The sequence below is a fragment of the Hetaerina americana genome, unplaced genomic scaffold, assembly GCF_022747635.1.
Source record: "Hetaerina americana unplaced genomic scaffold, ioHetAmer1.1.p SCAF_7, whole genome shotgun sequence".
NCBI lineage: Eukaryota > Metazoa > Arthropoda > Insecta > Odonata > Calopterygidae > Hetaerina > Hetaerina americana.
This window is the reverse complement of record NW_027287316.1, coordinates 24,372,828-24,949,543: the sequence shown is the minus strand read 5'-3', so window position 1 is coordinate 24,949,543 and position 576,716 is coordinate 24,372,828. Positions and strand designations below refer to the sequence as shown.

Genomic DNA, 576,716 nt, shown 5'->3' with positions numbered 1-576,716 from the left:
GTGATGCCCGGATTCATCAAAAGAATATCCCAAGACTGTAGACCACTACTAATGATAATAGGTTTCCATCTATTACTCGCCATATTCCACATTTAGACATTTTTTTCTCTGTACCATGATCATTAGGCTTTCCAGTATACAGCCATGTGCTTAAATCAGCAGGAATTGACTAAAAATTGAACAAATCTCCAGGTATCAACTCTGGTCCCTCAGGTTGGGAAGTTAGCTAATGACGCTCTGCGAGCATCGCGTTGGTAAAGTTCAATTTAATACACGTGATTGGCTAATGTAAAATCCGTTTTACTTATAGCTATAAGTCGATGCATCCGAATCTCATGACCACAGCAGGAGTCAATAAATGTTGTTATTAAAACACACATGTGCAGGAAGTCAACATCAGGTGGCACATAAATCGCTAGCATCCCAATTAAACTTTTGCCTTGGCAACCCAATTTCTCACGCCGTCCACATCATAACTCACAATCCAATATCACATTCAGTCATTGTAAATTTTATTACACAGTCCTTTGTCCGATAGTTGTCTTGCACCTATTCGCAAAACTTCTAATATTTGAGGGCTCTAGGAACTCTCTGGTAAGCATTTTTCATTTAACAATGCTTCTATTTAAAAAGAGAAACAATTTTATTTCTTTTGGTATTCTTCTTTGCACTTTTAAACTATGATCATTATTCCTTTTAAAATTTTGTTTTCCTATTCCCTCTCTTACATCTTCAAATGCTTTTTCACTTTTAACTATTCCATACATCGCACCTACTACAAGTATATTCATTGCAACTACCATTCTTCAATCTTCCTCTTAACTTCTTCCATACATTTCATCCTATTAAAGCATCACTCAAGTATTAAAAAAATATCGAGATTCATAACACTGAATTGCCTACAACCCTATTGAGTATGATTGATTATTGCTAGCATATACTGGCTTTTTTTAAATAATAGCTTAATAAATATGCCTGATGGCTAGACGATGAGATATCATTTGAGGCGAAAGGCATGAGTGGTGGGTTACCGTCTTCATCAAACCCTCCTTACCCCTTCTCAAGACCCCCCTCATTATATATTTTTAGACTCTTTCATTACAGAACATCCTACATATCTGTTACGCTAATAGTTATTTTATTCCTACCAAGTACATATTAGTTGCTAGCTTCCCTAGCTTCCTAGCTTCCTGCATTTTTTCTAACTTTATGATACGTCTCATCTCATACGGGTCCCATACGATGGATGGGTTTTTCAGCATAGAGCAATCCAGGACCTTATAAGCTTTTTCTTTTGTGGATGAAAATTTTTATAAATAATATGTTTTAAGAAAATATATTAGTCGAAAAATTTAAGAAAATACTAATATGTATTTCTTTAGGACGCAAAAAAATTAAACGCTTGAAAATAAACTAATATAAGGGGAAAGAGTAAACACCCTCGAGCTTGAAGAGTAAACTATTGCATGAGTAAATTCTTGGAAGAGTAAGCTCGCACGATGATATTTCATCGGAAAATTTTCTACTTTAGCATCGACGTCCGGCTGAATGATAAATTAAAACTTTCGGTTGGAAGATTTTTTCTCCGTCATGAATACCAAATTTTTATTACGTTTACAAGAAGAAAATAGAAATAATTCAAGAACCGGCGCCTATCATTACAAATATAACTTGGGTAAATTATCAACGGTGATTCCAACAATACCAGTTTGAAACTTGAAATAAATTAATTTTATGTCATGCATTGCAGAAGTATTCGTGAAAACCGATTCTCAAATAAGAATTTTAGGTTATACTTCCGAGGCATTGTTCGTAAGTGCACCAATTTTTAATTATGTGCCAACAGACTTGTTTATTTTGCTAATAGTCGCGAACGTCCAGCCTCAATGATCCATCTTCGACAGCCATCTCAATATTACTCTTGTTTCATCCCCTCTAGCATCCATCTCTCGCTCCATTTGGACGCTGCAATATGTGGCGCATGGGGAAAGAACCCATGTCTACATCTGGCCGCATCCTTCCTCGCCAATTTCACTCTAAACTCGGCACATCTGTTAGCCCGGGGACCATTCTCCAATCTCTCACCCTCAAACCACCCCCCCCCCCATTCATATTCCCAACCGCCCGTCTACACCATTGCCAAAACTCCTCTCGCACCCCACCCACGATCCCACGCCCTTTGTACCCTTCTCCCTACTCTCCCCTCTCATGCCTCTCTTCATCTCCACCCCACACCCTTCATAACATTGCCTTTCACCCCTTCCGGCACGGCGGAAGGGCCCTTCGAAACAGCAAGCAGGAACGCTTCCCTCGTCCAAACCATATCCGACTTCACATCCGACGCACACCAAGCTGTCCGTTTCCAATGCAATGTTTATTTTTCACTCTATCCGCCGTTCATGGAAATAATTTCCGTCCTATTCTCGTAAACTTCTTTCGTAGAAAAATTCCAGTGTAATCAGGATATTTACAGAACGCCCACTCTGGTAATTTATAAAGTTAATATGCAAAAAAGGGTTTCTCTGTGCTGATGTTTTTTTTTGGTGCTGGGATCATGGTAAATCATCAAAGAGTAAATATATGCATTCATTTACCCTTATTCCCATACGTAAAATAAATCTCTCAGATCTAAGTAATAGGATGCATAGAATTAAGGAAATGAACTAACCAGTGCATATTAACTCATCCAACCATCTCTGTGATGTTTAGGCGTGCATCAAAGAATAATATATTTTTCTTCTAGCTAGATAATTTCAACTAACTCATATTTAATTCAAAATACGTTTCCACGAGGCAGAGTGCTATCTAAATCGATATTCGATACGATCGATACGATCGAAAACGATTATATTACTGATCAAAATAAATGAGTTCGACTGAATAGAGAACTCGTATTTCAAACACAAATTGCACTGATTTACATTTTTTTTTAAATAGAGGAAAATTTACTCTTCCGCACGCAAATTGAGTTTGTCGTGTAAATGGATACGTTAACCGCCATTTCAACGGCCAAATTTTCTACGACTAACGAAATTGGAATTCAAAACTCGGACCTTTAATTAGACGACCGACATTGTTATTCGGATAGAACCAATCGACTCCTTAACTTGTCTCACTGTATTTTTAATAGCCTTATTTCATTAGCCCTGCATGTGGAGTCCTCGTTTTGTATCAATTTTAAATCCATATTATAGAATTTGTTGCTCTTGAACTAAAAATATGAAGAATTGTGGAGAAATAAAGGAAAAATAATGATGGACGTGGAATAAATAAAAAAACATAGTCACATTACGGCATTTTTTAGCCTGCAAAAAATATGCTGGACATCCGTGAATGTTGCGGGTAAATGAATTTATTTAGCTTTAGAACAGTCTCGTCGCTATCCTTTTTCATGATGAAAAATAATTTATATCTTAAAAATTTCATGTAACTCGCATAAACGAATTTCTTAAAATTGTTTCAACGAAGTCATTTCGAGTTTGTTGGTTAAGATAACGAACAAAATCCGAAATATTCTTAAACCTAAAAGGATAAGCATTTCGCCTTTTAAAAACAAACCCTGCAATTTCTGCCCTCAACACTCATGTCCTCATTTAATAATTCTCTCAAACCATGCTTGGTAATATACTGCAGACGTAGTGTACAGATATATTGACACGACTTTTAATTAATACCGAAGGGAGTGTTCGTATAAGGCTGACTGATTACAAAAAGGTATTTATGTAAACCTTTGTATGGCTATTGATTTCCCTTGAATAAGCATGTACAATAAAAATATGTGACGGAAAAATAAATATTTAAAATTTTCAGCCGGAATTCCGACCCCATCTCCATCTATGAAACGTGTCTAAAATAAAGTTTTTCTTTCCAATTCACATACAAATCAAAACTTCCAGATTCAAATATAAAATCATTGTCATTCACATTTATTTGCTACTGATCAATTATCAGACTAGCCGAAAAATATTAATGTTTTGGGACATATTTCTTCCCTACATCATCCTCTACTTTGCCTTTTATCATATCATACTATATTACTGGCACTTTCATTCATGAAAATCTAAATCTCCCACCTTTCGACCGGTATTACTTTGCATCGTATCAAGTAGTTAAGGTTGATGGGCCAACGTTACGAAATATTCGCTTAAATTAAGAAGAAGGAAAAGATTTGCGAAGCTGAACACGCGATCGAATTTTAAATGGCCACCGTGATCTTTCCTGTCAAAAGACGTATCTTGTAATAGTTTTGATAGTCTCATATAAATCAAGAGGTACAATTCTAAATGAAGGGAAATCTTTTAAAGCATAGGTATCAATTGCCTTAGAAGAATTTGTTTGGTCTACAGGTCTGTATATCCTCTACAAGCTAATCGCAAAGTTGACATTATTATGTAAAATTGCGAAATAAAGTTCAAAATAAGTTAATAAAGCATTTGCTGATTAAACTCACAGAATATTTGCAACATCAGAAGTTGCCAATATTATAAATTCGTCTTATTTTACACATTGGCGTCCTAATATCACATGCAGATAACTAATCACTTACCTGTAATTTTCGTATAAAATTCTTTCAATAATTAATGAAATCCCAAGATAACTGAAACCGTTCGCAGTTGAACTAAAATAATGTAATTTCTGAAAATCTTTGTGTTGTTTATGTGCCTAGTGAAACAATTGGTATTCGAATTCGTATTTTAATATCTAACTATTCGGTAATCACCATGGCATGCCTGTAACGCTAATGGAAAAGCATTTAACAGCATATGGTATTCGTTGATATGGGGCATTAACGGCAACCATTACTTCACTACCACTCCTAACGAACCTCTCAGCTGATTAGCGCATCCTCTAATTTCCTGCTCGTGTAGTTATTTTTATTAACACCTCAAATTGTGAAATTTTATCTGAATTATTTCTCTTAATACCTTTGCCATTATCCTGAGAATGTATCAACTGCCCTTTTAAGATAATTTGAATTTGACGTCAAACTGAGTCTCTCGCCACAGAGGGAAACTTCTTTTTCCAACTTTTTTATTCATTTTAGCTTTCTCCTGAAGTGTACAACTGTCCCTTGACAAGATCCTTTTTAGGTAGCTGTCAATTTGGGTGGTAAAAGAAATTTCCGAGCTGTCGCTATCATTGGAAGATGCCGATCAGGGATGGGGAAAAGTAATTCGAAATAAAAGAGGGGCAAATAAAAAAATAAATAAAGGAACTCAAGAGCCTCTCGATATCACTCGAGATTCTCAATTCACTCACGAGTCCAATTCGGAGGAAACCGTCGGAGAATTGCTAATGGAATTAAGGCCTCGACTTCGGGAAAGACAAAGGAAGAGCGGAATTCGCACGCAGCGTGAATGAAGGAAGGGGTTGAGTGAGGGGAGAGAGGGGGGCCCGGGGGGAGCCACATGAACGGGGGTGAGTCAAACAGTGGGGGTGGTAGATGGGGTGGAGGAAGTGGAGGGAGGAAGTGGAGGGAGAGAAGTTTCCCGAAGGAGGTGGCGGCTCGAATGGAAAAAGTTGGTTTTAATGTTCATGCGCGCGGCACGTGAGAAGACGCCCAAGCGATTTCTCCTGGAGATAAGAGGTGTCGGGTCGATTCTGGGGGCGGGCAAGAGGACAGCTAGCTCTCGGAGGTCAAAGGTGAGAAAGGGTTTCGACCGAAATGTTCGTCATAGAGTAAATTTGATCCTGGCTTACGGTTATTTTTTTATCACCTTACATTTTTTGGCGTTGACTACAAGGTTTAATTTCACTTATTAAACGTGTTTTTACCAGAGCCCAGAGAACACTTTGGTCATTATGTTTTGGGTATAATTTGTGCATTTCAGAGAAAAGATTCTCTGGAGAGAGAGGAGATCCGTGAAGAAGACGAATTCCAAATGGAATTCGAGAGCCTATAGTGAGCTATTGAAGTGACGTGCGTAAATGTTTTGAAATTTTATCTTACGATACATAGGTGTTAACAGAGTGTGCATATAGCGAATAAACCATAAGAACGCAATCAATTTGAGGGCTTCACTGATTGGTAGGTATTGGTAGAGTCCACCCAATACCAAGCTCAACGGCGTGTGAAATTCACACGTCAGGGTAAAGGAGTCAAATCCTTTTTCTGTGTAACGCCTATGGGTTCCCAGGAAGTTCAGTTACTCGAAAAATGACACACCTCGGGTGACGCTGAGGGTGCCGAAAGTGGGGCACCCGTAAATAGAATTCGGGCCATCTACTCAGTCTACGCTCTACCCCTGGGCTACCACGTCCCTTATAGTGTGAATACAGAACTAACGTATATAAACCGAAGAGCTTAAAAGAATGATTCCCTTGGACATATGTGATATTATTCTTGAGTTTTGATTACTGCATGGATATTTTAACGCTGCGCTCAGTGAAAAATAAATGAGCAATTACGTTGAACTACCCTGAGTCAACAAATTTTGGCTCTTCGAGAAACAAAAGTGGTTGAATAAAACCGTTTAAAAATTGTTGAAATGGATCATTCGAAAAATTATCAAGGGGAGGGAATAACTTATATAAATACTTCGTATCGTATGTCAAGTTAAAATTGTCAATTAAGCTGACTGTTACCATATATGTCAGAGGTATGCAGAGGTATGCATAAAAATACGGTATTACTAGCTAGAAAAAGATGTATGATACTGTCTCATGCGTCACTATGTGGAAATCTTCAATACTAGCGAAAATACGGGATAACAATACGGGATAGCGACTGCAGGGTTATAGATATCAAAAATTCCACTTGCCACCCTCAGCGTCTTAAGAATAATTAGTTCTACTTAAGTGCATGCTTTTTCACTAACCTCGTGTATTTTGTTATCATAACCCATAGAATCATCATTCTTTCCGAATTACCTCATTAATGTTCTGTTCATCTGTTTTTAAGTCTTCCTTTCAATCCCTCGTCCCTCTCCGCGGGGGGAAATTCCTGCTACCTGCAACGTTGGGTCGCATTCCCTGCCTTTTACAGTCTCCTCGGGAGGTAGAGTGTTTTTGTGGTGCATGTTCATGTGGTAGTGGTGTTTCACATTCTTGCTTGTTGTGTCCTGGCTTGCGTGTTGTTGGATGGCTTTCGTGCTGCATCCTGGGGTGCAGTTGTTTGTTGATTCATGGCATATGTGTTTGCATGAGTATTGGATGAAGGGATTTTTGCATGAGTGTGTGCGTTGCTCTTGGTGTAATTTTCCATGTTGTTGTTTTGCATGCGGTGTTGTTACTTTTTACGGTTGGTGACCTAACACCCCCCGCCACACGCCCTTGGGGCGGCTTGCGGGGTATTATGTAGATGTAGATGTAAAAATGAAGGAAGACCAACTAGGCAGATTCCACTGGAATTTTTATTGACAAAACAAAGAATTACTCATCAACGTTATCGGAGAAATAGTTACTGTCGTGTGTTCCTGAAAGAATTTGTCTTTTTTCCCTAAAAATTTCAACCTCGGGACCAATGTTAAAATACGGTTAGTGTTAATGCAAGTTCAAAGTAATGGGGTAATATTAGAAGTTTGAATATGCTGGTTTCAACTGAATGAACTTAGACGAACAGTCAAAAGAAATAATTTTTCTGTTGAGCAGAAATGATGAAATATAAAAAATTAAATCAATATCTGTAAGAGATAGCATTTATTTACCAGTGCTCTGATAAATAAAAATTAAACCGGACCAGGCAGGAATTACAGGAAGGATAATAAGCGTAAACCTATCCAGAGAGATTCATTTTCTCTCTCTTTCGAAATTTTATGCTATACATCATACATAATGTATCGTAATTATAATCTGGTGGAGACGACCGGTAGGACGCACGAAAATGACATGCATGTAAATGAAAATACATGGAAATAGTTTCGATACACAGAAATGGTAAAAGAAAATTGTGAAATGAGAAATGGAATGTAATAAGAAAGGAAATAATGAAGATCCGGAGATGCTGGGTGAGATGAGGCATGAGACGAGGGAGAGAGAATGAGGAGGTAAGGTCAATTAATGGATCGGACGAGGCAATAAAGGGATGAAGTTAACAAGTTAAGAACACGTGAAGAAACTAGCTAGGGGAGGAATCTGGCGGATGGATGTAGGTGGCATATGCTGCTTATAATGACGCTGATAATGTGAATGCTGCTGATGATATCACCAAACTTCGGTAAAAAGAGTTGAAAGTTTGATGTCTAATTGCATCATTTTAGTGGAACCGCTTTTAGAAAGTTTAACAGTTAAAAGTAGAAGGAAGGTAAGTAAGAAGGGATCTCAAACTAAAGGATTTGATTATTAAGAAACTTTTCCATGCCGAGTTCGTATGTAGTTCGCCTTACTCGAAGATATGAAGACTTTTTCATTAGGTCATAGCCGTATGGAAGATTTTCGTGCATTTATTATTGTTGACTGAGTAATTAAAATAAAAAAATTGTTCGAAGGATATCATTGAAACAAGTTCAACCAACTTTTTAGATTTTAGTTGTGCGAGTGGGCAGAGGTGACGAGCCCAGAGGCATGAGGTTGTTGGTTCCCACAACTAGAATGCCTTCTTTTGATGAATCACTCTCTCGTTACCGCGATAGAAGGCAATTAAAAACAGATTTATGAGGGTCCATTGATGAAAAAACAGCATTTTCAATTGCCTAGATCTAAAAAATTATCCTGGTCTAACATTTCGTAGCTTAGGAGACAGTGGAGTTCACTGCCATGATTTAAGCACTACTTATCCGGTAGGCAAAGAGTAAATCATTATATCATTAACCCTTGAGGATACATTTTTTCATTCAAAGCAAGTTGAAAAAAGTTTAATTGGTCAATTGTTTGATAGGTAAAGTAGTTTCCCAATCAATTATCCACAGGAGGCCAATTCAGGGAGCGGGAAGTTTTTCAAAATGGATATTTTTACAATTATTTAGGCAGGCATTTCTGAAAATAAGAATTTGATGATGTAAAACCTGAACAATTATTTATTACTATTTTTTGTATTAATGAGTCATAACTATATTTTCACGGGATCGAACAGATTCCCAACCATATGAAGATCTCTCCGAGAATGGTCGTCTTAATGAACGGGGGATGCTAGCTGTGGTGTCACTCCTAATTAAGGCACATTATTTTACTCTATATTGAATATTGGACAAATTATATTTATTCATCGACAACATAATGATTCTGTATTGTTTTTGCAAAATACAAAATGCACAAATCAATATACTTGACTCCTTTACCATCATCTATTTACTGTCATTATTACATTAACTTGTAATGAAGATAACACAGATATTAGGAAATAACTGTTTGGTGCTTACAGCTTAATCCCTTGATTCAATTGCAATTATGAATTAATTCTGATTTAACTTCTATTCATTTACCAATGCATGCTAAAAAAACTGTTATCTTATTCCGTAAACGATTCAATGTTTAATCCATCATAACGCTTGCCCAATAGAAAAATGTTCTTTCGTTTGCCTGTTCATCTTACTCCGTTCACTTGAAAGCAGATTATTCAAACTTCTAATGTTGCTATCACCATAATTTTTAACTAGCGTGAACAATAATTATAATTCAACTCCAAGTCACGAATTTCAAATGCAATGAACGAAAGAAGACAATTTTTTTGAATTACGCAAGATATTCACTATTCCTCCGATAACTGTGATGAGAAAGTAAGAATTTTCAATCGTATTCATTCTTCCAATTTAACGTCACCCGAGACTCACTTCAAGAATCAAGCACCGGCATTCAGAAGGGTCGTTGGAAGGCATGGTTCCTTGGCGTTTCGCTAAAGGTGTGGATTGCAGATTTTTTTCCATTCTTTGTTTCCGCGTTACCTCAAATCCCTTAATTACCCCTTCCGCTGGATACACAGACCGCGTCACCTGTTGAGCACGACCTCCCGCTGGCACTGGTCGAGATAATATATCACCACCATAAGTCGACGGATTGCACAGAGGAAGCGTATCCAGTGGAAGATATATCAAGTACCACCGATTTCCCCGCAAAAAAAAGATCGGTTGAATGCAGCGCTGTTTCCAACGCTGATTTGTGTGTCGTCGTTTTGTTGGAGAACTTATTCGTAGGTAAAGTGAAGTAACGACCATGGTAGAACCGCAGATATCATTAAAAAGAAGGAATACAGCTTCCCTTAAAAGAGACAAAACTTGCCAAATATTGCATAACGGATGGTATAACTACCAAGAACAAATTAACGTGCCAGAGATCCGCTTGAGGATAAACGTGATAAGATTAGATTGACTGGAAAGTAGAAACATATCTTGTACTTCATGCTGTTTACTTCATCGTAAGTAAGAAGTAGCGTATGAAGTAAGTACGAAAGCAAAGCTAAGAAAAGAGAGAAGGTAAAGTGGTTGAAACGGAATTTAAAAACGGTCAAGTTGCTCACAGTGATTTTCTAATAAAGAATTCGAAAGAAATATTTTGAAGTAAACATCCTGATTTTCTGCACCCACCGTAAAATATGATCGGAGAAGGATGGCGTTTCGAATATATTAGCACAAACTTCAATTTCTATGGGAAAATTTAGGTTCAATATTTCTTTTTTTTAATTTAATATACATATGATTATGAGGAATCGACTGAGCAGATCATTCAGCTAATTATTTTTGGGGCCTCGGGGTCATATATGGGCGGTATATCTGGACACCCCAAGCTACACCCAATTACGTAACTTTCCTATCCCCCACATCATCTGGAAAAACCGCAGATGGCAGAGAAATAACTGCCCTCTATTTGTGGATATGGAATATTACTTCCCCATCCGAATTAACCTAAAGATTGACAAATGCGGGATATTAAACATTTTGCACCCTAGAAAAAAAGCAAATATTAGCACCTATTTCACATAAATATTTTGTACTCTTTTCTATCGCTTTATCCTTTTAGAAAACTTCCTGCTTCAAGAAAATGGCGCAAGCCCGTCTATTTCATTTGATCAATTTGTTCTTGGTTTTGTATACTTTAGGCTTCAAACGCTTCCCGACCCAAACACACCATGCTGGAGAATAAGAAAATCCAGGAGTAACATTTGTGTACTCAACCTTCATTCATTTCAACTCTCCCTATCTCTCTCCCTCAATCTATATAGTATATTGGGTTACCTGACGACTGAGGCTGAATGGGAATACTGTTGGAACAAGGAGGGAAAGAAGAGATTGGAGGGAAGTTAGAATAACGACCTGGTGGAGGCTAATAGGAGGGATGATTTCGGGTTTAGAATGGACGACCAAAAGGGTTGGAGCAGGGTGGAAAGTGGAAAAGTTCGGGGCAGGAGAGGATTGGAGTGGTCAGATGAAGAGAGAGGGATGGAAAAAGAAGAGGGATTATGGGAAATCCTTTGGGATGAGAGTGAAGAGGATGAGGAAACGAAAGAGGCCACGTGAAGGCTGAGTACGCGACCTGGGTTCCCATTGGTGAGGGAGAATAAATCAGCGATAATAGGATGATGATGTATCCATACATTTCCATCTACCCTACAAGCGACCGCTAGAGTATATGGCAGGAGGTGATTCAACTCGTGGCATGCAGCCTTAAATATTAAGATTCTCTTAGTTTTTAATTACCAGTAACTATGTAACATATTTCTTATGACGCGGATGATGTTTACGTCAGGCTATATTCACGACGGTACCTAAATGTAAAATACTTATCCACGCTTGCGAGAAGGGCTGCTAGTAAAATGAAGGACAGTAGAATGTGTTGCTGCATATGCTTTTGCTGGGTTCTCCGGAACTTCTTCTGGTAAAATGTAAGCTCCATAAAGCCTCAATTCATAATAGTGTGACCTGATAAAACAATATTTTCATGTTTGAGAAAATGTCTTTCCTAAATTTTCCACCTACTTTTGCTGAACACGTTAGTCACTCTCTATTAGCCTTTAGCCGTTTTAAACGAGTATAAGTATACGAGCTCGTACTTCACAAATGCATTTCTAATTCTTTTTGGTGAGCTTGGTGTGATTCCATATTCCTTCGAGGAAATCGTTACTTATATTTTATCCGGGTCATTCTTTTTGAGCATGTCTTAAATAATATTTTTGAACGATGTACAAGTGCGGTGCATCATGATTTACTAAAACCTCTTTCTAGTCTCATTGGTGCGTCATGATTTTCTATAATAATTAAAATGCCGTTGAGTACTCAAGAAAAAGGAATACTTGCTTCAATGGAGAGTATTTTGACTCTTAAGTTGCAACCAAACCCCCTTAATATGCATTGTCATAGAACCAAAACTTTTGCTTAAATCTTCCATTCATAATATCACCCATGAAAGTCATTGATTTTAAGTCTTAAGGTATTGTAATGAAGCAATGAAATACTTACACATGCATGTACTAGAAATTGAACTATGACCTTCCTCTGTAGCCCATGTTATTTTTTTAAGTAAATGACGTGTCGGTGCTCTAACGCAATGACTCACAGAAACGTAAGGTTTCGCCAAGGTAAGACTTTTTTTGTTCAAAAATTGTTAGCAAAGGGTTCATTGTTTTAATAGATTTCCTATCGTCCATGAGAACGCTTATGGTGGATTGGAAACGGCAAAAGAGTTCGGAAAACACCCTTTTCCTCAGGTGACTTATTTTTTGAGGCAACAAACTTCTTTTCCGACATATCGTCCCAAATAAGTTGAATACACTTCCTTTCCTCTACCTGAGAACCGACGCTCTTTCGGCACACTTCTTTCAGCAGCCTCTCGATATCGCCGTCATTCACCTGCTCCATTTCCTTCCATCTTCCTTCCTTTGCCCACCCAACATTCAATGAATCTTCGGTTTCTTTCACCTCCATCCTGATTACCTTTTCAGAATGTCCTATTCGCAAACCTATTTACACGTATTCCTGGTCTAAAAGGTCCACTTTCATTAGGGTGAAAACTTAACTTACAAGTCTTTCCTGGCCCCAGATTTTTCAAACTTTTGTTGAAATAATTCCCCCTTAAAATTAAAAAACGTTTCCTTTTCAAGTATTCCCGTAATAATACTATTGTTAAATTGATAGGTTAGCTCTACAAAAATCCCTAAATTGGAAAATAAGCACCTGCTTTCTGTAAATTTAATTCATTATTCCCAGTTTTAGTTGGTTGTATTTATAAGGAGAGGCGAGTGAAAGCGGCAATTTGTGTCATTAGTGCATCGGGAAAATTTTTAGCTGAGTAGGGTTTTCAGGAAATAAAGAAAGGCGGGGAAAAACTTTGCGTGGTGCTAGCATTTCAAACTAGCGCCAAGGGGTTCCTAGTTTAAAACCCATCCCCACGGGTAGCGTACTCCAGTTGAAATGCTCTCCACAAAGTACCCTGAGTAGGGATCGGGATGCCATTGAAAAATCTTGCCAGGAAGGTGGGAAAGCAATACACTAGCCACTACACTAACCAATGCCATAATCTCATTACTCTGTTTTATTTTTATATTCATTCCATATATATATATATATATATATATATATATATATATATATATATATATATATATATATATATATATATATATATATATATAAATAATGGGCTGACAAAATATAACACAAATAGAATAGAATAGCAACATTTAAAAGACACTCACACGGTAAATTGTTCGAGCTTTCGGCCCTCTTCAAGAGAGACTGAAAATATGGGCCGAAAATACTGGGCCGAAAGCTCGAACAATTTACCGTGTGAGTTTTTCCGTACAATCGTTATACACACATATATATATATATATATATATATATATATATATATATACACACATACGAGGGTCATCCGGAAAGTAGTACCCGTTCGTGCCGCATGAAGTGCTGACGACGCGAGTAGCCGCTGGACGAGGTCAGATAGCTTCAGTGGCTTGTCTGCCTTCTCTGAGCCAAGTTGCGTGACGCTAGCATTGCCTGTGTTGTTTCTGTGATTGTTTACAATGTTTAAAAAAATTGAGAACGCCGCCAGTTGTGAAGTGAGGGCAGTGATTAAATTCCTCAATGCAAGAAACGTTCGCCCATGTGATATTCATCGCCAATTAAAGGAGGTGTATGGAGACAATGTAATGGACGAGTCGTCTGTTCGGCGGTGGTGTCGCAACTTCAACATGGGGAGGGGGAACACACACGACGATGAGCGTTCGGGGAGACCGTCTGTCATTACAGACCAACTGGTGAGCTCAGTTGACGAATTCGTGAGGAACGATCGGCGCGTCACAATTGATGACATCTGTGAGCATTTTCCCAATGTTTCTCGAACAATTGTTCATGAAATTGTTAAACACCATCTGCATTATGCAAAAATTTGTGCAAGATGGGTCCCTCGCGTATCTCAATGAGCTGGCGGCGAAGGACTATGCAGCAGGAATACAGAAACTTGTCACACGTTATGACAAATGCCTTAATTTGCTTGGAGATTATGTTGAGAAGTAGTTTAAAGTATCCTCTTTCAAATAAAATTTTTTATGTTTGTTAATATTTACTTTTGTGTCTTTATTTCACGAACGGGTACTACTTTCCGGATGACCCTCGTATATGATTTCGTCGAAGTAACATGGAAGTATTGAATAACAAACTTGGACAGCAACAAACATTATAAGAGCACATAAAAAGATAACTCACACGTTATTTTTTGACCATTTCGACGGAATACAACTCCGTCTTCATCGGAAGAAATAGAAGTAATGACTGCTGGAATAGGAGAGGTGAGGGGTGCGAGAGAAAAATATGGCTTTTCGAAATTTTAAATATGATTAAATAGAAAAGAGGGGTTAATTCCATTCCTTGGAGATTATGTTTACATACTTGTTGTTTCCTTATGAATTACCAACAAATGAAAGTAATGAAAGTTCCTTATACTCATAACCCATGAGCCTCCTAAAAGGTGTATAAAAAGAAGTGTTACAGCACCGTCCTTTATCAAATAAATTTAGGCGAATGCGGTTTGCTCTCAATGCGACTGTGTAATCACATTTATAGGATTGATCACTGCCGTGGGTAGGCTTAGGTTTGATTGTTATGAGTTAACTCATTGTGTAAATTTCCATATTCGACAAACAGTAAAAACAAGGACAACAGAAACTAACATAACTGGCACCATACACACAGCATGACGATCCGCCAAGCATTGGCGGCTCTATGGGTATCAGGCAACTAGCGTCGCCAGTGGGCGGGGCTATAGTCCGCGTCTTGGCCGCCAGATTACACCAGTTCGCGCAATTATTGCACAGATCATGTACGTAAGCAATGATTCTTAATTATTCTAAAGGGTATAAGATAATCTTTGGTACATGAATATTAAATTATCCTTCTTTTGGATATTAATCAATACTGAATATTCACCTAATTAATCTTGGATTCATCTGAAAAAACATTTTACACGTAATCATGGACAATCACCTAGCTTAATGATAGCAGAAATGCGAATCCCAAGAAAGGGGTTTGGAATAAGTGTAATAGAATCTTACAATGTATTAAAATATGCTTAAAATTTAATGAGTCAAAATTCTTTTATTTCTCTAACGTTCAGCCTTGAATAGACTTGGGTTTTACGAAGTCTGGGTAGTCTTGCGACGGAATCCTCATTTTAAAGGCAAATTATTTTTTCGGCTCGTTCCGTCAAATATGCCCACTCCATTTTCGGGTGTATCAAAAATCCCCCCACAACCCCTTTGAATCTGCATGCATAATGGTCTCCATGGCGACCGCGATAACTAAGGTCATTCCGGTGTCCAAAGAAAAACAATTAGGGGAGCCAGGATTGGACGAGGGCCTTATAAATGTTTTCCGTGTTCATTCAATTGCTACTTTCCTCGTCGGCTCTCACCCTAGATCCGCGGGCCTCAGTCAACGCCCTTGCCCGCGGAATTCATTTCCCATTCCGCATAATTACTTCGTGACCCTACCCAAAATGGCCAATTCATGCTCCTAGGAACGCCCCAAAGAAATAGAAGTTGTTTATTTTTTCCTTTTGTAACCATTCGTTATTTCCACTCTTCTTGGCTTTTTTGTCAGCAAAAAACTCAGTGTACTTTACAGCGTGCCTCGAGGCTTTTGTTAACTCGGAAATTTTGTACACATTTAAACTCTCCTAACTCCAAGTAAAGATAATTTCACACAAAATAAATTAGAATATAAGTAAATGATGATTTTGGAAGACCGCAAGGCTCGTGTGATCGTTTTCGTGGCTTGGACCATATAAGTAATTTAAGAAAGGAATTGAAGATAGAATGAAATCAAGATATGTTACCTAAGAGATATGGGAATAAATCCACAATGAAAATTACTTATATATATGTAAATAAATTTATTTATTTGAGTTGAAGGAATTATTTTATCAGTGTAATTGACGCATTTCTTAGAGTAACTGTTAAGTGTAAAAAGTGAAATCTTATAAAAGCACTGAAGAGGAAGCATGCATATTTATAAGATAATTCTGCGTTAAATTCTCCAATTTCCAGAATTCAGTATATTTTTGACGAAAAGAATACTGGATTTTTTGCTGCGTAGTTTTTGAGATGTTCTAAGTCCGTATGACAGGCGTCACGTTTATAAGTTATCGTACTGTGTTGGTTTACTGCTCAGTAATGAATAAGAATATTAAATGCATTATACATGTTGTTATATAACTTGTTTACTTATCATTGATTGATAAGATACTGCCATTATTATGGAATTTAAATTTGTTAGGAATATTCTTCAGCGATAACTATCAAATTTTTCGCTCATAAACCTTGCGTTAAACACACACTGAGGTTGATACGAGGTTTGTATAAAAAGTATCGGTAACAATTTGTTCCTGATTTGTGCGTTAATTTCCAAAAGTTAAATCCTACCTTAAAGAACACCACTATGGGACCCTTATTTCCGTCAAAGAAGCATGCACGCGTACCCTCAAGGACCTTCCGGAATCCACCTACTAGGGAGACTTCGTGTCGTGGGAAAGCCGCTGGGAAATATTTGTCTACGCCCAATGGATGTACTTTGAAGAATTTTGAGGCATTGCAATATATGAAATAACTCAAACCTTTCCCTATACTTTTTATATCAATCATGTATCTTTCCTACTTCTACCTATCGCATATATAAGAATTTTGCACTTATTCAAACCCACAATGAGTTTTTCCTAAGATTCAAAAGATTGAATTCAAAATCTTAAAATTTACTGAATGAGTTAGAACGTTTTGATAGAACTAATAAAAATAAATACCATAATCTCCATACATCCAATAATTAAGTCAAATGCATTAACTCGGAAATTACTCAGCGTTAATAGGTGTATGTAGGGATACCAGTTATTAATAAATGCATGTATTCTTTTAAAGAGCAATGAGGGTGATTAGGATTTGCCTTCCCGTAGATCAGCAAATAAATCACTTATCCTGTAGATCACTATAGTGTGAAATATAGGTTGTTCTCATTTTACCTCTATACGAGTATGTAAACTGAAATGCTACATTCTCCGGTAACTCCATCCAGTAACAGGCAATAGGATGCATGAAAGCGAATGATAGCACGACAGCTAATATCATGGAATGTTGACTGGAAATCATACCCGTTGAAGAAATGGGATATTATAATAATTTTACAGATGAGCTGTTCGATTTTTCTTAATCATAAAAAAAACATAGTTTTGTTGTAAAAAATAAATGTTTGAAGAAATAAAGAGCGAAACTCTTTCATTACTCAAAGTCCATTTCTATTATATTATCCGAATTCCCTTACCTTGAAATTGGGTTTGGGATGCTAATTTTTCTCCTGGGGCGACTGTTAATTTTATTTGTTTCTTTTTCCTATACCTTTTCATGAGCTTACAGTAAAATTTGGAAATAATGAATTTTATATTGAGCCTAATGTAGATTTTTGGCAATATTTATCCAATTGATCTCATTTTGTCTGGAAAAGCTTAAATTATAATTTTTCCTGTAACCTTGCCATTCTGAATTTCCTGTTTAACAATTTCTTATATATCTGAAGAAATACACGTATCCTTTAAAAAAGCATCAATTTTTCGAGAGAACTGTTCCAAAAGTACTTTCCGTTGTCATTTATTTTTTCCAACATTCTTAATTATTTAAAAATCACTCTAAAGTTTAAACAGTACAAAATTATCGCCGTAAAAATAAAAAGGCATAAAACATTACACGTAAAATTAGTAGTGAAATCGTTACACCGACTATTGGTATATTTCACGCAGATAAAATACTGCATTGTTTTAAATACAAGTGAATTATTCGATAGTGAATTGATGAAGTAATTTTTGAAACAATTGTCCAATTAAATAAGTGTATTGATGGAGTTATTCATGGATAACTTAAGATATACAATAATTAATCCGTTTAATTGCATAGTAATTTATGAACTCCTCTTGGATACCGCGGTGTGTTCTTATTTCTAGAGACTTTACAAATACCTGTTATCGGGTTCTACTTTTCCAATATCCATTTATTACTACTGTGTATAACCTGTAATCTAGCATATTAAATCACTTTTCATCGTTCTACGATATCCTATGAATCAAGTAGAAATAGGTAGACTGGTAGGGCAAAATCTCCTCACTTACATAGTTGAATGACTGTAGTTTGTCATATCATGCGGCGATAGGCGTTTTAGCTGTTCATGCATACCTACGTATTTGATCTAAGTTTCACGAATGAAAGCGGAGAGGTATGGTAAACTCGCGTGGGAAACGAAGCTCGCCCCAAGGCAAGTAAGGGCTGTAGAGGCGGCATTCGGTCACTCGCAGTCAAGCCATATTCCTCTCGTAGTTCTCATTTATGCTAATATTTGGACTGACAAAGCTCGGAGGGTGGTACACGCTCAATATGTCGACGAGTTGACCCCACTTCAGGCAGGTAACGCCCTCTGAAAATGCGAGCACATAAAGCGATTCATGCTTGGCATCTTTTGAGTTAAGATACCGAATAACAAAACCAACCGAATTCCACGCATTCATTGAATAATCTTTAATATTCTATGAGCAATTATTGGAACGATTTCTTACTCGAAAATTTTTTTTCTGGATCTCATTCAGATGTAATGAAATATTTGCCTTCTTCACAGGAGTGGAGTTCATTGCTCTCTTATGAATCGTCTTCAGTCATATTGAATGCACACGTAAAACAACTTTTAGAAATCATTAGTTTCGGACATTCATTATAAACGTACATCTTTTTTCCTACTGGTCATATTTTAACCTTATTTGGATGAATAAGAGGTAATGATATTGTACATAGAAGTATGAATACCACGGTAGAGTAGTGAAAAAAATACTTAAATAACAATTATAAAGGTAATGGATTTAATTTTGAAGGCCTACCTTCGTAGAAGCAAGCATTCAGACTGAAGGTTTGTGAGTTGTGTGTGTTGGCGACTTTCCTTGAGTCTGGTTATTTAACGCTCGAAGTTTGTACCATTTCATTGCTAGGGCGAAATTCTAATGAAAATAAAAATTATTTATAAACTCGTTCCACTTCCTTTCTCTAATGAAGAGTTTTTCAAAAAAAATCACCTCGAGGCGTTCCACACAAAAAGGAAACCATGCTTATTTCGGCCGCTTTACAGCGCTCGTATCTCCCGAGACTTCGTTCCCGGACTCTCGTCCAAGGAACCGCCACGGATTTAGTGTGAGGCATCCACCACCCTTCCCTCGATCCCATTTCCCTACTTTTATGCCCCGCGTACGAGAAAACAGATCCCCAACAACGTGTCTTATTTCCTCTCCATTCCGCAGCTTAAATGGAGCCATAAAGGTGACTAGAGGGTGCTAGGTCTCGAGATTGTCACCCTCTCGTTGACACCCCCCGAGGCTCACACGGAAATCTCACCCTCCCTCTCTCTCCCTCTCCCTCCCTCTTTGCTGAAATGGGAACGTTTCCCGTCACGCGATTGTCGCCATCATTTTTTTTCTTATGCCGTCCTGTCTTCACTTCCTTCCGACATCCCTCAGCCATTCTTTTCCTTTTTTAACAGAAATTTAATGAACTCACGCCCCCAAAACCACCACTGCAATCGTGAAGAAGTCATCCTGCTTAGAAACATGATGACTTTATCAAAAACTCCGAATTTCCCATAAAAAATGAATAGTAAGAGAATGAAAGAGAACCCCTTGTTCTTTCTTAGGACGTGTAGACGACGGAACATGGGAACGAAGAGATAAAAATCCCATGGTACAACTCAGAAATGGGTGTGAGAATACATGTCATCGGTAACAACGAAAATTAATCACAACTGGAGATTGTTGATGGTAAATTTAAGCTATCGGGTTTCGCTTTTTGCAGAGGATTGTTTGTTTGTTGCGGTTCCTTAATGTGGCCAGTAATGGTTGAAGAGTATATTTATGGGGTATAACCTTTTGAGCATTCATGATCTTACTATAATCCCAAATACGAGGGTCATCCGGAAAGTAGTACCCGTTCGTGCCGCATGAAGTGCTGACGACGCGAGTAGCCGCTGGACGAGGTCAGATAGCTTCAGTGGCTTGTCTGCCTTCTCTGAGCCAAGTTGCGTGACGCTAGCATTGCCTGTGTTGTTTCTGTGATTGTTTACAATGTTTAAAAAAATTGAGAACGCCGCCAGTTGTGAAGTGAGGGCAGTGATTAAATTCCTCAATGCAAGAAACGTTCGCCCATGTGATATTCATCGCCAATTAAAGGAGGTGTATGGAGACAATGTAATGGACGAGTCGTCTGTTCGGCGGTGGTGTCGCAACTTCAACATGGGGAGGGGGAACACACACGACGATGAGCGTTCGGAGAGACCGTCTGTCATTACAGACCAACTGGTGAGCTCAGTTGACGAATTCGTGAGGAACGATCGGCGCGTCACAATTGATGACATCTGTGAGCATTTTCCCAATGTTTCTCGAACAATTGTTCATGAAATTGTTAAACACCATCTGCATTATGCAAAAATTTGTGCATGATGGGTCCCTCGCGTATCTCAATGAGCTGGCGGCGAAGGACTATGCAGCAGGAATACAGAAACTTGTCACACGTTATGACAAATGCCTTAATTTGCTTGGAGATTATGTTGAGAAGTAGTTTAAAGTATCCTCTTTCAAATAAAATTTTTTATGTTTGTTAATATTTACTTTTGTGTCTTTATTTCACGAACGGGTACTACTTTCCGGATGACCCTCGTACTTTCATGGTGCCAAGTAAATTATAATAAATCCACGTTATGATTGCATTGTATTTCATCCACTATATTTAAACTTTTAAGAATACCATTGTCCCTAAAACGACGAAAATGCATGGAATGGAAAACATTTTGTGGGCAGGTGGAATTTATATAGTTAATTCACCGAAGTTTAGGTGCGGCAAGAATAGGAAATATTTAATAATCATTCGATGTGGTCGTCCATGAATGATGTCAAATTTCGCTAAATCTTATAGCCCCTAACTAACTCATCGTCACGCTCCGTCACGTAATGACTAGGTTACCTCATATTACCATGTTTCCCTTCATTAGACTCCTTCAAATCGTCATCTGCCTCTTGTTATGACAACGGGACGTTTATATTGATGCTTTAAAGGATTTTCAATTGGCGTCACACAGCTTAATATTCATCGTCAGATACACGCAGAGTCGGTGAAATTATCTACTTTATATTAACTACCGTGTCACTAAGTAGTAGTAGCACTAGAGCGTCTTCCGCGAACAGAACGTCATTCTATCTCAAGCGCATGACGTCATTCATGAAAGAGGTACGCAAAAGAAATTTATATTGACAAAAATCGCGGCAATTTATTATCTCAGTTTTTATTGTGACTATCACGATTGTTCTAACGGAATTTCGTCTATAATTATCAAAACCATTTAAGCATGTAATATTAAGTCAGTATGAATGAAATGATAAAAATTCACACCAGGTAGAGTAAAGCTATTTGTTTTTTTTAATACTGTGCTTGTTACTTTGTAAACATAGTATCTAAATTTAAGCTATTAGCTAAAGGAATAGATGAAAGGCCCCCATGTTTTTTTGTTTGGTCATATTAGCATGAATTCTTTTTGATTACCGAATAAAAACGAATTTTATTATTTTATTATATTTTAAAAGAATATATTTTATAATATTTTAATTAAAAAATGTTAGTCTTACCAGCTTCTTGGACTAAAATCAAGTAACTATGCCACCTTATTCTGCCTCGGTAGGCAGCACCGGTAATCACCGGTAATCACCGGTACTCCTGCAATTCTGCCTCACTCTCTTCTCTTCCTATCCCTTCACACGCCAATTCCCACAACCTTTCATTCGACCAGTGTTTTGTCCTCAGCATCCTAGAATCCCTACCTGATTCAGCCACCAATATAGAGGTGAGAACTCGTGAATCCGCCTACATATTAGCTTTCCGTTCTTTCAAAATTCCCACCCTTAACCGCCATATTTAATTTCCCTCCCAGCATTCCCTCCACACCTCCCCTCCCCGCCCATACCTCTTTCCCCTCTCCAAAGCAACAGCATATTTCAGTCTCTCTTGAAGCAGGCCTCTGAGAGGGCCGAAAGCTCGAACAATTTACCGTGTGAGTGTCCTTTTAAATGTTGCTATTCTATTCTATTTGTGTTATATTGTGTCAGCCCATTATTGTGCCACTCGTGTGAGCTTTTCCGTACAATCGTTATATATATATATATATATATATATATATATATATATATATATATATATATATATATATATATATATATATATATATATTATATATATATATATACTCATATATACAGAAACATATATAAGGAAAAGGGATAGGAACACGTATAAAGGACGAACACAATAGAGGTGGGGAAGGCGGAATCGACGGATCACAAGAGTAAAAATATTTCCTCAACCGGGACTCGAACACCGGATCTTTCCACTTGCCGGGCGGATGCTCTTAACCACTTGAGCCGAGGATATGTAATTTACCCTGAGATCCGTGGGTCTTATATGTCGCCAAGCGCCCCGATTCTTTAGCCAAGAGATGGCGTCAGGGGGCTGTTTCACCCACCAAAGGAGAAATAGACAATACACAAGAGGAAAGGTCAGTGGTTAGAATTCATACAACATCATACAGGAAAAAAAACAGTGCGTTTCGTGGCACGCATAGCCAGAAGAAAGAGATGAGCCACATTGGCCAAATACACATTCAAACACGAAATCCCGCCAAACGGCGAATAAATACTCATATATACAGAAACAATATATATATATATATATATATATATATATATATATATATATGTACATTCATGATTCATGCGGATGGAAATAAATAAAATGAAAAGGGATAGGAACACATATAATAGATATACACAAAAGAGATGGGAAAGGCGGAATCTAGCAGATCACAAGTGCAAAAATATTTCCGTGACTGAGACTTGAACCATGGAACTTTCGACTTCCCGGGCCGATTCTCTAACCAATAGATCGACGAAACGTAATTTAGACTAAATCTGTGGGGTGCTTTTGCAAATAAGTGCCTCAATTCTTTGGCCGGGAGATGGCGTTATGGAGATGTTTCACTCAATAAATAGGCGTTAGCCAATAAAAACATAGAGAAACGCATAAAAAGGACACCTCACTTACTCCAAAATTTTCAGTGACAGACCAATTTCCTCTGCGGAAAGAAGAAACTGACCCCTTCTAACACTAACGTTTTCTCGCTCCTTTATTTGAATTACTATTGACATCCGTAAGAATCTTGAACACAACACAAATACACATATACATAGGTGGAGTTGCCTGACATCATTATTAAATTATAGTTGAAGTGATATAAGTGTGAATGAACGGGATAGATCGGCTTACATTTGATAGAACATAGGAATTAACTTCAAAAACTCCCAAATATGTAAAATTTTAAATCGACTGTACAACTGGAAGAGGATTGAGAGTCCGTCTACAATGTTTAGCCCATATAACAAGAATAAATGAAACCACGTAGACCGACAGCTCTCAGGTTTCCTTCCGTTTTAAAACTTGGAATAATTTCATTTGTTTGCCACTGAAACTTTGCCCCAGAGTTGGCGAATGTCCGCGGAAAGAGGATTGGTCTCAATCCCATAATCACCTTCTGCATTATTAAAATTCTCTACTCCAATGAATAATTCAACCACTGCAGGCTCGTATTTCGTCCGTCACACATCTCGGCTCAGGTCCAGTCCTTTCAGACCATAAACTGCATTTTCAGGAAAGAGAGAGTTATATTTTCGAGCGTCGGTAGGAGATCTCGACAGCTGACCCTTGAGTCCTGGGGCTCTAAATCCGAATAACGTTTCCGAAAGTGCTCATTCGATCTCGCCTAGTGAGCTGACGTCAAAGGCATCGGAGGAACCCCTCGAGGTCGGGTTGTGATATAATGGTGTGGACGGAAATAGGAAGAGGTGGTTCGGTGCGTCAATCCTCATATACATACACATACAGGCTTGCGACCCACTGATGTCGTTCCCCATATCACGTGTATTCCCGTTGTACGTGGCATTGCCCAATTATTAATATTAATTATAAAATTAATATTAGGGTAATTACAGTTAAGGATAATGCAAACATGTATAACTATTCATATTTTTGCAGCTAATTGGCGGCAATATATTGGCATTTGTTAATTGTTTTCACGACATGAGGAAAATTAATGCGAAAAAGCGGAATCCGTAGTTGCTTATTCATTAAGTATATATTAGGGTAATCCCAAACGTAAGGTCTCCAGTTTTTAGACCAAAAAAAATACTTTTATTTTCCATCATTAATAAATAATTTTAAATTTCAAGCATTTTCCTATTTTATATTTAATTTTCAATTAAATTAATGCATTTTTATCGACCTTGAAGTAGTTGTGGTTAGAGCATGTCGTACCAGATTGTCGTAATTGTCACACAATTGAAAGTAAATTCTGTGATTTATGTATCCTCTCCTAATTTTTTAACTACCTTGGGAGGGTAATTACAAGAGACAACAGTTGACCTTCGGCAGAGAAAAGAAGGATTACCTTGGCGAAGAAGGCATAGGAAAATAAAAAGAATGTTTTAGGAAACAAACACATGAAATTGGAAAGTAGAACATCCTTTGCGAAAACGTTTATTTGGAGCGCATTATTATATGGATGCGAAACTTGGACATTGGAAAAGAGGAAAAAGGCTCGCTTTGAAGCGATGAAAATGTGGATATGGAGAAGAATAACAAAAAAAAAGACTGACAAGAAAAGCAACAGAGAATTATTAAGAGAAATTAAGGAGGAAAGGAATTTTATGAAAGAGATTGAGAAAAGGAAAATTAAATTTGTTGGACATGTTCTCCGAACTAACACTTCCTGGAAAATATAATGAAGGGTAAAATAATAGGTTAAAGGAAGAGAACGGCCAAGAATTAATTTTACAGAGTTATAATTTAAGAAGTACTATGAGAGTAGCAGCCTCCAATAAACTGAAAAGAACGGCAATGAAGATAGACCAATGGCTGCAACGACAAGGATCCGCCTTTGGAAGATGATGTTGGATTTCTTTTTGCATTCCCTATCCCCTATTGGTTATATTAAGTTCAGAGAGTAAATCTTGAAGTTATTCTACCATTTTTTGCACAACATTACGTACTTCGGCGTAGCAACTGATATTTTATAGCTCAAATTTCAAAATTTTCATCTCCTCCCATGCATGTGTGAGAAGAAAAGGTAACTTTAACCGCAGCTTTCCCAATTGCTGTATTTTCAATTATTTATAGAACGTCTTGGGACATAATGGTATTTCGGATAATATTTATACCATAATTCATTGCTTGTGGTGTGCAATTTAGTTTATTGGACGTATTTCATTTATCTCATGAGCAGATTTAGCACCCTTTCCTGGGGAATTATCACAAATCAGTCAATCACAATCAATCACAGTTCAATCAAGCTATCACCAGGGAAAAACCACTAAAACCAATAAACCATTACATAAAACCACTTTTTACAACATTACGCCCACCCACATTCACCCACTTGAAGGGAATGCTTAAGAGGGTAAACAAAGGGAAGCCCAACAGCCGCCTGAAAATATGAATTTGAAGATTTAATTGGAATTTAAAATATGCTAAGATCAAGTTTCTGTGGGAATCATATTTCCTTGTTCATAAGTATACATTCATTAATCGTCAGAAAATCCTCGCTTAGGAAAATTTCTAGGCTTTTATATGGTTGTTTTTTGATTACTTAAGCACATACCTTAGAAAATTTCGTCAAATGTAATATACTAAGGGTATGTAAGTTAATTCATTTAGTTATTTAAACTATGCCTGTCCTATAATATGTAACGATTTCATATAATTGGTAAATAGCATATTTTAATGAAAAAAACATGAAGAAATGTGTTATACATGTAGGTGAGGACGCAATGATATGTTCTCAAAACGATATTTGCATCATGTGCCCACCTGATTTTCCAAAGGGGAACGCTCAACAGCTATTCAACTCTCAAACCGCAAACTTCAACACCATGTCATACACGCTTGTTTACAACCCAGGGGAGAAAGCAAAGCAAAGAAAGACTTATGAATCACTACCACCCTCCTATCCTCCTCTGTCATTCATTCCTATCACCCTTGCTATCTTTGTTTGCCAAATACTGATATTTGTAACTTACATTGTTAAGCCTTTCTTCTTCGAAAAACCTTGTGCTCTCACTAAAGATTAAATTTCCAGCTCCACAAATAATTAAAATAGCATTCCTCATACATTTCAACCAACCGGTTTACAGAGTCAGTAGACGTTTTATTTCACTTAGAGCGTTTTTAATCCTACTAGACGGGAATTTGGCGAATTAAAACCTCATATTACATGTATTTGAATGCAAGATTTTTTATGGAGAAGTGTAAATATTTGCATTCCACAAATTCCACAAACGATATCACCCCGGGCTTTAACACGTGGGCATTTAACAAAGGAAAGATGGTTTGCTTAAATGCTGTAGCGGACCGGTGTGCAAAAATATTTCTATTATTACGGAGAAATGAACACATCTCTGGCATTCGACTTGTCTTCTCAACCGCTGCTGCGCAACACTGCGGCGGCCTTCCTTCTTCCTTCCCAATTCCATTCCGCCTTAAAAAAGGGTGCTAGAAGAAGAATTTCCTTCTCAGATTGAATCAATTATCATCGATCTCATGTAGTTTATCCCAATCACTTTGCGGACGACGTTACCCTCAATCTCATTTGCGGTCGCCTGCCGTTGGCTACCGCCGGCGGATCTGACCAATCGTGAGTGGCCCTTCCAACCCACACCACACCACCTCGCCCCCATACTAGCACTCTACACCAATCCAATTTCTTTCCTTAAGAGTTAAAGGAACACATGTTGGATTTGTTAAAGCGATGCCTTAACTGTTTTGAATCGTATACTTCTGTAAATAAACTGTGACCCAGTTTTACGAAGCAGTTGACAGACCTGACGTGGCATAGGTTAACTACATCCATTTTTAGAGCAACCCTTAAATGTGTTAACGTCCTAGAAAATCAAATAGATTGGATAATAATTACTCATTTAATAGTCATCATGCATAGAATCCAATCAGGGTTTCTTTGCTTGTTTCGCACACTCCAGGATGGCGTTTGATAGAGGAAATTGGTTAGGGAAAGGCTATTATTATACGTGAGAATGATAGAAAAAGAAATTTGATATAGCATAGAGCTGAGATACCAATCTAGATAATAATCAATAAAAATATAGGGAGGGAGTTCATTGGGTGGTTGATCAGTTTCGGTTCAGGAAGGGGAGAGGCACTGGTCATGCTAAAGCAGCACTGTTTGAAATGAAGAGGAGCATATGATACAATTAGAAAGCATTTGTTAATTCAGTAGATTTTAGAAGACGTCCAATGGAGTGAATTTCGATAGAACGATTGAATTTATGTGTATTATAAATTTATTTTATGGGTCATTTATTCCATTAATAAAGACAGAAATGAATTTAAAATATTATTTTATGTCTGTGATGAAATTCATCCAAAACAAAGCTACCTAAGATAAATGGCACTTCTACTTTAAAATCAGGAACAAGTCTGACATAAATGATTGGGTTAGGCCCTTGATGTATTACTTCTGCCATATTAAGATGTGAAAGGTCGATCATACCAAACTTTTTATCAATTTACCTTCCAAAATACAATTTGTAGTTTTAATAATGTCCGTGTGAATCGTTGACTCAATTTGAATTATTTCATAGCAATGAAATTTCATTCAATAATGTACTAACCTCTGATATCATTTTTCCTAGGATTTAAAAAGTAAATTTTTCCTTCAAACTGGGAGGTTTACTTAAAATCGTAATGTTTGACCTTGCATACTATATACCCATAGATAATATCCCTCTTATTTTATTGACCGAAAGCAGATAAAATGCCTGAGTCGAAGAGTTTGCAATTGCAAGTCAACGATTTAATGCTATTAATGTGGAGATAGTCCCAGAGGTGCTCTTTTGACCTGTAACCGCGGATATCTGCAAAGACCAACTAGTCGGTCCATCCTCTTTAAAGCATAAAAGATTAGTCCGCATTCCCTTATCGCCCCGTCAATCCTCGCACATACCAAACACATTGTCTGAAGTCTAGCCGCTTTGCTCAAGGCTCTCGAACAGAAGCTAATATAAAGGAGCCCCCTCACTCACCCCTCGATCTGCCACCCCACCCCTAGAAATCTGCAGGCGGAGGGAAAGAGCTTGTGGAGCAGGATGCTTCTCTCTAACCCTTACGCGGCCGCTGCCCACAGTCTCAGTCGGCCTTCAAGCAGGGAGCATTAACGGTAACGGCAGCCGTTCACATTATCCCCATAACCGAAAATGCCCCATTTAATCGCATACTGGACCCCATCACATAAAAAAATCAATACAGTAGCAAGAGTAGAGTGAGGCACTTTTTTCTTTCACATATTTTAGCATACGCTCCAGTTTTTTCGCGACGCTGAACGGAGGAGTGTCTACCGTGCCATCGTTGATGAAAACGGCTTACAATTTTACCCTTAGAAGAAATACATAGGAAGTTTAGTACAGTTATGTTTCTATCTTCTGATTGAGAAAGTCAGAAATGGTGGGGAGCAACTATTTATCCTGTTTTACGATAAATAGTTAGACGCACACATATTCGTTAACCTTATAAAATTTTGGGTTGTTTACACGTTAGAAACGTTCGATGTAGATGCAGATATCAAAGGAACGTGCATGTTGGCCCTAAAATAGAAGCTAGGAATCATTAGATGAATGGTATAAAATTGACATATAACATTAACAGAGAGTTGTTCGTTTGCTTTAGTTAGGCCTCATGCGGAACCCGTCTCGAGCATTTGGGTTAAAATTGATAGAATTTACCTGTATGTGTTTATACTGCTCTCGGTATCACCCACACATATACAATGTTCCAGCTCAACAGTGAAAAAATAGTATTGACTAGATGAACACGTTACATTTAAAGTGCCTTAGGCATTACTTTACATTGTAGGCTTTGTCTGGCATTTATCTATGAATTTATACAAAGGGAACAAGTTTTAATGATCGTGGGATCAGGAACTTCATATTTCAGGGACTGAAATAAGAACAGATTCTCGATACAGATTAGTCTGGATGACATGGGTTAGAAACTGAATCGAAAACGGGTCAGTGTGGTAAAACTTACTAGTTTATAGCTGGAGTAGTTTCAAACATTTAAAAGAAATAATTCGGAATACATTCAATAAATAGAGTCAAAATAAAAGCACCTAACAAGTACTTTTTTATGTAGTACATTTTTATTCAACTTAAGATAAGAAAGGGCGGAGATACATGGCCATTCCTTCTGAGGTCCAAAACAAGCCATACAAGAATTAAGTAATCCGTGTAATCTCAACTGTAGGCCGTAAGACATCGTTGAATGCAAAACCGCAAATAACAAGCAAAGGAAATATTAGTGAGTAGATAAACATTTTTCGGGTGTGGATAGGAATTGTATGCTTTAGCAGTTTCAAGATTTTGCTATAGATATCATTTCCATGAAGGTTCCAAGAATGATCGCTCGGAATGGATGTACCTTAACTGTGAACTGAATGACAAATTATGCCGGTGCGACACAATTTAACTCGATGAAATTGTTGTATTCGATGGTTTCTTGCTCAATTTTGTGGGAGTTCATGTTCATTAAAAAAAATAACAAATTGTAATTTTCCACTGTTCTTTATTTTAGTACCAAATGAGTGATTAAATTGTTCTTTACAGATTTTGCTAAGAAGTCTTGTATCCCTGCTGAGTATAGCTTTCGTCTTTGAATGGTTAAGAACATGGATGTAATCATCAATCCATGCTGAAATACTTTAGTTCTCTTACTTTCTTGTACAGTGGTTTTCTAAAATTACAGATTTTATCGATCAGGGAGAAATTGTAAAATCGGATATTGTCTACATTTATAGTAAAGTAGCTGTTTTCAATTGAGCTAGGTTTACATTGGTGGTCTGAAAAGTTATCGACCTCAAAAATTTCAGAAAAAATATCTATTACTCAGATAGATAAAACATAGAGGAGGAACAAATTAAGACAAAAGATAATTTAAAAAAGGAAAATCCTGAGAGAAAGTCCGCTGGATTTATTAAAACATTTGCTCCAAGAAATGAGTAACAGTGTTGGATGTGCTGAACGAATTACTTTGGGAGACATTTGAGTCAAGGTAAGAGCAGGGAGGACTGAGAATTTCTTAAATGTAGGGATTACCCGAGTTTACTAGCGAGGACGTGGAACACACATTAAATATTCGTACGATATATAGGATTTTAAGAATGAAATAAGAGAGATGTTGGGTGTCTTCATGTCTGAAATATTTAAATGCACGCTCTTCCCATACAGCGTAAACAATCAGATATAAACTCTTAACTGAAGTATTCCTGCATTTAAATCAAAACATCAATAGATAAGGCTTTAATTCAGCATACATTTTTCGTGGTGTTATGTAGATAGTCATGATTGTATGCAAATTTTCGTGTGATAGGAAAGGACACATACGAGTGTAAAACTTTTCGTTTCCACAGAATAGATTTTTATTGCCATGCAGTTTCGCTAAACATTAGTATAATCAGGACTGGTGCTACAGTTTTGTGAAGCTAGTCGGCAATTAAAATATATTCCATGACAATTCTTAGTCTTATGGGTCACTTCTATTTCATTGTAACTGAATTCCACGAAGTATTGACATCAATTATGTGAGTTTATTAATCTGCACGCGTGAAATTAAACATTAATATTTACTTATAAGTGCGTATGTGCATAAAGGCTGGGTTTTTAGACGCTGAGCATGACCCAATATTGTTCATACTCAAACTGTTAAAAAAGAGAGTCTAATGCTGGAATAGATAGAACGTCCTTGTGTTTCTTAGCAAGGCCGTTTCCCTTTCAGGCTTCCCTCCAACTTTAATTGCAAACCCAAATAGATCAGTCCCGTAGCCGCAAACGAAAACAGGGATAACCAAGTGAATCCCAAATTAATCACTGCGGTTACTAGGTCTAATACTAAAGCAGATCCAACCGACATGTGGAAACTTTGAATACGAGCCATGCTGCTTTTCTTTCCTTTCCCTGCTCTCTGAGCTTTTAAAGTAGATGTGTCGGATGCCCTTGCATATCATATTATGGTTAGCAAATTGAGCATAGTACGCTAGATTAGTTCATTTCCTGTAATTCTAATTTTCACTCCATATGCAGATATGTGCCTTTCTCCCTCATTCAATTACATGACCACCTTTGGAAAATTAAGTTTCGTGATGACTCTGAAAATCTGTGACGTATTTGTTCACGAATTGCGTGTTATTCAACGGAAAACTAATTAAACATGAAAATTGTTTTTCGGTGAACGTATAATTGGTAATTATGAATCACAATCAAATTAAAAAGAGAATTTTTTTTTGCTATAGTTCTTCACCGACGGTAATCTGGTTTACATTAGTCTGAATGTGCTTATTCATTACCTTTTATTGCAGAGGATGTTTGCCATTTCATCGATTGGCAGCAATTGTGTACTCCCGTGTTGTTTATTTTTAACTTCCTATTTTAGTGCTTGTTCCTTCGTTTTTGCTATTGGATTAAAGGATAACAATTTTGAGAATGGCAAACCAAATTGACTGCAAAAATTAATCGCATCTATGTAACGGGATCATTTTCCACAAATTTTGGTTAATTTTAGTCAAACAAAAACCGAACTAAAACAAGGTTTTATGCATGATTTTTAAGGGAAAACAAAAGTGAACCGTTACTTCGGTAAAAATGAATTAAGTGGGACAGAAAAAAATTAAATTCATTATAGAAGTTGAAATAAAATGAAATGGTGTCACAAAAAACATTTCACATGGGAAAAAATAATTTTGAGCAGTAAAAACAATTTAATTATGCCTGCATGTTTTCCAGCTTAATGGTTTATTTACCACGCCTTTCGACGTCTTAGCATCATTATCAAGTATAGCCTGTATCTGATGACGACGCTAATGGAGTCGGAATGCGTAGAAAATACATTTTTAAATAAGAAATATGGACGAATATTTCATTTTATTTTATTAATTCGCCAGAGCAAGTTTGGGAGAATGTAAGTGTTTAAGTCTAAAGAGAGATGCTGGGTCTATAAATAATCAGCGGTAATTACAGTTTGACTTTAAATTTTTCGGGTTTCTACCTTCCGGGAATCTATAATTAATATAGTATGATTAGATATAGATATGGTATGATTAATCATATCGGGGGTGAATAAGAATGATTTGGCATCTGGTAAATGATTTTAATAAAGGCTTAAGGGGGTACCACAAGAACAATGCACAGGACTGGCTGCAGATTTAAAGTTTCAAGTTGGGAAGTCGAACCAACATATACATGTGTGTGCCTCCAGTTTCCCATACATTTACTGAAAAAAAACAACATGGCATCTAGTTTGGTGCACTTGAAAATTTTGTCACCCAACGTAATTACATTTACTCTTCACAAGTTAACAGCAAGTTGATTTTGTTAGTTAGATATATATTGCTGACAATATTTCGACATCTTGTTGGAGACAATGCACTACGAAACGCGTAAGACTTTTCTTCTGAACCAATTTGCATTGAACACAATCTTAGAGCCAAAAGATTTCATTAGAAAAGGCATCATTTTTTATTCCATCGTAACCAGTTTATAGTTGCACTTACGAGATGAACGAGGTCGGTTTAATAAAGAATGATCGTAAAATGTTTATGCTCACAACTTAAGATTAGAAAAATTATACTCTATAGGCCATATATACCTATATATATATATATATACATACATATATGTACGTCTACTTTATGTTTTTAGTCTAGTGTGCTATGCATACTATATATGTAATGAGTTACATTGATTTGACTCCAGAATTGCATCAGCGAAATTATTGAAACTTGAAACATGTTCAGTTAGCTTACAACAATGAAGGTAACTTTTGACGAGTTAAAGCGCTTCAAAGACAATTGGGTATCGTCAAAAATAATCATCAGCCAAAGTCTATGTGACGCCATTGTTGACGCCATGAAGTTTATGCTGAGTCTGTTATTCCTTACACATGGCATGACTAAAATGTGATTTTAAATTTTAAAAGAGGAGAGACTATTGATTTTATTTAATAGACCCATAGATACATTTTCTGTTTCTGCGTAAGTAAGCAATACCCCCGCCGTTCTCTTTTGACAAAGGATCATCGGATACTGTTGAAAGCACAACTTAAAATGTTGAAAATTTAATTTGGTGAAAAATCATTAAACATTAAACGTGTATGTATGCAATGAGTTCCGCAAAAACCAACCCCGAAATCTCGATATTCCCGCAAAAATCATTGTAAAGTGTGTACCGTATTTTCTCTATAGTCAGGACCTCCTAGTGTGACTTTTTTATGTTCCCCAAAGTGAAGATAGATTTTCGTGGAAAGCGTTTTCACCATCATAACCAGGCGTAGATGATGTGAAGAAATTTTAGCTTGCAACGGCTGCAGATGACGTAATACTGGAATTAAATAAATGTAACCTGTGCCGCTTAGTATACTTTAGAGTCTTAAATACGGTACAGTTAAATAATTGAACAAATAATTGCAAAAATCAAATATTCATGATCTTACTACATTGAAAATCCTAAAGTGACTTTGATATATTTGATTTGTTTAGAAAAAAATCAGGAAATAAAAATTTCTAAAGTACCTAGGTACTAGATTGTTTTAGATTTTTAAATTAGAGTAATTTATATACATGGGCTTAATTTTCGTTCAACTACTTTGTTCTATTTCAATATTGTTGGGCCACTTAACGAGATTGGATGCACTTGCAGTTGGTTCTCACTACTGTTCACGAACGAGAGAAGTGGTGTTAAAGTAAAACTGTGCCGATCAAACGAATAATATTTGGGGAATAAAAATTATGAGATAGAGAGATCAGCCTGAATTTGCTATTTTTTATGCAAATCCTGAACGCTATTCCTGCTTGAGATTCACACAATTTATCAAGCTCTCTTTATTTGGGTTAACATTTTGGTCCAAAACCTTAATTATTAACGGCAATGACATTTGAAAGATGGGAAGAAGAATCAGTTTTCCCATTTTCTAATATTTCCAGAGCCGTACTCATTTTTTTCATCACGAATTGTGTATGTGACCCCAGTGAATGTGCTCCTTCGAAAGCATCACTCCCACAACATATTTCTTCATCTTTCTCCGAAAACCAAATTCAGAATTTAAAAGACATAATGTATTTACGATCACTTACAGTGATAAGAATGATCTCTCGCCTCAAAATGTCACAGCTAGTGTGGGACTTTGCTGTGCTTTAATTTATCTTGATCATTTATGTTCTGTTTCAATACATTTCCGTGTCAGTACAAAATAATTTTCATAAAGAATATGGATTCTCTACTGACTTTCCATTTTCAATAGCTGTTCTTAATTGAGAAAGTTGTTATACACCTATATACATTTCAATTACATTATTTTAATTAACTTATACTTAGAGTTACTGTAATATCTTGAATGAATTCAATTATTAAGTATATATTTTAAATTAATTAGGAATGACAATTTGACCAAGTATTCATAAATTATGAGGCAGCTGTAATCACCCTCTTTACTTGCCTTGTACCTTGTACGACACAGCTATTATGAGTGCTCTCTGAGCCGGTCTATTTCCTCACACTGCTTTCTAGTTTTTTCACAAATTTTCAAAATAGATTTTACCTCATCAGGCATGCGCCTCTCAATAATTATTGCAACCACGCGGCATGGAAACCAATTGCAGCAAAAATTCAATTCAAATGCACCTTTCACCCTCGCAGGCTCGAAAAATTGGAAATATTCCAATTACAAACATAGTTATATTTTTTTTCACCGTAAGATTATGAGTCTATTGAACTTATATAGCTTCCATCTTGGCTGACCTACCTTTTCCTAAGGTCGCCAACCTATTTCCAAGTGAAGTGCCTTTATTAGCCATTTCGCAAATGCATGGGACCGTGGCGGTGGCGGGAAGATGGTGCGATAATGAGTGTGTAAGGGCTTCGTAGGTGGGGTCTCCGCAATGGAGCCAACACTGAAGACGCAACGATAGGAAAATCTAGGAATGGGCCCAGCCGAACAGAAAACTCATGGAGGCAGAAGAGATAAGTAGAATATAAGAAGTTCCTTCCGACGAAGGGAAGAAATCGACTGTAATGAGCGCGATTGCAATGCCAGACACCCACTCTCATGGCTCCAGTGAAATCGGACAGAATACCCAGAGAGGTCTTGAGAAGGGGTCAGGAGGGGTGATGAAGAGGGTAACCCGCCCCTCGTCGTGACTTTCGCGTTAAATGATATCTCATTTCGTCTAACCATCAGGCATATTTATTAAGTTCTTATTTAAAAAAAAGCCAGTCTACGCCAGCAATAGTTAATCGTACTCAATACGGTTGAAGGAAATTTAGTGTTAATGGATCCCAAATTGTTTAAATACCAATGTGATGCTTTAATAGGATGAAATGTATGGAAGAGGTTAAGAGAAAGATTGAAGAATGGTAGTTGCTGTAAGCATATACGTTTGATAGACTCAGTTGTAAGGTTTGTGGGAAGAGGTGCAGGCTGAATAAGCCCAGAATGGCTTAGCATGATCTACAAGTATAATGCGGAAACATTTAAATACATGGCGGAAATTTGAAAATTTCCTCTTGTCTTTTTTATGTTTTTATTTGGAATAGTTAAAATTGATTTTAAATTTGAAATTTACAATTTTAACTTTGCAATTTTAAAGATTTGTGGAAATATATTGCATTGAAATAACTAATAATAAAAAATGATAATTTTTATAAATAACCAGAAAAAATATTTCGCTCAAATCTTTCTCCCAAGTCTGACTCATTCGTAAAAATTTTTACGTTCACCTTCGCTGTTTAACGATCGTTTCCAAGTGTAAAGCGTAAACGCAGCTTCAAGTGAGTGTTCAAAAACAGATTCACCAAAAAATCTAAATGGTATACGCGTAAATTTAATACTCTGTTGGCGTGATTAAAACCTTGATGATCCTAAAAGAACTTCGTATGAACCTCTTGCCTGGACAATTATTATTTGATTAAGCCTTTTCATTAAAATTCAGCGCATTATAAGGAAATAATTTTCTCCTAACATTCTCGGAAAAGTTATGTACATTTATTTAATTGGAGGGTCTCCTGTCGTAGTACTACTTAGTAATCCAGAAATCGGTTCATCATCTTTTAATTTCCTGTTAGGCGAACAGACATTTTTGGTCAAGATCATATCTTACAATAAGCACGGTAAAAACGCCTTGATTTCCTTTTCTCTCTCCTAATATTATTGTTCCAAAGTGCATAGAAGAGTCGACACAAAGATAATTTTATTTTCTCAAGGTCAAAATGCCGCAATTAATTGAAGTAGCCTTCCATAATATTTAAACTCTCGGTAAACGCTAGCTGATAAGCAAATTTTACTTTTCTAGAACATAAACCTTTATTTTCATAATATATTTTAATATTGTCTTATTTTTGCCTGATTAAGTTGTGGTAAACCAAATAATATAGCTTGAATAGCCTGTACAAACAAAAAAACTAGTCCCACAGATGATTGCTCAATGGTTCAATGTTATTTTGAGGTTTTAATTATCAGTGACATGACTAATTCTCTCAAAAATTCAAAAGAATATTCATCCAATGTATTTCTGGCGTAACATAACTACGCGAAGCAGATTTAAAGATTATGACGGCCACCATTAAATTAAAACGATGGATTTAAATGTTTTGAATAGCCCTAAGTTAGAAGAAATAATTTAAGAGAACCGTTTAATCCAGTGCTTATACGAAAACCTATCGATTCATTTTAGGATTCATTTTGAACTATTTTAATTAAGATTTCCTCCGGTCCAAAATGTTTCTTGAGTATATTCTATCATAAAGAAGAAGACATTGTATTTCCAATTAAAAAATTTAGACGTCAAAAAACAAATTGAACGGCTGAAGGTTAAAATGATACTGCCTTAGAGAAAGGTGAGACGCATGGTGTTCAAAATCACTCCACTAAGGTAGTTTGCTCATGATTGGGGGGGGGGGCAAATACTCGTATATCTCAGTAGATCTTATTTTTCCAGAAGCTCTCGGAGATCGTTGAAGGTGAAGGAGGAGAAACGTCGCCATGCGTCACTTCCAGCTGTGAGCGAGACATGTACAGAGATTTATCCTTGAAATACACTTCAAGGCACGAAAAATATTACACGCCATCATTTCCCAGGAAATTCTTCCCTTTTATTCCGTGCCGCTTGTCAGGAGTGGTAAGAGGCGACCGACTGCCTTCGCACTGAGCGAAGTGTAATCACTTGTTGATCACGCCAAACTCGCGCGCAACAGTTGTTTCTTAATTGTCCATCGAGACGAAATATGACGTCGGGGCAGTGAGAGTGGTCGGGGTGTCAATGGCTCCATTCGTTTTTGCCATGGCAGCGAATGCCGATCATTCTTGGCCCGCGTGCCAAAGCTGAAACAAACAAAAATGAAGGTCGGAAATCGTCTGCCGTGCGGAAACAAATCATTAATTCATTTCTCGATCGCGACTGGCCAACAATTTATTTCGCTTGAAGAGCAGGGCGTGGTCATCCCTCGACGCGAAGTCAATAAATTTCCTGATAAAATGATCTCATATTTCGGTGCGTGCATGACACTCATAAATTTTCAATGCATAGGATAGGGTTACAAGCCTCTGCACTTCCATGTGTGATTTATTAAAAATATTTCTCCACTATAATGGCAGCTGATAATTGACGCAAAGGGAAACGGTACATTTACATACAAAATTCATTCAATTTTTATTCCAATTTTTTTCCATGGTAGAATGCTCTGGCTGAATAGTTTGACACCGCCAGCATTATATAAGAGAGATGTGAGAAAAAAACGATATGAAAAAGAAAAAATAAACAATGCAGTAGAAATCATTGAAAAACGATGAATAAGAAAGCCCTGATATTCCCAAAAAGTGGAAAATGAGTAAATTATAAAATTTGAATAAAATAAAAAAGGTAAAATTGGAACCGGATTTCTGCAAAATTATGAAGAAATAAACGAAGTAATGAAACTGTTGAGTTCAAATAAGTAATTTTTCAAGATTAATACTCAAATAAAATCAAAGTAAATATGATTCATAGATATTTCAAAAAGAAGCATGGCTTAGTACGGATCAGAATTTATTCAGTTAAGTTAAATATTTAATTGGAAATGGATGCTTTTATGAGTCGTAGGCATGGGTGTTTTTGGGGAACGTTAATTTGAGTGGGGAAGAATACGAAGTACGGAGAGTTTTATGAGATATTTTTTGCGGAAATAAATAAATATGATATACTTTCCCAAGGTCATGGTCTGTAAATGAGGTAAATGTCCTTGTAGAAGCCTGATTATGATACCGTCACTGAAATATACTAGTATTTCCCAAGCGAATGCGAATTTTCAACCTGTAGCTAAATTGTTAAGAATAGGAAATCTGCGGAGTAACATTTTAGTGGAAAGCCATTTCCTATAATTTCATTTTACTCCTACAGTAACATTGGATTAAGAGTAAAGTAGATATTTAGTGGGCATTTAAATATTTTCCGCGAAATATATTTGTTGATTTTCAAAAGTGAAGCCCACGACGAAGAAAAAAAAAGACTGGCTAATTTAAAACCGAGAATATTAACGCGCGGTAGTTTTCTCCTGGTTTAATTGATTGCCACAATTTTGTCTCAATTTTTCCCGTCACAGGTCTCCCCGACAGGGTGGAATGGGGGGCACCTTTCTGACATACAGAACGATCGACGTGCGTCATGAGGTAACATTTTCTTCCTGACGGATGGCTGAGTGGGCGTGGTAGGGAAAAGCCCTGGGAAGTGAAATATAAATGCCTCGACAAAAATTGATAGGGGAGAGTTAAGGGAAAGCCATATAGTGGCTTGGAACGGAGCGAAATGAAATACGAGACGGTGGAAAAAAGGGAAACTGGCTCGAGCATAATAGTGATGATTCAATGGCAAGAGGCATTAAAGCAAAAGCTTCTTTGCCATGTGTGAACCTCTTTCTAAGCTCTAAAGCTTTTGAAATTAAGGAGTACAGAATAAAAGTAGAAGAAAGAAGAAGAAAAAATCAAACTTGAATATACCAGCACTATTTTGCGGAATTTCCAGGAGAAATAATAAGGCGTAGAAATTTAACCTGTCTTCTTTGGTGACCATTTCACTAGTTCTTCCATGTAAACGAAGGCTGGCGTTCTGACAAACCCAAACCCCCGCCACCCCCCAAAGGTGGTTCATGGTCAGAGGGGTTCACTATCATCGCGAAAGTGCTGTCAAGGTCCTTCATAATGCGCGATGAACTGGAGAGTCGAAAAGGATTGCTATTCCTTAATTTCAGGATAGTTTCGATGTGCAGAAGTCGTGCTAAATCTAATAGGTAATAATAAAACAAAGGATTTCATTCGAAAAAAATATTAATATTAAATCCAATACTCTTCCAAAAAATTCTTTTTGTTATTTTAATTATGCGCTGCAAAAAAACTGGCAATTCATGATAAAAACAAGAAAATAAAAGATTATTTAATCGGTTTGACTATTTCAGCCCCACAAATATCGTGATTTACGGCAAGAAGGCAACGTAGTTGAACTTTCCAGCAACATTCCTGGTTCACTATGCGGTGAGGTTTTTGCGTTACTGCTATCCGGTATCTCCAAGGACACGAGCGTACAAAAATAAATCAGATTCCATTTCGGACTTGACAGTTGATAGAGTCGAGAGGAATATTTCGCAGCCTTAAAAAGAAGAGAGAAACGAGTCCGTATAAGCTTAATATCAATTAATAGCGCTAAAGGATCCCCAGTTTGCCACCCCAAAATTCAGACGAACTACACATGAAGACCCCCACACACACCTACAAATCTACATGAGAAAATCTCAGAATGGATTTTTGAACCTGAATCCCTTGACTAAAAAGAACCAAAAGGTATGTCATCAATCGATCAATATTCAAACGAACTTACGTGCTCAGTGCACGTGGAAATTAATGCAAAAATATAGCTTAATGAACGATATAATTTCTCCATTATAATCTTGGCTTTCCATAAATCACCTAGCATTAAGTGAGAGCGTTTCCAGGTTTCTTACATCAGAAGTGAACCGTGAAATGAAACTAGAATGCACGTAGCATCTAAAGGGAGGCACTATGGGATAGGCCAAGGCAAAAGAAGCATGGAAAATGTTGCACGCCGTTTTGCTACCTTTAAAGGAATTCCCTATTTTGAATGATTTTGTATTTGTTAGATTAGGGTGTATTTATAAATAATTTTATTATTCTGTTACAACAAAGTCATTATTTCTAGTAGCTTTTCGAGCGTATCAAGTTAACTCATCGAAATTTCGAAGTGCAGTAACCTACACTAAAATCTAAAACCACATCATGGTTTTTGACCAATGAGAAGGAGCTGAAAGAGACTCTCGATGCCAAATTTCCCGAATTTTTTTTCTCTCGAAAGGTTTGCGAGAGAAAACAAATAAGCAGGGGGGCTGCCATGGTTTTTGACAAAAAAGGATATAAAATTTTGCGACGTCTCCCTCGTCCCACAGATCGAGGCAAAAAAAAAGTGCTACGGTTTGTGTGGCGGGCGGCGTGGGGGGGGGGGGGGGGCGGGGGTGCCGCACCATCGTCAAGGGTGTGGAGGGTGGGGTAGAGTCTTTTCCTTTCACATTCGGCATCGTTGGATCGCGACCCCCTAAACCCCCGCTGACGACTCCGAATGAAGAGATGAGGTATAAATAATTTGCTAGCGAAGGGAGGAGAAAAGGCAGGGGACTGTTTGACGGGGAGATTGGGGAGGGGGGTGAGGGCAGACGCCTCGAAGGAATGGGGAGTTGCTGTCTGGAGGAGGGGAGGGAGGGGGGCGAGAGGAGGAGAGAGGGGACGGAGAAAGAAGGGAGGGAATTCAATTGGCCGTCCAATTCCACCTTTGGGTGCCATTTCCATTTGGGGCGAGCGAGAGTGAGTGAGAGGGATGGGAGATGGAGAGAGGTCGCCTATTCAAAGGAAATTCTCTCGTGTTTGTGTGTGAGTGAGAGATAGGGGGAGGAGCACTCTTCCCAGGATTCCGTCTAATCCCCAGTAGTCGCCCCAGTCCAGGGACTGAAGTGGACGTCACTTCCGCCGGTGGAATGGACGAATTGTGCATCACGACCTTTGACCCCCAACCCCCCAGCCCCCCGGGAAGGTCTCCTCCCTTCATTCCTCCGCTCCGCACACTCCCGTGAGCGACCCCTAACGGGAATGGGCGTGGGTGGGGGGTCGAGGTTAAAAGGCGCGCATAGAATTTCATTCGACTCCGAACGTGGACGGGTTCCAGAAATGGTTTGATTCACAAGTCCTCCCGGAAGAAGGCCGGACGTGTACGGCGCAAGGGCATTTTCTGACTGGGGTGGATGTGAAAAAAGAAAGACCCAGAAAAAATTCGGCAATCGGTGACGAGGCATTTAAAAAATGCAGCTCCGAAACCTTGGGATCTCGAACATTTCCATGCCAAAGTAGGCGTCATTTGGATAATTTTTTTTCTCTCTCCATCGAGAATCAGTTTGGCGTGCCCTAGTAGCGGCGCTTGGCAACTTTGAAGGATTATTACATAACCTCGTCGACGTAGAGAAGAGTGAAGTCATGCTGAATTTTTTCCCTGCGTCGTCAAAATTGATTCCCTTTTATCTTTTTCTTTCGTACACCCTTGGCATTCGAATTCCTAGGACATTTTTATGACCAAGTTTTTTTTATCATGCGCTCTCTCGTTGGAAGTAATCCAAAATATCGTCAGAGAAATCCAGTAAGTCTGTCTCAACGATGAAAAAACTATAAACATTGCTCGTGCTACTTCGAGAGCGAGCTCGTGAGTTTTTACGACAGCATTATGTTTTGCTCCCGATAAGATAGAGCACAAGACGAACTTTAATGCATAACTGATCCAGGATTTATTTTCCGAGGGTCAGTGAAGGAAAACGAAAGCTATAGATATAGGGTATTTGATAGTATAGTCACAATGTGGCGGAACGCTTCACTTACAGCGAACCGAGTATAGTACGAATAGTACGAAAGACAGCGAAGGAGAAAAACCATTGACCAAACGTCATTTCTCACCTCCCTCTTTCTCCTCAGAAGGAATTACTTCTTCACTTGACCCTTCCCATTCCAAAAGAAATGCACAAATTGTGTTGTTTTTCGGCTGTGAGAAAAACGAGGATAAATCAATGAGCAAGTATCAAAACTGAATAGAGGCAATAATAAATAAAGTAAATTCCTGAAATTCATTTCGTTTTTCTATATATTGACAATGTACATTCAGGCACCTATCTCATCTCTTTACAAGTCCTTGATAGCCGGCAGAAAAGAAGTATTTTGTTTTCCGTCGCAACCAAAGAGTAACCTCTTTGAATACGACATCATAATTTTCTAAACTTCGGCCAAACAAATGATTTTTTTAGAAGCCCGAACAAATTAAACTCACTGAGGCTATGTGGGGGATTGTACGGTGGATGTTCCAAGGTTTCCAATGAAATTTTCGTAAAAGCTTCTGCGTTCGTCATGCGACTCTTTGCAAATTATTTATCAACTTACCCTTGCATATCCCACCATCTTGTTCTCATTTGCGTAACTATTTGAATTCAACTCAAACATTAATATTTGCAATATGAATGTAACCAGGATTTGGAAGCACTTTTCTTCGGGAAATGGCTTTCAAATCCCGGGCCTTTACTTAGGGTCTTGAAATCAAGGACCCTTTTCCGACTAAAATGCCTCATCTGCCAAAAGCCATACGCAATGCGTGGATGACTTTGGACCATTTGACCTACAAATTTGATGAATTCGTGATTACAATAATCTGGACTTGTAGGAATGAAAAAAGAATCTTCAGTAATTTAAGTTGCTGAAGTCTTATCATCATACAAGGAATATGGATTAACACGACATAAGGTCTCTCATACGAGGGAGATAAGAATCATCGACCACGAAGTGACGGGACTAGCGTGTTGACAGCATAAATACCTCAGAGGGTAAAAGGTCCATTCAATTTTTAATCACCAAATAATTTTAAAACTGAAGGTATAAGGATAGGTTTTTCTTTAAGTCAGAAAATACATATCTGAACAAAAGAAAATGATTTTTTTTTCTTTTTTACGTCATCGTGACCTATCTGGTAGTCACTTAGAGCAATGAGAGTATGCGGATTTCAAACTTTTCTCGATATCATGAAATTTACTCTTTAAAAAGCTAATTAAACTACAATGATGCAAACATATTGTCTCCTTTGAAAGCTTAATACATAATATATTTCCAAGAATATGCAAGATAAAATCTTCCAGATGAAAATTTCGATGCGGCGACCGTCTCAACTAAGCAAACCAAATTGTTAGCATGGCTACATTAAATAATATTTTCTCGAGATGTAAAGTCTTGTAACCCATTATGGCTTAAGGAAATATTATTTGATGCAGTCAATCTTAAAAAGACCATATTGAAGCTCAATGTATCCTTACCATACCAAATTGTGTATTCACACACGAATTTCACACTTTCTACAAAGGAAATTTTCTCCATCATTAAATAATATTCATCGCAAAACATTTAGTCATAGCGTATTTAAACCGCCGTTCTTTTCCAAGGTTGCATCTCGGTATTTTTATAATTGATATAACTCAAGTCGAACCCGGCCGAATAACATTGCTCTACCTGGGAATGACTACCATAAATTTAGCATATACCATTTTAATTTATACATTATACCTAACTAAGTTTTGAAAAAAAAACTATTTCTCCTTTTGTAACTTTTTTGTTCGAGGCATTTACTTCAATATTTTTACAGGTTGGTCGGTGTCGATTGGCTTTCGCTTGCTGAGCTTTTCATCATTTGCATTATTATTACAATATTTTTACTTTGACAAACAAGGCCTTTTATACAATAATCATGGCTTAATATACCATCAATTTTGCAAATAAAAGTATGCTGTTAATCACTAATTCTCTACCAATAAATACATGTTGCGAGTTTAAAATGTGCATTTTTTTCAAGAAATATATCACCGCGACCCCTCATTTCTACATCTTTAATACTAATTTTCATTATCCGGCTACGGTTATGTGTAAGTATCTATATATACATCTTATCCTAAATTCACCATGAGGATACAAAATAATGTTAGAAATTGATATAACGATAATTTGTGATTTTTAGCATTCGGGATCATTTTATTTCCGAGTAGTTGAGATTGTTCTGCACGATTTTTTTTGTTTCTGTAGTAACGAAAATGATAATGCAAAGGATAAAAGATTACTATAGGTATTTTACTATTGTCAATTTACCGATAATCCTCTTTGAGGCTTCATATGCTAAATCATTAGAGGGTAAAATTATAATGTCAGCATTGAGAACATCGAATTTTATTCCCTTCTGTAGTTAGGCAACGTGTCTCGCAAACTGGTGTTGAATATTGTGGATCTTAGATATATATTTCTTTATTGTAGATCTTAAATAGATTTTAATTGTCTCATCTTAGATAGATCCATTTTTATATTAAAAAAATATAGGAAGTGATTTTAAGTGATAGCCGTTATCATTAAACAGTCGTTATATTTTTCTCTTTAAAGGCATAAGCCTCCGACCCATATACTCAACTCCTTGACCTTCAAAGTCTCCTTCTAGTCAGAAGTCTCAAGCACGTGAGTATCCCATCACCGCAAATCAATACATATCCCACCCTCACCTTATGAAAATATTGACTTCAAGAAAAAATGTTACACAGATTACTTCCTGAGGTTCTACCGCACCTGAGCCCAGGCCAGAATCGGCATAAGCAGTCATCGTGGGAACCAGGAAGATCTTTTACTACTGCTCACCCAAATATCACTATACCTACACTTTTTTCTCTTAGCAGTGAGATTTGAAATAATTTTGAATCGAATATCTTGAGGAAAACGAATTCTCCTATTCGCTTTTACGCCATTAGTTCGCAGATTTTGAGGACGTTTATGGAAACATCAAATTACGTGTTTCTAACTAACTAAGGAGCGAGAAATTCTTGTGCATGTTAACTTAAATATGGCGTCGTAATTTTTATGGAATGGTGTGAAACTACATTAGATGAAGGGGATAAGAAGGCAGTTTAAGTAATCTCCTAAAACAATTTTTGCGTTAAAAATATGCCAAATAAATCAATATAAGAAAGTCATTGTTGAGTTTCCTTGCTTTGCGGATCGTCGTTTAAATATTTAAAATTTATACTTAACAAAACAGAATGAATGTGGCCATACTTTCATCCGAAAAGATTGTAGATCTACACCAGTTGTAATAAAACCATTTACACAGTAATCCACCCGCTGGTCGGTTTACCAAATGATAATATAGTTCACCCAGTACTAAGCCCAACGGCGTGTGAAATTCAAACATCAAGGTAGGGAGGTCAGTTCCTTTCCCTGCACCGGTTATGGTTTCCGAGGAAAATCTAAGACCAGAAAAATTGCCAACACTCATTTTAATGTGACTTGTAAATAAACCTTGCTTTCCGCTTTTTACTTAAGCGTAAGCATTATGGTAAATATCTTTTTTCCAATGTTAAGCTTAATTATATTCTGCAATGACTTTCTCATTTCTTTTATAATTTCAACAATAACGATACTGGAAGTAATGTAGAAAATTATGAAAGTTATGGCTAGTTATTTAAACACAGCACTCTTTAAATCTGAATTGTAGTGATTCTTTTACCAAATTTTTGGTATTCCCCTCTTATTTTACTGACCATTAACTTAATTCAATTAGTAAATTTCTAATGCTGATATTATATTTAGAACTATATTAAAGGGGCAGATATATATATATGTATATATATATATAAGAAGTTGAGATGAAGATTTAATTCTCAATTTTAAATTGAGGATTCATGGCTCAAGATGTCATTTTTCGTATTTTTTTTGTTAGCCTAGGTGCAGCTTTATTCAAAAAATGTAATTTTACCAACAAAGTTATGATATGAAATAAATTTTGCGCAGTGCGGAATCACTGGAGGTTATTAACTTTCCGCCGAACTATGTGACGGAATGAATTAAAATTTCTTTGCTAAGGAGCTCCCGCGTCATGAGTCAAGATTCAAGAACACTCTCCTCAGCAGACGTTTTCGCAGTTGTTTAAAATCTTACAAAAGAACCTTGGAGAGCTCCTTGAAACTTTATTTAAAATTAAACTACCTGTATGTTCATGTTCATAAATGGGTACTTTTACTTTAATGTATTTTTACAAGATATTTGATTTCAATATTTTTTCCATTAATTATCGAACAATATTTTCTAGAAAAAGAAGGAGGACATCAAAACGATTCCGGTTCAGCTTAAAGTTCACAGCCTATATTATTCCATAGTATTTTCGAAAAAAGTTGCAAATTTCAAATTAATACCAATAATATACTAGAAGTGAATGTACGTGCATTTATTGGTCAGATACCTGACCTTGCTCATTATTTTAATGACGGGTGCAATTTTGTATATTGCATTAGTCATAAAAGACGACGACGACGTCTGTGACGAGAAATAATGAAATTATGAGATTTTTCTGGTAAATCTACTGGGTAAATCGTATCATTGATCGAACTAGTAAGGAATATGTGGCAGAATTTGAAAGATTCACTCTGTTTAAAACACGGTAAAATAAGCGATTTCGTACTGTTTATAAATGATGTTTTTGTGATCAGTAGTTCCTTTTTGGGAACGAAATAAGTAATACAGACATTTTTATATATGAATGTATTCTTCAATTTCAATTATATTTCGGATAATTTTTACATTGAATACATTTGTAATGCTTGACTGTGTGTGATAAATTTTTTCAGTACGGCATGTGATATCTTGTGAATCACGTGCGTCACTTTTCATTCAATTTGCTGCACCATTATACTGAATATTTATGAGTGGAATTTTCATCCAACGAGAAAGCCGTTTTTTAACCAAACCTCATGAAACTTTCCCTCTTTTATGAAGCTGTATTTATTTGACCTCGGCTGGTACAACCATAAAGAATAGAATTCCAACGCAGGCCCAGGGTGGTCTCCAAGACTATCACTTCCCTTACTGTTGAAGAGACACCACTCATACTTTCCATTACTTCGCCCACGCGACTTTCATTTCGTTCTTTCGGAGAAAGACATTATTATTCCCATTCTTCTCAGGACCTAGCAATTTCATGCAAGATCTTAAAATATGTTTTTTCGGAGTTCATAATCATCTCCATCACTCGTATTGGTTGGAGAGGTAAAGTGAGCAAAAGATAGTATTTTTCGGAGACCGAATGAAGTTTGCAAAAACGTTTTTATCCGTAATGTATTGATAAGAGCAGATTTTTGCCAAGAATTTTCAAGGATGTGAGAAATAAAATAAGGGAGGGGTTTCTTAACACATCTCTAACCACTTCGCAATCGCAGTTTATCCATAACGTTTAGAAATTTCTGAAAATAAACAAAGTCATGAAGTGGTGAGCTAAATTCAGCTTGCAATGAGCATACTATATTGCAGGAAATAGGAATATATTGTTGGGATAGAAGGCTAATACACAACCTGTGTATGTCTCATACTGCTCAGGTGCGAGTAGGGAACGGAGGGTCCGGATAGGTAGTGTTAAGAAGAGGTGTAAGGCCGAATTGCCCATTATCACCGTTACCGTCCAATGTGCGGCAGCATAACTCCCGTTTGCATAAAGTAAAACCCCTTTGAAAAAGGAAGCTATGTTACCGCAACCTTCAATATGTCGAGGGAATGATTAAAGAGACATGGAATGAACTGGAGGTAGGAATGAAATTGGTAGGGAGTTCGTAAAATCAATTAGGTTTGCTGATGACCAAGCTTTAGTTTGTCAGTCAGCCAAGGGATTGCAAGCATTGCTGAGTGAATTAGAAATTCAGTGCGAAAAATATGGGATAATAGTCAACATAAATAAAATAATGGTTATGCGATTTTCCTAAAAGAGAAAGGTAAGCTAAACATTAAAATAGGAGGGCAAAAACGAGAGCAGCTAGAACAGTATACGTATCTCGGAGGTGTTTTGGGCCAACACAGTCAATGTAGTAGGGGCGTAAGGAGAAAAATTGTTCCAGGCAAAAAGTTTTTCACAAGGAGGAGGGAGTTGATGGCAGGGACGTTGAGTAAGGATGTTTAGAAAAGGCTCATGGAAAACATTGATACGGAGCGTTGCTATGCACGTCGGAGAAACATGGTCAATGCAGCAGGATGATAGAAGAAGACTGGAGGCTTTTGTAATGAGGGTTTTGAGAAGGATTGAGAAGGTGAAATGGACCGAAAGGAAGACAAATGCGGAAGTTCTAGGTAAGGTGGGCGAGGAGAGGGGTTTGTTGGGAGAAATCCTATGGAGGCTGAAAAAAAGGATGAAGGTCGTATTGATCGTTAGTGGGATGTTGAAATGTAATAGAGGGGAGAATGTTATGCAAACGATGAAGGGGCAGGAATAGGATAGGGGTGTTGGATGTTAGGAGGGAGGAAGGAAGTACCAGAGATGAAGATGGACTTTTTATTGAATAGGATGTTAGGTTTTCTTCATCTGCAGATGTAGGCAGATGATTTACTCCCGTATATATTATAATGAATTGAAGACGTATGTACGCAATGATAAGATAGGAAATAATTATTAAAAGAGATTTAATTTCAATTCTGCTAAAACGTCGCCATCCTTATAATTATCGAAGAGAGAAATAAGCACAGTGGACTGAAATTTTTGATAACCTTTTTGATAAGTTTTAATGGATAAAATTCTTACCGATCTGCACTTGAAGATAGCTCGTCGATCCATTACATAGGAAAAAAGAGAATGAGATAGGCGAGGCCTGGCGCAAACGACTCCCTAAGGAAACCTCCACGACGGAACTCAAAAATCTTCGGTCTCACAACGCGGGCTGTTGTCCTCATTCCTGGGAGCGGATCAGTGTTTACGACGGGAATATGGATGAGTGGGCGGAGAGATTGGAATCGAGAGCGTTGAGGGAGCCTTAAAAAGGAAAGGCTGTCGGATAGCGCGGGAGTACAAGGACGGAACGAGGCCTTGTCGCTAGCGAGTGGATTGGAAATAAGGGTTTTAAGGGCGCGGGTGACGAGGGGGCGTAATCAGAAAATCTTACATGACTGTGAGCGCGAGGATTTTGGCATGTCCATTACTGCGACAATGCTATCGGCAGGCTGATTTTTACTGGCTTCCAATTTACCTGGTGACTTATGCAGAAATCCTTATGCGCTTCTGAAGCTTTCCCTCCAAATAATGGAGCAAACAGGACCACTTGAGATCGAATGGGAATCACGCTGGATATCGAAGGATATGTTGGAGGAGGTCGAGATAGGCAAAAATTATGGCAAAAGGTTTTTATTTAGCATGGAATCTTCCCCTGAGATGTTAAACCATTCCTTTTTTCGGGGTCTAAATTAATCCTCTACCCTTACCCACTCCTTGAACTTAAATAGTAAAATTAAGGTTTGAAATTTAAGAAAGTGCAATCTCAAACAAATTTAACTTTAAGTCGAGGATGAATTTAAAAAAGGATTTGAAATTCACCACGGAGCTCCTTTAGGATCTACGTATTTTCGATCTACTAGTTTTCGACATATTGCGACCAGAGTTGTGTGCCAGGAATCATTTTAAAAAGTCAACGAGACAAATCATAAATAAGATAACATTAAGCAATATAATACTCTCCTGCGGCACCGTTTTGCTTAAAGTAATGACAGAAGATATGAAAGGTTTTTCCGAATGCAAGAACATTATTGGAATGAATGTATCATAAAAATTAATCTAAAAAATAAATGTATGTAAATAACGAAGTCACAAGATAGTAAAATTAATCAAACAATTATAAATACAATTGAAAAATTTACATGTGGCATCTTAGGACATAGATTCGCGGCCTAACGGAGGTTTTGAGGGTTTCCCTTAGCCCTAAGGTGAATACCGGGCCAATGTCGCTGCGGATGTAAATATATCAAGGTCAATCCACAATCGCAACACTCTTCGTAGATCTACTATCTTTCTTTCGTCCCCCGAAGAGAAGAGTCCCCCGATTGTTAATGTTTTTAATAGTATACTGTTACTGTTGTATCTATTCCATACACTTTTACTATAGTCTAAGGTGCATATGCTTGTTATTTGATAGCATATGTATTTGCATGCGTGTATGTTAATAAAAGTTTTTGTATGAATGTATACTCCACTATGGGTGTAGGTTAGAATAAATATATCGATTTTTCATGTGGTTTTATTCTCTTTTACGCGTGGTGACCGAACATCCCCCGCCACACGTCCTTGTGGTGGCTTGCGGGGAATTATGTAGATGTACTGCTATTTCTTCTGTCTCTATTGCGATTGCGGAATAAAAGCCTTTGAAACTGAAACTGGATATAAATTAGAGATTCTTCGGATAAAACAAAAGGAATAAGAAGTGTTGAGATTGTCCGGAAAACTTTTAGCTCTAGGAAAAAATTCTACAGAATCTGGAATATAACTCTAGATTTAAGATTGCATAAACATCTATCATATTTTTAGTACCCAAGTACCTGTTGCTGAATCTGAAGTATTACAATTTTGTAGGATTTAGAAATTTGAATTACGATTTCAAAGGCTAATTCTAAAATCATCATAGATAGATAGATAGATACATAGAGGCCTTTATTTGGGAGAAATTGAGACCTAATGGTCCCTTCTTCCATTAAACCCATCGTCGTATACATATTATATTAATCATTAAACTTATGGTTACATTCATATGTACACATAAAAACATATAAACAGACATAAATATATTTAGCACAGATTTGTTCATTGGAAAGAAAAAAAATTATATATACATATATGCACACACATACATATATATATGCATGGAAAGAGTGGCCAATGCATAAGTATCACCAATCCTTAGCGGAGAACGCAGTCTGAATTACAATCACAAAGTCTCAGTATTTTGGTCACATTATAATGAACCCAAAAAAAACAAGCATTAACACATAAGCCAAGAATATCTATGCAAAAAAGAGGAGCAGAAGTCGAAGAACAATTCCCTGAATGGACTATGTACGCAAGTAGCTTCATTGCAATTCCTCTGAATATTTAGAAGAGAGACAAAAAATGGAATGGCAGGGATAATTTCCAATCCGCCACAGTTAATACACCAGAAAAAATATTCGTTCTTCGATTGTTAATCTGTAATAACCGATGAAGTGTAAATTTATTCATCATCTTCATCCATACTTTTACTAAAAAGGGCATTTTATTTAGTACCCTAATTCACGGCTACGTGCTCCAATGCACTACACAGCAAATTTATCGTTTATATTCCTATCACGTTTAATGGTGGCGCGAAGGGGGATTATGTAGATGCGTCAACGGCCAATTCACAACATCTGCTCTCATGATGCCTCTCGCAGGCTACGAAACACGTAATGTGCTGAAAATTGCTTCAGTTTAGCCGATTATGAGTGTCTACGATGTCGCTCTAACCATTTTACGTGCTCATGTCGCTCGAGAGTTGGTTAATCCGCCTCGAGTGCGCGGAGACGAAAATATCATCGGCCAACCACCACAAGAAACCAAAGATGACATCAAAATATCCCTTTTTCTCTTTCCTTATGGCGAAATCTTCCCAATGTCAAGCATCGCAGAGCAAATCAAAGTAAAATTCGTAAAATTATAGACAAATTTACGAATAAATCGGTAGTATCGACTCTTTTTCTAAACTATCTTATCGGAATCACGTAAAGACTGGACGATTTGACAAAAAATTACAGTATTTCAAATTGCATTCCCGCTACTCCACCCCGGAAGAGCAGTATAGATATACGCTACCTAATGAATTTTTTGAATTAACATTACGATTGTATGTAACATAATTTATTTGCAAGCCAATTTTATCATCTCCGCTGATATTTATTCAATGAAGATTATTAATATTTAAAAGAGAAATACCAACCTTAAAATGTATCTAGCTATTCGGTCGCCTTGTCCAAAAGCATCAAAGGGAAAAATATCACCGTAGATTTCCTTAATGGGTTCACTTGGAAGAAAACATTTTATCTGACTCGTATTTACATTTATACTGCTATAACGCTATGGAGTTCGATATTTGTCGTATTTGCGATTGTTAACCTCCATGTCACATACTTATTTTGGGCCTCCTCTTAATATCGACAAAATTTCCCGGCTTCCTTCGATAAACAACGTGAAATATACGCCCTCGTTTTAAGTAAATGTTTTCATTCATTCGTTCCATTTTTTACTGCATCAAGTGGTTTGTCTCATTGCATTTCGATGCTGGAGGGATGTGACGGGGAATGGGAGTGAGAGAGGGGGAAGGAAGGAGGCAGGGAAGCGTGAAGATACGTGGAGGGAGGATGCGAATGGAGAAGAAGAACGGGAAGGGAGTGGGCTCTCGGTTAGTCGCCGTGTGATTTACGAGAGTCGTCCGCCGGCGGCTGCGGTTGCCAGCACGTCCTCCATTGCTCCTCCTGGGGGTGGAGGGGCGCGAGGCGGAATGAAGGGGGTTACACAGGGGTCAGCACAGTAGCACACAAACGTGTGCCTTTGTGCTTGCGGCGGGGACAGGGTGGGGTTATTAAAAGGTTCTCGAGTTATACGACGGCGCTGGGGGTGAGGGGCGGACGGTACTGTATCCCGGGGAGGAAATGGAGAAAGGTTTCCCTAAACGGAAGGGGCAGGGGTCGGGGTGTGCCGCCCCTCTCTCCCCGGGGTAAAATGTAGGTGGAGTTTTGGGGGATGTGTCGTTGGTGGTGATGTCTGGGGGACCCGGTGTGTTAGGAGACCGATAAGACGGGTCACTGCGAGAATCGCATTAAGCAGGACTCTTTGATCCCGGGCCGTGTCCATGGCTACGGTACCTTCGGGGAACTGAGGTATCGCAAATGAGGGACGTTTATAAGCATGGCAGAGCGATAACGGTGTCCCAAGGACGTTCCAATTGTATAGCATAAAAGCACCAATCGGATGCTTTTATTATTCAACTGCAAATTTTCCACGCACGCTTTACTTTCGTTGATGCTCGAATGTTTTTATCGCTTTCCATACAATCTTTTGATTTTACATCCCTTGCATGCAACTCTTCATATTTCTTCAGTTCTCATGAAGATCCTCCATATTGGGGATACCAGTACGTAACTTTTGAATCCTTATTATGCATAACTATACCTATTTATATAGTTAATGATATTTTCTATGATAACATGGTCTATGTTAACATCGCAACGACAAGGACAATTTTTCATTATACTCAGTTGGGTGGACTACAAATGCTTCCTGAATAACCAAAAGTAATTACATCTTCATCATCAATAAATAATTGGGTCAGTTTATATGGATTGTATACATTTCTATATCATCTACACCTGCAAAATACCCCCCAAATCGCCGCAAGGGCACGTGGTGGGAAGTGTTAGGTCATCACTCGTAAACCAGAATAAAACCACATGCAAAACCAAAGCATTATAGCTCTACACAAACATTTTCTCGTTCATGCACTCGACAAACCTTAGTCACACGAAAGAAAAACTTATATCCGACAATATTTAATAACAGGATATGTACCTTCAAATCATGCTGTAGATATGATAAAAAGATGGGTCCATCAAATAAAAAGAATAACATGCAAGATATCGGTAAATATATATACCCAACCAATTCTAATTATGTCCAACACGATTGCTTTCATGTCTACTATGATCTCTAATTTAGATTTAGCATAGTAGTTCACTAACAAATCAAGATAATAAATATGAAATTTCCCCTTGAGTACAACTTCCTCGTATGATTGAAAACATACTTATAAATTTACTATTTTTTTAATTAGTTTAATCCTAATTGAACACTTAAATGAATTATGTAGGTTAATATGGTTTTGGGGAATTCCCAGAGGCAGCATTCATATAGTGAGAAAATCCAGCGTCCATGCCCGAATAATAACTGAATTCAGAGACATTTAGATTACTCATCGCACTAGTTTAGCGAGTAGTAAACCTAAATTGAATTCTAATCGGTTAAATGAGCATTTACCAAAAAATATCCTCCGAATACTTCTGAAACCATATTTTAAACATTTTCATGAAGTTTGTCAACACGCTATCAATGAAATATTAGAGCAGTTCTATTTTTTTGTTGAAGAAATATGTCCAACAGAATATTTCCAAAAGGGAAAAGGAGCATTTAAACTTTTAAAGACAGTTATCAATTATATTAAATTCTTATAGTTACTCAGAATTCAGACTCATTCTGATAGCTCAGTGAACTCATGTGTAATAATAACCAAAATTTCAACTCATATGAACTACTACCTAACATACAAGATTTGCATAAAATGTATTGGTAACAATTTTTCCTGACGTTTACGTGAAGTTCTGAATTCAGACGTCGATTACCGTGCGAATGATCGCAGATCGTATTGGCATTGATAAGATGATAGTGCACATCGTTATCACTGTAAATTTGGCGATGCGAAAGATCTACACCAAACTCGTCCCGAATATTTAAAGCAGAGTCCGACCAAAAGCAGAGTCGAGTGTCTACTTGCGAAGACATTCTGCAACGCAACGGGTCGATTCCCCAACCCCCTTACAGCCCCAACTCGGCACCATCAGACTATTTCCTATTCCCAAAAGTGATATCCTTCCTCAAAGGACACCACCATGGGACCACGGATGCCGTCAAAGAAGCTTCCATGCGTACCCTTCACGAATCCGTCTATCAGGGAAACTTCGGGTCGTGAAAAAGTCACCGGCAGAAGTGTATCTACGCTCAAGAGATGCATTCTAAGCTGCAAAGTTTTGAGGCATTTTAACAGTACTTGACCTACAACCATTTTTACGAAATTTTTCCTGGTTCTTTTTATACAATTCAGGTATATCTAGCAGAATGGTGACTTGGCTTGACGTGACCAATAGACTTCGGACAGTGCTTCAGGATTAATAAGTCTCTGGATCAAGCCTTTCTCGCAGTTTTTCCCGTTCGGGGTCACCTATTCTAACTATAATGTCAACACGACACTTATATATCTCTCGGTTGACTTCGTACCATGCACTTTCCTAAACACGAAATCTTTTCGCGAAAATTTTACTCTAAGCAAATATTTTTCACATTAAAATTAGTTCATTTGGCCATTGAAAGGGAATTAGGTTTTCGCTTACTCGTTTCTCGCAGCTTAAAAATAATAATGAATAATATTCTCTGTGTGAGGGGGGTATTTATGTTTATTATTTAATAAGTCCTGACGAAGCACCATTGATATAGTTAATCAAAATGGTACAACACCATTTGATTGGATTCTGCAAGTCATTGGGTTTGAGTAAAAGAATACTAAAGATACCTGTATTCCATAAAATAATCAAGAGTAGTTTGTATTCAATAAAAATATCATAAACTTCTGCTTAAACTCATTCTACGGCCATTGTAACCTAATTTCATCTCTTAAATCAATTAACCATAAAGAGGTTCTCAAATTTTTGGATATCACTTGACAAAATATGACGTAGAAGAATGCACGTATACACTTTTGGAATATCTGGTACAGTACACTGGCCATGAGATTCAATCCAACAAGTGAAGATTAAGACCAATCAAACCTTTAAATTTTGCTGCTCTGAAGCTATGGGAAATTTTTATTTCTCTGTTCATATATTCATCAAATCAAGGGTTGATTCAGGCTTAACAATGGAATAAATATAATTGCAGAACGAAGTACGGGAATGGATAGGATACTATTTTCTCAAAGTATCTCATTATCAGGGTATAGACTATAATTTGCATATCGTTGGATTGATTTTCCAGTTAGGATTAGGGAAAGTTGATTTCATTAAACAGGTTTTGGGAAAATGTCATGAAAATCTATAGGATAGATAGCTGTTACTCCGCTTGAGCTAAACCATATTTAGGATACGCAACAAGTATTTGGGAGCCATTGGAAAAAAATCTTCATTCAGAAATTAGAAATGATTTAGAAAAAATCCACTAGAAAATTTGATAATTGCTACGAGAATTGATAGCGTGACATGTACGTTGAAGGAATAACGTTGGAAGGTAACGTTGGAAGATCCTTGATTCACGAAGGGAACAAGATAGACTTAGAGTGTTTTAGAGAAGTACATGGTTAGTTTCCAAAGGAACCCGGAGAATTTTCATGGCATCAACTTACAATGGTATATTCGACCACAGGGTTAATATAGGCAAGAGGAATAGACACCCTTTGATTCTAGGACTCTTTCCTCCCTCGCACGATATGCAATCTCGACAAACATAACTAAATCAAACCCAAGCAGCCGAATAAATTTACTCAATGATGAAAATGTAATGATTTAGGAAATCACTGCATTAATTATTTAAGCATGCTTATGTGAATGAGTGATTTTGTGTGTGGGCTAATTAATATACTCAAAAGTATATAGGAATATATAGAAGTGCATATCTGGACGACGCCCTACCCTTGTACCCTTGCCGCTCCATGTGGGGAATCCCGTCCACGCGGATTGAAAGCTTTTGATTCCGCAGATGGTCTGAGTACATTTTTCTTATTTAGTTCTGACATGAGTGCACTTTACGTCATTTCCTATAGAATGAACACTTTCGAGAAAATGCTGGCTTTATGTATGTCACGATCAGTCAGCTTGTAGCTCTTGCAGAAAAAACGTAATACTCAAGGCACGATTCTATAATACTTTTTTATCATTTGAAAATCAATAAATATTCCTCATTAACTAATGCAGGATATCTTCATTAAAAGAATAAATTAAAAATGGAATTAGATAAGCAATCAGAATAAAATTAATTGAACAAATAAATGTCTGTAAAGATAAATCATAAGACTTAATTAAATTCCCGTGATATTAAATATCTGACTAGATATCAAAAGTAAACCCACATCATTAAAATGACACGCTCTGGCTTTCTGAGCCTCCGCAATAATGCCTTCCTTGTGGAATTTCTGGCAATTTGCGAAAACTGGAAAGTGATTAAGAGAAATGATCGCATTTGAACTCCAGTGGTGATGTAAACTCTTATATGAAACAGCTGATGAATTTCACAGTTTGGAAGTACTCTTGTAAAATTTTCTCTTCATAACATTTGGCAGAACATATGTGCGTATTTGTGTATTTTTACATGCTATTTTGTGTATTGGAAAAACAAATCGTGTTGGCACTTTTTTTGGCTTTCGAAAGACAATATCTCTCATTAATTGGAGCACAAGTCTTATTTCCTTTGTCATTTCTCCGGATTCTTCTTTTTTCTCACCGCATCCTAAATTTCATCCATAATATAATAACTGAAAATTCATTATAAAAAATAACCTGTTTGACGCCAAATGAGCAAATAATATCATCAATCGGATTGCTGGTACAAGCATATGCAAGAGAGCTTTCCCTTGTGCCACATACTCTTTCATCTCTCCGTAACATTAAACTTTATCCATAGCACTTCCTCTTTACCTCCATAATATTTACGAGTTTACAGAACTACATAATACCTACATATTCCTCCATTCCGTGCTAAGCCAGTACCTTCCCCTTAAACCATCCTCTCCTTTAATGAATATTCGATATCACGAGTCAGTCAACCACCCATCTTTAGCGTTTGGAGTGACAATATGTCAAAATGATCACACAAACCAATGTGAAAGTCACGCATCGATTACTTGGATACGGCCGATTATTCGTCGATTTTGCATTGCTAGAGGATTTACCCGTTTGAAGCGACCATGATCGATGATGTCAACAGATGCTGTAATGAGGTTGAAACGACGCTATTTGGAAGTCGTTAATTCGAATACGTGGTCTAGAATTTAAATGTATGGTCACAAAATGGCCCATTTCAGCACTGCCGTGCTTTCCTTTTTGTGCATGTCTTTCCTGCCTTCTCCCCTTTTCATCTCGTACTACCCGCAGGGATTACGCACGAAAATTCATTTGCGGACCATAGACGGCCAGGGTAAGCAAAAAAAAATCAGCCTAGACAATCTGCTTGGATAAAAAAAGGGATTATTTAAAAAAATCTCCTCTTTTCGCAGCAGTAGTTTTAGGTGGAAATTATGTCCTCGAAGGCAAAGTGACATATTTCAGCCTTAAATGGCTTCATCTTATTCATTAAAAATGTCATGTAACGCATTTTTCACTGAGTTAACTTGTCGAGAAAGAACGCTTGTGACTTTCTTCGTTATCAATCTTAGTGCAAATTTAATTTTATCAAGCTTTACTGCATAAATAGACATACTCTATATGGTGCTCTGATTTTGAATGACTTAATTTTAATGGGCACTCAAGGACGGGAAAAGTTTAGATCCACAAAGGTCATTAGAGGCAGGTAACTTCTATGATATGATGGATTAATGAAATTTACGATTAATTGTATGCTTCTACCTGAATATCAAAATGTATATAATAATTATGATTATTTGTATTGCCGGCAATTTTCTCCTTTTTAAGATTGTTCATAAGTACCGTTTGAATACTTTGGCAAAAGTATGCAAACTAATATTTACAGGATCATTCTTAAGCACCGAATCTAAGGCTTATTGTAAAATAAATTCATCAAGAAAATAATCAAAAGTGTACTTATGAATAAATAGTAAAATAAGCACGCAAATATTTCCTAAAAAAGAGAATACCTCTTTCTAAATAGCAATTCTGATTGGAAATGGTATTCCTTCACATGAAGCTTTACGTCAAGAACTTTGTAATAATTCTGTCATTTTGAATATGCTACCAGTAAGTATTCTGGAAAGTGACAAATTGGGGTAACTAACCTAAAAAAATTAAATGCTTGCGTTGATCCATATATAGGAATATTATATTAATTATGGTGAGCAGAAAATTGACATTTACGCAATCTATCCGTGCTATTTCTTCCACGGATAAGTCGTGGCTAAATGACCAGCAATATGTTTAGCGGAGAAGATGAAAAGGTTCGATTGAGAGAAAACCGACATAGCCCGAAACAGTAATTGACTCGGAAGAGGCTTTTGGTCCGATTATCAAGATTTATACAGGTTATGAAAAAATCAAAGACTGCTTCAATGATTTCATAACAAATTAATTACCACAAGCAACACAACTTCATCATCAACGGTAATTCCAGGGTAGTTTCCTTTCAATTCAAGAATTTTTAATGTACGATACATATTATGAAATATTATAAATTTGACTTCCTGGCCCGCTAAGTAAAGCGTCTAATTAGCTAAGTAATCATAAGAGAAGAATGCCGCTTTGGGCAGGAGGATGGGGAGAAATCAGAAATTTAAATCAAAGCCCAACTCAGAAAGAAATAGTCTTTTTCGTTTTCAAAAGTTACAATAACTCACAATTGAGTCCCAAGGACAAAAAGGTTTATGTAAGAAATTGTGATTCCTTAGCGCACTATTGCGGCTAAGTCAGGCGTAACAGCTACTGACGCCTTGATGACTAAATTCGCCAGTCTTAAGGTAAAAGCTTAGCCATGCGTTATTCATAGTGTAACATAAACATACTTATAGTATTTCATACTTATAGTATAGTACTTATAGTATAGTATTTCATACTTATAGTATTTCAACCTCTCGTTAGATGCAGAAAATGCAGTACAAATATCAAAATTAAAAAGACTACTGAGACAGGAAACACATAGAGAATGGAACAGAACAGAAAAGGGAAGGAAAACACACCGTATATTTCCGAACATCGATGACCGGATAAAATTAAATATTAAACACACCTCAGCAAGCATACAAGTGTTAACCGGACATGGGAACTTTAACTCCTACTTACACTTCATAGGGAAATGTTTTACCCCTCTGTGTAACTGTGAAAAAGAAGACACAGCAGAACATAGAGTGGAGGATTGTGTTTTCTATGAGACAGAGCGACAACTCTTATGGAACAGTATGGAAGAGAAGCTAACGAGCTTTAGGGAAATGATTACATTCTGCCTAAAGAACAACAATAACCTGCTTGGAAAATTTGCAATAAGAAAACCAGCAAATAGTGAACCACAACAAGCGAACTAACTGGGAAATATTTTGTGTAAAATGTAGCAATGTATTCTATATGTCTATTGAGTGATTTTTTTTCCTGAATTGTTTATCATTAGTTTGACTCCTAACATACGAGGGTCATCCGGAAAGTAGTACCCGTTCGTGAAATAAAAAGACAAAAGTAAATATTAACAAACATAAAAAATTTTATTTGAAAGAGGATACTTTAAACTACTTCTCAACATAATCTCCAAGCAAATTAAGGCATTTGTCATAACGTGTGACAAGTTTCTGTATTCCTGCTGCATAGTCCTTCGCCGCCAGCTCATTGAGATACGCGAGGGACCCATCTTGCACAAATTTTTGCATAATGCAGATGGTGTTTAACAATTTCATGAACAATTGTTCGAGAAACATTGGGAAAATGCTCACAGATGTCATCAATTGTGACGCGCCGATCGTTCCTCGCGAATTCGTCAACTGAGCTCACCAGTTGGTCTGTAATGACAGACGGTCTCCCCGAACGCTCATCGAACGCTCATAGACGACTCGTCCATTACATTGTCTCCATACACCTCCTTTAATTGGCGATGAATATCACATGGGCGAACGTTTCTTGCATTGAGGAATTTAATCACTGCCCTCACTTCACAACTGGCGGCGTTCTCAATTTTTTTAAACATTGTAAACAATCACAGAAACAACACAGGCAATGCTAGCGTCACGCAACTTGGCTCAGAGAAGGCAGACAAGCCACTGAAGCTATCTGACCTCGTCCAGCGGCTACTCGCGTCGTCAGCACTTCATGCGGCACGAACGGGTACTACTTTCCGGATGACCCTCGTATATAAGCACCTGTAGATGTTAAAATTTTAGAATAACTTTCCTTATGTCTGATTATTTTTGTCTTTTTGTCTGTTTTGTTATGTCTGTTGTTTCCTTATTGTTTGTAGAAAGGGGAACTAAGATTCAAAGGAATCCCCAACTAACTGTGAAGTAAAATAAGAGTGGACCCAGGAAACCATTGGTCAAATGGGCCCAAAAACTAAATTAAAAATTAAACATACTTATAGAACGCTTGCATAACTCATGATATGTTAAATTAGAGATTTAATTTCTTGCATAAATGGTAAGGATTTTTAGCGACAATGTTGAAAATGTATTACTAGTCTTATCGCACTACGGCAGGAGAATTCATTTTTTTTAAATTAGAGAGATAAAGTGTAGAACAGATAGATTGAAGATGTCATTTTTCCCATGAGGGATAAGTGATCAGAATTAAGTCCTCCAACTACGCCACGGAGGAATAGTGTTTTGCGTCAAAAATAGTCTGGCCTGTAAGCACCCTCTACCTCATAGCCCAGCGGTGGCTTGCAGATTACCATGCATTATTGTGGGTACATTTATTTTACGTCCTTGGTAGTAGTGGTCCCGGTACGTGGCAGCCTGGAGAGCAGAACGTTCGGTAAGTATGAAGTTCAAAATCCGGGTTATGCTTCTGGACAGCATCTAAAATTCTAGCATTGAGGTTTGCTGGCGAATAGAACTTAATGAGACACAGGAGACTGATGTCTTATAGAAACTGATGTGCGAATTTCATTGACCGTACGGCTTAGTCCTGCCAGGGTCTTAATCCTTACGCTTTTCCCACAATTATGCATATCAGTCTACACCCTTATACTTATGTATATATGAATGTATTTGAAGATGGTTTAAGTGAAAGAAGGGACCACTACAGTCTCAATATTGCTCGAATAAAGGTAAATTATTATCATTATTATCGCCCTAATCAAATTCAACAAACTTATTGGTTGACTAATGTTGTCGCTGTGGTGGTAGCTTTTAAGAACCGTAATAACTAATCTTGAATCAGGACTCCTTACATGGTGATGAAGTTAAGTAATCAAGCAAAATACGTGCGGTTCGATTCGCGCTGATGCTCAAAGGTTGACAACAAATCATCTCTCGTAACGTCTGTACGGGGGCGTAAAATTAAGAATCTTGGAATTGGGAACCTGGATAACTGCGGATTGGTAAGGGAGGGATGTATTCACCATTTTAACTCTCCGCGTTTCGCACCCAACGTTTGCCAACCTCGTCCCTTCCCAGTCTTCCTCAAGCCTCTTTCCCTTCCCTTTCGATACAAGTATCCATCCCTCTCCTAAAAAAAATATTCTTCTATTTCCGCTTCACGTTTCACACATACACTAATTTCCGCTTTAAGGCTCGTCCACTCCTCGTTGTTCGCCACAAAAAAAAGGGAAGGAGACAAAGCGAAAACGTTCAAAAGAGAGAGAGAGACGCGGAGTTTTGCATGTCCAAATCGATGAACCGAGTTTTTAAAAAAAATGTGACATGGGACGTAATAAATTCGGGCTTCGCGAAAATTCCTCTCGACACAGCGGTAAAAATGATTAAAAACGGAAAAAGAGCTCTCTGTCATTCCATTTATCTCCCACCTCCCTGGACGTTCATGACCACTTCACTCTTCCCTTAAGGGTGGCTGGGAAGGGCCGACAATTATAATGACCTCTCCGTCGCTCTTCCAGTCAGCCGCCGTGGGACTTATTCGGGGTAAGGGCACGCGTGGGAGTTCGCGGAAAAAGCGGAAACCTCCTCTGGCGGATTAAACTTGACCGCGCCGAACGTGACTTCACGCAACCCATTAATGGTAGCCATTCTCGAGGAAAAAATAATATATTTTTCAGGCACTTTTCAGCTGTGCGGCCGTAGAACCCGACGACATCTACCGCATAGAATTCCAATATTAGCCGAGATTAGATTATTCCGGGGAATCCTGATTGCACTATCTGACGTTTCTCCCTAAGTGGATCGCTTCTCAAGTGGCACCTCTTGCCGCCAGCCTTCCTCGCTCTAAATTCTCATAAAATATAAAAATAAGACAATACCAGAGGAATGGGAAATTTAAAGTTTGGAAACCCCAAATGGAACAGAATCAGAAAAAGAAACCTAAGAAGTTGTTTTGGTATTTCAGTAATGTACGGGAGCCTAATTAACAAAAGATATCAACTATTCATATTTATGGGATTTTAGGTTTTAATTGAGTGCATCTACAAAATATTCAGAAATCCGCTGCAATGGCGTATGGTGTGGGTTGTTTAGGAATGAGCAATATATGATGAAATTAACTCGTGCATCAGTTACGTACTATATACGTATGTACTAGTTGATACAAAAACACGTGAAAACATGCGCACACAATTTGCTGCGCTCGACTCAATAATAGAATTTCAGTCTTTAAAGTAATTTTTTCGGTCTCTCTTGTGTTTGATTTTTTTATGATTGCTTATTGTTATGAGTGGGTATCGTGTAAGGGAAGAACGAGTACTTCCATCTATACGTGATCGAGTTTTTCTCCCTTATTTAATCGAAGTGGTCGAATCTAATAGTAATAATTTGGTTCTATAATACTTTCCCCTGCGTCACAAGATTAAATTAGGTGCCCAATATTATTCTTTAAGTCCCGCAAACTCTCTTCGAGAATCAAAAAGATCCCAACTTAATTCCTCCACCATACCCGAGACGCTTAAAAACTCTCATTTCGTAGCAATTTTCAACAAACCTAGCAGATTTTGTCCTGTAAATTATCTAATTACTTAATTAACCTTTTTTCCCGTACATTCAAGATACTTGCCACGTATTTGGCCTAACTGGAGTGTAGCTGTACTTCTCTCTTACTTTCCCATTACATTTTCTCACAACTCTTTAAATGAAACCTAGCTCCTTTGAAGATAACTAGTGTGCGTACTCCATGAATAGTTTAAGGTCGATGCCAGTGTGAGCTTGAAAAAGATATCATTGTAAAAATAATTTTCTATCGAATTAAATGCAATTCTTGTACATCAAACAAGGTTATCATTAGAATTTCCGTAGCGATATTGGGTAAAAAATAGTAGCATGTAAGCTGTCAATTTTAATTCTTACAGCAATGTAACCTAATATTTCACTTGCTTACTATGTATCCCTCAGTCTTAAATTCTTAATTTAAACGATTCGAAATACCAGTACACACAATTGCTTATTAGGAACATTTGATGGCTTCCTGACGGAGAAATAGTGGGATTGAAGTAAATTATTTTTTGCGTCACAGGGTGAAAACTTACGAGCCGGAGTTGTGAATTCCTATTGATATCAGAATGATTCCTGTTTGATACTGAATATTTATAAAATAATAAGCTTCAAATAATTTTCCTTTAGATTCCACTTGCGTATTAAAATGAACAAGACGATATTGAGGCGTTTTAGAGATAGTCGATTATCTTCATATCCAAAAAATGCGTCTAATCTAATCCGAATCAAGGAAAAATATTGCTTTAAAGAGGAATTTTAGGATTTTATGTAAATTTAGATTATATGGTGGATGAAAGGAAAGGATCTAAAAGCAATGTTATTTTTTTATTTAAATTTTTATTAAATAATAATTAATTAAACTAATATATTTTCAGAAATCTTAATTTGATTTTTGGTGATGCATACTTGGTGTACTTTGACCTCCTGCCACACATCATATCGGCGTCTCATGTAGGTAAGTAGATATTTCTCGTAATCCTCACTATTCCGACTTAGATCCAATGTTATTTAATGCTAAATTCGATCCAGTGAGCAATTAGTTTTATCTTTCATGAATGTTTTAAAGTGCTAACATTGCAGCAAACAGTCAAATGAGAAATTGTTTTTGCAATCCTAAGAATTCTCACTCATGTAGAAGAAAAATGAATTGTTCGGAAACATTCTGTTCATCCCTGTATATTACAGAGATTTTCAGGAGTGGACCTGCCTGTATTGTATTTTTGAATAGCTAATTATTTTAATTAACTACCAGATAATAGGGAAGGACGTATATATTGCTAAAAATAAATTAATAATAATTTCTTGCCTAGTCATATTTTTCTTAAATACCATCCTACGTATTTCCTTTACCTGGGCTGGACATAAAATATTCTTCCATTTTGAAGGGTTTCAACGTTTTGACTTGATTTTTTACTTGCATTAGGTTTTTGGAATTATTGCTAGAAATTATGATGCCCATTACATTTTTTTAAACATGAATTTTTTCCCTTTTCGCTCCGCGTTTATGAGATTTGATCAGTGAAGATTGGAGGGAAACTTCAAATATTTAAGAAAGAAGTTTTAAAGAAAGTGGCATTAGATACATATGCCTTTTGATGATGAAGTTTAAATATAGGTCTTGTAACAAAAAGAATCCAGAGGTTAGTAAGTGAAGTACCCCCAGATGTTCCCCAGATCAGGTATTCTGTTGTCGATGTTTTTATGTCTAACTTTGCCACAGTCCTCAGTGCTTTGAGGACGATGCGGAGCTAGACACCGAAACGGAGGCAACGGAATACCTGATCTGAGGAAAAACCGAGAAAACATTACCGACTTTATATGTAATATAGAAAGTAATAGAAAACATATAATCCTTCAAGAGGTCTACATGGTACTCTGCAAGCCAGCGTTAAGGCGTGCGAATGGTGGTGATTCAACACCAGGCATGTATTATCACAAATTAAGTTTTTCCGTAATTTAAATAGCCAAAAAAATGTAAAATAAGCCAAATATCTAAAATAATGGTATTACCTACAAATTCATTTATCTCAGTATCTAATGGTAAAATACTCCACTACGCTTGCGAGACGAGCTGCTATTAATAAGGACAATACTTAAAGGTAAGACGAAAATTTAACAAAATACTTTGCCACTTTTACAAATAACGTTTTTCGTATACCTGTATGCGTGGCCGTTAACAGTTATTCTGATCCCTTATCGTAAGGTGGAAAAATGACATCTTATACCTGTCAATTCTACACTTGATCTCTCAAATCTTACTGTCACGAGCTCCCCTGACGTATTAGGGTAGAAGAAACCATGGAAACTAAGATTATAAGGTCAGCGTTTTATTTGCCATCTTAGTCTTTTGGAGGAAAATTGTGAAATCGTATTTATTGATGCATAGCTTTCTAAACGATCCGGAGAATCACTTATGTTTGTATCGTAGTTCAGGATATTGTGACTTTCGTATTATCATTTGGTAGAGGTAGTGGAATCCCTCGTCGCTATCGCTACTAACTAATCAGACTATTCTTACCATACAGCCCGACTTAACAAAAGTTGCAGAGCCGTCGGAGTGCAAAATTTGCTCTTAATACTTAAGTATTTGGTATCACTCCAACTTCAAGGCATCTGCAGTTGACACTCATGGTTGACTCTTCTACACAAACTTTGAGGAAAAATTTGGTAGTACTACTATAGCTGCGGACACTGGTTAAAATATTTTACAACAGGGATCAACTCTTTAAGCGTGAGTTGGATGCGCCAATTGTTCTAAACCGCAGAAAGTTTGGACTTGGTGAAAATTTCCGGGTATGGAACGTCATTTTACTATTTTTTAGCTGAATTCCATTCAGATAATTATTTGAATTAAATTGTAGCATCAACTAGGGTTTGAAAATTGAATACTGAGAACTGAACCATTTTTGGCCAAGAATCTCCACCTTGTTGTTAGCAGAGACAACAAAAGAGCTATTTTCCGCTCCTGAGTGTACGTCACGCTGTGTAGGTAAACAAAAAGCTATTCTGAGCGATGTTATCCCGAGTAGAATCCCTAGAGCTTGTTCCCAGGAAGGGTTTTAGACCACCAATTGCGGTTAAGCAACTTTATCTATACAGGCTCCTCGCATGGGCAAGGTCATGGTTTATCCTGTCACGATGGAGGAAAAAACAAGAGAATTTAGGACCACCGAAAGGAGGGACTTGAGAGTTTGAAGATGAAAGGCTTTACGAGTAACGTTGTACTTTTGGTAAGGGTAAAAAAGAGATGTGAAGGGAGGAGAGCGTGTTCCATTGATAATTATTATTATTTCCATCCATCTCCATTTACTGGTACCCTGCAAGCCACGACTACAGTGTGTAGAACAGCGTTATTCCACACCAGACATGAAACATCAAATTTGAGTTTTTGTTAAGTTTTAATAAGCACTATTTCAGGCAAAATGTGGGTCATGATTGCTTTTTGCATTTACGTTATCTAATTAGGAGAGAGAGAAAGCAGGGTGTTATGCTAGCGAATCCCAAGTGCTAAATCAAAGGGCAAAGTATTTTGAGTAGTTGAAGAGTAAAAGCTAATTGGTCTAATTCGTCTACAGGGAAAGAAAGAGGTTTCTAGTTATTTTCTAGTTCTAATAGTAAACTTAGTAAATATAAAGTAGCACAAACAACAACTCAAAAAATTAATTTCTTGTTAAAACAAGTGTTGATTGGAACAGTTTACCTGCAAAACTATTTGAGTCCTTCCCTAACAGGGTAAGTACTTTTTAGAGAAGATGTAAACAAGTTATATAATAATTTTATTGATGTGTTATGTGAAATTGTATGTAATAGCTTAGTTTTGATTTTTTCTTTGTTTATTGGGAAACTGATATCAATGAGATGGGAATTTTTTTGTGTTATAGGCTGGTGTTTGGAAGTTTCCTTTTCATGTATTTTTTTCTGACTGATTTTATTTATTATCTTCAAAGATATTTATTGGATTTGAAATTCCATTTTATTTTTCCAAGGCAAGTTTGATTGTAATACTTGGCACTTGTGTGCCACCTGAAAATGTATATCTGCACATGTGATTTTTAATATAAATAGTAATAATACGCCATAATTGTGAGCAATACAGCATAATGGGTAAGCATAGAGATCGTAGATAGAAATTAAATTCATTTTGAACTGGCTACAAAGTTACTTCCCGTTGTATTCGTTGATATTTCCAAATGCATTCTTAATTATTTCAAGGCATGAGTTATTCTTTCTAACAATTATACGTCTCCAAGTACGGCTAACTGGCTAACGAAAAACATTTCCTATCTTTAAATACTGTAGTTATCTCTATAGTCTCACGCCCTTGCGAGGTCTTGCTTAGATAAAGATTTCTACTCCAAACTTGTTTCCCATTAGCCCCTACTCGGAGCCTATCATAGAGATTGGTTGAATGTCTGCCTTTGAGCATTTTACAATTGTAGTTGGACGTGAAATGCAGATGCAAAAACTCATGGGACGCGTAGATTGAATACGCATGTCACTATCGGTAGACAACATTTTCTTGAAAAAATTAACTGGGACAACCGGCGAGAAAAATTGCCCTGGGGGTCGAATTAATTATCTATACAATTTTAACCAAAGACTTCCATTTCGACCGAAAGACAAACGCTGGAATTATGACAGTACGGTTATACAGTATACGCCACATGTGCAGTGAAAGCCTGGAGCTTGGTATCTTTTCATAAAAGGCAAATTGTAAGTATTTTCAACTAAAATATTTTGGTTTTTATCGTTATTTCAGCCAACTCATAATTTGTAATTCCAATAAAAAGTACCTTATACTCTGCCAGTATTTGTATCATAGCAAGAAATTACGGAATGTGAAGGCAAATGACAGCTATAGTGGCGAATATGAAATAATTTTGCATTAATTTACACGCGTTCTCTCGACTCGACTAAATTTATTGTTTCTTTTCGAAATATCTCGCAGAGCCTCTATAAGTAATAATTATTTTCCTTCGAATTGAAAGTAAGTCAACAGACTTCCATAAATGGTTACGCGAGATTCATTCTCCACGGAAATAATCACAAGACCCTTGTGAGGAGAAATTGAATATAAGGACAGCAATGGTTTCTCATTTCCTTCCAATTTGACTCCTACGAAGACAAATCCTTACTTCCTCCTTCTTTCCTTCTCCACACCCGTTTCCTTCCTCGCGTCACATTTCCCACTCCCTTGTTCTCCTTTGTGTTCGAGTTCAAATTTCTTTCCTCCCGGCATTCTTTCACCACCCAAGAACGCATTTGTTTCCCCGGAAAAATGAAAAAAAATCATTTGTCCTGGGACAGTTATTAAATTTGCACGGCAAATGAATTTTATTGCTTCTATGGATTTTATTGCTCTCTCAAAAAATAAAACAGGAAAGCATAGACATTGGGTGAAATAATTAATTTCTGGATGGCACCGTTTCATTTCCTGGAAAAGACCAGATACAGAATCGTAAATGAAAACACCGAAAGTGAAATAAATCGCGGGATTGAAATGTATCTTTTTTTTGGGTTTAGCTCCGAGGTTCATTTTCATTATATTTCTGTAGAACTGGAAAGATTCAATTCCACCGTTTGTAGTTGCACAAAAACTCTTCTCGAGAATTCTACGGGGAACGGGACACTATATCAACGGCATTCAAAAGGCTTGGATATGAGCCACATTGATTCAGAGAAGTGGAAATGTTTCGGCATCAACTTAAAATTCATATGATATTCAGGAAAATTTAATTAAAAATTGAGATGAAAAAAATACTCGTAGGATTGGACGATTTCAACGGGCTTAATATTCCGCCGCACAAATTAATCCCATGGAGACGAAGGAGATAGATATTGTAAATAGTACGAGGGTCATCCGGAAAGTAGTACCCGTTCGTGAAATAAAGACACAAAAGTAAATATTAACAAACATAAAAAATTTTATTTGAAAGAGGATACTTTAAACTACTTCTCAACATAATCTCCAAGCAAATTAAGGCATTTGTCATAACGTGTGACAAGTTTCTGTATTCCTGCTGCATAGTCCTTCGCCGCCAGCTCATTTAGATACGCGAGGGACCCATCTTGCACAAATTTTTGCATAATGCAGATGGTGTTTAACAATTTCATGAACAATTGTTCGAGAAACATTGGGAAAATGCTCACAGATGTCATCAATTGTGACGCGCCGATCGTTCCTCACGAATTCGTCAACTGAGCTCACCAGTTGGTCTGTAATGACAGACGGTCTCTCCGAACGCTCATCGTCGTGTGTGTTCCCCCTCCCCATGTTGAAGTTGCGACACCACCGCCGAACAGACGACTCGTCCATTACATTGTCTCCATACACCTCCTTTAATTGGCGATGAATATCACATGGGCGAACGTTTCTTGCATTGAGGAATTTAATCACTGCCCTCACTTCACAACTGGCGGCGTTCTCAATTTTTTTAAACATTGTAAACAATCACAGAAACAACACAGGCAATGCTAGTGTCACGCAACTTGGCTCAGAGAAGGCAGACAAGCCACTGAAGCTATCTGACCTCGTCCAGCGGCTACTCGCGTCGTCAGCACTTCATGCGGCACGAACGGGTACTACTTTCCGGATGACCCTCGTAATAAACATTTGCTTTTGACAAGCTTGAGACAAGATAAAAAGGTGTGAAAATAAGTATTAAAATCCCATCAAGAATTATCACGGGGAGGACGTATCCGCACACATTTTAATATAATTAATATTTTTTTTCAGAATTTTCGTGTAGGCTAAGTTTTCCATGCAAAACAGGTTACAATAAAGTAAGCAATAAGGCGACATTAATTTATAACGGTATTTTATGATTATTACGGATGAATAACATAGCATTGATTCTATCTCTAGGGAAAAATAAGCTAAACTTCAGAGACATCTCGTAGTATTTTTATCGAATTCATTGAATCACAATATTACAATTTTCACAGTTCAAATGCTATTTCTCAAAATTCATTTTCCAATAAATACTTCAATACGGTAAAACTGTATTCATTTTTCAAATAGTTCCTACATGTTATTTTTTCAATTATATAAAATCAAATATTTGTCAACCGATTGAGGTAAGATAAAATTTTCAAAAAACAAGAGAAATTTTCTCAGAAAATTTCTAGAATGAGGTAGCCTAATGAAGACAAGAATTGCAAGAGGAAACTCCGGGGACAAACAAGTCACCAGGTGAGATCAACCTAATTGTTATCGGTAATTACGAGGGTCATCCGGAAAGTAGTACCCGTTCGTGCCGCATGAAGTGCTGACGACGCGAGTAGCCGCTGGACGAGGTCAGATAGCTTCAGTGGCTTGTCTGCCTTCTCTGAGCCAAGTTGCGTGACGCTAGCATTGCCTGTGTTGTTTCTGTGATTGTTTACAATGTTTAAAAAAATTGAGAACGCCGCCAGTTGTGAAGTGAGGGCAGTGATTAAATTCCTCAATGCAAGAAACGTTCGCCCATGTGATATTCATCGCCAATTAAAGGAGGTGTATGGAGACAATGTAATGGACGAGTCGTCTGTTCGGCGGTGGTGTCGCAACTTCAACATGGGGAGGGGGAACACACACGACGATGAGCGTTCGGAGAGACCGTCTGTCATTACAGACCAACTGGTGAGCTCAGTTGACGAATTCGTGAGGAACGATCGGCGCGTCACAATTGATGACATCTGTGAGCATTTTCCCAATGTTTCTCGAACAATTGTTCATGAAATTGTTAAACACCATCTGCATTATGCAAAAATTTGTGCAAGATGGGTCCCTCGCGTATCTCAATGAGCTGGCGGCGAAGGACTATGCAGCAGGAATACAGAAACTTGTCACACGTTATGACAAATGCCTTAATTTGCTTGGAGATTATGTTGAGAAGTAGTTTAAAGTATCCTCTTTCAAATAAAATTTTTTATGTTTGTTAATATTTACTTTTGTGTCTTTATTTCACGAACGGGTACTACTTTCCGGATGGCCCTCGTATATTAATATAAAAACATATATTCACACGTATACACCGCACCTCTCCCAAGCAATTTCTGTGTGTGTATATATATATATATGTAAAGATGATTTCATCGACGTAACACAGAAGTGCCGAATAATAAATTGGACAGCAACAAACAATATAGAAACACATAAAAAGATCATTCACACGTTATTTCTTGATCATTTCGGTGGTATTCTGCTCCGTCCTCATCGGAAGATAGAGAAGTAATGGTACACATCACTTATTTATCTTCCGATGAAGACGGAGCAGAATTCCGTCGAAATGATCAAGAAATAACGTGTGAGTGATATTTTTATATTTCTATATTGTTTCTTGCTGCCCATTATACACACACACACACACACACACACACACACATATATATATATATATATATATATATATATATATATATATATATATATATATATATATATATATGCACACATATAAAAAAGGAGTAGGCATATATTCAAAAGACGAACGAAAGCTTAGAGGGGAAGGTGGAAGGAGGAACCCAAGCAAGAAAAGGCTTCATTCACTGAGACTTTTATGTCGTTATGACATATATTGCACTGGACATCGGCTGAGGCAATAATACGGGTTAAGTATCACAATATTTAACTTGAAATGGTTGAATACTTGAAGCGTAAATGTTGTCTAGTTCAAGTTGTGTAACACTTCTCTCTTACCTTATAGTTATATTTTTCTGGAATTTGTCTAATTAAACATAGCTTCCTTAAGGCTGACCCCCGTATTCTTCTCGTGTCTAATGCATGAAAATGTTTATATTAGTGACGTAGTCAAGTAATTGAACTATTTTGAGAAAAAGAATAGGGACTACTCCGTCAGAAAACCATCTACAAACGTAAAAAAATCTAGCATTTCTAAAATTAGGAATTCTCGCGGACTGGTTAGTGGTTAAAAGCACGTATATACTAAGAACTAGGGTTTTGTAGTAATATACCGTCAGGGAAAGGTTTAGTAAGGGAAAGCCAGTAAAACTAGTAGTGTCCTGGCACTTATATGGAACATTAAATACTATCCCTCTAATCCCAAAATATCAATACAGCAAACATCTTCAAAATTCCTACTTAGTTTTCCCACAAACGAAAAGGAATCAAAATAAAAGTAAACGACGGCGCTCGTTTAAAGTACGTTGCCATTATTGTATTAAACTTTTTTACTAATTGTTCGTTCGCAGGTTTCCGCGGCGATGAGTAGGTGATTTCCACATTTTTCGGGCTGCGTCCGCGTATGTCATTTAAATTTACAACAGTTTCGCTAGCTATCCTGCTGGCGTCCTCAGGTCAAGGATGGAAAGAAGCTTGTTGTCCCATCTTATATAGGGGAAAATCCGGCGCCAATACCGGGCGCTAAGTAACTTTTTTACTAATTCTTCTTCCTATTAGCCCCTCCTCTTGCAAACGTTGAAAATAATTTTCCTCTATCTTAACGTATACATAGCTTTTGTTAACAATGTTTCAATTATTTCAAGCATTTCGCTCATGAATTGATAGCTAACAATTGAGAAAAACTTAATTTTAAACTTTGCTTGCCTGGCATTATATCAACACCTTCCACAAACCCTAGTGATACCCCTGCCACACACCCTGCTGGGTAAGATGCAGACTTATGAGTAAGAAGAATTACAAACAACTATTTAGTTATCCCATATACTTGCTGTCTTCCTACGTGCCGCTCAATATATGTAATCCTTTCCTCCCTATGCCTAGCCAATCAACTTTTTTCTCTTCTCAGTTTTCAACATCTAATTGCGTCTCCGGAATTCACTTTTCCTACCTTCTTTGGATTTCATCAGAGTGCCTTTGCCTCCCCTCCCCTTCGTTGTGCTACAGAACCTCCATCTCACATCCCAATGCCACGCTTGTCGTCCTTATTAGAGATATATTTCCGGGAACGTTGAACTCTAACCCCCATTTTAAACCTTTATTTCTCTCTCTATTACAATGTTCAATATAGCATTGGCTATAAATGTCTCCTGCATGAACTTCCTAACCTTCTTCGAATTTCTCCCAGCGACCATCTTTCATCCTGTATTTCCTAAGATGTTTTTATTTTCTTTTCGTACAGGCTTTTTCCTTCATTCTTCCCAAAACTCACATCTTAGAAACCCATAATTTAGGTTTATTCCCTCCTGCAGCGACTAAGCGGTATCAGGAGAGGTGACCGACAGCTAAGGTCATTTGAGGTATAAATGGGGTAATGCGGCTGGAATAGGATATTCAGCTAATGGAGCAAGTTGAGAGAAACCCGGCGTCGGCAATACGGCAACCCGGTGTCGGTAAGGTCTATGGAAATTGTGGTTCAGAGATTTGATCTTTTCCTTTCCCCGCAAATTACTTGGTATCTAGAAGTTTTGGTGCCCAAAATAAGTCTCAATTTGGGTTTCAATCGTGTTCTGATTCAGAAGAATTCGAACCATAAATCTTCTGGCAAGCAGTGGAACCCTACACACCATTTACTGCGTTACAGTGTGACATTGCTATCATAACTGTATCTTATGAAGTAGATTGTAAGTCATCGCTAGGGTGTGTAGTAAGGGATGAACCAACAAGGGTTGTGACACCAAAAATTAGATTGCTGCTTAATTGTTAGGTATGAATAAATATTTAAAATATTTCAAACAATTGAAATACTACGTATTAACTGCAGGTGCATGCACTACGGCATCTATGAACACTTCTCTAGGCAAATTAAGGAACAATAAGAAGCAATTTATATAGGAATTGGATGAAATTATAACACATAATACGCATAACTCAATATTTGAAAAAATTCTCTTTTCCCCCTAGGACAGTCGCTTAAAGTTATTCTGATCCCTTATTTTTCGCCAAAAACATGAGATCTTAAATCTGTCGGGCGCATTCATTATTTTTCTTTCATTATCCCACTTACCATATTACGATGAGACTATTAATAAATTTTCAAAATCGCCGCTGAGGAGACTTGTCTTCAATTAACGAAAAATTTTAATCAGAGATGCGATAGACGTAATCTCTGTAATTACTAATCCGAGTCATTTAGCAATGCCTTCTTCAGGGTAGAGTTTATTTATTCCGTAGCATTTGAGGATATAAAACCAATTCAACTCAAAACGTTTTCATTTATCACCGGCTCAGTAACAAAGGAAAAAAAAGGGAATAACAAAAAATTAAGCGGTACCGATGATAAAGAATGCTTGAATGCTTCATCACCCTAATCAGACTTGTAAGTCATAGACGGCGTACGTACAAAATCCTACTTTTTCGGGGAAGTCAACCCAGCCTAAGACGGGGGGAAAATCCGAGAAAAACATCTGTCAGGCCTAAATCTGCCTGGTCATAAATCCAGACTTAATTACATGTAAAATCAATTAAAGTAAACTCATAACTTTTAAATATACATTCGTTTTACTATTTAATTGACATTTATTTCCATATATTTTCAAGTTTGTTTTAAAATGCTGTCAAATCGACCTGTTGCATCGTTAATTATTTTATTTTAACGCTCTATCTTACAGCGGAATCTCTTTCAAACGTTCCATTTTACTCCTAATTCATTTCAAAAAGGAGAACTTTGCAGTCCTCCAAATAGAACTCTAGTTTGCTGACTGGAGGGCCCGGGTTCGATTTTTAGTGGCACCTCTGGGCTTCGATCATGATGTGTGATTTTTCGGGAACCGTATAATTCTGAAAAAAACGCATTCTATCGAGGAATTGCCCCTTTACCCCTGATGTGTGAATTTCGCGCACTCCCTGTAGATGTGTATTAGTGTTAGATGAGATCTACCCTCAAATGTCAAAATGACCCAGTGGTTTGATCTTAATGGTTGGTTAGATGTCAATAATTATTTTCGAAACTATAAACACAATTTTGATTGAACATAATTTACGTAGTACCCACAAATTCATCCGATGATTTTCGCTGTATTTAATGAGATTCCCATTGCAACCTTCTCTCCATCTATTATGTACCCATAGAGAGGAGTGCAGAAGTGATCGTCTATTCCGGTCCATTCTATCCATCAGGAAAAATATCTCATTCGAATTCCATTCCTTAATTAATAACATCGACCCATCTTTTCCGGGCAGATATGGGAATCACAATGGCATAAATTCTTACCTCTGACCATGTCAATCCAATAACCGCTCACTGCGTGGAGAAAAAAATTCCAAGCATGCCAAGAAAATATTTTTGAACTATTAAAACTCTACCAAGGAGGGAAGAGGTATGAAAATCATTATGCATTAGAATTGAAAAAAAGAAATATGCATATCAATCAATCCAATAAATAAATAAATAAATATATATATATATATATATATATATATATATATATATATATATATATATAATATGACTCTGGCGATTTTTGGTTGGAATTCCAATATTGCATTCGGTGATATTCGGAAAGAAATTCCACAAATGCCAAGAAAGCGATTTCAATCAAGTGTTGGTGGTGGGAAAAAGGCGAATATCACAAGAGGTCTCAATCTGTCAGAAGACGCTGCGTTGGACGTGTGGCTGCTCCAACACCCGCTGGTGCCGTTGATCGATCACGGTGGTAGCGAAAAACTCGCTCGTGAATTATTCATCGCTTTCGGCACATTAAATTTCTTTTGCGAATCAATCGGATTCACTCCTAATCTTTTCTAAAGAGAAAACCTTACTCCTATGGAGAGAAATTTGGATAAAATTCTCTCCCTTTTTGTATGCATTCTAATCTTCCAGAAAATGTGAAGAAGATTTTATACTTTTTTCTTTATTAAGATCCCGCATAGATCATGCGGACAGCCTCGGAGAACCATCACAAAAACGCTGGCTACGGGATTCAACCAAGCACAGAGAAGGGCATGCAGAGTCGTGAGGAATTTGCACGAAAGAACAAAAAGCACCGCACTTTTGCCACAACATCTGGAAATGGAGCCCTTAGATATGGGAAGACTCTGAGCAAGATAAAACCTATTTCATATGATACCAATTGCGAGGTTTTGCATCCGACATGGAAGACATGATTCAACTCTTCATTTTAAATAAGCAGGAATGAAAACTCTCACAAAATATGGAGAAAGAGTCTGCCGAATAGATACGTTCAGGCATTCGTATTACGCGAACACTTTTCGTGAAAACATTTCCAAGTGGAAACATTAAGAAAGAAATGTATCAAAAATAATAAGCCCACATAAGTTGCATTCCGACCCAAGCTCACTTAATGGCCGGCGTCCTAACGCCCCCCACCATACAGGGTATAATGCTACCTGATAACTAGTGACTACTTTGCATGTGAGCCCGACCCTTTTTAATGGGTTCATTATTTACGAGAGATCCTTAAACTGTAGTCAGTGAAATAGTTACTTGCAGTTTAATACTCGTAATATGCAAAACAGATGCGGTATGAATTATCTCCAGTCCCTTCCACACGCTAATGGCCAAACACTCCCGGCCATACTTCCTAGGGACGGCTTCTTGGATAGTTTAGAAATGTAGGTGGAGAGAGATAATTCTCGTGTCAACTACACTAATAAATACAGAAGCATTATTTATTTCAATTCCCCATGGTAATATATTAATGGCAAGTTAATTAATGAAAAAAATTAGAATACTTGAAATAAGGTCCTTAATGCATTTTTTATAAGCTTTTCAATACAATTCTACTCATTTGTTCCTCAAGTAATATCATCAGACTAATCGACATCAAGCGCGTCTTCAGATTATGTTAATGAAATGACGTAAAGATACTTTAGAGTGCATCCTTGGGTCATATTACTTTTTTAAATATGAAGTTATACTATAATGTGCCTAGCTATGACTCTTTTATATCTAAATTATTACGAATCAAACCAGCTTGTATTCCATTTTCGTCCATCGGATAAAACAGGTAATTTTTTTCACAGTTTGATACAATTTTCACTTTATTTTGCTAAGTTGTTTCTGAATATATAGCTGTCCAATGACCAAATACTAACGACAAATACTAACAACAAATACATAACAATTTCAAGTGGAACATGGGGGAAATCCTTCATGATTAAGTGCATTTCCTTTGTAGTGTGGATATTTTTAGCAAAACGTGGATTTTTATCGAGATAGAGGTAAACATTTGACGCCATCAACACGCATTAAATTATTATTCATCCATTTTATTCATACAAAATCCCTCGTACCCATTTACCAACACATGCCTATATACATAATGCAATATTTGACTAATTATTACGTTTTTCTTTATGTGAAAATATTCGTTAGCTTGGTGATGGTGCTTAATTAAGTGGTTGACCGGCATCTTAAACCAACAACATACCAATGGAACCATTTCATTTATTTAACACAATTAAGCTCCATTATGGGTTCCCCATTCTTAGGATATTAACTGAAACATCCTAAGCATCTAACATCATACTACATTGGCCTAATTTATAATATGCCGCTAGCATATCGGATCCCCATGAAGTTGGATTGATTGCCGAATTGGATCGCGTGCAGCGTGGCGGAGATAGATTTGTGAAACGTTTTCATGATAAATTTAGTAGCGTATCCAAAATATTAGAAGAGCTAGGGTGGGAATCACTCAGGGAGCGAAGGTTAAATTACAGATTACATCCCTTGCATAAATTGGAAGGGTCTATCTTTAGCAATGATGTTGAAAATGTATTACTACCCCGTAATACTACGGTAGGCGAGATCATGTCAATAATTTAAGAGATTAAGTTCAGAACAGATAGATTTAAGATATTATTTTTTCCCCGAACGATGAAGGATTAAAATAACATTGTTTGACCGCGGTAGGAGTACAAATATTCCGGTCAAAATTATTCTGGTGTTTATTCACCACCTATCACATACCCTAGCGGTGGCTTGCGGGGTACTGAAAAGATGTTTACAGAAACATTACCCAATAGGTTGTGGTGCGCCTAGAAATACCTACTGTTGAAATAAATATAATGGCATTACCCGGTTTACTATTCCGTTCTTAACGCATTGTGGACAAAAATTCAGATTTGATTCGAACCTGAAGAACCCTTATCGATTTTGGACATTTAAAGTCCAAAATAGTAACTAATCGTCGTCGAAGTTGTATGTTTTCCCAGCACAATTTATCCAGAAGACGATTGCGCATACCCGTCGAGACCACGGTGCCGACCAAGGCTACTTTCAGGTGAGATTCCCAAAAAAGCTTCATCCCAGAGCATTCGTCGGGAAACAACTTGGATACTTCAATATATCATCCCTTTCATTTAAATAAAGATATATTTGCTGAATTAAAAGTGGTCGCAATGTACCTGACATTTTTATGCATACACTGTGGGGAGCTTAAGGAAGATTTAGACACAGGTATGTATGAATCGCCATGTCAGACTGCAGATAAACAATTATAAAGCCAAAGGTAAACATTTACGGAAGCCATTAGTAGATATTCTTAGCTATAAAGGCATGAAATAAATCACATTGATGAATACATTTTCATTTCACCTGCCATTATCCTCAAAGGTGAAATGGATTTTCGGAATAAGTATTCCATGGACTCTCGGGGTGTTTCTTTAATAAACATGAGTACGTCCCTAAAATGAAGAAAAAACTTACCAATTGTATCACAATTTTCCCTCTAATGCGTCAGGAACAAATGAATGGTCACCAAGCTCTCCTCTATGATTTGGAGGAGGGTAAACATTTACTGTTTAGCTCTTACCCCAAAGGGTAGCTCTCGGCAACGCCGGGCCTATGATTTGTGCACCGACAAAATGGAACGTCATTGCCTGCTTCCTGGACCGGAATCAACTCTCGGTCGGGAAACGAGACCAAATATTTGGGCGGAAGCAGAGGTGGAGAGAGAGGGAAAGAAAAGGAAACGGGGAAGGGATGAAGTCGGTCCGAGCGTGGGGGAAGGGACTTGGGGGAGTATGCTGGCGGCTAGGGGAATGAGGGGTGCGCTCGTTAAGGAAAAATTGCCACTTTTCTTTTGGGCTTGTCCACGAACGTGACCACACATCCGAACATTTGACGACATACTGTACATATCCCCAACCTTAGATGTCGCCTATAAACCAAAAACGTACGTTATGTTCATGTATGACAATGCTGGCTCCCAACAGTGTACGATACAGGTATATCAAAGGAGCTCAGCCTCTTCTTACTCAATGCCGTACACAATACAAATATTTTCACTCCTTTTCTTTTGTTTTCATGAATCTAAGTCGCCATCACATCATCATCGCCAAGTTGCGGCCGCTGGTGACAAACATTCGGGTAACTCGACTGCTCTCTTGCGGGCACGAGATTCATGAAACATTTCAAAGAATGAAACCTCCTGCCTACGTACCATTTGATTTCAGCTATCACTGATCATAGATGACGGCGTGATATTGTTAATCTATTGAAGTGCGGAAAACATGCATTCCACATGCAAAATTTGGAAGCAAAACGAACTTGCAAAAATATGCATACCGATTGAATACTTTTCTAATCACTATAATCAATCTGAGTGAGAAATCTTGGAACGGAACGGATAAACTACATGATGCAAAAATATTAGAGAAAACTTTGATTACTTAAAGTGAAACCAGAGGTTATGTTTTTTCAGAAGTCTACCGACTTGGGGTAGGCTTTTGATTGACCCTGGTACCTCGCACTATTGCACTCGTTAAACTAACTAGTATGGAACAACAACGTAACTCTTAACCCTTAAGGTACATGATACAATAACCCGATTTTTGGCTCTTTATACTTTGTAAATCCCTTAAATCTCTTAAAATTGAATACTCCTTGCCACGCTTTCCCTGTATTCCAAACCAAATTATCGTTTTGCTTGATCATCAATGGATATACGAACATTGTGTAACTTGTACACGAAATTAAAGGAAAAAGAATAAAATATAAAAACAGGCAGTTAATGACCAATTACGCGGCTTTAAAAAATAAGCAATAACTTAAAGGATATGAAAGAAATCATTTGCGAAACAAACCGTTACCAATAAAGACTGCAGTGCATTATAAGGTATTGAAATACGACTTAAAAGTAACTCATATTTCTTTAAGTGGATATTTGAACTATACATTTTGCTGACTGAGTAAGTAATGGGGCGAAGTGTATCGCAGCTCATTAAAACCTGCTGTTTTTCTACATACCATAATAGCTTGAGTAATCCTTAAAAATCAATTTGATAGCTACCTCTCTCCTATCATCTAGAGGTTCCAATGCAACAATTTGAAATGCACATTAGCAGATGACTCCGTTAAAAGTTACTCTTGTGGCATCTCCCACCGTTTCTTTGGAATCCATAGGTTCTTCTTGGAAGATATTTATTAATTTATAAAGTTATTAGACGTTTCTATATAGGACAACAATGAATGTTAGCGATTCACAGGACTTCTACTTTTGAATTAAGCGAAAGCCGTATATTCTTTCCCTAGGCAAACCTGATGTATTTAAACAGATCATTCTTTCATGCATGACAAAAGGGATAAAAGGTGTTTAGAATACTATCGGACTCTCGAGGTAGATGAGAGATTCCGCAAATAATAACAAATCGTTTGTCTTGGCACTTTAATAAGGAAAGTTATCCGGTTCACTTGCATAAAATAACGATTATTTTACAAATTAAAATTATTTTCGATTGTGTAATCCGTAATTTTTTTATTTAATTAAGAAATTACTGTATATTCATAACATTTTTTATCTTTTTACGTGTAATTTATTGCCAAAATGTATTGGAATGTAGCCTTAACACAGCTATACATTCAAAAACCACCGCATATCACTCCAAAATTGTTGAATTACTATTCGTACATTGATTATACCATGATAGAGTAAAAATAGCTAATATCCCTCCTAAACCTTGACTAGTGCGACTAACAGAAAGGACTAGTGCGTTGTAATTTATTCTAGAGAAGTGCTAGCGGGATAAATGATAGTTGCTCCTAGTAAGATCACCCATACCCGATAGGTCGAAGGGTGTGAATGAGACGAAAAGTAGTCTGCGCAGCGTCAGTTCCTAAGTGAAGCGACTGCAAAGGCGTCCGACACCATTGGGGCGACCGTTAAGTGATGGTATCACGTTAAAAACACTACTGAGAAAGGCAACGGTAATCGACCTAATTATAAATCCCATGTCACAGTGATGAACATATATAAAAGAATTATTCCTAACAACTACAAGACTCGGCCCAATTGGTCTTGCCGTGCCCGGCAATGTGAGAGGCAAAGCTTCCGCGGTCTTCATCTCATACAATCATGCCAAGCAAAAAGTACTGCGGAAGGGCAGAAGTCGCAGAGGATGTTTGGTCCTAATAAGCTAGAATATGGAGTAGAATTATAGAGTTACGACGGTGATGAGGAGAGGAGAATTATAAAAGATACAGTGAGTGAGGGGAAGAGGAAATATAGAGGTTTAGGGCTGTCGAGGTGAGATGGAAGGCTATCGAGAATTAATGGAGCAATAGTTAAAGATAATTTAGAGAAATATACAAACGAGAGAAAGAGAGTCAGCAGGATATGTCAGCAGTTGAAATAACAGGTGCGATGAAGCGTAGTAAACATAGAGGAGTCAAATAATGGTATATTACGAGGGTCATCCGGAAAGTAGTACCCGTTCGTGAAATAAAGACGCAAAAGTAAATATTAACAAACATAAAAAATTTTATTTGAAAGAGGATACTTTAAACTACTTCTCAACATAATCTCCAAGCAAATTAAGGCATTTGTCATAACGTGTGACAAGTTTCTGTATTCCTGCTGCATAGTCCTTCGCCGCCAGCTCATTGAGATACGCGAGGGACCCATCTTGCACAAATTTTTGCATAATGCAGATGGTGTTTAACAATTTCATGAACAATTGTTCGAGAAACATTGGGAAAATGCTCACAGATGTCATCAATTGTGACGCGCCGATCGTTCCTCACGAATTCGTCAACTGAGCTCACCAGTTGGTCTGTAATGACAGACGGTCTCTCCGAACGCTCATCGTCGTGTGTGTTCCCCCTCCCCATGTTGAAGTTGCGACACCACCGCCGAACAGACGACTCGTCCATTACATTGTCTCCATACACCTCCTTTAATTGGCGATGAATATCACATGGGCGAACGTTTCTTGCATTGAGGAATTTAATCACTGCCCTCACTTCACAACTGGCGGCGTTCTCAATTTTTTTAAACATTGTAAACAATCACAGAAACAACACAGGCAATGCTAGCGTCACGCAACTTGGCTCAGAGAAGGCAGACAAGCCACTGAAGCTATCTGACCTCGTCCAGCGGCTACTCGCGTCTTCAGCACTTCATGCGGCACGAACGGGTACTACTTTCCGGATGACCCTCGTACTACTAGAAGTAAAAACTAAACCAACCAACTTGGCAATGGTTTAGCTCCACATGCGACAAAGCAATGTTAACGAGGAAGATGTTGAAAGGGTATAGAGAAGTAGGGAACTACGGCACCGAAACAAAGAATAACCGCTGGAACAAAGGAGTAGAGTTCCGTAGGAGCCAGGGTTTACATGTAATCATATCGAACAGGAGCGGGAAAACTGAGACTTATATAAACCGAGGCGGAAAATCAACAGCTTGAAAGAGCGTGGTGGAAGACATAGTGCGAGGATATGGAAATGTTATAAAGGATAAAAGAAGTTATATTTGCTGTCCAGGAAGGTGAAATCTCTGTCAGGAAGTAAGAAGGTAAAATCTATGCATGCGTTAATGCGTTAATAAACGTTAACTCAGAAAAATTATTAGTTGAACCAGGATACATTTAAGGTAGATGGAAAGAGTACCAAGATGTAATAGATGTTAAAGCCATTAGACATAGAAAGAAAATAAAAAATTATTAAATTCCTTCTTTCAAAGCGTCTTCACTAATATCTCACAGGTTACCCCAGATAGTTTACCAAATCAACCGATCAACCGATACCCAAAATGAAATCTCATATAATGGAATAGAACGTTTGCTAAAAAATATCATGCCTGATAAATCCCCCGGGCCCGATGAAATACCCGCTCGTATACAGGGTTCGTCCGGAAAATAAGTGTACTGATTTTTTCCCGCCGCTCCAGGCGCGCCCAGCACCGCTCTGACGGACTGCGATTGGAGGGGGGTATGTTGGCAAGCGACGCTGAAAAAGGCAGTCGGCTCTGAGCTGTGGTGTAGTGAGGAGCTCTGTTAACGCGAACCTCCACGGTCGACCCACGTCACGGAACGCGATGCCGAAGCAGCGTTATTCCATCAAATTTGCGGTAAAACTTGGGAAATCGTCTACCGAAACTGTCGGTATGATTAACCAGGCTTACGGGGAGTCATCCATGTCCAGAAACATGATCTTTCGGTGGTGCAAGATGTTCGTGGAGGGCAGAGAAGAGGTCGACGACGAACCACGGCCTGGACGCCCATCAACGACACTCACCGACGAAAATGTGCGAAAAGTTCGCGATGTACTGAACTCTGATCGTCGTCTTAGTGTTCGGATGATAGCAGAGCAGTGTAATGTGCCAAAAACAATAGTGCACGAGATTATTAGGCACCAATTACAGATGCGAAAAATTTGTGCAAAGTTGGTGCCGAAAGTGCTCAATGATGATCAAAGACTCAATCGTTTGGAAATCGCGACACAACTTGCGGATCACTGCAAAAATGATCCACATTTTTTAGAGACTTCTTTCTGTTCCCGAAGATAAAGAGGAGTTTGAAAGGAACGCGATACGGGACTTTGGACGCCGTCAAAGAGGCCGTGACGACGTGTCTTCGAGAGGTTCCCGATGATGCCTTCGCGGGAGCGTTCCAGGAATGGGAACGCCGCTGGAACAAGTGTATCGACTCACAAGGGTCCTATTTTGAGGAATATTAGCTTAAGATATGTAAAAGTGTAATTCCTTTTTTTTCCTGAGCTCAGTACACTTATTTTCCGGACTAACCCTGTATAAAAGGATCCAGTCGCGGAAATTGCGCCTATTATTCTAGAAATAATATTTAGGAAGTCGCCGATAGATCACAAGGTTCCCAGAGATAGGAAAACGGCTAACATGGCACCAATAGTTAAAAACGGAAACAAGGAGGAACCAAGCAATTACAGTCCTATTTCCATCACATTGTATTAAGCGAACGGTAACTGCGGCCGTATGAATATTATGGGAAGAGTAAACCCCAGCCGTACTCTCATAAATGGGCAAAAGATGGGTGAGGGAAATTAGAGAAGATATAAGCAGCAATTCAATAAAAAATATAACTGAATTTAAAAATCAAATAAAAATAAAAATTCTAAAAAAATAAATAGATAACGCAAATGGTTAGAACCAAAATATGTTCTGGCTAAGGTTTACTAGATAGCATTGACCCTCACCCTTGTCAAACACTCATCAGTGAGGGGCTTACGAAAGAATTATCTCTGCGCCAGTTGCCCGCCGGTCACACGTAATGAAATGAAATAAATGCAAATTAATCACGTACTCTCTAGCTTGGATACTCTATACATCCTTGCTAGTCTTAAGAACTCAAGCTCTATCAGGGCTTTCACAAAGGATGTGAAGGAAAAATGTATTATTACCCTCATCGTACTACGGTAGGAGAGGTAATGTTAGTAAAATTAGATATATTAAGTGTAGCATTGTTAGATTTTAGATGTCACTGATAGATTCTCCACGAACGATAGTGGATCATAATAACATTGTTCGACCGTCATATTTGGGTAAAATTATTCTGGCGTTTATTCACCCCCTGCCACACACCTTGGCGGTGGCTTGCAGGGTTTACGTTAATAAATAAAAATAAAGAGGAATGCTGGAAGGAAGAGTTTTATAGAATTTTTTAGAGACTTCTTCGTTGTAAAATGAGGGGAGAGTTTGGCGAGAAGGTTTCGTCAGATCAGTGTTTGTTCCCAATCTCAAAATGGGAAAGGCATGCATGTGTGTGTGTGTGAGTAAAAAAACAGGAAGTTAGATTTCACACGCGGCTTAAGTGTTTCTCAGGATCATCAATACGAAGATGAAGAGCAGGGCAAATGATTACTTAGGGGATGATAAGTTTGGGTTCAGAAAGGAAACAGGCAGGCGTGATGGCATTGCAGCAATGGGTGCACTAATGGAGAGGAACATTGTGTACAATCAAGATGCATATTTAGGTTTCGTAGATTAAAAAAATGATTAATAAAGTCATTTGCGTAGAACCGACGAATGCACTGCAGAAAATAGGAATAGGTTGAAAAAATAAGAGACTTATCTGAAACCGTTACGTGTTTCAGGCTACTCGCGTGCAAGTGGTGGGTGATAAGTCCGGATGGACAGTGTTAGGAAGAGGAGGTAGAATAGGGTTACCCGTTATCAACTGAGCTTTTCAAAATTTATGGGTAGGAAATGATTAAATGAACATAAGAAGAACTGGAGAGAGCAATACAACCTGATGGGAGCACGAAGAGGCCATGCCACGCCAACGGCTATTGGGATCGCGTGGTGAAAGAAGCCGTTGAAATCCGACTAGACACCAATACTTTCAACAGAGACAACGGCTTCCAAATCAGTAACACTTGGAAGCCAGTGCTAAAGAAAATAAAAAATGCACGGGAACGCACCCGATTGGCCGTAGTGGAGCACACTAACGCTTCCCACCAATCAGGGCACACCTGAGCCTTGGCGGAGAATATAAATACCAGGCCTTTTTATGCTCTGAACTTCACCCTGAAGACGATGGCAGAGTCAGCCTTCTAACCGTCAGTGTACTGTAACCTGGCCCGCTGGGAAACCCGAGCACATTGCCATCGCTATCGAGAGATCTGGAGGCACGTCCTCTCTAACCACGAATTCTCGATCGACTGTCCGTCTCAGGCTTCGTCCCACCTATATACCAGCCCGGACCCCGAATCCGAGGCCGAGCGGGCATAGGGAGGTAGGACGGTCCGGGACGGACGGTCGGCCGGATTCTGGTCCAAGGGGATGTACCTCCAGGTCACGTTTCGTGACATATCCTTTATTAAAAGCATGTACAAATTAATGATGTCCGGGCAAGATAACAAAACACCCCTGCCCTTCGTAAGCGAGTATATGACCGACATGTTATCCGAATACACATTGATTAAGGTGTCGGGTTCTGCCACACTGATCGCGTGGTGTGCTGCCATCAGGGCCGCCAATCCCTCTGCTTCGAGGATGGGTCGCTCTTCTTCCAGCGCCCATATCTCCAAACAATGTTTTGTTAAAGCGGCAGACGTATTTTTTTTAAAGAGGCAAAGAAGTGGAAATTTAAATTGTAGTAATATAAAGAATATTGACATTCCAGTAACATGAAAAAAAGTAAATAGCGGTAGTCTTCTACGAAATAGTTAGGTCCATTTCATTTTGATTAGCTTTCTTATAAAACACCTCGAGGATATCTACTTGTGAAATAAGTTTGAGTGTCTGCTCTTTCGATTGTGTGCCTGGGTTACTCGCAATCGGTCAATGGCATCTGGTTCAAACTCCTTGTAAATCACCTCAATGAATTCATTGTTAGAGCGATTGTGGGAAGCTGTTCTCGGATCCGGGATCAGATTACCCGCAAACCAACCCTATATGTCTGCGAGCTAGCATCATGTGGCACTGTATAACAATATGTCCTGAAAGATCCCGTATAATAACCCAAACTCTGTTTTCATGGGTGGGCTCTCGTAAGTTGATCCGCAAATGACCACATTATGCTGAGTGATTGATTTTTTGTATGGTCTCCAATTGGTATTTTACAACTCTACAGTCATTGGAGCCAAATTCACGATTGCAACGTCTATCACAGGTGGGGATTACCTCTAATTGCTTTAAAATAGATATGTCATCCTATAAAATACATCGAAGCAATATTATCTATCAATGAAAATAATAATTAGTCATACTAATCAGACGTGAACTTATGCAACACTGACGCAAGCTATATGCAATAAGAATTAGCATTTTTCTTGCAAAATTTATCGACTGTATTTCATTTTGATACGAATCTCAAGGAAATGTCTATTTTAAAAATAAATTAAAATCACACTAAGGGATTATTAGAGTACAAACTTACAGAAATTTTATTATCAGAATACTAAAAAAGTTACTTGAGTTAGTAACTTAAATATTACAACGTTTATAAATATTTATCATCATTTACAAAAAGGATATAAAGTAAGTATTCGAACGAAAACTCATTCATCTTATGGCATTATTTCTCAATATTAGAATAGTTGCTGCTACAAATGACAAGACATCTTCTTCTTATAACTTATAAGGAAGAGAGTAGAAAATTTGTGTATACAATTATGAAATTAAATATATATTAAATTCGCTCTTATTATTATTTTTTGAAAAAAAATAATAGAATAGTCTTCTTTGAAAATACTATTTCTTTAAATTGCTGTTCAGATGCAGACCTTGACTTCCATACGCGTTTTTTCAACTATAATGGGATTATAATTGAAATTAAGTCTTCTGGGTCTGGCCACAATATATTATCAAATTATTGATATTACTTCGGGCAAAATGCAAATGAGAGATCAAATTGGAAATTAGAAAGCACGTTTTTATTTTTGTGTTAATTTATGACTCTGGACTAACACTTTCTACCCATTCAATCATAAAAATGACAAATGCTGTTGAAATAAATTACCTTTGAATTTAAAATTGTTTTTAAATTTAATTCATTATCAATTTCAATAATGCATGAGCATTATAATAGTATGCAGTAAATGTATTTTATTTATAAAATATTAACATTTGTTATTAACGCTAATATAATAGTGTTGACTGACGTTCATGTTTATTAATAAAGAAACTCCCCTCTGAGCCATTTTTGTAGACAGTTTTTGTAAACATTTTCGATAGCAAAATAAATTGTTTACCTGTGATGCAATTTTAATTCTTTACACAATATTTCCGATTTTTATCGGCGTAAATTTTTTAAAATTGAAAAAGAGCAATTTTAGTTTTTGGCCATGTTTATCTTTACTGCTCCATTTACAGGGATGTTAAAATCCTGCAAAAGTTTAATCGTTGAATATTCTTTATGGATAACTGTTTTCCAAAGGTTAGTGAAATATAATGCCAAATATTGTTATAAAAAAGAGAAATAAGTCTAAAATAAGGAAAACAAATTTCTTTGAATCGGGAAGATAGGTTTTGCACCACTGATTTTCACATAAAACGTTTGTTTTTCAGTGACTTTCAAATTTTTTTAGTTAACAAATTAGTCTCTACCCCTTCCTTTAGTGGTAGCCTTTCTCGTATGTACCCTCTTGCTGCCTACTCGCTAGAAGCATGTAATCCATGTTTATATTTCTTGTGATCTCTATGACATTCCCTCATCTCTTGACCTTGGGTGTTTGTTTAACCTGACACCCGCATCGAAGGAAGCATGTGAAAATTGAGAATTATTGTCAAACATTCTGAACCCCTCTCCCTGTTTGCAAAATAGGCTCTTCCATCATGCTCCAAGTAGTATTTTTTCGTTCCGCTTAAAATTTTTCGGTTGAATTCATATGGCCTCACTTATTCACAACAGAAATTTGAAGACATTTTGAAATGTTGCTTATTTCCCAAGCTTGTTAATTTGAGAATTTATTATTTTGAATTTCCTTAAATGTAAACTATAAAGTTACCACCGTTATCCCTCTACATAAGGCCGTCTTTTTTACGATCATAGACCTAAATTATTTTCTATCCTGATTTTTAAACAATATCTGATTTAACCAGCCTACGCATGTTAAATCAGATAATTCATCCATTTGTGGAATATCTCAATTATTTTTCATTTTCAGGAGTCTTTCAAATGTAATTGTCTGAACCGGAAAATGAGCTCAACTTAGCTATCTATTTCCCTTATTTATATCGCACGAAAGAGGAGTTTTAATCTTTTATTCCTCATTGTATTACATCGGTATGAATAAGTGACTTCTTCGTGACTAGCGGAAACCTAATATGCTTCCCCATGTAAAAAAATATGAATTTCGACCGACCAAGAGGGAATAAATGTATGAACGTCCGGGAAAATATAATGGCAACTATATCCACTTTAAGAAACATCAGATAGATATGAAGAATTTGAAATCATTAGCAAGATTTGCAACTTCAAAAAACCGGGAAATAATCACTTCAAGAAAAATGGACTGTTGATAAGTCAAAGTCTTAAATTGATACCAATTTGGAAATCGAGAAGTGCAAGATAAGTCCTCTCTCAAGAAGGAAAAAGAGGAAAGTTCATATTAAATTATAATGAAAATTATTCTGAAAGACTGGTATCCAATTAAAAAAATAAATATGTAAGGTTTATAAAAGAATGGGATTTTGAACAAATCACTAGTCAGTTAGGAGAAATGACAAAGTAGTAGAATTGGACTATTAAGAAATGGTATTAAAATTCGACGAAAGGAATGAAGTCATCAAATATAAAAACTGAATAAATCTCTTAAGCTTGAAAAAAAAAATTGATTTGAAATCGTTTGTTATTTAAAAGCAGGATTATTAGCAATTTATTTAGTAGGATAATATGCTTGGGAGAATCTTTGCTAAAGGGAGATATTTCTACGAGAATTAAAATCTACTACTAGCACAATATGTCTTAATATATGAAAACACTTCGTCATATGGAGTCATGTTGATCATGACTTCATGATGACGAGTCTTCTTCATCATTTGGAATAAACTTCTCTATTACAGAAATACATTAAATGTGGATATCAGCGTGGAAATGATAGCTGCATAGAGAAAAATGAGAGAATTAGATAGCATATCATAGATATTATTTTTGGAGAAGGATGAAAATTCAAAAGGCAAATCAATCGATCAATTGTTTTCTCTTACCAAAGGGTGAAAACCGACGCAAAGGTTTAGCGCTTAATTCAGCCCATCAATTTTGAAAGAGCGATGGATTATTTAATAAAATTATGAAATGGAAAGAAAGTCAAAAAGAAAATAAATAATCCGAGGTCAAACATAACACAAATGAATGGGAAACATTAAAATTGAAGAAACATGAACACATAAATAAGTAGATTAAATGTTATTGAGTAGATAAACGTGTTATCCGTTCATTAGAAATTACCTTTCACTCTGGTAATTAGATAAATAATAACGAGTCTACATCAATACTTACTCATACTAGTATAATGATGAATATAGTTTAACAGGTAGGTTATATTACTTCCCTTGGCTTTCCTTATGCTAATTTTAGAATTCGCACCACCTGTGCAAAACAAAACTGCATATGCCTAACCTAACCACCAGAAAATGAAGCATAAAATATGAGTTGTGAAACGCATATTTGAAAGTACAGAGACGATTCTCGTCAAGCTCATGAAATATATTTAGAGTGCAAATTTTTTTTAAAAGTCTCCGTTATCGTAAAACAGACAAAGTAGACTTATTAGATATTCGTCCATCGTATTTAACTCAAAACTCAGCAGGTGTCGTTATAAATACGCCGAAATCGATATAAACGCCGTTTGGTGTACCGTGAGAGGTGACTTAAGCAAAAGCTTATTTATACATTCTTTCTACAGAACAACTGAATAAGTCATAAATGTTCTCCCATGCTCGATGTAGAAATATACACACTTTTTACGAAGCAGATGAACATTTTCCAGAGTTCCGTGGTGACTCAAAGCTATCGTCACTTCATTGGGACACCTATTGCCTATTACCACCGCAAGGAAACTGGTAATACATGACGATTCAATCATAGAAATTATCAATATATTTGAAAAGTACTGTGGAGTACGTATGCGCTAACGCAAAGGAACGGAGCATACGTACTCCATATACTTTCCATTCTAACACCATAAATTAGCACAACATTGGAAATACATGAGGGAATTAACAACCTCAAAGCAATTTTTCTAGAAAATAAAACCAAGTTCGAAAATATTTTTAGGAAAAGTGTTAAGTATCTTTGCTTAATAAAAGGAGTTTAAGTAGGGTTTGGTTAAAATTAAATCAAGAACTTCAATTATTCAAGTTGGAAACTCACGGCGCTGACATCATACGCCTGGGAAAAGTTTTTCAATTCTATACGTGAGGATATAGAGAAGTTTAATCTTTTCAAACTTAAGCAAAATATTGGGGAACCAAAATGGCACTACAAAAGTTTCATAATGGCTTAAAAGAAATTAAGGATTTAACTCAAAAAAGTGTTGACGATAATCTAATGAAAACTCGAAAAGAAAAACTCATTGAATGTTGAGAAATAAACAACAACGCTATGCGCAAAGTCTGGCGTACTTTTAAAATATACATTATACTCGGATATTTACAGGATTATCTAAACTCGTTTTGGTCTTATGCCAGGGAAAATACAAGCGAATTGTCCAAATGTGTATTTTTTTTAAAGTAGAGAATTACGAAATCGTTACAGAGAGCTGAAACAAGGTCAATACCGAAGACAAATTCTATCAGGTTGTCCAACAATAATATCAGTTCACAAAACAAATCCCTCATACACCTGAATAGCTCGCGATCAAAATATTTTTGTTCCAGGAAAGAATGAAAAACAGCTCCGAAAGATAAAAACAAAACCTTGTTCCATTAGAAATCAAAACCTAAAATCCTGAAGGAAATTTCAGGAGAAATCGCACCTTATTTAAAAGGGTATTTTATAAGTCAATACAAAACTACTCGAGCCTGGAAACCTGGTCAAATAACCCCTTTTCTACAAGGTCTATCCGAAAAGTAGTATATTTTTCCCGGATAGACGGACGGGCGTGCGGGGGTTTTTCTGGCAAGGGTCGAGGGTGTGGAGTCTCGGGAAACGCTGAAGGCCGGAGGCATTTCGCTTCCAGCCTTTGCGGAGTGCGAATCATTTGTTTTCGTAACTTCTATAACGTGAGCTCGTTACGCTCTGCCATGAACCGGTTATTGGAACAGCGCTACACTATCAAAATTTGCGTGAAACTGGGCAAAACTGGGGAACGGACTCATGAATTGCTCAAGGCAGCTTATTTAGTTAACGTCATGGGTAGATAGGTGTTTTTGAGTGGGATAAGTTGTTTCTGAAGGCTAGAGAAGATGCTAAATACGCCGAACATTCAGGACGCCCTTTGACCTCAATACGTGACCAAAATCTTGCAAGAGTAAATGGTTTCCTGGACAGAGATCGTAGATTAACTTTTCGCGTGGTTTCTGATAAACTTGCCATACCCAAAAGCAGAAAATATAAGCATGAGAAAGGTGTGTGCGAAGTTGGTGCCGCGAGTGCTATCGGACGAACAAAAGGAAACTAGCGCGCAGATCTGCCAAGAGCTTCTCGACCATGTGAGTGAGCATCGAAATTTGAACCAAAATTCTGCTTCTTCTCCCGCCTCAAATTCGTGCTGAAAGGACGTCACCCTGGCTCGGTGGACGCGTAAACAGGCCGTGATGATGAAGCGTTGCAGCATTCTGGGAGCCGCCTTCCAGAAGGTGTACGAGGCGGGGAAAATCTGTTGGTGGCGTTGTGTGGACGTACAAAGGACTTCGAAGACTTTTGAGTGAATGCATCGATTCTGGCAATACATTTTTTAATCCACTCAATCCTAATACTTTTGGGATAGACCTTGTAAAAAGGCGGATATAGGCAGAATCCAATTGATCACAGATAAACCATTCTTCAGTATTGATTTTATAAAAAATCTTAGATCATGTCATTGCTAGCAATAAGTTTTTCTCTCAATTCATATTATATATTATGAAGATTGTCCGTAAATGTCTTTTAAATTAAAAAATATTCTATTGTAAATGATAAATAATGAAAACTGTCGGTAATTGTAGGCAAAAAATAGTCCTCGCTGCGTTGAGTTCATTAGACGCAAACGAAATTTCATGTGCAACTCAGGGAAGTTTTATACTCTCTCTTCAACTGTTACCCCTTCCAATCTTGCTACAACAACCAAAGTTTTAACCTTAACGGCAACCGTAGTTTATTTGTAGACGGCACAGTGATTTAGAGGGAAATAAAGAGCCAGGTAGAATGGGAGCTAAGGGTAGGCTGGTTTATTCAAGAGTTCCCTGTTAAGCACACTTAGCGTTAAGCTCTATGGCGTTCAATTCACACATCAAGACTGGTGGAATGATGTTACCGGTTATGGAACTCGGGCACTGAGGTCAGCAAGTCTACTTATTGGTCTACCACGCCACTGATAACTAACGCAGCTGCAAGATTATTTTCCGACTCCTATCTTCGAAACTGTTGCAAACAAAAGTCCTGTTTCCCCCACCCGCCCACACCCCCCATGTGATTTTCAGTGACGATTTTCAACGACCTCTTCACGCTGAAGCATGCTGCATGGTTTATGGATGACTTCCCCCGTAAACCGGTCACGTCATTGCGGTTGAACGCCGTGTGTCAGAGTTGAGACTGGAGTGGGGGGATGGATACTGGGGCGTGGGCAAGAATGCAAGATAAGAAGTCGATAAAAAGAATAATTCGTGATTGGGGTTAGAATGCAGAGAGCTTAACTTTGGTCGCCACAAAAGGGGGGGTGGGAAATCGATTCCGATTTTCTCTCTCTCTCTCTCTCTCAAGTGAATGGATTGACCCGAGATATCTTTGACGGCGGAGATTTTACGTTCCGGTAAGTTGACTGCCGCGGGGACGGAGGGATGGGGTTGGTGGGGAAAGGGTGCAGGACTGCAAAGGCTTCTCGCCTCGTAACTCATACTGTGACAGGTCAAGTTCCTGTCTGCATTCCTGTCGCATAAGTGGTCAAGGACTTCCGCTTGGAACCCCCCCTCTCCCAGAAATTCTGATCTGCGGAACACTGAAAAATTCAAACTTGGCCCCATGGAGCGATTCCCTTCGCAAGGAAAACCACTTACCCTGGAGAATTAAGCCGACGTGTGAGGGTGAAATTGTATTGGGACGGTGGAGTCTGCTGCTTGAATATCATTATAAGCATATGAAAATCTCGCAAGAAATAATAAAAACGCTAAATATATTTGACAAACACTCTTTCCGATGAGCAGCTGAATTGTCGACAAAAAGCTAAAAAGCATACTTCATATATTTGATCGCGTAACTCCAGAGATTAGGTCAATAATGCTATTGGAAATATGTCAGGTTTTTAGCAACCGCAAAGCTACATATTTAGCGCTATATTGTGAGTAGGTGGAGTTTTATCTTCTTGAATTTTTATTAATACTCAAAAAAATATTGTAAAAACTTATAAAAAACCAACATTAATTTTGCAAGAATTTTAATTCTAATTCTTAACACGGATACTTATTCATAAATTGATTTCATAAATGTACATTTCTCGCAGCGTTTTTTGGCCTTTAAAATTCTGTAAATGTAGAACTCAGCAATTTACGTCAAAAACCATTGTTATACCTCTTGAATTACGTCATTTGCATTGTCAAATCACCAAACCTCCAAAGGATTTTGAGTTCTGGGAATAAGAAAAAGTCGCTCGGGGCGAGATCGAGGGAATATGGCGGATGAGGCAGAACTTCAGACATATGCCTTTGATTTCTGGTCTCGCCGTGGTCATGATTACAGGTCGCGCCGTGTTTGCTTCTGAAAAGCCATGGAACTGACACTTTTGACATGTGCAGTTTTAGTCAATTTCCCACATACTGCCGTAACTAAGATCAATCCCTTTTGTGATCATTTGGATTTCTGCTCTTCAGTCCAATATGAGAATTAAGTCCTCCACTTCTTTCACTTTGGTACAAGAGTCCGTGAGTGAATCTTCCACATTTTTTATTGTGTGAAAGAAATATGCGAGAAGTTTGAAAGTTCTTTTACCACCTCACAACTGTGTCTTATGATGGGCTATCATTCCCATGAAAAGCAAATAGGTTGTGAAATAATTAACCATTTTTTTTATCCTTCCTTATGCTAAATGAAGAAAAATGATTGAAGAACCTAGGAAGAAATTCTAAACTAGTAAAACGTAGAAAATATCGGATTGTTTTTTTTAATCAAAGGGTGCAAGAAAATATATTTGTGAAGAATTGTGTGCCTAACTTCATAATAAAACAATGATATTAACTATACTAGTAAAATTTTTACATTTCCAAATCTGAGAATATCAGAGAAAAGGAAATTTTGAACGCTTTAAGAGGAAAATGAACAATAACAACATTTAGAAATGGACAAGAAAACAAAAAAATTTAAAGTACATGCACAAATACGTCTGTTTCAATCGATTCTATTTTTGGAAAAATACCTGCGGTGGTTTCCTAAAGCCTTCCTAAACAGTGCTTTTAACGTGACACCATCGCTGAAAAGACGCCCCACTGCGGTTAGACGGATTTGCAACCATCTCTCCGTCACTCTGATTCAGTGTGAGCTACCTTTTGTCTGGTTCCTACCATTCCACCAATATTATATTCTACCAAGAGGCATTATCATTGCCCCAGCCAACACAGATCTAACGGCTATAAGGACACACAAGTCCTTCCACCACATATCTCATTCGAGAAATTATCCTGCATGAAATGAAAATACTTCAGATGAATTCATCGTTACAGCCTTTGAAATCGTACGTACGGTATTTCGTCACACAACTTTATTCATTTTAAGCCCCCAAAACTCATAGTGGACGAAGATGCCTCGATAGCTTAACTGGCTAAATCACTCGGAGGTGAATGATTTCAAACAATAAAATTGTTATTTTAAAAAAACCTAAATTTGCTAAAGACTCTTGTTTACACGTATACAAATTGATAACGTGATAATCAAAGCACTAAACTGCTGTCGTTTCCCATTCCGAGTTATTATTTCTCTGTGTATTGCGTAGTTTTTTACTTGATTTTTTATGAAAAATCGTACATACGTACATTTCTGGGGAATTTGAAGAAAGAAGATGCTGTGACGATTAAACGTGCATTATTTGCCACCCATGAACAGTTACAGCCATTGCCATTCATCGAAGCAACCCTTGTCTAGCCCGTATAGCCACAGTCCACTAGGTTAAACCCGAAGTTGTTTCCCTCTGAAAAAATTCTAAGAACTGCAATAAATTCCGCAATAGCTACGCTAATGGAGTCATTTACTAACGTGAATCCAAATTCAGGAAACACAGAAATCATATCGGCCGTATATAGTTCATTAAAATCATATCACATTAAACATAAATTACACCGTGGCGGTCTAGCATTTCAGTGTACATCAGCGGATGGCTCCGTTAAATTAACTGTTGCGACATCTCCAGGAGTTTTTTCAAACTGTCAAAAAGTTAATCCCTATGTGTTTGTTTAAACGCACGACTACGATTATTTCTGTCGTTATACGTATAGTAAACCTTCACATCATCTTGTTTCTTTTAGGGACCATATAATTTCACGGAGTGATAGTATGCTTCATTCGCAGTCTGTTCAAACATTCGGCTGCATATCGAAGGATTCTGGATATACAGATATATTTATCCATTAACGGTGGAAATTTCACATCGGCACACTCAAAGGAAATTAACAAATCCTTTAGACGTCACATCGAAATTAATTTATGAACTCGTCTGTTGCCAATGACACCAAATCATTGGGTTGGGTTATTCAAAAGAGGCATGAAAGCCTAACGTGACGGCCCCAGACGAAGAGAGAGGCGAATGTTTGCCTTTCGATGACGGCACGATTTAATTGAATGAATCCCATACGCTTTCCTGTCCACTCAGTTAACTCGAAAAAAAAATTGAGATATTTCCTTGTCACGGTTACGATAATCAGCTAGGTATTCATTCAAGTGTTCACATTTCTTTCTGTCACTATCTTGTTCCGCATCGTCTACTCGTTGGAAAAATTCCTCGTTTTCGTTTTGGCATACTTCTATTAGTTGGCGAGGCACGAAATTAAGCATAATATTGATTTCAGGCAGGCACCAGGCTTACTGAGTAACCGCCAAAAAAATTATTAAAAGGGGAAGTAAGGGAGTTGAATGGCGTCCTTTTGAGGGAACGGTGTCTGATGCACAGAGACGGAGTGAGTCATAAACGATTTGATGTTATTTACGACTTCACCAAATGCTCAACACAAACGGTGCTGGGCGCTTGGTCCATAAATATGGTTCAGTATATCATTCAACTTGCAGAACAATATTTTCAAATTTTGATACGTCAAAGATGCTTTTGAATTTTAAAATATTGAACTTTATTTGAAACCCAGATAGAAATAACTTTTTATATTCTCCAAATAAAGAAATTACAAATAAAATTGAACAGCTATAAAAAGTCAGAAAACGATTAAAAATCACTTCGAATTGTTGATTATAGTGACGCAAAAGAGAGGTGTCACTTTTTATAAGAAACAGATTGAGCCAAAACTTTGGAATTCGCTTAAAACTTCATAATTCATTTTCCTGTCTACATAATGACATTTGCCGGTTTTCTAGACAAATATATGTATATATATATATATATATATATATATATATATATATATATATATATATATATATATATATATATATATATATATACAGGGTTCGTCCGGAAAATAAGTGTACTGACTCCTGGGCTGGGCGCGCCGCTCCAGGCGCGTCCAGCACCGCTCTGACGGGCTGCGATTGGAGGGGGGTATGTTGGCAAGCGACGCTGAAAAAGGCAGTCGGCTCTGAGCTGTGGTGTAGTGAGGAGCTCTGTTAACGCGAACCTCCACGCTCGACCCACGTCACGGAACGCGACGCCGAAGTTTTTGGAGCAGCGTTATTCCATCAAATTTGCGGTAAAGCTTGGGAAATCGTCTACCGAAACTGTCGGTATGATTAACCAGGCTTACGGGGAGTCAGCCATGTCCAGAAACATGATCTTTCGGTGGCAAAAGATGTTCGTGGAGGGCAGAGAAGAGGTCGACGACGAGTCTTCGAGAGGTTCCCGATGATGCCTTCGCGGGAGCGTTCCAGGAATGGGAACGCTGCTGGAACAAGTGTATCGACTCACAAGGGTCCTATTTTGAGGAATATTAGCTTAAGATATGTAAAAGTGTAATAAATTTTTTTTCCTGAGCTCAGTACACTTATTTTCCGGACGAACCCTGTATGTATTTATATATATTATTAGACACAATGGAGGAAAACAACTCGAAACCGCCTTAACTAAGTGTTCCACTCAACTATTATGGATATAGATTTGAGTGTAAATCCATTAAATTACGCGATTCAGCCCATTGGGCTGCTTGTCTCGCCTTGTCAGCGGGAGAGGTAAGATTCGGCTGTCATAAACACATGAAACCCTTGGGAAGCAGAATCAAGAGCACCATAAGAGGAGAAGACACAAAAGAGAACAAAAGCATTTAGATTGAGATTTAGAATACTTGTACGGTGTTGATTACGGGGACATTGAAATATATAAAGCGAGAAAATGGAGGTAGGCCATGGAGATATGCGTGTATTAAACCTGTACGAGGCGAGATAGAAGGATGTGAATGCGTGGTGAGATAGCGGGGATTTTGTAGTAAGAGTTACAGAGCCAATATATGGACCCGAGGAGGAGAGAGGCAGCGAGGGATGTCAATACTATTGAGCAAACACGTCGCAGGAAGCGAGTCAAACTTAGAGAAAGCGACTGACAGAATATAATCAGTAGAACTAAAAACTGAATCGTGGAATCATGCAGACCTCTGTCGTGATGACATACTTGGTAGCATACCAGATCCACTGTTGTGCCACCAGTGAAAGGACAAAAGTAAATGTGTTCCTGGAACAAAATCTTTGATAAAATGGGTAATTGGAACGTGACAGCAGACAAAGGGGGTGACAGTAGGGGATTTTTCTTTGTTACAACCTGCCTTAAACAGTAAAATTCCAATGAATATAAAAATAAAGTGACTTCTAAGTTTTTAAAATAATATTCTCCCAATGCTAGTTGGTATATGTGATTTTCAATTGAATAGATAGCCTTTTAATGTTTGGCAAAAAGCTAGACCCCTTAAAATGTGATAAATTATTAAATCATGCGTGGGATACCACGCAGTTGAGTATATTGTTGAATCCTAGGAGACAAAGCTTCCATATCCTGGCCGAAGGGCTTCGAATATAATCCTGGGGAATTCAGACATCCTCAACTTTGCTTAAGCTGAGTGATTTTTATGGTATTCCATCGTCTTTCCGGGAAGCCACATGAGTTACAGGAAATGGACCTGGCCCCTTTGATGAGTAAATTTCACTTGTGGTATGAGAGGTCGAGTTCTAAGCGTATTATACTATATTAATCAACCTATCAAATTAACTTTCGGATCAATAAGTGCCATTTCTCAGGATGAAAGATAAGACTAACATGTTCATGTGCCCACTAAATCTTTACAAAAGACATGATTTTTATAGTTTTATTTACGGCGAACTGGTGTGCAATTGATTGCGACATTTCCACAGGTGTTCCTTGTCAAACAAGAATTTGTAAGATAATATAAACTAAATATAATAAAATTTAAACTATTGCACGTTAAAAGTGACATGGTGGGATAATTACTGGGTTGAATACTATCATTTTTATCAGATTAGGAGAATATTTGGACGATAACCGAAAACATTTTGGTCATGTGTGCTTGAAGGTTAAGGGAAACAAGTCGACAGTGCCATCCCTAAATAACAACGGGAAAAACTTACCACCAGTTTAGAAAAAGCTAAAAAAATTTAACAATTATATTCAAAGCGTTTTTATTAACGTCCGCGGGAACAATGCGAGTCACTACCCGATCGCTCCTATGTCTTAAATTGTAATATCTTCTCTTGAAATCGAACGCAAACCTGAAGACATCAGTCCAATTAAAATGCCAGGCCTTGATCAAATCTCTCCTCTTGCATACAAGACTATGGCCGCAGAAATAGCTTCTTCCCTGAAAATTATATTTAATGTATACCTAAATGATCGCGCAGTACCCAAAGGCTGGAAAGTAGCCAATGTCACTCCCACATTCAAAAAAAGGCGACAGTGATGATCCGAATAATTACCAACCCATTTCTCTCACATCCATCTCATGCAAAATTTTAGAGGACATAGTTGTAATTACCGACCCATCATGAAATATCTCGATTCTCAAAATTTACTTACAAAAAACTATCACGAAAATAGTAGACCTTGCGAGACCCAATTGGCATTTTTCGTTCATGATATTTTGGTCTCGGGAGAAAATAATGTTCAGGTCCGTGCTATATTTTTAGATTTTAAAAAGACATTCGAAAAAGTCCATTTTGAAAACTTCATCCAAAAGTTGTGAAGCTACGGGATTGATAAATGTGTGGGTAAGCAATTATGCATGTCGGGCTGTTGATCTAACACCCCCCGCCACACGTCCTTGCGGCGACTTGTGGAGTATTGTGTAGATGCAGATTAGACGTACTAACTGATCATATCGACAATCAATATTGTACTAGATTTTCCCCAATTACTGGCGTCACAAAGCACTCCACTCCGAAGATTTTTTTGGGTGACTATGTGGACCTTTCTGTATCCGACACCTTCATTTTCCTCGTCGCTATTAGCGATTCCGAAGCCGTTGTAAGCAGTTTTTTAAGCGCCCAGACGGGAGTCATCACCGGTCCACTATGCCGGGCATTCACGGATAAAGCACATTTCTCTTGCGGGGGGATTTGCTTTCGGATCTCCCTCTCTTCTAAATTCATCGCCGCCTTTCGAACAAAGATTTATTTTTTTTAATCACAACGAAATCTCGCGCGTGAAGAGCGCAGCTGTAGTGAGTGCACCCGGAGAACGTAAGAGGGAGGGTGCGGGCGAGAGTGAAAAGCTCGGCTCAGGAGTGCAGAGGGGGGAGATGTGGAAAACCCTTGAGGGGTCCCGCGCACTCCACGCATCTACCCCCTCCTCACTCCCCTCCTCTTCCCTCGCAGCATGAAAAAAATTTTTTTCATAAAAAAGGTGCAAAATGTTCGGTGGCGGCGCGAATCCTGGGCAGACCGGCAGGAGTGGTCAGAGATGAGGGGACTGGACGAGAATTAACAGCGAGGAAGAAAGGGCGTGTGTAGGGAAGCGGAGATTTAGAGAGAAAGAGGAAAGTGGATGGATGGATGGATGTGAGGATGCATTGCATGAGGCTTTCACGTGAAAATTGAACGGCGGGCTTTCCCGAGCGGAGAGAAGCCGGGTATGTTCGCAAAGGGCTTATGAGCGACGTCCATTTTCGGAGTGGGCTGGAAAGCGTTTGGCTTTATTCATATGAGTCATCATACGACAGAAGATCATACGGAATGACGGAGGAAAGTCAATTATATTAACTTTTGCCTTGGAAATGAAAGATCTTAAGTGTTCCCCAAGAGTAAATCAACAGACGGTTAAGGCGCAGTGTTTTCTGTCCAGGCTTAGGGTCTCTATTTGTGTCCAAAAATTTATTTTTAATGTTGGAGAACATAATTACTGATCAATAAAAAGGTTTCCAACTGAATTGGGCTATCATGAGCAATATCTTAAAACAATCACAATAGCATTCTATGTACGTGATGCATAATAGTTTCATCGTGAAGCTGTTTTTTGGTGGATGCGCTATCGGATACAGTTGTGATTCCCACAACAAAATTTGGTGATACATATCTGTAATTGCTGAGGGCAATTTAAAAATATATAAAACTGCATTCCATCATTTTTGACCACATACAATTGTAGAATTCAACAAATAAATTCCTACTTGAAGTTGACAAAGCATAACAATCGGTGGTGTATCTTGCGTACACTCCTTATCGCGATATCTTGACACCGCAATTCTCCCCGTCCTCTATAAACACTGGATAATTACAGTAAGTAATAATCATATCATGATAAAAATTTAAACATTGTTTCTTCTAGATCGTTTATTACGCAACAAAAAGGAGAATTTATCGTCACCGTTAAACCATAGATTGTGCCAAAGACATAATCAGATGACGCATTAGCCAAATACACAGTCAAAGACGAAAACCCGTTAAATGACAAATACATATGCATTCACATGGATATAGATGTAAGGAAAAAGGGTAGGAACACATAAAATACGAACACATTTGTTCTCTCGTCTATTTCTCCTTTTGTGGGTGATATTTCTCCCTGGCAATTTTTAACAAATTTATTCGTTTTCCTTTGAAACTTTTACAATTCCTGAAATCATATTTTCCCTCAAACACTTCCCGAGCATTCCAAATGTGGCCTGACCAAACCGCAAGTAGATTCTCTCTCTTACCTTTTCTTTATCTAAAATCCATCTAATGATACGTAGCTTCTTTAAGACTGACTTGCACACCCTTCTCATAAGTGTAATCCATGAAAAATTTGATGCCACTGTGATATCCAAGCATTTCACCTTTTCAGGCCTTAGAGCTTTCCACCCAAAAATTTGTGGAAAAATACTCTTATGTTTGGAATGAGGGGTAATCCACCTTGCTAGCACTTCAACTGCTGCGTTTTTAGCACGAGTATTGATGAAATTAGGTTAAAAATGTTAACATAATTTTAACATTAATCATACAGTACTTGCATAACCCATCGTTCAATAACTCCCGGGACTAACTAAGAAAACAACAATTGTTTTGTAAAATTAATTTTTATTCATCAACATAATCACCTTCAAGAGCTATACAATCATTCCAACATTTTCTCACTTTTCGATGCCATGCTTTTAAAACGATTTGCCCTTGTCCTAAAAATAAGCTTCAGTTGCAGCGATGACTTCCTCATTCGAGCCAAATCTTTCTCCCTGGAGCATCTTTTTGAGATCAGCAAACAGCCAGTAGTCGCTGGGGGCTAGAACTGGAGAGTATGGTGGGTGAGGAAGCAGATTGAAGCCCAACTCGTTCAATTTGGCCATTGTTTTCATTGACTTGTGGCACGGTGCATTGTCTCGATGAAAGATGATTTTTTTCTTCATCATGTGCGGTAATCCTTTTTACGATTTCTTCCTTCAAAAGCACCAATAACTCACTCTAATAGCCGCTATCGATAAATGTTCTTTTCAAGGTAGTCAATGTAAATTATACCTTCCGAGCCCCAAAATATACCCCGTACAATAAGTCCCGGGACTTATTGAATAATGGGTTACGTATACATACTCATAAATATGCTATACTGTTGAAGTTTGGGAAATGTGTACCAATGCAACAACACAAAAAAATCGTAAATCGAATTTATGTTCCCCGCGAAATATCAAAAGACACCTTCCTTTTTGAACACACCTCGTACATAATTAGAGTATAATATTAATAATATAAGGAAATGAAAAACCACAAAAGCCACCACAAAGGTGTATGGCAAGGATTTTAAGGACACTGGGGATGAAACGAAGGGAAAGGTGCATTTTAAGGAGATATGGGCTTTAATATGTCAGCGTCTCCTTTTTTCGCATTTCAATCGTGAAATACAAGGAGGAAAATTGAATCCCGAAACATTTGCTCCACTGCATCCACATGCTCCAATGTTCCGCATGGCTCCAATTGAGCCACTTTTGTCAGGCCTGCGGATGCATCTTTGTAATCACATTATTTCCTCAAAGTCGCAAACAGGGTCGCACAATTGACACAGTTACCGTTTAATCTTGCGCTAAATAACCAAATATCCCGGAGCTCCCATCCTAAAACCTTGTATCCATCGCTTGCCATTTAACTATTATTCCATTTTACGAGAAAATATTTCACGAGCCATTTGATATTTTGCTTTATACTTGCATGCTATTCAGTATTGATAGGAAAATATCCTATAACGATACAAAACACTAATGATTAGAGAGGATGGTTGAACCAAAGAATGAATAAATGCTTACTTTTGAACAGAATATTTTGCAGCATCGACTATGCACCGCTCTTCCAAAAGGAAAATACGCCAAAAGCATATTCCGGATGAAATTAGTCCCGTCAGCGCTTTGATGTGATACTACGTTTATGTCTACTATAGGTTTCTTCTCCAAGTTTTGATTGAGTCATGACAGAGCATTTGGAAGAAGTTTTTGGAGGAGATTAGCGCTTGGAAAGAGCTAATCAATGCTGTTGACATTGCCGTGATGCAGCCAAGGGGGGAAGTAAGAATAGTACAGCTTAGGTGTGAGCAATGGCCGCTGAGAGTAGGTAATGAAGTTATGCAGAAAAAATATTTCACAATTACTATAATCTAGACTAAATACTTCAATTAAGCGTGGTTACACATGGCCACACATGTAGGTACTAGAAATATTACATAAGAGCAACATAGACTAAAGGCATCCTTATCCAATACAGTTAAAATGGGTCGAATGCAATGTTGGATATAACTTTTTTTATAAAATGCTGGTTAAAATAAAAAAATGGTTAGCAGGATTAGGTAAAAGAAAGAATGAAATTTGAACTTTTAACGATAATTAAAAGAAAGGTGGGATGGAAATTGAATTTTTGGAAGATAAGAAGAAATTCTAATGATTGACAAAACGCTATGAAAATAGACGCGAGAATGATCAGAACGTACCAAATGAAAAACTGCATTGACAAAACAAAATGAGATAGGTAGGGTACCATTGCAATTGAAAAATTTAATAAAGTTAGAAATACTAAGTGGAGGAACTTCATTGAAAATGATTTAGCCAGATAGCTTAGAAATAGAAATGGAATGGCATGATGAAGGGCTTTCCGAAGGACCAGAAATACTTAACGCCGGGACAGAAGAATTTTTACAAGAAATTAAGGGGCGAATAAAACATTATGAACGAATGTTACCCCATATGGTGGACGTCTATCATATAAATTCTTGTGGTTCATTTTTATTTCTTCCTTTTTTCACCAAAAAAATGTTAACGGGCGAAATTAACGTTTGTTTGTAATTTTGTGTTTTCCTATTTTTTTCTTTTCCCTTCCTCTCATATCAATTACCCATCCAAGCTGGTGCTAGCAACCCCCCCACACCTTTTTGGTGTGTCGCGGGGCACTTATGTAGATGTTGAATTATTAAATTATGCAGAGGACATTGCAAGTAAGATTTTTTGGAATATGGAATTATTCAGATAATATTACAGAAACATTTGTTGGAACATGGGAAAGAAATTAAGCCAGAAGAATTCGTTAGATCAACCTTTATTCACATCCTGAAAAACAGTGAGGTGTCCATGTATGAGGACTGACTTTAATTTTATGCCCCAAAAGTGGCCAAGTAATCATCAGCAGCAGAAAGTTAGTAATAGCGCAAAAAGCTATCAAAGCGAAGTTTAGTCCATTTTCATCTTTAAATGGCTTTAGAATAGAGTTAACTCCAAATGTAATGGTAGTAATTAAAGCGTAAGTGGAATAGAATAATGGATTCAAATAAAATGTTTCAGCTTGTTTCATTTATTTCAAAAATCTGTTTGATGAATTAGGGTGTGCAAAGTTAATAACAGTTTTGCGATACACTCGTTTAAGAGTATACTGGGGGATAGGCTATCAATTTCAATCTGGTACATATACTAGGAAACCAAAGATATCGATATCGGGTAACCAAAACAGGTTGTTTCACTTTCGCTGATTGACGGTTATAGTCAAACGGATAAGATCGGTATATATTTATGGGACGTTGCTTCTCAACTTATATACTGACGATATGTTTAGAAAAGAACTGGAAGGACATGAGCTAGAAATCAAAACAGGCAGGAAGGTTATTGGATGACATTTTTCATTATTAAGTAACCTACTGGCTATGGTAGGTTGTGGGTGGACATAACTACCAAATAAATATTTTGTGACTCGTAACAAAACATAATCCAGCAACCTTTTCTACATCAGGTCCCTCTTCACCTCGGAGTACTTCATTCATCCCTCCATTCCGTCCAACATCCATATCCTCTTCCTACCCTCTCCTAGTTTGCCTTACATTTCCCCTCTATTACAGTCTTTAACATCCCACTACCGATCAACACCCCTTCATCCACTTTTCCTGCCTCCATAGGATTTCTCCCAACAAACCCCTCTTTTCGCTCACCATACCAAGCCTCATTTGTTTTCTTCTCTGACCATTTCACCTTCTCTATTCTTCTCCACACCCACATTTAAAAAAAACCCCAATCTACTTCTATCATCATGATTCCGTGACCACGTTTCCGCGCCGTAAATAGCTACGCTCCATATCAAAATTTTAACAAGTCTTTTCTTAACATCCTTACTCAACGTCCCTGTAATTAACTCCTCCTTGGGTACTCAGCTCTTTACCATTATCCATGATTTTTTCTACCGCTTGATAATACTCTTTCCTTGTAATTCCATTTAATGCTTCTACATTCCATTTCCTGACCAACCTTATCTTATAGAAACGGCCGCTACACTTCATAAAAACCAAATTGTGGTCAGAGTCCGCATCCACTACCGGGAAGCTGTGCGAATGAATCACACTGTTCCTGAATCTGTGTCTAATAATGATATATTCAAACTGAATCTAAAATAATAATAATATTTAATCTAACTGATACCTTTCTAAGTCACCAGGCATTTTCCATGTACACCAGCGCATTTTGTGGTGTCTAAACCAAGTGTTGGTGATTACTAACCCCTGCCTCCTACAGAACTCCATTGCTTTCTCCCCGCGGTCATTAATCGTACCTAAACCGTAGTCCCCCACCTTATCACCATCTCTTCCTTCGCCTACCGTTGCCTTCAAATCCCCCATAACTATCAAACGTTTCCCTGCAGGAACACACGCGATCATGTCCTCTAACTGATCGTATATCCTATCGATCTCTTCTTCCTCTCCCATCTCTTCATTTGACTATCTTTGCATTCCAATTCCCCATCTCTATCAAATGTGTCCCTGCAGGAACTAACGAATTAAGTTCTCTAACTGATAGTATATCCTATCTACTTCTTCCTTCTCATGATTGCTCGGAGGCATGTATAACTGAACAATGACCTTGGCCGTCGGTTTTGCTTTTATCTCTACTATTCTATTCAATATTATGGCAACCGCTCGTTGGCTCTCGTCCCCGCCGCTGAATATTATTCTATAACTACAACTCCAGTATTCCCCGCTATCCTTCCATCTCACCTTGGGTAAACCTAAAATATCTATATTTCTCCTTTCCATCTCTCGCTCAATATTCTCTAATTTTCCTACCCTCGACATTGTCCGAACATTCTACGTTCCTATTCTAACTACTTCGGTCTTCTTCTCCTGAGTTTTCTGTTCTGCTGCTCTCTGTTTTCCCTTGCAAGAGTTTCGTGAGATGACTACCGAGGAAGACTTCCCTCTCCCACTCCCGGGTACGAGACACGGGCGCTTGGGCTGATTCCCGTAGTTGCAGGGACTCATATTATCTACATATTGTCCATCATTATATTCTTGAGAACAATAATTGAGGTGGTTTCCCGTTACCTTCCTGAATAGAGCTTTTAACGTGACACCACCACTTACTGGCCGCCCCGCTGGGTTCAGACGCCTTCGCAGCCGCCTAAATATGGAATGACGCTTCGTGGACTACCTTTCGTCTGGATCCTAACCTTCGACCTGTCTGGTATACCGATGGACAAGCAATACTTATTCGGTCGTGCAAACAGTTTACTGTCATTTTTGAGCACTTTACATGGTCAGTTTGATAGATATAGCTTGAATATTGATTACAAAAATATTTGGACATAAGATTATCGAGAGGTAGGAAAACTGCGTTATTCATTCACTAAGATTTGAATTAATTGGAACGGTTGGAAAATTATACATACTAGGGCAGAAAATGAGTACAGAAGAAAAATTGGCATTTCATGAAAGCTATTCGGAAAATAACTGCGAAATTGTAATAATTGTTCTATGCTACACCGAAATCTGGTCTCTGAGACGTGGTAACATGTTAACTAAATGCCTCAAAATACCCTAAATGTTCTACCCAAACCGGCGAGTATGAACCTCCCCGATGAGTGAAGTCTCACATTTACTGGTCATTGTACATAATAAACGAAAGGAATTCGATAATAATGAAGATACCATAGTAGAGGTGTGGGTTTCGAGAAAGTGAAACTTAAAATTAGGAATAAAATATAAAATTTAACCTAACAAGAAAGGAAAGTCGAAAGGAAACGGCTTTTAATTAACAAGTACAATTCAGATTTTCAGTATTAGTACTAAGTATCGGAGAATTAAATGAAGAAGATCAAAATTTGTCCCATTTTTGGAAATGCTAGGTTACCTGGAAAGTGAGTAATGAATAGTTTTTTTGATTCCATGAAGACAGGAGAAAAGTATATATGAATTGAAGAACCAAGAGATCCACTTGATGCGTAATGCATAATTTTTTGTCAGGTGACCATTCAAATTCAATCATCATGTAGATTACTTATGGAATATTTACGAAAGAATTAAGCCCAATTATATTATGCTGTGGCAAATGCTATATGTGTTAATGGATTCCAAAGGTAGCAATTGTGAGAGTCCCGAAATTTTACCCTTCGACGCATGACGAACGCTTTCATTCGCGACCAATCGCGCTTCGGATGAAATATGCAACCCTAACCACTAATCAGCTTCTTGAATTGAGACTGGCCCAACAAACAATTAGCAAAATCTGCTTCGCTTTGGGCGAATCCCTAATATCCGTACGTTGTTTACTGTTATCCTTGCGTTTTATTTGATAAAACCTAGGTATAGTAGATGTTGGGTGATGTTTCCTACGCTTCGCTTTGTGAGGTTGGGTTGAAGTGAATCTTTCTTTTGTGATGACACACTAATTGGCTTAACAAACGAGAAAATATAAAAAGCGTCGTGGTTCACAAAGGGAGGACGGAAGAAGATTTGATAAGAGTTCGTTTGGAGAATATCTGTAAAATGATGTATGAAAAGCATATTAAATTGACACTAAACATAATTATTTTATGTAACAACGTTGACTATTTAGGTCTTAAATATTCTTTTTAAGGTGCCTATGTATTATTTATTTAAACATGTGCATTTACATGGTGCCAGATGGAACACAATGGCCAAGCATCAAAATCAAACTTGAAACAATAACATGGACATCATTAAAATAATGAAATCTCATCTGCTGCATACTAAGATAGTCAAAGAAAATACGAGGCCAGCACCATCGCACATGGACCAGCATCACATCATAATGCAAACAACGCACCGTCCAACATCAAACCCCGCACAAATCACGAACCATACGCAGTCCCACTCGGCACTGTCCCCATCACTTACAAAACCAATATTATACTCAGTCATTGTGAATTAATATTGATTAGAAAGGACTCTCCATTAGGATCGCACAGTTCAAGACAACTTAAAAAAAACAGACCGACCCTTCAGCCAAGTATTCTTTACTGTTTTTTATTGCATGTTCAGCATCGCTAAATCATTTCCTAATGGCCCAAGCTTCGTAACAAACTTCCCTAATGAAAATTTCAAATCGACCATTTTTTTAACTTATATTGCGGAGTCATTTCACTGATACAACTTCTATAAAATCAAATGTGACAGTTTGAAAGGGTTTATTGAGGCGATTGTAATTTTGCCTCTGTAAAAAACACGATTTTACCACTTCAAGGAAATTATAATGATTCTATCACCTTCTTCTTGCAGTACTTCACGATATTTTAATACGAATCCCGAATACATCCACATTGAAGTCATTCTTTGAGCATACGAGTCATAATTCCAAATTCAAATTTATTTCTGTGATAATGCGTATAACCAATTTAGATCACCTTGTTTATCAATCAAACAGCAGCATCCTTTTGCTGTTTATAATCCAACCTTCAATCTACAATTCCTCCTATTGGCATTCAAATTGAAATACAAATATAATCAACTGGGCTTTGGACTTTTTATCTGACTATAAAAAAAAGTAATTATCGATGGATTGAGTTGAATGGAGTCAAGTGTGACTTCGATAACATTGACATGGAGGTATATCACTGTTTTCCAACTCTTCGTAATACACATTAACGATCTAATTTCGGTAAAAAGAATGGAAAGTTTGACCCATGCAACATGAAAAAAAGTGGGAACTTTACTTTTGCTCATCTATAAAATTTTGCTTTAATGTGCTCCTAATCACAATTATCTCCCGATGTTTCAGGTTCATAAAGAACGGTTTTTTAAAAGGGTTGAAAGAATTATGAAAGAAGTACGGTTCTTAGTGCTAGGATAGTATTCTACCAGCTCTCAATGTTATAATTCTCCTGGACTATCTTTTTCATTCTTTCGCAACACCCTCCTGTAGCATGTTCCATTATCTACACTCTAATTATTTTCCATTTTTTTGTGTAAGTAGGCTTGATATGCTTCTCTTACCATTAACTCTTTAATGTTTTTCACGTTTTGCCCTTCTAGCGATGGATTTCATTTTAATCATTCTCTACGATGTAGCCGTTCCCAATCTTTTTATAATTACTGCTCCTAACACTTACGCCTCAAATTTGTAGAGAGTAAACACCAGCTTTACACTTTTCTTGAAAAACACCTAGTTTTCATGCAACTATTATTTACCCCATTACTAGCTCTATGTTCTGATATAAAATCTAATTCGTCAATACTCAGGGATAAAGAAAAATTCTATAACAACGGAGGAATTTCCTAAACAGTTTGCAAGATCACAGGTTTTGAAAGAATAATATAAAATATTTAATATTATAAACCAATGACGCTAAGGAAAAAGAGCATTACATTAGAAATAAGTTCTCATTGCACACATAAGCTTGCAAGTAGCGGCTATTTTATCAAAGTTCCCTCAAGGGTAGAGGAGGATTATAATTATGTGGCTGTAAAACATCCGAAAAACTATTGATCGATGGAACTTCAGATGAATGAAAAGTATAAAATTTTTCCCAAAATATAATAAGGTCTGTCATCGTCATTCGAGTCTGGAAGAAAAGATCATATTCGCTGAAAAGAGAGCAGAGAAAAGAGCGTCTCCAATTCAGCCTTCAAAGTTTTTACGTATGATAGTGAGGAAGTTTTACATTGACATAATGGGCCATCAAATAAATGAAAATGCGTCAGATGTGAGGCGGTAATGAAATATACGTGTAATTTCTTTGTGTTGTGCTTCAGACCTAATTGATTTGGATAAAGCTAACACAATGAGGTGGGAGTAAGTTCCTTTGTGTATTATTATCTTTAAAAGTTAAAGATTATAAGAAATTTCCTTCGTAATTTCATTGCGAATAAGATTAATGAGTTTATACTAAAGCATTAAAAGCACTTCTATACGTAATCTGGTGTGAAACCTAAATTTTCGTGGCTTGAAGCTTTTAAGGATATTCTCTGTTATGCACATAAAGTCTTATCATATTTGTTGACGTTTTTTGAAATTTTTCACTTGAAATACTATTTTAAAGGTTTCAATCCATTCGAAACATTTGGGATACGAACCTGTTTTATTTTTGTTCATATCCATTGATTTTGATGACAGTACTTTTTTTATATAGATGCAATTGGATTAATAGTATAACCTTTCAAACGGTGTGCAAAATAATACTCTTTTCATCACGTTTTAAATTTACTCTTTTTTGTTCTAGCATTAGATCTTGCTGAGCAATATTAAGGCATTATTAACGGGTGATTTTAAAAGACGCATGTTTATTACGGAGGATAAAATAACTCTATATAATAAAGGGAGGAGAGGAAATTAACCTGTGATGCTCCTCGTTGCCGCCTTTGATTTATTTGCTTCTCTTATCATTTCTCCCTCCCGTTTCATCGCTGTCACCACCAGCTACGCCACGTTTTACCTCTTTCACAAGCCAATGTTACCCTTCCCTGGACACTCTCCACATTAGTCTCAAAATCGCTTTTAGAAACACATCAGAGAGTCTAAAAGCGTGGAGCTGGCCATCTGGGGAGGGTCATGTGCCACTTGAATGTAAATGGGTAGGGATGCATGCATGAAAATATAACTAACTCGTTTAACGGGAGAGGGAGGAAGCTCATTAACTTCAAATTGCATCGCTGCCCCGAGGAGACAGGGTAAAAGTAATGCTTCTATCTACCAGAATTAATTAGTGATTGATAAAATGATGTCATTAAAGCAGAATTGATCCATATATAATTGATCAATAATATATATGTAAGTGCCCAAGAAGTTAAAATGAAGATGCAAGATATTATATTTAAATTCCATAAAGATATTTACACACACACTATTTGCTTGATTTTATATATATATATATATATATATATATATATATATATATATATATATATATATATATATATAATGACAAGCAATCACTTTCCATATTGTGAGAAAGGGCAATACCACTTATTTTTCCATTGCATAAATGGCATATTTCTTCAATCTAGTAAATAATTATACTATGATTCATTTCTTTAGGATTGGACAAATATTTGCTAGGAAAATTTTAAAGTACTGGAAAATTAATATATTACCTAAATGAGTTGATTAAGGTTTAACATTAGCGTAAAATTAAAATACTCTCCATTTTCGTTTAATAATTTCCATAGAAGTTTCAGTTGGAGTGCTTTACTTCGAGTCCTAATTCAATCACTCATTATTGAAGTCTTCATTTCACATTTTTTCATCACCACATTAAATTGACGATGAAAGCAATGTTTTGGATGAGGTATTTTTTTTTAAATCTCGCACTGCCAAAGGCATAGGAATGCAATACTCCGTTGCAAATGATTAATTTACCCCATTACATGATAACGTAATGTTCCAGACATATATGCTCCAGACATATTACACTCATCCTGAGCAAGTTTACTCAATTTTTTCTTACTCTTTTTTACCAATAACTATTTTTATCAATTTATCGATTTGTTAGATTCTTTATCGCTTTTAGTTTGTTTTTCACATGTGTTCCAGCAAACGGATCATTCTGACATTTTGACTCATAAAACATCGAACTAACTTTTTTGTAGTAACCGTTAATTTATACCACTCTCATTTCAATCCAGCATACAATGTGAATTAGGTACGTTGCACTTATCTGTATTTCTGTGCACATGTTGCAGAAACAGCTCATCATTCTGGGACCGTTTACATTCAGAAGCGATGTGTTGAATTATCTGTTTGGGCATTATATTCACGGGAGGTAAATATTTCATCGGTATTTATCTACCAGCTTAGAGTGGATTTTCATGGTTACTACACACTAAAAGTACTCTACTCATAAGTCCAAACTAGCATTACGCAAAAATTTCTTTAAATCCCAAAGTACAATAACTCACTCTTTTGTTCTTCATACTTTATACCCTCAATTCTGTCTAAATACACTATTGTTTTCCTCTCCCTATCTCTATTGTCCTGCATTCCCTTGACCATCATCAATTTCTGATGCCTCTCACTACATCCTTCATCCACTTGTTCTGCATTCGAATTTCTTCCAATAACCGTATTCCTTCCCCTATCACACCGAAAACTCCATCCATTGTTTTTCTTTCCGTTAATTTTATTTTTTTCATTCTTTTCAACACCATATTTAAAAAAACTCCAGTGATACGCTCATAACCATATAAAATTGCGTTCAATAGCAAATGTATCCCCAGCCTTTTCTTAACGTCTTGACTTAAGGAACCCAGAAAAGTACGCTACATCCCGTATGTCTTGGTACTACCCTTTTTTATTTCAATACTTCTTCATATTAATATTTCGTGTATTTGCAATTTACCTTATAAGTGATTTAATTTGCAGAAAATATTCGGTTTTACGTCTCTCACACACTTTAACTGCTTTATTAGTGATCAAGTTTAAACTTTTGCGATGACTACAGCTTATCTCCTCCAGCGTCTAACCTCTTTATTGTTTTATAGAATTTATAAGCTCTGCACGACAGACTGGGAAACTTATACAATGAGGCTATCACAATTTGAAATGAATACCATATTTATTATGGCTTTACAAAATGTTTCAAGAGGTATTTGTGCCGAGAAAAGCTTAGTATTTTAAGAAATACATGAATATAAGTTTCGTGGATTTTACCTAATGTGTTGCCGGACGACTATGCTTTTTACCCAATAACATTCAACAAATAAATTGTTTTAATCCAATGAGTTTTCTTAAAAATTGGAAAGATTGACCTAGAGCGTTGCCTAAGGCCCTCCCGTGAAACATAGTTTTAGAATTAATTAAGAAACGATTACTCATAATTCCAAGAATAAAAAATAGACAGCGACCAAAGAGCATCATTAATTACTCCGCACCGTATTATTTTCTTCGAAGCTTCTTTTCATTTACGTATAATTCGAGACAATTTGCGAAAATACTTGTGTGGAACTAAATATTGAAAAAATATTTGCTTATCATAAGAGTATTAGGCATCAAACCTTGAAACTAAAGTTATTTTTAAGTCCAATGTATAACTTATAATAAATGAATAATTTATTAGGGCAACATAGCTGAGTGTATGCTACTTAGAAATAATTAGGTCAGACAACTAATTGAAGAGGAACTGGCCGGTACTAGAATTTTCATTAAATTTCATTCGGTCCGATAATTTGGTTCCATTCTATGAATGCGAAAGGATGCACTTTTCTCTTGCACAGCCAAAAAAAAATGTGGAAAATCTCACTTCTCAGAAGAGACTAATTTCTACCGCGGTTCAGATTTTTACACGAGAAATTCGCCTGCTCCAATGGACGCCCAATGAGAACACACCCGACCCACGAATATAAGGAAAGAAAGTCTAATTAAAAAGATAAAATAAAATCGCAAACGCAAATGAAAATTTCTCCGTAGCTTCGTATCAGCTATCCGACCGGGTACACTCCCTTGATTTTCCCCTTGATTGGCTCTGCTAATTAAAAATCATTTGCTTGCAAATTTACCCCTCCCCTCTCCGTCCACCACCCCCCTCGAAGACGACTGAAAGAAGAATTAAAAAGGAGGATCCCTCCTCTCTCTTCCGCGCTCGCCTCACTTACCGAGGACGGGGGGGCCTTTGTCCAGCTCTGCGAGAGTCGGAACGAGGGTGAGCTTGCTGAAATATATGCCGTCGGTGCCCGCAAAATGGCAGGGGGAGTGGGGTGGGCGCCTTATAACTTTTTCATACCCTCCTTGACCCTCCCGCAGGAAATAGAGCGGTCCCGCTGGGTGCGGAGCCGGGAGAAGGTCACTTTAGGGATGGATGTTGAGGGGGGAAAGAAGGTAAGAAAATGGGGGAGCGGTGGTTGGTGGACGGGCTATTGAAGAAGACAACGCGAGAGGAGTTAGGTGTGAAAGGAGGCCGGCGTCCAGGGCTGGACAAGTGGGTGGCGCAGGACATTCGAAATAAGTTCCAAGGCCCTTTCGTTTTTGGAAGTGGTGATGACATTCGTGAGCTAGCGGGAAGAGAACTAAAAATAGAGCCTCACCGTCCCGCATCCTAGTCCATGTCAAACAAATAAAAAAAAGAAATTCAGACTACTCTCCAGGTTTGGCCTTTAGCGTAATTTGCTCGTCGGATATTCAAAAGGCCACGTATTTAACTCTCGTCTAAGGATGTGACGTTGAAGCGGCATAATTTATTATTTTTAACCATGTTAACGGCACGAAATAAATTGGAAACCTATGTTCACGTCGCTTATGGTTTTTAATTATGGGGATCGAAAGGGCCTAAAGTTGTAGAGGCATTATTAAAAAATCTGGCAGTACTAATTGTTCCTTTTTTTCTCTTTTCGCATTCAGCAAGTACAAGAGTTACAATTCCTATACAGTTCACCGTTACTCCGTAGCTTTATCAGTTATTATTTAAATTTTACCTTAAGTATATTAATAGTTATCTAATGTGTATAGATGCCGCACATCTGTGTGCCATACCTGTATATACACCTATCATCTATAAGCAGTTTATTAGATAGCATCATTGTGTCATGGATTTCAACAATATTTTGTTTTTTGGATTAATCATAGCCCAGGATAGCAGAAAGACCATTAAAATATTGTTAAAATGTCCCATTGTAAAATATGGTTTCGCAAAATATTCTATCGTTAAATATCGTATCGTAATGTCGATTTTAATGGTATTTGGTTTTTTGGATTTGTCTCAGACCAGGATGATAGAATAGCCATTAAAATATCATACAAGTATCGTATCATAAAATATCGTTTCGTGAAATATATTATCGTAAAATATCTTATCGTATCATCGGTTTAAAGGATATATGGTTAAAGGCATTGCACATTTGAGTCATATCGTAAGTCTTACATCCAAATCGAAGATACAAGATGTGCTTTCGTGCCTAAAAACACTGAAACCGCCTTGGCTAATCATCACTTTCAAATGATCGAAAGCATAAATCCCTAATCAAATTAAAATTAGCGCACTCAACATTCTTTATACTTAAGAAATGTTCAAATTTAACGCTGGTATTTTAGTGGTTAAACACTTATTCATTCGTAGGTAATGTCAGTTCAATTACTATAAGGAATGGTGAAAATAACGTTGCAATCCCTTAATTAACAATTTATCCACACACGGCTATGATTCAGTTGCCGTGAAGCATCACCAGGTGAGACATACTCGTAGTTAAGCATGAGGCAGTGTCTAACATCAGGTACGCCAGTAACGCAGTGAAAGCAAGCTTCTACCGGAAACTATTAATCAAGTATCGGAGCATATTTAAGCCTGAGACAGTGTCCTGCGTCATTTCAACTGTTGAAGGAGTTTACTCTCTCCCTATATTTCGTGTTGACGGTTAATTTCTCATCAAACCACGAATATTAAGCGATCTGTATCCAAAATGCCTCTCGGTGGAAAACATAGTAATTCGGAAGATATTTAGTTACACGGCGGTTTACATTGAAAATTCCGAAAATTTACCTGATATTTTAAGCTGTTCCTTCATTGCGCTTCGCATAATATCTATTTAAGTGTAAGCATGAAAAATTGAATATACTGCGCAATAATCCTACAAACCCATGATTACCTCGAAATTTTAAGATGCATCTTATTTTCTACATTCATTTCTCTCCCCAAATGTTAATTTTTCTCCGGTATACTCTACGTTTCCAAAAAAAAAGTAAGCTTCTCACATGTCTTCGCACGACCCTCTTAGCAATATATATATATATATATATATATATATATATATATATATATATATATATATATATATATATATATATATATATATATATATATATATATATATATATATATAATTAGCTGGTCAAAACTATTTTATACGTGCGAATACAACAGCGACAAAGTCAGGTTTATCTCGAAACAACAAAATAACAGTAAAGGGAGAGCCCAAGTTTGATATCCGTGGAATATAAGTATGCAAATAGGATGGGCGCTAACTCTGTAAATTCTTCATTTTGCTCCAAGGTTAGTAATCTTTAATGAGGGTTAAATATTGAATGAGAACATATACTATTTGTTGCACTGTAAAGCATTTATTCGGAAGAGAAATACCCAAATGTCATTTTACAGACACACTGTGAAACAAAAATGTAAATTTGGTATCCAAATATTAACACTCAATTGCAAACACTAAATATATTTAAAGTCGCTAGCACGTTCAATGTCCCGTGAAATAAGTACCGATTGCAAAGGCAATAGGCAAACCGTGAGTTCTGTCAAGAACTTCTGTCTACATCCGATTTCGTATTTCTATACTCGCATGTTTTATTACTCCATCACCACCTCTGGTGAAATACGTATATACCAGATGTTACGTAAGTTACAATAATGCTGAAAATTTTCTCAAATATAAAAACAAGAGGAAATCACAATGAAAAGAAATTTCATTTTTGTGGTTATGAAAGCCTTAATCACGAGAATGGTCGGAAATAGCTATTAATACTTAATTAATTTATAGTGAAAAATAATGGAATGGTGAATCAACTGAAATGAATTGTGGAGATTCAAAATACACTAAAATAAAAACGGAGGTGTAGGTGTCGAATGAAAATTCTTCGATACAGAAATCTATTGGAAGCAAACTTGTTTGTGGAATATGGAGATTGAACAATTATATACCTCGACACTACCTTATCACCGGGTATACATCTGTGTAAGTTAGCAAGGTATTTTTGAATAATACTTCCAAAGTGAAACTCAAACTCAGGTAAGAACAAAAATTATTTTAAATCAACGGCTAAAGAAATCTGCTATATAATAATTCGAAAGAAATGATCTTGGTCTTACTTTTCAGAGAAGCAAAGAAAACGACCAGCTTTAGAACTTCTAAAAGAGAAAAATTAAATAAAAGCAAGCAGTTCTGAATTTTTAATAATTCCAGTGTGTGGAATGGAAACAGACCTCAAAAGCAAATTCAATAGTCATTAAATGGCACACCACATATCTCTCCCATTAAAACTAATCAATATTATTCAATATAATTTTCTCTTTTAGTATTTAATAATGCTTCATTAATACTTAAAGAACTATCATCAATAATTTATTTTATTATTATATTGTTTATTATTATGGGTTTGACACACCTTTAATCAGTGATACGCAAATTTTAGTTTGAACAAATGACCTAACTCCGAGCTTGAGGACCGCATCAGAACAATTATAGTAATTATAGATATTATTCACGTATTTGAATCATTCATCAATTTATTTGTTGCACAAGTAAAGTATATAAGAAACAGAAATTTTTAATTACATTTGACTACACAATTATTAAAATTATCTGAAAACAACGAAATTATGTTGAGGTATTCCAAAAAAAAACATTTAATTAAAAATCAACTCACGAGGTCGCGGATCTCTTATAAAGTAAAGGCGGTTTGCAGGAGTGCCGCGATTTGGGCAACATTGCCTTAAATAACTGTAAGGCTGACCAATATAATGTCCAATCAAGAATAACCCTAGACTCCTAGTGCGTTTAATGGGTCACGCAAGGTTGATTCACATTAAAGAAATTTCTAGGGGATGAAAAATAAAACATGACAACAATATTTACAAAGGTTGACCAAACATTGCGCATGCGACATCAACGGCTGTGACTCATACACCTGGATTTTGAGAAAAGTAACAAAATTATAAACAAAATAAAGCCAATTTTTTGTGTACGCTACAAATGCGATGCCTTTGTTGTCGACGTGCACGTGTTTGAAACTAAGAAAAAAACAACATCGCCATTGAAATATTCATCACGCGAATCCTTCAAACTCCAATCCTGACGTGTATTCCCCAAAATTTAGGGCGTGTGAGGATGCACCCACCTGGAAACGCCCTAAGGACGGAGTGTAGGGGAAATTGAACGAAAGGATAAAGAGGGAATGGCTGGACTGCGACGTAGAAAGACTGTGTAGGGTGTATATGGGTCCAATTCCGGGTGAGGACCATATCGAAGAAGGAAAATTCAATTGGCGACCCAATTCATACAAAATTTGTAGCCAAATATCAATTTTTTTATCCTTCCCCTCCGCTCCCTTACATTTATTTTAGATACATGAAGATGGAATATACAAGTCTAGTTTTCGTGGGTGTCGCAGTATTTACATGTAGACGATCCGCCGGGCTGTGCCCTCAGGTGAACGGAATGATTCCGGCGCGCACGAAACTCTTGCCCGCACGGACTAAGTGAATTAGAGGAGACTGGCCGTGTTTTCTGAGGACAAACGAATTAACAAGACTAAAGAAGTATCCAATTCGATGTCCCTCCCTGTCGCGCCTTCATTTTTGGAGAGAGATCTGAACCTCATTTTTGATCCAACACACGACTCCGTCACTGAGTCAATAACGCAGATATGAAAACATAGAATTCAATATAAAGCATAGAAATAACTGCGCTTCTCGAGAATTTCTAACTCTTCAAATTGATTGGTCATGAATAATTTAAATTCCTGTTTTCTCTTTTCTTTTTAATCATATAAAATTGGCCTTAGAAAAATAAATGATTTTATATTTCCGCGACGGGGCGATTTAAAGAGTCATTTTAAATTTGAAGAATCAATCAAATAAGTCATTTAAAGGAATTTTATTCTAGGTATATAAATAGTTTCATCATATATCAGTCATTCTGATATTATTTAATCTCTGGATATTAGTTTCAATGCTTATAACAACTGATGGCCTTTCACTAAAATGGACATTCATTAAAATTTTCGAAATAAATTGATGCGTTATTCAGAATAATCATTTGTCAAAAATTGTTTCATACACAGATTATGTTTGCAGATTTTCTCCTAGAGTAGCTCTATGGCAGTTTGTTTATTTTGATTATAATTTTTTTCGTTAATGTCATACAAACTTGAGATTCGAAAATTCCCCTACATTGTTTTTCTCCATTGATTGAATCAACTACTTTTCAAGAAAACATTATTGTTAGGACAATGTGGATGATAAGGGTTGCGGTAGTCCAGGGGGTAGAGCGTTGGACTACTGGCCGGAGGGTCCCGGGTTCGATTCCCGGGAAAGTCTCTGGGTACCTGTACGTCCACCCAAGCTATGTGATTTTTCGGGTACCAGTTCTACCTGGGAAACCTTAACCGGCACAGGGAAAGGAACTGGGGCCCCCCTTCCTTTATGTGTGAATTTTACACGCCGTCCGGCTAAAAGTACTAAACTGGGTGAACTCTACCATCGCCTATCAAACCGACCTCTGGTTGTTTACTGTATTTATGGTTTATGGTGCATTATAAATAATTGATTGTGATTCAAAAAATGGTTTTTTCCTTTGGCATGATATTTATAGCTATGGGACCAAATATGCCAACATTAGAATAGCAATGAAAACTTCGTTGCAATTTTCCACAGTTAAAACTTTATTGCCAACCATGGTTTCGATACACTGTATCATCATCAGGTGAAGTGTACAGTGTATCGAAACCATGGTCGGCAATAAAGTTTTAACTGTGGAAAATTGCAACGAAGTTTTCATTATGTGTCGATTCCACAACATCACGCCTGACTCTTCACTTTTCGTTAGAATACCAATATATCCCACCAATAAATCCCACAGTCCCCAGTGCGTCAGGATTTACTAAGGGACAGGTAATATAAACTGTAATAATATATTGTAAAAATCAGAATTAATTATAATTTTAATAGGTCTCCAATAAACTTAAGCTTAATTTACGACGAAAATTATTCATGCAGCTACAATTTGGAAATGCCTCTACAGTATCTTTCCATTCATAATATCTACAAGCATTGGTACGAGGAATGAAGTTCCTCAATCCCACTTGATCGTGTTATTCCTCTTCACGAAACACCTCGGTGTTTTAGAAACCTCTCCGATCCAATCATTCATTTAATTAGATGATATAAAACTGGTTAAAAACAGTATACCCACTGATTAGCAATTTGAAAAAAAAATTCCCGATTTCATTTGCTGCAGAAATCTTTCAGCTTAGCCTTGCCTAGCGCTAGACTTTCCTGTTAGAAAGCGTTCGTTTAATATACTAAGTTGTGCCAGTTAATGCGACACGATAGAAAGTTTTAATAACCATTCAATGCGTCCTTCCTATGTCGTCTTATCTGCGGCTCTTCTGTGCATACCCAGCACTAGACGGGCACCAAACGAGACACAATTGCAACGCCCACTACCTCCAGAAGTCATAACGACCCCACCCTCTGCTCGTTTTCTCAGAGAGCTCAACCCATTTCGATGAATGAGTAAACGGGACCATCCACGACGACATGACATGAGAATTCTTTCCAGCGTAACGAAACCGATGCAGCCGAGATTCACCAGCGAAACACGAGAAATAAATCAGGCAAAGCACTCCGAGTGATTCAATTATAGAATCCGACTCTAATTAAGTTGAACGTATATATGATTCTTGAAATGGTATATGTGAGCGGTTTTGAAAGGAATATGACTTCTCTAAAGTTTAAAATTAATTACGTCATTTCGAGCTCGTTTTGCGAGTTTGATGACCGCATAACTACTGGTTGTCATCTGTCATTCTTTTCCAAATTGAAAACAACCTTTATTTAAAATAAAAATTGAAGCTGACTTTGCAAAATTCATGAATACTTTACATTCGGTTTTGTTTTCAAGTTAATTTGAAAAAAAAAGTTAAAACTCAATTTGAAAAAAAAATAAAAGTTCAGCTAATACGAGGGTCATCCGGAAAGTAGTACCCGTTCGTGAAATAAAGACACAAAAGTAAATATTAACAAACATAAAAAATTTTATTTGAAAGAGGATACTTTAAACTACTTCTCAACATAATCTCCAAGCAAATTAAGGCATTTGTCATAACGTGTGACAAGTTTCTGTATTCCTGCTGCATAGTCCTTCGCCGCCAGCTCATTGAGATACGCGAGGGACCCATCTTGCACAAATTTTTGCATAATGCAGATGGTGTTTAACAATTTCATGAACAATTGTTCGAGAAACATTGGGAAAATGCTCACAGATGTCATCAATTGTGACGCGCCGATCGTTCCTCACGAATTCGTCAACTGAGCTCACCAGTTGGTCTGTAATGACAGACGGTCTCCCCGAACGCTCATCGTCGTGTGTGTTCCCCCTCCCCATGTTGAAGTTGCGACACCACCGCCGAACAGACGACTCGTCCATTACATTGTCTCCATACACCTCCTTTAATTGGCGATGAATATCACATGGGCGAACGTTTCTTGCATTGAGGAATTTAATCACTGCCCTCACTTCACAACTGGCGGCGTTCTCAATTTTTTTTAACATTGTAAACAATCACAGAAACAACACAGGCAATGCTAGCGTCACGCAACTTGGCTCAGAGAAGGCAGACAAGCCACTGAAGCTATCTGACCTCGTCCAGCGGCTACTCGCGTCGTCAGCACTTCATGCGGCACGAACGGGTACTACTTTCCGGATGACCCTCGTATTTAGAAAAACAATTAGAGTTGGAGTTAAAAAATGAAAAAAACATTCTGTGCGTTGAATATCTACTATGAGGACATCGAGGTCAATGTATTCATGAAAAATCACCGTGTTTTTTATGTCAATACATAAGAAACATGTGAGTTGTCATCTTTGTGTTGGGACAAATATTTTTAAAAGGCTAAATATAAGGGTAAAAAGATACTTAATATTTCCACCAAAAACATTTAATATTTCACAACCATGGTTTCGATGCTGCGCGGCATCGAAACCATGGTCGTTAAATATTAAATCTTTTTGGTGTAAATGTTAAGTATCTTTTTACCCTCAAATGAGGGAATTCTACAAGGTTAAACCTGAAACTGTCAAGCTAAATATACTTTAACGTGAAGCACACAGGTTCACTTATTTCAGCGAAATACACTTAGCAATGAATAATACTATATGTGACTCGTTATCGGAGGAGATGATCAATTCCGTTTGGTGAAAAGGAAGTATCGTTGGTGATATGCCTCACGTCTCTATGGATGGTGCTTTTGCAACCTTATCAGAATATTTCCAGCCGATATCACAGACACATGTCCTTTTCTTCTCAACCAAATATGTTTCTTATCCTCCATTGACTCCCCTGCCGGAATTCGAATCTCGAACTATTTGTATCCATAAAAGAGGAGTAGATACCATGAACGCTAGTCATCCACTCAGTAACATAACGACTGGGGCTTAGACATTGGACAGAGGCTTTCTAGTTTTCCTAGAAGATGCGCTATTCACATAAATTGTAATATTAGTATTCTACCTCTAATACTTTCATAGTGAGCCAATTGCAACCAATAAATAAGTAACACATATATATGCGTCCTCTTTCCTCACCATGGAATTCAGCTTTGACGTGGTGGAAGTGCTAAAGTATTCAGATAGCTCATATGCCTCGTCTGGCAAGAACAATGATAATTACTCCTAGCAGGGAGAAAAGGTTGGAGTCAGACGAAAGGTTTACCGCCCAGAGTCTGGTTTTCAGAGAGGCGGCAATTTGAGAGAATGTGTCAAGTGCAAAGTAGTATTGAAGAGTTCATCAATTAACCATCTGAATTATTTTTCCCAAGTAACAATGATAGAAATAATCGCGAGGAAAATAATTCCAGACAATTAAAGGACTCGGCCCAGTTGGCCGGGGGAGTGAGGCTTTCCCAGTCGTCATCGCGTGAAATCCTTGTAGCGCAGAATCGTTAGCAGGACAGAAAAGAAGGCAATTAAGAGGATCAATTGGTAAAAAATAGAGAAAAAGATAAGACGATGCTGAGATTGCGAGATTATCAAGCTGAAGTTAGAAAGATGAAATAATATTAGGCCTGTATTATATTAGATTGGAATAAGGAGAAGATTGGACTTGAGGGATGGCTAAAGGGTGTAGCGGATGTGAGTGGAGTATTCAAAGGGAACCTACAAATTATTTCGAATATTTTACCTACCATACTTTCAGCATTTACAACTTGTTTCCCTGAGCATTTTGATTTAATTGGGGAATAGAGTCCTCCCACTTCTCATAAATTTGGTACATTGCACGACCTTGTGAAATATAAAACGGCATCAGATATCACCCACCCTTCCCCACCACCACTATCAGTTGATGGCAACGTGACTGATAGCAAAGCCTTAGAGTACTCCCTTCACAAAAGTGCACTCAGGCAGCACGACAACATCATATTTCTGCTATCAACGTAATGGGACGTGGAGACACGTGTACGCATTCATTATCTCTCCAAGTCCCCATTCGCAACCACTTCCCCGAATCAGAAAAATGAGTTCAAAGTTAGGCTCGCCTCACCTTCCCGTATTAGTCCCAGTGGGAAATATTTTGTTGATCCACATGGTAGATATATAGTTACCAATAGTTGAAATGTTCGATCACATTTTTTTTTAGAGTAAGTGATGAGACTTGGAGAGAGGGAGCGGCTCAAATACCTCTGAGGTACTTTCATAATTGGAGAAAACCTAGATTTAGTTTTAACAATACACAATGAATCAATCAAAATTACCAGTGCTTTTCTCATCTCGTTTGTGTGCGAATTCCCAGAGTTTGCACAAGTATATATATGGAAGTTAAACATCCACAGTAGATTTTTATCGCTATTTGAAAACTTTGATAATAATCTGACAATCCTCACCCGGTTTGAGCCAGATATCGACCTCAAAACAATCTCTACAAGCCAACTACCCCAATGCAAACACCATGCACGTACGGTATGCCACTCATTTCATCTTAACCGTCCCACTTTAATTATACGAGTACTTGAAGTAAAATATATACGTATTTCCTTGGAACTGAAGCTCATTTTCTGGAAAATTACATTTAGTATTTAACACACTCGTCCGTGAAAGACTATAGTACTAGCGTACCTAAATTGTAAAAATAAAGCAAGCTTCAATTAAATAGTTGCACAAGACAAAGGAATTAGTGCCAGTTCAGTCGCTTTTGTAGCGCTCTAAGTCGTTGACTGCCAAGGCTGAGTACTATACGTGAAATTTTAGATTTATAACTCGTACTGGGTCATTCATCGGTTAGGTATCAAATCTTTAATGATCATTCACAAAATGTTTCTTTCCTCTTTTTGATTGACTAAAAATAGCATATTAAATTCAAAGTGTTGTCTGAGAAAACTGAAGATGCTTGTTCTGGCGTCTATCTTTCGATTTTTATATTGATGATCCAAATGATCAATGTATGTTGGTATATAAATAATTGGCGAGAACCAAGTGCTATAACAATCGGCTTTAAATGTATTTGATTGTTCAACCTACCGTTAAGTCAGCTATGTTCTATTAATGCGCTTACATTGAAAGGAGAATGGTTGAAATATTTTATTCCATTTATGCATGTATTGCGTTGAGGAGTCTAAAGTAATCTACCTCAATCAATTTACAGTACTGCTTTCTGACGAGCTTGTAAAATTAGAGTGGCATTCATGATACTATGGTGTAAAAGTATAAATTATTTTCATGCCAATAGAACATAATGTACTAGTATGCTCAAATCTGAAAGATTTGTAAAGGCATTATGAACTTATACGACTTCATTTAGGTTTAGAATTATTTCGGGGAAACTATTATTTTTAATATTGTTAACGTTTTTTGTGGCCTATTGAAAGAACATCTAAAAAATTTATTTCTTCCACTCATATAATCAATTCTATTACCTGCATAGAGGGTCCGTTAGGAGAATGAGCACTTTCTCTCCTAACTCGGAGGCCACAAACTGGGAGGGCACCTAATGCTTTGACCGTCTTCTTTTGCAGTTGTAGGTATTTTGTATTTGATTTCATGCCATGAAAAAGTCTTTGCCGGTGGAGTGAATGGGAAAGTGGGTTAACTGCCACTAATTTCTTCACCAAAGTAACTAGTTTATTGAAATTTACTTTCCTTTCCCAATTTGGGTAATCTCTTAATGCAGTTACTTTGGGATGAGTGCGACAAATGTCCAATGGTGTTTCTTGGAATCTCTGCAGATTCAATACTTTCCAAAGAATGAGCTTATGTTTTAAGGAAATACGTAAATCTTTTTTGAACGTCTAATTAAATTACACCAGTTTGGATTTGCACGGTGATAAGAAATAAGTTTTAAATTGGCGTACGCAACAATACATGACTAATTTTTTTTATTTTCTTGTCATTGATTTTCTAAATTGAAAGCTTTCAAACTAAAATTAGTTATATGTCCTCACCTCATATTTGGATGAATAGACAGAACAGAATTACCGTTATTAATTTATTTGCTAATAGTATCTATTGCCTTGGTGTTATAGTGGTCTGGTGATGAGTGAAAGGCTGATACAATGGATTATTAATATTGATTATGGATTGAAGAATTTTACCATTAAATAATTCTCAATTTTTACATAGGCATGCATAAGTTCTTCCGTTTCGGTAGCACTTTCATGAAGGTTGATTGCTTACCATGAAAACGATATCCCCGAGGTCGGAATGATTAGATTTAAGGAATGTATATTTTGCTCCATAAAAATATATCCGCGAGCACTACACGTCCTTTGGTGGTTCATTTAAATCTTCTTGGATTACAAGGGCAGATGATAGTATTTTGCCTGATTTCATCCATCAGCGTGTCAAAATTTAGGCAACGAATATGAAATAATTACTACCTTGCGCAATTTAATATTTTTTCACGTTATGTCAACATCAAAGATCCTCAACCTTGGGTCTCAAATGCTTTCCAATCGTAGAGCTATTTTTTTACGCGGGATCGTCTCCCGCAATTTTTCATTGATGCAATCCATGGAAGCCAACTCAGCAAGCACACTGGGGAAGCAGTCTAATTTATCGCGAGATAGGGCGTGTTGGAAGAAGAGTCTTTTACATTTTTTTTCTGAGTTGTTCGGAAAAAAAAGAATTTTCAAAAATACTAAGCTCAATTTTATTGTAATTTTGGTCGCGATATATGGGAGGAAATAAAAAGAAAACGCATAAATACATTGATTCAAGATGTTATTTGAAATTTAAATTTTTCCCGGTGGTGCTATCTCTTTTTCCGTAATTGTCACCATATGGGTCCTTCACAGTTATCTCTGTGTGTAATTTAAGTAGTAGTAGTTTTGAGGGGAGGCGACCGACAGCTAAGGTCATTTGCGCCATAGGGGATGGATAGGAAAGGATGAAGGGTGGAGAGAAACCCGGCGTCGGCATTAGCCTACTCTTTACGAAAGGCGCCAAGGGGTCCACAGTTTAACGTCCCATCCGACGGACGGCGAACTCACTCAAAGTGCCCTCCTCAAAGCACCTCAAGTAGGGATCGAGATACCTCTGAAAAATATTCAACACCGCCGGGATTTGAACCCGCGCCCTCAGGGTGGGAAGCCAGTACGTTAGCCCCCGCACCATCTCGATCCCCCGTGTAATTTAAATACCCCTTATAAATTTCTTATTTTTCTGATGCAATGGAATGGTTGGACTGCTACGCAGAGAAGGGAGGGTTGGGGGAATCCCTGTTTCATGACTGTCATTCTCCATAGTCGCTAGGATGTGAACTCAGTTTGATGTTACATCCGATTGCTCGGGTACTGCTAAAGTTCAGCAGCCGATCAGGGTTCAAAATACTATTACCTAGCTCTTCACACAGATTACTATTTTTGTACACTTGGGATTCAAATTCGGCTCCATTGAAATGGTGACTTAATTCAGTATAATGCCTGAAATTCCATTATTAATCTAAATTACAGATTTAGGTGTGATGTGGTGGAACTGCTCCATAACAACAGAGACGAAGACTTTTGCAATATTCCACTTAATAAATATTTATTCTCGACTAGTTTCGATGCATCATTTTCAAGTAACTTGAAAATGATGTAATGCATCGAAAAAAGTCGGGCATAAATCTTTATTAAGTGGAATATTGCAATAGTCTTTGTCTGATATTCAATTATACTTAAACACTGGTTTAGGTTTTTAAAACATTGAAACAAAGAATTCACTCGTGGTTGCAGTATCCCGGGTACCTTTTCGGTTTATTGTGTGAGGTTATTTTGGACTTTAACCTCTATACACTGGGATTTCGAGGATTTAACGCTTAGAGTAAAAATAGTTGGCAGTTGAATTGTCCTTGAATTGTATTGAACCCTCTGAGGGTACCATTCTAATGGACACAAACACTTGACCCGAGTCTGTGGCGGGATTGACTGCCAGAAAGGAGACAAGTGAAGTTACTCTTGCGAAGGGAATTCTGAGGAGTTAAGATTCGACCACTTCCCTACACGCTCCCGACCGGTAGGATCCGCGTGGATTACCCACGACGCGTAATGAGAATAATGGGTTGTAGAGTGAGCTCCTGCACGGTACAGTTAGCCCTCAAGCAAAGAAAGAGTTAAATGGCGCACCACTCTTCAGCTCAAGAATTCTTAACACCCACAAGACCCTCAATCTTCCCCTTCTCCTCCTACACAATGCACCGCAATCAGTTTAGCCCCCGTAGGTTGTAGGGAATTTCCTTTTTCTTCCGTGCAATGCTGGCGGAACTTGCAGGGGAGTGTTTATTGTGCTCGAGATGTCTTGGACTCTCGGAAGCCGTGACCCTGCCTCGCTCACACTCTCGCACCTTGGAGTGAGATCACGGCCATAAAACTTCCCAGCCCTCCAGGTTGGGTTTGGCCTTTAACGTGAGTCTTCTTTATTCGTCTGAATCTAAATGGTACCGACAAGCAACCGAGAGTGTGTGGCAAGGGGTGTTTCCACTCTATTAATTAATATTATTTAGGATATTTTGGATATTGGTTGAGATATTTCCAAAAATTCTTTTACTGCACTCGTAAACATATCTTCGCCTAAGATTTTTTCAACAGTCAGCAGATACTTTTTCTTTCAGCTAAAGTAAAATTTTCGATTCCCTTTCTTGGTGAATGTTTCCATTTTCAATCCCTTAAATTTTAACAATACACTTTATAAAATTTGTTTTCTCCGGCGTAACTTTGTGCTATTTGCATATCATATTGAACTGAAATGAAATCTTTGACTTTTTAATTCCAAAAAATGTTTTTACAGGACACAATTTATTTACTTTGACTACTACTGCGTTGTAATACCTCATTAAATACAACAATTTCCCTCCGGTATACTATATTTGCATTAATTTCGCCCAACTGATAGTAACCATTTGCTACTTTTATCTCTCTCTGACTGCTTATTGGCATCTGCTCCTGGATCATTCCTAGACTGGACGGGTCTACTCATATCTCTACTAATAATGTACAGGCATTCGATTGTTCCACGTTCAATTCTCTTCTCCACAGTTTCCTATTCATTACCATGGCTACTCCATGTTGACTCTCCACCGCTACGCCATACATGACTGTTTACATATCTCTCGCTCCAATATACTTCGTGTTTTTTCGTTCCTCCTCGGAGAGACCTGACGCACGCCTATGAGTGTACTATCCGAGCCTATCAGCTACTATGTACGGTATCTTTCTGGCTAAAAGTGAAAACCGATAACGATAGTACGATGTCTAATACACTGGCTTCCCACCCAGAGGTCTCGGGTTTAAACTCTGGAGACGGCAGATATTTTTCAGTGGTATTTCGATCCCGGGGAGCACTTTGAGTGAGTACGCTGTCCGTCGGATGGGAAGCCAAACTGCGGACCCCATGGTGCCTTTCGATAACAATAGGCTATAACCGGCATCAGCTTTACCCATCCATGCATATATTCTTAATGGCGTAAATGACCTTAGCTGTCTGTTTTCTCTCCTAAAACTACTACTACTAAATAGGATTCATCGATTTTTTACAATCATGGGCGATGAAGATCATGCCAAAATAATTCAAGAAAATTTTTCTCCCCGTTTTGTTAATCCTACGACCAGTAGTGGCACGAAGTGGGGAGCTTGGTGGCCCACGGATAAGGAGGCACTTGTGTAATGTCCCTATTAAGCCTTCTTTACCGCTTTACAGAAATTAAAGATCCAATAGCACATCACTCGTACTTCTCAACAATTGACCTTCCCATAATATCATACTGCTCCCCAATTTGGTCCACCTCATCCCCAGCTAATCTAAAATCTCTCGATTACATCTCTCATTTCTTTGCCAAAATAGTCAAACACCACACCGAATCCCACATTTCAGCAATATGCCCTCAAATGCTGTTCTGTCTTCTTTATCCATTTTTAACCCCCAAAACCGCAGACTTATAGCTGATTTAAAACTTCTCTACAATGCCCAAAACTCGACAATTGATTTCCCTGAACTGCTATCTCTCTCTTCAACATCAGGATACCAACTCGATCCACCCGCACCTACTCCCTACTCCATCTTCCTATTCTTAGTATATCTCTCACCAAGCTCTCACCTTTATTTCGCCTCTCCATTCTTTTAATTCACTCCCTCACACTGTCGATCTTTTTTATTTATCATGTAATAATTTCACCACCTGCCAACAATTTAAATATTTCCCTTTTCAAAGTTCGGTTCTCGTTGTTTATTGTTTTACTGTTAATGTATTTTGTCCTCTTCCATGTTTTTGCTATATTTTTCACTGTGAATTGGCGCTACTGCTGTATGTGAACAATGTTTTAAATAAATAATACTTTAAGCTTTAATTAAATTCAAAGTTAATATAACTCCTATGCCCGACACTATTTTTTAATACGTTTTGTCCCAGTGTGCAATACGTTCTAATGTATGGTGCGTTTCGGACTTAAAATCATTGCAATTTGTTCTAAATTGAACAATTTCCATTTGTATATACGGAAAAAAGAGTGACAAAACTTTTTTTTCCCATTTGAAAATGCCCGTCCTTCTTAGAGGTTCTCTAGATCCGCTAATACTCACATCGATAATATTTCATTACGAAAATCAGTCGACGCAAGAGATTGGAGGGGTAAAAGACACGCTCGGGCGAAGAGCCACGGAAGTAAATCGAGTGAATGGACATTTTTTCGACCTGCATGCTTGCTTCCACGAGACACTGGAAGGACGACGGAGGCGGTCCCGTTGATTAAAAGCAAACAACGTTCAAGGCGGAGGTTTTCCAAAAGGAAAGGGAGTCAGAAAGTGTAGACAGCCGTCCCCACTATTCCATCTCAGTCGAAGGAGAAAGGACAAATTTCTGCACACACGAAGGACGGGGCTGAAGTGAAAAGAAAGGAACAAGCCGTCGAATGTCGTAGGGTGTGGAACGAGAAGCGAGGAGGCATGCGAGACCAGGGGAAAGCCGGCCGGGTGAGGATTTGTGAAGGGGGAGAGCGCGGGAATAGGTTTTTGAGGGGAAAGGACCATCCTGCGGGGTGCACGAACTCCGAGGAAAAGAGGCTGATGAGTAAGGAAGGGGAAGCAGCGGACTCGATCGCTCGTGATGGGGACGAGGCATTCCTAGGTTCGCATTACGGGTCCACGGTCGAGTGACGGAGATGGAAAGAGAGAGGGAATACCATTCTCTTATTTTTATTTCCTTTTTTTCTTTATTTTTAAGTCCGTCCTCTCTTTATTCCTTTCTGGGTCTCCTCCTTTCCCATCCCTTGGGGCGACGTTAAGTCAGTCTTTTGGGGAGGCCTGGAGAGACGCACGAGAGGGTGGGGAAAGGAGGGAAACGGGAGAACGTGCCTCCTCCTCTTCTTTGCCGGACACAACACTTGGCTCTGTTTGCCGAGTCCCATAGTTGCCAGGACGTTTCCTTTTCATATTAGGTTCCATTAGTCCTTGGGATAAATAATTGAGATCGTTTCCCATCGTTTGTTCAATAGAATTTTGAAAATGACACTATCCCTGAAATGACCGCCCCACTGGCCTCAGACGCCTTTACAGGCATTCCAATGAGGAACAGGCCCTGTGAGGATTGATTAGAGGGATAACATTGTTACATGTATTTGTGATGCCTTACTAAAAGTAATTATTATTTCCTCTTCCTACACAGCTCTATGGTCATAGTGACATGCATGTTTTACCACCATGTCAAGGTGTTGGAGTAAAAGGTATATACATTGTAAATCCACAAAAATAAATTTGTTATAGGTCAGACAGCTTTAGAAATTTCATAATTGTGAGATGAATTATACTCGTCAGATAATTATTCTTCGTCATCTTCTAAAGGCGGAGTCTGATCGTTGCAGTCATTGGTCTCTGTACATTGCCGTTATTTTCAGTTCCTTGTATGTTTTTACTCTCAGAGTACTTTTTATATCACCGATAAATTTCCTTCTTGGTCTTCCTATTCTGTTTTCCTATTATTTTTTCCTCCATTATATTTTCCAGTAAGTTTTTATGTCTAAGAACTCGTCCAACAAATTCCCCTTAATTGCTCTCTATTTTTCTATGTTTCTTTACTTGTCGGGCCATCTTGTTCTTTCTATCCTTCTCCAAATCCGCAATTTCATTGCTTCCAAGCAAGTTTCGTACCTATATTATAATTTACTCCAAATTACCGTTTTTGCAAAGGTTTTTAAAATTCCAATTTCATGTTTATCTTGCCTAAAAGATTCTTTTTATTTTCATATACCTTCTTCGCCAAGGCTACCCTTCTTTTCACTGCAGAGGTACATCTGTTGTCCCTTGTAACTACAATCCCAAGGTAGCAAAAAATCTTCTACTTTGCTTATCATCGATTTCCCTATAATTCAATTTACAGGGAGTCCTCTCCTGTTTATAGAAACCATCATAGATTTGGTTTACTTCGCAGGTATTTTCAGTTTCCATTTCTTTCAAAGCTGTGGACAGGAGTTTGAGTATTCTATTCATATCTTTGGCTGATTCTGCCAGGGCCACAATATCATCTGCAAAACTAATACATCTACATCTACATCTACTCAATACCCCGCAAGCCGCCAGTACAATAATACAGTGTATCTTTCTTCTATTTATCTTTATACTATTTGTCTTCTCCTTCATTGTCTCTAGAGGCTCTTCAATACATAAGTTAGATAGATATGGTGAAAGTGGACATTCTTTTCTTACTCCTTTTCTAATCTTAGCTTCTTTTTCACATCCGTTTACTTTTATAAAGGTCCTTTGGTTCTGGTAGAGCTAAAACATAAGCTTCTTATATTCGTAATCTATTTCTTTTCTACTCATGGTTTCAAACATAAAGTTTCCAATATACAGTATCAAAGGCTATTTCCAAATCAATGAAGGTAAGTAAAACTTTCCTGTTCATTTCTAGCCTTCTCTCTAGGATCGAGTGCAGTGCCAGTATAGTGTCTCTCCTTCCTTTAATCATTCTTAAGGTTAAATAATATACACGATCTGAATTTTTAAATAATGAGTATTTTACTCTAACTAATAAGTTGTAAAATTCTAAAAAACTGCTGGAAATACCACAATAGTAACTTTTAACTGAGTCATCCGATAATATGCATTTCAATGCAACAATTTTAGAGTGTAAAAATCATTCGCAGTCAAGTTGAAAATTATTAAGTCTTATCATTAAGTCTCCTTAATGAGACCAGTAGTAATCACAAAAACACCAAGCGTTAAGTTCGACCAGATCGCTCTAACCCAGGGGATCGCACCGGTAGGTATTGGATGCGTCAAAACCGCAATGTCGCTTAGAAGGGACTGGATTTTATTTCGAGGCTTTGCGCTTGAGCGAAAGCGGGTTTAATCCGTGCCTGAACAAAACCATTCTGTGCGATTGAATACTTGGGTGGCCATATAGTTTTGACTAAACACGCCCGTTTGGAGCGAATGGTTTCGATGCAAGTAACTTCGGACGGAGTGGTGTAAAATCAACGAAAGCTAAACAGAAAATCATATGAAAATTAAAAACAGAAAAGGCAGATGACTTTCAGGTTGCCTTAGTTCATCATCACCGCGCTATCGGAAATATGAACCCCAAATTGATGCCATTCGTCCCTCCAAATCACTGTACCTCCTTCAAATGGCCAGTCTCTCACTCACACTTTCGGGGTAAGGTGCCATTGCGAATGAAAATTCAATGAAAAGAATTTGAGAAGGAAAAAAACCCGATGTTCCAGTACGTTGATGACGTCAAAAATGAAAATCTGAAGGAAGGCGCTTACTATTAATTAAGAAGCCTTTTTTAAGACACGAATAGAAAGTCCTAATATTTATTTCTTTTCCGAATTTAATTAATTTTTCAACAGTCAATTTATTCTATAATTTCAATGGGGAATTTTCACATCAATTGTATCCTCCGTTTTGCCTTCGTAAGGACAATGAAAATAGGGAGTCGAATATCATGAATTACAGGTAAAATTCCTGCAAGTAGCTTTTTATTGTTCCTTCATCTAGGCATAAAGTTTAAGTTGAAGAGAATGCAAGAGACCTTTTCACGTATTCTTTTGCTTAGCATTATTTACGTCATTATTGCCGTGGAGTTATTTCAGAACTTTTTCACGCAAATTAAGAGTCACACTTCTTATTTCTCCATAACTTTTCATTTTGCTAACGTCACCCATTCTATAAAAGCCAACGCTAGAATATGCGGCAGGAGGTGATTTTGCTTAAAGCTTACAATGGCTAAGTTGAATTTTTCCTAGTTGTTAGGACAAATAAATGTGTAAAATATATGCAACAACCGAGATGATAACTATAGATACACATATAAAGGTATAAAAGAATGAAATACCTATTTACGCATGCGAGACGAGCTACTAGTAACAAGAAGAATAATAAAATAAGGGTAGGATAAAACCACTCCTCGCTCCCCTCGAACCTCAGTTCGAAATCCCAGAGAGGTATTTGGGGGCGGAGATTGGAGTGAACTCGCAGCTGAGGGTCTGCTCGCCATCAGATCGATTTCATTCCATCCGTCCTTCGATCCAACGCAAAAAGTATTTAACTCCTCCACATTATCTGATTTGCGGTTTGGCCCTGTCCACTCTGAACCGTTTTACTCGCAGTTTGGTTTTGCGATTGGAACCTGATGAAAAAAACCTCTGGAACGGGCTATTTTGCAAAATGTTTAGCCAGGGTTTAAATCCCTACTCTACATAAACCACCAAGTTACGGAATTCGGAAAATTTCAAAGCCACAATAGCAACATCAAGGACGGAACTTTTCCTTAAAATGGGAAATGTAGCCAAACGTTATAACATTAAATGCTACCATCTTGTGTAAAAAAACTTTTTAGGGATTATGGATTTCACTCTCGTAAAATATTTCATACTGCTTTGTGAAGAGTCATTTAAAACACGTGAGAACCACCCACTCTGAGTCATTAATGCATGCCTCTAATCTAACTTCACCAATTATGCCACGTATTAATATTAAATCCAAGTTTAAATTTTCAATATAAGGTAACTGAGACAGGAAAATGTTTTAAATGAGCGTATTTAATTACGTAAAAATATTTAAGGAGAAAATATGCATATTCCTTCACTTGAAATGCGTGAAGCACCGCAATAATATTACTCATTCATTCATTTTTTCGTCATGTATCTTCAGCACGCACCTTGGGGATGGGAGGCGTTACGTTGGGATAGGAGAAAAATGCATAGAGGAACAGCGAAAGATCACTATGGCTAAACTTAAGTGCCATGCGAGCGATAGGCGAATGAAGAGATCGAGGAGTGAGAAGGGGGGGCAGGGAGAAGTCAAGTGGGCAGCAAAAGGCTGAAAATCGTGTGCCAAGGGTGGCTAAATACGTGAGATCTGCACCGGAAGGGTGACGTTGCTTATTGATGGATGGAGTTTGCTTATTGCATTACTGTGACAGGATAACGTAAAGATATTTCATCATACTGAGTTTTGGTTTAAAACAGAGAAAAATCTAACTCAGTTGACCAATTTTGCTATGGGTCAATTTTTTTTTAATTTAGCCTTTCAGGATGCTGAGAAACACTCTTACTTTGTATTTTTCAATAGCATCATATTATTTTCCACATGAACAGTACTCCCCTTCTACCCCCAAAACCTCTCATCTAAGTCTCGTCCACCAGTCACCATCAAGGTTTGTGACTGGGGGTGCCATGTCACACCATTTCCGCAGTACCAAAATCAAAAGCTAATAAAATAATTGAGATTGAAATAGGATTTATGTAATTAAAACGATAAAATTAATTTTTAGACATAAGCTATTATGGTATAGATTATCAGCGTTTCAAATACTAATGTACACATGTGACATGAGTTGCTATTAATGGTAATAAACAATTAAGTGTTTATATAATGGCTGCAAACTAGGTTAATTAGTATACAGAAATAAATACCCTGTTGAAAAATATACAAATTGCTTCATTAAAGGAGAAAAGGATATTTTAATGCTTTCATTGCTATATTTGAGCTCTCTTAATATTTTTTGGTCTTTCCTATGTTATTGCGACGGGATTACAACCAATATCTGACATGAAAAATCTAATACATAGAAAAGTTGCAGTATATAAATTAAGCTTCAGTTTCATATTAACAATCTGGCTTCTTATAATCCATTCGTGCTGCTAAGTTTACAATATTCTTTTTAACAATGTAGCGCTCCTTCGCCGCCCTTCATCTAATTTGAATATGAAACCGACCTCATAGGATCCAATATGCAAAGTGAGGAAAAACTAGTAAAAGGTGACATTACTCTTTTACAGGTATCTACTCGTCAAGGAATGATAATTATGACCATTGGGTGACATTTCACGACATAAATAAATATTTGAAGGGTAGTGATACAGATTTTACGAAAGCGTCGATATCTATTAAATATCAATATTTGATCGTAATTCAAGAACTGACAATTTTCTTTGTTGGCGTTGACATTTTCGTCGGGTTCAACCTAGAGTGTTCCATGTGTCGTAATTAAAAATTCACCACCATGCTTTTTGTCTTTTTTGGACCCTTTGTGTGTTTTAACTTGTTAAAAATTCAATAAAATCAAATGTAATTCTAACAATTAATCACATTATTTAGAGCATAGATGAAGTTTTCAGTAACTGTGCAAAGCTTTTCTCAACGAAAACTTTTATCAGAATGACATACGCTAAAATTTCTCGGCCTAAACATTTCTATTCTGACGGTAGAATTTTTTATATTGGGGTTGAGGCAAAAAAAGATTTCTCCTCCGTGCACTTAAATGCTATTTTCTCCACAAGCAGTTCTAATTCTCAATTTTTAATCTAGGCTTTACTAAATGTGCCCGTTTTATTTTTTATCAACCTCTTCCATTGTATAATTGTGGAATTTTAGGGACAAAGGTTAAATTCGCAGATGCGATATAGTTATGCAAATATGAAGCAATATGGAATAAATTCGAAAAATAAAGAAAGCTTACTTTTTTAATCCCCAACCAGTATTTTATTATATGTCTACCACGTAAGGGAACATCGAGGAAAGTAGGTATCCAATCGTGTATATGTGCAAGCATGAGTTTACCCATCATAATCAAAATATTTCTAACGGCTAGCAATTTAAAAATGCAATCTTCTTAGGAACCTCTAAATTCGTTCCGCATCCTTCATAAAAAAACGTACCCTAATAAATTGCCCATTATCATTTCTTGCTGACTGAAAAAGAGTAATCTCTTGGGCCAAAAATTTCATGGAAGGTCGAACACAAAGGGTCAAATTAGGAGAAGTGTATTCTGAAAAAACAAGGGTAATATCGGGAGTCCCACAAGGAAGCATACTTGGCCCGCTCTTGTTTTTAATATATATAAATGATATCCCAGTAAATATTAATTCTCAGATAAGACTTTTTGCAGACGTCTGTATTATCTACAGGAAAGTTGAAAATGACAGAGACCGTGACAAACTTCAAAGGGACATTAATAAAATGGCGGATTGGGTGACAAAAAATGGGATGATATAAATGTTAGCAAATGCAAATCAATCACTTTTAGCAACAAGGTAAATGGACACAATAGGGAATATAAATTCTCAGAAAATTTCATTCCTAGAAGTGATACTTGCAAATACTTAGGTTTATATTTAACTAAGGACTTAGGGTGGGGGCTAAATGTGGAGTACATCTTTAAGGAAGCTTTCAAAACTCTTCATTATGTGATGAGAAACCTCAAAGGGAGCGTTAGAGCAACCAAGGAGAAGGCGTATCAGACCCTGGTAAGACCAATTTTAGTGTACGCTTCTCTTGTATGGGACCCTCATGAAGTAGATCATATTAAAAAACTGGAAAAGGTGCAAAGGAAGGCTACCCGATATGTACTGGGGAAGCATAGGAGAATGGAGAGCGTGTCTGACATGCTAGAAACGCTGGGCTGGGAACCTCTACTAACTAGAAGGAAAGTAAGCAGTCTCTGTGGAATGTTCCGAATCCTGAAGGGAGAGAAAGCTTGGGCAGATCTTAGGAAAGAGGCGGGGAACCCAAATTTTATAGGCAGAAATGATCACAAATTTAAGGTAAAATGCCGGGCACAGAGAACAAATAAAAAAAATTTTTCTTTTCCAAATAGAACAATTGTTGATTGGAACACCTTACCTGCAAAAATATTCGAGCCCTTTCCTAACAGAGTGTATACTTTTAAGAATAGAAGTAAGGTATATATGTAATAATTTCATTGATGTGTGGAATATTGTGTTATATGTAATAGCTTAATTTTTTTAATTTATCTTTATTTCTTGCTGGGGATTCGCTTGTTTTGTTAAAGAGATTTGTGTTTTGAAGTCTGATTTTATCTATTATCTTTTGCGATTATTTGGGACTTGTGTGCCACCTGACAATGCCTATCAGCACATGTGTATTTTTAATAATAATAATAAATACATTCCTGAAAAGAAGTTTATGATGGTGTTATATGTTTCAGCAACGAATGTACCAAGACCCGCGTCTAAAGCAGCATCTCTATTTCAACATAGGCTACCAATTTTTTTTTCAGATACAATAGACTTCATTCGAGCGCTTACATATGTCTTGCCACATAAGGGATGGAGGCGGCATTTTCAAAAATGAAGGATCGCGATTTGCAATTAAAAACACAGTCGAAGATTTGTCTCTCTCCAAAGCATTAAAAGCCCGCGTCATCCGATTTTTGCCCCGTTTTATTTTTGCTGTTGCCGTTCCTGATGGAAGCTTGATCTCGATTTCGAAAGCAATTTTGGTTGCGTAATGGAAATTCGGAAAGGAAAACGTGACGGTCGATTTCTGGCTTTTGCGTGCAGAGGCGTCGCCATATACTGTTTCCTTTTCTTGATGGGGACATTTAACCCTACGGAAATTAACAAGATTCGGGGATGTAATCGAAGCGGATAAACAGCACTCGAACCATCTCTATCTTCCTCTCTCACTCTCTCTCTCTCTCTCTCTCTTACTCTCCTCCACTCAAACACAGAGAAAACTTCATCAAGGCTTCATCATGACTCGGCCAATTAAACATCACATTGGAATAATAGGACGTAATCATTGAGTTCCGATCGGTGAAATAGGAGGGGACGAGTCATTGCCCCTGGCCAGAATCGGATGGGACCGAAAGGGTCTCGAGAACTTCAACGCTAATCAATCGAGGAAATATATCATTATCGTGGGAACTAAGCCGAAGTTTGGCAGAGTTTACTATAATATGTGAAATTCACGCATTAATGGAAGTGAAGCCGGTCCCTTCCCCTTAATTATCTGCATTTTCTCACGAAGTTCTAGTAGCCATGAAATCAACTCCATGTGTCATTTCAGTAGGGAGTGTCCAGAAACGTCACTCGGGGCGCTTCGGCCAGCAGAATAGCCCCCTTGTCACCTCATTACCCGCGTAATGTTCCCTAATTTACTCTCTAAACGCATATTTCTATATAACTTGAGATATTCTGTCACCCGTGATAATATGAAATGTGATATACTGAAGATAAGGATACACCATACCGCACTTTTCACGGCCAATCTCTTCATTCACTCGATTGGCCCTCACAATGAAAGTGCCGTTTTTCGTTGAACCAGTAGGTGTAAGATTCATTCAATAGAAAAACAAATACGTTTGTTGGCTGACATGTAAGAGAGAATTTTTTAGTACCATATTTCGTTGATGACAAGTTTTACTGAAGTTAAATTTTATCCTCCTTAGGACGAATTTTGTTCTTAATCTACTAAGTATTCATTAAAAGGAGATTCTCTGTTAAAAATTCTAATTATTATGAAAAACATTTTAAGAATATACTTCAAAATAATTTTACTGAATATAATGGCAAATTTGATATTATCCGACTAAATCTATTGAATTTCTTTCATAGCTTACGTTTTAAGAAAAAAGGTGGGAACATTTCCCAAGGATGTTGGAATGCATGCATTTTTCATCAACTGTTAGAATAATATGCCAAATCTGGATCATTCATGAGGCTTGAATTCGCAAACACTGAACCCTCTCTTATCAAGCCGACTCATAGGTCGGTTTGATAGGTAAGGGTTAGCTCAAGGTAGATCATTGACCCTTGAGGGGGTCATACTTTTTCTGTAGCCTGCGTACGACTACGTACGGCTACAGAAAACATCCTCGTATGCATCGACATCAGTGCCATCTTGTCTCGAAAAGCCCTTGTCACAACCACCTTAGCGGCAACTCGTAAGGTATCTCCATAGCATTGTTTAATTTCCACCAGGGGGCTATTATTTCAGGGTGTATGTAGATGAACTCGCAACTCTTAGATCAATAGGATAATGCTTTACTCTTAAGGATGTCAACCCATCAAAATAAAATGCAACAAAAAAGTTTTAAGGATTCGGTTGGTGAATCCCTTAAGGCTTGTGGATATTAACAATAATGTGGATAATCCCTTAATACTTCCACATCCCAAGTTCGGTGAAAAAATGTGTTTCCAACATATCGGAGGATGGTAACTGATGCAATATATCGAGATGAGAACATCAAGATTCTACGACGGTAAACCCAAAAGTTAGGTCTCAATTTTGTTATAAATAGAAGTAAATGTTCATTTGCAATATCAAAGCTTTAACATTTCTCAATTTTAAGACATAATTGCTATTTCGATCGATGCACTTTTGCACGGTGCAAGACTCTATACGTCTCAGCAGGCAGAGTAGTGCCTGATACGGGACGCAACTAACGCAACAGTGTGAGGAACAGACGAGTGGGCAGTTTCCATGTGGTCCCAAAGCTTTGGAGATCTTACTTTTGGCAATACCATCATAATCAAATTTGGAGGCGTTGCCATTTAGAACGCGGAAGGTCCATTTTTAAAGCAAAATAAGTTGGACGGCCTTTTCAATACCATCCATTTCTGATCACCAATCATCTCTAACCCTTTCCTACACTCCTTACCAAAATTTAATCTTGGATTCTGGAATAGCGATCAATTCCGCAGTGTACGAAAAAATGTGGGAGAGTGGAGCAGTCGGGGTGGGAAGGATCTTCTTTGATGAAATTCCTAGGATATCGTGAGAACGAGTGCTATTTGATTCGATGAGCAGCAAAGGAGCGCCTCTAACTCCGCGTGGGACATTGAAGAATCCTCACGTCATCCGTTTGGTTGCACCTCAACGCCAATCAATGGAAAAATCCTCAAGTATCAGTGCAACCACCGACATTTTTACATTACTTTTTTCTCGAGGCTCATTGAATATTTCCCGGAATATAGTATGATCGCCTCGAATCGCAATCATGAAACCATCCATCCCCTTAAATTGATCCCGCGCTTTAGGGTGTCCCGTTTTCAAACGAGTCGTATGTACGTATTGCTCGTATGGCTTTCATAAATTTTGAACGACCGTGGTGCGTACCGACAGGGACCATCGATTGGGCTTCAGGGTATATGCTGTCGGGTGAAAGCTTCAATGGCCAGGGAGAGTGGTAAGCGGAATTGATAAGGTGGATGGAGTGCAAGAACGTCGGGATACCTGTAAATAATGCGCGGGAAAACTTTCTCATGATTTATACAGCCTATTTTTTTAACTCGAAAACAATTTAGAAAGACTTTTATTTACTTCACTGTACCTTGTATCATTTGTTGGAAATGAAATTGGTCCCCACATGGATTTAATTGGGAGCATATGTTTCTCTATTTTCATACACGTGATCAAATTAACTAAAATGAATAAATATGCGAACAAAAATTAATTACTTTGTTCCGCATAAAAAAATTGAAATTTACGTTATTTGGAATAAGAATTTATTTTTTTCATCATGAAATGGTTTCATGAATCTAACCCCTGTAAGTCATTTCTTAAGGAATGATATCTCTCGGAACCTCAAAATTACACTCATCAACGCAAAAAAAAGTTCATTATTACTTCTTAGTCTTATATTTTCATGCCTTCGTTAACTAACAAATATTATCAAAAGGCACTTAAGTTTCAGCGGTAGTTTTATCAAAGAATATTTTATAAGTTTTCCATGCGGTTACATGCAAAAATACTTCACAGATAGATCTCAAATCCTGGGCGATTATTACAACTGGTATCGGAAGAAAGCCAATTTGAAAATTTCCGTCAAAATTACTCTCCTATCAATTAATTAAATGGCTACTCCAATCCTAAATTTGTTTTTTTGCCATAGCGGTGGACTATACAAATTTCCATAGCTAAAATCAATGCTTAATATTTACGTGATATCATTGCTAAAGGGGTCAAATCTTCTGAAGAAAGCTATAATGAAGTGGAATTATATTATTTTAACAACATTAAAAAAATCAAAAGTTTAAAGACAGAAAATTACACTTTTCCTCGAAGAACTCTTGCATAATAAAACAAGGACTGTTGGTAGTAGTATTTAGGGGAGGCGACCGACAGCTGAGGTCATTTGCGCCATAGGGGATGGACAGGAAAGGATGAAGTGTGGAGAGAAACCTCGCGTCGGCATTAGCCTACTCTTTGCGAAAGGCGCCAAGGGGCCCGCAGTTTAACGTCCCATCCGACGGACGGCGTACCCACTCAAAGTGCCCTCCACAAAACACCTCAAGTAGGGATCGAGATACCTCTTAAAAATATTCAACACCGCCGGGATTTGAACCCGGGCCCTCTAGGTGGGAAGCCAGTACATTAGCCCCCACACCATCTCGATCCCCACAAGGACTGTTCATTACAAAATAGTTCGCGGTATACTTAAAGGAAAGTTTCTTTCCCAAATATTATTTATGAATATCATTTGACTCAAGTATATTAATTCATTGTGACCACAGTCTAAGCAGATTCGTAACAATAAATCGCTGACAACTGTCGAGTCTAATCTTGCTATTGGGAATAAGTGAACAATTTGCTGTGGGTGGATAGATTCTTTAGGCTAAGTGAAAGAGCTGAAGAGAAACCCGGCTTCTGCACTAGCCTGCAATAGAGCGGAGGGTGATACAGTTTAGCATATCACCCGACGGACGGGGTGCTTCAATGAGATCACTCTCCAAAAGACGATCACGTAGCGATGGAGATACCACTGAATTTGATCTCCTACCGTTGACATTCTAACCCCAACCCCCATATTAGGAACCCACTTCTCTAACCACTGTCTTTAAGGTTAGGTGACACAAGAAACTCCGTAATCTTAATCTCGCCCCAAAATAAAGACGACTATCTATCTATCGATCTAACTTTGTATGATAATGTGGGACTGATACCAACTTAAATTTCCAATTGAATGTAGTCTGATAATCCTGACCCCAACTCTAAAATATTTTGAAATTAAAAAAGGCGAATGTTAGGCATATTCTGCTGCGCAGCATTGCTTTGGCTAAGAATGTCTATTCAGGTAACCATTAGCCATTAGAAAAGCGATTAAAGTGTAGTTAGTCTCAGAAAGTATGATATGTGTCGATAGAGGAAATAGGACCAACGGACATGTTTTCTTGCAGCTCATTCACGACCAAAATAACTAAGACACGCTCTTTGGATTTCAATGCAGATATTTTTAATCGCGATTCGGAAAAATGTTATGATTATTACATCTTACTAATTTTTATTATTTCAAAACTTAAAAGTTCACATACACGAGGTAGGCTGGAATCAACCCTAAGGGTATGTGGCAGAGGATTATTCAACACCAGGCATGTAACATCAAACATTTAGTTTATCCTTAATATTCAGCTAAAATGAAACGCGTGAAATAATTCAAACAATGAATAATAAAATATACGAATAAAACAAACAAAAATACCACTGGTGAATGTTTTGTGGTATCTAAGAGTAAACACGTTTCTATGAATGCTGGACGGGTTTATAGTGACAAGGAAATTCACGTTAAGGTTTGAGGAAAATGATGGTAACGTATTAAGCTACTTAGTTACAACAAATAAAACTACTTTTATCCCATAGCGCCGTCGTTTGTAGTTATTCCGATTCCTTATCGAACGTTATATTCTGATTCCATATCGAAAAATAGCAACAGTTAATCTGTTGGTTCTACGTTTGATATCTCTAAATTTATTTTTTAGTTAGTTTATTTTGTGAAAAAATTCATATGGTGGAATTTGTCTCCAGTTGAATTAACAGTTAAATGAATATAGGCCTTTTTCCTTTCATTATTTTATAAGATATGTCTTAGTGTTGATAGCGAACATCTTTTTAACAATAACGTTTAATTTTGCGTCCCTCTAGACGAGTAACGAAATAATGAGAAAGAATTGATTTGTCGCTGATTTATGGATGGACGGAGCGCCCAATAGAAAAAAGTTATCATTCGAAAATTCCACATAAATATGCAAATAGATGCAAAATATACGCGATCAGTTTCCCATAGGAGATAATTCCTATGAAAAAAGGTGAACGAATTTTTTGTAAGGTGCTAAGTTGATAACCCAATTTTCGTGTGTTTTACATGTTTTTTCATGCGTTTACATAAATGAACGGAATTTAATTTTTTTGCATATATTATTCTAACTTAAAGATTAAATTCTCTCTGTGGCTTTCTAAAAATCATTTTTCTTCGTCCATATTATATCATTCCGTTCTCCACTTGAATTCCCAACTCGCTCTCTTCCTCGTCATCGAGAGAAAATTAATTCAATTTCTTGGAGTCACGAACAACCCGATGTCCTTTGCATTGTTCTACTCCAAATCAAACTCATTAAACTATGTGTCCTGATTACCATATGTTTGTGTATCATTTTTCATTCAGAAAATGAGGATTTATGTTTAAGAATTACTGTTCACTCCATCAAAAATGCATTAACTTTCTTTCAACTTTGCAGAATCACAAAAAGCTCAATGGATCGTTTCCAAGGGAAAAATAGAACAAACTTCGTTTGCAAGAATATTGTTATCACTACTTCTTTAAAAAACTGAAACCATGGATGGATAACCACGTATTCAATTAAGTTCGGAAAAAATATGATAAAAAAAGGTTATTTCTTTTATAGTTCAGAAAAAGGTACAAGAATTACCACTTCAATCTTCTCCAGAGTTAGTGTTATACATGCATTTTACTGTAAACACCTTGATATACACCGCATCCCTAAAAAATTGAATAAAATTGAAGATTTGAGTCAATAATTACCAACAGCTGCAAATCAATACAATTAATATGGGCAAGTAATGTGCTTCCTATGAAACCAGTAATGAAAACTTCCATTCGGGAAATAAAAGGATCTTCCGAGGTTTTGGAGGCCGAAATAATAAATTTACCATTAAGATACGCTCTTGAGTGCACTAATCCGCAAGGGTACGATACTGGAGTACCATCGAGAGCTTGGATAACCACCTATCACAGTTCGATTAACAAAGAAATGAGATTCAGAGTGGATAATTGCATCAAAAGAGCATTCCCCTTAGCTTATTAAAAATTATATATACAAGGCGGTAATTCGTCCGGTCCTAACGTATGCAGCCCCAGCATGGATGGGACTTCTAAATAAGGGCACATATATGAAATTAGAGATAACGGAAAGAAACATTTTAAGGTCCATCCACAGAATTAAACCAAGAGTTAAAATTAAGGATATATATACCCAGGCAGACATGGATGATCTGGACGGAATAATTAAGACAATATGCAAAACTTATTACGAGCAACTGGAACAGCATTGCAGCAAAGCTTTAACGTACACAAAAATTAAAAAGGGGCCAACAGATGACAAACAAAAAAGACCATACAGCATTCTAAATAAGACAAGAACCTTAACATAGGCACAATAATGAAAATAAAAATAACATTTATATTACTATGAGAGTATTACGACATTAGATTAGACACAGAGCAAAAGCCTATAAAAGGCATCCTCTGAAATAAAAGCCGCTTTGCGGCAAGACACGATGATTCCCCTTAGCTGTGATTATTAGCCTCAAACCTAGTTTGATAAAATTGAGAATATTAGATCAAAATTGATTGTAACTGCCCCCTCCCTCTTATAAAGCGTATTTTAATTATTTTTTCTTTAAGTTTTAATACAAATTGTTAATATTATCTTAACTATCATTATTATTACTAACTATTAACTATATTAACTACTTCTTACTATCATGTCTTAGAATTTAAAAAAATATAGAATTAGAATTTTGATTATCTGTGCCTTTACAAATTTTTAAAATACCAACCATCATCTCTGAACTTTTTCACTTATATGCTAATAACGTGGTTAGACAATTAAGATGCTTCAAAATCCTGGTTCATGAGATATGAAATCGGATAGGCGATTTCAATGCTACCGCTAATGTAAAAATTGGCGAATGATAAATTCGATTTTTCATTTCGAAAAAATTTTAGAAATTACGAATTGTTTGAAATCATTCTGAGAAAGTCATCAAAGTTTCTGATCAATCATAATTTAACTCGTCATTCTACATCAACACAATCAATGGTTTCATTATGAAATTTAAAATGTGAATAAGTAAAAATTCCAAAAGAACAATAAAATATTTAGTTGGTAGTTATTTATTATTATTTGATAATTGATTTATATGAACAATATATAACAAAAGAGATACGATAATTTCATTTAAAATTTGTTTTGTATTAACTTTTCAATTTCCGCGATAGACAAATATAATGAGAAGCACCCATTCAAATGGACGTTTCAAGCATTTTGATTCGAAATATCTCCCACCCAAAAATGGTCCAACACAAGATGGAATTACAAATATAGTTTTGGCAAATACTAACTTAAGATCTCACCGGAGAGGCGTAACACTTCCTTAATATTTGAAATCTGATAACAACCGAGAGATTTTCTTAGCGGGTAAATTTTGGAACCCGGAAATCGATTTAGTTGAGAAAGCATTTAATTAAAACTTCTGGCATCCAATAAGGATAGACTAGAGACTCAGCTGAAGAACCCGTTGATTCAGCAACTAATATTTAGGTCTTACTAAGTGGGGTATCTCCAGAAAATGTAGTGGCTCCCTTGTTTCAAACTTTTTAACCCTGCTCAAGAGGTAAAATTTTGCCCTGTAATCAGGGTGAAGTTTGTCTTTTCAATTACACTTCCGTAATATTAGGGGTTCTTAAAGCAGTCTAGTTAAAATATTCTGAAATAAAGTTCTCCTCTGAGCTTTATTTCAAATATACGGCCTTGTATATTTTCAAAAGAGTAACCTGATTTCTGCTACTAATTTTTTTGGGATTCAGTGGGAAGTTCTGATGAGCACATCGAAATAAAAATTGCCATTTCCATCTAGAAAAAAAACTGGTCGGATCGTTTTTTTCTTTATTTTTCTTTCTTATTCTATTACCTGGACACTTTAAAAATCCACATTATCTATATGTAACATTTTATTTCAAAGATCTACATAATTTAAAGCATCGCTTAGACTGTATATTTTTCGCACGCAGGAAATTATAACTCTTTTACAGTTACAGGTATACTTTCAGATAAAGTGCAGTTTTTGTTGAATACGAAATTTTAGCGTCGCTATTCCACAAAGGTGGAAAGACAGAACCCATCATTGATTATGTCATTGAAGTACCGCATAAGGGAATAAGATATTTGCATCTACCAGGGCATTAACTCGATTAGAAATTTGGAAATTCGTTGGCTGAAATAAAATTCACGCCTCCGTAATGATTACCGGGGAAAGGAAACAACTCCAAATCTGTTCACAATACCTAGAGGCAGAATTATAAGCATTTAGACCCCCAGGAAGAGAATAATATTAGGTGAAAATTAGTGGTAGTATTATTAGCGGTAAGAGAGAAAATTTCATTTTAGTTTTCCAACAACTGAGGATATTTACTGAACTTTTAGTTGAACTAATCAAATGACTCATGAAATGCCTAACGAAATGACTAATAAATGGCAATTCATATTCAATGAGAAATGTGTTTTTCAATGACTCGTAATGGCAATAAATTGTTTCATTCAAAACCCATTCAGAAATTATAAAGTACTACTAGTAATTAAAATTAATATCTGACTCCTCCCACGAAAATAAGAAATGGACTCCTCATCGGGGAAATAAAAAACCTTTTTCAATAACCAATAGAGGTTTAATAACCATTATATTATATCAGTATTATCCTAAAAACAATATTTTAAGTTTCATGGGAGAAAATTTGAGTTTGCGACTATTTTAATTCATAAATTTTATACTTGAAGCCAAATCCACCGCTTAACTACAATTAAAGTTGAATAACTTTGATTTTAACTTTGACTTTGTATACATTTTGAATGAAAACCTCTTTTTCTACCCGTAACTGTAAGAATCGAAAGTAATATGGAAATTACAGGATTTTTTATACCATGTTCATCGTGCACAATTGCATAACATTGGCCATTAGTGTAAATCTTATTTTCTCCTATTTTTGAAACGTGTTTGAATATAATGTTGGAGTTATTCTTACAAATAGCACCTCTGAGAAATAAGTCAGCGGGTGGGGCCACCCGCTTAATTTAAAAATCTTAATAAGCGAAGGGAAAGAAACTAGCCAGGATTCCCTTAGTAGCAGCCAGCAAACAGGGATCGACTTCAGGGTCCAAAGCTCGGAAGTTCGGGACTGTAGCGTTCGGGAGCGTCCAATTTCCTACGGGGCGCCGGATTCCAAGTCCGTCTTGAACGGGGCCACGGCCCGGAGAGGATACCAGCCCAGTGTGACCTCCGCGCTTGTCTCCCAGGAGGGAAGCACCTCAGAGTTGGGTTGCTTAAGAGTGTAGCCAAAAGTCGGGGGTAAACTCCACCTAAGACTGAATGAGGCCACGAGACTATTGCTTTTTATGTGGATCCACTTTAAAGTAACTCGGCTTCATTTAACGGATGGTAGGGAAATGTAATGAGAAAGTAAAATAAAGGTGTTATTTTGCTCTAGTTAGACCTCATTTAGAAAACGCGAATGCCCCAAGTATTAGGGATCCTTAGGAGAAAATTTGGCAAAAAGAATTAGATTAAGTCCAGAGAAAATCTCCTAGATTCGTTAAACATTTTTATAATAAGAACACAAGTGTGACAGGTCTCTTAGGGGATTTATGCTGGGAGCCACTTGAAGTACGAAGAGAACAAGCGAGACAGACTTTTAGAAAGGATCAGAACAAACGAGTTTAACCATTACACTGAAGGAATTATAATGGCTCCACACTACTTAGGTAGATCAGATCACAAAGATAAAATAAGGGAGATACATTTCAGTACAGATAGATACAAATACTCATTCTTTCCCCGATCAATAAGAAATCATAATAGCAAGAAACTGAAGGCACTTTAGAAATTTAAAAAAATGTAATTTTCCAGTCTAAATAAAACGTTGCAAAGATATCAGGTACATTTGTAGGTGCATGTGTGTGTTAGTTGGTAATGTTTGTGTTTGCAAGTGGGTGGGTTGTAAGGCTTTTTGCATGAATGCATATCATGTTTTGCTTGTAGATTGTATGCATTTGTGGCTTCTGAATACGATTTTCTTTCTTAATTACGGGTGGTGCCCTAACACTCCCCGCCACATGCACTTGCGGTGGCTTTCAGGGTGTTAAGTAAATGTAGGTGTGGATTGACCAATGTTTTATGCAGCACAATGTTATATCTCAGTTTTGGCTTTAGGGAGAAATGAAATTTTGTTTCGGAGTATTGTTCAAGAGGCCATCATACTTTACCAGTCGTAATAGTGAATTGTATGGATAAACCCTTCTATGCTAACTCAGGACAAATACTATCTTTGCTTTCTACAAAATAAACTTTATTGGTCAACTAGTTTCGTTACACTGTAACATACTCTAGTCCTGAGGATGTTACAGTGTAACGAAACTAGTTGACCAATAAAGTTTATTTTGTAGAAAGCAAAGATAGTATTTGTCCTGAGTTAAAAATGGAATTCTACAAAGTTAAGGCCTCAACCATTCAGTCCTTCTATGCTAATGCAATGCGTCGAACGTAAAACGAGAAAAACTCTCTCGAATTCTCTAAGTTATTGTCATGCACTATAATTATCTCCTAGTAATTCTCCAACATTTTAATCCCCTATTCATGTTACAAGGAAGTACAAAGACCATCGTAGAATAATATAGTATTTGTAAAAAGATGACTAAAAGAAGTTATACGTTCGATGCGGTACATTAATTTAATAAGCAAATATACTGCAAAGGATGAGGCAAGTTTGACTTTTCTCTGCGCCACTTTTCTTAACCTCCGGCAACTTTGCAGTAATCATATATTCTGCGAACTATGAACAAAGCACATTAAGATGGGGACGAAAAGAAGAGACGTTTTTACAAGTTAAACAGGTCGCTATGTTAAGATTCGCAGAAAATGTAGTAATTTCGAGTGGAGAATTCCTATCATAGGACTGAAGGCCTCCTCATTTCTAGACCTAGCCTTAGTCTTGGATAAAATATACATAGTTGGAGATAAAATATCCCTTTAATCAGCAGAAACGAAAGTCAAAATTAGCTTTGAAGGTCATAGACTTGGAACAGTTCAGGAGTTCAAGTAATTTGGAATCAAAATTATCCCATCATTAGGATTTTTCAGGTCAAGCTAGCTTTAAATAAATGAAAGAAATTGTACAACCAATAATGAATATGAATCTAAGAAATCGTCTCCTTTAGACCTTTGAGTAGGGTGTGCTTCTTTAACGATGCGAGACCTGAGCCATTGGCTTGGCTGGAAGAAAGCGGCCTGTGAGATGTGGTGGTACTGAAAATCCTTAAAGAGATCCTGGGTAGGTGGTGTAGCCAATGAAGGAGTAATAATTAGAGATGAAGAAATGCATGTGCCTGTGGAGCACACACATGTAGTTAAAGAGATGGGACTCGAAGATAAGGAACATTTTAGGGCACGAGGGAGTGTTACCAACTGGAGGGTGCAACCAGAGTGAGGGAACCAAAGGGAGAGGCTAACCTGGAAATGAATGCATATGTAGAAGAGGCTGGACAGGATATCGACTGTTATTCTAAAGTTAACACTGGGAGAAGTGGAGAACGAGAAAAACTGCTGCAAACTAAGACATGGATTTGCTGACCATGGAAGAAATTATACTTTTGATATTAATTTCTTCCCCACTCTTAGATCCAAATTATTGGTAAAAATATACTTTTGATAAAATATTTTTCTTTGTTTGAGTTCACTGATAATATTTTATCAACATAATAGATTTTTTAAATTAAATTATTTCAATCGATTTCTTTGCTTTATTTTAAAATTCCAATCACCTTCTACCGTAACACAAAGCACGCAATCTATGTTTGTGTCATTCTCATAAAAGATTTGACCCGGCGCTTCGAATTTCGTTTAACATCAAATCGGATGAGATTCTGAACGACACGTAGTTGGATCGGAAAGAAGATGTTAATTCAGCGAAATTCAAATTAAAGGTTGATTGATATCCCGTCCCTGGCCAATTGATTCTTAACCCTCACTCATCACCAGCCCAGCACCCGCCTCACCTCCTCCACCCCACACCTCGAATACCCTGAGGGCACCCGTGGGAGTTATATCCCCCAAGTGGACCGCCACAAGATCCGAGGCGACTCCCATCCATTAAACTAACTGTCGCCATTTTTATTCCAGCGCCTCCTCCGCTTTCACCCCACCGCCCGGCCTCCGCTTTCACCCTTAATTCACTCTACCCCTCCACATCAATCCTCCCGTTCACGTCCCTTCGTCTCGTTCCGCCTCTCCTTGCCCCCCCTCCTCCCTTCCATCAACCAACTCCCCAGGGTCCCCCGCCTCAATGCCCGCTCCATTCAACTCCCTGACTACACATGCTACCACGGGCGGCGCCCTGTTCTTTCTATTCCATTGGCTCTTTTTATACGAATTTCACCGAAGCATGCTCATCGGTTTAAGATATTTGGCACACATATGTATTGCGAGAAGAAAATCTGTGGAATCAGGAAGGATGAGAGGTACTGTTTCAGAGTCGTAAAATTGAACATCCTATTGTACGAGTATCTCGTATATATCGTGAGAACTGTGGTACTAAAGCTTGGAGTAAGATGCATGGGAACTTTTCCGGGACTAGTCTAGTCTAGTACATATTCCTGCAAGCACGAAATTCAAATGGTACTCATGAAATTTGCAAAAGATAATCAAGTTAATATTCAGACAAATGTATAAAAATAATAACTTTTAACAAAGTATATTTAATACTATTGTAAAAGCTAATATTCATATACACTGCCGACCACAGTAATTAACCAGAATGTTGGTTTGATAGGTGAGGGAAGAGTTCACCTAATACTCAGCCTAACACCGTATCAAATGCAAACATTAGGGTAGCGGGGCCAGCTCCTTTCCGTGTGCCAATTATGGTTATTCCATGAAGATCTGGTACCCGTTCAATCGCACTGCTTGGATGGAGCTGTGGGTGTTCAGAAGCGTCCCTGGGAATCAAACATTTTAAATATTTTCTTGGAGAGCATAATGTAACAAAACTAGTCTTAACTGGCAAAAAAGGCTTTAATAATACATCAGTCGAAAAGAGAAATTTACGAAAACTTTACCCGTTCCTGTATGTTAATACATCATAATTTGATCAATGAAAGTGCAAAAAAAAAGACATTCGTACTCATCAGAGAAAAATATTTTTAGATTAGTTAAGCCGAAAAGCCTTTGATTAACACTACTTAAAAATTGACTACTTTTTTCACTGATTTACTAGATAATATTTCCAAATAACATAATAAATACCATGGCCCCGATATATTATACCTATACTGCGCATGTGTCCGAATCTCAGGACGTGTATTCCTGAAATATTCAATGAGTATAGTCACACACCCATATTAAATATCGATCGTTCTCCGTGTTACCGGACGTTAAAGATATGGTGCTATGGTATTTCAAATTATTGTTATGCACAGGCCTTTAATACTCATACATAAGTCACATTCTACACCTTTTAGCGTGCCAATAAGAAGCGTATGAGCATGGCTTGATGAGGACTTATTTGCTTTATCAAATGTCATTTGAATGTTAGATTTGCTGCCTTTACCAGGTACAGTAAAATTTCCTAGATATGTATTTCAGGGACACGCTGTTTCCAGGTATATCCTAACCAGAGACTAGCTTCTGACCTAATACCGTCAATGGTTTCCAAGTAATATCTGATACTCAAAGAGTAACTCAGCTTACCTGCCTGATGCAGCTTAAAATGCCAGAGTTAACCGTAGACCGATTTTTAAAATGGATATTTTGTTTGGCGAAAAAAGCGTAAAATTTAAAACTTAATTTGCTTCTGTAAAATCATTTAAATTTCAAAGTTAAAACGAGTCCAGGAAAAGGAATAGGCAATTTCAAATGAAAGAGTTCATTTGACCGCAAGTGGTATTAAAACGTTAATTAATTGAAAGCTCGAACTGAAATACATTTTTAAATATGCCACTGCAATTTTGTTTTACCGTCTCTCACAGATTCAATTAAAACATATTATTGATTCAACGTGGCGCGGAGAATGTTTTCATTCACTTTTCCGAGTTACGAGTAGTAATAATCCAATCATTATACCTCATCATTTCGATATTTCTTGATTTCACATTTTCCCTCTTTGTTCATATTCCACCTTTTAGAGGTATGACTCCCGGGTGAATTTTAGCTTTTTTTTGAACGCACCGGTAATACGGGGAATATAAGTTTCGCCTTCCTCTCCTCCCTGTCTTTTACTTTTGACGGATGTCACCATGGGGGTTGGCAGTCCCAGAGAGTAACCGTGAGAAAATTACCTCCTATATGATAAACCCCTTCGCCTCCTCACCCCCTCCCTCGAGGTCCTCCCGTCCCTCCCGCGAAACGGTATTTTTGCTGTGCGTGATTATTCCCACCAACCGCTGCTTCGCTTCCAACCTTCCTTCCTTCCAAACCCCCCCCCCATCACCGGTTGGAATTACCCCATGAATTTCAACGCCGAGAGAAAGTTCCACTGGCTCAAGCGGAGCTGAAGATATGTCTTAATATTCGGTCCTTTCGGCGTTAAGACCACCGCCGTATATATTTAATGTGAGGGGAGCGTACTGTCCCCCACGATCCGCCAAGCGGTGCTCAAGATATTCCCCCGAGCTAAATGCTTGACTGAAGTGAAATATTACTCCCACACGCTTCCGTAGAAGCTAACTTTCCGTTTCTCTCTCCAGTTTGGAATTGAAATAAAACTTGATTCTTCAAAAGAGAGCATTTTCCGTTCCAAATAGCATTTTGGACTCCAGAAGGCTCAACAAATATTTCCCAAAGCCTAATATCAAACCACAAGTGACTATTTTTACGTGCCTAGTAGGTGAAGTAAACAATTCTGTAATCGAATCTCGGATATAAAGATTGTGGCAAAAAATTTGTTTCCCACGGAAGGCGACTTCATTGGAAGAATGTTTGCTTTACTTTAGCTTGAAAAACTGTATCCGAAGAAAGCCCACGACTCAAAACAAATGATTTTATAGAAGGGAAGAATGTGTTTGCTTTACTTCAGTTTGGAAAACTTTATCCGAAGAAAGTCCACGACTCTAAACAAATGATTTCATAGAAACGCAGACATCTTCACAATAATCATATCTCCTCTAATCACAATTTTGGATTAAGGTTCCATGTATGAGTACGGAAACCAATTTCGCTTTAAATATGTATAATGAAATAATAAAATTTCATCAAACGTGAGAATTCTTAAGGTTATATTCTTAGCCTGAGCACAGTATGGGCAACTTAAGCTATAGGGGTAAACGTGCAGTCCGTACTCGTCAGTATCTGTATCCTGACTGCTCCGTTAATAGTTGTTGCTCTCATGAGAATTCAACGGCCAAAATTCTCAACAGCAGACCATTCCATGTCAGACAGTTTTTTCTACTTATCTCTTTGAACTCCTCCAAGACGAATAGCTTTCAAGACTTAACACACGCGGGGTGCCTGTGGCGTTCATGGACGTATATTCTGAATTATCGTATTTTTTCGGTGGATAAAGAGAGAAAAAAACAACGGTTTCCCAAAAACGAAGACTCCTAGGAACATACTATCGGGGCAAGAAGCTCGGGGGCCTTGGTTATAGGCATGAGGAAGATTTTGAGCAAGCGCTTGGAAGCAAAAAGATTGATAAGGGGTGAAGGGTGCTGAGATGGGCCTCGGGGAATAAAAAAGAAGAATCACGGAGAAGAATACGAACGATCACCAGTTGAGGCAAAGGTGGGTGGATTGAGGAAGAAAGGAGGAGTGAAAAGGGGGAGTGAGGGAGCGGTAGAGGGAGACGTTTGCGCAGTAGGGAGAAACCGCGAGATTTACGACTCCCCAAACGTGGGGAAGGAGAAGTCTTCTTTTTTTCCTTGGCGAGGATCAGGTTGCGGGAATCGAACGAGAAAATTCAGGGCCTGTGGTCATTGAAGGGTCGGCTCGCAAACGTGCTTGGTTTCCTTCGAAAGAGAATTCGGCGGTCTGTTTCAATCAAATCGTGCCCACGCTCAGTATTTCTTCCAGGCTTGCTTTTCCCTCTTTGAATTATTCTTCAGTTTTTACTCACTTGACATCTAACTTTCCGTCAAACCACCCGTGGTCATTCTTCACTGTCAATCAAATGGAATTTGTTACCAAATCAAGACCGAGTATTATGTTGGATACTTTTTTGTCAACCGATAACTAATATCGAAATGCCAGTAGTTTTCCTTTCAATCCTCTAATATACCATCGAAACTTTCAACGCGAAAATGGTTCTTTTGAAACTAACATATGGTGGGAATAAGTCGTACTATTCGTGTATCTGTCAAAAGGGCATTTTATATATTTTTAAGGAGTAATTTTAATTTTCACGGCATCTTTTTATCGGCTTTTATCGGCTAATTATATCTTAATTCTTGAGTTGTGTTTCACGAAAGCAAAAATATTGCAGATATTTTATTTATCCATGTTGTAGTAAATGCTGATGAGCTAAAGTATTTAAGTACAATCCGCGCAGGTTACTACTATTTTTTCTTCATTCAATATCAGCGAATTTTTTTTAGTAAATATTGATTTTTATTCTGTCTTTAATACTCCGGGACAAGTCTTCTTCGAAATCGTAAATTATCTTTGGCACATTCCCTTTTTTAGCCTAGTTTTGCTGTATTTTTTTAAAAAAGCTAAACTTTTTAGTACCCAATAATAAATCATCACTGGCTATCTGAGACTTCAGACAGGTGTGGGTAAAACACCATACATCCAGAGAAAAGAGGTTACTATATTTGGCATGACTAACCAAATTGTATTGTTTATAACATTGATTTCCTTTAAGAGAGCATGCACCACAATTTTCAACAATTATTATGAAATTACAGGAAACACAATGAGATAAATTGTTAATCACGCTTTCATTAATATATTTCTAGGAGTTTTTCCTAAGTCTCCTCTGCACACTCCATCGTATGTTTGAAAGCATAAAATAAAAAAGATATTATTTTTCTATCTAAAACACCTGTGATAACTGGGTTGTTTACAATGTAATTGGTAAAAGTAGTATCCATCCATGTGCATCTGCTTCACTAAGGGTATAACACAAAAACCCACTTTTTTGGTTCTTTAGAAGGCACCCTTTAGCAAAGTTCTTATATAGCAGTAACATTATATCATAAGTTCTTATATAAATAATCTTCAAAGCCTGTCATGCATTTTGGAACAAATTTATTCAAAACGTCATTTCTTAAGTTTAACAGGCTATATATCCACATATATACGTTTCTATTCGAATGCTATAAAAATAATTTCAATGGGTTTTTCCTCTAATCTCAAAAATATATTCCCCTACTCCTATATTTCTCTAATAGCGCTATATTTGATGCCAAAAAAACCAGAATTAAATGACGTAAGGCAATCGGATAGTATATTTCAACGACTTAGTCAAGTATGCTTACAATGATCAAATCATAGTACTCCTCAACCTCAAAGGGAGGTTTTCTATTCTTTCATTTTCTCTATTGGACCAACAAAGCGAGAGTTACTTATAAGAGTGTCCGAGAATATAAAGGGTGTATCTATTTGAATGCCAAACGACTCTTGGGGACAAAAACCTAAGCAATATTTGACACACTTGCGATACCTTCCTTTTCCTGAGTTTTGCAGAGATTTCAATGAAATTATCGAATGCTGAGAATGCTATATCAGGTGACAGAAAATTGAGTGCTCGCTAATTTGGAGAAGGAATTCAGACTGGTAAGATAAAGGACAACGAGTGGCTTCGGATGAAGTTATTTACTACAATAAAAACTGCGAAAAAATAATTTAATTAATTGATTTTATTTAATCAATTGATTTTATTGAATCAATTGATTTTAAATAAAGTATGGTGCAAGATAAGGGTGCGCAATAGCTCCTGTCTGTTCAACACTTAAATAGAAAATTTTATGAGATGCCATTGGGTTGTTGAAGCAGGTTAAATAGTCGGAGATATCAATACCCCGAAATTGTGAAATTATTTGCTTGGACAGCAAAAGATGGGTCCTCCATATTTTTTTAATATTGCATAAAGAACAGGTTTGGAAAAATTTGTCAAAAACAAAACTAACAGTACAACAAATCAGCGCCTGCATAATACTTTTTTTCCACCATTGGAGGTAATTTAGCGGAATTACATAAAGCTATATAATTAGGCGGCATAGTATCAACAATTATCGCAGGATTTCAACCCGAAAATCTGGTGGATCGATGAGAGAATTCCCAAATGGATCAGACTGGTAAATTTAATTTTCCGTAATGTCATTTACGGAACATCGGTGGAAAACTTATGAATTTTGCTTGCACAGAAAAAATCCAGATGAATTATTCAGCAGTTTACCAGCTAATAGATCGGCCATGATAGATAAACATTCGCATAACTAGTTTTGAAAATAAAGGTTGCCATATTGTAAAAAATATAGTCACTAAAATCCGTAAATTAAAGTCTTTAAACCAAAAAACTTATCTTAATTGTATTTATTATTTGATTGATTCGAAGCGTAAAATAACTTTAGATTAAAACCAATCATTAACTGCAAAAATATAGTGAACTTACCGACAATTTAGGTGTACCACCCTGATCTGGACGATCCCAACATCACAGAGTGTGCTAATGGTCCCCCCAGAACAGTTCTTCTCTCGAATAGATAAGAGGATGCAGCATATCTATTCAGCAATTCTTACCACAGCTTAAAGCATGTACATCTTCGACTTTTAGCTGGTGAAAAGGATACAGCTTCATTGATACGAGATGATGAAAATACCAATGAAGTACTAACCACCCGTTCGCCTCTTTCCATAAAAATCCTATCTTGTGATTTGCCAGCATGGGCTAGAAAACTATGTGACATTGTGAAAGACAGAGCAAAATATGAATCAGAATTCATTAATTCACCGTTGAAATGCTTTGAACCTTTTTAACTCCATTCAATTTCCTTTGCAGTGTTAAATCCTGCCGGTGTGAATATTACCTCTACATGTCAGAGGCAATGAAATACTACAACGAAAACTTTCATAAGCCTTCCCTAGAAATGGTGACGGATAGTGATGACGAAAGGAAGGATCCGAGGAGGGGTGAATGTATGTAATTCGGAAGGCGAGAAAATCAATAGGGAAGGAGAGAGGATATGGATGGGCGTAAGGGTGGGGTTGGGGGGGGGAGGGTTTGGGTGTGTGAGGGAAAAAATAAAACTCGGGGGTGTGATGTGGGGTGGAAGAGAAATCGTCTCCTTCGACGGAGAGGGAGTCTTTGGGATGTGAAACAACCCTTCTCCCGTCCCTCCCAGGGTCCCAGAGGATACCTAAATTAGCCGCCCGCCAATCCCCGCTTCCGAATGCGCTTTGTGTGGAAAAAAGGGAGAGACACGGAATGAGAACAGCCCGTGCGAGATTCTGTGTACAACATTTTCGCCAACCTACGCGTGATTTGAAACGCGAGAGTGAGTGTAAACAGTGAAACAAATTAACAGCTGGTTGATTCTGCACATACGCCACGGAAGAATGTTCGCGAAACAGAGTAGGTAGGATGAATTAGAAGATTGAAAGACAGACGGATTTCCAAAGATTGCTCATTGTCATTATGTGGAATTAATCATGAAATGAAAACTTGTAAGAGAGAAAAAAATGGTATCGCATAGAAAACTTGAACACGAATTGAATAAGCATTAATATCGACTACAAGCGGTCACTATGGGGCACCTAATGAGTGTTTTTTGGTTAATATAGGAGAAGCGGGCTGATTAATGAATGAGTATTGAAAAAAAAGTGGATATAATGACAAGGAACCGAAAAATATGATATAAAGGCACTGTCTCAGGCTTTACATGGTGGAAATGTTCTTATGCTAGGGTTAAATGAGGAAAGACTAACTTCACAGATTCCACTAAAATATTTATTTTTCACAACCATGGTTTCGTCGAAAGGCGACATCGTAAAACCTTGTCACGCCTTTCCATTCACTTCAGCTTTCTTCAGGCTAGCGTATGAAATGAAGTCCATCTCATTCTCCGCGTTCTTGAATAAAGCAGGTCTGGGACGTCCTCTTATTTTTTTCCCTACAACTTTACTTCTCACGCTACACGGAAACGGAGGTTACTTTCTGCATAGCCCTAGTAGTTAAACTCGTGTGCTCTGAACCTTGCTAAAAGTCTAAGTCTCACCTAACTACGAAGATTCGTGGTTTCGCCCGGGCTTATACGGTATATCCTCATTTTTATTGAAACAACTACGATGGTGTTGTACGATACGTCGTCGGTTACCCGTTCGCCATCCAACCCAATTGCTGTACCTTCGACTTTGCTGTTGGAGTAACTTGGGAATGTTATTTTTAGCTTTGCAATGTCAAATATTATTATTCTTGAATGTTATGTAACCAAATGCTACGGAGACCATTTTTTATTGACGGCTTCCCAGCCCATATCACATAATCTTGAACTCTGGCTCTGATGGATTTTTTTGGTGGCGCTACAATACCAACGTAGCAACCCAGCAGCTCAATTTCATTTCATCTGTCGAATCTGACCTTGAATTTAGGTATTTGCGCATTTTTTTAAGAATGAACTCTGCCGACGTGTATTTATCTTTACACCTATATCTACATTATGCCCCGCAAGTCACCGCAAATTCATGCAGTATTATTAGCTTATACATTTATTTGATTATATATTACCTAATATACATATACGATTATTAATGGCATTATTCCTCGTATTTCCATACGCAAATTCATCGTAAATTACTAATCACATTACATTATGTGTCATATGACCAATTACTACGATTGGGTTTCATGTTAGAAACCAATCAAAAACTTTCAAGCATAATTTTTCTCAATGAACTTCAGCTTGCAATAACTTGATAGGGTGCAATTTTACTTTTTAAGTGACTGCCGAGGAGTAAAATAACCTACCCACGAACGTTTTCTTCCACTCTTTGGAAATGCTGATAGATGGATTTTCATTAGTTTTCAATAGTCCAAATGTGTTTAGTTCATGGCGAGCTTCACCCTCACCACACAAAAGAAAGTTTCTAGATGATGTCTCTGATGATTATTATTTCGAAGAGGGAATAGAAAAAAACCTGAGAGCTGAAAATTAAATTAGGAGCATATTATTGAACTGGTACAGAGCAGTAATTTGTTGAAATCCTTTTTTCGTGTTCCCACAGTGGTTTTTATTTATATGCATACAGGAAAAGTTAAACAGGGGCATTACTCCAAGTGAGAACTTATTTTGTGGAGTATTATTCGAGAACAGAGCACCGAGAAAGAATAAGCCAGTCCTTCAATCCCGGCTATAAAAAGCCATCCACCGGTTTTCCATCTCTGGATTCCCCCACCTTATCTCTCGCCGCCGTCATCGCACTCTCGCCTTACGTCTCTTTCAATTTCCACCAGGATTTACACCCCCGACGCATTTCTAGAAACCTCCCCCACCTCCTACGTTTCTTTCGATACGAGATCGCGAAATCCAATGGGCATGTGTGTGTGTGCATATAATACATATATATGTATATATATAATATATTCCGCCTGGGGAAATTGAAGGACGGGCGTGTATGAGTCGTCCCCTCCGAAAATGCTCGAGAGAACGATTGCCGCCGAAATGGGGGAGCGAAAAAGCGCTCCCGCCATCGACCGATTGGAATGATGAAGAATTCCCCTCCCATACATATCCGCGCCCATTAATCTGTCCTCACGAGTACTCCATAGTCAATGCGGCAATTTATCGAAGCCCCTTTCCAATTTCCACGCAGGAATTGGTGCGCTTGCTCGACCTCTCCATATTTTCTTCCCGGCATTCTTCCACGCGACAACGGGGGAATTCATCACCATTGTGTCGAAGACGCGCGCCTTAACCCAACTCAACCTCCCTCCCTCGATCTCGCTCCCATGAAAACACCAGCATACTTTTCTCAAAGATGTATTCATGGTTGCGAAACAGCACCCGGTCCCTGAAATACGTGTGATGTAATCACGTCACCGTCTTGCTAAGTTAAAGTAAGGAATCCCTGAATTTTGTATTAAAGTAGGTAACTTGCATTCATGCGAGATGGGTTTGCGTGATTGTACTCAAAAATTTTACGTTAATTCACTATGAAGGACTTAATTTTAAATGATCAGGATTGATCTAATTCCCAGTTAATTATGCTCACCGAGTTGAAACAGCTACTTCGATCATAATTTCACAGTTTTCAAGATAAATATTCATTCTCGTGATAGAGAAACGCTTAACCAATGAGAGAGATGTGGATTGAAGATAAATTAAAAAAGGGGCTCGTTGGGATGCCAATGGAAATATTCCTCGCTCGTCGGCTGAAAATGCTTTAACTATCGCTCCGCATGCTACCTATTGAGTAGAGATTCCAGTTTTTTGGGGAACCTCAAACCAATTTCTTATATATTGCAGCTTTGCTAATTTCCTTTGACCAATTTAAATACCCTATATTCGAGGAAATAGAGCTGAGGTGTCAATGCTTGCAAAAAATAAGTTCAACGACAGGTATATTGTAATTCATGGATTTTATTTGTTTTGGACCGACATATCGATCTTAATCCCTTAAAACCGTAATCTCTTAATAAGCATATTCTTGGAAAGCATGGTGTAACAAACCTAGAAATAACTGGCAAAGCATGTTGAAAGTAGTCGGGGATTAATTCTTACCCCATTATTATTATGAGTTCGCCAAAGGGGTTTCCGCAAAATTAAGTGAAAAAGGTTTTCAGATTTTTCTTACACACACTCTGTCGCTTTAATATGACACATAATTCGAAAAGGGAAATTTATGAAAATATATACCCCTTTATGAATGTAAATACATGATGATTTGATCAATGAAAGTGCAAAATAAGACATTCGCATTTATTAGAGAAAAATATATTCATATTAGTTTTTCCGGAAAGCCTTTGATTAACATTACTTAAAAATTGACTACTTTTTTCACCGATTTAATGAATGATATTTTCAGATAACAAACTAAACACCATCGGACCCATATATTTATCCATACTGCGTTCTTTTCCATTCTCAGGACGTTTATTTCTGAAATCTTTCAATGCGCATGGTCACATGTCCATATTAAATATCAATTTTTCATCGATCAGTTAATTATCAATCACGATCCTAATTTCTAGAGCTGAGAAGTGTGACAAAAAAGAAAACATTTTCATTCAAAAATTATACGCGATAGATCCGATATTGGCTCACATCTTTCAAGTTGCAGGTGGCTAACGGTGAGGAACTGTATCATTCAAAATATTTTCTCCTGAATACATTTTTCTCACCTTAGGTTTGCATTGCTATCTGTTCATCCATCAAACTGACCTTCTGGTGGAAGACTGTGTTTGATTGCTCAAATTATCTACATGACATAGAATAAGAAAAATGTCTTAATAAACGACCTAAAACCACGGCTGTATTCTACATCGACATTATAAAATAAAGTTGCGTGGCCATGAATTAATAAAACTTTCCTCTTCCTACTTCCCAGTTCTTAATGACCTGCATTGGTATGGTGGTCTATAGTACAATTGGTTGCGGTCAATTTTTATTTCCTCACTTTTTACACAAAAAACAACTTTCTCTATTGATGCAATCAACGCTCGTTTTAAAATGGGTTTTTCAACAGAATGTATATGGATTTGCTTGTATTTTATGGGTTTTTAATGGGTATTTTTTCCCTTTTCTCAACCCTTTAACAACCCATCCTCTCTCTTATACCTTAACCATCCCACTTGCTGCTTGGAACTACTGTAACACACTGTTTTGGTGGATCAAGGGGTATTTTTGTACATGTATTCGTAGGAGTGGAAAATACGAGAAAAATACTTGAAGCAATGCAGACACAATAACGTCTTCTTTCCACGAAAAATACGGGATACCAATTGCAGGAAAATAACCAACAAGGACACAACCTGTCACCCGCAATTTCTATGGAATAAATACTTCCACTTGTGTGCATGTATTTTAAACTAATTTCCAATGTTTTTTGGCAAATGGCAAATGAAACTAAAAACATATAACTCTGAATGATTACTATGCAAAGGAGTCTTAAGAATAACAATTAAAAAGTAAGTTTCTATCCCGATTATTTTTAGAAATAATTAAAAGATTACGGTACCTCTCGTAATATCTAATTAGCGCATGTTAAAAGACTTTCTGTCTCTTGTCGTACGCTCATAATCTCCCCTTCCACCCCTCGTCTATCACCGCGGTGGTGACGCCTCACGCGGCCCGCTGCCAACAGCAGAGTACCACATTTCAACCTGCGGCGAGAAGGGCGGGGGACTCTCCAGATGCATTGCCATGGTTAATTAAGTTTTCCTCTTCTTGTTTTCCAGTCCTGTATGACCTGACTTCAAACAGTGGTGGTCTACTTTATAAGTGATTGATGCTCATTTTTATTCTATTCTACTTAATGTGCGAAATATACCTCCTATTTAATATGTCTACTGTAGTCATTGGAATTACTAGCTCTATAATAGTTAGAATATATGTTAGGGATGTTGCATAAATAATGACCAGTCGCCCGTTTTCCAAATGTCATTCAAAGTGGAGCACTGCCTGCCGTGTATTAGCTGAATCATTGGGTAAGATGTATCATGGCTGGTCACCTAACATCCCCTGCCACATGAACTTGTAACGATTTGTGAGGTTGTCGATAGCTGTAGATGTTGATACGTACTTGCACAAGATCGATGGGCACAGTTCGGAATAATTTCATGCCATAGCTTAAAGTCCTTTTTTTTAACTTTTCAATAATATAGCCGGATCATCGGCAGCGTAGCAATCGCCTCCTTGGCGTCTGACTCTCCTCCTTGTGTAATTGAGACCTCTAAGAAGACGGTACAGGGTCAAAACAGTCAGATTAGCACTTTAGTTTCCCTATAGATAAGCCAGAAAGTGACCAAAATATATATGTTTAGTGGATTTGAAAGATGAGAGACAAAATGAGGTGATATGAGGGAATAATATTTTGGTTTCCTCCATTGCCGAGCTGATGTGTATTCATGTTTTATTCTAAGCACCGACATCCCCGGGAAAAAACTATCTCATCTAAAACCACTACCTGCTTTAGTGATTGGGTGATCCTCAATGACTTCAGAGAATGAATAACGTAGCTACGAATATGGATGTGATTGGGTCAGATAGGTGAGAAAGGAAAATGCTTAATTTCGCAAGGTTATGAGTAGTTTAAATTATTCCCTCACTTATGATTTTTAATGTAATGTTTTCAATGCTTAGGCTATATTTAGCAAATTCTGAATCATCAATAGACATTTAAGGTCGAATAAAACTTAAATGTCTAATCCTGCTGGTTTTTCATTTGTTAAAAAAACCATAACTATGAACAAATTTTAGCATGATTTTGTTAAAATGTTTAATTAAAAAATCTCCGATGAAACTAAAATTTTATTAATATACAACGCTATTGGAAAATGGGCTTCCAAATACAAGGAACGACGCGGACATTGTCTAATTTGCCACCTTAAAAGGAGATAGTAGTAAGAATTCTAATATCCGCACGGTTACAGAAACCTCGGAACAAAGGTCATTATTATTTAAATGAATGTAGCTAACACCATGCTTCCCTTTTGCTAGCTAAATAATGCACAGATTTTATAAACGAGGGAGTGAAAATATGGTTTGAGACAGCATATTGCACCTATTTTATGCAGTGTTGGTGAAAATTTTGATATTAACGTAGGAAGTTCTTCTTTTTACGCTTAGGTCACCGCAAGAACCGGACCTACTATTAATCAGTTAAGTAAACTCTTTTAATGATCAAGATGACTACATGTACATACCCCGCGATCTAACAAAAATGTGTATAGCAGGTGGTGTAAGCAACAGTTGGACAGAGTAAAGGATGAGGAAGAAGGAGGGTGTTTTAGGTTTTAGGGAAAAAAAACCCGACTTGAAATCCTTTGAAAGGTTTGCAGTTATCCTATCCACCGCTGTATAGCAAAAAGGTGTATGGCAGAGGGTCCAAGCACCAGGTGAAAGTGGTAAGTGATAAAGTAGAGAAAGAGTGTCCAAGGGATAAGAATATGATAAAAACACCCACTCAAAATCCCTGGAAAGACGTGAATGGTGGTGCACTTACTTGTACACATGTAAGCGAAAAATTAAGTTTTAAACATATGTTAATTTTACACACTATAGGAATGTTTTAACTAATTTAAATGCAACACTTATGAAAAAGGTACGCAGCGTTATTTCCCACATCACCTACTCAAATTTCTGCCCCGTGATAATGAATTAACCTCGCTATCAAGTGCTTATGTAATAGAGAAAACATTTCAAAGTCCAACAAAAATTTTAAGTTTAAAAGGAAGAATATAATTAAAAACAAATTTTACGAAGGTATTTTACGATAAATGGCTCGTTAGAATACCCTAATTGAATTTACGGTGAGAAAAGACTATTTTATTACTTTTATTGGTGCAAACTACGAAAAAAATCATAGCATATCATACTACCACCCTTGTTTTCCCGACGTGAGTTTTTCCAATTGTCATTAACAGCCGCCAACCGACGAAAGCATGGAATTCACGCTTGAGAGGGATGGAACGTTATGGGAACAGCGAAAGGCTTTCTCACTCCTCTCAAAGCAGGGGTCTACAAGGGAAATTCTCAGGACCCTCCGCTCCGATATATTCGACAAGAGCTGAGGAGAGAAACTTCTACTCTCTTCCCTAAAATAATACCAGGAACAGAGGACAATCATTCTTAAAACCCCTATTCGGAGGGCCATGCGGTTTTCACAATGAGAATGTAACACGTGACAATTCAGCTATGTAAGTCTGTCATCGGAGTCAAGATTTCTTTAGTTTACGTTTCCACCTCACAAAATGGGAGCGAGTCATGCCATTCCATATTCCTGTGTGATGCCTCATGATATTTCTAGGGCTAAATCCTTCAATAAAGATCGTAATGGTATTTTTATGAATTAATGCGTATTTCACGATATTGAATATACCTTCGACAGAAATAATTGTTTTAAATAATTCTATATGTTTTCTGAAGTAATAACAGCCTTCTCAATAATAGGGAAATGAACTTGGAGATTTAACAAATATTTTTATTTTTTTATTTATTATTTGATAAATTTGGAAAATGTTGAATTAGTCATTGCTTTTCCGTCATATTAAGGTGTGCCATCTCCCAAACAGAAAATAGATGGCTTAAATTCATTTATTAATTTTCATTCCAATTTCCATAAGTAATAATTTTTCCATATTCAGGGATATGGTAACTATGTGAATACTCCGATGCTTTCATTGAGTTTAAACGATCGATTTGAGGAGAAAGTGTTGAAAAAACATACAATAGAGAAAGGAATCCCTGCGAATATGGCTACAATAAATCTGCAGGTAGCCGAGCGATATTATCCTCTACAAGCTTCGGTGGTGATGATGAACATTGATGCGGGACATGAAATACAAGTTTCGTGATAAAAAATTCCAATTAACTATACTTAAAACCGTGAATCCTTCTTTCTAAATAAATAATTCAATCTAAAAGTAATTAAAATTTATCATTTGTTCACCCTTTTGCATTAATCCTCACCCATCGTTTGTCGAGTGAATTTTTAATGTAATTTATGAAAGAGAATGTCAGCATCGTGATGAGAATGTAGTTATGAGTAATTACTTTTTAACATTTATTTTACGGTATTTTATAAGTGGCAGGTTGTTTTTCTATCCAGTTTAATCGGCACCTAAAAATTATGAATATTTGCCAATAAATTCCAAAAATTAATTAATGTTTTTTAGTGTAGTGAAAATGGAATAGAAATTAAAGTTCTCTCCGAAAGAGCCCGAAACACCAAATAAAAGATGGATATGAATGCTTGCTTTATATCGTTCAAAACCACGAATGAAATATTTAAAATGTTTAATATTTCAAAACAAATATTGAAATTCTTCGGAAATTTATCTAAATAGTGAATGGTCACATTTAAATTCCGAGTCAACCGTAGCCGCTCATATTGAATTCATTACTAAATATTGGCTAATAATTAAGAGGACATATATAGGCATTGTAATATGTGACTATATAGGGACTAAAAAAATCCAAGAGACTGCAGAGCTAGTTTCACGACACGTATGTCATTATCGTAATACAATCTTACATGTCGGCACACACACTACATGTGCGAGAGTCTTTCAAGTACGTGCTGCGTGTAGAGTAGAGATTCATGGCACATTTTCCCGATTTAACATCATAAGAAGAATAACTGTACAAAGGCCCTTACCAGCCGTCATCCCTTCATTGTGATGTCGCTACAAAATATAACCCATGGAAGCGCTACGTGGGGATTAGGTTAATTTAATTCTAAGGATCTCACTCTCCCACGCCTGGAAAGATTATCCCGTGATCTCTTCCTGCGACGAAAGAGCATTCTAGCGTTAAAAATGGCAACACACACTGCAAGCATTTCGAGACCAGATCCAGCTTTAAAGGGATTTCTCACTCAATCCCCGCCTCTCCACATTCACCTGTTATCTGGAAACCCTGCCGAGCCGACTCTAGGGCGAATATCCATCTGTTTAGACCTTGAATCCTTTTGTCTCGTTGTCTCTCGTCCGTTTCTCTGCCTATCCATCGGTTCTTCTATGATCTAAATAAAGAAAACCCTTAGGAGACGAGTTTCGTTACTTAAATATATATATATATATATATATATATATATACACATATACATATATTTACACACATGTGTGTGTGAAGATATTTCATTGTTAAGCTCTTAACAATCTCCTGTACCTTGACATTTCCTTGTATAATGTCGATCTCAGTGATAGGTTCCCCGAAGAGAGATTCTGCTCCCAAATTCCCTCCTAAAACCATGAGAAAGACATTGGGAAACGAATCGAAAGTCGGAAAGATATTACGCGTATCTGGACTCTTTTTTTGCCAATTTCAGATAAAACTAATGTGAACGTGCAAATAATATCATGAGCAATTTAACAATTTTACACGACGGTGGTCTTCGAAAGATTTATCAAAATTTTGTGAAAGAGATGACAAAAGTGGAAGACCGTAATGCGTTCGAGAGGAATCGACCTTCAGATTTATCGAGAATTTTCGAACTTTGAATCTCCAATTATGGGCACGCGGGATTTAAAAAGTGAAAAATGTCCCTAATTTATGATTTGATGAAATAATTCTCCCCTAAACCAAAAGAAGACATTCCATTCCATGCAATTCAAAATGATTGTGATGATTCACATAGGTCGTAACCTTTGAATCTAGAGAATGTTTTCTTTGTGTCTGTCATTATATTCTTTTGAGTCTGCTTTTTCACATTCCAACAGTTTTATTTAGGTTTCATTACAGCGTAACATTTTCAGGTTAAATAACACTCTTTTATTTGGAAAAAACCAAGTGTCTCATTTCATCATGAAGAATTTCCACAATGTTAGACCAGAAACTGTGTTATTTCTTTTGAGTCTATTCATAAAATAATAATAATCACATCTTCAAATACGGTCTCACTATCGCAACACCAGATTCCATTACTTCTTCCAGCTTCTTAACCAAGATATTTATTTCCACCCAAACCTAGGCTCCATTACTTTTTGAAAGGGCCTACCACTTGTAATGTGATAAACCTGATGACATATATATTTAGTCATAGATAATGGCCTACAGCAAATATTTCAACCACTTTGAGTTCACGACCGTAGTAAATGCAACTCGTAAGGATTTAATTATCCTTCTGCATTCGTAAGAATTTAATACCTCTCAAATAAGACAAATATTTCGATCCAATATGACAATTGCGGTCGTCGAAAACCAAAATTAATTCCATTAAAGGAAGGGAAAGAAAGAAAGTGCTTACCATAGGCTACATCATGCGTTCCTCTTCACTGTATCTCAGTAACTATGTTCCGAAATCTCAAGGTGAGCAGTCAAGAACTGGTCTGCAGCCCCAATGCAGCTGAGATATTCTGTTATGAATGAAAAAGAAGTATAAAAACTGTTATACAATAAAACATATATAATTCTTAATTAGGGTAAGCACACTCACTCATCGACCTCGCATGTATTTATCCTAGAATCTTGCATGTTTCTAGCTTAGGGGCTTACAATTAGTTAAGTGGATGGTCGGGATGAAGAGTCCGGTTAATTGCTAAAAGCAAAAAAAATGTTGTTTCCAAAATAGAGAAAAATTGAAATCGATATGAAGAAGTTAAATTAATTAAAGTTTAATGTATTCTACATTCAAAAATCAACCAAATTTGTAATAATCGAATTATAACGCTCCTGAAAGGTTAACATTTCTTTTTCTCGTCCCAACTTTACGTGTGTCAGTCAAAATCAGCAAAAATAGATTTCAAATGCGTTTCGGTAACGATTCCTTTATTCTTTAAATATACGACTGAGGTTCTACTTTTTTACAGATGACCTCCTCGGGAGCTTAGGTGAATGATAAAAAGGCAGATATGAGGTAATAGCTTGAATGGAATTCATTATGTGCCCCCGCAAAAAATCATTCATTCACTTCAATATATTTAAAATCATTTGCTCGAAAATTAATCCCTGCCATACTTTCCTGCTATAATTTCCGGCCATACTTAATTATCTGTATCTGATGCACTCTCCGGATTGTTTTTAGTAATCCCGGCGATTTAATCTTTAGATATTTATAAAAATTTACACAATTCATTCATTATTAGTTTATTTTAAATTTTAAATGCAAAATTGGAGTTAATACGAATATTCATTGTTGATACCCTTAAGTAACCGGAAAACTGGGAATGGCTATATTCAACACTGAATTGATTTTCCTGGAAGTATTATAAAGTTAATCAACCAATGTTCTGGATGCTTTATGGAAAATTGTTGACCTTAATCTACTTTAAATCACTGATAAAACGGCTTTTACAAAAATATGTTACACTAAACTAAACTTTGGAAACCTATGCGGTTAAGCGCTCAGCTTTTGTGGGCTTAATAACAAATGAAAATACCAGAAAGATATTTTCAATTATTTCCAGGTTTTTATGAATAAAAACTACAAGACCTTACAGATTTAAATTATTTCATGGAAATGTGTAATTTTGCGGGCGCATCATTTGTAAAAAGAATGATACTATATATTTTCAAAATCAAATAGGACGTAATGATATTTCCTCTTACAAATGTGTGCCTGGAAAAATTCTATTTATGTAAATTAAGCATATTTTTTTAGACTTCATGAAAGCATGTAAAAAGTATGAAAACAATAAATGGTAAACATTAGAAAGTCCTACGAAACCGAAATATAAGAGTGGTTATGGGCCTCTTAAAACTAAACTTTAACTTGTAGATTAAAGTTTCATAGCGATGATAATTCTTATGAAATTCCTAGAAGACGATGAATGAATCATAACCCTATTTTTATCCATTTTCGGAAAATTAACCTGATGAAATATACAATAAATATATAGAATAAAAGACTCAATAATAAAGTAAATATATATATATTACAAGTCCAAAAAACGATACAATGAAATTCAATTTCTCTTTCTTCTAAAAAAGGAAAACAAAATTCTATCATAGTATGTTTAGCAGTTATTTTCTTTTGGTATTTGGTTCGCATATTTCCCACTTACAAATTGAATTAGAGATAAAAATGTATTATATTCGATTATTAGGTATTATATATCATGTATGCCAACACGATAGTTCATCCCTTCTCAATTTATACTGCAATTTTACTATCAAGTGCAAATGTAAAAATCATAGCTTTTTTATTTAAACATTTATTTATTCAATCTGTTCATTCACGATTCTTGACGTGATCATCAGGCACATATCAACATAGGAATTCTGAGTCCGGTAATATTTTAAGTGAAAATATATTAATTTGGTATTGATTTTCTCAACTAATTTTTAAAATGAAACGATTGAATTAAACTCAGCTAAAATTACTCTCCTAAATTGTATTAATATTATTAAAAATGAGGAATATTTTCTTAGAAGCCTCTCAACTCATTGACACTGAAATAATATACTAAGAATTACAGTTTTGCAATTAAATAATCTAGCGGTTTACATCAAGAAGATAGCTTATGCTAGGATAGATTTCCCTCCGCAGCAGTGATAAGGTCCCATCGGTAGAGTAGGTACATGCAATTGATGGGATAAATATAACAAAATGGATGCTAGTTGGACAGAAATATCACTCAATTCCTGTACTTAGGATGCAAGAAGATTTCAAGTACATTTATCACACGTTAAATGAATTGAGTGCTCTTTTTTATACAATCGGGCAAGTTAGGAGTAAGCAGAGAGGAATTCTGCATTTTAAAACATCCAGTGAAGAAAGATACTTTGAGAACTGAAAAAAATCACATCCTTTCCGCAAAACTAAATCGGTCAGTCAATGACTTATGTTAATGCACCATTTACGTCTTTCGCTCCCTTGGGAAATCAAATGGCGTGAGGTCAAAAAGGAAAAGTCTCAGAACATCAAGATATCCCACCTTTTAGGGAAATAGTGCGCGTTCGTTTTCTCGCTTGTCCTCGAACCCATTGACCTCAATCGCGCATTCCGTGTTCTCCATTGCCACTCCGCACATCCACATCAGATTTTCCAATCTCCTTTCCTCTTCACTGATTGCGTCTTATATCCAATTCCATCTGCCTCGCTTATCTTGAACCATCACCTTCTACCTTAAATTTCACACCGAATCAAAAGGAAAACCGCTAATCTACTTTGGGACAGTCTGACAACTTTGCTTAATGTATAACAGGTGTCAAGCATGTATTCCCACCTTCGCTTGCCGGAGCAAATCCAAGCAGGGTTTGGCTGTTCCTTCCCCATTTACTTGACTAATGTCTCCAAAAACTCCCATCTAATCAGTGGTATCATGATATCCCTATCCTATAAGTTATACACTTTACAGCGAATGAGGAGAATATAATATTGTTTGTAACTTTGTATTTTAATATTTTGTTTTACTTGAAATAAAAACAGGACAATTATTGGGATTGAATTTGCAAATAAAGTTATCCGAAATGAAAAAATAGTGACCTATCGTATAAAAGGTACCAAAATCTGTCAACTGCTAAATTTGCATGATCACTTTGGGTTTATGATTATAAACAGGAGTTTCAAAAAATAACTTTGCAGTTTCCACATAAAATAATTGATTTTCTGATTGATTGAAATTCCGATTGGAAACGAATTTCAGAGTTTAAAAATATAAGATCCGGCCTGAATTATTTTTTTTCAAGACTGTTCTCCGTTATTTATTGATTAATTCATGCTATCAAATCATTCATGTACTTGGGGTCCAATTTTTCTTTCAATTTTTAAGAAACAGTGATAAAAAAAGATGATTCTTTTTTGATGGATTATGTCCCAAATGACCTCCTTTTATTTATTATTATTATTATTGGTTATTCTACCGTTTAAGCTCGGTTTTGGAGACATTTTTACACTTCATCTACATATACATCCACATAATACCCCGCAAGCCGCCGCAAGGGCGTGTGGCGGGGGGTGTTAGGTCACCAACCGTAAAAAGGAACAATACCTCATACAAAACAACAACGTGGAAAATTACACCCACCCACTTCCCACCTTCGTCCACAAAGACAACCTCACAGACCACACCACATTAAACTGTTCTTCAATTCTGAATAATTTCTGCATCCCTACATCCATTTAAACAAGCCTATCGTTTTTCTCCCCTTACTCTGCTTGCCCAACGTTCACCCCTCTAACATACCCTTGCGCAAACTACCGCCAATCAAAAACTGTTCCCACCTTCCCTGCATCCTTTGGATCTACCCTCTCTACTACTCTCTCTCCTTCCCAATCATACCAAATATATCGATGGTTTTACTTTCCGTCCATTTCACCACTTCCATCCTTCCACCAACATTCCAAAATCCTCCCGTCTACGCCTATCATTTTACCTAAACTACAAGTTTTTCCACACCATAATAAACCACGCTCCATATCAAATTTTTCCAATCGAGGTAAGAATATCAATTAGGGTGAAAAACCATATAACTTTGCATAAATCTTGCGTCTGTTCTTTACGATTCTATCTTTTTTACAGCATAATTACAGTATATGTAACGGTCGTTACAAAGAATATACTCCGTGTTTTCGTGATTTGCGGCCCAGGAGCTTTAAGTAAATTTATCTGTCACTCATTAAGAGATCTCTGTATGGCCAAAGTATATTTTACTAAAAAAAAGATTTCTTTCGTGTAAAACATCTTTTGTGTACTTTTCACTAACGAGCGACATTATTTTCATGTCATGAAAAAAATCGCATTGTGCTCAGCATGTGAGAGATCCTTTATCATTTAATCTACTCTTTAAATTAATGAAGACATTCCGTTATAAAGAAATAAAAAGATTTGTTTTCATAATTCACTTGTAGCTATGAGAGAAAAAGCCATCCTATGGAATGAAAGACTTTATTTAGATCAAAAGCATTCCGAAAACGATTAAAAAGAACTTTTTATTCTCTTTTAATACTTTCCGGGGGAAGGATGATGTCAATTTGTTTTATGGAAATCATAGTCACAAAAATTGAATAAAAATGATCCTCCTAATATAATAAATATTACTCCCGGGAAAATATTTTATGGCTTTCAAACAGTAAAAATATCAGTTTTCATAAACATTTTCGCCAATTATTATTACTGGATATTTGATATTATACCTGTGAAAATATTAAATCTGTTGATGGATTATTTTAATTGAAAATAAAGCTTTAAAATTCACAACGGTTTCCCACTCTAGCTTTTAGGTTTTCCTTGACGCTTAGTACCTGTATTGTAAAAGAGAGTAAATTGATTAGAGTACATTAGCCACCCATAGTTATTCTCTCTAAACTCCAGTTTTATCCTTCAGTGCGTAGGAAAAGCAGCAGACGAAAAAATAATAATGTCCACTAGAGGATGAACTGGCGGTTGAAAAATTACAGCGCCGGGATTGAGTAAATCAGTAACTGATAAAGCCAAATTTTTAGGATGATGCCATAAAATTGTGATAAAAGCCAATGCAGATAAAGGCAGAAATACAGAAAACGATGCCAGACCCACCAATTAAATTACCGTGAAAACGTGTTCTCTTGCGTAATAACTTTTCTCGTCAGCTGAGTTTGACTGGAAAGACATCCTGTGTATGCAATGATATAAGATGTTTTAAATTAACCAAGAAACTCAGCATACCTATGTTTATGCTTAATTAGCAATGATACGCCTCTATCTGAACACGGAGTGTCTTTTTATAAGCTACAGTGTAATACTTTGCCGTAATTTTATTTTAAGATATCCCTTTTATTATCAATATTTGTCTATAATTGAATGACAAAACTCTATTAAAACTGAACGCGACTTAAATATATTTACATGCATTGGATGAGACTGAAATTTATTACCCAATTCACCATGCATAGAATTTGTAATCAAATGTTTAATTCAAACTTAAGTTAAAATAAGTGTTTTCGAAATCTATGTCGGTTCTAGTCCAAATGATCCTCACGGCTGATTTAAAAAATGTCAGCCAGCAAATGTATAAATATACAACTAGGATAGTGGTATTCAGGATAAAATAATTGCATTTATTCCGGATTTCTGGGAAATTTCTGAATTGCAGTCCCAGGATGAAAACAAAAGTAATAGAACGAAAGGTCAGTGAAATTTTCGAGGAGCTATTTTAATAATCCTTTCTAGATTTATGAACCAGAGTGATTCCGATGGTGGATGTGGCCCCCATTATACTGAAAGAAAGAAATATGTCGAAGAAATCGGATTTGATTCATTGGAATCCAAGAGGTTCGCTCTGCGCAAATAATTTCACATTCTGCTCGAGAAATACGTATATTCACATCACGGACCAAGAGTGACGAGCAGTGACCTCACTTTTAAGTCCTATTGCAAACCAGTCAGGATAAAGATGACAGACAATGAACCCTGTGCATGAGCCCCCAAAAATGTAGGATAGTGAAAACCGAAATGAAGATCGCTGTAGTGGAAAAAAAATGCGTTGGTTTAAAATGTGGGACTTTAAAATGAAATGAGGCAATTTCCTCTACCCAACCGGTTAGTGGCGTAGTGGTGTTAGTTGAAAGTTTAAAATAACTTTCAATAACAGTACACATCTAGCGAACGTTCAGCATATGACCTAGCTTATTACATTTCGATTAATGGAAATAAGTAGAAGACTACTAGATTTTGGAAGACCGCAAACAGAGAGAGCTTAGTTTAAAACCAATTGATTTAAATTTGAGTGGGGAGGAGAAAGAACCCAGGATGATATGTCTACGAAATTAAAGAGGGAAGCCCTGCATGCAGAAAATATGACCTCCAGATTTGTCTAAAAGTTTATAAATTACCTTTAAACTTAAAACGTCGGTATTTGGTGGTACATTACCTATATCAAAGAAATCTAAATTCTATATATTAATTGAAAATCACTTCTCCAATATAAAACTATAAACAATGTAACTAACTCGAAGGTCGGTTCCCAGGAAGATCTGGTACACAAAAAAGCACACATCTTGTGTGGAACTGAGGGTGCCCAGAGAGGCGTGCCCGGAAATTGAACCCTCTGGTTAGTACTCCAAAAATCTGCCCAATGACTGATGTGGTTCAGCCCTCCAATATCAAAATACTTAAATTATATTTTAGATAAATTGAGTACTAATTATCGAAGCTTGCAAAAGATGGCTTATTGTGACGTATTCACAAAAAGACAACGTCCCCTTGTCAATTTTGCCCTTCAATGAACTGAAACATTTTTGCTCAGTTTCGGATCATATGCTTTTTCTCCTGAATAATTGATCGGAAATGAATTCATACGCTCATCGTTAGTTTTTCAGAAATATACTTCGTCTATAATCTATATCTACATAATTCCCCGCAAGGATGTGTGGCGAGGGGTGTTAGGATACCAACCATGCACGTGCAATCATTACTTTTACATCTGCACAGATATTAGTCCGAAAATTCTATCGAAAGCAGTAAACCACCAGGCAAGAATGCAAAAAAAAAATAGTTACAGGACGATATTCAAATTGCGGTGGAAAAATATATTTTAGATGGGTATATTTAAGATGCATGCATGATAAAGACAAAATTTATTCATTAGAAGCTATGTACAAGAACTGTTGTAGTATAATAACAAATTTGAGAACCTTTAACAAATAAGGATGCAAGAATGTGCTAAGTGGCTAATTAATATTTTCCTTTGTTTATTGTTACCGGTTTACAGAAATATTTTTAAAGGAATAAGAGTTACTTAATGGTCTCAGTCGATTTTTGAAGAAATTTAACGAAACAGAAAAAGTTATCATGGTACTTAAATACTGAAATGTAATGAAATAATTGACTTTGTAATTCCACACACTTTTGTGTGTGGAATTATAAAGTGTGTGGAATTACAAAGTCAATTATTTCATTACATTTCAATATGTTATGCAAATTCCACAAAGTTACGCCTGAGACAACAAAAAAAGTACTCAAATACGTTTTTCATGGACTTTTCGGACAAAAAAATTACTTACAAACGTCGAATTTGTGTTTATGTGGTTAAAATTTCAGTTTAAAATGTTTAATAATTCTTTTCAATTTCCAGGAAGATATACCCATTGTCCTGGTTAGATTTCGAGGAGGCTTTCCCTCCTCTCTATTCCTTTCCTTCGCCCCTCCCCGCATCACCGTCCCATCCCAAACGCTCCGCCTGGGGGAATGTGAGAAAAGCTCCGTCAGCGCCCGTGAGAAGACCCCTTGCTACCTGCCTACGCAAGCACAAGCAAGGGTTTCCCCTTGGTCGCTATCGGCCATCCGGATTCCAAAGTCCTTTCTTCCCGGCCCTCACCGTCAACCCCACTCCCGTGGTGATTCACATAACCTCCAAATCCTTCCCATCCAAATTCTCTCCTCTGACTCAGGGTCTGGTTAAAAAAACACCGGGCTGTATATCCGTTTTACCTATCTCTCGGTTAACAATGCTTTGAATTTTGCCGGTAGGATTCACCAGATTTGTTTTTTTAATTAATAATATGATACCAAAATATAAATTTTAAAATAAATTTAAACAACTATCGTTTTAATGGCCCATTACCATGCATATTTTATCAATCAGAAATCTAATTATCATCTAACTATTCACAATATTACATCAAAATTACACTATTACTTTTGACTAGCACAAATGGTTCAATTAATTATCATGTTAAATATAGGTAAAAATGTTTGCTTACTCAACTGATCTTTTATTGATAAACAATTTATCTGTTTGATTCGAGTGACTGTTCACGTTAGAATTATTCCATGGTTCGATTTCCCGGCGTGCCTCTGGGCAAGCTTAGCTTTACGCAAGTCCCGTGGTTTTTCGGATACCTGAACTTCCTGGGAAACTTCCATAAACGGCACATGGAAAGGATTTGACCCCCCCCCCCAACCCTGATGTGTAATTGTCATGCGCCGTCGGAATAAGTACTGGGTGAACTCTGTCATAATCTATTAAACCGATCTGTGGGTTGATAACTGTGTTTTTGATTTTAGTAGCTATTCCATTCCATGGAAAAGGTAACCACGCATTCTAGTTGAAAAAAACACCGTTCAACAGTTAATAGGAGAGTAAAATGACGGGGTGAATGGAGAGGCTAAAATTTTTTAGTATTCATCCCACACTAATTAGCATATTCAGGAGGGTTGAATTCGATGGCTGCTATTAAATCCCACCCAGAATCAAGCGTTTAGATGCGTGAAATTCACATGATTTGAGGAAGTTCACATGTTTTTGCATTTCCTTTTCGTGTCTTACCATTCCATTTCCCAAGAAAATCCAGCAACAAGAAAATTTCAAATCTTAAAACGGAAATCTGTGTAAGGCGGGTTATGAACATGATGTATATCCGCTAAAACCTAAAAGTTTCATAGCTGAAGTTTACATTTCGTAGTCGGAATGTATAATGGACATTTTTTCCCAAGTAAGACTCTCAGAAAGACGAAATACTTACGTGACATACCGAAGAAAATCATTCGTCGTCAAATAATTTTTAGTAGCGTAGAGTGTACGAATCGGGTGAATTTGAATCTGATGGAAGCGGAAATAAAAAAATTCAGACAAATATTTTTCGACTCGACATTACCGATCTTGGAGTTGAATAAATTTTCAACAGCAAATGCGATCGAATCGTTCTTTTCAAAAGTAATTTTCTTTTTTAAAAGGCCGCCCTCTCTGGATAGTTTAGTTTTATTGCAAATTACTTACTTAAAAAAATAGTAGATGGATTTTATGCATACAATATTTGCAAGGGCATCCATGTCCCTAGCATCAACATATCCAAATAGAAAAACTGCATATTCTGGGAAGATCGCGTGATCCCCTATTTCCTATGTTTCTTTCCGCATGGCCCATGTATTAGCAGGGATGCGAATGCGGAGTCGTAGTCATAGAGGGCATCATGTCCGCCATATTCTTCGTGATTTTGCATTCTTATCGAAATCAAAACACTGTCCCCTTACGCACGCATGTTTACTCCAGATCCATCCAAGTACACACGTAAATAAGTCATTCCCTCGGGCAAATTAATATGTGAGCAAACCTCATCCAAATTTAAATTCCCTTTCGAGCTCCCTGTATTCCGCGCGTCAACCGAGTCAGTCGATCCCAAATTTCGTCCCCGATCCAGACTGTCTTGACCACATAGTTTGCCAACAACCCACTTTCACCAACTCAGCAGCACCCTTCGTCTCCCCCAGGCTCGTCGAAACACGTAGTGAGACGGCAGAGGCTCAGTCGGTGGGCGGGGAAGACGGAGTATCGCTGACAGTGCCTCTCGGCCGTCTCTGACCTCGGAGGGTCATACAACAGCCCACACTATCTTGTACGAGGGGAGAGAGGGTGTTGTTCGGGAAAGGGCCGCGGAGGGGGGAGGTAATGACCTCATCCCCCTCCGCGGTCTCCCATCAACCCTCGACCGTCTAATGCCAGAGGGACGCGTGATACGATTTCCCGCCGAAAGGAACGATGGAACACCTGGAGCAATTCGACTATGCTCTAGATTCTGGTCATTCTCTTGGCCATGGGTCATTATAGAGGTCGGCGTAACATGAAGGAGGCGTGGACAATCAATCAGTTCCCCCTTCTCACAACACAAAAATTATGCAAGTTGAGTTACCCATGTGCAAAATGGGAGTGAAATCTTAAGACCTTTTTTCAGTCTGCTCTCACAACTTCGTATATGCTACAAGGTGGAAATATCTTCTATTTGCTATTGGCCATATTCTTTTGCAGAAGACTTATTTATCTGGACTGAATCCACATTTAAATCATACTTTTTCCGTATAACAACTAGCGTATTAAAAAACGTAAAGAAATCATTAATCTCTGTCTTACAATACTTACAATAAGGGTAGGAGTCTTGTTTCCAAAATGTAATGAGGGAAGTTTGAAACTCATTCCACTAGTTCAGAATTCTTTAATAAATCTTTCATTGGAAATGCTTTTATTGACCGCTCAAATTAAGTCAGAGTAGACGCATTTTAACGCCAATTTGCCATTTTAGATTTTTTAAAACACTCACTGGTATTTGGCTCATTGTTTAACCATTAGAACAATATTCAAAGAACCTTAATGTATTGTAATCTGAGAGCACGGGCACAAAGTCCGAGTGAACTACCCCGAAGGCACATGACAGGGGCACATTCATTATAGTTAATGGTGATAATTAGACTTTGACATTAATTTATTTTCTAAGAGTTGATATATACCACGCTTTGTGTCTTCTACTGCTTAAATAATATTTAAGCTCTGCTTAAAAGTCTCCTGATAATTTTTGCAGTAAGCAGTCCATGTAATTTTTATTTATGATGACAAGTGTCACTAGATTCGCATTATAGTTGTTTTATCCTGCTTTTTACTCCCTCACCGCTCTGCCATTTCCAAACCGTCCCATTCCCACCCCAAATTCCTTTCCATTACTGACCTCGCCTCCTAGTAAGATTATTTATACAGGGTTCGTCCGGAAAATAAGTGTACTGATTTTTTCCCGCCGCTCCAGGCGCGCCCAGCACCGCTCTGACGGGCTGCGATTGGAGGGGGGTATGTTGGCAAGCGACGCTGAAAAAGGCAGTCGGCTCTGAGCTGTGGTGTAGTGAGGAGCTCTGTTAACGCGAACCTCCACGCTCGACCCACGTCACGGAACGCGATGCCGAAGTTTTTGGAGCAGCGTTATTCCATCAAATTTGCGGTAAAGCTTGGGAAATCCTCTACCGAAACTGTCGCTATGATTAACCAGGCTTACGGGGAGTCAGCCATGTCCAGAAATATGATCTTTCGGTGGCACAAGATGTTCGTGGAGGGCAGAGAAGAGGTCGACGACGAACCACGGCCTGGACACCCATCAACGACACTCACCGACGAAAATGTGCGAAAATTTCGCGATGTACTGAACTCTGATCGTCGTCTTAGTGTTCAGATGATAGCAGAGCAGTGTAATGTGCCAAAAACAATAGTGCACGAGTCGCCCGTGTCCGGCCAGCGATCAAAAACATCTGGCGGCTGCATCACGACAATGCGCCGTCTCACACCGCGCTTGTCGTGTCGGACTTCTTGGCCAAGCACGGCGTGGCAACGCTGCCGCACCCGCCCTACAGCCCGGACTTGGCACCACCGGACTTCTTTCTGTTCCCGAAGATAAAGAGGAGTTTGAAAGGAACGCGATACGGGACTTTGGACGCCGTCAAAGAGGCCGTGACGACGTGTCTTCGAGAGGTTCCCGATGATGCCTTCGCGGGAGCGTTCCAGGAATGGGAACGCCGCTGGAACAAGTGCATCGACTCACAAGGGTCCTATTTTGAGGAATATTAGCTTAAGATATGTAAAAGTGTAATAAATTTTTTTTCCTGAGCTCAGTACACTTATTTTCCGGACGAACCCTGTATTTCCCAATTATTTATGAAATTTTATACCAGTTGATTGCGCTATGAGTCACTCTTGACACACCTAATTGATACAATACATTCGGTTAAGCTTCTTGGGAAAGAGAGAACTTTTGGGTCGGTTTAAATGTAATTAATTAACCAAGCATTAATTAAAGGTTATATAATCTCAGGAGAGTATGCTTTTGATCTTTATTGCGAACTTAGACGTAAACGCCTTTAAATCCGCTTGATTTTAAACACGTCTGTAATCTACTTTATCTCATCCTTTCAAAATTAATGTTTAATTGAAATTTCAATTTCTGGTAAGCAGATATTTAATAAGGATCTAATTGGGAGTAATCAAACGCACAGAGGCTTAGACCTATTAAATAAGGCAAAATAATCTTGTTTTCGTCAGTATTTGGTGCTCTCATATTAATTTAGCAAGGGAGAAACGCATTATTAAGGAATTCATCTTCAGTTATCAAATGGGGAAGTATTATATTGTAAATAGGTTTTAATGACTTTTGGGTGGTCCCACGTGACGTAAAAATAAAGCCAACATATTTAATGCACTCAATGATGAAAGTCTGTTAGAGTTTTAGAAAATGCTGTTTCATAAATTTTCAGTTAAAAAGATCTATCATTAATTTTTCCGGTAAAATACGTATTTTGGCCGTAAATAGCTTACGAGTATGAATTTAATGATCAGTTTCCGCAACTATATAGTAGCTTCTTTTTTGTCTGAAACATTTTTCAAAAATTTATTTTACATGCATGTATTATGTGGTTTTGCACTCAACATAGAGGATATATTTAAGGTTCTTGATTAAACCGGCGAGACAAACAATCAAAAAATAAGAGGAATATACTGCCGGACGGATGAGCTCATGTTTTTGTTTTTCCCGCGCACTATTCGCGACAATTATGATTATGAGGCTTCACATAGTCATAGGAAATTATCAAAAACAACGAAAAGTTCGGTTATGCAAGCATACTAATAGTATATGTACCATAACCCTTTACCCTTTAATACAATCTATATTTATAACCATGAACCCGCTCTATATATACCCATACAGATACATGGATGCAGTATTTTACCTTATAAGAATTGACGAGATATTGTCCTACACTTAACATAAAAGTTTCGAAAATGTATTACATTAATTAAAAAGCTGTGACTTTTTCAAAGATATATATATATATATATATATATTTATATTATATATATATATATATATATATATATTTATATTATATATATATATATATATATATATATATATTTATATTATATATATATATATATATATATATATATATATATATATATATATATATATATTATATATATATATATTATATATATATATATATAACACTTTTTGAAAGACTCACGGACGTGAATAATAATGTATAACACTTAGCACTAGTGGACACAGACAAAAACACAGAAACACACAAAAAAAGAGACACTATTTTTCGAATTTTCGGTGGTCGTTGCCACCTTTATCAAGGATGAGAGGGACAGAACTGAAGGGAATACGAGGGCTGGAGCGATGGATGGAAGGGGAAGGTGGGGAGGGAATTCCGAAGGGACGGGTTTGGAGGGGCAGCGTTAGAAGGGTGGGGAAAATGTAGAAGGTGATGGGGGTGGAAGGGGGATGAAAATATAATTAGAACAGGGTAATTAGTGCCTAATATTGGTTCCTGGCCAGTTCCAGGACTCCAAAAGCCAGATGAAGGATTGCTCTAGTGTTTTCAGTTTCAGAGGAGGATCAGAGGGTGGGAGGGATGCTATGATTGATACACTATAGCATTTATCAAAGGGAGTGTTGTGTTCGGAGGCGTGTTTGGGGATAGGGAGCATGTCAATGAAGGAAGAGTTTTTGCATGAGGCTCGGTGGTTGTTGATTCTGATATTGAGGGGTGTGGTGGTTTGCCCAATATAATAGGCAGGGCACAGTTGGCACTTCAGAAGGTACACTACATTGCTAGAAGTGCAAGTAGAGGAGGGAATTGGTGGGAGAGAGTTAAAAAGCGGGTGGGAGACGGATGGGATTTTGGTTTTGAAAATAGGGCATGTTTTACATCTGGGTTTATTGCAAGGCGTTGGAGTGGTTTTAGGACGGGTTGGGGATTTAAGGAGTGGATTTGTTGATTTGAGGAGATCGGATAGGTTGGCGGGGCGTTTGAAAGTAACTGAGGGGCATTTGGGAAAAAGGTTGGCGGTGGCATTATGATTTTTTAGGATAGGGTAGAGGTCTTTCAGGATTGATCGTATAGATTCTAAGCCCGGGAAGTATGTAGTGCAAATTGAGAGAGGGTGGGGTTCTGCGGTGGAGGAAGGTTTGGGAGTGTACGCATGTTTTCGGATTCTTTTGTTCAGGAGGGATTCGGGATAACCTCTTTTTAGGAGGGAACAGTGTAGACTTGAAAGGAAATAATCAAGGGAATCAGGGTCACTACAAATTCTGTGTCCCCTTGTGGATAGGGAGTAAGGAATGGAGCGTTTTGTGTGATATGGGTGGCAACTATTGTAGCCTCTGATCCTCCTCTGAAACTGAAAACACTAGAGCAATCCTTCATCTGGCTTTTGGAGTCCTGGAACTGGCCAGGAACCAATATTAGGCACTAATTACCCTGTTCTAATTATATTTTCATCCCCCTTCCACCCCCATCACCTTCTACATTTTCCCCACCCTTCTAACGCTGCCCCTCCAAACCCGTCCCTTCGGAATTCCCTCCCCACCTTCCCCTTCCATCCATCGCTCCAGCCCTCGTATTCCCTTCAGTTCTGTCCCTCTCCTCCTTGATAAAGGTGGCAACGACCACCGAAAATTCGAAAAATAGTGTCTCTTTTTTTGTGTGTTTCTGTGTTTTTGTCTGTGTCCACTAGTGCTAAGTGTTATACATTATTATTCACGTCCGTGAGTCTTTCAAAAAGTGTTATATATATATATATATATATATATATATATATATAATATTATTTTTCTTCCTATCAAAGCATCATATGAGCGAAGTAATTAAATTCAACCCTGGAATGGTTAACCATAAGTGTATCTAATTACGAGACATATCTTGAAAATACAAAGAACGTAAGTATTATTTCCCAAATTGTTTTCTAACATCCATATCAAGAAGAACACAATAAGATTGAAATGAAGGGTATTTACTCTAAGCTTAGAAACAACTTAAATATATTTCAAATTGGAGTATGCTACGATTATTTCCATCATAAAATTTTAGATGAAAACAAAAATTTTGTAGTAGTAGTTAATTTTGGGGAGGTGGCCGACAGCTGAGGACATTTGAGTCAGTAGGGATGGATGGGAAAGGAGAAAGGTTAGAGAGAAGCATTAGCGTACTCGTAAAGAAAAGGTACCAAGGGGTCTGCAGTTTGACGTCCCATCGGACGGACGAAAGTTCTCCCTTTTACCTCAAGGATGGATCGGGATACCACTGATAAAAGTCTGCCGTCTCCAGTAATCGAACCAGGGCTCTCTGGGTGGGGAGCCAGTGCGCTAGCCACCTCACCACCCGGTTTCGATTCCCGGATCCTCCATGCTCGCCTTTATTTAAACCCTCAGTTTTACCCGAGCTGTTTGACTTTCCGAGTGACGGAATATCCTGGGAAACCATAGACACCACAGGGAAAGGAACTGGCTCCCATTATCCTGATTTGTGAATTTCACATTGTATTGAGGGAATATAACTTTGCACTATAATTAGAAGTTCCAGATACTCGACTGTTGGGAGTCCAGCGAACCCGGATTGAGAAGACGCCGGAAAAGGTTAAACCCAGGGTATTGATAAAAACTAATGATTACGAATAAATGATTCGTTATCACCCAAAGAAAACCGCAGCCTGAAGTTTATCCAGAAGATGGAGGGGCATCTTCATTCTTATAGCATTTTTAATTTTTGGAATCGGGCGAGCAGCTTGAGTTTGAGAACTCCATTATTAGCTCCCCCTCTCCTTCAGCGGGCAATTCTTTCGTGGAGGTCTCTTATCCGCAGATAAGGACATCCCGCCTGGGCTTAATCCCCGGTATTGAATAGGAGCTTCTAAAATGAAGGTGTTTTCCCTTTATTTAAATTAAGGTCTCATTCGTAGCCACGCCGTCGTATTGCCACAGACTGCGTAATGGGAAAATTTCCATTTAAAGGTGGCTCCGTTTTCATCACCGACGTAACACCACACCCTCATTCTAAAGCTTTTTTTATTCTCACGTTCGGGCGCTAATATCTCCCTGTGAAGTTCATCTTTAAAGGACGGCAAAAAGGTTTTTAGCTGAGAATCAAACTTCTAGTGGTTGCCTGCATCGAAAACTATTAAAAGTTTATCACACTCGTGATAGAAATGCTATGCTCCTTCAATAGCAGTTATTACTGATTACACTGAAAGAGAAGTTATAAAATTCAATCGGTAGAAATATATTTTTTACATAGCTTGCAAAGCTTATATGCACCACAGAATCTAAATTTACAATACTCTTCTACCCCATGCGAGACCGGCCACTAAAAGTGGTTTCCGATAATTAGAGTGAACGAAATGGAATAATGGCTAAAACTCAGGGCTTATTTTTTTCCTGAATCAACAAAATCGAATTCTTTAACAACTATTCTGATCTCTAATCTTTCGTGAGAAAAATAAAGTTTCAAAATTTATCAGCTCTGCATATCAGTTCTCTAATCCTATTTCATTATTTTTCCTACAGTCTACGGTAAAATGCGGTTAAGGATACATTTTTACACTGAACAAGAATATTTTATGTTTATTTAAGAGTTTTAGCTTTTTTGTACGTTTGGCCTTTGATTTATTCCAAATATGGTCCTCCTAATGATTTATTTACGTCGCTAAGTTCACCAAAGTATCGTTCTAGGTGTGACATTTACCAAGAAGCTAAATGAACATTTATACACTGAAGAATACACTAATTAAGTTCAAGTTTATCTTACCACAATCCTTGAAATATCCTTCAATGCTGATTTCCTCAGAAAATCTATCACAAGGAAGCCATTATCGTGGATATTACAATAGATATTATACTTTATTAAATGGCAGTCGGTCAAAATATGCTCAAGACATAAAAAGGATAAATTAAAAAAAAGACTTAATTAAATTAAAATCCATTCTCAATTCCACATAGAGTACAAAAAAGACACCAAATCATTTTTTCCATGCATAAATATTATATCCCCAACTTTAGTTGGATAAACAATCATCAAATTTCACCCATATTCTTATCGTCAACATAAAAATCACGTAATTACCTCAGGCTAAAACTTTCATAAAGTAATTATTTTCATATTTCCTTGCCTTTTCTCGAGATATGAAGACGTTTATTTGGATGCTACAATCTCCTCCGCGCATTATGAATTTAAAGCGGTCGCTTATAAAATATGTGCATTCATTGGTTTAACTGGAAGTGTAACCACGAATGTTACCATAATTTATTGCTTCAGCAGCCTATCTTTAGGACGACTGGCAGTATGGTATTTCACAGACAAGGGGCGTAACAGCGTTATTACCCAAAGGGAGACCAAAAACCTGAGGTAAATTATAATCTAACGTTGAAATATTTAAGTATCTACCCAAACAGGAGATTATCATAACTAATTAGCAAAATTAGGACCTCTATACCCGGAATCGACCTACCGATGATTTGAGCTCAATTTTCCACTATTTTCTAAGATAACTCTTTGAATGCATTACGAAAACTCTTCAGAAACATTTCATCATCATAATACCCCAAAATCTGCAGCAAGGGCGTGTGGCAGGGGTGTTACGTCACTACCCGAAAATATTTGGAACCGACGATATTAATTCTTACGTTTTAATTACAATTCTTGATTAAAAAAATATTTTCTGTCATGAGCTGAGCTCTACTTAAAATTCAAGTTTCATGAAGGCAAAATAAAAACCTTAATAGTTGTCAGAATGAAATGAAATATGAATTTTTTTCGTGCATCTCACACACGTAATTTAATAAGAGAATTAGAAGATAAAACTTTCTCTAAGATCTAATCTAGAAGTTAAAAAACTCTTAAAAAATATTTTGTCATCTAGAATTCAAAATTTGTGAAAAACATGAAAAAAGTTGTTAGTCAAGGGTTCTAGAATCCGCTGATAGGAATTTTGTGTTTAAATTAATGAATTCTTGGGAACTCACAGCCCTTGAAGGGAAAATGAGGAAACCCCCGTTTGGGCGGAAAAGGAATTCACGTAAAAAACATTGTTTATATAAGACCCAACATATCTAAAGCGCATATTCGCACCCGAAAATGCCCTTAAGTTCCATCAAAACTCTCATTTATTATTGCAAGGTAAAATTTATTTCCAAATATTAAATTAAAACACACTAATCTGGGAACCTATTCCCGAGGGTAATAAGTTTTGGTCGCAAATGAAAGTATATACAACGAATACTTAATGTGGATAGTAAATGCCTCACATGGGAAATAATCTGTATTATGTTACGACTTTTGTATGAAAACTACTATTTATACATCAATGAAAAAAGAGCTGAAATATAAATATCTATAATAAAAATATGTATGGGTGACGAAAATATTTCATATCTCCTTTATTTTCAAGATGTCTATGAGAAACGGGAGCGAGGAAAGGAAAGAGACGTTTTAATTCATTTAAACCTTTTACTGCAATGACAAATGATTTTTACACTCTGGAATCGTTGCATTGAAATGCATATTAGCATATGACATTGTTATAAGTCACTGCTGCGCCATCTCCCTCAGTTTCCTGGTATTTCTGATTAATGGTTGTTTTTAGTGAAATACTAGCATGCAAAGAATGTAAATACAGAGTTTGACAAACTAAGTACAAAGAATTAAACAATAAATTGAGGTGGGCAACAAATAAAGCAAAAGAAGCATGGTGGAAGACGCAGTGTGAGGATATGGAAAGTTTGCAGTTGAAGGGTGAAAACGGTGCGCTGTACAGCAAAGTTAAATCTTTATCGGGAAGTAATAAAGAGAGATCTATGCTAAGAGTTAGGGAGGAGGCGGGTAAGATAATAGTTGACGCAGGAAAGATCAAAGAGAGATGGAAGGAATATATTGAAGAACTGTATAGTAAAGAATTTACACCTACAAAGTTAGAGAAAGAAAAGGAGCATGACGTAGAGGAGCTTAGGTCCAGGTATACTCGACGATGAGATAGAAAAGGCATTAAGGGAGATAAAACTAAATAAAGCCGTGAGGGTGAATAACATTCCCGCGGAACTCTTGAAATGTTTAGAAAATGCGGGAGGAAGAGACTATATGGGCTGATTCGTAGTATCTACAGGTATGAGGAAGGAATCTGGCCGGAAGACTTTGTGAGATCAGTTTTAGTTCCTATTCCGAAAAAGGTTAAGGCCACGTCATGTGAGGACTACAGGACAATTAGCTTGATATCCCACGCAGCTTAAGTTGTTCCCAGGATCGTAAACAAAAGGATAGAGAGGAGGGCAAATGATTACTTAGGGGATGATCAGTTTGGGTTTAGGAAGGGGAGAGGTACGCTTGATGCCATTGCAGTAATGAGATTATTAATCGAGAGGAATATACAACACAATCAGGAGGTATTTGCCTGTTTCGTAGATTTCGAAAAAGCGTTTGATTGAGTGAATTGGGAAAAACTAATGAGTATACTACCTTGATCAAAAATTTCCCGGAATTTATTCAGAAAATTAAAAATACAAGTTTATTCATCTAAATCTATATTGTCCCCTTCAAAGTAATCCCCATCGACTGCAACACACTTATGCCAGCGCTTGATCCAATCCTCGAAACATTTTTTATATTAGGTTTTCGGTATGTCCATCAGTGCTTCCTGCGATTTTTCCATTACTTCCTCTCGGCTGCTAAAACGCGTTCCCCGTAATGGTTTTTTAACTCGATTGAACAGAAAGAAGTCACAGGGAGCCAAATCAGGTGAATTCGGTGGCTGTTGGATGGTATTTGTTGCATTTTTCGTCAAAAAATTACAAATAATGATAGCACTGTGCGACGGTGCGTTATCATGGTGCAAAATCCACGAGTTTTCTGCCCACATTTCTGGTCTCTTTCGGCGAATTGCTTCACGCAAACGTCTCATAACGCCCAAATAATACTCTTTGTTTACTGTCTGGCCTTCTGGCAAAAATTCATGATGCACTACACCGTTGTAATCCATGAAAACCGTCAGCATTGCCTTCTTTTTTGACTGAAAACGACGTGGTTTTTTTGGTCTCGGCTCATTTGGTGAACGCCATTCACTTGCCTGATGTCTGGATTGCGTGTCGTACTCATAAACCCACGTCTCGTCTCCAGTAATGATCCTTTTGATGAATGTGGGATCGGATTCAGCCTCGCAAATCATGTCTTTTGCGACGTCAACACGGTCTCTTTTTTGCATGAAATTGAGGTACTTTGCTGCTACACGACGGAAACCCAAATCATTAACCACAATGTCTTGGGCGGATCCATAGGCAATGTTCAAGTCCTCCGCTATTTCTCTGATGGTTAATTTGCGGTTATTGACCAACATTTCTTTTACTTTATCAATTTTTTCACCGACTTTCGATGTCGATGGTCTGCCACTGCGTTCATCATCTTCGATTGACTCACGACCACTTCTGAACCGCTCGTGCCACTGGTAAACGACCGTTTTTTTTGAGAATCGTTGCCGAAACACTTTTCCAACATTTCCAACGTCCGTGCGCCACTAAATCCGTTTTTTACGCAAAATTTAATACAAGTTCGTTGTTGCAAATTTAAATCCATTTCTGCAATTGTAAAAAATCGCCAACACACACAGAGATAGATGTACTCTTGGCTACGTAACTTTTGCAAATGTCAAGTTATGACACTAAGATTTAAAGGGAATATCAACAACAGATGTACCAATTTAACAAAAAAAACAGAACTCAAATCGGAACGATGGGAGCGCCACACGGTGGTTATTCCGGGAACCTTTTGATCAAGGTAGTATTGCAGAAAATAGGAATAGATTGGAGGGAAAGGAGGCTAATCCGCAAGCTGTACATGTCTCAGACTGCTCAGGTGCGAGTGGGGAACGGGGAGTCCGGTTGGGCAGTGTTAGGAAGAGGTGTAAGGCAGGGTTGCCCATTATCACCGTTGCTGTTCAACATGTATGCGGAGGAATTGATCAAAGAGGCATGGGAAGACCTGGAGGTAGGAATGAAAGTGGGCGGGTAATTCGTAAAATCAGTTAGGTTTGCTGATGACCAAGCTTTAGTTCGTCAGTCAGCCAAGGGGCTGCAAGCATTGCTTAGTGAATTGGAAATTCAGTGCAACAGGTATGGGATGAGAATAGATATTAATAAAACAAAGATTATGCGATTCTCTAGAAAGAGAAAGGGTAAGCTTAACATTAGAATAGGAGCGAAAAATTAGAGCAGGTAGAACAGTTTACGTATCTCGGTAGTGTTTTGGACCAACAGGGTCAAAGTAGTAGGGACGTAAGGAGAAGAATTGCGCTAGGTAAAGAGGCTTTCACAAGGAGGAGGGAGTTGATGAGAGGGACTTTGAGTAAGGATATTAAGAAAAGACTAGTAAAAACTTTGATGTGGAGCGTAGCTATGTACGGTGCGGAAACGTGGTCATTGAAGCAGGAGGATAGACTGGAGGCTTTTGAAATGTGGGTGTGGAGAAGAATGGAGGTGGTGAAATGGACAGAGAAGAAAACAAATGAGGAAGTACTTGGTATGGTGGGCGAAGAGAGGGGTTTTTTGGGAGAAATCCCATGGAGGCAGGAAAAATGGATAAGGGGTGTATTGACCGGCAGTGGGATGTTGAAGACTGTAATTTAGGGGAGATTGTTAGGCAAACGAGGAAAGCGAAGGAACAGGATAGGGATGTTGGACGGGATGAAGGGAGGAAGAAGGTACTCAGAGACGAAGAGGGACCAGATGTAGAGTAGGATGTTGTGTTTTGTAAGTCACAAAATATTTATTTACGAGCTGTGTCCATCCAAAAACCTACCTTAACCGCTAGATTACCTAATAATAATAATAATAACCAGCATGCAAAAATAATTTCCCTAAAATATGAAATATTCAGGAATGAACATTTTAATTCGAAGATTTCACTCCAGAGAAAACAGTACTTACTCGATCACTCATTTTGTTTCTATTTCAATTCTTCATTGAGAATATTAATTTACTCCAGTAATATTACTAATTTACATGGTGTTGATATATCATCAAGCTCTTTGATCATATTTTATGAGCAGTGAGTTTTCAATAGACAACTATATTTATAAAATGATAGTTTGTTTTTCTAAGTATTTTTTAAGTCATTGTACGTTAAGTACTTCGAATCTTTCAATAAAGTAGTTCAATAGAATTTGTACCTGTGGTATTTGCGAAATTTAACGAGAAAATGAGTTAATATTTCAAATGAGAGGATCTGAATAAATTCAACAGATAGTTGATGGTATGGGGGGTAAATATAATATATTTGCACAATGGAAGCCAATTATGGAATCATGCTCTAATAGCCATCGTTCTCATGTTATAGGTATAATATTTCAATGGAATGAGAGTATATATTCGAAATACATAGTACATAAAAGTCTATTAAAATGTATATGCACCATAAACCTTGAATTTCTTTGGTATTTGTATTGATTGCGAGTGATCTAGTTCATTTTCTTATTTTTAGTACTCTGCAAGCCACCGCTAGGGAGAGTGGCAGTGGGTAAATACACACCAGACTAATTTTGATCATTTAAGTCAAAATATTGAAAATATATCTTTAAATGTGTCTAAACAAATTGGAATCACAAAGAAACACCTTACGATTTTCAGCCGGCGGAGAGCACCTTGATGGCTGAAAAACCTTCGAAGGGATAGAGACACCTTTAATAAAAGAGCGAATTCACCGCATTTTAATTCTTTGTCTGAATGGAAACCAATAGCTCAACTCTCTTCGACGGCTTCGGAAAGAAATTTGAGAGAATTATGAAGGGGCCGATCTGTGACTTCATGTGGATGGGAAAATTCCTTCCCGAAGAGCAGTTCGGCATCCGCGAACGGGACTCTACGGTTCATCGGTTGGCGATGACAACAGACTTTATCTCGGACACCTTTAACAAGTGGATGGTGGCCGTGTCTTCTTAGATATAAAGGACATTCACCGTGAGCAGATACGGTATAGACTCCGGGTTTCATCGGAGCCGGAGTTCCTCAGGGCTCTGTGCTCGGGTCAGTTCTCTTTAACATCTTCAGCCATGATATCCCTAGAAATCATGGGTGGCAAGGAATCTTGTCCTATGCTGACGATGCGGCTTTCTCTTCAGCTCAAGGAATAAGATCCTTGCCGTCAAGCGACTGAAGACCGCCGTAGATGATCTCCTCATCTAGTACCGTTGATGGCGGATTGCAGTCAACGCCAGGAATATAAAAGCAATTGTCTTCTTTCTGGCAGCGGAGCGCCGCCTGATCACACTCGTCGGTGAATGGAGTCGTCCTTCCGTTGGAGTCTTAAGTCCTACCTTTGTATGCTGATGGACCGCAAGCTCCACCGGAAATGTCAGTTAAAACGTGTCCCTGCAAAAGGATTCGCGGAGTTGAAATGGGTTAAGCCAATTCTTCGTCCGCCGGTCCTTAGCATGGACACAAATAGAAGATTATAGCATGGGCGTGCGTGCTGCCAGTAAAGACATACGCATCGCCGGTATGGTGTAGAGTGCCAAAGACGAGTCTTGCTCGAATTCAGGTAGCGAAGAATACTGCGCTCGGGGTGCATATTGGGACGAGACCGCTACGACCTCGTGTCACTCATGCACCGCGACGGGAACTTGGAGACGCTCGACGAAACCCTCCCCGAGGACAGCGCAGGATTTCTTCGGAAAATTAGCAGAGTTCGACTATTCTGCTATTTGAAGAATCTTAGAGGTGCAAGTCTGGCCTCGGTATTGCCATAAGCGACCCATTGCCAGTCTTAATCTCCTATCGGACCTTCCGCCAATGAAGAAGTTGAGGGGACCTGATACCGCCGACCCACAGAGCCGTCATGAGAAAAAAAGACGACAACTATGCGTCATAGAAGAGGCAAACCGTCTGGGAAGACGACAGGGACGCCTCAGCACAGGAGAGGACGTCGCAAAAAAGAGAAAGGATAACGGGAACATGTGAAGTTGTGAGGAAAAAAGCTTTCACCATACATTTTTCTTGCATATACATTTAATATCAAATACCATTATTTTATTTTTTCCTTTTAAGTATGCTTTTTCATTTACGTAGTATATGAAACATTCTCAATTTTATTTTACTCTCTCAATATTTTCAATTACATCAGAACAGCCGAATTATGATTAACCGTTTTCCTTTCAAATATTGTCGTGTTGTTTCATTCATATAATATCTCACATACTAGATTAACAATTTGTGTTATAGCAAATAATAAAATTGTGCAAAGTTGTAAAATATGGGTTAATTTAACCAATTAAATCCTAAAACCGAAAAATTTAAGACCAAACTAATGATTTTGAAGATTGATTTGACTTGATTGGTCAGAGATAAGCCTAAATGAAACCGAGAGGCCTGGAAAAATAACACAACAGATTGGTGTACAGAATATCTTTGTGTCATATGCCAGTTTAACAGAAACATCTGGTGCAACAGAGACCAATTCATCATCTATTCAGCCTAAACATGGCCCTTATATGTGAAAATGTATGTATTTATAAATACATATATTGGTTCAACAGTTTCAGAGTGTAAATATCATTCGCCTTTGGTATTTTGTGCTCATATTATCATGGGTCCATTTACCCTTGTAAACCTTCTTACAAAAATTGTCAAGGAAAAAAAGCATTAATATCTTTTACAGACAAACATGATTTACGAGTTTAAGAGTTTATCTAGAGTTTTAAAGAAAGATCGAGTGAAAACTTAAAATGGGAATACTCTCGTATTGTTCGGAAACTATTCGTTAAAGCATCAGATTAAGCGCAGATTGAAGCCAGGTCTATTATTTTTACGAAATACAGAGAGGAAATGGGACGTTGAAGACGTAACACAGGGGAGATTGGTGTGAATGTGAGCTAAACGTAGACAATTTATTGATATTTGAAGGAATTCATAGAGATAGAATGTATTCAAAGCAAACTATGCGTCAGTTCAGTATGGCTTATTTATACACGTCTTTTATCATTTAGTCAGATAACTTATGATATGAGGTCTGAAAATGTTTGTTCCGTGTGAGTTAGGGCTCTTAAGTGTAGTGGTATGTAGTCACGAGAGCCATCTAAGTTGTCTTTTAACGCTCTGTGTGATGATTTTGTAGTTGTACGTTCGAAATGAGACTAGTAGTACATTAAATTATTCCAGTAAGGTAGCCTTAAACAATCAAGGGGCTACAAGTATTGTAAATTCCTCTTTTGGCTTAGTAGCTGATTTAATAGGTTTAAGTAATTTTAATTTATTCAACTTCTCAGATCCAAAGTAAAAGGGGTAAGTGGAAAATAATAACTTTAATATTTGCAATTGCCTATTAGCGTGCAGCAATTAAGAATTCTCCCATTATATTTTTATGCGTCAACAGACTTGTTTTTAAAAACATTTCAGAGGCTGAAGGCATAAGAAAATATTTGCGCTCGAGAATGAAATACTGAAATTATGTAGTTCAAAGTCTGATAAATAGATAAATATATTTTTGAAATTCAGCGCAGAAGCATCGCCTCACATTCATATTTTGGATTAGACTTAGACTCCGGGTTATATTCGTTTATTAATTCAATGAAACATCCATGTCATATCTCACTAGCTCCTTTTTGATTTGTTAACGAATTTTTGCAATGAACGTCAAAATATCATCCGAAGTGACCTGAGATGCACCTTAATAGAAGCAGCAAACTCAAAAACAACTACACAAAAAAGAACAGATGCAAAGTTCCTTCTAAGTCTACCGATGTCCATTATATTGAGGCAATTTGACATGAACCGATGAAAAAAATTTCTCTGCATGATGAATTCAAAAATGTACGTAATTGAAATACTCTTTCAGTAGTAATGTTAATAGCTACCCCGTACCAAATGAAGCTTTCACGACGCCGGATATTGTTACAGTAAAAGCCACGCGAGAGTTGTCTTTTGAGCTTTTAGTCAACACACACACTATGGAAATTGGAAAGTCCCAACTTCGAGACCTCTATTCGGGAGAATGTTGAGAAAGTCAGTGAAATAAACCTTCAGACGAGTTCTATAAAAAATCGGTTAAAAATGCATTTGAGAAAATGGATTCTCCGACGCTGAGTATTGTGTACGTTTGGAGCCTTTTTTTATTTATTGGTTCCTAAAATATGTGCATTATTCACGAAAGCGGGCAAGTATTACGCCTACTTCTAGAGCATCTACAAAAGGAAACAATGAGAGTAGGGAACCTAAATATTAAAATTTATGCATTAAAACGTTTTGGAAGAGGAGGAGAACAGACCTGGAGGAATAGTTCCCATACCTCCTCCGACATCCCATGATACAGTAGTAAAAGGTAGGCTTATGCGAGCTGAGGAAAATTTCCATTCATATTTGAAGAGGCGCAATATACAGAGAGTGCCTATTGCATTCAACAGTATGGTGTACCCATATAGAAAAATGGAACTTGGGAATTTACGATTCATGTTACCGAGAAATTTTTCAACAAATTTCAATCAAATATCATGTTAATTTATATATAAATATGCACAGCGGTGTGTTATTTTACTTTCTCATTACTTAAAGGAATCTTAAGTAACTTCATTTTGATTGTATTTTAGACGTATTTGCTCCGTTTTTCGACCTTTAAGACGCTATCATGTATTTTATCTTCTGTAACACTATGAAACAAATGTTCAGAACTAATGTTTCTTCATCATTACTGGTAAAGTCTGCCCAACTATTCCAGTTCGCAGTAGGTATTAGAGCTAGACTTATTATTTTTCATGTGTACGCCTTCCTTGGAAATGTAACTTACTTATTACTTTCATTAAATTGCCTTAATATTCCCCTAATATTCTGCCCTTTTTTTATATGCTACCATAGGTCAGCTTACTACACTAGAAATCTCAAATCCTCTTAACTTGTAACTCTTTCGGTCCATGAAACTTACTAAAGCACCACGATTCTATTGTTGGCAACTGTTCTTTCCCTTCCTCTTCACATTTCATGATGCATCATCGAAGGCGACAAGTGATACTTCAGACTTCACTCCTGTCTATCAAAAATCAATCATCATACTCTCTCCGTTACCGTTATTTCGCAGGATAAATCAAGTAAAGTATCGAATACGATGCTTATTCCTTCAGGTATTCATTATTCTGCTGTAATTACTCTTAATTACTACTACTGAAAAATACATGAATCATTTTTTATTATTATTTGAATTAACGCTACACTCTTGTCCCGACTTCCACGTTCTGGATAATTATTTCAATTTCTTGTCTTTTCCACAATGTCATAATGCTCCCATTTAGCCAGTTGTACTCAGTTCCTTTTATGTTCATTTATACCATTTTAACTTCCGAAACTCTCGTTAAACCTTCTTTTAAGTTATTTTCGGATATCTTCAAAGATTCCGATTCCCATTTAAAATTTTATCACCGGAGCCCTGATTCTGCTCCCAGATCACATTTATCACAGTAACGTATTATTTTGTCCACTTTCGCAACTCTCTTCACTCAGTAATACTAGATGTTTTTATATTCCATAACCACAAGATTATAATCCCAAACTAACTCTACTCTAAATACTTGACAACACCTTAAACAAGGGATGAAGCAAGTGGCAAATGAAATAGTAAGAACTGTGTATAGAAAAATGCTTAGGGAGCTACAGTTTCCGAAAGGTTAGGATGATAGATGAAAAGAATTAAATAGAAGAACGTGTAAAACAAGGTCAGAAAAAAGAAGGTGCAAAGAGCTGAACAATAAACTTAAGGGTTAAAAAATAAGAGTAAAGCCTTGGGGTGGAAAGATCAGTGCAAATGTGTGGAAAAACTACAGAGATAGGGCGAAATGGGCGTGCTATAGACAAAGATGAGGGAACTGTCTAGACTCAAGAAAGGGAATCGCGTTTACCCTATTAGAGGTGCAACGGGTAAAATATCAATGGAAGGAGCTTATGGCAAGATGGACACCTCAAGCAATCTTATGATAAAGACAATTATCCAAATAGTTTGAAATTATATGGGAATAAAATATCGATAATGATAGCCTAGGATCTGGAATGTTTGACTCAAAAACAGAGAAACCACCAAAAGATATAAAATCGAAGAAGACTGTGGGAATTGACAACAACCCTACGAGTCTACTCACGAGTTTAAAAAAATGGGGAAGACATTTTATGCACTCATTCATAGCATTCATGAGGGAGGAATATGAGAAGTTTGTAAGGCCTTGTAAGATGAGCATTGATACCACACAAATAAAAGGAAAATCAGCAGTATGTGAGGAGTATAGGACCCGAAGTTTGATTTCTCAACAAGTATAGGCAGTAATTGAAATCATAAAAAATGATGGAGAGGAGAGCAAATAAATTCATAGGAGTATATCAGTTTGGGTTATTAAATTAATTGGACACGTGAGATGCCCAAGCAACAAAGAGGCAATTAGTAGAAAAAATAGAGAATAACTACAATGCATATCCATATTTCGGGAATTTACAAAAGTGATAAACGGGGTAAGCTGGAAACAATTAATTAACATTTTGTAAAAGATTGAAGCATACTGGAGGAACAGAAAACTTATCTGGAACCTGTACGTATCTCAGATTTCACAGGTGTTGATAGTAAATAGAGAGTCGGTATTGCCAGTGCAGTGACTTTCTACATTACATTATTTATATTACCTGGAAGCCACCGTTTGGGTGTGTGGCAGGGGGTGAATAACTACCAGAATATGTTTTACCCAAAAATAACCCTACCGCGGTCGAACAATGTTATTAAGATCCCTTATCGTTGTGGGAAAAATGACGTCTAAAATCTCTGTGCTACACTTAAACTCTCTAATTTTCTTAACATGACCTCTCCTACCGTCGTACGATGGGGGCCATAATACATTTTCAACATCACTGCTAAAGAGACCACCTCCCAATTTATGCAATACCTTCAATCTGCAATTTAACCTTCACTCCGTCAGTGATTCCAAGCCTAACTGCTCTAATATTTTGGATACGCTACTGAGTTAATCATAACACGCTTTACAAATCTAGCTCCTCTACTCTGCTCGCAATCCAATTCCGAAATTAGCCCAACTTCGTGAGAATCCCATATACTTACGGGATATTCTAACTAACGGCATAGAACATTTCTCTCTGACTTTTTCATCACATTCACCCAGTATTTTTGTGATAAATCCTAATTTTTTGTTAACTTGTCCACGTATTCACTGTATGTGTTTCACCCAGGAGAGATCGTGAGTGAAGGTAATGCCTAGGTATTGAATTAAGTCTACATCTTCCATATCGGTGATCCCAATACAAGAGGCGTTCGGAAGGGAATTGCTCTTTTTCCAAAAATCACTACGCACTTTTTTAAGTTTAGTTCTAATTGCCAAGTGTCACACCAGCGTTGCATAGCATTCAGGTCATCTGATAAATCTGCTGTATCCTCAGGGTCGCAGATATCAAGGTAAACCACTGCGTCGTCGGCAAATAAACATCTTACCGGTGACTACGTAGTCAGTGTAACGTAAAGTAGTAATAAGAGAGGTCCGATAACACTTTCCTGAGGAACACCTGAAACAACTTCTACTGCATTAGAGCTAACTCCATTTATCACTGCTCGTTGTTCCCGACCATTCAAAAGGTCTTTAATCCGACCCCGGATATTTTTATTTTGCAAGTACTTAACTATTAGGTAATTTGTCAAAGGCTTCCTTAATACCAAGAAAAATTGCGTCCACTGAAACCTTGCTCTCTCCCAAAATAAGAATATCATGAGCAAAAAGCCCAAGTTGTGTCTCGCAAGGATCTATCTTTTCGAAAACCGTACTGATTTTTCATTAATAACTTATAATTATCGAGGTTTCTCACGATTCAACTAGTTACGATATGTTCCATATCCTTGCACGAAATGGATGAGGGAAATAGGTATGTAATTACTCGGTCCCTACTTGTCTCCGTTTTTAAATATTGGTGTTATGTTAGCCGTTTTCCGATCTCTGGGAGCCTTGTGATCTACCAGCGACTTCTTAAATATTATATCTAGATACGGTGCAATTTCCAATGCTAGATCCTTAAATATACGAGCGGTTATTTCATCGGGCCCGGAGGATTTATCAGGCTTAATATTTTTTGCAAAAGTTCTATTTCATGATACGATATTTCAATTTTGGGAATCGGTTCACCGGCTTCTTCGGGTAAGCTATGGGAGGTATTCGGTTAGATATTGGTAAATACACTTTGAAAGAAGGAATTTTGGACTTGAGGATAAAAATGCTGTAGCCATCTAGTCAGACCAAGGGTTATAATCATTTCTGGGTGAATACAAGGATCACTGCGATAGAATTTGAATGAATTAATCATAATAAAACACAGTCCATGAGGTTTTTATTTAAAAGAAAGGCTTGAATAACCATAAAAGTTTGGGGAGGGACAAACATAAATGGGTTAAATAGTATTTCATAAGTGTTTGTGACGAGTTTGGGTAGATTGATGGGGATCTTAAAAGCATAATTCCATTAGGTAGAGACGCTTTCACAAAAAGGCGAAAGATGATGACAGACACGGCAAGTAAAGACGTAATGAAAATAATATTTAATACTTTGAGGTGGATGGTGGTTATGTGTGATTAAGAATCTCGGTTATCAAGACAACAGAATACGCGTGGATTTGAGAATTTTGATGTAAAGAATAAGGGAAAGTGATAAAATGATGGTAAGAGAAACAAACTGAAGTTTTTGGTGTGGATGAGGAGGAGAGACGGCTGTTACGAGAAGTTTTAAGGTAGGAGAAGTGGTTGTAAAAGAAATTGAGAAGAAATGGGTTGCTGAAGACGGTAGCAGATGGTAGAATGTTGTAAAAATGGATTGGAAGGAGGAAAGAAATAGGCATTTTGAATAGAATTAAGGGAGGTAGAAAGCATGCGGAAGTAATTATTCGGTTATTGTAACATGGGGTTTTAGAATATTTTGTCCTGTGTTATTTAGGGCATACGAGTGCAGTTTCATGTAGCGTTAAGTCCCATTAAAGTTTTGCCATGAGCTAATCGAGTAATATCAAAGACTAACTTCCGTTCTAAGAACTGTGGTAAACTAATACGCTGGCCCTAAACCAATAGATAGATAGATCAGATATCATCCTGTTTTTTTGTCGTGCAACTACAGCTATGATGATATATCTGCCGGGTATTTAATATTATTATACCTTCTCTTCAATAAAACTTTAATTATATTATCCAAGATAAAATTTTTAGTTCCGAAACCACACTTTTCATCTCATTCACACTTTTTTTCACAATTTTCATGCCATGTTCATGAAAAACGTTCCCTTCATACCGTCATTTTGACTCCAAATTTTTCATAGCGCTTTATCAATGCCTTTTGGAATTCAAACCTAAGCGTTAGAATCACGTGAAGTGTTTCTCCTCTTAGGTATCACACGTTCGGTGTCACTCAAGTAGGGGCTTCCAAAACTGTCCGAGTAAAGAAGAGAATATAAATGCATGATTTAGATACCTCTAGATGCACCAGATATAGAAAATTAAATTCTTTGTGGTCAAAATGGACGTGCTCAATTACTTGAGCAAAACGTTTTTAACTTCAAGACTTAGATCTAGGAATAAATGCCCCATCTACATCATATTTAATATCCATCGAACATTTTCCAATGAATTTCGTCAATTTACCATTTTCCTTCATATACGAGAAATATTTTCTCATAGTCGAGAAATGAATAAGAGTGAATATTCATGAGAACTCATTGAAAAGATATCTATCGAATTGTAACTCTACAATTCGATTATGGCTCCGAATTAATCTCCTCAAACTTTATGATGCAGTTTTGATTTAATTAAATTCACGAGCCATTTTATTACGTTTATACCGAATTAAGAAAAAATAGTTATAATATAAAACCCTGACACTCCCCCATCCTGTTTGCTGGTGAAAAAGAATTTACAAAATGATAATTTTAAAAAACACAAAATCGGAAAATTTTAACTGCAGAGCATTACGAAAAAATGTCTCGATATATCGAGGATAAACTACCTTACTGAAACGATAAACCATCAAACTTTATTAAATCTAAAAAATAATCATAAGAACTACATATATACGGTATCACGTCTTAATTTTAGAAAGGATGAAGAGATAAAATATATTTTTTAAATTTTAGTTAAATATTTACGTACAGTAATCACTAAATAATATATAAAATACTTACAATATACCATGCTCTAAATAAGATATATTAAGAGTACCTGAATAATGGTATAATAAAACTGGGAAAGTCATCTCATGGAATATGAACCTAGGTAACGATACATAAAACTTGAAAATAATGCTCTCAACTAACTGAATGCAGAAGGCACATACGTACATGCTTGACTGCCAAAGGCAAACTTATCTCCTCCATGTGAAATAGGATCGAGTGGATGAAGGGCCGAGAACATAAAGAAGAGGAAAACTTCAGACATTTAGCAATTTCTCCATAGGAAAAGTGTATATATAATAACGTGGTACCACTCCATGAAACAGATTTCCCCTAGTTGGCTTTTTCTTACCTAGGCATTAACAATGAATCGTTACTTAAAACAGTAAGGTTATCCTAAAATAAGTGTGGTGTAAGTTTAAACATTTTCCCTAGCACTCTAACAGGCATCACCTTAGTCCATAAGGTTCACCAAATAATACAGATCTTGGAGGTGAATGATAAACTACGTTCAGATCTCCGTAAAATTTTTAGCAAGGCATTTTTTGAGAGTCGACAGCAGGAAAACTGCACCAAATGAGAATTATTGAAAGAGCTTGACAGTGCGAGATTACTTGGCTTCCAGAATAAATTTGTTCCTCCTCGGCAGGGTAGGAGCATATTTTTATGCATGAGCCGATTTATCTCCGAGTGGCCCACGACTGTAAGATGAAGAGATAACCAAATAATTTCTTATGCGCATATAGAAATTTCTTGGGTGTTTTGGATCCCAGCTATACCTCACACCCCGTGACTGATTGTTATTTGCAGGCCCTATATTTTGAAAGAAGGTTTTTATATTTCATCGTAGTTGTATAAATTCCGGCGGAAATTACGTTGAATAATATATTCGGCCAGATCCAAAGGATAGAAAACTGTAAATCTGAATTCAAAACCCCTTAAAGAAGATGTTGGCACGGTGAAAATCTCTCTCCGAATGCGTTGGATTTCTGTCTGTAAAGCACCGCTGTTCGTAGGATTAAATTTCCATACTTTGACGTAATGCTTAATAGAAATAAATAAAAACTCTGTCGAGAAATATGTGGATTCGAATTTTCTGAAAATCGCTTAGTAAATGGGGATCAATTTTTACCATGAATAAGTAGTTTGCACACGTATTTCTATTCGCGTACATTTATGTCTTAATACAGTCATGTAAACCGACATTTAAAATCACTCCCTGCAGAAATGTGCTTGCGGTTCAGTTTAAAAATAATTTCATTTGCATTGCAGTATACGCACAAAAATATTAAACCCGATTTGTTTCTAAACATAGTTATAAAACTGGCCGCTGCACGATTCATTTTTACATAGGTCATACCGTCTAAATTAAATAAATTATGAAAAAATATAGTAAAAACCTGTACAGAATAGTTACCTTGCTCTAAATTAAAGTATCGCTCCATGAATATACCGTTTCTTCCCGCAAAATATTTTGGATGGTAATAATTTATCAAACTAATCACTATTATTATTTATTGACGAATCAATTCTACCAAAAAAAATCAAAATCATTGAATACGCAACTCATTTCATCATGCTTACAAGGGAATATTCTTAACCACGAACAAATCCATTCACACGATACAATAATAGATTATTCAAATTAATTTCTGAAATAATATCTAGGCAATTTTTATCCCTGGAATCCGGTCGAAATGTCTAAATGTGATATAAATTATCAACAATACATGATCAAAATACTTCTGTTCCAGTATTTTAACGAAAGAAGGAACAGGTGTTTAACGATGGGGTAATACTATAATGGTCTGGTTATAAGAAGTGACTTTTAAACACAAGGAAGCTTACCATTTTCGGGGTTTTCAAAAGAGATGAGGGAAAACCCAATCTCTAACAGTATTTTTACATTAGAGGATTTAGATTATTAAAAACCTAGATATAATTTCCTAGATAGATTTACCTTCAATAATTCAGGTTTTGAAAAAAAGTTCAGTTTTAGTTTGGTTTTTCTTTAAAATGTTCCTTGTTAGCTCTGCATTATGCATATGCACATATAGTTCTTGTATGCCTAGCAGACTAATAATAATTCTCAATTTGTGAGTCTGTCTTTAGTCACTAGCTGCAAAATGTGGAAATACGAGAAGTGAGATAAGGGAGAGTTCAAATAGGGGGGATTGGGCTCAATCGCACGCTGAAGAATCCGTCGACGGTGAGCAGGAGCAGATAGGGGCTGGAGGCAGTTTCAATTGTATTTTTGCGACACAAGGTAACGGGTGGTCTTTGGGATAGGTGTGTGGTGTAACGTGAGATAATAGTAGAGAGAGTTGGAGTTTGAAGGACAAAAGATGTAAAGAAAAAGGATCGGAGGAAATGGGAAAGTGATGGAGAAATTTAAAGTTCCATCGCCGGTTCGATATCAAACCCATATTTGAGTAAACATGGGAATAATCATATTAAACCACGAAAGAAAAAAGGAGAACTCATTCATTAAAATGGGTATCTTGTTAGAATATTTACCTATTTTGATATGTTTATGACATGGAAACTAAATAAACTGAGTGAAATCGCTTATGAAACCAATACGAAACGAAATATGAAACGTAATAAGAAATGAAAATTACCATATTACTATGGTTAAAAGAAAATGGAAGTTAAATTTCGCATTTCACGCATTTTAATATTGAATTCGTATCTTTAATTTTGATTTTTTTACTCTTAGTGACGGGAACTATTTGCGGCTCACTATTTATTTTTTTTGTTCCCAGCGATCCAAGCCGACTTCGAGTGGCAAGAGTGATTCTAAATGCAGTGAAGTAGGGTGACGTGAACACGACCCTTGTGGAAAATCTCTTCCCGGAGGAAAATTGAGCGAACTCGAATTCACCCTCCCGAAATTTTTTTAACGAATCGCAAAAAATTCGTTTCGCTCCATCCCCTTCATTCAAAGCGGCCCAAGTGAACCGAATCAGGTCCTCCTCCCTTCCCCTACACCCGACGACCTCTCATCTTCCTTCTTATTACTGTCTTTTGTTTTACGCCATTTTTTTAACCTATGCAGAATGCCCATTAACAGACCCGTAGAAAAATGGCGGAGAGGAAGGAAAGATTATTTCCCTGCTTTTTTGCCGACGTTCTGCGCACTTTAAATTACCTTAATTTCGGGGTTTTTTTTGCCCTTCCCCATCCTTATAAAGAGCTCTGTCGAGGTCTACACAATCAATTTCAATGCGCGTCCGTCCATTACGCGTTTCAGTTATGTGGCGGAAAGCCGTGGAACTGGAAGAGAGAGCAAAAATTTGATGGGAATAATTCGCGTGAAAGTTGGGACCATTTACGTCAGAGTTGATGAAAATTTGGAAACAATATCCAATATGTGGATGAAAACTTTACTTCAGCCTCCATTGATGACATAAAAAATTATTACCTTTTTAATTAATATATTTATGAACAAAAACTATCAAACTATGGTCCAACTATTTAAATGATATCGTCATTTCAGTTAAGCATTTGAATTAAAAAATACTGAAAGAGCCTAATGGATCGGAAAATTGGAAATAAACTGCGGTAGAAAAGGCGTGAAAATGAAAAGAAATGCTAAAATATCGTACGCTAATAATTTGGCGAGATTGGCATGTCTAGGAGTCGTCTAAGCTTGAATGACCGTGATACTGGGGATTCGTTGCCCTATACCCTGGCTGCCGGGTAATGTGGCCCACCCGCTTTGGCTATTTTATCAAAATATTTCTCCGTACCCATTTTGATTTAACGCCCTTGCATAATTTACGAGCGGTGGAAAAGTAGAAAGGACGTTTAAATAAAGTAACTTCAACTAAAGATGCGCTTTAAAAGAGGTGACAGTTTATGATGATGGACACCTTAAGCAAAGATGAAAAGAAAATAATGAGGCAAACATTAATACGGGGTGTAATTTCGTATGGATCGGAAACTTGGGAGTTGTGGATTTTGAATAATTGCCGACTTAAGGCTTTTTAGATGCTAATGAGGAGAAGAATGGAAAAAATAAAATGGTTGGAACAGAAAAAAAGCGATGAATTCCTATGCATGATAGGAGAAGAGAAGGATTGCTGGGAGAAATTCGAAGAAGGCAGGCTTAATGGATGGAGTAGGTACTGAGAGGCAATGGGATGCTGAAAGCAGTCATTTAGAGGAGAATGTAGAGCGAGGTAGATAGAGGAATAGATAAGCCATTTTGGATGGCATTAAGATAGACATTAATTTTTCAGAGATAAAGGACGAATAATTATAATATGTAGCAGGGGATATTTTGCCTTGTTAACTAGAGCTTCATAGTGAAAGAATGTGTTATGCAAGGGTCCATTGAAATCCAATCCTAACCCGGTAGACTACCGCTAATAATGAATTACATGTACTCTTTGGTTCTTCAAGTTAAAGGAGCCAGACCCTTTCCTTTATATAATGAAATAATGTGACGTCAACAAGGAGGACTTTAATTATAGTACTCAAAAACTAAAGTTAACTTTTATTTTTTACTAACTACTTTTTCTCTCTAGAAATCCATTACTAAACTAGTCATCAAACTATTCAGACTTGAGAGGAAACTCATAGGACCGATCAGTGTCAGAGTATCCTGTTAGATAACAAGTATATGTCACAGGCTAAATATTTCATTCATTTCTTAATAATCATAAGTATTTCAGGATATAAATCACTGTTATTCACAAGCAATTCCAAAATCTGTAATTTAAAAAGTTCTATTTCAAACAAAATATTACATATCAGATATTTTTGGTACTATAAGTTATTCAAAATTAAATGGAAAAGAAAAATATAAAAGATTAAACTCAAATAAACAAAGATAATATAAAATACTTACATCATTTGCGCAAGTATAATTTGAACCCATTAGATGCGAATCGGATTCTGTTCTGTTTTATACAGGCCTTCGATTAATTTTCCCTTTGATTGACTTTGGTAAATAGTGAAAGAGAGATAGGATTAGTGTGATGGATAACTGGAATTCTGGAAGACAGAACATTTACTTATCTCCCAATAACTACCGTTTGCTGTACGAGACTAATGCTGAAACAGGGCTTCTTACCAAGGTTTAATTATTCTCTTACGTCCGATGGATTTTTCCTCATTTGAGTTACTCATCTTTCATTACTATTCTAACCATATTTTTATTAAAATATTTTTGATATAAAAATTCAAACCATAGTTCCTCAACTCAGAACTCATATGGGTGGTTTTATAGGTGCGATCGCGTAGTTTCTGGAAATAAATGCTTCTGTAGCGCGAGATTCACATATGCGTGACAGAGGTGGCTAAGGAAATCAGGTAGCCAGAAAATCTCGCAGTTTTTGTTCAGATGCTGGGGGTGTCCAGAGGTGCAACCCGGACCCCCATGGTACCTTTCAAACCATAGCTCCAAGGACGACCAGCTAAGGGTCCTCTCACCACAATAAGTTATACCTCAACTATATCCAATAAAGTCCAGCTATCAAAATTGACCAATGAGCAGGATAGAGTTTGAGTGATGAGGAAATGGATGAACTAACCGCATCATTGGAATCCGACTTATGGAGATATGGGATGCGAAGGAAATTGGGAATTGTTTAAGCTCCCTGTCATCATTTTCACAATACCACCTCATCATAATATTTCCCCGGCCTCAATGCCAGCCTCCGTTCAATCTGCCACGCTTCACTTCCTAAGTCCACATATATTAAGCGTTTACCCCGAGAATTGTCAAATTTATGGTTTAAATGCATAAAGCTACTGTAGGGGACTAGAAAACTCAAATTTTAAAGAACATAAAACTCCAACTAAACCCCAATAGATAAATGCGTAAATTTGATGTTAAATCAATACAAATCATAATTTTATAGGCAAGGTAAAGGGAACTTATTTACTATTTTTATTTTTCAGCATCAGATTTAAAACATTCACTCGTGAAAAAATGGAACTAAAAAGTATCCCTTCAATATAAGGGTAGTCACTGATATGACCCTGAATTTCATCGTCTTTGTGGTCATTTTATAATATATTTATAATAAAATATTGGTACTTGTCTAATTCTTTGCATCACTGCGTGTTTTGGCTACACATAAAACTCAAATTCGTTAGTCATGTTGCTTATGACAAGGAAGTACATTTTCCTGATTTGTGATGACAAAAATTATGGAAACCCCCATGGTAGATTCCTCAGGAAGCAGATGAGCGAATGTAACACACAAAACCGTTAAATAATTGAATATGTTAATTATATACATATACATATACATATACATATACATATACATATACATATACATATACATATATATATATATATATATATATATATATATATATATATATATATATATATATATATATTCCAACGTGAGGATTTTAAGAGTGGAAATAAACTGAATTTTTCAGTCTCACTCATTATCTCAAATAATTCTCAAAAAGCACCCTCCATTGAAAAGACCACCCATGAAGATGCACCTTTCAGTTTACGCATCACTTGACCTTTCCCTGCATTTCGTCATCACCTGAAATGGTAACCCTTTGGGTTGATCGATTTTGGAATGTATATAGACTTCAATGAAACTTAATGATTATGTTCCTAAATACCTTTAATGTATGAGGAATGACGAAATTAAGTACTCCAGGACTACTATTTTTGGTTATTCAAGTTTTATCACCTAATTAAATAACGTAATTACATAAATCTATCGTGAATACGAGATTTTGCAGATTTCACTTTTTGCATTTATATTTTCTCAAATGAATTTTCTATAAGATTCCCCAAATCGAAAAAGAACAAATTTTTTATTAATTATTACAGATTTTTTTGACACCAGTTTCGATTTTTCCTCCAAATTTGCTTGTATGCAACGGATTCAAAGCAAGTTTTAATGAACGCAGAAGTTCAAAGGTTTATCTCTTAGTTCCCATAACTATCTTGGATATGGTGTTTACGCGCAATTAATTGAAATACCCTAGGTAAGGTGAGGTTTTAGCATTTCCTTAGTAGCATTGAATATTTTTTTTATTTAAATAGAAATTTAGCTACAATTACGTCTCTGTCCACCTTAGCGTGAAATGACCTTCAAGGACCCTGCGGTAACAAAGTAATTAGGGCTAAAACTAAAAGATTGGCTAATTAATGTATCCATTGCGGTTTTTTCGTTAATTAGTCCCCGACACACCCCATCCTACTATACCCCTGGCTTATTTGCAGATTTCCCATCCGTGCAGCGGTCTTTTCTACATTCCCCATCCTCGCATTTTCCCTTCCCCACGAACGGAGCTAATGTGGACGCTGGATGGGCACCGCAGGACTCCCATCACTGCGTCAAAAACTCAAGCAGTTGAACTTGGAAGTCCGCCATCCCACTGATCAGAGTAGTTTGAAGATTTTCCTTGCTATTTCTTCCGATAAGAAGTCGTGAATCCCCTCTCCTGAAAGAACATTTTAAAAATAAGTTTTCTAATCTTTGAGAGATAATTAAAGCCATAAGTTGGTGGATTCTATTATGACGACAGGATAATAGTGAAACATTGATTTTGCGTTCCAAATAATATATTTATTAACCACACTGTAGCGTCTTCAGGGATATACTCGTAAAATATAAGGACTTGAATATGCTTCAATAGAGTTAACATATTTGAATAATAACTACCGTATATATTCTTATATAGATCGATCTTGTGTATAGTAAGTCTGTAGTAGTTCCTTTCGTAATTAGAAATTCTGATAAGTTAATGCCAGGGTATTATTGTTTAATGCATATTCTCGAGTAATAAGAGCTAAAAGAAGCTTAATTTAACACTTTTACTAGTAGTGGTCAAGTTGGAAATAATATATATTAATATCGAGTATTTCAATTTATCGACCATTATCAACAATAGTGTGTTTTTGAATCCGTTCCGAAATTCACTCCCAGTGACGCGAGTCAGTCCCATTTGGTACTCCTTCAATTAATTATTTTTATCTCTCAACTGCAACAAGAAGTTGGGGGCAGTGATTTTTTGTAGCTAGCAAAATCATTACTGTGGTTTTATTATTGTATGGCAATTTGTCAGTGAATTTTTTAGAATGCAACCGTGTAAAAGTGAAACTCACGTCTCAAATAACGTATGTTTTAATTAACCAAAAAGATTTCTCTCATGCAAATGTCGACCCTTGATATTTTCCATTGAAATTTTGAATTTAAATGTTGACCTATATATAAACGTATACGGTATATGCTGTGGAACGCAAAGTCTATATTGTGTTACTTTTCTTTCATCATATTTGAACATTCATATACGCGTCGTTTTTCCGTTGTCTCTATTTCTGGTTGTGCTAACCCATTTCTGATCGTTTGGTGACTGATTTCCCAATATCTCGTTAATCATATATTAAATACTACGATTAACGGAATAGGCATGATATACCTGTACATTATTCATTCGTCAATTATATTATATTAACGCGGAAATATAATATCAAAAGAACTTTATCAGTGAGTTGAAATTTTCAATTCAATGTTGGACGGTCTGGAGTTCTGAAACACAATTGAAGAGCCAAATTTGAATTTACCGAGAATGGATGGTAAATCTGGACCAGAAGAAAAGTTTAGTGATGTGCGAGTTAGTAATCCGCTTTCCCACGCTGAGTGCATGTGTTGAATTCCGAAAGGTTACGGATTTTGTGTGGTGCATACTTAAATTCTCCCGACTAAACGTGTAGAGTATTTTATATTTTGAATGATCCGTTAAACTGTCGGGCCCCAGCAACATTTGTTAATTTAATAGGCTTATATCTAACTCCAGATTTCTCCCCACCCTTCATCCGCTCCGTAAAATCCTGCCAGCCGAATGCCTAAACCTATTATCCATAATGACTATAGTGACTGTTGTTAATCGCTTTATTTGAAACCATAAAAATATAATTGATGAGCGGTTTTTCAATCATAAAAACTCATAACCCGCTGAAATTAAGAAGAATATACGAGGGTCATCCGGAAAGTAGTACCCGTTCGTGAAATAAAGACACAAAAGTAAATATTAACAAACATAAAAAATTTTATTTGAAAGAGGATACTTTAAACTACTTCTCAACATAATATCCAAGCAAATTAAGGCATTTGTCATAACGTGTGACAAGTTTCTGTATTCCTGCTGCATAGTCCTTCGCCGCCAGCTCATTGAGATACGCGAGGGACCCATCTTGCACAAATTTTTGCATAATGCAGATGGTGTTTAACAATTTCATGAACAATTGTTCGAGAAACATTGGGAAAATGCTCACAGATGTCATCAATTGTGACGCGCCGATCGTTCCTCACGAATTCGTCAACTGAGCTCACCAGTTGGTCTGTAATGACAGACGGTCTCCCCGAACGCTCATCGTCGTGTGTGTTCCCCCTCCCCATGTTGAAGTTGCGACACCACCGCCGAACAGACGACTCGTCCATTACATTGTCTCCATACACCTCCTTTAATTGGCGATGAATATCACATGGGCGAACGTTTCTTGCATTGAGGAATTTAATCACTGCCCTCACTTCACAACTGGCGGCGTTCTCAATTTTTTTAAACATTGTAAACAATCACAGAAACAACACAGGCAATGCTAGCGTCACGCAACTTGGCTCAGAGAAGGCAGACAAGCCACTGAAGCTATCTGACCTCGTCCAGCGGCTACTCGCGTCGTCAGCACTTCATGCGGCACGAACGGGTACTACTTTCCGGATGACCCTCGTAATTTATCCTCCTTTTTCTTATCGATACGTTATAGTTCCTAGGATTAAAGCTCAATCAACTGTGTGAAACAACAAAATATTATGAAATATACTCTCCACTGCCAGTCTCTGATTTCATTAGTGCCTTGCGGCCAATCCACATGATTTCAAATTTCGGGAATTACACTTCCATTGCTCCAGTGTTTCGATTTTTTTGTATCTGACAATATAAAAAAACTTTTTTTGGAACGGTTTGAGTTATTTTGGCTCAGATTTTTACCACTCTTTGTGAGATCGTTTATAAATTAAGTGGATCTCTTCTATTTTTATTTCTAGCACGTCTAAGGAACCTCGGGTATATATGTCTCAATAAACCCAGAGAGTTCTTGGTTGATATTCGCTCGGGACATCCTGGCACTTATACAAGGGGTCGAGGGTACACACGATGCTTTTATCCATATTATTATGATTACTGTAATAATAATAATTATTAATAGACCGAATAAAAAACAGGGGTGAGTTAATTTAGTCATATTGAACAGTATTAACGATTGCATTTTGAATGAACGAGTGACTTAGACAACCAATGGATTGCAACTAAAGTCATGAGATTCTCGATAAGTAGGAAAGCTATGTTCATCATTCAATTAGGATGTAATAAAATAGAGCAGATAGAGAAGTTGGAAGGGATATTTGGAAGGAGTAATGTTATGAATCCTTAAAAGAGAAGAAATTATGTTAGGGTAGTTGTGTTATGATGAAAAACTATAATGCATTTTAAGTTGCGAAAGTGAAGGAAAAAATCTAAAAATTCCTATATTGCATCACTTCTTAAATTAAAATTTTCAAATGTATTTTAGGGAATTATAACTAAACGTACAAAGCGTGTATTTTCCTTTGAAAAATTATTTCCAGGCACTCAATTCAAAGCTATGTGACCAATAATTCACCAAATCATCTAACGGTGATTTTGGATATCTATTTCTCTTGAAAAATATTATTTAAAATTACCAGAAATCCTTTCTTTTAATGATTTTTTAACAAAAGTAGCTCGTTTATCCTAGCATGTTAAACAGGGTTAAAATGATGGTACTGCGAATCCCTACCTAAAGTTTTTCTCTCCGTATTCAATGTTACTACGGAGAATTCTCAGGTTTACATAACTATATAATCTCTCTTTATCTTGAATGACATCCTCTTTTAATCTGTTACAACATTCGCTTTAATCTCATCGTCCAACTCAATGTTTCCATTTCCATGACTTGATATCATGCTGCAGTTCACTTTCTTCTCACACAATTTATTCCTCGGTGTTTCAAAGAAACAATCCCACTTGCTCGTGCTGTCCTTCCCTTTCTCATCAATATCCCTATACATTCCAAGATTTCATTTAGATTTTACGTCATAAAGTTTTTCGTTCTCCTTTCCGTCTCAAAGCTACAATTTCTTTCTTATTAACTCCAGGGCCATGAAATTTTTATCTGGCTCACTTCCATTGTTCCACCAAACTCCCTTTCTCTTTTCCATCATACACTATTATTAACTAAGATATCCCTGTAATTTTACATGACGAAGCTCTCTAACGAAGGATATGCTTTCTAATTACAAGTTAAACCGAAGTAGGGTAGTTTAAGAGTATTCAATAAATACTTATTCTCACTGAAAATATAAGAAAACATCTCATTATCTGTTATTACTTCTTTTTTTCGTATATTGTAGCCTGAGGTTACTCGCAAATGATGAATGCGTCACTTGTGGTCGTACCCAAGTCCCTAGAATCACAGTCAGTTGGCTTCTATGTGTGTTCTTAATTGTATTTTACTTTTATTGTAAACACGTGGCATATAACTTTCTCTCTCACCATATAACGCAAATATCTGAGGGAAATTTGACGATTTCTCTTCAAGCAGTCAGTCTAACCAAACCCTTTGACTTGAACTAAACCACGAATTCAAACCCCTTTCGATCAAAGTAATATCTAAACTTTCACAATTTCGTAACAACATTGGTGCAATACGTAAATCCAGCAATATTTTTTTATAAAACCTTACATTTTTCAATAAGCCTATCAGGAATATAATAATTCAACCCTACATTTTTCTTTGAGGAGGTTCCGTGACTTTTGCACGCCCTTCTTCTTTATTACAATTATAGTTAATGCCATTGTAAGTATTTTTCCCCAAATTTTAATTGCTATCTTACAGCCCTATTCATCTGTGAAAGTAATGTTGTGTTGAAATTATACCTTTGACAATCGACTAAAATTAGCTGCAAGTATGAATATTGCATAACATATTATATATACATAATATAATATGCATCTTTAAGTGAAAACCAAAACATTTAAAATATCAAAAATTCAATACATAAATGCTTCTTTTATGTATAATACCACCAAGTATTCTCGCCATATGATGAAAATGGTTCCAGAGGTAAAAAGACTGTAGTCTCGATATCGGGTTGGAAGAAACCTATCGTATATTTATCTAAAAACCGCAAAGTAAACATGAGAAAAGAATGTGGGTAGACGCCCGTTATGAAATGAATAAATGAGTCAAGATAACTAAATTACTTACCACTCGTAAAAAAGACTAAGTTGTCTTTCGTCTTACGCTATATATCTTATACCTGATAGTGTGCACTATGTAGAGAGCAACATTGAGTTCATTGTATTTTATATTATTTTATTCTATCGTAATATCCTTTTTAAAATTTGCTTAGATATTAAAAATAAATGGTAAATTTATGCAACGATAGCAAAGAAGCAATTGGGGTTGCAATCATTTTTCCAAGAATTCAGTTATTCAAGTTTCAACTAATGCTCTTAACATGCGTGGTTGACTTCCATTGGTGGTTATCAGGCAATAAAAAATATAGTCACAAATTGCTAATGACCGATGTACCTCTATATAAGGAGAAAATGGAGTTTCGATAAGTGGGTGTGCAATTTAGCCCATGCGGGACATCGAAGGTAAAACTGATCGTAACTTGATCAGTTATATTGCTGTCATTCTGAAAGTGTATACTCATAATTCTAATTTCTCATATCCAGCCTACCGAAATGATTTGTGACACAATTTTAACGTCACTGAAAAGAAATATATTTAAAATTCATTTTAATTGGTTACTTAGTTCTTATTATACGTAACATATTCTCTGTGAATTACTCATTTTCGATGTTCTCTCACGGTAGAGTCAGATCTAATCCATCAAATATTTTCATAAATGTTAATGATATTCGACTTATACCTCAGGTTCAGGTTTTAATATTCCATGAAATTATTGGCAACTCCGTTTCAGACAGGGCGCAACCGACAGATCCTTTTATAATAATTATATTAAAAACAAATGTATTGCTTTAAATGAATACTTGATGCATAAAAAGTGTATTTTTGCGTTATGTTTGCAAAATTTACATGAAAAAACATGTTTTCTAATGTATGATAAGAAAATATCATTTGACACAAAATGTTGATGTACCCAAAGAGTCTTGAGCAACTGTCTGGCTTCTCAGGAGATACCTATATTAGTTATGTTTTTATTGAACATATTTCCATTACCTAAAGCATAAAAATATATTGCTGGTGTTGTTTCGTAACCTCCAAACTATATTGAATCTTACTCAAATATGTATACCTTTATATGCGGAATATATCTTCATTTCGGAAAATATTTCAAAGAACGTGAAGTACAACGAATTCATTTTACCTTCACTGTCATTTATATTATTATCGGCTTGTAGATATATGTTGATATTTGGATCTTTGATGCCTAGAGTTAAGTTCAGCTTGCGTTACAAAAAGTTCCCTAGTTAAGAAAGGCAGGCAGATTCCGCCTCGAGTCTTGGGCAACAGACATCCTAGGTCGTTACCAAAGACACGTCACTTCTGCCTCAAAGTGCACCCGATCGCATCATTGTGTGGCACCGTACCAACAGTCGCCAGACTCAATGAACTGTGTACGCACAAACAACGGCCCTCGCAATGGGATCTCCATTAAAGAGGACGGACCACCCTCGAGCACACAAAACACCCTCCCAATCTCTCTCCTCCCCCTCCTCACTGTGTGAGGTGGCAACGGCGGACGATGGCATTGAACAAAGGCCCCGGGTTTGAAGGTGACGTGCGGTCACAACAAATGGCTATTTCTCTAGGATGCACTCGTGATTCCCACTATTCATCCCATCCAGATAATGTCCATCCAACGTTAATGGAAGATTGTATCCCTGCCCCGGGCAATAATAAAGCAGTTCGTGTCACAGCTCAGCCACGGGAAGAAAAATCTTCTTTGATACACAATTGCCCAATTAAGTCCACTACAATAATAAATATACAACAATTAAGTCCAATGATGAGGTACCGTATCGAATAAGTCGCCTCCATTCCTGTTTTATGCATGTGAATATTAATCCGTGGGCACATTTAAGCAATAAAATAATGTAAAATTCATTAAATTTTTGTTTATATTCAATCTGCATTTAACCCTGTTCGATTTTAAATCACCATTTCATTAATAACACTCACTCTCTTTGAAAAGTTTATCTCATCACAATGGATGACTTCTATCAAGCCAGGCAACTAATTGACGAAATTGGAACTCAATGAAAATCACACGGAACTTCGGGCCAAAGGAAGTTTACAGGGACATTTAATTTCCTGTCTTAAATATTTAAATGGCGTTTGCATGAATCCATAACTTCATGCAATCAAATCTGATTAAGGGTTATTTATTAAAGAATAAAACTGACTTTTACCCAAAGGAATATAAATAAATTAGTTAACTCTTTTAAGAGTGAGATTTTAAGCATAATTCAATACTCACAATACATTATTTTCGAAAGCACATTTAGCCTCCCAGGAAGATTCAAAGGTTAATTAGGGAGTTTTAAAGGTTATCTTTGGAAAGCCTTTGATATCAATATTTCATTATACATGTGGGTCGCGGTAGTCCAGGGGTAGAGCGTTGGACTACTGACCGGTTTCGATTCCCGGAGCTAGCACCTCTCAGTGAACCTGAAGCTCCACCACGTTATTTCTAAAATGTTTAAAAAGAATCAAATCTTTAATTTTTGTCAATCGAGGAAATGGTTGCTAATATTTTGCCAAATAATATAGGTACTTAATTATAATCTGCGCCTTTAAATGTTCTTTTTAATTTCGCTCTTCTGTAAAAGGAAATACCTTAAATTTGAATCATGTTGGCATCTTGTACCTATTCAAGAAAAAAACTTTGATGTTGCTTGCATGTTGTGGAATCAGCACTACCACAAACTCCACCGGTAGTATGCATGTTGCCATGTCGATGTCGATGACCTGCTGTCTATTTATTTTTTAAGTTAAATCAACGAGATTGGTTCTCTAAAATCTTACTATATGCTAAAAGATGTAAATCAGATATAAAATTTGAGTGAACTTCGAAATAATTAATTTAAGAGTGATTATAAATAACTATTCTTGAAATAAATACATTGAAATAGGTTTAGCTTACGATTTCATACTTTTAAATGCAATGAAAAGTTACGTTAAACTTTATCAACAGCGATTTCATTCATGCGGCCCACTGCTGGAAATAAAGGAATATCTCTATGCACGAGTAATGTAAAGAAGTTGGCATGAAGGCTTAACCTAGTCTCATTTTAGGTCTATTAAAAACTAGTATTTTTCTCTCGCAGCGAGTAAACCTCCTCCCACAGAAGTCGAACGAATGATTTCGCTCTTTGAGCTCAGTATTTCTCTGATTTTCGCCGCGTCCGTTGGTATGAATGGGCAACAGTTTAGCCAGCATTCCAACAGCAGTTTTCGGCTCATCCAGGTCACCTGGAGACGCCAGCTGGAATGCTGGCAAAGTCTAGTCAAGCCAACGGGCGCGGTGCAAACCATATGAATAAATATGCAGATTTCATCGCATTCAAGCCACCGCTACCTTCGAACAATTTCGCTCTTTCTGCTGCATCATTGAAAAAATGCGGTCATAAAACTGGAAATAGATGACTATTTCATTTAATTCTACATCATTAAATAGCTTTATCATTTTGATTTAAATAGTCTATGGCTCAAAAAAATCTCATAAACTCAAAATGTGACGGATTTTAACAAATTTCTACCTTATGTCAATTAAGTTATTTAAAAATAAGTTGCTGAAGTATGCCTAAATAAATAGAATGTAACAAATTTACTCAGCTAGTACCCCTTCCCAACGTGTTTTTAAGGAATAAAATTGTATTGTATTCATAACTTAACTTCAGAAAATAACATTAATACTAGTATTCACGAAAAAATAAAAGAATACCATGTACGTTAACATTGCGTCCAATTAAAAAATAATAATCTCAAAACAGCATATTTAAAGTAACTAATTCATCAATCAGGTAATGATTCGAAATTTGATGCTTAACTATGGTTCAATGAATGATTTTGCATATTAATTTAAACGTACCAGTGATATTCAAATCTATCAATACTTGATTTTTAAAGATTAATCATGCTACTAGAGATATTTGCGTGTTAAAATTTAGTTTTTCTCAAATAAAATACACAAACTATTATCAATATCATCGTTTACTTTCCGACAAGAAAATTTTTTTTCTCCTTTACTTTTAAAAACAAACCTAACCGTCGTAAACACTTTCATTCCGTCGTCTTGAAAACAATTTCATTCCGTTCATTAAATATGCAAACAGTTATTCAAATGTTGATATCTTCAGAGTAATTGGCTTTATTAATAGGTGCGGATGGATCTCGGTGGAGCTGTACAGCCCCGTGCTAATCTGTCAATTGGGAATCGGCTGTGACCGTGTCTAAAGTGACTTCCGGGTTGCTAAGGGATGGTTTTACCCCTAACAAGCCATAATCGAGGTTTTTACTTTACAATTAACACCATTTACATTTTAAACCAGTATTTAAGTGCGCCACCTCCTGCTGAATATTCTTCGATAAAATAAATTAAGAGACTATATGAGATTGTATGAGTTCTCATCGGTAAATGGTAAATATAAAAATGAGAGTACATTTTATCATATTTATGCCATGTTTTACCAAACCTCTCATGGTCCCTCAATAACTGTCGCCATCACAGATAAAACTATCTCCTGTACTTTAGGGGATAATCAATTTTATTTGTAAATCGGTCTATCGTGATGATATTGGAATGAATTTAAAAAATGACACCTTCGTCGTGCTCCGCATTTTACATAGTCGAGTTTAAGTCGAAATAATACTGACATTAAAATATTTGTGTAGCAGGCTTCGACTTTATCGGAAATTTTAACGGACTATCGCCTTGCATCATGCTTAATGAAGTCATGTTGGGTGAATTTATGTCCTGTTGTGGAGTCGAGCGTATATTCCAGGTACTTTATACCAAGGAAATAGGACGATCACAGGTGGAAGTTTAATTACGCAGCGCTCCTCTCCATCTCGAACCAGTCTCAGCTGTCATTAGGGCAGGGTTTAATCTTCTTGATATCCAAACTTTCTGTTGTTTTCTTCCCCACGCTGTCGTTCTTTATCTGGCTCCTCTCCATGGATCCCTACCAACAATACTAAATGTTTTGATACCACCGTAGAACAGATAGCGGAATAATTCACCGGGAAAACGCTGAATACATTCGAATCACGTAAATTTTTCGAATCGAAAATAGAAATCATTGCTTCAAAGCCTATTTACATCGTGTGAGACAGTCTTCACCAATTCCAAGCCTCAAGGTCATTACTCCGTTCTAATTAATAAATGACTGGAAGAGTATTCAGATTCTAGAATCGCATAAAGCCATTTTATATCCATTCCTGAGGTTCCTCTTAACAAGAGAGGACTGAGATCAGACGCATATTTGTAATTTTGCTATGCCAATGGTTCTACATTTAATATTTCCATTACGAGCTACCTATCCTAAAATTGATAAGGCCGCCCAAATCCTTAACTCTCTCAACAGCAACGTGCCTTTTTATTTATTCTTCCCTTTCTTGTTTTCCTGCACATGCTTCCCTTATCTCAACCGATCTTTTCTTTTTATTTCAGGCCAAAAAAAACTCCATTCCCTCCCATTATTCAAATTTCGAAAGAACTCTTGGAATGCAATGCATGATAAGAATTAGCGCAGGCAAATATGGAGGCCAGAGGAGGCAAGCGGGTTACTCCACACGTGGCGTGGCCGTTTGCAGACTCTACCTAATTCTACACCGGGAATTCTTCGGATTCTCTCCAGCTATTCGCGCGTCCAAAAGTTCACGGAATGCGTGAAATCTCGCCCGCTCAGCATTCATGTTCTGACGGAATGAGATAGACGGAGCGCAAAAGGAAGCAGAACCAAAGGGGCACGAGATGAAAGCAATGAGGAGAGGTCCGTTCGAAAGGGGTGGAGCATTACATCGATGCGGATTACATTTGCATCTCATAAACGAGGGTTATTCATTAACGGCTTCTATCTCACTCTCCCCCTTCCTCAACAGAGAGAGACTTCAAAGATCTTTTGAAAGTTGGCTATAGAAGGCATAGCCGAGAATCGTTATATTGCACACAGTCCTATATCTCGGAACCATTCGGGAATTCAGTTGAAGTTTCTGACTCAATATTATCTTGTAGTTGTTTTGAAAGTCGTTATTTAGAATGCTGTTTATTCAAATTTTACACGATGACTTTCCCATTTATCAACTCATACAAAGACAAATTATTCGGAAAACAAAAATAGTTCGGTAATAGTGTATAGCCATGCGTAAACAGAAGGATTCATGTTTTCCTTATTTGCTCCTAAAAAAAAGGGACACAATTTCCCTCAGATGTTTAATTCATTATATACAACATGTAATAGGCTGGTATGTGGTCTTTCATCAAGACTCAAACGCAGGTATATTTCTAGATTTGTCGCGCAACACAAAACCCCTAATAAAATGCTCTTCCACCTCTTTCTTCCCCTTATGAATCTTTTGTAACCCGACATGGATCGCGATCACCACATGTTGATTTGGAAACCACAAATCGGCAAAATTTTCAGCGAGAACGAATCGATGATGAATTATTTGAATTGTCGCTGTTGCAATGTCAAACTTCCACTTCATTTTTAGTCGAATATCAACATGTCACCGGGGGATTTTATAAACCATTATAAAGCAATAAGCTATTTGACATCTGTGACATATGACACTTTTTATGCATGATCTTCGCTCGCCATGGGTTTGAGAGGGACGGTGATTTTTATGAGCGTATCAAATTCCAGAATGTCAAATACTTGGGTGCTGCATTGAAATGAAACCTTTACCGTGGTTTCACCATTAGAAAAATGTAATAATTTAGCATTATATTTCCCTAACACCTGTCTAATGATACTTAGTTTCTTTGTCTGACCTACAATGGAACATGTGGAAATAATTTAATTCATCAAGAAAACGCACTTTGCTAAAATCCATGTTATTCTGACCAGTGCAATGGCAGAAAGCAAGGCAAATAATTATCAATGTGAAATCCTATCTTGGTCAGCAGTCCCACTTACGAAATAAGGACCTAGTGTGTCAGTTTGTACTCGATGGATGGGATATCAGAGGGATGTATTCATTTAAGGGTCCTTCCGATGTACTCAGCACTCCAAGAATTTAACCTAAATTCTTTAGCTTCGTGTGATAAAACTCGAGTTAGTTTCCAAGAGTTTGAGCCTTTCTAAATATTTTTTTGGCCTTCCTAGCTTTCACAAACTTCAAATTTCCGGAAAATCTTCGAGAATCGACGGAACGTTATTTTGCCATACCAACGGTTGCTCATTACACTAGTGTGAATTTTTAACAAATGGCAACCTTTTCTTGTGATATAAACGTTAAGGGCATGATTTCTTTTATTGAGTGTCTCGAACGTATAACTCTTTTTATTTTCATCAATTTTGGGCAATTGACCCTGAATACATGAATGCATGGATTATTTTCTGTTCGCAAACTTGAAAAAATGGCTCGGTGGACAAAGTTTTTCCAACCGTGAAGAAATGATGTCGGCAGTCAATGGCTATTTTGAGGAGCAAGACAGTTTTTATAATAAAAAGGGTATCGAACCCATTGAACATCGCTGGGGAAAATGCATAGAGCTGAAAGGAGATTAGGTTGAAAAATAGATAATTTTTTTTCCAAAATATTTGTGTTTTCTTTGTTGTTTCTTTGGTACTTCTGGGATTACCCCCGTACAACCACGGTAGCAAAAATATGGATACCAAAATGCAAGAAAAGAAGAATTTAAACAGAGCATTCCTAAGTTATGTTCTTTTTAAGAGCTGTAATTAGAAACGGAGAGCGAAATTTGGGCAAACAAATCACATTTTTTTCCCAAAAGTGCTATTGTGCGCTCAGTCTAAAATTTTCGCTTTTTCATGATTTCAGTCACGAAAGGAAACATGATTTACAATTAAATAAGTACATCAATCGTCACCATCTAACGCACATGCTTTCAAGATCGAATGATTTACTAATGGAAGTAATTTTATTCCCAATCTGTAAATAAGAAAACTTACTAACAATCATGAAACACAAGAGCTTTTTAAAAATTCTTACTCGCCAAGAGATCTTTGACTGAATGACAGGCATTTTTTATTTACCTGCGCTGTAAGCACTACTTAAAGGAAATATTAACAACAGGAAATAAAAATCTATTCTAAGTAAATAATTTTTTCCAGAGTTTGGGGTAGATATGTCACTGAACACTTGAAAGCGTGTACACATCACCTTTTCGGATCGAGGAATTTGATAAGATAGATGCTATACAATATTCGAAGAAAAGAAGCATTCCATGAATTCTTCACACCTCGCAAAACAATTCTATCAATACGTGAGGACTTTGGGGCTCATTCTTTGGTTTTATTCTTATACCTCTAAAAAGATATACCTGGTTCAAAATATATTTGCATTTACGTACGTTGCCTTCATCTGCAGAGAGAGGTCTTTTCCATTTCTTACCGTCCAACCTCAGTGCCACTCAATCGTCTTCTTTACCAAGTCTGAACCCCTATCCCTTCTTTCCGCTATTTTTTTTCGAGTGCCAATTTTACGCACCCTTTATCCCTACTGTCTCCCTAACTCGGTTACACTCCTCAAGACCCCTTCTTTCTCCCGGAGGACGTCGTATAAGTAACCTTTCCCGTTACCCTATCCTCTGCCCACAATCTAACCATTGTTTTCTAGTCCCCAAAACATAAAATTAAATAAACATATACATCCATTTATGCATATATAGTATATACATACATACATACATCTACATCTGCTTAATACCCCGCAAGCCACCGCAAGGGCGTGTGGCGGGGGGTGTTAGGACACCACCCGTAAATTAGAAAAGAAAAAAAAAGCGCATGCAATAACCACAAAATCATACATCCACAAAAAAAAACGTGGCACACATTCATGCATGAACACTTACACCCCACACACATGCAAACACTCAAACTACATCTTACATACACATGCACCTGAAATTATACCTAACAGCTTTGCAGTGTTTAACTTTGCTCCGACTTGTAAATTCAATGTTTTCAATATTTCTAAAGTGGCTTCGGTTTCTTACTATTATGATTTCTGATTGTTCGGGGAAAGAATGAGTATTTGTATCTATCTGTACTGGAATCTATCTCCCTTAGTTTATCTTTGTGGCCTGATCTACCTAAGTAGTGTGGGGCCATTATAATTCCTTCAGTGTTATAGTTAAACTCGTTTGTTCTGAACCTCTCTAAAAGTCTAAGCCTCGCTTTCTCTCTCCGCACCTCAAGTGGTTCCCAGCCTAAATCCCCTAACATAAATGAATTCATGTATTAATAGGTGCAGCTATAGGAATTAGAAACAATACTGTCCATTTGTATCTCCAGCAGTATACACTGTAACTGAACAGAGGTACCACTACATTTCACTTTGAATAAAAGACACCTATCCGTAGAGTGTAAAACGCTCAATTTATCGATCCTACAGAACATTTTTAGGCAACAGAATGCTCGTATACAATTTTGAGGCGCTTTGCCAAATACATTTTACTAGGTATTTTCCCATCTCATATCATCAACTGATAATAGTAATTAGTGCAAGCACGGCCATAAGGAAGCGATGCATTAAAATTTATGAATGAAATATTCTTTTTATAGATGTGAGACCTAGATAACAGGAGCAGGACAAACATGGAAGAGGTAATGAACATTTGTTTATTCTGAAACGATGAAAATAAAATGTATATTGTGAAAAATGAAGAGCTACTCAAAAGAGAGGGTGAAGACAGAAGCTTATAGAGGGCACTTATTTACTGAAGAAGAAGAGGGAAATTTATTGAACATATCCTGATTCACAATAGCTTACTAATGATCAAAACTGATGGACACCTAGAGTAGAATAATTACTGAGGAAGGCCAAGGAAGTACTATGAGAAATATGCAATGGAAAATATCGGGTCACTGTGCTCCGAGACCAATCCTCGTATTGATAACCTGCGATTATGACGTTTAATTAATTCCCTAAGCCATGGTTCATATTTTCCTTACCGTGAATATATACAGCGAAGGACGGTTACCAGGATGATGGCAATACTATTTAGTAAGCGTCAATTAGCCGGTTCTAATTAAGTTAACAAATCCAAATACTGCCTCCAATACGAATGCGTTGGTTCATTATATTACATTTTTTAAAAATATTCGTAGCATTAATTATAACTACAACAATCAGAGCACCATACCACTATTAATTTGGATGTTTTGATTTTACTCTATCTTATTTTAAAATGACATTACAACTACGGGAGTTTGATAGTTATTCATTTTAGTTTTATACATTTAGAGAACTTACATGTTCTTCCTCAAATTTTAATAATTTTATTTTGTCAATAAGTAATACTTATACAATAGACTAATACATTTTCCCCGGACATCAGGATTCATAATGGTAAGAAACCGAAGTCACCATTGAAATTATAAAGACATTCGATTTACAAATCAGGACGAGATTGAACTTTGCGTAGGCATAAGGTTTAATGGAAGGTGGATGTGTATATAGTATGTTAGTTGATTGTGTGTGTATTTAAATGCTTGTCAATTAAATAGGTTTTCTCATGATATTGCATTCGTCTGTGTGAGTATAGACTGGCATGAATTTGTAGGTTTTGCAAGGGGTTTTATTCTTAATTACGGGTGGTGACCTGACACTCCCCGCCACACGCCCTTGCGGCGGCTTTCGGGGTATTTTGCAGATGTATATATATTCCTTCAAGAATCTGAAATGATCCACCTTTATCAAGCGTCCCTCAAGAGTGGAATGGAGAGATGTTAGATTTTAAATTAATTTTGGAATGTGGCGAACTCTGAGGATGAAATACTAAACACACAAATACTAGTACACACAAAATGACATTCAGCTATTGAATCCCGTAATTTCAATAAAGACATTTAATTTTAAATCTCATATTTTTCGACTGAAATAATCCGAAAATTTAATAAAAATATTGGTTGATATTTTTCCTGGTTTATTACAGAGAAATGTATCGTTCAATACAAACAGATATTTAAAAAAAAGAAGACAAAGTCCTTAATTAATTGCTGTGTTGCTCTTATACCAGTAATAAACCAGTGCAGGAAATCAGAATGTCATATATATCTGCAAAACTTAAAAGACGTTCTAATCATAAAAACTCAAAACTGTCACCCTCGACTACACAATAGCGACAATTTAATAGTGGCACGCACAGTATGAAATATCTCAAGGTCGTTGTCACGGATGAAATTCCAAATATGTAGGAATTACGTATTTCGAAAAATTTATTGGAAACCGATCCCATTTAATGGCCGATAACCGTGCTTGCGTAAATCTTCCATTTCTATTCTCTCGGGATGAAAAATGTATTCAATCGTTTTCGGTGCAATAAAATTTTCCCCATATATATGAAAAGGATCGTAACCAAAAATATTGGCGGAAGAAGAACGTCACCTTGTTCAGAGGTGTAGTAAACTAATTGGTAGACCACTTCACCGCCGGCCGATTAAATTCTGGGTTCAAATCCTGATGACATTCCTGAATTCAATTACTTAAACACAGGTTAAGTATTCTAGTGGATAACACTGCAATTCTGTGAATTACGAACTAATTAATACAAAATGGGATAATATTTTAAATAACAGTGCCAATTGCGTTAGAAAATTTATAACTTTTTCAAAAACTTGTAAACAGGTCATTAAGCAAAAATTTAATAATTTTCTTTTATAAAATAGTCAATATTCATTAAAATATTGTGATAAGAGGTTTAAATAGCAATCATTATGAAGCATTCTTATAATTTTAGTTCTTTTTCTCAAACGAAAAGACGTTTTAAAAGGTCTAAATACTAGCTAAGAAAATGGTAATGTATCGAATAAGAAATCATTTAGTAGTTTCGTTAATATATATATAGGACAAAATTCACAAGTATTTTTTCTAAATTACGTCACTCAATGCATGCAATATTTAAAATAGTATATTGACTTAAATAAGACATATGGCTTCGTTTATATCCACCACAACGTTACTTAACGCTGAAACAGAAAAACTTGGAAGAGACGCGGCTCACCAATCCACGCCGTTTTCTGTGGCATACCCCTCGGCCAAGGTTAGAAGTTGGAGTAAAGGCTTAAGTAAATAAGTTGAAATCCTTTTCCGAAAGAGCGAGACGGGGCGTTGTATACGCCTTATCCTTTATTCAGGTCTATAGAGGGGGATGGGTTCACTGTCACCGAGGATGGCTCGGATCCATCCCCGCTATTGGCCAGCTCCCACGTCCTTCCACTCCTTTGGATCCCGCCCTTCACACTCTGGCTCCTCCTCCTTCCCTAGGCACGTAGATAGGTAACCCTCTTCCACATTTAACCACCCTCTCACTCACACTCTCCTCGGTCCAATATCAATTCGCACCCTCACATCTGTAGCCTCCATACTTCCCCCCTCCCACCCACACACACGCACTCCCTTCCGTCGAAATTCCCTTTTTCCCTTTCCATGCACTCCAGAATCTCCAGAGGGGGTTTGGACTTTGGACCACCCCTAGCTCCCACCCGTCGTCCTACCCACTTTCAACTCCCCCCCTCCCCTCGCCATCACTCTCCACTCCGCCCCAACATCATCGATTTCCTTCCCGCATGGAGGTCGCCCACGTATTCAAAGCAAGGAAGATTTCTTTCACTCCTTTTTTTCCAATTCGGGGGTGGAAAACGTGGGGTGGGTACGCAGGGTGTGGGGGGTGGGGGGGCACGGGTGCATCCTGCGACCTGGAAGGGACCCCCGATCCCTCTCTTTCCGGAATGAAAGGAGGGAAAAAATAAATAGGAATAAGGGAATGGGGGCGGGAATCCTTTTACGCCCGGGGAGTGATAAGAAGGGATGAAAAGGGGTGGACCCGTGAAACGACATAGGGCCCATTAGAGGTCCGAGACAGTCAACCATTTGACTTCCAAAAGACTGGGTGGATTTAATCCAGCAAAGAGGCTTCGGTCAGAGGTCTTGAAGGATTTTGAATTCAATATATCGCAAGAAAAGATAGATAGCTTTCTCATCATATTTATTCATTCTTAAACATATTCTTGCTTACACCTATTCTAATATTTCCACAGCTTAGTTTCATATCCTTGTCTAACAGCAGAGTCTATATAAGTTCTTATACTCTAGTATTTTCTCATAGCCGTTATTTTCGCCAGATAGCGGGATGAGGTGTGCATCTAACACAAACCATTCCGATTTGGATTCACAAAGTGAAACCATAAAGAATAGGTATTTCTATATTGACAAATCACAATCCAAATTTATGCTTATTTACATGCATTAAATATTTATGAGGTTTAATAAATTAATTTTATCGCATCTCTTTGTTCTGAAAGTATTTCGCACCTTTTTAACATTTGCGTCATGATACGAATACGTACGTATAACATATTTTTTACAGTAATTTTTATCGTTTGCCTATATACTACTATGACTTTCGATTGGCTGGATTGAACAAAAGAGCCCCTAAAAAAATGAGGTGATAATCAAATATCGATATTCGGTAATTATATCGGCGATATTACTACCCAAATGTAAATGCCGCGAATTTTAAATACATGTAAATAGCATTCTTTTGTGGTTCCTAATTATTTTTTGGTTTTTAATTATTTCACTCTGACCTAAAGAATACACAATTTGGTCACATGTTATTCAATGCGAAACTTTAAGGCGATTAAAAGATGCATATGTAGATGCAGGTCATAAAAGTTTACAGCATGTTATATACTTCCATGCATGAAACAATCATGCCTTTTTGATTACTCCGCTCGCGAAAATACACCGTTGAAAGATGATATTCACGTGGCGCATGAATGAATTGAAAATAAACCTCATCCAGGCCATTTCATATCTATCATTGCAAAATCATCACAGTAGAGAAAGAGAAAATATTATTTTAAATTTCAAGCTACTGTTTTCCCATTCAACCGGAATAATGCGTAACAGTAAACGTTTTACGAGTCCTCCATTAAAAAAAAAAGACGTTCACATCAAATTTTCTTTAATTATCAATGAACTGAATGAAATACATTATTTTATCTTGAAATATTTTTCTTCCATTATCCGTGTGTACTCGCAATGAGAACAGCATCATTTTACGCTAAAATGTCCACTTTAATTACGTTTGTTTGAATTGCCGTGAAATCAATTACAAATGAAACTTCTGTCAATTAAGTTCTATTGGAATATCTTTTTGACGCATTCGACTAAATCCCATTTTTATCAAATGAAACTAGTGATCAACTTCAAATATCCAATAATTTCTACGGGTATACATACATTAATCTACAAAACATTAAATTTGAGCTCACGGTTGAGGTAGTTGTAACAAAGTTTGTCTTAGAGCATCCAAAAATACACGGAGTAAATCGTCAATTGGACCATAGAGGAACTCATTGCGTTGGTGATATCGCATTCACCGGGGAATATTATTATAACTACCTATACGTAAGAAATTCTTAATGGAAAAATCATTCCACTTGACCGGTATGTTTCCGCAATGCTAATTACCCGCGTCATTGGATGCATCAGTGGATTACTCCGTTAATCTGTTGCAGCATTTTGCGCGGGTCCCTGAATTATTGATATTATTGAAAATCTATAAAAATCATACCATGGGGAGAGGGTGTTGTCGCAGAGATGGAGGTTGCGAACTGAGAGTGAGAAAGGGGTGGAGATTTTTGTATGTGATGAGTGGCAGCTCTTGAAATGAATGTATTGACGGTTGTTGGTCGGTTTATTGTGGACTGAGGTACTCAATTTATTGTTCTGTAGGTGAATGTCGATGTCTAGGAAATTAATATTCGAATCAGACATAGACGAAGTGAAAGATACCGAGAAGAAGGAGTTGAAAAACGAAATGAAGGAGGATAAAATTTTGTATCCGTGCAAAGGAGGAAAATGGCCTCCGTCTCCGTAACAACACCCCCGGATCGGTGCGGAGGCTAGCGTACTAGCTTCACGCCCTGAGGACCCGGGTTCGAATCCTGGAGGTGACAGATATTTTTCAGTGATATACTGATTCCTACTTTACTTTTTGCAGGGCACTTTGAGTTAGTACGCCGTCCGGCGGAAGGGACGTTAAGCTGTGGATCCCTTGGCGCCTTTCGTTAAGAGTAGGCTAATGCCGAGGCCTGGCTTCTCTCCACCCTTCCTCTCTCATTAGATGAGAGATTGAGCGCGAGAGCGGCAGAGAGGGAGCGGGGGGTGAGGGTGGTAGATGGACATAGGGGGTGGGAGGATGGTGGAGGGTGCGAGAGAGGAGGACGGGGGAGGGAGAGGGTTGGTCCAGAGGCGAAAAGCATGGCGCGGTGGTGGGAGTGCGGCGAGACCCAAGGCGGACGCTGGAATATTGATTAACGAGCATTTAACCCAATTGGGCGGTGGAAACCCCACCCGAACAGACTCCGGGACGGCACCTCAAAGAGTTTTAACGGTTTGCGGGAAAGTTCGTGATGGGGAGAGAGTTGAGCATGGGACGGAAGCTCTAAAAGTGACGTTGAACGGTGAGATGACGCAAACAAGGTTGAGCCTTGGTTTCACGGCAATTGCCGAAATAAATATACAAAACCCACCAAAGTCTAGTTCGGAGAACAAGCAGTGAATTTCCAGAATGTCATTCTATCTAATTTGAGATTATCAGACGCACAATATTATATGGTCGCTAAGAATTAATCTTTGGTTTTAATACTTTATTTTTATTTAGTCCTAGTTTAGTTTATTTTAGTCAGTCAGTTATTATTGGGGAGATGGTAATCCAGTAGAGAGAGAATTGAACTACAGAGCGGAGGGTTCGGGTTTGATTCCCAGAGACAATTCTAGGTTTCACTTAAGTTTTTTCTTCCTATACCAGATCTTTCTCGGAAGCCACACGTGGAAACAGAGAAAGGAACTAGGCCTGCATTGGAACTTACCCCGGTGTGAGTTTCACTCACCGCCGGGCTTAATACTACGATAGTTGAGCTCTGCCTTCATCTACCAAATTAATGTGAGAGTTGATAGCCCTGATGGGTTCGTTGATTTAATGCTTAATTTACGGTATATAATAAATGCTCAATAACCAAAAACGACGAACGAGATAGCTTAAATCAGTTGTCATGGGGCTATTGCCCACATCTGGCTGCAACACGTCATCCAAGTCATCCAAGATAGTGATACTAGATAAGGTCTATTGTCAATATTTTACTTTCAAGTTATTTTGATTTATTTCATCACTATCAGGTTGATAGTATTAAATCTTCAAGTTGAAATCTTATGGATGTATTTTGAATTTATTTTTGCGTTGGAAAGAAGAAACCCTGCTTTCCCACAAGATACAATTTTACTGACACCGGTTTCGGTACCGTGTATCATAATGGCCAGATGATGATACGCGGTTTTAAACATTATATTTAGACATAATATCATGTACGCATTATATGAGCGTGGTCATCGTGATCGTGGTTCCCTTTTCCCTCCTTTTCCCTTATCCTCCCTTATCACTCACCCTTCCCACTTGGTACTTGCACCTCATGCCATGCACCTTTTTCGTGGATCGTAAGGTATTTATATCGATTTCGAACTACTTCATGATTCGTAGGAAAGGAGCGCCCTGCTATTCCACCCAATATAACATTACTGCAACCGGTTTCAATACCGCCAATCATCTGGCGATCCTTTCCTACGCATCATGAAGTAGTCCGACATCGACATAAAAAACCCGCGATCCACCAAGAAGGATTGCGGCAGGGGGTGCAAGCACCAGGTGGGAAGGGTGAGTGATGAGGGAGGATAAAGGAGAAGGGAAAAGGGAAATAAATTCTTTCAAAAACTAATAAAATAACGTGCAATTTTGTATTCATGCTAGAGTAAGATTTCATTCAGAACAAGGGTTAATTCACCTGATAAATTCTTTATATGTGATGCAAAAAAGTGAATAAAATTTAAGCAAAGCCACTTATACGACAGGCCTCTACCAAAATAAGACAGGCCACACAGAATAGACAAGTAAGAAGGGAAAATTCCACTATCACATGGTCGTACAACTCGTGGTCTTCGCCACCAAGGACACAGGTAGGGAATGTCACACATCCAGACCGGCTGGCAGTGGAGACGTCCCAGCCACAGAGAAAGAGAGAGACGATTGATGGAAGGAGGAGCTTTAAAACAGCAAAGCAGGACAAGCAATACTGTAAAGAGCACTACTTCCATTTAATGTAAGTCCCATGCAGTCATGCGCGACGGGATTTGACAGTTAAACACACGAAAGTAGTGAAAGCATTGAGCGTTTGAGAAAAAAAAATTATTCCCTAAACGCTAGACGCCGTGAGTGGTTGCAATAAATTTGCTAACTATAACCCTACACCCTCCCCGGACTACAACCTTGACGTGGTGGAAGGGTTTGTGCGTTCCGATGACCCCTAGAGCTGTGCTGGCGGGAGTAATAATAATGGCTCCTGGTAGGGTTACCCATGCCAGATAGGTCGAAGGTTAGGAGCCAGAAGAAAGGTAGTCCACGCAGCGTCTGTTCCTCAGTGAGGCGGCTGCAATGGCGTCTGACCCCAGTGGAGCGGCCAGTAAGTGATGGTGTCAAGTTAAAAACACTATTGAGGAAGACAACGGGAAACAACCTCAATTATTATTCCCAAGATTAACATATATTTATTTATTTATTTATTTAGTAAAAATTGTGCACATACAGCACATACAGTGGACTATACAGATAATTTGAGTCCTGGCAACTACGGGGCTCGGCCCAATCGGCCGTGTGTCGTGCTCGGCCGCGGGGGATGCAAGGCTTCCGCCGTCGTCATCCCACGAAACCCTTGCAAGGGAAAACCAGCAGCAGCAGGACAGAAGCCGCAGGAGAAGAAGACCAAATTAGTTAAAAAAGGAACGTGGAATGTTAGGACAATGATGACGACAGGGAAATTGGAGAATGTTAAGTGAGAGATGGAAAGGGGAAATATAGATATTTTAGGTCTATGCGAACTGAGTTGGAAGGATAGCGGGAACTACAGGAGTGATCATTATAGAATAATATACAGCGGCGGGGACGGGAGCCAACGAGGGGTTGCCATGTTATTAAATGAAGAGGTAGGAAGAAGCGTAGTCAACATAGAGCAGGTAATGGATAGAATAATACTAGTAGAGATAAAAGTAGAACCGACGAACTTGGTTATTATTCAGGTTTACATGCCACCGAGCAACCATAAGGAAGAAGAGGTCGATAGGATATACGATCAGTTAGAGGACATAATCGCGTGTGTCCCTGCAGGGAAACATTTGATAGTCATGGGGGATTGGAATGCGACGGTAGGCGAACGAAGAGATGGTGATGAGGTGGGGGACTACGGTTTAGGCACGAGGAATGACCGCGGGGAGAAAGCAGTTGATTTCTGCAGGAGACAGGGGTTAGTCATCACCAACACTTGGTTTAGACACCACAAAAGACGCAGGTATACATGGAAAATGCCAGGTGACTCAGGAAGGTATCAGCTAGATGATATCTTGTTAGACACAGCTTTAGGAACAGTGTGATACATTCGCACAGCTTCCCGGGAGCGGATGCGGACTCTGACCACAATTTAGTTGTTATGAAATGTAGCGTCCGTTTCAAAAAGATAAGGCAGGGGCGGCGAGTTAAAAAATGGAATGTAGAAGCATTAAATGGTTTGAAAAGGAAGGAATACAAAGAGGCAGTAGATTAAATCATGGGAGATGGTAAAGAGCGAAGTAATATCAAATAAAAATGGCAAAGTATCAAGAAAGGGTTGCCTAAAGCCGCAAAAGACACTTTTGGAACCGTTAACGCTAAAAGGCCTGGGAAACCATGAATCACGGATGAGATTATTACAAAGATGGATGAGCGGGGAAAATGGAAGAATGTAAATACAGAATTACGCAAAATTAAGTAAAAAGAGTTAAACAATAAATTGAGGCGGGCAACAAATAAAGCAAAAGAAGCATGGTGGAAGACGAAGTGCGGGGATATGGAAAGTCTGTAGAGGAAGGATGAAATCGGTGCGCTGTATAGCAAAGTTAAATCGTTAACGGGAAGTAAGAAAGGGAGATCTATGCTAACAGTTAGAGATAAGGCGGGTTCGGTAATAGTTGACACTGGAAAGATCCAAGAGAGATGGAAGGAGGATATAGAAAAACTGTATGGTAAAGAACTTAGACCAACAAGGTTGGACATTGAAAAAGAATATGACGTAGAGGAAGATAGCTTAGGTCCAGGCATACTACACAATGACATAGAAAGGGTATTAAGGGAGATGAGAATAAATAAGGCCGTGGGGGTGGTAACATTCCCGCGGAACTATTGAAATGTTTAGGGAATTGTGGGAGAAAGAGGCTATATGGGCTGATCCGTGGTATTTATGAGGAAGGTAACTGGCCGGAAGACTGTGTGAGATCAGTTTTAGTTCCCATTCCGAAAAAGGTAAAGGCTACATCATGCGAGGACTACAGGACGATAAGTTTGATATCCCACGCAGCTAAAGTTGTTCTCAAAATCATAAACAAAAGGATAGAGAGTAGGGAAAATGGTTGCTTAGGGCATGATCAGTTTGGGTTTAGGAAGGGGAGAGGTACGCGTGAGGCCATTGTAGCAATGAGATTATTAATCGAGAGGAATATGGAATCCAACCAGGAGGTATTTGCCTGTTTCGTAGATTTCGAAAAAGCGTTTGATAGAGTGAATTGGGAAAAACTGATGAGTATACAGGAGAATTGCAGAAATGCCTGTATTGCAGAAAATAGGAATAGATTGGAGGGAAAGGAGGCTAATCCGCAACCTGTACATGTCTCAGACTGCTCAGGTGCGGGTTGGAAACGGGGAGTCCGGATGGGCAGTGTTTGGAAGAGGTGTAAGGCAGGGTTGCCCATTAACACCGTTACTGTTCAGCCTTTATGCAGAGGAAATGATCAAAGAGGAATGGGAAGGACTCGAGGTAGGAATGAAAGTGGGCGGGGAATTCGTAAAATCAGTTAGGTTTCCTGATGACCAAGCTTTAGTTTGTCAGTCAGCCAAGGGGTTGTAAGCATTGCTGAGTGAATTGGAAATTCAGTGCGACAGGTACGGGATGAAAATCAACATTAATAAAACAAAGGTTATGCGATTTTCTAGAAAGAAAAAGGCCAAATTTAACATTAAAATAGGAGGGCAAAAACTAGAGCAGGTAGAACAGTTTACGTATCTCGGTAGTGTTTTGGACCAACACGGTCAAAGTAGTATGGACGCAAGGAGAAGAATTACGCAAGGCAAAGAGGCTTTCACAAGGAGGAGGGAGTTGATGACGGGGACGTTGAGTAAGGATGTTAAGAAAAGACTCGTAAAAACTTTGATATGGAGCGTAGCTATGTACGGCGTGGAAACGTGGTCATTGAAGCAGGAGGATAGACGTAGACTGGAGGCTTTTGAAATGTGGGTGTGGAGAAGAATGGAGGTGAAATGGACAGAGAAGAAAACAAACGAGGAAGTACTTGGTATGGTGGGCGAAGAGAGTGGCTTGTTGGGAGCAATCCTATGGAGGCAGGAAAAGTGGATGAAGGGGGTATTGACCGGCAGCGGGATGTGAAGACTGTAATTGAGGGGAGAATGTTAGGAAAACGAGGAAAGGGAAGGAACAGGATAGGGATGTTGGACGGGATGAAGGGAGGAAGAAATTACTCAGAGCTGAAGAGGGATTTGATGTAGGGGGGGATGTTGTGTTTTGCTGGGAGTCATAAATTGTTGAATTAGTGGTTTTGTCCATCCAAAAACCTACCTTAACCGGTAGATTACCTAATAATAATAATAACCCTACAGTTGCTATCCTGTATTGTCCGTGGGAAGGAGTCCTTGAGTCTGCTAGTTCTGGCATATATTTCCCGAATTTTATATTCATGAACCAAGCGACCAATGTATGCAGGAATGCGAATCATTTGTGAACCCACGGCGCCGACACATGCGGCTCTGAATACATTTAATAAGTTCAAATTAGCATTTAATCGTCTCTCTTCTAATTCCACCAAGTTACGCCATTCGCCATTACATTTGCTTTTATTTAATTCGGGGAGAGATGAGAGTGAAATGTATTGAAAACTTAGCAGTCGTTCCATAACGTTTCAAAAATATCTCCAGAGAAAAGCTGAAACAACCTATTCCATCAAATTACGCACTCTTTATTAAGAAAAACAGTGAAGTCACTTATTCATAAAATATACATGTCACAAATATTCTCTCGTTTGTTGAAGTCAGCATTTTTTTCTTATGATAGTCATTAAATGTAGCCAATTTAATATCATTAACATTGGAGTTTAAATGTTCATTAAGAGTTAAATACGAAATCCCACCAAACCAATATACTACCTTGATCAAAAATTTCCCGGAATTTATTCAGAAAATTAAAAATACAAGTTTATTCATCTAAATCTATATTGTCCCCTTCAAAGTAATCCCCATCGACTGCAACACACTTATGCCAGCGCTTGATCCAATCCTCGAAACATTTTTTATATTCGGTTTTCGGTATGTCCATCAGTGCTTCCTGCGATTTTTCCATTACTTCCTCTCGGCTGCTAAAACGCGTTCCCCGTAATGGTTTTTTAACTCGATTGAACAGAAAGAAGTCACAGGGAGCCAAATCAGGTGAATTCGGTGGCTGTTGGATGGTATTTGTTGCATTTTTCGTCAAAAAATTACGAATAATGATAGCACTGTGCGACGGTGCGTTATCATGGTGCAAAATCCACGAGTTTTCTGTCCACATTTCTGGTCTCTTTCGGCGAATTGCTTCACGCAAACGTCTCATAACGCCCAAATAATACTCTTTGTTTACTGTCTGGCCTTCTGGCAAAAATTCATGATGCACTACACCGTTGTAATCCATGAAAACCGTCAGCATTGCCTTCTTTTTTGACTGAAAACGACGTGGTTTTTTTGGTCTCGGCTCATTTGGTGAACGCCATTCACTTGCCTGATGTCTGGATTGCGTGTCGTACTCATAAACCCACGTCTCGTCTCCAGTAATGATCCTTTTGATGAATGTGGGATCGGATTCAGCCTCGCAAATCATGTCTTTTGCGACGTCAACACGGTCTCTTTTTTGCATGAAATTGAGGTCTTTTGCTGCTACACGACGGAAACCCAAATCATTAACCACAATGTCTTGGGCGGATCCATAGGCAATGTTCAAGTCCGCTATTTCTCTGATGGTTAATTTGCGGTTATTGACCAACATTTCTTTTACTTTATCAATTTTTTCACCGACTTTCGATGTCGATGGTCTGCCACTGCGTTCATCATCTTCGATTGACTCACGACCACTTCTGAACCGCTCGTGCCACTGGTAAACGACCGTTTTTTTTAGAGAATCGTTGCCGAAACACTTTTCCAACATTTCCAACGTCCGTGCGCCACTAAATCCGTTTTTTACGCAAAATTTAATACAAGTTCGTTGTTGCAAATTTAAATCCATTTCTGAAATTGTAAAAAATCGCCAACACACACAGAGATAGATGTACTCTTGGCTACGTAACTTTTGCAAATGTCAAGTTATGACACTAAGATTTAAAGGGAATATCAACAACAGATGTACCAATTTAACAAAAAAAACAGAACTCAAATCGGAACGATGGGAGCGGCACACGGTGGTTATTCCGGGAACTTTTTGATCAAGGTAGTATTCAAACACGAAATCCCGCCAAACGGCGAATAAATACTCATTTTATATAGAAACAGAAATAAGGAAAATGGATAGGAACACATAAAGGACGAACACAATAGAGGTGGGGAAGGCGGAATCGAAGGCGGTTAAGAGCATCCGCCCGGCAAGTGGAAAGATCCGGTGTTCGAATCCCGGTCAAGGAAATATTTTTACTCTTGTGATCCGTTCGATTCCGCCCTCCCCACCTCTATTGTGTTCGTCCTTTATGTGTGTTCCTATCCCTTTTCCTTATTTCTGTTTCTATATATATATATATATATATATATATATATACATACATATATATATAATTAATATATGTTATTTTTGTATATATATATATTATATATGTTATTTTTGCATATATAATATACTATATACAAACAAAAAATAAGAATTAATTTAAAAAGGTTTCGTAATTTTTAACTGCAGACTAAAACAAAATTTGCAATATTAGTTTCGACTGTTTCATAAAATATTCATTTGCAAAAATTTCAAAGCCTCTACCATAAGGAATTTAAGTTTCAAGATGATCTCAAATCGAAAACTACAAGCGATAGGGAGGGGAATTTGATCATGTGCACCCACATTTGTTGTTTGAATATACCTCTTGCTGCAGGAGCCAAGGGCCCGGAACTCTCTTCTCTATTGCTGGTAATGCCAAATGGGGAAGAGGGAATTCAAAACTTTGGCGTGCCTGGAATAAACTCTCCGTTCTGTTTTACGAGACGAGAAAAGACCTCGTTCAATGAGTAAGAGAGCGCTTCAACGCGCGGAAAGATCTCGCGGGTAGACTTCGCTCGGTGCAAATGAACATCCCGATGCGGTTAAGTGCACTTGAGTGAAAGACAAGATCTCTCCTCTCCCTCTGTGAGTGCAGGCGCTGCTGCGACTGAGCGCTAAAAACTGAAACGCAATTCAGATACTTCTGCTAACGCGCTAGTGGTGCTTCTCAGCCAGAACACTAGGGGAGGTCAACTTTCGTTGGTGGAATAAAGCAAAATAGGCGCGCTTATTTAAAAGGGACTGGATTGATATTCAAGCAATTATCCTTAAAAGGTTGTCACAAACTAAATAAAAGGTTTTTTAGATAAGATTAGTAAAAATTAGAATACTTGCCGAACCTCGTGTATGAAGTTATGCCACGGACAATATGGAATAGTAACTGTAGGTTAATAGACAGCAAACATTCCAGTTGCCGCCCACAGCGTCTAGAGAATAATTAGTTCTACTCAATTGCATGCACTTCCACTAACCTCGTGTGTTTTTCTGTCAAAACCCTTCCGGCATGACCGCATGGGAATGGCATCAAAAATTTTACATAAAAAATGCCCTTACAGCTTTGGTAATTCTGCTTTCTTTGTTTTTAAGATTCCCTTTTCATTCCTCGTCTCTCTCTGTGGGTGCACCCTCCCGCAATCTGCAGCGTTGGATCACATTCCCTGCATGTTTCCTTAGGGAGGAGACCGTTGTATGTTGCATGTCCATGTGGTAGTCGAATTTCACCTTCTTGCTTTTCAAATTCTAGTCTACACGTTATTGGATAATATTTTACTACAATCTAAGGTATAACACTTTGTTAATTGATTGTACATGTATTTTTATGCGTGTAAGATGACGGGGATTTTGCATGAATGTATACGCAACTCTGGATGTAGGTTTGCATAGATGTGTTGATTTTTCATGTGGTTTTCTTCTCTTTTACTGGTGGTGACTTAATATCCCCATCACATGCCCTCGCGACGGATCGCGGGGTATTATGTATATGTACATAGATACCCCGCAAGCCAACGCAAGGGCGTACTATATGTCGAGGGGTGTTAGGTCGCCACCCGTAAAAGAGAACAAAACCACATGAAAAATCAATATATTTATGCAAACATACATCTACATCTACTTAATACCCCGCAAGCCTCCGCAAGGGCGTGTGGCGGGGGGTGTTAGGACACCACCCGTAATTTAGAAAGAAAAGAAAAAACCGCATGCAAAAGCCGCAAATTTATACATCCACGAAAGACATGGCATACATTCATGCAAGAACACTTACAACCCACACACATGCAAACACTCAAACTGACATACACATACAACAACAAGTATACCTGTACCTAGTATTTTTGCGATGTTTAGTTTTGTTACGACTTGTAAATTCAATGTTCTTAATTCTTCTAAAGTGACTTCGGTTTCTTACCATTATGATTTTTGATTGTCCGGGGAATACACCCGAAGTGGTGTTTACATTCATGCAAAAACCTTTTCAACTTACACGCATGCAAATACATAAACTATCAACTAACAAACACATGCACCTTAGAGTGTAGTAAGCATTTGTCCAATAACGTGTAAATTAGAATTTGAAAATTAAGAAGGCGGAATTCTACTACCACATGCACATGCAACATACAATGGCTTCCACCACCAAGGACCCAGGTAGAGAAAATAGGGTATTATATAAATGTAGATAGTTTTATTCTATTTTACGGGTAATACTACCCCCTGACCTAACACTCCCTGCCACACGGCCCTGCGGCGGCTTCCGCGGTAGTTCGTCGATGTATCGTAGATGATATCCAATGCAGGAGTTTTCCACATCTTTTACTTGACAAGAGATATTGAAAGCATATATGGTGCTACAAGGAGAGAAATTAAAATGAGGAGTATTTCACTAACTGTGAAGAAAATAAAGTATACATCATAAGGGATGCAGGAGTTGGTATTTAAACCCGAATATTATAAACTATTAGACCTTTTAAACAAGGAATAAGCTTGTGAAGATATGTTTACGTCATTATGGCCCTATATGAATCACAGATATTGGTGAAAGCAAAATCAGGACATAAGAATTGAAGACATCAAAACCTTATTCTGAATACTGTAGCTTGAGATCAAATTGACAGATAAAAGAAGAAGTTCTTAAGCACACTGGAAAGCAGATGAGAAAATATCCATAAGGGAAGGCACTTCACTGGGATGAAAAACCCGATGGAATGAGAATACATTCAACTCAATAGGGATTTTTTGGAACATGAAAAGGAAATAGGAAGATCTGAAGAGGGAGACTAAGGAAGATATAGAGAGATCAAAGAAGAGATTAGATGAATAAAGAAAAGGAATAGATGAGGCGCAGGCAGGAGACGATGGAAGGATTGCAGTTGACTAATGTCCTTTCATACTGAGGAGGTATCAACATAGAATAACACGTGGAGAAGAGTGAAAGCATGATGTATTAGGTCAATAACTATAGATTGTTTTTCTTATTTCTAATTACCATAAAATAAATATTTTATTTAGAAATCTATCGGACGGATTATTTAATATCGGATAAAAATACGCACTCAATCTTGACATCAAATGAGTAAATTTCAGCATTCGATTTAGCTTTCCTAATTTTACCTCTGTTCTTTCCAGAAAAAGCGATGTTTCTTATAAAAGCAATACTCGATTTTTTCTAATTTCAAGAGAATAAATGGTAAACAATTAGTACAATTTAAATTCTAAGATAAAATCGAAACCTTAGTAAAAAACAAATCCAAATTTGGGTTCATTAAAATTTTACACCATAATATTCTCATTAAAAGTATAACAAAATAAACATAGCATATGCTACGTCAAATACCAGGCCGTTTCATCAATGATATTAAAATAATATCCAAAAGTACAGATCCGAGGTAAATCAAAAGAATGATGCAGAGAAAAACATATTTTCAGGATAATCATTGTATTTAATGACATCATTTACTTATTTATACTTAGTATAACATTGTCGCACATAAATACTTTAAGGGTATTGACATTTATTGGAAAATGATTTATTCTTGTGTATGAAGTATAGCGTAGCAGAAGGTAATACTTCACCTTATACCGTGCATGTTCACATGAAATGTTTCTTTTCTCACAATTTTACCAGAAAACTTTAAAATTTGTTGCACAATAGGGTTAAACTGAAGCAGTGGGATATCTGTAGCTTTGGTATTCTCAAATCATTTCTTTCGCACACGCGGATGATTTGATGCTATGTTCGCGGAGTGAGATAAAGGTTATCCGTGATATCCTGCTCAGTGAAAAAGCACTCCTTAACCTTGCATTTCTCACTGTATTCATTTACGTTATCGGCGACTATATTATAAATAAAACTCACCTGCCCTTCGTATAACTCGCCCAGTATTATAACTGAAGTTCATATTTGATACACCTGCTCTCCTCCTATTTGAAAAAGGCCATAGCATGATCCATTGATTGAATAATCTATTTTTTTAAATGTCTCCATTGCTAAAGTTAATTTAAAAATAATTATAAAAGATCCAAATATATTTTCAAGATATGGTGTACTTTATTTTATTTATTAATGTTTAATGGCTATTAATTTAATAGAAAATATTAGCTAATTAAAATTGAGAAACATTTCAAACTTTAAAATATATAAATGAAAATACTGCTATTACTCCCTTGCCTCAAATGTATGTTTATGTGAGTCAACAGTTCTTTTATGTAATTTATAAGCACGATGAAAAAGTATTTTAGTAATCCCTTCAAGCATGAAAAATATGAAGACTGCGCCGGCCGACGCACGGTAATCATTACCTTGGTTTCAATGTAACAAAATATCCGTGAATTTGAAGTAGAAACATTACTTCTCGACGTTTATATCTTCTGTTTTTGCCAGATATACAAAGCGTATAGGGTCAGAAATATAAAAAACTAACATTTAAGTAAATGTCATATTTGTCACTAACTGAAATCACAAATTTATCTTTGTAGCAATAAAAATTTACATTAGGCGTGCAAACTCGACGGAAACTGCAAGCTACCTTTGCGTTGAGAGACTATGGCGTCACAATTTATTTGGCGCATTAGGCAAGTCATCGAGTTATTCTAAAACTCATCACTAAAAGCAATATTTAAAATTTTTAGTAATAATTCTTTTATTTTCCCATGAAAAGGAGCTGCCAAACAGAACACATCTGGTTAGTTCGCGAACCCACCGAGAACTGCAATGACTTCCAGGGAAATCCTCGAACTCATTTCGTGTGCTGGAAATCCATTGATCCCCTTTAGCGATGGCCACTACGCCTTAACCCATGGAAATTTCTATTTATTTAATGCTTGAAGGAAGGATTTAAACGAAAACGTTCTAATAACTACTCTTTCATGAAGAAAGTCACATTTTCAAAGCAACAAGATTCATTGCGGTAGCGGTAATAATATAGGGGCGTCTGAAATCTTTGAACTCCTCACAAAGGAATGTTTTCATTAAAGCTTCTCAAAAAGTGTAAGCGACTAAAAACGTTTTACTGAAATGGGGAGACTTATTTAAAAAAAATGAAAAATAAACTATTCGTGCCTGACGCTCAAATAAATCGACACTAGATGCTTACTTAACAACCACGCCCACGACAAACGTGTTTTTTTCAACCAGCGATTTCGCCAAATGAGTAGCTGAGCTATACGGTGCTCACCCAGTCTTTGTCGATGCGGACCTTAGGACTTCCCTTCCCACAATCTTCTACGCAGCGACCGGTAAATCAGAGCACCGGTGCACACCCGATTATGTGCCGCTTCACAAGGGAGATAAAATGGCTTCTCAATGCGCGTTAGATATCTGTCTCGACACCAGAGCATGTAAAAAATAAAACAAGTTAAATAGTACGATATCAAATGGTCTCTGGGGATATGTGAAAAGACTCTGTTATTTGCGTTTTCTTGCTTGAGAAAGAGAGAGCGAGAAGCTTTATTGCTGAGAACTAGGCGACGGGGGTCACCGTAAGCAGTACGTATTTTCGAAAGAATACTTTCTTACTCTTTCTCCTGAAACTAGCTCCTTATATACTCAAAGAGTCCGTTATCTGATATAGCACAGATATTGAAGATCATTCCCCTTCTGATGGAATGAGAATAGAGAGCTCTTAGATTCTTATGGAAAGTATCATACTTGAGTCCCGCCTTCAGTAGTTCTTTAGATAGAAATACCCCATCAAAAATTTGAATAATTGGTAACATAGAGGATATCATTCGGAGGCATTCATTATTGGGAATTGGAATAATAACCCTGTCAAATATGAAGAACGATTAATTATAATAAGATGAATTGGTTTTTACTTCAACCAACGACAATAATTTGTATCTTCACTTGCGCATATTGAAACTAAGTTCCTTAATGAACATGAATTTTACGTCTTTATTGTTTTGTATTTTCAAAGATAATTATATATCCGAAACTCATACAACGGGTAATTATGGTGAAAATTTTAATATTTTGAAAAATAGGGAAATATTTCATAAATTTAGTTTAGTAAATGGGGCACGTCTGACAATCCTATTAGGAATCCCAATTCAGAATTGGAAACTGTACGGAAAATATCAGTTACTTACGATGCATAGCAAACAATCGTGAGATTTTAATGTGTATCCGCGGACGCTCCCAATAAAGATTAGAGTCATTCCAAAGAAATATTTATCTCCACCAATACATTCCCTAATGTGCTGACTTTCAATAAATTCAGCTATATCTACATCTTATCTAGCAAGTCTATACGAGAATATATGGTAGGGTGTGCCTTGTCACCAAAAATTACGTTAGAATAATTGAAGACCAAAGGCAACGAGGAAATTCAAATTTTCGTGCCTTGCTTTCTATTAGCGTGGTCCCAATATAATGAATCCCTGAAGTTCCTGACCCAACAAAGAAAACACTAATATTTTGGAAAAAAAATGTACTTATTTTTCAACATAATCTCCCTTCAGCTCTGTACTTATTTCCCAGCAATGTTCAAAATGTGATACCCTTTTTGTAGTAAAAACCGTCCAGCTCCTCAAAATAGCCATTAACAGCCGACATCACTTCTTCACGTTTAGAAAATCTTTGTTCACCGAGCCATTTTTTCAAGTTGGCGAACAAAAAATAATACGAGGGGGCTAAACCTAGCAGATAGGGTGCATGAGGCAGCAATTCAAACTTCAATTCATGAATTTTGGCCATTGCTATGACGGATTTGTGAGCTGGTGCATTGTCTTGATGAAACAACACTTTCTTCTCAGCCAAATGCTGCCACTTTTGCTTGATTTCTTCACTCAAAAGAGGAAATAAGTTCGCGTAATACTCGCCGTTGATAGTTTTTCCTTTTCCAAGATAGTTCATGAAAATTGTCCCACACGCATTCCAAAAAAACTGACGCTATAACCTTGCCTGCAGATGAAACGGTCTTCGCCTTATTTGGAGGCGGTTCTCCCGTTTGAATCCATTGTTTTGATTGTTTTGTCTCGGATGTGAAGAAATAGACCCATGTTTCATCCATGGTTATGAAACGGCGCAAAAATTCTGCTTTGTTGCTGTGAAACCTTGCTAAACAATCAATTGAAACATTTTCACAACACTGGTTTTGCTCGAGTGTGAGCAAACGCGGCACCAATTTTGCAGGAGCAGACTCACCCAGAGTAGAATGGAATTCAGCTTTTGTATTGCTAGGGCTGAAGCCTTTCAAATAAAAGTATTGTATCACATAACGATGACCAATTTTCTCCATTTTCACGAATTCACTGGAAACGTTCACTATTGATGGCTGCCAAACAAAGTTAAACGGCGTGGCGTCTTCAAACTTGAAGCATATGCTCTGAGGATTACATAATTTCGAATGCAATGACATTTTTCAAACAGCTACCGCCATCTCTAGGTCAGGCCGAGTACTTCTGGGCCTTCCCGTGTATGTTAGTGGGTAGTTTGAGTGTTTGTATGTGTGTGGGTTGCAAGGATTTTCGCAAGAATGTACGTATACCATGTTTTATTTGTGGATTGTATAAATTTGAGGCTTTTGCATGCGGTTTTTTTTGGAATTACGGGTGGTGTCCTAACACCCCCCACAACACACCCTTGCGGTAGCTTGCAGGGTATTAAGTAGATGTAGATATAAGTAAACCTAAATAAATGAAAAAGAAACACTTTGTTCCAATCCACCACTTTATTACAGGTACGACTAGTTTCGACGCTACGGCGTCATCCTCAGGTACATCCTAGGTACCTGAGGATGACGCCGTAGCGTCGAAACTAGTCGTACCTGTAATAAAGTGGTGGATTGGAACAAAGTGTTTCTTTTTCATTTATTAAAATGAACTTCCACAAAGTTGAGGCTGAAACTATTGAACTAAATAAGTAAACCTATTTATTCCCGAGAGGTTGCAATTAATAATCCTGTTAGCTTTTATCTTAGCTCTCTAATCTTACAATTACAAACCCGCATTTGCCGTGGGAAGGATTAGTTTTTGAATCTATTAGTGCTGGCGTCTTTCTCTTCCCATGGAACTTCAAAAAAAAATTACTAGCGAATATTTGTTATGGTTTGCTGTCAATTACCATTTTTTACACCAAATCGAAATGCAATTTAGATCCTTTTCTAGGATTAATCGATCCTCTTCCCCAGAAATCTCCCGTATCATCATCGTACATCCAAATCCTCCTCCTTATTTCCAAGTTCAAATCGTTTTAAAAAATCAGGAAAAACATGGGCTCGATTAAATTTCCCTAAGGTTCACCAAAGGTCAGTCGTATGCTATCAGAACTAGCGACGTCCAAGGACAGCCCTCTGTTCCCGTTAGAACTGAATGCCTTTCACACAATTTATCGCGCTCTTATTTATGCCAGCGGATTTAGATTTATACAATATTTTATCATAGGGAACTGTATTAAATAATTTTCCTTAACATTCTCCTCTTTTTTACCCCTTACAGTGGTGTAAACAACCCTTAACGGCTTAAGGAAAAATTATTTAATACGGTCAATTTTAAAAAGGCCGTAAGAAGCTTAATTTCTCCTTTACACAAGGAACCTCGTCCAATGCCTATTGAAAATTCAAAAAAAACCTACCTGCCTTACCTACCAATATCATTCGACAAAATGAGGTCACGTGTGAATATTCCTAATTGTGTCTCGCGTTAGCGGGCTTTCTCGAATCCATGCTTGCCGTTACGTAAGCTGTTAATGCTGTTAATACATCCGATTATCGAACTGACAACAGAGTTTTCTAAAGTTTTACAACAAATTTAAGTGAGGGATACGAGTCGGTAATTACTGGGATCCTCCCTGTCACAACATTTTAAAAAATAGGCGTTACCTGTGTGGTTATCCAATCCTTAGGGAATTTGCACGCTGTGATGGTTTTGTTACATATTACGAGGGTCATCCGGAAAGTAGTACCCGTTCGTGAAATAAAGACACAAAAGTAAATATTAACAAACATAAAAAATTTTATTTGAAAGAGGATACTTTAAACTACTTCTCAACATAATCTCCAAGCAAATTAAGGCATTTGTCATAACGTGTGACAAGTTTCTGTATTCCTGCTGCATAGTCCTTCGCCGCCAGCTCATTGAGATACGCGAGGGACCCATCTTGCACAAATTTTTGCATAATGCAGATGGTGTTTAACAATTTCATGAACAATTGTTCGAGAAACATTGGGAAAATGCTCACAGATGTCATCAATTGTGACGCGCCGATCGTTCCTCACGAATTCGTCAACTGAGCTCACCAGTTGGTCTGTAATGACAGACGGTCTCTCCGAACGCTCATCGTCGTGTGTGTTCCCCCTCCCCATGTTGAAGTTGCGACACCACCGCCGAACAGACGACTCGTCCATTACATTGTCTCCATACACCTCCTTTAATTGGCGATGAATATCACATGGGCGAACGTTTCTTGCATTGAGGAATTTAATCACTGCCCTCACTTCACAACTGGCGGCGTTCTCAATTTTTTTAAACATTGTAAACAATCACAGAAACAACACAGGCAATGCTAGCGTCACGCAACTTGGCTCAGAGAAGGCAGACAAGCCACTGAAGCTATCTGACCTCGTCCAGCGGCTACTCGCGTCGTCAGCACTTCATGCGGCACGAACGGGTACTACTTTCCGGATGACCCTCGTACTTCGAGATACGACGCAATATTAGGAGCTGATTGTTATAACACCCTAGTTGGTGTGTATTTTCGGGTGTCGGGGATTATTTGGGCTTAATATCTTTTACCAAAGGGATAAATCCTTGTTTGTCCGCCGTTATACTAGCCATTAGTTCGAAATTTAGAATATCCGGGAAATCCTTGGTGGCAACATCGATGGTGAAAACACTTTGAAAGAATTTACTAAGAGTATAAGCTTTTCCCTCGGTATTACTGCGAATAACATCGTTACAATCCCTTGAGCATACCACGGTTTGTTCACCCCAATATACTTCCCTGACATGACCACGCTTTAGGGTCACTGTCCAAAAACTCACACAATACGTTTAAAATATGGTAAGTTTTGAAATAAACGCATAAATACGCCAGAGGGATATTTAGTATGTGTTTTCAGACTATAACGTGTCAAATACCAATCAATTTTAAAAATAATACTCCCAGTTTATTTTTTTAAGAATTTATTTTAATTGGCTAGTCGCATCCACAGTGGATGTCCTCGAACTGCGTACGTATTTTTGATTACGACAAGATGGAATTGATGGTTGAATAGTCTAATATTATACATACGTACCCAGCGAATGCCCAGGGAGGCCGATAGTAAAATTGACATTATTGTATGCAAAGGGATAACAAAGAAACTCCTTCACATAAAAACAAACATCTTCCTTTGACCAGATGACATCCATGCAGGAGAACTTAAAGAACTTGCGCCCTAAAAAGTGCTCTACATAGAATACACAAATAACTAATTGATTTTGGTAGGAATTATTCCAATAGACTGTGAATAATGCACGTAATTCTTATCTTTAACCATGGAAATAAACAAAATCCCATTTATTACCAACTAATTTCCTTAACCTCTTTCCGTAAAATACCAGAAAATATCAGGGTTAGCAACGTAATGGTCTCTCTAGGTAGACAAATCCTTCTATGCACGAATTCAGCGAGCAACATGGATAAAGAAGGAAGCGATCTCGTAAAAACAATTGGGATTTTTTTATGCACGATATCCCGCAACCGCGGAAAGAAAAAACAAGTACATGCAATCTTCTTGGATTTTAAAAAGGCCTCTGAATGAGTAATGAATGCCAAATTGACTACTTACGAGTGTATGGAATACACGACTTCCTTAATAACCGCAAAGAAAAAGTAGCAACAGCTGTATCAATCTCCAATTATGTAAAAGTAATATCCGTTGTCCCGTAGGGTAAGGTCATTAGCTCTTTGCTCTTTTTTATTTGCATTAATGATATTACCTCAAAAATGAAAATCGAAATAAGACTATGCCAACGACGCTATAATGTTGTGGCAAACATACTATATAATTCATATGGCATAAAAATGGCGAACGACATAGAAGGCCAAATCTTCGTGTGGTTTACATACCTGGTGTGGATCCACCCCCTGCCAAATACCTGCTCGGTGGCTTTCGTGGTCTTATTTAGCTGTACAATTCAGCCCCCAATCTCATGCGCAAGGCAAAAAATTATCACAATGTAAGATAGATGAACTCGCGGACGGATATACTTAAGTATTTATTTTTCCCGCGACAAAACTCAATGCGGAAACACAAAGGTAAAAATAGGTAGACACTGGCTGAATTAATTAGGCACATATTAGTTACGTTGCCCCTCAACTCAGTTCATGGTTGGCGGTCTAAAGCTCCCCACCATGCGCCATTGGGTAAGTGTAAGTACGAAATTTTTTGATCTGATACATTTGTGAAATGTTTGTCCTGCATGCGTATAATTCATGGGTGTATTGGTGACTGCGTTGGATGTGAGCCCGCCCTTTTTAATTGATATTCCTATACCTCTTCATAGCAGTCATTAGAGTAGTTACTAGCAGTATAATGTTTATAACGAATATTGTTTTAATGCGGTGCTTTTTCACCTCCCCTTTCATGTATCCTTTCGGAAGATCACAGGGTGCCATTTGTTTGAGTAAACATTAGTGTGGATATGCTGTACTATAGCTGGTGACCTAACAGCTCCTGCCATACATTCTTGAAACGGCTTACGAAGTAGTTTATATGTAATATAGACGTGATTCAAGTAGCAAATACATATGCAGCTTAGGCAATTGTCACAAAATAATAGAGATAGGCTGCCCGACGGATTGGTTGAGGTGTTCGTTTTTCCCGCCCACTATTCGAGCCCGGTGGTGGGGTGTCGTGTATATAAACGTTTAAAGCTAATGCATTTATGGATCTCCCGTCCTGCATGTGTGGAATACTACCGAACAGTTGATGAATGCGTAAGATGTTAGCCCAATTGCTCGTTTTCCGGAATTTTCAGGTCCTGTAGGCATTTTTTTTGAATATTACAAACAAATGGACAAACAAAGTAAGTGACGAGGAGGTACTCATATGTAGAAAAGCAGAAGAGGTCCATTTGAAGAACTCAATGGCAAAGAAGAACTAGATGCTTCGGACATATCTTGAGGCACAACGGATTACTGAGGTACATAATAAAAAGAAAAATTGGAGGGAAAATACCGCGAAGAGGAGCAAAAGACGTACTTAGTACAAATTAAGAAATACGTAAAACAGAAAAGCCAACTCGATATGAGGGAATCGACACTAAATAAAGAACAATTATGAGCTGCAATAAATCAATCTTAAGATAGAAGTACTGACGATGGAATAATTTTCTGTGAATATTTCTTCCGTGGATCAGAATCTAAAAAAATAATGGTAACATACTGATTAAATAAATAAAAGTAAATCAAACAAATATTTGAGAAATGCTTTATAATGGCCTAAATCACCTCTATATTGATAGCCATCAATGTTACTTTACTGTTAAATGGTTGCAGATCAATCCATAGGAAGCCTAGACGTACCTCGGCGATGCGTTGTACGCAAGGGTCATTATAGATTGCCTACACAACGTACATGTAATCGGTAGATTACGGGTATGGTACGCATAATATTCGGTGAAACACCCAATAGAGGTCACACTCAAATTGGAATGATGTTGAACTAGCGTTTGAGCCAATTGTATTTTTAATCAAATTTAAAAGAGATTTATATTTCGATATTTGAATCAAAAGTCATGAATATATAGAGACACATTCATTATCAAAATAAGTATCTGTTTATCTAAACTATTAATACTATATATTATTCTCTAGTCCAATTTATTATTGAAATTGATTTGCATGTCTGTAACCAATATAAATACGTGTATATATCTCTTCAATGCTGCTCGTCTGGGTTAATTACACAATTCAGATGGTGTTGCAGGATGCGTTGGATAATGTCGCCAGTGCCTTCATCGATATTCATATGCATCTACATAATGCCCCGCGAGCCGCGGGTGGCGGGGGGTGTCAGGCCAATAGCTTTGCGTGCACGACCCAAGGTGAGCATATAAAAAACATACAGGGCATTGACTATAGAGTAGTAATAGTTTTAGGAAAGGCGACCAACAGCTATGGTCATTTGCAACATAGGGGATGAACGGAAAGTGAGGAAGGGCGGAGAGAAACAGGGCGTCGGGATTAACCTGCTCTTAACGAAAGGCCTAAGGGTCCGCTATTTAACGGCCCATCCAACAGACGGCGTACTCACTCAAAGTTCTCTGCACAAAGCACCTCAAGTAAGATCTCGTGCTTTCCCGGCTTATTTGCTTCATGAAGTTTTCTCGGGTCTTCCACCGGGTCAGGGGTTCCACGCTGGTCAAACGTTTCAATGCACGAGTCGGGCATCGAAACGTCGGCCAACATGGAACCCCTGACCCGGTGGAAGACCCTAGAATACTTCATGAACACCTCAAGTAGGGATCGAATTTCAAGGGACTGGAAAATATCCGCCGCCTCTAGGATTTGGACCCGGACCCTCGGGTGGAACCCGCGGGTGGGAAGCCAAGACGTTAGGCACCACACTTTTCCGATCACTTTGACAGAATATATACGCTACTGATGCTAATTATCTGCTTGGTGCCTACTGTCAAATCTATTTCGATTTTAAATTGCTCGCGGAAAAAAGAAAATTTAAATCAATCCGTACTACTACCTATCTCCCTGATTTTACGCACGTGACGTGATCTTATTTATTGAATAGGGGTATGTAATATGTCTTAAGTCCTCAGATAAATAGCCTTCCTCAGATAGGTAGTCTGCCTCAAATTTATACGGTAAAGTTAACCTCCATTTCAACCTACAGTCAACTAGTGGCTAACATCCTAACTCTTACAATAGTGTCGTGTAACGGCTACCTTGTTCATAAAATTTTTAACAAACCTAGCTGCTCTACGTTGCACTCGATCTAATTTTAAAACCAAGCCTACCTCGTGAAGATGACATACGTACACCAGCATATTCGCGAGGTTAACTAACCGACCTAACGTAAAATAACAATCCTAAACCGTCTTATTACATTTCTGAAGTATATAGTGAGGTTACGACATGCAATCCCGCTCGTTGCTTTCTTTTTTACCCTAGAAGACTTCTATTAGCGACCTTCAATTGACTGAGGAATGGATGTATTTTATATCATAGTTACCTGAAGTAAATCGACACATGTGGAAAATTTCGTAATTCAATAAGTAATTTCAAAATGAATTCATAAACAATACGGACTGTTGCAGCTACATCTTTATATGTGCCCTTGATTGATTTATCTACATCTACATAATACCCCGCAATCCACCACAAAGGCGTGTGGCGGGGGGTGCTTGGTCACCACCCGTAAAAAGGAACAATACCACATGCAAAAACAACAACATGCAAAACTACACCCACAGCAGCGCACACACTCATGCAAAAAACCCTACATCCAACACTCATGCAAACACATTTACCTTAAGGCAACAGACAACTGCACGCCAGGGTGCAGCACGAAAGCCATCCAACAACACGCAAGCCAGGGCACAACATTTATATTCATCAATAGGTTCCCTTTATTATTTGTACGGAACACTTTAAATGTTATTAAACATCTCTTGCTAGTCACAACAGAGGGTTATTATGCAACCAATAAATTCAAGCCTTCAGTTAACATTTGTAGAGGAACCACAAGTACTCAATCTTCGAACATCCTCAAGAAAACAAGTTCCTTACTTCTTATGTTTATTTCTATTTATTACTTTAAACAGACGCCAAAGATTAATTTTTGTATGGTAACTGTGGTAACGGAATGATTTTGGTCATTATTTGATTCCAACTACTAATTAATTTTGCAAATATTTTTTAGAATAGTTGTCGGAATGTGGACATTTTACCGTCTTTAACTTGAACGTCACTTATCCTCGATCCGAATGGAAATACATCGATGGCACGTCAAGTCTTTTTGAAGTATCTTCCTCAAGTTGAACGGCACGGAGCGAGCGCATTCAAAGGGTTGATTATTCCGGAGTTTCGACCGAAGTCCTTCCAACCCGGGAGTATAAATCCCTTCCCCACCGTCCTATCCCGTCATCCACACGGAACACCCTTTTTCTCCTCCTCCGTCCCCCCCGCCACCTCTCGAAACCCTCCGCCAAAACCCTTCCCCCTCAAACCAGCCGTCAACCTCTTGAGTGCAGGAAACAATAACACCCTCTTCCCGCGTCTCTCTAATCAGACAAGACTCCCCCTGTCCCCGTTCTCCGTGCCGTTCTTGCTCATCAGCCATCACTAATCCGCTCCCCAGCCATCTCCCGTTCACCAAGTCCCTAAACCGTTCTCCCGCCGCCGCCCCGACAAAATCCTCTTCCCCTTTCGTCGCCCTCGTCCCTGTCTTCCGGGATACCTCCCTCGACGCCTCCAGGATACCACGTCTGCCTCCACATGTGTTGGTGCACGGCGAGGAAGGGTGGTGAAGGATGAGGGGCAAGAGAGAGGGGGTGCTAGGTCCGTTGAGGGTTTGGCCATTAGCCCTCGTCCCGCCCGCCCGCCCCAACACCCGTCTTCCGTTTGGTTAGGTACGTTTGTTTACACATGACGGAGTTCCCAACCGACACATTAGACACGTGACCGGATTCACCTGCTCCAAGGTTCTTAATTGAAGATCCGAAGACCAAGGCGTTCGGAGTAGAGGGTTTGAAGAAGGTGGAGAGAGGAGGGTGCAGAGATTGCGGAGGTTGGTGGAGACGAACTCAGAGGGAGTCCTTATAGAGTCTGCGGCCGCCTTCGCCGATAAAGTGTACTCCTCCTCAGTGGTTGAAGGGGGAGTGTGTGCGTGTCGTAAATCCCGGTCTCACGTGCGCCCAAGCGTGTCTTTATGACTCCGTTGTTACCCAGCACGTATGAGGGGCCCTGATTATCTTCTGCTCACAAGTTCATTTGCTCTTTCGGTGAGGTTAATCCGCCACGACAAATGTTTTAAATTTGTAAAAAGACATTAGCATCATTCAGCATATTTGATTCATTGCATGGTGGACAAAATTCATGGAAAACTACTTGCCATTAATTAAACATAACAGTTTCAGGCTCAACTTTGTGGAATTCCTTCTTGATTGGAGTAGAAAAATAAACTTCGCTCCTCCACATAAAGATTTAATACCTCACATGACATCACCATCATCATCACGTGACATACATGAAACATTTTTCAACTTATATAGCCTGGCTCCAAGAGGAGAGGATGGTAGGGGGAGTGAGGGAGAGGGGTAAGTTGACTATTGGCGCAAAATCTATTAGTGGGCTAGGGGAGCGGGAGGGTATGTATTCGATGGTTTCTGACTGCAATTCTTGGATGTTTATGTTCATCAAATGAAGAATACACCTTCACCGCTCTTAGAAAGAAAATATTTTCATGTATGTCACCTTATGATGATTCGCAGCATTGAAACCGTGGTCGTGTGAAGTATTAAATCTTTATGTGGAAGGTTAAAGTTTATTTTTCTACCCTCATCGCCATTAATTTGTCATGTAAGATTAATTTCCGTCTAGATAAAACCAAAAAAATTGTCTCTACTTTTACACTTGTTATAATTTGCTCAAAGTTATTCTTCAGCAAAAGCGTTACGTGATGATCTCAGTTCTTAGTTATTCAACATGGTGCCGATGTAGAAAATTTAGTTCGAGACAAATGTTGGAATATTAATGAAATCATATTTCAGAATGTTTTCCAGGTTTTAAGAAACTTACATTCACTCCACACGCGCTATGATTTTCACTAAATAAACAATGTCCTTGAGCACAGACATTCAATCGGCGAATTTTTAAATAAATTGACCTTCTCCCTCATTTCTGCAGCGATTGTATGTGTGTATTAATTTTATGGTATGCTTAACAAACTAGTTTTTGTTATTTCATCATAAATTAGCGAAATTCTACCATAAACACGAAGTATATTTCAAAGCTATTTCATATCCATTTAATTACTAGGTTAAACGTTAATTTTTTTTTAACAGCAAGTTTTAAAATAGATATTTGTAAAACGAAGAGATTCTTAAATCCTTTGATCGTGTCCAGTGACAAAGGATTTCATGATTGTGCTTCACTTGCCTTTAATTATGAGTTATAGCCTGATGCCCCGCGCTAAATTTCATATTCCCTTTGAGGTTCCATAGCCTCTGTAAGAAAACCGTTATGAATGAAGGCTGAGGACCCGTGTTTGTAGGGCACAATTATATCTCTGAAATTACGACATAGGTGGCATATGCCAAAAGAAGAGTGCAGAGTATCCCTCACTATTCAGTCACCTAGTAACAGCAAAGTAACTATGGATATTGATTGACGCCACCCGAGGACCCTTTTGTTTCCTAAAGCCGTCCTATCCCGTTTCCACCTCCCTCTTTAGAGATTGCTATTCTGTCAATCCCTCTAAGACCTCGTCTCTCCCCGTTCTCCCATTTCCAATTTTTTTTTCTCAACTTGCGCCAGGCCCCATGAAAAGATCCTTTGTTCACATCTGCCTATATGTTTTACTAAAAATTCAATTTTAGTGGAGAGCAACGATAAAGGCTTAAGTAAGATTATTCTCTGAAGTCTAAACGTTTGGGAACGAGTTTTAGAGCACAAAAAACAAGAAGGAAAGAAATTACATTGAAAATTTAGTAAATTCAATAAAAAATTACAAATATTAATTGAAGTAAATTATAGACTTAACTTGAAAGAACGTTGAGGTTTTTAGTTTTTTTTCTCGATTGAAAAAGTTCCATTGTAAAAGGCGTGATTATCGATTAAAAGGTAAAGCCCCTTTAATTACATTGGCGTTGGCTGAGAAATTAGCAATTGTATTTATTTCGCTAAAGCTTCACCCCCTGGGACGGGATGTAAATAAATATGTATCAATTATGCGTTTCAAGTACCAATTTAGATTCTTTTAACCAGAGTCACCCATGAAAATAGATAAAATATATAGTATTAGCTTGAATCTTCAGAAAATAATCAGCTTTAAATATCTTTTGGACGAGGTCGTGACCCTAGGGCCTGCACGCCGTAATTTACACGTCAATGAGTTACTTTTGCTACATGAAACGGAGAAAATTCACAATAATTCTCAAAAGTCAATTTTTTACTACATTCTAAGGTGCAATCTTTTGTTAGTTGATAGTATATGTATCTGCATGCGTGTATGTTAAAAAGGTCTTCGCATGAATGTATATGTGTGTAAATTTGCATAAATAGGTTAATTGTGCATGTAGTTTTGTTCTCTCTTACGGGTTACATCATGAAATGAAGTAACATTATTTCTCTCATCTTTTCACCTGCGAATTGGAAACCACATTTGCAATTTTATTTCACTAAACCCAACCAAAAATTAAGAAAAGTTTGGCTAGGAATTTTCTGTTATGATTGAAAATCATAATTCAACCCACTAAAGCACGTCAATACTACAGTATTTAAACTTATTAACCATCTTTCCTGATAAAAGGGATTAAAAGACATGGTTCCGCGGCCTTTGGGAATTTTTAACGTTAGGGATGTGGGACTCAAGGGCTGCTCAGTAAAAGTGACTTACTCATAATTTAATCAACGCATTCGTGCTAGAGGGAACGCTCGAATATTTTCAGTTCGTGGGACGCGGCATTCTGGCCCGTACTTACCGAGTTGGATCTACGAAATGGAAAAGACGGCTGTCTGCCCGTGAAACGCGAAAATCGCTCTCCGTTGAACCCCTATCCTCCTCGGGAACAACTAAGAAAGCAATTGAACGTTTCATTTCCTTTCCCATTCGACCTTAAGAGGAAATTGCTGCCGAAGTAGAAATGGGACTCGTTTCCTTCTTGGGAGTCCGATATTGATCGAACCAATTTCAGTACTTTTATGCGTCGGAGGAGCTGAATTTTCAATTATTTCTTGTGGGAGGGAGAGGATATGGATGTCTTAAAGATTTGGTTAGCGTATAATTTGCGCTTAATAATAATAATGCGCTCACATTACCGAAGACGTCGAATTAAATTATTAGGTAGCGTCAGTGATTCTTAAGTCCACTCCGCCGAGGAATAATTGCACGGTTTCGGTGGGTAATCAAACCTGTCAAGTTTTGCCTTCTTTGCTATCTAAACAAATGACCCCTCAGGCCAGCTCAGCAGAAAAACTGCCCTATCTCATAGATATGTAATTTATTATAAGAACAAATATTTTTGCAATTATTTACCATTAAATTTTAAAGAGGCTTCAATTGATTTTATTTTGATTACTATTTTTCATATTTTCTGGCCAATTTCCAGTTTATAAAAATATTTGTTTTTTTACTGGCACGTATGTTAACTTATAATTCGTTGCTCAGCTGTGAAAAATCCGATGACGTAAATAATTTGACCATAACCGCGATCTGCAACTCGCCTGATAAAGTACAGAAAGACTATTCAATTTTTATAGGTCATTTTATGAACGATGATTGAAAAGTAACAAATAACTAATTTTAAAAGACCAGAGGGCTTGCGACGTAACGTTTTACATTACATGTGACTTGGAGAATAAATGCCTGGCATAGGATATGAAGGTGTCGAATTACAGCAAAATAGAGCGAGAGGATGACACAAAGCAATTGCATTCATTGTGTTACTCATGCAAAAGTGCCTTTAGACGTGGTTTCGAAGAATTGAATGACGCTACCAAATAAAAATCAAATTGACGAAAGGAAACCGCAGATCAGAGCCTTTTCCACTGTTGAATTGCTACAAAAGAAATTGATATCTCCAGAGTTAGCAGACTGACGGGTGTGGCCAAACTGTTGCCAGCTTTAGGGCAGTTCATGGCATCAATTGAAAATTAATTGCCGGATATTATTTGGCAACTTCCACAGCTTTGGGGGCAAAATTATGATATAAAAAGTAAAATCATATTTAAAGAGCTCACAAAAATATGCTTATAGTCAGCAAATTTCTCATTTTACTAATAATATACGTGTCCGGAATTCTGTACCACAAAAATTACTTCTTTCATCAATCAATGGGATTTTTAGGGGAAGGGGTCGGCTTATAGTCTGGCAGATGAGGTACTCACTGAGTAATCAGGAACGAGCGTACAGGAAAAATGGGGGAGCAATGGCTCCCACCACCGCCCAATTCCCCTCCGCTTATCGCCCAGACGAGGCGACCGACGGCTAAGGTCATTTGCGCCATTAGGATTAGGCGGGTATATTGGTGGATATAGGATTTTCAGGGAATGTAGGAAGGGTTGAAAGAATCCCGGCATCAGCATTAGTATACTCTCAACGATGGGAAGCTAGTGTCCGCATATTACCGTCCTATCCGACGGACAACGTGCTCACTCAAAATGCTCTCCACACGACTTAAAAAACCTACCACCTTTGGGATTCAAACCAAGTCATTTTGGGTGGGAAGCCAGCTAATCCCATTTCCTCCCTCTCGGCCACACGCCCTTACGGTGGTTTGAGGAGTAATGTGTAGATGCAGATGTATGTTAGCCACCACACCATCCCGATCCACCGTCATAATATTACCGTATACAAAAAGAATACTTTTCTCTGCATGCTCAATCATGGCGATTTGCCAGACATCTTCTAGAGGCAGATATTAAACGTTTTATTATTATTATTAGTAGTCTACTGTTTAAACTGGGTATTGGATGGGCATAAGACAATATCGCTACATTTCTTTGCCTCGGCACGCAAGACACAGCCTAACACCTCACCCTATTCAGTTTCGCTTACCTCCCGTCATTCTGCACAATGTACCACTTCAATTCCTAGCCATTCCTTGCTCTGCTAGCGTTCCCCCCTCTATCAGTCTTTAATATCCCATTCCTAATCAAAATGCTCTGAATCCGATGCTGCATCATTTACACTCATGAAATTCACTATCTTTTATTACAAAATGAACAAAGAAAAGAATTAATTTTTCACTTTTCAACCCGTAACCGGATATTTTATCAATTAGATAGGGTGAGTCTGCAAAAAAATACACAAGTACGGTAGCACATTAATATAATTAGGTCTGTACGTAGTATATTAATTGATATTTGAACTGTGTACTCTACGTGCGATAAATTCTAAAATATTAGTTAGTTAGTTGCTTTAGTTCCCTGCAAGCCACCGCCAAGGTGTTTGGTAGGGGGTGAATACACACCAGACTAATTTCGACCTAAATACGAGGGTCATCCGGAAAGTAGTACCCGTTCGTGAAATAAAGACACAAAAGTAAATATTAACAAACATAAAAAATTTTATTTGAAAGAGGATACTTTAAACTACTTCTCAACATAATCTCCAAGCAAATTAAGGCATTTGTCATAACGTGTGACAAGTTTCTGTATTCCTGCTGCATAGTCCTTCGCCGCCAGCTCATTGAGATACGCGAGGGACCCATCTTGCACAAATTTTTGCATAATGCAGATGGTGTTTAACAATTTCATGAACAATTGTTCGAGAAACATTGGGAAAATGCTCACAGATGTCATCAATTGTGACGCGCCGATCGTTCCTCACGAATTCGTCAACTGAGCTCACCAGTTGGTCTGTAATGACAGACGGTCTCTCCGAACGCTCATCGTCGTGTGTGTTCCCCCTCCCCATGTTGAAGTTGCGACACCACCGCCGAACAGACGACTCGTCCATTACATTGTCTCCATACACCTCCTTTAATTGGCGATGAATATCACATGGGCGAACGTTTCTTGCATTGAGGAATTTAATCACTGCCCTCACTTCACAACTGGCGGCGTTCTCAATTTTTTTTAAACATTGTAAACAATCACAGAAACAACACAGGCAATGCTAGCGTCACGCAACTTGGCTCAGAGAAGGCAGACAAGCCACTGAAGCTATCTGACCTCGTCCAGCGGCTACTCGCGTCGTCAGCACTTCATGCGGCACGAACGGGTACTACTTTCCGGATGACCCTCGTACATGATCGGGCAATGTTCGATAAATATCGTCAATATCGTTGTAACGGTCGATAAAATCGATGTCGTAAATGACGATATTTACCATTAGGACTGTGTGGAAAATTTAAATATTTTTTATATGTATAGAGAAAACTCGAATTAATTTATACACTATTGCAACATACTATTGTGGATATCCACAGATATGACCTTCTACATGATTATGGAGGTACTGCATTTTAGCATACAAATAGCGGTATGAATATTATTTTCGACATAATTAAATATTCCTCGATTATACATCGCCCCCAGATCGATTCTTTCATATCGACGATCCTTATTGGAAAATTAATATCACACAACCCGAACTTAGCTCCTAACTTATCCGTACCTTGAATTTATATTTAACGAATCCCTCACAGAGTGCAAAGTCCCTAAGAATTGAAAAACCGCGCAAATAACGCATATTTATAAAAGTGGTGAAAGGGAAGACCCCAGTAATTACAGACCTATATCTCTCACTACTATCTGTTGCAAAATTTTAGAGCTCATAATTTTCAGTTCAATAATGAGATACATTGACAACATTAACTTTTCAAGTGATAATCAACACGGATTCAGGAAAACCCGCTCCTGCGAAACCCAATTAGGATTATTTACACGTGACTTACTTTCATCGGGTGAGAGACGTAGGTAAGTGGATGCGATCTTTTTAGTTTTTCAAAAGGCATTTGATAAGGTTCCCCATGGTAAACTCATTCATAAATTAACGGTCACGGGTATAAACAAGGGCGAAACAAATTGGATTGAAAACTTTCTTTCAGAGACAGAGGGTAGTCTTTGATGGCGCTAGTTCCGACAGCGTACGAGTCACCTCGGGGGTACCTCAGGGAAAAAAGTGTTAACAATTTTACCGATACGTACTACTTGGGCATATATCGCAAGTAGTTTACATAAGAAAATTAGATGAAAGTTGAAGCCAAATGTAGAAAATGTCTGTTGTAATCTTAGGAAACAATTATGTTTACAGATTACCAAACATCTAGTAAATGGATTGACGGTGTCGTGCCCATGCAATTAAATTGAAAAATTATTACTCAAGTTGAAATTTGGATCGCTATGTATACGATACGAGACTAAGGGTGTTTTCAGACCGCCATTATTTGTACCTGATGACCAAGCCCTAGAAATATTAACCAATATGAAATAAAATTCTATTCCATTTTACAATGAAATAAAATTCTAGAACGTAATAGCAAATCATTAACCACCCCCGGCATCAATGTAAACATATCATTTGCATTTTTTGAAATAAAATAGTCGAACCTATTGGCAACCTACTCTTACCGTTTGCCCCCCATCAGATCTTCAATCCACCACAGCATATGATTAAATAAGTTAAAGATAAAATAAGGATATGGAAACTTTAAGAATGGTGGATTAGGTGCCCTTGTAGGGTGAGGAAATCTATTGTTTAAGTCACTTGGTATAAAATCTGAGTTTCTCGTAATAATTGTTATCAGTTTCTTTACTAATTTCCTAATTATGGCGTATGTATTGTTATCCCCTGCTGAAATTTTACGGCGATTGTATTGAATTGGAATAAAATTCAACGAAAAATTTAGGTCACGCAATTTCGCGACCTAAAATGTGTGTGTAAATTGAATACCCTGTAAATTTGTGTGCAAATTAAACTCTCTGCATAAATAATTTACACGTCACATAGATTTGGTTCGTAAATTATTTACTCAGAGGTGTCCAATTAAAGCAAAATAAATGAAAATCTGGCTCTTGTACTGATTTCAAATTTTACCATCGTGAATTTACTGATCTGATCTTGTTTCATGAGGCCCATTTCTCACACCCTGTCGAATCCATTGCAAAGGTAGCAGAAAAAACCTTTTGGCTGCGTTACTCCATTACAAGGTCAAACTTATTATAATTCCGACCGAAAAATTCCAATGCTCACGTTAAATTCCAATGTCCCCACCGCCACACACCTTTTTGCAGGATCACTGGGTATTTATACATAAATGTATATGTAAATATCCTTTTTTTTCAAATAGCGCCTGATCTTCCCAAAAAAAAAGTAGAGATGAAAAGAGATGTATAGAAATGAAAAACCGAAACTTAACGAGAGACTTTGAAACCTTAAGTTCCCAAATTTTTCAATTACGAATAAACAGGAAAGAATTCGTCCTTTAAAAAAAATAAATTAATGAGATAATTTTTAAACCACCGCGTTGCTCAGGGCTAGTTACTCTGTGCACGCGAGTCTCCGTAATTACAGAATCGTGGCCTCAAAAACTTTCTGTAAGCACCGGATGACACACCTTACACACGTGGAACATTCCACAGGGCCTGGGGTCGGTGGAATGAGGATTTTCTTCCCAAAAAATTCACATTCTTCGCTTCGGGCTTTAATTAGAGCGGAGAATGAGAAAAACTGAGCCCTCTGTACCAACGCAAGGTGAGAGGAAAAAAATGTTTAAAATATGTTTCATTTCTCTACTCAGATTTCACTTAAATTTTATCAAATGTTTCATGGAATACGATGATATTACAAAGATTACATTCATTTTGCGGAGAAAATCCAATAAAACACAATGAAAATATGAATTATGGTTAAAATGACAACATAATTTCATATTCTTGAAGAATTAATCATATTGTTTAAGTGTGTATGCATAACATAATCATTACTATGACCTACGCCCATAAAATCATATCCATTACTGATAACATGCTCCAAGTGCGTACGCGTCGCGAAAATTCTGATTACCACAAATGATGTCAGTCTTTATAATAGAGTTGATGAAAGGTTCAGTCATCTACACAATAGAATAGCGATTCGGAAAAGGATGAGAGGAAGGCAAGGTGTGTCGAAAGGCTTTTAATGGTGAAGAGAGAAGTACCTCCGGGCACTCAGAGGAGTACTTGCCTTCACTTAATTAAGACCGGAAAGGTTTTCAATTGAAGTGCCCATCCATTTGACCTTGCCTCACATATGAAGTGGTCCTCACTAAAGACAAAACTTAATTACAGGTTTTTACCAAACTTTCATTCAACCCCTTGGATAATTGGAAATTGTCCAACAGATGTGACTACTGTGAATATAAGCCTTGGCCGCCCGAAAAACCTGGCCAACCCGTTTCAAAATTTTGATACAAACTCAACTGATAAAGCAGCAAAGAGTAATCCGTGCCGAACACAAGAAAAACTAGTAGATAGACAATATGCCTAATTTCTATTAATTTAGAGTTCAAATCTTGAGAAAAGATAATATTCAGACGCTAAGACCGATGGATTTGATGTGGGCGTACGATACAATTTGTCAAACTATGGAAGAAGCTATCACTCTGCTCTGATATAAACATTTAACATGCACACGTGATTTCACCGGAATGTATTATTTCCACAGGCGAGGAATTCTCTTTTTATTAGCCTTATCTATAATGAAAGGAACGAGACCACTTATTCCGTGAAATTTGCAGAAAGCTGACCGCCTGACAAAACGAGATGGAAAATGTATTTTACTATTATTTTCAATTTGGAAATATTCTAAAAATTTTTATTTGGGGACTTATAACAGAAGAAACACCATTTTAATTTGGGTTAAACACCATTTTTGTGTTAGGTTTTAAACACCATGCTAATTAGGAGTTAATCCTTCTGTTTTAGCATACAGGTATGCCGGTAGACTAGATGAATATACTACTCTTTGAAATGTTATTCTCAAAGTTGTCATTGCTAGATCCCGAAGGATATACAAGAAACATGAGTGATCCCTTTTGAGAAATAAAAGAACCTAGATGGAATAAATGGTGATTACTCAAAAAGGATGATAACTCAAGAAGTTTCGATTGGTTCCCGCATTTGGCAATTAATACACAAATTCAGGCTTAATGAAACACCCACTTTAAGTAAGTCAAAAGCCATATAACAACTAGAAAAATTGTAAAATAATAACTGCGATAACTTTTGGAAAAACTTTCAATGCGAAATTTTATTACATATTAGTCGGAGATTTAGGAATGGTTGATTTTAAAATAAAATACGACAACGTAGAATTGAGAATTAAGAAAGGTACTTCGTTACCACTGGATAAAGGCTTCAGATTATGTATTTCATTCTTCAAAATTTTCTGAGGACACTCGTTTCTAAGAACTAAAAACTGTTATTCCCCATTCCCAAGAAAGAACATATTAGTGATGTAGCATGTAGATAAATTAAATATCTTTTCTTCTTTCAGTACATTTGCGAATAAAAGAAAAGGAAAGACTAATACTGAGAGTAATGCTTTATGGATTAGAAACCTTGTGCCAATGTGTAAAGCAAACATTAGAAGTTTTTAAGATGTGTGTGTCCATGACAATCAAAACTGTCGGATGACAGCACCACCGTACCTACTGCTCCTACCCCTACTCTGTGGGCACTTCCTAGGGTAAGATATCAGCGCTCGGGAAGGGACGGCGCCGTACAATGTATCCGCTGCGCCGCTGAGTCCAAGAGGAGGGAGACGTTGGATTCTTGCCTTCCTGGAGTATACTAGGCAGCGTGGTACCCCAGGGGACGCAGGCGCCAAATGCGGCCGTCAGTAACAAAAGTTGCTCTAAGCTACGTATTGTGGCTCATATGGAGACAACCGACACCTGGGAATGTGGGTCTGAAGAGATCCTGAGCTCCTTATGGAGATGCACTCGTAGGTTAAACGAGTCGAGGCAGAATTGAAGGTCCCAATAAACTTAAGTTTATTGGGACCTTCAAGTCGATCGAGACTAACTAGATCGCAAGCCAACTAGATCGCGAGCTACTCTCTAGAGACCTAGGCACAATCTCGGATTGGTGCAAGAAATGGGGATTAATGCTTAAAATAGACAAATGCGTAGTTTTTAAATTTTGGAAAAAAGGAAGTGGAAACAGGACATACACCATGAAATAAAGGGTTCAGTGCTAACTAAGGCCAATCAAGTTAATATTTTTGGGGTAGTTCAAAAACCACGCCTTTCGAAGGAAGCAAATATCAAGACAATATTCGGATCAGCTCTAAAGAAACTCGGCTTCATTAAACGGGTGGTGAGGAAATGTAATGAGACAGTTAAAAAGAGGTGTTATTTTGCTCTAATGAGACCTCATTTGGAATATTCCTAAAGTATTTAGGACCCTTGAAAATTTGGCAAAAAGAATTAGTTTAAGTCCAGAGAAAATTCGCCAGATTCGTTACAAATTGTTATAATAAGAACACAAGTGTGTCAGGTCTCTTAGGGGATTTAGGCTTAAAGCCACTTGAGATACGAAGAGAACAAGTGAGACAGACTTTTAGAAAGGTTCAGAACAAACGAGTTTAACGATGACACTAAAGGAATTATAATGGCCCCACACTACTTCGGTAGATCAGACCACAGAGATAAAATAAGGGTAATAGATTCCAGTATATATAGATACAAATACTCATTCTTTCACCGAACAATCAGAAATCATAATAGCAAGAAAATGAAGTCACTTTAGAAATTAAAAACATACAATTTACCAGTCGGAAAAAAATTGCAAGGATATCAGGTAATTTGTAGGTTTGTGTGTATGTTAGTTGGTAGTTTATGTGTTTGCATGTGTGTGGGGTATAAGAGTTTGTGCATGAATATATAGCATGTTTTTTTGTGGTTTGTTGAATGTGTGGTTTTAGTATGCAGTTTTCTTTTCTTAATTAAGGGTGGTGGTCGAAGACCCCCACCACACGCCCTTGCGGCGGATTGCGGGTTATAAAGTAAATGTAAAAAAAATTACTTTCACTGCCACTGAAACTCCTCATCTGGGACTTGTACCTCTGTCATGTCGCAAAACTGTGAATTTTATTGGGAAAATTTCTTAATCGTTTATATCATACTATCATGCTTACTGAACCCATGATAAATTAAACAGCGGACGAACAAGGAATTATCAATTTGCGCAAAGAGATTAATACTGATATATCCCCGGGTCCCAAATATATACCAGCTAAGGGGATAAAATAATTAGCACCTTTCATCTCGAAGTTACATTTAACATATCAATCACAGAGTGCAAAGTCCCTAAGAATTGGAAAACCGCAAAATTACGCCTATTTTTAAAAGTGGTGACAGGGAGGACCCCAGTAATTACAGACCCATTTCTCTCACTTCTACATGTTGCAAAATTTTGGAGCACTTTATTGTCAGTTCCATAATGAGATACCTTGATAACATTAACTTCGTAATTTTATCAAGGTATCTTCTTCACCTCGTGTGTTTTGTTGTTATTACTCTTCCCGCTTGACCGCATTAGAATGCCATTAAATAGTGTAGGGCTCTTATCAGTATTGCTTGCCCTGCTTTGTCAGTTTTTAAGTTTCCCCTTCCATCCTTCGACTCTCTCTGTGGGAGGATCCTCCCGCCACCTGCAGTGTAGGGTCACTTTCCCTTTCACTGTGTCCTTGGGGGGGGGGGGGGGACCGTTGTATGTTGCATGACCATGTGGTAGTGGAATTTCGATTCTTACTTGTCAAATTCTAGTTTTCACGTTATTGGATAAATATTTTACTGCATCCTAAGGTACCATTATTTGTTAGATGATAGTATATGTACATGCATGCGTGTGAAATTAAAGGATTTAAGCATGAATGTATACGCCACTGTGAGTAAAGTTTTGCACGAAGGTGTTGATTTTGGAATCATGTTAGATGGATTTTCAGACTAAATGCATCTGATCATGCAATGTAAAGCATAAGAGAAAACGTTTATCACACTAGCTGTTGCCTCACTTAAGCCATTTAGTATATCTTGGCAGTTACAGATGACTTTCACCCTTACGATAACGGCCAGTGCAGTGGAGACGTTTTGCAAGGAGTATCATACCCTTAGTAAGCCTGAGCGGTGTGGGTTAGCCCACCCCCTCGTTTCCTTTCGTTTCGCTCCTCGTTACCCGTGTCGGTTCTGTGTGTGGGTTAGGGTAACTGACCGCCTTTCCGTATTGTTATGAGAAACGGTCAAGAAGCCCAGGCGAGGGAAGTGAACGAGCAACCGACCTAGCAAGGGCTTCTCTCGTCGGTAATGCCACTTGCCCCCACTTCACCAGCTAATTCCCTTCTCTCTACTCCTTCCATGTCCACCTTCACCTGATGGACCTACATTAGGCAATACTCAAGAGTTTTAACTTTTATATTTGATATTTTTTGTGCGGTTGATTATTTCTTTACAAAAATTATGGTGCGTCTGGAGTGTGATTTAATGTTTTTAAGTTGGTCGCAATGTTATTAACCTACGGGTAGGGTCGCCTGTCCCTCGGTCAGTGGGGAGCGGTGTCCATCTCAGAAGCGCGCGGTCATGATCCATCCTAAGGAGACTCCAGCTGGATCGTCCCTGATAAAAAAACCACATTTCATTTTTCCCTTCGAATCTTCAATAGTGGACTGAGTCTCGGGTAGAAGAGAACATCCTGAACTTAAACTCGGATGGGCTCTTATAACGTAGAATATTACTGCCTGCAGGAGACCTAACAGAAGGTGAGATCTACATCTACATATTAAATAATTAGATAGGGATAATTAATTGTATTTATCCATTTAGACCGACTTTAAAATGTGGCATTTTTTAAATTTTTACTTGCAACTTCTGCTTGCTTGTCAAATTAAATTGCCCACCCCAACGAGGGATTAGGATTGTAAGCCAACGTTTAGATATACGAGGGTCATCCGGAAAGTAGTACCCGTTCGTGAAATAAAGACACAAAAGTAAATATTAACAAACATAAAAAATTTTATTTGAAAGAGGATACTTTAAACTACTTCTCAACATAATCTCCAAGCAAATTAAGGCATTTGTCATAACGTGTGACAAGTTTCTGTATTCCTGCTGCATAGTCCTTCGCCGCCAGCTCATTGAGATACGCGAGGGACCCATCTTGCACAAATTTTTGCATAATGCAGATGGTGTTTAACAATTTCATGAACAATTGTTCGAGAAACATTGGGAAAATGCTCACAGATGTCATCAATTGTGACGCGCCGATCGTTCCTCACGAATTCGTCAACTGAGCTCACCAGTTGGTCTGTAATGACAGACGGTCTCTCCGAACGCTCATCGTCGTGTGTGTTCCCCCTCCCCATGTTGAAGTTGCGACACCACCGCCGAACAGACGACTCGTCCATTACATTGTCTCCATACACCTCCTTTAATTGGCGATGAATATCACATGGGCGAACGTTTCTTGCATTGAGGAATTTAATCACTGCCCTCACTTCACAACTGGCGGCGTTCTCAATTTTTTTAAACATTGTAAACAATCACAGAAACAACACAGGCAATGCTAGCGTCACGCAACTTGGCTCAGAGAAGGCAGACAAGCCACTGAAGCTATCTGACCTCGTCCAGCGGCTACTCGCGTCGTCAGCACTTCATGCGGCACGAACGGGTACTACTTTCCGGATGACCCTCGTACTTAATACAGCTTGCTTATCTTAGTACACCTAATTATTAGATCTACTAGGTTGGGAATCACGCGCAGAATGAGCGTTCGACTACAGACGAAATCCCCTAAATATATAGAAGACAAGTATCTTTGGTAATAATGTTAAAAAGTAAGAATCTTATCAAATGTGGATGTGTATCACCAGTGGATATCATGAAAATTGAATGAGAGAGATTAATTGTGTAAACTAAAACTTTTTATATGATGTGTTCAGAATTAACATTCTGTCTTCACTAAATTTTATTCAAGAAAAGCGGCTCATTATATCCAATTCTATGAGTAGTTGAAACTTACCGTGGTACTACAGCCGCTTTCAGACTCACTCAACAATTTTATTAGTATAGTTTGAAAATATCACTATATCAACACTTAATATTAATTCGTTAAAAAATAATATTTAAGTTTGATAGCGCACGACTACTGGTAATATTATGGGGCAAATTTTAGCGGGGAACTTAATGGGAGGGTTCGACAAAAAAAACCAAACAGCAAATATTTGCCGATCCAAAAAAGTCGCGGTCAAAGTCGCCTCCATGCAGGTTAGGACTCGAACAACGGTGTTGTTGAGCCGTCAGTGCGGGCTAGGTGGAAGTGGTCAAAGTGGCTACTATTCGCTCTCGCCAGGACACAGGAGACATCGGACAACGACTGAGAGAAATTGACGTCCAGACCCTCAATATATCCTGATACCCACACGCTTCGAGTGAGTGGTGACGAGTAAAATTAATTTCGTATTTCTACCCCGAAGGACTAAAGGGTTGCATTGATAGAGGTAAAATCTTCAAGTGTCGTAATTTTATCCTCTGAACGGATATCCAAAAACCCGAGAATTGCATGAATTTGTTTGTACCTGATAGATAAGCATGAATAATATCAAATTGTTCGAAGCCATACTCAGATGCGAAAGCATTCACTAACCAAATTCGACAAGGCATTAATCTAGGGCAATAGAATATGAACTTTAAATCAGGCATTCGCATACCTAAGAGATCATGCACAGATCCGATTTGATTCACTGCTAGTTTAAATTTTTCTTACCTAATAATCACAAAGAGCACAACATTGACAACAAATTGAATACATGTACTTATTTGAGTAAGCGCATTTCCATAGTTCCCATATTCTCTCTTATAATGAACAAGTATTACTGTTCAATTTTGAAGTTGTATTTGTAGACTGTTTTTGTATAAGTGGGATACTACCAGAAGTTGATGACTGAGTTCATGTTATACCACCATTTTGAATAGGATTACCTATTAGTGTTCGTAGTGGATTCATTGGAGTGGTTACTAGCATGTATAAAAGCATGTTAATGTGTGTAGCAAATGCTGCATGAATTATATGATAAGATAAGGATAAAATGTGGAGATAGATTCCAGCACAAATAGATACAAATACTCATTCTTTTCCCGAACAATCAAAAATCATAATAGTAAAAACCGAAGTCACTTTAGAAATATTAAAAACATTTAATTTACAAGTCGGCACAAAGTTAAGCATTGCAAAGATATCAGGTATTATTGTAGGTGCATGAGTATGATAGTTGGTAATTCGTGTGTTTGCATGTGGGGGGTGTAAGGGTTTTTGGCATGAATTTATACTACCCACCACACGCCCTTTCGGCGGCTTGCGGGGTTTTGATCTAGATGTAAATGAACATAAAGGGAAAATAGTAGATAGACTATTTGCCTGATTTCTATATATTTAGTGTTCAAATCTTGAGGAGAGATAATATTCAGATGCTCAAAGGTGTAGTTATGGACATCGGTAGGTTATTACTGTGGTCTTGTTTGTTTCAACTTTTAAAGACAGGCGTGGCGTTAGCTCTTTTCCAATAGAGAGGAACTATTCCAAAATTAACTTTTTTAAAGGCATTCTAACAAGGGCTCTGTTTTGGACCCGAGCCCTTTCATTGCAAGTATTGGATTGGATGTAGTACATCTGGTGAAAAAACGCTCCCTGCCCCGCATCCTTCGACGGCTTGCGGTTTAATGTATAGGGGTAGATATAGATTGAATCTTTATATACAAGGTACGGATATGTATTTCTATGATGCATATTTTACCTCTTGGTTCATGTTAACGTACTTTACCCTTAAGCAAATATGCAATATTCAACGATTTTTTAATCAGGGTTTCTAAAAATCCTGCCAGTGCTTGGGTCCGATGTACATGGATGCAATGATCTTGCATGTATGGCCGGTAACCTAACAATCCCTGCACATTTCCTGCGGCGGCTTGCTGGGTATTTTGTATTTAAAAATACTTGATTCCCAATTTCATTTCCAAATTATTAATAGCAATATATTTTTTTTGATGGCTCATGGGATTTGCCATACATAGGGCATAAAAGAACTTGCTTTGACACATTATTGAAGGAGGTGCGTAAAACTAACGCCTGAGATTTTTCAAATGATAGAAATTAAATTATTAATGATATTGATTATATTACTCTTTGCCGTAGTATTTTAGTAACTGTAGCTCATGAAACGGGAGATAGATGAAAGGAATAGAAATAATAACTTCGCATAATAGCCTCCATACCCGGATTAGGACTCAATTCCGTAGTTTTTTGATTATCTGGCGAATGAACGTCTTATAAGAGGCCATCAGAACCGCCTCCTGCCAATTCATTTACGTTTAATAAAGATTTGTTTACGAATGCAGCTACTCATGAAGTAGACTCAAAAGTTTGAATTTTCTGGGAAAGTGTATTTTATTCACGTTTGAGACAACGTGATGCAGGTATAAACGTCTTGTCAGCCATGGGCCGCGTGTCAGTTTGTAAGCCGGGATATTGCAGATAACTACACCATTTTGAGAGGTCTCGCGCGAGGCAGGCGGCGTTCCGTATGACAGGGGGCACGCAGGCACTGGTTTTTGGGATCGAGGGATGGCACGTAGATACGCGAGGATCTCCATCAAGCTCGAGGCTCCAAAGCGACGCGCATAAACGAAGCCAATCCCCTGAATTGGGTCTGTGGGATGGGCTTGGTAATCGGATTACATGGTGAGTATCCCTCACTCCAACTCAAATTTAAAAGTCATCCTTCCGATATATCAGTTACGAAGATGCGGGTCGAGGAAGGCAAAGTTAATGCCTTCAAATAGGAGATTTCGGAAAGTGGGCCTTACCGCTCGAGTAAGTCGGGTATAAGGGCAAGAACGGGAAGTGTTTGCGGATAAGAAGAGGCCAAAGAGGGAGGGCCCACAGGAGATGTTAGAATGAAAGGGGAACACTAGGCTCTGACCCACGGCACTCTTACTTCAAGTTGGCTAAAAAGGTTCAGTAGAGTTAGAAATATTTTATATATCCTTGGCATTACTCCTAATTCTTGTGGAATAAATTCATCAGTAGTCACAACTCTTTTCTGTGTGTAAAGTTTCTCGACAACGACGAAGCTTTCGAAAGAAAACTTCTTAGTCACTCATTTTCTAATCGCACGTTGCCCATTTAAGTTATGAGTGTCAATCACTATTCTGTAGCACTAGAGGAGGTAATATTGCATAAAAAATTTATATAGAAAGTAATTATATAAATTCCCATTCTTCACATCATCCTCTGCCATTGTTAGGTAGAGAAAACATTTTTATAGATTTGGTGTGGGTCGACGTTTTGTGTTTTTTTTTCAAACGAAAATAAGTTCCCATGCCATACTATTAGTGATATTTGATAAGTTAAGGTAAAGAAAATAATTAAATTGGTGCTTTGACTTTTATTTATACATTTCCTGATCATATCACCCGATGATGATGCGAAGCCTCGAAACCGTGGTTTTGTGAAGTAATAAATCTTTATGTGGAAGTGCAAAGTTTCTTACTCTACCCTCATCATGAAGGATTCCACAAAGTTATACATGAAACATGTCCAAGATGTTAAGGTTGAAAAGACAACAAAATATTTGTTACAATAAAGAAGAATGAATTGTTCATTACACGACGAGTGGTTAAAGCTATCGATCAGGTACGAAAATAGAATAATTCGCATGCAGAATGAAAAATATGTAGCCAAACCTTTTACTTAAAATTTGAAGCTGCTGATAAAAGTTATTCTTTGTCTGCAAAACAAAAATTTACACGATTAGGTTATGAAAAATTTTGCAAACATAGCTTTTCTGAAAAAATATAACACTAGGAAAGAATAAATTATCACAGCTTTAGACATAGCAGAAACGTTTCATGGGGAATCACATCATTATTATTATTTTTGCCTAAATGAATTAATCAGTGGTAATCTACCAGTTGACATAGGTTTTGGATGGACCCAAGCTACCAAACTGTACTGCGACAATTCCCTTGTCCCTCTTCAAAAAACACAACCTGACATCAAATATTGCAATAAGTCCATCTTCAATTCCAAATACTTCCCTCCTCCCTCCAAACTACCAACATGAAAATGATAGTTTGCCTAACTGACCCCTTCCTCGTTTGCCTAACATTCTTCCCTTTAACACAAACTTCAACATCCCACTCCTAATCAAAATGCACTGCATCCATCGTCCCTGCTTCTTTGTAATTTCTCCCGACAATACGCTCTCCTCCCCCACCATTACTCACACTCACTCGTTTTTTTTCTTTCTGTCCACTTCACTTTTTCCATCCTTCTCCACACCATAATTTCAAAAGCCTCCTGTCTACGTCTATCCTCCTGCTTCAATGACCACGTTTCCGCGCCGTACATAGCTACGCTCCATATCAAAGTTTTGACGAGTATTTTCTTAACATCCTTACTCAACATCCCTGTCATTTACTCCCTGCTCCTTGTGAATACCTCTTTTCCAAGTGCAATTCTTCTCCTTACGTCCCTACTACTTTGACCGTGATGGTCCAAAACACTTCCGAGGTACGTAAACCGTTCTCCCTCCTCTATGTTCTCCTCCTACGCCCTCCTACTTTAATGTTTAGCTTAGCCGTTTCTTTTTGGAAAATCGCATAACCTTTGTTTTATTAGTATTGATTGTCATCCCGTGTCTATCGCACTGAGTTTCCAGTTCACTCAGAAATGCTTGTAACCCCTTGGCTGACTAACAAACAAAAGCTTGGCCATCAGCAAACTTAACTGATTTTATGAATTCCCCTCCGAATTTCATTCCTACCTTCAGTTCTTCCCACGCCTTTTTAATTTTTTCCTCCACATACACGTTGAACAGCACCGGTGACACTGGACAGCCCAGCCTTACTCATTTCCCTAACCCTACCCATTCAGTCTCTCCATTCCCCACTCGCACCTGAGCAGCGGATTAGTCTCCTATCCCTTCAATCAATTCCTATTTCCTACTATGCATTAATTTTATCCAATTCACTCTATCGAACGCCTTGTCAAAATCTACGAAACAGACAAATACGTTTTGATTGTGCTCTATGATTCTCTGTGCTAGTGACCTCCTTACTGCTATGGCATCACTCGTGCCTCTCCCCTTCCAAAAGCCCAACTGATCATCTTCTAAGTAAATATTTGCCCTGCTCTCCATTCCCTTGTTGATGATGCTGAGAAATGCTTTAGCTCCTCGCGAAATTAGACTTATTGTTCCATAGTCTCCACATACGTTATGCTTGCTGCCTTTCCCTCTTTTGGAATAGGAGCTATCCAAAACTGAACTATTGAAGTCTTCCGACCAAATTTTTTTCTCATAAATCCTACGAATTAGTCCATGAAAACTCTTCTTCTCACATGTTCCTAAACCCTTAAGTAGCTCAACTGGAAATTTGCCTACCCCACCGCTTTATTGGATTTCAATTTCATTATTACCCTTTCTATCTTGCCATCAAGTAAGCTTGGACCAAAGCCATCCTTATATGCGTCATATTCTCTTTCTAATGTCTAACCTTGCTGGCCTAAGTTCTTACCATAAAACTATATAGTACTCCTTTCATCTATTTTGAATCTTTTCTGTCACAACTAGTATTTTGCCCGACTTGTCTATAATTTTTGACAAATATTTTCTTTTCTTACATCCCGATAGTTTTTTAACCTTCTTACATCTTGTATAGCGCATCAATTTCACCCTTTCTCTCCAGACTTTTCATATTTCTGGCACTGAGTCTTTCATCACTATTCTTTTGCTCAATCTTGTATCCACCTAAGATTATTATTTAACAATATATGCTTCCATATTAAAAGAACTTGTTACTTATAATATTGATATGAAATACTTCCACGAAGTGAAGCCTGAAACAGTAGAAAATAATGCTTTCATTTGTCTAACTCTGTATTTACATTCTTTCATTTCCTTTACTATTCTCTCTTTTTTATTCTGTAGTCCGTAATCCATAGGTTTCATTTCCTTTTCCTACTTACATTCCTATAGTTTCGTTTGTGGTTTTTGATATCCCTAATTTTTTTTGTTGCCATTTATCTTCTGTTGTACCCAGTTCCCTGTCCTCATTCACAATTTTCTCTAAATCCAGATGATATTCCTTTCTTGTCGTTCCTATTGATGTTCTCAAATTCCATTTATTAAACTGTCTTCCCCGTTTTAAGTTTTTTGCCAAAATTTTGGAAATAAATTATCCCAAATTATTTACTGCGATTCCTATTTTGCGAATAAACAAGCCATTTTAAATATTCTTTACACTATGAGGCTTCGGTTTAAATATTTATAAATATTTTCGGCAGCACTTGATGCTTCCAAAAAAGGAAACACAACAATCTTTCCTTTGAATGTGAAATATTTTCATAAAAATATTGGTGTAAGTATTAGTACTCCTGTATACTTCGAAGACGAACTGAAAGTCCATAAAGACTCAATACCAAACAGATTAAAATCGAATATGGTCTACGGTTTTAGGCTTTATTTTGTAGAAGTGTTCAGTATTCGCATTGAAAATATTTGTACTTATTTAAGAGAAATAATAAAAAATTCTGTGGAAAAGTGCAATACCTTTTAATATGGAGTTTAAAATCGAATATTTACAGCAATAAACTTGCGTTGAAAAATATACCTTGCATATTCCTGTGAATACTGTGCCACTAAATTATGTTAATAATGTCCCAGGTTAATAAAAGTAAATTGTAAATGCTATATTTTGCACCATTCCGTAAAGTTTGTAATGAATACGCTACTTTGACTTACTTTTAATACTTTGACGTGGAAATTTTGATTTAAAATTTTATTTTGGACCATCATCATACCCAAAATAAGAATCAGAGCTTTATTCATTTTCTTTAACTCTGTCAATCTGAAGTATTAAGATTTGTAAGGCACGCTTATACGCGGTGAATTTCGCTTCCTGCAGCAGTAGCCTGCTTAACTGGCTATCTCAAATACCTTATTTTCTTTCACAATCAGAACGAGAATGTTCCAAATTTATTTTTAAAGCCTTCAATAAGAATACAATCTTTACATTTTCTTTAAATGGCTTCTTTTGCAAAATTATATGAATATCTTAGGCATAAAATTGAAAATATCGGAATTAGTTACTTAACTTACGATGATAATCATGGATATTGCATTAAATGGGATTAAAAAAGCTCTTTTCTTTCCATAATGGAAATGTTCCACAAAATCAAGTCTGAAACTACAAAGTTTATTCTAATAACAATAGAATTTCTAAGAAACATAGCGTAAAAAAGAAAAAATGGCAAGTTTTTAGGGAAGAAAACTATTGAACATTTATGAAGGTCGAATTCGAAGGTTAGCCATTCCCGCCCTTGTCAAGGAAACATTTTTCCTCTCGGAATCCGCGCTCTTTCAACTTTCCAGTTCACCCTCGATTCGTCCCCTATGTGTATTTCTATCCCTTTCCCTATATATAGATCTATGTGAATATGTCTTCATGCAGGTGTGGTGTGTTGTTGTATGTGAAAATAAATGCATAAAATCTCATTAAAAACTTCGCTAAACATAGAAGCACAGGTAAAGGACACTCACGAATATGGATGAAGTTTCGTTAGTCAAGTTGTTATCCATCAGAATTTTATAGTTGAGTAGATTTTCCGGTTATCCACACTTCTTGAGTGAAATATGTAGGCAGTTCATGTATTAATGTCGTGAGAGAATGTTGCTACAGAGTCGGTGGCCACGGTCTGGCAATGAATAAGGGATGGAGGGGTTTTTGGTTTTGGTGGCACTGTTGAAATGAAGGTTTTTTTGTTGATCGGTCGGCTTAATGTGGACTGAGGTGTTAAATGATTAGTTTTTTTAATGAAATTTGCATGATTTTTAACATATACAAACAAATACATAAAGTATCATCGTTCTTTTTATCATTTTTTAGTTCGTTTTCTATCGGGAAAAAGTATTTTTTATTTTTTTAATCATGATTCCTGACTCCCTTTCTTCATTCAGCACATTGGCTAAATCCATCAATCTATGCATGTTTCTCTATCCTCAACGAACAAGTTTCAGGGCCACGCAAAACCAAGCTCCTTGTATTCAAAGATGTCACACCCATAAACTAGGAGTGGATGGTCACGAGAGTGCTACTTAATGATTGTTTTATGTAATTGTCAAGGTTATTCTATAAAAATAACGACTAAGCTAGAAAGAAAAAGATTAATAACATATTCCTTTGCTACTTATCTATCCAAATACCAACATAATGATGACATTTTATCCACACAATTTTGGATGAGTATGTACCTTTAAAAAGTTTTGTGTAAGACCTTTCTACTAAAATTAATATTTCTCCTCAATCGATTGCCTAAAACGGGAAATATTCTTGAGTAAAAGGATATTGTCTGCCAATCCTATCAATTCTGAAGAAATTATCAGAGCAAGGCTATGTTTTAATACGATAAACTACAGGATTACCAGCAATTCTCCCCAAACCTCCAGTACCCTCGTAGTGAGCTGAAAATTATCGATGCTTCCCTGGAAGCGGACTTTGTAATCCAGGCATGGCATAAGGGCGATGACCCCCAAGCAGTCTGGGTGTAACAGTCAAAAGAAAATTCTAAGACCAATAATCCATTCGTGAGAAGACAGGCACTCACCTTGATCGCTGGATAAACGAATTGAAAGCATAGCGCAAGTGAGTTATCCTCAGCTCACAGTAAAATAGTACCTACTCTTTGAGTTCAGTGTTAACGCACCGCTACTATGCAACGAATAATTATTTTATTCCTCCCCAACTTCCCAGATATGCGTCAAAAACAGTTAATCTTTTTATCTCATCACAACCATGTCCCCTCATTTAAAATTTTTTCCAGTTCCTCCAGCCTCACAATTTTTTCCCTTATGCAGGTTTCCATTCTTAGCCGCTTGCCCTGCCTCTCTCCCTTCCCACCTGGCCCTTAAAGGGCATTGTCACCGCCAACCAACGCTCCCTACAACGTCACTCCCAGCTTTCCCAGAGGGCGTTTAAGATCCGGCACCCTTTGATGTCGGGTCCCCTTCGCTTCTGCTCCTTTACCCCCAAAATATCTTAATTAATGAAATTCCCCTGAGAACTTTATCCCCAGTTCCATTCCCAGACTTTAGACATTAACTTAGAAGGCGTTAGCTTCAACATGTTTACCTCTGAACTCCAAATCTCGGAAACGTAAAACCAATCTCATGTCTTCTGTGCCTCAAACACCCTCTTTATAACGCTGACAATCGCTAGAAAAGGCAAAATTAAATCATCACAGAAGGGGATGGTATTTATATAATTATACAAATGGGGGATAATTAATACCTTCAAATTAAGAACGCATTTTGGTCGCTGTTGGTGAACACGTTTCTCCACTACATTGACATATCTACATCTACATAACACACAAGCCACCGGGAAGGTGAGTGGCAGGGGATGCTTCCACACAAGACATGAACAGCACACGAATAGATCAAGTCACGCACCATACCTGAGCCTTACTACCGTAAGAAAAATTACAAGTAATTAAATAGTAAACACGTAGATTCGAGAAGAATACATATTCTACCATCACCATTTCAAGTAAAGTCATGTCACAAGAGTGATATATTTCTTGCTAAATATAGCCTCGACAACTTTAAATGTAAGTACGCATACATGCGTACGCATCACCATGCACACAAACACATACAGGTGCATATATGTATATTCCGATACTGAAATACGTATATAAATACCTACACACACATATATACATATGTTTATGCACGCAATGATGATTCTATTTGATTCCTAGTCGCTCTGAGTAGCAGCTTTTACTGTCTTTAATTGTTTTTTTAAAAAAATGACATCTTAAACCTAACAGTCTCCATTTGATCACTCTAATATTGATTAAATGATTATGTCTTCCATAATAATTCGAGATTTTCAGAATATGATGGACGTCTTTGGAAAAATGATCATTCTCCAATTGACGTAAGATTTTCAGTATTGTAAACCGCCATCCAATAACTATTGCTTATCAGACAGGAAATGGACCGTTAAACACGAATGTGCACATTATTACGAGTATTACCTTCGGAAAAACTCTTAGTAGAGTCTTAAGACATATATCGTTTCTTCTACGAGAAACTATTCTACTCGTAGATGCTATTTTCAAGAAATATCGTTTGTTCTTTGCTCTAGTTTTATTTACCAAATATTCGAAGCATTCCAATATACAAATCACATCGCAAATGACGAGCATTTGCTCGGGCCACTTAAATACTTACATCTTCCTCTAAAAAACACTACGTAAGCCTTGGTGGCTTACGTAGTATTTTATATTTTAATAAGGGCGTATGGTGGGGGATTTTAGGTCACCACCCGTAAAAGAGAGCAAAATCACATGCAAAACATCAACCTAGTTATGCAAACCTACTCCAATAGTGGCGTATACCTTCATGCAAAAACCTTTGTAACTTACACGCATGCAAATACATATACTATTAACTAACATACACATGCACGTTAGAATGTAATGAATTTTATCCAATAACGCGCAAACTAGAACTGAAAAGTGAGAAGGCCAAAATTCACTACCACATGGACATGCAACCTAAAATGTTCTTCAAATGTATTCCTTACTAATAATCCTATTAATTAAGGGACGGCTTACTTTCTCATAAGGCGTTCTCGAAATATTTTTCTGAGATGTCATGCCTAAAAGTAAAATAATGATGAAACAGGAAAATGAACACGTTTCGTAGTGACCTTAACGGGAACTAGCTGAACAACATAACGCCTGAGGTTGATAATCCAGACGACTTGCGTTGAGTGTCAGGCTCCGAAAAGATTTTCCACACAAATTTGTAAACCCACATTCTCAACTGATGAAATAGTATCTAATGGCCACTATCTTCCGCAATTATTACTTAACAAGTATAATTATGAATTGCAATTTATAGTATTCCCGACAAAAGTATACTATTTAATACCACAATGAAGATACTATTCACTGAAATATTCTCCATTACTTATACATGTTACATTTCAACTTAACCCCAAATTTGTATTAGGACAGTTCTTCCGCGTAAACCTAATGGAAAGAACTTAATGCCCAGCTGGGGGTAGCACTCTATTTATATAACGCAATGTTTCTATTCCCCAAATTTTCTAAATAGGGAGAGGTACCGGGAGTCTGTAATGAGATATCTTACTTGTACGGTGAGTGAAAGACAAGCGCGTCATGTTTAAAATCTCATGAAATTGTTTTCCCATAGCCGTGGGTAGGATTTCACACCTACATCCAACGATCATGTGTTAGGATTGAATTTTTTCCGAGATTTTCAGACGGAATAAACAGATTCATATCTTCGAAAAAACAAGAGCATCGTGGGTACGCAGAGCGATTAATTTTTCCCCGACGCGGTTTGTTTGTTCAGCTGCGATGATACATCTCCCAGGTGCGTTTTATTCGGCGAGTGTTCACGGCTCCGCGAGATTTGGGGACTCAGTCATTAAAAGGACTCTGTGCCAGCTGGGGAGGATCAAAAGCGCCTGACTTAAATACAGTATGCTCCAGCGGGCTGTGCATTCCAACTCCGTGACAATACATTTTCGGATGGAGGAGAAGCCTATTCTCTTTAACGGGGAAATCATTCGGGGAAAGTACGGTTGAGGCCCTCATCCGTTAACACCAAACCATCCAGAGAAAGGCATCCGTTGAAACACAAAATGTACGTGGGATTGATTTTTCGCATCACTCTATGGTACCTTTCCAGCAATATTAATTTAGCCTATGAGATTTGTGAATAGTTATTCATATTATAGCTCTTTCTTAATTTTACTGTCAGGATAATGTTCAAATAATCGCGATAAAACGGACAAGTCCTTGTATTCTTTAGGTTTTACATTAAATTTAACAAATAGTGAACGTCTTGCAATAGGAAAGGATGATAAATATAAGATTTTTGAAATCAAATTTTAAGTATTCTCTGATTATCATTTATCAAAGCTTTTGAGAAAAATAATATATTTTTAAATTCATCTAGGAACTAAGTATCACCATAGTTGTAAAATAGTCAAAAAATCTATCCAGGTTCTAATTTAAACATTTTTTCAAAGGCAACGACGAATAATTGTCATTACTTAGCGTAAATGCATAAAAAGCATACATTATTGGAAAAAATCTGCAATATTTTTGCAATGAAACATGTGCATGCTTAATTCATAACTATTTAAATTAACACGAAACTTGAAACACGATTAAATCCTTCAGATGAAAAAACTTAGAATATATCTTTTCACTACTACCATTATAACATGATGACTTTTTTATTATTTCGGTTCTGTTAAAATAATAAATATTAGACGGATCCATAGTAAAAGGAAAAAGTTAGATATACAACTCAATCTAAAGAGAAATGTGAGCTTTTAACTTTAAATCGATATCAAATAAACCGATTTCAATGGAGTAGTCGTAGCATTTAGGGGAGGCGACCGACAGCTGAGGTCATTTGCGCCATCAGGGATGGAGAGGAAAGGATGAAGGGTGGTGGGCATCAGCCTATTCTTAACGAAAGGCACCAAGGGGTCCGCAGGTTAACGTCCCATCCAACGGACGGCGTACTCACTCAAAGTGCTCTCCAAAAAGCACCTCAAGTAGGGATCGAGATACCACTGAAAATTTTCAAAACCGCCGGATTTGGCCGGGCCCTCTGTGTGGGAAGCCAGGACGATAGCCATCGCACCATCTCGATCTCCCCAAGTTTGATGGAGTATTATAGACCAAATAACACGTGTCCTACTGCACCCTTTATTGGAACGCTTTGTTGTATATGATCATCTTTAAAATACTACAGTGTTAGAAAGAACCTAAGAATATTGAAAAATTTACGACTTTAGAAATCTAACATAAACCTCTGGCTAATTTAACTTCAGGAAATTTATTGGCTGCGGTTTGAAAAGAAGGAGCAAAATGGCGTCTTCTTCGTGGAGCAAGAAATGAGTTAAGTTCTCTTCTGGATTCCCGTGAAGCTTAGAATTCATCCTTAGACAAAGCTGTGGGGCCTTTCGTTCAGTCGTGCATCACACAAAGCCGTCTCTCTCTCCATTTCCACACTCCCCATCCGGCTAGAATTCCCTCCACCACCACTCCCTGCTTCACCGCATCATTATACGAGGGTCATCCGGAAAGTAGTACCCGTTCGTGCCGCATGAAGTGCTGACGACGCGAGTAGCCGCTGGACGAGGTCAGATAGCTTCAGTGGCTTGTCTGCCTTCTCTGAGCCAAGTTGCGTGACGCTAGCATTGCCTGTGTTGTTTCTGTGATTGTTTACAATGTTTAAAAAAATTGAGAACGCCGCCAGTTGTGAAGTGAGGGCAGTGATTAAATTCCTCAATGCAAGAAACGTTCGCCCATGTGATATTCATCGCCAATTAAAGGAGGTGTATGGAGACAATGTAATGGACGAGTCGTCTGTTCGGCGGTGGTGTCGCAACTTCAACATGGGGAGGGGGAACACACACGACGATGAGCGTTCGGGGAGACCGTCTGTCATTACAGACCAACTGGTGAGCTCAGTTGACGAATTCGTGAGGAACGATCGGCGCGTCACAATTGATGACATCTGTGAGCATTTTCCCAATGTTTCTCGAACAATTGTTCATGAAATTGTTAAACACCATCTGCATTATGCAAAAATTTGTGCAAGATGGGTCCCTCGCGTATCTCAATGAGCTGGCGGCGAAGGACTATGCAGCAGGAATACAGAAACTTGTCACACGTTATGACAAATGCCTTAATTTGCTTGGAGATTATGTTGAGAAGTAGTTTAAAGTATCCTCTTTCAAATAAAATTTTTTATGTTTGTTAATATTTACTTTTGTGTCTTTATTTCACGAACGGGTACTACTTTCCGGATGACCCTCGTATATCCCCTACCAATTTGGTAACGCGCCACGCCAGTTAGCAGCTCCTCCGTCTGCGATTCCAGCATCGGATTTCTATAACGCAGTCCGTGTACGGAGCTCCGTAATCATTGTACCACGCGATCTAAAATTTCGACCCCTTCTATTATCACCACATTCTAATTGAAATAACGTTACTTTGAAGGTAATCTTAAAATGCATTATTAAACTAAATATTAATCTTAAGTTGGCCAAGGTGGAATTCGTAGACACCCTTAAAAATATTATAGTATTCAGAAATAAATGAACTGAAATAAGAGTATCTCGAATGAAAAGTTTGAATAGGATTATTAAACATATTTGTACAGTCCAAATTTTCTCCCCATAAATGTATGTTCTCTTAGAAATAAAAATCTGTTTCCAATTAAATTTTTGAAGAAGGAGAATTTATACGTAACTGTTTAAATAAATAATATAAATGTGGCAGAAAATATTAATAGCTAGCTAAATAAAACCTTTTGGTGAACATAAAATATTTTTCCATCTGAAAATGAGACAAATTCTTAATTTGAGTACACACTGTCAAAATATGTATAATAATAAGTTTCCCAAATGAGACCAATTTGATTTTAGAGCTATAAAATAGCTTTATATATATATATATATATATATATATATATATATATATATATATATATATATATATATATACACATTCAAACACGAAATCCCGCCAACCGGCGATTAAATACTCATATATACAGAAACAGATATAAGGAAAAGGGATAGGAACACACATAAAGGACGAACACAATAGAGGTGGGGAAGGCGGAATCGAACGGATCACAAGAGTAAAAATATTTCGTTGACCGGGACTCGAACCTCGGATCTTTCATAGCGTGGCACGCATAGCCAGAAGAAGAAAGAGATGAGCCACATTTTTACTCTTGTAATCCGTTCGATTCCGCCTTCCCAACCTCTATTGTGTTCGTCCTTTTTATTCACATAATTAGTGACATGTACATAAAACAAAATTTATCCTCCAGGTGGAGTTATCCACGTCCCAAGGGCAATGGATGTGTCCCTACAAGTCCATGAATACATAAAAGAAAACCTACATGTCCCTTAAACACTACACTATAGCACTACACGCTACCGGTCCTGCAACTTCATGTGCTTCCGGTATATATCTGTTGATACCGCGATGGCTGCCGAACACATTTTCCTGCTCAGCCCACGAGCCCTGCCCTTCTGGATGCCGAGTCGGGATAAAACCGCATCATTTTTTCTATCCCAGGACCCGAGGGCCCCAACGATGATGGCACCCAGGCGGACAGTAACTTTGTACTCGTGGGCGACGCGAATGCTCTCGGCCAGCCTACGGTATTTTTCCAGTTTTACCGCCCGTGCCACTCGGAAAGCCGCCATCCGGTTTTCGAAGGGGACCGTAACATCCACGATATGGATATTGTCCCCTTCGCGGATCACCAGGTCAGGACGAACCCTTGAGTCCTGACCGGGGACTCTCTTGTCCACAGCGACTTCCCATGAGGGCGGGAGGCACTCCAGTAGGAGCTCCTGGATCCCGTTGTGCCGGGCGATGCGGAGCTGCCTGTGGGCGAGGCACTGGTTTAGGACGTGGACCAGAGTCTCATCCGTCTCCTTGCAGAGCCTGCAAAGGGTGGACTCTGGTCTCGCGCTCCCCCTCAGTGCGCCTAGTAAGGGGAGCACATTGAGTCTTCCTCGGTGGACGAAGGCCCAGTCCACCAGGCGAGTGTGCTCCCCAGACAGTATGAAGTGGCTCCCCTCCGCGCTCGCTGTGACCACCTCCATCATTCTGCCCTGGTCGGGTTTTGCCACCAGGCGGCGGCGGAAGCACTCCGACACAGCCCCCCTGAGGACGGCGGTTAGTCGGTGCCGGGCAGATGGTGGGATGATGCACAGGTCGGTTGATGGCGAGGGGTTTCTCACCCGAAGGGAGATCTCCCGTCGCATCTCACTCCACTCCCACTCTGGAGCGCAGAAGGGGGCCAGGCATCTTGTGGCCTTTCTGGCCCTCGACCATGTGGACGCTATCTCTCCTGCGTCGTTTCCCAGGTCGCCTTCCATCGACCCTGAGAGATAGAGGCACATTACCCGCCTGTCCGGAGTAGGGCCGCTCCTCCCCATGCGTTTGTGCACGGAGTCTCGGAGGCCATACCACGCTGCCTCTCGGATGGTAGCGTCTTTGCAGGTGAGCATCCGGTACACCTGCACAATAGCCAGGATGCTGGCTTCCTGCGGTAGTGGCATGTAGCCTCCGCCCCCAGCATGGCTTGGAAGGTGGAGGATCTCCGTACTGGCCCGTACCGGGAGAAAGAGCCAGGACCTGACCGCCTTCCGGATAGCCCTGTCGGCTTGGTCCAGGTTTTTGCGGGTAACCGGTGCCACTCTCAGTGGGAAGGACATCCTGGTCAGGAGGAAAGTCCTTAGAGCGTCGAGTTTCTGCCATGGGAGGAGGTCACTGGCCTTGAGGCATGCAAGGTCCGCCATAAGGTTTTCCAGGGTGGTGGTTGGGGATGTACATGTTTTAAATCCCACGGGGGAACCCAGGTACATGTAGTGGTCCCCTTCCTTCAGCGCTCTTATATCACCACCCTGGATGCAGAAGGTGGTGGACTGCACCTTTTGCTGACCCTTCCGGAAGTCGAGGTGTAGGCTCGCGCACTTCCTCGGCTTGAATTGGAGCCCGCACCAGTCGGCTGCTGTGCTAGCCACGTGCAGGATGCTCCGAAGCATACCCGCGCTCCTGCCCACGACGACCAGGTCGTCGGCGTAGGCCAAAACACACAGGGACGTCGGCCCAAAGCGGTACGCCGTGGTGCCCCGCGTGTTGAGTATTGCTCTGATTAGTGGCTCGATAGCCAGGTTAAAGAGTAGTGGGGACAGCGGATCACCCTGCCTCACTCCGCAGTGGATGGCGATGGGATCCGTGGTCTCTGACTTCAGCTCGGCGATGGTCGTCGTGCCGGTATACAGCGCGAATATTAACTGTATCATAGACTCCGGCATAGCCATTGCCTTTAGGGTGCGGAGGATGTGAGGGTGGGGGACGGAGCCAAAGGCATCGGCAAGGTCCAGCCAGGCGACCGCAATCTCCTTGTAGTTCCTTCGAGCGTCATCAATGGCCGCTTGAAGGAGGAAATTGTGCTCAAAGCACCCTTCCGTCGCCGGGATGAAGCCCTTCTGGGTGGGGAACGAAATTCGTCGGCTTTGCAATGCCCACCTTGACACTCTGTCAGCTAGGATGCCGGTAAACACCTTGGCCATGGTGGGGAGCAGGGCTATGGGCCTCCAGTTGGAGATGTCATGTAACTCCCCCCCTTTGTGGAGGAGTACCGTGCGGGAAGACTTCCAGGCCTTCGGAGTTCGCCCGGTGCGTAGGCAGCGGTCGAACACCGCGGCCAGCACTCTCCCGTCTGGGTCCACCAGTCTCCAGTCCCTGTACGCGACCCCATCCTGGCCAGGAGCTGTTTTCTTGGCCACCTGCAATCGTCTGCGGACTTCAAGCGGAGTGATCGGTCGCCTGAGAGTCGCCGCCTCCCGATGCTGCTTGCTAAAGCACAGCTCGGGAATTACCGATGGGGGCAAGGAGTCACCGAGGCTTACTTCTGCCTTAGACAGAAAGTCGGCCACCACATCGGCTGGTAAGTCGCACCTTGGGGAAGAGGAGGAGAATATGTGTCGGAGGGCGGCAGCCCTGTTCACTTTGTAGAGGAACTGCAGTCTCCCTTTATCGATCGGGTCGCCCGATCGGTACGCCTGTGGCCTCTGCGACTGGCGTTGAGGGTGGCGGGCTGCCGCTTCCTCGACCATATCCTTTACAATGTCCTCCAGCGACTCGTCATCCCCATCCTCCAGGATCCCTATTCGAAGGAGCCATTCCATCTGCCTCTCCGTAGGGAGTTCTAACGTGGGGCGTGGAATAGCTTCCCGAGGGCGTCTGGCGTGGGGCACAAAGTCAGGAGTAGGCAGGTTTAAGTCAGCGGGCGGCCGGCTCCGCGCCCTCCTATCCCTTGGGGCTGGTGGGTAAGATGGTCGTTCCCCTTGGTACTCTGCGGCAGTTAGAAAAGGAGCAGGGGATGCGGCCCTGCGGGAAAGCCCCAGCCCGGGTAGGACCACATCGGGTGGGGCTGTTCGGGGAGATGAGCCACATTTTTACTCTTGTAATCCGTTCGATTCCGCCTTCCCAACCTCTATTGTGTTCGTCCTTTATGTGTGTTCCTATCCCTTTTCCTTATATCTGTTTCTGTATATATGAGTATTTATTCGCCGTTTGGCGGGATTTCGTGTTTGAATGTGTATTTGGCCAATGTGGCTCATCTCTTTCTTCTGGCTATGCGTGCCACGAAACGCACTGTTCCTTTCCTGTATGATGTTGTATGAATTCTAACCCACTGTCCTTTCCTTTCCTTGTGTATTGTCTATTTCTCCTTTGGTGGGTGAAACGGCCCCCTGACGCCATCTCTTGGCTGAAAGAATCGGGGCGCTTGGCGACATATTAGACCCACGGATCTCAGGGTAAATTGACTATCCTTGATAGCTCAAGTGGTTAAGAGCATCCGCCCGGCAAGTGGAAAGATCCGGTGTTCGAGTCCCGGTTGAGGAAATATTTTTACTCTTGTGATCCGTTCGATTCCGCCTTCCCCACCTCTATTGTGTTCGTCCTTTATGTGTGTTCCTATCCCTTTTCCTTATATCTGTTTCTGTATATATGAGTATTTATTCGCCGTTTGGCGGGATTTCGTGTTTGAATGTATATATATATGTATATATATATATAAATATATATATATATATATATATGTATATATATATAAATATATATATATATATATATAAATATATATATAAATATATATATATATATATATATATATATATATAAATATATATATATATATATATATATATATATATAAATATATATATATATATATATATATATATAAATATATATATATATAAATATATAAATAAATATATAGAGACTCTCTTGAAGAAGGCCTCTGAGAGGGCCGAAAGCTCGAACAATTATCCGTGTGAGTGTCCTTTTAAATGTTGCTATTCTATTCTATTTGTGTTATATTGTGTCAGCCCATTATTTTGCCGCGTGTGAGTTTTTCCGTACAATCGTTTTATATATATATATATATATATATATATATATATATATATATATATATATAGTATCGAGTTAGGTTAGTTAGGTTGATTACTGTGTTTGTTATATTTTTTTATATATAAGCACAGTAATCAACCTAACTACCCTAACTCGATACTATTGTAATTTTTTACTTAGCTGTTTTTCTATTTTTTCACACCACCTTCCGCAAACGCTTTAATGTTTTCTCTTAAGATGTGTTTATTTTGAAGCAATATAAAGCTGTTGGTCGTAATGCAGTTTATTCAAGAATAGTGTATTTTCCTTTTATTTAATCTATATGCTCATTGAAGGAAACTAAGTTATGCTACCTTTTTTCATTACTTTACCTTGGCTGATGTACTTTTTAAGGCTAAATTTTCGTTTAATACTTGCAAAAAGCAATGAAATGACTTTAGATATATGTCAATTCTTATTATTTTTTACTGTGGGAGCACTTACGGATCAAAATGCTAATTTTTGTCATCAAATAATTCTTTTCATTCATTTATTCGTTAAGTTCACTACATTGATAGTTTAGTAAGCCTGAACTTCATTAAGGAAGTATATTTTGAATTGGTTAGAATTATTTTAAAGGGTCCATAGAGAGAAAGTCTAGTGAGAATTTAAGAGGCAAAATTGAAGAAAATTTATAAACATTTTAAATGGAAGAGATATTTGCAAACAGTTGAGAAATTCTAAGAAACTGCAGGAGATGTCGCAACAGTAACTTTAAAAATTAAAATGAAATCATCCGCTAATTCACACTGAAATTATTGCATTGTTACAGTTGATGACGCCGCCAGATGAGAGATAGCTTAGATATGTTATTAAAATGAGAACCTATTTCAAAGATAAATACAAAACAATAGATATATGAAAAATTAATTAGCATTAACAGAACATAAGAAATTTAAAATAAAAAATACTACATAAATCAGGGTAAAAGAAAATTTTCAGTTGCTGAATATCTCTTTCTATGAAATACTTGAAGACTTAGTTCACATAACTGTCGTGAAAAAGTATACGACAAAGAAAAAAATAGTCTTTGTTAAATGGGAGTGAATGGGAGTGTTAAAGCATTCTGTGGGACGCACTATGTAAACATACATGTATACCGTGTACCACCTTGTGATATATCTTACCTTATTTGTGTGGCCCCTACTGTCAATCCAACATCCGATTGGCTTAGCAGGGCCAGGAGTTTATTTCAAATTTACCTTTCTTTCAATTACAATGTCTTCTTTTCATTACATAAACTAATTCACGTGTGCAATAAGCACATGTTTAATAACAACTATCGTTTCCCTTGTATATCTGCAACAAAAAAGCATTAACTTTATAAAATACTTCCATAACCCCTGTTATCCAAACTTGAAATTAATGTGCGACCTTTTCTTATCCGTACATTTCTGTCTATACCCTTCAAAGAACCCCACCCCTGCAGTCTTCAAAAGTCGCAAAAATGTCCCGGGCACACATCGACGCTGGAACGATGTAATCACCATAAGAGAAACCAAGACCCCTGCATTCAGGCCCTTTCCTTCCCATTTAGTTCTCATCTACCCTTCCAGGCTCCAAATGAGGACGATGGCGATGGCGAGCACTTGGCAATATCCACCTTTACCTTGCACAGAATATCTCAGTGAGAGCTTCTATCAGCGTAATCAACTGCAAACTCACGGACGGGCAAGATTTTATGAACTTCTGGTCGTTAGCGAGAAGTAAACTTGAAGTTCAAACGTCTGTAGAATAAACTATGAAAAATCCGCACAAATTTGGTGAAATAAAACGCAAAACATTTCCAATATAGTGACCACTTCGATGTGCCACCTCTTTCTCACTCACACCTATCAATCATACCACAAATAGTTCACCTAAACATGAAATAAGTTCGTCTCACTTATGATTTTTACCAAACCGTGCAGAGAGTTTTGCGCTCATTCTTCTCCGTTGGGTAAGTTAATAAGAGCAAATATTTTAAGAAAAACGCATTAGGTAAAAGAACCTTTTTTTACAAAAGTACATGTACTTTACGCAGACTATGCTTTCACTAATCATACGAAAGGTGTGGTATGATTAGCGTATTGATGATCGTACTGCCATGGAATATAAATTCATCACTAGCGGCGGGATTGAATATCGGTTTCTGACCTCAAACATGAAATAAGTGGTAAAATACTTCAATTTTTCAATGATCAATAAACATTTTTTTTAACAATGTATGCATCTGTTAACCTAAAGTTGATAAGTATTAGCTTTGGTTCTAGGGTTCCCCTACTACGCCGTGGTTACCGTTTAATGTAGCGCACTGACGCGACAATTCAATTTTTTCTCCAATATTACGATCACTCATAACAGAGTTACAGATTTCGGTTTAAATTAATAAGTACATTATATTTCACATTATCATTCAAAGGCTACTAAATGTTATATTTTGATGGCGAAACAAATTTCATTTAAACTTGGAACGCGCAATCAGTAACTCGAAATTTAAAAGTGAAATTGAAATAATGCTTAGAGATCACGCTAAAACTTGCACTTTAATAAATTTTAACCTTCTACTATTTCCGCCAAGGTGTAAGAATTAAAGCTAAATTAAACGGTTTGAAAGAGTGCATATCATGGATATGTACTCATTCCATCCTTGGAAATCTTCAAAAGGAGTAATCCATCGCTCCAAAGGGAAAGGAGGTTTACCTCCTTCAAACTCGCGCTGGTGTCTTTGCGTTCCGCCAGCACACGGCGCGCGGCGCTGCGATCTCCTCCCTCGTTTCCGCAAGGTTGAGCCGTCGCGCGACTTCCATTTTCGCTCAGAAAAGCCTCTCTCTCTCTATCTTGCCTCTCTAGCTATCGACCTCCCCCTCTCTCTCTCCTCCTCCGTCCCTCTCAGTCGGGAGGGGAATTGCTTAACAGGCGTGTCCTCTCCGTCGCCCGCGTCTCTCCTCACACACCCACACCCGAATTTTTTTTCCATCAGCACGCGGATCCCCATTAAAGCAAAGCGACGCGAACGCCACGCTAATCCCGAAAGACGTACCCCGGCATCGGGCTAGGATGGGGAAAAAAGAGGTGACCGAATGGATTCCTGGCTTTAGGTAAAGGCGAGAGAGTGGAACAGGGTGGTGGGCGCGTAGATCGGGTGCAGAATATGAAACGAACGCATGAGGGGGGGGGGGGTAGATAAACGTTCAAAAAGAAGTCATGCCGCTTAGATAAAAAGAGCATTTCAATGACGGTGTTTTTAGGCACATGGCTGAGACCGCAAATTAAAATACAGAATAAATTATAACAATACACCGAGGTGCGTCAAAATGATTACGAATGCGTCAAAATTCAGTTAATCACAAAGCAGCGTGCATTAGCACACACAAAAAAAAGAATTAGCCGCGAGCGTTGGCAAAATATTTACTGTTAACATACGACAGAAGGTTGAATAATTCATTATCACAGGTATTGATAATGAACTGAAATTCAATCAAAATAATTGAAAGTTCTATTGTATTATTGCTCTATTTTTAGTTCATTCATTTAGCTTATTACAAATACTTCCTGAAATACGACTGTTGTAAGTCATAGAAACGAATTTATTTTACGCATTACCCAGAAATTATAGGGAAGTAAGAATAAAATGTAACCAGTTGCTCCATAACTTAGGCAGTTTTATGTCAATTATGTTCATTAAGAACATTAACAGTTTCAGTGAAACGAAATCCGGAAATAATACTCGAGAAGGGTTATCGAAAAGTTAAAAAAAAAATTCATTTCATCCTCCTCTAGCTTTCGGGTTTATGAGATTGACTGTGTAGAGATGGCCAGTAAGGTCACGGACGGAGAAGAGGGGAAGAATGGTTCGAAACCGCGATCAATAGTCACTTTGAATTGAGTGCAAAAATGCAGAAAGCATATTAGGCGAGACCTGCGATTGCTCTTCCAAACACTGAGAGGAGAATTAGGTCAAGGGGCTTATTCGGCAGCGGCTCAAAATTGTATAACATAGGAAACAGTGGAGTTTGGACGTCACAGCTTCGAATAAAATCCCCAATCGTAACCGTAAAAATTGGTCGAGACTTCTACGTCAGTGATCGGTATTTTCAAAATATTACATTTACAGATTAATCCTCGTTTTCGTATCAAAGACAAGCGATAACTGATAATTTCTCAATATTGAGCGCTCATCGCAGCCAATGACAAACAAAGAGGTAATTTGATGTTAAAATGAATGGTGGGTAGGATTGCCGATCAAGACAGGCTAACTATCATTCTCACTACCGTCGTTAAACGGAAAATTTGTGGAAACAAGGCTGCCTGAATTCCTTCATATGGTCAGCGAGGACATTGTTGAGAGATTTTTGGACGTATTCCAAAATCAGCGACAGCCAAAATTCATCAGTGCTTTTGTTGCCTGTTCAAAATGGTATAACGAGGGTAATTTGAAAAGTTCTCGGATTGGAACATAAATAAATGACTTACATCAGTGAAACTTTTTTTTTCAATGTAATCTCCCTGTACACTAATGCACTTGGTTGAGCAATACTCCAATATCTTCATCCCATCTCGAAAATTAGATTCCTTCAGGCCTACAAAATACTTGTCTACTTCGGCTGTTAGCTCTTTGTTTGAAGAGAATCTCCGTCCAGAGAGGAAAATTGTGAGCTTGAGGAAGAGAAGGAAATATTTTTGCAATGGCAACAACATTGCTTGGTGAGCGTGCATTGTCTTGATGAAAGATGACTTTTCTTCTTTCCAAACCTGGCTATTTTTGCGTGTATCTTTTGCTTCAGTTGGTCCAGGAGGTTAGCGTATTATTGTCCAATAGTATTTTGACCAGTGCGAAGATCTATCAGCAGAATCTTTTTCGCATCCAGGAAAACTGCAGCCATCACCTTTCCGGACGACCGTTTTGCCTTTGCTTTCCTTGGTGGCAGTGAACCAACATATTTCCACTGCTATGACTACGAGGTATAGAAGTGGGCACAAGTATCATCTGTGGTCACAAAATGACTTAGAAAATCTAGTTGGTTGCGCTTAAAACGGGTCATACATTCTTCGGAAATTTCCATTCTGATGCCTTTATGATCTTGCGTCAAGAGTCGTGACATCTATTTTGAATAATTTCCTCATACACAATTCAACTCTTAAAATCAGATTTGCCCGTAAAGATGACATCTCTACAGCAGGTATCTTGCAATTTTATCACTCCATGATTATTGCATGTACTTTTGTACTAATTTTATAAGTAGTGGCATATTTTGGCCTAACACTACGAAGAACATTATCTAAGCTGTTCCCGACCAAACAAACACGTTTGCCCACATAGAAACAGTTGAAAAAAGGAGCAGATTCCCCAAGTGTTCTGAAAGTCTGCATATATTTCCTTTGCTTTCACACCTTTCTTTAATAGGTACTTAATCATTCTTTGAATCTCAATTTTTTCCATCTTTATAAATCTTTACACGGGAACAAAAACAGAGTAGCGTCCGCGCCACATATCTCTTCCCAGAGCACTAACGCGTCACGTGCTTACTCATAAAGATTGCCTACTTCAACGCAGGAAATTTGGTGCGTTAGCGGCGAAATCTGGCGGTGATTCCGAGAAACTTTCAACCTAACCTCTTATTGTCACTTAAAGTAATCCCCTAATTACTCCTCCGAATTATGCAATAGCGATTATTATAATAGTTCATTTCCTCCCCTACTCGTAAATTACCTAATTAATTTTTTCAGGAGTGTTAAAATTCCGCATTTCTTTTTGTATTTATTCAAGTTTCATCAATCTCTCAATAAAAAAAACATATCACTAAACAGCACCTTGACATAATTTAAAAACTACCTATTCAAGAACATCTACATATGTCTTATGTATTTTATTTTTCATGGAGGTTTTTGGCGCCATGGATAACCCTGGAATCCTCATTAGCCACTGTTGATTTGTAAATCTTTAATTATAGAGACTGAAGAGAGCTTAAAGGGCACCCATAATTAGTGGATTACAATTCCAAGGCATGATAGAATAAAAAATATAAGCTTCATTTTGGTTAGTAAATTAATATCAATATCATTTAAGGTTGAGTGGCTAACCATTTTACCCCAAGTGTTTACTGACTAGAAAAGAAATGCATGTTTTCCAAACGTTTTTGCTCTAACGCAGGCAATTAAAAAGGGTTATTCATTTTTGTTTCAACATTTATCTGATAACCTTATCTCTTACTCGTTATGCATCAAAAATCTAATGAACTTAGAACTATGACTACACTCTTTCTGAGTATGCTATGAGAATATTATTAACGTCCAAAAGGTTTAATAAACACCTCACCGCCAAATTCCAAAGAAACTGCGGGAGATGCCGCAACAGTAACTTTTATCGGAGTCATCCGCTAATGTGCATTTCAATGCAACAATTTCAGAGTGTAAAAACCATTCGCCTTGACTGGGACTCGAACCCAGATCCCTCAATATCCGGTAAAGAACTCGACCTCACCGCCATTAATTAATTTAATTAAAACCCCTTTACCATTAACAGAGAAAAGCACGGACTTTCGGATGTCTTATTAACGTGCAGCAACAGTAAATTTTGAATTCGGACCTCCTTTACTGAATAAAGCTTGGTTTTCCGGGTACTTCTATATTGATGAAGTAGAAAAGAAATGCATTCTAAAGAGAGTGGGAGAGAGAGCTGTCAAGTGATGAGGTTGCAGTACGATATAAATGTCGTATGTGTGTGTGTGTGTGTGTATATATATATATATATATATATATATATATATATATATATATATATATATATATAATGTATTACACTTAGCACTAGTGGACACAGACAAAACACACAAAAAAGAGACTCAATAACTTTCGAATTTTCGGTGGTCACAGCCACCTTTATCAAGGAAGAGAGAGATAGAACTAGAAGAGCAGTCTCCGTCTCTTCCTTGATGAAGGTGGCTGCGACCATCGAAAATTCTAAAGTTATTGAGTCTCTTTTTTGTGTGTTTTTGTGTGTGTCCACTAGTGCTAAGTGTTATGCATTATTATTCACGTCCGTGAGACTTTTATATATATATATATATATATATATATATATATATATATATATATATATATACATATAAATATATATATATATATTCTGAAGACGACAGCCGTGCTGTCGAAACGTCAAATAACAAATTGTGAGTGTCCTTTCTTTGTGTCTCTATATTCTAAAAATCTACATCTGTGTTTTTATATATTTGTGCGTCGCCGAAGAGCGTTCCATTTCGAAGATATTTTATATATATATAAATATATATATATATATATATATATATATATATATATATATATTTACATCATATATGAATATATACATATATATATATGTATATATTCATATATATACATATATCACATATATATGTATATATATATATATATATATGGCAAATCCAAATAAGGCACACCACTTAGATGGCCCGTTAGAAGAGCCGGCAGGATCCTCTTTAAGGAAGAAGAGAGCCATTTCTTGGAGATGAACCGTTGATGGCTCTCTCACTCTCCATTTCCTGAGGGAAGGCGGGCAAAAGAGGAAGGGTTAGGGAGGGGATGAAGAGGGTGGAAGACTCAAGTGCGGAGGAGACGAACGGAAGATGAAATTGCGAATTGGGGGAAGTCTCAATTTAGAGCGGAAGGATACTATTCTCTCTCTCTGCCGCTACGCGACGCCCGGTAATTACAGAAGTGTCCACAAGAAAATGTAGTGTGACAGCGAAAGGACTATGCTAACTTCGAGAAAGTAGGAAGAAGGGGTGAATTTCAATATTTCTGACAAAACTCTCCAAAAAGACGTTATAAACGGGATTCGCACATCCCTTGGAAACAAATGAAGTCTGGCGTCTTCCAAGAGTAGGAAAGCGGTTTTGCCTTATCACCTATTCATGAATTAGAGCATTTAACTCATATTGATTAAGCATCAACATGTAAAACATTTTACTATGCTCATTTTCGTTTAACTAATTGAATGGAATGCAACATAAGCGTTAGTCCCAAGTCCTTTAATCGTGGCTTAAATATTCCATTTCAGCTCCCGAAATCATTTACAGCTCATTCATGTCTTGTCCTTCATAGTTATAGCATTTGTTTTTTTATATACCCTTCAAATTTCCAATACTATATGGATAGAATTTTACATTATGCAGTATTAGTTGTTCCCTTTTACAGGTGGTGACCTAACACCCCCGGCCACACGCCATTGCGGCGACTTGCGGGGTAGTAGGCAGATGTAGAGATCAGCGACGTAATAAACTGAGGATTATGAATGAAAGGAAATGTGCCCTGTCACTAACGTCAATAGCAAAAATCGAGTTTTTGGGAACAAACTTGGACACGATGCATCGTAAAAACTCTATTTTCCATAATTCCTTACGGTAATAGACAGGGATCGGCATAAAGCTTTCTTTTTGATAACATTCAATAGGATTATTTCAAATTCATTTTTTTATTCAAGTTATTCTATCTTTTTGAGGGTAATTAAAGATTGAAGGTAGGTAATGGACGGTCCCTAATGACCATTTACTTCTACATATAACGAGAACTTCTGTCTTTTTTTGTAAAAAAAAGTGAAAACATTTCATTTTTTATTTATTCATAAACTGAGCCTACCTTCTTGCTTTTAAAAAATATTAATTACTTCCGCCCCTTGCCCTACTCACCCATTTCTATTATGGCCTTCCAAAATGTCACTAAAATTCAATGTTTCCTCCACAAACTTTATCACCCGTCGTTGGATTTCCTCAAGCAAATTATTTTTTCTTAAGCTTAAGCATTTATCTCTTACTATTCTTTTTTAATTTTTCCCACTCTAAGTATACAACACCAAAATCTCCAAATCCTCCAATCAAAGCTCGTAGACCTTCCTTCGCTTCATAGACCAGGTTTCACGTCTGCACGTGTGAAGTACGTTATAGGGCAGACATTAGTAACCTATTCGTCATATCTTTACTGAGTGAAACTTTCAAAAATTCACACCTTCAATTTAGGTATACTATATAGGTATTTTAAGATCAAGATTGGCATTTGATGGACAGTCTGAGCAATAATCAACTTCTTTAACTCTCCTAACAAACATCCAACACTATATTTAACTGTTCCTAAATTCCGCGTACTTACTTCCTCCCTTCATTTCCGTCCTGCATCATAATTCTATTTCTACACTTTCCTTGATTCCCTAATGCTCTTCTCATCACCGCATTCTTCAACAAACCATCGCCATTCAACATATTCTGTATCCATATTTCCTGCGTCCTTTCGATTTCTCCCAACAATCCTCTCCTCCTCCACCATGCGCAGAACTTCCTCGTATGTTTTCCTTTCTGCCCACTCCACCTTCTCCATCCTTATCTACATCCATATTTCAAAAGCCTCCAATCTACGCCTTTCATCCTGTTTCAACATCGCAAGTTTCCGCGCCGCAAAAATCGCCATGTCGAAGTTTTGAAGAGCCTTTTCTCAACATTTATACTCAAACGCCCCTGTCATCAATTCTCTCCTCCTTATGAAAGCTTCTCTACCTAACGAAATTCTACTCCTTATGACCCTACTGCTACGACCATTTTGATTCACACGCTTCCTATATAGGTAAACTGTTCCATCTGATCAAGTTACGAACTTCCATTTTGATATTTAACTCAGCCTTTCTCTTTTTGGAAAACCGCCTAGCCTTTTTTTTGTTTATATTGGCTCTTATCTCATACTTAACGACATAAAAGCCACACGTTGATTGTATTATATGACCCTTTCTGCTGGTAACCTCATTGCTTGGTTTTGTGGCTACCTCTCTTCATTAAACCTAAATGATGACCCCTAAGTGATCATTTGCCTCCGACTTCATTCTTTTATTGATGATCGGAAATAACATTTTGGCTGCAAGATAAATTAAACTTGTTGTTATGTAGTCTTCACATTTTACTGCCTTACCCTTCTTTGGAATAGAAACTAGCACTCTTCTGACAAAATCTTCCAGCCAAATTCCTTTCTCGCAAATGCTGCGAATGAATCCAAAAAAAACTCTTCCTCCCACGATTTCGTTAATCTCTAAGTAACGTTTTACAGCAAAAATGCTGTCAACCGCCACGGCCTTATTTGATTTCAATTTCCTTTCTATCTCATTTTAAGTAAGCTATCCCCTTCTACGACATATTCTCTTCCTTTGTCTAAGCTTGTTGGCCTAATACCTTGACCATATCTGTAGATCCTCTATGTATTCTTTCCATATCTCTGGAATATTTCCCGATTTAATAATAAATTTCCGAACGGATTTTTGATAGTGTACACAGATTTTCACTTTTCAACTTTCTGACAGTGATTTCACATGTCTGTAGGGAGCACCATTTGCAAAATTCCACAGTATTATTTCCATATTTTGTCACTGCGTCTTCCACCACACTTATTTATCCCTATAAGATTCCCGCCTCACTTATATACTCAAATCTTCGTACTTTATTGTACCTAATTCTGTATTAATATAAATTCGTTTCCTTCTTTCATCTATCTTACCAATCATCTCGTCTGCAATCCATTGTTTTCTTGTCTTTTGCCTATTCACTCTTCCGAATGTATAGTCTACGGCTTTAAGTTGTCCCTTTATCGATATGTCCCCATGTTACTTTTACAGCACCTTGTCTTTTATTTTATCATGTCCTCGTTCGCACACATTATTTTCTCTACCGCCTCCTTTTATTTCGGTCCCGGCTAATGCTCTATATTTAATTCGATTTTAAGTGCAAAAGGATGCTTAGCTTCTATAATTCATCAGGAGATGTGCGAAGTTTTTGGACCTAAGGTAATGAGTTAAGGTTAGGTTTACACAATGGCTTCGAGGCTTCAAATATTCCCGCTCCAATGTACATAATGAGGGGTGGTGTGGCAGAACCAGTATCCAGACCGGTGAAATCGTTCCAGTAGTTTGTAGTTTTTAGGGGAGGCGACCGACAGCTAAGGTCATTTGCGCCATAGGGGATGGATGAACAGGAAAGGATGAAGGGTGGAGAGAAACCCAGCGTCGGCATTCGCCTACTCTTAACGAAAGGCGCCAATGAGTCCGCAGCTTAACGTCCCATCCGACGGACTGCGTACTCACTCAATGTTCCCTCCACAAAGCACCTCAAGTAGGGATCGAGATACCTCTGAAAAATATTCAATACCGCCGGGATTTGAACCCGGGCCCTCTGAGTGGGAAGCCAGTACGATAGCCATCGCACCAATCCCGATCCCCGAAATCGTTCAACAAGTTTACAAAGAATTGCAATCTGATCAACGATTAACAATTAATGATGCTCTGGCATATAACCTTCTTTGTGTTAGAGGCACCATATTTACAAAATTGTTGCAGAAAAGCTCGGATATCACAAATAGTGGGCAAGTTGGGTACCGAAAAGGCTTACTGACAAGCACAAAAAAAATAGTGTTGAGTGGACAAGCGTTTTTGGACTGCTATCCCAGTTCTCGACCCTACATCTAGCGACTATTTCCTCTTCTTGCACTAGAAACAAAGGATCGGCGGGCAACGGTTTGAAGGCAAGAAGGAACTCAGCACTGCCGTAGTCAACTGGTTCAATTCTTAGGCAGCGAACTTAAATGCTGAGGGATTAAATAAGCTGGCGCAGTTGTACGAAGAGGGCTTAAAAATGAATGGGGATGCGTAGAAAAGTCAAGTAGGTTTGTAGGAAACTAAAACCGCCGTCAAAAACTTTTTCTTAATATATTTTTGATTGACTAAATGGACCTTATTTCAAAAATAACCCTCGCTTATTTTCCCTGACAAACCAACCTTACGTTCAGTTACACCACAACCCTACCCCTATGAGAAACTCTCATCATGTAATCCCCACCTTGAGTACGCTGAGGGTGTGTGGGATCCTCATGAGATAGGCTTGATTTTGGAACCATATCGAGTGCAACATAGAGCAGCTAGGTTTATGAAATTTCTCATAAACAAGGTTGCAGTGTCACAACACTATTGGAAGAATTAGGATGTGAGCCACTAGTTAACCGTAGTTTAAAATACAGATTAAATTTACAATGTACATTTGAGGCAGGTTAATTACCTGAGGATATTAAAGACATAATACAGACCTAGACTTACTATGATAGATCAGATCACTAACGTGAAATGAGGTAGATGGTAGAACGGATAGATTTCAAATGCCATTACAGATCAAAATAAGTATGACGCGGTAATCGCATAAGATATAATTAGAATTGGCAGTGTACATATTTTTTAGATATCCTGTATGTTATTTTTTTTAAGAGACGCATCTTTTTAGCACTTCTACAGTATGACTTGAATGTATGCATCCTGTTATAGAGTATTATTGCATGTATGTATCTACTTCTGTGAGTTTCACTTTTTCCGAGTGCATGATCAAACTAATATGTGTAGAGGGGACATGATTGAGATTGTGAATGCATTGCTGGTGACCTAACAACCCCGCCAAACGTCCCATATGGCGACTTACGGGGCGTTGTCACATGTAGATAGAATCCTTGGATATAGTGAAAGTGCCACAAACATATATCTATACCTGCATAATACCCCAGCATCCAGTAACATCCAGCTGACACTGCAAGCGCAATCGTCAAGAGATTCCCCAGCGAGCGATACCCCCGCCACACGCCCTTGCGGCGGCTTGCGGGGTATTATGTAGATGTAGATGAGCGATCGATCCTCGTGTCATTCACCATTTAATTCTGTAATCTTAAAATTTCCCTCACTCAGTTCCTAGTCTCTCTCCACTTCACATTTAATGAACATTGGCAAACCGTCTACCTAATATTTTTCCCATTTGGCCAAAATCCGAGGTCTCTTTTACAACTTTAGTAAAACCAATAGTACTTAATAATTCATGAACCCACGGACAACTACTCATAGAAAAACCCCATATCACTCATGGGGAATAGTTTACGGGCTGATCACGCTAAATAATGTCGCGGATAGGATGAAAAATAATTTATAAAACATTTTACGCACCCTTGTCCCTGGAGTTCAATGTCCTCCTGTACGTAGGTGTCAGGCAAAAGCCTTCGGCCGCTTCGATCCCCGATCTCCGTCTCTGAAAAACTCCACGACACTCCTCTCCAACTTACGAACACGACGTCTGAGATATAAATACCGTCCTACGACACGTGGTGAAATAAGAGCAGACAGAGAGGGCGTGCAAGTCACGGAAAATTCCAGGGCTGCGCTTCTTTCTGGGAAAAGGAGAAGGAGGAGTCGGACACCGCACGGCCGGTTCGATCTCATCGGGCATCCGTCAAAAGCATTCCAATGTTTTCACCCGACCTTCATCCTTTCCTTACTTTCTCCCCGGTCTCCGACAAACTAACGCCCCGATTCTCGGTAGGAGTTGTTATTTGGAACGCTGCCAGTCGCCCTCGCTAACTTTCCGCGCAAAGATGTCTGCAGGTCGTGTCTCCAGACGAAATGAATTGCCCTCGAAGCAGCCAAAAATTCATTCGACGATATGTCTGAGACCCTTCGGGTTTTCGAAATGTTTACACCTCCGCATATAGCCGTTAGCCACCGAAAGGGCTCAGTTGAGACATCATCCGCGTTAATGGTAATTTAGAATATGCTGCTAGTATATGGGATCCTCATGAAGTTGGATTGATAGCCTAATCGAATCGCCTGCAGCTTAGAGGAGCCTGATTTGTAAAGCATTGTTAGGATAAACTGAATAACGTATCAATATTATGAGACGAGTATGAGTTGATGAGATGATATGATGAGTTAGATTTGTGAAACGTTGTTATGATAAACTTAGTAACGTATCCAAAATATTAGAGGAGCTAGGTTGGGAATCACTCACGGAGCGAAGGTTAAATTACAGATTCAATTCCTTGCATAAATTGGAAGAACTTCTCTTCAGCAGTGATGTTGAAAACGTATTATCAATCCCAACTTACTACGGTAGGAGAGATCATATCAATAAAATTAGAGAGATTAAGTGCAGAACAGATAGATTGAAGATGTCATTTTTTCCACGAACGAAAAGTGCTCAGAATGATGTTGTCCGACTGCAGCAGGGATAAAAACATTCGGGTCAAAATTAGTTTGGTGGGTATTCACCCTCTACCGCACACCCTAGCGGTGGCTTGCAGGGTACCAAAAATACTAAATAATGAACAAGTCTCTGGTGAAAAAGGTGTATTTATTTTCGAATATATTCCTTGCTTTATGATACACCCAGTAGACGCGCGGGAAGGTCAAATCTATTTACGGTTCTTTCCGAAGGACCTTAACGGTTTGTTCATATTAAAATATTCATAATGCAAAATCTTGGGTCTGTTCATGCCACAGGCCGATACATCGGCTTCTGATTTTCTGTTGAAAAGTGCCGATGACCGATATCATAGCCCATGCGTAGGCCATCATAAAGAAAGGTAACTTAATCCGTATTGAGGCACATTATTTAAGGGACCCTCCGCTATGCATCTTAAGAGCTTAACACAAGGTGAATGACCACCCGTGTCTGTATTTTAAGTCGAAGTAAGTCACTATGTAATTGTGTCACTATATTGCCTGATCACGATCGAAAACGATTTCTCTAGTGCTCCAATAGATTACGGTCGTTGCTCGCAATTATTTGTAACGAGTGACAATAATTACACTTTCCTCGTAAACGGCAGAGATGGAACTTAAATTGACAATTAATTGGCATTTAGGATAGAATTAAAGGAGATGGAAAGTATGCAAGGCTAAATAATGAGCTATTGCAATGCACATTTAGTATGGAGTATAAGGGTATTTTGCGACATACTAGAGCTTAGAAGTACAGTAATGTTTAGTGCCAGGGACCATTAAGTACCTACCTTAACCGGAATAATGCTACTTAAAAAGTAGCTATTGAGTATAAATACCTTTGAATGTAAAAAATAAAGAGCCTGTAAACATTTAATTTAAAATTTCAAGCAAAGGACAGAATTCTTCCAATAGAAAGTTTACTGATTGCTTTACTGATTCTCTTCTTTTTTGTATAACAAAGAACTATGTTAATGGGTAAAATTAGCACATATTTTGAATTATCTTTCTTTGGCAAATATATAAGTTTGCACGTTATTTGAGGTTTTTTAGCGAATATTTTTTGCCTTTTACTTTCATCTCCCATATCCTCCTCCCTTATCCTTTACCCATCCCACCAGCAGCCTGCACCCACTGTCACAAAATGCTTTGGTGAATCAAGATGTATTTATGCAGACGTAGATTGGAACCAACTTGGAAGAGACTTACTTAAGTCATTGTGAATCATATGAGAATTTAAACATAGGCCAATTACTTAAGTTCTCAAGGTTTAACAACTAGTTGAACCGGTATTTGTCGAGAGGAAATAATCCATCTCAGCATATAGCCATCTCATTGTTGGTATTCTGAGTATCGATTTGCAGAGATGAACGACGTTCCATTTTCATTCGGTAGCTGAGAAAATAGTTATACCAGAAAGTGTTTTCCCTAAATGGCTGTGTCAAGGGGTCATACAATTTGATGCTCTAACCAATTGACGGAGTGCTGCATTCGAAGCGCCCTTCACAGGGCAGCACCCGAGCACTAATCATCGAGTGCGACTGGAAAAATTGCCGCGACTGGAATTGCAACCCTTTGAGAGGGAAAACCCAAACCACTAACCACACCAATTCAATCCCATTTGAGGCGCTTCAACTGCTGAGGCCACGACACCAGAATACAATTCGTATAAAACATCTTGCATCATAAAAATAAGTACCCTTGATTACAGCAGGAGAGAAATCAGCACTCTTTGGGTCTTAGTACGATAATTGGTTGATGAATTGCTAAAATAATGTATGACTTCATCATTCACATAACTTAAAAAAACTATAAACTTATTGGTTTCAAGCTTCACTTCGTGGAAATTGTATGCTTAGGTAATATCAAAAGCAACAACGTACCATGTACACCGTTTTATTATTTTGTATAATGAGTTTCATCGTGATACCTGATGATGATGCTGGACCACGAGGAAACGTGATGAAACAAATAAAATATTATGGGGAAAAGTACGCTGATCATTCTGGTATGATGGAAAATCTAATTAATTGAAATTGTTTAAAATTATAATCATTTATCATCAAAATAATTAACTATTAGTTGTTAGAATATTCAAAAATTGAAATCAGGTGAAAAATAAGCAAGAGTGAATGAATGACCATACAGTATAGTATTTTTATTCGATGAAATAATTAACGTATGTCAAGGGCACGTATATTCTGAAAGATTAGCAATATTTAAAAATTATTTACATATATTCAGACGGAAATTTTGTTAAAATGACACCAAGAATAAAAATACACGGAATGTTATCTACTACCCAGGATAAGAAGAAGTAAGACCTTGAAGAAGTAATCTGATGATTGGCTAAAGTACTTGGCCGGACTTTGAGGGATCTGAGTTCGAATCCCGGTCAATAAGAATTATTTTTACAATTTGAAGTTGTTGCATGATTAGGTGTTTGTTTATTGTGCATGAAATATTTTTCCTATTTAATAGGCCTTATTCTCAATTAGGAGTATGAGTGAATTCAACGAATGCATCAGAAATGGCATATTTGGAGCATAATTTTTAGTCCTTATTTCTTCAAGACTTTTCATAAGCATAATAAAATAAAAAAATATATAATTGATGCTATTCTTGGCGAAAAGGGTTGAGAAATTTATGTTCAACAACCAAAAGAATTCATGTTAAAAAAATAACACACCGTTTTATTTAAAATGCCAAACATAATGTTACAAGAAAAGATTTTATAGTTTTTTAATTGAAAAATGTAGGTGAGGAACAAATTAATTATGACATTTTACGACCCTTTAATGTAAAGTCTCTGTATTGTCTCATATTTTCTTACCATAATTCTAAAATTAAATGAAAACAAAAATTTGTATTTAAATATTTAAACATTCAGTTATTTGGTCGCTGGTATAAATATCTTATCAGGATATTCGACATGAATACAAAATGGGCAAGCAATTACAACATACACACTGCATTACGATTTTTCACGCATTGGGTATATTTTACAACTCACGCTGTAAAATTTTTCCAAACTTGGGTCACCAAAGCATAAAACGTTTGTTCTATACCCACTCACTTATTCCGTGCCACTAAATTTACTAGGAGCCCAAAAGATATCTTAACTCTCAACTAAACCAATTTTTCCAACACTAGATGCACGAAGATGACTAAACCACAAATATCAACGTATTATCCGATTTTAAAAGCCCAACACATTATAAAAAATGCCAAAGCTTCACTTTATCTGGCCATAGAATTAAAATTAGAACAATCGTAAGTATATTTAAATAGATATGAGGGACAATTAGTAAAATTAACATCTCTAAAGTAAAGTCCAAGCTAATGGATAAATTAAATCAGGTCAAGAAGAAGGCCTTAGAGAAATCTGGAATATGGAAGAATGGGAAACAGAACCATAATGAAACACCTCGGATTAGGCAGTGAGATGGGCCGCATTTCAAAGGGTTTGTCAGATTCAAATTATTCTCATGGAGATAAACTACTATTTTTAAAAGGAGGATAACAATATTTTTCTTCCTATGGGGTCGCAGGAGCATTAAATCGCTTCAGGGATATTTTTTAATGAAATTATCACTTTACATAAGAAGGGAAAAAATGAACAAAGGCGATTTTGGGTTTGATTTTTTAGATATGCTGAGTTTAATTATTCAACATATAATTATGAGGCACTCATCATAATCATTTTAGAGGAGATATTAAATTTTTATGGAGGGTTTAATCATATTAGGAACGGCAATTTTTCCCACTTGATGCCATAGTGCCTACATCAATCTTCCCAAGAAAACGGAACAAAATATTTCACGCTAACTGAAATCACATTTTCACATTGAACCAGGATCAAACTATCTAAACTGTCATCAATGTAAATGGTTTGCAATAAGTTATTTGGCTGAACGTTTAGTGCAGTTTGATATTCTCCGTGAGAATTATTTTAATTCCACGAACTCATTTAAAACACCACCTTATTGTCAACCTTCCAAGTTTACTCTACTTATCTTCCAACCCACACCCGCCACTTCGATTACAGCACACCACTGACCCCTTCCGACGCCAATAAATGGAAAATGACCTTCTACATCCATCCGGAATCCCACCATGCTCCTTTCTTCCATCACAACCTTCTTACTTACTTTTTCTCCACACTGAGTAGTGTAAAATATGATTCAACTGACACATACAGAGAGCAATGAAAGTTTAAAAAATATAATCCAAACGTTGTGGTAAACAACCTTGCTAGTGGATTCTACGTCAATTCAGTTTAGAGTCACAAGTTTTTGTACCCTTTACTACCATCTTTGTTTAATGGAATCCTATCAAGTACAGTTTAAAAATTTATTAAATTATTTACATCCATGAGACATTCAAGCTTCCAAAACTTATTATGTTACATAAAGTGAAAATAAATATATGTTTGTACATAATCTTGCACGATGCCCAATGAATATAACAGCAAAGTAGATTTCCTGTCCATTGGAATGCTTAATTTATTGGCAAATCATTTGGAGGTCGTTTGAAAAGTTAAACTTGCATCAAGTTCCTTCTCACAAACTTCATGGAAAATCTGAGCTATATTAGTTATATCAATTGGATTACTACATACCTACTCTGTTTTTGGGAAAATAGGCCATAGGAAGACGCACGGTACTTGGTCCATCAATTTGGAAGTATGTACGTATTAATTAATTACACAAGATATCCTGGATATGATCTCCGATATGGTTTACTGTTGTGATGTCCATTTTTTATTTTTCCATACTCATGCCACTGTTTCCCTAGGTCCCTCGGCTACTCACGCCGGCTGATCCATTCAAAATAAAGTTAAAGTTATGAACATAGTAGTAAGGAAGAAGTAAAAAATTATTTTTAATTGATACTTAAAGGAAAATAACTATTATTTACTGTAAAATATAATGATAGCTCAACAAAAAACTGAACAGCCTTTTTTTTACTATGTCATTAATGTGCGTAGAGTACATACTTACTGCAGTATATCAATTTTCGCAAATAAGTGACAATAACTTTTGCACTTCATTCTCCTCAATTTATACATATACATATTTATATTAAAATATTGTGTTTGCATTGCATAAAATTCTAATTAATTATCTGCGCATAAATATTCAAAAATCAAACAAAAGTAGCATCCCCCATTCAGACACTATAAGTGCACATTAAACGTCATAGGGAGAACTTTGACATGATTTTACAATCCTCACGAATTGAAGTGGACATTTTTACTCTTATTTTGTGGATTAATCCATTGTTGCCTTTTAATGCAAACTTTCGTGAAGTATCCCTGTCCGTTAAAAAAGTTATTGAGACTTGTTATGTCTAATAAGTCTCACTCATACATGTTTGCAGCATAAAGCGAAAACGCCTTGAGAGAAATCAGAGTTGATTTGTTCAAGATTAGTTCCGATGATTTTTGGTTACATTACTTTTCTTCAACTTTCAATCAGTCTTCTTTTCAATATTGTAAAAATAATTAAACCATTTCTGATACTTTCAAATTTTTTTTCCGAAATCAATCACTTTGAGAATGGAATTGAAGCACCTATTCAAGGGTTGGAAGTGGTGGCAATTCAGTTGCAATCAATTAATCACTCATGTTTATTATAAAACCCCATCTTTTCTTATCTATTAAGAGGTTTTTTACGCGTTAGCCAGATAGGATCGAAGAAAGCTAAATATAATATACCTGTACTAACATCTTCATAATCGTAATGTTTGCGATCCAGCAGGTTTCTAAAATAACAAACCGAGATAAGGATATGTAGGTTATGCAATTATGCAAGAAAACAGGGCGTAGACGCACAAGGAAGACGCTGATTTTCACTCGATTTTTTCGTTTCCGCTCTAAATGTCTTAGTTTCAATTTATTAAAATACCTTCAAACCCTAGGGAAGCACTTCACACCAAGTAACTCACATCGATGATAAACTGAACATCACAACTGTCAAATATTCACAGTCTATTTTTTTCTGCTGGGCGTATCCCAGATTTTACAACTTGTTAAATAATAGGCCGGTCTTAGCTCTGTACCAGCTATCTCTAATTGCATCCGTTCCTTTTCAGATAAATCAGACTTTCAGACATTCAGCTGAATATATCATCGCATTATAGAAACAGCTACACACATTTCCAAATAACACCAGTCACACCAACATAAAAATATTGTTCAATCGTGTGGAAATATCATGTGGAATCCCTATGGCATTACCGTTCTAATACAATGGATCATAAATATTTTCATCCTCTTCCCCCTTAAGTTCTCTTCAATTCCATATCCACACGTAACATGAAAATAAAACATTCTAGAAATCTGTGGTTACGCTTCTGAACTTTAACTTGAAAGGTTCTTTCCAATTGTACGGGAGCCTTGGCTCGTGCCGTTTACCTGACCCCACAAACTGTCGCACTCAGGATGAAACTTCCATTTATCCCTTCTCGCTATTTTCCAAGAAAAGGATATTCTTACACATTGATCACAGCTCAGTACCGAATTCACATAATAAAAAATAAACAATAATTCAGGGAATGACGCAAAATCACGTTAACACACAATGACATCCACTGACTTGACGGTGACACACTAAAAACTGTGGCTGACAGATGGACGTGGCATAAAAGATACGAGAAAACGCATCACCATTATGTGAGTTTGGCCAGATGTCTATTAGTACTATTTTAGATATCAAGGGCGCTATCACTCATAATCATAACATTTTTTAATAAACCCTTTCTTCCCCAGCAGTTTTATTCCCCCTTTTACAAGATGAAATCCTATTTGGGAAGAAAAATAAGGAAAGATAATAAGGTCATCACGATCTTCTCATTGGCTGACCACCAAGGACCCAAAATGAACTGCATCGCAGAATTTTCCATGACACTTTGACACTATCATATTTAGGATCTTCTGTCGATTCGACGCGACGTTTCCATCAAGTCACTGGAAATAATTAACCGTCATCTGTTGCCGCATCACACTGTATCCGGCGTGGGGTCCCACGTGAGGAGTTGGAGACTGGTGGACTTGGAGACTCGCCTGGGGTAATGCTGGGCCCCATCGGCGCCCTTCCTGCGAGCCCCGCGGCCCCAAATGGTGGCGCTCTTCGAGCCCCTCCTCCTGCCGCTGCCTTTACGCAAGGACCGAGTGTACAGCCGCAGGACCCCACAGTCGCACGTGACGCAGAGCGCCACCACGATGCCCTGGGGGTGGAGAGAGCGGGAATATCTTTAGGTATGGGATAGGCACTAATTGGATCCGGTGGGCCGGTGGCCAGGGCGTCCGGTCACGATTCATGTATAACTGAGTTCAAAGCTGAAGGTTGCCTGGTTAACTCTCATCGTAAACCAGGGAGTATTTTTTCAGAAAATTAAACAATTCTGAACTTTTTCGCACGGCGCATGGTTTAATACCTGGTGGAACTTTTTCCTCGATCAAAAATATTTCATCATGAAGGTTAAATTATAAATTAAAGTACCTTTTAGTAGTATTCTTACCAAATAAGGATAGGTTTTCCGTGGGTCCTAACACACATTACTCCAAACCCATGACTGGTATGCCCCGAAATATCCTTAAATCATAACTAATTATCACATAAACCATATTTTTGCATTCATTTATTTTATTTCATAAAAATAATGATCAAGCAATCATCCTCATGTAGTAGGTTTGATTGCCGCATTCAATAGCGTGAAGCGCAGAGAAACCAGATTTGTGAAACGTTGCCATGATAAAATTATAAAGCTAGCTACGTATGTAGGTTAGATTTCGTTTTATTTGTACAATAACATGATATCTTGGCCTACTATCCAAATTTTCCTCTCTTCCTCTCGACCCATGCATTTCTAAAAAATCACAAAGGACATTCCGAAGGATAGTTGTGCTTATTGATTTTTATCTTATATTAATAGATGGATCTGACCGAATTTCAGCTATTCTGATACACAAAATACTTCCCAATGTTCATTCAAATTCACTAGGTTGTTTCACAAGGATCCCTTCTTGGGCCCTTGGTTTATCTCCTGTATATAGTAAATGATATTAGTAAGAGTATTTATAGTTTCAATCATCACCTTTATGCCGATGATTTACAAATATATCACAATTCTCGCTTTCATGACCTACCTAGAAGTATTGAAGAAATAAATTCAGACCTTGCTTCTTTGTCGCTATAGGGTATAAATATTTTACTGAAAATATACCCCATTAAAAATCAGTCAATTATAATCGGATACCATAAAATACATTTTAAAATAAGTATTGATGAACTCCCACCGCTAGCATTGCAAGGATCTATCATTCCATACCTAAAGACAGTGAATAATTTAGGCGAAACCATTGATGAAACATTATTTTGGACTGATCATACAATTGCTATCTGCAGAAAAATAAACTCATCCCTGTAATCACTGACAAGGTAAACGCACATTGCTCCACCCTCCTTAAAGATGCTTCTTGTATCCTCGCTTCTCATACCCCATTTTGATTATTGTGATGTGGCATACAAAGGCCTTTCACGCGAACCAAAAACCCAACTCCAGAGGGCCCATAATTTCTGTGAGCGGTGCATATGTGATCTTAGAAAATACGATCATATTTCTGATTCATTTACAAGAATATCCTGGTTGAAGCTAGAAGATTGCAGGGATTTACATATTCTTTCAATTTTCTACAGATAATTTTCAATCCACACATCTAAATATTTATACAAAAATTTCCTCCACTTTAGCTCAATCCACAACCGGAAAACTAGGGGTAACAATAAATGTCTTGTCCCACACCATCGCTCGGAAATCTATAACAAATCTTTTCATGTTACAGCATGCCGTCTGTGAAACTCTCTCCAAGATGAAATAAAAAACTCTCAATCCACTGCAACATTAACGAGAGCACTTCACAAATTCAAATTCCTCAGGTATAAAACTTAACCAGAATACCTTTCCTCATTTCAATCAGCTGCAATAAAGGTCACCGTTTCTACTTTTTCTTTTGTCATCATAAGCAGTAGGTTCTTGCATCATTATTTTTAGTAAATGCTGTTTCTCATTACTCTTCATGTTTCTTTAATGTTATTAATTTCTTCATTCCGATTTCCGTAACATAATAATGTGTATGATATGTGACAAATCATTGCTACAATGTATGTGTATCTTTCCTCTAATTCGTAGGGTTTTCGTAGGTTTTCCGCACCCCCCTTCTCTTCGTGGGTGTGTTCCTGCGTGGGTTTTCGCTAGTTGAACAATGCCAAGCTCCTAGCTTTCTTCTAACCTCACTCTTTGCTTAGACTTTGCCAATTTTATTGTTCTCTTTCTTCTCTGTCATATTATTTGAGTATGTGTGAATATTTACGAGTATACTTAAATTATATGTATGTATGTATATATGGATGTATATATATATATATATAGATATATATATATATATATATATATATTAATATATATATATATATATATATATATATATATATATATATATATATATATTCGATATGAAAATCTGTACATAATGTTTGTCTGTCCGTCTACATGTATTTACGTGTATGCATGTCATTATAAATTTTATGGCTAATATAATACGTATAAGACGATGGGTTAAATGGAAGGAAGGACCATTTAGTCTCAATTTCACCCAAATGAAGACCTGTACTTATAAATTATTGAGACATCATCTCCCACGAGACCTGTATAAGATACGAAACACGTGCTACTTTCATTTGTTTTTTGTTTTGAACATAAGAGTAAAATTAATTGCAACAATTATTCTGATTAATTTTTTAAATCTATAAAATGCATCATGTTTTTCGTTAGTGTAACGCGTTTAATTTTTAACTTTGCATCATAATATCCTCAATTATTTGTGTATTAAGGGTGTACACATGTGATTCAGTGTATAATGAACTGTATTTCCACTGAACCTGACTTTGACCGCTGCGCCAAAGAAGCTTACTTCATCTACCTGTCGAAGAACCTATCACAGGTTCTTGGAGGGGTAAATGAAATTAAAGAAAATAAATAAACTGAGTAGCTTATCAATATTATCAAAGGATCTATGATGAGCATCACTTTGAGAACAAAATTTAAATTACACATTAAATCTTCTGCATAAATTGAAAGTAGGTCTCCTTGGCAATGGCATTGAAAATGTATCATTATCCCCATCTTATTATGGTAAGATACATATCAATAGGAGTTAGATAATAATATTAAAGCGATCAAGAGTAGTTCGATAAATGTAAGAAATTTTTCGAGCGATAATGGACCAGAAGAGGTGTAACTTACCTCAATATAGGGGAAAATAAATTTTTTTTTCTATTTTCACCAATTAGTAAATACCGTTGCCATTAATGTATGTAATATTTATTTCGTTCTCCTTTTTACTAACATCTAATCTCGAATTAGTAGATCAGTGTTTTACACTCAGGTATCATTTTTCTTGCAGCTGTAGTTACATTAACTGAATTATTTCAACTATTTTACACATTTAATGCACCTAACAATTGAGTGCAATTTCATTTTTAATATTGCATGCCTGGGGTTGGATCATCCCCTGCCTCACACCATAGCGGTGACCTGCGCGGTAGTGTGTAGATATATATCAACAGGCAGTTTAATTTAAATGGGTGAGAGTAAACATCACCTCGTACGTGTGAAGTTTACATGCCTATTCAAAGTTGGGAGGGCAGTTTCTGCTGCGAGTTGCCGGTGGTTTCTCAGAGAGAGTTGTCAGAGCAAAGTCTTAGTTTATCTCAGCGTGTTCAGTGGTGTCTCTCGAAATTTTCAACGGTATCAACAACCAACAACCCTATCGATTACGTTACGTCACTTGTAAAGCACCCTGCCACACCTCCTTGCGACGGCTTGTGGGGTATTGTGTAGATGTAGATTTAACAGTAAAACCCGAAATAAGTATGTCACTGATGGGGAAGTAAATCAAGGCATCATTGTGAATAAATTTCTTGGAATCATGTCATAATTTTAATGATCAGAAGAACATTAGAGAAAAGATAAGGTGGAATATCGATAAATGGAAGCTAACTTCAAATTCAATCTGCATAAAAAATGTTCAGATTAATTAAACAACCAATTCCGTATAATTTTCAAAAAAATACCTTTACCATTAAATTACTTTTATTCGCTATTAATCGCAATTAATCCCCAACAATTTAGGCACTCATGTTGCATGTTTCAACAAATAGAACAAACTATTAGGCCAAGAGATTATTTTTATAAATTTCAAAATATTTACTATCTAAATAACTACTTTTATTTATTATTATTTATTGAAATACCCTGCAAGCCACTGCTGGGTACGTGGCCGGGGGTGAAAACACACCAGATTAATTTTTACCCGAATATGGCCCTACCACTGTCGAACAATGTTATTCTGATCCCATATCGTTCGCAGAAAAAATGACATCTCAAATTTATCTGCTCTAATTTTAATCTCTCTAATTACTGCCAAAAGGACGCGCTTCCAAATTATGCAAGAAATGTTATCTGTAATTTAACCTTAGCTCCGTGAGTGACTCTCAGCCTAGCTGCTCTGATATTTTGAATACACTACGAAGTTTATCATAACAACGTTTCACAAATCTAGTTCCTTTACGCTGCACGCGATCCAATTCGGCAACTTTTAGCTAACTACTACTAACTACTGGGAAACTACGACTAACTACTATTAATATCTTAATTAATTAAGATTAAATGAGTCATTCAATTTCATTCTTTAATCTTAAACTATTTTTTTTTAATTTGTTTATAAAAACCACCAAAGACATTAATTATCCCAGCATATTTGATTTAAAAAAGAACATATTTAAACAAGCAGGAGATGTAACCATGACAGAAACACTATTAATAAGCAAGAATACGAGAAGGCAAAGGAAATAGAAAAATCCAGGAGGTTGCGTTTCGATGGGGTGAAGGTGTAGAATGGGTAATTAGGGTCAAAGGCAGGACAACCATCAGTAATGGAGACAAATCAGTGGAAAACGGAAACGAGCAGTTAAAATTTTCTAGTCCCTGAAAGACTAAATCATCATGAATGGCGCTTCTGGTTTCGGGAGTGAAAATTAAGGGGGAAAAACTCAGAACGGTCTGAAATGTTCATTTCGCAGCATAAGGAATAAGTTGACTTAGATTTGAGCAAGTACTGAAAATCCAGGTGTCAAAAAAATGTCTTCGCATGTGTGGAAACTTAGGGTGGCCAATACTATCTTTGGCCCTGACAATAGGAATAGACGGTAATATCGTATAACCTGAGAATTATAGAGTAAGGAGCTGACCAGATTGTTTTGTTGATTCCAGAATGAAGAAGACAAATCTGCTCATTACTGATTGGAAAGCAATAATGTTGGTGTTTTCTTTGAGAAAGTGAGTCATGCCGTAAATGAGAATGGCTTTGGAGAGGATGGCTTGGATATAATATGTAAACATTGATATTCCATCACAAGACATACCAAGAGCAGTATCATCACACTACCCGTGGCCCACTATTGTCTGCTTTGCAGTTCATGCTTTTTTTATCAGAAAAAATTTTAAATTTCTTATTATAATTTAGTTTTTGCATTGAAATAATAATAATATTCTATTTCTGTGTATTTCAATAGTAAATTTGTTTCGCGATCACTCAACCGCTATTATGATTGTACGCATCTACATCTACTTAATGCCCTCAAGCCGCCGCAAGAGCGTATGGCGGGGGGTGTTCGGTCACTAATTAAGAAAAAAACCGCATGCAAAAGCCACAAACTTATACAATCCACAAACGAATTATGGTATGCATTCATGCAAAAACCCTTAGAACCCACACACATGCAAACACACAAACTATCAACTAACATATATATGCACCTAAAAACATACCTGATGTCTTAGAAATGTTTAATTTTGTTCCGACTTGTAAATTCAACGTTTTTAAGTTTATAAAATGACTTCGGTTTCTTACTATTATGACTCCTGATTGTTCGGGGAAAGAATGAGTATTTGCATCTACCCGTACTGGAATCTATCGCTCTAATTCAAATGCACCAAGTGATTTCTGCATTTACTACAATTTTTCTAAAGCGGCTTGAAAAATATCTGACGTATAGTCCGTTGATGCATAAAGACTGGGCATCACTGACTTATATCAGTATAAGTTAGAGCCAGGTATGGACTGCTTGGAAAGTATAAATACAAAAAAAGTGAAGCATTATGCTTTGAATTAATGTACACTGAAAACAACTATAACATCATATTCACATTTCCCAGACGCACTCTTAGACTGTTTGAATGGAAACACATTTTAACTTCAAGAGAGAGTTAGTTACCTGAAGCGCGTTGGCCACGTCGAATGCCAGCCACATGGCGCTGCTACCGGGCGAGGTCGCCTCGCTGACAGGGGGGTCTACCTTCGCCGGAGTTGCCGTAGTACTGGCGTCATGGGAGCTCGAGGATGTCAGAGAGGAGGAGGGGTGCGTGTGGTGTTGGCCGTATGAGGAGAGCCAGGCTGCGGCCCCCAGTGCAGTGACCACACCAATCAAGGCGGACACCCTTGCAAAGAGGCAGACCTGAAAAGGAAGCAGGAGGGTAAGGAAAACTTTCATCCACATTAACTGGGAATACATATAAAGTTTAATTGGATCAACCTCGAGAGACTCACAAACATATGGCAAACCTCGATGAGAGGCTTTTCAAAGATTTAAGAAAGATGTCACACATTTAGGCACAATAGAAGGTCGCTGAGAAAACTGCTGCAGATTAATTCAATGGATGAACTACTACAAAAGCAAGTGACGGAAGGCATCAGTACTGAGAGAAGAAATAATGAAGTATTGGCAGAAAATATAATGTATTTATGGGCTACCGAAAAGCAATCGTTGAATTTCAATCATGTAAACGCTTATTATTCACAGTAAATGGGAAATGCGACATTGTATCTATACATGTTGAAGAACTATACTCATTACAGGAAAACAATGTCTGTTACGTATCGGTGTATTTCTATTCTACATCCGTAGGGGGGGAGAATATGTTAAAATATTGTAGAAAAATAAAATAACTCTTGGTATATTGAATAAATTTTAATATTCTTTTCATAAATTTGTCGTTAATTTTGATAGTAAAATTCGCTTGGATAGATTTTTGAAATTTATTTTAACCTTTTTCTTCTCTTAATAATTAAATTCCATCTAATTACACGAGAGATTAGGAAGGTGCTAAACTGACGCGTTTGGTAGCCGCATACTTTACTGACACGTCGGTTGAGTGTGCGCATGATAGCAGATCGTATTGGTACTGATAAGATGACAGTGAACATCATTATCACTGATAATTTGGCGATGCGAAATATTTGCGCCAAACCTGTTTTGCAGTTCTTGACGGACGATTGCCGATCCCTGTTTGGCAATAAGGGAGCCTATTGAACACTCAGCTAAAAATATTCCAAATGATCAATCTATGGTTGAGAATTATGAGAGCCACACAAACTTGAATATGACTACAATTTCTTCGAAATTCACTTAAGTTCAGCCACTTTTCCTCAACTAAATATGTAGCAAATTTTAAACAAATCTGGAAGGCTTACACTTTTAAGCCAGAAAAACTTGCTGCAACTCAAAATATATTTTTTTTCAATTTATTGCATAAAATATACGCAGAAAAGTATCTATGGTTCTGAAAACTGGGCAGAGCCTCGCTTAAAATTAAAACGGACGTAATTAAAATGTGAATTATAGTTATAAAAAACAATACAACTTGGAACTTTTTCATATGAGAAATTCTGATGACATTAACTTTGTGAATTTTTGGAAAAAAACACTAACACTGAGAGATATATTTTTTACAATTTTCTAAATGTTGAAACAAAAATAAAAATTGCTAAAGCTCTTTAATGCAGAGCCATCACTCTAGGTGGACCAATTTATGTTGAAATAATTGAAGACATGTTTCTTAAAAACATATTTCCAGGCACATAAACCCCAAAACTATATTCAGACTTACAAACATAGGACCACACTTTGCTAGCCATACATGTACCCATAATGCTTACACTCTATCCCAACCTACTCTCATAGATGTGCCACTCTTTAATAAATATTGCATAAATTTACAATACCAAATATTTTAAAGTCTTTGCATATCTGCAGAATTTCTACCGCCAATTCGCAAGAAGCTAGATGAATTTATGGAAGAGAAAATAACAGGTAAATGAAAAAGTTAACTAGCTGTTTTCTTTGGCGATCGTTAAAGCTATTCTACCTGGTTGGTGCATTTCATTAAGATACTAATTCTCTAAAATGCATTCGTTTAATCATTATATTCTTACTTCAATTTACGCATTTTAATGAACTTCAGATATTATTTTTAACTGTAAAAGGTTTGTGTATTTCAAAATTTACAACTTGCTAATTTAAAAAATGTGACTGATTTTCAGCCAGCCGTTTGGATGAAAAAACCTATGAATTTTAACCATGAGACTGAAAGTTTCTAGGTTTTGTGTTGAGCTTATACGGTGTTCCGAAGCCGGATTTATATTCACCAACTTTGGAATAATCAAATACAACTAGAATTAACTATTAATGTAATTTTAATGGTGAAGTTGAGTAGACTTATAAATAAAACACTGCCTGGTAATAAGTCATTAGAGTTCATCCCGTGCATTATCCTTGTTTAAGATTTAGGTTTTGGACGGTGTCTAGCCACTAAGTACGTATAAATATAATAAGTAACTTCCTCTTTTTTTTCCCTGAATTATTTCTCCCTTCTTTTTTCGAAACTTTTTGTCTGCCTTTCTGATGTCTGTAAAGCATATTATCTTTTTTTCTCTACTCCGCTGACTTATAGATCTCCCTTCTATCATAGCCTTCAACAAGCCTCTACATTACTCCCTTCATTTCCTCTGTCATGTTTCGATTTCCTCCAGCAACTTACGAGTTAACTAAATAAGGGTGCTGACAGGATTCAGCCGAATTTATAACCCTCACCTGTCGGTCAATGTTCGCGGTTACTGTCATTTATTAAACATTTTGTCACAAACAACACGGTTAGCCGTAAAATAGCTTTAGATTGGTCACAGTCAGGCATTTAAGTCATCCCAGTCAGGCGCGTTGAGCCGCGGTTCATAGTCAAGAGCCAACTTTAAACGCCTAGGTGATGTTTACCTTTGAAGAGTTCAATGCAATTGTGGGAAATGTCACGGCAGTTACTCTAGCAGAATAATAAGTTGGTGTGTCCACAAATGCGGGCATTTTACAGCGCAAGAATCATCAGGCCTTAAGAAATATTAACGAGGGCTCGAACCCGGATATAATTAACTTGGAATTCCATGATCCAGTTTTTAATTTTGGTCAAGGTGAACAATTCTTAACGGTTATTTTCCCCCATTCGAATAACTGTTGGCTTCGGGTAAGAGGTTGTATTTACCCGCAAGGAAACATTGGTGATGAAAAATAATTTCCTTCGAATACATGAACTTGTACCTGGAGTCTCCTCCTGGCCTTCATCTTCTCGCTCGCCTTCCTGTCCACCAATAGAGCGCAAGTATACCTCACCAAGATGGCGCTCTTCACGAGCAGCACGGCGTCGGCCACGAGAAGGGCAATCGCCGGGACGAGGAAGCCCAGGCCGAATGACCACGCGCCCTCGGGGAACCAGCAGTCTCCCTCGGTGGCCGCCATGTCGTTCGAAAGGAACGGAGACCCCAGGATGGACGTGGAGTTGTGATGAGGCAAGTGGTTCACCTGAAATATTAATATTGTAGAATCGAACTTTAGAAAGGTTTTCCGCATAGGTGATCAGCAGGCATCATAGCAGTTATAAAAAAAGAAATAATTTTAAATGCATCGATTAATCCTTTATGCCTAAACTCAGGCAACACCATTTGGGCTACCTAAAGCTTCCTTTATTGTAAGCTATAATATTTGTTAAATCACATTGTGTTGGAATTGTATACATCTATTTATTTTTAATGTTGAATGGATACAATTCTTATACACCCTTCAGCTGATTTCTCTGTTTTAACTATCAATTAAGAGAATCAACAATGAAAGTGAAATTTGTGATGAGGATAACATTTACTACACGTTAATGGACGATTATTATTTTGCCAGTTCATTTGCCTCATACTTGTCCATGCAATCAATGCTTGGCTACGGCTAAACAGTGTGGCTATTTTCTCTTTGAAAAACAGAAGTTTTAACTAAAGGAACAAAAGGTACTTCTATTGAATTTTGCATTTTTACTCAAATTCATTTCGCTCTTCTACATTTTGTTCATTATAACCCGCAAGCTTCCGCAAGGGCGGGTGGAGTGGGGTGTCAGGGCGCCAGCCATACATGAACAATTATTAGTTCATACATCAATAGAATATATAAGCTCATATCCATAATTACTTTCACACATGCAGGCGTACATATTTATATACTTCGTGCAATAGCTAACTAATTCATTCAATGCTTAACTTTTCGGTACTTGGGCTCGATTTTGTTATGATTTCATATCGTTCGAGAGAAGAACGTGAATTTGAATCTAAAAGGATGGTGTATATTCAAGAAGTTCTCTCGGCTCACCCTGAAGACGATGGCAGAGTCAGCCTTCGAAACGTCGGTGTACTGCAACCTGACCCGGTGGGAAACCCGAGAGAACTTCTTGAATACCATACGCCGGGAAAACCTGAGATCCTTCGATGGTGTATCTCTTTTTCGTTTTATCTCAGTGGTCGATTCCACCAATATAATGTGTATAACATAATTTTGTAATTCTCTCTCTGTTGAAAGAACACTTAGGGGCACTGTAACCTTTTAATACATGTAGTATGTATTCCCTGCTCTCTACGGGATTCAAGAGGCCCCCGTTTAGTTCCTCTAACATACGCGTCACGATTGCTATCATCTCGTCGAAATTTTTTCAAAACACCCTAAGGATTTATATTTAACTTTTCCAATTCTTAAATCAACCATTTTTCCCATACTCAAAATATTTTACACGTATTTTAAATGTTATCAAACTGAAGCGAAGTAGCAACTTATCTTTTCATTGCATATTCCTTTAACTCGTCTAATGAAGCCTAGGCTTATTAAGATTGGCCCGTATATTCTTCTGATTATTGTACCCCAGGAAAGGCTTGACATGAGTGTAAAATATAGAATTACACTGGTTCTGAGATGCTCAGTGTGGTAACTTATAAGGTTAATTTTACATCTAGCCATTCTTTTCTTATATTACAAATCTTATTGGCACATTTTTGGTACTTGATTTTTACTCCCATTTCTTACAGCACTCCGATATCTGGTCTAAATCATAAGAGAATATTAGGCAGTCTACTAGTACTCTTATTTCTCTGTAAAGAATAGTAGTGGATGAAATTCAACGTTATAGCGAGGGATGGGAGATGTGAAAGTGAGCCTCATCCCTGTCTCCAACAGGTATCAGGTGCTATCGGAGGATAGCCCAGCAGTATCTGCAGCCCCTACCTCCGCCCCTGTGAGAGCACCACCCAGACGGAATCGTCAGAGTGGAAAGGGAGATTTTAGTGATAGGCAGGAGTGATGTCAGATGTGTAATGGTCCCATTGCGGGAAAGGGCAGATCATGAGGGTGTGAGCCAGCACCTGGCCGTTTGGTGCATTCCTACTGGCGGTATTCCCCTGGTGACGAAGGCGGTCGGAGCAGGGGCTGCGGATCGTGACTCATGCTGGCGTCAACAATGCCGTAAACCGTGGATATGAAGAGATTCTGGATTCCTAAATTGAACTCGGAAGTGAAGCGGGTAGGTGACGTCGAGGAGGTTGTTGTGACAATCTCGATCTACAGCCTTGTCCCGAGGATTGATCGTGGGCCTCTGGTTTGGAGTCGTGTGAAAGGCATCAATCAGAGGTTGCGTGGTTTATGCAGGGATATTGGGACGTCCTTCGTCGACTTTCAGCCGGCGATCCAATCGTGTAGGAACCCCCTGAACTGTTTTAGTGTTCACTGCACGTCTGAGGCCGCCAGGTGAGCAGTGGGTAGGATATTCGAGCACTGCGCAGCTTTTTTAGATTTAAGTGTAGGCCTGCGTGTAGGTCAAATAAAAGAGTCTCTAAAGTCTTCTTTGCCAAATAATTTAGCATCAAATGAAGTAAGGGTTAGTGCTAGAAATACACACAGTAGTTTATTTCAAACGAACCAGATAGCATCGGACGGAGCATTTTACAAGGGGTTGAATATAAATAAGAAAACGATCCTCGTTTTGATTTTAATAACCCTAATTTCAAGGGAACATTATCTATGTCCTTGGTGATTGCCAAAGTTTAAAACACAAAGTCGCAGAATACCATCACGTTATTCAAAAGCACAGGCGCAGAAATAATTATTGGGACAGAAAGATAGTTATCCGCTGATATCGCCGGAAGTGAAATTTTTCCAATATCCTTTTCCGTTGACAGAAATGACGGATCAAGCATGATCGGGTGCGGTGTCTTTGTTGCAGTAAAAAATTCTTGCGTCAGCAGAGCTGAGCTAATTCCAGGTAATGGTTTGGAAACCGTTTTGAGCTCAATTAAAAGTCGTCAATCCAAAAAAATTTGTGTAAACGCATTTTACAGGCCGCCGGAAGAGAAATACAATTAAAAAATAGCAAATTGAAGATTTGTTATCCGAAGGCAATAATGGCGACGTTATAATCAGTGAATATTTCAATGTACCATCAATTGACTTATATCCCATATATTTTTAAAACTGGTGGTAAAGACAAACATACCTGTGAATCGCTACTGAATTTCTTTACGTTGAATTTCTTGCATCAACCTGTCACTTCACCAAATAGGGGCGATAATATTCTTGATTTGCTATCAACAAATTCATCCGAAAAATTCTTAACTATGGCAACTACAGAACGAATTAGTGAACACAGGGCAGTGAATGCTAAGTTTTCATTGTATGGGGTCAATAATATGAAGCCTAAAAGAAAAATTTACTTGTTCAAAGAAGGAAACCATAATGGCCTCAAATTCGTGCTACAGAGTCAATTTGCAAATTTGATAAAAGGTAGTAATCATCAAAATATTGAGGATACGTGGAATTACTTCCTTGATATCAAGCGCTCAGCAGTCCACGAGTTCATTCCCATTAAATTTACGACATGGATGTAAGAAAAGTATGGCGACGTCAAAGGCTTTGTCACGCCAAGATAAAAAAATATTAGGGATGCTATCTCTAGTGACAAAAGGAACGAGATCACTAATGATTGCATGATATATAGGGCGAACGCCAAGAAGGAATTTTGGAAAGCGTTGAGCGAATTCAAAACGAAAAGATTTGCGGGATATTTGAAAGTGAATCCGAACGCATTTTGGTCGTACGTCTGAGAGATTCAGGGAAATAAGTCAACAGTTAATTGACTCAAAAATGACTACGGAGAAAGTGTAACCAGTAGTTTGGAAGGGCTAAATTATTTAAGTACTTCTTTCAAAACTTCTTCCCCAATGTCTCACCGAATGTCTCCGATAGCTCATCGTACCGGCCAACCAATGCCCAAAATTGGAAAACTGCCACGCACCCTAGCAGTAGCTTGCAGGGCGCATATATATATATATATATATATATATATATATATATATATATATATATATATATATATATATATATATATATATAATATAATATAATTAAATATTAATTATCTTAGCTTTCCGCTAATATGATCACCATGCAAAACGTTTTTTTTACGTTTAGATAAAAAGTTCCTAATCCAGTTATTAAATTTTTCAATGAGATCCTAATATCTTCGTATTTGTATCAATTAATTAAAAATATCGTATTAATTTATTAATACCCTTCCCTAAATTTTCAGGATATCATAGTTGCAGCACGACACATTTAGCTACACTGTAATGTCATCTGTGCGTAGTGACAAACGAGCATAAGTCACACATATGAATAGGAATGAAAGGGAGACTTGCGGGGTGTGGGATGTTAGGTAAGATATACGTGTGATGGGTGTGGGAGGCATGTGCGTTAGAGATTCCCAAACTCGAGCACAGCCCTGGATAATGTTCTTGTTGTTAGAGGCGGTGCTAGGAACACGTGCAAAAGAAACGCGGTGGGATGGAAGTGCTCTCTTGGTGTGTTTTAAACTTTTAAGAAACCGTCAAAAAGGAAAGTGGGAAAGGTTGGCCCGAGAAAAAAACTTCATTTCGCAGGTGGAGGCGGCAGAAGGGTCCTGAAAAGAAAAACTTTAATGGAAACTGAGAGTGAAAATGCTTACAACTGGACGAGCTCTTATACGTGTTCATTACAGGGGAAGACATTTGTCACTGCTATGCACGACACTTTCTAATTGTCCTTGTTCATCCATCTCCCAACCTTTCATCCCTCTGCGTAAGACTTACGGACTTACGAAATGAAATCATTATGTTTCTCTCTCACGCACCTCCATCTCCAAACTTTCCACCCCCGTCCCTCCCTTCCTTCCCTCCTTGTATAACTCTTATAATAATCTTTTGCACATGATGCTTCTATCAAAACATAGTGAGCAAAACAAAGTAAAATTTCGGGAATTCTTTTCCACTAACCATAGCAAACAGCAAAGTCACAACTTACAGTTAATTTTAACAGGCATACAAGAATCGTATTTTCATAGACGCTTCCATATTACTCGTGCATTTCCATAAGGTAATTTGCATCCATTATGAAAATACTTCAAACAAAGATAGAAATTAACCCACATTTAGCGACACCGAGTAAATTATAATACCATTACATTTTACTGGTACATACGACCACTGGGACCAAATAAGCGAGACAAATATCGCCAGAGATATTCAATTACTCATTCTTTCCTCCCCCAAATACGTATTCAGAACTAAACAAACCCAAGCGCCCAAAAATGTTAACTTAAAGGCCATAATATAATGATTTAGTAAAACAACAATTATTGCATGATGTTATAGGCATGTATGTGCACGAGTTTTTTTTGTATATTAGCCAACATATACTCAAATGCATCCATGAACTAATACTTACTTATGTATGGCTGGTGCTCTTACAACCCCCGCCACACTCCATTGAATTGGCTTTCTCGGATTTGATACAGGAATATATTCGCACCAGAGAACCAGTAAGAATAATCCGCGGCTCAATTATTATATAAAATTGCCTCTTTTAGATGCGATTATCAAAAAATTAACGTGACTAATAAATGCTTAATACGTTGAAATATTAAGATAGATGTTTTGTATCTCATAGCAGATATAGAATTTGCAGGGTATTGCACTTTAAATTCATTCTCATACGATTCATAATATTTGGTAAATCGTCTGCGATTCCAATTGCATATCATATTAACTAAGAGGGTTACAGAAAACGATTCCCCCTCTTTTCAATGTGACGCTGAAATGAGAAGCAATAATTTTGTGGAACTTTCTACACATTATGTCGTCTACCCTGGTACTCTTTTCAATGACAATCTTTTGGCTAAAGAGATGAGAGCAGAGTAATGAAGATTAGGATAGGTGGCTAATGACCAAACACCCTCTGCCACACGCCCTTGCGGCAGCTTGAGGGGTATTATGTAGATTTAGATACAGATAAGGTGGGACTGATACTCGGTTAAGTATAAAGACGATATGTGGATTAATTTTCATCTACGGATCACACGACGATTCGCATAAGCCCTCGCATAAGCCCGCATAGTATAATGGCATGTTACGGGAAATCGCAGTGGCGAAGGTGAAATGGAATAGGCGCGGCTGTCTGCCATGCAATAAACTGGTCTACCGACCTATTCGGCGAGGTCTAACGACATCCGCTTTTAATGGTGGATTTCTTGTATCAGAAGATCACATCAAACTCGCAACGCTAAATCTAGCTTACGCAAATAGACCCTGGGAGCTGCGTCTAGACGCTGCGCCAGCTATTCGTTCGCAAAAACGAACAAAATGTTAAGCTTCATCCACAGCTGCATCTTTTCTTTACACTATGCGAGTAGATATTTGCTTGCTCGCGAAAATGACGTTAAGCAAGGCTTACCAAGCTCTTATGGCGTTGAAATTGTTGTTATTGTTTAAATGAATGGACGACTAACTTATATTTTGTGAGGAGGAAGGTTTTGAGAATATTAAAAAAAATATTCATCGCGGGTTTGATTACGAAGCTCGTGAACACACATGAAATTTGATGGGATTTACCAACTTTCAAGAGATTAATTTAAATGCAACAGGAACAGCCTTTATGTACTTTCAGTACACTAAACCTTCCACTGCTCTTTGGAAAACAGTTTTCAGGAATATTATTTTGATTAGTACAAGTCAATGAACTGAACACATTGAACAATCAGCGGCTGAAGAGGTAAAAACACTGATGTTTCACGTGCCAAAATACGTTAATGGTACATGAAAAAAAATAGATAACGGAAACCACAAAGACACGTTAAAAGTAATTTGCACGTTGTAAGAGACAAAGAATAATATACTCTTTGTCAAGCAAATTACGTGAACGTAGAAATATGATAAATTAATGTTTGACTGTCCTTGGTGTACCTTATGTTTTGCTTCGTGATCACAAACTTCTTCACTATCTTCAAAACCTAATGGTTGTGTTAAACTCACCAATCCCCTTAAGTGCACTGAAGTTCTTTGCTTGAAAAGTCACGGAGATCCGCTTTTAAACATCCTAATAAACGAACAAATTGGAAAAGTCGAGGTTTTTTTATCTCGGATATGACGATAATGCTGCGAAAAACATTGGCTCACACTTGGCATTCAAAAACCTTGACCATGACCGCGGAACGGAGTCTAGAGCACACAATAGTCTGCAGTAGCAGGAACCTAGAACGCTTCAAAACCCACGCGCTCACCTTCGTGCCGAGGATCAGGGCCTCGTGGTTGTGTATCCTGTCGAGATGCGTGTGGGGATACATGGGTCTCCTGAGTCGGGGCCTCCGGTGGGGATGTTGGTCCCAGGGGACCCCCTCTGACCCGTCATGGGCCGCCTGCATGATGGAGGATGCGGCGAGGCAGAGCAGCGGCGCCCCCCACCCGAAGAGGCTGTAGCGCAGGAACGAGGCGGAGAGGCCCCTGCGGTCCTCGTGGCCCACCGGGGACGAGCGCACCACGACCCCGTCTCGGAACGAGGCGTGCATGTGGTGCGCGGAGGCCGTGAGCCAGCAGAGTACAGTGAGGCGCACGTACTGCAGCGACAGCGAAAGCGCCGAGCATAGGTCGGGGTCCTGTTCGAGGAGGAATAGAACGGAAGAAGGGATTTAATATGGGAGAATCAAGCAAGAATGAGGGCGATCCCGAAACATGCCTTTCGACAACGGGTTAATATACAAGGTATTAGTTGTGTTATTACTTGTATTAGGTAGTAATTCAACTTATACCACGACAAATAAAAAATGTCCTAGATTTTATATGTTTCACATGAGGAAAGTCGTTTTTCTTTTTCCAAATATTAATTAAGAGGAAATTCTGAGTCATTCTGTTGGTTATTCTGTAAATTAATAATGTAAATTCATTATGTCATTAGCCACATTAAAGTGGTAGGGTAAAGAATTGCCCTATATTTACTGTGGGTATAAAAAAACCATAAGTTTTTTGATAATCTCCTTTTAAATGGAAAGAAGCCCATAATTCATAGAATGTTCACAGTGCATTTGAAAATTAAAAGCGAAATGGCTTTCCTCTTATTTAGGTAATAAAGACGGTATTCTTCATTTTTGTTGTTGTCAGTAGCTATCTAGGCCTGTTTGTTAAGAGAAAATACCCCTTAAATTGTCTCCCATTATATTTTCTCTCAATATATCTGATCTGTCCCAAAAAAAGTAGAATAAATCTGGGTAAACATTGGTTACAAATCAAAGTGCGAATTCTAGAAAATTCCAGAAAATAGCACCCTTGTGCATGGACACCGATGTCAGTGCCTCTGCCAGTCGCGGTACGCTTCCTGGAAGATGTCGACGGGAATCTCGTTCAGGCACCTTGTCACGGTCTCATCGTTGTCGTAGTGCAGCCTCCAGCTGGCGAAGATCTCCCTCCTGCCGCGTTGCACTCTTTTCCGCAGCCTTTCGGGAACTTCCACATAAAGATTCATCTACATCTACATAATACCCCGCAAGCCGCCACCAGGGCGTGGCGGGGGTTATGTCCATAGTCTGCCCCTGAGGTACGAACTCTTTGCGGATAACGCCTTTTAAATCGAAAAAAAACACTTGGCTTATTTTTACTAATTTTTGGGAAATACCTTTATTACTTCATAACAATAAATGCTGATTCCTTCGCAGATGTGCGAAAGAGAAAAACTGCACGAGGTAGGAAGAAGGTGAAAGGGGTGCGTTTCATTTAAGGCCATGTCACACGGACCGTGACTTCGAGGAGTATTGGTGACTCACAGGAGTCGACTCGGAGAAAATCGCATACGTACTAACATGGACTTATTGTAAAAGTTTATATTTTATTGTTGCGAACGCTCCCTTTGGAAATCAAGCATTCCGTTGCAAATTCTAAATCCCTTTCACGAATTCGTGGTACTTATGCATCGTTATCATCTCGTTACCAGTTCTAGTTATAGCGAGCGCTCTCGTGTTAATAGCCTTCGTGGCGCGCTCACTTACGTCTGGTACGCTAAGCATTAAATTACAAGAGAAATATTGTGCATTCTCCAGCTACTTTACCGTAGAACACCTCCTATAGTTTTCATGCAGTTTTAATACATATGCACATGCAAGTAACCCTATTATGTGAGCTGTACAGAAACTGGAATTGAGTGCGTATTTTTCTGCCAAAAAGTCCTTGTGTGTGCGGCGTGTATTTTTTAACTTATGTGCGGACATGTATTTTTAACTTTTAACTGAAAAATTTTAATTATTCCAACGGCTCTGAGAGTACAACATAATTCGGAGATAATTACAATAAAAGCGATTTTTATGGGAAAAAGCAAATTTAATTAATTCTAATTACTCATTAAGCAATACTTTCACAACACTTAATTTACTGCCTTTGAAATCCGTCTGGAATACATGCCACTGTGGATATGTAGGAAATCTTGAGCAAAGATTTAAGCAAAAAAGTAACTTTAACCCATAAATTAAACCGACAATAACCTTCCAAACGCATAATTTTAGACCAAATTTCTAAATGATATCACTTCAATACTTGAGTAAAGTGATAATGGCGAGTTCAATATTGCTTTCATCCGGAAACATTGTTTGCGATATCCTTTCATATTTCCACTCAATTCCGCCGCACGTTTTTGTCATTAGGTACATTTCCGCAATTTTCTTTACAGATGTCCCCGTTTCATTCCTTTAGCCTACGGGTTGAAAAACAGAGGGACGCACACATATCCCTCCCCCCCCCCCGGTCCCAGGGACTCAAAAGCACCCTCGTTTTACGCAGCACTGCGTTCGCAAGTATCATTTTCAAATTACGAGGACTATCGAGATTTCATGGAGCTTTGAGGGAATGGGTTATTTTTTTTATTTGGCATGAAACTCATCGGAGAGGGCTTGTATCGTCAGGGAGTTGATGCTGCCAACGAGCGAAAGCGTTAATGAAAACGTGGGCGGGACGCATGATGAAGGGATGTGGGGTTAAAGCCTCTGTTTCCGAAGGCCTCATCCTCCTCTTTTAAGCTTCCCTAACCTCAAAGTGCCACATCTCTTCATTGATCGTAACGACACTTTCTATTCGGAGGGAGCATCGAGTGGGTTCATGTTTTTAATTGAAGTAAATGATATTATCGAAAAGCATAATGGTAAAGAGTAAATTGAATCATACTAATGAATCTATTAAGACTGACTTCAGGGAGAGGCGTCATGATTTGCGGAAATAAGAGTCGATTAATGTGGAATAAATCCTCATACCGATTTAATTAGGCACATTATATCATTGAGTCAGTACCCATTTATTTAATGTAACCTAAAGCTTTGCTAACAAGTACGAGCGTAGATTGAAGTTCCTTCATGATTGAGAAACATTTTTTAATTAGGAATGATTGCATTAATTAGACGACGTACTGTGGCAAACCTTCGTTGACACAAATTTTGGCTATTGAGACTAAATGTCTCAGTCCTCGCAACGTGCTGCTGCTTGGAAGGTAAAAGGATATTTTTCTTCAGTTATTAACGAGAATTTACAAACAACTTTCCTACTAACCAGAACCGGCCTGGTTAAAATAATTTCGACATTCGATATGGCTGGGTGTTATTATCTTATTTTTTCTAAGTTGATCTTTAAAAACAGATACCATCTAAACCCACCCCATTTTGCAGCTGAGACTTCCTCGTTCAGGAAATTCCGAGAGCTCATTATTACTTAGATAATTATCAATTATCTTCAAGAGTTATAAAAATCTTCTCATTACGTTCAATGAACTACAGATATATATATATATATATATATATATATATATATATATATATATATATATATATATATATATATATATATATATATATATATATATATATATATATATATAAATCGAAAGTCGGTTTGGAAGGTGATGGTGGAGTGTGTGACACACAGGGCAGGGGAGCCAGTTCCTTTCCCTGTGCAAACCATGGTTTCCCAGGAAGTGACCAGTGAGTTAACCACCGCAACCATCCCGATCTCCGTGCCTTAAGTCTAGCACATTGTTCGTATTTCAGCGAAACGTCCTTTTTGAGCTTCAAATAAAATTATGTGAAGGCAATGACCGGTACATGAATGAAACCTACCGTTAATTTTCTTAGTGCTCGAAGTTGGAACTCCCTACAAAAATTCCCAAATGACTTCTTTGTTTCAGAGGATACGCAGTGCGGCTATGTAACGCACTGCGGATTATGTAACGCACTGCGGCTTTGGTAAGTTTTGAGCGGGTGAATCTGGGAGAATGAAAAATTTTAAACTGATCGCTGAAGCATATTGTTTTGAAAATCTTCCCCATATGACCACCGTGCATCTTCCATCGAACCGTGTGCTACTGTGCAAACTATTAGTAAAAGAGTAATTGGTATTATTTTCTTTATGTACCATTGTATTTTAAATATCTACGTAATTATTGACATGGTTCCATTATTTCTTTTGAGATTACTCTTCGATTAAATAAGGAAGGATAAAATGGACCTCGACGATTTTCATCATTATTTTATTTGTGTGCCAAAGAGTACTACTGATGATTCAGAAGCTGAGCATTTCATTTAATCAGGAATAAAAAGTCACTAATTATTTCGGCAAGCAATCTCAGCTGTTGAGTGGTAAAAAAAAAATTACTCAAGTGAAAATAGGTTCAAGATCTTCCACGAGTACTCCATTTGAAACGTTCAACTCGACTTTGGACACCTAAGCGTGCAATTACGACTAAAAGCTACTCAGTATCAATTTCCGGAGAAGTGTTTTCCAATGGAACTGGCACAGAAGATCCTCCATTGGCCGCTGCACGATTTGATCAAGTATTACCGTCCACTTTCCGAGCCCTCTAATTCACCTTAATATAGAGCACCCTCCATTGATCTTCCTTAGGATAACTGAAAACGGGTCCAATTCCGAACGGCACTGGTGCAATACGCCAGGCGCTTTCGTTACTTATTCTTATTGAGAATAACAGGCCGCCAGACAAATAAACGTGTATGGTGAGATTAACTCCATTTTTCCCTTTGTATACGGAGCCTGAAAAGAGCAACGGTATGTATTACCCCCTACATGTGACCAGAAATTCAAACTTTACATATATTACATATCATTTTTCCTATATAGTACAATTTAATCTTATTATCGGATCAATCAGCTTGCGTCTCACCGTCCACTCAACGCTTTAAATTATTTAACTTTTCTGAGACAAAAATAGAGTCCATGTACTTTGGGGTTTGCTGTTTCAAAACGAACATTCTAATTGGATGACATGTTTTTAATGGTATCTTATTTAATCAGATTAACTACATAAACTTCATATCACATATTTGTATGATGAATCAGCAGTTTCATTAGAGTTATTATTTTGTTGATACTCCACCCAATAGAAATTGATTTTGTAAGGTTCCACTTAAAAGAATATTGGCAGGGCGTATACAACTTGAAATGCAATATTTTCTTCTTCATCTAGACATACTACATACTTACAACCACTCTGCTTACCTTCTAAATGCCAACGTAAGTTTTCTTCTCCCGTCTCGACTTTTCTAATAGCCCACCTCCCTTCCCATATACCTATATCCAATATTTCGTTTCATTTTCTGATCACCTAATTTTCTTCTAACCCTGCACATTTTATATTTTTTTCCACACTCGCATATCTAAAGTCACAAATATCCTTTAGTCTTCTTTCGATTCAATGGAAGTAAATGTAAATGTTTTATCAGACGCTGGATATCGTCCTTTTAACCTCTCATCCGTGTTATTTCATAATGATAATAGGAGGCCTCACAAGGCGAGAATGTTTGTTTACTTACCTGGACCCCGCCGACGCCGATGACGTAGAGCAACTGAGCCATGAAGAGGCCGGCCAACAGGTTCATCAGTGTGGTCCCGGAGAGATTGCGAAGGTCAGAGAAGAGGCTGAGAAGAGAGGGAAAGACGTATAACGAATTGGGTCCTCGTCACAAGACAAATTCGGTAATATGCTTCATTTAAATGCTCCAGTTACCTATTAGTCTCTTTAGATCACACTGAAAAACAATGATCTGGTGACATTAAACGGTTAAATAAAACATTAATATGTTTAAAGTTTTGTGTTCTTCTTATAAGACAGAATATATATGGTAAACAAAGTAGCAAAAATGGTCTCGACTAAATGACGGTAAAGCCAATAGGTGACCAAGATGAGGTAATTATATTCATACTTTTTATTATGAAAATTACGCAAACATTCGTCTGTTCATTACATTTTTAGTCATCAGAGCTTTTAGCAGCCTCGTTTGTTTAAATGACTTTTCAATTTTCTACAAAAAATGGGTAAACCTTACAGGTCCAGGCTTTACTTCGTAGAAGTTTTGTATACCCATGAAATGAAAGGCAGAGCGTACGTTTCTACATAATTTCAATTAAAATTTAAATTCGATGGAAAAGTAATTTATGTCTTTTAGTTGGTGGATAAAATGAGTAGTAAAGTTCAGCATCTAACTTAATTTCAAAAAGTATTAAGTGTTTATTATTACCTACCAATACTTTCAATAGAAGTATACTTACTCATCTTTGGTCATTAATCATTGCGCGACGCGGATTTTACGACACAGCAGAAGCATTTCACGGACTAATGAAACTCATTAGTAGATCAATTTCTGAGAGAGAATTACAACTTTAATAACCTTTCATATCCTTGAAGCTACGAAAAGTACATCATAAATCGTCGCCAGTGAACGAGTCACTATGGTAATTGATGACGGTACAATGTGAAAAGCTTTCAAGAAAATAAAAGTTTGGTTTATCAATTATTCCTGGAAAATGTGATCCAGGGCATTTCAGAAACGCTTAAATTTAGACGTGATACACTAAAGAAATTAATAAAAAAATTATTCCGAGCATAAAGTAAATTATGATTTCATACCTATGATTTCTGAAAGTAATTTGCCTCATTTCAACTTCCTATTTTCAAAATGTTGCATTTAAACCAACGAGCGTTTTAATTGCAAATTAATATCTGTATAAACTAAGCAAAAATCGAAACGATTGAACCATAAAAGGGATTTGGTACCATAACTAAGTTATTTTAACTTCCAAACGTTGGCAATGTCAGCCTATGATGATTTGCCAAATTAATTCTAGCGAATATTTCTAAAATACCTAAACGCCTAAGACCTTGGAGACAGAATCTTACGATTTCGGACAGTAGATAATAAAAAGGCACTCACAAATGAGCAATTAATGAGATTTACGAAATAGCTGAAAGAATAATTAAGATTCTCAGGTAAGAAAATTAAAAAAATCTTAAAACAATTTTCATATCATTACAATGATTTAGGTTTTTAACTTGGGAGATATAATTATAGTACGGGATTTTCAGATTTTCTTACAGAAATTCAGGGCGTTCAGTTTTCACAATTAGATTACCATTTTATTTTTAAACCTAACGCTAGGTAATATTGCATATTATATCTGGTCATTAAGATGATGTCAGGAATTTTTCTAATTCTAACAAAAGGTTAAATAAATAATGAGGGTGCAGCGCTCAAATCCAGAAAAATTTATATTTGAATTTCCGGCCATACTGTAGTTCCAATGGAGGTCTCGATTGGCGTTCTCGAAAGTCGTGGGCATCTAGTAAACAGTCACAACCTCAAAATGGCCGAGATTTTACGTACAAGCGCGGAGTACAATAGAATAGCCGCTATTATCGAAAGTGTTCGCGTTGGGCGTTATATTTCGAAGTAGTTCGATTCTTCTGGTACCCTAGATCAACTGTTTACACTGTGGCTAAATATAATGCTTCGGAGAAGTCTGGAGAAGGTTTCTTAAACCCGGCGATGAAATCGTTACCGCCGTGTTAACACAATCGTATTATCGTTGCGACTATTTGTTATATTCTTTAAAGAGCAACCCAAAAATAAATGAAATTATAGGTATCTCTGAAAATCGCCTTTAGCGTACAAAAAATTATTTAATTGATACTTCTGTTTTGTAAAAATGATAGCATGAATTCTTGCAAAATCCACGACTACAAGGTAGCTGAAAAGTAATGGCATGCTTATTTTATTCTCTCCCATAGAAGATAATACACATAGAGTGGAATAATTTCAGAGGCGAACGTCTAAATGCCATTTATCACGCTAAATAAACATGTTTAGGTCAGTAAGAGGTTGTTTAAATGTCACTCGAACCCTCTTACGAAGTGATCTCACATTCACTCGCCTATTGAGGAAGGAGCTTTCCCACACGCCTTCTGGCATTCAGTCCGCGTGAACTTCACCTTCCCCCTTCCCTTCCAACCCCGTAGAACCGCCTCCTCGACGCTATTAAAAGCTAATGGCTCTCTCCCTCTCAACACATCGTCCTGATTAGTTCAAGTGGAGCAGTTTACGCTACGGAGAGGGCGAGAGGTTGGTAGGACGCCTGAGGGCAGAAAATGGAGGGTTGGTCGAAGATTGGGTGGACGAGGATGGAGTGGAAAGGGATGAATTTGTAGAGAGTGATGTTTCGTAGAGAGAAAGAGTTAGGGTATAAAGTGAGAGGTGCGTAGGTATCGCCGAAGTGCGAATTTAAGGGCGAGATCCGCTTGACGTGCCCAGGTGAGGAGGGGGGGGGGCGTGCTGGCAAGGGAGTCAGTGGTGTGCAGATGATGCGGGAGGTGTTCAGATCTGGGATCGAGACGAGGAAAGGGCGAAATTACTGCGTGAAAGGGTTGGAAATATTAGGGGAGGGGAAGAAAAACAAGCTCGAGTGGACAGAGTAGAAAACGAGTGGAGAGAATTGGCGAAACCACTTCATGTATTGTGAGGAATTTCCGTGCTCAAAATGATAATGTGTGCTCCATTTTGCCAATTATAAATTTATAAAACACGAACTTACTTTCATAGCCTGTTCATTGAAATAAAATCAAAGGGATGTTAAGAAGAGGAAACTCATAGTAATGGCGTTTTGAAGCAACGGCATGAGAAAATCGATCAGAAAAAGGTGTTCGTGATGTGGGTGGATCTAAAAACTTGGAATGAAATAAGAGTTATGAAGAATACGATTGAATCACTCTTTGCAGTGACAATTCAAAGTAAGGCGTAAAAACTAATCTGGATGGAAAAAAAGGCAAATCATGGATTGGTTATCACGAAGAAGTATCGAGAAATAAATGATGATGTATAGGGCCTTGGAGTATGGTGGAAGAAGGAAGAGATAGAAGAGGTTAAGCAGAAGAGTTATTGGAATTATACATTATGGATGTAGTGCATTATTGGATTAATTGAGAATAATGAATAAGATACAGAATTTTGATATTTTTGGCCATTTTACAAGCTGATTACTTCAGTTACTGAAATCAGGAAGTTAAATATTAGATAAGAACGTGGTCCTATGTCTCGCATGAACACTTTTTCACGATTAAACTCTCCTTTTGGTTTTGACACGAACGCAAACGCTTTTGTTTTGCCTTTTCGGTTGAAAGAAGTTTTTACGTTATGTTTCAAAAGAGCATTCAATAGTCTTCATATATATCAGATTCTATGCATAATTCTAACGATAGAATGGCTGAGGTATTGGGGAAAACGTAATTTCCAAAACTTTTACAATATCGAAAACGAAAAATTGAAACCCTAGGTAAGGAATTTGATTCGCAGAGAACCTTGATAAACAGTGTATTGGTGTTTTGGTGATACCTCCCAATTAACTTCTGAATTAAAACATTGACATTTAATAAAACTATTATCAAACGTAAGCCAATTGTTAAGTTGACGAAGAACGCATTTCTACCGCCAGATCACGAAAACTGACATCCTGGAAAAATAATGCTAATTTCAGCGACGCAATTGTTAAAACCCTAGCTCATCTGTAATTGGTTGTTTAATTCAAAAACCTGATAAAATAAATGTCACACTTATTTATGTTTTGCATTTATTTGTGTTTTTTTACGATTTTAAGTATACTGAATTCCGTAATAAAGTACGCATCGCAAAAAATTGATTTAAACGCAGAAGGAATTAGGGGACACGAAATAGCATGATTTTTGTGAGAAAATATATTGAGGGAGTGAGAGCTAATTCTCAGGCTTTATTGTATAGAATTACTGGAACTTTTATTTGAATAATATACGTATGTAAAAACTTTGGAATCACCATCATTTAAACCATGTATGATGCCTTAAAACAACTAAACATGGCTTTTGTCAAATAAATCTCGGCGTTTAAAAACTCAATAAATCTCAAAAAAATCAATTTATTACTACAATTAGTTTCTTTTACATTTAATACTACAAATATTTATAGTTATCATATTTTTCACAGTGGAGTGGGAGACAACTGCACGCTTTTAGGTTGAGCAGGTCAAATTTTTTATGGTATATTTAACTACGCGCAAGATCTTAAAGAATATTCGAAATGAATTAATGCCAATTATTAATTTTGTTTAAAAAATGCTAGGGTATTATGGATTATACCAACTTTATGTGTCTTGAGAAATAAATGGAATGAGTATCCCTGAATTCCTGAATATTTGGAGAAAAATAGGCTAGTAGCCTAAATATGGGAGGCACTTATATGCTTATGCTTGCGTGAATTATGTATTAATCATACGTTTCCTAACTTATTCGATTCCGAAATATTAACTCAATGCCTATCGAAAACGTATTGAAACATCCCCTTTAAACGATTCTCCTTACATAAGAGATTCTAGTCAGTGTTACCCAGCAGTTTTTGTTATGCTAACGCAGACCTAAGCTTTCAAGGAGAAAAATACGTGTAACTCTTCATGTTTTTGATAAATTCACAGAAATACTGCAGGGCAGAAATTTTAGAGGAAATTCCATGCAAAGGCATGAAAAATATAACGGATGGTGACCGTCGCTTATTTCAATACGGCATCGATAGTGAAAAACCAAAAGGAATTAATGCCTTAAATGAGTGTAATCAAGTCATTTATATCAAACCATGGATGTCAAGCCTGTTAATAATATATCATGTCACATGAGCTTTTCCAGTCAAATATCTTCGTTTGTATCTATGCATCTACTGGTTGAATACTTATATAGGTATCTGCAGCGTTGGGTCACATCCCTACCTGTGTCCTTGGGGGAGGAGACCGTTGTATGTTGCATGTACATGTGGTAGTCGAATTTCACCGTCTTACTTTTCAAATTCTGGTTTTCACGTTATTGGATAAAATTTTTACTGCATCCCAAGGAGCAATTGTTTGTTAGTTGATAGTATATGCATTTGCATGCGTGTAAGTTGAAAGGATTTTTGCATGAATGTATACGCCACTTTGGGTATAGGCTTGCATGGATGTGTTGGTTTTGCATGTGGTTTTGTTCTCTTACTTATCACCCACACACCCTTGCGGCAGCTTGCAGGGTATTGTGTAGATGATGGGCACATTTAAGAATATTTAGGTTCCAACCGAACCAGAGATCAGTCTACTATCCTAGGGCATCAATTAAATGACATTTAGAATTATCAAATAAGTGCGGCCATTTTATTCGCATAGGAAGTAGCATTCACTGCTCCAACAGCCAGCCACTAGCCAGCCGCATCCAACTGCACAAAATTCAGCACGCAGTACACAATTAGTTATATTTAATTTTCGCGCAATTAGGTTATGAAAAAATATCAGCACCAATTTTTCTTCGAAAACTTCTGAGTGTATCTATCTCACATTGTCCGAAATATTTTCTTGGAAAAAGAATACTTGTTCCTACCCTATTCCTTTTTGGGTATATATTATAATTTAGTCTTATCCTTCGAAAATCCTATGAAGCAATACTAATATTTATATGGTATTCATTTTTCTACCGTATTCGTATTTCCTCGAGTTCTTCAAATTTATTTCCCATTGATAATCAAAATTATTAATATTTTACCTTTTATTTCATCCAATTTACGTCTTATGTCTATCTTAAAATCCTCGCTTCAATTAACAATTGATTCATATCCATCTTCCTCCTAATCAATGATAAGCCACTTAAATTACTTTTTCCATCAAAGTGGACCAAATTCTTTCATCGTTGTCTCTTCAGCATGCCGCTGTGATTAGCCTCCTCTTTTTCAGTCATTCCTAGTCACACGCTCCTTTAAACGGCAAATTTATTTTCCCTACAGAGGGTTTCTATTTTTAAATCCGTACATCTTCTCTTTTGGAAATTATATTCCCACGAACTAATACTCATAGAAGCATGATTTTCGAATGCTCATGTCACTCACTGATTCATTGTTTCCGTATGAGACGGCGACATGGATCGACATCGGATGAAACTTGCCCTACATACCAGGATCTATTCTTATCCTGAACTACAACTCCCAAAGTTTTGGCTAAACTTTTCGGTCACAGCCAGAGAAAAACTATGCTCGATTGAGAGTGGCCTGCTGAGGCCGGCTGCTTCGTCGATGGTGTTGTGGGGGGGGGGGTGCATTTCCCGAGAGAGAGGGCGAGTGGGAGACAGAATTGGGTAGAAGCCGTGCGGGTGAAGGCCGAGGGAAGTTTAGTGGGGCGTAGGGGTCGCATTCAATGGCGCTGCACTCGGGTCGAAGCAAACTTTGGAGCCGGTCTTTGTGCAAGGGCTCGACCGGGAGAAGATGTCGGCCCCAGAGTGCCCGGGGATAGTTAACAGGATGTCAAGAAAAACAAGGTCGCTGCTTCTCATTCAAACCCTACCCAATCCGAAGCAGGCAAACAATGTCATCCCGAGTGACTACTACTGTCAATAAGTCAGCCTTGCACAAGTAGGCCGATTTAATGAACCGGCCTTTGCTAATTCCTAAGGTACACGTCAGGTAGCCATTGGGCGGAAGGCGGAGGTTCATTTGATGGACACATTGCTGCCAACTAAGATTTACTCCCTGATGAGCCGCAATTAAAAACAGCAGTTAAGTATAAAATATTAGCATAACTTAAAACGTTACATTCACAATGGGGAAAGTATGACAAAACAAATTAAAATATGCATGCTCATTGCATAAATTATTCGATACATACTATTCATATCATTAGCCTTGACAACACTAAATGCTTTAGGCACCATCTGACGTTTCCATCTTAAACGTTGGCCCTTTTAACATTTACTTTCTCCGAAACATTTTGTCTTTTGATCCGTAACCTGTGTTGTTTACAGAGACTCAAACATTTTGGCTCAGGGAAAAATGGATTTACTCGTGAACACTTTCGTGCGATGATTTTTTGTGGCTTTCGACGTGGATTATCATGGCAGGAGCGCATCGATCAACTTACTTATACTCTTGGCGATAAAGCCCTATCTTTTGCCACTGTGAAACGCTGGTGTAACGAATTCCATCATGGCCGTCGTTCGCTCAGCGATGAAAGTCGTGAAGGTCGTCCAAAATTAGTTGTTGTCCCAGAAAACATTGATGCTGTGCAAGAACTAGTAAATGAAGGCTGACATGTGACCTATCGTGAGATTGAGGCATCCTTGGGAATTAGTATGATGAGCATTCATAACAAATGTCATGAAGCTGTGAAAAAAATGTGTTCGCGTTGGATCCCGCATAGTTTGACAAAAGCAAAAAAAAAGATGCTCGTGTCAATTGGTGCAGAGAAATGCTCAAGAAAAACAATCGCGGTGCATCAAAAGCTGTGCATAACATCTTTACTGATGACAAATCTTGGATCTATTCATATGAGTACGAAAGAAAATATCAATCCACTGTATGGGTCTCCCAAGACGAGCCAAATCCGACAAAAGCGATTCGTGCACGAAGCACATCGAAGCAAATGATCGCCAGTTTCTTCTGAATAACTGGACATGTGGCAACCGTGCCGTTAGAGCAACGTAGAACCGTTAATTTTGAATGGTACACGAGCAGTTGTTTGCCAGAAGTGCTTGGTGAAACACGGAAAAAGAAGCGGCAACGAAGGATCATTCTTCATCATGACAATGGAAGCTCTCACAGATCAGCTGAAACAACTACCTATTTGACTGGGCAAAACGTCGAATTGACGGGTCATCCTCCGTACAGCCCTGATTTAGCATCAAATGACTTCTTATTATTCCCGTTTATCAAGAAAAAATTGCTTGTCAACAATTGTCGGCGCCTGCAGAAGCCATTGATGCATTTAAAAACCATGTTTTGGAGGTAATTTAATCGGAGTGGAAAAAGTGTTACGAAAAATTGGTTGGAGTACATGCAAAGTTGTATTGATTATCATGGAAAATATTTCGAAAAGTAATAGAGCCGTTTTCAGCAGCTAATTACTGTCCTTTCACTATTAGGCTGAAAATATAAATAGCAGCACTCGTAAACCAACTTTTTTTTATAAAATTAACTCTGGCACTACCCATCAATCTATTCCGAAAGGCTGACTACTGCGAGACAAAATACCGTTTATCTCCATACTTGATATTTAAATAGCTCTGCATAATTTCTACCTCCTTTAATTCAACCCAAAATACCTTATTCTACCTTGCTTTTTTCTAACATATTAGGAACTTCATCGCTGTTTTCCCTTTCCACCCATTTTATATTTTTATTAGAAAATTAAACAGGATTTGGCAAAAGAAGATAAATCATTTCATTATAGTATGAGAACATTGTAAAAGGAAAATAAAGATTTGATGACCTTTATCATCTAATTCACTAGCTTAATTAACATTAATTATTTTACTGTTGAGCGAAAAATGTACTTATTCAATAAGGCAAAATTTTAACGGACTACGAGAATATTATGAGATTAAAAACTTTGAATTTCAAGTCGGAACAAAATTAAACATTGCAAAGATATCAGGTGTATTTTTAAGTGCATGTACAAGTAAGTTGGTAGTTCGCGTGTTTGCATGTGTGTTTTAAGGATTTTTGCATGAATGTGTACCATGTTTAGTTTGTGGATTGTATAAATTTGTGGCTTTTGCATGCGGTTTGTTTCTTAACTACGGTTGATGCCCTAACACCCCCCGTCACACGCCCTTTCGGCGGCTAGCGGAGTAATAAGTAGATGTATATTTAAACAACCAAACTTTGATTATTAAATATCCAAACGATAACTTCATTAAATTTGTCAAAACCATGTTTAATGTTTACTAAAATATGTTTAGTAGCTTAATGCGTTTTATAAATTTGAAATAACGTATTTTTAAAAGTTATCAGTTTTGAAACTTGCTGCAAAAGTAGTTCTTCATTCTAAATTTCACTGACGTGATTCAATATGCTAAAAAGGAAAGTTGTCCATGAAAATAATTAAAGGGTATCCCATAAAAATATAAGCACTCATGAAAAAACTATGTAGATCAAAAAGTTAGTATCTCTGTGTACATGAGCGAATAAAATATAGTTGTATCTAAGAAATGATACTGAATGTAGTGCAGGAGGAAAAGTAAACAGAGTAATCGACCCAAGAGATTGGTTTGATAGGAAGAGGCTCGCGTTGCGCTTGAGCCCTGGAGCGTGTGAAATTTACCCATCAGACCAGCGAACCCATTTTCTTGACGCGTCCGACTGCGGTGTCCCAGTGAGTTTTGACAACCGAAAAATCACAGAGCTTAAGAGTGAAACACTTTAAGAGGCATAGCTTGGGTTAGATCCCAAAAGCTTTGAGTCAGTAACCGAACGCTCAGATCACTTGTTTAAAAAAATGAAAGAAAACATTTCCGGGGAGCTTTACTTGGTCTCTAATGCAGATGTACATTTGCATCGCTGTTTGTTTATTTTTAAAGTAAGCATCTTCATGTGGCACGGTTATTATTACATTCATAGCATATACTGTGTACTGTAAACATCGTCATATTAAAAATAAGCTACCGAATAGTATTACGGCGCCATAATATCTAAAAAAAAAACCTCTAGAACTCTTGAAAAAGCTCTAGAACGAAATGTAATAATATGATAAACTTGTAAAAGAACGGTTTTATAAGTTAACAGAGTATTTTTTCATTTTACAAGATAGTTTGTCAAAAACCCCGTGCATCATGCGTTGTATTTGAAAACTTTTTAAAATTATTTTATGTTAGTCACATAAACTGATGGCATATTTTTGGTATTAACACATTGATTCGATGTAAATATGTCCTCAGAGGACCAAGCTGTACCGGAAGACTATGTCTTTACTGTGCAGTGTTAGTGTACAGACTAATTTTCAGTCAGACTAATGTGGATTCGAGGTTTTTATTAAAAGTATCGGTAAAAACTCTTTCCCGACTTGTGCGTGAAGTGCAGAATGCAGACCGTCGATCGATAAAGTGTGTGCATAATTGCAGATGGTATTGGCATTGATAAGATGACAATGTACACCATAATCACCGTAAATTTGGCTACGCGAAATATCTGCGCTAAACTCGTCCCGAAGGTCGTGACGGACGACCGAGAGTAGGGTCGACTACCTGACGAAAAACGACATCGCAACGATTCCCCAATCCCCTTACAGTCCCAATTTGGCACCAGCAGGCTATTTCTTATTCTTAAATGCCAAATCCTTCCACGAAGGACACAGCCATGCGACCCTAAATGCCGTCAAAGAAGCTTGCACGCGTACCCTTTTGAAGTTTCCGGAATTCCTCTACCATATAAGTATATCAAATAATCCACTTTCAAGTTGAGGAAAGTCCGCTGGCGAAAGTGTGTCGTCGCATAACGGATGTATTTTGAAGAATTTTGAGGCATTTTAGCAACATCTGATTTAGAAATAAATCTTTTTTTTCGAAACTTTCCCCGATACTTTGTACACAACCTTTGTATTTTGTGGTTTTCCACCCGATATATAGTATAACGCGGATCCGCTTAAAAGAAACTCCACTTCATTTAACGGGTGTTGGGAAAATGTAATGAGAGAGTAAAAGAGAGGTACTATAATGCTGTAGTTAGGCCTCATTTCAAATGTGTGAAATTGTTTGGGATCCTGATGGAAAAGTTTGGTCAAAAGAGTTAGATTAAGTCCAGAGAAACTCCACCAGATTCTTTTGACATTGTTATCTTAAGGAGAGGAGTATGACGGGGCTTTTAGGGGAATTAGGCTGGGAACCACTTGAGATGCGAAGAGGAGAAGCCAGACTGAGACTTTTAGAAAGGGTCAGAACAAACGTGTTTAAAAATGACACCAAAGGAACTATTATGGCCCCACAATACTTAGGTTGATACGATGAGATAAGAAAAAATAGATTCCATACAGATACAGGGTTCGTCCGGAAAATAAGTGTACTGACTCCTGGGCTGGGCGCGCCGCTCCAGGCACGCCCAGCACCGCTCTGACGGGCTGCGATTAGAGGGGGGTATGTTGGCAAGCGACGCTGAAAAAGGCAGTCGGCTCTGAGCTGTGGTGTAGTGAGGAGCTCTGTTAACGCGAACCTCCACGCTCAACCCACGTCACGGAACGCGATGCCGAAGCAGCGTTATTCCATAAAATTTGCGGTAAAGCTTGGGAAATCGTCTACCGAAACTGTCGGTATGATTAACCAGGCTTACGGGGAGTCAGCCATGTCCAGAAACATGATCTTTCGGTGGCACAAGATGTTCGTGGAGGGCAGAGAAGAGGTCGACGACGAGTCTTCGAGAGGTTCCCGATGATGCTTTCGCGGGAGCGTTCCAGGAATGGGAACGCCGCTGGAACAAGTGTATCGACTCATAAGGGTCCTATTTTGAGGAATATTAGCTTAAGATATGTAAAAGTGTAATAAATTTTTTTTCCTGAGCTCAGTACACTTATTTTCCGGACGAACCCTGTAGATACGAATACTCATTCTTTCACCGGACCAACAGGAATCATAATAGATGTAAATCTAAGTCATTATAGAAATATTTAACAAATTCGATTTACAAGTTAGGGCAAGATTACACAGGGCATAGACATAGGGTATATTCGTAGGTGTATGTATGTGTCAGTTGATAGTATATGTATTTGCATATGTGTGAGTTGTAAAGGTATTCACGAGAGTATAAAAAATTTTGTGATATTAGATTGGCATGAATTTGTGACTTTTGCATGAGGTTTTATTCTTACTTACGGATGGTGACCTAACACCTCCCACCACACGCCCTTGCGGCGGTTTTCGGGGTACCATGTATACAGGTATGTAGACGATATAATTCAGACCCTCAATTACACCGGTGGGAATAAAGAATAAAAAAATAAGAGATATCCTGCCGAACGGATGGATCCAAGTTTTCGTTTTTCCCTCGCACTAATCGAAACTATAGCTCAAGGAAATGTTCCCAATACTTTTTACGCCAAATATGTTTGTTGGCTGAATTAGCGCAAGTCAGGAATGAAAGAATGCATACATTTTAGAATTATTTTTTATGCTCAGCCATAAAATGCAAAGATGCAGGGATTGTTTGGTAAAGAGGAACAAAGTAGGACCAAGAGAGCAGGAGTAAGAAAGAGACCGTGAAAGGCGGCAAGTAGGAGGCATTTGAGCACAGATATAGAACATAGCCAGTCAACTTAAACGTATTAAAGTAAAAAACAAAGTACAGAGGCAGTTGATTCTCCATTGGAGATCGTCATTATTCCGTGATCTCCACAAAAAATGATTGTGGAATTAGAATAATTAACTCGTATACTACTTCCTTTGAATGAGACGCTATTTCGAGAAATCAAAATGATATTCTTGGCAATTATTCTATGCATCTCACCTACGCCGTACGCTGCAAGCGGCCTGGAAGGCATGTGGCGTGAGATTTTAGGCCACTAGCCTTTAGTAATTAATTGAGTAAGTGCTCGAGAATAGTGCATAGCAGCTAAGCTCATCAGCCGTTGTTTTTTCGTTGTTTAGGGCAAATAAGCTTTGTTTTTGTTATACAAGCCATTCGCACGAGGGAGGAAATGGTCCCAGAATCTATTGCTGCTATAATTCTTCTCCCATAGTTTACATGAATGACAAGATAATGATAATAATTCAATCTACTGATGTATTGAGAGCCTTAATGATTTCTTACGTATTATAAGCTTAATTGAGTGCCACGTACGTATTGGCCATTGTCTCGCCTTCTTTCTCTTACTTGTAGGGATTGCCATTCTAGTTCTCTTATTAACCCCGTTTTTCTCATTTTATCGTCAAACTAGTTCTTTACAATTATTATATATTTCATTCAATTCTACGTTATTCTCTCAGCTGAACTAAAACAAGATGATATTCTGATAATGTTTGAAATTAGAACAGTGAAAATGATCAAATAATTATGCTAATAAAGACAAATTCAAAAATGAATATGGTAACGAAATCAATTAGCAAACTTGTCACATATTTTCATCCATTGGATGTTGAATTTTTTTCAATTTGATGATATCTGTACGTACGAATTTACAGAAATTCCATAAATCGTCCCAGTATTTTTGTAAATTATAACAGCTGTAAGGTTCAACTTTAAAGTCATATTGCGCCCATTGTTTTCACATTTCTCCAAAAACATTGAACCTGAACTGAAAAACTCAATGAAAAGACCGCGCGAGGCAAAATCTGGCAACAATCGTCACCATTCCACTCTGAACGTACTTATTGTTGGAAAAGTTTTGTAATATCTCTATGATATCTCGGATCAGATGCCTGAAACCATTTCTTTCGGGCCACACCATCTGTCTCAAGGACGACACGAAGGTTAATGGAGTAAGACGACGTGATTGTATTGCTCAGGAAACGAGGAAATTGGCGAAGAAAGTCATTGGGTGAGCGCTGGGAGAGGCGTTGGAAGACCGGTGGGGAATAGAAACCGAAGAAGAGCGGAAATACAACTTATTAGCGCCCGAGTTCCGCGACGAGAGATACCGCCAATGGATCGATGAGAGCGAGAAAGCCATCATCCGGTGACCCTCGACGACCAATTACTGGACCGGACACGGAAGGGCACGTCTGATACCGTCTATTGGAACATGGGTTCAGAAGCGATTTGGTTTGACTTTATAGTTCACTCACGCTAAACTCAATGGATAAGCATATACATAGTTTTCAATGGAGTAGACCCAGTTTCCTTGATTTAATTTATTCTGCGAGCCCTTTTCATCCCACGCTCAATATGATTAGTTTAGCATGTAGATCCTGAGAACGTTTACCGATGTTCATGCATATTATATACATTTTCATTAAGAGGGCACACCTTTGACAAAGAAGATGAGTGAAGTAATCCATGAAGCGATAGATTTGAGATTTAGAGCTGCCATGAATAAACTAGACTAAGACTTTTAGAAAGGTTCAGAACAAACGAGTTTATTAATTATATAAAAGGATCTGTTATGGTCCCACACTACTCATGTAGATCACACCATAAAGATAAGATAAGGGGGCTAGATTCCAGGAAAGATAGATAAAAATACTCATTCTTTCCCCGAACAATCAGGAATCATTATAGTAAGAAACCAAAGCCACTATAGAAATATTAAAGACATTCAATTCATATAAGTAAGGACAAGATGAAACGTTGCGTAGACATGAGGTGCATGTGCGTGTTAGTTGGTAGTATATGTATCTCTGCAATTGTGTGAGTTGTAGAGGTTTGTGCAAGAATAGAATTCGTGAGGTTGGTTGTGAGGTTGGCAAGAATTTGTGGGTTTTGCATGCGGTTTTTTTCCTAATTACGGGTGGTGACCTAACACCCCCCATACTCCTTTGTTGCGGTTTGCGGGGTACTATTCAGATGTAAATAAAATATGGGATCTTCTACACGATTTTTATCAAATCCGATGCATATACACCTCGTATATTAAACTCCATTCGACGCGTTAATTCACAAAATCAATGCACGTAAAAGTTCACACATTTTCCTGCTCAAATCATTCTACTCTCCCTCGCACCACTTTTTTTTACCTAAACCAAAGCTCTCAACCCGAGAGATCTTTTGATATGTAAAGGTGAAGCTCATTTCGTATACAGCATGTGAAATTCACGTGTCATGGCAAGGGGACCACTTCCTTTCCCTGGGCCGCCTGTAGTTTTGCCAGGAAAACTTGGTAACCGAAAAATTACAAAGCCTGTGTCAAGCAGTTTTTACCTCTCCAGACTTGTACGCGTCAGTTTCACGATTCAGGTATGATTCTCGTAGAATAAAGCGGCCGTTTATGTATACCAGTGTATAGAATTAAGGATCAAGCCGATTTCAAAATCAAGAATTTCCTTGTATACACCGTATTGCAGCTGTATGTTCACCGCATTACAGCTTTAAGTATTTTTATTGGGAGGTGATCGACAGCTAAGGTCACTTACGCCATTAAAGGTGGACAAGAAAGATAAAGGGTGGAGAAAAACCCGGCGTCGGCATTAGCCTGCTCTTAACAAACGGCGCCAAGAGGTCCGCAGTACAAGGGGTACGTTCCATCCGACGGACGGCTTGCGCACTCAAAGAGCCCTCCACGAAGTTCCTAGGAATAGGAAGTAGGAATCGGGATACCACCGAAAAATATCTGCCACCGGAATTCAAACCCGGGCCCTCAGGGTGGGAAGCCAGTACGTTAGCCACCGCGCCATCCCGATCCCCCTGTACACATAATTTCGTGACCGCCGCCTTTCATCTTTCCAGCCACTATGGCTTCTAAGGTATGGGGTGGGTATCATTAGAAGAAAGATGATTCAATGCTAGGTTGAACCTAATAAATAAATTCAGATCCGCATGTTTCAGCACCGAGGTCTCGCAAATTATTCTCGCACTCCTACATACATTGGTCGCTTGGATCATGCATGTTAAATTCGGGAAATAGATGCCAGAACTAGCAGACTCAAGGACTCTTTCTTCCCACGGGCAATACGGGATAGCAACTGTAGGGTTATAGATAACAAAAATTCCACTTGCCACCCTCAGTGTCTAGGGAATAATTAGTTTTACGCAGATCATGCACTAACCTCGTGTGTTTTGTTGTCATAACCCTTCCCGCATGACCGCATGGGACTGCCATTAAAGAATGTAGCGTTCGTTACAATTTTGCTTGCTCTGCTTGCTCTGTATTTCAAATTCCCCTTCCATTCTCTCTCTCTGTGAGGGGGACCCTCCCGCAGCCTGCAGCGTTGTTTCATATTCCCTACTTGTGTCCTTGTGGGCGGAGACCATTGTATTTTGCATCTCCGTTTGGTAGTGGAATTTCCTCTTCTTACTTTTCAAATTCTAGTTTGCACGTTATTGGATACATTTTTACTACATTCTAAGGTACATGTCTTTGTTAGTTGACAGCATATGTATTTGCAAACGTGTAAGTTAAAAAGGTTTTCGCTGAATGTATACGCCACTATGGGTGTAAGTTTGCATTAATATGTTGATTTTGCATGTGGTTTTGTTCTCTTTTACGGGTGGTGACCTAAGACCCCCCACCACACCCCTTGCGACGTATCGCGGGGTATTATGTAGATGTACCCGTAAGGCGGGGAGAATTCATCTACGTTGTAAAGACGATCTAATTCCTCAAAGGGTCTTGACCTCTTCTTCGCTGGTAGGATATCCGCTGTGGGGGATCGAGATGGTGCGGTGGATATCGTACTGGCTTCCCACCCTGAGGGCTCCTGGTCGGAATCGTATCAGTCGTATATTTTTCAGTGGTATTTCGATCTCTACTTTAGCTGATTTGAGGAGGGCACTTTCAGTTAATACGCCGTTTCGGATGGAACGTTAAGCTGCGGACCCAGGGGCGCCTTTCGTTAAGAGTAGCCTAGTGCCGACGCCGGGTTTCTCTCCACCCTTCATCCTTTCTTGTCCATCCCTAATGGCGCAGATGGCCTTAGCTGTCGGTCGCTTTCCCTGAATGCCACTATTATTTCTGCTCTGTCCAAGACGGCCATGGGGCGCTTATGACTGTCCCACGGCCAAAATTGGATGTCGGCGATCTTCCGTACGAGGGACGCCTTCAATTCCGCCGCTTTCTAGCCGTTAGCAGTCAGAATATTAATATATGCATAATTAAGTCAGCCATTTTTTTCAGTTTTGCGTTTTCAATATTCCTTCGTATATTCCTTCAACCGCACATTTTGACCCTGTTCTTTATTTATATATCTTTGAAAGCCGCTGCGCCATTTCACGAGCGTCGGCCTTAAACCAGGGATTCCGCCTCAACCTCATCGCGTGCACCGAGAGAGAACACTCCCACTCTTCTCTCAACCCCCTCCCTTCACAATAGCCATCAAACCCCATTTGCGAAATCCACTTGGGAGGGCCTTGTCCCCGCGGTTAGGGAAGAAGAACGCAGCATATACCTAGGGGCCTACAGACTCACGCCTCGAAGCAAAAAAGAGTGCCAAAACCAACACGAGCGACTGACTGATTCTCTTACCGCACGCCACTTAACTAAGAGTCGTTTCTTTCCCCCCGCTCCACCCCTTCGAGGCGCCTCTTTTCCTTCCCATCCGCCCTACCTCCTCTCCTCGCACTCCTACATCCACTCCATCCCAATAAAGCGTTCGCTCGCCCCGATTTCATTCCGCTGTTCTTCAACCACGCGGGAAGAAGAAAAAGACGAGTTTATTTGTTCGCCGCGCATTGTCCCGGTCCCCTTTACCGCACCCTCCACCCCTCCGGACCGCATTTTCATCTCAAAGCGCGTTCGCATCCACTTTAATGGAACGAATCTCAAGGCGGTGTGGGATGAAATAGGTTTCAGCCCAATTGATGTAATTGTTTCTGGGAAAAAGAAAACTTGGGAGCACTCTTAGGATTACCTGCATTACAACGTTCCCATTCACGGTGCGAGAAGCTGTTTGCGTAGTGAAGTGTGAACGTCGAACCCACCGACGGATAGTTTTCACGAGGACAAATATTTATTCGGAACGTAATCAATTCATCTCCACTCTTGGAAAATCCATAAGAATACTACTAATATTAAATATATGTATTAAATCCTCAGCGTCGTTCATGTTTTAATAATATGAACATCAATAATCTAATTATCTTTTTTTTCTTCGAAAAAACAACTTTAAGTTCTAAAATGAATTAATTAGAGTATTTTAAAACTGACTCAAGATCGGCTAGAAAAATTTGACCAATGTCTTCAAAAATGTGAGCTGCAATGCTTGGAAAAAATAGGTTTAGTAGGTGAGGCCAATAGGTTCAAAGAGGAATGCATTTCAATGATTTTTAAAAACCTCGGAGCCTTAAGCGAAATTCCATCATTTTTACCGCCCGAACCACCATAAATACCTTAATGCAACGAGGGCTGCCCAAAAGATTTTATTTAGTTGCCATTGTGTTTTCATAACTAAAATGGAGTATTTTTTGGAGTATTATAAGTACGTTCGGTTCGTATATACATATTTACCCCTCATTCATGTATTTTCTAATATTCATTTCAAAATGTTATATCTTTTTTGGTGTGTATATTATGGTCGTACGTTAGGGAATTGCAGGGAAAATATCCAACCATAGAGTCCCTCAAATGCAACAATGGTAATATATGTACATACAGACAACAGCCAAAAATTGAATATTTTTATTAATTTCTTTCAATGCGTGTACGCTAATGACAGAGAGACAACCTGCGAAGGCCACGTCACACCTATCGCAAAGTGGATGGCATTAGAATTACACGCGAATAAATCACAAAACAACTCCAACACACAAAAAGTAATAAATCACCCGGACCAGAGGATATTCCCGCAAAGGTACTGAAAGAGCTCGCGATCAAAATTGCGCCTATTTTTTAATACATATTTATGAAATCGAATTCAGAAGGTGTTGTTCCCCTGAACTGAAAAATAGCCAACATGACAGCTATTTTTAAAAGCGTAAATAAACTACATCCCGGTAATTGCCGACCAATATCGTTAACCCCCCTCTCTTGTAAAGTCTTGGAACATATTAGTATTAGTAACGTCATGAAATTCCTCGACACTCACAACCTATTATCCAACAGACAACAAGGATTCAGAAAGGAGACATTATGTGAAACGCAGTAGGGACATTTTAAACACGACCTACAATCAAGTACTATATTCTTACATTACCTGTACCAGGCTAAATTATGTGGGGGCAGGAAGCTATGCCACCACACCTCTCAAAGCAGGTATTGGGAGGCAATGGCGAGGTATAATGTGAACCAAACTTGGCAATATATTACCGATTATTTTATTGTCAAGACCGCGGTTTTAACATCTAAGCACCATTTTCATGGTTATTAGTTAAGTAATTGCTACTCGTGACAGTTCAGACACAGAAACCACGGTCGTAACAATGAATGAGGGTGGTACATTATAAAGTTTTATATTCATTGAAGTGCCCCATAAAGTGACGTTTGGTGAGGTTACGATAAGGCAATGGAATGTTGAAAAATGTGAGATAGAATTACGGGAAGATAAAGTAGAGGGAAGAAAACAGACATGATATTTGGAACGGAATGAAGGCAGAGAGAATGATTGTGGTACCGAATAATGTTTTATTGTAGGGTAAGGTTTAGAGTAAAATTTTGTAGCGTAGCCAGTAGGACTAGAAGTATAACTGCTCTTAGTCTTTCGGCCCATCATTAAACCCGGACGGCAATTTCCAAATAAAAATCTTCTAATAAAATAGCTTAAATTTTCAGCAATGATTCCACTACGATAAGGATGCTATCGCGTTTAATTAAATTAAGATAAGGGTCTTGTTTTAATTCCAGACCCTCCTGGAATGATAGAGATGCTGGAACCATACAAATTATCTTTTGTTCATTAAATTAGGAAACTCTCATAACAAAAATTAGTGCCCAGGCTCCTTATACCAATCAGTTGCTACGTCATTTTCCTCTTGAAATGAAGCTTTTTTTATAAAATATTGAAAAGAAAGACCTATTGATTTTAGAAATAAGTAAAACGTACATTTTAATGTTACCCCAAGTATTCCAAGAATAGGGAAAGATAACCTATATTATCTAATATTATATTTCCGGTCAAAATGGATTTTTTTACTTGACACTCCGAGTTTCTGACTAGACAGCTGGCACTAAACCCAGTTCGTGTCTTACTCTCAGGGTGATATGAATTTATTTTGAGAAATATTCAATTTTCAGTGGGGCAATTATTCAGACAACGAAAAGGCTGATAAAGGCCATGGTAAATGCTCTCAATATCAGAGCATTCCATTTCATTAATTGCCGTATCTCCTCAAGCAGAGGGGAAGTAAATCCAATCAAGAATGAGGGCTCTTGATAATTTCAGGACCCAAGTTTCCCTGGAGACCAATTATACGGATAATGGTCTCCAAGTGGATAAGAATCTGAGGGTCCTCAGCGTTCACTTGATAATAGAAAGAATGATTTCCCTTTTGACTAAAATGTCATGTCGATTGGCATTTCTTTTGCAATACTCTCTCCTTAAGAACTTTCCTTCTCTCTTGGAGTGAAATTTAGCTCATACTCAAGATGACTCCACCAAAATTAAGTTTCTCTTCTTTCTAATTCCAATTAAAAATAAATTCAAATGTTTCCGAAGGTATCTTTTCAAGTTGGCAACTAGACTCCTTCCTTGGAGGACTCAGATTTTAAATATATTATTAAATTACACATCTCCATGCAGTATATGCCTATTTAATTCATTCCATAACTTCATCTATAATTAGCAGAAAAATTGACATTTTATTGAAATTTTATTTTTTTAAATTTGTATGCTATTGTGTAATAAACCCACCTCGTGCCATCATATCAATTATCTCCCAAAATAAAAATATTTCGCCGAGCAAATTAAAACTATTAATGAAGTTGGTGAACGTTAGGCTAAAAGAAAATACTCCCTTAAACTTCCATTTAAATTCAATTTGGCACGTAAATGTACACTCATTATAATATCATGGGACGCTATTCCAAAATTGAAATCTACGCTGTAAATTTAAATGTAATTACCTTATAGAGATTTTCATAAGTTAATAATTTAAAAAAACCTATTTTGATATGTAGAAAATACATATACGTACATGGTCATTTATTCATTTAACAATGCCATTTAGTTTAACAAAGAACTTATTTTTGCTTTAATATTCCTTTAAATTGCATTTCTTATTGAAAATGTTTTCATATTAGTGAATACAGTCACTTTGAAATATTTAAAATTGATAAATAGTATTATTTAGATAAAACCGAAAAACGCTTATATTGGTCCCCCTTGAATGGAGAAAGGCCATAGCTTGGTGAACCCTAACAACTGTATTAGGAAGTTTAAATTTGTTGGAGGTACTGTTTCACTGGTATATTTAAGAATCACCCTAAAACTATTTAATTTATTGGATCCTGGGTTCAATAATAAACTGTTTTTACAGTAAGAATATATTTTATATTTAAAGGTCATGGCAAAGAATAGTGGTTAAAGCCACAAAATCTGCATCCATCTCTGTTCATTCACATCTATCACTATAATTAAGATTAAATGATAGAGATTTTAATTGAAGCAATAAAACTTAGGAAATCTAAATAGACCTTTGTTTTTAAATCGCAACATGCCCACTTAATTTTATCGTAAATGTTACACAAGCTACCGAGAAACCCGCATTCATGCATCCTCATACACTGACAAAATTCTGAGCTCTTCACGCTATCAAAGATCTCTCCTCTCGGTATCTAAGTGAGAGTTCAAATTTTTATTGAGCTAGTGTCGATTTGACCTCGATGTGAATCGAAGATTAGCAAAGCTGAGACATACTTTTCCCTGCTTGAATGAAGCATTTTAGACAATTATGAGAGGGCGTCTCGAAGTATCGCTCCTCCGGCTTACTGGCGGACCAGTAGGCATAGAAAATATATATCAATCAAGTTCAGCCAGGCAATTTTTATTTTAGAAATTCATAAATATGACTTAAAGTACATCATTATAAGAGGAATAGCATTAGGAATAGCACGCATGTGTATAATTTTTCCATGTACATGGAAGACATTATTAAAGAGAGAATGTGAAGACTTGACATCAATTTGTTTTCCTGGCTCCGTGGAAATCCCATAAACGTGTATTGCGCCAATCCGACTTGACTGCAGTTGCATTGATAATATTTTCACTATATTTGCATGAAATCCTGGGAGCATGCTTGTAAATAAATAAATTAATTGAAAAAAATGTTTGTGTATGCTTTTATATATATATATATATATATATATATATATATATATATATATATATATATATATATATATATACTATATATATATATATATATATACTATATATATATATATATATATATATATATATATATATATATGCCTATCTCTTCCATCTCTCCTCTACTGCCATACAGACAAATTCATTTGCTCTGGGCATCAGATGGAGGGAGGGGAAATGGGAGTTATATTGTTGTGATAGCAGCTAACGCCGCGCGGGCAGAAGAGATACCCCTCACCATGCCGTGCCGAGGAACGGTAGGGTATCGGGTCGAGGATGCGACGGTGGAGATGTTCCCAAGTATGCTGTTCTCTGGATTCCGCCAACCGAGGAATCCGCCGGCGGGTGTGCGCGTGAGAGATGGTGAAAAAATTGTTGCGATTGACTCCCGACCGGACAGGAACGTCTGTCATAGTTATTTGATCGAATAAATTCGGTTTGAATGCGATAAAGAGAACTTATGAAAGAATAAGAAAAAGCAAACTATCCCCCTTTTTATCAGTACCCCAATCAATGCTTGTGTGCGTTTCCTACTATCCCCCATACACTCCCCCTTATTCGTACTGAGTGCACGGGGTGAGTTTGAAGCAAAAGCGAACGAATGCAAAAAAAATGGGAAGAAAGAAATGGCAGGATTATATCCTTGTAGATTATTATTTGTGGCTATTATTATATAGGAAATTTATTTTTTAAACAATGTAAAAATCGTTTTGTAACTTGGTTTGCTTTAAAACACAATCAAGAATTTCGCTTTCGAACGCAATATTTGACAGTTCATCGTGGCTTGCCAAATAGCTTTCCAAAGCTGCAAGTACATCTACATCAACATGGTACCCCGCAAGCCATCACAAGGGCGTGTGGCACAAGGACGCATTAGGTCACCACCCGTATTTAAAAATAAAACCGCATGCAGAACCCAAATATTCATGCCAAACTGCACACACAAAATTCACGCAAAAACCTTTACAACTCACACACTTGCAGATACATATACTATCGAATAGACCTTATGTCTACGCAACGGGTAACCTTCTACGCCCATGTAAATCGAAAGTAGCGTTCAATAAGCCAAATCTGGAAGAGGGTTGACAATCCATCCGTTGCGTTTAATTTGTTTAGCTGTAATATCTCTTTGGATATGCTAAGGGCTTGGTAATATTTGAGCTTAACCCAAACCTATCAATTAAAAGTCCAAGTAGAATGTGTTATGTTCGGCATGCTTTCGTAAAGAAATTGCTCTTATCTTATATCAATATTTCATCTAAAAAACCATATAGCGAAACTATATATATAATCAGTCGAAAATTATTGAATGAATGCATTAATTAGTAGTTCAATCAATTGAAGTATAAACACAATGGTAACTAGCAGTCATTGTGATTTTCACAGATTTTTTAAAAGTGGAAACTGGAGAGTGGAGTTTTCTTGAAGTCAAACTTATTGAATTCCTAATAATCTACTTAAAGGCGTGTCCTTGCACGCTCTAATTCAAATGATATTTAAATGTTTTCCACAATAATTTCATAAATCACCCAGTAAAAATTATTCTCCTTCTTATACATATATTCGAGGATTTCAGCCCGGGAAAACTGGAAATGTAGAACCTTTTAAAAGTCAAATGATAAAGAGAAACATCCTAATTCATAAGGAAAATCCAAGATACAAATATTTTTTTTCAATTATGCTCAAAAACAACAGATATAAACGCGAATATTGGTTTGATTGGTGAGGGATGGGCTCACCCAGTAGTAAACACTATACGACGTGAAATTCACATATTTGGGTGGGGTTCGGCAGTTCCTTTCCTTGTGCCACCTGTGGTTTACCAGGATGATATGGTACTCGAAAAAGTAGACAGCTTGGGGGAAGCTGAGGATGTCTAGAGGTGCCTCCCGGGATCAAACTCGACCCTCAAAGTGTATATCTCAGCGTTTTACTTATTGCATCTCCCTCGTTCTCAACATTATTTAAAGCGTGCGATTTTTTTCCGACATTGAAGATATAATTAGGCCCCCTAGTTAAATTGGCATGGCCGACAATTGCTACAAAATTATAGAGTTGCATAGCCGAACTGATAAATTGAAGTATTCGTTTTACCCGCGCACCATTCGCGACAACAATGAAAGGGGAAGCATCTAAGAAAATAATAGATACACGTTGTCATAAATAGGGGTATGTAAAATTTAATTCGCACAAAACAGTCTCCACGTCTAGCGTCCCAACACCCCTCGTCATGCGCCCTAGGGCTAGGTTGATTGTAGATGAATGTTTATAACATCCATTGTATTTGTGAATTGTCCGTCCGGAATGTGTAGAATTCTGACCGGCAATAAGTTTCTGAATTCCTGTATTTCTGCATATTTTTAACATATTGTCTTGTCCTCTTTGTATAGCCATAGGAATAGCTGCTAATCATGTAATACTTGCAATATATCTAGTAATGTTGCATGTTCGGTGTTCTGTTGCCACCTTTCCACGCGGTTTTTGGGGGATCGTGGGGTGCCAGGTGCATGAGGAAATAGAGGTAGCATACTATGTAGAATTGCTGGTGACCTACCACCCCCTACCACACCTCCTTGCGACGGCTTTCCGGATTATTATGTAGATGTAGATGTTATCTTTTAAAAGGATACATGCAAGAGGAGATAACTCCATTCTATCTTTCTAAAATGGGTAGAACGAACTCTTCCATTGGATGTTCTCATCGGAAATTTCGTCTTTGTGTAAGGTGTAAAGTGTAAGTGCACTGTTTATTTCCTCTATGGAGTTGGCGCCACTTTCTCGGATGCGGGCCAACGCCCATAAGCGCAAACCATCCGGGTGGAACAGAGGCCCGATTGGCCAATAATGAAGTTTCCCCTAAGTCCAAAGGCCAAGTTGTTTCTGTTTTTTTCCTCTCCGTGCCCCAGCGGTCTTGTCCCACCGGGAAATCGTCTCGATCTTTCTTCCTCCATCCCTTTCTTCCCTCTCTTCAAAAACTCCTCCTTCCCCCTCTCCTCTTGGAATTCCGCACGCGCACACAGCTCTCCTCTAATCTTAACAAGCGTTCACATACTAATCAGATTCATTCCCGCAAACTCACCGGAAACTCCCTCCCTGCTTCAGCTGCTGCAAGGGGTACCGGCTCAAGATCGAAGGTTAACTCAATTTCCTCCTCCCTCCCTCTCTGCCCGACACCCCCTCCCCCAATAATTTATTCGAAACTTTCTGGAGAACGAGGAGCTATGTCTCTTTCTTGAAGACGATTGTACCAATTCAATTTTTTTATTCATCTCTCTCAATATCATATTCCTATTTTATTTGAGTGAATAATTCCTCCCTGAATCTTTTGGCGTAAATATTTGAACACAGATTGAACAAAGAATTATTTCGGTTAAAGCCTTAGCCTCGTATTTAAATAATTATCAGACTTTATTGCACCGCTTTAGATTGAGGTATATTGTTTGTGTATCATAGTCTCACTATAGTAAATTTCATTATTTTTTCAAATAGGCGTCATATATATATATATATATATATATATATATATATATATATATATATATATATATATATATATATATATACTGGAATAGAAATCCCCATTATATATATAATATATATATATATATAATGGGGATTTCTATTCCAGTATTCTTATAAGTATAGTAAGCACTGCCAACCTGATTTTTACACGTCAGTTGCAGTTATCGATCTTTAATATCTTCAACACCTGGGCTATCTCCTAAAGACATTATATTTATTATCTAAATTTAAGGAATCGCTAATCAACGGTGCCATTTTGATTTAACTGCTCTTATTAAATGCGTATTTAAAAAAAACTAAGGGAACGTAATAAATGACTCCCCAAATGCCCACAATTTAGAAATTTCAACTAAACTCTTAGAAAGTAATCTAAACTATGATTCCCTTTTTATTTGTCAGAGGAAATACTTATAGGTTTAATGGAACATTTTTTTTGCTACTCTATCAATGAAAATGGAAATAATAGAAACCTGTTTCTTAACATTAATTAAATATAGACTTTCCACTAAAAATAAGTTTTCTCTTTAAATGATTGAAATATACAGTGTTGAGTAATTAACTTAAGCAGAGAAATAGTTTATTAATGCTACCTTTATTACAGTACAGAATGACGCCTGAAACTAAATACGAAATATTTTTGTGCGCATTCAAAGTATCATTACAAGTAAGCAGCGATTCATGGCACCGTTCCTAAAACAGTGCATTAAATGAGATATTTCCAAATAAATTTTACAAAAAAAAGATAAACGATAGTATTCTTCGGATCAGAGAAAGGTATCTAGCTAATAGACTAAGTCACTAGTCACTTATTCACTAGATGGTGTAATAGCTAGAATTCTTGAAGAAGTGAATTGCGTGCGTGCCACCTGCTCAATGGGCCGAATATTGGGAAGACTCGAACTAAGAATAGGCTTACTTAAAGGAAGAAGCAATGCTAAAGCTGTGCAATTGAAGTACCATGGATAAAAATATCAGGGCAATAAACTCTTTCTCTTCCCAATGGCCTCTGATGGAGTAATACACTACGATTCTTCCACGAACGTCTCCAAAAATATTTATTTTAGGAAAAATAAAACTATAAGATGAAAAAGTAATCAGTGCATGAATTAATCCCGATCAGTTCGTGAGAAACCGTCGGTCAGGAACTTTATAAATCTACGTAATAAAAATAACTTCTGGTGGTAGCTTCTTAGGAGATAATGGTTCACAGCAGAACCAAATTAAAATAAATATTATTGAAATCTTACAGCTCAGCAACATTATAAGCTGTCCAGAGAAAATATTTGAAAGATGCCAAGAAAGGCATCGGCATTCAAAAGAACGCAATCAAAAGCTAAGTTTATCCGGGCATGATATCATGATAAAATTAGTAGTGACTTCAGATTGTTTTAGGAAAATGGTTGGGAATCACTCACGCAGGAAAGGTTCAACTACAAATTAAATTTCTTGCCTAACTTGGAACCAGATCTCTTTAATGAACATCTTGAAAATATTTCAAGAGCCCCATCATGCTATGGTAAGATAGGTCATGATAAGAAGATGAAAGAGGTTGGGAGTGTAGAACTGACAGATATAAAATGCCATTTTTTACATGAATGATAAGGAATCAGAATTATTTTAATTAAGACCGCGCTATAGGGATAAAATACTTTCTCATTTTTCATTAATTAGCCTATAATGTTGAAATTATTTCACCTAAATTTTATTTTATTGTCCTTATACTAATCTCGTCCTTGGCTCTTGGAGAAGTGTTTCACACTTAGATACCGTTTTTCTTGCACCTGTAGTTATATTTCAAATATTTTAAATATTCATTGTGCTTTAGCATCAAGTGAAATTTAATTTTTAATGCTGGATGCCTGGTGTTGGATCATCCCCTGCAACACACCCTTAGTGTTGGCTTTCAGGGTAACCTGTAGACTTAGATCAACAGAGAGGTTAATTTGAATGGGTGAGAGTAAACATCACCTCGTACGTGTGAAGTTTATATACCTATTCAAAGTTAGGTGGGCAGTTTCTGCACTGAGTTGCGAGAGAGTTAGTTATCAGAACTCAGCATTTGTTTATCTCGGCATGTTTGGAGGAGTCTCTTGGAATTTTCAACGGTATAAACAGCTAACTACCCTATCGATGACGCTACGCCACTGGTAAACACTACAGCCATAAATATGTAACTGACGGGAAAGTAAATCAAGGCATCATTATAAATAAATGTATTGGAATCATGTTGTAAATTTAATGATTAGAGAAATATTACGGAAAAATCCCGATGGAATTTCGAAAAATGGGAAACTAAATTTAATTTTTATTAAAACTATAATAATTATAAATAAAAGTTATTCAGATTAATTGGAAAACTCATTTCATATACTTTTCAAAACATTTCAATTATCATTCAATTATCTTTTATTCGCTCTTTTCTCCAAATTAATCACTGGTTACTACAGACTTTCAAAAAATTAAATTGACAATTAAACTAAAATATTTTTATCAATGATGGATGAGATTTATTATACAAATAACGACTGTAATATCAAACACTAATTAAGATTAAATGACCCATTCAATTTCTTAATTTCATCTGAAAATAATAACTAATTATTTTTTTCGATGATGAGAAGGCCAAAGATATCAAGGGATTCCAATTTAATAGATTTAATAAATAGTGCACTAAACAAACACGAGGCACACCGTGAGAGAAAAGCAGAAAATAAACAGGGAGAAGAAGAAAGGACAAGGCAAAGGAAACAGTTAAATCTAGGAGAAGGCCTAACGTGGAAATGAAAGTCGTCATGGAAAATAAGGGTCAAAGGAAGGACAGAAATAGAGGATTAGTCCAATGAAATAAGATGACATGGATGGTAGATACCTCATGATATTCGCGATGGTGGAAAAAAGTCGAAAAATCCAACTCATTATTACGTACCTCGCCTACCCATATTTTTCATGGTTGACTTTATAATTCATCATCCAGCACGTCCCTTAGATATTGCTGCTGGAGTAATGGTGGACTTAGAAATTGTTTTTATAGTCTTTTAAAGTTGATTCCTTGCGTGATTTTGGAGTAACAGGTGCCATATGGGCACTATACTATAATGCAGATTTCGTTACTCCAGTAAGATACCACTTTAGACGATTTGTACAGTGAAACTCTTGCTAATGAAACGAACTTTTTTTACACTGAGGTTAGTTATACTTTATTAGCAATCCCCTCCCGAAAGCCGTGGGTTTTTCTGTCATAATCCGCTAAACATAGAGATTCTATTAAATTCCTAGAATATTGCTCAACTTCAGTTGTAAAAGAGGTGTATATTTTCTTGAAAACCCCACTACCAAGATAATAAATAAATAAGAAATCCCTATCTTTAGAAAATTTTTCTTAATTATAATGACAATAAAGTTCGATAAGTATGATTCGCTGACTGGGTCATATCTAGAAAACGGATTAAAACCAAACTCCCCCAAAGGGTATGGGAGAGAAACTAAATGCAAGAAGCGGAAGATGGTGAGTAATGGATTGATTCGGTCCAAGGGTTTCTCAAATCCAAGGATATTAGAAGACTCGGGAACAGAATAGCTTGCATTGACTTATAAACTAATGTGACAGTAGTGAAAGTAGTATCAAAAGATAGTAGTAGAAAGTAGTATTTAAGTGGTATTTAACTTGTGAAAAGGAGTAATTTTCCTAAAACAATCTTTAAAAAAAGACTGCTTTGACCATCCCTATCCCTATAAGGAACAAATTCAAGGGTGCATATGTAATTTTATGCATAATTAATTATTTATTATTTGCCGAAGCAGATTAGGAATTTCCAGAAGTGTGACGAATCTCTCGGGCCTATCCAATGAAAGCATACTTATAACATGGTTATCTATATTAATAAAATGGTCTTGGCGTTTATTAATTCGCATTATTCATTTACAGCTACATCTTACCCAGCAAGCCGTCACAAGGGAGTTTGCCATTAGGTGTAGTTAACCTGCTAGAGGATAATTAGTGTTTGGAATTTCATAGCACTCAGGAAGTTCATAACAGTGTTGTTTAACTTTCTTATTCAACCTAAAACATCCTCACTTTTTTGAGTTTACATCAGACTTTAACATAAATATTACATTAAATACAATCACAAACATCCAAGATGTAGGTGGAGGAAAATCCACTCATGCAAGAAACAAATCCTCGACCCATGGGTTGCCATTCGAGGACGTTGCCCCGCCACCACTGGGGCCTGCAAGTAATGTTTTCTAATACCATTTTCGTGAATTGGGACGAGGTAATATGATTCCCCCGCTCGACCAGTCTATTCCCCCTTATTTCCTCATTTAGCCTTCCAATGCAATGCGGCGGTAAAATTATTCCTGCTCAGTCAGCGTTAAGCTCGAAAACTGAATAATCACCATTGAGCTGTTCTTTTGCCATCCCTTCGTTTTGATCAGAGAAATCCGCAAAGGAATATATCTTTCTTCGCCATCTCCTTCCCTTCTTGAATTCCCTAATTCATGGGAATTCACTCCCGGTGCTCAGGTCCGAGCGTTTGATCTTCCAAACTCATAGCCAAGCAATAGTCTCCTCGTCAAGCGGGAATAGGATCCCGGCGTGTAATTATAGACCTCACTCATAGGAGAGAAATGGTGTAAACACACTTCACCTCCACCTTTGATCTCTCCGGTTCCGCCGCATCATTATCCCTGGCCGAAAGTCAAAGAGCCAATCCACTCCTCGAACCCAGTATTACAAGATGCGGATGCGGAATATATGGAACCTTATATGTACACGAGGGCAAGTCTCCAATCAGACCCTCGGACTTCGGTGAGACCCCAGGTGCATTATGGGGAGCGTGGTAAGGGTATCAGTGGTCGAGAAAAGGGGCGGATTTGACCTCCCCCCCCCTGCACTTCCAGTTCAGTTCAGCGCAAAGATTCCCATGCCTAACCAACGAGTCCTCCATCTGACCTTCCTCTGCCCTCAGGTGACCTTGGCTTTGGGCATTGGTGATAGGCAGAGCGGAGGGAAGGGCAAATTGAAACGAGGACAGAGAGAACGAGAGAGTTTTTGGATGGATCAGTCGGAGATATTTTCCCTGGAAATGAATCGTACCGCACTTGAAAAGATGCCCAATTGTTTTTGTCCACGATAATATTTTCCGTAAAGCGCTTAATAAATTCATTCATAAGAATGCTAATTTCATGAAGCGGTGTTCGCTCGTGATGAAAATTTTAATAACGTCGGAATTTTTACATGATGTTTTATGGAATAGGGTGTGTCGTTATTTCCATAATATTGTTTTATAAAACAACCAATCGGAAAACGTACAGGAATATCGTCGCTGGTTGAATGAAATTTGAAAAATAATGCGAAGAGATGAAATACGGCGGTATACATGTAGGGTTTCAAGAGATCGCAGGTTAAGCTGGCGGTGCCACTTGACTTTGATATTTGAATGTCGTGTCTTAGCATTTGTATCTTGAATTACGTTCTTCTTTGGACAGGGGTTATCTATAGGCGTTTTTTTCACATATTGCCGCGTGGAAGAATACGGGTGCACTCTACTAGTCGGAGTCATAAGATGGGGTATATACTTTGGACGGCTCTCTTTACTCCTACACTAAGTTGATTAAATGGAAGAAGGGATTATATGGTCTCAATTTCACCCGAATAAAGACGTTTATCTGTATATCTAATGCGCCATTTTAATCCCTTCGTGTCACTTAAGAATGATTAGGATTTCTCCTATTTTTTTCGAAAATCTTCTTTGTAGTAAGACTTTAATTAAATATCGCATGATACGTGAGATTTTTTTCATGATTATTTTATCACGTAAGATTATTTTTAATTATGCTGTACTTAATTTAATTATTTTTAATTTTAACAATTAATTTGTTTATTTAATGACTTAATCGGGGCGAGATTGAGACTGTATAGTCCCTCCTTTTACCTAACCCCTACACATTATATTAGAGACAGTTACAAACAACCAAGCCCTAGGTGACAGAAAACCTACCTAGGTGGGAATCGAACCCGTGACCTCTGAGTTGCCAGGCCAGGAAGTTACCCCGCCGCCCCCACGACTGGCCTATCCACATACACACAATACCCCGCACGCCGCCGCAAGGGCGTGTGGCGGGGGGTGTTAGGTCACCACCCGAATAAGAGTACCCAACCACATGCAAAATCAACACATCCATGCCAACCTCCACCGACAGTGGCATATATATTCATGCAAAAATCCTTTCATCCTACACGCATGCAAATACATATACTACCATCTAACAAATAATTGCATCTGAGAATGCAGTAAAAAAATGTGACTAATAACGTGCAACCTAGAATTTTACAAGTAAGAAGCGAAATTCCACTACCACATGGACATGCAATATACAACAGCCTCCTCCCCAAGGACACACAGGTAGGGAATACGCTACAATACATCTAATACACTACAAACGCTACAGGTAGTGATAGGGTCCCCCCATAGAGGGAGACGAGGGATGGAAGGGAATTTCAGAAACGGACAAAGCATCGCAAGCCATACTATACCAAGCAATTATTTATTTAATGGAATTCAAAGGTGACCATGCGGGAATGATTTTGGCAACAAATCACACGAGGCTAGTGAACCTGCATTCAATTGAGAAGAACTAATTATTCCCTAGACGCTGAGGGTGGCAAGTGGGAGAATGAAAGGAATATCCTGGTGGTGGTTCACAGTATAGGAGGGTGCAGAAGAGCTTCACGTCAGCATTATGAATGTCTATGAGTAGGGAAAGGGATTTCGAGAAGAAATGCAGGGAATAATATCTAGGAATGGGCGAACTAGGAAAACATCTTACCGAGAAGAGGATAGGATTATTTGCGGACCTGTGGGACTTCAGTTGGTAGGTGCTGGTGCCGCGAGGACCGTGAGAAATGTTAGCTTGAACCGCAGGGAGATCGGGATGTTGCGGTGGCCAATGTGGCTTCCATCCCCAAAATTCCGGATTCGAATCCCAGAGTAGCAGGATTTTTCAGTTGTAATTGCGGTGCTTTGTGCAGAGCACTTCACGTAAAGTACAATTTCCATCCTTTGGACCTTCACTTCCCATTAGATGGACACAGTCCATCTAATGGGAAGTGAAATGCGGACCCCTTTGGATCCTGCTATTATGAATAGATTGATGTCGATGCTGGGTTTCTCTCCTCTCTCTCTCTCCATTCACTAAGAGGTCTACCTAGTTTAGAACCAAACTAAAGTGAGAGGAAAATTAACGGAAGATTTTAGAAGCGGTGCGCCGAGGATAGAATGATTGGTCGTTAATGGGAAACGTGCGATCTCGTTGAGATTTCGTAGTCATCCTTCGGTTTGGTTCTTTATTACAATTACATCCACACAAGTGCTGTTCAAAACTATATCAGAAATTATGTGTCATAAAGTAGAGTTTGAATTCTCAGGATCTCTTGTCCCCATTCCATGACTTTTTGCACTTCCTTACTCTTTCAATGCCAACTTTTTTCCCAATTTTTTCCATGTTCCTTTTTATTTATTACTGTTATGATTTGTAACATGAGTTATGAATTGTCTCACCAATTTTACTTTGTTTTGGCAAGCATATAAATAAACTTAAAGAAAAAACGGTAAATTCCGTACATTAAATTTTTTATTTTACGTACCAACGTAAGTCATTAGTAGTAAAACATTGTTTTCATTAGTCCTTGAATACTTTACTCCAATGAAGGTAACAAAGCAGGGATGTAAAAAAAAAGAAAAGGAAGGGGAAAATCTTAGAGGGAGGAGACATTTTCTTTTTTGAGCGGAATAACTTCAGGGCACTCACTGCGACAAGTAAAAACAATCCGCGAGGTACGAAAAAGAAAGAAACTGGTGCCATTGTTTTCATGAAAAAGCGGAAAAATCCAGAGCAAGAACAATCGGGTTTAGAGGAGTGCGGGTGTGAGGTGAAGGGAAAGGCGGCCGCGTGCGAGGTCCTTAAGGAAGAGACAAAGGAGCAATTTGCGAAGGGACGGTGGGACCACGATGAGGGTGGGGTGGATGGGGGGGTGAGGGGAGGCCTCGATAAAAGCGGAGGTGTCTCTCCCTCTTTCAAAATGCGAGGCGACGGTGAGTTAGTCTCCTGGCATTAAGAAGAACAGGAAGAAATCGGAAGGACTTCCCCTGCAGAAAAAATATACCAACCAAACAATGTAGAGCGTTTAGCGTTCACCACAAAATGGGAAAACATTTAAGACTTTTCATTTTATACAACGGTGAAAAGAACTCTCTGCAATTTTATTTTCGTTTTTTTCTTCTGCAAGTGACATAGGTTTTCATTTAGATCAACCCAAATATCCTGCCAACCGCACCATTTGCGTGTTGAATGGAGGTGTCGGGATACCTGTTTCGTATAAGCCGAAGATAATTCAGACATTATACTGTACCGACACTTCCTTCGTAAAATAAAAGATTAAAATGGACGGCATACATCTCCGCGTGACAAATATGTTTTACTAGAGAACACAAACTCTGCTCAGTGCACAATACATTTTAGCATATATATAGTCTCAGAGCTCATTTCTTCTATCATGTCTGAGTTTACTACTTTTTCGAATGGCATTAGTATCGAATTATTTCTCCTTGATCACTATTTAATGTGAATGTTATGAATCTCTCCATCAATAGGTAGATTCTTTCAAAACCATTTAGTTAGAGATGGCAAAATTGTATCTTTCTAATAAAAAATGGATGAAGGCATTTTGATCAACAGTGGAATTTTGAAGACTGTAATAGAGGGGAGAATATTAGGCAAACGATGAAAGAGCAGGAACAGGATAGGGATGCTGAACGGGATGAAGGAAGCACACAGAGTTGAAGAGGGGCTTTTTGCAGAGTAAATTGTTGGGTTGTGTTGTGTTACGAGACACAAAATATTTATTTGATAGCTGTATTCATCCAAAACGTACCTTAACCGATTTATTACCTAATAATAATAATATATTTCTTTATTCCACTGAGAAATTTATGAGCAGCTACTTGCTTACTTCAACTACTTCAATGTCTGTTTTGCTATCCCTTTCGTTTCCCTGCCGGTTTTTCAGTCTGATATGACGCATAGAAATATTTCGCGTAAGATTAAATTTTCACGAGAAGTACTATTGTCACTGCAGGAAAGCAATGTTATTCGCTGGGAAATTACCAACCACCAGATTCTAGATGAACGTGCTGAACGAAATTAGCGACAAAAGCGATTTCTTTTGTCTAATTGGCGCCGCGTGGCATAGCCTTTTTTCCTTCGTGAGATTTGAGCGTGGAGGACAGCGAAGGAGCATCACAAAGCGAAATGTTGGCGATTAGAAAAGGAGCAAAGGATAGGAATTAAACGAATTACCCGCAGAGAGACGAATGGTCTCCCATCGGATTTTTATTCCCTCCACTCTCCCATCCCCACAGAACCCTGATCTTCGCTCGGCCAACCCCACCTCCTTATTTCCCTCCCCGCCCTCCTCGTATTTCCTCACTCTCCCCTCCATTCCTCCCCATTCCCCTCGACACCTCGCAGGCTTCCGTCGAAAATTGCTTGTAGCCGGTCCACCCAATTCCGTGACGTGCTGGGACGCTCGCCGAGAGGACCACGGTAAATGTTTATCTCCCACTTCTCCTTTTAATTCCGTCGAGCTAAGAGACGGGACAAGCCGGCCTCCGTGGGGATGTCCTTCCGTTCGGCCATGTGAAAGCCTAACATTTTGAAGAGAAGTTAAGTACGTGTACACGGACTGACTCCGTAACTGACACTTCTCAACCAATTCAGGGAAATTCGATATTTGGCAATAATTCGATTATTGAATAGCATGCTGAAAATTATCCGCATTCATGATGAATAAAAAATAAAAAAAAGTATATGATACATGAAACTCCATTCTCGGCCATGAGTTACCCAACAACCCAGCCTGCAAGAAATTATTGATTTCCCATTCTTCTTTCTACATCTAAATAAAAACCCCCAAGCCGCCGCAAGGGCGTGGAGCGGGGTGTGTTAGTCAACAACCGTAAAAAGGAATAATACCACATGCAAAACAACAACATGGAAAATTACACCCACAGCAGCGAACACGCTCATGCAAAAATTCCTTTATCCGACATTCATGCAAACACATACCATAAACCAACAAACAACTGCACCTCAGGATGCAGCACGACAGCCATCCAACAACACGCAAACCAGGACGCAACAAGCAAGAATGCGAAACTCCACCACCACATGAACATGCAACACAAAACTCTACCCCCCGCGGAGACTGTGAACGGCAGGGGATGTTGACCGAACGTTGCAGGTAGCAGGAATTTCCCCCCACGGAGAGGGACGAGGGATTGAACGGGAGACTTAAACACATGAATAGAACACTAATGAGGTCATTCGGAGAGAATGGGTAATGATAACAAAACACACGAAGTTAGTGAAAGAGCATGCATTTAAGTAGAACTAATTATTCCCTAGACGCTGTGGGTGGCAAGTGGAGTTTTAAATTATTTTTAGAATTATCTCGATCGATTGATTCTATCATCATAAACCGTTTTATAATTTTCAATGAAATTGTTTTTTTACTTGGAAAAAGGAGTTAATTAAGTTAATATCGATCCTCCACACCCACCCGGGGAACACATGAGCGATATAACACTGACTAAGCAGGGAATAGTACATCTGCTCCGTAGTATCAAAGCAAACTAAGCACCTGGTCCGGAAGAAATACCTACCAGAATATTAAAAGAATTAGCTGAAGGCATTGCCCCATTTTTACAAACTTTTTTTCTAAAATCGATAAAAAAAGGCTCAGTAACTCGCGACTGGAAGCTAGCTCATATAAATCGCATCTATAAAGGCGGCGATAGAGATAAACCAACCAATTTCCTTAAAATCGATCTCTTGTAAAATATTGGAACACATTATTGTCACTAACATTATGAGATTTCTTGATAGTACAAAAATACTAACTCACAACTAGCACGGATTTAGGAGCACGGGCAGAGCAGATCTTGTGAAAAACAACTGGGTATTTTCCCTAACGATATACTTAGATCAAAGGAATGAAACACACAAGTTAATGCAGTATCCCTAGATTTCAAAATACCCTTCGATTAAGTCCCAAACAATAAATTGTTGCACAAACTTAAATGCTATGGGATTAATGAGAAAATTATTAATTAGATTAGAGACTTCTTGTCAAATCGCAAACAAATAGTAGTCATCGATAGGTTGTGCTAAACGGATAGACATGTAACTTCGGGCGTTCCGAAGGAAGTGTAATAGGGCATCTTCTGTTCTTAATACACATTAATGACTTAAGGGCACACGTTAGTAGCAATCTCAGATTATTTGCTGATGAAACGGTGTTATAAAGGGAAATAAGGAGCCAACTAGATCGCAAGCCACTCTACAGAGACTTAGGCACAATCTCGGTGCTAGAAATTGGGATCAATGCTTAATATAGACAAATGCGCAGTATTTAAATTTTTGAACAAAGAAGTGCGAAGGGGACATGAACTCTAAAATAGAGGATTCAGTACTGACTACGGCCAATCAATTTAAATATCTGCGGGTTATTCTAACACCATGCCTTCCACGGGGAGGACATATCAGGACAATATTCGGACCCACTTCACAGAAACTCGGCTTCCATAAACGAGCGGTAGGGGAATTGTAATGATAAAGTTAAAGAGAGGCGTTATTTTTCTCTAGTTAAGCCTCATTTGGAATACACCGTAATTATTTGGGATCCTAGGGAAAATATATGGCAAAAAGCATTAGATAAAGTCCAGACAAAATCCACCAGATTTGTTCAAAATTATTATAATAAGAACACTAGTGTGACGGGTCTCTAAGGGGATTTAGGCTGGAAGCCACTTGAACCTCGTATCGTACGTTTTTAATCCACAAATCAAAACGTTATCCTCTCCTATATCACTTTCAGTTTCTAACGAAGTTCCGATTCTCAACAAATTCCTCCGGTTGAATATCTAGATGAGGTTTTCAAGTAGCATCATCCAGGATTCGAACCTTAGACCTTTTGGTCAGTAGCGCAACGCAACCTATTCCTTAAGTAGCCACATCTCTCCACCAGTGAAATTTCTATTCAAGGAATAAATGATTTCTCTCCCTAAAACACGTCTTTAATGGTTAATCTAACGAGACAATTCCTATCAATTTACTGAAAACTTAATATCGCCTAATTCGCAGCTAATATTAACGTAGGCGTAGATTTTGACTCATATCTTTTAAAAATTGGATTTTTTTTAAATTATAAAATGGATAGAATCATTAACACAAAGATAAATAAAGGAAATCTTAGGGGTATTAAAAAAACTTCACCATGAGTTAAGTGTTCATCCTTATTACGGGCGTCCTACGTGTTTGGATGGGAAATGATAAAAATAGGCACGTTTCGCAGGTTTCTCAGAGAATCCATGACATTTTGAGGACAATGCTTTGCTCTTGGAGCGAAACTGCTTTACTCAAACCTATATGAATGATTTCAAACCCGGTGCGGTATTTGAAGCAGCGCATGCGAGATGGCAGCGTACAATTCGCAGGAAAATATAGCAAAAACCCCACAGGATGAGGAGAAGCGATATTTTCAGCAGTCGCATTCATCCACGAACATCAAAGGATTGAGGGATGTTATTGGAATGACTTTGGACAGAGCAGAGAAAACAGGGCTCAATTTTCTAATGGAAGTACCTCGCAAATTTTTTCATCGACCCCTGCATAAGGATTCTCCACGAATGGCAGTAAACGAGGACGGCGAGGTAGTGTCCACCTCGGCTTACGTCATACGTGGGTTCAAGCGCAATGAATCGGAACTGTTTTGGTCGTCTCAAAGGCTAAATAACATTCACGACTTGTCGGTGATTTTTTTTTCTTTTCATCCCATGAACTAGTCAACGTTAAATTAGGGATACGAAAGGGGGAAAACGGATCCGATATGAGGTCCACGTGTAGGTTTTTTTTTATTGACGTTGCCGCATTTTTTTCACTGATGGGTATTGATCATCTGCATTCACGTAAAATAGACTGAATGCTTGAATTTTATCCCAGCATTTGATGTGCCATTTAATGGCTCCGTGACTCAGAAAAATCAAGGTAAATTTTACGAAAATAAATTCACAAATGTTTATTATTGGATTATTTCGCATTAAAAGTGTACTTGTCAAATCTATCACTTCATTTGTAATGATAGCCAAATAATAGTTAAGTGTATATGTACCATGACGGAATATATATGCTCCAACTGAAAAATTACTAATCAATTGGGCAGCGACTTTCGGCCGTATTAGACCACCACGCTGTCCGGGATTCTCAATTCTATCTCGCTTGGATTTATTGAAACTAAATCCAGTATTAATAACTAATCAATTCTAGAAAAATTGAGCTTTAAAATGATCCTAAGAATTTTAGTGAAGTATATTGAATCTAGAGATGCCTGAAAGAGACAGATTCATTCAGCGATTTGTATGAAAGTGTAATGAGAGGGTAAGCGAAAAGAGTTATTTTGCACTAGTGATGCCGCACTTGGAACTCACGGCGGGTGTTTGAAACCTTAACTTAAAGGAGACCAGTTTGGTCTTCCTTTTACCCCAGATGCTGTAAATAATTTTTTCTTTAAAGCTGTTGAAGACAATTTTTTCTCTCAAAACGTTGATGCTGCCAATATTGGCAATATGCTGCAAAATCTTCATCCAAATTATTTAAATTTCAAATAGAATTTTGTTACCCCATTTGATATTATATTGACTTTCAAAAAATTTTAAAAAATCCAATAGTAAGGAAATTAATGGGGGTTCCCATTCCCCAACCAAGGACATTATTATGTCCATTGCAGAACCATTAGCTATGTTAGTCAACATATGTTTTGAGACAGGAGATTTTCCAACAGCTCTAAAATATTCCAAAACAGCACCAGTTTATAATAAAGGTGGTAAAGATGATTTAACTAACTGCTGCCCCATTTCCATAGTCCCCATTTTTGGTTAAATTTTTGAAGCTACAATAAAAGATCAATTATGTGATTTTTTGGAGTCAATTAATTTGTTTTCCAAATCAAGGTATGGATTTCCATCTGGAAAATCCACAATTTTTGCTGTATAGTCTACAGTTAATTATGCCATTAATACATTTGAAGAGAAGGAATCAGTCTCTGTGATACTATGTGATCTTAGTAAGGCTTTGTACTGTGTTAACCATTCAATATTACTATCAAAGCTCAAATATTATGATGTTAAGGGTGTTGCACTGAAAGTAATGAAGTCATATTTGGATGATCGCCACCAATTGGTTGAACTTGATGGCTGTCGATTTGCAGCTCTTGAAGTAAACTGTGATGTCCCACAGGGCTCTGTTCTTGGTCCAGTAATTTTCATTAACATGATTAATGATTTCCCCTGTAATATGAAATATAAATCTGTTCATATGATGATGACACCACTTTTGTACAAAAATGTCAACATCTTGTGGATGCAAAGTTACAATCTAGTGCTACCCAAAGACAGGCTAATGAATGGGTTCATATTAATCATTTACATACTAAAAGGCCCAGCATATTGTATGCAGCATTTAAATGAAAAATAACTAAAACTGAAACTGCTTCAATACTAGGACTTTATATTGGTACAAAACTTCACTGGGAGATCCACTTCAGTCAGATCTGTAATAAACTGAGTAAAGCTGTTGATATATTAAGAAAGCTCAACTTTCTCATTTCAAATGAGTACCACTTAACGCTTTACCATGCCTTCTTTCAATGTCATTTTAATTATGGTGCTGAGTTATGGGGTAATTCCCCACATGTTAAACAAATGTTGCTACTGCAAAAGAGAGCTATTTGCTCTCTTGCTAATATACCACCACGTGATTCCAGCAAACCTTTTTTTATTAGGTATGGAATCATGACTGTATTTAGTTTATATATCTTTAAGGTTTTGATTCATGTGAAAGTTAATCTAAAAATTTACCAATTAAGTTCTCACATCCATAAATACACCACAAGAGGTAAAGCGAATCTAAATACTACTTATTCTAGATTGTCCACTTAAAACTCGTTTCATAATGTGAAAATACAGCTGTATAACTATCTATATACTCAGTTGAAATTGGACTGCATCCAGAGTCACCAGAATAGGGTTCGTATACCTGGTTACTTGCTCAACCCCTTCACTCATTTGATGAACTTTTTTGTGACGATCTTCATCGCTTTTGAGGACTTACATTTATATGTTAAGTAATATTTATACTGACAACATTTATTATGGTTGTAACATTTATCAAAATAAATAAAGTAATATTATTATCATCATTACTTTCTCTAATTCTTGTTATATCGATCTTCTAGTTACTAGAAGCTCCACTTGTAAGCATAGAGAAGTATTTTGTACTTCTAAATCTACTTAATACCCCAAAATCCGCTGCAAGGGCGGGTGGCGGGGGTGTTAGCGCACCACCCTTAATTAAGAACACAGAACCATGCAAAAAGTGTAAGTTTCCATTGTTCTCTTTGCGTCTCAAGCGGATCCCAGAAAAATGTCTCTCATCTACTAATTTTGCAATCCTTGACACATACTGTGGATTCTCACCTGCCCTTATTTAACAGTTTTTGTCCATTGCCCTTGTTCAGTCTTTCATAGTCATAAGATTTTTAAACCAAACATTGTCAGCAAACGTAATAACCGCACAACGAGCATTCTTCTATAAATAACTGAAAATCATTCCTTTTACTGTCGCAGTTCAGAAAAACAAGCTACCCTAGGATGGCAACGAGATCTCTTTGTGTCATAATGTCTCTCATAAGACCATCCTAAGATGTGCAGAATTTACCGCAGCTTCTTCCAAAAATAAAATTATTAGTAAGCGATTAGAAATAAAAAATGATGATAATCTTATTGATGCAAGTTACCGAGTGCATTTTTATGAAGAAGTAATTCCTAATTTTTTCCAAATATCCAGCGAAAAATAATTTTCCCAGTGAAAGAGAATATATACATTCTTGGTCATTTTAAGAGCATAGACTCTTTAAACAATGCGCAAATATCACCAAGAGCTACTGAAAGAAACTGACTTTCATTACGAAAGAACTGCTGAATTCTACGTCATTTTTGAAACGTCAATTTTTGGAACAATGTTTTTTTGCTGTTTTTTTCTCACAAATGATTTGATATCATCGAAACATAGTTGAGTAGACACTTTTATACATGCAGTATTCTAAATATAAAAAATACGCATGTAATATTATTTTTGTTAGAACGACTTTTATTTTTTGCACCATTAACCCACTATACTTTTGGTGATAGTCCTTCACTACCATCAGGGTATGTCCAAAATGTACGATTTTTTGAATGAATTTTTATGAGCAATGAAGCATCAAGACACTTTTTTTCAACGACATTTAATAGATACCACTTATTACTACAAATACAGGAAACTTTATCAAAATCACGTGCATTTAAGCTTTAAATGCTGGCTCATTAAGGAAAGAGGATAAGTTTAGATGAAAGCCTTTTGAGATGTGAGTTTGGGGAAGGTTGGAAATACTGAAATGTACGAAAATAAAATAGGAACGAAGAAGTTCTTGGCCTTATAATGGCAAAAGTTTTCAGGGAGAAACTTGAAGACGGTAGATAAAGTGAATGCAGGACATATCGAGAGGCAATGGAATGTTTAAGACGGCAATGGAAAGGGGAGCGATGACTAGATGAGGTAGAAGTAGGAAATGGATGAGGAGGTTAGACGTAGGGAATGGAAATATGAAGTACAAGATGGCCCACTACAGCGTAAGGTTTTTCCGGTTTTACATCTACGTAATACTCTGCAAGCTGTCGCTAGGACGTGTGGCTCGGGGTGGTAGATCACCAGCCAATCTACATATGTTCCCTCTATTTCCTCATGAACCAGGCACCCCGTGATCCACCAAACCCCGTGTGGAAAGGAGGCGACCGAACACCAAAAATGTAACATATCTACAGACATTGCGAATATTACATGGTTAGTAGCTATTCCTATGCCTACACAAAGAGGACAAAAAATACGTCAAAAAGGGCGGGCATACAGCTATTCAGACACTTAAAACCGGTTAGAATTCTACAAGTTCCGGAAAAAAATTCACAAATACAATAGGCTTTATATATGTACGATACATTCACCTGCACCCCACCTAGCACAAGGGCGTACAGCGGGGGGCATTGGGACGCCAGACGTGGAGAGTGTTTGGTGGGAATTCAATCTTGTATACCCCTTTTTTCGACAGCGTGAACCTATTATTTTCTTGGGTATTCCACCTTTTATTGTTGTCGCGAATAGAGCGCGGGAAAAACGAATATATTTGAATTTATAAGTTCGATAATCTCTCTAATTCTGTAGCAATTGTCGGCCTTGCCAATGTAATTAGGGTGCCTAATTATATCTACAATGTCGGAAGCAAAACCACGCGCTTTATATCTTTGTTATAAATTCAAACTAGCCCGGAGTCTTCGGAAATCTAAAGGTTCCCACCCTTAGAGGTTTATGATCTTGTGTTCTTTGAAAACCATTATTTGTAAACACATTAAAAATAATGATGAAGTTTAAAAATACATATTTTTCGGAAATTTATGATGCTTAATCCTTGCAAAAATATTAGACAATACAAATATTCAAAGTTAATTTTTAAAAAATTATAGAAGGTTAACTGTAAGGGTAAATAGGATAGATCGCGAATAAAATGCCACAATGCTGAATGGAAAACTTCACCGCATCAAAATTCATCATAAATCTTCCTTAAAGTACCATAGAAGAGAAAAAGGATAAACTGAGAACAAAAGTAACACACTGCTGAATAAACTCGTGAGCAGAGAACCACGCTTGCCTATGTTCTTTTTTATCGAGTCTATATTTGTCGCTCGGAAGCCTGGTGTCAGGTGGGACAAACGGGCCACAGAAACGCTCGCAAAGAATCTACCCAAGCTCCCATAAATTTTTGGAGCGATTCGCTTAAAGCAAAAATGCGGCCCCACAACCCTACGTCCGCACTTGGTAATATCTTCTCTTGGGGGAGCAAATCAGTGCTCCGGGCCTTAATGCGACAACACCGAACCCTCAGTTCACCCGAGACCCCCTCGGTCGTAAAGTTTACCAAATCAAGGAAGCAAGCGGGTGTCAGCGGGTCGATGCCTTTTTCATGTGGAGGGGTCGAAAGGAGGAAATTCACGCCGGTGCCCGTGCGATGGGCCACTTCGCCTGCCCGGAGAGATCCGAGGGTGGAATTCGATGGGCCGCAGTTGGCGGTCAGAGCAAGGGGAGGATTGCGGGGGTAGTGGGGATACTGGCCGGAGAGATGGATGGCGATTGACGGAGTGAGGGATCTAGAAAGGAAGCCTCCCACTACACCCTTTACCTAACATCGTGGCGAAAGAATGGACAAAGGGTCATGTGGAGGAGGAATGGGTCGTGAGGTGATCCTACGGTGCCGGCCCGCCGCCTCATTATTTTTTATTACCCCGTAGCGTGCTTCCCGAGGCAAGGCGTTCCGCGCCGCGTCACTTCTTGAATGGAGGCGCAGGGTAACTTCCACAGGGAGGAGGGATGGGGATGAAGGGGGTGGGAGAGGGGGGGAGAGAATGGCGCCACTCCACTCGTTCGACGGGAAGCTATGCTCCAACCTACCTGGAAGACATCCCCCATCCCAGCCATCTGCCTCCCCTTTTGCCTTCCGGTTCCATATCGTCACTTCCCTTCTTGTCTTCACTCTAGACTTTATTTTAACACCGTTTCTAATTCCCACTCCCGAATAACCTGGCTCAAATGTCATTCCATGAAATCAATTAATGTAATTTTTAAAAGCCCATAGTTTATTGAGAACCGCCAGTCCCCCGCTGTGCGTATGCGTCAAGAATACATACTATATATCATGCATATATGCACGTATACACGCAGTTACATATCATATGCACGGTACTAACGACCAAGGCAGTTCAACTGCGAAATTGTAGGAATTTACATTGATAATATTTGCCATATATAATGGGCCGATAATTCAATTTGTAGATGCTTCATAATAGTCGTTTTTTATCATTCATATTTTGGTTTGATTGCCATTAATATGGGATAGTGCAGTCCATTCGCTTGAACTCTGGGTTACTGATCGAGGGAGCCGAGTTCTATTCCCGAGGACCCCTCTTAGCACTCTCAGCCCTACCAGATCTTGCTGAGAAACTTCAGGCGGCACATTGAACCCTGATGCGTGAATTTCGCACACCGTATAGAGATTTTTATCAGGTGAACTCTACCCTCACCTATCAAATCAATATTCGCGTTAATTACTCTGAAATAATAATAATGCAATGTGCCGCAAGGTAAATAAATATCATCTTTCCGCATTATGCATACATACTGTATGTATTATTGTATGACATGAATGGCGAGAAAGTTAAATTAAGAAACTCCGCACACCGTCTGCCGATGTAGTCACATATTAACCATTCACTTTAATTGCCATGGCAAAGGAAAGGCTGCTAGTAAATATCTAGTAATGGCCGCAGTTCTAATTGTGGCAACTGACAGAATATTAAATAATGAATGTAGAGTTAACACATTGGGGAGATTTTTGCATGAGTATATTACAGCTGAGAAACGTGATAAAAGGTACTGAAAAGAGGAATTTTTTTGGAAATATGTTTTGAGGACCACGGGCTAAACTACAAGAGGGGCAAGCGAATTCCAAATTTTTTTACTCATGAATCGATAACTTAATAAATAATTGAAATAAAAATGAGAATAATAAGCGTATTTCATATCACCAGATATGTGAAAGTCTATATATGATTGTCTTATGACGAGTTGGGTTTGGAAAAGTCAATTAAACTGTGCGGACAGCCCAATTGTTGACAAATTCGCGCATACCTAAGTCAGGTTCGCTGGAAAATTAAAAATGATGAAATGACTGAGGTCACTGCTGAGTTCAATTTCACAGTCATTGAATCTTTTGATTGGTGGGATTTCTGGAAATCATAAACAGGACTCCTTTGGAAAAGATAAGCTGCGTATAATTCCATTGAAACGACGAGTCCCGCTATAGACATTTTAAAATAATTCTCTATGGGGTCATTATTAATTATAGAGCACATTCAAGGACATGTCATTTGCACAAAAGTAAATCCCGACCAAATTAATTTAACGACCACATAGCGATTTCCCAAAAGGATGGACTCTTCTCTGCTTTCCATATGCTACTTGATTTCAATAGGAGGATTGTTTTAAACAGAATTATATATCTAATTCTACGTTGTATCTTACAAGACTCATAGACGTATCAGGGCAAATGTCTTTTTTTCATGATTTACGTGTATAAATATAAGTTAAATTATATATGTCTCACTTAAATAATAATTTAAGTAAGAAAGCATAAATTTTCCAACAGGGTATTTGAAGATTGTGACATTATTTACTGAAAAATAGAAATAATTAATGATGGCATTATATTACGAAACAGTTTATACATTTTGGAAATTTGGGCAAACCTGAACCGAATGATCATCAGTGCTAGCGAAACAATACTAGTCATATTTCGTAAAGGATTGACTGCAAGATCGAATGATTACTATTTAAGGGGTCAATTTTGGTATAAAATGGCTGCAATCATTTAGGGGAAAACGTAATTAGGATTCTAAAATGGGGACCACAATCGAACGCATGCAAAAGTATATCGATTATCACGGAAGTTACTTCGAAAAACAATTAATCCGTTTTCAACAATACATTTCTATATTTTCATTTTATGGCTGAAAATATAAATAGCAACCCTCGTAATAAGTGACTGATATCTTAATGAGGGAAAATACTGATTTAATAAATAATGTTATATCATCTCATTATATTAAAATACATGGAAATTACATCAATGTATATACATATAAATAGTAAATTTTTATGTGTTTATTCATTTATAATTTATATACGTCCAATTGATTATGCAAGCTTAATATGTGCTCAGGCCAATCCTGATTTTTTCAGCTTACTGTGCAAAACAATTGAGTTTGCAGATGTTAATTTGGTTTTTGTCCCCATATTAATTTCACTTATTCACTACATCAGAAGAATGGGTATTACATATTTACTTTTTTGTGACAGTAGTTATGTCTTCATCACAACTTTACTCTAAGATATGCCTAATGAGATTTAGCGATCCTATCCTATATATAAAAACCATTAACACTGGAATTGATTTCAGCTATGCCGGTATATTTTAAACTTTAATGATTTACTTTTATTTTCATTTATTTATACGTGAAAAGAGGCCGAGTTTGCAAGCTCAAAATCTATTTTCAAAAGGTTACACATATTTAAATGCTCAATTATTTAACATTTGGGGTAAATCAAATTTTGATAAGCATAACAATTTCATGCTTAACTTTGTGGAATTCCTTCATGATGAGGGTAGAAAAAGAAACTTTGCACTTCCACATAAAGATTTAATACTTTCTACGAACAGCCTTTACCTGATGATGCGCAGCATCAAAACCATGGTCGTGTGAAGAAACCATGGTTTTGATGCTGCGTAACATCAGTTAATGATGCGCAGCATCAAAACATGTTCGTGGGAAGTATTAAGCGGGAAGTCTTTATGTGGAAGTTCAAAGTTTATTTTTCTACCCTTAAATCAAAGTTTTTCAATTCCCTGAATATGAAGGGGCAGATTTATTTAAAAAATGTCAATGACTGAAGCAAACGGATCTTTTTAACGCCCAGTGATGAATGAATATTTTGGCAGCCTTGGATGAAAGTTCATCTCGTGAATGCGGATTTCTGGTACTCCAAGGACGCTAGCGCTTTTCGAGGAGCTGGACGTAAAACGACTAGATTAAGGAGATTGCGCCAAAGGAGATGAAAGAACGCCAAACAACTCTGAGGAAATGATATTTACCGAGAGCGTTATACACATAAAGAGTGTTGAATAGGCAAGACGGCAAGATGTTGTAACTGAGCTCATTACACAAGATTAGAGAAAGGCTCTTTAAATGAGAAAGACCCTTTGAAAGCTGTATAGAGAAGCATTTAACGATCCTAAATAACGACGCTCTCACACTTTTAAGTACGCTTGAAAAAAAAACTTCCCTTCATCTTCATGGGTAAATTCTTTTTCTCAAATACTGTATCTCCTCGCTTGTTGGACGAAAAACGTGGGAAAATTTCAAAGGATATCACTATATCTGGATAGATTCAAGCTTCTGAAACCAATATAACTAAAGAATAATTAAACACTTGAGGCTAACAGTGCGTTTCTTTCCGCAAATGGTATTCATACTAGTAATAAAATTAAGGAAAAACTATTGATAAATCGTAAATTCATAAAATTAAATAAAATCTATATTTGTATAATTATAAAATTACGAGGCTGCATGGGTTTCTAGTGTGAGCCTACTGGGAAAGCAAGGTGGCAAGGCCCCCAAGAGTGATAAAATAATATAAAACTCAGGTTCCTGAGCATACTCCCACTAATTAAGCAATAATGGTTTAATGCTTCCAACGTCAGTACGCCATACGAATACTACCTTGATCAAAAATTTCCCGGAATTTATTCAGAAAATTAAAAATACAAGTTTATTCATCTAAATCTATATTGTCCCCTTCAAAGTAATCCCCATCGACTGCAACACACTTATGCCAGCGCTTGATCCAATCCTCGAAACATTTTTTATATTCGGTTTTCGGTATGTCCATCAGTGCTTCCTGCGATTTTTCCATTACTTCCTCTCGGCTGCTAAAACGCGTTCCCCGTAATGGTTTTTTAACTCGATTGAACAAAAAGAAGTCACAGGGAGCCAAATCAGGTGAATTCGGTGGCTGTTGGATGGTATTTGTTGCATTTTTCGTCAAAAAATTACGAATAATGATAGCACTGTGCGACGGTGCGTTATCATGGTGCAAAATCCACGAGTTTTCTGCCCACATTTCTGGTCTCTTTCGGCGAATTGCTTCACGCAAACGTCTCATAACGCCCAAATAATACTCTTTGTTTACTGTCTGGCCTTCTGGCAAAAATTCATGATGCACTACACCGTTGTAATCCATGAAAACCGTCAGCATTGCCTTCTTTTTTGACTGAAAACGACGTGGTTTTTTTGGTCTCGGCTCATTTGGTGAACGCCATTCACTTGCCTGATGTCTGGATTGCGTGTCGTACTCATAAACCCACGTCTCGTCTCCAGTAATGATCCTTTTGATGAATGTGGGATCGGATTCAGCCTCGCAAATCATGTCTTTTGCGACGTCAACACGGTCTCTTTTTTGCATGAAATTGAGGTCTTTTGCTGCTACACGACGGAAACCCAAATCATTAACCACAATGTCTTGGGCGGATCCATAGGCAATGTTCAAGTCCTCCGCTATTTCTCTGATGGTTAATTTGCGGTTATTGACCAACATTTCTTTTACTTTATCAATTTTTTCACCGACTTTCGATGTCGATGGTCTGCCACTGCGTTCATCATCTTCGATTGACTCACGACCACTTCTGAACCGCTCGTGCCACTGGTAAACGACCGTTTTTTTTAGAGAATCGTTGCCGAAACACTTTTCCAACATTTCCAACGTCCGTGCGCCACTAAATCCGTTTTTTACGCAAAATTTAATACAAGTTCGTTGTTGCAAATTTAAATCCATATCTGCAAATGTAAAAAATCGCCAACACACACAGAGATAGATTTACTCTTGGCTACGTAACTTTTGCAAATGTCAAGTTATGACACTAAGATTTAAAGGGAATATCAACAACAGATGTACCAATTTAACAAAAAAAAACAGAACTCAAATCGGAACGATGGGAGCGCCACACGGTGGTTATTCCGGGAACTTTTTGATCAAGGTAGTATATCATTCCCTCAGTACATGAAAATCACAAGTAAACACTTAATAAATGTAGGTATTTGGTCAATTAATATTATAAATAAATATATTTTGAGAAAGTACATGAATTTACAAACATTACAGTTTCAAACCTACACAAATATTTTATGAGAAAATACATTAATATTACATATATTACAGTTTTAAAGCTACTCATATGTTCGAAATGAACTGAAAAATACTAGCTTTGCGAATATATTCTATTGTTTCAGGCTTCACTTCGTGGAAGTAATTGATATCCATTATTGAAATAGAAAGAAAGAGTACGAGTCTTTCTTTCTATTTCAATAATGAAAAATACTAATTTGAGGTATGTAAGCTTAAGACAATCTCATCTTTTAATCCTCATCATGACCAAACATATAATACATTTTCATACTTAGGAACTTATTATGCAGTTTAATATGCTATGTTTTTCAGGAATCATATCAAAAATAGTGTTTCGTTACAAGGTTTTTGAAGAAAAAAAGCTCTATAAATCATTCGATACTTAACGCTGAGATCTCTACAATCTCGTAAAATGCGTGTATTATGGCAATAATGAGCCACGTAAGTTTTAATTAGCACATTTGACTTTTTTATTTACTTCCAAATTTTAATGTAATAAATTTGAGGGTGTCGCTCCAAGTTACAGTGTGCATAATCATTTTAATAATTCACATGGAACGGAGTCTGCAATTACTGGAAGCCCTAATGGTAATTAGTAGATGAGATTTTCTGCTCATACTGCTTTATTGTCCTCAGAAATGAACATACAAATATAATACGACATTTTAATAAGTAAAAAGAGGCCTCCAAAGTGGCTGAATTAGTCTCACCTGAATACATGGGTGGTCTGAAAAGTTTCCGACCAAACAAAGATACAAGACATTTTTTTCTGAAATTTGTCTGAGACCACCCTAGTAGATGTACGGAGATCGTTGCACAATTGGTACACACGTTGACTTGGAATTTGAAGAAATGGCATGATACGTACTAAAGACCGATAATTAATTCTATATTTAAATTAAATCCGTGAATTATTTGAACAACGCCATAACAGGTGATGAAACGTGGGCTTTTGAATACGACGTAGAAACAAAACGCCAAAGCTCTGATTAGCACACCGACCAGTCCCCCTAGCCCAAAAAGGCCAGAATGAGTAAATCAAAAGTAGCAATCTCTAGTTATTTGCTGGCGACACGGTTGTATACAGGGAAATAAGAAGCCAACTAGATCGCGAGCTACCCTCTACAGACTTAGACAAACTCTCGGAATGGTGCATGAAATGGGGATTAATGCTTAATATGCCTGTATACAAATGCGCAGTGTTGAAATTTTGGACCAGAGGAAGCGGTGATCAGGACATAAACTATGAAATAGAGGGTTCAGTGCTGACTACGGCCAATCAAGTTAAATATTTGGGGGTTATTCTAACACCACACCTTTCATGGGGAGCACATATCAGGACAATATGCGGACCCGTATCAAAGAAACTCGGCTTTTATAAACGAGTGTTAGGGGAATTGCATTGAAAAAGTTAAAGAGAGGTGTTATTTTGATCTAGTTAGACCTTATTTGGAATTTGCCGCAAGTATTTGGGATCATTGGGAGAAAATCTGCAAAAATAATCAGATAATGTCCAGAATATATCCACCAGATTCGTTAAAAATTGTTATAAAAGGAACATAAGTGTGACAGGTCTCTTAGGGGATTTAGGCTGGGAGCCACTTGAAATACGAAGAGAACAAGCGAGACTCAGGTTTTTAGAAAGAATCAGGACGAACGAGTTTAACGATGACACTAAAAGAATTATAATGGCCCCACACTACTTAAGGTAGATCAGACCACAAAGATAAAATAAGGGAGATAGATTCCAGCACAGATGGATATAAATACTCATTCTTTCCCCGAATTGAATATTGCAGGTGAACATCAGGTGTATTTGTAGGTGCATGTGTATGTTAGTTAGTAGTTTGTGTGTTTACACGTGTGTGGGTTGTTGCATGAATGCATACCATTTTTTATTTGTGGATTGTATACATTTGTGGCTTTTGCATGCGTTTTTTTCTTAATTGTGAGTCGTGCCCTAGCACCCCTGCCACACGCCCTTGCGGCGGTTTGCGGGGTATTAAGTAGATGTAGATGTGGAAAAGTGAAAACAATCTTCTTTGTCTTTTCCGACTGTAAAGGAGTGGTCCATAAGGAGTTTGTTCCTCAAGGGCAAAAGACAAGTTAACGCTGCCTACTATGTGGATGTAGGTCATCTCCCCTACCTGGCAACTCCATCACGACAACGCACCTTGCCACAACACGCTACGAGTCCGCGAGTTCCTGGCCAAACACCAGGTGCCACAGCTGCCCCTCCCCCCTTATAGTCCTGACGCCGCCCCAGCAGACTACTTTTTGGTCCTTCGGATTAAGGCAGCCCTGAAAGGAACCCGTTTTCCTTCCACAGAGGAGATCCAATCAACCGTGATGAAGAACTTGCGAGAGGTCCCCGAAGATGCCTTCAAGGGTGCGAACCGGTCATAGCAAAGTCGCTGGAAAAAGTGTGTTGAGGCCCAAGGACAACACTTTGAAGAATTTTAAGTGTTTGTTTAAATCTATTCAATGAATTACTTTTTAAAAAATAATTGCATTACGTTCGGAACGCACCCTGTATTTCCGTGTGGTGGTGAAACTTCGCTTCTTACGTGTCAAAGTCTAGCTTGCACGTTATTGGAAAATGTTTTTACTACATTCTAAGGTGCAATCGTTTGTCAGTTGATAGTATATGTATTTGTATGCGTGTAAGTTGAAAGAATTTTTGCATGAATGCAATACAGGACCTAACAACCCCGCCACACGCCCTTGCGATGGCTTGCGGAGTATTATGTAGATGTAGATATACGAGATGCCATTTACTCCGTTCCCTCTCGGGGAAGGTGGCAAAGTTAAAAGAGTCTTCTTCCAGTTTATTTTAGGCAAAACTATTTTTCGGACTGCACATTCATTCAAAATTAATTTTCGGCCCTTTGACTTGAAAAGCTTGAAAGTCCTTTAAGTCACTTCGACTACGCTCACCAACTCTCTCAATGTAACCAAACGGGACATTACTTGAGTAACTCCGAGCGGAAATAGTCAAAATGCTTATTCACGAAACCAAACGCGTCTACTTCGATCTATTTATTCAAACGAAGGGTCTGTCTGTTGACATCTTCAGGTGGACAGGCTGAGAGGTGAAGTAAAGTCGAATCTTAAAACAGAGAATGAGAGGATAAATAGTTTACAAGTTACAAAAAAGTCGAAAAAGTCCAGGTTGTGATTGAGGAAAAATGGAAGAAAGTAGTCTAAGTGACAATTAGAATGTGGAGTACTCCAAGTATCCTTGAGAAGTGAGTAGAGTATTCAAAAATATAATTTTTTTTGTTTTGTCTCTCTTCCTAAAATTATATATTTACATAAGTTTTTGCCTTTTAAATGAGATTATTCTCGTTTTCGTTATCAATATATAGCAGGAAACTATGCTTATTTTGGGAAAATTCGTAATTCAAAGTTATTAATGTATTTAAATGGAAGGTATTTGTCATAAATATTAAATAATAAAATCAGTTCTTAGATAATTAAATTCAAGAAAATCGTTGAAAATAATAATAGATGAGTATTGACAAATAGTTTTAGTAAAATGGATACAACATTTGAAATTTTAAAAGAGCACAGGGTTAACTTTGTAAAACCACCATCGTTCAAATGCATTTTCTGGGGGGTTAATATTCTGGGGGCCAGTTCTACTTTTTAAATAAATTTTCTTTTTCACTTTTAAATTATAATAAATGAGAGTCTGGTGTAGATAGATTTTGGATGGAAGGCATATCATCCTTTTATAAATTATTCATTTTGTCAAATATAAGTTCCAAGCTCTAAAGTTGAAAGGTGAAACCCTACTGTTAACAACCTCAAAATATAACTAGCATATACATTCCACGAAAAAGGGCAACTCAATTGAAATCTATTTTCAGCTCAAGGTCTGTGAAATTGTAACTGGTACAGCGAATACAATACAAATATAAATGTTGAAGTGTTGCAAATAATAAAGATCTGGTGCTTTCCCGAAGTAATACCCGTGAAAACTTCATGTTGCAAATAAGTCTACAGCTAATTAAATTTTTTGAAAGAATCAGTAAACTGATGTAATAAAGTCTTTTACGGCAATATTCCCTATGATGAAAATAACAATAGGATACCTAGTAAACACATTCTAGTATTATTTTTATATCACATGCCTTCTGGCGGTGCTTATGCCGAAAAACTACGTAATTATACAGAAATCTACAATGATATCATAGAATAATGTGACATTTATATTAAATCTTAATTTTTCCCAAAGATTGCCACATTCGCCATAAGAAGTACATAGTGATGACTGTTCCTCAAACATTGAATGTAGACCGGTCCTCGAGAGCTTGTTTAGAAAATCATTACTATATATGTACCTCGTGTAAAAAAGGCGTTCTCTATTTTTCAATTTCAAACTCCTGGTTTTTTCCCCAATAAATATTAATGCAACGATTTGAGAAAATATGTAAAATAAAGGGATACGATTTAATTCGATACTCGCCAGTTGCAACAGATTCTCTGTCCGCTGTAAACAGTGGTCTATGAAACAAAAGGTTTACCTGAAAAGAAAAGAGAAACAAATAAAACAAATGTAATTTCCTCAATTCATGCAAAATAGAAACGTAGCATTAGAGAACGCATTTACATGTATTTACACACACATATGCATATATATAAACACGCATGTATACGATATATAGACACACACACACACACACACATATATATATATATATATATATATATATATATATATATATATATATATATATATATATATATATATATATATATATATATATACATTCAAACACGAAATCCCGCCAAACGGCGAATAAATACTCATATATACAGAAACAGATATAAGGAAAAGGGATAGGAACACATATAAAGGACGAACACAATAAAGGTGGGGAAGGCGGAATCGAACGGATCACAAGAGTAAAAATATTTCCTATATATATACACATATATATATATATACACATATACACACACACACATATATATATATATATATATATATATATATATATATATATATATATAAACATACATATATATATATATAAACATACATATATATATATACACACACACATATATATACACATATATATATATATATATATATATATATATATATATATATATATGAATGTATGCACATATGTGTATATACATTAGGTCATTTAGCTTTCCTAAAGGCATACGTGCAATATGAGCTCTCACTCTGGGACAAGGTCACACCCCTCTACAATACTAATCAGGTTTATTGTTTTCCCAACTAAAGTCATGCAGTCTATAAAATTATCTTGTAATTATGGGACTCTAAACGTAACGATAATAAATAACAAAAACTTCAATGAACTCATTCCTGGCGGCATTGTGTTTCCGTCAATTACTTCATTCATATAATTTTCGGTTTCAATTCTGTAGAAAAATTGAGTCAATTTCCTCAGTGGCTATATAGTATATCCGTTATGTAGTTACCTGTGCGTTACAATGCATGGGAAATTATTCTTTCTAATATGCCAGAACTGCTAAATCCGACATGATTTTTCATGCTATTTTAGAAATGTTTGAGATTTTGCCTTTCCGTACAAATCTTATATCAAAATTCCAGGTATATTACTTTCTAGTCTAAATAAGATCACTGTTTTATGAAGGTTAACCTTCACAATTAAAACCTAATAGCGGATGTTTTTAACTAAGACTTCATTTTAAAAGATCCTCGAAGAAATCAGATTTTGCTAATGCAAACTTGCACCGGCATTTTGATCTAAAATGAGCCATCGACTGTTTCACCGCATATATTTTTCATATAAACAATTCAATAAACAATATAGATAGTTGGATAACTTATCCGCAAGTATTACATAGTTTTTAAAATGATTACACCCTGTCATGTACACCGGCTAATTCTATCATTTTTTAAGTTTTTTTTAAAAAGAAGTGGCGAATTAAGTGATTATTTAATTACGTCATTCTCAAGTTGTTTACTGTATTTAATCGTGATTCGCATTTATTGATTAAGTGAAATATGGAGTTGCATAACATAATTGCGTAAAATTTCAAGTGTAAAGCATTTCCTGCGGAATGTGGAAGTTTTAACAAGTGTTTATTACAATGGTGAACTTTTGTTGATTGTATTAATTCATTTCACTGATTTTATATTTATAGTGCAGTGCTGACCATATTCTGAACAGCCTTGATTCTAAAATAAATACTATCAATGTTGCGCGATGTTTTTCTAAGTACGAACGCACTATTGATTAACGGTTTCTGTCACGTTTTCTTTGAGGATTCGTAAACTTAAGGGGAGTGACCTGGTTCCATAGTTATTGTTATGCCTATTGTTCTGTGGATCTATACGGCATTAATGATCTGTCCCACGCTGAATATAATAGGAAATAGATTGCATAAATTATACGCTATTGGACTACGAGGACTAGTGCGTACGCTCTAATCTCAAATCATAGTTAATAAATTTTACATGAAATCTAACTAAATACATTATAGAAGGTTTTGTCTTAAATAAAATGAAAAAAGCATATTAGTAAACACTATTTATATGCAATCACATGTATACGCATAATACCCCTTCCTATTGATTCCTGGTCGAAAGGACGACGATTTCAAAACAAGAAAATTATATGACAATTGTCATTTCAATGTCACAGCAATAGACCATGCCAATGGTAAAGAGTTTTTTTTATTTTGTAAAATTTAATTTTGTTATGACATCAAAACTCTTTACGTTCTCTCATCCCTGTTATGGCTTAATTGCAACCTCTAAATTACATCTACATAATACCCCTCAAGCCGCCGCAAGGTCGTTTGGCGGGGGGCGCTAGGTCATCACCCGTAAAAGGGAATAAAACCACATGCAAAATCAACACATCAATGTAAACCTATACCTACAGTGGCGTATACATTCATGCAAAAATCCTTTCAACTTACACGCATGCAGCGTTCATATTTTTGTAAATTTTACTCATTAAAGAGAATAATTACATTCCGATTAATAAGTGTTGTTATTTGTATAAAATTTCTAAAATAAAATAATAACGTTTGCCTTTCATTCGTCGAAAATTCTAATGTTCGACGTTCCAGCCAAGGGGTTTTTTTACCAGTTAAAAGTGCTATTCACGTCTGAGGGATGTTTTCAAGTCCTCCGCATCCTTCCTTTAATTCCTCCAGCTGAATCTCTCCTTTCTTGTCTTTCAAAATATTTCATCACACACAAAGATGCCTCCTTAGGTGTTCTTTGAAGCTCAGGGAAAAATATTAACGACGAAAGATCGTCGGCGAACTTCACGCTTTTTTTCCTCCTACGCGGTTGGAGCAAGTCTCGAGCACGAATGGATTCTAAGTCCAAAAATAAATGTAGGCATTTAAAAATAAAAACGGCGATAGGGGTCTTTACTCTTAAATGTGATGGATTGAGAGAAACCTCTGATGCTTCTCGCGCATCCTGTAGTATATGGCCTTAAGCTGAGCAGCTCGCTTTACAATCCACCACACGGAAAAACATCACGTGGACGTCATTTTGATATTTTTCACAACGCATCACCGTTGAGGGCATTCCAGTCTATTTCACACAACATTTAGGATGAATATGGGGATAATCTCCGTCATCTTCGTGATGAAAAATACTTTGAAAACACGTAAAAGGGTATAACTTTTCATTTCAGTAATATTTCAACGACCGTATTAAAAAAATAGCATTCTATAAGTGCCATAAGTCGAGCATGCATGCTTCGGTTACGCTTTCAATTTTTGGAACGGCATACTTCGACCTTGATGTGTAATAAAACTCACTAAAGACCGTAGATAAATATGTGCCCATAAATATTTCCCAGAAAAGGATATTTTTCAACAATAGTATCACATTGCGTGGTAGCCTAGCGGGGAATAAATGGGGTGACCGAATTCATATTGAGGACAATTTCTTTAGGCAGAACCGTCCAAAAACACAAGCTGTTACGATTTCCCGAGCATTTTAAAAAATCATGAGAAACTGCAGGTGTTTTAGTAAAGTGAACTGGTCCACCTGTTTTGAATGTGTAAATAGCGCATGTATTTGGGCCCACTGCTAAGAAAACTCTACTCCCAGCAGTCAATACGTAACCCTGATTTGTTTTCTCTAAGAGTAGAAAAAGAAAATTTGCACATCCAAGTAAAGATTTTATGTGGAATTGCAAAGTTTCTTTTTCTACCCTTATAATGAAGGAAATCCCCAAAGTTAGGCCTGAAACTGCTGTTTTTTTCTCTGGTTGGCGTAAGGTATAAACGCTAACATTTACGGTAAATATTTCCTCCAACTATTTCTAACTTCGAGTGCATTGAATACATCCCTTAAGGTTGGGTTATAAATTCATAGCGAGGGAAAATATATTTTATTATTCGAGGAAATGATGATTATGTGGAGAAAAACAGTTTATAATGGCAGTGCATTTTGAGAATCTAAAATGTGCCGTTTCATTCTATTCCTCTCTTCTGTAGGACTATTGGTTAAAAATGTACGAATTCACTCCTGCTTCGGAGCTTAGTTGCGTCGCTCACGAATGCTGGCGCCGAAGAACCGCATCTGAAAACTCGACCCCGCTAACGGGAATAATAAACGAGAAATAAACAAAGGAAGGCGAGCAGGCTTTATTACTTACCTGCCCTTAATCTGTATGGATATACGCGTGGACGGATGTTTTCATATGTCTACATTGCTGTAATTCAAGATATCCTGGCTGCTATCTTCATCGCCATGGCTTGCCCAGAAGCATTGCTTCGAGGTGGGCAAAACCTCAAAACAACGGTTTCATTTGGCACAGTAATAGATTTTCAAGCAGCCATTGTGTACATGTCTCGTATAATTGAACGTAAATAAGTAGCTCATTCTGGTAAGTTCTAATAAATAAATCATTCCCACTACTTACAACCAATTTTAATAGTATCTCCTGTGCAAGTGGCATTAGTCATTATAATTACCATCAGTTTGTCATCTACGCAGAAGTTTCCAAACTGTTCATCACGGTTCCCAGAAGTATGAACTTATGCAAAAGGTTCTTGCAAAATAATTTAAAAATTATATGCTCTATTATAATAATTTATTAACTCCTTGGTCATTTTTCTTCGGTCAATATTAAAGTTGGTCAATTAAACCTTCAATTTTTAGATGTAATTCATTTGCGTGTCTAATATCTCAAATTAGTTTAATTCTCAAAGGATATTGTTAATTTCCCATTTTCCCATTCACTCTGTCATATTCTTTAGAAAATTTATTTTTAATCGCTAATTTAAGTATGATGCAAATATTACCAATTTTGTTAGTACATAGTATTACGAAAATAAAATAACACGAAAAATCGCTAAAACTCCTAGTCCAAGATGAAGGGAACCTCACCTGAGCGGGAAACAAACCTCACTTTTTTACCGTGAAAGACGTTACTCCTCTAAAAATCAAACTTGAGTGTGTGATGGCCTAAATTTTTTTGTGCTGGAAACATCCCCTGGAAATTACGGAGACAAATCTTTCAGACATAGTGCTCCTCAGGAATTTTCGGCCGAAAAGATATTGGCCTTTAAGCTTATCTCCAGAAGGGTGCGGGAGGAAAAAGAGGAGGGAAGAGGGTTTCTCTTTGACTTTGATCCTTCCCCCGGAGCACATCCCCATCTCTGGACAACTGGACTGACCCTCCAGAAACTGCCCCCATACCCTTCGACCAATTTCCCGTCCAATTTGCTCTTCCGCCCCGTCCCATCCACTCGCGCCCCCACCCCCAGCCCTCCCTCCATCCGCTAACCGTCGCCTGCTCACGCCTCGGTTAACCCAATCCATTTGAAACCCTTGCCCTCCTTGCCACTGCCTTCACCCCTTTCCTCACCCATCCCCCTGCGGGACGCAAAGAAAAATGGATCCTCCCACCCCACCACACACCCTCCCTCTATGTTCTCATTTCCACCCACCCATGCTGCAGCCCCCTTCGCCCTCTTTCAATTCGTCGATGTTCTTGGAACGATAGAATTAACGGAAATCGCGTGAATAGTGGGTCTGCCATCCGACGGCGACTGAAAATTCCTTAAACAAACGATTGCCCATCGATCTTTCACGCTAAGTGATGGCGTAATGAAAATTTGTTTTAAGACTAGCACGAAGCGGAACGTTTGAAAAACTTTGGTCTTTGGGACTAGAAGATGAGAGTAGACATTTACGCACCTACGGTCAATCAAGTTAAATATTTTGGGGTAGTTCTAACACACGCCTTCCATGGGAAGCACATATCACGACAATATGCGGACCCGCTTCAAAGAAACTCGGCTTCTATAAACGGGCGATAGGGGAATTGTAATGGAAAAGTTCAAGAAAGGTGTTATTTTGCTCTAGTTAGACCTCATTTGGAATATGCCGCGAGTGTTTGGGATATTTGGGAGAAAATTTGGCAAAAAGAGTTAGATGAAGTCCAGAGAAAATCCGACAGATTCGTTAAATGTTGTTGTAATAGGAACACAAGGGTGACAGATGTCATAGGGAATTTAGGCTGGGGACAACTTGAAGTACGAAGAGAACAAGCGTGACATAGACTTTTGAAAAGCTTCAGACAAACGAGTATAACAATGAAACTAAAGGAATTATAATGACCCCACACTACTTAGGTAGATCAGATCACATAGATAAAATAAGGGAGACAGATTCCAGTATAGATAGATTCAAATACTCGTTCTTTCCCCGAACAATCAGAAATAATAATAGTAAGAAACCGAAGTAATTTTAGAAACACAAAAAAACATTTAATTGACAACTCGGAACAAAATAAAACATTGCAAAGACATCAGGTATATTTGTAGGTGCATGTCTATGTTAGTTGGTAGTTTTTGTGTTTACATGTGTGTGGGTTGTAAGAGTTTTTGTATGAATGAATACCATGCTTTGTTTTTGGATTGTATAAATTTGTGGTTTTTTGTTTGCAGTTTATTTTCTTAAATACGGGTGGTGCCCTGACACCCCCCGCAACACGCCCTTGCAGTGGCTTACGGGGTATTAAGTAGATAAAGATGTAGATGAGAGGAGTTTGAGATAAGGGTGCGGAGAAAAATTGGGAAAATACCTGGGGTGGTGAGGAAGTCTAACGACAAAGTTTTAGGCATGGTAGTTGGATAGAGGGGGATGATGCGACGTGAAATTCCGTAGAGTAAGAGACTAGATGGGATGCTCGAGGCTATGACGGAGAGGGAAGAACATCAGACTATGGGATAAGAGGGAAGAAGAGAATAAGGTTTTGGGACAGCGTGAAGGGACGTAAATAGCATGAGTTACTGACGAAGAAAATAATGTATAGTAAACTACAGTTTCGGCTGGGGGAAATCTATGTAATATACGAGTGTAATAGTAGTTAGAAACAATCTAAAACCTACTTTTAATGGATAGACTACCTTAGATAACACGATAATAGCCCATCCTCCTTAAAGTTTACTTAAATTTATGAATTTCAGTTCCGCTCATTTCTGAATATTGATATTCTTCGCGGAAATTCTTCCATTTAATTGTCCTCAGTAAACGCAAATGAAATACTTTAATTTTAACCTCATTAATTCCATATCATTTGGCTCAAGAGGTATTGAAAGGTCAAAATGAATTTGAACGGACCAAGTCAGTGTGTGCAGATCAAATAATAGGCTATTTAATAGATTATATCAACTAACAGTTTATACCGAAAGGAAAACGTGTGCTGGTCAGAAACCATAAGATCAGTAGGATCATCGGTGGACCTATCCCTCCCTCTGCTGGCGAATGGTAAAAAAATCCCAATAGTGAAACCTGACCACGTCCGTTTATTGCTGCATTGTATTTGGCGAATGAATACAAACTATCATCATGCGTGGAATACATATTCTTGGTGTAATTAATAATTTCATTAGTAAAAGCTGTAATCAATACGTATTATGAAAGAAATCAATGAATTGCAGTTCCAGCATTGCTGTTTTAAGTTATTTTTTATATTTATTTTATTTTTTGTTGCGGCATCTCCCGCAGTTTCTTTGGAATTTATTTTAAATAGTTTAAGGTCCCTTTATAAACGGTGTGCAAGTTTGACATTTGCGTGAGTACTTAGTGTAAAGTCATTGTGTGTATACATGTCGTTTAGAGAGATTTAAATTAATTTAAACTTCTCATTTTATGAACTAATAATTACTTTGAGTATTCTTTTAAATTTTTCAGCCTACATTTTTTTACGTATTTTTGCTTTTAAAAAGGTACAGGGTACATGAGGTTTTCGGCGACACTGTAGGCATTATTGTGACACCATATCAAACAAGTGTATTCGACCATCGAGATAAAATTTACGGAGGAGCACAAGGTAATTGGTTGATTGGCATGAAAAATAGAATTTCCTCTTCTTACTTTCAAGTTCTGCATTACCCGTCTTGGCTATGTTGGAGCTCGGTCGAATAATTGGTTGTGGTTCATTTTTATTCCTTTTTTTCGTACAAAAAACAACTATTTTATTGAGCATAATTTCCAATTGTTTTTTATTCAGTTTTCCACCAGAATTTATTTAAATATGCACGTTTTTTGGAGGTTTTTAGTGAATGTTTTTCCCATTTCCTTTCCTCTCCCTTATCCCTTACACATCTCACGTGGTGCATGAACCCTCTGCCACAAAAATGTTTGGTGGATCGCGAGGTATTTAAGCTGATGTACCCACTGTTATCGGACGAATTCAAATACCCTTTGTCCCCTGACATGATACTTGGTCCCCATTGTAAACCCAAATCGACATCGACATAAATACCCCGCAATCCACCAAAAAATTGGATGACAGGGGGTGCAAGCACCAGATGGCAAGGGTACGTGATAAGAAGGGATATGGGAAAGGAATGAAGAAGGGCAAAATATTGGGTGAAAAATTATCAAATAACGTTCAAACTTGTGTACATAATGTATGAAGACTTAACTCAAAACAAGGGTTCATTCACCTAATACATTAGTTATTTGTTATTCAAAAAAGGAAATAAAAATGAACTGCAACCATTTATACGACAGGTCTTCACCAGAAAAAAACAGTTCATACAGAATTGAAAACTAGGAAGGGGTATTTCTACTATTTCACGGACATGCAACAAAGATCTCCGCCCCTAAATAACAGGTAGGGAATGTGGCACACCGCTGTAGGCAGCGGACAGCGTGAGGCATCTCGCCCACAGAGAGACGAGTGATCGAGCCAAAGTGCCCGAATATATTACCTTAAAGATAAAAAAATTTAGGATTTAGTTTAACAAATAAATTATTTCATCATTTGAGTAGGTATGCATGTGCTAATATTTTGCGTGGATGTACATAATGGTAAATCCACCATCATATCGTTTCGAACTCGAGATCTTTGCACGGAATGCTAAGGAATTAGCCTGCTAATTTTTTACCTCCAGCCATTCATGAATGTTGCATGTATACTTACGATCAGGTCTTCAAGGATTGTGTATTTTGGGGGAACGGACACTTTACATATCGTATTCTATTTTCTACATGTTGCAACCTGTCTCCTTCGCCTAAAGGCTCGCAAAAATTATGTATACCCAGTTTTAAGGGCATGTGTTATGTACTTTTGTTAATAAAGTACATCTACATCTACATAATACCCCGCAAGCCGCCGCAAGGGCGTGTGGCGGGGGGTGTTAGGTCACCAACCGTAAAAAGGAAAAATACCACATGCAAAAAAACAACACGGAAAATTACACCAACAGCAGCGCACACACTCATGCAAAATTCAAATTAAATCTCATCAAATTCTAAGTACAGTAAAGTAATGACATTTTTCACGACACTGATCTGTTTTTTTAGGAAGCCCTGTTTTAGGCAACAAGCCTCTTCAGGGAGGGGAGGGAGGACGTACTGATCTGTTTACCGAAATAAAGTACATGTAGTGGTACTCAAAAGTATCACCGATTACTCATGAAATATACCCACCGTGCTATCCTCACTGCACAGAGTGCGATGAAAAAGAATATTTGGGGCAATTCCTTAAATGTGTTTCAATGCAACAATTTGAGTCGAACGATTTCTACACTCTGGCATTGTGGGATTGAAATGCACATGGCGGATGACTCCGTCAAAAAATTATTGTCGTGGCATCTACCGCAGTTTCTTGGAACTTAAATAGGCTATTTTTAGTCGTAATTTTTCATCGGACGAATTCAATGTACAACAGATTACACAGAATTACGGAATAATGTTGCAATTTTTGAAGTAGTAATTGGTAAATTCTCAATTGATATTTGACGTAAATTAAGTAAAGTTTGCTTAACCCACCGCATTTTGTCGTTGTAAACTCCGTACCCAAAAGCGTTACTACGTAAACTTCTTTCGTTAAAACTGCGTGTCATGTAAATCTCAACAATATTTGCCAAAATTTATGCTGAGCATATTTTTGTTCCAGGGATCTCGTGACTCGAGCCCCGTTAACTTCTCCATTATGCTAAATAGCTCACGCCGACCACGCCCCGTTATCATTGGCGCGCCAGACGCACGAAGACTACCCCAATGCATTAGTAATGAAAGAGCTTTCTCTAATGCGGCCACGCGTTAACGGAAATGGCGTCATCAGGAAAGCATTTAAGGGAAGCACGTGCGCCTAACTCCTAATGCAAAACGCAGTCAGGGAAGGTTGTTTAAAAGGGTGACTATCCGTTTTTTCCAAGGAATTTATCAAGCACCTTCATGGGTTTAAGTGCCAGTTACCACCGTAAAAAATAGTATATTTATGTAAGAGTGCGAGACGTTTCTGAATTATGATCGGTTGTGATAAGCACGCACATGTTTACTGCACGTTCCGGCCTCAGCATTTAATGATCTCGTGAATTTAAAACTAAAAGTAATTTAGAATTCCCTGCGACTGAAACGAAAAACTTGATTGGTACTGATTTAGTGCGTGTATCAGCTTCTGGGCGAGCAACGGGTTGGGATTTTTTGTTTTATCATTCGCAAATAACTTTTAAGTTTTATTATAATTATATTTGCTTCAAATAATTTTTTGTGTAACTTATACTTGCCATCCATCATGTCAAAAAATTATGCCATTTTTTGGTAATTTGCAATGCTCAATATTTGTCCCTCCCCATTCCCCAGGGCTGTGTTATCAAAAAATAACAAATTTGAATTAGAATATTTTTCAAAATATTATTTCACTTTATTTTTGAATTATTTGTTCATCTTTTGTGGCATTGTATTTATTCTAGCTATTTTACTCTAACTCATGATTGCATGGTTGCATTTATTTTCAAAAGTTACATCAAGATCCACAATCTGTCCTTCGCGCAGTCGCCAAGACATAAGATGGTAAGCATAAGGTTACTTGTTGAAAAATGAAGTTTGAATGCTTTTTATGTAGAAGTGAGGCTGAAATAAATTATTGAATGCATTCAAGAGCCTATGAATCTATAACAAACATGGTTTCAGTTTCACGTACCACTGTGCTTGCTATTTCCATTATTTTCTATAATATTATAAATATATATATATATATATATATATATATGTATATATATGTATATATATGTATATATATATATAGAGAGAGAGAGAGAGAATATTATAAAAATATATATAACGTATTTTACGGTTTAATATTTCCCTCTGTGATCAAAAGTCGTTTTTGGGGAAACATTATCAAAATATCAGTTCCACCGCTTGTTTTATGCCCCAAGTCTGGACCATATATTTATCCGTAATACGGCTAATCACGCTCTTAACTTCTACCAGTTACTTAAAATAGTTCTGATGAATTGAATTGACTTACATTGGAATATTTTTAAAGTTGGAAAACAGCTTTTGTTGAAATGAAACCTTAGTACCAGGTTTGAGAAATTATTTAACTATTTTGATCGCACCTTAAGATGTATATATCAGGCAAATGTCATGGACAATCTTTGGCCGTTCTTGTTGACAATCCACGCAAACATATAGCTTTGTTCAATAGGCTCACCGGACCTAAAACAATAAACTACCACCCAATAAACAAAAGTAATCGGTTCGAAGGATTGTGTTGATAGGTGAGGGTAGAGCCCACTCCTAAGGTGTGCGCTAAGACTAAGCCTTAAGGCGCATGAAATCCGCACATTTGAGAGAAGTTTGCGAGTTCCTTTCCCTTTGCCACCTGACCGTTTTCCCACAAAGTTCTGGTAAACAAGAAATCGCACCGTTGTGTTTGTCCAAAGGTATAACCCTTACATGGGCCAGGGACCATTAATTAGTAGCCTACCGATTGTACAGTTTGTATAATTTTGACTAAGTTGTTTGAATATTTCTCTAGATCAAACTTAAAATTAATGGCAAGAAAACTCTAATTACCCAAACTTTTCTCTAAACAGTGACGTAAGTTGCATACGTTCCAACAGCACAAAACTGGTTAAGAAGGGAAAAACAAGTCCAAGGGTTATGACTGAAATTAGAATCTAGTTTGGCTTGAATACCTTATCACAGTAATAACCCTTTTTGGACATACAAGTATGAGAGGACGTAATCATGGTTTCTGAGCAAACAATGATTTTCTTTTGTTAAAACTTCATTTTAGATCAATTACGGAGGCTTGAAAAAATATGCGGGGTATGTATGGGTATGTATGTGCTCATAGTTTTACTTCTACCGACAAACACGACTATTATCCCAGTGATTGGGGCAACTAAAATGAAAAATATTCTATCATAGAGAAAAAGAATTGAGTCAAAAAAAAAGAAGAAAATCCTTCTGTGGGGAAAATAAACAAAAGAGATGAAGCAAAAAGTCAGGGCAAAATTAAACATTCCCTAGACATAAGATATATATTCGTAGGTCCATGTGTATGTTAGTATATGTATTTACATGTGTGTGGGTTTTAAAGGTTTTTGCATGAATATACACGATTTTGTGTGTTTAGATTGCATGCATTTGTGGGTTTTGCATGCGGTTTTATTCTCAATTACGTTTGGTGACCTAGCACCCCTCGCCACACACCCTTGCGGCGACTTGCGGAGTACTATGTAGATGAAAACATTCACTATTGCATATGTGACAAAAATGAAATAATTTCGAAGTTTCATCATCATGCGTTTACACCGCAAATTCAGCATTCAAACAAAGCAAAAGAATGAGGGAAAATGTTTCCAGTTACTTGGTCTTAAAAAAAAGAATTTTGAAAACTTTAGCCGAAAAGGCTACTGCGGCGCAAAATTTCCATCATAGAATTATCGAATATCAATTTTATACAATATAAAAATTTATTTTTCTGATAATCTATAAGTGTGTAAAATAAGCGAAAAGTGAGTTTTCTGTGGTTCGTACGTCAAGAGCGACAAGTTTGATAAAATATCAGCCAAATCCGTATTCCCTTGACCCATACAATCCCCTTTACAATAAAGAGATCACTCATTCAAATGGTCGATCATTTTAATAATACGCCCTTAAGAGAAAAATTTCAGAAAATTGAGAGCCTCGAAAAATATTTTCACCGTACATCGTGAGGGATAATTAAAATCCTGAACAAATTACCTTATGCTGGGGCGCATGGCCGTTGGAATCCTTCCTCACAAGGCGAATGAATTTTTTCCTCTCTCTCTCTCTTCATCCTCCCATCTCAGCATCCTTTCATCTCTCTCCCCACTCCACCTGTACCTTTCCTTCCCCCATCCCTTTCATACTCTCCCTCCATCCCTTCATCCTCTCCCCAAAGATTCCCTTTTTACTCTGCCTGCCCGGTTCACTTCACCTTCACCGAAAAATCCCTTCCAAATCCTCCATTCCCAACCGCCCAGCGTGAAGGGCACACGGCCCTTCGCAATCTCAAAGCCATCGTCCTTCTTCCCCCTCCCCCCTTCAGAATCGTTCCCTTCCCACCATTCTAAGCACCAGCACTGCCAACTCCATGGAGTTGAATTAAAAGTTGGAACTGTGATTTACCAATATGCTAACACTTTTCTTTACCAGAAAACTTAGTTCAATATTTAAGTCATAGTATATTTTGTGATATCAATAACTGTATCCTGTGAAACAACCTTCTTCGGCGTGACGTGGTGGAGCAGCGTTGTCGTAATGAAGAAATCACTTTGTACTTTCCAATGAACTGGACTCATGTAAGTAGAGAAGTACAGAGAAACTTTTTTTTTCAAAAACGTTTTTAAACCTCTGCCGCACATCTTTTTGGTGGATCATGGGGTGTTTATGTAGATCTGGATATATTTTTAGATCAGCTATCCTCACATATGGCCAATAAAATACCTAGATCTGGATATATTTTTAGATCAGCTATCCTCACATATGGCCAATAAAATACCTACCATTATTACATAAACCTTTCTATTTTACTTCGTCATGGTTTATATATTTGATTAACTTGATCTGGTATCTTCCATTTAGATAAAACATTTTTGCTGAGACGGCCTCATTTGGGTATTACGTGTACATTCTCATCTTTATTTGATTTTTTCTTAAATTTGTAATTTGCAATAAATAACGAAAGTATCATTCCATTCTCGTTCCCGATTTTATGGAACACATTCATTCTTCGTTTTTCGCATTATCTATTGAATTAATTAGAAAATTAAAAGCACACTAGGTGAATAAGCGTACTTTCAACCATCATTTTACGCCTCAGGAAAGTAGGTGACATTACATCGGAAATTATTGAAACTTATGGGATTATTTTATTGCGGAAAAAATTTTGAATATGAGAATTCCTACGAAGATTAGTTAAAATAAGAACACCATTGAATAATCATTTTTTAAATTTTAAAAACGCTGTATGCGTTATTAGGTACCCACTACAGGCCTCTTAAGAGAGCAACAGTAGGAAGAACGTATTGCGGAGACTGGTTGTTAAGGAAGACCAAAAATGAAGAACGACAAGCGAATTGTGGAGGTCGTGATGATAAGAGGTATGAAGGAAAAGGGCGAGGTTAGGTAAAACGTCCACGTAGAGGAGAATATACGGCAAATTACTTAATTCTTTCCCCATACAATCAGGATTCACAGAATTAAGATATCAAAGTTATTATAGAAATAGAAAATACATTCGATTTACAAGTCAGGAAAACATTTAACGCTGCGTAGGCACATGGTATATTCATAGGCGCAAGTGCATGTAAATGTTAGTTGATGGTTCGCGTATTTGCATGCGTATAGTTTAAAATGGTCATAGCATGTATGTATACGCCTCTATGGGGGTAATATGGGGGGCATGTGCTATTATTCTATTTGATGGGTAAAGACCTAACACCCCCCGCCCCACACCCTTGTAGCGGCTTTCGGGGTATTACGTAGATGTAGATGCATATCTAGCTTAAAAAATTCATGAAATCGAAAAAAATATTAATTTTGTTGACGTCCTAAATATCTCCGCCTTCCTTTTTACTGTGATATTACCTCCGAATACGTTACGATTATGAGACTCCCAGGCCTGCCGTGGAGGAGCCAGCAAAATCCATTGCGAAAGAGTCAAGAGGAACACGGTTATTGTCTAAAGTGATCTTTTTACAAGCAAGATCGAAATTCCATTCCCCATCTCCGAAGGAATATTTTTTTTGAAATGCATGCTACGTACTCCAATCCTGATCCTAGGATAATTTTAAATCATAAATACATTATTTCACTATTGTAATGAGAATATATTACTTTAAAATTTTCCTTTGCTATTTTTTATTTATGCCCACAGCCTTTCCTTAATAATAAATGCTATATGAACATATCTTCGCATAGCTACACTTAAAATTGATGTGAACCAGCTAACTAACAATAGCAACATTAGCGTCCATGAGCTGACAGAATTTTTCAACTATCAAAGGTAGGTTTTGGGTGGTCCTTACTGACTAATATCGTGATAAATTCCTCTTTTTCCTCACATTATCACACACTGATATGCAAATCAAAACAGAAATGGCAAAAATAACCTCCTTCCAAGGAAATCAACTTCGAAAACTTATGTAGAGGGAAGTCACTTAATTCTTTCCTATTTCAGTTCAACCTTTATTAAATTGAATCTTAACTTGAACGAAAACAGAAACTCCACTCAAATCCATCTAGGTGATATTTCTCCGAGCTGTCAGAGAATTCTTCGCTCTAAACCATCAAATTAATTAAACCAGGAATCAAATATATTTATCAAAACGTGAGAATAAATGTTAGGTTTACAAAAACATTTTATTCGTAAAATCATCAGATGGTGCCATGCTACGTTTATCCATTTTCTGCACATTCATAAACATATCCGTCATCATTTTTTTCGAATTAATTTTATGAACTGAAGACAAAGAACGAATAAAAATTACAATATACGTAGCAAAGACGACAAGAAAATAGAGATTTTTCCAGGACCTAGTCTAGAGCAGACTCGGTAACGCCGCTTGCCTGTTTTCTCCAATCATCCTCGATGTATCCCCATTCCCTCACCGTGCTCCCGCACTGAGCCTTGCCACCATCTCAGTTTATCCCGAGTCTCATCCCTTCTTTCTACTTCATCCTCCCCGTCGGAACTCTTTATCCAGCTCATCCCGCCTCCAAATCCCGCCTCTTCTTCACACCACCTCTTCATCCTGGAGCGGTCTACTCCCGATTGCTTTTTTTCACCCCGCATTCCCAATCGCTCCGATGCTCTCTCAGATCCCGAGCTCGGTTCTGCATCCCCGGCCAACAAAGAACTAATATAAAAATTTGGGATTTTTCAGGTACTGAAAGAAGCTGTGTCGATAAATTTGAGCATCGGAATTTTTCGCAATATCCATTGTGCAAAAAGCACAAAACATAACTCTTTCTCTCTCTCTATGAGGCTTGTCGGGCTTTCTTAACCGTATAGACGCACAAATCAACTTTAACTCCACTAGTTTCACTTCACAGGGAGGAAGAAAATATGCAGAATTAATTTGGAGCTTATTTGTAGTATCGGATGTCAGTTTTTGTTTTTTCAAGGGAGGAGATAAAATGTATCGTTGAACCGTTGTATAGGCTTTTACAATTTAATACCAACCCTAACCGGTAGATTACCAAATAACAATAAGTGACCTTCGTAGACCATACTACCGCCTCACAAAATGTAAAATGTATCTATTTGACTAATATGAGTAATTTGACTATACCAATAAACATAATTGAAGACGATGCTGTCACTGGAAGGTAAGTCGATGACGAGCGGCCCTGAACGTCTATGCATTTTTATATGCGATCTATAACTAGATACGTGTGCCCTGATATTTCAAATTATATTAACCAAAAATATTTGGGCAACTCCTGCGATTCAATCGAAGAAATGAAGCCATGCTCGATCAGTGTTCGACCTGTTTTCATCTACATCTACATAATACCTCACAAGCCGTTGTAAGGACATGTGGCAGGGTCTGGTAGGTCAGCAGCCATTCTACATATATTCCCTTTATTTCCTCATGCACCTGGCGCCCCGCGATCCACCAAAAACTGCATGGAAAGGGGTTGACCGAACACCAATCATGCAAAATTTCTACATATATTACGATAATTACATAGTTAACAGCTATTCCTATGTCTACAAAAAGAGGACAAAAAAATTCGTGACGAAGGGGACAGGAACACCTCCAAGTCAGACACTCATTACCGGTATACCACGTATTCCGAACGTAAAATCCACAAATAAAATAGGTTTTACCAAGTCTTGGTCTTTATCAATACACGCAGTCTTGGCATGATTGTGCTCTATCGTATAAGTGGTTGCGGTTTATTTTGATTCCCTCCTTTTTAGTATACCCGGGAACTTTTATAGTAGGTAAAATGAAAATTTGTTTGGAACTATGTTTTCCGCTAGCATGCATATGGATTTTTACGTCTTTTCGGGGATTTTTAGTAAATGTCTTTTCCCATTTTCCAACCGTTTAAACACCCTTCCTCCCTCTAATCCCTTATCATTCCCAACTTGTGCTTGCACCACCTGCCACACACCTTTTTGGTAGATCCCGGTGTATTCACGTAGATGTAGCATACAAATGAACACACGAAAATGGCTAAGCGCAAAAAAAATTGCCAAAATCGTTTGAAGGGATCTACTCGAGTAGATGTAGATTGGTCGGCATTGATATCATCGATGACCATACACTGATAGAGAACCTTGCAATTCCGCGAATTCAAATATCTTACAATCAGTCGTCATTTTTTAAAAATATGTTTTGACAAATTTTCGAAAAGGATGTTTTTTACTGTTATAGCAGTTTTGAGAATGACAAACATGAAAAAAATTCAGTGAAAAGTTTTGAAGTAGCACAGTAATCTTCCCATCTTAAGGGTAATTTTCGCTGTGAGTGAAACTCTAATTATAGGGAAGTGAATTCAGCAGTACGCTCAACAGATAAAGCATACAGTATGTGAGTCCAAAATCAACTTCCAACATAAATCACTCACCTGACGGCCGGGAACACCACCATAGTGCCCTCATTCAGTATGTTCATTGTGAGTAACGCGGACTGAGTATGTGAATGAATTGTTTAATTTTAAAAACTGTGGAAGGGGGTGGAATTCAGAGAAATTGGCTGTCTATCCTGTATGTTTAATTCAAATGCCATTAGATTGGGCAAGCTAAAATTATTAAATGAACTTTTATGCAAATGTCTTTGATGTATTTATGGGAAAAATATTCAAATAAATTTAGGTAGGCTATAAAAATAGATTAAACTGTCACGATTCATACAGAGCACAGGCTGCACATTCCCTTCAAAGGATATATTAGTTACCTAAACTAGAAACTCGGTTGCATATCCTTTTAAAAATGGGCTTCTTTTATCCATACTAAAAAGAAAGACTCGTACTTTTCCACAGATTTTACTTCTTTTAATCTGTTTGGAATTCACACGCATGCATGTGAAGGGAATGTATACCAATTACGCCGATGTATTTCCCCATCTCTGTCCAGAGGATTAATAGCGTGAGATTTTAAGTGCTGCGCAGTATGTGAGTAGAAATAAAATAACAAGGCGTGAAAAAAAACCGAACTTGTTCCTACGGCATTTATTATCGTTACGTATTCAGTCGAAAATGTGCGGCCTAAACAATGTGTTCCTTTCCTTTATTAATATATACCTAATGACAGTGGCACAGTACGATACTGGGGCTACTCTAAATTTCCGCTTCCCATTTGTGTCTCTCAATTGTTTTCTAGAGGAAAAAAATCCACCTCACAACGCCTAACTAAGGACTACGATAGAATATAAATGCGAATATTTAAAATCGAGTTTTTAAATTTGAAACTCATGTGCGAAACTGACCTTGCATTAAAAAAAACGTATTACATTGTATTTTATTCGGTTTGAATTAAAGTTTATGCGGTGTTAATTTTTGCCGAGGACAAGCAAAAATTAACAAATCTATGTTGAATGCCTTACGACAATTATATTAAAACTATTTCAATGATATTAATAATTTTTTGGTGAATATTAATTTTCCCAAACAGTACTTATATGGCAATATGTAGGGAATGGTATTTTACATAAAAAACTAAGATAGTCGGAGTGGAGATAGAGCGTGGAGAAAATAGGTGATGTTCAATCTCCTTTGGATCTAATCGGGTAAAATATTTTTCATCATATCTGGCGAATTAAACATTTGCAGTCGGGTTTTCCCAATTTGAGCACGCGTGTGATGAAGATATAACCCACCTGCAACTGAAAAAGTGGCAACGCCTTTGGAAAAACACGAATTCATTTAGTATGCCAACAACTTGTTTGTTTTCTTGGAAAATAATTTAAACCCCACATTAATTCGTGCGATAAATTAATGTTCGCGAAGATATTTCACATCGAAGATTCATAAATTCACTTCTGAAATAAAATTTTATCCACTCCAGTCCATTAAGTGCATTATCTATCTTGTCCCATTTGGATCCTTCCAAAGTAGGAACTTCGAAAGTTTTTTACCTCAAGTTGCAAAGTTGCACCAAAACAATCATTAATCAGCTCGACTCCCAGTCTTCTATGGCTTTCCTTATTTTTTCCGAAGTTTCTCACAGTCGTATTTTTTTCTTTAATCGTTCTTACATAATTAAATTGGTTTGTATAGAGCATACATTTTCATGTTATATCAATAGGTAGTAGTAATAAATTACCATGAGGTTGGAGACTTTTTCCTCTTCTCTGTGAATTGAAAGCTCGTAAATGTTGTTAAACTTCGCCCTCTTTTGTGTGTCGTTAAGTATGTAATATTTAATGCAAACCTCGGAGACCTTTCATTCATGGCAATAGTTGCAAAATAATTTCTAAGAGTGGCAGGTAATTGTGTGATGTCAAGCGTCCATCATAACGTTTTTCCTCATGGGTGGACTACTGTCAGTAATCTACACTATACCCCTCAAGCCGCCGCAAGGGCGTGTGGCGTGGGGCGTTAGGACTCCACTTTAAAAACATAATGCATCCACATGCAAAACAAACAAAAACATGCTAATTCACACCCACAGAGTGAGTCGAGAAAAGTATATATTCATGTAAAAAGCCATTTTAACTTAAACGCACGCAAATACATATTCTATCAATTAACATACACCTGTACCTACGGATATACCATACGTTTACGCAGCGTTTAATGTTTTCCTCGCTTGAAATTCGAATATCATTACTATTTCTATAATGAGTTTGATTTCTTAATATTATAATTCCTGATGGTCTTAGGAAAGAACAAATATGTATGTCTATCTGCACTGGAGTCTATCTCCCTTATCTCATCTTTGCGGTCTAACCTACCCAAATAGTGTGGGACTATTATAATTCCCTTGGTGTTATGGTTAAAGTAATTTTCACAGTAATGATCACTGTTGGAACTTACCGGCTTCGTTCAATGCATATCATATGCGCTGTTATTCGTGTCTGTTCTTAGTAGTCACAATAAAATGGAGCCCGCCCAAACATTTTGGCTTCAACCTCGCGGGAAGTGGTCGTGGATGAACTCGCTCTGCCTGTTTATGCAATATCCCTTTATTTGTGAAAGGATCGCTTGCAAATGCATTTCCTACGCTGGTATGTAAATTTTCCTTACGTCAACCGCTGCACCATTCATCAATGGTAGTTGATCATTGGTAAAAATAAATGCAACGATGCGCTCGCAGTGCGTGACAGATTCCTCAACTTCCTATCCCCATCGCTCCAATAAAAACAAAATTGACGACTCCCCATCAACATAATTTCCTTTCGACTTCACGCCGACTGCCGACCGAAATGCCGTTATTTTTTTTGCATTCCCCTGCGCACAATCGTCTCCCTGTCTGGTGCAGGGAGAGGCCCGCGGATAATTCCCAGCACACACGCCCTCCCAGAAATGAAGCTCGGAGAACCCTCTTCGCCGAAGCCCGCGGAATAGATTTTTTCTCCTCCTCGAGGGAGCATTCCCTGAGGACGTCTCCGGAATCTCGGCCCCTGCGAGTCGAGGGACGGGGGAAGGGCAAAATGGGTCTGGGAAAGGGGTTCGCAGGAGACGGAAGCGGTCGAAGGGCGATGAGGGGCGAAGGGAGAGTCAAGACGGGTGATGCTCGACAGCGAGGAACATACCGCAATACTACGTGCACAGGAGTTCCGCATCTCCGGCCTTCTTTCCCTCCGCCGGTTCCTCTTCCTCCCTCCCTCCCTTCGCTCTTCTCCGTCCGACAGGGAGAGCTAACGAGAACGCGGGGAGGAGGCGGGCGGAATTCGCAATGAAGGGTCAATTGCCCGGCCGGAACACAAGCCCTTCTCCACCGAAAATAAAAACACTCGCGGAAATAAAATGAAGAATCCACATCGGCGCGGTTGTGTGGGGGCAGTGGAATGCCAAGGGCCGGTGCGGGGTTCGGGGAAGCGGGCTCTCCGCACCGCCCCAAGTTTCCGAGTGCTCCCGCTTCGAATCTGCGTGATGGGGTGTCAGTTGGGAAGCGAAGGGGGTGACGTGGCTTCCTCTTACGTGGGAGGGGAAAAAAGAGGGGTTTCTTACGGAATTGGAAATCGTGAGAGAACGTTTTAAAGAAGAATAGTGAAGGGTGCCCTGCGGATGACGTTCCCGTGACGGAAACGTTGGTTCGGTTCGGTAAGGGTTGTCTCTGAAAGAGTATTGAGAGGGGGACGGTATTCAAAAGATTAATTATCAAATCATTTAAAGTTTTGTTATATTTGCATGGAAAAATAGAATAATTATTTGGATGAAATGAGGGAATGAAAGTTACGTGAGTGCAGAAGTATTTTGCCATTATATTAAATCCTTGAATCGAAGTTATCGTGGTACCCATTGTTCCAAATGGATTCCTCCAAAGCCCCTCTGCGGAGTGTGTAACAAATATGAATTTGGAAGGGAATTTCTTTCAGTAAGGATTATAAACCTGGAAATTGAATTTAATGGCTTTCTTACCTATCCTGTTCCCTAAATGTGTCATTGCTCTATATTTTGTTGCATTGATGATTTCATTACGTACTTCCCATAATTTATTCTTCTACTTCTGGGCTTCCTCTTCTAATTATATCTTCGGTAAATATCGTGGCTCAGAATGTGATCGATTACTTTCTCTTTTCTTTAATTACTTATCTTTTAGGTACTTATCTCATGTGGTTATCTCATTCTCTTTGGTTTACTTCTTCGTCTGCTACTGCCTATTCATTTTATTTCCATCTTTATTCCGCAGCAATATAATTTATTTGGTTCTCATCTTTTCTATTTAGCTATATTCTTTCTACATGCATCCCATTTTTGGATGATTAAACTCTCTACATCAGTTGTAATTAATCACTTTCCCATGCCCAGATTAGTACTCTTTACTGTTAGTACTTCATTCTAACATATTTGTCTACGCAGTTCTGATTACCGTCTCCCTCTTGCTCATTCCAACGCCGGCTATCTAGATGCGTAATTTACAAAACTCTTAAAACGCCTTGACCGGGATCCGAACCCGGATCCCTCGATGTCTGGCCGAGTGCTTTAGCCAGTTAATCTATCGAGGCGTCCTGTTAAACTCTGAAATTTTGGGGGCTTTAAAGGAACAAGATCTTGTGACGAAATACCTTACATACAATGTCACAGGCATTCGTAGTCGTGCGCGAAGCGCCACACTCCACGACGCAAAAGCAAACTTTAAACACTGGCGTGTCTTACCTTTGGCAAATACCAAGAAACTGCGGGCTATGCCGCAACAGTAACTTTTAACAGAGTCATCCGCTTACAGTCAAGGCGAATAGTTTTTGAAATTGCTGCATTGTAATACACACTTAGAGGATGACTCCGTTAAAAGTTAAAGTTAAAGCTTCGTTGGACAAAGTCTGTATCTCATAACTGTGTCTGTAATTACTCTGTGAAAAGATTAAATTCTCCAAACTAAGTATTTACTGCTTGTACTCTCAGCATTTGTGTTAAAGAAATAAATGAAAGAGGTATTTTTCAACTATCCATTTATGATACGCAATATATGAATCAGTAATACTAAAACTTGGACTACTCTTGCAATCAAGCTCACGTTTACTGCGCGGAAATTTTGCATTTACACTCCGAAAACAGCTTGAAGTCTTAGTAAAACTTCATTTTTCACTTTGAAAGTGGCCAGAGTTGCTGCATGTCGAAGACATGTGGATACACCGATAGATGTAACATGTTCTCCATTTCCTTATGATTTTCTAAGGTGCAAGAGTCATGAGCATCGCGGCACCTTATGTGCACCTTTGCATAAATAATTATTATCCCATCCTGAACGTATTTCCTGAAATACCTGTATCGGATGGTAATAGAGAATACACTTAATGGACATAGTAGTGAAAATTGGTTTAGGATAATTTTCATTTTTTTCATTTGGATGAGATCATAGGAGCTATTAAATACTTCAATTTAATTCCTCTCTTGAGAGAATTGAAATATTAATTTAAATCATTAAAAAACTAAAATGTTTATATTCTTTCGTATAGCGCAATTCTTCTTCTTACCTTCTTACTACTTTGACCATATTGGTCCAAAATATTTCCGAGATGCGTAAACTGTTCTACCTGCTCCAGTTTTTGCCCTCCTATTTTCATGTTAAGCTTAGCCCTTTTCCTGGAAAATTGCATGACCTTTGTTTTATTAATTTTGATTCTCATCCCATATCTATCGCACTGAATTCCCAGTTCACTCAGCAATACTTGCACCACTTGGCTGACTGACTAATTAAAGAAAACCTAACTAATTTCACGACTTCCCTCCGTCTTTTATCCCTACCTCCAGTTCTTCCCATGCCACTTTAATTATTTCCTCCACATATACCTTGAGCAGCACCGGTGATAATGGGCAACCCTGCCTTACACCTCTCCCTAACACTGTCCATCCGGACTCCCCGTTCCCCACTCGTACTTGAACAGTCTGAGACATGTACAGGCTGCGGATTAGCCTCTTCTCCCTCCAATCTATTCCTATTTTCTTCAATATACTCATTAGTTTTTCCCTGTTTACTCGATCAAACGCCTTTTCGAAATCTACGAAACAGGCAAATACCTCCTGGTTGTATTCTATATTCCTCTCGATTAGTGATCTCATTACTGCAATGGCATCACGCGTACCTCTCCCCTTCCTAAACCCAAACTGATCATCCCTTAAGTAATCATTTGCCCTACTCTCTATCCTTTTCTTTTGTTTATGATCCTGAGAACAACTTTAGCTGCGTGGGATATCAAACTTTTTCTTCTGTCGTCCTCACATGATGTGCCCTTCACCTTTTTCGGAATAGGAACTAACACTGATCCTAAGTCTTCCGGCCAGATTCCTTCCTCATAGATACTAAACATATGTATAAGATTTTGTAAAAAATAATTTTCAAAGAGTATTATAACTTATAGGAATAATGCAATAATTTCAGATTATAAAAATCAAAATCCATAACCGCGATTCGAGCCCGGATCCCTCAATTTCCGGCTGATTGCTTTAGCCATTTAAGCTTTCGAGGCTACCTACTAAAATCTGAAATTTTGAGGGTTTTTAAAAGAACACGATGTTGTGACGAAATACCGTGTATACAATGTGAAAGGCATTCATAGTCGTGTGCGAAGCGCCACAGTCCACGAGGTTAAAGACAAATTTAAACACTTTTATATATATACACTGCTATTTATACCTTTGACAAATTCCAAAGGAACTGCGGGAGGTGTCGCAACTGTAACTGTTAATGGAGTCATTCGCTAATATGCGTTTCAATTGTTGCATTGAAATGCATATTAGCGGATGACTCCGTTAAAAATTTCTGTTGCGGCATCTCCCGCAGTTTCTTTGGAATAATACGAATAGGGTTGGAGGCGAGGTAAATAAAGTTCTAGTATGATATAAGAAGACAAATAATATAATTTGGTGCCCAAAAAGGTTATCCCTTAGAAAAATTAAGGGATTGAAGGATGGAAATCAAATGAAAATTTCGCAGTCATGAATGCTGAAAGCATTATTATTTATTCATTATTTACGAAGTGGAGTCAGCTAAATTTTATTTTAGAAATAATTGAACAATAATTAATTTTTATAGAAATTTAGGTACTTCATTTATTTGCATCACTTGAAGCATAAGAGCAATATTTCCAAAACGATTTAAGGACTTTTTGCGGACTTCTTTTAAAATACGAAATTGTAAATTACACGCGTCGAGGTAGTCTACTTACCATTTCAGAAACGCCATAGCCGTTAGCGAATAATTAACCTGGAAGCTTCTTCTGACATATATGGGTAAATTTCGCGTCCATGCCTTAAAGGCGAGTGAAATTCCCGCAAGCATGCATCAGTGCTTGGAGTTAAGTTCCTTTCTCTGCGCCACCTGCGGTTTCCCATGAAGTTCTAGCAACCAGAAAATCAAACCTCTTGAACTTCTAGATGTAAAAGCACACAATTCATCGCTCGAAATTTGAATATAAAACCCGTCGATCGATAGCCAAATGCTCTATATCAATATGTCCTTCTTACTACATTCTAATACTCCAGACCTAACACATCATATGGCAATAAAGAAAAGGTAGTTCTTTGTTGGAAATTTCTTGTTCATTGTGTTATTTTGATAAGTCGTCTTAACGTCGCTTTCTTCGTGTTTAACACTAAAATGAAAGGCAATTATATATTTTTACTCTGCAAATAAATTAAACATGGTTTCGTCATGTCTAATCACGCACATACGAGGGTCATCCGGAAAGTAGTACCCGTTCGTGCCGCATGAAGTGCTGACGACGCGAGTAGCCGCTGGACGAGGTCAGATAGCTTCAGTGGCTTGTCTGCCTTCTCTGAGCCAAGTTGCGTGGCGCTAGCATTGCCTGTGTTGTTTCTGTGATTGTTTACAATGTTTAAAAAAATTGAGAACGCCGCCAGTTGTGAAGTGAGGGCAGTGATTAAATTCCTCAATGCAAGAAACGTTCGCCCATGTGATATTCATCGCCAATTAAAGGAGGTGTATGGAGACAATGTAATGGACGAGTCGTCTGTTCGGCGGTGGTGTCGCAACTTCAACATGGGGAGGGGGAACACACACGACGATGAGCGTTCGGAGAGACCGTCTGTCATTACAGACCAACTGGTGAGCTCAGTTGACGAATTCGTGAGGAACGATCGGCGCGTCACAATTGATGACATCTGTGAGCATTTTCCCAATATTTCTCGAACAATTGTTCATGAAATTGTTAAACACCATCTGCATTATGCAAAAATTTGTGCAAGATGGGTCCCTCGCGTATCTCAATGAGCTGGCGGCGAAGGACTATGCAGCAGGAATACAGAAACTTGTCACACGTTATGACAAATGCCTTAATTTGCTTGGAGATTATGTTGAGAAGTAGTTTAAAGTATCCTCTTTCAAATAAAATTTTTTATGTTTGTTAATATTTACTTTTGTGTCTTTATTTCACGAACGGGTACTACTTTCCGGATGACCCTCGTATTAATTATTTTTTTCGCATAAATCACTACTAAAATTCAAATTTTATTTTTGAAACCTCTTGCCAGTACACATTCTAGAGGTGGAATGCAGGGTTCAGTGCGAGGAGGCAGATTTTAGAATTACAAGTTTAGTTCAGTCAAGAAGTTTTTAATATCATGTAACATTTAAAAAAATTAATTTAATTAAAAGTCTAGTTAAAATGAAATGTCTGTAAACATAAGCAGGAAGCATCCAGCAAAGGTTCTTTTATGTTAGTCCCTCCGATGAATTTGAGTGTACACTCATTTGGCATAGCACACAAAACCAAGCACCTCGAATTATTTTATAATTAACTTATGGGTAGGCCAATGAAAGTTTACCGAACGTGTATGCCGAAATTATTATCTGAATTCCGAATGTATAACCACGTAACGATCTGGTTGACGCGTTAACCACGGGTTTATTAAGTGATAACGGATATAATTGGAATATCAAATTATATTTTTCGCTGTTAAGATCATTTTCTTCATTTGCTCATTCTATACCAATGTTTGATCATAAAATTAATTGAATTGACGCACAAAGCAAATTTCGAAGTGTGATAAAAATCTTCCACGGAAGGTATTTTAAACATAAGTGGTCATAATATTCTTGTTTTCATATTATGTATTGATTCGATTGTGTTTCAACTCAGTCGAAAACTAAGGTGTCCGAATTTAAATGAGAGCGGCACTCACAGTTATGTGTCGAGGGTATACTTACTCGAGAATAATTGCGATCACCGCTGGAACGAAAATAAATAAAAAGAAGCCCGCCTTGGAAATGCAAGCCATTGCTCTGATGGGGACTCTCGACTTGGTTGCAGAATATCCGATAATATTTCCGGAATTAAGTAGGAATCCCATGGGTTCTTATGGCTTCAACTTTTCGTATCTTTTAAGGCTTTCAAACTCCCGATCCGAGGAGAGATCCTTAAAGTTGTCCCCAGAGGAGTCGCGAGGGAGGCATTGGTCGGAAGACGCTTCGAGAGATCTCCTCCAACAAGCCCTTCTCTCCCCTCCAACCGCCCAAAGAAAAAAGACAATGGACAAAATTGAGGACAGAAGAGTGGGGACGAAGCCGGAGGAGGGGGGCTCGAAACTTCTGCCTTCCACTTCGATTCACTCCCAATAGTCCACACCAATAATCTCCGGGATTTCAATCCACCCGTCTCGCCACCGCTTCTGCCGGTACCCCGCGTCACCCCTCCACCTTATACCCCCGAATTGCCCCGTCCCTTCACCCCCTGCTCCCCAGCTATCCAAAATCCCTATCATTCGCAACAGAGTGCTGCCATTCTTCCCTTAATTCCCTTGGACCCCATAGTCTCTAATTACCGCGTGGTCCGCGTTCCTCCTTCCTTGCACTCTCCATCTGAGCCGCGAGATTCGGATCCTCTTCCGCGGAATAAACTTTTAATCGGAAACTTCCCGAAAATTAAAAATATCCTATTTGAACGAGATATTTCGTGGGTTCAGTAGATATAAAAAAAACTTGAAATAATGAGCTAATTTTATCGCCAATTCGGATCGAATCGTCAGGCAGTTAATGGAGTGTCTGATTCTGAAGGGGTCTTTAAGCTCTTTTTATTACTCACGTCGACCGATCGACTAATTAGGACGTGCTTTGTCGAGAGTGGGGAAAGATCTACATCTACATCTACGTAATACCCCGCAAGCCGCCGCAAGGGCGTGTGGCTAGGGGTGTTAGGTCACCAACCGTATACAGATAGTATTCCATGGAAGGCCCTAACAAGTAGAAGAGTGAGAATGAGATCCCAAGGTGCTTTAGTAGTCCACATCTACATGAATACCCAGCGACCCAACAATAAGGTGTGTGGCAGGGAGTGCAGGCACCAGATGGGATGGGTAAGGGTTAAGGGATGATATTGAAGAGAGTTATTCTGTCCAACATAATAGAATGAATTGAAGAGGTGAATAATAATAAGGTAAGGAAGGAAAAAATAGAATATGATAGACTCTAGAGTGGCTAAAAAATAATAATAGTGCTGATAGACTGTGATTACACTTTTCTTAAGGACGATTTCCGAAATTTTCCTCAGCAGTGAGTTTGAGATTCTCCTTAGTGAACACTTTCCTTCTAAGTGGTGAGAGTATAATGTATACTTGATATTATAAAATATTCCCCATAATCGTTTAATAGAGGACTTGATTCAAGAACGTGTAACAGAAGTAACAGTTTTTTCGAGGTCAGACTAATTATGTTATCAAATTTCCTTGACGATTTTTTGCCAGCGTTTCGAAGGAAATAATAATATAAAAATTTCAATAAATTAACTTATACCTTAATGTACTTTGATTGATTTAATAATTTCATTACATTATGTATTTGTTAAAGAGATGAATATGGGAATGTCATTCGACAGGATTGAGCGGAAAAGTTGAAAGTGATAATGAATTAATATTGATTCTACTTTTACCTTCCCCAAAACCATTTCCATGATTAATGTAGTCAAATAAATTTTTTATCAAAAGCGCAAAAAAACATAATTCATCTCTTGTTTGTTGTTGAAGCTCAATTTATTTCATATTCCCTTTAAGTCATCAATATATTAGAGGTATATTTAAAGCAATTTTATTTGGAAATTACACAAACTAAAATAAATATTTTATATACATTAAATTCAAAGTGACAGCTCTCGTTAAACGAACAGATCTCGGTCGTTCAGATACTCGTTTCATAATTGGTGGCATAGGAAACATAAAAATCAGAATTTCCGGTAAAAATCATTGGGAAAAAAACATCTCTAACGAATGCTTGCAAACGAGACCTAATAAGGAATTCATCTTCCTCATAAAATAAAATTCGATTCCTACTATTTCACAAACGAACTCTTGGTACATACTATACTGAGTCATCATTATCACAATGACAAGGGAAGTCGTCCAAGAAATTCATTCCTTCATGAATATGCTCCATTTTCAATGCCTTTTAGTATGTCGTTGCTACGACAAAACTGCCTCTACGATAAGGAGGCCTATTTGAAGCTTGCTCGGAACAACCTCGACCATTGGAAGAAGAGATTAGAGATTGCGATGACGTATGAGGTGAATTTTAGGATACAAAACCATCTCCTCATCACGCACAAGAGTAGGTCGATCTCAGTCTCCTGAGAGGAACCTTTTGAAATACGACTCTGATGTAGAATATTGGAATGGATGGGTACTATGGGAACATGGGCTAACTGCTAGATTCTGACATCATTATTATTATTATTGGTAATATACCGGGTAAGATTGATTTTGGAGGGACACAGTCTACACAACGGCACAGCGATGGTTCCCTTGCTTCCCCCTCAAACACATACAGAGATAGCTCTCGGTTTCATCGACTCTTGACGCATACTTCTTTTGAATCCATGCATTAATAACATGGTTAGAAACCCCTACGAAGCACATTAAGGTCAACTCCACTTGGAAAACACGTAAAATACGAAAAATACCCTAAAACTAAAATATTTACATCATTATTAACCTCGAGTGAGTGATTATTCAACACTCTACTATGTCTTTCTTTCCCTAAGATCCAATTTGACATTTTTAACTATCATTACTTAACAGACTATATTGCTGTACACAATATGGCTCAAATAATTCTTATAGACATACACATAACTATACGCATATTTATAAAATACCCCAATAGCCGCCGCAAGGGTGTGTGGTGGGGGGTGTCAGGACACCAAAGCCTAAACTTAGTAAGAAAAGCGTGACTTAACACAACAAAGTTAGTTTCATTTCTGAGGTAATCTTTTATCTTCATCAATATTTCACTCTAAATAAAAAAGGTGATGTTTTGGTCAGGGAACATTTGGAAAGTCGTCTGATAGATAATTAGGAGCTTTTGAATCACCACTGATATTGGAGACAACCATTGATAATAAATAGACATAAAGACTCGGAAGTTGTAAATAATACACGTAGAATAGTATAAACCATCAAATGGAAGATCACTAGGAAAAATATCCTTTTGATGGACGAAACATGAAAAATATTAAATGGCGAGAAGAATACCTAGAACCAAATAACGCCTTTGGCTTCGCTCAGTTAAATTCAAATCGCGATTATCGGTATGTCGAATTTCCTGGGAAACCGTTGGCATAGAGATATGAACCGACCCCCACCATTGCGTCATAATTGAATATTTAACATCCCGTAGGCCCCATGGATTTGTGCTATGGTTTTCATTACGATAAAAAACAGTTCATTAAATGTAGACAAATTATGTTTTCCTTCTTTCTTTACATAGTACCCTGCAAGCAACCGCTAGGGTGTGGGGCAGGGGCATTTTTTCAATGTTGCGTATAACGCAATAACGGGCATATAAAGCAATAAAGAGAATATATTGTTTGATAATTACAGAGAAATAAGGAGAATGTGGAAATGATGGATTGGGTTATCATAGGAAATACTTCCCACCAATTAAGTCCCTTGGACAAGCACACAATTTATGGTTAGGAAGATCAATTATGGTAACTCAGTATCACAAATCAATGATAAATGTTTGATAGCCAATACACACAAAAATAAAAAATAATCAAATGTTGTAATTTTATTAGATAGAATGTCTTCCCTGCCTAATACCTCCCATTCCATTACTCCCTCTACTATATACTCGTTTTCATTCAGAGACATTTCCAAGTTTCTAATAATTCGCTAAATGTGTCCAATTTACTCCTTTTTTCTTATGTGTATTCACTAATTTTACCCTTCTTATTTTTCCGATTAACTCTCCGTATTCCATAAAGCATGAAAAGGCATCCTTGTTCAATTTTAGGCGTTGGATAATCTTCTGTTAAAGTTAATACAAGCCAACATCCCGTTTTTCATTTCCAAGCAGTATGAATCCGCTTATTGTACATGACACGTAATGGCACATTAATGCAGCAATATTTTTTTTAACGACCCAACCTCAAAATCCCACTTTCAATAAGAAGATTTCTCTAATATGTCTTTCATCTTCCCGAGAGCGAAAGGGTCTCACGTTATAGATCCTTATTAATGTCTTTTATTTCATATAAAAGGAAGATGGAAAATGGGGGAATAAAGAAGAAATCCATTCTTTATTGGATGGTTCCGATCATTTTTATTCCCGAGAAGATTTTCAAAATTTCCTCAAGATGGAATTTGGGCGAGTGTCGGTAATTAAAAATGACTCCCGGCGATCCATTTATCCTGGGTAGGCCCGAATAAATTCGTCGAATTCTGAGTTCCGAATTCGAAACTCATTTTCCAACGAACAAGAACGTAGGGATTTAATGAAATCCCTGGATGCAATATAATCCTCCAATTATCCTTCCAGTCAAAAGCTTGATCAAAATAGTGAAAAGAGTTACATTCAATTGAATTTTGTGTGGTGACAGAAAATCAAAATCGTCCCTTTTATAGTTGTCTGAGGTACACGTTTTCACTGAAAAGGGAACGGAAATAGAACGTACGATGGCAAGAGCAAAATATTTTGACGAACGACAAATACGCTCTGGATTATTCTTTTTTATCCTTTTTTCCGTCACCAGTAATTAGGAAAAAATGGTATTCGAAAATTTCCCACAATCCAATTAGCTAACTTTTAAAGGAAAAGCAGTGCATTAAAAAGTTAATGTAAGCCATAAGATGGCCAGCAGGATTCAAGAGCCATTGGTCTCCACGTTAAACTCTCGTGAACCACTGCCTTTTAACAAATATTGATTCCTAACTTTATTTTGATGATGACCCTAAAGTAACAATATTTAAATATAGTTACTCAAATTATAGTTTATCAACCCCGATAAATAAGCCAAATTTACCGCTTCAAAAATTCAAGCAGACATATATATTGTGGTTTTTAAAAATTAACCATGGTACTGCATAAATTAACCTACATGTCGCTCTGGTAGTCGTACTGAGGTGATTTTTTTCATCAGGGTAGTGTTTGATTTAGTTTCACAAACATATTAGATATAATTAGCAATAATAATGTCTGGTAATTCCGCATACATAATTCAATTATGACGCGAAAAAATCATGTATTACATCTGTGTGTAATTAGCGTAAATTATGCTTACATGTAAACTTGTTGATACATGTATATGCATATAGATAAGAATATTGCGTCTTAGTAGGTTTCCATAAGGGATATTCACAGTCAACCTCTTGGTTCTTGTTTACCTCTTGACTTGTTTTGAACTAATTTTTCCACTAGCATGTATGCACGCTTTTGGAGGACTTTTAGTGAATGTTTTTTCTCTTCTTCTCCCTTATCCCTAACTAATTCCATCAGGTGTCCATCTCCTTTTATAAACCTCCTTGGTGGACCGCGTGGTAATTATGTAGATAACACAGTAATCAACCCGAAGGTCGGTTTGGTAGCTGATTATAGAGTTCACCCAGTACTAACCCCGACAGCGTGTGAAATTCACGCATCAGGGTAGAGGGGTACAGTTCCTTTCCCTGTATTTATGTACATGTACTTATACTCTTCTCGCTTATATAATGCGTAAACGATATTATATCTACTGTGTGTTTAGTCTTCATTAATGCATGCCTGATTACCTCTACTAGTGTATTTATCTTTAAAGAGAACAGCATTTCTATTTAATTTACCGGTATAGGAATATTTCTTTGTATTGTGTATAAGATATGGTGTTCTCTTGCACAGGAGTTATATCCGTTAAATATATTGTAATTCCAGGATGTCTTACTTTTTTCTCACAACTGTCTTTTCGCTTTAATCAAAATATTTTGCCTTCAACCAATTATTTTCTGTCATATTGTGATTTTATTTCATTGCGTTATATCCTTATCATCACTATCAACATTTGGACCAATTTATTGTTATTACTATTTCCGTATTCTTTCATGTAAATGACGAGGGATTAGTTGGGAGAAGGGACTATCTGGTCTTCATCTAACCTCATTAAAAAGTTTTATAATTATTTATTTTATTTCATTTTGCTTATACTGTATTTCTCAGGTTTCACTGGGACAGTGAATATTTTTAAAGCATGTTAACAGTAAAAGGTTAATTCCGAGAGTAAAAGCAAATAAATACGTAAGTGCATTCTAAAGCTATACAATGTTTTGCCTTCATATTCCCCTCGGCGGTTCTTCCTCACAAGAAAAAACATAGCTTTTGCCTGGCAGTAGTTTGTTAGATATTTTGAATTTACGCTTCCGTTCCGCTTTCATTTCCCTCGGACCGCCCACCCAAACGAAGAGCTGCTGAAGAATCTTCCAAAATCCTTTCTCTACGCCACAATCCCCTCCCCTTCCCCTCTCTCCCATAGAACCCTGGGAGGGATGTGGGCGTGGGGAGGTTAGCGGTGGAGTGGAGTGGCCGCGGGTGCCCGAGGAGAACAATGGCCCTCGGAGCAACGCGGATGGCTATGCAGTGAGAAAAACGGGGGTTGGGAGAGAGGGAGGGGCGGGAGAGGGGGGCGGAGACGCGAGAGGAGAGAGTGTGATGTCAGGGGTCGTCATTATCTTCCGGGTGCCCCGCGGTGGGGAAGGGGGCTGAGGCGAGAGGGCCCCTCGCGTCGCCCCGAGATGACTTAATCTCTCGCCCGTCGCTGGCCGCCCACCACCCGCCAAACAGATGAGCGGGCGTCCTCGCACGAAGGAACGGTCGGGAGAATGGACGCCTGCAAAAAAAATGAACGAGCATTTCGCTTGCCAAGAGAGGCGATGGGAGTCGGGAAATAATGGGTACCCATTCGAAAAGGGAGTTCGGGAGAGAAAAGTTGAAATCAATGCCGCGCGGATCTTCATGGAAAGTATTCCCTTATCTAATACGGGGCATGACCGTACCTTAACTAATTTATTTTTCATCTCTAGATCACCCTGTTGTGTACCTGCGCATTCTCTGTACTCTGCATGAATCTTATACATTCATCCAATTACTAGGAAAATAAATCGTTGAGATATTGACCAATTCCTCCGAAAAAAATAGGATAACTGTTAATAATCAAGTAGCGAATTGACAGGATCAACTTGTACAAATCGACTCAATGAAAAAAAACAGCTAAAGAAATTTTTTTCTTTTATTTTCCGCACATCAGTCCTTCCCTGACCATGATCTGTGGACCTTTTCAGCGAGATGCCTAGATATCGTTGGTCATTTATATATTGTCATCCTTTTTTAACAAAGTCAATGATATATTGTAATATTTCATTATTGTTACAGGTAGTCTACCAGTTAAAGTATGTTTTGGATGCACACAACTCCCGAAATAAATAAATACCATGCCTCACCTAATAAAACACAGCCCAACACCGTACTCTACACAAAGCCCCTCTTCATCTTTGTATGCTTAACGCTTCATTGGGGAAAGTAAAAACTGTCGCTACCCTAGGTTCTAAGAACAAGTTTCTCAGTTTATTCAAATTGCCTATTTAAACTCCAACTCAAATATTTCAATATGTTCATGAAAAACTTCATGGGAACTGAGGTGGTAAGTAAAACTTGGAGGGATGCTGCCGATTTTTAAAATTAATAATGTGAAAGCACTGCCATCAATTGACATGCAAGCGGATATTAATCTTTAGAATTAGATACCATATAAGTCTGTATCAAGGAAAATTAAGCCGCTTAATTTTCTTGATTGAAATCCATTTCTTCCCATTTCTGTTCACATTTGTTCACTCGAGTAATTTTTAACATTTCCTGCGTTCATATAGATCAAGCGAACCATATGCTCTTCAAATCTGTAGGTTAATTGACTGAAGACCAGCATTCGCCCCAAGCTGATGCTAATCTTAGTAATCTCGGGCTGTTTTTCGAAATTACAACCTCCATTAAATCTAATTGACAACTATTCATTTATTTATATGATTAATTAATTCAATTAAAATATTGCGATTCAATCGTTATTCTTGTTACCAGGAACTCATATCGCATGGTTAAAGAAGTATTTTACAGTTAGATACTTTAGTTTATATAGCTGCCGTGGCACGTAGCTGTGGCGTTATATCTAAAATTAGACATATTTTATATATTAGCTGATAACTAATCATTAATTAAAATGTTCATGTTGCATGACTGGTATAAAATCATCCCCTGCCACACACCCAAGCGTTTGGCTTCCATGTTACCAAGTAGTGACCATTATAAGTGTAGTAGTAGTAGTAGTGTGTAGTAGTTACCATTACAAGTAAGTCAATGACCCTTGGTTCTCGTTACATAACGAATCAGCTTTGCCTCAGGGTGTCCCTGATCCATAATTTCTTTCCCTTCAGCCCAATTATCCACAAATATATCAAACTAATCAAATGTTACAATCTATCCAGGTTTTGAAAATAACGCCTTCGTAACCATTTATTCCCTACCCGAAATTATATAATTACAATACGTTTCATTTTGATGATCAGTGCGGTTATCCCTTCATAATGAAGGGATAACCGCACTGAATGGACTGAATTTATCCCTTCATAATGAACTCTGACAACTGAAATTAAATTACGTGACGTGATTAAATCATTCATACGTGTGAAAGTTGTGGTGAGAAAATACGTTACTGACCGGAAACAATATGTACTCCGAAATGCAAATTTGAAATCATGGTATCCCACTTAAAAACTCTTATTAATAAAACACTTGGCTCTCCAATAGAATGTATTTGTCATGGTGTCTGCTGTAAATATGAGATACACTTCCTGAAATTAAATTTTCTACTTTAAATCTCTCAACTTATTCATATGAACATATTTACTCGTCCGTACAAGCTGTCAACAATGCCGTGATAAGTAACTAACTATCGAGCAGGACCATTTTTAAAGCGTTTCCTCATTTGCCTTCTTAGTTCAGCCATTGAAGAAGTTACTAGTAGTATAAACGTTCACCCGAGACTTTAGGGGCAGAGACCATAAGTTGTATGTCCATGATATGAAATAGTAGAATTTCCCCTTCTTACTTTTTAATTCTGCATAACCTGTCTTATTATGGTATAGGCCTGTCGTATAAATGGAATTGTGGGTTTTGCTTGCGGTTTTATTCTTAACTACGGGTGGTGACCTAACACCACCCGCCATACGCCTTTGCGGCGGCTTACGGGGTACCATTTATATGTAGATGAATCGTAGGCATGAAGAGCCATAATCTTAAACGAGTAAAACTAACAATGGTGGAATGAGCATACAGCGGAAAGGACTCAGAGCTAGAAATACACGAATCGCAATGAATAATAATATGATATTTTCGAATAACCTGCCACTCTGAATGGTGGAACCTGGAAGACCAGAACGGAAAACTTCATCCTACATTTTTGTTCTATCGTCGGTTACATATAAATATATGCAGATGCGATAAATGCAAAGACTCAGAGCAAGGCTATTGCAAATACACCAATCCAATGGTCTTGCATCCGACATAGAAGATAAAATTCAACTCCCCAAATTTCATCCCCAGGGTAGAATATTGTCACAAAAAGGAGTGATGGACTGTCGAACGGATAGAATGAAGTATAAGTTTTTCTCGCGCACTATTCACGATAACAACCCAAGGGGTAACTCTAACACAGAAATGGGTAAGCACTGACAAAAATAGTTAAGAACATAAAAGTTATATACCCACATAATGGCTGGTGCTCTAAGGCCCTCCGCCACGCGTCCTTGGACAGGTGGTGGGGTGTCGCATGAATCAATTTCTAGATCTAATTTAACTGTTGCTTTTACGCCCTGCATGAGTAAAATGCTACCTGGTAATTAGTGATTCCGTTGCATGTGTCTTCCCTTTACAATAGGTTTCCTCATCTGTCTTCTTAGTGTAGTCAGTGGAATAGTTACTAACAATATTCGTAATTCTTAATGTGTGTAACGGATGTTGATTTAATGGTGTCCGACCGCCCTCCCACCACTTAACATTTCGATTTATCACGGTTTGCCATGTTTTGATATTGATGTGATAATACTGAATTTATAATATTAATAGATCTGAGTGGCGGAAATAAAAAATTAAGATGGAATGTTGAAAGCAATCTAGGTCATCTTTTCAGTTGAACTCGTTCACGCCTACAACTGCATAATACCCCGCAAACCGCCGCAAGGTTGAGTGGCGGGGGGTGAAAAGTCGGCAAGAATAATATAGAATGAAACACGTGCAAAAATAACAAATTCATATCAATTCCCACCCATGTGTTTGCAGATATCCATGCAAAAACCATTTCAACTTATACGCATGCACATTCCTGTAATAATCACTAACATACATCTACATCTACACCTACATCTACTTAATACCCCGCAAGCCGCCGCAAGGGCGTGTGGCGGGGGGTGTTAGGACACCACCCGTAATTTAGAAAAGAAAAAGAAAAAAAAACCGCATGCAACAACCACAAAATCACATATCCACAAAAAAAACATGGCATACATTCATGCGTGAACACTTATACCCCACACACATGCAAACACTCAATCTACATCTTACATACACATGCACCTGAAAGTATACCTAACAGCTTTGCAGTGTTTAACTTGGCTCCGACTTGCAAATTCAATGTTTTCAATATTTCTAAAGTGACTTCGGTTTCTTACTATTATGATTTCTGATTCTTCGGGGAAAGAATGAGTATTTGTACAGATCTGTCCTAGAATCTATCTCCCTTAGTTTATCTTTGTGGTCTGATCTACCTAAGTAGTATGGGGCCATTACAATTCCTTCAGTGTCACAGTCAAACTCGTTTGTTCTGAACCTCTCTAAAAGTCTAAGCCTCGCTTGTTCTCTCCGCACTTCAAGTGGTTCCCAGCCTAAATCCCCTAAGAGATCTGTCACACTTGTGTTCTTATCATAACAATTTTTAACGAATCCAGCGGATTTTCTCTGGACTTAATCTAATTCTTTTTGCCAAATTTTCTCCCACGAATCCCATATACTTGCGGCATATTCCAAATGAGGTCTAACTAGAGCAAAATAACACCTCTCTCTAACTTTTTCATTACACTTCCCCAACATCCGTTTTATGAAGCTAAGTTTCTTTAAAGCTGATCCGCATATTGTCCTGATATGTGCCCCCCATGAAAGGCGTGGTGTTAGAACAACCCCCAAATATTTAACTTGATTTGCCGTAGTCAATACTGAACCCTCTATTTTGTAGTTTATATCCTGTTCGTCGCTTCCTTTGTTCCAAAATTTCAAAACTGCGCATTTATCTATATTAAGTGTTAATCCCCATTTATTGCACCATTCCGAGATATTGTCTAAGTCTCTAGAGAGTAGCTCGCGATCTAGTTGGCTCTTTATTTCCCTGTACACCACCGTGTCGTCAGCAAATAACCTCAGATTGCTACCAACGTGTGAGTGTGAAGCGTATGACTACTATTTGTTTGCGGTTTGACAAGAAGTCTCTAATCCAATTAATTATTTTCTCGTTGATCCCATAGTATTTAAGTTTATGTAACAATTTATTGTGTGGGAATTTGTCGAAGGCTTTTTTGAAATCCAGGAATACTGCATCGACTTGGGTGTTGTTTTCTCCCGATCTAAGTATATCGTGAATGAAGAGACCAAGTTGTGTTTCGCAAGATCTGCTTTTCCTAAATCCGTGCTGGTTGTGGATTAGTATTTTCCTACTATCAAGAAATCTCATATTGTTAGTGACAATAATGTGTTCCAATATTTTACAAGAGATCGATGTTAAAGAAATGGGTCGGTAATTGGTTGGTTTATCCCTATCGCCGCCTCTATAGATGGGAGTTATATGGGCTAGCTTCCAGTCGCGAGGCACTGAGCCTTCTTCTATCGATTTTAGAAAAACAATATGTAAAAATGGGGCAATGTCTTCAGCTGATTCCTTTAATATTCTAGCAGGTATTTCCTCCGGACCAGGTGCCTTGTGTGCTTTGATACTACGGAGCAGATGTACTATTCCCTGCTTGGTCAGTGTATGATCGCTCATGTGTTCCCCGGGTGGGTGTGGAGGATCGTTTGGTGCGTTTGTGTTTTTATTGTAGACGCTCTGGAAAAAATGGTTTAAAATATTTGCCTTTTTCACGCTATCTGTAATGATTTCTCCATTTTCCGTCTTCAAAGAATGAACAGTTGAACGTTTACCCTGTATTTCCCTAACATAGGACCAGAATGACTTTGGATTTTCCTCAAGATATTCGCTTAGCATTTTAGATTTAAAAGAGTGTAGTGCTGTGCGCATAATACTTTTCGTCTTACTACGACATTCTTTTAGTTGCTGTTCGGATGTATTCATATAAACTATATCGTCACTTTTCAAACTCTTTTTAAAATTTGACTGTAGCTTTCTTTGCCTTCTTAATGCCGATCTAACTTCCCCGTTGTACCATCTAGGTTCCTTACTGTCGCATTTGAGTTTGGACGGGATGTACGTCTTCATTCCTTCGCGTAAAATATTTAAGAAATAATTCCAAGTGTTCTCTGTATTGGTTATCAGTGTTTTTTTCTTGTATTCTGGTAATTTTATCTTTAAATATTCTCTTAGTCCGTTAAAATTTGCCTTGTTTTATAGGTATATTTTACGCTTTTCTCTGTTTATTTTGACGAACTTAGTTTTTAACTCTACAAGAATAGCCTTATGGTCACTGATTCCGTCTATTATTTCAATTTTAGTAATGACTTCGGGCATAGAAGTCGCAAAGATGTCTAGTATGCTTTGGCCCCGTGTTGGTGATTTAACAATTTGTTCTAAGGAGTGTTTTGTGAATATATGAAGGAGTTCTTGGCATGAATCTCTGTTTTTGGCAGATTTTCCCACGCAGCAGTTGTCCAGACACAAACAAAACATACAAAAGCACATACTCCCACGAATATCCCTGTCTGCGCAGCGTTTTATCTTGTCCTCACCTGTAAATCAAATATCTATACTATTTCAACGATGACTTTGATTTCTTACTATTATGATTCCTGATTGTCCGGGGAAAGAACGAATATTTTAATCAATCTGTTCTAGAGTCTATCTCACTTGTCTTACCTTATCTTTGTGGTCTAACCTCCCTAAATAGGGGGTGGGGCCATAATAATTCCTTTTGTGTTTTTGTTTAACTCGTTTATTCTGAAAATTGGTAAAATTCTAAGTCTCGCTTGTTCCATTCGCATCCCAAGCGGCTGCCAGCCTAATTCCTCTAGATGGCCTGTCACATTCGCCTTCTTATCGTAATATTTTTTGACGAAACTGGTGGATTTACTCTGAACATAATCCATACCATCCAAGAATCCCAAATATGTGCGGCGTATTCCAAATTTGACCTAACTAGAGCGAAAAAAAACCTTCCTTTAACTTTCTTATCCCATGTCCCCACCACCCGTTTAATGAAGCCAAGTTTTTTTAAAGCAAATTCGCGTATTGTTCTGATAAGTGCTCCCCATGAGAGGCGTGGTGTTAGAAAAAAACGTTTAACGTTTAATCATGACTTGTGGTTCTTCGACCCTTTTTTGAGGAGGTTATATTGGCTACTTATTTTTCCCCACTCTTTGTAGTAGTAGTAGTATTTAGGGGAGGCAACCGACAGCTGAGGTAATTTGCGGCATAGGGGATGGACAGGAAAGGATAAAGGGTGGAGAGAAACCTGGCGTCGGCATTAGCCTACTCTTAACGAAAGGCGCCAATGGGTCCGCAGCTTAACGTCCCATCCGACGGACGACGTAGTCACTCATAGCCCCACTCTTTGTCCCCAAAAGAAAGTCATTTACGAACAATAGTTTCATAACCATCTATTATTTGTTGTATTTTTCATAAAGGTAGACATGACTAGTATCTGACTTAATTGAAAACCCTGATTCCACTAGAAATTTGAATTCCGCGTTTTGACAAGTTTCATTACATTTCCACCAAATTGTTTCACCATCAAATCAATTAAGGAGCATGAATATTCTAAGGAAGAAAAATAATTTAAAAAAATCTCATATTTTTACGCTATAAAACTTAATTTATTTATTACACTCAACAACTGATTGAAGGGCATGTTTAAATGGCACCTAGGTTTAGCATACAGGAAAGGAACAACGTCATAAGTCGAGTAGTCATTGGTTTTATTTACTATTGCTCAGAAATTCCATTATGCACAAGGTTTGAAGCTGGCATAAATTGCCATCCAAGCCTTAATCTATAAACTTACGTTTAATCCTTAATCTCATCATCCGACGCAACGTTAAAGCGGATTAGCCGCTACTCAGTGAAATAATTCCTAACACTTAAAAGCTAAAGCGAAAACTCATACTACCTGTAGAAAATTCAGACCATTTGAGCAGAGAAAAGCTGTTTTTAAATATTCTTAATGAGACAGAAACTCTTGTTCGTGAATGTTTCCAGAAGATCAATTTGAAGCAACACGAAAGTTTTGAACATGCATGAAACAAGTTATAAATTTCGTGCGTTATTCTGGATAGGTTGGCAAATTTGATTCCGACCTTAGAGCTTCAAATATAATTACATATATCAGCGCCAATTTTCCAGAGTGATGAGCTTAAAACGGACGGCAAGCTTTTGCTGTAGATTAACATCTCTAGCAGTCGAAATTTACCCAAGGTTTAAATAATAGTCATGGAATGGCGAATGGATGGATTAAAGAGAGCCAAAATACAAATTCATGATACAACTCAAAAATTATTTAGAACATATTTGGTAGGGTTTTTTATGGCTTTAATATTGGTTTAGATAGGGTTTCGTGTTTTCTGGTTAGCCTTGTGAAGTTCTAAAACTCTTCCGAAAATCATTCAGGTTACATTTTTCTGTTTCTACATGGTCCTCTGCAAGCCTCCACTTGGGTGTGTAGCGGGGGGTTATTACACACTAGTGCTGTGCAATCAGATTCAAGTGAGCATGAAGCATAACAAATTATTTCTTGAACTTGAGTCACAATATAAGTAAAATCATTTCAAAAATGGTAACAACGTGATGACAAATAAGGGTAAAATCATTACTTTATCTAAGTAAGATATACTCCTCTCCGCATATGAGCGGAGATGTCAGTAACAATGAAGATAATCACTAAGGTTGAATGAGATAATGAAAACATACTAGGCTGCTCAGTTTGAAAAAGAAAACTACTTTTCCCCCTCATCGCGGTCGAACACAAATATTCTAATCCCTTATCGTTTGTGGGAAAAATACAGCATAAATTGATCTGTTCTACTTTTATCTCTCTGATTTGATTGACTTAATCTCTTCTACTGTAGGACGATGGGGCTAATAAAACATTTTAAGCGCTCACAATAAAACAAAATACAATAAATATGAATAAATGAAGACGCAGGATGAAACGATTGTACATAAATGATGGATGGTATGAATTTCTTAGTTTTGTATGTGGTTGTACTCTGTTTTACGGGTTATGACCCAGCACCCCCGCCATACGCCCTTGCGGCGGTTTGCGTGGTATTGCATGGATGTAGACAATATTAAAGTTAAAAACAGTTGCAGATCAATACACGGGCTCATTGCCGACATTGGCAATGTACTGTAAATGCACCGACTGTATGTTTCATTTAAAAAATCGCTCTTTGAGGGGGAAAATTTAATTTAACTAAATACTGAATAAAAATTGGCTTCAATTACAGTTATAATATTAACGTTCTGCGAAAAATTCTCGTCTGTGCATAATTGATGTGGTATTAGATATTTACAAAAACAGCGTTAAATCACCGCTTTCCAAGTAAATCGAGAAAAAAACTGAGAGAGCCAGACGGGTTTCGCATTTACAAAACAGTATTTTTTATTCTGTAACGAATAATAAATTGATTACTATTCTATCATGTAATTTAGTGGATATACCTACATTCAAGCGTACAACTTTTTCAAAGGGATTGCATCGGCTTTAAATATTTAATAAAGGACAAGACTAAAAGAAGAAACGTTTACATTACACAATCATTACATTTATTTACAATTTAGAGAGGTTAGATATATCCATGGTTTTCTATGCAAACCTAAGTATTATTAATATTCATTATGATTTTTAATATTAAAAACATATTTCAAATAGTGATTATTCTCCTTTTTATCTTCAAAAAATACCCAGAATATCAGTGAATTCCAGTACATGAGTGTGTTGGAAATGTATAAAAATTAATTTCAATCCTTTGGCTAAGGGAACTAAAAACGTTCTTCCCTTAATGTCCTTTCCAGTGGTCAAAAGATGTGGCAAAAAGACTAAAATATTGCGTCAGATAATTAATCGCAGTCTACACCTAAAATGTGACTTCTTTATAATAGATTAATTAGATTTTTCTAAACTGTGGTAGGTGGCTTTCTTTCTTCTAACATTTCACCACGTCAACTGGTGACGAATATATGTATGTACTTCAAAACGTGGCAGTTATGTCCTACTTTTTCCGACTAAAAAATCCTTCTCTATGACCGGAAGCATAAATTATATGCGAGAAGCATATATTATGCGTCGAAAAATATAAGTCGTTCAGGGTTCTTAAATATATTTTGGTGTTACGGTGCAAATTTAATCTTGAAAACCCTTCCAAAACTCTCTTTGTCAATTAAACTTGTTGAAAAACATATTCGATTATCTTATATTTTATGATTTATCCATTTTGTGGGGAAAGAATATCAACTTATGCATTAGCTGTATTTACATGATACCACGAAATTCACCATTAAGGTATGTAGAAGGGGGTGATTCCACACCAGTCATTCAACATCAAAATTAAGTATTATTTAAACATTTGATTCCAACAAATAGCAAAAGATTTTGATTGTTTGAGAAAATGTTGAATAAAGTTACATACACGGTGGTATTACCTACAAAATATTCCTCTACGCATTTGAGACGAGATGCTAGTGGCCAGAAGAACAATAAAATAGTCTACACAGTACATTATTTTCAGCATTCGGTCACGCATTTCCTAGGGTGATATATATTGACATCGTATGGAAAACATGTCAAATCTTGTCTTAGAAACACTTGGAAAAAATTCTGCTCGCGGAAGGTACATTAGATTTTTACCGCGTCTTCAGGAATAATCACCTGTGTCGCGTTGTAAAACATTTTCCCACCATGAGATAGTCGTAAAGCAAACCAGCCAAAACGATTCTTTGGTTAAGAAAAGCACAATTCCCCATAAAACGAGAAGATTGTAGTCGAAACAACACCTCTGGCAGGGATATTGCTTTCTGCTTGTGTACTTAAACGTGTTGTAATCGCACTCGAGAGAATAAATAACCTTATCCGATGGTCGAGATAAAATTCAATTACTAAAATTGGATGACAGGGTAATCTAATGACTCGAACTTAGATTGCACGTCACAAAGTTTCTCACCGACTTTGTTTTAAACATAAGGGTTCACTCGTACTGACTTTGTTTAACGAAGAATTAAAAATTTCAGTTTAAAATTTATTTAAATTTCGTAAATTGACAATTTTTTATGTAATATGCGGAAGAAAAATAAGGTTTTTGGAAGCCTTTTCTCAACTTTTCACAGCTCCTCAGAAAGACATTTCCAAATAATGAGTTCTGTTTTACGGCTCCATTAAAACGTCTGCCAGCGGTTGGAACGACTATGTGCGGCAGTTTTGGGAAATTGAGATTCAGCGCCAGATGCTCCTTTGTTTGTCCTCAAACATCACGGTCCGCCGTTGTGAGGGAACTCCCTCCTTGTCGTAAAAGTGAGCCAAGGATCCTTGGGTGTTAACATTGATCAATGTGATCCTTCATAAACAATTTTAATTGTTTACACGGATATAAACTCTAAATATGTACATTATGTCAGCAATTCAAATGTTAAATGAACTCAGAAATAGATTCTGGTCGCTTAAAGTTGCCAAAATTTATAAATAAAAGTTGACAAAAGGAAGGCTCTGTGCTTACATTAATCTCCATAACTATTCCAAACCTACGGCTTCTATTTACATTTCGAAATAAAACTGAAACCGCTGTATAATACTCCCGTTATGTAAATTGATCTCTGTAAAAAAACCTTTACCTTTTGTACCTTGTCTGGTTTAAAGAATTGAATTTCACATCTGTACTGAGAGAGACTTCAGTAACCTCAATAATATTACGGTATATTGTGCAACGAAGAAAAAATAGGAAAATATAAATTTGTACGGATTCTACATGATGAATTAGACAGAATTATTTCATGTAAGATTTCAAAATAACAAACAAAATAAGCGAACTTTAGCCATGAAATTTTCATTGACCTGATCGATTTCCCAACGATGATTTCCCTACTACCATTCACGTACTGATTCGAAACGGAGGCTATGGGTTGGAGGGTCGGAAGTCTCCGAGCTAAGATGAGAAAGACGGGCAACACATTTTGATGACGAAAACAAGCAGGAGTCCTGGTATATTTCTCGCAATAAATTCATACCGCGTGCTCCTCCTTCTTCATTCAAATGCGCCGACCGTTGCTGTGACGGCAGCGGACGCTTCTGACTACTGTCGACTCCTCAATATTTAGAGAACGCCTACCTATTCACGTTCATATGGATGGTCATTACGTTATATTAGGACTACATCTACATCTACATAATACCCCGCAAGCCGCCGCAAGGGCGTGTGGCGGGGGCTGTTAGGTCACCAACCGTAAAAAAGAAAAATACCACATGCAAAAAAACAACACGGAAAATTACACCCACAGCAGCGCACACACTCATGCTAAAATCCCTTCATCCAATACTCATGCAAACACATGTACCGCAAAACAACTAAAAAACTGCACCCCACGATGCAGCACGAAAGCCATCCCACAACACGGAAGCCAGGACACAACAAGCAAGAAATTGAAACATCACTACCACATGAAAATGCACCACGAAACACTCCACCCCCAAAGAGTCTCTAAAAGGCCGGGAATGCGACCCAACGTTGCAGGTAGCAGGAATTTGCCCCCGCGGAGAGGGACGAGGGATTGAAAGGGAAACTTAAAAACAGATAAACAGAACACAAATGAGGTCATTCGGAAAGAATGGGTTATTACAGCAAAACACATAAGGTTAGTGGAAGAGCATGCTTTTAAATACAACTAATTATTTTTTAGACGCTGAGGGTGGCAAGTGGAATTTTTGCTATCTATAACCCTACAGTTGCTATCCCGTATTGTCCGTGGGAAGAAGGAGTCCTTGAGTCTGCTAGTTCTGGCATCTATTTCCCGAATTTTATATGCATGATCCAAGCGACCAATGTACGAGGGTCATCCGGAAAGTAGTACCCGTTCGTGCCGCATGAAGTGCTGACGACGCGAGTAGCCGCTGGACGAGGTCAGATAGCTTCAGTGGCTTGTCTGCCTTCTCTGAGCCAAGTTGCGTGACGCTAGCATTGCCTGTGTTGTTTCTGTGATTGTTTACAATGTTTAAAAAAATTGAGAACGCCGCCAGTTGTGAAGTGAGGGCAGTGATTAAATTCCTCAATGCAAGAAACGTTCGCCCATGTGATATTCATCGCCAATTAAAGGAGGTGTATGGAGACAATGTAATGGACGAGTCGTCTGTTCGGCGGTGGTGTCGCAACTTCAACATGGGGAGGGGGAACACACACGACGATGAGCGTTCGGAGAGACCGTCTGTCATTACAGACCAACTGGTGAGCTCAGTTGACGAATTCGTGAGGAACGATCGGCGCGTCACAATTGATGACATCTGTGAGCATTTTCCCAATGTTTCTCGAACAATTGTTCATGAAATTGTTAAACACCATCTGCATTATGCAAAAATTTGTGCAAGATGGGTCCCTCGCGTATCTCAATGAGCTGGCGGCGAAGGACTATGCAGCAGGAATACAGAAACTTGTCACACGTTATGACAAATGCCTTAATTTGCTTGGAGATTATGTTGAGAAGTAGTTTAAAGTATCCTCTTTCAAATAAAATTTTTTATGTTTGTTAATATTTACTTTTGTGTCTTTATTTCACGAACGGGTACTACTTTCCGGATGACCCTCGTATGTAGGAGTACGAATAATTTGCGAGACCTCGGTGCTGAAACATGCGGATCTAAATTTATTTAATAATTTCAATCTTGCATTGAATCGTCTCTCAGCCAATGATTCCCACCCCAAATCCATGAGCATTTCGGTGACGCTTTGCGTTTTATCGTAGGAATTTTTTACAAAACGGGCTGCCCGGCGTTGAACCTTCTCAATTTCCCGAATGAGACCTTTTTCACGCGGATCCCACACGCTGCATGCGTATTCTAAATGAGGCCTTACAAGAGCGTGGTAACAACGTTCCTTGACCTTCGAGTCACTTTTGCCGACAATGCGTCTAATAAATCCCAATTTTTTATATGCTTGACCACAGACTTTACGTATGTGAGTCCCCCAAGTTAAGTCTTTTGTGAATGTGACACCTAGGTATTTTACCGTATCAACTACTGCTAGGTCACCTCCAGCTAATTTGTAAGCAAATCCCGTTGATCTTTTAAAGAAATTTACCACTGAACATTTATTATAATTTAGAGTCAATCCCCAGTTAGAACACCATTTAGTAATGCAATCTAAATCCTGCTCTAGAATAAAACGATCCTCATCCTCAGATATCTCCCGATAGATCACCGTGTCATCCGCGAACATCCTAATTTTACTTTTCACTTCGCGGTTCAAATCGTTAACAAAAATCAAGAAAAGCAACGGCCCGATCACACTTCCCTGAGGTACCCCCGACGTGACTCGAACGCTGTCGGAACTAGCGCCATCAAGGACTACCCTCTGTTCCCGCTCTGAAAGAAAATCTTTAACCCAGCTTATGGCGCCCTTGTTTATACCCGCGACCTTTAATTTATGAATGAGTTTACCATGTGGGACCTTATCAAATGCCTTTTGAAAATCTAAGAAGATGGCATCCACTTGCCTACCTCTCTCACCCTAGGCGTCTCACTCAGACTAGGCGTCATAAGAGTCATTGACGGAGTGTCTTCCTAAGTTCATTTTAGTTAGCTTTTCAAAAGAATTGGCGTTTTTTTGGCGAAAATGAAGTTTTTCCATCAAGTCACAAGTGACCGCTTGGGACTTGATGGAAAAACTGTCCCTAATTTGAAGGGTAGGGTGCCAGAACAGCTACCAGCATATCACTACAGCACTGGTACTCTTTAAGAATGGTACCCAAGCATTCATCAGTATTCATCAGTAAAGCAGAGAGTAAACTGGCAAAGACGCAAGCTTATTATTTTTTCCTGTTGAATCCTGTTTTGAGTTGTCTCGGGTTGAAATAACACTATTCTCTGTTGCAAGGGATACATCAACAACTACACACCCTGGGAGTTGCCGCAAGGGAGTGGCGGGGAGGCCCCATTCATTAATGTACAACCATTAGTTCATACCCGTATTTAAAATACATGAATACATATATATATATATATATATATATATATATATATATATATTTTTAAGGTATTCTACCGGTTAAGGTAGGTTTTTCGATGGACATAATTACTAATTAAATTATTTGTGACCCCTGGCAAAACACAACATCCTAATTTACATCAGGTCCCTCTTCAGCTCTTGAGTACTTCCTTCCTCCCTTCATCCCATCCAACATCCCTATCCTGTTCCTTCCCTTTCCTCGTTTGCCTAACATTCTCCCCTCAATTACAGCCTTCAACATCCCGCTGCCGGTCAATACCCCCTTCAGCCACTTTTCCTGCCTCCATAGGATTGCTCCCAACAAACCCCTCTCTTCGCCCACCATACCAAGTACTTCCTCATTTGTTTTCTTCTCTGTCCATTATACCTGTATATATATATATTATTTATATATATATATATATATATATATATATATATATATATATATATATATATATATATATATACCGAACCATAAACACAGTAATCAACCCGAAGGTCGGTTTAGTAGGTGATGGTAGAGTTCACCCAGTACTAAGCCCTATACGGCGTGTGAATATTCACACATCAGGGTAGGGGGGCCAGTTCCTTTCCCTGTGCCGGTTATGGTTTCCCAGGAAGACATGGTACCCGAAAAATCACTTTAGCTTGGGTGGAGCTGCAGGCGCCCAGAGTGCCTTGCCCGGGAATCGAACCCGGGACCCTCCGGTCAGCAGTCCAACGCTCTACCCACTGGACTACCGCAACCCACACACATATATATATATATATATATATATATATATATATATATATATATATATATATATATATATATATATACATATATATATGCATATATATACATATATATAATAACTTAACTCACCTGTATACGCAAATAAATGTCTATGTGCATTTCGCATTCGTTTACTGAAAATTAAATGTTTGCCTTAAGTATATACATCTACGGATTCTTTGGCTCGATGTTGTCATTGTTGCGCATTGATCGAGAGGAGGTAGTAATATTGATTGGAAATCAACAGGACTGAATACACATTTTTTTAAATTCGATTGCTATTCCGCGTTAAAACTATTTTCATCACACATTACAACCTAAGCAAAAACATGTGTACCGTAGAGAGCCATGGCATTTGCTTCAAGGCAACACGTAAATTTCCATAGAATTCCCGAAGCGACAGCGAAACTTGATCCTCGGCTGGCGGAAAAAAAATAAGACGGAGAGCGAAATTTACAACCAGAACCCGGGATCGATCCCTTCCATAATCCGATTGAAGTGAAATTCTGGATGAGTGACAAATGACTTAAGGTCCACGTCAAAAGCGCTCATGGTGGGAGGGCTTCACAACGCCATGCCCCGATCATCGTTTCCCTCACCCTCCCCACGCCACAACAAAATTGGATTGGAAAAATTAATAATAATAAAAACTGTCGTATGAAAAGTGAGATAAAATTTTTTTCAGCATATTTTTATATATATCTTCGATGGGGAACTTCCTCTGGTGCGTGGGTGGACTACGGGAAAGGAAGAGTGGGTGAGATGAATTGCCGGAGCTCTGGAAAGGGTGGCGTTGTCGTGGGCGGGGGAGGGGAGAAGATTTTGGGACTGGGCGAGTTGAGAGCGGGGAAGGGATAGTGAATTTGAGGGAATATGAGAGATGACAGAGGATTGGGCGAGGTCACGCCACCCTTTTTTGAAGCGTAAAGCCGGTGATCTTTGATCCTAATCCAACGAATTTTCCAAAGAGAAAAAAAATTAGACTAAAAAGTTATCATTTCTCTCTTGGATTTTTTTAATTCAAAAATATTCCGTGCAATATCTATCTTCTTAGGCGACATTGCTTGCTTAATGCGAAGCATAATAACCGCAGCTACACGGTACAGAAGACTGTCGGGAGCGTGAGTCCAAGGGATTTACCGGGAATGCAATGGTTTTCATATTGGATATATATATATATATATATATATATATATATATATACACATATATATATACACATATACATATATATATATATATATATACACATATATACATATACATATATATACATATATATATATGTATAGAAAAAATGTTGAATCCAGGCAAAGGACAGCCGTCTACAGCTACATGATACCCCATTTATGGCGGGGGTTGTTCGATGCGTGCACAATCACAATCATGACACACTACGACACAAATATTAGTTTAATCGTGTACCAGAACAAAATTAATAACGTGACAGAAGGCACTTTTATGCAACAATTTTCAATAAAAGGATACGTATATTCAAATCATGCGGTAGAGGTTTTAAAAATATGGGTATATTAAATAAAAAACATGCAGGACATCGACAAAAATATTCACTACTAATGCTAATTATCTCCTTCCACCAATGGCTATATCTATTTTTATTTCGAATGACAGCAGGAAAAAACGACATTTTTAATCAATCTGTTCTACAATCTATCTCCATGATTTAGCGTGCGTGATCTGATCGACAATAGTAAGTTGGGGCATGTAATACGTATACCTTTAACATCCTCAGATAAGTAACCTACCTCTAATTTACGCAGTAAATTTAAACTGTATTTCAACCTACGGTTAACTAGTGGCTCTCAACCTAGTACGTAACTGACCCATGATGGACTTTACCTATCAGGCTAACATGTTCCAGAAGTCATTCTGGCATAATATCAAGCAACATCTGGTTCTAAAAATTATATGGGGAATCAAAAAATTTTAACTTTCGTACGTGTGGCCTAATCTAAATCACGTGCCAGAGAGACACACGAAGGAAGTTAGTTGATCTAGAATTACTTTTATATTCCAATTTGCACGTTATTTGATAAATATTTTCTACATTCTGAGGTGCGTGTATATGTTAGTTGATAAAATACGAATTTGCATACACGTAGGTTAAAAAAGTTTTTGCACGAATATATTCATTACTGTGGGTGTATGTCTGCATAAATATGTTGGTTTTGCATGTAGTTTTATTCTCTTTTACAAGTGGTGACCTAAAACCCCCCGCCACACGCCCTTGCGGCGGCTTGCGGGGAATTATGTAGGGGAAGATAGATGTATATCTAGGTGGCAGGACGTGGTAGTCTAGGACGTAGAGCGTTGGACTACGAACCGGAGGGCTCCACCTATCAAGCCTACCTCCGGGTTGATAACTGTAGTGGTGGTTAACATCTTCGAACGTTTTATGAATCTGAAATATGTGGGTAGGATTTAGTGTATCGCAGCGGTTGAGGAAATACGTCAGCGTTCCTCAAAATATCGCGAGCTTGATATCTCAATATATTTTTCATGAAACTTTAATGCACAAAATGTTCATTGAATGTCACGAAAATGACAGTTTTTACTTTTTTGTAAACACCTTTTCTGGGATGATTATCAGACACTTTTTCTGAGTCAGAATTGACTCGGAAAAAAATACATCACATGCAAAAATGAATCAAATTGTGGATGACTGCATTGTGAATTTAAACAAGAGAAATGAAGAATACCAATAAATGAGATCGAGAATATCGATAAACATAATCGATAGTCAAGATCCGAAGTAATCCGATCCGCAGAAGTTACTCAAAAATTCCTTAAGGGATAGAAATTTTAATTAAAACTGCTGCTGCTGTTGAACGAAAAAAAAGGATTACACTTCTAATTGGAAGTACGGAAGGACGGATGAAAACGTTATTACGGATAATCAGTTTGGAAAGATCCAAATTCTTCATCAAGTATTCTTTGATCCAAGGTAATACATCCGTATTATTCCGGCCCATTATTTTGTAAGCGATATCAAGGAAAGGAATGATTTTGTACCCGATACACTTTTTTATTTTTTCCTCTCGTCATTACTCCGCTAAGTTTTTTCAAACTTAATAAATTCCATTTATCACTTCCATAAAGATCACAAGAATGAAATACCTACTACTTGATCGGATGAATGCGGTCATTCGATAATCAAAGGGCGATAAAATTAATTGCCATAACAACAACCGATATTTTTGCACAGCCGGAAACCCTGGGTTTATCTATATATATATATATATATATATATATATATATATATATATATATATATATATATATATATATATATACATATATATATATACATATATATATTTATATATTTATATATATATGTGTGTGTGTGTATGTGCGTGTGCATTTGTTTATAATATATTAACATATACATTATTATTCTCATTTAAGAATCTAAGAGACCTAAGTGATATGTATGTATCTATATATATATATATATATATATATATACACACATATATACACGTTAATCGTTCAATATGTTATGAGGAAATATTGAAAAAAAACAATTATTTTAGTTAGTTGTAGTAGTAGTAGATTTTAGGGGAGGATACCGACATTTAAGGTCATTTGCGTCATTAGGGATGGATGGGAGCTTAACGTCCCATCCGACGGACGGCGTACTCACTCAAAGTGCCCTCCACAAAGCACCTCAAGTAGGGATCGACATACCACTGAAAAATATTCAACACCGATTTGAACTCGAGCCCTCTGGGTGGAAAGCCAGTACAATAGCCACCGCACCAAACCTGATCCCCATTTTTGACAGAATCTCCTTTTAGCTTGATACACTGTACTAGGTTCAATGTAGGCATGTGATGCCAATGATGTCTTCGATCGATATGAATCCTTTTCCGCCGAGACAGTTTTTCCAATTTGGAAATTAAATAATTTAATTGGGGTCAAATCTGGTGTACAAGGTGGATGGTTTGATTCAATCTTTAATTTCATAAAGTTTATCATCGAAACTTCGCAGATGTGCACCCGTGCATGGTCTTGATTGAAGAGAATTTTTTCTCCGCCAAATGAGGACGCTTCTCTTGATTTCATCGTTCCTCCGTTGAAAAAACGACGCATAATACTTCCCATTTATATTTTGTCCTTTCGCCAAGTAATATGGATGATTTCGGGTGCATCCCATAAAGCCGAGGTGATCACATTGTCCGCCGATTTCACCGTCTTCGCCTTCCTCGGTGCCGATTCGCCATTAGAAACCCGCTGTTTCGACTGTTCCTTTATCTCTGGAGTGCAGCAGTGTATCTATGTTTCGTCCATAGTTGTATATTCACGCAGAAACTCGTCCGAACTGAGCCAGAACTCAGCGGACTGGTCACGTTTAATATCATTTACCCAATTGTAAACAGCCTAGAGAAGTGTCATATGCCATGATATGATATGCCGTGACCATCTTTCAATTCGGGTTTGATCTATTTTGGAGTTCAGTCTTTTAAATAGAAGTGTTTAATTTACGCACAAAACTCAATTTTTTCCAAATTTCTAAATTGTCAAAATGTTTCTGTTTTAATCGAGAAGAAAAATAAAACAAAGTGATCGGTACAGCGGAAATTTCAACAGCAGTGTAGTGAGAGATGAGGCTTACCAAAAGCAAACCTGTCTCGATACTACGAACTCTCTGTCTTCCATTTACTGGGGACTAATTAAGGGCCTCATGTGTGTAAGTGTGTGTGTGTGTGTATATATATATATATATATATATATGTACCATTTTAGAAGCATGTAGCTGGATATTTCCTTTTAATATTATATTGAAAATATTGGCACTTGCACTCAAAATGCTCTAACTACATAAGAAAAACCTTAAGATCATATTTATAAAAGTGCAATTAAAAAATTTTGTATTTTATTCAAGCGCCTCCAGATTAAAACGAATTATTTTATGTAACAACTTACTATACCTTTTTACTTGGAATTATTCTCATAAAAACTTTAGGGATAATTGCGTATCAAGTACGAGGCGTTACATCATAAGATGGATATACGATATAAACTTTGATAGTTTAACATCAATATCTATTAAAACACTGAAATTGATATGGCATAAAAGCGACACAAAAATGTATTTTTCCATTTTTGAGAATGATAACCGAATCAATATCAAAAATTGTCTCATGTCAATGTAAAAGTTACAATAAAAGATTGAAGCATTTTTGTTTTATGTCCATTAATTACATTTTCTGATATTTAAACTCGTTTCAGTTTATCCTATAAAATCGGTTAGCTAATGGTGGAAACCTACCTGATTTCACATTTCAAAAAGCTCACTAGCTATAATTACTTCGACCGAATGCTTTAAATCAGAAGTTATTTTAGTATAGATTCGTCTATGATGATTCAACGTCACAGTTCCCCATATACTGGCTGCCATTAGAATGTCCAGAAAACTATTTCTACGAAAATTACTACCTCGGTTTCTCTCTTCATATGAACGGTAAATTGAAAATGGCCCCTTCTGTACAGCGACCAGTCGAACGGAGATATTATGGATGTCGGGTACGCCGCAACGCATTAAACCGGTCCGAATGGGTACAGTTGAGCCCAGCCATTAATGCATCCCATATGTCTCCTTTGTAAATGTCTGTGGAAACCCATTGTGTAACGGTGGGAGTAGCCGGGGTACGAAGTACTGCTTCAGAGCGGGAAGAGTGTGGACGGGGGGGGAGAGAGAGAGTGGTGAGGGGTTAAGGGTGGTTGGATGAAGAGTCTAAAAGGGGAAAGGATGGTCGTGGTGGATGATTGGCGGTGCTGAGAAATCGAGGGCAGAGCAAAAAGTTGAATGGGGTTGTTGAAGGGGAAGGGCGAGAGGAAATATGTGTGGGTCCTCAAGGTCGTAGAAAGGAGCTGGGGCTGTGGTGAAGGCTATGGGGAGTTGAGAGAGGAGGAGGGGAAGGGGAGAGAAATGGGTGGGGTGGAAGAGGAGAAAAAGAGAGTGGAAAGGAAGGAGAGAGAGATAACAGGAGGGAATCGAAGCTGGGGGAAGGAGTTGGAAGGGAGGAAGGGGGAGGTGGTAAGAGGGCGGAAAATTTATCCTTCTCGACTCAGCGTCCCTTTAAAGGATCCATCTAACTGTTCGCGCCGCGTCAAAACCGCCGTTACCGCCGTAAATGCGAGGACCTGCCCTCTTTTATCTTTCTCCCTGAACAACGCGCCCCGGGTGCTATAAAAATGCGTTCGTACGAACGACTGCACCTTCAGACTGAGTAGCTTAAGAGGACTAATTCAAAGTACTTGTGATCCTCGTTATATGAGTAGCAACCCTTCGCAGTGGGAAGGTTTTGGCTGATCGGAAATGTAACGAAAACATATATTTACTCAAGCCAATAATATTTTATCGAGCCTGGGATTGAATTCGGATGAAAATTGAACTGAAATGTCACTAGCGAGGTGGGGACATGGGAAAATACCAATTCCTCCGATGCCTTTACTCGGGCAATTATCATACCACACATATTTTGTGTGCCCAAGAGGAGGACCCGTTTAAAGAAAAATAACCTTCGACAGCGAGATGGTAAATCCATGCAAATGTTTTCGAATCTCTTGATATATCCAATTTTTTCTGTAAGTAACGAGGAAAAATTAAATATGTACCATACCACCTCAATCTTCAACCCTGATGTCAGGCTGATAAGATGAGAGTTAATCTCAACGCGTACTATGCCTTAAAGAGCACTGAACTGAGCCAGTCAGCTTAAGGGGTGACAAATTCTGGCCATTTTCAGCCTATCACTGCCCATCAAGTCTTGGTACACAGAAAAGTACACCCCTGATTTTTCATAAAGCGTTTCTCTCCATCCGTTATTTCCCTATAGGTTCTACATAAAGCAAATAGGCTAACTACTCCTAGAGTTAAAATGGCCCCAGCTATCGTCGCCACACCTGACTAGTATTGCGATGCTTAAAACATTTACACCACTCAACAAAAGTTTACTTTGTCACAACTCGCATGCACGGTTAAGATTGAACGATTAATACACAAGCATTTTTCTTCTGTTTGGATAAATATAATCGTCTAGTACATATCGTATCGCCTTGCAAGGTTTCATTTACAACTTTTGTAGTTTACTTATCTGAAAACCCATAGTAAAATTTCACCAGAATATCGAGTAAAGTTAGCAAATGCGATTTGACTATCGCAAAAGGTTGGATATTACGAGGCAGATACTTTTCCAAAATGTTTTGCTCTAGTCATACCACACTCGCAAACGGTCCCACTGAGATGAAAGCCGTTTCTCTCTTTTTGAGTGATAAACTCATTGAACTTAAGTTAGTCGATCCCATGTGCATACTTTATTCACACAAGATATTAAATATTATTAAATTTAAAATCTGTGTTTAATTCATCACACGCTTATGTGCATTTGTCTAAAATATTTCCAGCCTTTTATAGTTCCTTTAAATTGAAAGAAAACCTCTGTGGGAGTGCTCAAAGGGGCGTTTGTTCCACAGAGCTTTGAAGTGGCAACATAAACTCGAGTTTCGTTAAACGTTTGTGCTTAGAATAAATCTTTGTTAAAATGTAAATTTTTTTCAAGAACGATGTGCTGTCAACTCAATTTAAACTTGACTTTTTGGAAGATAAAAGGATTATAGGCATTTTTGATGTTAGAGTGTTTCAAAGCAAAGTGAGACAAAGAAATAGCTTTTAATTATAGTGTTTCCCTACCCACCCATAAATGTACTTAATTAGAGGTTATCAAATTTTAAACATTAACAGTCTTTCCATTATTGAAATTGTTATGCATAAACACTATATCTACGGTTTTTCCATCCCGCTGTATATATATATATATATATATATATATATATATATATATATATATATATATATATATTCGTACGTATACATACGTATACTATATATAGTGTTTATACATAATATGACGTTGGGTAGGGATGTTACGAAATGGCTTGCTAAAACTGATGGGGGGCGTAGTAGAAAAAGTACGTTAAGGAAATATTGACAGCGGGCTGGAAAAACCTCATTAAAATGAATAACATATTGCAATGGCGAAAGATGATTGAAGAGAATAGATAAATAAACGTCTTTATTCGGGCGAATATGCTATTTAGAAGACACAAAGGTGGGTAAGGGTCTGAAGAACTGCAAAATGCTGTAAATAATGTTGCGCAGAAAATAAGTCCACGTGAGCTTAGAATAAGAAGTGTTAGGCGTAATTTCGTGGAACCTGTTTGTCATACAAAGGAATAAATAACGATTGCGCAGAAAATAATGTTATCTAAAACATTACGCATTTCGATGCTTATACTCAATTTCAAATACTTTCAAATACCGAAGTTTGGAAACGTGTAATATTTTACATCAATAAAGAATAACTAAATAAAAAAATTTTAATACGGAACGTGGCCTTGTATGGCGCGAAAACGCGATCATTTGAACAAGATGATAGGTGTAGATTGGAGGCCTTTGAAATACGAGAGCGGAGAAGGGTGGGAAAGATAAAATGGGCATATCGGAAACAAACAAAGGAGAGACACACGGTTGGGGAATACAGATGTGTGTTAGGAGAAATCCAAAGGAGGCAGGAAAAATGGATGCAAAGCATATTGATTGGCAATGGGATGTTGAAGACTGTGATAGAGGGGGAAGGCTTGGTAAACGAGGGAGGGGTAGGAATAGAATAGGGATGTTGGACGAAGTGAAAAAAGGAGGGAGCATACGGAGAAGAAGAGGGGATTGTTGTAGTGTCGGATGTCACGTTGTTTTTTGTTAAGAGAGCCAAGGAAATGTATCGTTGTACCATTATATAGGCAATTTTCATCCAAAAACCTACCTCAATCTGCCGAAAACCAATAATAATAATAATAGTCAATAATAGTTTACTGCTATCAACATCAGAGTTCAACCAAGCATTTATATCATAAGACAAGAAAGCTTTAGTTTACTACTTAGAGAGTACCTGTGCTGGACAGCACAGTCTTCCAAAATCTTTGATAATGAATTAAAAGAACGTCATGAGAAGCCGAGACGGCTGCACAAACTGGATCTATCGCAGGTATGCACCGGAATACAGGAATTTGGCAGTTTAAAAATCAATCGCCTTTGCCCTGAATCTCACCCAAACCCCTCGAAGTCCGGACGATTGCTTTAAAAGAATTTCAAGGTGTAATAATATATCTCGATATTTAAATAGGAAAGAGGACTTAGTCGGGCATCGAGGAATCCGAGTTCGAATCTTGGTCAATGCGAGTGATTTTTATTTTTAAATTTCTATTTTTACTAGACCCATTTTATTCCAAGCCTCGCTGATACTGAAGTCTTTTACAAAGGTACAGGACACCTGAGTTTTCGCGCAACACCTTAGGTATAGCAATGGCACCAAATTTCGTTGGTAGCTTCGATCCCCGGGATTAAAAAAGAGGAATAGACGATGTAATTGGCAGAATCAAGTAGGTACTCGTATTTCCCTTACCCGAAACCCAATCATAAAATATGAACCCAAGCAATAGAATATATTTATTTAAAGGCAAACATGTCACAACAATTTTATGCAATATACCTCGCAAGACGTCTCAAGAACGTTTGGCGGGAGGAAGAGAGGAGGTATGAGATAGTCTCTTACGTACTTCATCATATACTGAGGAATATATGTACGTATGTGCGAGTGATTTTTTTATTGGCTAATATATTTCAGGTATGAACTGAGCTCATATTCAAATTCAGGCATGAACTAAGATTTGCGCATATATACTTAGTGCAGCACCCTTCCCCCTCCCGCTCCCACATCCTTGTGGCGGTCCGGGGGGTATTTTTTTAGTTGAGCACTAATCTTTTCCCCCATTTACATCAACCGCACCATCGGATACGAGGGTATGGCGTGAAAATAGTCCGAAACCCAAATCCTCTTCACGGAAACTTCACAAGAAGTTTAAATGCACCCGCGCCTCGACGAGCAAATGAGATCGTGTTCGAATCCTTCCAAGGAAGACCCCCACCAGACTGTCTCATGCCAACGTGCGCGGCTGGGGGGGAGGGATTGATAGGCCGCTCGCTGCTGTAAATGATTTTGGGAAAGCAGCCGGGAACATTTCGGGGGCGAATTCGGGGCACGAGTGGTTCCGAAGTGACCGTGCGGTGTGGTGAGCGGAGCACCACATCGGTTCGCCGCGTCTTTCACTGAGGATTAACTTTCAATTCCGAGAAACGCCTGCGCGGGCACGGAACGAGATGAGACGCGCTCAAGAGGAGTGTCTGTGCGTGTGGGTGCGGGCGTTAGAATGGGGATGGGGAAGCGGAAGGGAAAAGAGGAAGCGACGGTAAAGAAAATCGGGAGGGAGGGAATGGAAAGAAGGATCGAGGGTGGTATCCCGGCGTGGGGTATGAGGAAGATTGATGGATGACCCAAAGCGCTCCCATCTTGTCAGTCCTCGTCGAATTTATATGTGTTACCACGCGCAGAAACAGACGAAATGTGTTAGCTAGGGGACTGAGACCAACCCTCTAAACTCTCCCTTCTCTCCGTTGTCATCATCTGCGCTAAAAGAAAAACTGGAAATTTAAGTCGAGAGATGAAGGGTGGGAGTCAGTCCAGTCTGGAAGGTAAGAGAGCAGACTTCAACTTTTGTGAAGAGCGCTCCCCAACAAACTTGAGTTCTCTCTTTTCACGCCGAGCGAATTCCAACACCACGTTAACTAGGAAGTGGTGACCGTCGGAATGAGATAAGAATTAAAGTCTGCGAGAAGAGTGAGTCAAAAGTTTTGTTAGGACTTGTTTCGTCCTGAAAAACTGGAAGACCGTGACGAAAGATAAGATTAATACTGTCACAAAAGGTTATCTCCGTATCAAAAATTGGTTCCGAGATGAAGATTTAAAATCTGTTTGTCCTATGATTTTTTTCTTCTTCGAATGCTTTTGTCGGTCCTCTTTAAAGTGAGCGAACACTGCGGGGTTAGAGGAACTAAATAAACACATTCGCAATCCTCGTTTTAGGAAGCATTCGTCTTCGGGGCCTGGAGGAAAACACATGCAAGCAAACATGGAGGTTCTACAAAGTTTGTGACTACAAACAATATGAAACCTCGGTGTTTTGACTCTTTTACGGTGGTTAACACAAACATAGTTTTTTTACAAACTTTAGAGTGTGAGATATACATATGGCCTTGGCATGTAAATTGTTTGTTTTTTTGCGAATTAACATGAATGTTATAACCTGGCATAAAGCCAATTTGCAATATTTGATGTAATAATAGTTCAATTTCATCAGTTTCCCCGACATAATATAGTTAACTCCCTATTATGTTACAGGAACCCGGTCCAGGGCATCTCAGTTCAATCATTCCTATAAGGTCGATACTCATTCTAGTAATGTTCGTTCGCAGGTTTCCGCGGCGATGAGTAGGTGATTTCCACATTTTTCGGGCTGCGTCCGCGTATGTCGTTTAAATGTACAACAGTTTCGCCAGCTATCCTGCTGGCGTCCTCAGGTCAAGGATGAAAAGAAGCTTGTTGTCCCGTCTTATAGTATATAGGGAAAATCCGGCGCCAATACCGGGAAATTTCTTGGCCAATCAGGGAACGTCCTCATATTTGCGCGGAATAATTCTTTTCCACGCACTGTGGAGTGGATATCCATCCTCTCTGTTAAAATTTTCTGGCCTTTTAACGATTTCAATGGCCTCTCTGATTATTCTCTGGAAGTATTGTTCTTCTTTCGCTATTATTTTAGCGTCGTCGAACAGAATAGAGTGTCCGGGTTCACTCCAGGCGTGCTCAGCGATGGCCGATGCTCTAAACTGTTTGGCCTTGGTTGCCCTCTGGTGTTCACTCATGCGTGTTTTCAGCGCTCTGCATGTTTCACCGATGTACCATTTGCCACAGGAGCATGGAAACATGGCTTCATCTAAATGAAGGTCCGTCAGGTTCACAACCGATTGGCCATTGTCAGCCCCATTAATCGAGGTCAGTGGATGCTGCTTACAATGAAGTTTGTTGAATTTATTGACTTGCTTTTCCCGCGTCGCCATTAGACTGGCTCGGGAAGAGTCGTACGTAATCCGCTCGGTTGTGTCCCAATCGTCAGCTTGTAGGGTGGCAGCCAGCTCCAAATGAATATAGTACAATTCTTCGGAGAAGCGGTCGAGGTTCCAACGTTTATCGTGAATTCTCTCTCTCAGAAGGTCTTCGCTGCAGCGGCGGAGGATCTTCTTAGCCTTGGGTGTGTTCAGGTGGTGTTTGACTTCTACGCAGGTAGGAATCGTATCTGTGTCTCTGCATCGTTGAAGGAACGCTAACGATGTCAAAAGTCTCTCCTTCCTCGTTCTGAGCTTCTCGAATCTCCTTATCTTCCTGTGAATCTCCTCCCCGTAGAGGTGAGTAATGTTCGTTCCCAGGTTTCTGCGGCGATGAGTAGGTGATTTCCACATTTTTCGGGCTGCGTCCGCATTTTTCCATGCTCCTGTGGCAAATGGTACATCGGTGAAACATGCAGAGCGCTGAAAACACGCATGAGTGAACACCAGAGGGCAACCAAGGCCAAACAGTTTAGAGCATCGGCCATCGCTGAGCACGCCTGGAGTGAACCCGGACACTATTCTGTTCGACGACGCTAAAATAATAGCGAAAGAAGAACAATACTTCCAGAGAATAATCAGAGAGGCCATTGAAATCGTTAAAAGGCCAGAAAATTTTAACAGAGAGGATGGATATCCACTCCACAGTGCGTGGAAAAGAATTATTCCGCGCAAATATGAGGACGTTCCCTGATTGGCCAAGAAATTTCCCGGTATTGGCGCCGGATTTTCCCTATATACTATAAGACGGGACAACAAGCTTCTTTTCATCCTTGACCTGAGGACGCCAGCAGGATAGCTGGCGAAACTGTTGTACATTTAAACGACATACGCGGACGCAGCCCGAAAAATGTGGAAATCACTCATTCTAGTAATTTTGATTCATAAGATATCGACTTTATCTACAACACAAAAGCTTCTAATATTCCAGGTACTTATTGTGAAGATCACCGTGTCAAACCGTGGGACTCTTGGCACTACTTGTTCATTGAGGGACTGATTGGGATTAAGGGCTGTTTATTTAGTTTCTCCACCGGAGTATTATTTCGGGACAGCAGACTGATCAGCGAAGTTTTCTATTCCGTCCAAACCAGGCGAAGTGAAAATCTAAATTTTTCAGAAACGTGTTTTTCTTATGATACAGTTTTGGTACCATTGGAAGGTAAATGTAATCTATCGATTTTTTTAAGAGAAAACGTTTTCACATATCTGAAATTAAACAAGATCTAAAAATGAAAATATTTTTGATCAAAAAATCTATGAAGTATTTCCCGAGATTTGAGTCACATCCAATCAAGGGGATCATTTTGTTATAGAAGTGCAGCGATTCTGTGGACTTTGAAATATTCAATCCTTTAATCTTGACTTTTGTGGAAAAAATTGAGCATTTTGTTTTGTTGCCGACAAATATTTACATTTGAATGCAACAATTTCAAAATGTAAAAAATCATTTGTCTTGCCCATGATTTTTAATTTAATTTTTCCGTTGCCATAATTCGCAACTAAAAAGTTTTGAATATTGCATAGTAGAAAACCTCCCTACAATTACAAAATCTACTCCCCCCCCCAAACCATTATCTTCACATTTCCATTACCCTATACGGAATGACATGAAATATTCCCAACCTTTTTAACAGGCTGATAAATGCGTAAATAATTCTGATGATTTATCAATTTTACAATGAATTATTTGTTGATCGCGGATGATTATAATTCCCTCTTCCTAAAAATGAAATTGTTAAGTTAAGTATGATCCCGTCTGAGCCCCCCCTTCAAAATATGAGAAAACGTATTGAAATAACAATCCCAGCTCCCGCAAAAGCGTTACGTAATTCCAGTACAAACTCCTAAGAGTAAGCTAATGCCGGCGCTGTTTTATGTAGAGGATGCGTTCCAAAAGTAATGCAATTAAATTTCCCGTACCGCTCCTATTGGTTGGAGTGGGATTGAATCACTTGGAGTTCGTGGGGGGGAACGCTAAACTTTCTACATCTACATCTACATAATACCCTGCAAGCCGCCGCAAGGGCGTGTGGCGGGGGGTGTTAGGTCACCAACCGTAAAAAGGAAAAATACCACATGCAAAAGAACAACGCGGAAAATTACACCCACAGCAGCGCACACACTCATGCAAAAATCCCTTCATCCAACACTCATGCAAACAAAAATACCGCAAAACAACTAAAAACTGCACCCCAGGATGCATCACGAAAGCCAACCTACAACACGGAAGCCAGGACACAACAAGCAAGAATGTGAAATATCACTACCACATGAAAATGCACCACAAAACACTCTACCCCCCAAAGAGTCTGTAAAAGGCAGGGAATGCGACCCAACGTTGCAGGTAGCAGGAATTTCCCCCCGCGGAGAGGGACGAGGGACTGAAAGGGAAACTTAAAAACAGATGAACAGAACACGAATGAGGTCATTCGGAAAGAATGGGTTATTATAACAAAACACATAAGAACTTTGCCGCAAAACCAGTCTCAGTGCTCTTCAAACTGTGAAAGCACCAGGACGTCCGTTATTGTAAACCTCTGCGCGCCAACCGCTTCACGAAAGACCAACCGAGCGGAAATTTCAAGTGAAATTTTTCGGTGTTCTGAAATTGAACTTTATTATTTGAACAACGTCAACACTGGTGATGAAACCTTGGTTTTTGAATACGACCCAGAAACAAAACGTCAAAGCTCTGAGTGGCACACCGACCACTCCCCCAACCCAAAATGGCAAGAATGAGCATATCAAATATGAAAACAATGCTCATTGTCTTTTTCGACAGTTGAGGAGTGGTCCTGTATCTCTCCTCCTTCTCCCAGTCCCATAAAATCCTACCTCATGCAAGGCCTCTACTAAATTATCAACCGAATTCTAATGGCGCAAATTACCTCATACGTCAGTCGTATCCCTAATTGAACTATTACCTCAAGCGAAGTAATCGCAAATGAACTCGCACATCTATTCTTTATTTTCTCTATCTTTCCAGAAGCAACGCTTATGCAAACATCATTTTCCACCCACCGCTATCTCCCGATCCGTATTTTTTCCAGAATCCGCCTTCGGGGTGGGACTGCGGCTCTGGAGTATCCAATGGCAGATGACTACGTCCTCTCCCGAACACACTCGAACCTCCACCGACCGAATCCGATGGGATAGTGCTCACGGCGGAACGGAGACGAGAATTTTTTTTTCAATGCCGGCGCTGACAGTTATTTCCACGTTACATCAAAGAGAGGAGTGTAAGGGGGATAGTTCTACAGCTTGTCGTCCCCATGAGTGGCGCCAGTTGAAGGGGAGACAGCGGAGACCACCGCATCCGGACCATGAGTTGCACTCCCGGGGTGAGGGTTAGGACGTAAATTCAAGTGGGAAACAGGCACAAGCGGACTGAAATGGTGAGTCGGACCTCTCGACAAAAAAGAAACTTGGGAAAGTGTGAATGTATCGGTTTGTAGAAATGTCCTCAACACAAACAGCAGGGGAAATTTTCCCCGTGCACCTTCGGCCCTTTAATTGTTTTCTACCGGACGACAACACCCTGGCGATGTAGTCGATAGCACCACCGGAGCACCAAGATAGGAAGGAAAGGGGAGTGAGGGCAAGTGGGGGGGGGAGTACCTCCAGCCATTCCGTACCTACTCATCCGTCGTGCTTCCGGGTCATTACAAATTCTAATTGGTAGACGTCAGGAGGGTGGGGACTTCAACGTTGGACGACGGCGGAGAGAGAGGCCGACACGGGTCGTTTTGCAGCGGTACATACGTCAGGGAAGCGTGAGCCCGCCTGTCCAAATTCACGTCGGCTTCTCGACTGCGGGGAGTTGAATATGCATGCCGCGATCCCGTATCCCCCTTCCGTCCCTTCCTCCGCGCCCCGAAGCGATCCATTTCGAATTAATTCGAAAACGGAATCGTTCGCGTTTATCATTCCCGAAGAAAGAGCGCACCCCTCGTTTGGACACGGCATCGCATTCGCCGAATTAATGAACCACCCTCCAAACCCACTCCGCTTCATTTGCAAGAATATCAACTGTCAAAGTTCATGCAGGGAATGAATTACATATTCGCTTAAATCCATCCTAAAATAGAAGGATTCCCACGTGGATGGACATCCACGAAATTGCTCACGGATTCAGAAAGGAAATGAAGGGAAGGGTTTTTATTGGGACCGTGTCTAAAAATAACAATCGTATCTAAATGTCACAGACAGTTTGGCCGGTAAACTTCGTTTATATAAATTTAATATCCCGTTTCGTAAGACTATGAAACGGCGGTATACAATGACTTTCTGGTCAAGAGTTTCGGTAGCATTGGATATGAAGTATAACAGCATTCATTTGGAAAAGAATGAAAACAGATACAAGTAGTATTGCTATAACGCGAAGAAATGTCCTCATATTGTCTCTCAGATGGTCAATTTCAACTTAGCTAGTATGACAAAGGAATACAGCCATTATCCAGCTCATTACGGGATGAAAATAATTTATCTAAGATGATAGTTAAAACGTAATACTATTTTATTACACGTATTTTAAATCATGAGATACATATGTATTAAGTTAAGCGTCCAATCAGGAAGCATTAAACATAGTAGGAGTATGGGATAGTCAACACACTTCTGCGGCTTTGTGAAAGAACACGGGCATAGTTGTATGAAGGGAGGAATGGTTAACGTAAGAAGCATTCTCTATAAGGAGGCTATTGGTACGGGGATTTTGAGTCTTGAGTAAAGAAAGGATTAGAGAAGATTAAGTTCTCATATGGAGGAAAAGCATCGCGTTTTTCTGAAACTTGATCTTTAATAAAAGCGGATGAGACCAAATCGGACCCGAATTTCGGTCCCTGGGTATTGAGTTTATAAAAAATGGGGTTGGCAGAAGGGACTGCAAACTAAGAGGTATTGGAGATGGTAGGGGAAGAAAGGCAGTTAGGAAAATTTCAAATGAGATAGAAGAAATGAATGGGGGATAAATTGGGAAATAGTGAGACAATGACGGCTTTAAGAGAAGGATGAACCCTCGGGGAATCTCACTAGGGAGAGGAAAATAACAAGATAAATAGATTAAGATGGGAAGAAGGACATAGTTTAATAAAAAAGTTTTCATAACGTCAAAGTAATCTAGAACTCCATGATTTACTAGTTTTTAGAAACCCTTCAAGGCCTAAATCCATCCGGTAGGCAACGCAAAATAATTAAACGTTGGCTATGCATACCAGCTCACACGCGCTTTGGAGCAGGAAAGTTTTCTAGAGGTATGCAACGCATCTATCTCGCTAATTTCTGTGAATTGTCATGCACCCATTACATTCTCGTGATTACTCCTTTAAAATATAAAAAAAAACTCCCAAACTTCCAATCCCCATGCAGATGTAGCGTAAATTATGTACATTCCAACACAGCCCTCAGATTGGTTTAACGCACCGAAGTTGGAGCCTAAGTGGAACTTCGTGAGTTTGGAAGTGAAATCACGTTCTCAACGTAGGATTTCAAATTAGAATAGGATTTAAATACTTTGCCCAGGCAAGTCTTCGCGTATAAAATTGCAATAACGTAAATTACATATTTCCCCGTTGGAGTAAAGGTGTTACTTGGATTTGACCACGTACCCTCAGTCGCTTGCCGCATTGCTTGCATAAGGCCTCCGAGCCATTGAATTAAACAGCAATGATCATAATTCCAGATATCACCATCAAACCACTTCTCATAGACACCAAGGGTACCCAACTTCCTTTAAAAAATCTTTATTTGAGGATATCTGATGTTGGTAAAAGGACATAATTTTGTACATATTTTGATGATAGTCATCCACACATAGCGTCCGTTTCTGTGAACCAAAAAACTTCCAAAATGCATAAAGAAACCTAAGGTAAGAATAAATCTGAAATATGAGGATAAATTTGTCGAGGTTTCGCGTATAACTCAGACATTTCATTGTTTTCCGTTCTTATAGGCCGAAATGGGTTTTTCTGCATTGAGTTAAAATTGCGATGTGATTCTGCCATCAAATCAATTAAAAAAATCAAAACTTGACCTGTCCAATGATTCATGAAATGAAGGTACTCTTTCGATCAAGGATATCTTTATGCGTGCAATGGACATCATAAAAACCAAAAATCAATCAATAAAGTGATAGATCCATACCCTTTGTTGTAGTTCATATCCACCCAAAAAAGCATTTAATATGTTAAACACTTCAAACACCATTTCCAACATTAGAAACCTGTTATTTTTAGCAGTTGTAACCTTATAAATTATCATTTCATTAAAATGTTTAATATTTTCATCGTTTTAACTAGAAATTAATATTTTGCTTTAGACTTTTTTTTAAATTTAGTAGGTGTAACAAAATAATCTTAAATTGGCACATTCTGAAACTAAAATTTACGAATTGCATGGTGATGATTGCAATGTCTATTATTGATATATAGTATGATTGTATTGGTATCATTTACCACACGAAATCAACCGAGAAATTATTAGTTATATACCGCCAGTTTAACTATACTACCTTGATCAAAAATTTCCCGGAATTTATTCAGAAAATTAAAAATACAAGTTTATTCATCTAAATCTATATTGTCCCCTTCAAAGTAATCCCCATCGACTGCAACACACTTATGCCAGCGCTTGATCCAATCCTCGAAACATTTTTTATATTCGGTTTTCGGTATGTCCATCAGTGCTTCCTGCGATTTTTCCATTACTTCCTCTCGGCTGCTAAAACGCGTTCCCCGTAATGGTTTTTTAACTCGATTGAACAGAAAGAAGTCACAGGGAGCCAAATCAGGTGAATTCGGTGGCTGTTGGATGGTATTTGTTGCATTTTTCGTCAAAAAATTACGAATAATGATAGCACTGTGCGACGGTGCGTTATCATGGTGCAAAATCCACGAGTTTTCTGCCCACATTTCTGGTCTCTTTCGGCGAATTGCTTCACGCAAACGTCTCATAACGCCCAAATAATACTCTTTGTTTACTGTCTGGCCTTCTGGCAAAAATTCATGATGCACTACACCGTTGTAATCCATGAAAACCGTCAGCATTGCCTTCTTTTTTGACTGAAAACGACGTGGTTTTTTTGGTCTCGGCTCATTTGGTGAACGCCATTCACTTGCCTGATGTCTGGAATGCGTGTCGTACTCATAAACCCACGTCTCGTCTCCAGTAATGATCCTTTTGATGAATGTGGGATCGGATTCAGCCTCGCAAATCATGTCTTTTGCGACGTCAACACGGTCTCTTTTTTGCATGAAATTGAGGTCTTTTGGCACCAACTTTGCTGCTACACGACGGAAACCCAAATCATTAACCACAATGTCTTGGGCGGATCCATAGGCAATGTTCAAGTCCTCCGCTATTTCTCTGATGGTTAATTTGCGGTTATTGACCAACATTTCTTTTACTTTATCAATTTTTTCACCGACTTTCGATGTCGATGGTCTGCCACTGCGTTCATCATCTTCGATTGACTCACGACCACTTCTGAACCGCTCGTGCCACTGGTAAACGACCGTTTTTTTAGAGAATCGTTGCCGAAACACTTTTCCAACATTTCCAACGTCCGTGCGCCACTAAATCCGTTTTTTACGCAAAATATAATACAAGTTCGTTGTTGCAAATTTAAATTCATTTCTGCAATTGTAAAAAATCGCCAACACACACAGAGATAGATGTACTCTTGGCTACGTAACTTTTGCAAATGTCAAGTTATGACACTAAGATTTAAAGGGAATATCAACAACAGATGTACCAATTTAACAAAAAAACAGAACTCAATTCGGAACGATGGGAGCGCCACACGGTGGTTATTCCGGGAACTTTTTGATCAAGGTAGTATTTCTCAGAGTTTCCAAGCTCCGAAAATTTCGGAGCAATATCGCAAGATATAAATTAGAAGGTTTCAACGTTTCCAAAACATTTTACCCAGTTCCCTTCTCAATATTTCTCCTCAACTGGAAGCTTCCACCTTTCCAATTTCAACCAATTTTTTTCCAGTTCGTGAGATTTACTGCTCGCAGAATCACACACAGATGGATTGGATAACCAATAGGATTTAAAGATTTCCTAATAAGTATAAGAAAGACCAATCATTTCGGTAAGTATATCGCTGTGTGATTCGTAGACGTCGCTCTTCGTCAGCGTTTCCCACATATTTTTTGCACGAGAAAGACGAAGAAAAATGGAGCTCGACCCATACTTACAAGGGATGGATATTTTGAGCTTGGGCCGAGAACATTAATCCGCTCTCAAAGCATTCACGGTGATTCAGTCAGCAGATGTTACTGATGACTCATCGTCATTTACGGCAAGTCACGCCCGCGATGACTCATTACTCTATCATCACTCTTAGTGTACCTATGAGAATTGCCTCCCGGGAATATACCGTTTCAAAGGCTAAATGGCGGTAACGCACTTCAGCAATACTGAGTCCGTATTTCCAACTCCAAATTTTGCGTGAAGAATCGACCCCGACTTGTCTGAGTATGATTTCCCTCATGGCTAATTAGTCTGCCAAAAGGATTTATGAATCAGTGCCACTTAATGGTAATAACAGTACCAAATACAGCAACGTAGCTCAATGAGGTTAGCGTATAATAAGAAATGTCAGAAAAAGCTAGGTAGAAATATTTTCGCCGGGGAAAATAAGCTAATTCAATCGGTTCCGCTTTTCCTTGGCAATTTTAAATTAGAACAATATTAGAAAGCCATACATGAATGAAATATTATACCTATCGTTTATCTAGGAAATAAAAATATTTTAGACTTTGTACATACCTCTGGATAAAAAAAAGAATCGAATTTTTGTTGCGATAAATTTTTGAGAAGTTTGAGAAAACCGCCATAATTTCAGTTATAGTTACAGTTTTGTCCTAAATATCAGTTTAAATTTAATATCCCACATTCAGTTTAGTTTCCCGAAACTTAATAAGTTGAAGTATTTTCAAATAAATACGTTGAAAATAAATACCGTGCGATAATTTGTACCTGTATAGCAAATGCCGTTCCCCAAAAACACGGCATCTTGGATTTGGTGTTTATCATGAGTGGTATGAATGTTGGTAGTGAGAAACTGTAACCATATCATTATAATTTTTGTTTAGAAAAAAGAGAAAATTTATGTGGCAACTTGGAAACGAACGTAATATTTCATTCTTCGATCAAATTATCGCATGGTCGATTGAAAACTTTAATGCGGCGCATAGTACTCAATGGATGTGAGAATTGGTCTTTTAGGCAAGAGAATGAGCGTACATTGGAGACTTTTGACATTTAAGTGTGGCGGAGAATCGATAAAATACATTGAAATGATAAGACAAATACCGCGGTTTTAAATAGTATGACCGAAGAGAGGAAGTACCCGGTGGTAATCCGAAAAGGTAGAGAGAGTGAATGGAAGAAATGTTGAAAGGTAGGGGTATCCTTAAGACCTTGAAAGACGGGTGAACATTGGGAAAAATGGGTAGAGGAAGGAAAAGAATAGAGTTTTTGGACAACATGAAAGCAGGTAGAAGTAACGAAGAATAGGAGAAATAATTAATGCAGGACAAGGAAAGAGAATTTTTCGTGTTTTTGGAAGTAACTAGTCGTTAGGTACCGTCCAAAACCTACCTGTAAATTGCAATGAAGCAAATGAAATAGAGTGAATGAAATTACTCCAGAGATTCATATAATAAAAACATTTATTTCCAAGAGAAACCTTAAATATTTTAAAATTGTGTAGTTTTCTGCCCATGTTGTGAAATGCTATAGCTCCCGTCACCACAGCTAGGAATAAAGTGAGTTGGAACTCATAAAAAACAGTCAGATTTACTGATAATTAAGCCTTAATTTGTCAGTTAGCCCAGGACTTGCAAGCATTATTGAGTTCATTGGCAAGTCCGAGCAATCAATAGATATGGGATGAGAATCAATGTAAAAAATGAAGGACTGTAGGTTTCCAGAAAGTGAAAGACTAAATTAATATAAATATAGAATTACAATGCAACAATTTCAGAGGGTTAAAATCATTCACCTTGAACGGGATTCGAAATCGGATTCTTAGATTTCCAGCCTAGTGCTTTAGCCAGTTAAGCTCTCAAAGTATCCTTATACACTCAGAAATTTTGGGTGCCTTAAAGGGACAAGATGCTGTGACGAAATACCATTCATACAGTGTCACAGGTATTCGTAGTCGTGCACGACGCGCCGCAGTCCACGATGTTAAAGCCAACTTTTAACACTGAGGGTGTTTTACCTTTGACATTAGCGGATGACTCCGTCAAAAGTTACTGTTGCGGCATCTCCCGCAGTTTCTTGGAATTCATTAAAACAGAAGTTCATAAACTTGAGCAGGTGGAAGGAACATTTGACCTATCTTTGAAGTGTCCTGGGTCAAAATGGTATCATTAGGTAGGTATATAAGAAGAATGATTAAGTTAGTCGACGCAGCTTTTTCAAGGAGGAAATTGATGACCAAGTCCTTGAGTAAGGATGTTCAGAAAAGGGTCGTCAAAACTTTGATACGGAGCGTGATTTTGTGCGGCGAGGAAACATGATCACTAAAGCAGGATGACTGAAGTACGAGTAGATTGGAGGCTGTTGAAATGTGGGTGAGGATAAGGATGGAAAGGGTGGAGCGGACTGAAAGGAAAACAAACGAGGAAGTGCTAGGCATGGTGAAAGAGGAGAGGGGGTTGATCGATAGAAATAAAAAAGAGGCTGAAATGATAGATAAAGAACATTTTGATTGGCAATGGGATAATGAACACTGTGATAGAGGGAAGAATATTAGGTAAACTAGGAAGGCATAGGGAGAGGATCGATAAGTCAGACGAAATAAAGGTAAGAAGTAAGTATTCGGAATTGAAGAGAGGCTTATTGTGGTATTGGAAAAGAAAAAACTTAGTTCTTCCGCATATATTTTATTATACACGACTTAGGTTCCGACTTATAAAGTCATCATCAGGTATTATTACATTCAAAAGTCATCATCATGTAGTATTGTAGATTTCAGGTTTTATTTTGCTAAGAGAGGCAAGGGAATTTTTGCTGTACCGTTTGGCTACTCTTGTCCATCCAAAACCAACTTAAAATGATACATTACCTATAACAGTAAATATTATTGCCTAGCAAAATATTAAAGGAATCTCAAGGTATCAAAATGAATATAAGCGAGTATCACTTATTCCCACTGAGGATTCACCAGAGCGGTAACAACTTAATTCGCCTGGTTGGCAGCGTGTTGGTTGTCCAAAACTGTCGCGAGGAAATTATCCCATTTTGTATTCTGCCGTGCTCTAGGAACGGTCACCTTGGTAAAAAAGTAATGCCTAAAATCTATAATGGCATGCCGTCACGCGAAAACTAAGATAAAATAAAACCAAATAGCCATGCCGGGAGGTAAATTTTTCAAATTTAGCATTTTACATTCTAACGCCTATTACGGGTTAACTCTCGATTATAGAATATAAATTTTTCCGGATTCCTTGTCTCCATATATACACTGGAATACCTCAAGACGGTATTTTTAATTTAATTACTCTACACATTGGATGACTTTGGACCAGTTTTTTTCGTGATAGAGTCGCCATATTTCCCGGCTTTTACAGGCGTTGGACGGCTGGCTCATCATCATTGTAACATCTTATATAAGTGCAATTCTTCACAGACAACAAGCTGTGGGTCTCAAGTGGTAAAACAGGGGTACTTTATTAATCTCTACATGATACACCTCACGCGACCGGAATGGTCTCTGGCAGGGGGTGAATCTGTATCAAGCATGTCAATTACGCAAAATGCTACAATAGCGTATTGTACATGAAAGACTGGCAGGTAAATTCAGATGCACGTGCTCGTAATTAACCCACTTTACCAATGTCTGTATAGCTTATTAATAGAAATTTTAGGGCAGTTCGCAAATATTTAGCTGTATATTTCGATATATTTTAAATGCTTCCTAAGTTACGTGTCGTTGTAGCCCCATAGGATCGAAACAAGAATCATCCTAAACAGCCCCTTCAAAAAATTGAAAAATATATCGTACTCCTGACAAATCGAATCCAACCTCATGCCGTGCGATATTTTTAAGCTGCGAGACCGAAATATTTCATCATTTCCAGGACTTATGATGGCGTTTAATGTGAAGGATGACGAATGCCAGGGCGATGGATCCATTTCCCCCACTAATTGGGATTGAGCTAATGAGGAAATCACCCGTGCGAGACGAAACTTGTGAAATCATAAATGAAAACGTCCCGCGGATAATAATTTCAGAGAGAGAGATGGAGAGTGTTAGTTCGGTGGGCGCACAGACACACACACACACATATGAAACCCGAAAGCCCCTTTCCCACAGTGTCCGCACAATGTAATAACATTAACACGCGCGAGCGCGTAAAGGAAATTCGAAAACAGATAACACCTCCCGTCGCACGCGTCCCTTCCTAAGTTAATTAATTTAGCCCTCCCTCCTTCCGAAACATTCCCGACCAACACGGCATAACAAACTAAAAGATAGGAGGAGGGGAAGGAAGAAGATATACCACACACATACACACATCCCTCTCACTCTCCAGCACCGATCAAGAGGTGTGTTCCCCGCGCCGTTGGCAACCCTTGCAACCTTTCGCGAGAGAGAGCAGAGGATAGTAGAATAAAAAACAAAGGAACCGCGGACGGCGCACGTTTTGAGCACGAGAGCGGACCGCGCGTAACGTATCTCGCTCACGGACACATGCAGAAAGTTCGTCCTTTGCCTTCCCGAATTAAAGTCCAATTCGCCTCTCCCAGCCCAACCCTTTTCCATACCCTTCTTTTCAAATCACCCACCATCCCCTCTCCCCCCACATTCCCTATCCCAAACCAACCTTATGGTCAAAAGTCTGGAACATGTTTTTCCTCTCTCACCCTCCATTCTTTTTTTCCCATTACCGAGGTCCAAACTTTGTTATCAACGAAATAAAAGAGAAACCGTCGGAATCGGAAAGGTATTATGTAAATCCCCTGCATTCCTTCGGCTGCCTCCTCATACCGTGGAAGACGAAACTGATATGGTGATGTAAAGTTTTAGGAGGAAAATTTTGTGGAAGGAGTTTCTACTAGTTTGATGCTCTAGGTATATGGCTTTTAGTTAAAATTAATTCCAAAGCACATCCCACTCTCCTACATAATATATTTAAAATGCCACTGGATTAAATTTTCAAAGGGGTATCTCATTAACCGATGTTCGCCGGCTCAATTTAATAATCCTGAAAATGGATTTGCATTCATTTGGTATTTTTTTCTACTCGATAGGTTCTTCGACGGGTCAGAGCAATATTACGCTTACAAAATGCGATGCAAAGAAATATTTGCTACATGTATGTATTGATACATTTTCCCTCACACTTTTTCAACCACCAGTATATACCGCCCAACTATATAGCACCGCATTAATTTTGTATGAGTAATGCTTAGATCAGGTTAAAATTTAATCCTTGGTTAATTTTAATATTAAGTCGTATTATATGATGATGTTATTTTCCGTCAACTAAATTTGTCTATCATCTCAAGCATTAATTTTACTTTCATTTAACTGGCGTTATCCACATACACAAGTGATATGTAATCTTTAAGGAATATCAATACGATTCATTTCTCTTTGAGGAATATCAATACGATTCATTCAATAATTTTTTGTTTATCATATCTTCATCATTTTTGTCTGATTTCCATTATCACCAATACAGAAATATAGTTTTAAATTTTTTCCATGATTTTGCGCTATTTTTAAATGAATGGGACTTTTTAAATAGAATTATGGAAATTCTCAATACGAAGTTTTGTGAACTCTTACTTTCTTTCATTTGAAAATTTCATTAACTTATGATTTTTCTTTTATTTTAGAAATTTTCAAGGATGATGTATTCGAAAGAGAGATTGAAAACATTTTTTGTCAAAAGTATCTAGGAGATAATAAACATTACCTTTTTGGATACTGTCACCCCGGAATACTAGATAAATGGAAATTCTCTGGAAATTATCCAAATTTTTTCCCAAGGATCCCAAATGCTTGAGGCATATTCCAAATGAGGTCTAACTAGAGCAAAATAACACCTTTTCTTTAATGTTTTCATTACATTTACCCACCACCCGTTTAATGAAGCCGAGTTTCTTTACAGCGGATCCCCATATCGTTGCGCAGTTGAATACAAACATCGAAATGAAACTAAGAAGGTAAAATGTTCTAAAGAAAAGAAAGGCCCAACTACACCCATATGAACCATTATGTCGTTCAAGTCCATTGTTACCCCGATAGTAATCCTTATCGCAATGGATATAGAGATACGCCTTCAGTGGCTTAAGGCCTTCTCAGGGCTCCCAGCTACCAAAATGTACTTAACACAAGATGCATGAGTCAGGGGCTCACCTCAACCGTCGAACTTCGGTGTAGCAGACGGGGGTGCTGGAAGCCCTCCCCGGGTGGGCGGCCATTCCTTTTCTAACTCTTCTTTCGGTAGGCCCGTGTAAACAGACCTTCAACCTTAATTCGAAGAACATAACTACAGGCTTGAGTAGATAGACCCTCCACTCTTTCCCTCTTCCGTTTTCCCCTATACTCCGCACCCATGGAACAACGCCTTATTTTAGTGGGCCGACGAGAATGACATCTGCGGTCGATAGAAATTGGAACTCTCCGTCCCTTCGAGCACCGATTCGAGCGAGAGGAATGGGAGGAGAGAACGGGATCGCCAGGGCATGAATGGCGTTGTCGTAAGGGGGGGGGGGTTTGGACTCTGCAGATGGGAGTGTCAAGAACAGCAGCGTTGGGGAGAGAAGTGAGCGTGGGTGTTTAAAGCACATGGGCGGCGATAACCGTTTGGAGTCTTGGGGTACTGAGAAGTTCGTGCCGTAACTTTGTGAAGTACACTTCGCATAATGCTACTTTAGCTTAAAGGTTACGTGCGTAAGGACTCCAGCAGCGTATCGGAACATATTCGGTACCGAAACGAGTAAATCAAATCTCAATCACTCTTCTTTTCTCATCCAACTTATGTGTTTTAATCTATAAACGACAATCTGGAAGTCAGATTACTCAATCTTAATGCCCACTCATAGTTATGTGATGGGAAAAAAGAATAAAACATCGATTTAATTAAAGTTATTAAAAGCTTAGTTTGAGCCTGAAATTGTTGTTCGCGCGACGTGTACGACATTAAATCGAGTGAGACAGAAATATGTCACCGTGTTCTGACCGCTGCCTATTCTCTGAAATCTACGTGCTTAGTAAGCTGATTAGAAGTTTAAGATTTTACTTTCTGGGTTATAATTAAAAACCATATGTTAAAATTTTTTATGGTAGCGATGTTATGTTTTGGGGAAAAGATGAAGTTTTAATTAAAAACCCCCTTATAATGAGTGTATAGGGCTCGAAGGCGCCACTCGATAACTAAATTCCAAGAGGTGAATATCTTTAAAGTAGTGGTTCAGCATAAAAGGTTTCCTTTAACAACGTTGGAGAGTTTTGAGCTTATCAATGGGGAGTACTTCACTCGTGAGGACGTTAAACAAAAAAAATAAAGAAAAGGAACTTCGATCTAATTTAACGAATATGCATTCATTAAATAACAAGATTAATTTCATGTTCATATGAAAAATAAATAAACCATAAAATATAACCTGCATCAATCTTAATATAAACACCAGCATTTAATGGTAAAAGGCATTCAATTTTAAATCACGTTCGATATCGCACCATTTAAACTACTAACTAAAATCCGAATAAGAGAAGAAAAAATTATGTGCTCTTAACATTTAGAAATTACCGTCTTATCCTTCCGTTTGGTCACACTTTAATGGCCGGCGGCATGTCCGGAATAATAGTGAGTGGTACCCGAGTGGTACTAACCTGAAATGAATTTGAAATGTTTAAATTAATCACAAATAGTTCAATGAATACAAATTTGTTTACAAAAACTTTACTATGCCAATACTGATTTCGACTCATAGGCATCATCAGGTATGCGTGGAAACCTCCGGTAGTGCAATAAGGTTTTTGTGAAAAAATACAAAGTTTACCAATTCAGGAATCATGAATTTCCTCAAAGCAGAGACAAAATCAATCGAATTTATCATAAATCTATTACATAGTACTTTATTTAAGATTAATGATATAATAAAAATCCAAAATATAAAAATTTTTGTGGATTTCTTCATATCAGGAAACTTCGGGCAAAAAATCTCATTTTAACTAGCATGAAGAAGTCAAGTACTGATTCATTTCGTAGAAAGGAATTACCTCTTACAAGAATAGATCAAGTATTTATTCATAAGAATAGGCATTGTAGATGCGTGTGTATGTGCGTATATATATATATATATATATATATATATATATATATATATATACATATATATTTATTTATTTATTTATCTATTTATATATATATATATACACGAGGTATGTTCAAAAAGTATCACGACCTTTGTATTTTTCCAAAAATTATGTATTTATTCATGAATATATATATATATATATATATATATATATATATATATATATATATATATATATATTCATATATATATATTCATATATATATATATATACATACATACATTCATACATACATACATAATCCAAACCAGGATAATTCTAAAGTCCCCAATTTCTGTTTTCACTTCACATTTTGTTGAATTCAAATTAATGCAAATGCCAAAATGACATATGTTATGGACTGCTCAGTACCAAATGATAATATACTTTAATCCGTAGACTTAAAATCGGATATCAAATGACTCAGATTAAAAATTATTTGAAATTAATATGTAAACATGCATACGATTTGTTTACTCCTGAACTTTGAAAGTTGGAAATACTAAGCTGTTCATTGATTAAGTGTTTTTTCAAAGGAAAATTTAACGCGTAAAAACTTGAAACACGATTAATAATCCTTTTCCCGTTTCTCATTAACCACAAATGGAGTATAGCTCACAGTATAGCTTATAGTATATGTATAGAGTAGTATACATGTTTGCTATCTCATTTTGCCAGCCAACACTGTTTGCTTTGAGCTATCCAAATATTTGTGTATTTTTGAGTTCTTCACATCCAAAGGCATTAATCTTCCCATGGTACGCCTGCGCGGAGTGAACTAATCCTCAACACAGATTTTGGAGGGGACATACAGATATGTTACGCGTGAGAAAAACTCCCACCCATGACACTTACAAGTGTTTCAGTATGTGGCCATATCGTTTACGTAAATTAAAGGCAACTCTTCGCAAAATTGCTGCTTCCAAACTAAAAGATTTGTTCCCGGCAAAGGAATGGAATTTTCATACAAATAGTGAGCATTCAAGTAAACAAATAGCTCTCATAAGTTCTAGTATAGCTTTAACTAATGCTTGAGGCGCAAAAATTGAAATTTTCAGTGGAAAATGCTTTAAATGTTTCATTGTAGAGTTTACTTCATATAACCCTGCATAACTACGGTGAGATTTCTCAAGTGTAAGATACGAATTTTTGTCGTCAGAAAGAATAATGTGCGCTATATTTACGAGTACTATGTATGGAATATGAAAAAAGGAGTATCGAAAAATCAAAATATCTAGGGTTGATATTCAAAAATACCGCCGCGTTATGGAAAGTGGGACGACAAAAATAAGTTTAGAAACATAATTTGTAGAACCAACAGGTTTTTAGGTCATTTTTTCCATACACTTTAAAGGCTCATAATGATTTTTGTTGAAGTCACCAATTGCTCCAAATATGTAGCCTAGAGTAAATAATACTTTTCTATCCACATAAACTTTGTTTCATGCAATTTGATACGAAAGGAAAGCCTGGGGAAGGGCAAAAGGATGAGTAGGAAATTTATTGACAATATGGCAATTTTAACAACGCTCTTCTTAACTACGTAGTTAAATATTCATATCTAGAATAATCTGACCATTACTTTTTTTAATATTCCATAAATATCCAAGCACTATTTTACTCTTTGAACATTTTCTGACAGATATTGTTATAAAATGAAAATTTATTTAATTAATAGAATGGGAAGAATTTTCATGAACGATTTCATTAGAACCATTCAAGGTTTTTCAAATAGTTATAAATTTCTATTTCTTTAAGATCCAAACTTTTTACCTTCGTCTTGGTCACGTAATGTAAATGAGATTATTATATTTTTAGCAATGGCAAACATCGATACCGGTGAGATTTGAGAGGAATACTACGACTTTTTTTAATTACTCAATAGCTAATGTTAACCGTCCTTTTTACGACTTATTCCAAGAAGCTATGCTTACTATTACCCTTTCCCATTAATTGCCTAAACTAATTAACTCCCGAGAAAACTACGAGGGAAAACTACGCATTGATTACAAATTGCTGGGATGCTAGGAAAACCTGTTTGTTTTATTTGTGTAGCTTACTCTAATCCTTCATTTTATTTTAATACGTAGATTGGAAGTAGACAAGAGAGTGGTTATCACTTTCGAGTACAAAGACCACTTTCCACAGTCAAATTCTCAATCACACGGTGCAATTACAGAAAAAACCAACAGTCAAATGAAATTAATCAGTGTTTTGCGTGCAAAAAAGGCAATTTTTGTGATTATTACGTAATATTTAGGTATTTAAACATTAAAACATTGAAGTTGTACGTATTTTTCGAGACTCTCCTAAGAATTTTCCATTCATTCCCATGACTTATACAAGAGGGTACCAGATGCCCCAAATGGATTTCCGCAATTCTTCTGCCAGACTTAAAGTTAAACCGTTGTAGATAGGTCCAAGGTTTCAAGCCAAACGAAAGGTAGTCTGCTCTTAAGCGAGGCGTATACAATGGTGTCTGCCCCCAGTAGGGCGGTCTTATCAGTGATGATGTCAATTTGAAAACACTATCCAGGGAGGCAACGAGAAACTATGAAAGACTATAACAGAAGAAAGAACTTAAAGCAAACAAGGAAGGGTTAGAAATAGGATAACCATGCATGACGGAACGAAGGGAGGAAGATAGTATGCGGAATGGAAGAAGTGCGCAGCTTAGTGTCGACATCAGGTTGTTTTTTGTAAGGAGAGGCAAGTATAGGTAACGTTGTCCCGCTACGTAGTATATGCCCATCAAAAAAACCCCTACTTTAACCGGTAGAATACCAATATTAATAATACCCACACACACACAAAAGTGAAGTAAATAAATGATATAATTCGTGAATTATGCCGATCGCCAACCAAACGCTTTCGACTAACTGATTAACCTTTCGTATAGGCTACGTTTTTTGAAGTAAATAGGGATGGCCTACACCTCTATTTCATGTAAGAGTACGTTCGCGCTGGAATTGAAAGACTCCAGTTCCATAAATAAAATCTGAACGTTCAAAGGTAGTTAGGAATTAGGTTATTTGAACTTGCTTGTTTCAAATTTGAGTAATTGAACATTCCTTTCCTCAAATTTTTCCCGTTATTTCTCTTCTTTTAGTCCAATTTTATTTATTACGTTACTAGTTATTTTCAAAGGAGTAAATGACCCAGATAGCAGTGCGACAAAACTGTTGAAAGATTTGGGGTGGGCTCCACTCGAAAATTGACGATTAATTTTAAGATAGAATTTCTTATGTAAATTTAAAACCGATCAGTTTTCCAAAGACGTTCATAATCTAAAATCCCAATGACCATGGAAGACATGATTTTTCATCCAAGATTAGAGAGATCGATTGTAGAAAGATTAGGTGTAAGATGTCATTATATTCCGAAAACAATTCGAGACACTAACAGCTGCTACTAACATGAACGAGGAATTAAATAGAATGATCATTACGTATATATAAAATTATTTAGGTATGTATGTGTGTACGTTTGTGCATACGTAATTCAGTGTATGAATATGCATGTTTGCGTCTGCGCGTGTGTGCGATGATGCATGCACATTAAGTGTATATGTATAAAACATTAGAAACTATATTTTACAAGAAGCATATCACTCTTGTGGCATGACTTTACTAAAAATGGTGGTGGTTCGATGTGCACTGTCTTTGTTTTTGATACGTGTTTACAAGTTCATTGGATGTAAATTTTTTTCTGTAGTGAGGCTCATGTTAACATGCATAGTTCGTGACCTTGCCTGTTTAAGTACATGTGATATGCATGCCTGGTGTGGATGCACCCTCTGCCACATACCTTCCCGGTGTTTTCGAGGGTATTATGTAGATGTAAATGTATTAACTTGCATATTCATTTCTGTAGTCACATGCATTCTTTCATGGTACTTGCATGAATGAACATCATAAAGCGGATCAGCGTAAAAAATTACCACATGCATTTGCGTACCAGAATAATTTTACTTATTCTCTACTCGTTCTGATTATTACATGATTTTCATTGATTCTCATAGCGTTTGCATATGGAATAATTTTCTTATGAATTTCCACACATGCATCATACGTGAATATTTTCTGCATACAATTAACTAATTCGTACGAGACGCTGCGGTAGAGCAGTTATCCTGTAACACTTACGATGAGATGTCATTTGATTCAAGAAAACAGAAATGAACCAAAGGACATTAATTTTTGCCCGAGAATTTTCAAATCTCCAGGAAAAAAGCTCGTTCTCTCCTTTTTTCTACAATTCCATGTATCAGACAAAAAAACAAGAGGAGAATAACGCGTATTGACTAATATTTTCCCAAAACCTAGACACAATTGTGGTTCCAGGCAAGAAGTTTCCCGATCGATTATTTCTGAACATAGTCACGCTAAAAGAAGAAGTCTCACTTGATAGGTGAGTTTTTTTAGACCTGTCACAGTCTGAGTCGTCCGCTAAGAAATAGACTTTGTTTTTAAACAGGTTTATCAAAACCTTTTCATTAAAATTACCAAGCTTTTGGTTTTGATACCATTCTACGTCGCTAAACATACACATTTTTGTGAGACTGGAGTTGGAAAAAAAATGGGATATTTGTTTCAATTTTTGTAAGCAATAGTAGTAGTAGTATTTAGGGGGAGGCGACCGACAGCTTAAGTCATTTGCAAAATTAGGAATGGACAGAAAAGTATGAAGGGTGGAGAGAAACCCGGCGCCGGCAGTAGCCTATTCTTAACAAAAGGCGCCAAGGAGTCCGCAGCTTGACGTCCCATCCGACGGACGGCGTACTCACTCAAAGTGCCCTCCACAAAGCACCCCAAGTAGAGATGGGGATGCCACTGAACAATATCCGCCACCTCCGGGATTGGAACCCGGGCCCTCAGACTGGAAAGCTATTGCGTTAGCCACTGCACCATCCTGATCCCCTTATAAATACTCCCCATAGTAAAATTGCTTAAATATTTGGGCCATTAGGAGAAGAATTGTACTGACCTATTATTGACAAAGGAAAGGAATTTGCTGTCACGTTAAGTAAAGTTCCAAAAAAAAGGTTGATTAAAATTTTTGAAGTCCGGAATAGTACGTAACGGTTCAGAAACTTAGTCGTTTTGACGCGAGTATTATCGTTGAGGGCTTTTGAGGTGTGTGGGTAAGGAAAAATGAATAAAAAGAGAGGGACAGAGAGGAGGGACAAAGTTGCGCGAATGGAGAATGAAGAGAAGTTTTTGGCGAAAATAGGAGAGCGTCGAAAGAGTGAAATGGGGCGATATTGAGAAGGAGAGGGATGAAACGGAGTATGTTGAAAAATTGAAGAAAATAAAAGTCTTTGTAAATAAAGTAGTGTAAATTATAAAGAACTCGTGAAGCGAGTGAAGTGCAGCAAACAACAATTTAGGCTTGAAGAGGCCCGAAAATTTGTGCACAAAATGTATCATGATATCGATTAAAAACCTACAAATTTGATTGCAATGCTAACTTTGGTGATTTAATTACAACAACGAACTAATTAAACGGTTTTTTTATCATTAATTTAATAATGCAACAGTATTTCTGAATGATACTCGTAAAGTGTCTTTTTAATTAAAAATATTTTTTGAATTTGTATTAATCGATTAAGTGACTACCAATTTACATTACAGGAGATTTGACTGAAGTATTTTCTAGAACTGAGCCGAGATAGCGAATCACTGGAAAAGTTTATAAAAACGGGAGCAATCTTCATGGATTCCAACGGGGTGACAGAAAGAGAATTAAGGGTATTGCGGAGTCGACGAAATAGATGCGTGATTCCAGTCCAACTCATGATGGAGGCGAGTTGCCGACTTTGATGTGAGTCACGGCGGGCCATAAACGGAAATCTTTCCCAACTTTCGAGAGCTGGAGGGCGCGGAGTTTCTTCCTCTTGATGACGCGACAGAATAATATTAAAGAGAGAGACTGAATGTGACGTAAGTAGAGGTGGAATAAATTGCACTGAAAGTGTAGGAAACAAAAAATCATGCATTCCATTTATGGTCATGATCCATAGATACTTATGCTAAAGTATTAACTCATTACGTGAATTGAAAACTGGCTTTAAAATTACACCCTTACACATAAGTTATCCAATAATATGGAGAAATAAATAATGTAGGACAGACAAGAGCAGATTTTCACCATTTTTAGAAGCAAGAGGTCACTGATGTCGTCCAAAACCTACATTAAAATAAGTAGAATACCTTGAATGAAGATGTTAAATTGAAGATAGTTGTACATACTTATCACTCAGACTAAACTCAGTTGCAAAAAAAGCAAAACTGTTACTTGTATCCTCTTAAACATATTCGCAAATTTAATGGCATTATATGGTTTTTTACATCATTGTTATGCTGAACAGTGTTGGATGAAGGGATTTTTGCATGAGTGTGTACGCCGCTGTGGATATAGTTTTGCATGTATGTGTTGATTTTGCATTTGGCAATGAGTTATTAGTAAAGCACCAGTTATCTGATTGGTACCTATTCTCATTAGTGTGCACGCATACAAAGGATAGTATAATTCTTTATTTTGTCACATTAAACGTTTTTATATGTGCTGTACGTTCAAAATACTAATATTTTGTCCATTAGACAATGAAATAAATGAGAATATGCAGGAATTTTCAGGAAAAATATAAAACTGAATTATTTAAAATTTACAATATTTGATACAACGTTCACGATTAAGGTTTTTCCATAATTTTGTTTATTTTATTTGACGAGTTTATTTCCCCCAAAGTTTCAACTATGAAGTATACCTGGATTCCTGTCATTATTTTCATATTCCATACTTCCTTCCGGATAAACATGGCCTACATTTTTTCCTAAAATTTAGTAGGTGCGGGAAGGAGGAGAGGACAAGTTTGTTCAATTTTAATGAATTGAACTAACTTAAAATTAATTTTTGTCGTAGGTGATAGGTACATTTCCTGGTTAACATGAACATACGTAAAATAGCTTTGATAAAACAAACAACTTAACAGCTTTAGTCTCAAAATCTTTTACTCTACACTATTTTAAAACTTTTATTGATGCAAATAAGGATGGATACAAGAAATTGACCCTAAATTAATTTAATTGCGTTTAAAAATTAATATTCGATAAGTTTATCAACTTTATATTTACCTCTGTAACACATAATTGCACCGTACAAAAAAAAGGATTCTTCCATTGTAGACACATAAAAATTATGTATTCTCGTTATATAATTGTCAGATTAACTCTATAAATAGCTCTCTATAATATTTCAAAGCCATATTTAAATTGATATATAAAAATGTCACGGTATCTATTAGGAGCATTGAGCTTTAATGAAACAATTAAATTATTTTCTCTGTGTCAATATACATAAATTATATCAACATTTTGATAAAACAGTAATTCATGCACCGAAATTTGAATATTAAATAATTATCATATATGCGAAAATATGACCACTTTTGATTGCAATTTCCGTAGTTGCAAAGCCCAGCACATTCTCTTCGATAAATGGCAAAGGTCGGAGGTGAAAGGACAATGCTGATGCATCACGGGCCATCGTCCTAAGAAACGAGTATATCCTCTTTATTTGTTGCATTCTAGCTTGAAACTATTCTTTCAGCCAGAGCTTTTGATCTATTTTAACTTTCACCTAAGGCATGTTCAAGTTTATTAAATAAATGTAGTTGTATAGTTATGCAAAATTCTATTCATAAAAACTTAAGTAAACCTAATTAAATGAAAATATGGTGTTGGAGAGGCTATGAAACATGTTTTTATGTATACAAACATTAAATGAACATTTTGGGTGGCTAATGTGTAATTTCTTACAAGATAGCTCTATGAAATACACGAAAATAGATACTACCTTGATCAAAAATTTCCCGGAATTTATTCAGAAAATTAAAAATACAAGTTTATTCATCTAAATCTATATTGTCCCCTTCAAAGTAATCCCCATCGACTGCAACACACTTATGCCAGCGCTTGATCCAATCCTCGAAACATTTTTTATATTCGGTTTTCGGTATGTCCATCAGTGCTTCCTGCGATTTTTCCATTACTTCCTCTCGGCTGCTAAAACGCGTTCCCCGTAATGGTTTTTTAACTCGATTGAACAGAAAGAAGTCACAGGGAGCCAAATCAGGTGAATTCGGTGGCTGTTGGATGGTATTTGTTGCATTTTTCGTCAAAAAATTACGAATAATGATAGCACTGTGCGACGGTGCGTTATCATGGTGCAAAATCCACGAGTTTTCTGCCCACATTTCTGGTCTCTTTCGGCGAATTGCTTCACGCAAACGTCTCATAACGCCCAAATAATACTCTTTGTTTACTGTCTGGCCTTCTGGCAAAAATTCATGATGCACTACACCGTTGTAATCCATGAAAACCGTCAGCATTGCCTTCTTTTTTGACTGAAAACGACGTGGTTTTTTTGGTCTCGGCTCATTTGGTGAACGCCATTCACTTGCCTGATGTCTGGATTGCGTGTCGTACTCATAAACCCACGTCTCGTCTCCAGTAATGATCCTTTTGATGAATGTGGGATCGGATTCAGCCTCGCAAATCATGTCTTTTGCGACGTCAACACGGTCTCTTTTTTGCATGAAATTGAGGTCTTTTGCTGCTACATGACGGAAACCCAAATCATTAACCACAATGTCTTGGGCGGATCCATAGGCAATGTTCAAGTCCTCCGCTATTTCTCTGATGGTTAATTTGCGGTTATTGACCAACATTTCTTTTACTTTATCAATTTTTTCACCGACTTTCGATGTCGATGGTCTGCCACTGCGTTCATCATCTTCGATTGACTCACGACCACTTCTGAACCGCTCGTGCCACTGGTAAACGACCGTTTTTTTTAGAGAATCGTTGCCGAAACACTTTTCCAACATTTCCAACGTCCGTGCGCCACTAAATCCGTTTTTTACGCAAAATTTAATACAAGTTCGTTGTTGAAAATTTAAATCCATTTCTGAAATTGTAAAAAATCGCCAACACACACAGAGATAGATGTACTCTTGGCTACGTAACTTTTGCAAATGTCAAGTTATGACACTAAGATTTAAAGGGAATATCAACAACAGATGTACCAATTTAACAAAAAAAACAGAACTCAAATCGGAACGATGGGAGCGCCACACGGTGGTTATTCCGGGAACTTTTTGATCAAAGTAGTATTAAGGTATGTTTTCCTCTACTTAGTTGGTATTTAAGCCTGCATTAACAGATTAAGGTAGATTAAGCACGGCAGAAGATGATTACATAGATATCTCTTTAACAATCTTTTCACTTGCAGAAGGTCCGTTAATGATTTTCAGCAAATGATTTTCATGTTTAGGGTCCAATAACGGACTTTCGGTGGGATAAATTGTGCTGCTATTAATACGACACAATATACAAGCTCTGTCCCAAAAGTAGTAGGATTTAATTTTTTCCCGGATAGACGGATGGACTGGCGGCAATATCTCTTTGCTGAGTTCGAAGGAGGGGAGTCACAGTAAGGGCTGGAAGCCGGTGGCATTTGGCTCCAAGCCTTTGCGGAGAGCAAATCACTCATTAAAGAAACCTCTATAATGTGAACTCTTCACGCTCCGTCATGAACAGGTAATTGGAACAGTGCTGCCCCATCAAATTCATCGTGAAACTTGGTAAAACCTGAAAAGATACTCATAGTATGCTCAAGGCAGCTGATAATGAAAACGCTATGAGTAGATTGGGTGTTTTTGAGAGGCACAAGTTGTTTCAAGAGGGTAGAGAAAGTGTTGAAAACGCCGAACGTTCAGGACGCCCTTCGACCTCATAAGTGACGAAATTCTTGCAGGAGTGAAGATTTTGTTGGACAGGGACCGCAGATTAAGTTTCCGCATGATTCATAATGAACTTGGCATCTCTAAAAGTGATGTGCATCGACTTGTGACCGAAAACATGGGCATGAGAAATCTTTGTGTGGAGTTGTTGCTGCGAGTGCTCTCGGTTTAACAAAAGGAAACTCCCACGCGGATCGGGCAAAAACTTCTCGATCATGTGATTCAAAACCCTACAGCCGCAACGTTGCCCCACCACGGTACTTCCTCTTCCCCCGCCTCAAATCCGCACGGAGAGGGCGTCGCCATGTCTTGGTGGAAGCGTTATAACAAACCGTGACGAGGGAGCTTAGCAGAATTCCGGGCGCTGCCTTCCAGAAGACGTATGAGGTGTGAAAAACCCGCTGGCAGGGGCGGTGTGTGGACGCACAAGGGTGCTACTTGGAGGACTTTTGAGTGAATGTTTCAATTCTGTCAATACATTCATTTTAATCGACTCAGCCCTACTACTTTTGGGACAGACCTTTTATGAGCATCCGAGCATATTTTTGGGACGAAATTGTTTTTAAAAATCATTAAACAAAGACAGTAAGTTGTGCATTCTTGAATAAAGAAAGAAAGTGTGATCAATATAACTTGCAGTACAAAATTATTGGTATGACCATAAAACTTGTATGTGAATTGTCTCGAAAGGCATGAGAGAAAAGGAGATTATTAATACTCCCGGATGAAAAATATGCATGGAGAGCATTCCACATGATGAAAGAAGACACTTTGCTTTTCCACATGCAATTCCAATGGAATTCTATGTGGAAAAGCAAAGTGTCTTCTTTCATCATGAAAGACTTCCTCTAAGTTAAGCATGAAACTGTAATTTTGCATTCCACGTGATATTTTGAAGAAGCCAATTGGGTAAGAGAAAAGGAATTGATTTCAATCTGTAATGGGAACACATTACTGTCATAACGCTTCAGAATTTCAGTGTAGAGTTCTGGAAAAGTTCGTACTCCTTAAGATGACTGGGTAAAATACAAGTTACGTGGAGTAAAGGATGTAATTTCATCTTTCCCCCACCCTCCCTCTTGATTTCAACCGTTAGTCAGTACCTACGAGGCATTGTTAATGGATTCCGCTATTCTTGCGTGGAGTCGTTGGGAGAGGAGGTGGGTATATCATTAAAGCCATTGATTTCAAAGTCAAGTTGATGCAACGACGCGCCGCACAATGGAACCAAGATTTTGAGAGATGCGAAGTTTGGAGAAGAGAGACGGGCTCCGGAGAATCGTCTGCGGTGCATATCAACCAACATTCAACCAGTCACCCGGAAGCGACTTAACGGGGAGTTGGAGCCACTGAATGGAAGCAAGAGACGCGAAGGAAAGGCAGGGATGTCGGGATGGAATTACCCATCGCTGAAGTATAAATCGGGAGGTATTCCGAGAGAAGTGCCATCAAAACGAACTGTATCACTGATTCCAAACTTGTAATGCTTAATTCAAAATCCTGTAACTATAAAAAAAACCTTAAATATAGTTATCGACCCTCGGGTTGAGAAAACATAATAGGATTCACTTGGAACCTTTTATCAAAAAAGTCTCTCCCTTAAGCTTAGTATGTGAATAAAATCATTGATAGCATCCGTGAAAAATTATTTCTATTCCCGCATTCAAGAGTAGTAGTGACTTATTCCAAGGAACTGTGAGAAATGCCGCGACAGTAACTTCGAACAGAGTCATCCACTAAATGTGCATACGATGCAAAAATTTGATTGTTAAAGAATAATTTCGGAATGTTAGAGGCTAAAGAACGCTGGCTAAAGAACGCTGGCTAAAGAACGCGGCTGGACATTGAGGGATCCAGTTTCGAATTCCAGTCAAGGAGAATCATTTTTACTCTCTGAAATTGCTACGTAGTGGTAATGACAGCTAAGAATTTGCTAAAATTAGACTTTTCCTTCACCTGTGCAAAAGAAGGCGATCGAGGCAACTGAAAAATTCAATAAAATGACAGCACTGAGCAGTGTTTGCGTTGAGAAAGAAACAGTGTTTTCACTGAGGATCAACTAACTGAAATATAATTACAGCAAATCATCAAACATTGCTTTGTTCAATGCAAATCACAGATTCAGATGTAATGTGGTGGAGCTGTTCAATATTAATACAAATTGGACTCTGCACAGGGAAAGCTTCACTTGAAAATTATGTAGCGCATCGAAACTAGTCGGAAATAAATCTTTATTAAGTGGAAAATTGTAATATTCTTTTCTCTGTTTTCATTGCTTTGTCTCTTTGACCCACGTCCAATCAGTACTAAATGGGTGTGAGGGGGTATTTGGCGGGGGATGATGGCCCGGTTGATGGAGGTGAGACGAAGGGATCAGGGATGTGATCGAGAGAGGCTTAGGATTGGCAAAAGCACCTCCCCGAGGATGACGACGACTCTTTGAGGGGACGAACTCCCAACTCCCACCAGGCCTCCATTTGCACGGAGTAGGCTCATTTTTTAATAACCTCTAATCAGAGGGCCATTCATCACAGCTTAGAAATATGAATCAAGAACTCCTTCTTAGGCCATTTGGAGTTCTCCGTCTTCTCGGAATTCATGAAAGGAGGAGGAGTCGGATCGAGACGGAGGTAAAGGTGGCGGAGGTGAAAGGTGGCGGGGTGGGATTCAGAATATTCCACTTTCATTTGAATCGATTGGGAAGTTGACGGCGAAGCGAGCAACCAAGATGTCATGAGAGTGATTGTTAATTCTCACTCCTCCATATCACCATTAGTAACAATAAGAGAATGTATTAATATTATTGCAACCTGATTTCTCCAGTTCTCGATTTCTTTTAAGAAATTTCTCTTATTTTTGAAGAGCAAGTTTTTTTAAGGCTATGTGATTTCATAAGGTTCCCAAACTTTTAAAATAGTGCGCCCCCAATTGGTTATTTTTTTGATTCGCTTGACTTGCTTCGCTTTTTTAATTTTCTTTTTAATTCGCTTTATTGATTAGTCACGGTCGTTTAAGTGTAGAGGTGTTTGTGGAGTGCGGCGATAAATCTGATCCGCGGAAATTAGCTCTTTGAAGGAGCAGCGTTTTTCTGAGGAATTCTGCGTGAAACTCAGCAAATCTTCCACGAAAGGGGATCGAGATGGTGCGGGGGCTAACGTACTAGCTTCTCACCCAGAGTACCCGGGTTCAAATCCCGGCAGTGTTGAATATTTTTCAGTGGTATCTCGATCCCTACTTGAGGTGCTTTGTTGAGGGCACTTTGAGTGAGTACGCCGTCCGTCGGATGGGACGTTAAGCTGCGGACCCCTTGGCGCCTTTCGTTAAGAGTAGGCTAATGCCAACGCCAGGTTTCTCTCCACCTTTTATCCTTTCCTGTTAATCTCTAATGGCGCAAAATGACCTCGGCTGTCGGTCGCCTCCCCTAAATACAACTACTATCTTTCACGAAAAATTGTGAGTTGAATACCAAGTCTTATAATGATGATACTATGAAATATACCTCATTTTATGAGTGGTTTAACAGATTAAAAAAAGGGCGGAAATCAGTGGAATACGATGAGCGTTCAGGAAGACTATCAACGTCGACTTATGATCCCCACATTGAGAAAATGAGCCATCCAGTTCGTGCAAATCGACACTTTACTGTCAGGAAACTGCAGAGGAATGTAGCATCTCGATTTTTTCGTGCTATGAATGAAACTTTGAGGGTGCATCAAGTCGCCGTCAAATTACAATATCGCCTGATGACAGCAGATAAAAATCAACATCGAGTTCAAGTCTGTCGGAAACTCTTTGTTCGAGCTGAAGAGGATATAACCTCCTTGTCCAGGATCAGAGTAAAAGGTGAATAGTTTTGGACTTATGTATATGATATTGAAACAAAAGTGCAATCTTCACAATGGATTGGCGGAAATCCTCCCGCCCCAAAAGACTTGACAAGTTCGCTGGAATGTCTAGGTGATGTTGACTGCTTTTTTGGTGATTTCGTGTGCATCACGAATAACTACCTAAGGGATAGAAATTCAATACGGAATATTACGGTTACGGAGTACTATTACGGAGTATAGCACGGAGTATAGCACGGAGTACTCGGGGTTACTCGGGGGACTATGCTACCTTCGATTGCACCTTCTATTAGGTCCGACGTAATATTGATACTCAACGACTTTTTGAAAAAAAACTTCTTATTCGAGGTCCGCTTCTCCGGATTTTCTACATGGGGAGTGATTTGGTGAGAGCTGCGTGATGTCCCATTACGAGGCTGGTCATTATTGTTGTGCATCGACATTAACATCGGTTCGCTTACAATGTTATTATTTTCAAACCCCCCACCTACTCCGTTCTCAAGGGTGATAACTTGTAATGAAGGGTTGTAAGTCCCCCCCTAACCCCCACTTTCCCTTTAAATTTTTGGCCAGAAAAGCGCTAACTCTTACTATAAAAGGAGATTCATTTCATCCTTCTTAAAGACGCCGATGATGACGACATCCGCATCAACTATATTAAAAAATACTAGAAATCAACAAGTTTCCCCGCCTGCTGTTATTATTGTTTGGTTGTGTTTATATTTGATATTAAAATCAATGGGATTGCTTTCAATGTATCCACATTTGTGAATTGTATTTTGTTCTCATACATGACTGGGTTTGCTTTGGGAGATTATCAGGTATTTGTAAAGGATATTATAATATAAATGGACTTCGACTTGATTAATTTGTACCTGATGATGACGCTTGAGCGTTGATACTAGTTGTACGTGAATAAGGGACAGTGGAAAGATAAATTGTTTTCTTCATTTAATAAACATGAATTTCCACAAATTTGAACCGGGAATAATTGAAGGATAATATATACATATCTCCTACTCTATATTAGGAATTTATTTAATTAAATTATTAAATGTTTGTTTGGTAGTTGTGTTTATCCAAAAACCTACCTTAACCGATAGATTACCTTAAAAAAATATACTTATATAATTTATATTACAATAAATATTATGTTGATATGTATAAAGATTTATATGCATATATTATATATGTGCACACTTCTGTGTTGTATTATTTATTTTCTTTACCGTTCTTAAATAAATACATGGTTTTATACATTATAATATGACATAAAAGACGGAGGGATCAAAGCCGCGTCCGTGCCGCCGAGCGTCCCAGCGCAACTACAGCAACGACCTCTCTTCGGTGTTTACGCCAAGTTACGCGTGTATACGCTGCTGCCCGTGCGACCGCAGCGGCACATATGTGTGTCATAATATATATAAATTTTCGTGATCCTGAGAAATCGTTTGAAAAGGTCAACTGTTACAGGGGTGATAAAATACTTGAGAGATCGAATTTTATTCATATCAATTCAACCCAAAAGCAGCTGGGTCATATATCCAGATCAAGTTTTCACTTCTCTCGGCAGTACTCGAGACGGCCACGTTTTTTTTCCTACTTCCTATTAATGTATTCGGTATTTTTCTTTCATTACTTACTTCCTGGACTGCACCAGTTTCCCGTATGTTGATTTAACATATAAGACAGCTTTTATGAACCGAAAATATATAACTAAACGCATGCGAATCACCAGTCAGTGGTAGAATTTATTTTATTTGTTATTTTCACTTTTTTTAATATACTAAGATTATTTCACGCAACAACAGTCCCCAATCATTTGCTGTGAGCCGAAATCACTGGACAGACGTGACAGAAATTTAAGTGTTTTCCTTTCATGATTACAAATTTTTCGTTTAAAATTACCACTTAGTCGTTAATCTGTGACCCTTTTGGTCACGTAATCCCTCCCTTGTAATCACCATCGAGCACAAGGCCTCATTTAATCCACTAAAAGCCTCCGCAGATCTCCTTAGTTGGATGTGCGGACGTGATCCTCATTAGGAAATGGATGAAATTAGATTGGGCTGCGAACGCCAAAAGAATAGACGTAACTTAGCCCTGACAAGTGAGTAATAGTTACAAAGAGATAAGAGAAAAGGAGAGGAGAAATTCAAGTTCAAAAAATAATACATGTGTGGACGCATGCACATAAAAAAGAGGCAATGATTTGAGGCTCGGAGGGAGGGTTATGGAATGATAAACGGGGAACCCCGTGCCCCGGGACGGCGGAAGACTGGCTGGGGATGACTGGGAAGGTAGAGGGGAGTAAAAAAAAGTTGAAAAGCGTTCGAGGAAAAAGCGCATGAGGTAAGAGGTCGAAGCCATTAGGGAAACTGAGGGGAGAAGGAAGGAGTTGAATGCGAAGGGAGAATTGTGGGAAGATGGTGACATTTCTGGCAATAAATTGGGGATACAGTCTAGTTCAGGAAGGAAACTTTCAGATGGTATTCAGAATGGCTGAAAGGGAGAAAAGTGGAAAAGGAAGGTGATGCACGGTCAATGTATTAAAGAATGTCTCCTCCTCCGCTAAGAGTCCATAGCGTAGAGACGCAAAAGACCAATAAGAAGGTTTACACTTTTTCCAGTTAAAGGAGATATATTCCCGTCAAATATCACCTTGATAAGTCTTTATAAAAAGACTGCAAAAAATAAGTGAGAGAAAGGAAATGTTTTTTTTTATACGAGGGTCGGACGTTTTATGGAGAAATACTTATAATTTCTGACTAAGCTTCATCCTTACATATTTCTTTCTTCAATTACATGTTCATTTTTCAGATCTAAGAAGTAGTCCAAGATAAAAATAGGAAGTTGTATTCATTTCAGTGCCATTGGTGAATAGAGTACAACATGTTACAATTTATACCATAAGCAAAAGGATTATTTCGATAATTCCATTTAAATGTTTTTTTAAGGATAACCTGCAAATCGTACAGATGAAGGCTTCACTTAATGACAATATTCTATTATCGGAAAATAAATATACGAAATACGTTATTTCTACTAAAATTTTATTAATACGATCCGTGTTTCGACTTCCTCAGCGACTCCTTTTACCTGAAGACGGCTCAAGGATTATTTTTGTTTTGTCTATTTCGTTACCAAAAAAATGAGAAAAATAGAAAAAATTATTTAAATCGACTACAAACGTTCAAACTCGATATTTTCAGCAAGTAACGTGCACATCGCTCAAACAGAAAGTTAAATTAGAGAATTTTTCCTACAGTTAATGCTCTGAATATGTAAAATAACATGTTATAAGATAAGTAAACATATAAAAACATACCTATTAAGCGAAACACTGAAAATATTATATTTTCTATTTTGTTAGCTTAACAAATAAATAAATTGAGATATGAAATTTTAAAATCTAGTTATAAGTCAACTATACTCTATACTTCCAGGAAGAACTAATGAAATTTGACCAAATAAGCATTATTTAGTGCATGGATAATGTTCAACCCTGGGTAGTTGCTGCAAAATTTAAACAAAACGATATGAAGCGAGGAATGTGTGTAGCAATGTATGAGCCACTTGTTAATAATTAGAAGAAAAGGATTGAGCTCAATACAGGAATGATCTCATGTTTCTCATATATCCTTTTAACTGCATTTGTTGGCTTGATTAGACAAAATTTACGCCAGAATTCCAACTGGCCTCCTTCTATAGGTCAAATTGTTTGCCTATTTAAGCTAACAAACACAATGAAAACCAAGAAAAATGCAGATTTTTGCGAACCGCGCCGCAAAAACCTACGAACGAACATTAATATTGGATTTAATAAAAACCCCAGGGTGCGCGGATTTAATCTTTAACTTCAATCAGCAATTGGCAGCATTCTCATTTTTTTCCCAAAAGGCTGCGAAAGTCAAAGTATATAGCATATACTAGAGATAAAAGATTTGGAGGCTAATGTTTTCTGCAATTAAAAAATCAGATTAATTGATTTAAATTAGAATGTTTAAAGCATTTTCTGAAGATTGAATAGACAGACAAAGTGAGGAAAAATAAAGTATATAAAGGAGCAGATGAGGAAAGGGCCATATGGAGAAATCTAGGCAAAGTAAAACTAGATGGGTTGGTCACACTTTGAGGCACAACGGATTAGTTGAAAACATAATAGAAGGAAAAATTGAAGGGAAGATACCCCGAGGAAGACCAAGAGACAAGTACTTAGGACAAATTACGAAGGACGTAAAAAAGAGAAGCTATCCGAAAGTGAAAGAATTAACATTGATGTAGAAGAATGGAAAGTTAGGTTTAACCAATTTTAGGATTGAAATATTGATAATATAATTTTAAATACTATTATAAAAGGAATATAGTCACAAATCCGTTCTTAGAAGCAGTCATACAACTAAATAGGAAGCATTTGTCCCAGTTGGGCGGGTATCAGTGACAGAAATAGCCTTCATCGTGGTAAACCCCACGTCGTACTTAATTAACACCACTGGGTACTAAATGAAGATAGACATATTAGCAGTTAAAAATTCATCGCGATGAAAATTTGATAATGCGAAGTGGATATCGAGTGAAATGCTGACAGGTATGAGTTACCATCATATGATTAGCTCAAGATGATCCAATAACATCTGCATCAACAGTAACACCTCGCGATCCACCAAAACGTTTCGTGGCAGGGGATGCAAGCACCAGGAGGGAAGGATAAGTGATAAAGGAGGATATGTGAGAGGATGGAAAAGGGAAAAATATTCATAGACATAAGTTTCGATATTGATTGCAGTTATGGGAATTATTAAGCGATTATTAAAGTTGTTACATTTCAACTTTAGCATCCATATGGAGTCGTTGCATTACCTTCACAAAATTGGCAACATTCCGTATCTACGAAATCCGATGTGTGACGGAACTCGAGCATGCGGAAGGAGTCCTTACAAATGCGAGGTTGATATTATTTTCAGCCATCCGCAGAGACCCAGGCACGTAGATGACGGGAGGGTGACTGCAAAAGAGACGATGCTTCTCTTTTCCTTTTTACCCCGGGCCCGTCCGGACTTCGCTAAACAACTCGTTGCCAGATGTTGTTAAAAAACTAAATTCCCTGAGAGAAACGTCAAACGTTTGTTACTGAATAACTTATTCTAACACTATTTTAGTTACCCTACAACTGCAAGTGTTACTAGGAAAAGTTTGTTTATTAGTTGTTAAATTATGAAATGTAAATATTGTTCTTTCAATTTTTCGTAGATGCTAATGACTTTCATGAAGATAGCATGTGATATTTTAAAAATCTCTGAAAAAGTACATTACCATTAATTTTTATTGAACAGAATGATTTCAACACAATTTTGGATGTATTTTGTCTGAATTATTAATATTTCTCATCATTATGGATAACCTATATATGGATATATCTATTTCAGGAAGGTTTTTTTAACGTTTAAAACTACTATTTTGCATTACGAATCGCGTGGACCTTCCATTTTATGCCCACATAATTCCTATTTAATGATCTTTCTAACTAACTTCTAACTGCCTTCACGGCCTCCCTCTCCCTTTCTTATCCCCACATGAATTCCCAACATTCTCTTTTACCATGGCTTTTAGATCCCGCTGCCTCTAAATATCTTCTCCCCCTAATTTTTCTGAATAATTTGATTTCACCTAGTATCTTCTTCTCTCCTGCTATATTTACCTTAGTGCTTTTATCGTTAGTCTCTCTCTCTCTCCCTGACAACCAATTTTTCTCCATTCTTCTTAAATATTCACATCCAATTAAAAATTCAATCTAATAGCCTTCAACCTCTTTTTTCGAGTAGTATTGATGTCTGTGATTTCATAAATATTCTATGGAAACATTTAGTAATTGCAAGTGGAAAAATGAAAAGTGTTAATACAAAAATAAAAACTAATAAAAATCAAATTATTTATATGACATGAACCATATTAGTGGCCAAATATTACAGCATTTTATTTATTATTATTTCACCCCAATATTTCGAACAGGCCCTTAAGGGATTGGAACAATCAAACTTCAGTAGCTGTCCCTTCCCTCCCTAATGCAAGATCGCAAACCGACTTATTTGCTCGTTTGTGGGAGTGGTCGGACGAATGTTTAAAAACCAATCAACTCTCGTCCCACCCTCCGAAATGGCCTCACGTAACACCCTCTTGCCATTCCAACGCCCCTTAAACTTCACCTCCGCCTGCCAGCTCGTCCCACCTCGCCCTCTAATTATTCACCACGTCGTTCCCTGAATCAAATCCGCGCCCACAAACCACCCTCCCCTCCTCTTAACAGCAACCGCCGCCCGACCCCCCGCCACGCCTCACCCCCCCAGCACGCCCTCCTTTCATCACAACGCCTGACTGACCCAAACGAGCAGGCCGTTCGGTAAGCCCTATTGTTACGCGCGCCTCGTTAAGCGAAATCCCCCCTGGTCACCAACCTCTAGGCAACGACGAACATGGAGCCTCACAGACTAGCCAGTGGACTATAGGCTACCTACAAAACATCCCTATACAACACTGCTACAAAAAATTCTAACATAACAACCCGCCCTCCACATCCAGCGTCGCATAGAAAACTTTCTGGTGTTTGGTCCGGGAATAAAACTAGAATTACAATTACTCCTCGTTAATCCATGAGTGAGTACATGCGTAAAGATGGAATTTTATAGGCACAAAAGGCATGACCGAATGGTCACAGAATTCATTCTTCCATTCAGAAATTTTCGTAGTTGAGGAATTATGGAAGACTTCATGAAATTTGAAGTTGGCTCGACTAAGTCTAAAATTTGAGTACCCAAGTAAACGTTTCATTGTGAAGACTTAAAAGCTCATGAAATGTAAATTTTTGTACTTTAAGAAAAAATTAATTTGATATTGTTAATATCTATAATTCGTACTTTATATATATTATATTATATATATATAATATATATATAATATATATATTATATATATATGTATTTTTATATATATATATATATATATATATATATATAGATATATATATATATATATGATATAGAAACACTCACACGAGCAGTATAGGGGATCGAGATGGTGCGGGGGCTAACGTACTGGCTTCCCACCATGAGGGCGCGGGTTCAAATCCCGGCGGTGTTGAATATTTTTCAGAGGTATCTCGATCCCTACTTGAGGTGTTTTGTGGAGGGCACTTTGAGTGAGTACGCCGTCCGTCGGATGGGACGTTAAACTGCGGACCCCTTGGCGCCTTTCGTAAAGAGTAGGCTAATGCCGACGCCGGGTTTCTCTCCACCCTTCATCCTTTCCTATCCATCCCCTATGGCGCAAATGACCTTAGCTGTCGGTCGCCTCCCCTCAAAACTACTACGAGCAGTATAATATTTGGACGGCACAATAGAACACAAGTAAAATAGTAACACTTAAAAGGACCCTCACATAGTAAATTTTTTAAGCTTTCGGCCTTCTCCGAGGCCACCTTCAAGTAAGACTTATAAGACTTCAAGTAAGACCTTTTAAGAGTTACTATTTTACTTGTGTTCTATTGTGCCGTCCATATATATATATATATATATATATATATATAATTATATATTTTTCAATAATTTATAGTATCTTATATATAATATGTGTGTGCGTGCGTGAGCGTGCGCGCTCGTGTGTACGTGTGTGCGCGTGTGTGCGTGTGTGCGCGTGTGTGGACGCGTGTGCGTGCGTGTACGAGCGTGTGCGTGCGTGTCTGTGTATAATCAGTCCAGTATACTTCTTCAAGGATTCCTTTTAGAGTTAACTGAATTTGTCCTCATACACCTCCAATGGTAGCTGCGCATATTACGTTTCATCGGCAGAGAATTATCAAAATACCTTTTAAAGGTGGCATAAAAAGCTCGATCATATACTTCAAAAACTTTGCCGTCAGATTTACTCATAAGCAGAGCATTAAAAACATAATGCAGCTACGTTTTCAGCTCATTCGTGTATCATTTTAATGCGGGGGAAGATATTCAAATAACAGGCTATCACATCAAGGAAATATGAACAAATTGTACCCAATCCGAATCCAAAAACCCAGCCGAAAACCGATATTGTGAATTCATGGAAAACATAATTTTATAACGAAACACAGGGATTTAATGTACTTGAATCGCTTTTATGGTTGAACTTTCCCATTAATTTAAGCAGAAAAATTGTAGCACAAAGCGGTGCGGTGCTGGTCAAATGTATCAATGGTTGAATATTAACAAGCAATCAATGATGCCGAAGGAAAAAGGAATTTCTCATTAATACACGTACCATGAAAAATTAGCGCAATACACCATGATAATTGTTACATAAGCATTCGTTTGATTGCTGGAAAGAATGAAAGCAACCATTCTGGATCCATCTAAATGAGAAAAAATTATGTTTCCCATGGAAACCCTGCGGCATTCGTTGAAAATATGAGATGCGGGCCCGCCTCTAGCGCGGTCATTTTCTATCTTTCGCGTTTTTAGTTGTTATTTCACTAGATTCAAAGCTTTAACTTTGAGAACTGCAAAACACATTAAACCTCTCAGATTGCGTATGAGTCTTTATTCACTCCAGGATAACAATTAACAAGAAAGTTTGTCGATCCGTAAGAACTTACCCCGCAGATATAATAAATACGTACGGTACACTTAAGGAGCGACTGCTAAGTGGTTAAATAATATACATTTAATATTAAAGGCTGTCATAGATGACGCATAATGTCTGTTAGCTCGTTTAAATTCATTTTCGGGAGCAACAGGAAGGGTGAAGGGCTTGCTTGCTACATCGTTCCCGTTGAATCATCAGATAAAATGGCAAGTTTCAGATACAAAGGAAATGGCTGGCTTCCAAAAGAGGCATCTCGTCCAAGTTCAAGGCCGATTATTTCTTAGTCGATTAAATCTTTTAATGAGGATATTAGTTCCCAAATCAAGATCTGGAAAGAGTGAATCATTAAATGACGGAAGCATGGCCCGCCGATTCTACAAGCTTATTGTGAAAGATGGCGTAATTAAGCATCCTCCATTTGCCCATAATAAGCAGCACATAGTGTGTTTGTAATTCTCTCGTAATTTGAACAATATTGCTCACCTTGCCACTTGTGTAGAACATAATTAGAGCTTTAATATTATGGTAGAAAATAAAAATAATTCCCTTTCTCGGTTTGGAGAAGCCTTCACCAACTGCGATGTATCTTTAACTCTACAAATGCTCTCATTTAATCGCTAATGTTCATATTTGAAATTGCAAATAAAGGTACAAAATTTAAAAATATAAAAATCATAATTTATCATAACATCTTGGTCAGTCGTAATAACTCCGTTTAATTCCAAAAAGGAAGTATGTTTACCTTACTTTTTGCAGTTTTGCAAATTCTCTAATCTAAAGTGCGGAGAAGCAATTTGAAAATATTTCTTTTTAACACATCGTATAAAAAAACTAAAACCTCAAAATTGAAATTGCGCAAAAACATGGTTTATATTTGACTAAAAATTGGGCAAAAATGTATTTCCATTAATTCAAGTATTTTACTGAGCTCGTAATATTCGCATCCTAATTACCATGTTGAATGTGTGGTGGGGTTCGAGATGGTGCGGGGGCTAACGTACTGGCTTCCCACCCTGAGGGCGCGGGTTCAAATCACGGCGGTGTTGAATATTTTTCAGAGGTATCTCGATCCCTACTAGAGGTGCTTTGTGGAGGGCACTTTGAGTCGGATAGGACGTTAAGCTGCGGACCCCTTGGCGCCTTTCGTAAAGAGCAGGCTAATGCCGACGCCGGCTTTCTCTCCTCCCATCACCCTTTCCTGTCCATCCCCTATGGCGCAAATGACCTTAGCTGTCGGTCGCCTCCCCTAAAAACTACTACTACTACTACTTGAATGTGTGGTATGTTTGAGAGCCCATAAACGTACTTTCTGTATCACTAGACAGTCACCTAAGTTATTGACAGATTATAGTAATTTTAGCATTTTTATCACACTTTTTTGGCCTTATAAACGCAGGGCTATGTTCACACATTCCCCATGCTTTTGTTTTTGCATAATCTACTGAGCAAATACTTGGAGTATATATGCATCGTGGATAACGCAAATAAAAACTGTCTCTTGTATTCCATTGAAAATTTCCAAAATAATTGCAATTCCAATGTCTTAACGATATTTTATCTTCCATAAATAACCAGTATATCAGATTATTTCTATCTCAGCAACTTTTTGCAACATTTACCTAATTGCAGAATTCAATAATTCCAAAATTTTTGTAATTACTATTAAAAACACGGTTATCGGGGATCGAGATGGTGCGGTGGCTATCGTACTGGCTTCCCACACAAACAGCCCGGGTTCAAATCCCGGCTGTGTTGAATATTTTTCACTGGTATCTCGATCCCTGCTTGAGTTGCTTTGTGGAGGGCACTTTGAGTGAGTACGCCGTCCGTTGGATGGGACGTTAAGCTGCGGACTCCTTAGCGCCTTTCGTAAAGACTAGGCTAATGCCGACGCCGGGTTTCTCTCCACCCCTCATCCTTTCCTGTCCATTCCTAATGGCGCAAATGACCTCAGCCGTGGGTCGCCTCCCCGAAATACTACTACTAACACGGTTATCAACCTGAGTGTCGGTTCAGCATGTGATGGTAGAGTCCACCCAGTACCAAGCCCGACGGCGTTTGATATTCAAACATTAGTGTAGGGGGTGGGGCAGTTCCTTTCCATGTGCCTGCATTATTTCCCAGGACGTTCTGGTACCCGAAATATCACACAGCTTGGAGGAAGCTTAGGGTGCCCAGAGAGGCATGCACGGGAATTGAAACCAGCCCCTCCGGTCAGTAATCCAACGCTCTACCCTTGGACTACCACATCCTCTGATTTACAATTAAGATACAAAATTTTAGTAGGTCATTATTCACTCTCTACATCCCTGATTAACATGACACGCTTGACTTAATTTGATGAAAATTCTACATAATTCGAGAATGATTTCATACATGATTGGCTATTATGAGGTGATTTTTAGCTTGTTCTTCAATCTATTTTATATAAAAGGTTATCTTATAATCCTTGCCTACCAATCGAAAACCCTTGAGAGGATTCCTTTCGAATAATTCAGCGTCAGCTTTCTCGATTGGAGGAGTGCTCCCCCGGGGACCAGAAGCTTATTTTCCAGAAATGAATTCGGAACGAATTCCCATGAAAGAAAACATATGGGAGAACGGAAAAAAATGACGAAGCGATTGATTGGCCTGCGATCTGTTGAAACTAGCGGGGGCGAGCTTTGTTCGTTTCTTTCATTCGTTTCCTCAACCACCATGTTCCTTTCTTGGTTGACCCCCCCGGCAAGTTCGTATATCGGTGGCGGAGTGGGGGGCGACGGCGAGGGGCGGGGTAATGTAGCCGTCACCCACCGGAGGAGGAAGCAATTTCCTCCATCGTCCCTGCACACACGGCTTACTCACGCCCGCCACTCCCTAGCCCCTTTTCCTTCCTCGCCCGGGGCGGGAAGAATGATGACCCCCACCCTGTTCGCTATCACGTTACACGCTCGCACGAGACGCTAAAAAAAAATCTCTTCCTCCTTGTCTGCATTCATTCTACCATTCACTTTACCACACTTCACCCCCCCCCCTTCCCATGTCCTTATCCCGCAGACGTGTGACCTTCCAGCTAAATACGAATCGACAATCCCGAAGCTCTCAAACGTAGATTCGACACACACCCGTGGCAGTCGAACTGCACCAGAGACGTGATTAACCCAGATTGAAAGCGATGATTCCGTATTTGAGCCAAGCGCATGGAGTGTAAAGAATATCACTATCACTAAAGAATCTCTACTCTCCATGCTAAAAAAACGGCAATCAAGTGGATGCGAGCAAAAACGTCAGAATTTAAAAGGAGATTTGCAGTAACAATAGAGGGACGAGAATAAAATAATCGTTCATGATTTTTATTTCGTACAGTGTTAGCTCAATGCGTTCATTACTTGACACGAGGATTCAGGGTCCAAGAATTTGAGTGATACTTCTCTACACTCAAAGTTAAACCTGCAATTTTCTTGGTCAGATCTTCCTGGGAAACCGCATAAGGCATTGGAGGGAAAGGAGCAAGCCACCCAGTGCTTCCTGAATTTGAGAATTATACACGTCGTAGGGCTTTGTACGAGATGAGCTCAAAACTCACAAAATAAACTAGCCATCGCGTTAATTGGGGGGTTTAATTTTCATGTCTTGAGGAAAGCAATTGAACGATCCCATCTTGAATTAAATATTTCATAATCACGCAAATAATTCCTTCCAGAAGTAAATAACGTTATATACACAATATTGTGAAACAGTCTACCTCATCACCTAAAACTTAATTAACTATTTTTAAAACGTTGGTCCGGTAAAAAGAAATGTATGTTATCTAACCCAGAGATCCTCAATAATGGTAGGTGGGACTAGAAGGAGAATGTAGTACTTGTAGGAACATGAATAATTCCTCTAACTTGTCCTATTACCTAAAACAAAATTCAAAATATTTCCTTACTTAAGCCAACTTTTCGAGTGTCCCCGACTCATATTTTCATATATATAAGTCAACTATAAATGCATGCAAAATACGCACATAAGTAGATTTTAAAATTAGCTACTCGTATAATTAGTTTTTATTCAATCCTATGCTTCTCCTTACAATTTAATTTCCCAACTGAGAGTTTTCAACTAAGAGATTCTATCTCATAGGTATTCCCACTTTTAGCCTCACCAAAATAAAGACTCATGAAGCAATTAAATTAAATTTTTCCAGATTACTACCATTTAAGATTGTATTGCCCACTTGCAATGTAATTAATCACAGGTATTACCTATTAGGATATCATTAATGATGCAATTCATTTGAGCATTTTGCTTTTATTTCTGAAGCGCCGAGGGATTATTTTACTAGATAAAAAAGTCACATGCATGTATTCACATCCCATATTCATTTTTAGGAAATTTATCTTTCCCATTCCCTTATTAGTCTTAAGGATGATAAAAAAGACTAGAATAGAGATAGGGAAAAGAGCATTCCAAGTCACTGATACAGACTTTCACAGCCAGATCCTATCAACAAAAAGGTTGATTGCAAAACGGTAGAGGATGCATCTGCCGTGTTTGCAGCCAAAAAATGACTGTTTTTTTTTCTAGATAAGGATATAAGTCAGTTTGGAGAATGTATAGCTCTCATTAAAGTCAGTATCTAACTTTTAATTCTTCCCAAGTTAATTAAACAGAAATTCCATGGCTCAAGGAAAAACTTTTTTTCTAAATTTAAGATTATTTTGTGCGCACAAATATGAGATTTTAATTGTTTGGATACTCACAAGCACCTTCAAGTGGCAATTCACTTTTGAGTATCATCAAGTCCCCTGCCTTGCTGCTTATTGAGAATTCTTGCGCTTTTGCGCCCTCCTTTTTGTTTTCCAGCGCTCTGCAGTAATGGCAAAGGCTACTTCCACCGCATCACAATAGGTGCGTTCCATTTCGAAGATTTCACTTCAAGGAAAAAACCAATTAATCACTGTGAACTCAGCCATAGACAATTAGCATAAAAATACTGCCTGAGTAATTGTATGATTAAGTTACCACACCATGGTTTTCTTTTGTTTTTAGATATACATAAATCGCTCTCTTTCCTCTCCAAAAATACGGGAAATTTTACCGTGTGAAGTAGTCGATGCGGAAGAAAATTTTATCTCAGATACGACGAGGGCATCGGAGTGGTGAGGTTAATGTACTGACTTCTCATCCCGAGGACCCGGGTTCCGGGTACTGGTGGTGGGAGTATTTTTTGGTGGTATCTCGATCCCTACTTGTGGTGCTATTCCGCTAATAAGCTCACTTCTAGTGAGTACACTGTTCGCCAGATGGGACGTTAAACTGTGGGCCCCTTGGCGCCTTTTGTTAAGAGTAGGGCAATGCCGACATCGGGTTTCCTTCCACCCTTCGTCCATTTCCTGAGCTTCCTACCCCTATTAGATTTCTGTTTTACCGGTAGTGACCTAACACCCTCCACCACACGCTCTTGCGGCGCCTTACAGGTATTGTAGATGTAGATTACCCAATTTTCCCTTCTGGCGCAAATGACCTCTGCTGTCGGTCGCCTCCCCTAATAAATACTTCTGCTTAGCTGCGACGATAGCGGAGAAAGAATATGATAACACTATGTCATCTAAAATAAGCTCGCACATATCATGCAGTTTATATGATATAAAGCGAGAAGTTCACGTAAACTTAAGCCTAAAAATGGTTCTAAGAATTTTGAAGAACTGGGTTGACTAGATTATTCTAGGCCACGATAAAGCAACTTGGGCAGATCTCGATTTTATTAAAAGGATATTTTTTCAATAAGAACCCTGGTGCTTTGTTTTAGTTAAATTAATAATTCGATATATTGAGTAATTGTTTGATAAAAGTTTTTTGCATTGAGATATGCATAAAATTTAAAGGTTCTTCATGTAATGCAAACAAAATGTATACTGTGCAGACCATTGTTTTTTGATGTCGAGCAATAATTTTCCTCGGGCTTGTCTAACAACTATCTAAAATATTTTAGCCAATTAATAAAGGTTTTTATATAACTAATAACAAACTTAACTAGAATATGAGCGACGAATATAAGTCCGCTTAAGCAAGCAAGTTCGCCCTCCAGGTCCTGGAGTGATTTAAACGAAGGATTTATATGAACCAGTAGGGAAGATAAGAGCGGGGAGTAATTGCGATATCATAACACCGCTCTTATTCCACATATATGCACCCCCGGCTAGCAACCAATTACATGACTGGTTGAGTCAACAAAAGGCATGTCAATCCAAAAATCATGTTTTTCTAAATTTCTAGCTACAATAAATAAGTAGCATAATTCAAAGATTTAGAAAATGATAAAATAATAACAACAGTATGCTACTTGGAATAATAAAAGTTAAATACTTATTACCTCTTGAGCAGGGTCGCTTACAGTTATCCTGGTCGCTTAGGAATTATCCTGAAATGGAACAGCGTGATGGTTTGATTCTTTGTACAGCCCCTTGCAATTGGATAAATCGATTTTTAATCAACTAAACCATTTATTATGCAAATGAGAGAAGTTTCCCTCATTTCCTCTTCTCATCTCCGAGATGATGAATACACAAGGTGTAAAATAACACCTTGAGGCCAGGCACGAAGGTTTTCGGCAGGGCCGAGGAATTTTTGAACGCACTAAACTCGTCATTAAATTGAGATTCGTCCCCAAGTTCTTAGCTCGACGACCGGAGTTATCGCCAACGTGGTCTGGGGGCAGTCCCTACCGCCTTTACCTTCCAGCCTCTCAGTCGACATTAATCCCATGGCCGGGCTCGGTGCGAGGTAGGCCGGGTAACGGAAGACGGTCCCTCCTCCCCTCGACCCCCACATACACACACGCACGCCCCACACTTTGCCACCCCTCGTCCTTCGCCCCCAATTCAAATCTCGATCCTACTATTTCCCTCACCTTCCCTCCGCCCTGCGCCATCCATTCGCTCCCACAATCCCATGCCTCACGACCGGCTTGGGTCTCCCGAGCAACCGAGACACCCCTCGGTCCCAAAAGGCCGTGGATCCTAGGGGAAGGGGAGACCAAAAGGATATGGACGTTATGTATCTGAATAACGTGTGCCCACATACATGCATGCATGTATGTATATATAGACACGGTCGCCGGTCTCAGACCGGAGCGTATTTGCATTGCTTATCCTCTTAAAGGCATAATTAAGGATGTGTTCTCATTCGGGGTCGGCCGAGGTTGGCGAACGTAGAGAAACACGCTTAGGTACAAAAATTACGGTACACTTGCATCTAATTACGCACCCTTGCGTAAATTCTGGATCAGCATCTGCATATTACACTGCCAGCCTCCAGGGAGGCGTTTCAAAGGAGGTATACCAGCCATCATGGAAAATTTAAAAGAGCATGACTGCGCATATTTAAGGGCTGTCAGTATTGTTGTAATCAGTCTATCAATTTCAATAAGAAGAGAAATTAGACAATTAGGATTTATATTTCATATGATATGATTAAAAATTGTAATTGCTTCTTAGCTTTCCCGGAATAATATATACGTAAATATCTTGTCTTGGGGATATTTTGTACACTTATCAACGAGGATATGCCATGTTATCGCGATCTATTTAATCATATTTCGCCAATGGATCAAGATTTCCGTTTGGATATGTAAGTGTGTACACAGGAATCAACCTAACATTTTTTTCCTGAAGTGTGCGTTAAGTGCTGAATTCAGACTGACGGTTAAGTGTGCGCATGGTTGCAGATCATTTGGCATTGATAAGGTGACAGTGGACACCATTATCACTGAAAATTTAGCGATGCAAAAGATCTGCTCTAAACTCGTCCCAAAGGTCTTGACGGACAACCAAGAGCAGAGTCGAGTGTCTATCTTGCGAAGACCTGCGAAGCGACCAGCACACCAATTTCCATTCCCAAAAGTGAAATCCTCCCTCAAAGGACAACACCATGAGGCCCTAAGTAACGTCAAAGATGCTTTCACGCGTACCCTTACAACCTTCCGGAATCCGCCTACCTGGCGGCCATCGAGTCGTGGAAAAGCCGGTGTAAAAAGTGAGTTGACGCTCAAGGGATATACTTTAAAGAATTTTGAGGCAATGTAGCAATATCTGAAAAAAATCTACTTTTTCGAAACTTTTCCCTATATATTTTATACAAACCATGTATTACAGACGGTCGAACGGAATGCGACACCCCCTTTCGACAAAGCCGTCTTAAAATTTCACATTTGGTCACATTATTTGGCACTTCTAAGACTTAACATGAAGTCCTGCCTTTCTCACCTGTACCAACACATCTGTAACATCTGCTCTAAAATATCCCTTTCGACAACAATGACGTCATCTTGGCACATCATCATTTTCAAATTAAAAAATGCAATCACAAGACACATTTATCTCTGGAAAGTACTAGATCAGTTGCGCATCCCGAAAGACAATACTTTAAATTGGTAGATCCCGACACCTTTCACTAAGGACTCTCCTTCCTAAATCGATTTTCTCGAACTCACGCTACCAGTATACCGGCGACATGTCTATTGCGGAGAATTATGTGAAGCAGTGAATCAAGAATTTCGTCCATGCGAGGGAGGGTGCAAACATGTTCACGAGTCACGGAAATAATCGTCCCTCAAAACCTCTCCTATGCTCTCCCGCACTTCCTCACGATCTCACGAAGGTAATCTGCTATGAGGTGGCCAAATGGGACACGCATCCCTTGTCACTATTTGATACTTAAAAATATTCGTGCGTCCTGAGCCTTAGAACCCACGAGTGCGTACATCAGGAAGCTCATCCAATACCATTTTAAGTTGTTCCTTTTTCAAATCACTTATTGCGGAAACACCCTATTGAAAGAGTGAGAATGTAGGGGTTAAGCGAGCGCCGTCAACACTAAAAGTCGAACTATTGCATACCTCCATTTTTCATCACACTCCGAAAAAACGCTCACCTGCTGTGTCTTTATAAAGCGTCACATCACAGTCTCTACCGAAGGATTAAGGACCGGCACGGGTACTGCGGAATCCTTTTTCTGAAGAATGCGTGCAGAAAACACACCACACCGTTTTAAAATTTGCGGAAACGGCTCTATTATCACTAATTTTCCTTTAAGTCCCACATCCGTGCTCATTAGACTCTCGACTCATATTTCGTGACAAGGATGAGGAATGATGTACTCTTTCAAATTCAGAGAGCTCCTACTGATCACATTATGACAAAAATGGCAGGCGAAGCTTTTCCGCGAAGGAGTTTCGCAATTTCGAAAAAATGTACGTCAAAATGATGTGCTCGTGGGAAATCTGTGCCCAAGGGACATCCGTTGGTTAAATTTGAGGCAGTGAGAACTTCGAGCGAGAAATTCCTCTCCGATACGAAGTACCACTTTTCTCATACCAATAATCCATAGTGCCTCCTCGTTCGCCGTCCTAAGCGCCAACTCGTCACGCATGGTTTACCTCGAATTATCGGTGATGTCTCAGACTTATTCCGGGATCAAAGACCAAGAGCCACTACCGTACCTTAAGTATCTCGGTGGGAATCTCCGAAACTTGCCCCAAGTGCACCGAATTGGACCAAATTCAAAGGCTGAGAACCCGCGACGACGGTGCGGGCCCTTCCTTTCTCGCCACCGGCAGAGGAGATTGTCACATCTTCGTGCTCTCCTCGTTTCCCGGAAAGAAAGGGCGAGGGCAGTCCACTCTCAGGTGACCCTATTTGCCGTAAATCCAGCATCTCAGCCCGCGACCTTTACGCCTCACCCTGTGTGTTGGGCGCTGCAACTCGGGAGCGGGACCAAGGGAGTTACCACCCGAAACAGCGCAAGAATTCAAGAACCTCTTTCATTGCTTCGGAATCCTGTTTCAGAGCGGTCTAAACTTAGTCTTTGTTATCACTCCCTTGGCTCCAAATGACGACTGTTCGCGATCCCGTGGTCATCGGCCTCATCAAATCTAACTCCCCTGCTGTAGGACGCCGCGGAAATGTGAGCCTCCATCCCGGTGGCGACGCCAAGAGCGTCCTCGAGGCTTGCGGATCCCTCCAGTTTCACCCACACCCGTATGTTCCCTTCAAGCCCATTCGTAAGGCGCACAATGGACTTCCTCTCTTCATCAGGCCAGCAGGTGTAACTTGCGACTGACCTCATGGGCGCCTCGCTCAACTGTCAGTCAGCTCAGTCGCAAGGATTTCGTTGTCTCCCCGCGCCCTTAGGGAACATTGCGCCTTTTCCCTCCCACGCGTTGCTTTCGGGTTTAAACGCCACCATAATGGCTCCCATGTCTTTTCATAATGTTTTTGACATTTCTATCAAAACGCGGTAGGAGCTTTTCCAAAAACAAGACAAGAGTTTTAGGTGTATTGTTTTTCGCTTCCCCCAAAGGTGTTCCAACATTAGATATAGTCTTTCTATACTTTTGTATCTGTTCTAATCGCAGCTTCGGCATTTATAATAATACAATCCTTGCCCTCGAATATTATTTAAACAGAACCACTCAAACAAATCCTATTGATACAGTAGTATAACAGATTTTAAACTTGATATTAGTCGAAAATTGTTATTTTATTTCAATTTTCTAGGTGGAGAATGTTTTCCATGGCTAGAATATAACATTCGCAGTAACAAGTGACAATTCTATTATGAAAAAATAATTCCCTTTCAAGTAGCAAAAAATAATAGTGTGACTCTTTTCATTAATACAATATGCACCGCTAATATATATATATATATATATATATATATATATATATATATATATATATATACAGTATATACACATACATAATGTATTTATTAAAATAAAAATATATTTTCCAGCTCAAAATTTAGCTTCGTGATTCCATCTCCACTAATCTTCCCTTTCAAAACGATGTACTAAAAAATAATTGGGCATACTTAATTTCCTTATGTAATATAACTTTCGTTTGATAATAGTTTTGGACCTTCTACTCCGCTTATTGAATTCAAAGATCATTATTTTTACCATTTCATTATCAATTCCGGTATCTCCATAATTTTCTTCTTCGTTACCAAATAAACCATGTAGTTGCAATGTAAAAGACTTCAACAAAATATTTTCACTAAATCAAGCACATAATGCGTCTTTAAAAATTTCATAAGATATTGAAATAACTACGTAGTTCTAGGTACTACAATTATTTGTTAGTACAAACTCTTCACATTTTTACATTCGACAAGAACAATTTTCACATATACTTAAATTGAGGGAAAATGAGCTATTTGGTAACACTGCGAATAGATCACATTATGAATTTCAACGAGAGGTTATGAAATTGAGAAAAACATGCTGAAGTTTTTAAATTCACGTATTAAAAAATTTTAACTGAAACCTTATCAAAAATCCGTGCAGTTTAAACCGAGTGTATAGTCAAATAATCAATACCACCTTCCGTATTATTACCCCTGATGAGTCTATTTCTGCAAACCATTTATAAAAATATATACCGTATGGTCGTTTATTTTAACATTTTTTACGATGATTCGCATGTTCTTAATCTAAGTAAAAACCTGATGTAATTACCTAATAAATACCTAAATTTAAAGGTAAATGTAAATACCTAAAGGTAAATAAAAACCTAATGTACATAAATATACACGCATATGGTCGGACATGATGTGATGAAAACGAATTCCAAAAATGTCTGTCCTCAGAGAACTCAAATTTCTTTTTTTCGTTTAAACCTTGAAGTTGATTTTTTCCTTCACCCTTTGTACCGAATTAATTTTAAAAGTTATTAAGCATAAAAACTAGGCAGTTCTAATTGAAGATAGAAACTTAAAGTCTATGAGGTATTCGATGAAATATATTGTATACGTTTGAATATTAATCAATGAGGAACGCGTTCATTTAAACATTTGTCACTCATCTCAGGTTAAATTATATGTTCTGTAATCTTACTTTATATCTTACATCGCGATAATTACAGTTTATATAACATATGTATATACTTCAATAGCAGAAGGGGAAAAAAGCCGTAAGCTATTTCAAGAAAGTATACACATATACGCATGAGACAGACTGAGGTCTTGAGTAGAGAATGAATGGAAGGGAAGAAAATTGAACGGCGTGGCGCGATTTCTCTCGGGCGTGAATTTCGGGAAGAGAATGGAGCGGAATTGAAGAAAGGAAAATGAACGACCTGGTGGAGAAAAAGAATGGTACAATTATCATCCTGGGCACTTCCTCTTCCTCTATTCCACCACCACGTCGGAGACATCTGCTTTAAAATTGCGAGCCGCCCTGGTCCCCTCGGCGACCCTTATCCCGGGGAAAAAGCTAATTTACCTGGGAATGATTTACCAGCAACCTTTACAGCTCAAGCGTACCGGGTGAGAAAATAACATATAGCAATTTATCCGGTTCCCCAAACTGCATTTCCGACAAATTACAGATTAAAATACCGCTTTCAATGGCATTTTCATTCCGACGCGACTAGGAAAGGAAAAAGTAAGCCCTTCCTCTCGTTAGAGGTGCGCACAAATTAGGTTTACTTTATGAAATTAACTCTCTGGGAGTTTAATGTCATGTTTTTGATAATGAACCGCACCTCATCTCGCCGGAATCGCGAACTGTTATCAGGAACGCTCCTTGTGATTATGTCTGTAACTGCTGCCGCTAGGGTAGAGATAGGTATTATATACCTGCGTCAATACAGATTATGTTTGATATCAGTCACCAACAACAAACACCAGCCAAAATCATGAATTTTAATATCTCTAAAAATTATATCACATATTTATAATTTCTAAAATTGTTTCTCGCTCCCAAATGTTGTCCTCCTTGCAAATATTCAATTGCAAACAAAACTCACTATTTAGTCAAAGTATTACAGGTTTGCCGATGTCTCAATATCTTACCCAAGATCTCTCTTGGGTTAAGCATGTTAGACAGATATCTGAAGAAGCTAGTCGAAAACTAGGTTTCGTCAACAGGGTATTTGGGAAGTGCGATGACAACGCGAAAGGACGATGTTACTTCTCGCTTGTTAGATCTCACCTGGAGTAAGCAGCCATTATCTGGGATCCTCAAGAGGCCGCCTTAATAAGGGTTTTAGATGGTGTGCAGCGAGATTTTTCAAAGGAGTTTATGAAACAGACAGCAGTGCGATTAAATTGTTGAAAGATTTGGGGTGGGATCCCCTCGAAAAACGAAGATTAATTTTTAGACAGAATCTTTAGGTACATTTAAAACCGATCAATTTTTCAAAAACGTTCATCACATTTTAAACATTCTAAATAAGTATGGAAAATATGATAATTCATTCAATATTAGAGAGATGGATTGTAGAACAAATAGGTTTAAGATGTCGTTTTTTTCTGAAAACAATTAGAGAAAGTAACAGTAATGCAGGCAAAATGGATGCAAAGCATATGGATAGGCGATGGGATGTTGAAGACTGTGTCAGAGGAGAAACGTTTAGGCAAACGATTAAGGGGCAGGAGTGGGGTAGAGATGATTGAGGGAATAACGATAATAATAGGGAAAGGAGGTGAATCGGACGCTCCAGACACCCTTTTCTTCTTTCTTGCAGCAGCAATACATTGTTACATGATGGTAAAAAATATTTCGGCACCAATTTGTTACACACATGACACAGATTGTTATTAAAAACCTTGTTAATTAAGTTGTAATTCGAAGAAACGAAATCTTGATAGTAAGGGTTGGGGTTGATTTCTATGTCCTGAATTCTTCAAAAAATGTTGACAATGTTCTCACCGGTAGCTAATCGGAAAATAAATTCCGCTGCTTCTGCTACTTAATATTTTTATTGCTATTGATTAATCCATTAAAAACAAAATTTTTATGCTCGGTGACCAGGAAATGGCAGAGAAGAGGAGGTTGAATCCATTCCATGTTTCTGCTATCTGGCATGCTACGGTTTCTGTCATATTTAGCACACTTAGGTAAGTGGTAGGAGATTGGTACTTGAGGAAGAACGTTGAATGAGATGCCTATCGGAGAGAGTTCTCATGCGCACTTTAACGACCCTCACACCAAATAGGGGTTAAATAGAATCATGATTACGTATTTGGACACATAAAGGTATGCATAGGCTTGCATATTTCAGTTCATGAATATTCATGTTTGAATCTGTGAATGTATGTCTATGAATACAGGTACTCATGCATGCGTACATATGTTTTAAGAAGTCAAGGCCATATTTAACAACAAGTATACTGTTGCATGATTTTACTAGAAATGGTGGTGATGCCAATCCTACCACGTCGTTCCCGATGGTTCCCGTGGGTATTATCTAGTTCTATGTTGTGCAGTTTCAGAACAAAAATATTTTTCAAATCGCGATCTTTTCATTTTTTCTAACTCGGAAGTTTTAAGAAATATCAAAAGATAAGTTCGATGTAATGAAATATTTAAAATCCCGAGCTACTTTTACATTACTTAAACGCAGCTACTTGATTTATTCTCTTCCTCTCGATAAATTATGAATTTACATTTTCACTTACTGTAGTCACTCTGATTTTACGCACATCAAGCTTTGATTATCTTAATTTTTTCTAAACTAACATCGCAAACTAACTCTTGCGGGACGAAAGTGTCAGTTAATTGGGATCGAGTGTGTTCAGGCAAAAATCTGGTTGCCGAGGATATTCTTGCAAGCTCTTACTGAGCAAAAGGACTCTGAGCAATTCTAAAAGAAATTTGAGTGACAATTGGAACACCTGAAAAATGTGCAACATCGGTAGAGCGGAGTATTACAAATAAACTAAAGAAGTTATTTCAAGGATGATAACGGTTAAAAACAAATGAGTCATTTTATTTCAAATCTCTACTTCACTACAACGTATAATACTTTAATTTTAATATTGTTAAATTAGTTCATCCCTTGGCATGGGCACTGAAATAATTTAGCCTATTATTTCAGTGTCCATGCCAAGGGATGAACTAATTTAACAATATGAATAACTCTTAGAGGCATGATCTCGTTTCTTGAGACCACAGATAAATCGCACACAGGGGATTTGAATTCCTTGTAGTTTTGAAATTAGTCCGTGATACAAGTCTTGGTGTACGGAAGTAATTTTCAGTTATTGCCTTTGTTTATGTTGTAGACAAACATACCTTTCTTGGTGCCTCGTCCCTTCAATGGATCACTATATTTCCTCCATTTCATATCAAGTGCTCATTATATCACGTGGCTTGGCACGTGGAAGTAAATCATCTACGTCTTTTATTCCGATCAGTTGGGCTGTGTTGGTAACCCCAGAATTATGGAAATCGATGAGATTATTTGGCAAAAATAAGGTTAAAAAGTTATTTCGAAGATGTTATTGTTCTTGTATTGGAATCTAAACTTTGAACCTACTGAAACTTTTTTTACTTATGCTCACAATTTTGAGATAATTCTATTTCTCTCTTGGATTTTTAGATGTAGGATTTTTTTAAATTAAAGTATTATACTTTGTAGTTAAGTAGAGATTTGAAATAAAATGACTCATTTGTTTTAAACCGTTATCATCCTTGAAATAGTTTCTTTAATTTAGTTGTAATACTCCGCTCCACCGATGTTACATATTTTTCAGGGGTTCCAATTGTCACTCAGATTCAATGTTCTGATAAATAGGTGACATTTAGTGCACTCAATTGCACAATCATTGAAAAAATTGATTAACTAGTTCAAAATGAAGTTAGTTTCAAGCTTCTTTACTTCTTTGCTTCTTTATTCTTCTTTGCTTCTTTACTCAAAATTCAGAAACGTTTAACCCACCTTGATGATAGAAAAGAGTTTAATTTTTATACCATTATCATTAGATCATAAAAATCATAAATTGAGTTTTCAATTCTTTCACTTAATTCTATCACAAAGGATTATATAACAGTATCCGCTTTTAAAATAAGCGTTACATGAAAACTGCCACCAGAAAATTAACACAGTACACTATATGATCACTAGGCATTTATCATTAAATTAGTCCTCTGAATAGTTGATTAATTCGTAGTTCAAATATTTTAATAGCATTTTAAGCTGAATATATTTACAAATAAATTTTTAAGATAATCAATGAACAGCTATCTAGTTAATCTCGTGTCCTTTTACGGTGAAAATATTTGACTACTTGCCTTACGTGAAAAATGACTAAAAACATCTTCACAGTAAGTAGGATAGGGAACAGAAACGCAGACACAGGAATCATTATGAAAATGGATACGGTGGACACGATGCACAAAAATGAAAAAGGTGCATTTTACCGTTCATCCCTTTCTTTTTCTTTGTTTTTTCGTACATTTTAATGCCGTTTTTAGCATTAATTTTAATCATTCGAATATTTTTGTGTTAATTGCATGTATATATTTTCAGCTGCACCCGCTCTTCCAATACCAATTTTGTACCATTTACTGTTTTCCATTACTAAAAACAAGAACACGTTTTTGTTTGAGTTGAAAAAATTGCTTCAAATTAAATTTAAAGAGATTGATTAAAGAAATCAATAATTAATAATTTTTGTTTTTAGCCGAATATTGATCATTTGGAAGTAATCAACTCCTAAAAATGGACCCTGAAAAACATTTCATGGACAACAAGTTTACATTTACCCTTTATGCAAGGAAAAATGATAGCTGAATTGAAATACCACTGTTAGGTTCCTGTTCACTGTTCGGGTTAAGTCGGTCTCTTCGAATTAATTAATTTTGTCTCCATGACGCTAACAATTACATAATCCTCCTTGGAGGAAGCTCGCGAGGCTCATCCATTCTTGAAAGACGTCGAAATTCATTACTTGAGAGTAATCTTTCCGTCGAGGGAAATGGTAACGGGAAGCACTGATCTCTTTAATGGCATCCTAGGCCCTAGAAATCAAATCCTCTGATCCGGTCTCGGAGTTAATTTCACCAATCCATGCGGCGACGTCCACTGACGGAGCCATGTGCGGTTATAACTGTCAGTTCCGTAACCCATTCCTTGCGCGCTCTGGAGTGCAAATTGCGAATCCTAGACTCAGGCGTACACCAAATCGTATTACAGTCCATTAAGATCCGTCTCATTTCACATGATCGGATGGTAATCCATTCATGGTGAGGATGCCACAGGATCAGGGCAAGGCGGTGGCGGTAAATCTCACTGCGTGAAATGCCTCCATTAGTTCCCTTTTATTTCCCCTCAAGGATACGGATGTTAATCATAATCAGTGTTTCAGACCGGAGATTGTTAAGCTGCGGACATCGGTGCCTCTTTTCCTAATTCTGATTATCATATGCCCAGATAGGTATTCCGTCCAACATCCCTCTTCCCTTGCCCTACGATCTTGTCCCTTGGCCTTCCTTGCATGGGTTTTCGAAACGACGATTTTCCTTCTTTTATGTCCCTAATGTAATGGCTCAAGATGTGCCCAATACCTGATTCTACTTAACCTTATTGCTTCCTCCTTTAACACTCTTCTATATAATACCCCATATCTCATTTTATCTGTCCATAAGATCTTCAGCATCTATCTCCCGAACCAGGTTTTTAATGCTCCTTTTCTTTCCACATCTGCTTTTACGTTTTATCATGATTTCGATCCATTGAATGCTTTTCGGTATTTGTTCCTCTTTAATAGAAAAATGTAAAAATTAACCGTATCATTAACTTACAGTAATTAACCCTGAATAAAGAATTCAATATTATGTATTCGTTCACTATATCTCTACTTCTGCAATTCTGATGAAGATCTCCATAATATTTGTTACCCTAACGCTCTTATGGAACAACTGGTAACATTTATACACTCATTCATGGGTAAAATTCACTTATTTCGTCATAACTCTTTGCATCCATGCTATTGATTATTGGATTCTGGTGTAATTTAAAATTTATTCATAATGCTACAATTGCCCTTATGCAAACATATCACTCTTTAATGAAATTAAGAATACAAAGTAACTTTCCACTGTCCTTTATTAGCGTACAACCGGTTTCAACGCTCAAGCGTCATCATCAGGTACGGTACCTGATGATGACGCTTGAGCGTTAAAATCGGTTGTACGCTAATAAAGGACAGTGGAAAGTTACTTTGTATTCTTAATTTCATTAAAATGAATTTCCACAAGGTTGAGCCAGAAACAATTGAATATCACTCTTTGCTTATACTTCTAAAAGCCAGAGATGACGGTAAGTTAAATGTTACCTGTATTGTGTAATCTATTAAGAGACAGAATAGTTGAGTCTACATTCAATGAAAATTGTATTGCGTAAATATTTTTTAAATAAAAACGTAGAAGAGAGAAAAGAGTAGGAAGGAAGAATCAGCATGAAAATATGGCATAATTTATTCGGTGGTAAAGTACCACACAATTTTAACAAGAAAAAATAATTTAGAAAATTACTGCATGAGAAGTGTTTTGATGGAAAGGTCTCGTCACTCGGTTGTCTCCTGCAGCAATGCAAAATTCCGGTTCGATTTTTCGAAGTCCAAAAACAATCTTTTATGCTGAAAGAGAGCATTCACAGGATGCTTGTGAAACGTATTACCATATCATCCACAAAATATCTTCCACTCAAAGAAAAAAATATTTTATTAACTAGAATAATGATACCTAATGAACTTGCAGTTCAATTGATTAACTCAAAAGTCTTCATTTCTAAGGTACAAACATTCCACTTCCTTTTCACTAATTTTTTTTATTGCTCCGTCTTGCCTTCCTCTGCTCTCCTTCCCTCCTTTTTGAAATCATTCAGTACTTTGCACCAATTAGCGAAAGTTCATGTATTTTTTTACCCAAAAATACAATTAACGAGAGAATGATATATAGCTAAACAGTTCTTTTAACGTATTGCGTCACCAGAAGCTCTGTACTATAACGTTAGATGTCTTCCCTTCCAGTGCATTCTCAATCAGAATAATTATGGCCTGCCCCCGGACGTTAAGGAGAAACAGATGTACGTGAATTCACGGAATTGCGTGGAGTATTAGGGGTAATGGAAACTGGCTTGATGGGCCATAAAGCGGGAGAAAATGAGAGATAGATGGGGCGGTGGAGTGAGGGAGTTTGCATTCAACGGAGGCAATAAAAGGAGTATCATACACCATTAAAAGGGAGAAGGCATTTTAATACTATTTTTGTGTACCTTCAATGCACTGCTTCCTCACGCATACACATATCCACTGCAAATGACGATGATTTTTTTACGCATCTTTTAAAGTGAACTCCAGCACACAGATTTTTTGAAATGATACAGATTTTTTTATGAAATGCATACTATATATACACAAATATAAATGTGTGTATATGTGTGTGTATATATATATTTATTTATATGTATATATATGTGAGTGTATATATTATATATATGTATATATATATATATATATATATATATATATATATTCACACATATATTTTGATGTCTCGTACATATAGTATGTATATATGATTATACGATTATACGAAATATTTGACTGGAAATATTTTGGCACTTCGGATCTGCTCGATTCCCCCTTCCCCACCTCTCCTGTGTATGTGCACATATGTGTTTCTATTCCGTTTCCATATATATATATATATATATATATATATATATATATATATATATATATATATATATATATATATTTTTTTTTTTTTTTTTTTTTTAAGGTAATCTACCGGTTAAGGTAGGTTTTTGGATGGACACAACTACCAAACAAATATTTTATTACTCCTAACAAAACACAAAATCCATCATCCCACTCTACATCAGTTCCCTCTTCATCTCTGAGTACTTCCTTCCTCCCTTCATCCCGTCCAACATCCCTATCCTGTTCCTTCCCTTTCCTCTTTTGCCCAACATTCTACCCTCTATCACAGTCTTCAACATCCCACTGCCGGTCAACACCGCCTCCCCCTCCCCGGACTACAACCTTGACGTGGTGGAAGGGCTTGTGCGTTCCGATGACCCCTAGAGCTGTGCTGGCGGGAGTAATAAAAATTGCTCCTGGTAGGGTCACCCATGCCAGATAGGTCGAAGGTTAGGAGCCAGACGAAAGGTAGTCCACGCAGCGTCTGTTCCTCAGTGAGTTGGCTGCAATGGCGTCTGACCCCAGTGGGGCGGCCAGTAAGTGATGGTGTCACGTTAAAAACACTATTGAGGAAGGCAACGGGAAACCACCTCAATTATCATTCCCAAGATTAACATGATAGACTATACAGAGATTTTGAGTCCTGGCAACTACGGGGCTCGGCCCAATCGGCCGTGTGTCGTGCCCGGCAGCGGGGGAGGCAAGGCTTCCGCGGTCGTCATCCCACGAAACCCTTGCAAGTGAAAACCAGCAGCAGCAGGACAGAAGATGCAGGAGAAGAAGACCACATTAGTTAGAATAGGAACGTGGAATGTTAGGACAATGATGAGGACGGGAAAATTGGAGAATGTTAAGCGAGAGATGGGCAGGGGAAATATAGATATTTTAGGTCTATGCGAGGTGAGATGGAAAGGTAACGGGGATTACTGGAGCAATAAGTATAGAATAATATACAGCGGCGGGGACGAGAGCCAACGAGGGGTTGCCATAGTATTAAATGAAGAGGTAGGAAGAAGCGTAGTCAACATAGAGCAGGTAACGGATAGAATACTACTAGTGGAGATAAAAGCAGAACCGACGAACATAGTTATTATTCAGGTATACATGCCACCGAGCAACCATAAGGAAGAAGAGGTCGATAGGATATACGATCAGTTAGAGGACATGATCGCGTGTGTTCCAGCAGGGAAACATTTGATAGGAATGCGACGGTAGGCGAAGGAAGAGATGGTGATGAGGTAGGGGACTACGGTTTAGGCACGAGGAATGACCGCGGGGAGAAAGCAGTTGAGTTCTGCAGGAGACAGGGGTTAGTCATCACCAACACTTGGTTTAGACACCACAAAAGACGCAGGTATACATGGAAAATGCCAGGTGACTCAGGAAAATATCAGCTAGATTATATCCTGCTTAGACACAGGTTTAGGAACAGTGTGATAATACATATATATATATATATATATATATATATATATATATATATATATATATATATATATATATATATATATACATATATATATATATACACATATATATATATATATACATATATATATATATATACACATATATATATATATACATACATATACATATATATACACACATATATATACACATATACATATATATACATATATATATATATATATATATATATATATATACATATATATATATATATACACACACACACACACACATACATAAGGTGGGACAGAAAGAACTCCCTAGTTTTAAAAATCACTGACGTGTAGATACATTAACGTAGTATAAGTGATGAAATTAGCTGAAAAAATAACGCTTTTTTGAGTAATTACCATGACATGGCCTGGTAAGCATCGAGACTTTGTGGCATAAACGTTCTTTAAGAACAATAATAGTGTGGTGGCGACGCAGAGGGCGCTGTGGCCTAGCGTGAAGCGCATTTTCACCTCTCCGGCTCAGTAAATAATAAAAGTTTCGTTGCTGGGCGACTGACAACTCTCGCAAACTTCACCCAAGGCCTCTTCATAGATCAAAAGTGACAGTTTGTTTCCCTCTATTCTCCATAGGCACTAATGAGCATTCCTTTTTTGAATCTCGAGGTTCAACTGTAACTGTGAACTCTGTGCGCTATTGTGAGATGATGGAGAACTTTTTACTCCCCAAAATAGAAGAGTATGTAAAGGAATATGACACAGAAACCTTTTGGTTTCAACAGGATGGTGCCACGGCTCATACTGCCCGTCATGTTTGCCAAATCCTGCAAGAACAATTTCCCGGCCGCCCGAGGGGATGTTCCATTGCCCCATCGCTCCCGGGAGTTCAGCCCATGTGATTTTTTCTTTGGGGATATCTCAAAGCTGAGGTTTACAAATTTCGACCAAGGACCTTGGAAGCCCTTAAGGAGGCAATTACATATGTCATCACTGGAATAACGCAAGATATTCGGAGATGAGTTTTTGAAAACATTTTTGAACGACTCGCAACGTGTATCACTCACTAAGGTCATCACCTGGATGAAATAATTTTTAAAACCTAATGCAAAAAAATTACATTGAGTTTAAGTTTCAGAAATAATTTTTTTTTAATTATCTTGGTGTGTATTTTTAAAATGTATCCGTCAAATAAAGGAGTCCATTCTGCTCCACCCTGTACATAATGTATGTATGTATGCATATCGAATAAAGACAAACGTGTATACATATATATAATTTTATATATTCACATAGACTTGACACAAATGCGCATCGTCCACATGCAAAGAAAATTTTCTTCACCATGCATGTGATTTTCGCTTTTAAAATGCATATAAAATATCTATAAATTTATTAATGTGTCCAGCAAATCGACAAACGTCATAATTGAGGCAGTAGATTTAATTATCGGTGAAAAATAACGTTTTATATTTACATGAATTATCACGTTTTAAGCAAACCCAGGTTTGACCCAATCCGTTTCTTACACAAAAGGGTATCTAATTTTTGCGTCATTATATTCAATAAAACAAAGCGATTTCTAACTGTATCAATAAAATTTTCCAGTTGCTCAATTTAATTTGAAATTACTTCATTTGCAGGCGCTAAGAACTCAATTTTATCCGGATTTAAAGGAAAGTTCAATTTTTTGAAATTCAAAATCCCCGTTGGCCTATCAAATTGGGAAAAGCTTGTTTTGTAAATTAAATGTTATTCTGAGCCGTATATATGACACAAAGGCCAAGTATTATTTGTGCTGAAAATTTGGTGAAGTCGTAAATGAGCTCGCATCGTTTTCGTTCCTTTTTATCAGACGCAGTTCCCTCAAAAAGGACGTCATGCAATTCCCATTACATCCCCTTTAATTAATTTTGAGGGTTTCAAGAAACCGCTGGAGATGCCTCAACAGTCACTTTTAATGGAGTCACCCGCTACATGTACATTACAATGCAACAATTTCATACTGTGGTCAAGTCCTATGATTTTGCACTCTGAAATTTTAGGGCACCATTCGTTTAATCTGGCACATAAATGAATACTGAGCTGATTGCCTTAACCGTGGCAAAGAAATTTCTCCATTTTTGTACGTAAACTAAGTAAAAAGGGAAGTATATTGGATTTATTCACCTAAGTCGTTACGTCAACGATAACCAAAAATTTCCCACCCCATTGTCCTATAGGTATAAAGTTTACTTTTAGTGCTTTTTTGTACGAACTTATGCTTTGGTTATAGTTGTAGCTGGTGGATTGTTAATTAATTTTTATGTGACGACGTCCAAAGGAATTTTAAATTGTCTTTTTGTATTTATAAGTACCCTACAAGCCACCGCTAGTGTGTTTGGCAGGGGGTGAATACAGGGTTCGTCCGGAAAATAAGTGTACTGAGCTCAGGAAAAAAATTTATTACACTTTTACATATCTTAAGCTAATATTCCTCAAAATAGGACCCTTGTGAGTCAATACACTTGTTCCAGCGGCGTTCCCATTCCTGGAACGCTCCCGCGAAGGCATCATCGGGAACCTCTCGAAAACTCGTCGTCGACCTCTTCTCTGCCCTCCACGAACATCTTGGGCCACCGAAAGATCATGTTTCTGGACATGGCTGACTCCCCGTAAGCCTGGTTAATCATACAGACAGTTTCGTTAGACGATTTCCCAAGCTTTACCGCAAATTTGATGGAATAACGCTGCTCCAAAAACTTCGGCATCGCGTTCCGTGACGTGGGTCGAGCGTGGAGGTTCGCGTTAACAGAGCTCCTCACTACACCACAGCTCAGAGCCGACTGCCTTTTTCAGCGTCGCTTGCCAACATACCCCCCTCCAATCGCAGCCCGTCAGAGCGGTGCTGGGCGCGCCTGGAGCGGCGCGCCCAGCCCAGGAGTCAGTACACTTATTTTCCGGACGAACCCTGTATATACCAGACAAATTTTTACCGCACCTCAGTCGGACAATGTTATTCTGATTCCTTATCGTTTTTGCAAAAAATGACATCATAAATCTATCTGTTCTACACTTAATCTCTCTAATCTTATTGACATGATCTCTCCTACAGTAGTACGATGGGGTAATAATGCATTTTCAACATTACTGCTAAAGAGACGCCCATCCAATTTATGCAAGAAATATACTCTGTAATATAACTTTCGCTCCGTGAGTAATTCCCAACCTACCTCCTCGAATATTTTGGATACGCTACTAAGTTTATCATGACAATGATTTACAAATCTAGCTCCACTATGTAGCACGCGATCCAATTCAGCAATTATTCCAACTTCCTGAGGATACCATATACTAGTAGCATATTTTAATTGAGGCCTAACCAACGACAGATAACATTTATCTTTGACCTTTTCATCACATTTACCCAGTACTCTTCAAATAAATCAAAATTTTTTGTTAGCTAGTCCACATAATCCCCGTATGTGTTTCACCTGAGAGGTCGTGAGTGAGGGTAACGCCTAAGTATTCAATTGAGTCTACACATTCCATTTCGGTGTTCTCAATGCAGCAGGCGTTTGGGAGGGCATTGCTCTTTTTCCAAAAATGCATCACTATGCACTTTTTTAAGTTTGACTCTAATTGTTTAGTGCCTCAGCAGCGTTGAAGAGCATTAAGGTCATGTGATAAGGCTGCTGTGTCCTCAGGATAACGGATATCACGGTACACCCTTGCATCGTCGGCAAATAAACGTATCTTAACAATGACCACGGAATCAATGTCTTTGTCTTACGTTAAGTAGGAATAAAAGAGGTCCGATAACACCGTTTCTAAAGGCGATCAGGCTCCGAAGAAGGCAAAGACGGTGAAATCGGCAGACGATGTGATGGCCATAGTTATTTGAGACACACTTGGTTTCACCTACATTGAAAACTTGCAAAAAGGACAAAATATAAATGTAGAGTATTATTCATCGTTTTTGCACCAATTGATAATAAGAATAAAATACGTCATTTGACGAGGGAAAAAATCTCTTCCATCTAGACAATGCACGGGTACACGTCTGCGCAGTTTAAATTACAAAAATTATGGCATTAAATTTCGAAATATTACAACATCCACCGTGTTTGTCATATTTGGCACAGTGCTTCTTTTTAATTTCCAAGCTTGAAAAAGTTCCTCGGCAAAAAACGGCAGATTCACGCCAAAGGATGAATTCATTGAAAAAAAAAGTTGCAGAAACGATGGGAAAAGTGTATCGAGTCAAAAGGAGATTGTGTTGAAAACATCTTTTAAATATTTATGAAAATCATTCTTTTCTATTTTTCCTAAGGACTTATTGAAGGACCCACATATATACTTTTAAAGTATTTTTCTATGATTTCCCCAATAACATTGTATATGAAGAGACTCTTGTAATACCATTAATGCCTTAGTAATAAAATGATTTGCATTGTCAAATCTATTCTAAAGGGCCATTTACATTATTGTATTCAAGCACACATTGCAGTAAATTAAAACTGTTTTATTCTAAAGTGATCTGTGAAACGCAAAAACATAGTTCATATCATTCTGAACCGCATTTACTCTCTTTTTAAAGACCCGAAAAGTTTAGTGTAAAATAAAATGAATCTGAAAATATAACTTTAGTAATTATGCCTTTTTTGAGGAAACACTTTTTGAATACCGAGCTATACTATATGTTTTCAATGAAATAATTATATTTGTTACGAATCTGAATAAAGTTACCGGTAATTATTGCTGTGTTTACTTAGCTTCAATCCAAGGGTTTCATTGTGATTACTAAATTATTTGAAGCCAGAGTTATAGACTTTTGCATTTATTTCAACGCCGGCTCATAAATTACAGCAACACAATTGAAAACAATATGTATTTCAAAGGAATTAAGGCTTTTCATTCATCCTATCATTTGACTGAAAAGAGAATTTTTTCTCGATTAAATGTGTTAACAGAAGCCACTTTTGAATGAGGTCATGCACGACGGTCTTATTTACTTTACTCAATTAAGAAAAATGTCCCTGGTGGGAGAAAATGCATTCTTCTTGTTCAACAGAAAGCAGGGTTGGATTTAAAAGAGAAGTCCTTATGCGGGCTCGCTAACATTTTCAAGCCTGCCTTTGTGTTTCATGAGTGTGTTGAATGAGAATGTTATTTTTTATATAATTAACAAAGGGAAAATGAGGTTCAAATACAGTCACACATTATTCCTATTGTTTGAAAATATAATTCCATCAAGTACCAGAACCTTTTGAAGTGACTTTTCGAAATAAGACTAACGCAGTTAATGGTGAGATTAATGAAAATTTATTTTTTGCGTAATTGAAATACGTATATAATTTTGAACTATAAATAATATGTTAAATTAGCCGTACTTCATAAATATTGAAAATACAAATTAATTGTTTTTTTAATTTCCCAATGATAAATAGTATATATTTATCGATTATTTAATAAATCGATACTTACTGTCCTCTCTCATATCATTTTGATGTAATCTCTATCAATAATCCGTAGATGAACTACTAATTAATCCAATTAAAATTAAAAAATTGTACATTTATTTAAATTATCAATTTTCTAAATACTGTGTGATATTACTCGTAAGTGTCAATTAATGTACTTGAATTAATAACAGAGACGAAAACTCTGCAATTTCCCAGCTAATAAATATTTATCTTTGACTAGTTTCGAGGCACTATTTTATTTTCAAGTTCAGGTTTTCAAGACAAGAAGAAAAAAATGATGAAGTGCATCGAAACTAGTCGAAAATAAAACTCTATTAAGTGTAAAATCGCTAGTTTTTTCGTCTCTGTTATTATGAAACAGTTCCACCACATGAAACTTGAATCTGTAAATTATAATTAAATTATTTCAAGTAAAGCACTTCACTTAAGGTACAGAAAATGGAATGTCTTGTATTTGATTTTGCACCTACTGTATTGTTATTTCAGACCATTTTACTTTTGGATAGGACTAAATGACAATCGATGAATATTACGTGGGTTTCTGATAAATTTTGGAATAAAATGGAATTTTAAGGAATTCATACTATGAAAAATATATTTTATAGGAAGTATCGAAGGCAAATATCGAAGCAAAGTTAACACAATCAAAATGTATTAAAAAAATGCCAAATACCTCCATTCAAAATAACAATGGTATGATGGTACATAAAGGTAAACTTTAAAAAAAATTTGCTTGAAACAATAAATGAAGCGCGATAAATTATGAAACATTTCACTTTAATATGTCACTTAAATGTTTCTATAAGTGAACCATTTTGACAGGAAAATCCTTTTGTCATCTTGCCGTCATTTAATAACAAAGATCACAGAGTGGCTATTGAACTCAAGAGTCGCCAGTTTCTCAACTGCAGAGAACTCCACTTCTGTTCTTAGGGAAGTCGTAAGTTCTTGAGTTGTCCAGAACTGTACCTGAAGGTCCGCATTTGCTATAGGAAACGTCGCCAATCTGGTGTTCTGTTAATCGCCAAACTTATCCCAATATTGCTGCACAAAATTCGGAACTTTTTCGCGGCAGCACGTTGTAACTTTTAGAAATCACTTTGGAGATCTCAACTTCTCGTATCAAGCCTCACGCTGGGCAAGTGGATGCTCAAAACTCAACGAGAAGTGCTGACTAGGCATGGCAACACTTTAAAATAGCTGCACGACTAGAAGAGGGTGGAGGCAACTGTAAGAAGAAGTAGGGCATATAAAAGTAAACAGAGATCGGGCTAAAATATGGAATAGCATATTCACCCACATACAGCTATAAGCACACACATTATAGACTTAACTATCGTATTCTGCATACACTCTATACACCATATGTCGTATACCTGACACATTTTCCTTGAATAAGTAAAGTGACATTCCTGAACAAACGTAAAACATGTACTCCTATTGTTTTGTGCCCCTCAGTACAAGTCAGTGAAAGATGTAAGAAGTATCTCCAAGGCATCACTAAGTGAGTGGCTTCGTAGGGATTTCCCCGGTTTAATAGTTCATGAATACATTTCTAACTCCACTCGACTGCTCAAACAAAACGAATCTAGGGAAAACGCGGCTTACGAGTTACTTTGATCACTTATGGTGTAACTATTTGTTTTTTATTAGGTATTATAATACATAATTAATTAGATAGTAGAACAGATAGATTTAAAATATCGCTTTCCCTCGTACTATCAAAGACCGAAATACATATGATAGCAGGCGCGAAGGAGGAAATTAGCATTGATAAAGCATATATTTCTTTGAAATTCTGCATGATTTTTATTTTTAAAACCCATCTTTTTAACATTTCTTCAGCATGATTTGAAGATACGAATCGTGTATTTGAATATTGTTACATGTAAGTAACTTTTTTGTGATTATCTTTGTTCCAGTGCATGATCAAATTAGTATTTATGTAGGGGCATCATGATTGGGATTGTGCATGCATGACTGGTGGCCTTAAGTCCCTGCGGAGGTGTATTATTTTGTAGATGTAGATAATTATAGCATCTTCGGGTTGCCTTCATACCCCCTTTTCTGTAAGATAACAGAATCAGATGAACAAACAAATCTGAGGTTCAGCCTAGTCTCACAACAGCGTGCCATCGGCGGGACACTTCGGGTTGAACAGAAAGAGTATAGCGCATTCAATCGAATTACGTATCGCACACAAGAGCGGGACGGATCGAACTGTCCCGGGAGACCGGCCGTCCCCCGCCATACGTCAAACCTCAAGCGGGGTGAATGCGGGCGAGAGAAGGCCTATTTGCGCTTATGACGCGTTGCAACATGCCTGAGCTTGTACCCTGAGGCGTAAACCCTAACTATTGTGCGAGACATGACAAATCAATACGTCATGGTCACTTTGATGGTCAATACGATGTTGAACACAGGTCTCTTCACTGTTGAAATTCAGTCTATAAAAGTCTATCTAAATGTTTTGTGAAATCAACAGTATTTTCCTAACTCCTCGTTCAAATAAATATTTATCCATTTCAAAAATGAACAGAAAGTACTATCCATTCCTCTTAAGTTACGTAAACTTTAGATTGACCTATGTGTGTATTTTATTGATTTTGCTAAGTTGCCTGCACTAGGAGGTAAAAACATTCTAAATTTTAAATTTACATAACTTAGGAACTTGCGTAGTTGCCAAAGAAATAATGAAAACGACTATTTTGAGTTCAAACATTATCGATTAGTACCAGGTTTTGAAGCCTGGGGTAAAAAATTGAATAATTTATTGGTAATAATGGTCCTGACACAAAATCCTAATATTTAGCAATGTATCCTTTTTTGATCCGAGGTTCAAAGTTCCATTCTATGAGTACATCAATCCTATGTGCTTCCCTCTAGTCAATTTGGGAAAGTACCTATTACGCAACATTTCGATGCTATATTTATATAAAGAAGGTGCAGAAGCAAAAACGTCGCATCCTTCAGGGTGATTTTTAGAATGTGTATGTTTATTCATTCAGCTCAATCCAATATTGAACTTATTTATCTGTCACTGCTTCGTTATTCATTAAAATATTTCGCAAACCTAGCCACCCTACGTTGCAATCGATCTAACTCTAAAACTAAGCCTACGTCTTGAGGATCCAAACACTAAATCGCTTTAGCCTTTTATTGTTTTCCTTAAGTACTCATGAGCAAAATTGAGTAGCTACTGTATTTTGGGCAGGATATTGCCAAAAATTGAAATTTTAAGAAAAAGACAAAACTGCAATGTTTACTAAAGTTTTAATAATACGCCCTGGGGTTCGTCTCCATGAGTCACTTTACCCAAAGATGACTCGATTAATTGAAATTCGGGTCGCAATATAGAATATTCGTGGATATTACAGGTGTTTTGTCAGTGCATATCCCAATATGGAAAGTTTCCACCAAATAAAGTCTGCGAATGCACAATTAATAATGGTTTTAAATTTAAAAGTTTTTACGCTATTATTATCTTGTTTTTCCGAGAATAAGTTGGACTACTTTAATAAAAAGGTAGTTTTATCAATTTTATCTCCACTAACTAAACAACTATCATTAACCGAAATTAAATCTTACTTTTTTATGAATGATTTTCCTTCCTTAGAGAAGGGTCACTCTTTCTTGCTGAGATACCGAAATACGAAAGTGCCTATTCTCCTTTATTACACCCACACAAAGACTATATATCAGCTCACCTAGAGGCGTTAAAGACGGACCTCTTCTTGTACCTGGAAAACCTTTCTGCATAGTTCCATAGTATGTTTTTTTATTCTTTTTCTAATGCTTGCTTGACTTGATGCTTTTCCTCCTCATTTCAATGCATACCATGTACAGCAGGTGTGCATCATTCAGATTCTGGTTCTTCTCGGCTTAGGAGAGGAATATAAACTACGCCCTGACCGGCCTTGTGGTTCCATTCGCCGCGGTTTAACCGCTCATTGTGAGAGCAAAACATCTAGCAGGTTTACCTGTCCGTCACATCTCCCCCCGTCGTTGACCTAGTTAGTGTGCGACAAGCCTACACAAAACCATGAGACTCCGCCTCGGGATAAGAACTAGAATCAGGCTCCAGAGTTTTCCCACCATTCTCTAATGACGAGCTATACATATCAATCTTCGTGAGCACCGTATGCACGATCTTAGGAAATAGTATTCCCTCAATTCTCGACTCTCCCCCCCGGCAAGGCAGTATCTTACGAACTAATTGGGAATTAGACGAATCTCTACAATCTAAACTTGAAAAGAACACCAGTGTGTCGATGAAGTAGGTTATTTAAAACAACCTATGCCATTTCTAAGTGGATGTTTTCATGGCCAGTGAACGCTCTATCTAATTCTTTAGTGCACGATCAGGTACAATAAAAAAACATTTATCAACTCGTAGGTCGGTTTAATAGGTTGACTCCTGCCATAGCCTTCCATGCCTTCTTCCAGAATCAAGCTTCTCAACCAAAATTCCGCCTGCACACCCATCATATTTACTCTCTTCTCGTATCAATTTTTAAAAAAACAAGAGAATATTTCCTAAATCTGTTACTTTTATTTAATTAACTCTTTTTTCCCATGCAAACTAGATACTTTCCGTCAATTCCAAATGAGGCATTGCTACAGCGTAGAGACATCTCTTTCTTACTTTTTTATGAAATTTCCCACAAACCCGTCTGATGTAAACCAAGTAATTTACATCTACGTTAATACCACCACAGTTATCAACCTGAAGGACGTTTTGATTGGTGACGGCAGAGCTCACCTAGCACTAATCCCGATGGGGTGTGAAATGCATACATTGGGGTAGGGGGCGTCAGTTCCTTTCCCTGTGCCATTTATGGTTCCCTAAGAAGAACTGGTTTCCGAAAAATATCACAGGTTGTGTGAAGCTGAGGTGTCCCTGGGATTCAAACCCGATCCAGTCAGTGAATAGTACAGCGATCTACCTACTGGACTGTACCGCACAGCATGCGTTTAGGTACAATAAGGTTTCGCCAAAGCAAAAACAAGCGTAGTAATTAAAACTCCAAGAAACAGGAACTTAATTATTGCTATGTATGAAATTTGAGTATTAGTAGTTTTAAGGGAGGCTAAGGTCTTTTGGGACAGCTAAGGTCATTCATTAGGGATGGATGGGAAAGGAAGGGTGAAGAGAAACCTGGCGTCGATATTAGCCTATTCTCGTCGAAAGGCGCCAAGGTTTCCGCAGCTTAACGTCCCATCCGAAGGACGCCATACCCAATCAAAGTGCCCTCCACAAAGCACCTAAAGTAGGGATCGGGATACCACGGAAAAATATCTGCCGCCACCGGGATTAGAGCCCGGGACCTCTGAGAAGGGAAGCCTTAACATAAGCCACCGCACCATCCCGATCCCTAAGAAATTTGATGAATCGCATTATCCGCTACCCATAAAATATGACAATTAATTAATTGTAGCCTCTGGAGACATTTTCTAATTTCACGCATTTGAGCAAATTCTATTGAGCGCCATTCAAAAATTCTGCACGACGAAATAATATTTCACCCCCCACCTAGTCTATTTCCCATTAAAATTGTGCAGCAATAATACTGATATCTGCAAAATTGAGATTTTTGGCAAGCCAAAAACGTATGTATTACGACTGGGTGGCGTTCATTACATGAAATATCAGCAAAGGGTATATTTGTATTTCTATGTTACATTAGATTAGATGCATATATGTGGAGAAAGATTTCGTGTAGCAAATGCAAATGGATATTTAAAATTGAAAGGCTATTGCCGAGAACTAGACAATAATTCATCTTATTGACAGCCTCTGCTGTTAATACATTGTGTTATCTGAGATATGAATAATAAGGAAGCTCTACGGTTAGTGTAACAGTATTCGTGATAGTTATACCATTTTAATTTGCTTTACAAATATACGATAAATAAGTTCAATGTTGGATTGAGCACAATGAATAAACATATGTACACTGAAAATCAACCTGAAGAATGGGAATTTTTTGATTCTGCACCTTCTTTATATTAATATCGTATAGAAATGTTGCGTAATAGGTACTTGTCCGAAGTGACTAGAGGGAAGCATATAGGATTGATGTACTCATAGAATCGAACTTTGAACCTCGGATAAAATAAGGATACATTGGTAAATATTAGGATTTTGTGTCAGAACCATGATTACTGATAAATTATTCAATGTTTTACCCCAGGCAGCAAAATCTGGTACTAATCGATAATGTTTGAACTCAAAATAGTCATTTTAATCATTTATTTGGAAAATTCGCAGTTACTCAAGTTATTTAAATTTAAAATTTAGAATGTTTTCACCTCCTAGTGCAGGCAAATCAACAAAATCAAATAAATACACGCATAGGTTAATCTTAGAATTACGTCACTTAAAAGGAATGAATATTACTTTCTGTTCATTTTGTAATGAATACATATTTATTTGAACGAGGATTTAGGAAAATACTCATGATTTCACAAAACGTTTTTACGACACTACCGGTATCATTATCCATTTAACATCTTCCGGTCTTTGCCATCATTACATGTTTCAAGGTAACTGAATATGCCACATACGTGAGGAAATCGGTCTTACTGCAACATTTTGCTGAAATCAATATTTTTTTCTTATTTCCTCAAGACATTATTTCGATAGATTGACCTCGATATCATTAAATGTATGTATTTCATCAGCAATCATTAGCTACACTAGAAATAAATAAATTCATTTTGGTAACTTAATTATTTGAGTACTACAAATAAATAATCGTCAAATAAAATACCAGCACCGGTTATTTGTGGTACCTTATGCCTACCTAGACATTGGCACCAATGACACATTCCCTAATTATCAATCCTGAGTTATTGTTAACAACGATTATTACCCAAGGTAAATAGCAATATTTTTTAGGAAACAGGTATCTTCGAGGTTTGCGTCATACTATCATTAAAAAAGCTGTCTTGGAGCATTAATCTCCTTGCTGCCTTTCTCGCAAACGTGAGCTATGTCTGAGAATTAATTAAAAACTTCGCTCGCTAATAAACCTCGCATTCTCGGACGCCGTCCTCCCGGATAGACACGGCAACTAATTGAACAGTCTTCCTCTAAGGTTTGCCTGATAAAATTACCAAGGTAAGCCCTCCTCTTGCCTTGGCCCATGTTTAGTCATTTCCTCCTCCTCTCATCCCAAGAGTCACGAAAGGTTTTTTTATATCGGTGAAGGTATTCCAGGGTCGCCGACCGTAGTAGCATTCCGAGCAGTGTGGTGAAAGGTCAGGAATTTTCGGGAGATGGCGGCGTCGCTCGGCGACGTGTCTCGCAGACCAGAGTCATCTCAAGGACGCACCGGGGAAAGTGAATTAGGTGGTTAACTGGGTATCTGCCATTACGAAATGCGAGGCTAAAAATTCTCACTATGGGGACATGAGATTTTTTGCTTCCTACACCACGAAAATAATACAACGCCCCGCTTCAAATGAGAAAGTGCGTAAATCCGAATACGGTTTTATTTAACTTGGACTCGTTCAAGATGTAAAATTAAATGTATTTCATAGAGAGAATCCATTTTATGGAACACTCAGGATAGGGAAAAATCATACGGCTTGAGTAAATTTAAATGTGACCAAAATCGACCGGACTAGAACCAAAGTTCTCTGGTTAGTGGAGGAACATCTCATGGTAGCCTAGAGGGCTGCCTATTAGGTGCCCCACCATACTACCCTTACTCCATTGTATGATGAACACTTATTACCTAAACTTTTACCATTATGTAGAATACAGTCATAAAACCAGACACAAAGAAAGTCATTGTTTTTTCAATTGCGCCTTGTTATAAAAATTAGCTATTTAAAAATGAACTTGGCTTTTTTCGGGGTACTCCGATGTAACCCAACTATTTCAACTATGTCAGTAATTATTTGATTGACCAAATGAAGGCAAAGGAGTTCATGCAGTTATGTGTTCGGTTCTGAATAGCTTTGTTATGGGTTAAATGGAAGAAGGGATCATTTGGTCTCAATTTTGCCCAAATAAAGACCTCTATCGATCTATCTATCAATAAGGAGTCACACGACAGGCTCAAAGAAAAACTCGGGAAACTCACCCTAGACATAAGAGTGATAAAAAATTAAGTAGCTTCAGTCGTGATGTTGTGGAAGTCGAACATAATGAATAACTGATCTTAGCACTTTTCCACTTGATTTCCAATTATCAAGTGGAAAAGTGCTACGATCAGTTATTCATAAGAGTGATATTATGGATATAGACCGTCCTAATGGGTAGATCTCAGTGCGCTAGTTTTTGTAATAAACTCTACTAAATCTTGTGTCAACTCTGGCGTGCCACAGTTTAATTTTCTAGGTAACCTTATGCTTTAGTATTAGCTTAGGTATGTGTATCGCGTAACTGACCACTTAATCCACCAACTCGGATAGATGCTTATTTGCCGATGACAGCATAGACATTTTGGATCCTACACGATGGTAAGACATATTTCAAAAAGAAAATGTATTACTGCCTCTTGCAGTAGTACGCATGTGGGAAGTGAATATAAGCTAATGAGAAAAACGATCCAATTAAGTGACAAATGTAATTTCAACTGTAAATTATAGGAATAATTGAGTTGATCAATGATGTTACAGTCAAGCTTTATTGCCAGCAATACCTTTAAATTGCTTCACTGGGTCGTGGATATCCTCAAAGGAGGTATCAGAGCAACAAAATAATTGGCTTACATGATCATTCCAAGGCCAATCAATATTCCACCACGGTATGGGACCTTCATGAGACAGGAAAAAGAATGAAAAAGGTGCAAAGAAATATGGTTTTGCAGGTTCACACAGCGTTAAGTCGTAAATATCTCCATTATTCCGGGTTTTCGCAGCGTCCGTTGGCTTCAGTCTACTAAAGCCAACGGTCACGGTGAAAACCAGGAAGAATAGGGGTATCTAAGGTACAAAGAAAAGTGCTAGCTTGTATTAGATTGGCACAGAAGAATCTATTATTTTTTTACCACTCTATTGTGACGAGATTAAGACTTAATAATCCCTTCTCCTGTCCAACACATAAAAATTACTTTGAAGACAATTGCAATTTAGACCATTACTGAGATATTAAAAATTATTAGGTTGGGATTCACATGAAACTAGAAGGAAACTTATAAACCTCTGCGCCATAGTAAAGATTAGCACAGGAAATAAAGGCTAGTACTTGAATAAAGAAGCAATGAAACAAGGTAGAGTTAGAAATTATCAACTTTTTAAAGTAAAATTAAGATCACAAAAGATCAAGGTTGCCAAGTTTTCAATTTTAAAGAGGGGTTTCAAATATTAAAAAAATTAGTTTTTTTAATGAACTTTTGAGCACTTTCCTAAAGCCCTGAATTCATAGGCGCAAATTTTCAACATACTATGGACAAAATTAATTTTTCAAGTGTTCTTTCATGTGTGAAATATAAAATTATATAACTTACGGGTTTCTTTTCGTTTACTGTATTTTGATTTGTTCGCTGTCTTGTTCATCTTGGCGTTGAAATCGGACTTTCACGCAATTTGAATTTAAATCAGGAAATAAATAAAATAAGTAATAATAAAAGAGAATATTTCTGTCCAAATGACTAGATAATCATACGCTTTGACAGAAGAGAGTATCTTGAAAGAAACTTTCTTTACGTTCAGACCTACGCTTGTTTACCCTTATAAATTCAGGAATGATACAGCCCTTTGTGATCAGTCATTGAATTAGACTCTTAATAGAAAGAGGATGACTTTTTACGATAAAAAATAAATTTGAAAAAAGGGTAAAATAACAATATCAGCGCCTAAAAAGCGTAGAACTATGCTTATCGCGGTCCATAAATTCTCAACCGCCGCTGCCCAAACTCTTAGGGAACCAGAGAAAATATTCAAGACCGCCACAAAAAATTCCAAAACTCTTTCGCCCGTTACCCTCCTTTACGGAAGCCATGTTTTTAATCAGTCTTTCCTTTATTACATTTATTTTTAAAGATTTATGGAAGGTTTTTTGTATCTCACGGCATTCTTTGACAAAAGTATGGGCTGATTATCATTCAAGAATAGCCTAACTGTTGATAAAGTCAGCCATCCGCCGTTTTTAAAATTCAATAACCCTGTTTTAATCATTGCCTACTTCGTCGATACTTTAAAAAACACTGTATAACAAGTGAAGTTTGTGATCAACGCTTGGTGGTTATAGTTTTTTTGCAGACTACGTAATTAAGACGAGACATTAATGGAAACAATTTTGATGTAAAATACCAGCAAGAGTCTCAGCAGTAGCGAAGCTCATATCATGTCAAAGTCAACTCTACACCATGTTGAAATCAGAGTATTCATCGTTTATTCAATAACCTACTCTACCTATCTAGCACAAGTAAGACGGATACAATGCAACACAATGTTTAGTATTAAGTAACTATGAAACACAAACTCTTGAATGAATAAATTCAATGGGATATATTTGTGTTACTTTTATATATTAAATATTTAATTTTTAAAGCGACAAAAAATTAACAAAATAGCTGATAAAAAAAATCAAAGTCCACTCAATTTAAATCTTAAAAGAATGTGGAAACGTTGATCTGATTGCAAGAAGTTCAAATCTCAATCTCTGGAGAGATTTATCCATTCACCAGAAATTTAGACTTTAACCGATTAAACGTCTCTTACCAATTTTATAAAATATCATATGACCTAATTAAATGAAGCAGTAAGAATACTATCACAGATAGAGAAGAAGCCATATTCTTTGCTTTAAGAAAAGGGATGTACCAGCGTTACGCAAAACTCCTGACTACTTAATTTCTTTCCACAAATACATTCGGGAGAGTTATACTTAATATATAAGTGTAAGTGTCAGCCAAAACCTTTTCCTGTACCACCTAAGGTTTTCCAACCATCCGTGCCATGATACGCACTGTTCCTATCCTATATGGGTATTGTATAATTTCTTCCCTCTTGCATCCTCGTCCATTTCTCCTTTGGTGGATGAAATAGCTCCCTAACGCCATCTCCTGGCTAAAGAATTTGACCATTTGATTGGAGATTTCATTGTAATTTATGCCGCCTCGAAAGCTCAAGCGTTTAAAAGCATCTGCCCGACAAGTCAAAGATTCGTGTTTGAATGGCTATATATATGTATATATAGTACAATACACAGTGACACACAATATAGAAACAAAAAAAAGATATATATATAAAAGACTGCGTGTATATATATACACACACATATATATATATATATATATATATATATATATATATATATATATATATATATATATATATATATATACATATATATGCATATATAATATGAAGAGGGACCTGATGCGTGAGAGTAGGATGTTGTGTTTCGCTAGGAGTCACAAAATATTTATTTAGGAGCTGTGTCCATCCAAAAACCTACCTTAACCGGTACATTACCTAATATATATATATATATATATATACATATATATATATATATATATATATATATATATATGTATAATTGAGTCTTAATTGAAGAAGGCCTCGGAGACGGCCGAAAGCTCAAATAATTTACCGTGGGAGTGTCCTTTTAAATGTTACTATTTTATTTGTGTTCTATTGTGCCGTTCCAAAATTATACTGCTCGTGTGAGTGTTTCTGTATAAAAGATTTATTATTATTACGTAATCTACCGGTTAAGGTAGGTTTTTGGATGGACATAATTACTAATTTAATAATTTGTGACCCCTAGCAAAACACAACATCCTACTTTACATCAGGTCCCTCTTCATCTCTGAGTACTTTCTTCCTCCCTTCAACCCGTCCAACACCCCTATCCTGCTCCTACTCTTGCCTCGTGTGCCTAACATTCTCCCCTCAATTAAAGTCTTCAACATCCCGCTACCGGTCAATACCCCCTTCAGCCACTTTTCCTGCCTCCATTGGATTGTTTCATTAATATTAATTCTCATCCCATACGTGTCACACTGAATTTCCTATGTTAATATTTAGCTTAGCCTTTTACTTTTTAGAAAATCGCATAACCTTTGTTTTATTAATATTGATTCTCATCCCATACCTGTCGCACTGAATTTCCAATTCACTCAGCAATGCTTGCAACCACTTGGCTGACTGACAAACTAAAGCTTGGTCATAAGCAAACCTAACTGATTTTACGAATTCCCCGCCCACCTTTATTCCTACCTCCAGTTCTTCCCATGCCTCTTTGATCATTTCCTCTGCTTACAGGTTGAACAGCAACAGTGATAATGGGCAACCCTGCCTTACACCTCTTCCTAACACTGCCCAACCGGAGTCCCCGCTCCCCACTCGCACCTGAGCAGTCTGAGACATGTACAGGTTGCGGATTAGTCTTCTTTCCCTCCAATCTATTCCTATTTTTTGCAATATACCCATTAGTTTTTCCCAATTCACTCTATCAAACGCTTTTTCGAAATCTACGAAACAGGCAAACCTCCTGGTTGTGCTCTATATTCCTCTCGATTAATAATCTCATTACTGCAATGGCATCACGCGTACCTCTCCCCTTCCTAAACCCAAACTGATCATCCCCTAAGTAATCATTTGCCCTACTCTCTATCCTTTTGTTTATGATCCTGAGAACAACTTTAGCTGCGTGAGATATCGAACTAATTTTCCTGTAGTCCTCACATGACGGGTCATCGGAACGCACAAGCTCTTCCACCACGTCAAGTTTGTAGTCCGGGGAGGGAATCGATTTATATACACACATATATATATTATATATATGTATATATATATTTTTTTATTTATATATATTTGTCTATAAAAAACATAAATATATACATGCATATAATATATATATATATATATATATATATATATATATATATATATATATATATATATATATATATATATATATAGCCAGTTTATTTACCTGTGTACATACACACACTCACAAACACTCACACAGATATACAGGGAAAGGACCTGACTCCCCTACCCTGATGCGTGAATTTCATTTCAAACGCTGCTGGGCTTAGCCACTGGGTGAACTCTGCCATCATCTATCAAACCGACCTGTGGCATGATTAATTTGTCTATTAGTTACATATATATTCATATTAAGGTGTGTGCAAGGCAGTCAAAGTTCAAGTTAGTCAAAAAGGAGAACCTTAACTGACCCTCCTACGAGCATCGGCATCCGACAAAAGTACTTTCCGTGAAATAAAAATTTTGTTCTAAATTCAACTCCTCCACGGAACTCATAAGTGACTTTAGTTCATGTACACTAGTGCAAGTTGAATAAAAAAGACAAAATATCTCCCCAAGGACGACTATGGTTTTTATATAGAAAAGATTTATCGGAAGAACGCGGGTCCGTGCTCCAGTGCCTTGGGGCGAACACTCCATTGATAAGTGCGCTGCCTTCCCCATGGAACGTTCAACTTCTAAATCATTGACACTGATCCCGAAGCCGGGTGTCTCTTTTCTTTTCATCTTTCTTCTTCCTTCCATTTTTGTATCACATTCTACAGTTATCTCTCTACCTCGGGCATCGTTTGATGCCCTTCTACTAAATTGTCGTTAAAATAGAAGTGTTATTAGTTTTCTGAATTAGATATATTACTTTGGTAAATGCGGTCAAAAAATTCCATACCGAAAAAAATACATGAAACTTGAAGAGTGTCAATTTTATAACAAACGCTTAAAATGAAGGAGTTATACTTTGAGCGACACGTAAATGTACTGCCTTCTACTCATAGTTGGCCGAAGATTGCTTTGTTTTTCATATTTATGAGGGTTATTATAGAGTAAATCCTGTAGCAAAAAAATAGGAAGAATATTTGTGACCAACAAAATATCAAACTAGAGCAGTCAACTCTGATGTTAGTTGGAGAACTGATCTCGTACCAGCCGTGCTTCGTAGAAATCGCCAAGCACCACACACCCTCTTCCGAGAGTTCCCAATGCTCGTAAAAATGATGCACGTACAACCCCATAAAACATTGCAGAGGAAGGTTTTCTTCGAGAAACTGTTATGGAACAAGGTAATTCAGCAAAAGAATGGCCTTCATGACAGAGATGATCCCACATCTTTGTGCCAATTTTGGCCCAAAACCCGACTGTGGTGGCAACGACACCTCTCCTCTTTCGATCGCTATGCCCTTTTCACGTTTTGCCCTTTCCGAGACCTCATTCGCCCCTCTTCGATGGCGCAAGGGTTGATTGACAGGTCTATTAAATAAAAAGAATAACGACATGCATGAGGATATATGCAGGATATTAGCAAATACATACCCTACCAATTCTAATTATCTCCTACGCGATTGCTGTCATATCTATTATGACCTCCAATGGTTCGAGGAAAAAATGAAATTTCAAATCCATCCGTTTGTGATTCCGAGATATCTAGTCAGCTGAAGCACCGAAAGAAGAGACGAGGACGACGATAGCTTACATATACTAATTTAAATCGCTACTTCCATGGATCATAGATGTCAATCGCTGAAATCCATGGCTGTGGAATTTTCAAAAAATCACGAAGCTTGATTATGGTAATCGCATCGATAACGATTAACTCGACATTATTTTCTCTATAAATATTTATAGTAACTTTTTAATGTTTATATCGCACTTTCTACTCTCTCATTTAAGGTGAGGGTGTTTGTTTAGAGGACCTCGATTTCTGCCCAAATGGGAATATGATTTCTCGGAAAGATTTTCAATGGCCAATGATCATTTACCAGTGAAAAACATTCCAAGAAATGACATCAATTTGCATGAGATAACCGCGAAGGACCTAAAGGTATTAATTACTAAAGACTCAGGGGTATCGATTTCAATGTAATCGTGTCTTATGATTTTTTATTCTTCCTTGCCAGTTTTTATTTTGATCACGGAATTTATCCTTCCCAAATAGCCGCGCAGAAAAATCTTCCACTCATGAAATGCGGTGGGCTCTTTTCCGCTGAGAAGACAGTAAGAGACTTGATCAACGGGGATGCCTCTTAAAAAAAACATTTTGCTTTATCAGTGGCGAGTGAAACGGCGTTCATTTTCGTTGAAACTCCATTGTAAGTATTACTTATCTGGAGCTTCATTATGACTACATTCTTCGCGTTATATTGCCATCGTCACCTAAAAAGTGATATTTTTTCTTCAGCATAGATTTTAATCACGGATATTGCGACCCAGCATCGATGGTTTGTGGTAGCTTGAGGTATCACGTTATTAAAGTTTCCGTGGCTGCTAAATCTAACGATCGATGACAGCGATTGTATCATTATCTATCATTCATGTTGGTTACATTAATTCCGACGTATCATGATCGTTAATATGTTTGCGACACTACTCCTAGGGCCATAGAGCACGAAGTGCATATTTTTTTACGGCAGTTCCCTTCTTTTCAAGCGAAACCTAAATAATGAATAATTGATCGAAGTCTTTTCCACTTGATACCCCAAAGTTTGTACATATCAAAACTTCGTTCTTGTTCTTCAAAATCAGCCAAAATGGCAGTTTCCGCGGCAAAAAAATTATTTCACCACATCACGCCTGAAGCTACTCAATTTGTTCTTAACGCTAGCATGGCAACACAGGCAAATTTATGTCTGAAATTTTTCATCAAGAGCCGCAAAGCCTCTCTCAACATCTATTACACCAGTAGGTGTTTGCAATTAGGTGTTACCCCAAAGTTTGTGCATATCAAAATCTCTTGTTCTTTGGCAGCAGCCCAAATGGCATTTCCCGCGGCAAAAAATTTATTTCCTATCAAGTGGAAAAGTGCTTCGATCAGTTATTCATTATGTTCGAATTCCACCACATCACGCCTGTCGCTACTCAATTTGAAACCTAAATACCTAACTGCAAGCTTCGCAATCATCAGAAAATCTTTCGATCAGTAGAAAGGGGCATGGTGCCTCTCATGAGTGAACTTGAACGTGCATAGTCGCCCTAGTCGTTGTCATTTCATTCTCCGTTGCCTGGAGATCTCAAAGGTTCTCCCAACGAGCGTTTCGCAATTCCTACTTCAAAAATATTCAGCTTTCTCTCTCACAGTGGCGCGGGAAGTGGGAATGAGCGCGACGAGGATGTTTTAGCCGGTCTCCGTGGGGGGGGGGGGAGTTTTGCGTCAGGCGGCGGGGGAAAAGTCGGCTCCCGAAGGTGGAGGGTGAACGGTTGGGATTATATTCCGCGCTCTCGAGGCAGGGAGAGGAAAAAAAAGAATAAAGGACCGGATCGAATGAAAAAATTCCGCCCTCGCCGACGAGGTAAGCGACAAGGGTCGGGGAACGGCTGCGACACACGGTGCTCCGCCTCTCTCCAAAGGGTGTTATTGGGAGCATTCCGAGGCCCGGGATAGGGAAGATCGGACAGACGTGTCTTCTCGAGCACGTGACTTTTCATATACTCCTGGTGGGGACGACTGGAGGGCGGGAAGCCGGCGGAGGATGGAGCGGGGGGGGGCAGTGAAAGGGTTGCTGCGGTATCGGGCTCTAACTCAGGTTCAAATTCCGAAGCGTCGTCCGTCGAAGATCAGGTCTCCTAGCAGTAAGACAGCTGGTGTCGCGTCCCATCCTCGCCGTCACCGGGGTCCTGCATAACAAGCCACGGAATCGCTTCATCACTTCCACATAACTCCGTGAAAGCCATCCCGAGAGGAAGAGCCTAGGAATTCCCAGATGTGCGAGGAATTTGGAAATGGAGGGCCTTTAGGGGCAGAGGGTGTGAAATGGCATTAAGTGTTGCCAAACGCTCCGTATCTTGTCGTAAAATATTCATTCCAATGTCATATTTTTATGTTGCAATTATAAAAAATATATAACTGCCAATATCAAAAAATAGTACCTAATCGGTGGGAATATTCCCTCTTGCACAAAATTTTGATATGTTAGAGTTTGTTGTAGATTCAAAAGAAATTGATTGTTTCAATGTTATTGACAATCGATGCTGAAAAATCGATTCCACTCCCACAATTATTTATTAATTATTACTTGCGAAAAAATTCACAAATATAAAAAATTGGCACTTAAAAACATTTTGATTTTTCATTTGAGAATAGCTCAATTATTTTCTCCATGTCCTTATTCATATGTTCCATTAAATAATAATTCACCGTGTGGTGATTATGACATGATTTTTAATTTAAAAAAAGTTTATTTCGATGATTAATCTCTTCTATATGTAAGTTAGAAATATGTAAAGTAAGCAAACTGTATTCATGTTTAACTAAGTTTACATTTCCCTTTAGTTGCCTAATGCACTTGGCCAGTCATGAATGATCATTCGTTAATGCTAATTATAAGGGCTTTCCTAACACACTCATTTTATTCATGCGTTACTTCTCAGCCAAGTAAAGTTACATAGTTTTGAATTAATTGGAATAATTCATTCTTTCTTATGCAGGGTACCTGTATAACGATATGCTCCCTTGTGTAGATCACATAGGGAGAGACGAAGATTCGTGTTAAACGGTGTTTGTATTAATAAATACTAGTTATTTTAAGTTTTAATAACAAATTTTAAGGAGACCTCACTCAATCTATTGCGTATACTGTCTAAAACCTTGTGAATTTTACATCTTGCTTGGAGTATCAATATATATCGCAGAAAATAAATACACGAACGAAACAAACTCGAGCTTCTTGCAGGAGTGAAATTAATTACACATATCTAAAACACTACGCCATCTGGGAAAATGAATGTTGGCGCTTTACCAACCTTTAATGCATTCTTTATTGTAATTGATTCCTAACATTATTTATCATTTTTAAAAAACTATATTATTTATGTGCTACGGACCAGTATTTTTAAATTTTAATTTAGGGTATGGTATTTTTTTTTAAATTCAAAATATTTGCTATAAGTAGTAAAAATAGTTGATTATCAATTTTATTCTTCTAATTTTTCAGAAGGAACGCAATTACTAATATTTCTTCATTTTTCCTATAATAAATGATCATCGCTTCAAAAATTCTAAATTAATAGATCACCTTTTTCAGTCAACATTATTTCATTTTATCTTAAAACATATTTTTATTCGATTTTAATATAATAATTCATTCGCAAATCTTACACGCGCATGGAAATACATAAACGCTAGCCAATATCTTTTCTAAATGGCATTACTTACTGATACTAGCAACACCAGAGGAATATGTAGAATAGGCTATAATACATCAGGCAAGAGTAAAAGGATAAGCGAATTAATAACCTGGTCTAATAGTGTCAAAAGGAGTTTCCCACGACTAATCCAAAATGGGCAAAAATATGCCATTCCACAGATGAAACCTTATATAAAATATTCAAGACCTTAAATGAAAGGATATGAACATCACCAAAGGAATGCGAGCAATAAATTAAATCGGAAAACGAGGTGACATTCACTAATTCCAATTAATTGGAGACGCTTAGGTAAATATAATTAGAGGAAAAGAGAATGGTGTGGCCCGGACTGTGGGTGAGCGCTTGTTATTCTCTTCAATTTTATTTTATTTGGCGGTTAGCACAATACGAGCGATCCGGTAGATCAAATTCTGTTAAGAAAACTGAGTAATTCGTTAAATAAATTATGAATGGACGGGAGCTATGAATGAGGAACACAAGTAGAATGGGAAAGTGAACGGGGAGAAAGTCAGCAATAATCCAGTGCAGGAAATTTCTGTTCGAAATTTTATGTGCATTTAATTATTCCCTTGCATAAGAACTATCACATATACACAAATAAATAAATATATACACATATTAGATTATATATAATATATTTTATATATAATTGCCAATGCGAAATTTTAGCATTGTAAAATTAGGTATCGCAAACTTCAGACAAAAAAATTCCAAAGAGGTCAGCAAAATTAGCATATTTTTTACACATACGCTATGTATTGCAGCAAAATTACGGCATTTGACGAAATGCGAATAGATTAAAATTATTGGATGAATATGAGAAATTAATATGCTAATACGTGCATACATTACCATGTACAACGATCTGAATACTACTTCGATTGTAGAAAAAACAAACTTGGAGAAGTGGTTTAGTAACTCTTCAAGGATATTTAGCTTGTCACAGTCCAATCAAATCATAAATATTTATCAATATATTCAATTAAGAAATTGTTTGCATAAAAATGAGAAGTTATCTTCGATATACTGATAAATTTAAAGTTGAGGACTAAAGTAACAGTATATTTAGTAAAAATGTATAATAAAATAATTTTTACGATATTTTTCTCAGTATTCATCATCGTTTGAAATTCATTTTGTCTTTAGCATATTTTTTCCAAAGAAGGAATCACAAAACTTGTTCCCAAAAAGGGTGAGAAACTTCATGAATATAAAATGATGTTAACATCGAAAATAAGTTTCAAAATGCAAATACAAAAAGAAGATAACGGAGAAATGAACACGATTAAGATGGCCAAGTGCCATTTTCAAGCGACAGAGATGGGAAGATAATTTGGGCGACGGATGTGGAGGGAGACAGTGAGGGAGGAAGAGCAATATTTTTAGGCTGATAGGACGAACTGAAAAAAAATAAACAATCCCCTGATTGTCCAAATGCTCGAATCATTTTTAAAGAATTGATGGGACGCATTGGAACACAAACAACACTGGGGTGTCGCCACCTTTTTCTTCGTCTTCTTCTGTGCATTCGTTTCCTCGACGACAACAAAACACCATCGCTCATTTCCTGCCACCCTCCTCCAACTCCCGCGCCCTCCCACCAGAGTTTTAATTTCCTCCTCTTCGCATCCGGAGGTTTCTGTTCCCTTCAACCGCAGCTCTGGATGCTCAAACACGAACTCTCGGGAAAACAGTCAGAAGCTAGCTGCCTGCTGCCACTATGCCAGCTAGTTTTCTTTTCAAGGGGGGAGGGGGGAGGAATCACAGAATGCTGCCATACGTTGAACGATTCAACAATCTAAACTTTCAGACTTTGTGTGAAAATACCGACCGCCGGAGAAAGATATTTAATGATTAAGAACCGAGTGAGACACTTAACCGTCTCCATGTTTTGCATGCTCACTATTGGGAACTACAGGTATTATTCATGTGAAGTATTTCGTAAAATAAATAATATTTATTAAAAAAAATATCAGAATCAAAATTGAATGATAATGGTAACTAATCATGAAAAATCTTAAAACTATAAAAAGTCTTTTAAAAATTAGCTAAAAAATCGAATATCACGATAGCACCAAGTTATTATGACGCAAAAACTAGGAAATGTTACAAAGAGGTATAAGCTTATAGTGAGAAAAATTCAAAGATGAACTCTAAAACCAAATTGTTACAAGGAAGTAATTACTGAGGAAATGATCAAAAACTTCAAAGTGATACATCCAAAGCCATTTTTATATCATGGAAAAAATTTTCCATTTACCACGGAACGCACACATTATAATGACGATGAAGATCACGTATGCATTTGGAGTACTTGGTTTCATTCGATGGTTGACGAGAAAATATCATGAGAAGGTTAAGTAAATATCATATTTTATGACGGTAAGACCATATTAAATAATTAAGATGTGCAAATGGGTGCTAGGAATGAAATGAAGTACAAGGAAGATATCAGCTAAATGAGTCTAAAATTGTTTCAAAGTGAAAGTGTGATTTACTTCCCTTTAGAAAGAGAAAGCAATTTTGGGGTTACATAAAAAACTTTGATGGGAGTTTTTTCAATCACGAAGAGAGCAAGCGAGACTAGGACTTAAGGCGAGACAGAATCATACTAGACATTAGATTTTCATTGTAGAGACAATAAATGGATTAAATAAGATAAGTAAAATGCAGCAAGTTTAGATTCATATACTATTTCTATCCTCGCACAATTAATGATCACACCAGGCATTTGAATAAGTAACTCAGCTAACAATACATATAAAATTTAGTTGTTGTCTAAAATGGCTTTCACTGGTTCACCGTGTTCGACTGAATTCACATAATAAAGGATGATGGCCGAATGCCCCTGCCACAAGTTTCACGGAGGCTTGCTGTGTGCAATGTAGACATAAAAGCAAAGGAATGGAGAATGATATTTATTGGGGAAAATATTGCATAAGCACGTCATATTCCAACCGGAAGTACACACACACACACACACACACACACACACATATATATATATATATATATATATATATATATATAAAACTGGACACATGTGGGCCGCGGTAGTAAAGGGGGTAGGGCATTGGACTGCTGATCAGAGGGACCCAGGTTCGATTCCCGGGCAAGGCACTCTGGGCACCTGCAGCACCGCCATGTGATTTTTCGGGTACCGAATCTTCCTGGGAAACCATAACTGGCACAGGGAAAGGAACTGGCCCCCCTACCCTGATGTGTGACCTACCCATTCCCTATAGGGTGCTTAGTACTGGGTGAACTCTACCATCACCTACCAAACCGACCTTCGGGTTGATTACTGTGTTTATGGTTAATATATGTTTATTTATACATAAATTTTATAAGGGCGCTGATTTTCCCCTTGAGATGAGATCAGAAAAATAGGCGGAGTTTATTTTTTTGTTTTGCATTATTTAGAGTCGCACACTGCCTTGGTTATCCACGAATATTTTCTTTGACACCCGATTTAGTTCTTTGCGACACTCGGTGGAACGGACTGACACCCGACCGATTGGTATATGCCGGTAGGCTATCAACCGCTGCTATAGAAAAAATACCAAATGGCAGATTGGGATCAAGCCTTCTAATACATTGATCCATCGTAAGGTCCCAGGAAACGTACAAGGAAGAAGAGTCAGTTTCAAATTCGATTCATTAGAGGGGAAAATTGGATTTTTATTGCGAGGGAATTTTTGAATTAAGCAATTAATTAGTTTACGGATATTTTTTACATCCAAGCAAATTTTTAAGCATAGTATTTAGAGCCATTACCACGCCAATTGACCTTTTTAACGAAGCAAAAAGGGAAATAACGTGTGTAAACATATAAAGGCAATTTGGAGCAATAATATTAATGTAAAAGCGGATGAAACAGATATCGGTAAACACCGTGACTCGGATTTTAATTAGTCCAATTACGTGTTACATGCAGCGAACTCAAAGGTCACGGATCGGCGGATCACGCATCGAGTGTCAGCCGTTTTTGTTGCGTCATAATGTTGCATTATGAACTTTTCAATGAGTCATATATCCGTAGAATGCCGTGACACACAGCTCACGACAAAGTTTTTGTGCATTGTGTGAATGTCGTATGGGTAAGATTGTGCCCGAACGTTTTAGGTTAGGTCCCTTCTATGCTTCTCTACATGGCCGACATGGCAATAAAGAAATTAAGCAATAGAAACAGGAAAACAGACGTTCCTTAACATTCACCTTCAAGCCTATACTCTGAATAGTACTCAAGAATGTAGGGTCATAGGCCTCAAGGGCGAATGGAAAAGGATTTGGAATGAATGAGGGTGATGTGAACTAGGACTGAGCATAAGGACTTTGTTGCTCCAATCACACTATAGGTTTCCTATATCGCCCAATACTCATGAAAATAAAATAATCTCTCAATCTATTTGCTCTGGAATCAATTTCCTTGTTTCAATAGTAGCAATCAGTCAAATGAGAGATAAAAGCAACGGTGCAAGGATGTTAATTCGAACTAAGTAGTTTTAACTGGGTTGTTTTCAGAAATTTAAATCGAGCGTTATAACTCTTCTCTAATGATTTAAAACTAAGATTTCTAACCTTTTTGGTGACAATTTAAATTTTAATAAAAATTCAAAAACAAATTGGACTGCCATACTTGAACATTCTTGCTTTCAAGTGGCTTCAGCGCATGGTCTCACAACTCGAGTTGTGCCATGACATGAGGTTTCCCATGAGCTAAATATTAATTTCCTCTTGACTTCAGTCGTCTGGACCAAAAAATCATTTAATAAAATCATTTTAATTAACTAGCGTATATTTACAACGTATATTACTGATAAGACATAATAGCCCACATATCCCCGTAAGCCCATAGACAGAACTTAACTAGCCCATTTTGCTCGTTAAATTTTGCGTTCATGTATAATCGAGAAACAAAATGAAATATTTATTTTGTTTTTCTCGATAAAGGCAATATTATGAACTTTTTTACCTATGTTTGACTAAATTTGTTCAAATTAACGTTCTTTTCGCCATTTAACACAATTATTATTTTTACCCTTCCTCGGAATGATCTACCGCGGCACGGATTTAAATTGCTACAAGAAAATAATACAGAAAATTCTGCAGAGGAAATATTTTTGAATATCTCGCCAGATATAGAGAAGTCATGCCGTAGCCGTGAACTCACTTTCGCTCTGCATGCAGCGCAAAAGCTAATTTCCATAAAAAATATTTCTTCATGTAAATCTGCATTGCCCGTTGGTGGTAATCCAGAATGTTTTAAGCCTCGTACCTCTATTGAAAGGAACCGTGAATCTTCCGATGTCTTTATTTGTGCGTTGCCTTGAATCCCTCTGGAACCAATAGGAGAGCAATCGAGGTACATTTAAGAGGTCATTCCCGGTGTGCCACGTACAAGCGATGAGAAAATGCACTTAATATATTTAAACGACCTTAAATCAGTTGGCGGTCTTAAATCAGATAGACACGATGCTATAATTTCCTTGAAATTCACCAAACGGAGGATATGGATTGCAAACCCACTCGAAATATCACAAATAGTTCACATTAGTTGCTTTAAGCTCTCACACAAGCCACGCATAAATCTTTTCATATTCTTGAGTATTAAAATTGGATGTAGTTTCATCTCTAAACTGTATTATTTTCTTCAACATAGAACAGATTTTGGCTCTTAAACTATAGAAGAAAAATGTAGATTGTCGAAATAATTTCTAAAGTGTATGCAATTACTACCTAAAAGCATCTATTACCGTTTGCTATGAGCATAGATCAAAGTTTGTACAGGAAAATGATGTAGTAACGCCATAACAAGTTTACCATTGTAGCAAAAATATAGTGAAAAATGCAAACCTAATTTAATTACTCATCAATTTAATATTTTTTGATTTCCAGATTCAATCATTTGGCTTAACACATGTAAACACATTGGCTTAACACATTTTGTGACACATGTAAAATTCGTATCGTGATATTTATTTTCAAATGATGGGAGATTGGAACGCTGCGGTCGGCGAGGGGTGAGAGGGAAGTAGTGTGGGATTCTTCGGATTGGGAAAACGAAATGCCGCGGGAGAGACACTGATAGAATTCTGCAACGAGAAAACCATGGTAATGGCAAATAGCATCTTCGATCAGTATTCGAGAATAAAATACACATGGAAGATGCCTGGAGACGAAGCACGATACCAAATTGACTACATTCTTGTCAGGAAGAGATACAAGAATCAAGTTAAGGCGTGAAAGAGCTACCCCGGCGCAGAAATAAATAGCGATCACAACATGGTGATCATGGACAGCAGACTGCGATACAATAAGATGAAGGAAGAGACACAACAACCCAGATGGAACACAAATATACTAGAAGAAAGGAGCGCAAGAGAAAAATTCACCACGGTCATCGAAAGGGAAATAGAAAGAAATGAAGAGACATGTGCTTAGGAAAAATTAAGAAGGACGTGAAACAGAGGAGGTATCAGGGATTAAGGGAATTGACATTAAATGTAGAATGTAGAATGGAGGGCTACAGTAAACTAATCCTGGGGTTATAATACTGATGATGATGATATTTATTTTCGTTAGTTCAACTGGAGGAAGGTAAATTTAAATTACATAAGCATATGTATATGAAGAAATCAGAAATCACATTGCAAATTTAACACAATCCTCGATGCACGAAATAGCAAAGGCGTTTAAAGCGAAACTTTTAACGCAACCAATATCCCTTCAATTTCAACCTGAGAACTTATAATTTATACTTATAAATTTAAAAATAAACGTAAAAAAAGCATTTAAATTATAGATTTATATTTGGAATAATATGTAATTGAGGAAAAAAGTTGCATACAAATGTATAATTTCCTCTTGTAACTTCGTTTCGGCGTTGAATTTTCTTGCCAATATTGCATTAATACTCCCAAATAGGCGCCCGTTTACATCCATAAATTCCCCTATTGGAACATAAATTTCTATTTAGTCCACTGTTCAGAATCATTAGATAATTCTTAACATATAGGAATATAATTGTGCTGATATTAGAGCGAAGGTTTAGTAGCTACGGGGCACACTGCTGTCATATTCTTTTGATTTTAACTTATTCATTTCGAGGGACACTCATGTTAAGAAACTTCGTATCCACCCACAATTGAATCCTGGACTAAGTTGATAACTGTGAGCAACTATGAAAATTCCTCCCAAAAATACCTCTTCCAAACCTAGGCAAATAGGATGCCTCTCACAATGGAAGATCCCAGCAGAATCGGTCGGTTAACGAGGAATAAAATTTCAAATACGAAAGGAACGTAAAAGGCTTCGTGGATACGTGGGAAGTATGGATAAATGATGCTTAGGTACTGACTTGTACAAACAAAAACACTCATGGCCTTGATATAGGCACAGATAATTCACTGTCATATATTAACTGAACATTATACATCAAAACAAATATGTCGATAGCTAATTCAAGAAAAAAAATATTAAAGTACATAACAGTATGACACGTTAAAGCAATTACTTTTTATCTACTTTTTTATTAATTCTACGCTTTCACATGGTTTGGACGAGAGTAATGCGTATTGACCACAGGCAATTCAACTCTTTATTTCGGCAAAAGTGATCAGTTTTTCAGCTCAACGTCATATTTATTTAATAACTCTTAAAGATATTATCCAAACAACAATAATTATGAAGCGCAGACGAGTTTTAAAGAATTAAGAAGATGTGGAATGAAATGGGTTTAGTCTTTACCACATTTTATCGGAATAACGTCCTGATTTATTTCTTAAACTAAACTTTATGCTAGAAATATATTAATGACGTTAACTTATGCAAGTTGAATGACGTATATTTTTTCATTCTTTGGTTTTAATCAAAGTTTAATTTTTGCTCGTGTCCTTTTCAAAATTTCGTATACACGGTGGTCACCGATAGAGCAAGGGTAGGTCCGTCAACCCTTCCTCGTCCCCTCCCCCCTAAAGGTACAATTTTGCGAAGACTCAAGGCTTCCGTCGGTCGGGCGTGTCCCATACCACACCACCGCAGAAACCCATCCCGCAGGTGGAGGAAGAGGATAGGTGGCGGGAAAAGGGGGAGATTGGGGTGAAAGATTTTGTAAAGGACTTGAAGGTAGGAGCAAAGTATTCCCATCGACTTCACGCAGAGCCTCCCTCGCCATCCACTCTCCGCCCACCCTCCTCCCCGACACCCCACTCAATTTCATAACCCCACGTTCCAAAGAAATTACTCTTCGTGAATTTATTCATGAATAATTTCGGAAATCTTCTGGAAAGAAAAAACGCACGGGCCAGCAAATGCTCCATGAATTTCTGTAAATTAAATTAGTATTTCTGTCCCATTGGGTGAAATGAGTGACTTTGGGAATGAAATTCTCTTCATGCAAAACGTAAAACTAGAAACGCTGGGCTGGGAACCTCTAGAAACTAGAAGGAAAGTAAGCAGACTTTGTGGAATGTTCCGAATTCTGAAGGGGAGAAAGCTTGGGCAGATCTTAGGAAAGAGGCGGAGAACCCAAATTTTATAGGCAGAAATGATCACAAATTTAAGGTGAAATGCCGGGCACAGAGAACAAATAAAAAAAATGTTCTTTTCTAAATAGAACAATTGTTGAGTGGAACACCTTACCTGCAAAAATATTCGAGCCCTTTCCTAACAGAGTGTATACTTTTAAGAATAGATGTAAGGCATAAATGTAATAATTTGATTGATGTGTGGTGTATTGTATTATATGTAATAGCTTAATTTTTTTTTATTTCTTTTTTTTCTTGCTGATTAATGGTTGTAAATGGGATGGGGATTCACTTGTTTTGTTAAAGAGATTTGTGTTTTGAAGTCTGGTTTTATGTATTATCTTTTGCGATTATTTGGGACTTGTGTGCCACCTGACAATGTCTATCAGCACATGTATATTTTTTTAATAATATTAATATTAAAGCAGGGTAGACTACCAAAGTTAGTTTATACCTAACGTAAAATGTATTTTTTACCCATAATTTTTAAAAAGTGTCACCATATTTCAAGTAAAACTAATTCAACATTCTTATGAAAACTATAAGTTCACTAAGAAAAAGTACTCGGTCTTTGGATGGCTCTATTTCTTCTCAAGATACCATGAAATGACAACCTTATCAATGGCGATGGATGATGAGTTTAATCGGGAGCGGAAGTGGCACTTATTTGGAACTGTTGATAGCATAGTTCGATGGAGCAATTCCCAAGAAGTACTAAAATCTTGATAGAACTTTGCAGAGATTGATTTTTGCTCTAATCTGTACGTAATGTTCTTCTTCCATAAAAGACCACGCATTTTGACGCAAAAGTGGTTCATCATCTTGTTATTCGCATGAAATAAATCATAAAAGCCATGCAACTTACTATTGTACAAATTTATAATTCTTGAAATCATCACTTGGTAAAATCAGTAATGAAAAAGTCACACTCCGACTATAATTTTGGCGTCCGTCACCTGAACTCCATAGCAAATTTTACATTTCCTGTCAAAAACTATTATTCTCACTCATCGTCCATTCGATAGTTGTCAAGGCAAACAACTCTGCTTCAAGCTTGTCTAGAATATCGACAAATTTATGAATATTTGCTGCTCTGATGGTTTTCATTTTATATGAAATCGGTTCCAAAAATCTAGATTCCATGAAGGCGGTTCTAAAATAAAATTTACGATGCCACTTTAGATTTAAATTTAGATGCCGACTATTTCAGTTCTCTCAAGAAATCCAGGCGGAACGGCGAGTCTCATTCTCCACCCCCTCTCCTCCCACCGTCCTAGTGATGGCTCTACTCCTGCCCCCCCCCCCACCTTCCCTGCAATACCCCGCGATGATTCCCTCCCCATCGCTTCTCCTCTGGCACCCTTGACCACTACTCATTTCATTCCACTTTTCCATTTTCTCCTTCTCCACCCCCTGTATTCCCCTCCTAACCGTTCCTCCTTTCCGCCCATCCTCCGCCTCCCCTTTCCTCTTCCTCACTCGCCAAAACTCCCTTCGCTCAATTTGCTCTCCCTACCTCCGCAACTTTTTTTAGGTGATTACATAAAGGGTGACGTGAGCGCCACTGACGCTGAAGCAAAAATGAAAGGAATTCACGAGGAGTAAAAAAAAACTTGTTCTTTTGGATCAAATCTCCGCATTAGTATTTATATAAGAGCAGATAAGGTCAAATGTGAGAAGGACCTCTTGCAAAAAGATTGCTCTTTAAGTGAAACATACCATAGGGATTGACATAACTATCTTTCAAACGTACTCTAATGTACGATCGGAATGAGCATGATTAATGTTTTATTTCGAAAACCCCTTCGATTTTTCATCAGCCTTATAATCACAGAATATTTCTTAAGAACTTAACGCCAAATTTCTTGTTAATATATTTCCTTGAGAGTTTATACGCAAGAAATAAAAACACATTTAAACCTTAAAGTTCTCCTTTTTTTACTCTTAGGTGTGGATCTATCCTTTAGGGTAAGTGTGTACATCAATAAAATTCCAAAAAACGTAAGTAAGAGCACAATATGGCTCGCTATTCGCAAAGTGATAACTTTCTAAAAATCCGATTCAATGTATAAAGAAAACCTTAACAGTTCAATCATCATGAATGTATTGCCAAAAACAGAGTGCTTATGCGAAGCACAATAGCACATACAAATAAGAGTAGTCATTAGGGAAGGTGAAACCTAGCTTATATCATGAGCGCCGTGTGTGGGTAACTAGGTAGAGGTAGGATTTTAATGGTGCAGAAAAATCTGGTTCCGGTATTGACCAACTGTTAACGACAGATGCCAGGTGCTCACACGATGTGGAGGAAAACCCGATGCCGGTAAGCTACCCTTGACAAAATACGACAAGGTATCACACAATTTAACGGCCCATCCGACGCACCTCATTAAATGTGCTCCCCACAAAAATTTTCTGAATAATTATGATTTTACCATGAATTAAACCCCAGCCACCCACTACCTTAGCCAATCAAACCTGGGGAAGCCCGTACACTAGAAAATACGCCAACCCAATCTCCTTAGCATGGCATATTTAATTAATATGGTCGGTCACGGTGGCGGCGGGGTAACGTCTTCGCCTGCCATTCCATGGGTCGCGGGATTGATTCCCTCCTGGGTTGTTTTCCGCCACCTAGGGCTTGGGTGTTTACAATCGTCTCCATTGTTATCACTGTTAATATTCCGATGTAAAGGCCAAAGAGTGATCTTTTCGGACTAAGGCTTAATAAATAATATTTTTTGCAATTATGTAATAATAATATTTATTTTCACATTGTCAGCCTATATTTCCATTGGTCTATTAGATCCATGTTGAAGGGCACAGAAACCACTCTTACATATAGTTAAAGCTACTATGAAATAAAAAATAATCACCGATCGATGCGTTCAAAATTACCAATGAGAAAAATTAATAACAATAGTTCCAAATAATTCCTTTTTAATTTATGTTAACATTGACCGATTGCATCGAAAACATTATTTTCTTGCGCTTGACTACCCTTAATCACCACAGAAAATATAATTGGTAAGGGCAGACATTTGATCATTATACTTCCAATAAAAAAATGAGTTTTGGTTCTATCGCAATCAATGATCAAATGAGAATAATTATATGTTTTCAAATATTTACTTATCCTCGGTATTTATTTGCATATTTAGTCACTTATACGCAGCTTATTATTAACTTTTATTCCCGCAAACTGATTTCATGAATCGTAACTAAGTCGATATGATACTGTTATTACGATCAAATTTGTAAGCATATTTTAATTTAATGCTAACAAAATACACATATGTACGTATGCCCAATATATTGATGGATACTAGTGCATAAAAAAACAAATTCTAGTTCTTACTAAGAATTCCTGGCATATCCATTTTCAGCAGACGCAGAGGGTGTATCCCTAGCAAAAAAAAATTTTGACTGCAGCAAAGAATGAATATTCACTGCTATTGATAGCATAAATCGAAATAAGCTATTTTCGGTCATGCTAATCAGGATCAATTTGCTGGCGGAAAACTATCCCATTAATCGCTGTGCCCTTTTTTTCCTCTGATAAACGAAGAAGTGGAAGAAAAACCATAGCCGCGTTGAGCGTAACCCCTTCGCTATTCATCCCCTCCGCTATCCAATTCCCATGCCCCCGTCAGTGACGCCACCGGCCCATTAATCATTCTCCCTGGCAACCCCTGCTCACTTCCGAACCCTACATGTGCACACAAAAAATGGAACATCTCGATCCCCTCCTTCCACCTATCAAAACTCGAATTGAGGTTCCATCGGTGCTCGAGAGAGGCGTCGCGATCGCCTATAACTGCCTTCTATTGGTGGAGAGGTAGGGGGGGAATGGCGGATCCGGTTTTTGCTCTTCATCCTCCCTCAAGAGGGAGCAATACGGAACTCATTAATCTCGTACGACGCCAAATCATGTCGACCTTATTCGCGTCGTAACGAGTCAAGCACAAACAGTTAAGAGTCACGTTGTTTTTTCGCATTTGTATATATTTTTTTATCATTTACTGTTCCCTCGACCAACCTTCTCTTTCTCCTAATATCCAACCTTCGTTTCGACTTACAGTCTCTCCCTTAAAAGATTGAGATCCAATTGTCTTACGACAGCGTAAAGCCTGTTTTAAGGTTCTAGAAAAAAGTTAAAAAGTTCTATTCATAAAGTCTCTTGTCATGATGGAAGAGAATAGAGACATCTTCCATACGCCGTACCATTAAAAGAGCATTTCAACAGAACTTTTAAAACAAAATTAACTAAATATTACCGTCTTACTGTGAATTTATTTGGATGGAGCTTTATGGATACCTAATTACCATCGTGATCAAAATGAAAAACGAGAATTTGGCGATGAGTCTGCGATTGCCAATTAGTGACTAAAATTCCCCAAGTCCGTACATCCTCGTTTACCGTGGCGTCTCCCAACTCCAAACAGGACCCCAGAACGATTCATGCCATCAATTACAATCTGCGTAAATAACCACCTGGCAGCGCTTTGTCATTTGAATCCGTGGTCTTTGTATCATCAAGAGAAACTCCTACCGAAGGACTTTCTCGGTCGTCTGGCCACTGTTTCCCGAAGCTAATTGAAGTTCTCATTGCAGCCAACATCATCAAGATTTTGAGCCTCAATCTCTATCATCGTGTAAGTAATAATGATAATTCAGGTAATGTTAATATTTTCTCTTTTCTAACAAGCCTTTTGGCCACAAAAAATACTTGTGTATAGTATACCTTAAATATTTGAAGATGAATAAATTTTCCTTGTTCGAGGTTTTAGTACTAAACTTATCGTTCTAATTCATTAAATTTTCTAATGTTAAATTTTGAGCCTCAATCTCTATCATCGTGTAAAGTAATAATGATAATTCAGGTAATGTTAATATTTTCTCTTTTCTAACAAGCCTTTTGGCCACAAAAAATACTTTTGTATACCTTAAATATTTGAAGATGAATAAATTTTCCTTGTTCGAGGTTTTAGTACTAAACTTAACGTTCTAATTCATTAAATTCACATATTAATTCTTACCTTTAATTTCTTTATTAGTAACCACTAATATAAACTCAACGGATCTTTTGGGAAGAGAATTCTAGTTTCATTATATGCATTCATAAACGCTAACACCATCAATCGAAGTCATTTTTTTTTTCATTTTAACTTTTTTAAGATTTGGTTTTTCAATTTTAAACCGATTACATCAGTGAAGTATAAAAACAATGAAAATTTCCAATATATCTTTTTTTAAGGCTCGAATAGTTTCCAAACAAAACATTTGGTGGAAAGACACATTGTATTTTCACATCAATGAAAGTGGATTTTCCCAAAGTTAAGCCTAAAAACATAGAATATATGTTTTGAATTGGATAGGTATTCATCTGAATTAGTATTATTGAAAAATATTGTTTCACTTTCCCTTGTGGTGCCATTCCCTTTTCAGGGTAATGATTTGCCTAGTTTCGCATTCAAGTATCTTTTACCATAATTTCCTATACTTGAGAAGTGTAGGCCTCAATTCATTTTATACAAAATTCCACTGGCTCATATGACGAGAATTACATTTAATATACTATATAACTTTCCTTTCCTAATTAACTAAACACCTTGATTGAATTTTATAAACATATTTCCTCCAAAATGCCTTCTATTATCCAAAAAAATTATAATTGAAAAGTAATTTGCACTGGTAAATAGTTTTTCAGGCTACCTTATTTAAGTCTCGAAAATTCTAAACTAGCTGAATATTGCCTAATTATCTGAAAAATACAAAATTCCATTTTCTTAATTGACTGACAATATTAAGTACAAAATGACGGATTGTGTAAAAGGAAAGGCTGCCGTTAAATTCCAAGAACTAGAAAAGGGTGACCTTTCATTCATATAGATCGTTTTTTTATGGAATTTCCATCACTTGAGTGATGGTTTTACGACCCCCCAAATGAAAGTTGACCTCCAATGTATGCAGAAAATGAAAGAGGATGGGGGTCTGCTGACTTTTCTGCTCGGTTGCATTATGCTTCGTTAGCAGAAAAATACTTTTTTCTTGGCACCATCAGCAATTCCCTTCTGCGAAATCGGAACTCCAGAATCCAATCAAAAAACCTTCATGATTGATGTTTCGAAATGTGACAATATCTGAAACAACAATAAAACGCGTTTAAAAACGGTCGGAGTCAATCTTACTTCCACCCTATCACGAAACAGAAGCTCGGTGAATTGAATATTTCGCGGAATTTAAAAAAAAATCTGCCGGCCATAATTAAGTAATTAAAAGAGATTATAAGTAGTCCTTGAACGCTTAACTCTACCGTCCTACTGATGCTATTCTCGATTATTTATACCTATACGTAAGAATAAAACACGAGAAGAATACATCAGAAGGTTAAAAAAGTTGAAAATATGGGTATTTACACACATAGTATACTTGGTAAAAATAATTGCACAAAGTGCTACTATGAACTCAGCGGAAGAAAATATTCGATGGCTTCCGGTCAATTTTGATTGCTTTGAAATTTCAGTGAGTTTAGAGTGTTCGAAGCTCACCCTCAAATTAAGATGAATAAATTCAAAAAAAGACTAGTTGATGGTCGAAAAAATATCTGGCAAACCATGTTCAATTCTCTATTCGATAAATCATAATCACTTTTGTATTCTCCAGCGGGTATATTTCGGTTGTTTCAATTCTATCTTGTTTCCAGGTTGAATTACGAAAGTATTACCCTTTCGAGACATTCATCACTACTATTTCTGCGATTCCCCGAGAATGGGAAGACGTGAAATTGCAAGGATGAAATCTAGTATACTTTACCACCCATCCGTGTACCTGGACGGTTACTCCTACGAGAGTGAAATATCTCCCTGTCCGCTCGGAGGGATCGACAGGGAATCGGGAAGAATATAAATCGTGAAAATTCTACTGCTTCCATTTCTGGAGTTCTCTCAGCGGACGGAAACTGCGGAAGGAGAGGGTAGGCGCCGGATCGTTTTAAGGGCTGCTTCCACTCAAGTGCTTCTCCGTGCTTTTCTAAAAAAAAGAGCCCACCCATTCCAGTCAGGCCCCTCCGAGAGGGAGAACTGCGAGGAATACCTACGTAGATGTAGACCCTGTAAGACTCAGGAAGGATGCGCAGCAGACAAATTAAAAAAATAACAGATTTGCATTGAGGCAATATTTTTTTTTAATTAAAAGAACCAACTATATTACGTAACGTAAACTTTGGTTTTTTCAAAGCAAACAGCAAAATCAATATGTTATTTATTTAGTCTTTCAATATTTTATTTTTACCTGATTAAGGATGAATCGGTGAAGATTACAGCATTTTTCAGTATTGTCATTTTGGTGGACACAGGGTTTCCATTGCTAGGTATACTAAAATAGAGAGAAGCCTTTCCCTGTTTCATAGTAATTTATAAAGGATCGCGTAGCTATAAAATACTGTCAGTTTCCAAAAGAGCTCTCGACCCAGTCAAAATCTTCCTCACACCCAACCATTAATCCTTGGAACTCCCGAGGCCTCCAGCCAACAGCCGATGCACGGCGTAAATTGCTGAAACACACTCCGCTCGAAGTACGAGGGTTGTATTTCCATCGAAGTTTTTTATTCCATTTGCCACCTGCCTTTAAATCTTCTAGCCAAAATAATGTTCCATTTTCGTTGAGCGAGACTCCTTCGTCAAATATATTTGAGGATAGAAGATATAGGGAACGTCGTCACCTCGAAACGAAAGCAATTTTCAGCATCATGGTCCCAAACTGAAGCTATCCTGCAGTGTTGAATGAAAAACCGGTTGGACAGTGAATGAAAGCGAAATTTTTCATGTAAAAGAAAAAATCCCTTTGAAAAGAACCTTCAGAAAAATAACTTTGTCCTGAAGATTGTGTGGTGAAGGGAAAAGACTATACGAGTATCCTGCCATTAGAATGAAAAATAAAATGTTGTCACTTTGAGCCAGCATTGAATGCCTTTTCTTATTCCTGGAATGGGTTGGTAATTAGTATGTTTTCATTAAATTAGAAAATGTTATTATACTTTATGAATATCCATTTAATGAAATGCTAAATGTTTCAATACCAGCCAGAGTGCTACATTTTTCACTCTGTTATATTATACCTACATTAAAATTAATGTTCCCAATACGACGCAACATGCAAATACATAATATTGTATATACTACGAGTATATACAATAGTAGTATACAGATTCGATAGGAGAAACACAAAAATTCCTTTCCAAGCGAAAAAATTATCAATCAACGAAGACGCATTGGGAAGACCAGTTCAATTAAAGCCCTCTTTTTTTTAAGCGAGCCGGGGTTTTGGTGCTAGAAAGTTTAATTTTATAACTTTGAAACCTTAGTAGTGATTGGCTGTTTTATTTTTCTAAATACAAGAAATTTAAAAAAATGCTGATCTCATGACCCTAATAATGGCACCTTTAGATATTGTGCAGTTGAAATTTCTGCTTATAAAAATTCAATCTTCTATTGCCGCCAAGCTATTTTTGGAGCAGAAAGGTTTCCACAGCAGAATTAAACTCATCGTAGGAGAGGCAGGACCAAACAAGAGAATTTTCATTTTTGTCGCAAAGATTTTGAGCAGGTGACTTGGTCCATCATGGACGTTAACCTTATTAACTTCCGTTTCACATGATACTAAACTTTACCTCGACTCTCATCGAAAATCAAAATAAATACATATCTTACTGGAAAACTCGGCAATCCAGAATACTAAGAGGCCTCCAGAACACTAAGAGGACCCCTTCGAACGGGTTCCTCCCACTTGGCGGGTTCCCTTTGGAATATCAACATAAATATATGACCTCGTTTCAAGGCATGTTAAATAAAAACGCCAACATTGACCCTCGAAACAAGTAACACCAAGAGCAATCGGTACGTCACGGACAGTAAGTATTCCCTCTGTAACTCGCCACGCTAAGATTTTGTGACCTACTTGGAAAAATTTCGCCGCCAAACCAACAAATAACAGATGGAAATAAATGACGGTGAAAGGTAGAGTTAAATGCAGATACTTTGAAGATGATAGACAGCTGGACCTTCCATCCATTTCCGTATTCCTCGGATACTCTGCGGGCATCAAAAAATAAACTTAGGTATCTCGATTGCTATTGAACAATAAATATTCAGGAGTCACTTCGTGAATATTCGCGATATCCATAAGAAAAAAATAATTTCTAAATTTTCATACTATTATTGAACTTCACCCACCATGACTCGACAAGCTAGTGCCATCATGACGGTGACACAATCTTGTTGAAGCAGACTCAATTTTTTCTCATGCAAATAACTGTTGACCAAGAATTTAAATGGCCTCGCCCTTCCGCCACTGTGATCCAGCTATAAATATTAAGATGCCACATTAGTAGACGAAAGACAGAATGTAAAAGGAAGTAAATGGAAATATTTCGACACAAATCAGGTTGATAAGACTGTGCTTGAAGGAAACACACTCGGAAAGAATTGAGTACAAACGAGACAGCAAAATAAACATACGAGGGTCATCCGGAAAGTAGTACCCGTTCGTGCCGCATGAAGTGCTGACGACGCGAGTAGCCGCTGGACGAGGTCAGATAGCTTCAGTGGCTTGTCTGCCTTCTCTGAGCCAAGTTGCGTGACGCTAGCATTGCCTGTGTTGTTTCTGTGATTGTTTACAATGTTTAAAAAAATTGAGAACGCCGCCAGTTGTGAAGTGAGGGCAGTGATTAAATTCCTCAATGCAAGAAACGTTCGCCCATGTGATATTCATCGCCAATTAAAGGAGGTGTATGGAGACAATGTAATGGACGAGTCGTCTGTTCGGCGGTGGTGTCGCAACTTCAACATGGGGAGGGGGAACACACACGACGATGAGCGTTCGGGGAGACCGTCTGTCATTACAGACCAACTGGTGAGCTCAGTTGACGAATTCGTGAGGAACGATCGGCGCGTCACAATTGATGACATCTGTGAGCATTTTCCCAATGTTTCTCGAACAATTGTTCATGAAATTGTTAAACACCATCTGCATTATGCAAAAATTTGTGCAAGATGGGTCCCTCGCAAGCTTACAGATGAGCACAAAACCAAGCGTATGGCTGCAGCACTGACGTTTTTGGGACGTTATTCTGATGAAGGAGACTCTTTCTTGACTCGCATAATTACTGGTGACGAAACATGGGTTTGTTATGCATCACCTGAGAGTAAACGACAGTCAATGGAGTGGCATCATGCTCATTCACCAAACAAACCAAAAAAATTCAAGACAGTTCTGTCCACCAGGAAACTCATGGCAACCATTTTCTGGGATCGACGAGGTGTATTGCTTATTGATTTTATGGCCCGTGGAGACACTATTAATGCCAATGCGTATTGTGAAACATTAAAGAAATTACGGCGGGCAATACAAAATCGGCGGCGAGGTCTATTGTCTATTGGTGTCATTCTCGTTCATGACAATGCCAGGCCTCATGCAGCTGGGATAACACAAAAACTTTTGCAGCAATTCAAATGGGAAACTTTCGACCATCCACCGTATAGCCCGGACTTGGCCCCTTCAGATTTTCATCTCTTTACAAAGCTTAAAGACTTTTTGGCAGGAAAAAGATTTGACAGCGATGAAGAACTTAAAGAAGGAGTGACCCTGTATCTCAATGAGCGGGCGGCGAAGGACTATGCAGCAGGAATACAGAAACTTGTCACACGTTATGACAAATGCCTTAATTTGCTTGGAGATTATGTTGAGAAGTAGTTTAAAGTATCCTCTTTCAAATAAAATTTTTTATGTTTGTTAATATTTACTTTTGTGTCTTTATTTCACGAACGGGTACTACTTTCCGGATGACCCTCTTACACAAAAATTTCTCATTAAATTTCATCACAATAATCCACAATCGAGGCCTTTCTCTTCCGTGGCCACTATCTACATAAACCAAGAAACAGGATTTTTCAGTAAACCTTAACATTATCCCAAACGCTACTTTTTTTATGCGGAAGCCACGTAAAATTCAATTCACAACCCTTTAAAAATGCAATACAGGTCGAAATTCGTCAAGCATGAGCCGATGATATTGTAGAGATATTTATTATCAACATCAAAAAAATTCTTAAAATAGTAACTTTATAACTTTAGTTTTGTTTATCATAAAATACAAAAGCAGAGTATATCTCTTTAATATACCCTTGAATTTATTTACTTAAATAATGATATTTAACGATAGCCATAGACTCGACAAATAGAAAACAATTATCTCAGAATGATTTATGCCCAAATACGAAAATAAAAGGCCAAAAACTAAGAAGATAACCCTTTGCCACACAGAAGTATTAGGGATAGCCTAGGAATAAAAATAAATATGGAATACAAATAATATTTAACTTTCTTATTAAAAAGTTTTAAACATTGGCAACTTATTTGGTTATTAATAAGTAGTTAGCACATTACATTAATACATTTCATTAATTTGATATGAAAAATATACTAACTCAGAGGGCTATATGGCTATATTTTTAGTCTTCATCATGGAACGTAGATAATCAGAAAAGCTTATGTAAAAGTATTTAGGGACTCAATGCCAAATTAAGAGAAAATGAAAGCAAATCTATATTTTTCCGGAGAGAAAGTTTTCGGCATTATGAATTAATCCGTCCTGAAGAATGGGAATCATTATATTTTAAACCTTGGTGACAATAACACAAATAACTGCACCAATGTAAATTATGGGGTTCAGTAGGTACTAGAAATTAAAAAAATGTTGCACGAATGGAAAAACACTTGGGTTGCTTGTACAAAAGGAGATATTTTTATATTTTAAGGAGATACTTGTGATGGCCAGAAAATTAACCTTCGCAATAAAATGTTTTCTCAAACGTTTATCATGTCCTTCCAATCTAAAAATAGAGACTTAATGGAGGGATTCAAGAAGTTGTTGCTTTTTTAGCGTCATTTTAAGTATTTTCAACGTGGAATATAACGGTTTTTCGTAATTTTATATTCTTGTAAAGATAATTCCTGTGTTGTAAATAAAGTTTTAAGGTAGCAAATTAAACATCATCAAAATCTAACAATGCGATTTTTTTAGCTTCAGAAATACATTTGTTATCTATTTTATATCTTTTAACTTCTGATTGTCCATTTTCTTGAAATAATTTGTTATTTCACACCACCATTAAATAAATAGAAGCTTGTCTTTCAATTAACATAATCTCATCTCAATTACAATTTATTAACAAGTTCATTTAATACCGATTTACTAAAATGATTGACATAAAGTTTTTTCCATCCTATTATTTATAAATGATAGCATATATAATAAGGAGAAAAATGTTTAAAAGACGAATAAACATACAAAGTATATGCTCCAACATATCGGAGTCACTCGTGCTTTGGACAATTTATAGTTTAAATATTTATTTTCATCTCAAAACTTAAAATTCGAAGCTCGTTTGTGGCTACTTTTATTTTATGCTGTCATTCAACCCTAGAATATATGCGTTTCTCATATGTTCTGCAATTTATCAGCAAAATTTTGCAAAAAAATTAATATTAAGGTCATTAAATTTTTAAAGCCAATTTAATCAGACTTTGAAAAGCTCTATCTTGAAATAAGAAAAATTAATCAAAATTAAACCATCAGCAAAACAAAGTATTTCCAAAGGCATCTAAATATCTCGGTCTTGTATTGAAACCAAAAACCACCATTTTATGGTCATCCACTACTGCATTTATAGAGGTGTTCAATTGGATTACCTATGTAAAATTATTGGGTAATAAGTGGACATTTTGTAGTCACAAGTGCAGCGGCTAAATTGTCCCGTGTTTTTTTTTAAATATGTCTATTTTTCTCCCATTCAGACTCGTGTATCAGCCATGTAGTTAGATATTCAAAACTTGTAACACCCGGTGACGGATTCGATAGTGTTCCCTTTAATTAAACTGAAAAATGGATTGTGTTAAACATTTGATCAGTTGCCTAACTTATGTGGCGTCTTGTCGACAGAGTGTTCCTTGTACCGAAGACAAAAATATAACTACATACGTATTCGTATTACTTCATTTCGAGCATATGGTATTTCTTGGATCAAAGGCTTCTTCGATCGCTCCAACGTCAGTCATCTTCATCAAAATTCCAGTCTTAGAGATAATTTTAATGTATCCTAACGACTAGGCTACTTGTTTGCATTTATAGTATTGCGGGTTGTTTAACGTTTAAAAATGTGGATTTTCAATCCTCCTTAGCTTCACCCAACAGTGTTCCTCGCCAAGTGGTATAATAGCACGAATCGCATACTTGATCGAATTCTAGGCGATTCTATAGAGCTGCAGGTGTCAGTGAATACATGTTCATTGACTGTAATGGTAATTCCTTAGAGAATTTACGCGTGAACTAATATCTTTGGAGGACATTAGATTCAAGCATTGAAATTCAATGGTTTCTAAATAACGAAACTGTGTATTGAAAAGTGTGACCATTACGTAATTTCCTTAATTAATGAAAGAATAGAATTTTCTGAAGTAAAATAACTACAAATTATTGATGATAGAATGTGTACCCGTGTGTGAACTTGTCAGAATGTATGGAATTTGTTGTATACGACGGAATGACAAAAAAAAGTTAAACAGGAATTTAGGAGCGAGTGAATATGTACAAAAACTTTGTGCATACCTGTATTCGCCCACACTCAACCAACTTAGGTTGACACTGATGGCCTCATAGGTAACGAGTTTTTAGAATTAAACGAAAATGTGGGTTCGATTCCCTCTTAGAATGCCCTCTTTCGAGCGAGTTTAGGCGTGAAATCCGTATCGTCTTATTATGGCTTCTATGTAGCAAAGGAACAACCAAAGGCCTTATAGAATCATTACTCTATGTACTCTCCCGGATACATTGCAATTTTTAGCCTATCAATCAATAAAAATAATTTAAATTCATAGTTTAACTGTATTATATTTCTAAATAGTCAAAGATATAAACCTGGGCTAAATACTAAAAGTCACAATATGATATATATGAACATGAACTTCAAAATTTAAATAACTCGTGATCTGAGTTAATACGACACAAAATAAGAAATTCTTAATTTCATAGTTTTATTATAAAATTATCCTCACTCGAGTTGTGAATAGTTACCGTTCTTTCCACTGCCAATAAATACCTAGTACGTTAGCATTAAACAAGGTTTTAACTATTTTATGCAACGTACGAGAAAAAAATTACACCCTAGGGACTTTTTCAAGATTTTGATCAAAACAATTATAAATCATGAAGTAAGGAACATATATAATATTGTTTGCAGATGAATACAATTGCGTTTAATTCCATTATGACTAATGTCCACACATTTTAGACACTAAATACTTTAGACCCCATGTAAACGTAATTTCAGACAATGTTTTCCTCCATCTGGTTTTTAATACAAGTTCAGTGAAAACTAGGGTATATGTTCCACGTAAACATTTTACATTTTCACTTCATTAAAACTATAATTTTGAATAAATTGAATAATTTTATTGAAATATATTCTGACGTTAGAATAATAATGCCTACATGGTTGGCGTCTCTGACGTTTCCCCAGAACTGGTAACCCTAATAATACTTTATTTAATGCTAACATTCCAGAGAAAATAAATATGTATGTATATATAATATATATATATATAAATATATATATATATATATATATATCGATCGGGCAAAAAAACAAAATATATATATATATATATATCGAACGGGCAAAAAAATAAAAATGGTAATGATTTAATTCATCCGAAAAAAGGCATTTCAACATTAATTATTGCTCCAGTTTTTTAAAATATGAGATCACATTATTAAATTTTAATGCGTATCTATAGACGGAGTTTTTGTGAGAGAATTAGATCCTCGAGTACTATTTTTACATGTATTTTCAATCATATTACGATGAATTGATATCTGTCAAGCCGCGAACGGATATTATGTGTAGGAAAATAATAAAACCCTGCTCAAACTTCGGACGAATAGCACCGATATTGTTGTGACTAGGGGGTGAAAATGTTGTGAGAGTGCAGCGGAGGAAAAAGGCAAGGAGAGCAAAGAGTTTTGTTCTTCAAACGGAAATCTATTCCACCAAAAGGTTTTGCCAATCCAATTTGGATCGGTAAGAGCTTCGTACTTCAGGTTGGAGATGAAGTTTGGTACACACCTAAAAATATGCAAGAGAATATGAATGATATATTAGTAATACTCTTTGCCTACAACTCGTTCAGTTTATTGATATCTGAACGTGGAGAGGTGTGATTAGGTTCTTAATTCTTTGATCAATCACAACGATATAATTATGGATTTCCCAGAGTAACGATAATCCTATTTCTTTTTTAATATATTCAATTCCTCTAAGTAGCTTTAATTTACGTTCCTGCAAGCATTGTATTTTTAGAGGGATTAAGTCATTAATGACCCTGAGATTAATTTGTTAGCGTTTCTTGTCATTTTTATACTAATAAAAATATAGTTTCTCAATGAGACACTTAATATTTGTGGCGAGTTTTTTGCATGTTTAAACTTCTTACTTAGGTAAATGTTGTGAATCTAACTCACGAGAGGTCAAGAGAGTTTCCACAGGCTATAAATCGAAACAGTCAAGACGCCCACTCGAAAACTCCTAATCCCTGTCCTTTTTTTGGAAAGTTTCAGCTCTGCGTCTTGCAGGAGGATATGACTGTAATACAGGACATCCAATGCAGTTTCCTCCAATACAAAACTATCTCTGCATGCTCAACATCACTTATGCACTGACGACTCGACATCCCCAATGCCACGGTAACCTAAAGAATAACTAAAACCTCCACCCTCTTTCACCTCTCAATCTCTTTTGCGGCGCGCTGTGAGCTGAGTAAAAGAAAGTAGTCAAAACCCCGTCCTGAATCAGTTGGCGCGCGTCAAAAGGTTTAATCTAAAACTGCATGCAACCATGAAACGGATGGAAGGTTTTCATTTGAACAATAACGTATTTGTGAAATATTTTTTGCTTAAAACATTCCCATGAATTAATACGATTCGTTTAAAAAAAGTTGTTGTCGCTATTTTTTTTCCATTATCAACTCTTTCCCACATTGTCATACGCATTCATTCCCACAACCTTTCATTTGACCAGTGTTTTGCTCCAACCATCCTATAATCCCTACCTGATACAGCCACCAATATAGAGGTGAGAACTCGTGAATCCGCGTATACACTAGCTTTCCGATCTTTTAAAATTCCTACCCTTAACCGCCACCTTTAAATTTCCTCCCAGCATTCCCTGCACCCCCCCCAGCCCCCTAACCACTATCCGAAAAATGTTCAGTCTTACTTGACGAAGGCCTCGGAGAAGACCGAAAGCTACAATGTGAGTGTCCTTTTAAGTGTTACTATTTTTTTTGTGTTCTATTGTGCCGTCCAAATATTATATAAAACATACATACACATACCCTGTGTTGGTCTTTTTAAATGTGCTCCTATCCCTTTTCCTTATATTTATTTCCATGTGAATGAATAAATATTTTATGCATATATGCAGAGAAGACTATACCTTTTAATGATAGAAAACAACTGTATAATCAATTATACAGTCAAGTGTTTTAATTAGGAGATCGACTTGATTGGGCTTCCTTTCGGGTGGACCAGGGATAGGGAATCTGTGTTTTGATTTCGCCCATACCGTAGCAACAAGGCTTACCTTGCAAAACTCTCATCAGCAGAAACCCTCGGCTATTATTGATTGAGAGTAAGCAACCAAGGTGGAAGCTATACCTCCTCGTTACACCGCTCACGGGAGGCTCGGTTAAAATTATTTCTGTGCTACTTCCTACGCAAGCATTTCGGCCTACATGTCGTCCTCCTCAATATCCTCTTTCCAGAATCACTCCTCAATTTAGGAGAAACATTTCAGTATGCTGAATTATAACATCACTGCAGTGCATACAGATTATACTGTCTACGCATATCGTCCATATACGCAATATTATCCATATTGTATATCTAATAAATCGATAATACACACGTGCATCTATATTAAATTTCTACAATCGTTATTTCTTATGCCAGCGATCAATGTATATATCGCATACCATTATAGCTAATATCAAGTAGTCGAATCTAACATCGGTATGTAAACCAACTGGATATGTACTGCAAGGATGGCATCGCATTCAACAGGAACCAAGCCTTTTACGAGGTTTGTACAAAAAGTTTCGGAAAAATAGATTTATTTTGTATTTCGACATTGCCTCAAAATTCTTCATAATACATCCCTTGAGTGTCCATTGAGTGCCGACACTTTTTTTCCAGCGGTTTTTCCACGACTCGAAGGCTCTCTGGCATACGGGTTTTGAAAGTTCCTTAAGAGAACGCGTGCAAGCTTCTTTGACAACACTTAGGGTCCTATGATAGTGTCCTTTAAGGCAAACTTTCTCTTTTGAGAATAGCAAATAGTCTTCTCGTGCCAAATCGGTACTATAAGGGGGTTGGGGAATCGTCGCATGGCAGGTCTTTGAAAGCACCCACATGACTCTGCTTTTGGTCATCCGTCAAGACCTTCGGGACGAGTTTAGTGCAGATCTGTCGCACCCATGTATGCATGGTCATATGTTACTGGGTCGAATTTCACGGGATATTTTATGCATATGATTTGCTGAATCACATTATGAGTCTGCCAAGTTAATAAAAACACAGAGTGGAGCACTTCGTTAAATTATTGACTCAATTATGTATCAAGTCTTTTAACAATATATCCAATACCTATAGTAATTCCTCCATAACACCGATTATTAGTATCGGCATATATTTAATCATAAATTAACTTTGACCAAAACTACGCAACATGAATTTATATATTAGTATAAAATAGGAAAGAGAGAAAAAAATCTGAAGAAAGTACTTGTTAGAAACCTGACAGAAGCTGATGAAAAATTACAGCCAAATATTTATCAAAGCAATTAAGCATTGAATTGAACATAAATAAAAAGTGGAATATCCAAGAGTTAGAAATGATGGTTATATCTTACTTTTACAACAGACTCACATATCTCGTTGAGTTCCTCTGAGTACGACGTAGATTTAAGGAATGAAGACAATGAAACTACAAAGCCATCGAGCTATCCAATAAAACTTCCTACAACAGGAAAAAATCGAATTTCAGCACAAATTTTTAGTGTAGAAATAAGAATACACTTACTTGCGCCACATCGCAGATTTTTTTATAACACCTACGAGATATATACCACGGCAGCATGAGAAAAAATGTTTTCAAAGGAAACTCGGTGTATTAAACTATGTTTAGTGAGTGACTACTGGTAAGAGCTCTAAAAAGTGTTGGCGAAGGAAATATGTGTATATGAATGGAATAGAAGTGGACATGAAATAAACCCAGCCACATATTTGGGGACCACAAAAACTTGTTGAAAATAACGGCGGAAAGAAAAGTGAACGTTTAAGAAAGAAATACTGAGGGTTGAACCCAGACGGCAGACAGAAAAGAGAAAGGCATGAAAGCGAAGAAATATGGACACACAGAGGTAGACGATGTGAGAGAGAGGATGATTGCGCCAAACCAATTCTGGCTAGAATGGATAGCTGTATATAATGTTGGTAACGGATTTTCTGAACCGAAATAAAATTATTTTTATCAAATCCCTTATAACCTCAATGAAAATAACGGTAGGAGTTTTCTTAGGAGTTGTATTAGCCAATTACAATAGTTTATGGCCACAGAAAACTTGATCTCTCTCTATTTTCTTCTTTTATTGTTTCTGACTATATTTGGTCATGGTTTTTGTATATCTAAATGAAAAATTATAAACATATACCGCAAAACAATGCTCCAGAGAATTTTATTTCTGGAGAGATCATCTACCAATTCATAAAAAAATATTTTCCCCCTCACTTTTAGCGACTCTCAGATTTTAATTTTTTTAAACGGAAAAAATGAAGGATGATGTTCTCGTAATAACATGAAAATCTCTAAATATAACTATTCTTCTCGAAATAACTGTTCATTTAGCTTCTTTTTTCCATTGATAATCCTCCAAAATGTCACTTTTATTTGCATATTAACATAATTTAGGGTTCCTTTGTAATTGATACGCTGGGTTCCATTTATGACAGTCCGGTTAAGCATTACTTAGCCACAGTTTTAATACATGAGCGTTGCAAAATACATGAGCGTTACATAAACTCGGGAGTTTATATTCTTTGAAGATCTGGGTGTCTTTTACAACTTTTCCATTTAACTTGCTGATTGAGAAGCCCTATTAAAATTTCCTATTGAATTTCGCCCCTCGTGACCTTTGATGCGAGAAGCAGATCAGCATTTTAGATATAAAAATGTGACAACATTAGTGAATATTTCATTCAAAAGATAGCAAAAGAGAAAATTTTGTAAAAGGCGTGATTGGAATTATAAGCGAAAGTAATATTATAAGATTTCTCGTGATAACACACATGGGCGCTCCACGGAAGAAAAACAGGAAAAATTAAAATTCCCTCATCGTCGATGGGAACGTCGTTTTTATGACTTCATCTCAACCGCCCCCCCAAATCGATTGCTCCTGGTTAATGGACGGTGGGAGAATTCATAACCACCTAGCTCTCTCATCGGGAGCAAACTTTTCATGACCCAAGTTCGATTGCCCCCTTCATATGCTGATCTATATTTTCGTTCTATCTCGTCAAGGTGGATGCAAAGTCAATATTACCCTGGAAACCCATCAGATATGAAAACTGTGTCAATTAAGACGAACCTTTGTAGGTGGAAGCGTCAGAGGATGAGTGTGAAAAGCTGTGAGAGCCCTGAAGGCGGGGTTTGTTTCGCTTGCCTCCCTCCCACCCCACCTTTTTCCCCCCATCCCCCAACCGGCACTTAATTGTACGAGGCCGAATCCGCATTCAGTTGCCCACACTCCACCTCGCCCGTCCCCCTGCTCCACCGCCCGAAGCCACAACCTCCTTGCCGAGTGCCCTCGCCTTCCATCCGCGCTATCCCTAACTCCTCCCCTTGCCCTCCTAAATGCTCCCGACAGATGGTGCTGGAAACCGCCACATCACGCGTCACATACCCACGACCTCATCTCGCTCCAGCGCCCTCCATGCGCTCCGCACTCCAGGTACCCTTTAACTTCTCCGCCTCTTCTCTTATGTCACCGTCAGAAATAAAGCTCCAGGAAAAGGGGGTTGAGAGCCCTCAATTTTTAATCATTGCTCTTCAACTATGTGTGTATTAGTGCCGGAGGAATGCCTCTATAGTATCTAAGTAAACTTTTTAGTTCGCAGCTCCTTCATATATTCGCCCTTTTATAAACTTTACTCTGTTCTACCTAATTAAAGATTAAATGCAGGCGTAAAAACCCTACTTGAATATATTTGGTTACATACAGCTTCATGCGTAAAAATTTTCAAAGGCAAACCCAATTCCAGCAAACTGCCTCATGATAGTTGATAACCATTGTTAAAAATGGCTCGTATAATTTCTAATTCGATATCCTTAAAATTTCTGGTGAATTATTTATGTTGTGACAGTATTTTTGGTGCTTCCCATAACAAGTCAACAGATCTCTCAGAGAAAATAATTCATAATTCAATGTTATGGGCATAAAGTTTTACATTTTAACATAAGTGTTACCCGCTGCGATCGGAAAGTTACGAACGGCAAAGTTTTGAAAATGTTAACTTACTGATAAGTCATCTTCCTATAATGTCGTTATTGTGCCAAGGTTTGAGGATAATTGCTTTTTGGTATGGTATTAATGGTGGAATTGAAAATTGAGATTCGAGGATGATCAAATATTTCGCAAATAAATGTATAAAACCAAAAGAAATTCATGTCAACTTCCAGAACATTCTAGAGAATCTACTCCTTCATATTCAAATGTTTCCAAGTGAACAAGCAAGTTTAAATTGGTTCGTGAAACCTTAGACGATGACCTTCGTAATGGTCGGCCAAAATGCGCTGCTACCCCAGAAATTCTTGCAAAAGTCCATACAATGACTATGGAGGATTCCCGACTGAAAGTACGAAAAATGGCTGAAGCCATAGGGATGTCATCTGAACTGGTATATACATTTTTAACAATGAAATAGGATATGAGAGTTTAATCTGCTATATAAATGCCGCAGATCTTAACGCATGATCACAAATGCATCAGAATGGAAATTTCCGAGGAATATTTGACCCATTTTAAGAGCAACCAACGAGATTTTCTGCATCGGTTTGTGACTATAGATAAAACTTGGGTCTACTAATATACTCCAGAGAATAAAAACAGTAATCAAATCAGTGGAAAAATGTTGATTTATCAACACCAAAGAAAGCAGAGGCAATACCGCGGTCGGCCGCTAAGGTGATGGCTTCAGTTTTCTGGGATGCGAAAGGGATTCTACAATAGACTATCTTCCCACTGGACAAACAATTACTGAACAATACCACGCAAACCTGCTGGGCCAAACACACAAAAAATGCCACTTTTGGCAAGAAAGGAAGTCAATTTTCATTAAGATAATGCACGCTCACATACGAGTTCTTTGGTTTTGCAAAAATACGTGAAAGATACGAATTGTCTCCACTCCCGCCTTATTGGTCTGATTTGACTCCATCAGATTTCCATCTCTTCCCCTAGTTCACACTTTTCCTCGGTGGATGAAGATACCCATAAACAAAGAACTAACAGCCGAAGTAGACTATATATGAGAGAGAGATTCGATCAAATGATCAAGTTTAGTAACATTTTATCAAATTCACTCAGCTTCTTGATAAAATGAGCTTTCTGTGAACGCAACTTGAAATACTGATATGCACTTTGTCAATTCTGTGTCACTTTCTTGGATTCCAAGCCATGTGTAATACCACGTCTAGAATTCTACAGTTTACATTTATATTCAGAAGTGACTTTGGTTCATCTACAAAAGCCGCCCTTTATCAAATGCGAGACTTAACTATTTTATCAAAAGAAAAAATTAATGGGTTTCCAGCCGGTCAAGGTTTCCAGTGGTCAACCTTTCAACGGTTAACTCTGCCATCATCCTTAGGACATCGAAATGTTGTCAAAACGTTGGCCGCTTATTACTTGGCCCAAGTAGAAACCTTAGAGAAATCCCATATGATTCGTCTGGAAAACACTACAAAAATACATTTTTATTTACACTTCATCAGCCTATAGCCATCATACAGCTATTAAGCCGTGATTATTTCCTTTTCATCAACATGTTTAATGTTTTTTTATTTTAACTAGAATTGGCACAGAAAGGATAACGATATTAATTCATGGGCACCTATTAAACTCTCCTCTGCAACCACTTTGCGTTCCTTCGACAACACCACTATATTTTTACGGCCGTGAGCTTTGAGTGTTTTCAAGGATTATAACGATAACAATATTCCACTCTTCCGATAATTGATGGCTCCGAAAGAGCTTCTCTGGGGTTTCAAGAGGCAAAGGAGTAAAGAGGGAAAACGAATGAGAAATTTTATAACATTGGATAAAAGGCCAATACGTTGCAACTCGATGCCTAACAATGCACGGGGTAAAGGAAGACTTTTTACAAAAATGATGAGCAATGATCACCTTCCTAGGCATGCTTTCGACTAGTACGCGAAGGAGGCGAGTGGAAGAGTATGACGTAGGCAAGAGTAAGGCGGATTCTCTCCGGTCTCTAAAATCCACGGTCGCTCCCTTATAAACCCCCTTTGTGAGTCCGCACAAAAACCACGCTTTCAAGGAATAATGATGAAGCGCTCCCTAAGGCAAAATGCGGGAATGCGTATCTGGCAGCGAGTGGGAGGGGAAAAGTTGGGTGTAAGGCCATTGAAAAGTACGTGGCATGTATGAGTTAACGGAAACACGTTCGGGTGGGGGTAGAGCGGGGCTAGGGGGATAGAGTTCTTTTGGCGGACGGGCGTAGGAGGCTCATGGGAAGGTGTTTTTCATCGCCGATCTTAACACCCCTTCTTAACTTGAAGATATGCCACTCTGAAGGAAAAAACTCCTCCGTCTCTTTCTGAGGTAAGATCCTGCCGAGCTTATCCGTCCATATAGCATAAGAGACAGCCAGTCACATCATTTATTTATCAGGCTCAAAACAGCACCAACACCAAGAGACCAGTAGACCAAATACAGTGGAAAAATAACAAAATAAATAATAAATTTAACAAATCGTAAACAAAACAGGACGGCAAAACAATAAATTTCAATCAAAATATGTTCAATCAAAAGGAGTTAAAGACGAGAGTTTGGGGCAAGTTGAAGGAAGAGAGAAGAATGACAGAAGGAAGGGTTGCGGCAAATATGTTGTCTATAAAAAGGATCAAAGGAGAGGGAGATGTTTTGATATGAAGGACTGATCTGTGGTCTGGAGTCTGAAGATGAATTATCTCTTAATGACAGAGGTAATGGGTGATACAAATAGAAGACTCAAATGAGTAAAAAAGACCAGGTGGCCTATAAATACAAGTTATTACTTTTATTAAAAGCTTATCATTTTGAAAAGGGCTGTTATTTTTTTAATACATATAGATCGAATTATAGACATGAAAAAATTGATCAGGTGTTTTTAGTCTGTAAAGGGAAAAATAACTTTTGAATAATAACCTAATAATGTTTACAGACGTCCCGTTTGATCCAGCAATAAAGCTATAATTTATTTTTCTGTGATATTGGAATGTCGTTGTCAATAATTTAAGATTTTATTGCCCTTTATTTTGAGATAATCCTTGAAAAGTTAATTTTGTTTTGATGAAACTTATTGACAAATGATTTCGTCGTTACGATTAATTGTCAATAATATGTGTATTACCTAACACTGATGCGCCTGGCCAGGATCTTTGTCATACAGTTCAGTTATATTCGTGGGATTCTTTCTACAGGTAGGATAGCGTTATGTTCCCCAGCGAGCCCAAGGACTTTTGGCTTGGCCGGTATCTGTAAACCGTCATCCTGATTCGGGCCAGTTAGTAACATAAGATACCGGATTAACTTATAAAATTCATGAGAGAAATGAATTCCTATCTTTACTGAATATAATAATAATATTATACATTTACATCATACCCTGACGCTACCAATTGTAGTGGCATCAGTTGTGAGGTCACTAATTATAAGGGTATTTGGAGATAATTATCATCAGATAATTTAATTCTCTGGAATTTTGAAATGTCATAGGTGATTTTTCTTACTGTTTTTATCATTAAATGTGTTCCTATAGCAATCTATTGGCTTTTTTTTGCAAACAATTCAACTTAAATTCTGGTTAAGGTCTCTCTTACCAATGCAAGTATAGGGTGATATTATTCCCTCTGTGACAAAGCTAATCTTTAACTTTTAAATCTTATCTTATTTATTCAGCCAAGAGTAAATTTCTATTTTACAATGTCTCTCAAGTATTTCCAATAACAATATAACGGGTTCTGAGCATTCATAGCGTTCATTTAACAATCCTAAATAGCGAAATTAGGCCCTCTGCCCAGGGTTACACATGGTTCACGCGCCTTCAAGGTGACATCTAAGTAGTTTAAACTATTAGGAAGTAGGCGACCGGTAGCTAAGATTGTTTCTGCCATTACAAATACGTGGATAATGCGTGGTAGAGGTAGGATGTCCAGGGAATGGAGGAACGATAAAGAGAAATCGGCGCAGGAATTAAACTCCTCTTAGCGACAGACACCGAGGGGTCGCAGATTTAGCGTCCCATCCGACGGATAAGGTATTCACTCAAAGTGCCCTCCACAAAGCTCCACAAATATGGATCTGGATACCACTGAAATATCTCGCCACAGCGCACCAAACAGTCACTTCGGGCCTATGAAGAGGTCTTGAGTGCAGTTCGCGAGGGTTGTCAGTGGCCCAGTAACGAAAATTTTGCTTATTTACTGAGCCGGAGAGTAGAAAATTCGCTTCATCGCTAGACCACAGAATAGTGTCGGGTTGCACAGAGTTTAAGATAACAATATAAGCAGCAAACAATATAAGAACACTTAAAAAGAACACTCACACGTTATTTCTTAATAATTTCGACGGAATTCAGCTCCGTCTTCCTCGGAAGAAAGAGTAGTACCAGTAGTACTGTAGATATATATATATATATATATATATATATATATATATATATATATATATATATATATATATATATATATGTGGCTACATCATGCGAGGACTACAGGACAATAAGTTTGATATCCCAGCTAAAGTTGTTCTCAGGATCATAAACAAGAGTGTAGGGCAAATGATTACTTAGGGGATGACCAGTTTGGGTTTAGGAAGGGGAGAGAAATGCGTGATGCCATTGCAGTAATGAGATTATTAATCGAGAGGAATATAGAATACAATCAGGAGGTGCCTGTTTCGTAGATTTCGAAAAAGCGTTTGATAGAGTGAATTTGGAAAAACTAATGAGTATATTGCAGAAAATAGGAATAAATTGGAGGGAAAGGAGGCTAATCCGCAACCTTTGCATGGCTCAGACTGCTCAGGTACGAGTGGGGAACGGGGAGTCCGGATGGGCACTGTTAGGAAGAGGTGAAGGGCAGGGTTGCCCATTATCACCGTTGCTGTTGTGGTTGCTGTAGTGTTTTGGACCAACTCGGTCAAAGTATTAGGGACATAAGGAGGAGAATTGCGCTAGGCCAAGAGGCTTTCGCAAGGAGGAGGGAGTTGATGACAGGGAAGTTGAGTAAGGATGTTAAGAAAAGGCTCATGAAAACCTTGATACGGAGCGTTGCTATGCACGTCGGGGAAACTTGGTCAATGAAGCAGGATGATAGAAGTAGATAGGAGGCTTTTGGAATGTGGGTGCGGAGAAGAATGGAAAAGGTGAAATGGACCGAGAAGAAAACAAATGAGGAAGTACTTGGTATGGTGGGCGAAGAGAGGGGTTTGTTGGGAGAAATCCTATGGAAGCAGGAAAAGTGGATGAAGGGGGTATTGACCGGTAGCGGGATGTTGAAGACTCTAATTGAGAAGATAATGTTAGGCAAACGAGGAAAGGGAAGGAACAGGATAGGGATGTTGGACGGGATGAAGGGAGGAAGAAAGTACTCAGAAATGAAGAGGGAGCTGATATAGAGTAGGATTCTGGATTTTTTGTTTTCTTAGGAGTCACAAAATGTTTTATTTAGTAGCTGTGTCCATCCAAAAACCTACCTTAACCGGTAGATTACCTAATAATAATAATATATATATATATATATATATATTTATATATATGGTGCGGCGATTAAATCCGGACAAATTTCAATTTGACTTTTTCACCATATTGTAGTTCCACTGAAGGTCCAGATGGGCGTTCTTGAAAGCTATAGGCATCTAGGAAAGAGTCATTATCTCAAAATGGCCGAGATGTTACGTGTAAGTACGGAGTACAATCGAAGAGTCACTACTATCGAAATCGTTCGCGCTGGGCGTTCGCCCAGTGACATCGTTCGATTCTTCGGGTACCCCAGATCAACTTTTTACGATATTGCGGCTGAGTATAATGCTTCAGAGAAGTCTGGGGAAGGTTTCGCTAATCTGGCGAGGAAACCTCATTCGAGGAAACACGTGTCACGAACTGCGGCAGTCGTGGAGAAAGCCCAGGCGCTAATTTCAGAGAACCCGGGGCGATCACTGGGGAAATTGGTATCAAAATCGAATGTTAGCGAGCGAACAATGCGTCGGATGGCAGAGGAACTACGATATAAGTCGTGCATAATAAATGTGCGACATATGCTGTCTGAGGCTGCCAGAACAAAGCGGATTTCTCGCTACACCTGCTATTGTGTTCGCTAAAAAATGAAGCTGCGGGGCGAATCAGATTCTTTTATGATAAAAAATTTTCACCGCTGACGAGAAGATGAACCGAAAAATGATGGCTAGCTCGTCCACGACCCCGAGGGCGTCGCTGTTGTTGCTCGGACAAAATTTCCGGCTAGTATTCACGCCCTAGGTGTTGTGTCCTGTGAGGGTGATATCATGCCGCCACATTTCTTTGAAAAGGGGCAAATATCACAAAAGAAGTCTATCTGCAAATGTTGAAGAATTTCGTGAAACCGTGGATGGTAACGGTGGCCTAGGGGAGCCAATATGTATTTCTCTAAACAGGGCGGGGCACCAACTCATACGATTCATTTAGTACAAAACTGGCACTCGCGAATATGGACAATGCTGTTTTAGAGTGCGTGCGATCGATTCAGGACAAGATTGGAGGCGGTCATTGCAGCTGAAGGGGATTACATTGAGAAATTTTACTCTTGACAGATACCACTACTTGTATTCAAAAGGATTTTCATTTTCATTTGAATCGTATTTAATAAATTTGCTTTTAAACAAAATTTTCATTTGCTATCTGTTCGCCATTTGGCGTGTTTTGGTGTTTGAATGTATGCATGTACGTATATATAAAGTCAGATAGATATAATCAGTTTGAATGTGTGTATATATATATTTATATTATATATATATGTATATATATGTATATATATGTATATATATGTATATATATGTATATATATGTATATATATGTATATATATGTATATATATGTATATATATGTATATATATATATTATATATATGTATATATGTATACACACACATTCAAACTGATTATATCTGAAGACAACGGTCGAGCCGTCGTAACGTCAAAACTACATATGTGAGTGTCCTTTCTTTGAGTTTCTATGTTTTAAAAATCTACACCTGTGTTTATAAATATATATATATATATACACACACACATATTCACCTTATTTCTCATCTAAATAAGAAAATATTTTAACATTTTAACACCTTCAAACGCTTTCCAGATAGGTAAAGAAGTAAGAACGTGTGTTAGTTTATGAATCAATTCAAAGTAGTCCGGTTCGGGAAATAACTCAGCTAAGATGATATTTTCTACGCAAATTCTTTCTCAGGGGGTACCAGTCCATTTTTTGTGTACTTGCTTAGTGCCAAGTAGGAATCAGAGTCAGTTAGGAAACACACTCGTATAGTCTAACGATCCCTCGACGGCGGTGGCGCGCGGAGGGTTGGACTGATAACAACGAAGGGCTGGTTTCTAATCCACCAAAATTCAAAGCGCCTTTAGGGAAGACCGATTTGATTCCGCCAAGCGGAATGCATTGTGTCTGTGAAGCACTGCGAAACGATGGAGGAAGGTTGGGGGGGCGGAGGCGTCGGCTGGAAATGGCTCCACTGACCACTCCTCCCCAGAACCCTCCCGGCATTCATTTTTGAACATGTCGAAATGGTCACTTCTCGCTGTCGAATTCAACCTCCCCCTCCCTCCGCCAGCCCTCTCACCTCATTAAACGTGCGATCTATGCCTGATGACATTTTACTGCTCTCCGAGCCGGTATACGCAAAACGATACGACCACCTTTAAAACCGCGTCCAATCTGCCAGCCTTATTGCGGCGCGTCGTGGACGGACGTAAAGCGCATTCGAAAGGATGGAGTTCGGCGCCCATACTCGAAATATCACCTACATCTGAGGGATCACATTCTGAAATACCATTAGGATCACTGAAGTGCTCTCGATTTTTGCATCCGCAGATCATCGCAACAATCTCACGTGACATCATTGGTTTCTGAATGCGCATATTACTAGACACATGACATACGTCACCTTAAGAATAGGTAGTCACTGGCAACCAAATCAGAATTTTAGATGGTCAAAAAAAATATCAAGCGATCGAGTTGATATACTATCTTCCCGCCACGAGTTCGGATTCCGACAGCCTTCAAAATTTTCAATACAATTCTGAATCTTCATTCGAGTAAAGTACTTCAAATGGAATACGCCGTTCGTCGTATGGGACGTGATATTGTGTGACCCCTTGGCTCCCTTCCGTAAACTGTAGGCTAACATGACGCAGAGTTTCTCTCCACTGCTTCCCTGAAAGTCCTGCCTCTTATCAAATTATTTACCTATCCTCCTAATGGCGCTAATAAGCACTACTGACGGTCGCCTCTCCTAATAACTACTGATAAAAAACGCTCCCTGTTCATAATTTATTAAATAGTTTCCTATCCTACTTCTTCTTCCTCCATCACAGTCATGCATTTTTTCGTACAAGATCTTCAGTTTCCTTAACTTCTAATATTGATATATATATATATAACTTTGCAGTTTTAATAACGTCATACATGCACTCATATTTCTCCCTCAAAGGTAATTACATTGCACATATACAACTTATAGTATTTTGTTAATTTTAAGCTTACTGTCACGCCATTGGCACACTTTCCTCCAGGTATGGGAGTTTTCATGCCTTGTGCTGTATTTAAATTTAATTAATCAATATAACCTCTTTATATTAATGTTTACATTTTAATTTCTCTCCCTCAGTTAGTTAAAATCTTTCATTTATTATTAATTTTGAGTCTAATACCTTATATTTTAAATTCAACTATTTTGCTTCTATCACAGATCGTACATATTTAATTCATTAATCTTCAAGTGACTTTTTGCTTCACTAACTCAAATCTATTTAGATCCTCATCCTCCTATGTCACTATAGCTACATCGTCGGCTAAATACCACGTCTTGTTTTTTCCACCGAAAGTGTGGAATTCTGCAGAGAAATAAATAAAACAAATTAATTTTCTTAGGTGGGACTAAACGTATTTTAACCTGCTATATAAATTTTCTTTGTGGCGATGCTAATTACTGCAGATATACGTATGCGTCTTCGTGTTCCTTGACATAGGGACGACTCGCTCACATCTCTTGGCTCTTGAATTGCTGTCGCCGGTCATGAAACGCCCTCTGCGATTTTACCGTGAATATATATGGAAGACATCGTTGACAGGTGTTCGCAGGATTCTTTGATGATACCCTTTATTGTGGAGAGCAAGTAGTAATTTTTTATTTGAGCACATGGTAAAACAATTTCATTGCCAAAAATTTGTAAATTCTGCAACCCAATAATTTCATGTCGTAAGTGCAGCATTTTGTGATCAGCGATACATATTACAGATATTGGAGTGGACAGGCCCTTGAAGTGTACTCGTACCCTGCATTGCTGGAGACACGCTAACACTGAGGCCATCAAGGATAATGGGGTAATTAGGGCATTGAATGAATTATTGAAAGCGTAAGCACGGAGTGAATCTAGATCCGACATAGGCTCGCTATTGCCAAGGTGATATCTGTCAAGCAGGTCATGTTTCATGAACGTCGGCGTGGAAACCCTGTGCAGTAGCAGCCAATATATGCATCCAGATTTTTTATGATCCGCCTCATAACATATCAAATAGGTTCCGTTTTAGTATGAGCTTTCTATCTTATGATGTAACTTCTATTTTAATTAGATGGCCTACAAAGAAATATCAGATGATGACAAAAATGAGCATCTGGCCGAAATTGACTGGAAGGTATAGGATAGCCCGTAAATTGCATTTGTATGAGTTATGAGAGAGACTAAAATTTTTCATTATAGTAATGTCTTTTGTGGTAATGCTGAGCATTTAAAAATTATTCCATTACCATACAATCAAGTGATTCTCATAATGTTGTATGTACACTGTCTTAGTTTTAAATACGTTATCTACCATGAAATACATTATTTTTACGTTCAGTAGTACATGAACACTGAGGAAATAAATAATTATAACGTTCTTCTAAAAATCTTTTGGTTTGCTTCATGTATCTCCATTAGATATTCAGCCCATTTTTATCTTAAATTAATGAATATTTCATATACATTCCAACAGCCAAACGAGCTTGAACCAAACCTTGAGTATAATAAAGAAAATATATCAACAATTTTCCACAAGATAAGGTTAATAGTACGACCATGTTCCGATGTATTGCATCATCTTCAGGTAACCAAATGAATTTCAGATGAAAGTTCAAATGAATTCATTTTGTTACATGAAGATGATGTAATACATCGAAGCCCGGTCGTATGATTGAACTTATTCAGTGGAAAATTTTTGCTATATTTTTTTATCATGTTTTAATTCCACCACATCACGCCTGAAACTACTCAATTTGTTTAAAAACTTGAGTGTTACCAAAGAAATGCCACATTTTTAAGGATATCCTAACCCTTAACTTAACTCGTAAAACTATTGAGGACCCGTGAGAGCTTTTGAAATTAACTCAGTATGTAATTCTTCCCCTTACGACCGTGGGTTTATTCTTTCGTCGAAGAAAATTAGTGCCCAGTAAATAATAGTTTCGAATCACAAGTATATTATTCATACGAATTCGGTAAAGTGAAGACGAATTCGTCAACTGCAATATGGAATTATGTAAGATTTACAAATACATCACATTAAAATAAATAGGTTTAAAATAATAAAGATGGTGAAATCATGAGTTAGAGTAAATACTCTTCAGTTGGCTGACGAATTATCAGCGCATTACAGCCTTCATCAGCAGTACATTGTTGTTTGTACTTATCGATTTTTTTACATCTAAATATCGTCTTTTCAAAATCTTATTACATTTTTACATATGGATAAGCATATAATTAGATGAATTCCCACCATGACCTTACATCAACTGATACTCAATCAGAGGAATAGCTCCGCTCCGTAAATAACGTTCGACTGGCTTCCGTGAAGAACATTAGACTACCTGGTGTTTCCACCCCCTGCCACACACTTATTTTATGTATGGCAAGGTGATTACGTAGATTTAGACCGCGTCATATTTCATTTAATTTAATGTTATTCTTAAATTTAGCCTATAAAATAATACGTAAGCAAAACGAACTACTTCACCGGATTTAACCAATGTCAGTGTTCCTATTCAAAATGGATATGTCCAGGATGGTTATGAAATTCACCTAAACATACCACATACCCTCTGCTAAATGAGCATTTGAATACGTGAAGGAAGAAAAAACTAAAAGCTCCAAATTACGCTGTTCGCTAATTCATCTCTCAACCTCGATAACCAAAACAATGTCTTGTGCAAGTACCTGCTAGCCTAAAAAAATTTATTCCCTTTTTTCACATATCTATTAACTATCTTAGGACTCCCAAAGAAATAAAAATGTTGGATGAGTTGAGTACGAAGTGGACAGGTGCAGTAAACTTAAAAGAAATCGGATTTACAATTGCAACCCACGACTCCATGACTGTAACGAGGGAGACTTTACAAGAGGCGTTATCTTCACGGCCAAGGTTTTGTTTTGGAATCCGCCCGTGTGGAAGAACTCCAGAGATAATTCTCATAGTAGCTCAAACCGTGGATTTCTATGTCCATTCAAAGTAGAAAAGCAGACTTTACTAAGACACTCTGGCGGGAATGAATGGGAGTCGTCCGCTTTCATGCGCGAGATAATCATGGTCGTGGGATAAGCTCATGACCTCTTTTTGCGCATGGCAGGGTTCGCGGAGTAATACACGTGGGTAGTAGGAGCAAAAGACGGGAAGACAAGTTTTACGCTAGCGGAAAGAGTCTAGCAAATATTTTTTTAACTGTTATCTCAACAAGACTTTCTTTCACAATCAGTTACCACCGAGGTCCATCAGGTTTACCATCAATAAGAAGAACTTTGGCCTAGAGTCCCTTAAGTAAATATTGCAGGGCAATGGCACCTTATATGAGATGATAAAAAATAGATTCGATGCTAAATTTTGTCGTTCATCCTTAATTTGTGTGAAATTCCCGGAGATTTCATCGCAAGAAAAAAGCCCGCTCAATAAAAATGTGTGAATTCTCAATTTGCATGAAAGATTTTCAGAAAATAGTATTCTCAGAAATTCGATAGTAATTGGCAGCTTCCTTCTTTAATTTATCCTTTTGCTGTGTCACTTTTAGATGGATTGCTATTTAGTGAGAATGACGATTTCCATGTGAACCCAGTCAAAGTCAGACAGAAGATAAAGTGTTGTGTACACCACTGAAGATGAATGCATGGAATTAATGAATGTTTGAACAAATTCCTGAACAAAAACAACAAAACAAAACGGTAGAGTAAACATTTACGTGGACAACGACTGGAAATCCGTGCCAAAAAGTATGGTAATTTCCAATGTATATCACGATAAGGCTCAAAATATCAATTCAAACATGATTGTGATTCTCTCTTAAGCAAAATTTCCACCCATAAATGATGGCGTAAGAGAAAATTAGTTTTAAAGGGTATTAATTTGCACATGAATTTTTGTTTTCACACTCGTTAACTATTATAACCGTTACTTACCGAAATGCGAATTATTCAGAATAGTTAATGAGCTTCATTCCTTTTTGGAGACTTTTTTACATAAATTGACTCATTCATCATATTTTAAGCGATATCGAGATGTGCTCAACCTAAATAAGGTATTTCAATGTGAATATTCTTTCAACTATTTTGAGCAATATATGAGTCAAAGTATACCTCATGGAAAAAACATATCTTTGCAAGTACTTGGCCATAGGTAACGTAAATTGCCGGTAAATAACATATAATGAATCTCTTTTTTGAATCCTTTTCATTTTACGAAAAGAAATTCAGGTTTTCAACTTTCATAAAAGTATTACTTGTTGACTTCTTTTTTACTAATGGAAGTCAATTTATGCATTTTAAAAATTCAGCATTATGTTCAACTTAATTTTAAAAACAAAGGCAGGAAGGAACCGAGTAATGACAGATCTATTACTCTTACATCCATGTAATGGAACATATAATAGTTTGTTCGATAATGAGGCTTCTTGATAGTAAAGAGCTGTCGATGAAAAACGGGTTTTCGAAAGGCTAGATCCCTTGAAGCAAAACTTCTGCTTTTTGATCACGATAATCTGAGTTATAAAGAAAACAATTTTCCAGTGGACGCGGTTTTGGTTTAAAGAAGCCTTCGAAAGAGGGCCTCATAATAAGCTAATCACAAAGCTAAAAGTCTGTGTTATAGATAAAAATATCCTGGACTGGATTAAAGACTTTTGATCAGTCTCGTATAAAGGCTGTAAGGTCTAATGCAGTAGAAGTCACTCCAGGTGTTCCCAGGGGAGTTTAATCGAAACTATTTTATTCCTTCTTTGTTTTCACGACATTAACTCCGTAGCTAATCATAAAAATACGTTTATTTACCGAAGACGCCGTGGTATACAGAGATAAGTGTAGTCCTGAGGATGAAGTATCTTTAGCAGATGACCTCAGTGCATAAAAAGAGTCCCGGACACTTGGCAATTAGAATTAAACTTTGAAAAGGGAGAAGAGATGAATTTTTGGATTAAAATCGAACTTGTTGACTAGATTAAAATTATTTCAATTTTACTACCAAAGGTATTACTCTTACTCACGACCTAATGTGGCAAGAATGTCAAAGATTACTGTTACGTTCGCAAATTAGGCCTCATTTATATATTCTGCTAGTATATGGGACTCTCATAAAGGTGAATTGATTCCAGAATTAGATCAGGTGAGGTTGGAAATTACTCACACAGGGAAAGTTAAAATACAGGAAGAGGGAGAAATGCATTCAAGTTCAAAAGAAGTATATAGCAAAGAACCTCCACTATTCTAATATATATTTTTAGTTATCAGAGAGATTGATGATGTCATTTTGTATTAGGAAGTTACAACATAATGACGGAAAGCAAAATAATATTTGTCGGGGTATTTTATTTTTGGGATAAAATGTAAGCGTTAAAACTAGTATCGTCGAATGAGTTTTATTAGAGTTAAATTATATTGTATTAAATGGTTTCAGGCTCTGATTTGTGGAAATTCATGATCACTGAATATGTAAACTTTGTATTTTTTCACATTTAACTTATTCAGCCACTACCATTTTCGACGCATAGGTGATATCATTAAGTTCTATATTTATACCTGATGATGACATATATGCTTCGAAACCGGTGGTAGAGGAATAAATTTTAGAGTAAAAATATTAGTATCAACAAAGTCAAAAATAATATCTCAGAAAAACAATGTTTATTTTCACCATTTTATATTCTCAATCAGGATAGAATCATAAAGATGGGTTTTGAGTGATACACAATGTAGAAGAATATGTATTACTCAAAATTGTTGCCAACTTCCTTGACTTTTGTTTTTATATTCAATCCAGTTGAGGTATATATTTCACGTTCAGATTTCTTCCATGATAACTCCAAAAAAGACATTTTATGTGTATATACGTGTATGTTCCCCTTGCGAAACGTTTCCCGATCCTGATATTTTCTTTTGTACAGAAGAGACGGAAACCGGCAGGCATTTTGCATAAAATGACAAATGTGCCCGGAGGGAAGGGGGAAAACATGCGCTCACCTACCTGTACGTGATGAAGGCGAAGACGAGTCCCACGAGGGAAAGACTCGAACCAAGGACTACGACGAGGGATGCCATTCCCTCACCCCGGCCGGCGGAGGAAGAGGCGTCGTCCATGCTAAAGCCCACGACACCCCCGTGGGTCGAAGTGTTGCCGGGAAGTGGAGCCAGTCTCTGCGGGGCGTACAATTCATCCATGGCCGGAGGGAGTGCGGGAGAGTTTTTTGGGGGGGCGGCGGGCGGGGCCTCAGGCGGGAGACCGAGGGATGGGTGAGGGGAGAAGGAAAAATATCGCGAAGAGGCGGCCTATGATAGGTACTGCGTCCGATAATTCCTTGCTACGCTCTGGCCAGTCGCCCTGGGCGCCCTCGGGAAGTCCCCCCGAGACGTGGGTGACCGATGAGTGTGCTTGGGGAGGGCTCGACACCAAAATGCACTACCACGTTGTAAAGTGGCAAGGGTCACCCGCAACTCTACGTCCTACTACGTCCAGCAGCGTCCCCCTGGCTCCCAGCACGTCTCGGCCTGGAATAAGAATATTAACGATAAGAAAATAAACTGATATAAAAATCTGGATGACTTGGCATGAATGTATTGAGTTATTTTTTTCAATTTCGTCAAGGTTTTTTTCTGTTTCAACCTCTGATTCGACAAGAAATTCACTCATAGGCACATATCCATCGAGTCTTAACGGAGAAAATCTCCATCAAATTCAGACAGCTTATCATTTAGAGAGACATTTATATATCTAGCTTTGATTTGAGTGGAAAAGGCACCTTCCTACCAAAGAGAAACCCTGGTCCATTTTTATAAGTTAATTTTTTTCTAATTTCAGTCCAAATATGACCAATGGCAAGCAAAAAGCTGAGCCAAAATTACTCTAAAGAAAGAAACTAAGAAATTGTTTTGCCTTACCCTGACTATGGCCTAAGAATTAAGAACAAAACGGTGTTCTATTTATAAACATCGATCCACTCTTGTGTTTTCACTCTCACATTTTCACGTTGTAGAAGCACCAGGAAATATTTTGAAAGCGCTAAGTGAAGTAATCTCGCCAATAAAATGTCAAGGGATAGTAAACAAAAATACCACAACATTTTATATGATGCCGCAGAGATTTTGTATCACTGATTGCAGTGCATTACCACATTTAAGAGCTCATTTTCCCAAGCACTTCAAAAATGTTTCTTTTTAACATGCAATATTTGCAATATTCAGATTCGAAAAAACGAGGAATCAATGGCGCCGTTAGTAACTGTTATTGCTACAAAAAATAAGATTAAATGATGGGGCTTGATACGCATGAACTCGTTCTTTGCCACGATATTTTCTCGATGTTCCTCTCCTAAAACTGTCTCCACCAACACGGCCTTTCACTCAATTTTTCTACCAGCTAGCCTCTTTTTGTTTACATGAGTCTCCTCCTCGACCACCATCATTATTTGTTGCATGCGTCTTATCCGAGATCTTCTTCTGCTGAGCCGACAGTTCACTTTTCCCTTGACGGATGTATCCATGAGGGAGGGCTTTGTGCCTCAAGATGTTTCCGATGAGGTCTCCTTTTTAGAGTACTCATTGGAATTCTCTCTCCTACTTATCCCCGGAAAATCTTTTTGTCAATTATTTGAACCATCCATTCGATCTTCTGCAGCGCAATGCTTTCAAATTTTTTATTTAACCTGCTGCAGTAATTCCCAACAGCCTAGTCACAAAAGTGGTTGCCTAATAACCCCTCGTCCCTCTCGGTGTTGTCTCACGCGGTCAGCTGCCATCAGAAGTGTTCCACTTTTTCTACATGCGGTGACAGGGCTGGGGACCTCAAGTTGAATGACCGTAGCTTAATTTATGTTTTCTCCAATTTGCTCTCCATTGCAGTATGACCCTTCTTTGCATGGCATCTCTCTCATATAAATGGTTAATGTTCATCTTTATCCCCTCATATTTAATATACCTGTAAACTTCTGTAGTGGGTAAAATTTACATTTATTTAAAACTAAGTTTTCTTGTTATTTGTATATATGCGTGTCCCATCATGTACGTTCTTTTCAGAGATTTTTAAATCGACGTTTTTTATTCCCTTCTCCTCATCCCTTAAGCACCCTCCCTCTCCCTCATCCATAAACCTTTCCACCCGGGGACGCACACCCCCCGCGACACACCTTAATGGTGGATCGTGGGGTATTTGTGTAGATGCAGTGGTTTTGTACGGATTGGAGAGACAGACTGTAAAGAAAAAAGTGAAATAAGTAAATTCCAAGTTTTCAAATGTGGTTGTTGACGTAAATAGTGGGATTTGTGGGAACGAATGAAGAGTTAGGAGGACTTGAGGAAAAAATATTTGCTCCATAGAGAATTATGTCGAATTAATCTCCTGCTCTTGATAATAAAGGGAGGTCATTTTACGCGAATGGATCATATGCGATTCTCAAGATAAAATTTGAGGAAAGGGATTACCTGCTGAGGTATTTTTCTCAATGAGAAATTACATGAGAAGCCAGATATAAGCGGGCTTTTATGGATAGAGTGCACTGAGTATTCGAGTGAGAAATGAGAATTCGCATCAGCCTACCCTTAGCGAGAGAGCTATGCTTCATCATCTAAAAACCGACGAACAGAAACAGAACTTCTTCAATTGTCTTGAAACAGAATTTCTTTCTAACCACTATAAACAGTAGAGATCAGAATGTCAACTCAAACTCCGTCAGCAAGGACACAAATTACCAATAATAATAATAATAATAATACTAATATTGGTGGTGAAATTAGGGCCATGACATCACAAATATGCATTTAAAATGCCAGAGATACTGATAAATATTGTATTACCCCGCCACCACCGAGGCTGGCAAAAAAATCAATGCGGTACTGGGAATAGAACCCGGCTCGACCGGTGAGAGTCGGGTATCCTAACTACCAGACAATCCCAAAGCCTTGATATTGCCTGCCCTGGACAATAATCTAAAGCCTATAAATTCTTTTATACTCGCTCTTATAAATCGTTCTTCACTTCCTCTTCCATCATTCCTTCCACAACAATCTTCAGTAAGCTATAATTTCACATTATGTCCAATAAGTTTCCTTCCTCTTCCTCTTAATCTCTG

At 37.8% G+C, this 576,716-nt stretch overlaps 1 protein-coding gene across 1 annotated transcript; it reads right to left on the bottom strand.

The window, feature by feature from the left end:
- Nucleotides 1-307,555: 307,555 nt before the first annotated feature.
- On the bottom strand, nucleotides 307,556-573,813 carry LOC139696583 (uncharacterized). The gene is made up of 6 exons (XM_071595388.1): nucleotides 573,620-573,813; nucleotides 331,238-331,343; nucleotides 325,667-326,038; nucleotides 318,316-318,576; nucleotides 315,166-315,405; nucleotides 307,556-309,055 (listed from the first exon to the last, which is right to left on the bottom strand). The coding sequence occupies exons 1-6, from the start codon at nucleotides 573,811-573,813 to the stop codon at nucleotides 308,828-308,830; spliced, it is 1,401 nt and encodes a 466-aa protein (XP_071451489.1). The 3' UTR covers nucleotides 307,556-308,827.
- Nucleotides 573,814-576,716: the final 2,903 nt, after the last annotated feature.

What these genes read in the sequence shown, in the direction of transcription:
- LOC139696583 (XM_071595388.1), bottom strand. Translation starts at nt 573,813, where the DNA reads ATGGATGAATTGTACGCCCCGCAGAGACTGGCTCCACTTCCCGGCAAC. An exon ending in CCCTGATCCTCGGCACGAAG is followed by an intron (nt 318,577 to 325,666) that starts GTGAGCGCGTGG and finishes TTAATATTTCAG; the next exon opens with GTGAACCACTTGCCTCATCA. An exon ending in ACGTGGCCAACGCGCTTCAG is followed by an intron (nt 309,056 to 315,165) that starts GTAACTAACTCT and finishes CTCCACCCCCAG; the next exon opens with GGCATCGTGGTGGCGCTCTG.